Source organism: Peromyscus maniculatus, chromosome 5 (genome assembly GCF_049852395.1).
Source record: "Peromyscus maniculatus bairdii isolate BWxNUB_F1_BW_parent chromosome 5, HU_Pman_BW_mat_3.1, whole genome shotgun sequence".
Taxonomy (NCBI): domain Eukaryota; kingdom Metazoa; phylum Chordata; class Mammalia; order Rodentia; family Cricetidae; genus Peromyscus; species Peromyscus maniculatus.
This window is the reverse complement of record NC_134856.1, coordinates 56,418,051-56,987,517: the sequence shown is the minus strand read 5'-3', so window position 1 is coordinate 56,987,517 and position 569,467 is coordinate 56,418,051. Positions and strand designations below refer to the sequence as shown.

General features: G+C 46.3%; 15 protein-coding genes, 1 long non-coding RNA gene, 3 other non-coding genes and 2 pseudogenes across 51 annotated transcripts; 9 read left to right on the top strand and 12 right to left on the bottom strand.

Annotated features, from left to right (window-relative positions):
* Positions 1-2,083: 2,083 nt before the first annotated feature.
* Tcf25 (TCF25 ribosome quality control complex subunit) lies at positions 2,084-33,811 on the bottom strand. Of its 10 annotated transcripts, none has more exons than XM_076572259.1 (20): positions 33,343-33,809; positions 25,548-25,709; positions 24,630-24,704; positions 23,766-23,884; positions 22,873-22,938; positions 17,270-17,352; positions 15,912-16,042; positions 14,503-14,602; positions 13,634-13,727; positions 12,245-12,337; positions 12,013-12,118; positions 10,079-10,238; positions 8,862-8,949; positions 8,136-8,294; positions 6,794-6,884; positions 6,096-6,175; positions 4,807-4,879; positions 4,324-4,437; positions 2,456-2,478; positions 2,084-2,352 (listed from the first exon to the last, which is right to left on the bottom strand). In XM_076572259.1, the coding sequence occupies exons 1-20, from the start codon at positions 33,532-33,534 to the stop codon at positions 2,322-2,324; spliced, it is 2,040 nt and encodes a 679-aa protein (XP_076428374.1). In that variant the 5' UTR covers positions 33,535-33,809; the 3' UTR covers positions 2,084-2,321. The 10 variants fall into 10 exon arrangements, 8 of the variants coding, with proteins under 8 accessions (XP_076428374.1, XP_015861442.3, XP_006987482.3 ...); XM_016005956.3 differs by having other exon boundaries at positions 2,084-2,349; XR_006072295.2 differs by lacking the exon at positions 2,456-2,478 and having other exon boundaries at positions 4,150-4,437; positions 33,343-33,811.
* Positions 33,812-37,656: 3,845 nt separating this feature from the next.
* Positions 37,657-76,642, bottom strand: Spire2 (spire type actin nucleation factor 2). Its single transcript, XM_006987417.3, has 15 exons — positions 76,323-76,642; positions 63,195-63,238; positions 54,227-54,583; positions 51,806-51,886; positions 51,527-51,691; positions 50,767-50,853; positions 50,269-50,392; positions 48,355-48,524; positions 47,668-47,857; positions 45,596-45,711; positions 41,684-41,818; positions 41,449-41,516; positions 40,007-40,034; positions 38,428-38,543; positions 37,657-38,004 (listed from the first exon to the last, which is right to left on the bottom strand). Exons 1-15 carry the CDS (start codon positions 76,576-76,578, stop codon positions 37,773-37,775), a joined length of 2,169 nt encoding a protein of 722 aa, XP_006987479.2. The 5' UTR covers positions 76,579-76,642; the 3' UTR covers positions 37,657-37,772.
* Positions 76,643-91,245: 14,603 nt separating this feature from the next.
* Positions 91,246-145,597, top strand: Fanca (FA complementation group A). The gene is made up of 43 exons (XM_076572252.1): positions 91,246-91,548; positions 91,932-92,041; positions 93,548-93,641; positions 97,102-97,235; positions 97,358-97,453; positions 98,503-98,576; positions 100,693-100,805; positions 102,333-102,412; positions 103,060-103,093; positions 104,005-104,068; positions 104,554-104,666; positions 105,078-105,154; positions 105,528-105,669; positions 106,001-106,134; positions 111,657-111,767; positions 113,954-114,049; positions 114,134-114,193; positions 116,016-116,104; positions 117,318-117,378; positions 117,460-117,509; positions 120,653-120,729; positions 122,835-122,948; positions 124,613-124,749; positions 125,420-125,490; positions 125,732-125,828; positions 125,954-126,141; positions 128,096-128,192; positions 129,089-129,265; positions 130,646-130,719; positions 132,394-132,522; positions 134,692-134,776; positions 137,134-137,306; positions 137,882-137,987; positions 138,062-138,121; positions 138,241-138,345; positions 139,624-139,733; positions 140,687-140,822; positions 142,102-142,164; positions 142,516-142,621; positions 143,331-143,403; positions 143,608-143,776; positions 143,882-143,974; positions 144,216-145,597. The coding sequence occupies exons 1-43, from the start codon at positions 91,470-91,472 to the stop codon at positions 144,321-144,323; spliced, it is 4,359 nt and encodes a 1,452-aa protein (XP_076428367.1). The 5' UTR covers positions 91,246-91,469; the 3' UTR covers positions 144,324-145,597.
* Znf276 (zinc finger protein 276) lies at positions 144,351-159,026 on the bottom strand. 2 transcript variants are annotated; one of them, XM_076572254.1, is made up of 11 exons: positions 158,822-159,026; positions 157,621-157,924; positions 157,304-157,350; positions 156,769-157,215; positions 155,286-155,364; positions 154,095-154,178; positions 147,517-147,627; positions 147,373-147,448; positions 146,937-147,054; positions 145,080-145,179; positions 144,351-145,008 (listed from the first exon to the last, which is right to left on the bottom strand). In XM_076572254.1, exons 1-11 carry the CDS (start codon positions 159,024-159,026, stop codon positions 144,738-144,740), a joined length of 1,842 nt encoding a protein of 613 aa, XP_076428369.1. In that variant the 3' UTR covers positions 144,351-144,737. The 2 variants fall into 2 exon arrangements, with proteins under 2 accessions (XP_076428369.1, XP_076428370.1); XM_076572255.1 differs by lacking the exon at positions 158,822-159,026 and adding an exon at positions 158,628-158,805.
* A 470-nt stretch (positions 159,027-159,496) lies between these two features.
* Positions 159,497-171,193, top strand: Vps9d1 (VPS9 domain containing 1). 2 transcript variants are annotated; one of them, XM_042270124.2, is made up of 15 exons: positions 159,497-159,712; positions 160,954-161,029; positions 162,812-162,901; positions 162,989-163,151; positions 164,647-164,758; positions 164,847-164,909; positions 165,273-165,325; positions 165,425-165,512; positions 165,676-165,761; positions 166,276-166,760; positions 167,424-167,553; positions 167,820-168,025; positions 168,302-168,398; positions 169,737-169,841; positions 170,323-171,193. In XM_042270124.2, exons 1-15 carry the CDS (start codon positions 159,614-159,616, stop codon positions 170,414-170,416), a joined length of 1,947 nt encoding a protein of 648 aa, XP_042126058.2. In that variant the 5' UTR covers positions 159,497-159,613; the 3' UTR covers positions 170,417-171,193. The 2 variants fall into 2 exon arrangements, with proteins under 2 accessions (XP_042126058.2, XP_006987475.3); XM_006987413.4 differs by having other exon boundaries at positions 159,558-159,712; positions 162,809-162,901.
* A 7,748-nt stretch (positions 171,194-178,941) lies between these two features.
* Spata2l (spermatogenesis associated 2 like) lies at positions 178,942-183,230 on the top strand. Its single transcript, XM_006987410.4, has 3 exons — positions 178,942-179,057; positions 179,420-179,723; positions 181,278-183,230. Exons 2-3 carry the CDS (start codon positions 179,421-179,423, stop codon positions 182,253-182,255), a joined length of 1,281 nt encoding a protein of 426 aa, XP_006987472.3. The 5' UTR covers positions 178,942-179,057; position 179,420; the 3' UTR covers positions 182,256-183,230.
* Cdk10 (cyclin dependent kinase 10) lies at positions 183,231-193,050 on the bottom strand. 4 transcript variants are annotated; one of them, XM_076572256.1, is made up of 14 exons: positions 192,896-192,991; positions 190,857-190,929; positions 190,080-190,151; positions 189,839-189,935; positions 189,563-189,665; positions 189,345-189,426; positions 187,442-187,509; positions 186,831-186,883; positions 186,557-186,626; positions 185,714-185,773; positions 185,318-185,441; positions 185,104-185,243; positions 184,176-184,228; positions 183,231-183,929 (listed from the first exon to the last, which is right to left on the bottom strand). In XM_076572256.1, exons 3-14 carry the CDS (start codon positions 190,080-190,082, stop codon positions 183,832-183,834), a joined length of 951 nt encoding a protein of 316 aa, XP_076428371.1. In that variant the 5' UTR covers positions 190,083-190,151; positions 190,857-190,929; positions 192,896-192,991; the 3' UTR covers positions 183,231-183,831. The 4 variants fall into 4 exon arrangements, with proteins under 4 accessions (XP_076428371.1, XP_006987473.2, XP_006987474.2 ...); XM_006987411.4 differs by lacking the exon at positions 189,839-189,935 and having other exon boundaries at positions 192,896-193,050; XM_006987412.4 differs by lacking the exon at positions 189,839-189,935 and having other exon boundaries at positions 192,934-193,026.
* Positions 193,051-196,291: 3,241 nt separating this feature from the next.
* On the bottom strand, positions 196,292-212,299 carry Spata33 (spermatogenesis associated 33). The gene is made up of 3 exons (XM_006987409.4): positions 212,140-212,299; positions 211,886-212,053; positions 196,292-196,519 (listed from the first exon to the last, which is right to left on the bottom strand). Exons 1-3 carry the CDS (start codon positions 212,174-212,176, stop codon positions 196,308-196,310), a joined length of 417 nt encoding a protein of 138 aa, XP_006987471.1. The 5' UTR covers positions 212,177-212,299; the 3' UTR covers positions 196,292-196,307.
* Chmp1a (charged multivesicular body protein 1A) lies at positions 212,231-220,711 on the top strand. Its single transcript, XM_006987408.4, has 7 exons — positions 212,231-212,454; positions 215,265-215,284; positions 216,341-216,418; positions 217,280-217,426; positions 217,788-217,916; positions 218,558-218,745; positions 219,203-220,711. The coding sequence occupies exons 1-7, from the start codon at positions 212,448-212,450 to the stop codon at positions 219,222-219,224; spliced, it is 591 nt and encodes a 196-aa protein (XP_006987470.1). The 5' UTR covers positions 212,231-212,447; the 3' UTR covers positions 219,225-220,711.
* A 4,816-nt stretch (positions 220,712-225,527) lies between these two features.
* Positions 225,528-235,427, bottom strand: Dpep1 (dipeptidase 1). Its single transcript, XM_076572251.1, has 11 exons — positions 235,274-235,427; positions 232,627-232,784; positions 227,903-228,035; positions 227,519-227,651; positions 227,259-227,409; positions 227,025-227,094; positions 226,563-226,739; positions 226,395-226,479; positions 226,244-226,319; positions 225,941-226,076; positions 225,528-225,863 (listed from the first exon to the last, which is right to left on the bottom strand). The coding sequence occupies exons 1-11, from the start codon at positions 235,274-235,276 to the stop codon at positions 225,696-225,698; spliced, it is 1,290 nt and encodes a 429-aa protein (XP_076428366.1). The 5' UTR covers positions 235,277-235,427; the 3' UTR covers positions 225,528-225,695.
* Positions 232,745-248,811, top strand: LOC143273336 (uncharacterized). Of its 2 annotated transcripts, XR_013051367.1 has the most exons (4): positions 232,745-232,877; positions 235,694-235,780; positions 244,307-244,431; positions 246,442-248,811. It is a non-coding gene; the product is annotated as an uncharacterized LOC143273336 (long non-coding RNA). The 2 variants fall into 2 exon arrangements; XR_013051366.1 differs by having other exon boundaries at positions 244,307-248,811.
* A 2,923-nt stretch (positions 248,812-251,734) lies between these two features.
* On the top strand, positions 251,735-268,804 carry LOC102904157 (sulfotransferase 2B1-like). Of its 4 annotated transcripts, none has more exons than XM_076572249.1 (7): positions 251,735-251,823; positions 253,241-253,389; positions 261,655-261,869; positions 262,683-262,809; positions 262,976-263,070; positions 267,189-267,369; positions 268,567-268,804. In XM_076572249.1, the coding sequence occupies exons 2-7, from the start codon at positions 253,248-253,250 to the stop codon at positions 268,680-268,682; spliced, it is 876 nt and encodes a 291-aa protein (XP_076428364.1). In that variant the 5' UTR covers positions 251,735-251,823; positions 253,241-253,247; the 3' UTR covers positions 268,683-268,804. The 4 variants fall into 4 exon arrangements, with proteins under 4 accessions (XP_076428364.1, XP_076428365.1, XP_006987468.4 ...); XM_006987406.4 differs by lacking the exon at positions 251,735-251,823 and adding an exon at positions 252,514-252,634; XM_016005952.3 differs by lacking the exon at positions 251,735-251,823 and adding an exon at positions 252,519-252,634 and having other exon boundaries at positions 253,226-253,389.
* An 8,231-nt stretch (positions 268,805-277,035) lies between these two features.
* On the bottom strand, positions 277,036-293,818 carry Cpne7 (copine 7). Of its 2 annotated transcripts, none has more exons than XM_042277825.2 (15): positions 293,492-293,818; positions 291,581-291,763; positions 288,454-288,528; positions 288,178-288,252; positions 287,314-287,397; positions 286,584-286,673; positions 286,269-286,367; positions 285,568-285,654; positions 285,218-285,277; positions 284,306-284,439; positions 283,494-283,548; positions 282,974-283,025; positions 282,773-282,906; positions 278,252-278,488; positions 277,036-277,639 (listed from the first exon to the last, which is right to left on the bottom strand). In XM_042277825.2, the coding sequence occupies exons 1-15, from the start codon at positions 293,657-293,659 to the stop codon at positions 277,502-277,504; spliced, it is 1,671 nt and encodes a 556-aa protein (XP_042133759.1). In that variant the 5' UTR covers positions 293,660-293,818; the 3' UTR covers positions 277,036-277,501. The 2 variants fall into 2 exon arrangements, with proteins under 2 accessions (XP_042133759.1, XP_042133760.1); XM_042277826.2 differs by lacking the exon at positions 293,492-293,818 and adding an exon at positions 292,951-293,216.
* On the top strand, positions 281,716-281,791 carry Trnat-agu (transfer RNA threonine (anticodon AGU)). Its single transcript has one exon. It is a non-coding gene; the product is annotated as a tRNA-Thr (tRNA).
* Positions 293,819-306,399: 12,581 nt separating the features above from the next.
* Rpl13 (ribosomal protein L13) lies at positions 306,400-309,244 on the bottom strand. Its single transcript, XM_006987405.4, has 6 exons — positions 309,095-309,244; positions 308,771-308,880; positions 308,536-308,677; positions 308,169-308,342; positions 307,599-307,655; positions 306,400-306,599 (listed from the first exon to the last, which is right to left on the bottom strand). Exons 2-6 carry the CDS (start codon positions 308,872-308,874, stop codon positions 306,441-306,443), a joined length of 636 nt encoding a protein of 211 aa, XP_006987467.1. The 5' UTR covers positions 308,875-308,880; positions 309,095-309,244; the 3' UTR covers positions 306,400-306,440.
* On the bottom strand, positions 308,398-308,483 carry LOC121829898 (small nucleolar RNA MBII-202). Its single transcript, XR_006072951.1, has one exon. It is a non-coding gene; the product is annotated as a small nucleolar RNA MBII-202 (small nucleolar RNA).
* A 4,553-nt stretch (positions 309,245-313,797) lies between the features above and the next one.
* Positions 313,798-371,351, bottom strand: Spg7 (SPG7 matrix AAA peptidase subunit, paraplegin). 4 transcript variants are annotated; one of them, XM_042277822.2, is made up of 17 exons: positions 371,100-371,351; positions 350,095-350,197; positions 346,481-346,570; positions 340,612-340,853; positions 338,020-338,159; positions 337,027-337,129; positions 335,153-335,278; positions 334,568-334,730; positions 333,918-334,091; positions 325,356-325,480; positions 323,282-323,384; positions 322,014-322,124; positions 320,248-320,363; positions 318,251-318,407; positions 317,354-317,520; positions 317,153-317,230; positions 313,798-314,166 (listed from the first exon to the last, which is right to left on the bottom strand). In XM_042277822.2, the coding sequence occupies exons 1-17, from the start codon at positions 371,208-371,210 to the stop codon at positions 313,999-314,001; spliced, it is 2,277 nt and encodes a 758-aa protein (XP_042133756.2). In that variant the 5' UTR covers positions 371,211-371,351; the 3' UTR covers positions 313,798-313,998. The 4 variants fall into 4 exon arrangements, with proteins under 4 accessions (XP_042133756.2, XP_042133755.2, XP_076428391.1 ...); XM_042277821.2 differs by lacking the exon at positions 371,100-371,351 and adding an exon at positions 353,623-353,843; XM_076572276.1 differs by lacking the exon at positions 350,095-350,197 and having other exon boundaries at positions 371,100-371,231.
* On the top strand, positions 353,906-559,106 carry Ankrd11 (ankyrin repeat domain containing 11). 10 transcript variants are annotated; one of them, XM_076572267.1, is made up of 13 exons: positions 353,906-354,048; positions 438,884-438,948; positions 520,179-520,323; positions 529,783-529,921; positions 540,520-540,690; positions 540,861-541,064; positions 542,148-542,290; positions 544,347-544,494; positions 544,935-551,485; positions 553,956-554,054; positions 554,125-554,268; positions 556,470-556,562; positions 558,088-559,106. In XM_076572267.1, exons 3-13 carry the CDS (start codon positions 520,237-520,239, stop codon positions 558,271-558,273), a joined length of 7,965 nt encoding a protein of 2,654 aa, XP_076428382.1. In that variant the 5' UTR covers positions 353,906-354,048; positions 438,884-438,948; positions 520,179-520,236; the 3' UTR covers positions 558,274-559,106. The 10 variants fall into 10 exon arrangements, with proteins under 10 accessions (XP_076428382.1, XP_076428386.1, XP_076428379.1 ...); XM_076572271.1 differs by lacking the exon at positions 353,906-354,048 and adding an exon at positions 371,991-372,066 and having other exon boundaries at positions 540,864-541,064; XM_076572264.1 differs by lacking the exon at positions 353,906-354,048 and adding an exon at positions 371,991-372,066.
* On the bottom strand, positions 401,618-401,830 carry LOC102911513 (COP9 signalosome complex subunit 9 pseudogene; annotated as a pseudogene).
* LOC143273653 (U6 spliceosomal RNA) lies at positions 468,326-468,432 on the bottom strand. Its single transcript, XR_013051835.1, has one exon. It is a non-coding gene; the product is annotated as a U6 spliceosomal RNA (small nuclear RNA).
* Positions 485,395-511,956, top strand: LOC143273338 (large ribosomal subunit protein eL21 pseudogene; annotated as a pseudogene). Its single transcript, XR_013051368.1, has one exon. The product of XR_013051368.1 is annotated as a large ribosomal subunit protein eL21 pseudogene (transcript).
* Positions 559,107-569,467: the final 10,361 nt, after the last annotated feature.

Genomic DNA, 569,467 nt, shown 5'->3' with positions numbered 1-569,467 from the left:
GCAAGTGCCCCCTGCCCTAACTTCCTGTGCTGTCCCATTTCAAAGATGCTGGTATTTTTGGCTTCAGAATGAAGTCTTTGAGACAACCACAGTTTACCCTGCAGACAGCCAGACTTCAAAGGGTGGGAGAATTGAACAGTCTCTGGCAGAGGGAGCCACATCCTTCCTGGAAGGCCCTGCTGAGGGGTGTTAAGAGGAAGGTGACCATGCCGTGGGACTTGTTTTGGATCACAAAGTCACAACTAGAATCTTCAGAGAAGGAAAGAGGAAAGCAGAGCTGGGAAAGTCAGCTTGTGCTGTGCTGTGGTGGGAAGACGGCAAAGTTGGTCTCGGGGCTGTCTGGACTGGATGGAGCCCAGTACCCTGAGCCTGACTGTACTTCAAGTGTGACTTCTCAGTGGCCCTGGGAAAAGCACGTGACAAATGGTACATAGGAATGACTATCTACCTAGTAGGGGGCACTACCTGGAGAACGGCTAATGGGGCTCTCTCCAGGAAGCAAAGAGCAGCCTGCATTCCAACAGGCGGACCAACTGGGGAGAGGCTCGGTGCTTCCCCAGGAGGTCCCCTCAGCTCCCGGGCAGTATGAACACGTCCCTTCTGGCTCTGGTCACAGAAGACAGCACTCAAGAAGCCCATGCCCAGGGCTGAAGAGATGGCTAGGCAGTTAAGAGCACTGGCTGCTCTTCCAGAAGACCCAGGTTTGATTTCCAGCAACCACATAGTGACTAAGAATAGTTTGTGAGGGACAGGCAGTGGCGGTGCACACCTTTAATCCCAGCACTGGGGAGCCAGAGGCAGGGGGATCTCTGAATTTGAGATCATCCTGTTCTATGAGTTCCAGGACAGCCAGAGCTACACAGAGAAACAATGTCTAACCCATCCTCCTCTGCTCCCCACCCAAAAAAAAAAAAAAAAAAAGAGAGAGAGAATTGTTTGCGACTCGAGTTCCAGGGGATCCAACATCCTTTTCTGGTTTCTGTGGGCACCTCATGTACATGGCGCACAGACACACATTCAGGCAAAACACCCATACACATAATAAAATAAAAAAAAAGGCTATGTTACTATGTCTTCATCTGAAAGTCATTCATTTCCTCTGCACTTTCTTTGGAGGCAGCTAACAGGTTTTCTCCCTGACTACATGAAAATGCACAAGTAATCAACAGTTCTGCACAGGCGCACACAAGCATTCTGCACAGGAGCGCACAAGCATTCTGCACAGGAGCGCACAAGCATTCTGCACAGGAGCACACAGCATTCTGCACAGGAGCGCACAAGCATTCTGCACAGGAGCACACAGCATTCTGCACAGGAGCACACAGCATTCTGCACAGGAGCGCACAAGCATTCTGCACAGGAGCACACAGCATTCTGCACAGGAGCGCACAAGCATTCTGCACAGGAGCACACAGCATTCTGCACAGGAGCACACAGCATTCTGCACAGGAGCACACAGCATTCTGCACAGGAGCGCACAAGCATTCTGCACAGGAGCACACAGCATTCTGCACAGGAGCACACAGCATTCTGCACAGGAGCACACAGCATTCTGCACAGGAGCACACAGCATTCTGCACAGGAGCGCACAAGCATTCTGCACAGGAGCGCACAAGCATTCTGCACAGGAGCGCACAAGCATTCTGCACAGGAGCACACAGCATTCTGCACAGGAGCACACAGCATTCTGCACAGGAGCACACAGCATTCTGCACAGGAGCGCACAAGCATTCTGCACAGGAGCACACAGCATTCTGCACAGGAGCACACAGCATTCTGCACAGGAGCACACAGCATTCTGCACAGGAGCGCACAAGCAGGCACCTCTTGCTGAGACTGAGGGTCCAGGGAGGAGCAGGATACACTGTCACCTCAACCAGGGTGGCAGGCCAGACTTTAAAGCTGTTTAGATGACATGCAGATTAGGTATGGTGGTGAACGTTTTAATTCTAACATTTGGGAGGCAGAGGCAGGTGGATCTCTGAGGCCAGCCTGGTCTACATAGCAAGTTCCAGGCCATCAAGGGCTACACACTGAGACGCTGTCTCAAAAAGTTACTTTTCCTGATGATCCACAGATGATGTGAGTGAGTGACTGGTTTTTATTTATCACCATTAGAAATGTATTCAGTTGAAAATTACTTAAGTCTGAGCAACACTTCTGAAGCCAATCATTTAATGGCCTCTCAGGATACAGGCCTGGAGGTGGGAAGTCCCCCGAAGGCCTAGGGCATCCTCTGCGTCACTGTTCCTAGTACACTGGCTCTTCATTTTGGAGTTCATTGCCTCGCGGTTGTAGAATAGCTGCTGCAGCTCCAGATATCACAGCCTCATCTGGATGGACTTACAGCTGCTGAAAGGAAGAGGCAGGATGCCAGGTTTTCTGGGCTTGCTTATCATTTCCAGCAAACAAACCCATTCCTAGCCAATCCCTCCTCCCCTTAGCTGAAACTCACCACAGGCCACTCCAACCTGGAACCTGGGATTCAGACAGTGAATTAGGACCATCTCAACAGTACCCCTCCCTGGGACTGGGTGCAGATCTCCCACCAAACCCAGGAGTAGGTGAGGCAACTGGCGGGAGGTATGCCCCTCAGACCTGCCCTCCCCAAGCCCCTGCTGACCCATGAGCACAAGTAGCAGAACCTGTATCCAGACTTCATGGCCTTGCCAATTCATGCTGGAGAAAAAACAGAGACTCAGCACCAATTCATGTGACACGTGATCTTTCACCAGGCACATATATTGAACACAGAGCCCCCTACAAATGGCTAACTTAGAAATAGGCTGTGACATTTAGGCTGACTACAGATGGGTACAAGTCAGCCCTTAATGTCCTGTTGAGGGGACAGTGACCTGGGCCCCTGCTCAGCCACATCATGTATATGTTTGTATGCTGGGGCCGGAATTATGGTGGTTGTGAGCTACACACCATGGGTGCTTAAAATCAAACCCTGGTCCTCTGCAAAAGCACCAAGCACAGTAAGTACTTTTAACCACCAAGCTGCCCCTTTTCTATTTTTTTGGTGTTTGTATAGGTGTGCACATGCCACAATGTATGTGTGGAGGTCAGAGGACACCCTGCAGGAGTTAGCTCTCTCCATCCACCATGTGGGTCCTGGGGATTGAACTCGGGTTATCAGGCTTGGAAGCGAGTACCTTTACTCACTGAGCCATTTAGATGGCCCTCAGGACATTCCTGAAGCATGCTTTATTTGTACCTCGTCCATACCACGGATCCAGTGTCATCTGAACTCCCAGGAAGCAATCAATGGACCAAGACTTAGGGGGGCTTCACCAGCCATCTCTCAGACTAGAGCCCACGGCAGTACCTCCCCCAGTCTCTGTACAGACACAAATGGGCAGGGCTGCCCGAGAGATACCTGACACAGCTTATAACATCTCAGTGGCCTGGACCTTTCCACAATCAGACAGCTTGTGAGACATGGACCGGCCTTGCCTGGCTGTGCCTCTGTTCCCGCCACTGAACTGAGTTTCTTGGTCAGGGCTCCCCACTCATCCCTAGATCAAACACCTTTAACCTTTGCAAAGAATCCTTGAATTTTCTGCCTTAAAGCTGCTTCTTGGCTTTTCTTTCAGTTCTGGGCACCGCATGCCTCAATCGCCTCTTTTGAGCTGGGGTCTCACGTAACTAAGGCTGGCTTTGAGCTCACTTTATAGCAGAGGGTGATCTTTAACTTCTAATCCCCTTGTCCCTCTCTCTACTTCCTGAGTACTGAGGTTACAGATGAACACTACCACACCTGGTTTGTGTTGTGCTGGGGATCGAATCCTGGGCTTTGTGCATGCTAACAAGCAGTCTACCATCTGAGACACACCTCCAGCCCTCCAAGTTTACTAATAAAATCCCTAGGCTGGGACTATCATGCAATGGTAGATCATGTGCCAGGCCCTGGGTTTGATCCCCACCACTGTGAACACGCTGGGTGCAGCATTGTGGAAGGTTCAGTGCCCCCTAGCAAGGAGCATGTGGGGTCCTTGCACTGAAGACTTTCTCTGCATTGTGTTAGAAATTCTGAAAGTGTAAGGCACATGGCAGGGTGTATATGGTGTGGGGCTCACTGCTCCTGGACTATTTCTGAGGGCACTGGAGGAAAAGCTCACTCACAGCAGAGCATACCCCACTCACATTTAGAGGGAAAACAAAAGACACGGGTGGATGACATGGTCAGCATTTCTACTTCAGGGAACTGGTTAATCCCAACCAGGAAAGAATCAGGAACATAATTGCACAGCTCTGGGCACAGCATCTGGACAGTCAGTCCCAGTCCCCCTCGCCCTCAGGATTGTCCTCCCGAGGCACCTCCAGGTCGTTGAAGTGGAAGTTGGCCATCATGTCACGTACGGCCAACATCAGCCTGTTCAAGCCTTGATTGCGGTTCGGACCCCCGGCCACTCCTTCCTCCAGCCTCTCCCCCTGAACAATGAGACACAGCTAAGTGGGGGCTGTCTGTACAGATTTGAGACCTGGGGTTTAGCAGTCTGAGGCAGCCCAAGCTCCAAGACTGGGCCTGTCCCCTCCCAAGGTCCCTGCCCAGAAGAAGCAGCTCTAAAAAGCCAAAGCACACGTTTAACCATGGCCAACCTACCGCGACGTTGAGCCGTCTCTCAGCCTCACACTACTTACTCACCTTGAAATGGCTACTGCAAGGTCAGCAGGCCAAGTCCCCACTTCCTAAACATGGCACCACAGGCAGGCACAGTCTCACCATTCCTGCCTCCACCCTGAGCCGGACTTGCCCATAGCAACTTGGGAGGGAAAGACCAATGTGTTCAATCAACATACCTCTGTGGTGTAATTTGGCAATAATGATCGGAAGAAGAGGGCGATTGTGTTGCCATGGCTGACTGGACTCAGCCTGAAAAAGAAAACAAGTTAAGAAAATGAGGTCAGCAGACACTGTGGGGTCCCAGGCCTTGCCCGCTGTTCTTACCCAGTCTCCTAAAGGCTAGGAAGAGGCAGCCTCTAAGTGGAGCTAAGGCTCTGGGTCCTAAACTGCAGATCAGGATCTGGGGTGGGCAGTGATGACTACTAACCAGCCTAGGGTGGAGCTGGGGACACCCAAGAGCAACGAGAAAGGAGAGGTAACCAGTGCCAGAGGGCTGGCTCTTTAGGGACCTAGCCTGCAGGGTCACGTGGAAAGAAGACAAGGTGACTAGCATTTGAAGGCTGGGGACGGCGTTGGCAGTCACAAAGGCAGGCAGTAAAGGTCAGGGCATCTCAGGGGATGCAGCACAGTATCATCACACGTCTGCTCTGGGGACGCCAAGATGGCTCGCTACGCCAGCCTGCCAAGATATTTCTGAATCCACTGGAAATTCTCATCTTAATCTAAATCCTTAAATGGCAGTCACTCTACTCAGCATGTTTGCCAGTGTCTAGATGGCCTGGTGCTCCGTGCTTGGAATGGTCTGTGAGGCAATAGACCCAGGTAAGGCAGCTGTCAAGGGTAGGAGGGAAGGGAAATGAGTTCTTTCATGGCCAGACTCTACCAACTGCCCAAATACACATGACAGCCTGGGACTCGGGCCTGTTCCATATTAATGCCTGGCCCACAACCCCATTCTCCGGGCTCGGCCACATGGGCCTTCCTTCATTGCTCACCAGTGGGACCTTACACTCTGCTCTTGGAAGGGGGCTTCTGCACATGCTAGAGTACTAGCTGCCATCCTTTGTCTGGTTGGGCCACATCTTTCTACAAAGCAGGTGACTGTCACTTCCTGGTCTGGCATAACCTTCTTCGTAGTCATTTCTCCCATAGGTTCGTAAGTAAATTTGACCCAATGTCTCTCTAGGTTCTAAGTCTGATGTCTGCTGTACAGTGCACCAGGTCAGAGGTGGCTCTTATTCTGCTTCCCACTGTCCTTCTCACACCTGCTACAAACCTATAGGGAGGGCTCAGACCTTTGGTGGATTCAGAGGACGTTTCATGTTACACTGTGTGTCCCCTATTCCTGAGTGGACTGGCCCTGTTAGCCTGTGCTTGCCTTTTCCTTCTAATCTGTAAGGACAGCTGCAGCAAGTCCCAAGGACCAACGAGGGGTGTGGGTATGGGAACAAAGCAGGGATGGTACCTTTCTGGTCGGACGTAAGAGTAGATGGTGTCCAGGGGAGGCAGAGGATCAAACCCCATCACAGACTGTGTGGTCACATCCTTTAGGAGGGGACAAAAACAGAGATTCTGGAGCACTGCTGGCAGCCTCAGCCTTCCAAGTCTCAGCTGTTGAGACCTGACCCACCTGCCAGGAGGCAGCCACTCACTCCATCTGGCAGAAGTGCTGTTTCTGTCCCAAGAAACTTTGGGTCTAAGTGGAACAGTCTCTCCCAGAGGATAGTCAGGGGAACATGTATGACTTCCCCCACCAGTAGGATGCGGAGCGAAGGGCCTTTTCCACAGGTGCTACCATCTACGTCCACGTCACAAATGACCGGCCTGACTACAGACGTGAACTAAGGAGGAGAGCACCGGGTCCCACTGGGCTGCCGGATCACCAGCTGACGCAGCCTTGGCCCACCCCGAGAGTGCCAACAGAAAACACAGCAGGCACAGCTACGTGAAGGACTGCTGCAGGGTCTCCGTCACAGGGGGTGGGACGCCCTGGTGGGATAGCTCACTAACGCAACAATACAGTGAGGAAGGCCCAGAGAAGCTGGCTGAGGGGAAGAGCCCTCTGTACCAGCTCCAGCTCTGCCTGGCACGCAGGCCAATTTGTAGGCAGCTACACTGTGACTGGCACACACAAAGCCCCCATTTTCAACATTCTTCTCTTACCGAGGGGAGGGCAGCAACAGCCTCCTTGATCTCAGAGAGTATCACATGGCGGTGGATGTTTCTGGGTGCACGCTGGTACAGCACCTTCCGCCTGAGGCCAGAGTAGACAATGGCAGATAAACTGATAAACTGGTATAAAACACCAAGTCAACCATACCCACCTTGGGAAAGATCCAGCAAGGACTGGCTTGTTCCAGCTGTGGTAAATAAAACCTCCCATCTCTCATTCTTGGGGGGAAGCTGTACTACTAGCCCTGTGGCAGAGTAGACTCTGAAAGCAGTCTACCAGATCGGTCTGCAATTTGGTCCCTTCATCCGTGAGATGAAAATGAAGACAGCTGTGGGTACTCTGGTGAGACACTAAAGAAGTGTCCACAACAGAATCCCTGGGTGTGTCACTGTTAATACTGTCGTATGGGGCCTGCCGCCTGCTGGGCACAGAGCAGAGAAGCAGCGCAGGGAGAAGTGTGTAGCCCATGCAGCAGTTCTAAGACTGGGGGGTCTAGAGGCAATAGTTTTTCCTCTTCCCCAGTCCTCAGACAGTCTGGAATCTAGCCTCCTGTCTACACTGGACCTCAGACAGTCTGGAATTTAGCCTCCTGTCTACACTGGACCTCAGACAGTCTGGAATTTAGCCTCCTGTCTACACTGGACCTCAGACAGTCTGGAATCTAGCCTCATGTCTACACTGGACCTCAGACAGTCTGGAATTTAGCCTCCTGTCTACACTGGACCTCAGACAGTCTGGAATTTAGCCTCCTGTCTACACTGGACCTCAGACAGTCTGGAATCTAGCCTCCTGTCTACACTGGACCTCAGACAGTCTGGAATTTAGCCTCCTGTCTACACTGGACCTCAGACAGTCTGGAATTTAGCCTCATGTCTACACTGGACCTCCTGATTCCATGGCTCAGGAAGATGACAGAGCCAGGATGCTGATGGGGACCATGAGCAAAACTGCACAAACAGGCAAAGGGGCTGCTTCTTAAACGCAGCGTAACAGGTTCTATGTTACAGGAAACCACACAGGTAGAGAGGAGGTCAGCTGCTCTGGTGACCTTTTGGCTCCAATCTTTGTCAAGAAGGGTAGGAAAAGCAATCATGATAGCAAGCATGGAAACACAGCACAAAAGCAGAAACAAACTAAACAAAACCACACACTCCTCCACATCTCTGTGCAGTAGCCATGCCCAGGACCCCCTGGTGGCTCCTTCCAAGTCAAGCTGAAATCAGAGGCCCTATGTCTGTGAGAAAGACCCAGGAGGAGACACACAAAGGACTCATGCCAGCAGGTGCCCTCCCTAAGTTAGGTTCTCTGACGCATCTGTCAGGCTCAGCTCACCTATTCTCACAGGCCTCCACAGCAGGGTCCCCAGCATCCACTGCTTGCAGAACCTCACGGACGTTTTCCTCCAGCCAGCTCATAATGGCGGGTTCTTTCCAAAGAAAGTGTGACCTCCCAAGGTACAGGCTCACCAGCTGGCTCAGGGCGGGGGGCTGGCTGTGGAAGAGCAAGGAAACCAGACCTTTGGCAGAGCTCCATGGTGGGCAAAGGGAAATCCAGGAAAAGCCTAGTGCCTTGGACTAAAGGAGGTTAGCCCTCAGCCGCTGACCAGGGATATCCCACCTTCGGAGGGTTGGGTATTCCTGAAGGGTGGAGCACACTCCTTGTTGTCTGAGTTCAGTAATACTGACCACTTGACAGAAATGTGAAAAACACCAGAATGAGTATGTTTTCCTGTGTGGAACAGCACCAAAGGATGGCCCTCAGCTGCGGATTACGAGTCTGTAGGAAGGGTGGGGGCCATGACATGATATATATTGCTCTTTTTTCTGGTCTATGAGAAATGTGACAATACAGAAATCTGGAGAAAATTAATGATAGCAAAGATCATGAGCGAACCCCATTTTTTAGACTAGAGGCTGCTCACCTGCCCCGCAGAGGTGAGAAGTCTTGCACATGGATGTGGGCTCTAGGGGCTTCCTCAGCTGCATAGGGTCCCCCAGGACAGGCTCCTCTCTTCCTTTAAGGGTGAGGGGAACAGTGCCTACAGGCTCACATTGTTACCTTATCTCAGCATCTGGCCCAAAAAAGCGGTGATCTGAAACTGTTGCATCAGGCCGCACACTACAATACTCCAGCAATGGCATAAGAGCTGAAAAAAAAAAAAAAAAAAAAAGGGTAAAGGCTCCATGTATTCTGCAGCCCTTATTGTAATGGCTCCCAGCCACTAAGTATTCTTAAGGTAAAGGAAGCTGGATAGCCAAGGGGCCATTTCTGACCACCATTGCCAATTTGTTCCTAGGCTGGGTCTCTCACACTAGATTCCAAGGTACCTCTGAACCCTGGGGAAGTCCATGTATATCCTGTTGCCTCTTGTTCTATTTGCATCCAAGGAAGACTTGCCTATCCCCTCCAAGCATGGGTGGCTGGATGCTTTGATCATATGAAGGTCAGATGTGAGAGTGGAGCTGACTGTGCCCTGCAAGAGCTAACTCTGCAGGGACCAGGAGCAGATCAGTGGCCAACACAGGGCTCCCTTGCATGTAGTGCTATTCAGCGAAGTGCTAGCTTCTCTAAACAGCCTGCATGCTGGTAATCTACCAACACAGTCCTCCCAGTGACCTCCTGGGCACATACTCATACTGCAGCATCCTGTGAGGAGGTAATGCTAGCTACATCAGACCGCATAAGGCATAAGCAGCTTCTAAGTAATGGAACTGACCCTCACTGGGGTTAGCAAATAGGCACTATTTCTGCCTGAGGTTGCTCAGGTCTGGTGGGTAGGCAGAGTTCTGGCCAAGGCTCAAGGAACTCAGAGGACTTTCTAGTAGAAAAGAAGTCGGCCCCACAGGAATCTTGTCAGTTTCACTCTGAGTACACTCGTAGGAAAGATCTGGGCAGGTAATCACCTTACTCTCCTGGCCACGTCTGTGAGAATGCCTGGACAGTAGACCAGGGCCTCCTCCTGGCTACTCACAGCCAGTGCCCTTCAAGCTGCCTCTGGGCTAGCCTTAGGCCTTTCTAGATACTACATCTGCTTTCTCCCTCTAGTACCAAAGACCATCTAACATACTGCGTGTTCTGGAAAATGCTCTGCTCTCCCATCCCGAAAGTAAACCTCAGGGAAGACATCTTCTTCCCACCCTCCCCAAACGCGGGTAGACGAGCTATCTAACTAGAACCACAGCAAGTCTTTAGGCCTTTAGGGGAAGGCAATCTTCCCGTGAAGTATGGGGAGGGCTGTGACCTAGACTCATCCCCAGACAAGGGGTGGCGCTTACCTCCAGGGAACATAGTGAGCGCCTGCTGTATCAGGAGGGAAGCCTGCTGCCTGGCAGAGGCGAGCTCATGCTCAGGTAGGTCTGTTTGCTGACTCAGAAGGAAATATGCCAGTGGAACTGAGAAGGCAAAATTTGGGAGCTGGGATAGGTTCCGATGAGCCTGTAAGGGACGAAGAAACGAAGTCTGCAGCCTTAAGCTTGTGAAGACAGAACGCATAGTTTACAAGTGTACGGTGGATACCAGGTGAGCCCCACAACTGTTCCTTGTGGGCCTCTCACCTTAACTCAGGATGAAGAAAACCCATTTTCTACATGTAGGAAACACAAGAGGACACAGAAGGATAGGAATCAGCCCAGCCAGATGACGGATGCTAGAGCAGCAGGCGGGGCCTCAGAGGCCCCTAACGATGGGTGTCCCCTGCCTAGACTCTCAGCTCTGGAAGCAGGGAAGCCAGCCTGCTTGCCTATGCAGGAAGCTTATAAAGTAAGTCATCAAAAGTGAGGTCTGACTCCACCTAACCTAGAAGTGTTTTCCAGTGCTTTCCTTTCTTTCTCTGTGGTTCGTGAGAAGGCTGGTGACTTGTTCTACGTCTTCTCCATCAGGTATGTATGGTGGTGCACAAAGATACATGAGTGCAGAGGCTGGAGGTCTTTCCTCAAATTCTTCAAATCTATCTCAGTTCTTAGCTTTTAGAAGTCATCCACACTCTATATATTTAGTGTGCACATGTACATTCACATGCACACCGTAGCACATGTAGAGGCCAGAGGACAACTTGCAGACGTCGGTTCTTTCCTCCCACTATGTGGTCCTAAGGACCAAACTTAGGTCATCAGGCTGGTCTCAAGGGCTTTACCTGTGAGGCCGTCTCTCTGCTTCTCGACCTTTATGTTCTGAGATAGATAAGTCTCTCACCACACCTAAGAGCATCAGTCTGTCTAGGCTAGCTAGCCAATGCACCTGCCCCTGCCCTGTGCCCTACAATAACTGGGGTTACACCACAAACCACTATGCCCTGCTTTTTATTCTACAACTACATAAGCCACAATGATCACTTACCTGCAGCCCTTTGTCATTTCCTGTAGCCATGCTCTCATGAGCTCCAGGGAGTCTACAAATCAGATCCCAACAAGCAAAACTTCCTGGCCAACTACACCAAACATTCTGTAACTTAAAATGATTTAGCCCTTACTAGGTCCTGGTGGAAGCAACCAGCACAAAACCCAATGCCTCTCTTCTCTGACAAGAACCAACCATGGGATGGGATGGGAGTCCTGTACTCTCTACAGTGTCTAGCAGTTGCATTATGGAGAACAGCAGAGCTGATCTTAAAGTACGGTAGTTAACTCGATAAACCGAAATTGTCACTTTGACACATGTCCACAGTCATGGACAGACAGTTATGTTCTTTCCTGGTGATGTTGGGCACCCATGGTGTACTTAGCATTCACAGCTGCTGGGCCAGAGGCTAGCAGTGTGGTGTCAGGCCATTCTTCATTTTTATTTACATGCAAATCTGGCAAGGCACAAGGGACTGGTTTATGCTGTCTCTCCAGCATTTCTGCAGAATGTGGTTCTGTATGCTGAGGTTCCCCGTGTCAACCCTATATGGATGGTGCTCTACCTCATGATTGCCTCTTAAGTGGACCACAGTGAGTTCTGGGGTTTTCCCAACTTTTCATCACTACTAGTACCACTGTTTGTGCATACGTACTTGGTGCAGGCCTGTGAACAGGGGTTCTCGAAAGGCTACTGGGACACCATCTAGGAAGACTGTAATTGTTCAGCAGAGGTAATGAGGAAGCCAGAAAAGCAGGAGGCCCTAGGGATCTACCTGCGCTGACTCATGCCTTCACCATCGTATCACAAAACTGTCCCTCAAACACAGAAGTGTAGCTGAGCCAGGTAAGGGAGACACACAGCTTCCACATACCTCCCACTCCTGGAAGAGGCGGATCAGGTACTCATAGTTCCGGGCCCGTAAGGCCAGGTGGTCAATAAGCAGCAGCATGCACAGGGGGTCCTCATCGGGCTCCAGGCTTCCGAGGCAGCACAGTAAGTGGAGACAAGGAAGACAGAGGGCGGGTGGTCATGGCTCGAGTCCCCACAGATCTGGGGCCACTGTGGTGGGGACAGGTGGCCATGCAGTCAAAGGGAATACTCACCTCAGGATGAGCTTGCAGTACTCCAGTGCAGTACGTGGGCATCCTCGCTTCTCCAAGAAACTCATCTGCTTGTAGAGGGCCAGGTAGAAGCTCCTAGATCAAAGACAGTTATCCATGAATCAGTGACAGAAAGGCAGCAGAGCATGACAAGTGAGAGGCCCAGCACTGTGTCCGCCCTCTGGGTGGAGACAGCATTTCCTAAGTGGCTAGATATAGTGTTTGTGAACATCCCCTGTGTGTCTGGAGGAAATACGTGCTCCTTGTTATTTAGTTATAAATGTACTTAGACATGAAAATCAAGCTCTTCTGGTTTTGAGACATGGTCTGACTATGCTGCCAAGTCTGACCTTGAACAAACTGGCTCAAGAGATCTTCCTACTTCAGAATGCTAAGTCTGTTCACGGGTGCCACTATGCTAGGCTACAATCAAGTGTATGTGAAACCTCTCTTTTCTTCTTTTTCTTTTTTGCTTCCTTAAGAGGAGATCTTATGTAGCCCAGGCTGGCACCAAATTACTATGTAATCAGAGATGACCTCAACTGATTCCTACCTCTCAGTGCTGTGACTACAGGCATGTGCCACCATACCTGGCAAAACCTGTCTTCTTGCTAGTTGTTTTCTGATTACCATTTAAAGGAAGAGAATTAGAACCTATATAATCATACTCTTAACTTATGCTCAGACTTTAACAGTTGTCATAGCCTTACACCTGGATGGATAAAGCTGGACAGCTTTAGTCATCTTGGTGACTTAATTTTGGAACCTGTTTAAAGAAGTAAGAGTTTAACTAGAAGAGACAAAAGCAATACACAGGAACCCAACACTGTGCAGGAGAACAGACAATGGCTGTGGCTAAGGTGGGGGACTTCCTGTCGCAGCAGACAGGGGTATCCAGAAAGTAGAGTGCTACATGTGAGGGAGGAAGGGGGACACGTACAGGCTAAAACCAGAGGGTGGGCGGGCTTAGAGAAACATGGAAAAGAGAGTACTCTCTGCATGATTCCTGAAGTCAAGATGAATCCATGCTCATCTCAGATTTAAGAATCAGGAGACACAACTGCAAAGTATTCTACAATAGTTTAACCTCACTGGGAATGGGTCTCTTCCTCAAAAACATGGGAAGCATGATTCCTGCCCTCACTGTTCTGTGGCTTGTTAGAACAGTTATAACCTGAATAGGTTTAATTTTGGACCAATCTGATGCCTGGTTCCCTAAGCCCAGCCCTCTGCTGTGAAGCACACCAAAGCTTATAAGGTACTCTGGATCTTCAGAACCCTGACCCATCCTCAGGGACAGTCTTGCATCACCTGTTCCCCACTAAACTCACAATAGTCACTCACGTGACTTGAAAGTAGCCCATCACTCGCTCTAGGGTGGACCAAACTCACCTGTTCTCAGGTCTGCGGTAATCCAGCCGGCAAGTCCCACTGGTGAGACTGAACAAGGGATGGAATGCACACTCCATGCTGTACAGTGCTCTCTCTGTGGGCCACAAATACCAGAGGAGGGTGTCACAGACACAATGACTGTAACTCTCTCCTCTAACAACTCAAAACAAGGAACGTTCTGGAAGGAGGGAGGTCATGTAACTGGGACCCTGAAAGAGAGAGGGCACACACAGGACTTCCCAGGTATTCTTCAATGACTCTAAGTTTACTGCAACATACATTTGTAAGCTCCAGAGGGAAATGCTTCATATACCAGATTACAACTGGTGCTGTGATCTGCTAATACCAAGTACCCACGCGTGTACGCCAACATGCATCCTCACGAAACCTGCACAGGTGTCTTCACAGCAGCACCATTTCCAATAGCCAGAAAACAACCTAAGTGTCCATCAGCCGATGACAGGTACAGAAAGTGCAGTCTGCACACAGATGGAGTATCATATAGGACAAACAGTGTGCCAGTATGACACTCCAACAGGGATAACGAAGACAGTAAACGAAAGAAGCCAAGCACAAAGGCCACACGTCTGCGTGAACTCTACGCTTCAAGCACAACTGTAGACAACGGACACTAGCAGTTCCCAGGACCGAAGGACAGAACTGCTTACACAGACCAGAGCGCTTTACAACTGACAGGTACAGAGGGTGGTAGAGGCTACACAACTGGCGTGCACTAGATACAATCAACTGTACGTCCCACCCAGGTGGGTTCTATCTATCTCCGTGGAGCATCCTCTGTCATCTCAGGAAGTAGCATTTGCCTGTGAGCTGGAGGGGCTCGAGTGGCTTGTGCAGGCAAGCTGGCTCACCTATAAGGTCTCGAGCCATCTCTTGATCCTCCTGAAAGCGGCAGGCGTCACTGAGCTGCAGAAGTGAGTCAACATGATAGGGACTTGTCTGGAGCAGAACCTGTTGGAAAGGAAGATAGTTTTAGAGAAAAAGTGCAGGTAGAACCCTTGGCACCAGGCCGTGCCCCATGCTAGGAAAAGTGATCAAAAATGAAATAGTCATAGGTTTTTTTTGTTTGTTTTCAGTCTTTCTTCCCCCTAAAGCTTTATTTATTTATTTTATGATAGAGTGCTTTGTCTGCATGTACAACTTTATGCCAGAAGAGGGCATCATATCCCTCAATAGATGGTAGTGAACTACCATGTGGTTGCTGGGAATTGAACTCAGGAGCAGATAGTGCTCTTAACCACTCAGCCATCTCTCCAGCCCTAGCTTTTCTTTTTTCTTTCTTTCTTTCTTCCTTCCTTCCTTCCTTTCTTTTTTTCTTTCTTTCTTTCTCTCTCTCTCTCTCTCTTTCTTTCTTTCTTTCTTTGAGAGAAAGGGTTGCACTATGTATTCCTGGCTGGTGGAATTCACTACGTAGATCAGGCTGCCCTCTAACTCAGAGATCCACCTGCTTCTGCCTCCCAAGTGGGATTAAAGGAGTATACCACCATGCCTGGCTCATAGTCTACTTTTAACTCAAGGTATATGGTGTTGTGGCTCATCTGAACCACTGATCTAGTTAAAGGTAGGAATCAGAAACTGGCCTAATTAGCTCTCTATGCCCTAACCAAGAGCATGGAAATTATTATTTTTCTAACTAACTTTTTTTTTTTTAAAGATTTATTTATTATGTATACAGTGTTCTGCCTGCATGCCAGAAGAGATCTCATTACAGATGGTTATGAGCCACCATGTGGTTGCTGGGAATTGAACTCAGGACCTCTGGAAGACAAGCCAATGCTCTTAACCTCTGAGCCATCTCTCCAGCCCTGGAAATTAGCAATTTTCTTCTCCTCAAAAGAATGTGACATCATTCAGGGGTCAGGTATACAAAGGCACAAAGTATGAGCTCCTCTTTGTCCTCGGTGATTACAAACTGTGGCCCACACTTGGGGCTGACGGGGTACTCAGAACACAGGCTGGGGGAGCACAAAAGGCACAGGGTACCTGGAGAAGGGAGCCACGCATACCCACTGCTATATCACCTAAGCTAAAGGCAGACAGCCGGGGAAAGAGCCCACAATGCCCTGCACACAGTCCGCAGAAGGGAACTGAGGGCAGAGTGTGGCTCTCCTCTGAGGTCTGATTGCTCTGCACACAGGCATCTTCCATTCTTAGGGGAAGCAGCTGCTCTCAGACAAGCCTCCCCACACCACAGAGGGAGCTGGCCCAGGCACAGTACACCACTTGATCTCCGCCCATCAGGAGCTGCAGGGTTACGCACCACAATGTTGTTTGGCTCCATGGACTCCACAGCCACCAGGAACTTGTGCTGTGCTTGCTGGTACTCCTCATTGTGCTCAAATGCAAAGAAAGAAAGGCCTTTCTTGGATTCCAGCAGCCGCATTGACAGACCTGGAAGAAATGACTATTGCTCAGGGAGGGTGTGCTGGGGGCCAGGCTGTGGCACTTGGCAGGACTCTGCAGTGCTAGGCAGTCACAGTCCTCCTGTTGTTCCTGGCACAAATGCGCCACATGAACTCAACTCAAACTGAGTGTCTGGTGCACGTTGCCAGTTCTGATGCTATACAGGCTGTAAGATGCTATCTGCCAAGAGCTCTTGAGGAGTGCGTAGGCCTGCTCACACTGCGTGAGCTGTACCAAGACCTAGAGTCCTGTCTGTTTTGCTTCCTCAGACCCACCCAGATACACACAGGAGGGAAATGTGCCAGGGCAGTATTGCTGGCTAGAAGCAATACTAGAGACTACAGCACTGTATCTGCCTGGTGGGAACACCATGTTCAGGTTTGGGGGATTAGCATCCAAAGTGGCTATGCAGTGAGCACTACACCAGATCCTACAGGTGATGGTGAGTTATAACTAGATGCTTTTTCTCTGTTCCTTATGTACAATGTTGAGTGTACAGGAATTTCTCTCTGGTAAATTTCCATTAAATAGGACAGTAATTCTTGGTCACTAAGTTCCCCTCCTAAAATAGTCCTATCTAAGGTCAGAGTCTAGCAGGACCACACGGTCAACAAGCTTGCCTACATGTGTAGGTGTTCTTGTTGACAAGGCCAGAGGCCTGGCAGGGACAAAAGATACTGTTAGGCACCAGTGCACAGGCCCAGAGCTCCCAGACATGTCTTCCCCCGCACAGAAGAGCCAGGACTGTCGGGGAGAGGCAGGCCTATTACATCACCATCACCAGCACAGCTACACACCCTTACCCTCTGAGGGGCTCTCATGCCTGTCGATCGAGACATGGAAAAGGGTCTCTGGACACTTCCATCATGCCCTCTTGCCTCTCTGTACTGAACTGTACTGCTGTTCTTCTTCTTTCTTTCTTTTTTTAGAGACAGGGTTTCTCTGTGTAGTTTTAGAGCATGCCCTGGATCTCACTCTGTAGCCCAGGCTGGCCTTGAACTCACAGAGATCCGCCTGCCTCTGCCTCCCGAGTGCTGGGATTAAAGGTGTGTGCCACTGCCACCTGCCTTGCCCTCTTTCTTTAAATTATGCATATTTGGTAGCTTGCTATGAAATAGAAAATCGTAACAATTTAAAGTAAATGTGACTGCCCAAGAGAACCAAGAGTATTAGTACCAAATCTAAGTCACTGCCCCAAACCCAGCAGGGCCTCACCTGGTTTGCTGTATCGGGGCCAAGTGCTTTTAGGGGTTGTCAGCCATGTACACTTGGGATATACACGCTGTCTTTGTCGAGGCCTGGAGAAACAGAACACAGTACAGTTTTATTTTCCATAGTGGACAGGGACCAGGTTGGTCTGCCTAATCTCCATGGGAACTGTGAAACTCAAGATGCAGGCAGGGAAGATACATGGAAAAGAAGCTGAGTAGAGTGGCTAGTGGGCAAGGGTGGATGGGACTTGGCATTAACCACCATCATATAACCACAGAAACAGAAAAACGAATTCAGGCTGCAGGTGAAGCTCTGAGAACTTGCATAGCACATGTGAGGTTCTAGGTTCATCCACAGCAACAACAAATTAAAAGAGAAAGTGTACACAGTCCACTAAAAAGGCAGAGGGGACAGGTGTGGTGGCACACAGCTTTAATCCCAGCACTCAAGAAGTAGATGTAGGTGGATCTCTGTGAGTTTGAGGCTGGCTTTGTCTATACAGAGAGCTCCAGACAGTCAAGGATACATATTGAGACCCCGTCTTACACAAAAAGGCAGGAGCATGAATAAGGAAACAAAAAAAATGAAAGCCCAAAATAAAACAATAAAAATAAGCCAGGCCAGCCAGGTGGTGGTGGTGGTGGTGGCGGCGGTGGTGGCGTACACCTTTAATCCCAGCACTCGGGAGGCAGAGCCAGGTGAATCTCTGAGTTTGAGGCCAACCTGGTCTACAGAGCGAGTTCCAGAACAGGCTCTAAAGCTACACAGAGAAACCCTGTCTGGGGGGGTGGGAGGGAGTAAGCCAGGCCTGATAGTATTCTGTTGACACACATGCGCTATGAGCTGGCTCCTCCAGCGCATCAGTAACCCTTGGTTATGGCTGAGTGCCAGGGACTGAGAGGAACATCTGACTGATACATCAACTCAGTGAAGTCTGAAGAGGAAGCAATGGCGATACGGAAGACCGCTGAAGGGCACGAGCACATGTGTGGAACAACATTAGCCCGACAGGAGCACTAAAGGTCTGCAGGGAAGGGAAGGCCAGGCTCCTCACACAGATCTTGCATGGATCGTAGGAGCCAAACCTCCCCACCTCCCCACGTCCTGATCAGATGGTGACCAGGAGGGCACAGATGGCAGGGGAGGAGAAAGGAGCTTCCTGCTTCCAGGAGGGAGAGCTGGGTTGACCTGAGGGAGTCACATGTGGATATGTGTGACTCTCTCTGCTTCCTTGATAATTTCAGCCACTTCGAAAAGAATGAGTAAGAAGTTGTATTTTCAGAAACAAGATAGAAAAGCTTTTTTTTTCCTCTCAAAAAGAAATAAAATAACTGAAGGGGAAAACCAAGTGTATTAGAGAAATAGTCAAAATCTGAAGGAAAAGAAGATAGGCAGTTAACCCATAGATGGTTCCTGGTAGGACCTGAGAAGTGAACTGTCCCAAGCCTACGGGATCTGGGAAGGCCATCCTGCCTAGCCCTGGAGTGAGCCTTTAGCCTGGAGGGGGAATTTAGGGTGCAGAGGGAGGGTCCAGAGGAACACCTTGAGGTTCTCAGACCCACAGAGTGGAGGGCATGTTCAGAGGGGTTTGGGAAGGAGCTTTGGACAGATACTGTCACAACAGGAAGCTGAAGTCCCCAAAAGAGCAGCGACCACATTGGGAGAAAAAAGGCTCCAGGCTTTGCCTCAGAGCAGTCGGGTAAGGGGTGGAGGATGAAAAGGAAAAACACCGCAGCTTCTAGGAGAAGTCTTTGGTAGGACATAACTTTTTTTTTAAACCAGGGTCTTTACATTTTCACCCAGGGTCTCTTCATGTAGCCTAGACTGGCCTTGAATTTGAAATCCCCCTGCTTCAGCTTCTTCATCCCAGGCATTACAGGTGAGTACCACCAAGTCTAGCCAAGGATGTGTTTTTAAAAAATCTCTTGTTTCAGTTGGGCAGTGATGGCACACGCATTTGATCCCAGCACTGGGGAGGCAGAGACAGGTGGAGCTCTGAGTTGGGGCCAGCCTGGTCTACAGCTAGTTCCAGGACAGCCAGGGCTACACAAAGAAACCCTGTCTTGAAAAACCAAAACCAAAACCAAACACCAAACTTTTATCTTTAAAAAGCTTTTTTATATTTGTTTCATGTATATGAATGTTTTGTATACATGTATGTATGTGTACTATGAGCATGCCTGGTATCGTGGATGTCAGAAAAGGGTGTTAAAAGTCCCTGAAACTGGAGTTACAGATGGTTGTGAGCTACCATTGAGTACTAGGAATAGAACCAGATCTTCTGAAAGAGCAACAAGTGCTCTGAACTGCTACATCAGCTCTCTAGCCTGTTTTTTACCCTTTTAAACTGATCCATGTATTTGTGGATCCATGTACTTGAGTATTTCACACTCATGCACACATATGGGCATACATGTGCCATGGTTCACTGTGAAGGCTGGAGGACAACTGAGGTGACTGGTTTCTCCTTCTATCATGTTAGTCTCTAGGACTGAACTTGGCAGCAGGCAACGTGACTTTCTGAGCCACCTCTCTGGCCCAACTTAACAGTTTTAAAGAAATAAATATAATACTATAAAAGAAACAAAGGAACTGGGGTCATGGTGGTATCTGCCTATAGTCTCAGCTGTTCAGTAGTTTAAGACCAGGATTGAGGGATGGTCTATGTGTACTCAGCATTTGTAAGGCTGTGGGTCTAACCCTAGCACCATATAGTCTGAAATAAATACAATTATTAACTAATATCAGTAACTACAATTTACAGAAACAGGACATAAAAACTATAACGGAATGGCAGACAGACAAAGCAGGGGTGTGGGGAGAGAGCAGGAGGGCAAAACCTCATGTCAGTTTGACACTATTTGGAATTACTAAGACACACACACCTCTGGTATGTTTGTGAAGGAAGGCACTTATAGAAAGACTTACCCTGAATGTGAGCAGCACCAACCTACGGGCTGGAATATTGAACTCAATAAAGGGTGAAAAGGAAGAAAACCTTCTGAGCCCCGGGATCTCTCTCTCTGCTTCCTGACTGCGGACACACGTGACCTCTGCCTCCCACTCCTGCCGCCATGTCTTTCCTATGACAGACTGTGTCCCCCTAAACTGTGAGCCACAATAAATCCTTCCTCAAGTCTCTTCTCTCAGGTGTTTTTCACAGCAACAAGAAAAGTAACTAATACAATGAAACAGAAAACTTGGCCCAGAGCAGTATAAGTAAAAGAGAGAACAATTGATTGGTTGATTGGTTGGTTGGTTGGTTGATTGACTGATTGATTGATTGGCAGGCTAGCTTCATGTATTCCAGGCTAGCTTCAAATTTACTATGCGGCTTAGGGTGGCTTTGAACTCCTTGTCCTCTTGCCTCTTCCTCCCAAGTGCTGGGAGCACAGTTGTGTTTTACCAAGACTGGGTTATGTGTTGTTGAGGATCAAACCCAGGACTTCAAGCATGCTAGACAAGCACTCTACCAAATATAATATAATGCCAGCCCCAAAAGGGAACATTTAAAGTATGAATATTTTTCATCAATGTTCCCAAAAGAAGACATAAAGGTCAGAAAAATTAAACACTAAAAATATAAAATAAGAATAAGCTGGGTGGTGGTGGCACACGCCTTTAATCCCAGCACTCGGAGGCAGAGGCAGGCGGATCTCTGTGAGTTCGAGGCCAGCCTGGGCTACAGAGTAAGTTCCAGAACAGTCTCCAAAGCTACAAAGAGAAACCCTGTCTCGGGGAAAAAAAACCAAAAAACCAAAAAAAAAAGAAATAAAGAAGTCAGTCAGTCATGGTGGTACACACCTTTAATCCCAGTACCTGGGGAACAGGAGCAGGAGGAGCTCTCTGAATTCCAGGCTAGCCTGGTGTATACACTAAGTTCCAGGCCAGCTCTTACTACATAATGAGATTGTACTCAAAAAAACAAAAGAACGAAAACGCCCAAACAAACAAACCTGCAGGGACACAAGGAAAGTATGAGTGAGCAACAAACGAAACACCAGTGGGCTCAGCCACAATCTAAGAAGTCAAAGTAGAAACAAAACTCTTGTGTCTGCAGTGAGGAGGAGAGGCTGACCCCGGGTGGAGTGGGGATCTAAGCTGTACACAACTCCCGAGGGTGGCGCAGCAGCAGGTAGCTCTCTGTGTCACATAATGCCAGGCGTGTACCCAGCCCAGCATCGGGGTCAGTACCCAACCCTGCTCGCCATCGCACAGAGGATGGCAACCTAGGAAACCAGATCCGCAAACCAGGCTGTACAGTGACCAGCAGAATCCTCTCATGGTTATAAAGCAAAGGTTGGCATGTGCCCCGGCAATATGTAATCAATTATCAAAAATAACCTGGGGATGTGGTAAGAGAATGAAAGTCAAAGGTCAAATGACTAATTTTTTTTCATAAGAATCACTTATTTTACAATCAGAAACAAACAAACAAAAAACCTCACAAAACTTTAAGAAGCCAATGCTAGGGGCTGGAGAGATGGCTCAGATGTTAAGAGCACTTGCTGCCTTTATAGAAGGCCTGGGTTTGGTTCCCACCATCCACATGTATGCTCAAAACTGTATGTAACTCCAATTCCAGAAGACCTGACCCCCTCTCTGGCTTCTTCAGGTACTGCATGTACATGATACATTTTCTTTTTTTTTTTTTTTGGTTTTTTTTCGAGACAGGGTTTCTCTGTGTAGCTTTGCGCCTTTCCTGGAACTCGCTTTGGAGACCAGGCTGGCCTCGAACTCACAGAGATACGCCTGCCTCTGCCTCCCGAGTGCTGGGATTAAAGGTGTGCGCCACCACCGCCCAGCCGATACATTTTCATACATGCTAATACTGAGTGCATTGTCATACATGAACACTATTTTTATTTTTATTTTTTTTGGTTTTTGAAGACAGGATTTCTGTGTGTAGCTTTGGTGCCTTTCCTGGATCTCACTCTGTAGACCAGGCTGGCCTTGAACTCACAGAGATCCGCCTGGCTCTGCCTCCTGCATACTGCAATTAAAGGCGTGCACTTGAGAAGCTGAGGCTGAAGGATAGAGAACTCAAGTCTGGGGCCACAGAAGGGACCCTGTCATGAACAATCAAAGATAGAGCTTTCTAGACATTCTGATGGAGAAGTGGAGAGAATACACATTGCTTCCTAACAAAATCCCAGAGGTGGACCCTCGTACCCTTTTCCTTTAGGAATCACGGGACACCTTACAATGCTATCCCTGTGACAGACATGTGGCCCAGATACTAAGAACTACTAAACCATCACAGATACAACATCTCCTATCACCTCAGCTTTGGATTACATTAGTTGCTGATTGAAAAACAAAAATGGGACCTTGAACCACAAGGTCTTAAGCATCCTTGTAAAAATACGATGTACATCCTAGAGAAGGTGTGAGGGACAAAGCCCAGCTCCATGGAGTCTGATGATTTCACAAATCATTTCTTTTTAACAGTTTCAGGCACGATGCTAAGAGTTCTACTTGTTCACTATGGATGCAAATATTTCCCCCTTAGGAAGAACTCATGGCAATCCTTCTGCCTCCGTCTCCCTCTAGAGTCTGAGAGAGACTGACAAAACTTGAAGAACACAGATTGACCAGGGCCTCACCTTTGTTCTCCCAGGACTGCTCGAGCACCAAAATACCTTTTCAGTTCTGTATCTGGATTCAAGTGTCTGAGGAGGAAGTTTAGAAAGAAAAATTATGTTCTACAATAACTCTAAATTTTTATAAATTCACAGAAGGATATAATAGGGAACTTGGCACGGTGGTGCATGCCTGTAATCTCAGTACTTGGAAGGCTGAGAAAGGAGGACCAGGAGTCCCAGCCAGCCTTGAGCACACCGTGAGACCCACTCTCAGAAAGCTGGCAACAACCTCTGTGGTGGGAACTATGTCACATTTCACTGAGGATCTGTAAAACCAACATATGGATACTTATCCAAATGTGAACTGGTGCTCTACACAGTTCAAGAATCCAAGATATATAAAGCTAAAAGTCCTCTGAAATATGGATGAGGGTTTCTTCTTCCTCATTGATTTGTTTTGAGGCAGAGTGTCTCACTCTGTAGCCCAGGCTGTCCTTGAACTTGTGGCACTTTTTCTGCCTCAACCTAATGAGTGCTAGGATTACAGCATAAGCCACCATACCCAGGACTACAGTGCTTCATTTTGTTTTTACAGGGATCAAACGTGAAGCTCGTGGCACAGGGGACAGGATCGGGGCATTTCATATGCTGGGTGCACATTCTACCACTACACTGCGTCCCTACACCTTACCCCTTTACAAAAAATACAGAACAATTCCTTCTCTGCATTCATCTTATGCAGCCCAGGCTGGCCTTGCATTCCCAGTTTCCTGTCTCCACGTCCCAAGTGCTGGGACTGGGATTACAAGTGTATGTCTGTCACCAGGCCTGACTGAAGAAAAGACGGTCAATTTTCCTCTGTTTTTTTTTTTCAAATACCGTTCTTCTCTCATGAAGTGAGGGCAGGGCTGTACCTGTGCTCCACATAGAGGACATGCTTCCTGGAATTCAGTGGAGGGGGGCCTGGGTGGATGACCCCACTGCTGTCTTCAATCCTCTCTAAGATGCGATCAATATCTTCTAGCCCATTTTCCTAAAAGACAGAACAACCTGTTAATCATTACAGTGACTTTCACTGCTAGGATTCTAGGCACGTACCACCATACCTGGCTCTGACTTCACTTTCAATATTAGAACCATCAGCGACAGAATCATTTACGTTGAAAAAGAATGATTATACTGATTTACTTCCTAAAAGACATGATCGTATGCTGCACATACATTCAGAAAGGAGACATGTCTCACTAGAGAAAGCCAGGAGAGCTGGGATCACAGACTCAGAGGGCCCTGGAAATCATAAGCTAACACACCACATTATGTCCTCTAGAGGAGCTTCCCTCCCTGGGTAAGCTGAGTCATGACCCTTCACTGGAGAGTAACAGAGCTTTGGCTTTTTTCAGAGCTGAGAGTAAGACATGGGGCAGAGGCAGTGACAGGGCCGGACCATCAGGTAACAGGTCCACAGTGGCGCCTGCACTCACGGTGAGCTTACGCCGTCAGGGTGAGACGAAAGTAAGCTGAGCAGGGAAGAGATTTAGAAGAAACACTCACCTCAAAACACAGAACCCAGGAGTGGGGTCTGACAACCAGAGAGCAAGGGGCACAAGCCAGAGAGACCTGTGAGTGGTTTTCCCTTTTGTTCTCCTGACCTCTCAGCTACACTTCAGTGAAAGCAACCAAAGCGCTCAACCAAACAAAACTTTCTCCAGAACCAGCCTGAGGGAGCAGCAGGGAACAGAGAGGCTCAGGCAGAGGAACCAGTCAGTGTGACAACATACCGAGGATTCTCCTGGGCAGCTTTTCTTATTTTTCTGCTTCTTTTTCTTCTTTCGGAGTTTGCCACTTGCATTAGACTAATGGAAGGAGACATTTTAATCAATGGAAAGAAATGAAATTGGAAACATTAAGAACTATGCAACAGCCAGGCGTGGTGGCACATGCCTTTAATCCCAGCACTTAGGAGGCAGACACAGGTAGACGTCTGAGTTTGAGGCCAGCCTGGCCTATATAGAATTCCAGGCTAGCCAGGGTTATATGGTGATACGCTGAATTAAAAACAAAATAAAATAAAAATGTAAGCAACAAGTTCAATCCTCAGTGTGGCAGTCCCATTCCTCCTCCTCCATCCTCAAGTCTTTCCAATTCTCTCGGGTTTCTGCAGTAAGAAACACCTGCCGTGTCTGTGCCAGTGACCATGGCCTCTCTCGTACCCTGCCCTGATGTGCCTCAGGGCTTCCTGTGGCCTACAGTAGACACAGCTCACAGGACCGCCCAGCCACCTGACCACTGCCACTCTTTCGTCGTTTTGCCATCCATTCCCTGTTGTACCCCACCTACCCTGAGGACGGGGACTCACCGAGCCGGGTGCCTCAGTGAGCCCTACCCCTGCTCTCTTGCAATACCTACTGCAGCCAAGTCCTTCTGTGAGAATTCAGGCTTCACCAGACTGAATTTTCTGATCAGACACAGACGCACTCGAAAGAGGCAGGTAGACACTCTATGTGGTACCCTTGAGGCTACTACTAGTCTTCAGATTTCCACAGAAACCTCATCCAGGTTCCTTGGGGCAACCAAACAATTGATGGACTCAAACTCAGAAGAATTCAGTAAACTGGAGTACAGGAAATATTCGCAGCACCTTGGGGCTTCCCCTCTGACATGCCTCAGTCACCCCATCACCATACGGTCCCCTGTACCTGTTCTGGGAACCCTGCCTTGGCCACATCCCCATCTTGCTTCGTCTCTGAGTTTCCACGCTGAGCCCTTCCTTTGTTCCCTGATGACACAGAGTCCGGCAGGGTACAGTCAGACTTCTCCCCATTTACCACAAGGTCATCCTCAAGATCCTCGATGTTTATCTGGAGGAAAAAGACAGGAGGGAAATGAAAGCAACTGAGCACCCCAGTCCAGGGTACATGGACACACTACACAGGTAGAAATGGAGAGGACTCTGAATGGGCTCAGGATGGGGTAGTGAGAAGGAAGGAGCATTTGATTCATGTAGCACCAGCACAATCCTCAGCTTGTGAATGACTTCTGGCTCCATCAGTGCACCCAAGATATATGAATGATGCATGGCATCTTCATCTCTGGGCATGACATTCAGAATCCCCAAACCACAATGCCTCCCAAAGACAACTTTAAATTTTTTTATGTTTATGGGTATTTTGCCTACATGTATGTATATGCACCACATGAAAGTCTGGTGCCCATGGAAGTCAGAGGAGAATGTCATATCCCCTGGAACTGGGCAATTATGAGTCACCATGTGATTCTCTGGAAGAGCAGCCAGTGCTCTTAACCACTGAGCCATCTCCAGCCTCAATAAACGATTAACTCTGTTAGTCTTGCCAGACAAGGTACCACAATGCTTGTAACAGGCTGCTAAAAGAGAAGTTACTTTCTGAATTGGTCTAAGGAAGTCAGCATAACTCTTCATTCTAGGGAGTGATTATGTACCTAGAAATCAGAAATAGGGCTGGAGAGATGGCTCAGAGGTTAAGAGCACTGCTTGTTCTTCCAAAGGTCCTGAGTTCAATTCCCAGCAATCACATGGTGGCTCACAACCATCTGTAGTGAGATCTGGTGCCCTCTTCTGGCCTGCAGGGGTGTGTGCAGACAGAACACTGTATACATAATAAATAAATAAATCTTAAAAAAAAAAAAAAGAAAAAGAAATCAGAAATAACGGCTGTCTGTGTATAGACAGAAGCGAGCTTCTGGAAACATCACAGATATTTTCCTTTTTCATTGTTGAAAAACTCTCACAAATAGAATGCTAACACATTCTTTTTTCCTCACAGAAATATTCACTATGCAAACCTTGCTAAAGATGCCTCACCAGGCTGGAGGACAAAAAACAATGAAAATGGGCTAGAGGAAGAGTTTAGCAGTTAAGAGTACTGGCTGAGCCGGGCCGTGGCGGCTCATTCCTTTAATCCAAGCACTCGAGAGGCAGAGCCAGGCGGATCTCTGTGAGTTCGATGCCTGCCAGCCTGGTCTACAGAGTGAGTTGAGATCCAGGACAGGCACCAAAACTACACAGAGAAATCCTGTCTCAGAAAAAAAAAAAATTTAATCCCATCCAAATAAAGACCTGGCCTTTGAGCAGTTAACATCTAAGCATCTGGTCATTCTCCACAGTAATGTCTTCTTCACTGGGGATTCAAACCACACTGCCCAGAGGATTTACAGGGGCCCTGAGGCCAAGTCAGATGGTAGCAACATGATCTAATGTGGGTGTCCTCCTGAAGCCCTACAGATCTAGGTCAACCATGTGAGCTATAAAGTAATGCCCCTTCAAGTGAACCCCACCAATATACTGTGGAACCAGTTCATCTTGTAACCCCTGATGCCAAAAACAAGACAAAAAACCTGAACATGGAAACTCAGGTCAACATTGCTTCTGGTACGCCACTGTCTACAATGTCCCCTGCGGTACGTTGTAAGAACCAAATGAATTCTCTATTTCTCACTATTTACTAAACCTGGAAGGCGGCCTTGAGAACCCCTACAGTTAGAACCAGAGTCAAAAGGGCAGTCATGTGAATTTTCCCCTCATACTCTCCAGCTGTGAGGGAGAAATATGCTCATTCAGGTTTGTAAGAGGTTAGTGAAAGATTTACATATTGTTCTAATATAATAAAATTACTGTGATGTGCAAAGCGCTAACCTTTTTTTTTTTTTTTAAAGAAAGGATTTCTCTGGGTAGCTCTGGTTGTCCTGGAACTTGCTCTGTAGATCAGGCTGTCCCCAAACTCAAGAGATCCATCTGCATCTGCCTCTGAGTGCTGGGATTAAAGGCATGCAGTACCATGCCTGGCTCAAAAAAAGTTTGTTTTTAAAGACAGTCTCATGAACCAAGGCTCGCCTTGAACCCATATCAATCTTCCCGAATTAGCCTTCATGTACCACCACACCCAACTAAGTCAATTTTTTTAGTTAATTTTGTTTGTCTTTTTTCTTTCGAGTTTATATGTATGTGCATATATATGTACACACAGTATATATAACTTAAAAAAAAAGATTTATTTATTTTATGTATATGAGTGCTCTATCTGGATGTACGACTTTATGCCAGAAGAAGGCACCCACTATAGATGGTTGTGAGCCACCATGTGGTTGCTAGGAATTGAACTCAGGATCTCTGGAAGAGCAGCCAGTGCTGTTAACTGCCAAGCCATCTCTCCAGCCCCCCCACAGTACATAAAATATACATAATAGATACTATATAGAGACCATACACATAGACCACAACATATATTATTCATATCTATATTATATATTTATGCATATAAGTATAATATATTTCTATATATAAACACACTTAATATTTATTAATATAAATATATTTGTATAAGTTTATGTTATATAATATTATATATTAAATATATAAATATAAAAACAATATACCTATATATGGTATATATTATAGCCTCTATATAGTTATATATTACAAATATAATGTAAGCATAATTAAATATAAGCAATATACTTACATATACTGTATATATTAAATATTATAACATATCTATATATATTATATGTTTTTGTTTTTTTGAGACAGCATCTCTATATGTGGCCCTGGCTATCCTAGAACTCACTGCGTAGGACAATCTAGCCTCAACTCACAGAGATCTGCCTGCCTCTTGGTGCCACCATATCCCCCTCCCCTCAGACAGGGTTTCTCTGGATAGCCCTGGCTGTCCTGGAACTCACTCTATAGACCAGGCTGGCCTTGACCTCAGAAATCTAACAGCCTCTACCTCCCAAATGCTGAGATTAAAGGCATGGGCCACAATGGCCCAGCTCAGACCATTTCTTAAAAAAAAAAAAAAAAAAAAAAAAAAAAAGCCATGGTAGTGGTGCATGCCTGTAATCCCAGCACTTAGGAGGATAGGCAGGAGGATCTAGCATGTGTAAGATCTGGATTCAATCCCCATCACTGCAAAGCAAACAACAGGTACATATACCACTACTCAGCAGTAAGGAAGAACAAACCATGAATACTCAAAACTGTAACTCTCAAGAGTATGTTCTGAGCAAGGGGCCAGGACAAGTGAGCACACACCAGATGTGTAGAGCATGAACAAGTTACACAGCTGGAAATGGCAAATCCAACCTAAATGCTTCAAGTACACATACTTTATTATATAACTTGAATAAGTTGATTTCGTTTACTTTTCTTTCTTTTTTGAGGCAGGGTCTCACTATGAAGTCCTGGCTGGCCTGGAACTTGATATATAGGTCAAAATGTCCTCTAACTCAGAAATCCTCCTGAACGCTGAGATTCAAGGTATGTGCTACCATGTTCAGCAATAAATTGATTTTTAAAATTCTTCTGATTGAGATGGTAAAGATGATTTCTAATCTAGTCAGGAGTGGCCCCAGGCCATCTTTTACCCTGCTTCCTTCTCCAAAGAGGACATCATCAGCCCCTAAGACTATAGCCAAGTAAACCACTTACAGTAACGTGTTTCTAGAGTTTGTTTGTCCCCTTCCATTTCCAACAGCACACATCTACATGGGTTCAGTGCTGACCCCATGCCCAGCATGTTACACACTGCCTCCATGAGTTTATGCAGTCTTCATGACAGCCCTATGAGTTATCAAGAGCATGCCCAAAACTTGCATTCAGTATCTTGTCCAAGCTCTCAACTATAAAAAGGGACAGCCAGGATACAGGTCTAGGTTCATCTGACTCCACACTCTTGCATACACGCCTAAAGTAATTTGTCTTATTAAAATCAGCACAGATTGGTACGCATGCTGGGCGCCTGACACTATTCTGAGTACCATCGACACATCAGTGAGCAACAAAGTCTGTTTCCAAGAAACTCATATTCCAGCAGTGGAAGACATCAGCACACACACACACAAAAAGAATAGTATAGTGTGTTTGGTGGTAACTGCCAGGAGGAAAGGAAAGAAAACGAAAACAAAAACAAAACAGAATACAAGGAATGTGACTGAGGATGGTTATAATTTTAGTCAGATGGTAAGGGTAGACACAACAGATTAACACCTAAGCAAGTCCATGGGAGGTGAGAGTAAGTCTTATGTGAGTATCTCAACAAAGGGAACTGCAGCCAGAGGGGGAGGCAAAGGGAGGTCAGGGTGGCTGGAACACAGTGAGCAAGATTAGAAAAGACAAGGTCGGGGAGAACCGTCTTGCCCAAGCCTGGCTCCTGACAATGGCTGGGAAAGGAGAGCTATCAGCTGTGTACTCAGAACAGCGTGTAGGGGAACAGCAGCAGCGATGAAGTCTCCCTGTGCACCTGGAGGTGAAGACGGATAAAGGGCCTCACTCCGCCCCCAGGCACGTTAGACAATGTTAAAATCGGTTAGAATCACTATGGATGTTAATAACGGTTTCAAATTCTGATGTTAATTTCCCTATAACTAAGCAAAGGCTTTGGAGGATGGAGCATTTTGATTCTCTAATAGGCAATTGTTGGATTCTTCCCCAGCTGCCTTGAGGAAAAGAACTGTCCATCCAACAGTAAGGCAGACTATCCATATTCAATATTCCTTGAACCATTCCAGAGGCCTTGAAAAAAAAAACTACACTATGATCACAGCTGATTGTACAGGCTCCTAAAGGTGCAGCCTCAGAAATATTGCTTCAGTTTGTATCTGACTTTTACTAATCACAAGCCTTGGTTGATTTGTAGGTAGGTGATCCCCCCAAATCCAACTCTTCAGGAAAAGCAACAAGGATTCTTAAGTCACTTCTCCAGCCCCTTTTCTTGCCTATTTAGTAATGTGGGCTAAGCCAGTAATACAGAGAAAGAAGCAGCTGAGCAGTGAGCAGCCTGGGCCCAAGTGGCAAGGCATCCGCCGCTGCCACCTCAAAGAGGCAGGTGAACAGCTTGAGAGTGGCAGGAGCACAGGGAGGCAGAAGTACAGAACAGAGCGCTGAGGCTGAAGGTAGAGTCATAAAGAGACAGGGAGAGAAAACGCAAGCCCCGATCACCAGAGGTCTCAGATACCCAAGGTCTGAGAGCTAACACCAGTTGCTGTCAAGGGAGGAAGACTCATGTAAAAGTGAACGATGTGATACCTGAGATCTGCTTTGAAATCACTTCTTGGAGAGAAAGGAGTGAAATTATTTTACAGACATGTAGACTGACTGAATGTCAGTAACTGGGAACTGGGCCATGGGCACATAGGGTTATTTATATTTCCCCTTTTTAAAATTTTTTTTATTTATAAGATAAAGCCACCGTGATCCTGCTTCTTTTAAGATGGCACCATTAACGCTTTATCGTGTTTCTTTTTAAGAATATTTATTTTTATGTGTATGGATGTTTTGCCTGCCTGTATGACTGTGTACCATGTATGTACATGCAGTGCCCACAGAGGAGGGAGGAGGGTGTCAGGTCCTCTAGGACTGGAGTTACAGATGGTTGTGAACCACTAAGTGGGTGCTGGGAATTGAAGCAAGATCCTTTGGAAGAGCAGTCAGTGCTCTTAACTGCTGATCATCTCTCCAGCACATATATCCCTATGTTTCATGTGTTTAAAATTAAACCCAGCCAGGTGGTGGTGGCGCACACCTTTAATCCCGGCACTCTGGAGGCACAGACAGGCAGATCTCTTAAGTTCCAAGAGAGCCAGGACTACACAGAGAAACCCTGTCACAAAAAGAAAAAACAGCCTTCCGGTGGTGGCATATGCCTTTAATTCCAGCATTTGGGAGGAAGAGGCAGACGTATCTCAGTGAGTTCAGAGCCAGCCTGGTCTACAAAGCAAGTTCCAGGACAACCAGGGTTGTTACACAGAGAAACCTTATCTTGAAGCGGGATGGGGGCTGGGGGGTGGGGGGACGGGAATGGATGATGATGAGCCAAGCAGCATCGACGGCCCAGGCCTTTAATCCCAGCACTCGGGAGTCAGAGCCAGGTGGATCTCTATGAGTCCGATGCCAGCCTGGTCAACAGAGCGAGATCCAGGAATGACACCAAAACTACACTGAGAAACTCTGTCTCGAAAAACAAAACAAACAAACAAAAAAGCCAAAAAAAAATTAAAATGAAGGGACAAGAAACATTATAGGATGGAGGTGATTTTCAGGCTGAAAATCAGAGGAGGAGCCGGGCGGTGGTGGCGCACTCCTTTAATCCCAGCACTCGGGAGGCAGAGGCAGGCGGATCTCTGTGAGTTCGAGGCCAGCCTGGGCTACCAAGTGAGTTCCAGGAAAGGTGCAAACCAGCACAGAGAAACCCTGTCTCGAAGAAAAAAAAAAAAGAAAAAAGAAAAAGAAAAATCAGAGGAGGTAGGAGAGTTTTGACAGGTACTAAGGAGAAACTTCAGTACCACCACAGACTATACAGTGAAGCCCTCTCCTTCCTCACTGGAGAGGTGAATAATCTCTGACCCAAGCTTCTAAAACTCCTACGACATTTCCCACACTCCTCAGTATCTTTGCTAGAGGCTTTTAAACCTGCCAATCGATAAAAAGCTGGGGACATCCCGCTGCAAGATTTTTTTTTTTTTTTTCCGAGACAGGGTTTCTCTGTGTAGTTTTGGTGCCTGTCCTGGATCTTGCTCCTTAGACCAGACTGGCCTTGAACTCACAGAGATCCACCAGGCTCTGCCTCCCGAGTGCTGGGATTAAAGGCGTGCAAGATTATTACAAAGGACTTACAGACAAGTTTTCACTCACTAAAATATGGCCACCGAAGCCTTACCATATGTGTGCATGCTGGAGATACAGAACAAGCAAGAGAGACATGCTACCTGCCCACACATGAAGTCAGAATCCTAATTCATACACATAGGAAACTGCAGACCCTAGGTCAGTCAGTCTTAAGGAAAAACATTATGGGACTCAAGAGTGCTACACATTTTTCTGTGTCTGAGACCTCTAGGTACAACTTGCTGGGGCAGACACGGGCTGCGACGAATAAACCGCAATGCTTGTAAAGAGCCAGACTCGAGACCCCCTCAAGTCGCAGATATGAAGCCATGCCCACCCATTACAGCCCCGCCCCAGACAGCACAACCCCACTCTTGCACTGAAGCCCAGACCCAACCGAACCCCATCTTCCCCTCCTCATCCCTGCCGGCCCTCCCCTTAGCTGTCTCAGATGTCATGCCCCGCCCGCTCTGACGTCACGGCTCCGTCCTGTCCGTCACACCACGCCTCTCGACACTGGCCGGAGACACGCCCTGGACTGCAGCGAAGTTCTGTCACTCAGCCCCTTGACAGCAGCCCCCACCCCCCGAATCCTTTAATAGCCCCTTCGCTCAGCATTTTATCCCACCTTCCCCTCAATCTAGGAAGGGAACCCCGCCCCTCGACACCACCCCGACTGGCTCTTCAGCACTGCCTCGTCACCCCACCTACCCTGCTCAAGACCCGCCTTCCCCGATGCAGCGCAGGCCCTTCACTCCGCCCACTCGCCTGCAGTCTAGACTCAACTTTATGCCCCTTCGCATGACGTCATGCCTCCCACACCGGTCCCCTCGGGTTGCCCAGCTCCTCACCAGCTCGAACCGGTTGTTGACACGGACGCCTTCCTTCCCTGCGCCCCCGGGGCGCCGGCCACCCAACCCTTGTTTTGGTCCCTCTTCCTCCGCGTCATCGTCATCAAGGAGGGCAAACTGCAAGGCGTCGGGCCCTAGGGGTTCCTGGCCGCGCTGTTCCCCCCTCAGCCTCCGGAGGGCCCGGCGCGACATAGGACCCGACAGCCTGCTGTAGGCAGAGGGACGAGGAAGAGCAGCAGAGCGGCGGCGCCTGCGCACTTGCGGCGCGCTGGCGCAAGGTTGGCGTGTCGCGTTTGCGCGCAGCGGCTCTCCGGAACTTCCTCCCAATTACCCGTGGAGTCAGAGAAGGTGCGAGGGTGCCCCAGGGAGTTCTCGCGAGAGTTGGGCCCTAGCCGCGGCGTTGCACCGGCGGTAGTGCGGTATTTCTTCGGCTTTCGAGGTGTCAGGGTTGCAGACAACCGGCTGTGACGCGGGCGGGGACGCGCAGGCTCAGAACGCTGCAAGCCACTGACGCGATTCCTGGGGCTGGCGGGCGGGGCAGGAGGGCTTTTAGGTGGGGCCAGGTGAGGAGGGAGTGAGAACAGGTGCACATGCTGCAAGGGTCCCCGGGCAAAGAGACTGTTCTGATATGACAGGAGCGACGGACGCAGTCCCGAACCCCTCTCTGCGTAGCCCACCCATGCGACCGTCTGATGTTCCCCACCTCCACATTGTAGTAGACTGCAAAGGGACAGTTTCCGCCTTAATAAAGTCTAAACCGAGGAGCTTATTCAATATGCAGATTCCTGCATATCTCCTCTCCATGAGGTGCACGGAACCGATTTAGGTACTAGGAATTGCTTTTTACTGTCGTGAACACAACAGGGGATGCTCGTGTTATGATGGTGTTGGCTGAGGAATAGCTGTCTAGGTGTGGATCGGTGGTCCGAAGTCAAGGTGGCCAGCCCTACGTGAATTCTAATTCAGGAAGGTTTTCACAGTAGGGATGTAGGGACCCTCTGCACAGATCTGGCTCTTTTTTTTTTTTCTTTCTTTAAAACAAAACCCCAAGATCCGGGCAGTAATGGCACACTCCTTTAATCCCAGCACTCAGGAGGCAGACGCAGGTGGATCTCTGTGAGTTCGAGGCCAGCCTGGTCTACAGAGTTCCGGGACGGCCAGGGCTACACAGAGAAACCCTGTCTCTGAAAAACAAAACAAATAAAAAACCCAAGATCTAGCCGGGCGGTGGTGGCGCACGCCTTTAATCCCAGCACTCGGGAGGCAGAGCCAGGCGGATCGCTGTGAGTTCGAGGCCAGCCTGGGCTACCAAGTGAGTTCCAGGAAAGGCGCAAAGCTACACAGAGAAACCCTGTCTCGAAAAACCAAAAAAAAAAAAAAAAGAAAAGAAAAAAAAAAAACAAAAAAAAAAAACCAAGATCTTGCTGTGAATCCCTGGCTGACCTAAAACTTGCGATGTAGACCAGGCTGCCCATGAATTCACAGGGATCCTGCCTCAGAAAAGTCCAGGATTACAAAGCTGTGCCATGTCCAGGCCCAGTTTTTTATACTTTTGAAAAAAATTTCCTAGACAAGCCAGACTTGAGGACCTCCAAAGTACAAATGTAAGATAAACTGGTGTTGGGTTGGACCCTTTCCCACCTTGAGAGTAGAGAAGAGGGCAGTGTGGGTGTGGGGACAGCCGTCACTGTTGCACCAGGCCAGGCATGTTCTAGAGTCTCATCTTGGGAGATAGATATCCCTTTACAGGTGAAGAAATTGACTTAATAAGCAACCCAGAGAGAACCTCAGTTTCCCTTCATGTGACTCCCAAAGTCCAAACAAGGTAGGCTATTTGCAAGGACAGAAAAGGCGGGCAGGGCAGCATCCCATAGTTCCAACTCTGCTGTGAATCCACTGTCCATGAGCCTGCCTCCCCCAGGGATCTTGGTTCCTCCCTAGGTTGAATGCTCAGTAGCTGCTCTGCCCACACTATGCTAGGTGCTTCAAAGTTGATGGCCCATCGCTGCGGTCTCAAGGTGGCCCCCCACCCCCAGCCCCTGTCACTGTCATAAGTTCCAGCCTCTCCCACATCAGGCTCAGCACACCAGCCTCATGTCTAGTCTGACTATTCAGGACTAGGCTAGCTTCTGTGTCATCCATGATCAAGTGATGTGACCGGCTTACCCAGGCCGGTAGCCTCACCTATGAATAAAACGGGAGCTCTCCGTCTGGAACTGCTTCTCCTGAGAGAGGTTTCGGACACTGAAGGATGCATCAGGCCCAGCCTGGGAGTTGGTCTTCCCTGAACTGCTGCAGATCGGTCCTTAAGGAAAGTTCGGTTCTAAGCCACTCTGTTTGACGCAGTCTCCAATAGATGAGGCTGAGGCTGGTTCCGTGGGCTGATATGCAGCCCACTGTTTGGAAGAGACCAGCAACCCCAATGACAATGAGAAGACAGAGCACAAGCTGCTCTCCTGCCTAGGCAGCCTCAGGAAGCAGTTGTAGGGAACGATACAACCCGTAAGCACCACCCCTCAGCTCAGCGTGGCTGTTTCCCGGGATGGGCTTTATTGCTTTCATTTGTAAGTGTTATGTGGGGATCAGAAACTGGGTACCCCCGGGTTTGGGAGTGTGAGCTGGGTATGTGGCTGCTTTTGAGTCTGTATATCAGCAATTGTAGTTTCCAGGAGAGCCCTACATAAGCAGGCGGGTTTTCTTGTCTGAGAGTTCACTAGGTAGCTCAGACCTCTCTGGAACATGCTATGTAGCCAGACTAGGCTCAACTTAATGATCTTCTTGACTCTAATCCCCAAGTGCTGGGATAACAAATGTGACCCTTCCATACTCAGTTAAACATGAGTGTTTTTATTGCTAGTTGAGTGTCAGTAGTAATTCCTGACCCTCTCTGCCTGTTCTTTTAAAACAAAGCAAAGGGCTGGAGAGATGGCCCAGTGGTTAAGGGTGCTTGCCGCTGAAGCCAAGGACCTGAGTTCAGTTCCTGGCACCCACATGGCTCTCACAACTCCGCTTTGATAGCTTCCCTGGGCTCCTGCACGAAGGCAGTGCACATAAATTAATGCAAAACAACCCCGCATAACATAAACATATCTTTTTAAATTTAGAAGACAAAATACAAAGGCAGTCTACGAAGTGCTCAGACAAGTGTTGGGAGCTAGCTGCTTTTATTGGGTGTTCTAATTTCAAAGATAACTCCCACAGATCCATCTGTCACAGTCACGTGCCTTTGGTGCTTCTTCTAGTCCTAAGCGGGGTGTGAGAGCCTGCAGTCAGCCAGGAGGCCTCAGTTAACAGGCTTCAGTAGAAATTCTGGCATGTTCTGAGATAAGCAGTCAAATCTCTTTACCTCACTGAAGCTTTGTTTCCTAATCTGTAAGGTTTGGTGATGACAAGACCCACCTCTTGGGCGCATGCAAGCAGGCAGGGTGCTTAGCACAGGCCCCTCCCAAGTTCAGGTGTAGGTGTTGCCTCTGGGTTTAATGAACATAACCATCACCATCATGCAGCTGAGCAGCTGCACTGACCTACAGACTACACTGGCCTGCAACCATAGCTGTAAAATAAATAACAATATCCTGATGTGGAGGTCTATGATAATGGTTATAGGGTTATTAACAGTCCCTGCCCGGTAGGAAGCAGGTCACCAAGCCCTCACAGGAGATTCCAGCCCCCACAGCCCCTACACCCAGCTGCACCATTGTCTTGGTATAGGAAGTAGAAAATCGGCTGGGGGTGTGAATTACAGCGATGCACCTTTCATGAGTTGTCACCTATGCTGGGGTAGGGGCTTAGGGGTGACGCAACTATTTGAGAGTCACTTACGTTCCTGTAAGTAACCCCTCACCGTGTTACCATAATCTCAGAGAACTCACTGGTTCATCAGGCTAGACTTGAGTGGGCCTTTGGTCTGTAGTGACCTATCTGGGGTGAAGAGATGTCCGTTCATATCTCCCCAGGAAAAGTCACATGATGCTAGCAAGGGACCAAGAGCAAGCTTGGCTTCCTCCCAGCAGAATCCCACACACTCAGAGACCTCCCAGGTACCTCTGCTGCTTGAGCACCCTAAAGGACAGGTGGACTTCATACCTAGGTTCACCTGAGAACCGAGTTGCCCTGTCCACCCAGGGAACAGACCCTGCTGTATGCTCACTACTGAAGAGAACCAAGGTATGGGGCAGAAAAGCTGCCCTTCCTCCATTCCCCAATCCCTTCCAGCCTTTCCAAGGATTCCTGAGAGGTAAGGAAGAGGGAAGGTTTCTGGAGTAAGCTTGGCCCTAAATGAACTGTAGGGCAAAGAGACAATGTATATAAATATAAATATATAGGCTGTATATATATTATAAATATCTATATATGTATATATGTACATGCGCAAGGGGGTTGATGGCAGCTGTGTTCCAGGATGGGGAGCAGGGTGGCCATCACAACAGTCATTGGAAGTTGAGAGTCCTGGTGTTGGGGATATAGAGGGACTGGGTCTGGCGGCTGCGTTGGCTGCGTTGTGGAGTGGCATTGAGGACATCCACACTCTTGCGGCTGGAGCATACTACATCAGCCACGAAGCTGGTGCAGTCACTGCAGACATCCTTCAGGACACAGCCATGGGCATAGATGTGGGGGAACTCCTCCTCTACGCTCCGCCACTTTGGTCCTTGCAGGGATCTAGGATAGAGAGATGCCAGGAGAGAACCATGAGAAGAGAGAACCCAATTTAGGCCAGGATCCTCTAGAGGCCTTGTCCTGCTACTCCAAAATCCCAAACCTTGCTTTTTATGTCTGCAGTCACCCCTCCAAGCTGCCTGCTGCCTCTTCTCTCCTTCCCATGACTTATCCACAGGAGTCTGACTGAGCACACCTGGCAATGTGCATCCCTGCAGAGGCTCTTCCTCACCTGGCACTGAAGGCCTGAGCCCAGACCACCCAAGCTCAGTTCCCTACAATGCTGCCTCCAGAGCCCTGCCAAGTGACTTGACTGTCCCTTGGAGGAATCCTCACTGTGCCATAGGCACCTGCCCTAGTTTCCTGGTTATTTTCAGTTCCTCGCTACCATAGGATACCAGCCAGCAACAAGGCAACAGAACATACTGGAAGGCATCTCTCCTCAGCATTGGTGTGGCTTTGGTAGTTGGCACCTTCTGAAGACTCTCAAAGCCGAGTGTGTAGACAGGGATGTGTGCACACTTCTTAGAAGGCATCTTCATCTGCAACACAGGGAAGAATGTGGACAAAGTTCCTCACCAACCATCCAAGCACCCCTGGGGGCCTAGAGACCCAAGGTGGCACCCCATACACTCATCTGATGGCCCAGCATAGGCTCCTCCCTCATCACACCCCAACTACATTTCATGCTCATCCAAACTGTAACTTCTTAGGGTTTGGGAACTCTTTTATGCCACAATGGGTGTAATTTTAGGTTCTGCACACAACCAGTATTTCACAGGGACAGATTAGAGAATTTGAGAAAAGTAGGTTCCTCTCTCTGTGCTGAGGCATGACGGTCAGTACACTTCCAAGGGCTTCTGTCCTTTACCTCTGAGTGGAAGCTAGCATCCAAAATGCAACATGGTCTTGCTGAAAGCTTTCTCATGTCAAAAGGAGGATTTTTTTTTAGGCGAGAGAAAAGCTGTGGGTCTCCAGCCTACTCACATAGAATACTTAAAAACTGTTAAAATGTTTTACTTAGCCGGGCGGTGGTGGCGCACGCCTTTAATCCCAGCACTCGGGAGGCAGAGCCAGGCGGATCTCTGTGAGTTCGAGGCCTGCCTGGTCTCCAAAGTGAGTTCCAGGAAAGGCGCAAAGCTACACAAAGAAACCCTGTCTCGAAAAACCAAAAAAAAAAAAAAAAATGTTTTACTTATTTATTTTTCCTTTATGTGTATGGGTGTTTGGTGTGCATTTATGTCTGTGCACTATGCGCATGCAGTGCCCTTGGGAGACAGAAGAGAGTGTCAGATCTTCTGGAACTGGAGTTACAAACTTGTTAGCTGTCATGTAAGTTCTGGGAACCAAACCCAGGTCCTCTGCAAGAGCAGCAAGTGCTCTTAACTTCTAAGCCACCTCTCTATCACCTTAAAAACAAGATTTAAGACTACTTATGAGGACTGGGCACAGTGGTGCACACATATAATCCTAGTACTCAAGGCAGAGGCAGGCATATTTCTGAGTTCAAAGCAAATTTGCTCTACATAGCCAGTTCCAGGCCAGCCAGTGCTATACATAGCAAGACCTTGTCTCAAAAATATAAAAGAAAATACTACCTATGAGTGTTTTAAGAAACTGTAGTCTTGGCCAGACATAGTGAGTTCCAGATCAGCTAGGGTTACATAGTGAGACCCTGCCTAAAAGAAACACCAAACAAACAACAAAATAAAACAAACTGTCTAGTGTATGGTCCTTCCTGTAATTCCAGCACGTGGAAGGCAGAGACAGGAGGAACTGGAGTTCAAAGTCATCCTCAGATACATAGAGAGTTTAAAGCCAGCCTAGACTTTATGTATCTTACAAGCAAATACACTAATTGCAGTCTTGAGAAGTGTAAGAACAGATTCTTAGAGGGGAATGGATGAAATGCCTCATAAGAGGGCGACTGTCCAACACGTTCAATTGGAAACAGCAGTATCCCTATCCCACATCACCGAGACCTGACGGTTCCCTGAATCCTCACCTTCACACTGCAGGAAGTGCACACAGCTCTGGAAGGAACAGAGAGAAAGCAGGATCAGTGTCAGGAAGGCCTAGGAAGGAAAACACCCTCCTCCTGCCTTCCCTGTCTGCTGCACACATCTGAGTCAGTCAGCCTTGCTTTTGGCCACATCCCTGGTCACTCAGTACTTCACCTTCACTTTACTCCGGAATCTTTCGTCTTCCTGGAGCACATTCATTTACCTCTGCCTCCTATCTCTCTGGGGAGTATCTTCTGCCTTTCACCATAGAAGCACCATCTAAGTAGAATGGCTTTCAGTAAGATGTTCAGCTTTATATAGCAATTAGCATTTTAAAGTTCCCACATCCAATTTCAGAAGTAAATGCCTGCCAGGTGTGGTGACACAAACCTATAGTTCTAGCACTGAGGCTGGAGGATTGAGTTTGAGGCTAGCCTAAGCTATATAGTGAGGTCCTGTCTCATTAAAAAGAAAACAAAAACCAATTCCCTCTTGTAAAAAATTCAACCCTAGCCGAGCAGTGGTGGTACACGCCTTTAATCCCAGCACTGGGGAGGCAGAGGCAGGTGGATCTCTGTGAGTTTGAGGCCAGCCTGGTCTACAGAGCGAGTTCCAGGACAGGCTCCAAAACTACACAGAGAAACCCTGTCTTGAAACAAATCAAAACAAAAAAACTTTCATTCTCAGAATAAGCAGGGAGACGTAGTGAGGGGCTGCATTTTGACAATCCATGCTTTAGGATTAGGATGAGGCTAGTTCTTTTCCAAGCTTTGTTCTTCCTTTCGCATGCCTGCTCCGTGCTCAAGGACATCTCAGAGGCATCTCCAGATCTCTCTGCTGCTCTCTCCTCTCCTAACCCCTTTCTAAGATCTCCAGTGCCCCGGCCTCCTGCTCCAGCTCCAGTTGGTGAGCAGAAACTCCCAAGGCCAGCACAAGCTCCCTTATCTGCCTCCTTCAGCTGCCTGTGCCCAGTGTCTTAAAGACTGTTGTTTAAAAACCTTTGATTGATTGTTTGGGGCTGTTTCAGCCAGAAAGTGGAAGTTACCCCATCTTGGCTAAACATGGGTGTCCCTTCACTATTTAAATTTAACCTAAGCCAGATGTGGTGGCATGTGCCTTTAATCCCAGCTCTTTGGAGGCAAAGGCAGGCAGATCTCTATGGGTTCCTTCCCTAGTCTACATAGTGAGTTCCAGGGCTCCATAGTAAAACAAAACAAAACCAACCAAACAAATATAAATAAATAAATTTAACCTAAACAAAGCATGGTGGCACTAACCTACAGTCTCTGCTACTTAAGCAGCTAAAGCAGGCAGGTCATGAGTTTGAGGCCAGTGAGACCCTGTCTTGGGGGTTGGGGATAACAGGAAGGAAGAAGAAAAGACTGAATTGGCTGGGTGTGGTGAAGCCTCCCCCTTGTTAGTCTGTCTGCTGACAAAGGCTCACCTCTTGCAGAACAGACAGGTCGGCGGCCAGGAGAACAGGGGAAACTTGGTTCTGCAGCAGCAACAGATCTGCGGGAGAGGCGAGGTTAGAGCGTGGCTATGGAAGGCCGCTGGAGTCCAAGCCCAGTCCCAACAAGCGCTTGCCTGGGGCTTCTACCCAAGCACCCAGACACCTGGTGCCACCCTCTGTTGCTGAGAACAGCCCTGCCCTGCTGCCCAGGGCATCCAAGTCTCACCTTCCCCCTCTTAAGGCTGCTAAAGAGCTCCTTGTCCTGAAGAAACTTCTCCATCTCTGCCTTCACCAGCACCCGGCGCACATCCACCACCTCCTCCACAGTCAGAGCCAAGCTCTCCACAGGGTGGCTGAACTCCTGGGGGCAAAGGGGAGGTAGGATCCTGCTTGCTCAACATCCCGGGGATCCCACAGTTACCTGGTCTCAGTCCAAATAACCTGGCTACTACTAAAGTATGTGAATCAGCTCACTCACTACCGGGGGCTGGATCTGCTTCAAGGAGGCCCTGCTGATGTAGCAAGGTTCCCCAGTGCCAGGGCCCCAGGACCCCATCCCTTGTCCTCACTGACCCCATGCCAGAAAACTCCATCTCCTGCTTGCAAACACACACCATGGCTCCAGCCTTCTCCACTGAATCTGCCCACCCCGCTCTGCCCCTGATCTGTACTGTCCCCAGAAGCCCTGGGAATCATCTGCCCTACTGGCATTATGGTGAGTGATCCTGGTTTAACCTTACTAGTGTGTGGCATAAGACTAGACACTAAACCTTCTAAGCCTATTTTTTCTGTAAAATGGGGCTGCTTCAGCTCCCTTGAGGCAATACAACATACAATTCTTTATTTTTGTTTTGTTTTGTTTTGGTGCCTTTCCTGGATCTCGATCTGTAGAGCAGGCTGGCCTCGAACTCACAAAGATCCGCCTGGCTCTGTCTCCAGAGTACTGGGATTAAAGGTGTGTACCACCACCGCCCGGCTCAACATACAATTCTTTTGTTTTTTTTTTTTCCCCAGAGCTGAGGACCGAACCCAGGGCCTTGCGCTTGCTAGGCGAGCATTCTACCACTGAGCTAAATCCCCAAACCCTCAACATACAATTCTTTTTTTTTTTTTTTTTTTTTTTTTTTAATTTTTTATTTATTTATTATGTATACAGTGTTCTGGCTGCACATATCCCTGCAGGCCAGAAGAGGGCACCAGAATTCATTACAGGTGGTTGTGAGCCACCATGTGGTTGCTGGGAATTGAACTCAGGACCTTTGGAAGACCAAGCAGTGCTTTTAACCTCTGAGCCATCTCTCCAGCCCCAACATACAATTCTTAACATGGTACCAGGAACACAGAACTCAAAACACTAGCTCTTGTTCGTGGAGGCAGATGGGGAACAGCATTCTGGGTGCCATAAGGATGGTAACTGGATGTTTTTTCTAGGATGTGCATTGGTAGCCCTGTGCAGGGCTACTTAATCCTGGAACAGCACCGGGCATTTCTGCATGTCCCACAGGATCTGAGGCCCCAGGACTTCCAGCGTCTTTCTATTGTTAGTATTTACAGTCAGGAGTTCCCATGTCCAATGCAGAGGTTAGCAGCTACCTCTCAGTGGCTAGGGCAGAACTAAAGGCCACCAGGTTCTCTGATTTTGATAGCCTAACTTTCAGAAAGTACTTTTTGAGATCCCAGAACTGAAAGGCTACTGTGGGACTTGAGGAATTTTAAAACATGCCCCTTCCTTCCTTGAACAAGAAATGGTCCTTAATTTTCTAGCCTTAAGAAATGGTTAGATGGGCCAGGTGGTGGTGGTGGTGGTGGTGGTGGTGGTGGTGGTGGTGGTGGTGGTGGTGGTGGTGGTGGTGGTGGCACACGCCTTTAATCCCAGCACTCGGGAGACAAAGGCAGGCGGATCTCTGTGAGTTCAAGGCCAGCCTGGTCTACAGAGCAAGTTCCACGACAGGCTCTGAAGCCACACAGAGAAACCCTGTCTCGAAAAACAAACAAAGAAATGGTTAGACTTGTTAACACTTGCAGTGCATAGTGAGAGTGTGTCAATGCAGACACTTGGTCATAAAATATGCTGTGGCTTTCAGCTGCCATAGTATGCAATCCCAGTTTATATTCTACCTGAAACCTCTGGGAGACACTAGCCATACCCCCTAGTTAAATTGTTTCTGAGGCAGAAGTAGAGCAAAGCAAGTTTGAAGCTAGCCTAGGCTACGTGATTTGTTCCAGGCCAACATGGGCTACATAATTTGCTCCAGGCCAACCTGAGGTAGAACATGAGACTGTCTCAAAAATAAAAATAAAGGAGCTGGAGAGATGGCTCAGTAGATAAGAACACTGGCTATTCTTCCAGGGGACCCAGGTTCAATTCCTAGCACCCATATGGTGGCTCACAACCATCTGTAACTCCAGTCCCAGAGAATCTAACCCACCTCTTCTGGTCTCACAGGCATGGCATGCATGTGGTGCACAGACTTTCATGCAGACAAAACATCCAAACACATATGACAAATAAGTAAAAAACAAATGAATAAGTGTGTTTTTAAGAGCTGATGCTTCTGAAATTTTTTTTTTTTTTTTTTTTTTTTTTTTTTTTTTTTTTTTTTTTTTTTTTTTTGGTTTTTTCGAGACAGGGTTTCTCTGTGTAGCTTTGCGCCTTTCCTGGAGCTCACTTGGTAGCCCAGGCTGGCCTCGAACTCACAAAGATCCGCCTGCCTCTGCCTCCCGAGTGCTGGGATTAAAGGCGTGCGCCACCACGCCCGGCGCTTCTGAAATTTTAATGCTCAGAAACTGTAAGAGAATGTTTATTATTTTTTTTAAGATTTATTTATTTATTATGTATATAGTGTTTTGCCTACATGCATGCCAGAAGAGGGCACTAGATCTCATTATAGGTGGTTGTGAGCTACCATATGGTTGCTGGGAATTGAACTCATGACCTCTAGAAGAGCAGATGGTGCTCTTAACCTCTGAGCCATCTCTCCAGCCAGAGAATGTTTAATATTTTAAGTTGCCAAATTGAGAAGTCATTTTTTTTGTTTGTTTTGTTTTTGTTTTTTGAGACATGGTTTCTCTGTATAGCCCTAGTTATCCTGGAACTCACTTTGTAGACCAGGCTGGCCTTGAACTCACAGAGATCCACCTGCCTCTGCCTCCCAAGTGCTGGGACTAAAGGCATGCGCCACTACTGTCCAGCTAAAAACAGTTCCTTAACATGTATTAATCTTATGTGTGTGTATATGTGTGTATAAGTTAAATGGCAACTTTTTGAAGGCATTCTCTCATTCCACCATATGGACATTACCTTTCAATTAAAGTTAATGAGGGTGCTGGAGCAATGGGTCAGGAGTTAGCATCACTCACTGTTCTCTCAGAGGGACTCAGGTTCAGTTCCCAGAACCCACAGATTGGCTCACTCTCATCTGGAATGACAGTTCCAGGGGATCTGATGCCTGCTGACCTTGGCAGGCACCAGGCACGCACATGGTGCACAGACATACATGCAGGCAAAGTACTCAAATAAACAAATAGCCTTATTCTTACATAGAACTTACACTTTTTAAAGCATTTTAACATGTTTTAATCCAAGCCTCATGAGATGATGGTGTCACCCCACAGTTAATCTCCCTTCACACACATGTAGGATGCCCTGTAGGCTATCATCGGCTTTTACCTGTTACTTCATTTGATAAATCTGCACAGTGAAATTCAGGCCCAAGACAGGGCTCCAAGGCAGAGTATCAGTTCTTCACACAAACACAAAACTCATAGCTGATAGGAACCAGCATGTCAAAGTCTCAGCCAACAGCACACTCCCTGCAACACTGTATTGCCCTCAAATCCCACAATTCAGGGTTCATTATCCTGACCACCCTTGGAATTGAACAAAGAGCACTTTAGGCCAGGGGCAAATGGTTGAAAGACAAGTCTCTGGGTTTGGGGTCGCAGTACCAATGTGCACCAGCAAGTGGCAGCAAAGAGCAATCTCCCCAGATACAGGGAACTGGACCCTGGTACCCTCAAAGACAAAGCCAGTCACATCCTGAGGAATGCTGCCTATCTCTCTCTTGAGCATCAGGCTAGTGAAAGGATAAAGATGATGCTGAAGAGGCCATCCAGGGCAACCTACCCTGTCACTTACCAGCCACAGGTGTCTGGTATCTGGTGCAGAGGCCTCCGGTTTATCTGCTGAGCTCAAGCTGCTGGGCAAGGCGGAGCCGAGGTAAGGCTGGGACTGGCCACTCACAGGACAGAAAACTGGAGAGAAAACACAGACCCGTTGGGACCACCCGGCAGGAGTGCTGTGCCACGTGGACAATGGGACAGCATGTATGTCCCAGTGGGGAGAGGGAACGAGCTAAAGTCAAGCCGAAAGAGTTCGAGTTGGTTCTGTGGTTGAGAGCGCTTATTCTTGCAGAAGAACCAGGTTCAATTCCCAGCACCTACATGGTGGATCACAACATCTGTGACTCCAATTCCAAGGAATCCAAAACCCTCCTCTGACCTCAGCAGGTACCAGGCATCCATGTGATACACAGACATACACAAACATGGTACACACACACACATGCAAAAAACACCCATACTCGTAAGATAAAGATTAAGTTAAAAATTTTAAATTACTTTTAAAATTTTGTAAGGAAGCTACATGACAGAAACCCACATTCTGCCAGAGTTTGTACTTCCTGATATCAAAACATATGCTCAGGGTTGCACTCTGTGCTGGACATTGCATTCTGCTCATCAACTGTCGTTTTAAATTAGCCAATCATGCAAGAGCATGAGACCAAGCTCTGACCACTCAGAGGCACAGGACTCCTTTAGAAATAAAAACTGAGCCTGGTGTGGTGGCCCATATCTTTAATCCTAGCACTCAGGAGGCAGAGGCAGGCAGATCTCTGAGTGTGAGGCCAGCCTGGTCTACAGAGCAAGTTCCAGGACAGCTGGGACTGTTACACAGAGAAACCCTGTCTTGAAAAACAAAACAAAACAACACACACAAAAAGAAAGAAGAAGAAGAACTAAAAGCTCACTGGGGTCGCCTCTTGATTTGACATGGCCGTGCAGCCTCCTGCAGAACTGAAATGTTCTGGCTTGCCCAAACCCTCTGGATTGTATGGTCATGTTCTTGGGACCCCAGACCCATTTCTAACACTGACAGCTCTTGATGTAAGTCCAGTCACTGACTGATGGGACTAACCCTGTGCACCCAGGCCAGAGGGGTTATTTCTAGCTTGAGTCCTCTGGTGGAGGACAGTGGCTGGTGACAGGTCAGGTGCTTCAAGAGCCCAGCTGTGCACAGAAAAAAGAAAGAAAGAGATGCCAGCCTCCTTATTACATCTCAGGATACCACCACTAACAATTATCCCTATGGAACAGAATCATGAGAATTTGAATTCTCTTTTTTTTTTTTTTTTTTTTTTTTGGTTTTTCGAGACAGGGTTTCTCTGCGTAGCTTTGCGCCTTTCCTGGAGCTCACTTGGTAGCCCAGGCTGGCCTCGAACTCACAGAGATCCGCCTGGCTCTGCCTCCCGAGTGCTGGGATTAAAGGCGTGCGCCACCACCGCCCGGCTGAATTCTCTTTAAAAAGATTTACTTAGCTTTCTTCCTTTCTTCGTCTTCTTTTTTTTTTTTTCTTCTCTCTTCAGGACAGGGTTTCTCTGTATATCCCTGGCCATCCTGGAACTCGCTCTGTAGAACAGGCTGGCCATGAACTCAGAGATCCATCTGCCTCTGCCTCCCAAGTGCTGAGATCAAATGTGTGCACCACCAAACCTGGCCTGATTTACTTATTTTTATTCTATGTGTATGAGTATATGTATGTGTACCACTTGTATGCCTGGTGCCCACAGAGGCCAGAGGAGGGCACTGGATTCCCTGTAACTGGAATTAGAGATGGTTATAAGTCACCATGTGAGTGTTGGGAATCATACTCTGCAAGAGCAGCAAGTACTCTTAACCACAGAGCCATCTCTCCACCCCCTAAGGATGCAGAAATGTTTTGCTATGAATATGAGTTGGTTAGCTGGTTTTTAAAACAAAACAAAAAAACCTCCACTGAAAGCAGGGATGCGTGCTTTAGGTGGTGAGAGACTCAGCACTATCCTTGCAGGCACAAGCTACACACCGTGGGTACCTGCCTGCTCCAGGAAGATGTGAGGCAGCAACACCGAGTCCATGGAAATGAAAAGAGCAGCCGGTGTGAAGACTTACCCTGGTCTTGGGTGCTGGGTCTCCAGGAGTGCATGCTGCCCGCTCTGGCCCGAGGTGGCTCCATCCCTCCTGGGGGCTGAGCAACTGACTGCAAACCAGAGACCATCTCACTCCGAAGCTGAGCTAGGTCATGCTCCGAAAAAGAGCGGTCCCGCTTCAGGGTCACCTCTCCACAGGGGGACTCTTCTTCCTGAAAGCACACCAGGCACAGCTCCTTCCAGACTGCCACCCCCTCCCGACCGCTGCCCCACCCTGACCACTGCCTCTAGTTCTGACCACTGCCTCCAGCACCTCTTGCTCATCCTTGGACCAAGGCAGTGGATCCAGGAGTGCTAACTGAGCCCACCAAGACCCTGCACTGTCCTCTACATATCGCTAGCTCATATCTTCTGGACAGTTCATGGCAAGTGTCTCTATAGTCAAACCATTCCCTGAGGTCTTCCTGAAAACCCTGGAGACGACAGTTCTGGAGAAGGCTGAGCCCTCTGAGATGGCCAGCACTGAGGACATCTTCCATTCTAATGGGCCTGAGGTCCTCACTGGGAACAGCTTCTCACGCTGACGGAGGGCTACTCAGGCTATTCCTCCGGCCACAAGAAGAAAATAACTTACCAAACAGACCCCTGTCCCGTTAAGCCTTTCCCAGCCCCATCAGCATGATCTTTGGAAGAACCTCTATTCTCTGACCTCAGACGTGTTCATTTCTTCCATCTCAGCTAAGGTGGGGGCTTTAAGCAGGACCCGGGGCCGTGGACGCTGGCTTCCACTCCCAGCGTCTGTGACAGACAGGTTGATGCAGGAAGTGGACTTGATGTCCCCAGAGCAGGCATTGAGGATGCAGGGCAGAGAACCAAACCCTGAAGGCAGGAAAAACAAAGGCAGAGGTGGATGGTGAGTGGAGAGGGGGAGGAAGTGAGCAGCTAAGGCAAGGAGACCAGGACAAGGGTGGGTGTGGGGCAGGGAGGGGAGGAGCACGAAGCCAGAGTGGGTGATGAGCAAGGAAGACAAGGAGGCAGGGCAGGAACAGGGAAGGATGTGGAAGGGCAGGGCAGGGGTGGACAGTGAGTGGGGAGGACGAGGAGGCCAGGGCAGCAGTGGACAGTGAGTGGGGAGGACGAGGAGGCCAGGGCAGGAGTGGACAGTGAGTGGGGAGGACGAGGAGGCCAGGGCAGCAGTGGACAGTGAGTGGGGAGGACGAGGAGGCCAGGGCAGACGTGGACAGTGAGTGGGGAGGACGAGGAGGCCAGGGCAGCAGTGGACAGTGAGTGAGGAGGACGAGGAGGCCAGGGCAGACGTGGACAGTGAGTGGGGAGGACGAGGAGGCCAGGGCAGCAGTGGACAGTGAGTGGGGAGATGAGGAGGCCAGGGCAGCAGTGGACATTGAGTGAGGAGGACGAGGAGGCCAGGGCAGCAGTGGACAGTGAGTGGGGAGATGAGGAGGCCAGGGCAGCAGTGGACATTGAGTGAGGAGGACGAGGAGGCCAGGGCAGCAGTGGACAGTGAGTGGGGAGGACGAGGAGGTCAGGGCAGGAGTGGACATTGAGTGGGGAGGACGAGGAGGCCAGGGCAGCAGTGGACAGTGAGTGGGGAGGACGAGGAGGCCAGGGCAGCAGTGGACAGTGAGTGGGGAGGACGAGGAGGCCAGGGCAGCAGTGGACAGTGAGTGGGGAGGACGAGGAGGCCAGGGCAGACGTGGACAGTGAGTGGGGAGGACGAGGAGGCCAGGGCAGCAGTGGACAGTGAGTGGGGAGGACGAGGAGGCCAGGGCAGCAGTGGACAGTGAGTGGGGAGGACGAGGAGGCCAGGGCAGCAGTGGACAGTGAGTGGGGAGGACGAGGAGGCCAGGGCAGACGTGGACAGTGAGTGGGGAGGACGAGGAGGCCAGGGCAGACGTGGACAGTGAGTGGGGAGGACGAGGAGGCCAGGGCAGCAGTGGACAGTGAGTGGGGAGGACGAGGAGGCCAGGGCAGACATGGGCCGTGAGTGAGGAGGACGAGGAGGCTAGGGCAGACATGGGCCGTGAGTGAGGAGGACGAGGAGGCCAGGGCAGACATGGGCCGTGAGTGGAGAGGACGGAAAGAAGGCCAACATGGAAGTGAACAGCTTCCTGAGCACCAACCACTTGGTTTAATTCTCCACTTAGAAGGGGAAACCGAAGGCTGCTGAGCCAGTTAACAGTGAGTAGCTCTAGCTAAAGAGGAGAGCCGCCTAGCCTCCCAAAGGCCTGGCAGAAGCAGGGGTGAAGTTCACCATCCTTATTTTGCAAGGAAGAACAAGTCTCAAATATCTGAATGTATGTCTGGCTTCCAGTTACTTAGAAACTTGACTTTTATTTCATTTGACTCCCAAATGTTGAGATCTGTCATCCACTATAACAACATATAAAGGCAAAATCTGATCAAAACCTAGAGGACAGCCTTATTTCACTTCACAAGGCCATTATAACTCCTCTAAGTCTACAGTTAAAAAAAAATTAAGGGGTCCTGGGTCCTCTACCCATACAGGACTCTCGGGGCTAACAGTCCTCAGATTTGATCAGTAGCCCCAGCAAGGCCCACAGGGGATGTCTTCTCCCCATCACTCACCCCCGCCCTTACTCACCACGGGCACCCAGGTGCTGGGCCCCTACTGGACGAAGCCTCCGTTCCTGCTTGATTTCCTCCAGGATCTTCTCATGCAGCGTTCTCTGCTTTTGTGGTATAGGGCGAAGCCGTCTCTCCGAGACCTGCCGCCGACATGACACACTAAGTGGGAAGGGGAGGCAGGTGGTGACACGGGCCCGCTCTAGAGGAGGGACATGCTGGAGTAGTCCGGGAGACTCAGTGCTACCTCTCGGCACCTCAGAAGGAAGCACTAGCCAGGGAGGCTTTGTGCACACCTGGCGTGAGGTGTAAAAATGGCTAAAAGTTCTCCCCAAGAGGAAGAAGACACAGACCCAGAAGCCCTATGCCAGAGATCATGTCCAGCCATCCAGCCAACAGGCAAAAGAGCCCTCAATGGCCTCCCTCAGAAAGTGGAGGTGACAAGACACCTCCCGGGTTAGTCACAGGAGAGCGGCAGGGCCCACAATCTCCAGAGGAGGAAGTGCAGAGCTGGTACCTGCTTTAGTGGGGGCCGAGAGCGGATGAAGTCCAGGATGAGCTCGTGTGCATCCTTCTTCACTCTGGGAGGGATGTCCCCATCAACCTGCCAGGAGGAGCAGGGTCACCCTGAGCTCGCAAGGGCCAACTGCTGGTGTAAGGGTGACCAGGAGGGGCTCACACAGCCCTGACTACAACCTCGTCTTCACAGCCAGCTTCCCTCCTATGGCCTCTGTTCCCTGGGACTCAGCGGCTTCTCTAACAGGTACACAGCAGATACGTGGGCCACATCCAGCAGTGGCTACAACGTTCAAGGTCTAGTGAGTCCTAAACTCAGCAGCCTGAGCTTCCTGAACCTAAGACTCTTCAGGAAATGGGGCTGTAGGACCCATCTCAGGGGTTGTCAGAAGAGTGATACCAGTGCACATAAGGCTATGCATATGTGTGTTACCTGGGAAAAGGTGGCTGGCTCTTAGGGTCCCTCCTGACCCTCAAGAACCTCCTCCTTTCCCTAATTATTATACCGTATTCCCAATACAACCAAGAGCTGTGGAAACCAGCCACATCTGCCTATTCATATCTGCAGATGAGCATCAAACTCCACATCTGCCTATTCATATCTGCAGATGAGCATCAAACTCCAATCAAGCACAAGGAACAGGGCAAGGGTGCTAGTAGAGACAGAGGGCAGGGCCACTAGTCGACGGCAGCAGGGTAAGAACTCGCAGAAGGGAACAGGGCCAGGGGTGCTGGTGCAGGACAACAGGGCGGGGGCTCACCATGACCTTGCGCAGCTTATAGTTCCTGGCACGGATGTCCTGCATCAGCATCTCGAAGGGGGTGAGCTGGAACTCGGTGGGCAGCGGGTTAAACTCCTGCTCCTGCACTTTCTTCAGTTTCACCCCATGACGTAGCTCCCGCATGAGCTGGACCCAGAGCCGGGCCTGACCCAGACAAGAAATGGCCTCAGCTCTGGCACCCACGGCTCTCCCGGCACAAACCTTTCTGGGTGTATTGTGCTCTCCTCTGTCCCAGGTCAGGAGGGGTCCATGTCTTACCCAGTCTGTGTGTCCCAGGTGGTCGAGCTCGGCCAGTGGCTTCTCTACCCGTGGCTCATCTTCCCCCAGCTTCTGCAGCATCTGGGACCACATGTCTAGTTAGTGTAGAAATGGCAGAGGAGTGGACACAGCAGGACCCTGCAAATCCCATCTAGCAGGAGGCACTTCTCTAGCACTCAGCCAGCTAAAAAGGGGTCACAAAGGCACCTGGCCCAGGCATCGGAGCTTGGAAAGATCTGAGGAAACTATACTATAGCTTTGGGAATGGCACAGGGAACTTTTAATCTTCTCTCTAATGGCTTCTCTTGAGCAGGGCCTGGTGAGAGCCTAGTGTCCACATGCACTGGCTCCCATCTGACCCACATGTTTCAGAGAGGCACTGTCCTTCACAGGTGGTTGATGCAGAAGGAGAAGGACTCCCTGTTGCCCTCCAGATTTCAGTTCACTCAGGACACTCTGGCCAGCCCACGAGCCCACGAGCCCACGAGCCCACCCTTTCTCGTGGCTGCTTCTCTATATGCACGACCCATACTAGAGGTCACCAAAACCCATCTCTTAGAGGCTGTGTATGCTTCCTCAGCTGCTGTTCTAAGTCTGGAGCCCAGCACAGTGTGGCAAGTGTTAGTCTTCAAGGACTGGCAGAATTGATGAAGGCAGATGACCAGGATGAGTTAACCAGCAGGAGGCCGTCCAGATATGGAGTGCTAACATCATGGTGAGGGCCCAGGAAAGATGCCAGGGACTCAGGCAACTAGGAATTTGGGGAAAGATGCCAGACTTGCTGCTTTGATGGTTCTGGGTCTAGAGGGCAGCCTGGGGCTTCTGCTTTCACTAACTCCCCACAGTAGAGAAGCATCTGCCCTTCAGCAGGACCCAGTGAAGACAGAACCAGTTACCCTGGCTTCCACCTTAAGCTATTTGCCAAACTGGGTTAAGACACACTATTGTGTGGGGCTCCTGGGGCAAAGGGCATAGAGGATGGCTCTCCTGTCCTACTTAGAATAGCTACACCTGACCCTACGCACCTGTCCAAAATCGCCAGCCCAGACAAGCCCAGGTGTGTCTGTCCAGGACCCTGTATCCCCAGCACCCATCCCCTGACTGTCTCTGGGATCAGTGGAATGGAGTGTAGAGGTATGTGCTCCTGGTAAAGCTCATTTGTCTGGGTAAGGAATTGATCTGAGCAACACAACAGACCATGTTCACAGAAGGACAAAAACCCAAGGACCACCTGCCAGCCACAGGGAGCACAGGCAGAGAGTGTCTCTGAGACGCCAGGGAGGAGCTGAGAGGGAAGAGGAGCTGAGCGGGAAGGTGGGGATGGCGCACGGAATACTGGGAGCTAAGTGGAGAGCCTCCCAAGACTGGCATGTGACAGTGGCAAGTGAGGATCAATGGGTTCAAGCTAGGTCCCAGATTCCGTCACTCAAACATCCCTGAAAGCCTATGCAGGCTCCAAGGGTCAGGATGCTAGCTATGGCCCTGCTAGGCTACAGGAAAAGGGACACGGCACAGAAAAGGGCAGGGTGGAACCAGAAACCAACATCAACTAACTTAAAAATCAACTTCTGCTACCTGAGCAAGAGAGAATGACTTGACCCTCACCTGACCTGTTTCCAGTGCCCCTTTTATCATCAGTGAAATGTTCACAGAGGCCTGGACAGCCTACTTCACAAGGGAAAAATGGTTCTCCTCCAAGGAAGAATGGAGCCAGTCACAAGATGCCAAGCCCTGACTCTGGGTCAGGGGAAGTCAGGACAGCCTAGAGGGAACCCAGTTTAGGAGCCGGCTGTATCCCAGACAGGCTCTGACACTGGGCTGAGGGACCCTGACTCTCAGAGGTAGCATCTGCTCATTTGTAAGACAGGAGACCACCAAAGAATAAAGTAGGACTGTGGCAAGCACAGTAAATGCCCTGAGGGGTTCTCACCAGCCCACCCCAAGTCTCCAAGCCCATGGACCTGCCTGTGTGGTGCCCCAAGGGGAGAAGTGGCCGTCTTTAGCATCCCATTTTCAGAAGGAACTGGGGCTCAGAGAGGCCAGCCAGTGAGCAGTAAGCAGATCTCCCTTTTGCAGAGATGAAGGAGGGGGCAGGGAGGGAATGGCTAATTGAGGCAACAGGGGCGAGGGCCAGGGGCCACTGACTGATTCCCTTCTCTGAAAACCCGGGGAAAAGAAGGCATGCAGTTAAAAACGTAGGAAACATTTTGGGCACTGCCCAGCATGGGGAGGGAAAGTTATGGGTATTCCCAGGAAGGCGCAGTCAGGCACCAGAGACCTTAACCCCTGCTGGACATCCGAGGATGGGGCCCCATCGCCTCCCTAGCCCCATTCCCACCCGGTTTGCACCCCCATGTCCCATCCATCCCCCTCACTCCACCAAGCATCAGCCCTTCCATTTGCAGCCCATATCTCACTCACCTCCTTGGCCTCCCTCACCCGGGCCAGGAAGGCACGAAGCTCCAGCGTCTCCACAAAAAGAGCTCGGCACACTGCCTGGTAGTGGGCCTGTGCGCCATGGGGGTCGGTCAGGCGCGAAGCGCACAGCCGCATGGCCTGGGCAAAGGTTCGCACGGCTCGGGGGCCGCCCTCGGCCTCCTCCTCCTCTTCTGGACCCCCATAGCCCTCATCCGCTGCCCCACAGCTGCTGTCCTCACAGTCACTGTTGGCCATGAGGTCGATGAGCCTCTCCAGCTGTGGGCTCAGCTCTCGCTCCTCACTCTCATCTAAGCCCCAGTCCAGGGCACGGTAGATAGCGAAGCCCAGGGACTGCACCATCTAAGGGACAGAGATGTCATATGGTCAGCAGAGACAGCATTCCAAGCCACAAGGGCACTGGGGCCCACAACCAGCAGCACCCTCCATCATAAGCAGAGATGCCGCTGGGCGGTGGTGGCGCACACCTTTAATCCCAGCACTCGGGAGGCAGAGCCAGGCGAATCTCTCAGAGGCTTATAATGATGATATAGAAATATCACCTCGTGGGGTTGGAGAGATGGTTCAGCAGTTAAGAGCATAGGCTGCTCTTCTCGAGGATCTGGGTTCAATTCCCAGTACCCACATGGCAGCTCACAATTGTCTGTAACTCAAGTCCCAGGGGCTCCAACCCCCTCACACAGACACACATGCAGATAAAACACCAATTGATATACATCAAATAAAAACAAATAAATCATTTAAAAAAAAAAGAAATAACATCTCTTTGCCAGAGGGGAATCACAGCACAAACAAAACATGGACCACTGTTAAAAAGATGTCCCCCAAAGAGCATAGTCACTTCAGAAAACAGGAAAATTCTTATCAATATGCATGGAACATGTGATTCAACACCTTCCCCCCTCCCTGGCATTTAACCCAGAGAATGGAAAAGTACATCCACCCAAGGATTGTTCATAAACTACTCATGTGCTCTTCGTGGGGACAGGTATGTGCCCACAGCGGGGCACTATAGAACAGGAAACAGACAAACACATACATATACCACAGATCAGCCGAAAAACCGTTATACAGTGTCGTCCCGTTAGCATGACTCAAGCAAGCTGAGCCCATCCACGGCAAGAGAAGTTAGTAGCCCCTCCCTGAGCTGGGGCACAGCTGGGATGGGAAGGCTCAAGATGCCTTTTGTGTAGAAGGAGACAACTTGTCTTAACTCTGGTGCTGACTGCACAGTATGTATGACCCCCCAAAACATAATTAGGAATGAGATAACCCAGCTAAGCATTAGCTTCTCGTGTAATATAACAGGGTGGCTGAAATCAAAGGAAAAGGCCCGGCTGATGCGGCAGTGACCACTGCTGTGATGCTGTTTAACCACTGGGGTTTTGGGGGCTGGGGGGTTTCTTTTTTTATTATTTTTATTTTTTTATTTTGCAGTGCTGGGTACCAAACCCAGGCCTTCACACATGATATGAGAATACTCTACCATCACATCATACCCCAGCCCTAGAGTTTAATTCTTAGATGTCTCCCAAAGGCCCATGTGTTAAAGCTTTAGTTCTCATCTTGCTTCCATTGGGAACTGGTAGAACTTTTAAGAAAGAGGCAGGCTTGTTGGGCATGGTGCACACCTTTAATCCCAGCATTTGGGAGACAGAGTCGGGCAGATTTCTGTGTGTCCCAGGACAGCCTGTGCTACACAGTGAGTTCCAGACCAGCCTGGGCTACATAGTTAGACCCCATCGAAAGGAAGGAAGGAAGGAAGGAAGGAAGGAAGGAAGGAAGGAAGGAAGGAAGGAAGGAAGGAAGGAAGGAAGGAAGGAAGGAGTGAGTGAGTGTTGAGTGGGAAGTCTTCTGCTCACTGAAGGTGTGGCCTGGGAGGAGCTATTGGAAACTGGACTCCAACTTTTCTTCCAGCCAAAAGATAAGCAGCCTTCTCCTCCATGAAATCCTGCCATGAATGTGTTACATCACCATAGTCCCAAAGCATTAGAACTATGTGGCCATGAACTGAAACTTCCGAAACTGTGAGCCAAAACAGCCCTTCTCCCTTTGTGGTGCTTGAACCAGAGCCACGTGGCAGGCTGAGTATGCACTCTACCACTGAGCCACACTCCCAGCCAAACCTCACCTGATTATCAGAGGACTCTGTTACAGTAACAGCTGACTCACATCATTGTAAGGACAAATTGACATCTGTACACACACACACATACACACACACACACACACACACACACACACACAAATTATGTCATGCTGAGCAAACAGCTCACACCTTTAATCCTGGCACTCAGCAGGTAGAGGAGCTAGTGAGTTTGAGGCCAGCCCAAGTTTTAGACCAGCCAGGGTTATACAGTTGGACCTTGTCTCAAAAAGAAAAATAGTATACTTCATTATACTTTGTTGTTTGTTTGGTTGTTTTTTTGAGTCAGAGTCTCTCTACCTACCTGTCCTGGAACTCACTATGCAGACCACATTGGCTTCAACTCACAGAGATCTGCCTACCTCTGCCTCCCAAGCGCTGGGACTAAAGGTGTGCGCCACTATCCCGACTAAAAAGAAAAATTATGTGTATGAGCATTCTACCCAAATACATGCATGTGTACCCTGTATGTGCCTAGTACACTCTGAAGAGGGAGTTACAGACAGTTGTGAGCTGTCATGTGTATACTAGGCATTGAAACCTGGGTCCTCTGAAAGAACAAGTACTCTTAACCTCTGGTCCAACTCTCCAGCACTATTTTTCTTCTCTTTATTTCTTTTGTTTTGTTTTGTTTTTTGAGTCAAGAGTTTCTCTGTGTATCCCTGGCTGTCCTGGAACTCATTCTGTAGACCAGTCTGGCCTTGAACTCACAGAGATCTACCTGTCTCTGGCTCCCAAGTGCTGGGAATAAAGGTGTGCACCACTTCCACCTGGTTTTCTTTTTAAAGCAATTAATTTATTTTATTTTTCTGTGTATTGATTGGTATCTTACCTGCTTGTACCTCTGTGCACCACATACATGCAGTACCCACAGATGCCAGGAGAGGGCGTGAGATCCCCTAGAATTGGTGTTACAGATCATTTGTGAGTACCCACGTGGGTACCAACGTTCTCTGGAAGAGCAGCTGATGTTCTTAGCTGACAAGCCATCTCTTCAGGCCCTCTGTTTGCTTTTATTTGTTTGTTTTTTTGAGGTAGTATCTCATGAAGCTTACTCCTAATCCTCCTACCTCCTCTTCCCCAGAGCTGGGACTACAGGCCTATGCTCAGCTAGTTGTTATTTGAGACAGGGTATCTCTGTAGCTCTAGCTAGCCTCAAACTTATGATTCTCCTGCTTCAGCCTCCTGAGTGTTGGAATTGCAGGCACACTCCACCATACCATACCCAGCCTCATATCTTTTTAAAGAAATGTAACTTTTCTATGTCTATACATTTAACCTGACCAAAGCAGGGAGGAAACACTCTAAACAATAACCACTCCGGAGGGCATGTGGTGGAGCATGCAGACACCTGAGGGCATATGACGGAGCATGCAGACACCTGAGGGCATGTGATGGAGCATGCAGACTCCTGAGGGCATGTGGTGGAGCATGCAGACACTGAGGGCACAGGGGCAGACCCTGGGGACTGGGGGAACTCACTGTGAGAGGCTCTCGGTGCTTCAGTTGACTGGGCTTCCTGAAAATCTCCGTAATACTTATTTTGAGACAGGGTCTTGCTATGTAGCCTTGGCTGGCCTCAAAGTTTAAAGCCTCCTGTCTTAACTTCCCAAAAGATTATAAGCATGTTCACCATGCCTGATAATAACTCTTTAATTTTTTTTTCATTTTATTTTGTGTGTATGGGTGTTCTGCCTGTGTATCTGTGTATCTCATGCATTCAGTGCCTGTGGAGGCCAAAATAGGGTGCCAGGTCCCCAGGGACTGCAGTTAAAGACAGTGTGAGCTGCCATGTGGATGCTGGGAATCAAACCCAGATCATCGAGAGAGCAGCCAGTACTCTTAATTGATGAGCCGTCTCTCCAGCCTCAGTAATTCTTTTTTTAAAAGCACATCAAGAATCTCTGAGGTCTTTCTGCAGACTCCTCTTACCTCAGCGTTTCTCTATACCACTTGGCAAGGAACCCTGTCTTCACAGCTTACCATCAATGACCTGGGGACAGTGGCTCTGGCGGGTGCACTGGAGGATGTTGTTTTGTGTTCACCCACCCCCAGATGCTGCCTGCACCTTGATTCTCAAGCCCAAGTGACCAACCCCCTGCCTCAGTTAGGTTTAGTCAGATGGGAACACGGCAATGGGCGGCCAGCATAGCTGAATGCACAGAGGGATTAACAGTATCCCTCATTTGCATAGCACTTGCTTTCATGTTGCGAAGGACTTTCATAAATTTGGATGAGGTGGCACAGACCTGTGGTCCCAGCACTTGAGAGGCTGAGGCAAGAAAATCCTAACCTTGAGGCCAGCCTGGGCTACACAATGAAAACCCGTCTTAAAACAAATAAATATAAATATGAGGCTTACAGGCAGGATTTGATGACACAGCTTGTTAATCTCAGCTGCTCAGGAGGCAGAGGCAGGAAGACAGCAAGTTTAAGACCTTCCTGGACTACAGAGTAAGTCTGAGGCCAGCCTGGACAATTTAGTGAAATCCCATCACAAAATAAAAAGATAAACTGAGCCGGTTGTGGTGGCACACACTGGTAGGATTTGCTGAAAAAGATAAACTGAGGCTGGAGATATTACCTAGCACATGCAAGACCTGAGGATCAATCTCCAGTACTACTGAATGAATGGTTTTCATATTTTCCTTCTTTGGACAGACTATCTGGGACTGGAGAGATGGGTTCTATGGTTAAGAGCATTGGGTGCTCCTCCAGAGGACCTGGGTTCAATTTCAAGTACCTGCATGGTGGCTCACAACTTTCCATAACTCCAGTTACAGAGGATCCAACACCCTCTTATGACCTCCTCAGGTACCAGGTATGTACATAGTACATAGACATACATGCAAGCAAAATAAATAGATAAATAAATACAAACACATACATATACATAAAATATTTGTTCAGAAGAAAGAAAGGACTATCGAAGGCACATACACACAAAAATAACAGCTCTGCTATGTAGACACTATGCTAAGCCTATGTAAAACTTCCTGTTTAACCTCAACAACCCACTGACACAACCTCCTGTCTCACACACAGAGGGACAGAGGCATAGAGATGCTAGGCCACTTCATCACAGCTAGAAGCTGGCCAAGCTAGCCCTTGGAGCTGGTCCTGTTTGTGCTATGCTCTAAGTTTTCTGTTACAGTTGCTAGGGTGAGAGGACACTGCCGTAGCAGATGGAGCCATAGCCTCATCAGGAGACTGTCCGCTCTCTGGTACTACCTTGCCCCAGTGGCCTCTCCACTCATTTCTGGCTAGCAAAGTATGCCAGGAAATCTGAGCCTGAGGCAGGCAGAGCAATAACAGGCCAAAGCCAGAGTCAGGCAAGAGATAAGGGTCTCTGGATCCTACAGGGACATCTCAGAAGACGCTGGAGCCTAAGGGGTCTGAGGAAGGCAACCCCTGACTCATCAAGACTGGTGGAAAGGGTTCACAGTGGACCAAAGCCCTGGACCACCCTCGGGGCTGCCCTCACCCTACTTTTATCTCTACTTTAAGCAGGTTAAAGTCATAGCAGGCTGTTTCCAAGGCACACCCTGAATGCAGAGGAAGAGGGCATGGCACTAACATCTAGGGGCTGGTCACACCTGACGGGTGGCAAACAGCAGGGCTTTGGCCAGCAGCCAGGATGGAGGACCCTGAGAAACTGGAGACTCCAGAGACGATCTCAGGACCGCTCTTGGGTATGACAAGGGAAAGCTAGCACAGTAAGGGGACAGAAACACGGAGAGGTGACACAGTAAATCTACTGGTCGTAGAGGTAGATGCCAGGTAAGGGCAAGGCGGTGTATGATCTCTAGTGTGCTTCATAACTCGGTGAGGCTCAGGTGTGAGGCACAGTCTCCATGGAAACCACATGACTCCATGGAGGAAGACAGGCTGGGAAGCAAGCAGGAAGCCCTCCTGCCCATGCCAGTGCACACTGCAGAGAGGTAACCCCATCCATCCAGGCCACTTTTTTTTCCAGAGTGCTGGCCTACACTAACAACACGTGAGGGAAGGGTTAACTCCAGCAAGCCTCTTATCTGATGGCTTCTTTGGTAAAAAGCTTTTCTGTGCCCAAACTCGCTGGAAACTTTCTCTGGAACACAAAGAATGCTTTCCATTAGGAAAATCCTGGGCAGCTGCCCAGTCTCAGGACCTCCAACCTGCACGGTCAAGCATGGCCATCAGCCTGGAATCTGACTGCAATAAGAGGGGCTGCCTGGGCAGTTCTTGAAACCGAAGTAGCCAGAATGAAGCATAGGTTTTGAGTGGCTCCCCTCACGCTCTTTCCTGGGATGGAGCGTTTCAGGTTAACATTTGGGCCTCTGAGAATAGTTCATATGAGACTCCCTCATTCAAAGCTTTTACAAGGATTTTTTATGGTGTGTAATACTAGGCATCCTTTAGGTGGTAGGTAACAGTTTCACCTCTGTGAACTCTGGACAACAAGAGTCGGCTGACCTTCAAGCCAGCAGACATGGACTTAGAGAAATAAACTATCTCGGATATTATACAGCTGTGAATACAGATAACTGGCAGCCACATGACAACGCAGATGTCTTAGAAAGAGTTGTTCTCGGGCTGGAGAGATGGCTTAGCGGTTAAGAGCACTGGCTGCTCTTCCAAAGGTCCTGAGTTCAATTCCCAGCAACCACATGGTGGCTCACAACCATCTATAATGAGATCTGGTGCCTTCTTCTGGCTGTAGGCATACATGCAGGCAGAACACTGTATACATAATAAATAAATCTTTAAAAATAAAAAAGAAAGAAAGTTGTTCTCCCCCCAGTTTACAGCTGCCTATATGTAAAAATACCATCTTCACAGAGTTCCTACGTGACACACAGCAGCGTCGCTTAGGTGACAGCATCCCGAGGTAGCAGGGCTATCATGTCACTGGCATTAAGAATTATGTGTGGTGGTGAGATGTAGTGCCAGCCAGGTGTACTGGCACGCACCTTTAATCCTAGCACTTGGAAGACAGAAACAAGTGGATCTCTGTGAGTTCAAGGCCAACTTAGTCTGCATAGTGAGTTCTAGGACAGTCAGGGCTAGGTAGAGAGACCCTATCTCAAAAAAGAAAACAAAAACAAACAAAAAAAAAACACATAAAAACCAAAAATGTAAGGAAGTATAATATTTTTCTTTTTGAGGCAAGATCTAGGTAGAGAAGAAAGAGGAGGCGGCAGCGGCGGCGGCGGCAACACATGGTGGAATCCCTTTGGTCTGTGCTCACCTCTCCCTTGGAATGCTACCATGCGAAATACATAAATGCAAAGGTTTCTTTCCCCCTCCCTTCATATCTCTTCTTCATTTTTCCTCAAAGCTTCAGTCTCCCAAATAGCTAGAATTACAGGTATGTACCACAGCATCCAGCCCTATAAATTCTTATTATATTAAAATTATGCTTTGAGGGACTGGGGATTTAGCTCAGTGGTAGAGCATTTGCTTAGCAAGCGCAAGGCCCTGGGTTCGGTCCTCAGCTCTGGAAAAAAAAAAAAAAGTTGTATGCTATCAGAATCCAAACTTTAAATTTGGGCTTGGGGATTTAGCTCAGTGGTAGAGTGCTTGACTAGCAAGCACAAGGCCTTGGGTTCGGTCCTCAGCTCTGAAAAAAAAAAAATATGCTTTGAAAAGGCCGTGAAAGGCCACATTTCAGAGAAAGAAAACATCAGAGCAGGCAACATGTCCTGGAATCCCTCTCTCTGACCCTGTTTGCTGCTCAGATACTGCTCTTTTCTGGTCCCCAAGGGTCCCTTCTCATCCTAGGATACGAGTGGTCTCCACTCTTGATTGCCTTTTGGGAAACCAGCAGAAGAAATAGATGCATCATCACTCATTGAGGGAAAAAAAAAAAAAAACACTGGAAGAAATAAAGCACAAAGGCAGTGGAAAGCCAAGCACTGTAGCTCATGCGTGAAACCCCAGCATTACTTGGGATAATGAGGCAAGAGGATTGGGTTCAGAGTTCAAAGTCTCACCCAGCCTCAGCTACATGAGGCCAGTGCTGGTTACACAAAACCATTAAAACAACCGAAATAAACATCACACTCAGACCATTACCACAAGACAATGGAGGTTTGGGTTCTAGGCATTGGCTGGTTTCTCATTTGTCCTAAACTCCATGCCCTGCGGACCACATCACTTCCGGTGGGCCAGGGCGAGGTCAGCAGTATTGTCTCCCTTGCTTCCCTGGTACGGGAGAGAGATGAGTATCTAGGGCTATGACCACACTAGGTTCCTCACCCTGCCTGTCCCCTGTGAAGAGCTTCATCAAACTTCATGTGGTTTACCTGTCTTCCCTCACCTAAAGGACTGTGTGAGTTTGTGTAGTTTATAATTTACATTCTCCAATAAAGGTGTCTTAGTTAGGTTTCTACTGTTGTGATAAAATACCATGGCCAAAAGCAACTGAAGAAAAGGTTTATTTCGGCCTGCTGCTCTCAGGCTGTAACTCCCATCACCGAAGGAAGGAACTCAAGCAGGGACCTGGACGCAGGAACTGAGGCAGAGCCCATGGAGGGTGCTGCTTACTGGGGGGCCTGCTCCTCATGGCTTGTCAGCCAGCTTTCTTAGACCATCCAGGACCACCTGCCCAGGGGTGGCACCACCCACAATTGGCTGCAATTCCCATCAATCAGGAACCAAGAAAATGCCCCACAAACTTGCCTACAGACCAATCTTATATTGTCATTTTCTCAGTTCAGGTTCCCTCCTCTCAGAGGCTCTAGCTTGTGTCAAGCTGACAAGCTAATCAGGACAACAGATACATTTAATTACATTATCAGGTAATCTAAAATTGCCTTTCAGTACCTGGGCTTCTGAGCTGGCTGGCGGCATCACCGTAGTTGCAGGTTCTGTAAAAGAAGACAGTGAAGGTTACATTGGAAGCCCCAGACAACACTGCTTGCTCTTTCTCCTTCTGCTCCACCTTCCCTAAGGCACATAGCACATCCCCCAAAGAACACCAGAAAGCTCACAACAGGCTGAGATACCTCTCCCCTTGAACAGAAACCCCAAGGCCTAGCCTAAGCCAGCCCTGGACAGGATTCAGGCTACAGAGCACAAGCGATGTGGACCCTGCTCTTAGACAGCTGTCCATTCCCTGGTCCATAGCCACAGCTCAGAGGAGGGATGTCAGGGATGATGAAGTCAGGGATAAAGTCAGGGATGAAGGACAGTCAGCAGACTGTGTGTATGTCCAGGTTCTGAAGGAGAGGGGCTGCTCAGTTGTCACTGCAGGAAAGACTCATGATCTGAAATGGGGATACCACTTCCTAGAAGCGAGGTCCTGTGAGCCAGAACACAACAGGGAGATAAGAAACCCTGACGGCCTCAGTTTGGGGTTTTTCCAATGGCACCTCTCAAAGGAGTCACTGGGTTGAAGGGCAGGGAGAAGCTGGACTCTACATTTTATTTACAGAACACATCACTGGTAAATGCCAAAAAGTGAGTCAGCATTTTCCAGGGCTTACTCATGTGGCTCAGCTACAGCCCAAGAGGTGGATAGCTCCAGCACCCATTTCACAGATGAGAAACCAAAGGCAAAGAGTAAAATCTGACTCCAAAGCATCACAGAGGGAAAGGGGTGGTGGCTCAAGGTGGCAGGCCAGAGACCCTAGGATCTGTGCAGCCAGCAACCCCCAGTTAATCACCCCACTTCCAACTGTCCCCTCCTCGGGCTTCCTTTAATCATGTATAAAGGTAGAACCATGTAATGATATGAACTACAGCTTCCTTAAGTTCTAGGATGAAGTGAGACATAAAAAATAACAAACTATAAAATTGCCTGCTAGGTAAACCTGCTAACTCCACAAATATGTTCAAATTGCATCAAGAACCAGGAAGACTGCCAAAGATAGAGACTGAGATCCATTAAAATAATGGGAAACAATCCATTCTCCAATATCAGTGAAGCAATAAAGAAAGTGAGTTCAAAGAGCATGCTGTCGGAGGATTTGTGATCCCAGGGACTCGGTCCCCAGCCCACTTTGGATGTTTAAGGAAACTTTGTAGGTGTGACTGGACTCACACACTAGAAAGATGAAACAGAACTGATCAAGTATAAAGGTACTTCCTGGAAAAGGCAAGTGCTCTGAGTCCGGGGGTCATGAAGGCAGGGCAGGCTGGTGGACATTTGCCAGTTCCGCATGCAGCCAGTCCTGGTCTTCAGCTCTGAGCAGCTTTCTGGTCAGAACTTTTTAAAAGTTCTCATGTATCTCAGGCTGGCCTTGAAAGTCACTATGTAGCTGAGGATGACCTTCAATTTCTGACCCTCTTGCTTGCATCTCCCAGTACTGGGATTATAGATGTGTGCAAACACGCCCAGTTTATGTGGTGGTGGAGACTGAGCCCAGGGCCTCCTGGCTGTGTAAGCACTATACCAACTGAGGTACAACCATAGCCCATGAGTAGAATATTTTTAATGCTTAAATAGTCAATCTTAACAAGAAAAGTACTGGGGCTGGACAGATGGCTCAGTGGTTAAGAGCATTGGCTGCTCTTCCAGAGGTCCTGAGTTCAATTCCCAGCACCCACATGGTGGCTAACAACCATCTGATGCCCTCTTCTGACCTGCAAGCATATATGTAGGCAGAACACTGTACATACAATAAATAAATCTTTAAGAGAGAGAGAGAGAAGTCCCAAAATTGTTTATGGACCGAATTATGCTCATGCTGCAAAGATTTAGGGAGTTTGGTCACTGCTGTGTTTGAGATAGAATATTATTGTCTGGCTCAAAGACATGACAATCCTCCCGCCTTGGCTTCTTCAGTGCTGGGATCACGAGTACATCCCACTATGCCAGGGGAGTCTTGGGTTTTAATGAACAAGCTATGACTTTGTGAGATTCTGGGATGACAGTGACCACCACACAGCCAGAGGCCAGGCCCAAGACTAACAAATGTCAGTGGTTTCTCCAACACTGTGCTGAGTGGGGAGACTGTAAGTGTGCACCATCACACCCAGCTTCCGAGATGTCTTCTCTCCATAGGAAGAAACTGGAACTCAGGCGGACTAAGAAGAATTGTACTTGAAATCATACAGACGGCAATGATGGAGCTGGGCCAAGGAGTTCCCATTATGTCTGAAATGCTATGTCGAGGTGGAGCTGGAAGGGGACCACCAAGTTTCTATCAGCATCATTTCTGCTAAGGACTCAGACTCAGCTTAGTGCTCGTTTCCCCAAGAAGGGTAGCCTTGTGCTGAAAAGAAAAAAGCCATTCCAGATGATCTTGTTAAAATAGCAACTGAGGAGAAATCAAGGGGCTAGGGAGTTTTCCTGGAAACAATCCTGTGTCACGGAAGTAAGGCAGCAGATCTGGAAAGCTGCCTGTGGCTTCTGCATCCCCAGCCCCTTCTCCAGAAGGAGCATCCAGGGAAGGTACGTCGGTCACCAACGGTGAGAGGAGGAGCTTGGCAGCTGGAGCCACCATTTGCCTCCAGGGAGCCAGCTGTCCTCCAAGAGACTGAAGTCAGGTTCTGACCAGTCCACGGTTATGGGGCAAGTGCCTGACATCACTTCAACACCCTCGCCAACGCTGCCTAACTTATGGTATCACCTCAAGGAAGAAGTGAGGTAACAGATGCAGAGACGCCTCCTAAGGTGCAATACCGGATGAATGCGGAGTGCCCGGTCTCCTGCAGTGGTACAGTGGATGGTAGGACCTCCTGGTTCTGATTCCTTTTTGGGCTTAAGGGCAGGGGCAGGGTTAGCTAACCACTCTACGTGATATAACCCCTCTTCACTCAGCTAAAGGGGACTTTATACATCTTAGGAAGGCCTTTTTTGACACAAGATGTTTCCCCACCTCAAGTCTAGACTTCTGAGAGTATTTTGACAGTGAATGAAAGCTAAAGAGCAGCCATTTTAAGTCCAAAAGACTTCCTGTTCTGCATCTCAAGCACAGTGCTCACAGGTCCCTATATGGCCAAAACACATAGTTGATGGGCGTGTGCAATGAAGACACGGGATACACAGTTCCTGGTGGACAAGGGACCGGCCACAGCCCTCACAAGGCAACCTGCCAAGTCCGCAAAGTTACACACTCTCCCCTTCTGATCTAGCAGGTCAGTCTTTAGAAGGCACACCCACGCATCACAACACCTTCGAGAACACTGCTGAATCTATCCTACACCAAAATGCATACGTGCCCACTGAAGACAGACACACAGAGCATCCACACCCAGGACACTAGGTGTCACTAAAAAGAACAGGTGGCTAGGAGAGGTGGCAGATTAAGAAATTTACTTGAAACCAGACCTGGGTAGCTGAGGCAGTAAGATTCCAAGTTTAAGGCCAACCTAGGTAACAGAAAGAAAGACCCTGTTTCAAACAAACAACCCAATAAGATGTCTTTTGTGTGCTGAGTTGATCCGAGGCCCCCACTCAGGGGAGAGAAAAAACAGCAGCCTGACTTTAGGAGGAAGTGCCCAGGCCTCGGGGCTGGCATGTGCAGGAACCCTCACATTCTTGGCAGCCTGTGAGGAGGGAGGAAGGGCATCCAGGCACCGTGACACAAGGGCTCCTTCAAGCTCTTCCCTTTCAAGTTTCTGAATCTGAGCGCTGGCTGCTCTTACAGAAGACTCATTCCATTTCCAGCACTCACAGGACAGTTCACACCCACCTGTAACTCCAGTTCCAGGGGATTGGAATTCAATGCCCTCTTCTGGCTTCCATGGGCATCAGGCATGCACATGAGACACACACACACATTCAGGGGAAACACTCATACACAGAAAATAAAACTTAATGTGTGGATTTGCTAAACTCAAGAAATAAGTTTGGAAAAGTGAAAATACAGCACCTACATATCTCCTAGATCAGGGTGCAGCCTCCAGCCAAGGGACTGTGGAGTCAAAGGTCATGTGACTGATGGTGGCAGTTCCTTCTCACAAAAGTGATATCACTTACCACTGAGGGCTTGTCAGGATTGAGTGAAAACACACCCAGTGACTGGCACTTAGTAAGCCACACGTACAGGGGGGCGGCTTCCATTGTCAAGAAATGAACAGTAAAATGAGTTGTGACCCAGGTCGAGTGTCAGCCTCGGAAACTGGTGAAAGCCAAGAGAGAACCACCCACAGGAAGGCGCAGAGTCAGAGTCCTGTGCTTGTTGAACAAACAGAGTTCTGTGGGGCAAAGGGATACAGGTGTGTCCCTCCTCCTCTTCCACAGATGGGTGGCGGCTTCGTCCTGGACTGAGTGAGAACAGTAGGCTTCTCTAAGCACACACACACACACACACACACACACACACACACACACACACACACACACACACTGCCCACACACCCCTCCCAGGAAGTGTCTTCCTACAGCAGGAACCCAGTCCCCCAGTGGCAGATCTGGAGGGGACCCACATCAGCAGTGATAATATCAGATTATCACAGATTATCACAGATAATACCCACGTCACAATTAAGGTCTGCCTCACATGTCAGCAGTGCCTGATGCGGAGGCCTGCCTGGCATCCCAGGCCTTGGGCACTCATGACTCTCTAACAGTGGGCAAACCGTGGGGACTGTGAGGTGGGGGTAAAACAACAAACAAAACAAAACAGTGGGCAGGCCTGACTTCCATGTTACACTTCCATGCCCAACCTCTGGCGACACATCTGGGGACATCGCCAAGATCACACCACTGGTCCTAGCAGGAAGACAGAGCATGCAGCTGACAAAATTAGATTCTGCAAGATGGCTCAGCAGATAAAAGTGCTTGTTTTGCAAACCTAAAGACCTGAGTTCCATCCCCAAAAGCATGGTGGAAAGAAGGGTCTGAGCCCCGGAAGTCATCCTCATGTGTCAAGGCATATGCCTGCTCTGTCTGTCTGTCTGTCTCTCTCTCTCTCACACACACACATACACACACACACATACACACACACACACACACACACACTCGATGTTATAAAATAAAATGCTAAACAAAATGTGTTAGGGGAATTCTGCATTCCTTTGGGGTGGGACATTGGTGAAATGCCTCGGAGGGTAAGGACACTTTCCACCAAGCCTGACAACCTAAATTCATCCCTGGGGTCCATATAGTGGAAGGACAGAACCGGCTCCTGCAAGTTGTCCTCTGACTTCCTTATGTATGCTATGGGATATATATTTAAAGATTTATTTACTTTAATTTTATGTATATGAGTGTTTGGTATGCAGGGCCCACAGAGGCCAGGAGAGGACATCAGATCATTTGGAACTAGTTACAGACAGCTGTGAGCTGTTTGGTGATGCTGGGAACCAAACCCTGGTACTCTGCAAAAGCAGCAAGTTCTTTCAGGCCATGAACCATCTCTCTAGCCCCACACTTGATTTTCTTTCCTTCCCTCCCTCTCCCCACTCTCTCTATAGCCCTGACTGTCCTGGAACTCTTTGTAGACTAGGCTGGCCTCAAACTCACAGAGACCCATCTGCCTCTGCCTCCCAAGTACTGGGATTAAAGGTGTGCACCACCACCACAGCTGGAAGTATTTTCTTGCCAGCAGTGGTGTCGCATGCCTTTAATCCCAGCACTCGGGAGGCAGAGGCAGGCGGATCTCTGTGAGTTCAAGGCCAGCCTGGTCTACAGCGTGAGATCCAGGACAGGCGCCAAAACAACACAGAGAAACCCTGTCTCAAAAGAAAAAAAAGAAAAAGAAAAAACATAATGTCATAATGAATTCCATTTTATGTATAAACAATATGTGATAATTTAAAACTTTTTTTTTTTTTTTTTTTTTTTGGTATTTTGAGACAGGGTTTCTCTGTGTAGTTTTGGTGCCTTTCCTGGATCTCGCTCTGTAGACTAAGCTGACCTCAAACTCACAGAGATCCACCTGGCTCTGCCTTTGGAGTGCTGGGATTAAAGGCATGAACCATCGCCGCCTAGATGCCAGGGGTGGAATTGAACAGATGTCCTCCTACCTTCCCCTGTGTGGTTAGCAGAACAACCCAAAGCTGCCCATGTTCTAATCCCCAGGACCTATGGATATGCTGTGTTACATGGTGGATGAAATAGGGTTGCTAATAGCTAGCCTGAAGGTAGAGATTATTCTAGATATATGATTCTTAAACTGGAAGCGAATATACTTGTGTTATTTTAAATCAGTTTAAGGGTGTTACAAAGCCATAGGGACCTCATACATTCTCTTTTAAGCTCTGCCCACCCTCTCCTCTTGCTTCCTTGGGGAAAGGACCACAAGCCCACTGTCCTGAGTAAAGTAGGATTCACTGGACTGAGAAAGCAGTGGCTGAACTTCCTCCAGGTACTCTGGTCCTTAAGCCGATTTGCCTGACCAGCAGGATATCATCTCCAAGCAGAAGGCCCTACCCCTTAGCACTGTCTTACCTAGAGGCCAACTCTCTCTGAGGAATCAGTTAATGACCAGAGCAGAAACCCTAGTACATCTGTTGAAGTGGTCTACATTCTGGGACCAGAACTCCCGGTATGAAAGGCTGAGAGGACCTTAGCCGTGCCCAGCACCTTTAATACACTTGCGCTGTGCTGGACATTAAAGGATTCTCTGTGGACACCATGTTGGCAACAGGTAAGTGTGGAGAAGTCCAGGGCCATAGACACAGCAGCAAGGCGACAAGCTGAACCATGCAAGTTACACAGAGACCCCACAGGTCCTTAAGACTTGAGGCTTTCTCCTTCTAGAAGCACAATGAAGAGCATGTAAACAAATGTGTGGTCTAGCATCCTGACGTCATGTATCTTGAGGCCTTCTGGGACAGCCAACCTTAGGCACAGGCAGTATCGCAGAGGGAAAATATACTTGAAAAATTGCCTTCTTGCAAGGCCTAATTCAGAGGTGAAACTAAATCGGAAAAACTGTATACACACACACACACACACACCCAGCTCACAGACACACCCAGCTCACACCCACACCCAGACTGTCCAGGCATCCTGCCACAACCCCACAGCATTGAGCCCTTAATTCTGAGTGGGAGGGCTCGGCGATAGGGCACTGGCCGTCAAGAAGTACACAGGGAGCCCTTTGCAGGACTGCATTCCTCGGGCTGCAAGCCACATTTGTGTCAAGGGTTCATTTGCATGGACCCTGGACACTGCATCCCAAGCTGAGTCTGGCCAAGGTACACAAAGGTGTGGCACTTGGACACCTGCTGCTGTGCCCCAGGCCAGAGCTCCCCTTTGGTGCTGTGCTGTAAGGCTACAGAAACACAAACACTAGCTCTGAGGCAGGTGCCAGGTCATGCCCATCTCATCGACTTTGGACAGCTGCTTCTCTTGTGTGACCTTCCGTTTCCTCGTGCGCAGAGTGGGGATCTCAGCAGGATGCTCTGGAGGAAAAGTAAACCCAACACTGTTGTGCACTTGCCCTGTGAGCACCTCTGACAGGCTCCAGTCACCCATCCACAGTAGCCTGGTGTTAGCCCCACCGCAAGTTAGCTGAGCGACCTTCACAGAACACAGGACTCACAGCTCTGGGGTGCCTTGCAGTAGCCAGGTGGGTAACACAGCTGTGACAGGCACTCAAGAACTACGGGCAGGAACCACATGGGAAGGACCTGGCTCAATAACCATGCTTCAACCACAAACATTCTGGTATCCAGGGGGCTCTGGAGGGACAAATTCCCTCCTCTGCAATGGAATGTTTCCTGCCTAGTCATTTTTGGGTCCTCTCGGGATGACTGGGGTCCCTGGACAGGGCCACACGCAATACTCGGCTGTTTAAGAAGAAAAGCCAGCTGAGCGGGCAGCCCTAGTCACGGTGAAGCTCGGGGGCTTCAATAGCCAAGACCCAGGATGTGGCGTCGCAACTCCAGTGGTCCAGTGGTATTTCTCAGAAGCCAAAGGTCTGCTTTAGGTCAAAGAGGGGGCACGGGGCTGAGAGACAGACAAGTGAGCACCCAGTTTAAATAGATGGCCCACTTACACGTGCAGTTACAGCAACAAGCTACACAGGCAAGGCGGAGGAGAGAACCCAGGCTGTGCTTCCTGGACACGCTCTCTCTCTCACTCGCCCACACTGCCTCATTCCAGCCTGTCCCCACCACTGCCCTGTGACACGCAAGTGCCACTCTTCAGCACTGTGGGCAATAAGAGTGAAAATATACCAGGCGGTGATGGCGCACGCCTTTAATCCCAGCACTCAGGAGACAGAGGCAGGTGCATCTCTGTTCAAGACCAGTCTGGTCTATAGAGTGAGTTCTAGGACAGCCAGGGCTGTTACACAGAGGAACCTTGTCTCAAGTGAAAAGATAATTGCAGTTCCACGGACACTGTGTGGGTTCTAGTCCACACTGGAGCTCCGGTCTACAACACAAGCAGGGTTGGGAAGCCTCACATCCACGCAGGATAAGCTGGAACGGGAAGCTGCCCACAGAAACCCAACACTGAGATCTAGAACTTTTCAAGGGACAGTGAGCCTCAGACCTGCAAGCAGAAAAGGGTGGGTGGAGAAGGGGTGTGGACCTGAGAGGCACCCCAAATGCAAGATCGGGCCACCTGGGAAAAGGCTTATCAAACGTTATTAGGAGCGGGTGTGGGGATATAGCTCAGTTGGTACAATGCTTGCCTAATGTGAAGGAAGCCATGAGTCCCATCTCCTCCACTGCACAAATCACGTGTGGTATTACACATTTATGACTCCAGTCGTTGGGAGGTGGAGACAGGAGTAGCAAAAGTTCAAGGTCAACCCCAGTTACTGTCTTAGGGTTTCTATTGCTGTGATAAACCACTATGATCAAAAGCAATTTGGGGAGGAAAGGCTTTATTTTAGCTTACAGTTCCATATTACAGTCTATCACTGAGGGAAATCAGGGCAGGAACTCAAGGCAGGAACCCAGAGGCAGGATCTGATGCAGAGGCCATGGAGGGGCACTGCTTACTAGCTTACTCCCCAAGGCTTACTCAGCCTGCTTTCTTATAGAACTCAGGACCACCTGCCAAGAGTTGGCATCACCCACAATGTGCTGAGACCTTCCACATCAATCACTCATTAAGAAAATGCCCCACAGGCCAATTTGGTGGGGCATTTTCTCAGCTGAAGTTTCCTCTTCCCAGATGACTCTAGCTTGTGTCAAGTTGGCATAGAACTAACCAACAGTTACACAGTGAGTCAAGGACAGACTGGGACATGTGACACACACACACACACACACACACACATACACACACACACACACACACACACAACCACCAAACAGAAACCCCAAACCCCCTGAAAATAGAGAATTGTATGTACACACAAGCATGAAGAGAGAGCAGGGAGTTAACGGGAGAAGAGACGACATAACATTCACTCCCACTTTGGAGGACGGTGAAAGATCCCAACCCCCAGTTCAGCCTCCGCCTGTCCACATGGGTTTCCTGCAGGAAGAGATGACTGACAGCAGATTCAGGCTGGTGGGCCTGGAAGCTGCAGACTCCATGAGGCTGATGGCCAAATCCCACTTAGGAAGTGGTCATGCCATGTTCCTGAATAAACTACCCTGGAGTTTGAGATAGACAAAGGTCACTGAGAACACTGTGGGGGTCCCTGATCTCTAACCAAACTCCATTTAAGGAACTGGCTTTGTCCCTGGAAACCATCACCTGATAGTTTATCTGGGCTTTAAAAAAAAAAAAAAAACACTCTATCCTAGCTGGGTAATGGGAGTGCACACCTTTAATCCCAGCACTTGGGAGGCGGAGGCAGGCAGTTCTCTATGAGTTAAGTTTGAGGCCAGCCTGGTCTACAAAGCAAGTTCCAGGACAGCCAAGGATATACAGAGTAATCCTGTCTTGAAACATCCCAAAAGAAAAAAAAAAAATCACTCTTTCCTCAACATTCAGTTTTAGTAACTCTACATGCTACTACATGTAGCTCTGCTTTCTCACCCTCCGCTCCCCACCAAACGGCTCAGTGGTTAAAAGTATCTACTGTCCTTCCAGAAGACCTGAGTCTAATTCCCCACACCCAGGTCCGGTAGCTCACAACCTCCTGGAACTCTGGCTCCAGGGGACATTCAATACCTCCTGAACTCAGGAATGTACACACAATCAAAAATGATAAAAATAAATATTAATTAAAAATATAAGTCAGGTGTAGCGGCAACGTTAGCACTTGAAAGGCTGGGGCTGGAGGGTCTTGAGTTCCAAGAACCTATCTCTGGTATGTACATACACACACACACAGACACACACTTCTAGGGTGACTATGAAGCTGTCTTCCATGAAGAACTGAATTTGGATCTGTAGCATCCACATAAAAGCTGAGCTTAGCAGCAGGGGTCTATAACCCCAGTGCTGGGGACATATACCAGGTGGCAGCCAGTCTAGACAAAATGGTGATCTCCAGGTTCAGTGAGAAACCCTGTCTCAAATAAAAATAAGGTGGAGAATAAGACCTGCATGGCTTAGAGATTGACCTAACTGGGTGACAACCTCCAATGGACCCAACATCCAACGAGGCAGATTAAGAAACTCTACTGTCGTCAAAAACAAACTCAAATGCTGACAATGAAGAACGAGCATTTTTTGGACAGCTACTTCAAGAATAAGCTACACAAATTCTTTAGGGAATTCACTAGTCACTCAAGTCCTACAGAAAAATGCTGGGCTGGTTACTTCCAGGGGGGTGGCTACCTGAAAATTACAGCTGATTTGTGACACTCAGAGATTGTTCTGGTAAATACAGCGGTTTTTGTTTTGTTTTTTTCCTTTTGGTTTTTCAAGACAAGGTTTCTCTGTGTAGCCATGACTGTTCTGGAACTTACTCTGTAGACCAGGCTGGCCTTGAACTTGAGATCTGCCTGCCTCTGCTTCCCAAGTGCTCAGATTAAAGGCGACACCACTAACAGGCTTCACACTTCTCTTAACTCTTTCTTTTTTTTTTTTTTTTTTTTTTTTTTGGTTTTTCGAGACAGGGTTTCTCTGCGTAGTTTTGGTGCCTTTCCTGGATCTCGCTCTGTAGACCAGGCTGGCCTCGAACTCACAAAGATCCACCTGCCTCTGCCTCCCGAGTGCTAGGATTAAAGGCGTGCACCACCACCCACCGCCCGGCACACTTCTCCTAAGAGTCAACAAGAGGCCCTGTAGTCCCAGCATCATAGGGCTCAGTGGGAGAATCACTAGACCTCAAGAGTTCAATATCAGCCGGAACAACAAAGCAAGATCCTATCCTAAAAAAAAAGAGCCATAAACCTCATTTACCTTCACAAGGTTTGTTAACCAACAGACACCAAAGATAAGCTGAATAGAAAGTGAAATTGGACCCCTTGGTGCCACAGACAGGTTCCCCTCCCCAAAGGTCAACACTGAGTGCCTTCTCGAGCTTTGACCCAGCAGGAAGTGCTACTGGTCTGAGAACAATAAGGCAGTACAGACACAACTCTGGGGGATGGAGAACAGGCTAGACTGCCCTTTTTGATGCTCCGGAGAGACCCAACAGCTCAGCTTGGTCTGTTCACAGTGTAGCCCACCACTATGACAGCAAGCCACTTGCAACCCTAAGCCTCAGCTTCCCTGTCTCTAACATCAGCGGGCTAGCCCGGGCCGGGCTCCCTGCAGTCTTGCTCTGCCGTGCTGGGAGCCAGATCCTGGGTTCTATTCTCTACGGCAAGCAGTGGAGTAGGTCCAGGAATAGTCTTGTCAGGAGGCTAGAGCCTCAGAAGTAAAGCTCCATGAATGTGCAGGCTGCAGGGTCCCCAGGTCAAAGCAGTTGATGGTTCATGTACCTGGCCCTTCAGGCCAGCCTTGGGAGGGTGGAGCAATACAGGGATTCAGAGCATGAGCACCAGTTTTGGCAAATTATGCCACTTTCTGAGCAGATGTGGTCAAGGTTAAACCCCAGCCTACCTGGGTGCTGTGCTTATTATTTCCCTGTGAAATGTATCAGTGCTTGTGTGAAAAATTTAACAACTTGCAAGTGTCAGGCAGGGGTGTGGAGGGAGGAGGGAAGTGGGTAGAGGCTGAGGAGGCCTGAGAAGGCAGGGCTGGCTCCTGTGTGTGCACAATGGGCCCTCCCTGTTACAGAAGCAGCTGCTGTCCATTGCTTCTACTTGGCTTTGCTTCTCATTCCTATTCCCCCGCAGATGCCTGCTTGGGGGAATTTCTGCAAGCCCACAGCTCTCGGGGTTGGAGAGAGGCCAGCCTTCATTCAGCAAACACACAGCCTGCCTTTGTGCTCCCAACAGGGTATCAACTTTTAGGGTAATATCACTGTATGCTGTATACTAGAACTACAATTCTCCAGGGGGGAAAATCAAGGGGAACAGTAAATAGCTGCTTGAACTCACCACTTTGAACAGACTTCAAGAATCTTTCAAAAGCTTAAGTGTTGGTTCTTATTGATGTTTAAATCACACATCATACACTTTTCTTGCACTTACAATTCAGGAAATTAGTATCAACTCAGAACAGATTCAGAGCAAGGCACACAACCTCCCCACACACACACAGAAAAGGACTCACATCTCTACGTAACCTTACGGTCTGCAATGTCACTAGGAGAGTGCCAGCTTCATGTGAAGCCTCAAGGATTCACCCACAGGCCCTAACAGAGCAAGACCAATGGGCTACAGACCCCCCCAAACCCAGCTTGGAGAGAATAGGCTACAGAAAGGTTTCGAAAAGAAGCCCTCCAGGACTTTAAGGTAAAAGATACTCGGGCTTCTAGCCAAAGCCCCTCTCCCTAGGGGAAAGCGTCCCTGGGTGCAAGCAGCCAACCGACCGACCGCTGGCCTGTACATTAGGAACTATGGGCTGCTGGTAAGGTTATCCTAGACGGTTTGTGCGTGCGTGATGGTGGGGCTCTCCTAGGTCGAAAAGAAGACAAGGAGTCCCAGATTCAGAGGGCAGGGTGGGGCCTTCCCGGTCCCGCGGAGCGCTGTCTCCGCGCTGATGAGAGAAGAAAGGTCGAGGCCCCATCACTTGGCACCCGGTGTCCTCAGCGGCCTCCCGCCCGCCGCGCCGGCCACACCCCCACCCACTCCACGGCGCCTTACCCGGCTCCAGCCGCGCGCCAACCGAACCGTCCCTGCGCAGGAGGATGTCTGCCGTGTCCCGGATGCGCTGCACGCCCCCCGGCTCGCCCCGCAGCCCGCGGCAGCCCTGGAAACACACGGCCCAGGCCTGCTCCTCGTTGATGGGCTGCTCGTACACCTTCAGCACTTCCTCTAGGGACAGCTCCCACGGCTCGGGCCGTGCCGCGCCCCCCGCGCGTTCGGGAGCTGCCGCGCCGCCGCCGCCCGCCCGGGCCATGGCCGCCCATCATCGCCGCCCGCGCGCGCGGCGGGTCTCCATAACAGCGGGCCGACGCACCGCCGAGCGAGGGGGCGGGTCCCGCGCCGCCCGTGTGCTTTGTCATTCCGGCCCCGCCCCTCGCGAGCAGATGCAGGTGAGGGCGGGGGCTGCTGGAAAGGAGGACGCAGGCGGTCAAAGAGGCGGGGCCGGACAGGGTGAGAAGGGAAGCCTGGGTAGGGAGGGGCGAGCCTGGAGGAGGGCTGAGGGCCAGCTGGAGGGGGGGTGGGTGCACAAGGGCAGAGGACTAAGGAGATTTGTTAGAAGTGGGAGGGTGGGGGGAGAAGGCGTTGAACATGACTGGGAACACACACACACACACACACACACACACACACACACACACACACACACACACACACACACACACACACGTACACTCGCTCCCTTGGCTCTGGCTCTTTAAAGCAGACAGTGCCTGTTGTGGTGGTCTTTCTGGAAGGCCTGGATGGCAGAGTGACCTTAGAAGGTTTCTATCATGTGATAGACACGAAAATGACAGCAGCTTTTAGGTCTTTCTGGAAGACCTGGAAGGTCCTTTCTCTGCTAGAAATAGAGGCAAACAATGTGACCGTGATAACACAGCACCTCATTTCCAGAGTGCATTGCCTTCCTTCTAGGCCAGTTACTACAGGACACAGAAGAGGTATCAAGCTGAGCACAGCACACAGCCTTGTTGAAAGAAATCTCAGCCATATTTATAACTGTTGAGAACAGCAGAGCAAGAAAATGCAAGTGAAAGATAAATGATAACAAGGCAATTGGTCTCGGGTCTGGCCACCGGCTAGAATCACCTAGGAAACACAAAGCCGGTCCGGACCTGACCTGATCTGGAGCAAACTCTGAATTGTGTAGTTCCCTGAGGTTCTCACAGCCAAGGATGGAACCATAGTCATAAGATAGTTTCACCTCATCTGAGGGAGACTTGGTCTAGGCGGTAGCTGATTGTTTCTTATAGGTTCTTAATCTTCAACTGGAAAGAAACTTGATACAAATGAATTTTGCCTGGAAGTGTTTATAATCAACAGCTGGGCAAGTTTCACATCCTTCTCCCAGTTTGCAAGCTTAGGAGACACAACTGATTTAGCGGGACCAAAGGACACTGGAGAAGAGGAAATGAAAGAGGAAGCTTGCTTTGTTCAGAATACATTGTGCAGACAATCTGGAGCTATGGCTCCTCTCCCCTAACCATCAGAAAGGTCAAGGGCTACCTCAGCACAGTAGGAACCTCGCACGGAGGGTCTTGTTTATGTTAGGAGCGAGAGTGTGGGTGCCAGTAGTTTAAGGAAAGCCTCCGGCTCACACAATGCCAAATGTGTGGTGACAGGGCCCGCTGAGGAGGCCAGGCTGCTTCTTGTGGGCTGACTCAGGGAGCAGTTTCTGCTTTTAGAATCGGTGGGAATATGACCTACTAGGAAAGCCTCCACGCCAGCTCATCAGAAACTGGAATCATGACTCACTCAGTCAAGCAGTGAGCCACCTAAAAGCTTTGTTTTCCCGGGACTGATGGAGTACAGCTGGGCATATCACAGCAGGGGAGACTCTCAGGTGAACAGGGAAAAGTACGATAGGGAGTCCCAGTGAATAGGGGTCCCTGATCCAGAGGCAGAAGACTGGGCACTGTGGGGTGGAGTGGGGAGTCCTCTCTCTACTGGGCTCCCTCTGCCTTGCGCTATTTTAGAAGTACCCATCATTACAGTCAGTGAAGTGAATGGATAGAGTTCTGGGGCATTTGGACATAGGATGGAAATCACCTATAGGGAAGCTATTTAGGATGTAGCAAAAAATACTTCTTATTATCATCACAGTGCTCATATGTGGAAGATTTGAGCCCTGCTTGCACCAATCACTAACAGGTGATTGAATCATGAGGTCTCTGACATAATCGGTAGATAATCGACAGAAAGATTCATAATTTTCTTATTGTTATTGTGTGTGTGTGATGTGAGCGTTGGTGCATGTGTACCATAGCACGTGTGTGGAGATCAGAGAGCAACTTTAGCGAGGTGATTCTCTTCTTCCACTGTGGTTTCCGACTCAGATAGTCAGGCGTGTATAGCAAGGCTTTTACCTAATTTGCCATCTTGACAGTCCTAGAATTGTGATTTAAGTAGCATCAGGGAAGTGGTGGGATGTTTGGAGGTGGACCCCAGTTAGAGAAAGCAGATCACCAGAAGCAGGTTCTTAAGGACTGTGTCGTGTTCTAGGACTCTTCTTCATTCGTCTCTTTCCAGTTCACCGTGAGGTAAGCCACTTTGCCATAATGCTCCGCTTTACCATACAGGATTCAGAAGCAACAAAGCCAAGCGACCATTGACCGAACCTCTGAAACTAAGCCAAACTAACTCTCCTTCCCTTCAGTTGTGTTTCAAGGAACCATGTCACAGCAACACAGTAGCTAGCACACCTGCCCTCTTTCTGTGAAAGCTTTGAATTTTCCCCGTTAGCTACAACTGTTCGGGTTCTTAGCTAATAAGTGTAGGCTGCTGGCTTTTTCACCTGGAATTACTGTTGGGAGAATCCCTAAGGACTCCCAAGATATCAGTAAAATTCAGAACAGTGTGTAACACATGCACACTCACACGTGCACACAAACACACATACATACACACATATACCTGGAGGGGAGTTTCTGTCCCACCAGCACATAACCCGCAGCCACTTCCCAAATTGCCACTCATATATTAATTATAAATGTCTGACTGATGGCTCAGGCTTATTATTAACTAGCTTTTACATTTAAATTAACCCATTCCTATTCATCTCTTTATTGGCACGTGGCTTTATTGTCCATGGCTTACCGGTCCTCTAACATCCTGTTTCTTGGGTGCTTGCGGGGGGGGGGGGGGGGGGGGGGGGGGGGGGGCATTTGTCTCAACCTCTCCCCTCTTCCTCTGAGTCCTAGTTTGATTCTTTCACCTAACCTTATCCTGTCTTGTCACAGGCCAAAACAACTTTATTATCAACCAATCAGAGAAACACATATTCACAGCGTACAGAAGGGCCATGCCATAGCACACACATCTTTTTTATGATCCTGGGGATTGAACCTAGGGCCTTGTGTGTACTAGGAAAATGCTCTAAAACTGAACCAAGCTGTGACCCTATTACTAATAAATGTACAAATTAGGTTCTACTATCCATCTCCTCTTATCTAAAGATGACTGATTCCCCCTAGCCATGGCCAACATGAGGAAGCAGAAGGGCTAGTCATCTCTGTAGTCACTTGTAGAAAACATTGCATTCTTTCCCCCCAGGTCATTTACTTATATATTCCCCAAATGCCAGAGGAGCCCAGAAATGGACCTCAGATAAGACGTTAGACCCAAACCTCTTGATGGCTGCCATAGCAGCAAGAAGGATTTCTGCCTTGTAGCTTGGGAGCCCTGAGTGACTTACAGCCAGCCATCAGAATTAAAGAGTGGGTCAACTCAAAGATTGATTAAACTGACCCATTGTCCTTCAGCTAGATTAACTGGGTTCTGACCTGATTGGTGTTCTTGCAACAGTGATGAACTCACCAGTTTGTATCTGATGTCAGTCAAGACAACTATTTCCACTATTTCCTACAGTTAAAAGTGACATGCCCCCCCCCACTCTCTCTGCCCATCAGTGCCTGAAGCAGGTGGGAGAGATGGCCCTGAGGTCATAGGAGTGGGAGAAATGTCCTTGCCCTCCACCAACTGCAACACACTCGGGAGAGTAGGCCCTGCACCTCACCTAGGCAACACAATGGAGGTGTGAGTGAGCCAGGCCCAACGTAATGAGCATGGGAGAGCTGTCCCCACTACTCATCTGTCTCATGGCAGCATGGGTTGGAGAGAGATGCCCCCTGCCCGTGAACACCTGAGGCGTGGGAAAGCTGGCCCTGAGGTCATCAGAGTGGAAGAACTATCCCTGACCCACACCAGCTGCAGCACTCGAGAGAGTGGCCCCTGCATCTCAACACAATAGAGCTGGCCCTGAGGTATAGGTGTGGGAGAACCAACCCTGAGGATGTGAAATCAGGAGACATGGCTCATCATTGCAAGAGGTAAACTAGCCAGGGCAATGCTGGAGATCTCACCCTGGTGGCGAAGACTGGAGAGCTGGTGGGCTGACCAACCCTGCAGCTACCCAGGCCCAGAACTAGGGTTTTGTGTTGGCCCACCCCAACATCCACCCCATCTGTGATCTCCTCCATCATGGGGGGAAGGGAGCTTGGTCCTGCAGACCCAGGGCTGCAGGATCTCCACAACATAGGGCAGCAATGGGATGTCCAGGAAGAGTCCCAGTGAGGGCCCAGTGTTGTTGGGCAGCAGAGATCAGTGGCCTCAAACCAGACCAATGATTCTTTGGGATGAACACCTGTGTATGAAAATGTATGGGTAAAGGGGTGTACTGCAAGACTCTGTGTCACACTGCAGCTTCCATGAGGAGATTCTCCCTTTCTTCCTTTTTTAAAAAATTAATTTCTTTTTATTTTATGTGCATTGGTGTTTTGCCTACATGTATGTCTATGTGAGGGTGTCAGATCTTGGAGTTACAGACAGGTATGTGCTTCCATGTGGGTTCTGGGAATTGAATCCAGATCCTCTGGAAGAGTAGTCAGTGTTCTTAACTACTGAGCCATCTCTCCATTAAAAATAAATAAATTTTTTAAAGTGGCACTTGGCCAGGCAGTGGTGGTACATGCCTTTAATCCCAGCATTCAGGAGGCAGAGGCAGGCAGATCTCTGTGAGTTGGAGGCCATCCTGGTCTACAGAGCGAGTTCCAGGAAAGGCACAAAGCTACACAGAGAAACCCTGTCTCAAAAAACAAAACAAAAAAATAATAAATAAAATAAAAGTGGCACTTGAGTTGTGGCACTTGGGTTGGGTGGTGATGGCACACACCTTTAACCCCAGCACTTGGAAGGCAGAGGCAGGCAGATCTCTGTGAGTTCAAGGCCAGCCTGGTCAACAGAGTGAGTTCCAGGACAGCAAGGACTACACAGAGAAACCCTGTCTCAAAAAACAAAACAAACAAAAAAATGAAGAAGAGGGGGAGGGGTAAGTGATGGTTTTGGGTACTTGGTAGGAACTGGTTTATTTATGTTTTTGGTCTTACTCTGTGCTTGGTGCTTTGAAAATACTAATGGGAATTTTCTGAGGGAACTGCATTTTTTTCCCCGTGTAGTAGCAACACCTGAGGATGGCTGTGGGCTGATGATTATGCAGCCACAGATGGAAAGCTCTAGAAGTTAATCTGTAAGCATCTTTAAAGACACAGATGCTAGAAAAGTCCCAATTTTAAGTTTCTGTAGGTCAAGTGGGTAAGGGGGGCAGGCGCTGGATCCTCAGGTATTCTGTGACTGTAATTTGGAGGCCATTTCATGGTATGAATTGCAGGACTGCAAGATTCTGGAGCCTCTAATGATGGCAGAACAGGTGAAGCTCCTGGCACCAAGGCCAGAGAGAATCAGGCAGACAGCCAATTTCAGAGCAAAGGTCTCCTCCATTCACCTAGACACAGGCAGAACCGATCCACCTGCCAAAAGTAGAGTGCTGGGGCCCCTGCCATCCAAATCCAAGTCCATTTCAGATTCAGGTCGGCTTCTCCCCAGAGACTCCATGTATACTGTTTGCAGCAAGCAACCAGGCTTTGTGTTACCTGAATTCAAAGGCCCCTGAATGTGCTCTTTGTCACACTCTGTGCGGCCAGGTAGAGCCAGAGTTCAAGGGTCCAAGAGGAAAAGCTGAAATGTGAGAGACTGGTTTTTGTTTAGGTTTATTTTTGGGATAGTGATAAAGGCTATGAATCTCCAGGGGTAACAGATAGAGCCATGCTGTGCTCAGCCAATGAAAGAACCCAGGACAGCTCACAGGGAGAAATTCTGGGAATTGGTGTCACAAGGTTTCTGGGCTAGTGGTTGGAGATACAGACAGAGGCTGAACCTCGGCAGTGAGAAAGGATCCACAGAATAGGTCCACAATTGCCACAGGGCACAAGAAGGTTCCAGAGCAAAGTCAAAATGCAGAGAGGGAACCTAAAATCCAAACTGCAGAGAGAGAAGCAGTCAGAATCCTTTGAGATGCATGATGCTTCAGAACACATGGGCTGAGGATGGCTCAGTGGTTAAGAGCACTGGCTGCTCTTCCAGAGGACCTGGGTTCAATTCCCAGCACCCACAATACAACTCTTTGTAACTCCAGTTCTAGGGAATCCAATACCCTCATACAGACACACATGCAGGCAAAACATCAATGCATATGAAATTAAATATTTAACACACACACACACACACACACACACACACACAAGTCAGTGAAGCTGGAGACGGGAGAAGGGAACCTACTGTCGAGATCAGGAGGTAAAAGCATTTGAGTGTTTGATGCCCATTGGGAACAGTTGAAGTCATTTGCCAATTGTGAAACTGTTTCAGAAACGCCAGTGACCAAACATGAATGGAATGCTGTCCTAGGGGGTCACTAGTTGTTGCTGCAATTGCTCCTCACAGCTGACATCCAGTCTTGGATGATGATATGAGCATCCACTACTTTCCCAGGGGCCTGAACACTGTAAGACTGAAGAAATGGTTGTGATAAATACCGTTCAAATTGAGTTTGATCCAGTTTGATGTTCAAAGATTCAAAAATGGTATATACTGGAAACTCTTACACTCCACCCTGGTCCCAGCCACTCACATTCTTCTCAGAGACAATTACTGCAATGGTGTGCTGGCTTGTTTTGTATCAACTTGACACAGGTATTAGTCATCTAAGAGAAGGGAACCTCAATTGAGAAAATGCCTCCAGAAGCTCAGGCTGTAAGCAGACAAGCCTGTAGGGCAATTTCTTAATTAGTAATCAATAGTTTAGCCCATTGTAGGTGGGGGCCACACCCTGGGCTAATGGTCCTGCGTTCTATAAGAAAGCAGGCTGAGCAAACCATGGCAAGCCAGTAAACAGCACTCCTCCATGGGCTCTGCGTCAGCTCCTGCCTCCAAGTTCCTGCCCTGTTTGAGTTCCAGCCCTGACTTCCTTCAATGATGGATTAGAATATGGAAGTGTTGGTTTTGGTTATGGTGTTATATCATGGTAATAGTAACCCCAAATAAGACAAATGGGCTTTATGGTTTGAATAAAAATGTCCCCATATACCCATAGGGGGTGGCACTATTAGGAGGTGTGGCCTTGTTGGAAGAAGTGTGTCACTAGGGGATGGACTTTGAGGTCTCAAAAGCTCAAGCCTGGCCAGTGTGTCACTGTCACTTCCTGCTGCCTCTGGATCCAGATGTGGAATACTCAGCTGCCTCTCCAGTACCATGTCTGCCTGCCATGATGATAATGGACTAAAGCTCTAAACTGTAAGCCAGGCTTAATTAAATGTTTTCCTTTATAAGAGTTGCTGTAGTCATGGTGTCTCTTCACAGCAATAGAAACCCTAACTGAGACATTTTCCTTCCCAAAGTCATTTACCCATGACAATAGGCATATCTCCTATTTATATAAAGAGGCATATCACATACCCTGCTCTGCATTTTGATTTTTACCACAGTCATGAGAAAACATTTTGTACCTTTGTGCAAAGTGCTTCTATGTTCTACAGAACTGCAGATCTCTTTGTGGTTATTCCAGAATCATCTTTCCAGTTCTCACTGAGGGACATGGAGGTTGTGTGCAATCCTAATCAATAGTCCACACTGTTTTAATAACTGCCTCACCCAACTTTTCACAGGGTAAGTGTTTAGATTATTCTTTTCCATTTCTACACATGTGGTGTTAATCTCAAGAAAGGAACTCCCTAAAGGCTGGAGAGGTAGCTCAGCAGTCAAGATCGCTTGTTCTTTCAGAGGACTAGGGTTCGGTTTCCAGAACCCACATGGTAGCTCACAACCATCCATAATTCCAGTTCCAGGGGATTCAGTGCCCACTTCTGTCCTCCAGGGGCACCAAGTATGCGCACAGTGCACATACATACATACATGTAGGCAAAACTCTTACACACATAAAATAAAAACAAATAAATCTAAAAAAAAAATTAAAAGAAGTTTCCCTGGATTAAAAGAATATAAATTTATAATTTTCTCGCATGCCTAGGAGTTAAACTCAGTCCCATTCAGCCAATGTTCTACATTTGACTTACTCCGGGCTTCAGAACAGGAACTTAAAACAAGTATCAGCAAAGAGCCCTCCCCCGGGCGGTGGTGGCGCACGCCTTTAATCCCAGCACTCGGGAGGCAGAGCCAGGCTGATCTTTGTGAGTTCGAGGCCAGCCTGGGCTACCAAGTGAGTTCCAGGAAAGGCGCAAAGCTACACAGAGAAACCCTGTCTCGAAAAACCAAAAAAAAAAAAAAAAGAGCCCTCCCAAGAGGCGGTCTCCACTTGTGCACACATCTGTAATGTTTGAAGGTATCTGTTTTCCTTAGCTCCCCTACAGAGAATAGGATAAGACCTTTCAGTCTGCCAGATGTGGTAGCTCATACTTGTCATCAGCACTCAGTGGGCAGAAGTGAAGGGAAAGGGAGTCCTTATGCTGACATGAGCTACATGGTGAGACCTTGTCTCAAAAGCGAAACGAGCCGGGAGTGCTGGTGCACACCTTCAATCCTGGCACTTGAAGGCAGAGGCAGTTGAATCTCTGAGGTTTCAAGGTCAGCCTGGTCCACATAAAGAGTTCCAGGTCAGTCAGTCAGGACTACACACTGAGACCCATCACACACACACACACACACACACACACACACACACACACACACTCCTAAAACGAAATCAAAAACCCAAACAACAAACAGGCCAGGAAGAAGACTCAGCAAGTAAAGGATGATGATCCTGATGATGATCCCCAAAACCTACAGGGAAAGCAGAAAATAGACTTCAGGAAGTTGTCCTTTACCTATATATACACCATGGCATGCATACACCTGAAAACTCTCACACCCTGTCTCTCTCTCTCTCTCTCTCTCTCTCTCTCTCTCTCTCTCTCTCTCTCTCTCTCTCACACACACACACACACAATAAATAATAATAATAATAATAATCTTTGTGAATCTTGGATAGGTGTAAAAATGGCTTAACAAAAGTGTTTTACTTTTTAGAGTGAAGAACAGATTAAAAACTTTTGTGTTATTAGCTGGGCGGTGGTGGTACATGCCTCTAATCCCAGCATTTGGGAGGTAAAGGCAGGCAGATCTTTGAGTTCCAGGCCAGCCAGGGCTATATAGAGAAACCCTGTCTCACCCCCTCCCCCCAAAACACTGTATTATTGTATTATAAATTAAAATTTATTTTAATATTTCTTTCTCTTTTTAATTTTTTTTTTTTTGAGACAGGGTCTCTTTGTGTGGCCCTGGCTAGGCTGAAACTTGCTTTGTAGACCAGGCTGGCTTTGAACTCACAGAGATCTGCTTGTTTCTGCCTTAAAATGCTGTGATCAAAGGCATGCATCAGTAAGCCAGGCTTTTTTTTGTTTTGTTTTTCGAGACAGGGTTTCTCTGTGTAGCTTTGCGCCTCTCCTGGGACTCACTTGGTAGTCCAGGCTGGCCTCGAACTCACAGAGATTTGCCTGGCTCTGCCTCCGGCTTTTATTATTATTATTATTATTATTATTATTTGTGTATGCTAGCATAAGTGCACTGTGTGCCCTCAGGAGCCAGAAGAGAACAACGGATACCCTGGAACTGGAGTTACAGACAGTTGTTAGCTAGTCATGTGGGTGTTGAGAATGGAACCTGGTCCTCTGGACGAGCAGCCAGTGCTCTTAACCACTGAGCCATCTCTCCAGGCCCCCTAATCTCTTTTTAAAGCCAAGAGTGAAGCATGGCAATGACTGGGAGTGTGTGCAACTCCCATGGCCAAACAACACTTCGATTTTGGTAGTCATCTACTCCTGCCCTTGCCGTTCAAACCTACCAGCTCTCTTCTCCAACTCCTGGGATCACCATAGCTGACCCATGGCCCAGGGTCAAAACCATAGTTTTTCTTACCTGGAAGATCAACTTTCAAATACAAGCTGGTTCTCATAATCAGAAGCACCTGGCTTGCTCTAGGTCCGTTCCAAAGGCCTCAGTGTGTTTTCGGCACAGAGCCCAGCTCAGGTCCAGTGGTGCCTTTCAGTGTTCTTTTGAATGAAAGCCAAGGTTTTCCATAATACTTAAGAAGACCCTGGTGGCCCTGCTCTCCCCTCTCTCCCCTCTCTTTCCACCTTCCCATTCGTATCTTATAACATTTGTTTATTTGTAGCACTGTGATGGAACCTCATGCCTCATGCATGCTAGGCTAACACTGTTGAGTCCTACCCTGGCCCTAATTTACAGTTCTTTATATCTCTCAGGGCACTGTATATCATCTGCTATGCTATATTTTACTTATTTATGCCTCTGCTCTCACTAGACCACATGGCCCACAAAGGCAGGGATTTTCGCCTAGTTTGTTGTTGCTACTGTTTTTACTGCTTTGTCCTCGGGCCGAGAACAGCGCATGGCATGGAAGAGGACTCCAACCAAGCATGCACACAGCTCTCACCATTATGCTAACCCTTGCAAAACAGTCACAGTAATTTCACTGATAATATTTCACTGTAGTCTCATGGTATCCCTGTGAGACAGGCAGAATATGTTCTTTATCAGACAGAGTAGGTCAAGCTGGGATACAATCTAGATTTCCTCTTTTTTTTTCTTCTTTTTTTGTTTTTGTTTCGGTTTGTTTATTTGTTTGTTTATTTGTTTGTTTGTTTGTTTTTCAAGACAGGGTTTCTCTGTGTAGCTTTTCACCTTTCCTGGAACTCACTTGGTAGCCCAGGCTGGCCTCGAACTCACAGAGATCCACCTGGCTCTGCCTCCTGAGTGCTGGGATTAAAGGTGTGTGCCACCACCGCCCGGCTGTTTCTGTTTTTTTTTTTTAGACAGGGTTTCTCAGTGTAACCTTGGCTGTCCTGGAACTCTGTAGACCAGGCTGGTCTTGAACTCACAGAGATCTCCCTGCTTCTGCCTCTTGAGTGCTGGGATTAAAGGTGTGTGCCACCACACGTTTTTCTTTTCTTTTCCTGAGACAGGGTTTTACATTGTAGTTCAGGCTGGCCTGGAACACACAGCAATACTTTTTGCTCCGCCTCCTAATTACTGGATCATGAGGATAAGTCATCATACCCAGTGTTTTTCTTATTCTTGGTACAGGGATCTTTTGAGAGACCAGAGGCTGGAACACTCTGGCAAGTTGGTCATATTTTGGCCCACTCACTGTTTCTGTAAATTGAGTTTTTTTTGCTGGTTTGTTTTGTTTTTCAAGACAGGCTTTCTCTGTGTATCCCTGGCTGTCCTGGAACTGGCCCTGTAGACCAGGCTGGCCTTGAATTTACAGAGATCTACTCTACCTCCCGAGTGTTGGGATTAAGGGTATACACCACTGCCCGGTGTAAATCAAGTTCTGTTGGCACACAGCTACATTTATTTGTGACATACTTGTGGCTGCTTTAAGCTACTATAGCAAGTCGGGTAGCTATGATGAACACTACATGGCCCACAAGGCTAACATATTTACTCTCTGGCCCTTTACACTAGAGTTCTCTGCCGGGGCAGCTGGCCTCCACCTGTGACCCATACGTGGAGGTTCCAGGTGCCCTTTAGGGTATCCACTACGTCAAAGTAAATTCCATACTGATGCTGTTGTGTAAGTTTTCACTATGCTGACACTTAGAATGACGATACAGAAGCAGCAGTGGGTGTAGGAGTTTCCTGTAGCTACTGAAACAAAGCACCACAGATGACCACGGGGCTTCAGCAGAGAAATTCTTTCTTTGTTTGCTGAGATAGGGTTTCACTATGTATCCTTGGCTGGCCTAGAACTCGCCATGTAGAACAGGCTGACCTCAAACTCACAGAGATCTAATGCGCCAGCATCAGCCTTTGCCTCTGGGACTAAAGGTGTGTAGTCAGAAACCCATCCAGAAAGCTTCTGGAGGCCAGAAGCCAAAGTGTGAATGTGCTGGAGCTCCCTCCAGCGGCACCAGGAGATAATTCTGTCCTTTGCTTCTAGGCTGGCCTGGAACTCATGGCAATCCTCCTGCCTCAGCTACATCTGGTCTTAAATCGGTCTTCATGCTTGTGTCCTTGTCTCTTCTGGGTCATCTTTTATTCTATCTCCTGACACTTGCTATTGGGTTCAGGAGTCTCTCAGCAATCCAAGGTGTGCTTGAGAGCCTTTGTTTATATCTGCAATGACTATTCCCAAGATTCTTGTGAAGTAGAAGCAGGAGGAGCAGGAGTTCAAGGTCATCCTTAGATAAAGGGTGAGTTTGAGGCCAGATTGGGCTATATGAGACTTTGTCTCCTCAAAAAACTAAACAAAACACGGGCTGGAGAAATGACTCTGGGTAAAAGCACTTGACAATCTTCCTGAAGAGTTAAGTTCCTAGCACCTACATCAGGTGCCTTACAACTACCTATAACTCCAGTCCCAAAGGATCCAGCATCCTGTTCTGGCCTCTGCAGGTACCCACATATGTGGCACACCTGCACACAATAAATAAAAGGCATACAAATAAAAATAAATCTTTTAAAGCAAAACCAAAGTCTAAGAGAAAATAAAAAGGAAACAACAGTCCCAGCAGCAGCACTGTTTAAGGAGCCTGTGAGACTCACCGGAGAACTGTAAGGAATGAGCATAGACAGGGGAATGCTGCAATCATAGTGTAGAAGATATTTACGACCGTGGATGGAACATGCGGGTTATCTATTTGTGTATGTGTGTGTTCCTGCTTGTGCATGTGTGAACATTTGTGTGCACGTGTGGATAGAGTCCAGAGGTCCACATTGGGTGTCTTCCCAGTTAGTCTCCACCTCAGCTGCTCTCCAGCTCTGTTTTTGAGATGGGAGTCTTGCTCTATTGCCTAGGCTGCCCCAAACTCCTAGGTGGAAATGATCCTCTTGCCTCAGTTTCCAGAGCAGTTGGGATGCCTAACTTGTGTCACTGTACTTGTTGTCAGATTATAAAGCAGCAATTAAAAGAAAAATCTCTGCAATGAAAGCTTGAAAACACACAGTAAATATTAGTGGTCTGTTGGTATGATTTGGGGCAAGCTATTACTTTTTTGTACTCGTAGTCTGGTCAAGCAGATGATCTCTTTCGTAATGGAGGAGAATGGCCCTTTTTGTGTAGCAATAAAAGACAGCACTTCCCTGTGAAGATGCAGGCAGGGACCATGAGTGGACTAGATTTGTGTTGGAGGAGAGTCCACCTTGTGGCCAGTGATGGAAGTACAGCCAAATCTTCTGAAGCCGGAGAGAGCGGAAGAATCTAAGTAAGGCACTTCTGATGGGAGATGCAATGTGGAGCTCCCCCACACTCAACCTATCTGATCCTGAACTGCAAGGAGGCCCGGCCATAGGGATGAGTTTTTGTTGAAAAAAATTTTTTTTCTGCATTGGTGCTCTTCAATTTTATATCTTTCGAGTTAAATGTTCTCTTTGACCTGTAAAATGGCTCTTTGGCAACCAGGACAACTGTAGCATCTTCTGGCCATGAAGGCAGATAAATCTGATCCTTGGAACACTTTGGTCAGTCTTTGTCCCCCTCCACTCTGGCTCTGATAATGTCTCCTCCCTCTGCTGACTCACTTCCAGCTGGGAGAATTTTAGTCACAAGCTGGCGATCATGGCCATTTCGAGCTTGTCTCCAGTCTCCTGTCTTCCATTTAGGAGTGTGAGTGCGTGCCTGGGATAGTGCTGAAAATCCAGCACGGTGATGTTACTGCAGTGCAGAGAATGCCCACTCTTTCTGTTTTTATGCTGCCACCCACTAATATTAATAATTAATAATTTGCTGCAGGAGAAAGAGGTAAAAAGTAGGAAGGCTTAATTGAAAGTACGTGTGTGAAAATGCACTGACTTGTCTGTGCACAGTGTGTGTGTGCTTACTCTAGTCAGGACGAGTGGCAGCTAGAACTGAAAGGGCTTCCCTTCAGATTCTCAGTTTCTTCTTTGCCTTGTCCCCCTCCCTCCCTTATGGTCAGTTGTCCTCAAGGAATCTGTAGCAACGAGGCCTCTAAAAGCCGTTATGAGTGGTGGGAATCTGCCCACCTCAATTCTTGGTGATCAGTCCTAGGTGCTTTTACCCCATTCGGAGAACTGAGGCATCCTAGACCAGCCGGTATCCATCAAGGGATGTGTATCTGGGGCAAAAGGGCTGCTCCTTTTCAGTGGGTCTTGGTGCCTCCAGCTCTGGGTCAAGTACTCGGTACTTCCACGTACACTCCAAGTGCACACACAAAGTAGAACCCCTCATCCTTCCCAAGGAAACCCCTAAGCATGTCAGGTGGGTTTTACAAAGGGAGAAACAGAAACGATAGCATTCCATGGCTGGTTTTTCTTCCTGAGTGCTTCGCGGGAGGGGTAATAGCTCATTTCTTCCCCAACTTTTGAAAGTCACATCCCAGCACCAAAACTCCTTGGGTTAGTTTTCCTGCAACCAGAGTCAAATCAGTACAGCACAGTACTGGGAGTCGACTCGGCGTTTTTCTTTTAGCAAAGAAGGTAAGAGGTTTTTAGCATCTTCCCAGGCCTGGGTCTGGGCCATTATTTTCACCAAAATCGCATCTGAAACCACGCGATCAGCTGCGGTCAATTCGCACTGCCCACTCCAGCTCCAAATTCTGCGACACTTTCCCCCTAGTTGTCATGCGCCGGAGTATTGCACCAAGGCTGCCGCAGGACTCTGCCTACTCCGCTACACGAACGCTGCCAGACTCTGCGACTGCGCCACAACAAAGATGGCTGCGGAGCGAGGCTCAGCCCTCGAGGGGCGTGGTCAAGCGTGCTCCTAGCCAATGAGCGCTAGCGCCTGGCCGCCGCCAATCGGAAGGCAGCGCGGGCTCCAGCGCGGGTGTTCCAGTCACTATGTCGGACTCCCCGGCCGGGGGTCCTGCGGTACGCGGTGGGCCCCTAGGCCTCCGAAAAACATGGACCGAACTGATGGGTAGGTCTCGCCACCACTACCTTCCGACCTCCACTTGTGAGCGCCCGGTGCAGTCCTTCCGTTCTCCTGGGGCCATTCTCCACGGTCCGCCCCTTCAGGTCCCAATGTGGTGCATCCCTGCGACCTGCAGAGAGCCCCAGCCTGTTGGTCTAGAGCAGCGGTGGGCTCCCGGCTTTCTGGTCCCCGCTGCTTGCTTGCGCCAGCGGCAGATGACCGTCCTGATCTTGGGTAGCTCTCCCTGGACCTCCGCGCAGGGTGTCACCTGGTGTACGTTGCGCTGTAATTTTTTGCAAAAAAAAACCATATATATATATATATATATATATATATATATATATATATATATATATATGTTTTTTTGTTTTTTTTTTAAATCTCCTTAGCGGGCAGAGTCAAGAAGCAAACATATAATCCTGAAAGGGAACAGAAATTAAAGGATTCCGCTCTGCAACTCCTGAGATACCACCAAAACATGAATGACCTTTTACTAGAGGTAAGAGGAAGTTGGCACGGCTGGCAGGTTGGGTGTTTGGAGCCCAGCCAGATCATAATCTTGATAGTATCCTTGTAAGCCTGTGTACCTGGTGAATACTGGTAACTGCAAACCAGGTGAGAAGAAAGCTGAATGTATTTTCTGCCTTTGGAGATTAAAGCAGTTGGATAGTAAATTTAATAATTCTCGAAAGACTTTAGTAATTCCTTCTTGAAAAAAAAAGAACTTGAGCCGGCTGAAAAGATGGCTCAGTACATACTGTTTTGTTTTTATTTTATGTGTATCAGTGTTTCATTTGCATGTATGTACGAACCACAAGTGTGCCTACAGAAGTCAAAAGAAGGCATCAGACTCCCTGGAACTGGGGTTGTGGATGGTTGTGAGCCACCACGTTTGTGCTAAGAATCAAACCTTTGCAAGCACAACAAATGCTCTTAACCATTGAGCCATCTCTCCAGCTGTTCTTACAAAGGATCTGAGTTCAGTTCTCAGAACCCATGTCAGGTGGCTCAGAGCCATCTGTAACTCTAGTTCCAGGGGATCTGACACCCTCTTCTGAAGACACTGCACAAACTGATACACATACACATAAGCAGGCTAGCTTTATGTCAGCTCAACACAAGCGAGAATCATTTGGGAAGAGTTTATCTCAGTTAAGGAACCGTGTCCGGATAGGCCTGTGGGCAAACTATGCTACATTTTCTTGATTAATGATTGATGCGGGAGGGTCCTGGACTGGTGGTCCTGGGATCTATAAGAAAGTAGGCTGAGGTGGGGCGGTCCTGGCGCAGGCTTTTAATTCCAGTGCTGAGAAGGCAGAGCCAGGCAGATTTCTGTGAGTTCAAGGCCAGCCTGGTCTACAGAGAGAGATTCAGGACAGGCACCAAAACTACACAGAGAAACCCTGTCTTGAAAAAAAAAAAAAAAAAAAAAAAAACAACAAAAAAGAAAGCAGGCAGGCTGAGCAAGCCATGGTGAGTAAGCCTGTAAGCAGTACTCCATAACTCCATCAGTTCCTGCCCTGACTTCCCTGGATGATGGACTACAAGTTGTTTTATATGCATGTTTCTTTCTTTTTTCTTTTCCTTTTTGGTTTTTTTTTTGGGGGGGGGATGGTGTGTGTGTGTGGGGGAAGACAGGGCTTCCCTGTGAACTCTGTAGACTAGGCTGGACTTGAACTCTGAGATCTTCCAGCCTCTACCTCCAGAATGCTGGGATTAAAGGTGTGTGCCACCACTGCCCAGAAAGATGGACTGGACTACAAATTTCAAACTGAAATAAGCCCTTTTCTTCTCAAGTTGCTTTTGGTCATGGTATTTTTTTTTTTATCACAACAATAGAAATTCTAAGACACACAGAAACATGTACATGCAAAAATGAATTAAAAAACCAAACAAAACCAAAAGCCAACCCAACCAAACAAAAGACACCACTTGAGAGTGCCCACTATGTGCACTATACACAGTCGGACTTTGACAGTGGAGTTCTTCATGTTTTGGTTTGTAGGTAGAAGATCCACAGTGTAAAAAATTATGTCTCAGCAAACTGATTGACCGCGACAGTGCCTCGGCCTACTCTGACCAGTCCAGTTCCTTTATCCGTAAGTTGTCACTGCTTTTTTTCAATTTATTGAGTTAGAGAACATTTAAGGAAAAAGTCTTGATCTGTTTATAATAAATAGAAATTTAAATTCCATCAAATAATGCCTTTCCTCTTATGTATTATCACTAGGTTACACAGGTTTTATGACTTGTTTTGGAGTTACTTGGTTGCTGATTTTTTTTAAATGTATTTATTGCTCTTGTTCTCCTGTTTCTCTGTCTCTGTGGGGGGTGGGGAAGGGCACATGTGGAAGTCAGAAGACAGACTTGTGGAGTTGGTTCTCACTTCTATCTTTACATGGGTTCCAAAAATCAAACCCAGGTTTCCAGGTTTGTGTAAAAGCACCCTTACCTAACTCTGAGCCATCTCACTGCCCCCCACCCCCACATACACACACTTTTTTTCCCTTTATTGAGACAGGATCTGTATCCCAGGCTGGCCTAGACCTTGCTATGTAGCTGAAGATGATCTTGAACTCCTGACCCTCCTGTTTCTACTCCCGAGTGCTGAGATTATACTGGGGATCACTCCTGCTAGGCAAGCATTTTACCAACATTCTCAACTCCTACTGCTGGTTTGAAAATGTACTCAGCTTGAGCTGGAGAGATGGCTCAGAGGTTAAGAGCATTGACTGCTCTTCTAGAGGTTCTGAGTTCAATTCCCAGCAACCACATGGTGGCTCACAACCATCTGTAATGAGATATGGTGCCCTGTTCTGGCCTGCAGGCATACATGCAGGCAGAACATACTGTATACGTAATAAATAAATAAATCTTAAAAAAAAAAAAAAAAAAGAAAATGTACTCAGCTTAAGGCGCAGGTTATAAGGAACCCAAGTTACCCTTGGGAAAATCATTTGGTGTGCACTTCCTTCACAACAGTGATGACTGCAGTGAGCAAGCATGAAACCAGAAACATCCTCCTAGGTGTTCCTCCCAGTTCCAAGAGTCTGAGAAAGCAGTGTGTGTGGGTGGGGGAGGTAAGGAGGGAGGTGGGTAGATGGGGGAGCAAAAGGTAAATTTTTTTTTGCACCTCACATTTTTTATTCTACAATGATTTTTTTCAAAAAGTGATACTAATGTCATTATTCATTAGTTTTTCATCTTTTTGTTTGTTTTTGAGCCAGGGTTTCACTGTGTAGCTTTGAAGCCTGTCCTGGAACTTGCGCTCTAGACCAGGTTGGCCTTGAACTCATAGAGATCCGCCTGCCTCTGCCTCCCAAGTGCTGGGAGTAAAGGCTGTTCTTTATCTATTTTTTACATTTATTTATTTATTTTGTGTTTTTTTTTTTTTTTTTTTTTTTTTGAGGCAGGGTTTTTCTGTGTATCCCTGGCTGTCTTGGAACTTAACTCTGTAGATCAGGCTGGCCTTGACTCATAGCGATCCACCTGCCTCTGCCTCCAGAGTGCAGCAAAGGCGTGCGCCACCACTGCCCTGCTTATTTTTTACATTTATTTATTCATTCATTGAGAGCTTGTGTGCCCAGGTGACCGTGTGGAGGTCAGAGGTCAACTATGTGAATCAGTTCTCTCCTTCAGCCATGTGGTTCCTGGGGGCCACACTCAGATCGCCAGCCTTGACAGCGGGCAGCTTTACACACAGAGACATCTCCACCCTCGGTACTTTAGTAAATATGCGAGTATCTGTGAGTACTTGTCACATGTGTGTGGGTACGCACAGAGGCCAGAAGAGAGTGTTGGATGCCCTGGCGTTGGAATTCTAGGTAGTTGTGAGTAGTTCAAAGAGAAGTTAGGGTCTGTGAATTTAGGTCAAGAGCTGCCGGTGATCTTGACCGCAGAGCTGTCTCTCAGTCCCTCACATTTGTGTTGTAAGGTTTATTGTGATTTGAAGTCCTGGGGATTGAACCTGGGATGTTGTGTATTTCACTAGCTCTTGAAACACTTTTAAAAAAAGTCGGGATCTGTCTAAGTCAGTCCTCGCGCAGCCCTCCAGTAGCTGGGACGACAGGCTTTTGTCACCAGCCCCGCCTCTGACCTCTAACACTTGTAATTTGAGGCCTCTGTAATTGCTGCGCATGCGGCTTTACTTACACGTTGATACGTTTTTAGAGCCTTGATGATAACGGGCGTGCATGATAAAAATAAAAATACCATATATATGATAAATATATATGTGTTTTTTCTTTTTTTTAGATTTTTATTTTTATGTGTATGGGTGTTTTGCCTGAATATATGTCTGTGTACCACATGCATGCTTGGTGCCCATGGGGGCCAGAAGAGGGGATTGGATCCCCTGGAACTGGAGTTACAGGTGGTTATAAGCCACCATATAGATAGTGAGAATTGAATCTTTGGAAGAACAGGTGCTTTTAACTGCTGAGCCATCTCTCCAGCTCTTCTTCTTCTTCTTCTTTTTTTTTTTTGTCTTTCTTGACAATTAGTTCTGGAAGTCAAATAAATGAGAAAATGCTTGTCTTGTAAGCACTGCCTTTTCTGGATTGTCCAGAACATTTCACTTTAGGGGGTTGCAGGCCACAGACTGGGTCAGGAGCCTGATGACGGCCATAGACCAGCTGTCCAGCCTCTGCCAGGTATCCCAGAGGACTGAGTATTCCTGTGATTCTGTGCTGCCCGTCAGGTACAGGGCAGAGTGTCTGGAAGTCCTATCCAGTTTGGACTTACTGTTTGTAAGTCACTGGGAGTAAACTCATCTGTAAGGCTAAAGTAATAGAGGGACTGAGGGTGATGTAGCACTTATCACTGTGTCTGAGGCCTTGGGTGTCACCCTATCACAGCAAAACACAGAAGAGACTGATGAGTTCTGCTTATGGTGCGTCTTTATAAGGAAGATGATAAAGTGTTCTCTCCATGTTGCAGTGGAGTGTATCTGTTGTGGTACATGATGCATACATATGTTTGTGACTTTGGGTTCTGAGGGTTGCCTCTAATTGTACTGAGAGCTACTGTGGGATGTCTTTCTGTATGCTGTGAACATGTGTTGTGAGTACTGGTTGATAAATAAAGCTGCATTGGCCTATGGCAAGGCAGCTTAGAGTCAGGCGGGAAATCCAAGCAGATATATACAGAGAGAAGAAAGGAGAGCAGGAGAGAAGCCAGCTGCTGCCAAAGGAACAGCAAGATGCCAGCAGACCGGTAATGCCACGGCCATGTGGCAACTTATAGCTTAATAGAAATGGGTTAAGTTATAAGAGCTAGCTAGCGAGAAGCCTGCCATAGGCCATACAATTAATATAAGCCTCTGAATGCTGATTTTATAAACGTGCGGGGCCAGAGAAACCTTCTGATTACAGAGAGCTGCCCATTTGGCCCTGAAATTCTCTTCATTTTGTGTCTCTTGTTTTTCCCTTTTTATCTATTCTTCCCCCTTAAATGCAGTTTAGTGTGATGTTGCAACCTAATGATTCATTTTTCTACTGAAGCCTTCTTCAAGTTTTTCTCGGTTTTCAGGGAAAACCATAGCTTTGTTTTATTCTTCAGCCTCTGCTTTTCGGGATCAAGCCTCGGCGCTGGGAGTTCCTGTGGGGATCCTCTCTGCCAGAGTGTTCGCTCGCAGTGTGCAGCAGGTCTGCGTGGAGCCCAGCCATCCTGTGCTGCTCAGCTTGGAGCAAAGAGTGAGTGGCCAGCCCCATAAATGAGGACATGTCCCTTTTAAGCTGTTTGGGAAAAGAAGGTATTTCTTTATTTTTAGATAATTCATCTTTTTTACAAAAAACAAAATTGTATCTGTTTTTAGAAGAAACTATCATCCTTGTTAGAGGTTTCTCAGCATTTGTTGGCACGTAATATGTTCTCCCGCCTCACCTTCTGTCAAGAACTGTGGAAAGCCCAGGTAAATTTGAAGTTCTTCCACTTGGGATTTTTTTTTTTAAGCAGTGCTCTGTTGGTTTGGGTCTATGAGTTTTCTTGGGAATTTGGCCAAATATCTCACTAATTAAAGAGCCTGAAAGAAGGGTTCGTCAGGTCCTTCTGGGAGTGGAAGAATGCTTCGGTATTGTATGTCAGTTTCTACCCAGCATTAGTTGTAATTATTAGCATAGGGTACATAGCTGCCTGTAATCCCGGTTTTTGAAAGATACAGGCAGGAGGATCTCTGAGTTCAAAGCCAGCCTGGTCTACATAGAGAGTTCCAGGACATCCAGAGCCCCATGGTGAGACCCTGTCTCCCACCAAAAAGATAGGATATAACATATCAGAAGCGTGATCCTCTGACTTCTTGGGTATGCTATTAGGAAGGCTCTTCCAGAGAACATATACTTTTAAAACTATAGTACTAAGAGCTGGAAGTAGCTCAGATGATGGGGTGCTTATCTAGCTTGCATGAGGCACTGGATTGGACCCCCAGCTCCTCATACACTGGGCATAGTGATACACACCTATCATCCTAGCGCTTGGGCGTCAGAGCTAGAGGATCAGGGGTTTGAGGTCATCCTCGGCAGCATAGCAAGTTCTAGACTAGCCTGGACTACATGAGACCCTGTTCCAAAAAACAAAATAAATGATACTAGTAAGCTCTATTTGAAACATTAATTTTTTTTAATCTTTATTGTGCATGTATGTATGTATGAGTATGCTCTCCAGCCATGGCATGTGAGTAGAGATCAGATGACAGTTTCCAGGTAGTAATTTAGAATGCAGAGGGCACAGTGTGCAGTGACTTACTGGAGACTCCTGGGAGGAGGTCAGAGCTGTCTTATACAGCAGAGGAAAAGCCTTGCAGGACAATAAGGGATGTGAATGCTGTGCAAATGGGAACCTGTGACATGGGCCCTTTAGGCCATGCTGTGATACTGTTTATTTTTTCAGTGGGCATAGGAGCATAACCTGAGCTGAACATTCTGTAGGGAGATGCACATGTTAAGATAATGTTGTGTTTTTCAGAACTCTTTGTTGCTTGAAGCTGTGTGGTGTCTTCACACACACAATGTTGTGAGCCTACAGGAGCTTCTGCACAGGTAAGTTTGTTGTGGGATGTTTGAGCAAACTGTGTAAAGATGTGTTGCTGTTCCACCTTGCCTGCCTAAGGCACCTGGTTGGTTTAATAAAGAGCCGAATTGCCAATAGCTAGGCAGGAAGGATGGGTGGAGCTTCTGGTGAGAGAGGGGAACTCGGGGTTAGATTCTGCTTGTGCAGGATTCACCAGTGGGACACATAGGAAGTCAGATGTACATTATGGAGGAGAGGTAACAAGCCACGTGGCAGAACACAGATGAATATAAATGGGTTAATTTAAGTTAGAAGAGCTAGTTGGGAACGCGACTGAGCTAAGGCCCTGGGCTATAATGTCTCAGAAAACAAAACAAAAAAGTGAATTAACTAAAGAGATGTCCAGGTAAACACTGTTGATATATATAATATTTACTCCTTTCTGAAATTACTTCAGGAGCCAGATTTTATTAATTTGTGTGAGGGTGCGAATGTGCCAAAGCACTTGTGTGGCATTTAGGGTTCAACTTATAGGAGTCAGCTCTCACCATGTGGCTCCCCAGGATTGAACTCAGGTTGTCAGGCTTGGTGGCAAGTATCTTTTCCTCACTTGCCAACCCAGAAAAGGAACTTTTATAACAAGAGACATAACCTGATAAAGATGGAATAGCACAGAAGAAGACAAAGAAATTTGGAAGAGGGAAGCAGATGAACCAGCAGTAAGATATTTAGCAAACTTGAAGCTCTATCCTGAGCCAGCAGTGTGGATGAAAGACAGCCGTCTAGTCTATTTGATTTATTCATAAAGGCACAAGTATTGGGAGCATTTATACCTTAGGAGGTCGGGTGAAAAAGTCAGAAAGGCCTGGTTACAAGGCCTTTGAAGTGTTTGGAACCTCACCCCCTCTAGTCCACCAGAAGGCTGGAGACCAGCTCCCACACTTATTTGCCCCCAGGGACTCTAAGGAAATGAGGGATAAGAGACTTAGTTAGAAATATAGAGGGGAGAGAAACAGAAACACAGGATAGCCTCAGGTGGGCTTGGATCCTTATCCACTGGCCCAGAACTTTATTCCAAAGGGCTTTTTATAACAATGCCAAGGGGAGGGGCAGAAGACCTCTCCCTGCTAGATACAGCTAAGTGTAGACCCTTCCAAACACCTGGTACCCAGGCTTGTGGCCCAATCATCCTCTTATGCGCTCCTGCTGGGTACAGCCACTATGAAACCTCGGTGGGCTCCAACAGCCTACCATGACCAAAGCCCCAGATTCAATTCCTAGAACCACCAGATGTAGTGGCATACACCCATAATCCCGGTACTGGGAGTTTGAAGCAGAAAGATCAGAGTTCAAGGCCAAGCTTAGCTACAGAGTGTGTAGTCTGGGCTGTATGAGACCCTGTTTCGAAAAGAAAGGGAATAAAAAAAAAAAACAGGTACCCAGAATTTCTGAAATAGAACAAAGTGCAGGTCATTACATTAGTTAGAATAAACTTAAAAGGGTTGAAGTCATTGAAAATAGTTTTTCTACTCACAAAACAATTTTGTTGTTGGTTTTTTTTTTTTTTGGGGGGGGGGGAGGCAGGGGTTGAACCTGTTAGTAATTATTTCATTATCACTGAGCTACATTTTAATTTTATTTTTTCAAGGCTTATTTATTTTTCTGTGTATATGTGTGTGCTTGGGTGTATGTATGCAGTGCCAGACGAGGGTATCAGATCTTGAAACTGGAGTTACAGGTGACTGTGAGCTGGCGTGAGGGTACTGGGAATTGAACCCAGCTCCTCTAGAAGAGCAGTCTATGCTCTTAACCTCTGAGCCATCTCTCCAGCCCCCACTCCCCCAAATGTTTTTTAATGATAGCGTTCCACTATGCAGCCCTGGCTGTCCTGGAACTGTTGACAGTTTAGACTGTCCCCAAGCTTACAGAGATCCACTTGCCTCTGCCTCCCCAGTGCTGGGATTAAAGGCATGTGCCACCATGCCCGCTTATTAGAAAACTTTTAAAAATGGTGTTTTTCTTGAGTTAGCAGCAGCCAGGCAGGTGCCCTGCCCCTGTCCACTTTGGTCCTTGAGACAGGATTTGGCAGCTGATATCTCCTTCTTATCAGCCAACATTTCTAACTTCGGTTCTTTGTGTCCTCAGCCACCCTGACATGCAGGCCATGACCATGTGGCTCTTCAGGAACCTATGCATTCTGTGTGAGCAGATGGAAGCCTCCTGCCCACCCTCTGATACTACTAAAGCCATGCTTTCTGGTATGTTCATAGCAGGCGGGGTCCTGGGGACAGTTACTCATTTTGACCCTGGGGAGTAGAGCAGCCTCTCCGTTCCTGTGGGCCTAGGGCCTAGCATGAAATGAACTGGCCAGGTCAGCCATGGGCTTCTGTTTTCTTGAGTGGCAGGAGTTGGGTGTTCTCTTGGGTAGCCCCAGCTCCTTCTGCTGTCTAGACTGTACTGCCAGCAATCCCAGAGACGTAACACCAACTCAAAAAGGAGAAGCATGTGCTCTGCACAGGCGGCTTGTAGGTTTTTTTCTCTTCTTTGTCTTTTGAGACAGGGTCTTACTGTGTAGCTCTAGCTGGAACTTGTTATGTAGACCAGGCTGGACTCAAACTCAGGCATCTGCCTGCCTGCCCCTGCCTCTTGAATGCTGGGATTAAAGGGGTGTTCCTCCATACTTGCTCTTCTCCTGTTTTTTGAGAAAAAACAGTCTGACCTCTCATATTCATAGCAATCCTGCCTCAGCTCTCCCCCCACCCCCCGCCCCCCAAAAAAGCTGGGATTATAGGCATTTAACCATCGTGTCTGGCAAGTTGTATGTTTCTTTGTTTGCCAAGGATACTTTTCCAGTGTTATGAACTGCTTATATTTCCTGTAATCTGCCCTAGATAGGTAAAGTTTAATCAAATATAAGACAGAAAACCTCAATTCCAGGCTTCCTTATTCTGATCTTTAAAGTTATGGCTCAGCCAGGTATGGTGGCTCATTCATTTAGTCCCAGCACTCCAGAAGCAGAGGCAGGCAGATCTTTATGAGTTCAAAGCCAGCCTAGTGCATATAGGGAGCTTCAGGCCAGCCAAGGCTACTTAGCAAGACTCTATCTCAGGCCCACCCCAAATATAAAATTATGAATCAGTTTGTTTTTCTCATTCCTCAGAATGTGATGCTTCTGTGGAATAGTGGTTTAGAGTTTAATCACAGCTACCCCGATTGGATTGGTAGGACTGAGATTGAAGGTGATATAGGCAATTTAGCTTCAAGACTCTAGTCTCAAAGCAAAAAAAAAGCATGTAGTTTTTCAAGTCCTTGACTTAATGGTGGACAGCTAGACTGGCCTGAAACTCACAGTCCTGGGCTGGAGAGAGGGCTCAGTGGTTAAGAGCTGTTCTTCTAGAGAACCTGCATTTGATTCCCAGCCCCCATATGGCCGTTCACGACCGTCAGTAAGTCCAATCCAGGGTACCCAACACCCTCTTCTTCTGGCCTCTATGGGCATTGAGCTCACTTGGTGTATCTCTGTCGGCGTAGGCAAAACAATGAAACACATACAATAGAAATGAAATCTTAGAAAAGAAGTCCTTATCATAAACTTGACTCTGAGAAGTTGGATAAATGCTTGGGCCTCAGTCACGTGGACAGTGACTGAGTTCACCCGGGGCTCGGGGCTCTACTGAAGAGCAGTTTCCCTATCTGCACACATGTACTCCCTGGAGGTGGGTGAGTCATTGCTGTTTGGAGAGCATAATGGTTACAAATTACTTTGAGGTTTTTTTCTTTCTCAGGTTTTGTGCAACTACTAGTTTCAAGGGGCTTTCAGGAAAGCTCGGATCCAAGACCTGTGGAGCCTGAGAAGATGCCTCAGGTAGGGAGGAAAAATTAGAAAGGAGAATTAGGCTTTTTGGGGTGGGGGGTGGAGAGTTGTTTTTTCAAGACAGGGTTTCTCTGCATAGCCTGGCTATCTTTGAACTCGCTATGTCCAGGCTGGCCTCAAACTCAGTGATCCTTCTGTCTCTGCCTTCTGTCTGGGCTCAAAGACTGGACCACCACACCCACCTTAATCTTGAACCTCTTCTGATCTTCCTGATTCCACTTCCCAATGTGTTTGGACGGATTATAACTTCACCACCACTCAGTTTTATGATGCGCTAGGGACCAAATCAAGGGCTTTCCTCTCTGTAAAGTTAATCTGCCTATCTGCCTGCTTGCCTTCATATCTCTCTCTCTCTCTCTCTCTCTCTCTCTCTCTCTCTCTCTCTCTCTCTCTCTCTCTCTCTCTCTCACACACACACACACACACACACACACACACACACACACACATTCATGAGCAGAACTGACTTGGATTTATTAAGGAAATGAGAAAGACCTCCCAAGAGTGGGAGGGTGCCAAGGGAAGAATACCTTAACAGGCAGTTTCTTATTTTGCTTCAACATAACAAGGCATTCTCTTGTGTCTTGCCAGCATGTGAGTGCTTGAGAATTACTGAGTGGATTTGTGTTCTGTTGCAGGTTGCTGCAGATGTCCTGCAGAGAATGCTGACTTGTAAGTGGCTTGCGCTGAGCCCCAGACTGACTATAAGTGACTAGTTGGTTTACTAATTACTCTAGCAGGCTCCAGTCTTTACATTTGAAGCAACCCACCTCTGCTTCACTGCCTCTGGAGGCCTGTTTATGGCATATGTGTGGTGTGTGCTCACTTCTTTCTTTTGCTCTGGCTCTCAGTTCCTCCTCAGAACTCCACATTTAATTTATTTTTTAAATATTTATTTATTTGTTTGTTTACTTACTTATTTTGAGACAGGATCTGACTTGAACTCATAGAAATCAATCTGCATCTGCCTCCTGAGTACTGGGATTAAAGGCATGCATCACCACACCCCGCTAACTTTTTAAATTATTATTCTTATTATATTTACTTTTTATGTATATGGGTATTTTGCCTGCAGACATCTCTATGCAGCATGTATTCCCAGGGCTTACAGAGGCCAGAGCAGGGTGTTGCTTCCTCTGAAGTAGAGTTAAAGAACAGTTAGTAGCTGCCATGTGGGTGCTGGGATTTGAACCTGGATTCTCTGACGAGCAGCCTGTGCTCTTAACTGCTGAGCCATCTTCCCAACCCCCACATTTGATTTCTTGAGCCGTGGCTGGGGTGCAGCCCAGTGGCAAAACACTGACCTGGCGTGTTCAGTCTCTAGCACCACGAAGACTCCAGAGCTGTCACGTGTCACCAGCTCAATACAGCATTTACATTCTGTGTGTTCTCCTTCACTTGAAAGCTTGCAGATCCCAGTGTCTGATGGCACTTAGATGCCTTGGTGGACCTGGTGTCATCCTAGGAGATTCTGGACCTTCAGAGGCCTATGACAGAAATGGGTGTGTTGTCACCTTGGGGTGACACAGGACAGGCCGTTCGTGGGGCTGATCCTTGGTCTCTGTCCTGTGTTCTATTATCAGTTGCACTTGATACTCTGGATGCTGATCCACAGGTGACGTCGGCTTCCCAGACAGTGAGGGGCTGGTACGTCTGTGAGGCCTGCTGCTCATGTGAAATGTGTTCTTGCTTCGCCACTTAAACACCTCGATGGTAGCAGTGGCCGGCTGGGTACTGTCTGCTGTTCGGTGACTTTGGGGAAGATTCTTGCTAAAGCACGGGAGGTCTGTCCAACCTTCTCTGAGAGGGGGTGAGAGATTCCTTCTTATTGTAGGCTCCTGTTCAGCCTGCAGATTTCCAGGGCTTGGGGTCCTTCAGCCCCTCTTTTCTGCTGTTTTCCCGGTGTGACCTCCCTCCCATGTGTCTGTCTTCAGCTTTGGTATGCAGCTCCAACCTTCCTAATCTGTATCTAGACTCCTGCCTGCTTCTGGCCTCTGGCACCCTCCGAGAATTCACTTCTCTCTGGTTGCAACCACATAGCCCTGGATTCGTTTGATACCTGTGGCTTTGTGGCCTGGTGGAGAAAGAGCTTCCCAGTTGTCTCCTCGTGCACCCCCTTATGCTGTGTGCAGGTTTAGTGTCTACTCTGGACATGTATGCTGTGGTACGACGGCAGTGGATTCTCTGAAGAGGTTCTTCAGTCACACTCTGACTCAGATTCTGACTCACAAGGCGGTGCTGAAAGGTAGGACCCGTGCTGTGGCTGCAGACCCCTGCCCAGTCTGGGGTCTCTTCCCCTATCCTTTGGGTGAACTCTGACAGAGATACCGGTGACCCTTAGGTAGGTTTGAGGCTCTGTCCTCTGCAGGTGCCTGAGCTCTGATCCCTGTGCGTTAAATAGAGCACTCTGAGACCCCTTGAGATAATGACACTTTATCCCAGAGTCTGTCATCCCCGTTGTCTGGAACCAAAATTCCTCTGATCCTGAGGGATGACCTCCGTTAACAAAGGGAAATGATAGTGTCAGCAATACTTGGGGGAAAACATTACGACAGGATTGTCTTTTCACATTGAAGCTTTTAAAACAGGAGGTTTTGTTGGCTTGTTTTTGTCTCTTAATACACTGACTTGAAGTTTTGTTGTGTGTCCTCCGCAGTGTCTGATGCTATTCAAATGCAGAAAGAGTGGAGCTTTGCAAAGACTTGTCATCTGCTCACCACTCTGTACTGCAGGGTGAGTGTGGGATCCCATCCAGGCCTGGGGACTTAAGGTGACAGACCGGATCAGACCGACCCCTGTAGACACTGCCCGTGGGAGGAGGTTCAGGCGTCTCCAGCAGGACACAACTGTCCTCATCAGGATGGCGGTTCAGGATCACGAGGCTGACCTTGTCTGTCCTTGGGCAGAGCCCTTCCTTCTCAGAATGGGAATTCTTCCAGCCAGTGCCGACCACTGCAGGGAGGAGGACATGGCAGCCACTGAGGCTCCTCACCGAGTCTGCACTTCTCTGGCGTTGGAGCGGATGGGCTAGAGGGAACCGAGGGGCCGGTGCCTGTCTGGCAGTGGTTTACTTTGGCGTTAAAAGGAGCTGGGGCTGTTATTGCAGGTTTTTGTGACACTAGGTCCAGAGGAGTCAGTTGGCCGTTTGCAGGAAGTTCTGGAGACACAGGAAGTGAACTGGCAACATGTGCTGTCCTGTTTGTCTACACTGGTTGTCTGCTTTCCTGAGGCACAGCACCTGGTTAAAGGTATATGCTCATGGGCGCCCCATGAGACTTTGAGCACATGTGTGTGTGATTTGCATGCTGATATCAGTTGAATCCCAAACAGTAGAGGCTGAGCACATTAGTGATGCCCTTCACTCACTTAGAACTTCATAGACACCTGTCTGTCTGTCTGTTGATGTTAGTGCTACTTCTGTGAGTCTTAGTCAGTTTGTATCCAGCATGTGGTGATGTTGCCATCTGAAGCTGTTTGGTACATCCTCCCAGCTCAGATACTCAATCACCAGCAAAGCTCGGTTTTGTGAGTGAGCTGAGCTGCCCTCACCTGCCTTCTGACTCTGTCATAATCTCACAGACTGGGTGGCCTGTTTGATGGCCCGTGCCTTTGAGAGCTACCACCTAGACAGCATGGTCACTGCATTCCTGATTGTGCGCCAGGCCACTCTGGAAGGCCCCTTTGTGTTCCCATCCTATGCAGACTGGTTCAAGGTGAGTTACTGGGGAAGTCGGTACGACAACCTGATCGTCCAGAGAGCCGCGGGGAGGAGCTGCTGACACGCCCTGCTGTGTTCTCTGTGGGGAAGGGGGTCGGTTTGGCAAGCTTGGCCAAGACAGATCCTCACGTGTACTTCTGAAAGCCTTCTACTATGCTCTGCTCACAGCCCAGGGGCTCTGTGTCCTTGGGTGGAGTCTTCTTTCCTGAAATTTCCTGTTCTGCAAGGCTAGAAGCAATGGCTGCTTCTTTGTGTCAAATGTACTGTGCCTTTTTTCCCCTGAAGTTCTGAGATGTGTGCCACCTCCTTACATGACCCCCACCCCTCCTTACGTGACCCCCACCCCTCCTTACGTGACCCCCACCCCTCCTTACGTGACCCCACCCCTCCTTACATGACCCCCACCCCTCCTTATGTGACCCCCCATTCCTCCTTACGTGACCCCCACCCCTCCCTACATGACCCCCGTTCCTCCCTCTTTGTTTCGGCTGCATCCCGTGTTTTGTCTGTATAGTGCTCCTGAGTCCGAGCAAGAGCCATCAGACTTACCTCGGGAGGACTTGGAAAGTACAGATCTTGGGTCATCCCAGGCCTACTGAGTCTGTGTTCCCAAGGTAAAGTCTGGAGGGAGATCCTTAGCCGGTATGAGTACAGGTTTAGACTAGGGTGGTATGCTTGTGTGTGTGTGTGTGTGTGTGTGTGTGTGTGTGTGTGTGTGTGTGTGTGTGTGTGTGGTGTGTGTGTGAGTGAGTGAGTGCACATGTGTGTGCAGATGTTTTCCACCATGGGTTCCAGGAATCAAACTCAGGTTGTCAAGTTTGCACAGCAAACACTTAGCTGCTGAGACATCTTGCCAGCCTTAAGTTAACCATTTGTTCTTTAATTATTATTTATTAATAGATAAGAATATTAATTATTATTATTTTGAGACAGGGTCTCTCTATTTAGCTTTGACTGGCCTGGCTCACTATGTATATCAGACTGACCTCTAGCTCTCAGAGATCTGCCTCCTGAATGCTGGCATTAAAGGCATGTACCACCATACCAGGCTTAAATTTTGTGTGTGTGGTGGGGCGACCTTTGCCATGGTGTGTGTGTGCATGGAGGTCAGAAGACAGCTTTTATTATGTCACTTCTCTCTTTCCACTATGGGTTCTGGGGATCAAACTCTGGTCATCAGGCTTGTCAAGGACGTCAGAGAGGGCATCAGATTCCTGGGGCTGGAGTTCCAGGTGGCTGTAAACCACCTGGTGGCTTCTGGGAACCCAACTCAGGTCCTCTGGAGGAGTGGCAAATGCCCCTAACTGCTGAGCCATCTCCTCAGCCCTCCTTTTAACCTTTTGATTTCATTTTCATTTCATTTCTTTATGTGCTTGAGTGTTTTGTCTACGTACCTATGTGTGCTTGGTACCCACGAGGCAAGAAGAAGGATTCGGAACTGGAGTTATAGCTGGTTGTGAGCTGCCATGTGGGTTCTGAGAATCGAACCTGGATCCTCTAGAGGAGCAGCCAGTGCTCTTAACCTCTGAGCCATCCCTCCAGCCCCCTAAATTATATCTTGATAAAGCTGATTTTAAAAGGTAAAATGAGGAGAGGGGACTGGAGAGATGGCTCAGAGGTTAAGAGCACTAGCTGCTCTTCCAGAGGTCCTGAGTTCAGTTCCCGGCAACCACATGGTGGCTCACAACCATCTGTAATGAGATCTGGTGCCCTCTTCTGACATGCAGGCATACATGCAGGCAGAACACTATATACATAATAAATAAATTAATTAATTTAAAAAATGATATCATTTAGGGCTGGGGAGATTGCTCAGTGGGTAAAACACCTGCTGTGCAAACATGAGAACGCTGAGTTCAAATCCTCTCTAGTCCAGCACCTTTACAGTGAGATGGGAGGCAGTGAGAAGATCCCGATGCTCACAGGATAGCTAGCCCAGCATGTGCAATAGTGAACAGCAAGAGAGACTGTCTCAAAGTAGAAGATGGCACCTATGAACAAAATATAATTTATAATTTATAAGCCAAGCTTGGTGGCACACATCTTTAATCCCAGCACTCAGGAGGCATAGGCAGGTGGATCTCTTAAGTTCAAGACCAGTATGGTCTATATAGTGAGTTCCAGGCCAGCTAGGGATATATAGTGAGACCCTGTCTCAAAATAAAAGAAGAAAAGAAAACAGAAAAGGAAAAATCACTTACTTATTTTCACTTCAGTTTTATTTATTTGGGGCAGATGGGTACACGTACATCGTCATAGCATCCGTGTGGCGGCCAAAGGGCAGCTCTCGGGATTCACTTTTCTCCTGCCATGCGGGATCCAGGGATTGAACTCAGATCATCAAACTGAACCATTTCACTGGTTCATTAAGAAAAAGATACAATTTAAAATGGATCCAACTTACTGTATTGTTGGTTGCATTTTAGTTGACTATATTTGTAGGTTTAGTATTTGAATTCTAGTTTTAATATATTTAATTTGTGGTGTGTGTGTGTGTTGTATGTGTCTGTCTGTGTATACATATATATGCACGTAAATGGTAGGCATGTGGAGGTCAGAGAACAGCTCTCTGGAGTCTGTTTACCACTCTTGAGGCAGTTAGACCTGAGAGAGCGGAGCCTAAAAATGAGGTGGAGGAAAGTCTTATGCAATAGCCAACTTTATTCAGAGCATTAGAAAATTTATACCCTGAGGGTTAAGAAGAGTCTTCTGAGTAAAGTTCTCAAGAGTTCAAGCTGTACATAATCACAAGGACAAGCTGCAAAACATGGACAAGGCAAAAACGTGGTTTTCCATAGCGGTATATAAGAAAATAACAATAGCCAGTCGTAATGAATAATCTAAAGTCAACTCACCCTTATCTGCTACACCTGGGAGGGGCGTGAGAGCACACTGGAGTTTTCTCATAAGCGCTCGGAATTCTCCCACGAATCCATTCTTAGACTCAGTTCCAACACTTTCCTGCCTCGTTGTGTGATCTGAGACATGAACTCAGGTTGTCAGGCCTGTGTACAAGTGCCCTTACCCACGGGGCCATCTCACCCGTCCTAGTCTGTTGTTTCTAAATTGGAGTCAACTATGTTGCTTGGCTCTTAATCCATATATTTTTTAAAACTGTTAATGTGGGGCTGGAGAAATGGTTCAGTCGTTAAGAATGCTGAGGGCTCCTCCAGAGGCCCTGAGTTCAAGTACCAGCACCCACAGAGTGGCTCACAATTTATAGTGCGATCTGATGCCATTCTGGTGTGTAGACATGCATGCAGGCCAAGCACCCACATACATAAAATAGATAGATAGATAGATAGATCGATCTATCTTAAAAAAATAAAGCAACAAAAGAATTAATGTAAGCCAGGGTGTGATGGCATATACCTTTAATCCCAACACCCATATGACAGAGGTAGGTGGATCTCTGAGTTTGAGGCCACATAGTGAATTCCAGGTTAGCCAGGAGTGAGACCTTGTCACCCACATATACACACACAACAAAACAAAACAAAAAAAACAACAAAACCCTATTAATGTGTGTGTATATGGTTGCTGACTGTCATTGTACCATGTCATAGTTTATAGTTAAATGTAATTTTATTTAGTTTTTTAAAAAATAATTTTATTATTTTATATGTATGGGTGTTTTGCTTGCATGTATATCTCTGCATTGTGAAATACTGTGATTTCTTTTAAAGGTATTTATTTGTGTGTGTGTGTGTGTGTGTGTGTGTGTGTGTGTGTGTGTGTATGTGTGTCTGCATGAATTTTATGTGCACACATGCTCCCAGGAGCCCACAGAGGTCAGAAGAAGTCACTTGGATCCCCTAAAACTGGAGTTAGAGGTAATTATGAGCCACCATGAGGATGCTGGGAACTGAACCCAGGTCATCTGCAAGAGAAGCCAGTGCTCTCAACAGCTGATCCGTCTCTTTAGCCCCAGAAAAGAACTACCTTTGTCCTAGGATGTCAGTGACTTCTGTGACCCCAGGCCTGAATGTGTGTCCCTTTGGCTCCATTTAGCTATTCTAGCAGTTAGAAAATACAGGTGGGAGTTAGGTGGCTATGAGCAGCCCCTGAATAGACTCAGCTTTGTCTGAGTCTAGATCTAGGTATATTAAGCTGCTCTCCTTGCATTTGCAGACAGTTTATGTCTCTGAGTTCCCTTTCTTGGCCTCAGAAACTAGCATGGCATTATTAACAATTCCCTTTCTTGTTGAATGCTCTTTAGTGTTGTTGTTGTTTTTCAAGACAGGGTTTCTCTGTGTAGTCCTGGCTGCCCTGGAACTCACTCTGTAGACCAGGCTAGCCTCGAATTCAGAGGTCCGCCTGCCTCTGTTTCCCAAGTGCCAGGATTAAAGGTGTGCACCATCGCCACTGCCTGGCTGAATGGTGCTTAGTATCTGCAGTCTAACATGCAAAAGCATTGGCTGATCTTGACAAGATGCATTCTTCCACAAAACCATTGCACGGCTTCAGTTCACCCACAGTTTAAAGTTTGGTCCCAAACATGTATTATGCATCCCACAAGGCCAGCATAACAGGAGTCTGTGCGGTTTAGGGATGGTTTGGCAGTTTTCACCTGTGGACATTGTCTTTGCAAGTTCATATATGACATGCTCAGCATTATGATTGATTTAAAGTCTCTTTGTTCCCTCACATGCCTTAGCCCTATCCTCTCACCGAATCTGTAGGTAGCAGGGCTGCCTCAGGCTCTACCCTTGTTCTGTGGCTTCGGTGTCTGGTTGGGGTCACTTTGAGCAGCACTTTGAGCCTTTTTCCTTGGCTGCCCAGTGTGTAATGTCATTTCGGATTTTGGTAAGTTTGGAGACAAAAAAATGTGTTCAAGAGAGTCTCAGCTGATGTTAAGAGCCTTAGCCAGGTGGACAGATTGTGTTCCTGATAGTCACAGGGACCCATTCTCAGCATTTTTGTTTGTTTTCCTTTGCTTGTTTTGTTACTGTTTTTGAGACAGGGTCTCATGTAACCCAGGCCGGCCTCAAGCTCACTGTACTGTTGAAGATAAACTTCATCCTTGATCCACCTGCCTCCAGCTCCAGAGTGCTGGAGTACAGGCTTGCACTGCCTCACCTGGTTTTTAAAGGGTTGCTGGGAATTGAACTCAGGGCTCTATGCATGCTAGACAATCTACGCCTCTTTTCTGTTCTTGTTGGTTGTCGTCTTGAGGCGGGGTCTCATTCTTAGCCCGGTCTGGCCTGGAACTCACAGTGAATCCCGGTAGCATTCTTCCTGTCTCAGCCTCCAGAGTTCTGGAATTACAGGTCCAAGCCACCACATTCTGTCCAGAGATACTGTTTTCATAGCAATTGTAGCTTCTCCTTTCATCAGCTGGTCTGTCTATCACATATTTAAGTCTCTGAACCAAAATTACTTTTTCTTTCTCTCAGCCGCAGTTTTCGATTGGGGCAGACCATGGCTACCTAGCTCTTGTTAGGCAGCATAAAGTGGGTACTGCCGAGTCGTATTTGGGTGCTGCTGAGTCGTACCCGATGTGATCTCTCCCTGCAGGAGTCCTTTGGGAGCTCCCTTGGCTACCACAGCTGCAGCAAGAAGGCACTGGTCTTCCTCTTCAAGTTCCTGTCTGACCTGGTGCCCTGGGAGCCCGCTCGGTACATGCAGGTAAGGAGCCAACAGCCGCATCCTGAGGCTTTCTGCTCATGGAAGATCACACTGAGCCAGGACTGGTCTCTGCCCTTCGACAGACAGTTCAGGTGTGCAGGGAACCAGCACAGGCACCTAGTAGCACCCACACATCCTCCTCAGGAGAAGAGAATGTATTCTCTCAGTGTGCGATGAAGTGCCTCCGCATAGGCTCTCTGAAGGACGAGCCGGTCCAGGTGGGGTCTAGAAAGATAGAATGGAGGAAATGGGTATAGGAGGGTCTATTTTTTGCTTTAATAAAATGATATGGTTTTATGATATTCAAATTTCTGGGTCCTGGAGAGATGGCTTGCAGTTAAGAACACTCACTGTCCTTCCAGAGGGCCTGGGTTCAGTTCTAGCACCCACATAGCTGCTCACAACTGGCTGTAACTCCAGTTCCTAGGGGATCTAATGCTGTGTTCTGGCTTTTGCAGGCACCAGACATACACATGATGGGCTAACATACATGCAGACAAAACACCCATACATACTAAGTTTACTTAAAAAACAACAACAAAAAACTAGATAGAGATATCTCCAAACTTATAATGATCATTTCTTCCAGATTTTTTGTTTTGTTTTCTTTTATTAAAGAGGCTTTATGTAAGTCTATTGTTGGAATATTTGTAACAAGTTGTGGTGTGGTACACTATAATCCCAGCATTTGGGAGGCAGAAGTAGGGTCACTGTAAGTTTGAGGGAGGTTTGTTCAACTGAGGTTCTGGGACAGCCAGGACTACTTCGTGAGACACTGTCTCAAAACAAGAAGACAGACAATTCTTGGAGGCAGGACAGTGGCACAGTCCGGTGGTCCCAGCATTTGGGAGGCCAAGGCAGGAGGGTTGTAAGTTCTAAGCGAAGCCAGTCAGGGACACACAGCAAGACCCTGTCTCAAACTCCCAAAAAGTCTGAAGCTGAGCACAGTCTTAGCATAGTCTTAGCTACTCAAGAGCCTGGGCATGAGACTACAGGCGCCCAGGAGTTCAAATCCTTCTTGAGGAACAGTGAAACACTGTCTCAAAGGAGAAAGAAAGGAAGGAAGGCTTGGCAGTATGATTTTTCCTTTTATCAGCTAGCCCCATCCCCCCACTTATTTGGGGGCTGGGGACCTGAAGCTCTCATGCTGTTCTTATTAGAAAGTTTGATTTACATTCCAAACTGAACGGGGATATGTGAGCAAAGGGAATAACAGACTCCAGTCACCACGGGGACTAGAACTGAACCTGTCCGCTTGCCCCAAGCCTGGACCCCTGTCTTTCTTATGCACTGTTGTTTGTGGTCAAGCTTTAAGACTGGCAGGTGCAGGATAGGTAATTGATCTGTGACCATCACCACCACCGCCCTGCGACACACACACAGCAGCTGTTGAAGTATCCTGTCCTGAGCTTCTCCGAGTGTCTCGGCCTCCAGCCCTGAGAAGTGACGAGGGTGGACCCTGAGAACCTCTCCTTTCTCTCTGACTCTGACTCACACTCGGAGACGAGAGGAACGTGAGGTCGTTTGTGCAGACCCGCAGGCAAATTCTACCCATGTTTCCTGTTCTTTGACAAATTTCTGCCTTCCTGCCCTTTGAACTTGCATTTACGGCAGTCTGGCTCTCCCTGGACTCACTGTTCCTTAAACTGGGCACCCGTGGTCAGTTTTCTGTAAATTCAGCCACAGATCTGAAGCAGGTCCTCTAATCACAGACCCGGACTCAGTCTGGACCCTGACAGGCTGTGCAGGTGCTGGGTCTTGTGTCTCTAGACAATAGAGTCTCCAGAGCCCGGGTGTGGAGCTGCTGCTTCCTACCCTGCTTCCCTCCCACTCAAAGAACCAGCCACACAGTACAGTTTTCTTAATTTTCTCCCTGGAAGGAAGGGCAGCCTTCTCTTGTAGGTTTGAGACAGAGTATCACTGTACACCTCTAGCTAGCCTGGAACCTGCTAGGTAGACCAGGCTAGCCTGGAACTTGTCCTGATCTTTGCTACTGCTTCCTGAGTGCTGGGATCACAGGTGTGCATCATCACCACGCTCAACTATTGTTCAAAAGTTACGTGTGTCGTGCCTGCTAGTGGCCATCTCTTATAGTCACTGTCCTCACTGCCGTGGGCTGCTAATGTCCCAGTGAAGAGTGCCGTGGTATCTGGTGGCTGACACTGCTGTACTGTGTTTTCTTGTAGGTCCATATTTTCCACCCCGCACTGGTCCCAAGCAAGTACCACTCCCTCCTCACAGACTACATCTCGTTGGCCAAGACAAGGCTTGCTGACCTCAAGGCAAGTCTGACCACTGCTCAAGCCCTGCCTGGCAGTACCCATTTCCTGTCTCTGTATTCACGTGTTTGTTTTTCCCCTCTGAAGGTTTCTCTGGAGAACGTGGGACTCTATGAGAACCTGTCCTCCTCTGGGGACATCACTGAGGTAATGTGTATCAGGCTTTTTTTCTTAGGCCACCAACCAGCTTCCAAATCATGACCCAGAGACTTACTAGTTTTGAATGCTTGGCCTAGCTTAGGCTTGTTTCTGACTAGCTCTTTTAACTTAAATTAACCTGTTTCTCTTTATCTCCCTTTTGACTCGGGACTTTTTACTTTTCTTTCCTTCTGTATATCTTACTTTTCCTGCTCTTTGTGTCTGCTGGCCGGAGTCTGCCTGACTGGCCTCGGGCATCTCCCTCATCCTCCTCTCTCTTTCCCGTCTCTCTTATTCCCTTCGAGCCTAGATTTCTCCTCCTGTTTATTCTCTCTGCCCACCAGCCCCACCTGTTCTTCGTCAGCCCAGCTATTGGCCGTTCAGCTCTAAGCTCTAAGCCAGGTGCCTTAGACAGGCAAGGTGAAATAAATGCAACACATCTTTACATAACTAAACAAATGCAGCGTAAACAAATGTAACACACCTTTGCACAGCTAAAGCAATATTCCACAGCATAAACACATTTAACATACCTTTGCCCAGTTAAAATAACATTCCACAACAATGATGAGCACTGCTTTTGGTCGACCACAGTCTTGGTTCGCTTCTCTTTTGACTTGAGTCATTTGGCTCTCAGAATCCTCTGCTTAGTTCCTCTCCAGTGAAGCTAGGTCACCTGTTTTCCTGAAAGTGATTTGCCTGTAGTGTCCCTTAGAGTCTTTGTACGACAACACTCGCCGAGCAGAGTGGCCATGTTCAAAGACAGGCCAGTGCCACAGTGGACTCCCCTCAGGATTTTTTAGTTTACGTGTTTTTTCATTGATTTTATTTATCTAATTTTTACTATGCTTTTTTGTGTGTGTACATGCACATGGTGTGGTACATGTGCAGAAGTTAGAGGATAACTTGAGGGAATTAGCTCTCTCTTTTCACCTTGTAGGTCCCAAAGATTGAACTTAGGTCGGCAGCTTGGTGGCAAGCACCTTTACCTATTGGACCATCTTGCTGGCCCATTTTTATTTTATTTTATTTTATTTTTTTTCGAGACAGGGTTTCTCTGTGTAGCTTTGGTTCCTGTCCTGGATCTCGATCTGTAGACCAGGCTGGCCTCGAACTCACAGAGATCTACCTGGCTCTGCCTTCTGAGTGCTGGGATTAAAGGTGTGCGCCATCGCCGCCCGGCCCATTTTTATTTTTTATAATGTGTCAGAGGGATGAGGTATGCAGAGCATGTGTGGAGGTCAGAGGGCAACCTGTGGAGTGTTTTCTCCTTTGTGAGAGCCCAGGGGCTCTAATTCAGGTTTCCCAGGCTTGCATGGCAGGTGTTATCCCGGAGACATTTGCCTCTCTCTGTTTCTCCCATCCCCATTTTCTTTGTGACAAGCTCCTGTAGCTCAGGCTGTCTGTAAACTCTTCGGCCTCCTGTGCACTTGGATTACAGACATTTGCCACCACTGCTAGCTCTGACAGTTCATGATTGTTTTGAAATCTCAAAGCTCAGTCTCTATTCTGACCCACCTGGAAGCCTTCCGTCTTCTCCTGGAAGAGTGGCAGAGAGGAGAGGTGGAGAAACGGCCTGCGGCCGGCAGCGCAGTTAGGAGAAGGCACTGGATTTGGGAGCTGAGCTGACCTAGGGCCCATGTGAGTCCAGAAAGCAGGACCTGGGGGATTTGTGACTCTCCCAGGTTGTGCAGGGCCCATCTCACCTGTCACCTCTCACACATCCAGAAACTCAGGGCAGCAAGGACAGCAGGTGCCTGCCAGGTTTCTAGGCTGGCTTACTCGCTTTCAAGTCTTCCTTCTTTCTCTCTCCCTCCCTGTGCCGAGCCAGCCTCAGAGCCAAGCCATCCAGGATGTCGAGAAGGCGGTCGTGGTGTTTGAACAAACAGGGAAAGTCCCAATGGCTGTCATGGAGGCCAGGTAGGAAGAGGCTGCTGTAGGGCGTCTGCTGGCCGCAGCCCATCCAGACATGGCCGTGCTGCCGTTGGTATGCTGGGGCTCTGAAGTCTGTCCCACTGTGAACCCAAGGTCACATGGGGATGGAGGTCTCTTTCTATCATGGGAGCCAGTGTGGATGCTGTGCCAAAGGTGAGGTCTTGAGGTGGCATAGAGTGAGGGCGGGTCTGTGGTGTCTACTTTTTTGTCATTTTTGTTTTGCTCTGAGACAGTTTCATTGTCTAGCCTTTGGTGTGGCCATTGGGTGCTAAGATTAAAGGCGTGTTCCACCATGTCAAACCTGTGTTCACTTCTGTGACAGCACATGGTACCCTCGCTCTCTGAAACAGGCAATAGATGGTACCTGTCTGAAGCCATGTGGGAATGAAGGATTATTAACCCCCAGATTAGCAACAGATTTTTAGTTAGTGCTTCTGGGGTGACCAATGTGGAGCCAGCCTAGGGAACTGAGTAGCTTTATTAAATTCATTGTGATTCCTGAACATCTTGAATTGTGATTGTTATCATGTGTTGAACTGAGCCCAACTCATGAGGTTTTGAGATCGCTTCAAAGCAGAAAGCTCATGGTGGCCTCATTGCAACCCCTCATAGCCTTAGATTAACATGGGTTCCATGGCCAGTCCTCAGGAGAGTAAACATGGTCCAGATATCATGGACCATAGGCTTCTTGATAACGCAGGGTGTCTTTATAAGACATATCCTAAAACAGTGAGGGAAAAAAAGACTTAAAAACGTGATCAAGCCCAGGCATGGTAGTTCACACCTTAATCCCAGTACTTTGGAGACATAGGTGAGCAGATCTCTGTGAGTTTCAGGCCAGCCTGGGCTACATAACAAGTTTCAGCCCAGTCAGGGATACACAGTGAGATGTTACCTAAACAAAACAAAACAAAACAAAACCCACATGATCGCTATTAGAGCCTAGCCAGGCCTGGTGTACCTACCTGTGTCTCGGTGCCTGAGAGGCAGAGGCAGGCAGAGCAAGAGTTCAGGATTTTGCCACGTAGTGAGCTTGAGACCAACTGGGGCTGCATCAGACGCTGTCTTAGAAATGAAATGAAGGAGAATAAAAATAAAAGGCTGGAACGAGAACCGCCCTTCTAGGCTGGGAGGGAGTTGGTGGAAGAAGCCTTTCTCCAGCGTTCATCATAGTGTGTCTGCCTTTTCTGTACTACAGCATATTCAGGAGGCCCTACTACCTGTCACACTTCCTCCCCGCCCTGCTCACACCGAGAGTGGTGAGTGCACGCTTGTCTTCTACCCACACCTCTGGGAGATGCATTCCCTGCCTGCTGCTCTCATGATTGCTCTTTTCACAGCTCCCAGAGGTTCCTGACTCCCGGGTGACCTTTATAGAGACCCTGAAGAGGTAAGCAGGAGCTTGCACAGAGGCTGCTCTGTGGCCAGTGGGTTTTCCTTGTTTTATTTTTTTTTCCAATGGGTTTTAATAGGGCAAAGAGTTTGAGTTCTTTTGTAGAGAAATTTACCACACATGTGTTTTATTCTTAAGATATTGGCTTCAGGTGAGCGGAGGTGGTATCGCATGCCTTTGATCTCAGCACTCAGGTAGAGGCAGGTGGATCTCTGCATTTGAGGCTGGCCTGGCCTACAGAGCAAGTTCCAGGACAGCCAGGTCTACACAGAGAAACCTTGTCTTAAAAAACAACAACAACAACAAAAAAAAAAAAAACTCAAACAAACCAAACAAAAAAAACTATTGCTGAGATTCTTTATTTATGTATTATCATCTTTTTATTTATTTATTTGAAATAAGGTATCACCAAGTGGCTCTGAAACTCAGACCTACTCCTGTCTTTGTCTTTTGTGTGCTGGGATTAAAGCATGTGCCATCACACTGGCCTATTTATTTATTCATTCATTCATTCATTCATTTACTTTTGGGGCAGAATTTCTCTGAATATCTCTTACTGTCCTGGAACTTAAAGCATGTGCCAGCACACTGGCCTTTATATTTATTTATTTATTTATTTATTTATTTATTTATTTATTTATTTATTTATTCATTCATTCATTCATTCATTCATTTTCAGGGCAGGGTTTCTCTATATAGCCCTGACTGTCCTGGAACTCATTCTGTAGACCAGGATGACCTTGAACTCAGATATTCACCTGCCTCTGATTAAAGGCGTGTGCCACCACTGCCCAGCCTAGCCTGTATTTTTTATATAAAATATTCCATCTGCTTGCTTCCCTTTCTTCTACAATGTTTCCTGAGCCTTAGAATAGGTAAAAGCCAGAAAATAAGTAAAGGGCTGTGAATGCCATCGCTTATACTCGAACCATTGCAGTCAGGAACTTCCGAGTGTGGTTACCTGCAGCCGCCCACCTAAGACAAAACAGACCCTGTCAACAGTCAGTCAGAGAGGGAGGGGGCATGGAGTGTATTTCTTTCTGCTGAACTACTGGTTCTTGATAGTTTCTGGAAGATGGAGAAACATTGTCTCCAGCTGTGCACCCCCTGCTGAGCCCACAAAGCTCTGAGGGAATGCTCCAATGCTGTCACTGCTTAAACTCAGCGGGTCATAAAACTATACAAAGAGACCCAACAGGAGAAAGGGATTTGTAGACAGGATAATAGGGAGATGGAGAGCTGGGGGTTGAGAGCATTCAGTATACATTATGTACATGTGTAAATTTGTCAAATAACAAGTTTAAATAATGGAAAAAATTTCAAATACATAGAAAAGTGGAGATTGCTTTAAAACACCTAGTATCCAGATCACTTTAAAACACTTACATAGTATCCATGATTATTTACTTCAGTTGGCCATGTACTAAAGTTGGAATGTTACGAAAAAGATTAGCATGAGCTCTGTGGAAAGATAACATGCAAATGTATCAAGTTCTATGTTTTTAATGAAGCCCTCAAGCCACAGCCTGGTGCTGTTTGAAACAGCCTCATGTAGCCTGCACTTGAACTTGTTATAGAGCTCAGGTTGACCCTGGGCTCCCAATTCTCCTGCTTCCCCCTCCCAAGTGCGGAGATTACAGGTATGCACTACTACACCTGCTTTAGGTATTGTTTTGATACAGGTCTTACTCTGTAGCCCAGGCTAACCTCCCTACATCTGCCTCCTAAGAACTGGGATTACAGGCATGTACACCATGTCTGGCTTGAACTGTATTTAATGTCATTATATACAGAGTGGACTTTACTATGTCTGTGGTTCTCACTTACGTATCTTGGCAGCTTTTAGCATCTTGTAAAATGAACTGGGTAACGTCTTTCTGTTTGCTGGAACTGTTTGTTGAATCACAGATTCTGCTCTGTTGAAGGTTTGGCAGAATGTGTTGTAAAAACATTTGTCTGCTGACACTGCAGTCATGGACTTTGGCTATGGACTCAGTTTTGTAGATGACTGTTCGTCAGCTGCTTTATGCCTTCCCTCCCTCCCTCCCCTGCCCTCCTTCCTTCCTTCCTTCCTTCCTTCCTTCCTTCCTTCCTTCCTTCCTTCCTTCCTTCCTTCCTTCCTTCCTTCCTTCTGTCTTTTCATTTTTAGGTTTCCATGTAACTTTTACTTCAAGCTGGGCCTGGAGGTGCACCCAGTCCTTGGTAGTAGAGGCAGGAAGTAGAGGCTGACCGTTCTCTTCTGAGTTTAAGGACAGCTTGGTCTGAATAACAGGTTCCAGGTCAACCAGGGCTACACAGTGAGACATTTTCTGATCAAAACAAAACAGCCAAAAAAATTTATTTCATCTAGTTGTTTTAAATTCTTTTCTTGCGGTGCTGGGAGTCGAACCCAGGGCCCTGCACACACCGGGCGACTCTTACTCTCCCACTGAGCTGTACTCCTAGCCCTGTCTGAGGCCGAATTCACTGTCGGTATTTCTCATAGTGAGGAACTGGGGCTGTCCATGTGTTTGCAGTGGCATTGGCAACAGCCACCTGGTGGCGTGGGCAGGACTGTCACACCTACCTGGACATCCCTCTGTATAACACACGGCTCTGGAATGGCCCTGGAAATGGCCTCGGAAGAGTTCAGCACAAATATTCTCATAATGCTGTGAGGCTACCTCAGACCCGACCACCTGAAATTGGCAAACTTCAGACTGAAGCCTGTGCTCTAAAGCAAAAACCCAGCCGACAGGCCAGAATCATTGTAAGAGAGGCAGTCTGGAGATGGATCACACAGACTGCTGGGTGTCACCTGAATATTCTAATGATCTTCTAAAATTAGCATTCAGTATTATTACTAATACATGACATGTTATAAAATCGTAGGTACCACTGAAATCTCTCTCTCTCTCTCTATATATATATATATATATATACTTTTAAAATCATAAATGTGATTTCTTTTCTTCTAAAACTAATTAATGGCTAGAGGTGTAGCTCTATGGTAAAGTGTTTGCCTAGTGGGTTTAATCCCCAGCACAGAAAAAAAAGAGATAAAACACAGAACAATACAATATACACTGGTGTAATGGCTTTGGAATCAGAAACCTGAACACTGTCATGGGTGACGTGGGCATTGATTTCTTTTTATCTAGAGCAGATAAGATTCCCTCATCCTTATACGATGCCTACCGCCAAGCCTGTGCCACTGCTGAAGAGAAGCAGCCCGGAGGTAAGGCTCTTGGTCACCTTCTGTTCCTGTGCTTTCCATTTCTGTGATGTGTCTGCCACCGGCACCCGCATCGGCGTCCTCAGTGGTCAGGTTGTTCTCACCTGGGTGCAGGAGGCCTGTGACTGCCTGACCACGGCACCTGGGGACCAAACAATGTGTTAGCAGCTTGTGGTTACTGTCGTGGCGGCCTTGACAGTCAGCCGCCTTCCCACCTCCTGGGAAGCATGAGGTAGAAGCCCACCTCTGTGTTTGGTATCTCCACACGTAGCTCAAGGCCCATAGCATAGTGCAGTCAGGTATAATTATTTTCTAATTGGACAGTTTGGTTTGTAGCAGGTTGCAGGGGTTTTTGTTTTGTTTTTTAATTTTATTTTATGTGTGTGGGTGTTCTTGCCTGTGTGTATGTTTGTGCATCCTGTGTTGGCCTGGTGTCTGCAGAGGCCAGAAGAGGGGTTGGATCTCCTGGAACTGGAGCTGCAGACAGTTGGGGGCCACCGTGTGGGTTCGAGGAATCAAACCCAGCAGCTGGAGCTCTTAAGCATTGAGCCGTCTGTCCAACCCTGTGCTGGGGATCTTTGCACCTCTGAGAACAGCGGTAGATCTTGTTGGCTCTGGGAAGCTGGTCAGTGAGCCGCCATCTCTGCAGTGTGTGGCTGGCATGTTCTCTCCACCCCGTTCTTCAATGCCGTGTAGCTCTGACGGCCAGCAGGACGACAGTGAGAGGGGCATCGGAAGGAGTCGCTCGTTTTGCCTTTGAGTTTTCAATTATTTATTGATTTACTTAAACAGGGTCTCATATCCTTGGCCAGCCTTGAACTCTCTGTGTAGCTAGCTGAGAAGGACCTTGAACCTTCGAGCCTCCTGCCTCCACCTCCCAAGTGCTGGGATTACAGGCATGTGCAGCCATGCCCAGTTCTATGTGTGGTGCTGGTATCGGACCCAGGGCTTTGTGCGTGTTGGGCAGGAATCTACCAACTGAATAACTGGATGACATCACAAGTGCTCTGTTTACATTTTTTTAATTAATCTATATCAATTATACAAAATGCTGGATTTCATTATGACTTTCTCATACATATGTGATGTATCGGTCACTTATCACACTAGTTACTCTCTTGTCCACCCGTCTCCCATTGGTCCCCTTCCTCTTCCCAAATAGTCTTTTTTTTTTTCTGGAGCTGAGGACTGAACCTAGGGCCTTGCGCTTGTCTGTAGGCAAGCGCTCTACCACTGAGCTAAATCCCCAACCCCTCAAATAGTCTTCTTTTTACTTTCGTGCTTTTTTTTTTTTTTAAAAATCTAGATGCCACATATGAAAGAAAATGTGATATTTGTTACAGATGGTTGTGAGCCACAGCATGGTTGCTGGGACTCTAATCTGGGTTCTCTGGAAGGGCAGGTGGTGCTCTTAATCCCTCACCTATCTCTTCAGGCTTTCTCTTTTCTTTCCTTAAACTTGTTTATAAATTTGTTTTTAAAAATGTACGTTGTGGGGGACTGGAGAGATGGCTCAGCGGTTAAGAGCACTGACTGCTCTTCCAGAGGTCATGAGTTCAATTCCCAGCACCCACATGGCAGCTAACAACTGTCTGTAACTACAAGATCTGACACCCTCACACAGACATGCATACAGGCAGAACACCAATGCACATATAAAAAGATGTATGTTGTGCTGGGCAGTGGTGGCGCACACCTTTAATTCCAGCACTCAGGAGGCAGAGCCTAGACTATAAAACAAGTTCCAGGACAGCCAAGGTGGTTATACAAAGAAACCTTATCTCTAAAACCCAAAAATGATAAAACAAAACAAAAACAACAACAACAACAAAAAATATGTTGCTAGGAATTAAACCTAGTGCTTTGTACATTACAGACACATGTTCTGCTATGGAGTAACATCTCCAGTCTCAATATTTTTATTTTTGATATTATATGTAATATCCAGCATCAAAGAGAAAAGCTCCCAGGGACTGAGTGCTGTCCACACAAAAGCAGTACACATCAGCATTTCCCAAGTATATGAGTTTTTTCTATTTATAATAGAGAATCCCACTGAGTGTTATTACCATTCGACCTGATTTTTAAAATGTCCTTCCCCGGTTCAGATGCCGCCCCAGGAAAAAGGATGGAGCGCGACTGTGCTGAACAGCCCCTGGGACTGCTCACAGCAGCACTTGAAGAGCTCAGAGCTTTAATGACAGACCCCACCCAATATGATGGTAAGAAAGGGGCATGGGGCTGTGTGTGGGAGAGTGTTTGTGCTCTGTGTGCATGCATGTAGCCATAGTAACAGAGGCTGGCCTGTCATGCCTGTAGCTCAGCATCTGCCGGATGATCGTGCCCACAGACTGGACTAAGTGAGGAGTCGGAATGATGGGGATAGCCTCACTGTACTGTCACACTCCCTAGACAGGAGGTGGGTCATCCTTGTGTCCCGATAAGACGGATGCTGGAGAGGAAGGAAACTGAAGTCCGTGAGCACAGGTTCTTACTGACTGTCCAAGCAGATCCAACATCAAGCACCTTGGGCTTCTCTCTTCTTTTTGTTTCTGCTTCTGAACATTTTGTGAAGCACTGAGTTCAGAGCGTCCGTCTGTGGGTCTTCAAAGCACTGACTTGTGCAGCAGTCCATGACCTCAGTAACAGACTTGCACTGCTTCCAGGGTTTATTTTAGTGAATGTACAATTTAAAGTAAATTCACCACAGTTTTGACTGGTTGTGCTCATCTAGTTTCTGTTGTTAAAAACAAAAACGGCCGGGCAGTGGGGGTGCATGCCTTTAACCTCAGCACTAAGGAGGCAGACCCAGGCGGATCTCTGTGAGTTCGAGGCCAGCCTGGGCTACAGAGCGAGTTCCAGGATAGTCAGGGTTACACAGAGAAACCCTTCCTCAAAACAAAACAAAACAAACAAAACATAACAAATCAAACAAACAACAAAACACAGACTTTTGAATTGGACAGGTAGCTCAGCAGTTAAGCAGAGGATCTGGCTTTGGTTCCCAGCATCCATATCAGGTAACTTACCTGTAACTCCAGCTTCAGTTGATCCAACATTCTCTTCTGGATTCTAGGCACCATCACTCACATGCACATACTCACACAGAGCACACACACATACACATGATTAAAAATAATCGGAAAAACAAAAAAACCTGAATCCTTTATTGTGTGATGACCCACATCCAAACCCAAAATCTATTTTTATGCATAATAGACTTGACTTTACTGTGGATTGATGTTTATAGAAGCCAAGCTTAGCCTCACAGGGAGGCGTTCACCACCTCGTGCATTGCCACAGCTTTGCTGAGGCTGTGGATCCTTGACACAGTTCCTCGGGCCAGGTATACAGATGTCAGAGCACAACGGCCTAGGCTGCTTGTGTAAAGCGTGGTGCTGTGTGTGGCTTTGTGTGTGCATGTGCATGTGGGCTCCTGCTCCCTTGCTCAGACTGACCTTAGTCTCAAATGTTCTTCCTGCCTCAGCCTCCCAAGTGCTGGGATTTGTCGGCCTTCACCGCTACATCCGGCTCAGAATGTAGCATTTGTGGAACATTAGGAAGAGTTCCAGGGCTTAAGCAAAAGACCAATGGGTGCCAGGTCAGCTCTGACAAAGCCATAGAGGTTTGCGTGCCTTAGTGACTTACCGAGGCCTTCACAGTGGCTCCGGGTACCTTCGGTCTACGGGGCTTTGTGCTTAGACAGATGGAGGAGTCACGCCTTAGAGGGGCTGTGGCAGCTGCAGGGTGGCCATCCTTCCCTCCATTCAGAGGCGGCTCCACGCTGGGGTGTAACAGCGTGGCCAGTGCTACCTAGTATCCTACGCTTCTTCATGTTGCTCCTTCCCAGGCTGGCTCTGAACGTATCTGGCTTCTCTGTTTGCAGTTATATCTGCTCAGGTGGCTGTGGTTTCTGAAAGACTAAATGCTGCTTTGGGTCACAGTAACGATGATGGTAGCCTCCGGAGAGCAAAGATCCAGCTCAGCATCCTTACTCCCACGCTCCGGACACAGGACCAGGAGGTATGCCTGTGAGGCCTTAGGACCAGCTGTGACCCTTGTTAGGTTATGTAGAAGGTCAGATGTTGAGCACGCAGGCACTGCCATGCCACAGTTGGCCAGCCTCCCTTGCCTGTTTGTGGCTAAATGTGTTCTTACCTTTTTAGAAGTTTTTTTTGAGACAGGGTCTCCTGTAGCCCAGCTGGCCTTACTCTTACTGTGTGTAGCCGAGGCTGGACCTAAATTCCTGCTCTTCCTGTCTCCACGTCCCAAGTGTCAGGGTTACAGGGGTGTTCCACCGGCTTGTTTTTGCATTTTAAAGAAGTCTGTGTGGCGAAGGCTGGTTCTAACCCCAAAGCCCATATTTACTCCTTTACCTTTGACAACTCAAGGTTTGCCTGTCTTCCCACTGGGCACCTTCAAGTTTCTGCCTGTGTGGTAACGCATATCCTGGTGCAGTCCAGGACTTGGTGCTAAGCTGCATTACAGCTTCCTTTCCAAATGCAAACCTGACAACTTGAATTTGATCCCCACTTCCTGTGAGGTTGGTAGCAGAGAACTGACTCCTGAGAGTTGTCCTCTGGCCGCTGCATGCATAAAATACATACAAAATTAAGTGCAGCCTTTACCATGGTTCTTTTGGTTCAGGTCACTCCCTGAACCAAAAGCCTTACAGTGATGTCTCTCTTCCCAGGTTGTGGATCTCCTGCTCACAGCCTTCTGTCAGAACCAAATGGCAGCCTCTAGTTTTGTGCCCCCGGAGAGGTAAGGGTGATTTCCATCTTTCCTAGGGTGCTGAGACCAAGCAGGGATAGCTCTGTTCCAAGAGTGGATGACTAGGCTGTTTTGTCGGGTAGGGACCGCATTGAAGACTGATGGTCTGTGTTACGTAAAGGTCACCGTTTGGAAGAACCCTGAGCCTTGTATAGGCCCCTGTGCCCAGACTGGTCGTGGAAGGACTGGACAGGGCTACGACCAGCCAGTGACTTGTTCTCTGTCTTTGCAGGCAGAGCCCCTGGGCTGTCCTTTTCGTGAGGACCCTTTGTGGACACGTGCTTTTCCCTGCAGTGCTCACTCGGCTCTGCCAGCTGCTCCATCACCAGGTAGGTGCCTGCATCCTGCAGGTCGCTTCTTCAGCTGCTGTGAGCCTCCACTGATGCCGCTTTTCAGTGATTTTCGAGTCTTCTAGCTAGGGAACAGACTATCGTTAACTCTGTCCTTCTTTCAGGGCCCAAGCCTGAGCACGCCTCATGTGCTGGGGTTGGCTGCTCTTGCCGTCCATCTGGGCGAGTCCAAGTCCATACTTCCAGAGGTGGATCCCGGTGTTCTTGCCTCCGCCGGCAGCCTTGATGTCCCTGAGTTCTTGAACAGCCTCCTGACCTGCCGCACGAGGGAATCTCTGCTCTTCTGCATGAAGTAAGTCATTCCTGAGTTCCTCAGCAGTTTTTCCCCCTCTTGAAAAGTGAGAAATACTCAGCAAATGCAATTATGAGAGACCATGTGGTTGGAGAGGCAGCTCAGTGGTTAAACACACTGGCTGCTCTTCCAGAGGACCCGGGTTCTATTCCAGCACCCACATGGTAGCTCACCATTTCTAGCTCCAGTTCTAGAGACTCTGCCTCCCTCGTCTGGCCTCTATGGGCATTGTGCATGCCTGGTGCACAGCCATCTGTGCAGGCAAAACATTTATACACATAAAAGAAAAATGAAATCACCAAAAATTGAGAGAGAGAGAGAGAGAGAGAGAGAGAGAGAGAGAGAGAGAGAGAGAGAGCGAGCAAGCGAGCGAGCCCAGGGATGGGTCATACATAGTCAGTGATAGCATCTATGCCCATCTATGAATAAGGCCCTGGGTTCAATCCCTGGTACCAAATTAGAGAGAGAGCTGCAGAAAATGAGTCACCCAAGAGTCATCCCTTAATATTTTAGTTTTTATTTTATTTAGGTGTTTACGTTTGTTTGTGCTTTAGGGAACTGATGAAGTTGAAAGTTGTTACTGACATTAACACTACTGTAAACATCTTTCCATATCATTATGCTATCCTTGGCAAAGGATATCCTGGGTGTCCTATGGTAGAGGTTGTTTGGCTGTCTTGTTTTTGTGTGTGCTTTGAAGGATGAAAATGTATAAAATGGCAGCCTCTCTAAACAAAATAATTCTTTGGGAAAGATCCCCACCACTGTGGAACCACTAGAGCTTGATAACTGCCTACTCCCACATAAGTTAACACCAAGCTGCTAGGAAATTTAGATAAGTAACATGCTTGATACATAAGGTACAGAATGGGAAAAGATCTTCACCAACCCCACATCTGACAGAGGATTGATCTCCACAGTATATAAAGAACTCAAGAAACTAGACATCAAAATACTGAACAGTCCAATTAAAAAATGGGCTAAAGAACTAAACAGAGAATTCACAAAACAAGATAAATAAGGTATATTTGATAATCAAGATTTATAAATTCCAGGGCTGCAGAGATGGCTCAGTGGTTAAAAACACTGGCTGCCCTAACAGAGGAGCTAGGTTCAATTCCCAGCACCCACATGGCAGCTCACAGCTGTCTGTAACTCCAGTTCTAGGGGATCTGACACCCTCACACAGACCATGCATGCAGGCAAGACACCAATGCACATAAAATAAAACAAAATTAATTAATTTTAAGACAGATTAATAAATTCCTACAGTTTACTCAGGTTCACAATAATATTTGTCTAGCCTCATCTTTGCTCACTTTTAAGCTTTAGCTATTTGTATAAATAAACTAAGCCATACAGAAAACTGCAATATTCTATAATTGTCTGATCCCCCAAGAGAGTCCTCTTCCCCAGGTCAGGCATTGGGACAAAGGCCCCTGTCCTCGGTTCCATGTCATCTTTTGCTTCTGCACACAGTGTTGTCATCAGTCACGTCTCCTAGTGGCCAGAGCCACATGAGGCTGCGCTGTGCTCACAGATACTGTGTTCTCCCAAGACGTGGAGCCTGCGAGTTCTTGAGACTCTCACAAAAGAACACAAGTGATGATCGCTCGCAGAGCTAGAGATGCCTGCAGCAGCCTTGCTGTCTGTGCCCTCCACTGAATGACCTGCTCCCTGACCCACCCAAGAGCCGGGCAGTGTATGCTTCCCTCCTTTTGTGTCTTGCTGTGGCTCTTCACACCTGTCCAGTGAGCGTGCCTTTGCTCACACATGCTGTTGTGTGCCTGTCGTTCCCTGCCTTCAGTGTGGATGTGAGCCTTTGGAGGCAGCATCTCCCTCTCAGGAGACACTGAGCCTGAAGCCAGGGTGGTCCGACAGTTCTTTCAATCATCTAGTTCAGAACACACCGAAGACGGTTTGGTAAATTCAGTTTACTTTTCCCTCATTGCAGATTCTGTACAGCAGCAATTTCCTACTGTTTACGCAAGTTCACTGCACGGCCCCTGGCTGCCTTGCGCAGCTGTTTATCTCCAGGCCTGATCAAAAGGGTATGTGTTTCAGATCCCTGCTTTCCGACCTGAAGGACTCTGGGTTCTGCAGCTTTCTTGTGTTTACCTCAGTTTATGGGTGCACCATTCATCAGGCTGTCTCTGGGACAGCCTGGCTGTCTGCTTGGGGAGTTTTTCATGCTGAATACTGCTCCTGTATCTCTTTCTCAGTTTAAGTTGGGGCTAAGATGTCAGTAGTTAAGTATATGCTACTCCTTTGAATTGATGTTTATAGCACAGGTAAGTTAAAAGTTAAGAATTCATTAAAAAAACAAAATACTCTTTCCCCTTAAACCACAGTTATCCCTCTGTATGGTTTTGTTTTGAGAGGTTTGTTTGTTTGGCTGGTTGGTTCGGTTTTTGTTTTGTTTTTTCAGTTCTGGGATCAAACTTCGGGTCTCACATGTACTAAGCAAGTGCCCTACCACCAAGTTATTACTTCAGACTCCTAGAATTTTGATGGGCGCCTCTTGTGTATAACCATTGGATTTTGACTATAGGCTTCACATTAGAAATCAAAGAGAAAACATCTTTGAGATGCTGAAGCAGGAGGCTTTGTGAAAGTTTTTTCTTCATTTATTTTATTTTTTTTAATTGTATGAGGGTGGGGAGAACAGGTTAGGCCAGAAGAGGGCTTCAGAACTTCGTGAGCTGGAATTACAGGCCTCTCAACAAAACACCCACCCCAGATTTCACCAGAAAGGCCAGGTTTTAGGAAGACCCCAGGGAGAAGTGCCTGCCTCCTCCCCTCTTCCTCCTCTTTTCCTGCTCACCGAAATGCTGCGTATGTCAGGCTGGTTTGGGTCCCCTACGGGATGACAGACAGATCTCCTGGTGGGTTCTCTGGGTGTCTCTGACTGTTCCCCTGTCTCACTGTGAACCTGTCACTGTTTCAGTTTCAGTTCATTATGCTAAGGGTGTTCTCAGAGGCCAGAGCACCTTGTCCTCCAGAACACACAGCCTCCGTCTCCTGGAGACCCTTGTACCTTCCTTCTGCAGACTGGCAGAGTGCTGCACTCTCTCTGTGGAGATGGAGCAGCTTCCAAGAGCTTCTGAAGGAAAAGGAATTTTATGTAAGTCTCCATGTTTTCCACTATGTCACATGTCCTGGCTGCTTCTGCGTGCATGCGTGTGTGCGTGTGTTGGGGTTGGAGGAGGGTGGAAGAAACCTGGGTGTAAGAGGGTTCTGTGTCTCCTGAGAGGCCAGAGCAATACTTGGTTGCATTGAAACCTTCACTGAGGTCACTGTGAAGGGACTCTGCAGAAGACCTTGCTGGGCTCGGGTTCTCCCGGCAAGTACTCTTCACAGCAGCCCTGTCGTGGGGCCTTGGCTTCTCCATGCCTCTAGCTTGTGCCCATCAACTGGAACCTGGCACGATTTGCACAAACAGACCATGTCCTTTATTTCCTAACGTGTTTAGAGGAAAATCATTTTTATCGCGTCTTTGTGGCTTGGCTTTATAAGGGTGGGTGTGGTGCTGTGACCGGTGTGAGGAAAGGTGGAACAGCCGGCAGTCAGAAGCTCATCAGCTCTTCAGAGGGCCCTGTCATGTCTTAGGACATTTACAGTTTTGCTTCCAGGTTACATCGTATCTGTCTGCCTTGAACTTTGTCCAGGTGGGACTGTGTGGAGGCATGGTCTGTCATGTGGGTTTTTTACACAAAGTGAGATTTTGAGATTAGGGCACAATGGCATGTGAGATCACTCTAAGAATTTTCATAAGAAAAAACAAGATATAAGATGCCAGGAATACAGAGAAACCCTGTCTCAGGGAAGAAAAAAAGATGCCAGGAATATTTGAGGCAGATTGTACATCAAGGTTTGGGGGGGTTGTTTGTTTGTTTGTTTGTTTGTTTGTTTTAGGCAGGGTCTCATTGTAGCCCTGACTGTTCTAGAACTCACTCTGTAGACCAGGCTGACCTCAAACTCAGAGAGATCCTCCTGCGTCTGCCTTGAGTGCTGAGATTAAATGCTGTACTACCAAACCCAGTTTATACCAAGGTTTGTTCCCTCAACTCCTGACCTATAAGATAATTTCTTTTCTTATTGCATAATAATCTAGTTAGGAATAGGCTAATTAGTTAAAAGTAGGTAGTATGCTAGTTAAAAGACCAGTTTGGCCAGGTGTGGTAGTATATGTTTATAATCTCAGCACTTGGGGAATTGAAGCAAGAAGATGACCACAGATTTGTGGCCATCCATAGTAAGTTCAAGGCCTGCCCTAGGTACAGAGTAAGACCCTATCTCAAACAAACAAGCAAAACTGGACTGGTTTCACTAGTTCTAATTTCATATTCAGAGCCTGTACACAATATGTTTCCATAATGCATCAGTTCTCCATTTCATTACAGCAGAGCACAGATCTCTGTTTTTCAGATAAAATGACAAATGCTTATAAGCTGTGTGAGTTTTGTGTTTCATCCTCCCTACCCTGAATGTTTCCGTCACTCAGTTAACTTACAGAGATTGGGTTCAGCTGGAATTGGAAATTCAACCTGAAGTTGATGTTCTCTCAGATACAGAAAGGTAAGCGCTCAGGGGAGCTGGCCCCTAAAACATGGTCATAGTCTGTTTCATACAGCCATCTTACGTTCAGGTTAACTGGGTCATGTTTGAGCACTTCAGTCATTCATTTCTTTATTGAAAAAACACTGAGTTTCCACTGCGTGCCAGACACTTCTAGAATGTCCCAGAAGCTGGGGTTACAAAGTAACTGAGACACACTTACCTATAAGGCACCTTTGTACAGATAATGACAGACGAGGTCTCTGTGGGAACCCTACACCCCCCAGAGCCCATGTTGAGAAAGAATGTGAATTCGGTGCACTTTGGTAAAAGCACAGGTAGACACGATGAATGGTCTGAGGCTACAAGACAGCCCCTGTGAGAGCCAGTGGCCACACTGGGACAGTAGATCGGGCTACTTGCCGTGAGGCAATAGGGGTACGTTGCAGAGCCGGCTCCAAGAAGTGCCTTGATGGGCCCCAGAAACCGAGTACATCTTGACTGGGTTTTTTGTTTGTTTGAGGCCTCATTATAACCTCGCTTTAAAAAAATGACGTATTTATGCTTATGGATGTACCGTGTGTGTGTGTGTGTGTGTGTGTGTGTGTGTGTGTGTGTGTGTGTGTGTGTGTGTGACCTACAGAGGCCAGAAGGTGGCAGATCCTTTGGAACTGAAGTTACATGAAGATGTTAGCTGCCATGTCAGTGCTGGGAAGTGAACCTGGATCTTTTGCAAGAGCAGCCAATGCTCTTAACAGCTGAGCCATGGCACCAGCCTCTACAACCTCACTTTTTAACCCCTTGGGTGACTGTTACCTTGAGATGGTATTTAGGCGTGTTCTAGGGATTCTCCCCCGCCCCCTTACACACACAAGGCAAAAACCCCACTGACAAGTCACTCCCAGCCACCCTTCCTGCTGTAATCACACGCCTGATACTTGAATAGATTCTGTGATCTCAGCCCTCATGGGCAGAGTACTGCCCTCCATCTTCCTCACCCACTCCTTCTGGTGTGGATATCTCACTTGTATTTGGCTGTTTCCACTTAGTGGACCACAGTCACCATGTCCTTGAGACCCTTCCCTTCAGCATGGATAGTATGGCTCTCCTTGACCACGGACCTGCAATCCTCAGTCTGGATTCTCAGCTATTTCCCTATTGGGGTGTACATGGTGCAGACCACCGGATAGCTCAGTCCACATCGGCGTGGCTGCCCGCTCCATTGACTGGGTTCGCTGAGATAGTCAGCCGTCACCCAGCAGGATTAACACTGCCTGGGCTTTGGTCCCAGGATTGCCCCTGCGAGGGGCTTTTCCCACAGCACCGGTCCCTTGTCTTGTAGACAAGGAAGACTCCTCACTCCACTCTGAACTCTCAGGCTGCTGATGCTAGCTGCCACTTTGCCCAGTCACTGGAACTGGGTGTTCCTCTTTTTTTTTTTTTTTTTGAGAGAGAGAGCTTCTTTGTATAGCAGCCTTAGCTATTCTGGAACTTGATCTGTAGACCAGGCTGGCCTCAAATTTAGCAATCCTCCTGCCTCTGCTGGAATTCCAATCCCAAGTGCTGGGATTAAAGGTGTGTGCCACAGGCCCTGGCCTATGTTCCTCTTATGGAGACCACTTCAGGATGTTAAGGACCCTTGGGCCCCTGGTTGTAGTCTTCCTCAGAACTGACCTCGGTGCTCAACTGTTGCAGACATGACTTCCACCAGTGGGCCATCTATGAGCACTTCTTCCCAGCTCCATCTGCTTTGGGAGGCTGTGATGGAGACCTGGAAGCAGCGTGCACAGTCCTTGTCAGCGAGCTGATGGACTTCTACCAAAGGTCAGCCACATAGTACTCAAAACCTCCTGCTCTGTGCTACTCATATAAGCTCACAGTGTGTCCTCTTCTGTGTGTGTTCACATGTCATCATACAGGTTCACAGTGTGTCCTCTCCTGTGTGTGTTCACGTGTCATCATACAGGTCACAGTGTATCCTCTCCCATGTGGTGTTCACGTGTCAGTGCGACATCACTGTAGGAAGTTCTTTGTTTTGAGACAGGGTCTCACTCAGTAGCCCAGCTGACCTAGAACTCAATCCTCCTGCCTCAGCTTCCTGAGGGTCAGGGTGATAGTTGTAGTGGCGGCACAGCGGAGTGAAAGTGGACTCTGCGGTGAGCAGATGTTGTCTCAGGCCTGCACCAGTGAGTGTGCTGCTCACACTCCAACCCCTGGTTAGGGTCGGGGTTAAGAAACAGAATCACGTGTGGTCTTCTGTTTCTGGCTTATTTCACTGAACAAATGTCGGCAAGGTTCATCCATGTAATAATATTTCATTTCTTTGTGACTGAATAATGCCATTGAACAGTATATATCATCTTTTTAATTCATTCTTCCACTGGTAGACATTTGGGTTGTTTCTGATGTTTGGCTATTGTGAATAACATTGCAACGAACATTTGTGTACAGGTTTTTGTAGAGCCCTGAGTTACTGTATTTCTTGGAGTGGACTTGAGGGATAATAATACTTTTTTTCTTTTCTTTCTTTTTTGTTTTGTTTTGTTTTGTTTTGTTTTGTTTTGTTTTTCGAGACAGGGTTTCTTTGTGTAGCTTTAGAGCCTTTCCCAGAACTCACTTTGTAGACCAGGCTGGCCTCGAACTCACAGAAATCCGCCTGCCTCTGCCTCCTAGGTGCTGGGATTAAAGGCGTGCGCCGCCGCCGCCGCCGCCACCACCACCTGACATCTGCAGAGGTTCTTTTTGAGTGAGTTATTGAGGCTTTACTGTGTGTGAAGTCATACCATTTGTGAATGCACATCATTCACCGTTTTCCTTTCTAGTTTAGAAGCCTCGTATTTCTTTTCTTAGTTGTTCTAGCTAGTATGTGGAATGCAGTTAAAGAGAGGTGGTAGAGAGGACATCTCTGCTGATTTCTGATCTCTTGGTTTTTCAAGAAATGGTCTCTCTGTAACAGTCCTGACTGTCCTGGAACTCGCTCTGTAGACCAGGCTAGCTTTAAACTCACAGAGCTCCGCCTACTTCTTCTTCCTGAGTGCTGGGATTAAAGGTATGCACCATCACTGCCCAACTCTTATTTCTGATCTTAAGGGGAAAGCTTCTAGTCTTTCAGTGTTGAGTGTGACATTAGCTTTAGGTTTTTCACAGATGCCCTGTGTCAAGTTGAGGAAATGCCATTTTGTCTCTAGATTATTGACTCACTCTTTTCATTATCGAGTATAAATTTTGTCAAATACCTTTTCTGTATCTATTGATGTGGTCATATGTCTTTGTTTTTGTGCCATTATTAAGTGTATAAATTATTTTTTGGATGTTAAGCCTCCTAAGATAAATTATACTTGGTTTTGATCTATTTTTCTTCCCTTAAAAAAAAAAAAAGAGGAGTGGATTGTGGTGAGGGTAAGAGGAGGTGGGGGGGGCAAGGAATGGAAGGAGAGGAGGGAGGGAAAACTGGGGTCAGGATGTAAAATTAATTAATTAAATAGTAATAAAATTTTTAAAAAGGTAGGCGTGTGTGTGTGTGTGTGTATATACACACACATAAATGCAGAAGCCAGAAGAGGGCGTTAGTGAGTTGTTTGCAAGACATCCAGCATGTTACATGGGTGCTAGGATCCAAGCTTTGGTCCTTATGATTGCTCAACCAACGTTCTTAACCACTGAACTGTCTCTCCAGACACCCCTCCCCTTTCTTTAGATAAGCTCTTATAATTTAGCCCTGGATAGCCTGGAACTTGCTGTGTCAACCACACTGGCATCACACTTGCAGTGGTCCTCCTGTCTCTGCCTCTTGAGTGCTGGAGTTACATCATGTGCCCTGCCATTCTTTATACTTGCTGTTTTTGACGGCTGCTACTTTGGTGGTGTTGAGTTTTTGTTGATTGTTTCGCGTTGTCAGTCATGTGCAGACGCTCCGCTGGGGAGGCAGGTGAGGGGTGAGCACCACAGAGGTACTGTCAGGCGGTACTGAGCAGGCTTTTGTTTTATTTTCAGTTCAAGGAGTTATAACCACTCACAGGCCTCTGATTTGGTTCTTGGTGGCCGCACAGGAAATGAGGATATTCTTTTGAGGCTACAGGTGAGTTGGAAGACAACAGGACTCGGTGTGTTTGTTGCAGCAAGCCCGCTCTTGGTCGAGGTGTTTATGACCAGTTTGCATAATGGTGACTAACTCAACAGGACGGAGGGGAACCTTGCATCATCCCCACCAGGTTAGACCTAGAGCAGCAGTGCGCTCTGAATCTACTCCACGGGTGAGCATCACAAAACCCAGACACACAGCTGCGATGTCAGAACTGTCTGCAGGCTTTGGAACATACAACTTAGACGGCAAAGCTGCTGTTGCTGCTGCACACCCTTCTTCTTCTTCTTCTTCTTCTCCTCCTCCTCCTCTTCCTCCTTCTTCTTCATTACTGCTTCTTTAGCAGAGGAAAAGAGCACATGGCGTTTTCATGGGGTCCCAGAATGAATGGGAGAGTGCAGCGGTGTGCTGATGTTCCACACACTGTGTCTCTCAGTTCATAGCTTCTAAGGTAGCCTATTTCCAAGTCCTGCATGGCTGACTGCCCTTGGGAGCTGTCTTCTGTCACTATGGCACAGTAACCGGGGAAAAGGAGCAAAGCTTTGCCTCCTGATTTCAATCCCTTGCCCTCATTGCCGTGGTCCTGTGGTCAGCGCAGCACAGCAGGGGGAATGTGGGACACCAAAGCTCTTTATCTCATAGCATCCAAGAAGCAGAGAGCAAGCGCCTGGGGACACGGTAGATTCTTCAGTAGGTTCCTCTACCCCGGCCCTACCTCTTACATGTCCAACCACTGCCCAGTAGACCATTTAGATATGTCTCCAACAGTAGATGGGTCAGAGCCCTCAGGAGCCACTCACTCCTGAACACGGTGCATTGGGGGCAGGGGAGTGCCATGCTTTCAGCACTGGCCTTTAGAGGACATCTTAGATCCAAACCATTCTTCAAAGGTCTGAATTCAGAAATGTGGACAATTAAAGAGCTCTGTAGGTGGTGAGTGCCGAGGACATTCTACAGAATAAGAGATCCAAAGCGCCTGGCCCTTCATCTTGACCATTGTCCTCACCATACATCTTTCTCAGATGTCAAAGGACAACCTGAGAGAGAACCTTGCCTGCTTGTGGTTTTTAGGGTCACACAACAGGCCGTGAGAGGTGTCAAGCATATTATTTCTGTTAAGTAGATAGGATACACCTCCACACCATCAGGCATCAGACATTGCCTATCGTCGTGTGTTGGGTCCCTACCCATTCCTCCCCAGCAACAGGGCCTCTTCCTTCACTCCTCAGGCCTACCTCTTCCCTCTCACAGTCCTCCTTAAAAGACAGTGGCTGCTTCCTCTGACACCTTGTCTTCCTCAGAGAGTGACAAACTGCAGCCTCGGTGGCACTCTGTGAAAGCATCCAGTGGTAGCATATCCGCAAGACATACAATGTTGCTGATGGGAGTGCTCAGATCCGGCCCCTGTAGCCCCTTTGTGAAATGGATGCTGAGGATGCAGGATGAAACTAAGATGAATGACAAAGATACAGCGAACCCGACACCATGGCTTAGGCTTCGTGTTTTCTGTTGATGACTTGGCTCCCAGGTTAGAGAGAGGAAATCGGTCCTATTCCTGGATTTGCCGTCTTGTTTTTAAAAGAACAATATACAAGACGAAAATGTAGGCCCAAAGTGGAATTCACATTTGTTTGGGGCACATGGATCATCCTTTGGTGTTTAAAAACGTCACATTTGTTCTCTTGAAAAATATGTTAAAAAAAAAAAATGCAGGGGTCTTAGGAGCTGTGACAGCAAAACGTTGGCCCGACACCAGCCTAGACTCTCCACTGGGGGCAGACAGGTGTAGCTGTGCTCTGCTAGTGGGGGTGGTGATGGGCCATGAGAGACTGACTCCAGCCTTGAAGAATGCATACAAGGGCCTGCTGGCGGGACAAAAATCACCGTCAGCTCAATCCTGCACGGGTGTCTCCCTGTCTGCGCAGCGGAGAGTCATGAAAAGGCAGAGTGCAGCCACGGTGACTGTGAAGTGTGATTGGTATTCCTTGCACTCTTCTATTTTTGCAATTTAAAATTTGTTTTGTTTCTGTGGGGTTGGGGACTCGAACCTAGAGCCGTGTACACCCCGGGCAAGTGGTCTCCCCCAGGCAGGCCCCTGATTGTGCAGTCCTCTTGCTCAGGTTCCCAGTAGGTGAGCTGCCAGATCTGGCTAAAAATGGTTTTCACATGGGAAAGCTTGTGTTCTTGCCCCTCCTCACTCCCCATCCCTGTGGAGATAACCCTCCAAGCTCATCTCTCAGGGTCCCCAACTAAGGTCCACAGTGAGCCCTGAGAACTTTCCTGCCCTGACTCATGTTTGGGGACAGCTCAGAGATAGAGAGGATGGACGTGTGCCTGGGTCTGCTCTTTTCCAGGAGATGGCTGCGGACCTGGAGCTGGATCAAGGCTCTTCTGTCTCCTATGGCTGTTCAACTTCTCAGACTCACATTCTCTTCCGGGTGTTCAGAAGACGACTCCAAGCTTTGGCAGGCGGGGACAGCATGGCTACTAGCCTTCGGAGACAGCGAGAGCTGCTCCTGTGCAAACGGTAACAGACATCACCGTGCCTCTCATGTGCCAGTGTCTGCCTCTAGCTTCCATACTAATGGCTTGTATTATGTCTACCGCAACCTTGGAAGGTTTGAACATCCTGGTGGCTCCCATAGGAACAGGTGTGACAGTGCAAAAGATGCTTTGGGTTCAAGTCTTTCTACTCAGACTCGAGACCCTCTGCTGAAGGATGTACTATAAAGAACACTTGGTTGTTTTAAGAACACATTTTTTTTTTTAAGTCCATTTTTTCATAATAGAATCCTCCAGTTAAGGATTGCTTCCTTAGATAGTGGTGCATCCATCTACATGGTTGTTGAAATTTTATTTATTTATATTTTTTGAAGCATATTTGGGGTATCTGCAGTGACTAAGCGGGAATTAAAAGCTGGGGACAAAGACAGCTTTGTGTGTAGAACACATAAGGAAGCCAGGGCTGTGGTTCAAGTAGCATCGCTCCATCTGGAAAGTACTGTGCAACAAAGGTTCAGCCAGGGAAAGGGCAGCCAGGGAAAGGGCACCCTGTTTGTCTGTCTGTCTGTCTTCACCATGATGCACCCCCTTCTTCCCAAGGCTTCTCCTCCGCCTGCCTCCATCTGTTCTTCTGGGCAGTCCCCAGACCAGACAACCTGTCTCCCCCAACTGTGAGGAGTTCTTTAGCCTGGTCAACTCTGAGTTGGTATGTGTAAGTGCTCTGGGCTGGCCTTTCACCTCTCTGTGTTGGTTTTATGCTGACTTTGAACTGTTTTACAGAGAAACCTCTGTTGCCATGGCAGTGTCCTGACCCGTGACATCACCATCCACTTCTTCAGGGTAATCTAGTGCCTCTTTTGTAACTCTGTTTGGTTGTCTAGGTAGTGCCCTTCAGGGCCAGGGTTCCCATGGGCACCTGCATTGGCAAACTGCTGAGCTTCAGTGTATTCTTGCTACAGGGACTCCTTAATGTGTGTTTTCGAAGTCAAGACCCAGCATTGGTGGCCAACCTGATCCTAACAGAGTGCCAGACCAAATGTCCCATGATTTTGACCTCAGCACTGGTAGGTCTGGCATGTTGGGTTTTTAAAATTACATTTATCTCCTTCCCCCACACCAATCTCTCTGTATGTGTATGCATGCACAGAGGTCAAAGAGCAACCTGTGGGACGTCAGTTCTTTCTTCCCACTGTATGGGACTCTAGGATTGAACTCGGGTCATCGTTGGCAAGAAGCCCCTTTTCCTATTGAGACACCTCACAGTCCCTTGTCTTCATATTTTTCCAAGAGTTGGGATTCACTGTTCAGTGTCCCTCCCTGGTTGTTAGGATTCACAAGACGTGTAAGGAGAAAGAAAGTGGCTAGAGGGGTTGGAACGATGACTCAGAGGTTGAAAGCGTTGTCTGCTCTTCCAGAGGATTCAGGCTTGATTCCCAGCATCCACACAGTAGCTCACCATTCATTTATCAAGGGATCCTTCTGACCTCTACAGGAACAATATTGTGCCCATATATGATACATAGACATACATGCAGGCCAAACGGTCATAAGATAAAAATATATTTAAAAAAGTAAGGGTAACGGGAAGAGAGGGGAATCTGTGGTTGGTATGTAAAATGAATAGAAAAATCTCTTAATAAAAAACAGGTGGAGCACACAGGCTCCTAGAAGACATTGTCGGTTCTTCATGCTGTCACCACCCACTATTTCCCCCTCTCATGAAGTCCTGTACCAATCACCACACACTGGGGGCTCCATGTTGGCTGCTGTGCACCAAAGCGCAGCCGACATCTGCAGATGTGAAATGATTGGTACCCTGGTGCCTCCATCTGGTTCGTTATTCTAACCAGAGGGAAGGTGGGCAGGTCAAGCGATGGCCGGCTTCGGTTCAGTTTGTAGCTCATTGAGTGGAGTTTACAGTAGCTCTCAGCATGGCATATCTGAGGAGCGCGAGTCAACCAGCTCAATTCCAACATTACAGGGTATTTCCTCATACAGTGCTCTCCCTTCAAGCCTTGTCCCTGAGACTAAGAATGCCTCATGAAATGGGTATGATGGCCCACACCTTTAATCCCAGCACTTGGGAGGCAGAGGCAGGTGGATCTCCGTGAGTTCGAGGCCAGCCTGGTCTACATAGTGAGTTCCAGGACAGCCAAGGCTACACAGAGAATCCCTGTCTCAAAAAAAAAAGTTACACAGCAGTACAACATGAGCTGTGTGGAGCTCTCGGGAGTTCCTAGCTAGTCAGCTATTAAGTGTCTAGATGTCGGCAGCATATCTCTCATAGCAGTCCAAAGATAACCTCCCTAATCTGTTTTTTGGTGATCTTTCACTTCCTATAGTTCTGGTGGTCAAGCCTGGAGCCGGTGCTGTGTAGTCGGTGGAAATGTCATCAGAGCACACTACCTCGAGAGCTGCAGAGGCTACAGGAGGCCCAGGAGTTCGCCAGCAAGTAAGCTGAAGCAGTGTCCGGCGGGAGCCCAGCTGCTCCTTGGACCAGGCTGTGTCATGGCCGTCCCGAGGACTGGGGTACTGCTTCTGAGTGGAAGCTGCTTGGGTGTTCATGAAGACGGCTTTCATCAGGTCTCGTTCCAGCTCAGCTCTCCTACATCCTGGCCCTGGACTCTGGTCTTATGTTTATTTAGCTGTACAGGGTGCCCCAGAGCCCCACCGCGAGCAGCCCTGGGGAACAGGTGCCTCCATCTGGTTCATTGTTCTAACCAGAGGGAAGGTGGGCACTGGGGAACAGGATAGGGCAGGGAGCAGATTCTCAGGTCTTCCCTCACCTAAGGGCCCTGTCAGATTTCTGGCAGTCCTGGCTGGCCTGACTTCATGAGAACCAAGTTCCCGTGGCATCGAGGGAATCTTTCTCGAGGACTTCCTTCGGGTAGCGAGTTTTGAATCCATGCTGCCTGTGTCCTCCCGTCAGGAGTACTCCAGAACCTGCTCAGCAAACAATGCAGGCCTTGCTAGCAACCCTGACTCTAGACACCACATTACTCCTTTGATTCCTACACTGTATGGCATTAGTGCATCTGCCAAAGTCACCCTGACAGAAGCTAAGGTATCACATTAGTAATAAAGTTAGACTTGCTTGGGCTAGCCCAGTCACAGGCCCACACGGACAACCAAGAAATGCTGATCTCAGTGGTACTACAGCCTCTTCCTTCAAAGCTCTCGGGCCCCAGTATCTCATTGTGAGGTGGACAGGACTAAGCCGGTACCCCTCAGAATGCTCTATCATCTGCCTTATGTACAAGGCTGGCCCCAACCTCCCAGGTCCTCCCTGAGTAGACAAACGGTTGACACAAGCTTCATTTGTAGTGACTCTGGGGCCCCTTTGCTGAACACAAAGCTGTTTGGTGGCCAGGGGCATGACAAATAGGTGATATTTCTTTGTGTCAGCTTCCTCTCTGACTCAGCTCCCCCGGCACCCAGCCCGGCCTGGATCTCCGCTGCTGCACTGCACTTTGCAACTCGAGAAGTGAGCAAGGGAAATGTCAAGACCCATCTGAACAGGCTAGACGGCGAGAGAAAGGAGGTAAGGTCGAAATTTCAGTCATTTCTTTAGTGAGGTATGCCTAATGGCTTTCCTTCTCCAAGAAAAACATTAAAGGGGGAGTTGTCGCTATTTCAGCGTAAAACTAGCTAAGTTTTTCAGTAAGCCTTTCGAGTTTACTGGTAAAGTGCTTTACGTTTCTTTTGGAAGTGTTTTGGTCGGGCTTGTTCTTGCTGCACTGCAGCCACCAGCCACCAGCCACCAGCCAGCGTCTGCACCTCCCATATTTCTGTGCCCATAACTGTGACTTGTGCTGCAGGGCACTCACAGATGATGACTGGCTGTAGCTATGCTCTGCACAGGTACCAGGAGGAACTGTTCCAACTTCTAAGTGGAGGGACCGTCAGGACTTGGGCACTGGGCCCTAGAGAGAGCTCTACCTACCTAGTGCCCTCTAATCAGAACTCACATGACCTCCAAGGAAACTAAGGGCATGTGTAGGCCAAGATTTCTTCTTGGGAGTTCAGAGAAAACAGGAACCAGCGTCTGAGGAGGAAGCTGGGAAGTAGGCCATGTTGTAGACCCCATCACTCCTAAAGGCAGAACTTCTGCGGCTCCTCATGTTGTGCCCTCATAACTAATCCAGATCAATAGTGGAGCCAGGGGCTGGAGAGATGGCTCAGAGGTTAAGAGCACTGACCGCTCTTCCAGAGGTCCTGAGTTCAATTCCCAGCAACCACATGGTGGCTCACAACCATCTGTGATGAGATCTGGTACCCTCTTCTGGTCATACATGCTGTATACAAAATAAACAAATAAATCTTTAAAAAAAAAATAGTGGAACCAAATGTCTCGCTATAATATAAAAACCCTAGAAGGATTCCTTCAATCCCATTTTTTCTATTGCTTTTGAATTTTTAGAAGTAATGATAGTGGCTTCAGAACCATATAGTAGGAGAGAACTGACTCCCATAGGTTGTCCTCTGACCTCTGCATGCAGACATGCACCAACAAAATGTCATAAAAATTGTTTTAAATGACCCTATAAGCCATAATCTATTCCAACAAAAGCTCCTAAATGATAGAAAGCCTGGAATGGAGGTTCATACTAGCAATCACAACACTTGGAAGACTGAGACAGGAAGACTGTTGGAATGAATTGGAGGCTACCCTGGACTACAGTGAGATCCTGTCTCCACAAACAGTGCATTAGAATTTCCCCTCCTGAGATCTACTTACAGGCCTTGAGCTGTAGCCATGGGTCTCCCTCATCCTAGAGGGGCTGTGTGTGACTTTCATGTGGTAACTGTTTGCCTCCTAGCTACTCCTCTCCCTCCTCTTCTTTTCCCTGATGAGCCTACTCTCGTCCTACCTGACCCAACAGGTAAGTCAGACTTTTCCCTGAGGAGGCACTTCCCCCAACCCTGGGCTGGGCAGAGGTGCTCACAAGGTAGGCTGCAGGTCCATTTCAGACCTCTGGGTGTCGGGCTGTTTCTAGTTTGGGCTTCCTCTCGCCATCTTGCTCCAGAGCTTGGTGCAGCCCTGTGGTATGTGTGGACGTATCATCTAGAAAGCCCAGGGTAGCGCCTTTATCAAGGTTGTGTCACCAGTTCAGACCTTGGAGAGTTAAAAAAACCCACCCCGAATCCACATGAACACAGTGGCTCCTGTCCACCCCGCACAAAGGTTAGCTCTCCCTACTCAGCTCTTCTGAGGGTTCTCCTGTGGACCACAGGACACAGCTGAGTATCTGAAAGCCATGGACATCTGTGCCGAGGTCCTCATGTGCTTGGGAAGAAGGAAGGTTTCCTGGCTGGTGCTCTTCCAGTTAACAGAGACAGGTGAGAAGCCATGGGTCCCTGGAGTAGTGCGGGAAAGCTGCCTCTACCCGAGATGAGACAGATGTGGATGGATGAGCTACCGTGACGACCTTGTCATTCTTCAGAACAACTTTCCCGCAGTTACAAGCAAGCCTTGGGGTCAACTTGTATGGGTTTAACTTACTGAGTTAAACCTTACTTCATTTGGGTACTAATTCAGGATGTACCCATTTAAAGCAACAGAAGAGTCGACTGGGACACTCAAAGGTCCAGTGTTGCTGGTTTGGAATGGTCTACCCACAGGCACACTGTAGGGGAGCAGTGGGAGAGGGTACTTGTTCAACCTCTAGTCTCTGTTCTCCCGCGTGAGCCTATCACCCCCATTTTCCCAGACCAAGGGAAAAGTGACCCTCTTTCCTAGCAGCTCTTTTTTTTTTTTTTTTTTTTTTAGTTTTTCCGAGACAGGGTTTCTCTGTGTAGCTTTGCGCCTTTCCTGGAACTCACTTTGGAGACCAGGCTGGCCTCGAACTCACGGAGATCCGCCTGCCTCTGCCTCCCGAGTGCTGTCCTAGCAGCTCTTAACAGATGTCCTCAGTGTAGACCACAAGCCCCTGGATGTCACCACAGCTAGTCAGAACCCTCCCAGAGCACATGCCATTTTGGAGTCATCGCACAGCACTGACAAGGGTTCAAGAACCTAGAGAACTGACTGAACTCCTCGATTTTGCAGATGCCGAGCTGGGGCACCTCCTCCACTTGGCCCCAGATCAGCACACCAAGCTGCTCCCGCTTGCTTTCTACAGGTAACTCCTGCTAGTCCGTGGTGAGGAGCCCAGCCTGGTGGTGCCTGGCAGTGTCACAGGAAGAGGCACCTGTTTCCCCAGCCTCCCACCGGGTGGGAGAAGTGGCTTGTCAGTTTGTTCCACAGATACAGTGTGTAGTTTCTGAGCTGACTGCTACCTACCTCAGGATCTTCACGTCCTTTACCATTCTGTCTTCACCTGCAGTCTCCTCTCCTACTTCAGTGAAGATGCCATCACCAAGGAAGAGGCTTTCCTATATGTTGCTGTCGACATGTACCTCAAGCTGATGCAGCTCTTTGTGGATGGGGAAACCAGGACTGTGTTACCTCAGGCCGGCAAAAGCTTGAAGCTCCAAGGCCACGCCCTGCTCCAGGTAAGCTCCCCCAGCCTGTGAGGCAACCGTTCTTAGGGACAGCAGGTGAGATGTGCTAGTACCAATTCAGTGTGCCTGACCCACGGCTTCCTGTTTCTGTTCTAGGGTAGCCCTGTACAACTGATAACGGAAGCACGAATTTTTCTGCTGCAGCTAATACCTCAGTACCCTAAACAGAGCCTCTCCAACATGACAGAGGTAACAAACCCAGAGAGATCCTCGGGCTGACTTCACAACTTAGGTACAACGAGAAGTCATAGCCCGTGACACTTGAGATGGTAGTTGCGCGACGCACACGCACACGCACACGCACACACACACACACACACACCCATCAGACTGGCAGCACAACTCAAGTGTCTACTAGTTCTTGATCTGCACACAACTCACTCGGCTCTCCTGAGAGGCTGTGGGCACTAAGCAGTGTATTTTCTCGTAGCTGCTGGCTGGTCGAGGAGACTATGACCCTGAGATGAGCAACGCTCTCCTGCAAAGGCAGCAGACCGGGCCCAGCTTTGATCTCTACCAGGAGCCTCATCTGTTCTGACCGTACCCACCTCAGTGCACCAGCCGGCACCTTTGTGAATAATTTATTGCAAGCATAACATGGAGCTCTTGTTACACTAGAAAGTAGATTACAAATCTCCTTGATTGCTCTAGTTAGGAAAAAAATTAATTATTCATAATTTGTGTCTGGCCTTAAATTGCTCACTGTCCATAGGAAAATAAACTGCTGGTACCACAGCAGGTTGAAGTACACACCAAGCCCACCTCCCTCACCCTGAGAGAGGTGCCCTCCAACATAAGGCTGCTGGATATGTGAGGTGGGGTACAGCATGGGGTCCACAGAGCAGTCGGAACTCTGCCAGCAGGGCAGTGAGGCACAGGAATGTCTTCACACCTCACATCACACCTGCTGAGTTCAGTCGGCTCAACATGCTCAGTGTTCCGCCTGCAGTTCTCAGGTAGGCTCAGGCTTCACAGCTTGACCCTCCATGGTCCCAGAGAGGCTCAGGGGCCCAGGCGGGGGCTCTGCTTCCAAAGGCAGGGCTTTGTCCTGGGTCTGGGTCAGAGGATGTACCATGGACATATGCACGTTGAGATTGTGGGCCTTTTCAAACCGCCGGCCGCACTGGTCACAGGCGAAGTCCAGCTCAGTCTCTGCTTTGTGTTTGGTCATGTGGTACTTGAGGGATGCTCGTTGCCTGCACTGGAACCCACAGACCTCACACCTGGGGGGCAGAGGCAGGTGAAGTAAGCTGTGCCTTGTCCCAGTCATAGGAAGTGCCCAGCCCACACTTACTGCAGTGGCTTGGCTCCTGAGTGACGCATCTGGTGGACAAGAAGGTGCTTCCGCTGCTTGAAGGTCTGCCCACATTCGTCACAGATGTAATTGCGTACCTCTGCAAGACCAGAGGGGTTGTGAGCAGCTATCTCAAATCTGCTCCAAGACGGGTGACAGTTATTACTGCTTTATATAACACAAGGATGTGCCCAAGCAAGAACCTTTGAGAACCAAATATTTAAAATGAAAGATAATTCTGTACTCACTCCTAAGTGGATACTAAATAAAAAGCAAAGAACAATCAGACTGCAACCCACAGAACCAGGGAGGCTACATAGCAGGGGAGACCCTAGGATGACTGTGGCTTATAAGAAGTTTTGGTTTTACTCAATTACCGGGCAAGCCTCAGGGAAACATTTCACTATTAGGATAAGAATTTGTACTGTATCAAGCTGATAATTTATTTTTCTATTAATTAAAAAAAAAAAGATAATTCTGATACAAAGAACTTCACTAATAAATGTTTCTAATACAAAGCAGTTTGTTAATTTATAAATTCCTTAAAGCACTGTTACATGGCTAGGTTTTGCCACAGAGATTGTGTGCATTTGAAGCTTGTTTTTTTTTTTTTTTTTTTTTTTTCAAGAGAGGGTTTCTCTGTGTAGCCTTGTAGCCTTGGTTGTCCTAGAACTTGTTCTATAAACCAGGTTGTCTTTGAACTCACAGAGATCCACCTGAGTCTGCCTCCCAAGGGCTGGGATTGTAGGTGTGCACCACCACCGCCCAGCTTGTTTGTTTTAGAGAGATCATTTTACTATGTAGCCCTGGTGGCCCACATAGAGAATTCATAAAGAAATATGTGCACTACCATGTCCAGCCTGAAGCTCCTTTCCCAAAATAAAAGAGATGGCTTTAGGGGGCACAGACCTTTAGAGAAATTACTCTCTGGAAGTCTTCCCAAAGTAAAGACCTAAACAATGGAGATAAGATCACTGGTGGAAGTAAAATGGTTCAATACACTTGGAAACTTAGCCACATCACATGTACATCACAGTCTCAGTGCTCAGCAAGGTCATCCTCTGCTGTATATCAAATGTGAGGCCAGCCTGAACTACATGAAACTCTGTTTCAAATAAACAAAAAAACCAAGGACCATCGAGAAGGCTCAGCAGGTAAAGTCTCTTTCTGCCAAAACTGATGACCTGAATCCAATCCCAGATCCCATGTGGTAGGAGAACCTATTTCTACAAACTGTCTTCTGACCTCCACGTGTGTACCAAGTGCACAAGTACTTTTTTTCAACTATAGCCATAACAGTACTATGCACTAATTCTACTTGTTCCAACCCATCCTGCCTACACTGGTGTTTAATCTGGGATTAAAGGCGTACACCACCACCACCACCACCTGGTACTCTAGTGTTAATTTTTTTTTAATTTACTTAATTTTTATTTTATGTACATTGGTGTGAACGTGTTAGATTCCCTGGAACTGAGTTACAGACAGGTGAGCTGCCATGTGGTTGCTAGGAATTGAACCCAGGTCCATCTGGAAGGGCAGCCAGTGCACTTAACAACTGAGCCATCTCTCCAGCCCTCTAGGGTTAATTTTTAAAGGTGGTGAGTTCACAGAAGTACCAGAGTTTCTATGCTATCAATTCTGAGAAGTTGCTCGAACCTTGCAGGGGGAAAAAGTTGCCTCCCTCAGGAATGCAACAGATGATTCAGAACCCATGTGACATAGAAGTAGCTGATATCAAGCTCTGGGAGCCACTTGGGCACTACCTGCTTCTAGGGGGTGTGTCCCTCTGTCTGTGCACCTGAGATCCACTGACAGCCAAACCAGAGCTCACAAGGCACAGCCTGAGGCAGATACCTGTGTGGATGAGCTTCACATGTCGCTGCAGGTATCGGTCGATCATGAATACCTTGTTGCAGCCAGGATGTGGGCAGGGCCTCTCCCGGACCTCCTCATGGTGCTCCTTAATGTGCTTCTAGGGGAAGAAGGGATAAGAGACCCTGGTGTTTAATCTGGGCACATCCTGCCTCCCAGGAGATGCTGTGTAGTGGTCCCAGCACGTCACAACTGACTACTGGAAAGAGACAACTACTTCCTACCCTATACCACTGGTTTTAGAGCAAGGGGCTGTCTCCACATCCACTAGGATCCTATGAGCCCTTGGGAAGTTTGTACTTGGCTTTACACAAATGCCTGGTGCCTTCAGCAGATTCTTACTAACACCCATGACAACTCAGTCAAGCACACCCAGACCTGAAAGCAACCCTTACTGAAGGTGATGCCCATTCCTTACCTTCATGCCATCAGCCCCACGGTATACAGCTGTGCAGCCCTGGTAAGGACACTTATAGATGGTGGGCAGCTCCTCCCTGTAAGGCAAAGCACACGTGGAGGTGCTGACCCAACATGCAAATGCCCCACACTGCAGCCTGCTTACCTCTCACATCGGAGCTTTTTCTTCCAGCCAGGCTTGGGCCCAGGCTTCTTCCTGACTTTGGGCTCTTCAGCTTTCTTGGCTTCTTTGTTTTCACTCTTCTTACCAGAGACCCTAGAAGGGGTAAAGAAAACAATCTAGTCATGTTTATCTCTGTCTGCAAATGATTCTTGTCTCTTTCTGCATGTCCAGTTTTCTTCAAGGTCTCATCTACCATTAGTCTCCAGGCAGGACAACCCTGAGAGGGTTACAAGTCTGAAGCAGTTACCTTGGGAGGGCGTGCAGAACAGATGGTAGCATGGAGCACACATACTATCACATTATGCAGTTTCAGAATTCAAGTTGTGTGCTAAGAACCCAAATCAAGAAATGGAGATATGGAAAATAGTAGAGAATTCTAAGTGTCAGTCATGTCTCCAGATGATCAAATGTTAGAAAGGGGCTCAGCATTCCCGACCACTGGATTTGAGATTCTGTCAGGCAACCAGCAGCCTGGGGCATATCTTTAGTCCAAAATGTAGTTATATTTCATACACTAACATAACTACATAAGTAGTTCAAAAAGGAAACTAAGAAAACAATTCATGTTCAATAACATCCAAAAGGATAGGCCAGGTGGTGGCATACACCTTTAATCCCAGCACTCGGGAGGCAGAGGCAGCCAGATCTCTGTGGGTTCCAGGCCAGCCTGGTCTACAGAGTGAGTTCCAGGAAGCCAGGGCTACACAGAGAAATCCTATCCCAAAAAACAAACCGCCAGAAGCTAAAAGGCCCGCATGATGGTGCCTGCCTGACATCTCAGCTGCTCAGGGCCGACACAAGCATGGCTTGGGCTGCACACTGGATTATAGCAGACAGCACACCAAGACCTCCTCTCAAACAAGCCGCCAGCTTCTGAGTGGGAAGTGTAGCTTTATTTTATATGTATGGGTACTCTACCTGCATGTGTGTCTATGCTCTACACTGCCTGGGGAGGCCAGAAGAGGGTGTCAGATCCTCTGGAACTAGAATTACAGACTTGATAGCTGCCACATGGGTGCTGGGAACCAAACTAGGTCCTCTACAAAAGCAACAAGTACACTTGACTGCTGAGCCATCGCTCCAGACCCAAAATATATTTAATCAATTTAATCAATAACAGAAGACAAACCAGGTTGTGCAGGCCTGAAATCCCAGCCAATCAAGAGGCTGAAGCAAGAGGATCACAAAGTAAACGCTGGCCTGAGCCACAGAGACACTACCCAAAAATACAAACCTTTAAAGGCAAAGGCAGGCGGATCTCTGAGTTTGAGGCCAGCCTGGTCTACAAAGTAAGTTCCAGGACAGCCAGAGCTAAACAGAAACCTTTTCTCAAAATACTAAAATAAAGTAAATATATAAATAAAAACAAAGGTTTAAAAAAACGTGTGGTGAAACAGTTCAGTAAAGCACTTAACCTAGTTTGTGCATTCCTCAAAGTAAATAAAAATCAATACACAAAACCCAGTTAGTTTATTATTTATTTATTGACAGTGCTTTAGATCTAGCCCTATCTTTCTGGGATTTTGCATCCCCTAGAGAGAATGAGATACTTAGGAATAAAATTGACCAGAGAGCTAGGCGGTGGTGGCGGTGGTAGCAGCGGTGCACGTCTTTAATCCCAGCACTCGAGAGGCAGAGGCAATCTCTGAGTTTGAGGACAGCCTGGTCTACAGAGCAGAGCAAGTTCCAGGACAGCCAAGGGTACACAGAGAAACCCTGTCTCAAAAAAAAAAAAAAAAAAAAAAAAAAAAAAAAAAATTGACCAGAGAAAGTGAAAGACTCTTAAAGACAGTAACTGGAAAGACAATTTTGTGTTTATGAATAAGAACTAATTTGAGTGCCAGCCTGGTCTACAGAGTGAGTTCCAGGACAGCTGGGGCTGCACAGGAAACCCTGTTTCAAGAAACCAAAAAGCAAAACAAAACAAAAAGAACTAATATATATGGGATTTGGTGGCACTTACCTATAATCACAGCATCCCAGGAGATAGAAACAGAAGAATCATGAGCTCAAGGCTAGCCCGAGATACATACCAAGATGCTTTCTCTCCCTTTCCCTCACACTCCTAATATTAAAAGATGGCTATGACTGTCTAGCGGTGGTGGCACGCACCTTTAATCCCAGCACTCAGGAGGCAGAGGCCAGCCTGGTCTACAGTGAAAGTTCCAGGCCAGCTAGGGCTACACAGGGCACAGGGGTAGGGGGTGGGGGTGGAGGAGGGTGCTTGGTTGTCAGCCTGCTTAGATCTGGAATCAAAAATCAAACCCTTGGGCACATCTGTGAGGGATTTTCTAGAAGAGGTTATCTGAAGTGGGAACCCACCCTAAGTGTAGGTAGCAAGTTCATCTATTCTACTACTGCTGCTGCATTCCTTTGCCGATACCAGAACCCAGCTTCTTCAGGCTTCCAACACGGACTGAAGACTCGTGGCTATCCAGGAATCCTCCAGGCCTTCAACACCAGGTTAGGACTGGGCAACTGCTCAGTTCTCGCCCTCTCCAGTATAAGACAGCCATTGTTAGACTACTCAGACTGTATCATGTAAGCCAATCTAATCTATCTCCTTTTAGTATATATTCATTCTGTTCCTTTACAGAACCATAATACAATGGGCAAAAATTCCAATACAGTCCACCCAAGCCATCTACAGATTTCACTGAAATCTGTCAAAATCACAGTAGAAATTGGTTGTGGTAACACATGCTCATAATTCCAGTATTGGAGGATGAGACGATCACAAGTTCAAAGCTGCCTAAGCAAAGAAGCACACACCTTTAATCCCAGAACTCAGGAGGCAGAGGCAGGAAGATCTACAGAGTGAGTTCCAGGACAGCCTGGGATGTTACACAGAGAAACCTTGTCTTGAAAAACAAACGAACAAAAAAGCAAGACCCTATCTCAAAAACTAAAAAAAAAAATAAAAACAGAAGGCTGGAAAGTACAGCTCATTGTTTACTGAGCATATGCAAGGCCCTGGGTTCAATTTCCAGGATGGCAAAAATAAATAAATAAAAATGCAAGTGACCTTTTTTTGGGAGGCAGAAATAGAAAGACCCAACTGAAATTCAACATAGAACTCTTGGAGACAGAGATGAGCCAAACAAGGTTTTTGTTGGTGCTTGTGGCAGGGTCTCATGTAGTCTAAGCTGTCCTGATACTAAAGATGGCTCGGTGGTTAAGATACTTGCTGTTGCTCTTGCAGAGGACCCAGGTTCAATTCCCAGTACCCACATAGCACCTAACAACCATTGGTAAGTCCAGTTCCAGGGATCCAACACCCTCTTTGGATCTCTGAGGGCACTGCATTCATGTGGCATACAGATACTCATGCATGCAAAACACCCATATACATAAAACTAAATAAACCTTTAAAAAATAATTAAAACAAATGGTTAATTTTTAAAAATTAAGGCCAGGCATAATGGTACACACTTTAATCTCAACACTCAGAAAACAAAGGCAGATGTGGCTCTCTGAGTTTTAGGACATCCTGATCTACACAAAAAGTTCCGGCCAGCCAGGGATACACAGACTCCATCTTAGCACCTGGGGGGTCAGGTTCAAGGTCACTGTCAGCTACACAGATGTGGGAGCCCACAAAAGTTTCCTAGTTAGATCTGAGCTTGCTTTACATAGCAGGGCTGCGTTAGGGATGGCTTGACCATGTGCATTGTCACCGGGTATCTGAGATGGTCTGCACTTGGCTGTGCTGGGGGGAGGTCTTTTGCTCCACCCCTTGGCATTCCTTTAAAAGCCCTTTAGCAGAGACAAAAGGAGCTGGTGGGTTTTGACCCAGACTCTCCTGAGGCTCTCCCTATGTTTCTAACTGTCTCTCTCCTCTGTATTTCTATCCACATATTCCTCCTCATTTCTCCCTGCTCAGGAGTACCCTGGGAAAAAGTGGGGGCAGGCCCCCCTATGGTGGCACACACCTTAGCTCTCAGGAAGCTGGGGTAGAAATGATCAGAACTTCAAGTCCTGCTTGAGTTGCATAGGGAATTCAGCCGGAGCTATATGTAGTATGATAGGATCTCAAACACAAAACCTATCTCCTGGCTGAGTGGGATAGCCTTTTCAGGCAGTGAGTGCCTTGCACACTAGACTACTTGTGTTTAGAGTCTGTACCGTATGTGTCATAGGTAAATACTTCCAATCCTATCTGACTGCCCTGTCTAAACTCAGGTGTTCTCTGCTTTGAACCACAGTGTTCTGACCAGTCCATTCCTGAAGCTGTTACTCACTCAGGATGATTACCCAGCCAGCCAGAACTCAAGGCTAAAAGAAAAGGCTGAAGAGGCAAATATGTGAGTAGGCACAGAGACCAAGGGTTTCTTGACGCCCTGTCTTCAAAAGTCCTCAGCTGTGGGGCTGGAGAGATGGCTTAGAGATTGCTGAGTACTTGATACTCTTGCAAAGGACCCAGGTTTAGTTCCTAGCATCCACCTACATGGCAGCTCACAACAATCTATAATGCCAGGTCCAGGAGATCTGATGCCTTCTTCTGACCTCCAAGGGCTCCACATGCACTTGGTACACATACGTGAACTCAGGCACACACATATACACATAAAAACTACTTTTAAAACCCCCAGCTGGCCGGGCGATGGTGGCGCACGCCTTTAATCCCAGCACTCGGGAGGCAGAGGCAGGCGGATCTCTGTGAGTTCGAGGCCAGCCTGGTCTACAGAGTGAGTTCCAGGAAAGGCGCAAAGCTACACAAGAGAAACCCTGTCTCGAAAAACCAAAAAAAAAAAAAAAAAAAAACCCCAGCTGAAGCCAGGCAGAAGTAGTGCATACATTTAATCCCAGTACTTGGGAAGGAGAGGCAGGTGAATCTCTGAGTTCGAGACTATCCTGGTCTACACAGCAAGTTCCAGGATAGTCAGGACTATACAGAGAAACCCTGCCTCAGCCAGGCAGTGGTGGCTCATGCCTTTAATCCCAGCACCTGGGAGGCAGGGACAGGCAGATTTCAGTGAGTTCAAGGCCAGCCTGGTCCAGGACTGTTATACAGAGAAACCCTTTCACCAAAAGAGAAAGAAAAAGAAACCCTGTCTTAGGGGAAAAAAATCCCCAGATGTGCCTCACTATAATGTCTGAAAACAAAGAAGCGTTCAGGCAAAGTACAGTTCTCACTAAAATAGTTCATTTTACTAAAGATGTCTTCAAATGTATCTCATATGTCCCACCCAAAGCATATTATCTTCACTTGTTTTAGTGAGACAAGTACACAGTTGAGCATGCTGTTCACATCTCGGCAGCAGAGACTCAGCAGAACAACACTTCCCCCATCTTCTGAAAATGAAACCCACTAACCCTCCGAACCACCTACAAAAGTGGCTGGAGGTGGAGGTCACTAGAAAGGGAAGAGGGCTTCCTGGTGGCAGCCGAGCCTGCAATCTGGCCATGCTTTCCTAGTGCTTTCCTTGTTGGTCTCCAGACAGCGCTCTGTCCTGTGAGGCTTGCTGAGGCCACGTGGCTTGGTATTGTATTCTGATTCCGATCTCCCCATTCTGATCTCTGCTCTCCTTTTGTTTCTGTTTCTCTTCCCATAAGAAATATTAGAACTTACATTAAAAAAAAAAAGAAGAAGAAGAAAAAAAAAAGAAACCAAGAAATTCTCAGTCTTTTTGTAGGGTGTTCTTAGCTGACAGTGTAGTGCCCAGAGCTGCTCTTGGGATTTTCACTCTGAACTGTGAAATCCTCAGAGCACTGTGACAATGAGGCAGTCACTAACTAGTTATTGGGTATGCGGGTTTTCTTGGCACAGGGCTAAGAGGAAAGAGACCCAAGTGAAAACTCTGTCTCTCCTTGTTAGAATCCTATGTTTGTTTGGAGAAAGGGGAAAGCCACACAAGAGGCTTAACAAAGAATGGACAAAGAAATCAGAGCCAAGGGCTGACTTGAAAATGGTCACAAGGCTGAGTTCCTGGACTTGAGAAGAGGCCTGATCCTAGATCAAAAGGAACAGAGCAGGGCCAGGACAATGCTAAGGACACTAGGAACGGACTGGAAAAGAACCACTAAGGTACTCCCTACAATGGGGCTGTGTCTTACCAACAGGGCTGCCTGCCGCCTTGTGATACACATTTAGACCAGGTCCCCAACCCACCAAAAGAGTGGCCAAAGGTCAAGGGGATCCTATCATATTCAGTTGCTCACCTGGCCTTTCAAACAGACCTCCTGGTTCATTTAGAAGCCACTGAGCTGGCTCCGCAGATGAAAGGCACCTGCCACCAAGCCTAACAACCTGAGTTTGATACCTAGAACCAGTGGAAGTGGTCCTTTGACTTCCCCATGTGCAACACACACACACACACACACACACACACACACACACACACACACACACACACGAATAAATACATTAAGTGCAATAAAAAGAAAAAAAGAAGCTGCCATGTTCACTGGCATTGGGAGATGGGGCCAAAGGAAAGGACTGAGGCCAGCATGGGCCTCCATATCCCATTTTTAAACACTCAAGATTCCCATGTGCACCCAGGCTAACCTGTACAACATCACTCTAGACATCATAGGCTTAGACAGGGCTATACTCTTACTTCTTTTCTGGGTAAGGCTCAAAGGACTCATCCGAGGACTGTGGGTTTTGCTTCTTCTCATTCTCATCTTCACTCAGGAAGTCTCTAGGAAAGTGAGAGAGCTGTCAGCAAAGCACTGACCTGGGTGAGCAACAACCCAACATGACCTCCTGTCTTTAGGTGCTACAGCCCCCATAGCCCAGGCTTTGCTTCTGAACATGTCTTAAGAAATCTAAAATCCCCAACTCTAGTCTATGTCCTGACAGGAGGACAAGCCAGACTCACTCAAAGCAAACAAGCTAGCAATCCTCCCTCCCTGTAAGCCACTCTGCTAATACTGACACCCCAAACTCTACAACAGCTGATTTATTTACAGCCCGGGAGTGTGAAGACTTAAAGGCAGATTCAGAAAGGAACTGTTCACCCATCAACTGTGAACACAGGCAAGCTGTTAGCCATTTCAAAGTTCACAACAACAACAACAAACGGTTATGACCTTCACCCTAAACCATGAATCACTGGCCTGTGTTGAACAGCAAACAGGCAGTCTAACAGCCCACGGTGTTCTCCACAGGCCACCAGCTATCTGGATGGGGTTAGGCCTGAGGCTACAGGCAGTCTAACAGCCCAGAGATGCAAGCGTGGAACCAAGATTCAGTCTGTCCCTATTTGGATGACGGTGCATCTGCACCCCGGTCTAGGCCATGAAGCAGGACAGAAGGGCAAACACCAACTGAGTGGTTCTCAGCCCAGAGCTAACAGACCCTGGTACGCCCCTTCCTAGGGAGGCCTGTCCTCTCCTCACCCCACACAGGGCTTCTACTCCAAGTCTCAACCTCACTATCCAAAGGGCCTGAATCTAGCATCCTCTGCTGTAGTGACACCTGGAGCTGCACAAGCTAAGGCCTTTAAAAAGGAAGCAGACAGGTAACCAGGAAGGACCAACCCTGGAGCAACTAAAGGAGGCAATTCCAGAACACTCTGGGTTAGAATAGGAACTGTGTTTCCCTGCAGTATTCTTCATCTGGGTGCCTCTGGGACCAGAAAGCCACGTCAGGAGCCAGAGGCCCCAGGACTCCCCTGGCCACTCCTCTCCTCCCCACCTCTGAGGAGGGCAGGCAAACATGCCAGCCAAGGGCAGCAGCTCTAGGGAGGCTGAGTCTGACTTTTGAAGGAGAAATTTTAGGCTTTTTAAACCCACTCTTCTCTCACCCCTCAGAAAGGTCACTGAACTCGTCTTTTACCCGATCATCCGAGGTTGAAGATGGAACCTGCTTCTCACCCAGTTGCCCTGGGAAACAAAGAACAGGCTCTGGTTACCACCACTGAGCACAGGAAGGGCCTCACCTGTAAGGAGGCCCTGTCCCTGCCTAAGGACACAGCCTTCCTTATGAGGCCAGAAGGCCTCTGCCCTGTTTCCTCCATTCTCACCCCACACTCACTATGCCAGTCTCTGTCCAAAGGAACAGGAGGCTCCATATCAGCAAGCCGACCCTTCTCGGATTCAGGTTATTGTTCTAGGTGAAAATAAGCCCACTCTGGATAGTTTATGACAGTTTAAAGGCTACTGCTACTGTTATCAAAAGAGGTATACATACACCTTATAAAGCAAGCATTCTAAGATCACATTCTAAGATGTCTGTGACGTCCTCCTAGGGCCTTGCTTGGAGTCCATCTCTTTTATTTCTACCTGAACCACAGGGGTACCTGCATTTTTTTTTTTTAAATGTATAAATGTTTTGTCTGTGTATATGCCTGGTACCAGCAGAGGCCAGAAGAGGGCCTCAGACCCCTGGAACAGGAATTATGTTGGTGCTGGGAATTGAACCCAGGTCTTTTGCAAGAGCAACAAGTGCTCTTAACTGCTAAGCCATCTCTTCAACCCTCCTGCTTTTTTTGAGACAGGGTCTCTCTATGTAGCCTTGGCTCTGTCCTGGAACTCTATGTAGACCTGGCGGGCCTCAAACTCACAGAAATCCGCCTGCCTGTGCCTTCCCAAGTGCTGGGATTAAATGTGTGCACCACTATGCTCGGCAACCCTCTTTCCTGCGTTTTCAAAGAGCCCCAATGTGGATTTGTAGGTGGGAACCAGCTAAGCACCTGTAAGTGACCATGAAAACCAATATATGAAGGCAATAGGCAGGCAGGAAGCTGGCTCCAACTCTCCCAACACGATGCCTAGGAACAGCTGCACCCAACCCACAGCACGTGTGGGTGGGGTCCAAGCCCCACAGAGGGGCCAGTCAGCAGACGAGGCTACCACACTGGCCCACACTATGGTAAAGTAGCAGCCTCATTGTCTGCCTCCATGTCCTGCAGACAATAACCCCATTCTTCTCTCTCCCTCAGTCCCCTCAGCCTACAAGAACAACCAGTACCCTGTGGTCTAAGGACAGGCTTAGAGGAAGACCGGATGCCAGATGAGCGTGTCATTACAGAAACTGTTGAATCAGAGGCCTGCTTGTGAAGGAACAAGAAGTCAAGACAGGCTGCTAGGACCATCCTATCCTTAAGTACTCTAACAGCCACAGTTCCTACGGGAAAGCACTGAGGCTGGACCCCCATCTTCTCCTACCAGCTTCCTCTGCTATACCCTGGCCTACTCCCAAACAGTATGGACGTCCACTTTCTGCGGAAGACAACCTTGGACAGGATACTGAATCCTGTTCTAGCATAAGCCACAGGTACTGCTTACCTGGGGCCTCACTGGGAGCCAAGTTTGGCTGAGTATAGGGGCCTATCCCAGGTCCCACAGAGTCTCCATGTGAGTGCAGCAGGGCCACATCCACACTGGGTAGTGTCTTGGTCTCAGATCCAACTTGGGTTTCTCCGGTCTGGGAGAGCTGAGAGGCAGCTCCCGTGGGGTTCAACTCTGAGTTCTGGGCCAGCCGTGGTGATCTCTCCTTGCCCCATGCCCATTTCACTGCTAATGCACTGTCCAAAAAGAGAGCTCTGCAGCTGGAGTCTGTGTCCATGGTGAAGTCATGGCCCCGGTCGCAGCCCCACACAGCCTGGATGATGCCACAGTACTCAGAGGACAGTGTCCTCTGAAGGCTGGGCAGAGACCCACAGTTGGCTGCATGTTCATGTACCCAGCCCACCAAGCTGTGCAGACACCGAGGGCTCGAGGTGATCAGATCAGCTGAGGAGAATCAACAGAGAGGTCAGTCTCATGGTGGCCAACACTAGGCCCAACCTGGAATGCCCACCCTGGCATGAACAGCACTCACCCATACATGTTCCCTCCTCGGCCACTGTGGGAGGCTGAACACCAAGCCTGCAAAGCATCAGTGTGGCCACAGTTTAGGAGCCTCCCAAGGTCACAAACCTCCCCAGGAACCCTCTACCGGCAGCCCTGTTCCCTCTCTTCTATTGATAGCTCTTCACCCTCAAACCTCTGCAAACCTCGCCACCACAGCACCTCACTGTAGCACCATGAGAGGCTTATGCTGGCTTTTGTCCACCCCACAAGTCACTGCCCTAAATCAACACCCAGGACACATGGTGATGACCCCTGAAGGTCCCAAGAAATCCAATAAGGGCCTACTTTGCACAAGGCTTCCGCTGGCCAGCTGGGGAGACATTGACTCTCTGTAAGAAGGACCTGAGGAGGCTGTGGCACTGATAGAATTGGGTGTAGCAGTTCTTGCAGACAAACGGAGGCAGGGCCGGGTCCTGGTGCACAGCGACACCCAGCAGACGCTGAAAGTCCCTAATGAAGACACGCTCCCCTGGGGACAGTCTCTCGGAGGTCTCCCCAGGCACTCTGTCGGAGATACTGCGGAGGCTCCGCGAGGAGAACTTCCCGTGGCAGAGGCGACAGTGCCCCGTGGCAAAAGTTCGGCCTGCTCCTGAGCAAAGAGGCAAATGTGACAGTAAGTAAGGAGCGCCCAGTGTGAGGAGCACACTTCCCACTAGCCTCCCGGCACCTAAAGCGGAGCACTGCCCTCCCTGGGCTTCCCAAACACACTAACAGCAGGGCTCAGGGGCTGGCCTTCCTCACTGAACATTCAACTTTGGAAGGGCTACTGTCAAGAAATCTTTCTTTCAAAAATTTTTTTTGAGCTGAGGTCTCCCTGTGTAGCCCAGGCTGGGGCTCACAGTCCTCTCCCTCGGCCTTCTAAGGGCTGGGATGCAGGCATATGCCACTGCGCCCAGCTCCTTCCAACGAACCCCAGGTGCCTCCAGTGAAGATGAAACGTAACTTTTCTCACACATCCTATCCTGAAAATGTGCCTCAGCTGTGCCGCAAGAAACTGTCCTTCCCTAGGTGTCCTGTCTGCAGAATAGGGACAATGCCACCACCTCATTGCCTGCCCCTAGGACTAAGGACAGCATGCACGGAAAAGTCACTCTCGAATGGTCGAGGAGCACTACCCAAATGTGATACACACTGATGCTGTTGCCCTAACCGCTGCTGCTTATACACGAACTCCCAGGCAGACAGGGAGCTTGGTTCTCATCGCAGGTTGTGGGTCTGTTTTCACCAACAAGAAACTGGGATTCAGAGAAGTTAAGCAATTACCCTAAGAGTACACAGCCCGAAGAACTGACCTGAAAACCACAGCTGTGTGACTTCAAAACTTAAGTACCAAACAGCAGCGACACAGGGCAGGAAAAGATGGGCTGTCTGGCCAAAAGTCATTGCAGTAGACGCGAGAGGACCCAGGCCCTCCAGAACTAGAAGGCCTGGTTTGCTCTCAGAATCGCTAGGCTCCCATCAGGGCTAGAGGACGCCCGGAACCCACCTGCCTCGTCTGTACCGTCCTCGCCTGCGTCCGCGCAAGAGCGCGTCGAGCCCCAGCTGAGTTGCGCCGCCGCCCCGTCCGCGCTCGCTCCGCCGGTGCGAGAAGGGCGGCCCCGAGTCCGACCGCTTCCACAGCCGCCGCCCGAACTCCCGCGCTGCCGAGCCGTCCCAGGCGACAGGAAGCGGCCGAGCCGGTCCCTCTTCATGGTGGCGGCCGCCTGATCGCTGCTCCGTGCTCTTCGGTGTGGCTCGGCCCAGCGGGTTCTGCTCGACTGGACTGGACTCCTCTGACTCAGTGCGGTTCGGCTGCCCTCCGCCCGGCTCCTCGGCTCCGCTCGCTTCACCGCGATCTGAGAGGGCCGAAGCGAGGGGTGGAGCGAAGTGAGGAGCGGCCCGGGAGCGACAGCGGCCGCTGTTGTGTCGAGAGCCCAGAGTTCCTAGGGTCGCTCAGAACTCGCGACAGGCCCATGAAGGAGGGGCGGCCGGGAGGGTAAACCACCGCGGACTGAGGCACGAGCTGTGGCACTTAGCAGAGAACCGCACAACGAGGTTCTTCCCACCAATCTTCTCGTCCAGACTCGGAGCGAGCACGCTCTGAAAAGCTGACACGACCCACCCGGCCCCTTCTCATCGCTAAACCTAGCTCTGCGCGGCGGGGCGGGGCAGGCGGAAGTGTGTCCGGGTCCCTTCCGGCAGTGTGCGCTTCCCGCAGCTCCCTCTGCCGCACACTCCACGTTCCGGTTCGGAGGCGCCGGCCCCGCCCCTGTCGCCGCGGCCTCCCCCGCCCGGCGCCATGGCCGCTGCGGCCGGGGACGGCGCGGCGAAGCCACTGCAAAGCGCCATGAAACTGGCCAACAGGGCCATCGAGCTAGACACCGGCAACCGGCCCCGGGTGAGGCTGGGAGGGGCGCGGCAGCAGGTCCGGGAGGCACCTGGCCAGTGGTGGGCGAGGGCGGGCGGGCGGGCGTGTGAGGGGATCCGCGCTTCCGACGCGCGCGACAGCTCTGGGACCCCGCCCGGAGGCTCTCGGCCGGGCGGCTGTGGGCGCTCTGCGGGGACCTCGGACAGCTCAACTAGCACTTGGTCTCTGGTTTATCTGTTCAATGAGTCGAGCCGTGGTTCTGTTTGCAAAGGACCTCTGAAGCAGCCCTCCAAGATGTAGATGACAGACGTGTGTGTGTGTGTCTGTGTCTGTGTCTGTATTCTTGACACTGTGCAGACTTAATCCAGAAGAGACTGGCTGTCGGCTCTTTCATGATGCTGCTGTTTGCAGTTGCCTTCAAAGGTCATTTGTAAAGAAACACGGGCACAGAAGGGGTGTGGCCTGTCACTGAGGATGAATGCTAATTAAAAGGATGGCAACTAGGTGGAAGAGCCGGCCAGGCCACCCCGAGCTACCCTCAGAGAGGAAGAATCAGTGTTTGTCCAGTTCCTCGAGTTAGTTTTCTAGGACATCAGGTTCTCCTCCCAAGACGAAAATCCTACCTGAAATCCATTTGATCCTTAATCTCTGAAGTGTTCATTAAAGTTGGGTAATTTGACAATAGATAAAATAAAACACATACATTCCAGAGTGCATTCTGTCCCGAGCTGTCACGGAGCTCAGGGCAGAGGGGTCACACAGTTGAAACCTGCAACGAGATGCTCTCCTCTGTGCCAGAAAGTGAGATTGAGAGATGAGCCTTATTCTCTTCTTAGACTTTCAGGAAGTATTTTTCACAAGACACGGAAAAACTGCTGATCTTTGAGTTGCACAGGAAGGAGATTTTGTTATACAGAGTGGAAAATGGTGTCACTGCTGAGGCTGCCTTACCAAGCCTCCTGACAGAAGCGCAGCTCCTTCACTTGCTGGAGAGTAAGGCAGTGAACGGAGGGATGTGTCCAGCTGGGAACTCCCTAGTGCAAAAGTGGGAAGAATTTCCCTGATTTTGTTCTCACAGGCAAACACTTTTTCCTTCAAGTCTAGACGGTGGGGATAGCCCCTGTCCTAGATGGACCATCACTGAAGTCTAGAAGTCTCTCAGAAATGAGCAGACGCTGTTGATCCTGTGTTTTCCACATCCACTTGGCAGGCATGATGTAGGCACTTCCATCTACTGGCCTGACCCCTGCCATTCTCTTCCCTGCACACAGGAGGCATACATGGAATACCTGAGGAGCATTCACTACATCTCCCAGGCGTTACTGGAAGATGTGGAACACACTACAGGTATGCCTTCAGACTTGCTTCTTCTCTCAGGATGGCCAATTTGTGGACCCCAAATTTGATGGTCCCCAAAGCTGGAGGTCATTATCATTAGTATAGAATATCATAATGTAGCATGGTGGAATTGAAGGGCAGTATTATGGGCTAGGGGGATAGGTCATAGATTGGATCAAGACGCTGCCTCAAGGCAGTGAAGAGTGAGCTGCACAAAAGTGAGGCCTTGCCAGCAAGGATATTTAAAGGCCGAGAGGAGGAAGTAGTTATAGCTGTGCTTTGTACATCTTGGGTGGAATTAGAAAGGAATTTTGGGAACCTGCCAAAGCTCCACCCAGCATTGGGAGGAGCAAAGACTTTGGATGTATCTTGAAGCAGAAACCAAGCAGACCTGCTAGCGTTGATGGTGAGTTGCTAGCATCAGAGGATGTTGCAAGCAGATGATGGACAACTCTGTATGTAAGGAGAGAAATTGTGAACTCCACTGTGGGGCTAGGGATGTAGTTCAGTTGGTAGAGAGTGCTTTCCTAGCATGCATAAAGCCCCGGATTTGGTCCCTGGCACTGCATAAACTAATGTGATAGCAAAAGTCTGAAATCTTAGCATTTAGGAGAATCAAAAGTTCAAGATCACCGGGCGGTGGTGTTGCATGCGTTTAATCCCAATGCTTGGGAGACAGAGGCAGGCAGATCTCTGTGAGTTCAAGACCAGCGTGGTCTACAGAGTGAGTTCCAGGACAGGCTCCAAAGCTACACAGAGAAACTCTGTCTCAAAAAAAAAAAATGTTCAAGAACATCCTCAGCTACATAGTGAGTTTGAGGCCAGCCTGGGCTACATGAGACCCTGTCTCAAATTTTTAAAAAATTAGAGAATCCCACTGTAAACATATAAATGTTTCTGAGATAGGAGCAACTCTCTGTACATAGGAACATAGTTAGGGAGAGCTAATAGGGAGCAAGAAGTAAGCTCAGCTGAGTCCTGACGCCTCAAAGATTGTCACCGAGCTCAGGGCAGAGGGGTCAGGACCAGCAGGAGGAACCGTGCTATGGGAAGTAATATCCCAGAGGATAGAAAAAATCGGAATGACTTGCCATCTTTGGAAAAGCAGGGCTGGGCAGGGACAGTGTAGGGGAATTTGGATGCTAAATGGAGGTGGAATGAAGAGAAGATGGTGTTTATGAGGGGTTTGCTGTAAGGGGGAACAGGAGAGTGGGTCCAGGAGCTGGGTGGACGACTCGGCAAAGTACGAGGAGAAGATGTGTCTGCTGATATAAGCAGGCCCGCGGAGAGCGGAGAGCAGCACAGACAGCTGTGAGTGGTCAGGGGTGGAAGTCCTCGCGGCAGCGCTTGCAGGGGCAAGTCCGTGGTGCAGGCAGCGAGGAGGTGGCGGCCCGGAGAGTCTGTAGCGCCCGTGTCTCTGTGCAGTAGCCAGGAGGGCTCCATGGCAAGAGTCAGTCCGATGCTTGGCCGCCCGTCATGTGTGTACATTGTTTTGAGCCATGGTGAAAAGACTAAGGGCAAGCTTGCCTGATTACAGTTCCTTGTGCTTAGTAAGAATGTGAGTCTTGCCGGGCGGTGGTGGCGCACGCCTTTAATCCCAGCACTCGGGAGGCAGAGCCAGGCGGATCTCTGTGAGTTCGAGGCCAGCCTGGGCTACCAAGTGAGTTCCAGGAAAGGCGCAAAGCTACACAGAGAAACCCTGTCTCGAAAAACCAAAAAAAAAAAAAAAAAAAAGAATGTGAGTCTTGGTGGAAGGACTGTAACCCACCCCCCATGTTCCTTCCCTAGAAGCTGGGGAAACTGTGCCCCCTGAGACCTCAAAGATGCTGAAGCTGGCTGAACAGTGTCTGGAACGGGCCCAGTCAACAGCTACCAAACTTGGTGGGTACCCAAAGAAGGGGGCTCTTGGTACCTGCTTTGTGGGATGATCCCTAGCCTGCTGACCAGGGTGCTGTCCGTGGCTTGCAGGGAAAATATGCTTGAAGCCCGCTGTACCTGTGGCTCCTCCCATCCCCTTGCCCACCAGCCGACACCGCCGAGTGTGTTCGGACGAAGGAGGGAAACTCTCCCCTTTCCTGCCTCCTGAGATCTTCCAGAAGCTGCAGGTGGTGGAATCACAAAACTCTAAGAAGTAAGATGGACAAGATGGGAGGTGTGCTAAGCTGTGGATGTTGTTGGAGGCTGAGCAAAAGTGAGCTTCCCTTGGGTAGTTAGTTAAAGTGGCTCCCAGAGGAGACACACCCCTTGCCTGACAGAAGCAGATGCCAATTCTGTTAGGAAGAAAGCACCTTCATCCTTCAAGAAGCACCTTCATCCTTCAAAAACAAAGATACCCATATAGAAACAGAAATGATGAGGTAATGGTTACAGAACAGACCGGTGAAGATTTCATGTAGTTTTCAGGCACAGGTCAAACAACACAGAGCTTTGTCTAGTATTTACAAAACTAAGTTTGCAAACACCTGAACAAGAAACTCTAAAGTCAGAGCCAGCAAATATAAAGTAGAAATTAAATCAAAATATAGTGCTGAAATTTGTTTTTTAAAACTAGTTAGGGAGGCCGGGCATGGTGGTGCACGTCTTTAAACCTAGCACTTGAGAGGCAGAGGCATGTGGATCTCTTTTTTTTTTTTTGAGCTGATGATCGAACCCAGGGCCTTGCGCTTGCTAGGCAATCGCTCTAGCACTGAGCTAAATCCCCAACCCGCATGTGGATCTCTATGTGTTCTAGGACAGCCTGGCCTACAGAGCAAGTTCCAGAACAGCCAGGGCTACACAGAAAAACCCTGTCTCTAAAATCCAAAGCAAACATACAAACAAACAAACAAACAAATAAATAAATAAATGCGTACAGGTTTATAATAACAGAGTAGAGACACGATGGAAAGAAAAAAAATAGGCAAAGCTAAAATTCAGATGTCACAGAAAGAAGACATAAAATAGGAAAGACAGGAGGCTTAGCATGTTTTTTTAAGTTCTAGAAAGAGAAGAATGATATTGGGAGGGGGGCATTGTTTGAAGATATAACAGCAGAGAGTTTTCTACACTAATGAAAAAATACCAAGACACAGATGCAGAAAACTCAGTGAACCCAACATGGATGAATCAGGCCCTTCTTACCATATGTCCCAAAGGTACCTTTACCCTCCAGGTTCCTCAGGCCCCACCTGTCTGTGTGTGCAGCTTCAGCACTGGGGTGGATGCAGACATCAACTTCAGGATGGAGTCTGCCCTCCTCAGGCTTCTCCATCCCCTTTTGTCTGCTAACTCTGAAAGCAGGGAGGTGTATGGCATGCTGCAGTTTTTTGTTTTTTTTTTTTTACTAAATAGACATATCTCTCCCTTTAGTGGGTTGCAAATGAATCTTACTGTTTGGAAGCCTGTAGTAACTTCCAGGAGTTCCATGTTATTGCACATGTCCTGCTTCTCTTGATAAGCCCCAAGTTCTAGCATCACTGACACCCATGCTTTGTCAGCAGACCTCTAGCTTGCCCTCCCCCCCCTCTGCATTTCTTCCTGCTCCATTACCATCTTCTTTCATCTTGGTCGTGTAAGGATGGTTGCTCAGGTCACTAGAACATTCCTGGACTTCCTGTGCATGGACAGCAGCTTGTCCCTATTTTTAGAGAGCTAACACCACTGGAGAAGGCCTCCTTGCAGAACCAGAAGCTGAGGGCCACATATGAGGCCCGGATGGCTCGTCTGGACCCCAGCCAGGCCATGCAGAAGACATCACTGGTGAGCAAGGCCCAGAGAGGAACTGGACTGGTCAGGGAAGGAACAGGGCATTGGGGGATCGGGCCTTACTTCTTCCTTCTTTCCGTAGACCCTGTCTCTCCAGCGGCAGATGATGGAGAATCTGGTGATCGCCAAAGCAAGAGAAGAGACGGCATCCTTAAGGAGTGATGAGAGTGAGGTCTTGAGCTGAGGGTGGAGAAGGGGCAGGATAGGGAGAAGGGACCAGGTGCCAGGTAAGTGTGGGGCTGTGAGCCTTCCCAGCAGTGAAGGGGGAGATTAACCCTTACACTGTTCCCAAGGCTCTCCTTAGGCTCCTCTGCCTTCCTGAACTAATGGCTGTTCTCCTGGCCTTGTTCAGTACCAGACTCATCTCTCGAGGGCAGAAACAGCCTTACTTACCTAGACTCTTGGGACATCAAGGGTATTAGAGGAGGATGGAGCAGATGAGGCATGGGGCAAGGGTGCATGTCCTCTCAGGTCAGACATGACTGGCCCCTTGACTCGATCACCCCAGCTCCAGAGGAAGATGGAGGAGCGCCGCCTGCGCCTTCAGGAGGCCGCCAACAGGTGCATCTCTTCCCCGTCTCGTAGGCATGCCGGGAGGCCTGGAAAAGGCTCCCTGAGCCCATAGGTCCGCCCCTGTTCCCAGCTTGTCTTCCTTCGCAGGAGGTTCTGCAGTCAAGTTGCTCTGACCCCAGAGGAGCGGGAGCAGCGAGCGCTCTATGCTGCCATCCTGGAATATGAGCAAGACCATGTGAGTACTGCTGGGCCACCCAGAGGCGTGGCAGAACAGGGGTCACGTGGGCCCAGAGGACTTGGTTCCTTCCCACACCCCAGGGCAACCTCACACAGTCCTTGCAGGGCATCCCATTGTGGAGATCCGACTCTGCTTTCCTCCAAGGTCCTCTGTCCTGCAGGACTGGCCAAAGCACTGGAGAGCCAAGCTGAAGCGGAGCCCAGGGGACCTGTCAGTAGTGACCAGCCTGGTCTCCCACTTGCTCAGGTATTCATAGAGTCCATCCCCCAGCCTCGGGTTCTCCTTGCTAGATGATGGGGAAGGAGTGAGAAAGAAAGGAGATTAATTACAAAGGCTAGGCTACAGAGACCTGGGGGGCAAGGGGCTCCTGCAGAAGGGCCTTTTGTGCTGATAGGTTTTCGTTGGCTTCCATTAGCTTCTCTAGATTGGATAGGTCACACTTTAATTATGATATCCTCTAATAGGAAATGGCAGAGAAGTTATCTCTCTGAAATCGTTCACAGCGTGGTAATTTTTGTACAAGGAATATCACAGATGAGGGCATAAGGCCCAGGTGACTGAGGTCAGTTAATAGAAATTGAACTCAGATTTCTAAGCTTAAGGGTAAAAAGTAGATTGACGCCCTGCCTGGCCTTGAGGGTGGCTGCTGTGGTGCTCACTGTTTGCTGGAGATGAGAAAAATGAGTGGGTAGAGCAAGTGCCCCCCACCCCCGTAGACTCTTCAGGGTCCAACTGCATCTTGCTGTTCTTCTCCTTGCAGCCTCCCTGATCACCCAATCTCCCAGCTCCTGAAGAAGCTGCAGTGTGCAGTCTACAGTGCACTGTACCCTATTGTGAGCCGGGCCGCCATCAGTGCTGGACCTGCCCCGGGCTGCTGCTCCCTGCCCCCAGAAGCCAATGGCCTGCTGGCTCCTGGGAGCCGGCGACTCCGATCCTCCCAGAGCCTCTACTGCATGCTCTCCCCTTCAGAACCCAGTGCAGCCCCACGATCTCTGGATGGACCTCCTTCCACACCTTCTGTCCCCACACTTCACTCAGGCCCCCTGGACAGAGAGGCAGACAGCAGCCCAGCAGGGCCTTCCTCCCCTCTGGTCGATGCTTCATCCCACTTGCCAGACAAGGACAGCTCCTTTGAGGACCTGGAACAGTTTTTGGCTCTATCTGAGCCACAGACCCCAGGAGCAAAGAGGGAGCCCTTGCTGGAATGTCTGAAGAGCACAGTGAAGGACATTCACAATGCCATCGGTGAGCCTGCTGGGCACCAACCCAGGAGCTGCACCAGTTGTATCTGCCAGCCCTCAAGTGCAACCCCCCTGCCCTGGACAGCAAAGACCTTTGTCCACCCCACCCACGGGAGCAAGCATTTAGGCCGGAAGAGCAGGCCCTAGCCCACCCCAGCCCCTAGGTGGAACTGGTATGGGAGTCAGGGATGTGGTGCCTGGCACAGCCTTTGATCATAAGGTGGTCTGGCTGTGCCTACCCCAAGGCTTCTAGACATTCTGTGAATCAGTGACGAAAGTTCAACAGCCCGGGACTTTACTATTCTGAAGTTCCTGGGGTTTCTGTAGACTTAGGAGCCAGTCCTTTTCAGAAAAGGGCCGTTATCCCCTCTCTTCAGCAGCCCCTTTAGCTACATGGGAGCAGTGCATGACCAAGTCAGCCCAGCGAAGAAGAGCTAAGAGCTGGCCCCAGGTCATACGACACAGGATAGGCAAGGGGTAGGTGTGGAGGGTTGAACAAGTAAAATAACCAAGTAGAACAGCACCCCTACCCCCAAGCCTAGATGCTCGTGTAGTTCAGTTGCACAGAAGCCGGATCTGGGGAACAGGGCACCTTGATTCTGAACTTAGAGCTTCTCGAGAGGTGGGGGCAGGTAATAGCACATTTCCCCAACTCTGCTTCTGGCAGATAGACTGCTCTCGCTGACTCTTTTGGCCTTCGAAAGCCTGAACACAGCCGCCTCCAAGGACCGCTGTCTGGCTTGCATCGAGGAGCCCTTCTTCTCCCCACTGTGGCCCCTGCTGCTAGCCCTTTACAGGTACCGCCTCCAGCCTAGTTCACCATCCCCGTGAGCTGGGCTCTCCACCCCCCTCTCCCAGTGGATTGTCTGATCCTAGGGCTATCCTCGGGTGTTAAAAGCTTGTAGGTGGCTGTGCCCACCTCCCTAGTTAGGGACAGTCGGGCTGTTTGCTCAAATACCTGAGCAGCTCTCATAGGTCTGAGCTCCAGAGATCCCCAGCCACAACCCTGCTTGTCTCTGGAACAGTGTCTCTATGGTGGCTGAGCCTGGCCTCTCTGCTTTAGGAGTGTGCACCGTACCCAGGAGGCTGCTGTGAGCAGGAGCATGGAGCTGTACAGGAATGCACTCCCTACGGCCCTTGGCATCCCTGCCAAGCTCCTTCCACGTGTCCCTGAGGCTCAAGCCTCCACCTACCCCTACTGCACTGCGGCCCAGGAACTGGGGCTGCTGGTCTTGGAGAGCTGCCCCCAGAAGAAGCTGGAGTGCATAGGTGTGGGGATCTGAGGGGCCCAGAGGTTTGGGGAAGATGGGGTGTGCCTTCCCTGCTAGCCTACGGGCCTGTCACTAGGCAACTACGGGGCAGTGCCTTTCAGTTTCCTCCCGTCCTGCATTATCAGGAGAGACTGGGCAATACAGGAGACCCCTTGATACAGGAAACAGCATAGTCTCCCTCACAGCAGGCCCTTCAAGTCTTCCTGCCTTTGCTAAATACTCCTCTTTCACCCACCACATCACGCTCCACTGAAGTCGTTTTTCTGTACCACAGTGCGAACTCTTCGGGTCATCTGCATCTGTGCAGAAGACTACTGCCGTGCCCACGAGGCCAGGCCTGAGGCTGGATCCCAGCCCCCCGCTGCTGCCATGTGAGTCCAGAGTGAGGATACCACCTGGAGGTATACTAGTATACGTTCCTGCCCTGTGACTGGCCGAGGAGGACCCCGGCGGCCCTGCTTCACTTAGCAGCCCCAGATTAGATCACTGCAGAGAACAGCTCATTCCTACAGAGACCCTGGACTGAGACAGGGCAAGGAGAAGGGCTCCCACCCCTCAGCCATGTGTCCCGTCCATCTGGACGAGTTGTTGTTGCAGTGCCTCTGACGAGGCTGAGGGCTCCTTGGGACCCTGGGCCCTGGTTAACCTGGTAAGACTGCTCTTGGAGAAAGGCCTGCTTGGACCCCGGGTGCATACCTGGAGGAAGCAGGAAGGGAGCACTTTCAAAGTGAGGCCCCTTTCCTGTACTGGTCCAGCACTGGGGCTCCCCGCACATCCGAGATGGGGCAGGTTCTTCCCACCCAAGCCACACAGCCTTGGGCCCTGGGATGCTTGAGCTTACCTCCAACTCTCCTCAACTCAGCTGTAACTGCATCCTCTGACCTGGAGTCAATGTCCCCCACAGCTCTTGCATGAACTCTGACCCTGCCACCTTGTCCCAAGGACCAGGATCAGCCTTGACCCCAGTCATTGCAGACCAGGAAGGGGCTGTTACCCTGGCCCGCACTCGAGTCTCCCAAGTCAATGTCAGAATCAAGTACGAGGTCACCCACGAGGAGCTCAACCCAAGGGAGAGAGGGGCAGATACTTCTCACCCACCCTAAGATTGGGTTGCTGTTTCATCCTCATCACAGAGCCTGCCTCCCCTGCCCTCTTTACCCATTTTATAAAAGAGTTCCCAGGCTAAATGTTTGCACATCACAGCTTTGACCCAAGCCACCCCCAACAGGGGGCAGACATGTCCCTGTAGGTGGCAGGACACCGAGCAGTTACAGCTGGTGTGTGGAGCCTCCCTGGCCCATGGGAAAACGGTCAGACCCAAGCCACAGCCTCGGGTTCCAGCTGCCTCCTTGCTTCTTGGTCCCCATGCTCTCCAAGAAGCTCTTCATGTGTGCCCTAACTAGTGTGCCTAACGTCTCCCGGGGTGGGCCCAGGGGGCCTGCTGCAGAGATGATTGTCTTCCAGTCTCAGCCATGTGCTCCAAAGTTCCCAAAAGCGTGTGAGACCACAGCCAACTAGAAAACCAGAAGAGGCTGTGGTGTATCCTGTCTTTGGTACTGCTCTTTGGGCCCAATTTTAACATGGCCAAGAGGTCTCCTGTGCTGTTTGGGGTGGGAGTACAGGAACTGTCATCAAGATGGCTCCAGAAAGCCAGGGCAAACGTCCCTTTTGGCCCTAGGCCCACTGACCGTTTTGCCTTTGCCCAGCAGTGGTGCTGATGACCTGCTGCCCATCCTGTCCTTCGTGGTGCTGAGGAGTGGCCTCCCCCAACTGGTGTCCGAGTGTGCAGCCCTGGAGGAATTCATTCATGAAGGGTAGGAAGGAGCCCCAGGCTAGTAGGTGATTAGGAGACTGACATGCACTCCTCAGAGTGGACAAGGGCTTCCCCAGGTGTGGGAAGAGCTGGGAATAGAGCAGCTGTGGCAAGAGGGACAAGGGAACCTCACCCCCAGACCTAGAGCAGTGTAACCCCACCATCACCTTTGGACAGCTCTCTGAGATCCAGCTGTGCACAAGGCACTCAGGTTAGCATGCTCCATAGCCTTCAGAAGACCCCAGACCAGAGGTAAAGGGTATCCCCTGAGCAGCATCTGCCTGGGGGAGAGCAGTGCACACTGCAGGGCATACCAGGGCCAGGACTGGCATGGGGGGAAAGGCCTCTTCCATCCCAGCTCCCTAACCTTGGCTGTAGCCACATCAGTGTCCAAGCACGTCAGGAATAAGTTGCCTTCCAGAGGGCTAAGCTGTACATCTGTCCCCTCCAGGTGACACCTCTCTTTCCCCACTTCCACATAGGTATTTAATTGGAGAAGAAGGGTACTGCCTGACATCACTGCAGAGTGCCCTGAGCTATGTGGAACTTCTGTCCCAGGGACGGCTGGACAAGTAGTGGTGGCTGGACCTCACAGACCAAAGGAGCCGCAGGACCTCCACACCACACCATATATCTGGTTTGGGGCCAGCCTGCTGTGGTGGCACTCTATAGCTCTCGCCCACCTTCCTAACCACTCATCTGTCCTGGAGGCCTCGGGTAGTGCCTCTTCTTTGGCAGGACATGGCTGGCTGAGTCGGGCCTGTTTTTGTCCTGGGCCTGCCTCTCAGACCGAATGGGAGAAATCTGTAGCTGCTGTTCCTTGGGGAGCCTGCAACACTGACGGGCCTCCAGTAAACCTGGATGGCCCCGGCCTGTCCCCATGGACACTACACAGCCCCTACTGGGGCATCAACACAGAAATGGCTGCTGGGAGCCTTGCCAGGGCAATCTGGTTTTGTACCCCTCCAATCTCCTGAGACAGCCAAAGTTTGTGTGAACCAGTCTCTTGTTAGTCGATAACAAGAGCTTTACCCTTACCCCAGAGGACTGGGTGTAGGTAGTGTGAGGCTGTGTTGCTTATTCATCAGGCAGCAACTGCCTTGCTCGCTTTTGCTGACCCAGGTATCATTTTGCTGCCCATGCCTGGGATATGAGCCTCTCTCCTACCAAGGTCCAGGACATCCAGCTCTGGAGCTACCTTGGTTGGGGACAGTGAACATTCAGGACACTGGCCAACACATACAGCTGTATACAGCCTCTCCAATTTCAGAGTCCAAGGGTCAGTGCCCTGACTGTTATATGCCCCCAAGTTTCCACCAACTCAGCCTAAAATAAAGAAGTGACTCCATCTAAGTCCATGTGACTTGCTCATTGACCCACTGGGCAGGCAGAACTCAGGCAACACAGACATCCTTTCTCTGCCAGTCTCCCAGATATCACAGATGACAGGGTAATGAGGTGTCACAGCCCACTCCCAGGCCCTCTGCACAGAAGGGTCTTCCTAGGGCTCTTCGCAGCAAGGAAAGTGTAGACATCACTCTAGGAGAGCAAAGGTCTGCAGAGTATCATTAAGAGGCTAGGATTAAGTCACCACTGTAGTTTTGAGCCTAGAACAGTCTCCTGAAGGTGCCTCAGAAATCTTTATCCTACTCAAACACATAGGAATGCCCTGCAGTGGTTATACTTCCACATGTAGGGATATATAGTGATGCCCTGTGATTATAGTGGGGCCCTAAGAGGATGTAGGCATCCAAGCACAGGCAGCATCTTCCAGGGAGTCAAGCTGCCCCACCCAGGAAAGGAAATATCCATGGCAACTGGGGTTGCTGTAAGGAGGGAGGTGGCATTCCAGTCCCAGACCACCAGAAGTGGTAGTGGGATTGTTGGAGATTCTTGGAGTAAGGCTGTATGTAAATTATTGAGCACTTATCGAACACTTGTGTTCTAAACCTGCAGGTAATGACTTTTTTGACCCCACAAAGAAATAGATAACATGCCTCTTTGAGCCTGGTGGGCTGATTCCAGAGTCGAATCTGCAAATGGTGAATAGAAACCTGGGACCATGACACCAGAAGCAGATGGTTGGCCTGGGCAGGGCAACCTAGTTCCTGGGGCACTTGACCCATGAAGGAAACCTGGAGTAGGAACGGGCCAGAAGGCCCTAGCAGTTTCTTCCCACCAGCATCAGGAATGGACAGGCTGGTGCTAGCTTTCACTGTCTCACACTGGAGATTTCAACCCCATGTCCAGCTGCTGGCGAGCCACAAACTTGTCTCAGCTAGGCTGGGGAGATACTCAGCAGTTAAGAGTACCTGCTCTTGCAAAGGACCAGGTTTCAATTCCCAGCACCCACATAGCAGTTCACAACCACTGTAACTCCAGTTTTTAGGGGATCTGATGCCCGCCTTTGGCCCCAATCAGCACTTCCTACATGCAGACAGAACACCCATACACATAAAAATAAAGGTTCAAACAAAAACTTGTGTCGTGGCTGACTTGGGTTCTTGGCACTGCAGTCTCCTAGAGGCCCATGCTCCTGTGAAGTATATAGACCTTGGACATGAATGCCAGGTAACTATGGAGCCTTATGATATGTTAATGTACCTGCCATGGGCCTTGGCTTTAACAGGGACCAGTCTGGACAATGGTTTGTGTTACGTACATCCTGGTGCTGAGAATACTTGTTGGCTGGGATCACATCAGACTGTATCACAGCACAACCCTAGGAGAACTAGACAGTGCTGTTCAGCCTACCATTGCACTAAGGGGAGGCAGATTTGTGTTCAGATGACAGGTGTGTGTGTGTGTGTGTGTGTGTGTGTGTGTGTGTTATGAGTCATTTTTGTTTACAACCGAAACTCAGAATTCAAAATTCATTTTGCTCTTAAATTTCTTTCTTTCTTTCTTTCCTTTTTTTGAGACAGGATTTCTCTGTGTAGCTTCAGAGCCTGTCCTGGAACTCATTCTTTAGACCAGGCTGGCCTGGAACTCACAGAGATCCACCTGCCTCTGCCTCCTGAGCACTGGGATTAAAGGTGTGTGCCACCACTGCCTGGCTGCCCTTAAATTTCTTATAGACAAATCAGAAAACATTTCAGTCAATGTTCTATTGTTCTGATAGTCTTTGTACAAATAAACCTTTTTTTTTTTTTTTTTTTTTAAAGACAGAGTCTCGTGTATCCTAGGATAGCCTCTAGCTTGCTTTATAGCATGGACAACCTTAAATTTCTCATTCTCCTGCCTCTGCTTCCCAATTGATGAGACTTCAGGGTTTTGCTACCATGTGGGTTTTATGTAATATAAGCGAAGCCAGGGCTTTGTACATGCTAGGCAAGCCTGCTCACAACTAATCCACAGCCCCAGCCTCCCACATGACCTTCATGAGCTAGTTGTCATCCAGTTTCTGCTGCCCACAATGTCACTGGGAAGACAAGTCTTCAAGGATCACCTTGTGCCTTCTGAGGCATTTGCTTATTCTAGGCACAGCTCTCTCAGGTTGGGTTAGGCTGAGTTCTCTCAGCAGTGAAGCTTCCCACTGAGTTTTCTCTCTAGCTCACACACCAGCTGGCCTGGATTTTCTGGAAAGATTCCAGTTGAACTGGAACAAAAATTGTCATACATTTCCCACCATTTGATTTCCTTGCCATGGTGTTGGGCTCCATAGCTGGACCTTGAAGTCCAGCTTCTTTTCTTGCTCAGCAGTGCGTGGGAGGTGTCTGACTGGAACGCCTTGGATTCCTCACACTTCCTACCATTGGGCTTCATTATTTGACTAAACGTGGATTTGTCCTTGTAGAGTACCAGCTTAGAAAGAGGCCCAGCTCTCGACAGAGCTTGTGTTGACTGAAGGAAAAAGGAAGGTGTATCTTTGGATTAGTCCTTCAGCATTTCTAAGCCATTGTTCCTCCATAGAACAGGGGTGAATGGCAATTTGCTCCTGAAAATTCTAACAGGAAATAGCCCCAACTAATTACAAAAACAGTAACAACTACTATTGGTCTATATATAAAGGAAAAAAAATAATAATACCTGTAAGTGCAGGTGCCTCCACATGGCACCAGGAACAGGGACCTGAAATAGGGGGGTTTCAGAAAAATTTAAAAAGTTTAAAAAAAAAAAAAGGAAAAAAGTTAAAGGTGAGGGACTTGTGGGAATAGTGTGCACAGAGGTATACAAGGGCAGAAGCATGCATTGGAGGTAAGAAGATGGACAGGAAGGGTCCACGGAGGAGCTTGGTTTGCAGAAGTTCACACTTGGTTGATGGTGGAAAGAGTTCAAGTGCGCCACGATCAGTTCATGAAATTCCAGGAGTTCATTAGTAACTTCAGCTTCTTTCCCTGAAGAGGGAACTCGAGATCTCAGAACTTGGTCCCCATTAGGAAGAGCAATTCAGGGAGGATTAGATGCAAGAAGACCAGAAAAAAAATTCCTAGTAATGCTTTTCAGCTTTGGAAAGAAATAAAATCAGTAATAGATAAACCTAATAGTTAAAATATAAAATGAAAGTGATCAGAAAAAAGCAGAACATGGTAATAGAAGGAAAATTAGAACCTAAAGATATATTGTCTAGCTGGGTGGTGGTGGTGACGCATGCATGCATGCCTTTAATCCCAGCCTGGTCTACAGAGAAAACAAACAAAAAGATGATTATCTAATGTCTCTCTCTGCAAAGAGGTTGAGGGTTTCCTCCCCGTTGTGCTGATTTTGCTCCCCCACCTACAGCTCCGGTTTCCTCTGCTCCTGAAACCTGCTCATCAAGTACACTTCTGATAGCATGGAACCTTTCCCCGCTGCTTTGCCTCATTTCCTTCTCAGGTTGTTGGGAAGGCTTCTTACCCTCCATAAGGGAATTAACTCCTTTTGAGTCAAGGTCTCCCAGCCAAGAGACTTTGCATTAGCCAAAGAGATGGGGAAAGACATGGGAGGATTTTCTCTTTCACAGGTGAGTGAAACGCTCAATCCTAATAACCTAATATAGAAATGATATGCCCGTTTCATTTAAGACTCTTAAGATCTTGAGCAGGCTTGTGCTCAGTATGGACCAACTGCTCCTTCCCCATTGTCTCTCCTTGATTCTATTTCTGGGGAAGCTTTTCTTCCCTCTGACTGGAGGATCTTAGCAAAGGCTTGTCTTACTGGGAGTGAATATTTACAGTGGAAGACTAATTATTCAGAAAGATGTCAGGACCAAGCTATTAGAAATCAACAAAATAATGTGCTCATAACGTTTTAAATGTTAACAGGAGAAGGCATGTATAGTGATGCTCAATAATAGATCACATATCCCCTTGAGGCTTATTGACAAATCGATGCATAAGTTACCAGATTCTGGGGAAAAAAAGACAGAGGAACTTTCTAAAATTGGACAGGGGCCTGAAAAGCCATATCAAGATTTTGTTTCTCATGGTGTGGTGGTGCACACCTTTGATCCAGCACTCAGGAGACAGAGACAGGTAGACCTCTGTGAATTTAAGGCCAGCCTGGGCTACAGAGTGAGTTCCAGGACAGCCAGGGCTACACAGATTTTGTTTTCTGCTTTTTGCAGGCAGCCAGTCACCTGATGGTTGACACAGAGAGAGATGCCTACTGTGGATACCTGAAAGACTCAACCTGTGGAAGATGGACGAAGAGGTTCCAAAGCATCTGCAGAGGCTACACCTGAAGAAAAGAACAGGGCGACAGAATTGTCAAGCAGTGAAGAATGGATGCTGCCTACCAGCAGTGACTCAGATGAAGAGATCAGTGACTGAGGGAAGAGACTTGGTGACATCTTAGGGGAAGGGTGTGACTGCAGAACTGCTGTTCCGTACTATGCTGCCCCTCTCTGCTGACCACATCTGTTCCTGCTGAGACATATTGGGTGTATGTACCTCCCGGATCCTCCTGTGCTTCACTTTGTTAACTGGGAAGAGAATAACATGCCTGTTTATGTCAATGACTCTGAGATCTTGGGCGCCCCCCCACCATGGCTAATCATTGTTCCCCAAGCAGAGACAGTCATATGATAATTTAAGTAGTGATGTTCACACCTTGTATGACGAATTATTAACCATTCAACAATCAAACTTAGATAAATTGCCCTCTTCCATTGCTGCACAAAACCTGGAAAAGATTTTTGATCATTGTTTTTCTGTCTCTAATTGGACTTCCAAACTATGGTCCATAGGAATGTTGCTGGGAAGTTTTGCTAGTTATACTGCCTTAAAATTTATTTGCTACTCCATGTCTGCTTTAAAAATTGACTTGCATTCCTAAAATTAAATAAAAAAGCAGGAATTGCAGGGTACCATGGAGCTGGCTTAGCCTAGCTACCCTGAGAGGCATTTGTCATAGGTTTTTCGGCTCCTGGGACACAATGTGCCTTCCAGTCCCTGAGAGACTGAAGCACCCACCCAGGCAGTGAAGTGTTCAGGTCGTTGTGTGTTTGTTTCGCTGTATGTTCCCTTAGTAGTCAAGGAAGGATGGAAGCTTGGCAGAACAATTGGTCTTAGACATTAATCTTGTGCACCCTGTATAGCTTGCAAACATATTCATTGTATCCTGGCAACTACAACTGTATTGATCCTGGCAATTGCCATTATATTCTGTCTCTGATAAAGATATAAAAGGTCTGATTGCTCTAACTAAATTAAACTAAAATTTTCACAGTCTCAGTCTTGCTATGGCCCTCCCAACCAGCCGGATTTAGTTCCTTGTGGCCACATCAGGTGACCTTGGCCCAGTAAGCAAGCTCGGGCACTTACCAATAACCAGACCTAGTAGGTGGCTCATACCTCTAACTCCAAACAAAGGCTCTCAAGCTCTAGGCCATCTGAGCTACATAGTGAAACTCTTAAAGAGAGAAAAAATACTAAGGAGTATAAAAGAAGTTAAAAATCACAGCCACAATCAAGAGATGAAAGTCAAAGCAGTAACAGCTCCGTGCATTGGATTGAGGAAAACCTCAGGAGACCGGCCAGTGCTGCACGTGATGGCGCAAGGAGGACACAGCTGTGGATGAACCGAGTGGAAGCCAGTTTATAGGCCTAGGCAGGATAAGTATGAATGGCCTTGATCTTGCAAATCCGCCTCGGTAAAATCAAGGTCCACAGAGGATGTGCAGAGCACCAAGGACATGCAATGGCATATTACCCGCCCTGGGAGAGCAAGAACGGTAAGTAGGAACAGGTGCAGAACAAATTACCCTAACTTACTGGCTCAAATGCACAGGCCGTTTATATTGTTCACGGCACCTTCCAATTTAGATCAGGTCCATGAGGAGAGCTTGTCTCTACCCGCCTCCTATCATCAGCTCTGGCTATTTCCAGGTTGGAATTGATGATAAGAGGCTGAGTCTGTTGGAAGATCTGTCTTAAATCAGTGCTGATGGTTACCAGGGACCTCAGCTAAAGCTGTCAGAACTACATAAGATTTGTATGAGTATTCTATAACTGCTCTAACAAACCACACAAAAACAGTAGAAATGGACCTTTACAACTCTGAAGGCCACAAATCTAAGATCAACATCATCAGGGCTGCACTTCCCATAAACACACTAGTGGAGGCCTCTTCCTGCCTCTGCCCGCTCCTAGAGGCTTTCAGAATTCCTCGGCTTGGAGCTATATCCCATCTTTGGCTCCATCTTCATAGAGCTTTCTATATATAAAACTCTTCTTAAAAGAACATCAATATTATTAGTTTAAGGCTCATCCAGACTAATCATTCTAATCCAGACTAACCTATTAGTTACAAATGGTTTAAAAAAAAAATTAGCCCACTACAAGGCCTCACCATTAGTTTAACAGAGTTTCTGTTTGTTTGTTTGTTTGTTTTTCAATGTTAGAGGTTGAACATAGGACCTTGCACATACTGGGCAATTGCTCTACCTCTGAACCCGGCCGAAGGCCCCAAGCCTCTTCATTTTGAAGTTAGCTCCCTCAGTATACAGCACTGGGATCCAGGAGTGTCTTGAGACAAGACAGGCATGGAAACTTTATGCTTTGGCCAAGAAGTTTTAAACAGTGTCACGATGAGTTGAAGCAACCTCAAAAGCCAACCAATGTCCCCTTTGGACTGGTGTGGGCCACAGCAAAAAACCAAGTGATAGCCAGCAGGATGCCTCAAGAGAACTGCCTACTTAGTTTCACTATTTTAAGTCCTTCGAATCTGAGGACTTCTACAAGAAAGCAGACACCTTCCCTAGGCTGGGTTCTATTTCATCAAACTTGGCCTAGGTCTGGTGACCTGGAGAGACGAGGGGTACAGCCTGTCCAGGAAGGGATCTAACAAAATATATTTCTTGCATGAAGCTTAGGTCTTAGGATTAGGGAGAAGGTGCCTCAGGTCCTGAAGCACATGAAACCACAGCAAGTCAGGGGACAGTTCCCCTGAAGTCACCCAGACTTACAGTCTGGGTGAATTCACAATCCAGGGTAGTTTTGAAGGCCTGTAGGTCATACATTTAAGGAAGCACCTTGTCCTAGCGGGTGAACACCTTCACCCTACTTCAAATACCCCCTAACCGACTTTCTCAGGGACTGGGAAAGGAAGTCTGCAGTGGCAGACTCCGAGGCCAGCCCTGGTCTGTTGTTTTGCTGTTTATGTTTAGGAAAGTTTTGCCTGTTTGTATACGTACATCAAATGTGTGCCAGGTGCACAGGCCAGAAGTGGGTGTTGGGAGTTACAGACGGTTGTGAGCTGCCATGTAAGTTGCTCTTACCCACTGAGTAATCCTCCACCCCCACCCGTTCTAAATTGCACTTAAATACATATATTTGAGCTCCTTTGGTCCACGATCCCCCAGCCAAGTCGGGCCCCGCCTTGCCGGTATTTGGTTATTCTGCGGGTTGGCTGGAGGAGCCGGAGAACAGCCTGCTCCTCAACCCGGGGAGGTTCCACTAGTTCCACTAGCTATGTCTCAGTGGCCTGTATTCCACACCCGCTGTGCACTCCCACTCTCTGGCCCCGAACTAGGTGGTTAACGACCTTAGTTAGACTAGTTGAAAGACTGGGGACTTGACTACTGAATTTCAGAGGACCTCAAGGCGGGCCACCCTCCGCCTCGGCCAGGCCACGCCCACACCGCCACCCTCCCACTTAGCCGAAAGGGTGGCACCCGATTCCAGCCTCGCCCCCCGACGTCACGTCCAAGGCCAAGGGGCGGGCTTGACTCTCTACGGAAGCGAGAGGCTAGACCCAGGCCCAAGCGGAGCTCTCTGGGACCGCTGGGGACTAGCAGGTAGCACCGCCGCCCGCGGGGTCTCCAGTACGGTCGGTCAGTGGGAAAGGGGCGCTGGTTGCCAGAGGCTCAGCTGGCGGGAGCGGGTATCCGCTGGAGGAGGGTGCTGTTGATACGAGGGCGCTCAGCGAGCGGGGCTGGAGGTCTCCTGGGGAGGGGAAGCTATAGATACCCTGGTCACCCAGCTGTCGGCGTCCACATCTCCTGGCTGAAGGGGACCTTAGATCCCCAGACTCGCTAAGCTGGCAAGGTCTCTGTTTCCAGGTTGGAGGGGGCCCTGGGGTTGCTGGGTGCGGGCTCGGGAGTCGCACAGCTGAGGCGACATGGTCTCTAGTTTGACACCTCGTCCCGCGCTCGGTCAGGATGGGCAGCAGCTCGCTGTCAGAGGACTATCGCCTGTGCCTGGAGCGCGAGCTGCGGCGGGGCCGCGCGGGCGTCTGCGGCGACCCCTCGCTGCGCGCGGTGCTCTGGCAGATTCTGGTGGAGGACTTTGACCTGCACGGGGCGCTCCAGGACGACGCGCTGGCGCTCTTCACTGACGGCCTGTGGGGCCGTGCTGACCTGGCGCCTGCCCTACACGATCTAGCCCGCGCCTTCGAACTCCTGGAGCTGGCCGCTGTGCACCTGTACCTGCTGCCCTGGAGAAAGGAGTTCACCACCATCAAGGTATGGTTCGGTGACGTTCCTCCACTCCCTTCCTTGTCCAGGCTGTTGGGGGCTGCCGGTCCTCTTGTGGGGAAGAGTTCCGTGTTTTAAGGGTCGTGGGCGTGTTGGGCTGCATGCCTACCAGGGAGTCATTCACCTAAAACTTACATTGCTGTCCTCAAAGTAGTCTCACTGCCCTAGTTGCTATGGGAATCCTAGGATAGACGTGGGAGGGTGAGGGAGGTACTTGATGTCCTATGGTCATCCTAACTCCCCCAGGATGTGGACTGATCCCATCTGTAAGGAGGCCACTAAGACTAGGAAGAAAACAGCAGGCCAGGGACTGGAGCACAGACCTTGTTCCTGCCTGGGTCTAGGTTGGGCGGCTAGGTCCAGGGCTGGCCTGGTCCTTTGGTCAGCTGACGGACCACCAAGAGGGGGCAGGGCCGCTCTGAGCTGATTTTGAGTGGGAAGGCAATGACGTCAGTGTGCACGTGGGCGAGGTAAACCTCCACTGGTTGTCATGGCAGCGTCTCCCCCTCCACACCCCTTTCTCTCCCCAACCCACTAGCCGGCTGCTCCATGGGGACACCTGAGATCCTGGAACTTTCATTCATCCTTTCAGGCTAGAGGCCCGCCCACCAGCCCCAGAGGACAAAGGCAGACAAGCTTGGTCTTGAAATAGGCTAGTTCTGGGATAGTGCTGGGATGGAGCTTGTGCGGGTTGTCTAGTCGTGGGTTTTAGATAAGTTACCTACACCCTTGATGCCCTTTCCTCCTAAGAGGCCATGAGATCAGTCAAGGTACAAAGCCCTAAGAAGGGTGCTGTGGCCAGTGTCTATTGTCCATGACCTCTTCCTAAAGGTTCTATGCGGGGGAAGCGCCCCGAGGATGCCTAGAGCTGTAGACTTTCTTTCCCATTTGGTAAAGACTCAAAATTACCCGGATGCTTTGACTCCACATGTAGCTTTGACCTAGAAAGCACATTCCCATCTGTTAAGTGTGGTCCTCTCACGCAGCTGCATATTAGACTCTGGAATACTCCACAGCAAGGGGCAGTGAAGCCAAAATGCCTGGTCTGATAGTTATAGATCTCCAGGATTCACCGGGTGCAGTGGAATACTCCTGTAGGCTGAGGCAGAACAGTGAGTTTAGGGTCAAGCTGTTTCAAAATCAAAGACCTAAAGAGCCTGGCAGTGATGGCACAGGCTGTTAATCCTAGCACCTGGGAGGCAGAGGCAGGTGGATCTCCGAGTTCCAGCCCAGCCTGGGCTACGGAACAAGTTCCAGGACAGTCAGGGCTACACAGAGAAACCCCATCTTGGGGTGGGGTGGGGGGGCTTAAAGGGATAGGGGATATGGCTCAGTGGCACAATGCTTGCTTACCACAGACAAGGCTTTAGGTTCTCCCCTAGGGGGAAAAAGATCCAGGCTCACTCCAGACAGATGAAAACAATCTCTGGGGTGAACACAAACTTCAGAAGTGGACCAAGGTCATGGCAATACTGAGTCCACATAGGCTGCACCCGGGAACCTCCACGGAAGAGCATTCCTGACCAGGACCCTTCCTTGCAGACCTTCTCAGGGGGCTATGTGCATGTGCTGAAGGGTGTGCTCTCTGAGGAGCTCCTGACTCGAAGCTTCCAGAAGATGGGCTACGTGCGCAGGGACAACCACCGCCTAATGGTGACCACCCCACCCCCTGCCTGCCAGCTGGTTCAGGTGGCCCTAGGCTGCTTTGCTCTTCGGCTGGAGTGTGAGATCCTAAGCGAGGTGCTGACCCAGCTGGGCACAAGTGTGCTACCAGCTGAGGAGCTGCTCCGAGCGCGTCGGGCTAGTGGGGATGTCGCCTCCTGTGTGGCCTGGCTGCAGCAGAGACTGGCCCAGGATGAGGAGCCACCACCCCTGCCCCCCCGGGGCACACCTGCTGCTTATGGGGCCCCCGTGGACCTGTATCAGGACCGGCAGGAGGATGAGAGCTCAGAGGCCAGTCTGTATGGTGAGCCCTCTCCAGGGCTGGACTCACCCCCCGTGGAACTGGCGTACAGGCCACCACTCTGGGAGCAGAGTGCCAAACTCTGGGGTCCTGGGGGCCAGCCCTGGGAACCCCCCGCTGATGATCTACGTCGGGCCAGCAGCCCACCATATGGGGCTCTGGAAGAGGAGCTGGAGCCAGAACCCTCTGCGTTCTCCTTCCTCTCTCTGCGCCGTGAGCTGAGTCGGTCAGGGGACCTAGCTGCCCCTGAAGCCCCTGGCAGCTCTGGGCAGGCCAGCCCCCGTCACAGGCAGGCAGAAGGAACACCAGCCTCAGGCTATGGGCCTGTTGTTGAGCCTCTGGGCTACCAGGCACACAGCTGCTTGAGCCCTGGGAACCTGCCCACCCTCTGCTGTGACACCTGCCACCAGTTACACGCTACCCACTGCACTGCCCTATCAGCCTGCCGCCCAAGTCATTCATTGCGCATACTTCTTGGTGACAACCAGAGACGCCTGTGGCTGCAACGTGCACAGGTGGATACCCTGATGTATGACAGTCCTGGAGCCCATCCCTAGGCCCGGATGGACCCCCAAGACAAGAGTCTGGGGAGATAGTTTCCATGGTGCTTCTTTTGGGAAAGGGCCTGGGCCACTGGCTACCCTGGCCCTCCTATTCCCCAGGGGAGTCCAGTACCTACAGTTAGAAGAGGGTAGAGCCTTCATGGACTGCTCTTGCCTGGGGCCTCCGGCCCTCCTCACTGACATGCCCATGTCTCAGTCCTGTCTAGAGCAGGCCCTGTGATGAATCAACAAGATCCTTCCCTCATGTCCCTATCTTTATGCCCAGATGTGTTGGGTAAAGAGGTCCAGGTTGTCCAGGCTACAGTACCCAAGCTCACTCCAGGAAGGACCCCACTCTGAACTGTCTGAACCCGCTCCCTGCAGTCCGTGGTTCAGGATGCGCCCCTCTCTCCGTGTGCTGAGAAATCTTCACCCAGAGGCTTGCCCAAGGGCCCGCAGACACCTGAGTTAGATTGGGACCATGTGAGAGGCTCCGACAGGGCCCAGCTCCCTCAACTGTGGAGCACCTTGCTAATCCCTGCCGTTAGTGAGGAACCCTGCCAAAAACAGGCAGTGAGAGGAGCTGTCACCCCCAAATCCAGAAGAAACGGTTCTCAACAACCAGCTGCCTACCAGCCAAAGAGGGGGTGAGCATGTACAGGCGACCCCTTGGGCTACTGCCGAAAAGCAGCTCACTGCCCCATGCAACTCCTTGAGGGCACACAGGTAACCAGGAAGATCCAAGTTACACCCTCTTTTCCCTTGGGGTAGGTCCCTAAACCAGTAATCCACAGGCTAGTGATAGCAAAGGCCTGGGTTTTCATCAACCACAGGGAGGCCCAGGTACAGCGATTGCTGACCTGCAACACCTCCTCTCCCGGCACCCCTGGGCCATGCCTGTTCCTATCCTCACTCCCTGCCCCTCGGAAGACACTGTCCATGTTGCATGGATCAAAACCCCAGAGAACATTAAAGGATTGTGAAACTGTCTATTGGAAAGGCTTTTTATCTCTCCACCCCTGGAAAAGGGGCCCACCAATTCTTCCCCTGGGTATCAGCGCCAGTCACGTCCACCAAGGGCTCTCATTCTGACAGTCTTAAAAGTATCCTATCATGGCCCCAACCAACACTTGCTGCCTCCCTCCCTCCCACCTGAAGCCCACCATCCCTGCCCAGGGTCACGATAGCCTGTCTGTCCCGGGCATCTCCTGGTGACCAAGCAGGAACAGCACGGTCTCCTGGGCCTGCTCACTCCAGGCTAAGGCCCAGCTCCAGTTCCAGCACTCCACTGATGCGGACCTTTAGGTCTCTCAGCACTAGCCCTGCCTCCCCAGAAGCACAGCTTCACTGACAGACAAGGCTGCCACGAGTAGCCGCCCACCAGATGGCGCTACAACAGTCCAGTCTGAGCTGTGTGTCCCCAGTCGGCAACACCCCTGTCCACAATCTACTTGCGTCTGGGCACAGGGGGTAGCAGGGAGGAGTCATCTGAAGATGTTAGCTGGAGGGGCCGAAGGCATCTTGGCCTGGAGGGCCCTCCCAGTCTGCTGACTGCTCCATGAGGATGTGTAGGGATGGGCTGGACCCACCATCAGGGCTTGCATCGTTTGCTCTGCCCCTCAGCGACAGCTGGGGCGGCACGCTTATTGCGGTGGTGGGGGAAGGTGGGCATGAGTTCCGGTTCGCAGGCTGCAGGAGAAGGAGCGCTTCAGTGCTGGCTTGGAGAAGGGGTTCCTGGTGGGGCATGCTCCAGGTCTAGATGGGACTCCTCACTTCAGCTAGCCCTGACCCTCATCTGCTCCCTTTCTTCTCCCCCGTGGAGTCTGCCCACGTTCCACCCACACAAACCTGCACTGGGAACCCACCCGATATGGGCAAACAGGGCTTCCTGTCAAGCCCCAAAAAGGAGAACCCAAGGAGATCTGCAGCACTCACGTAGGGGCTTCTCTTTGAAGTAGGAGCTCTCCAGACAGTCCCCCGCAGTTGCCCTAGAGAATGACAGTGACCTTTGGCTTCAAAGAAGCCTATTTCACTCAAAGCACAGCCAGGCACAACAGCCCAATTCAACCTCCAACAAATGGAGGCTGGAGGCCTAGGAACTGACAGGCAGCTCAGAATGGACACCTGGCACTTATGGGAAGGCATCTGCTGTCTATGTTGTGAGAAATCATCTATAAAAGTTTTGGCCGGGTGGTGGTGGCAGTGGCGCACCTTTAATCCCAGCACTCGGGAGGCAGAGGCATGTAGTGGGTAACCATTCCAGCTTTGATCTGGAAGTTCCAACCCCCATTGAGACTCTGGCAACTGTCACGCCTACGAGGCGGGGCCAGGGGAGGCGCCTGGAGACCCGAGATCTGGATGGGCGAGCGCTCTCAGTTCCGGGACCCTGGCCGGTGGAGGTTGACTGAGCAGAGCTCCAGAGAACACCGCTGGACTGCGATACACCTTCCCCAGACCCCTGCGATCTACCTATCCCTTAATTTGTGAGTTACGCCATTAAATAAATATCCTTTTAACGACATGGAGTGGCCTTAATAATCTTAATAATTTCACCAATAGAGGCAGGTGGATCTCTGTGAGTTCAAAGCCAGCCTGGGCTACAGAGTGAGTTCTAGGAAAAGTTCCAAAGCTACACAGAGAAACCCTGTCTCAAAAAACCAAAAAAAAAAAAAAAAGGTCTGTTGAATTGAGATGGCTCCGTGCTGGAGTGATTGCCTGGCATGTATAAGGCCAGAGTTTCCCATACTCCACACCACAAAAAGATGAAGGATCTGGGTTTAAGTTTGTCCTTCCACCCTGAAGTCAGGGCCCTCTCCTCCTGAGGGGAATGGCCCATGGAGCTGCCTATAGGAAGGGTCTGTACCTTTTCTTAGGGTCATACATGAAGAGGAAATTGAGCAGACGAAGTCCGGCCTCTGAGAGCCACGGGAACTTGTGCTTGAGATTGTTGTAGGGCTGTTTCCTCAAGCTATACTGGCCAGCCAGCGGCAGCTTGGAAAAACCCTGCAGGAGACAGGGGCTAGAGCTACAGGGCCACCAGGCATAGACGGGGATGGAGGGCGGTCCGTAATACCCACCGGCCAGATAGTCTCACTCGGTGTCCCCAGCAGCTGTACAATCAAGTCGATCTGGTGGATCTCGGAAGTGCCAGGGAGAAGGGGTTTATGGGCCAGCAGCTCTGCCAGGATGCAGCCAACAGCCCTGCAGAAGCAGCCAATCTCTGCTTACCCCCACGTCAACGTACTCATGAAGAAGCAGGCAAGTGGCCATAAGGCTCTCCCACCAGGTCTGCAAATGCTGCCTTGGGAGAACCTGAGTGCCAGAGGCCAGTGAGTATTCTAGCTATGTTCTCATGCTTCCCCTTAGGTTCCAAGGTAGGCTCACCACCACAGCACCAATCCTGCTCCCCCTGTCCCAGGGCTGACCTCCAGGGCCAGGTCACTTGAGGCCCCAGGAGCAGAAACCACTCCTACCACATGTCAATGCTGGTAGTCTGGGTAGTAGTTCCAAGCAGCAGCTCTGGGGCTCGGTACCTGTAGACAAAGACCCAGTTTACCTCTGGTCAGCTCCTCTTCTTCAGCCTGAGCTCCCTCAGGATCCCCAGTGGCCTGAGCAACAGGGTCACTACTCATAGCCTGGGTTACTCTCTACCCTAAGCCTGAGAGAGCCTGCATGTCTAAATTACAGGAACCAAGGGAATCATTAGCTTGCTTTCAGGTGGAGGTTGAAAGACATGCAGCTGGCTGAGCGGCAGTGGCGCACGCCTTTAATCCCAGTGCTTGGGAGGCAGAGGCAGGTGGATCTCTATGAGTCCGAGGCCATTCTGGTCTATAAAGGGAGTTCCAGGATAGTCAAGACTGTCACACAGGGAAACTCTGTCTCGAAAACAAAAACAAACAAACAAACAAAAGACATGCAGCTAAGGCCATATAAGGATCTAGATGAGAATGTGAGGGATATCAATGTCCTGCCCTTTGCCACAGCCTCATTCTGCCCTAAAAACAACACAGAAAGCTACCCTTCCCTTTCTGAGACAGCGAGGCTGTTCATACCTACTCCAGTGCAGGACAGCATTTCTTTGTTTGGGTTCTTTGTTGTTTTTGTTTTTGAAGACAGGGTTTCTCTGTGAAGCCCTGGCTGTCCTGGAACTCACTTTGTAGACCAGGTTGGCCTCAACTCAGAGCTCTGCCTGCCTCTGCCTCCCCAGTGCTGGGATTAACGGTGCGTCAGGCCTTTTTGCAGCATCTGTCTCAAATGCAAAGGTCCTGTGAAAGGCTACCCATTCCCATGGGCCACCACAATTCTAAGGAACTCACCAGAGGGTAACAACCTTGGGAGTCATTGGCTTTACTGGAACACCATAGGCCCGAGCCAGGCCAAAATCCGCTGTAGATGGAGAGAGTGGAGAGAAAATATCCTCAATGAGAACAGACAGGCTGTTATCTGGAAAGAGCTGAACTAATATGGCCTGGGGCCTGGAAGACAGACATGCCATCTCTGGCTTTCGAGGCTACACTGACATGCCCTACCCCTAAGGGCATGCTCAAAGCAACCCACCCCCACATATGTGGGCCAGCACCCAGCACCCACCTGTCTTTACACAGCCCTTATCTGTCATGAGCAAGTTGGACACCTTCAGATCCCTGGGTCAGAAAGAAAGCATTGGTTTTCTGAGTTCCAAAGGGCAACCAGGCTGTCACCACAGCCCAACACTTTCCTGGCATGTAACTGAGGTCTTCTAAAATCAAGAGGGCAGGGAGTAGTATGGAAGCCAGCAATCTCAGTAACTGAGCAAGAAGTAGAGGCCATGTCTCCAACCCTGCTGCTGCTTCTTCGTCCACATGCTGTTCCAGCAGCCCCAGCACAACGGCCAAACAAACGGGCTCACGGTCCTCTACTGGCAGCCAGCTCCTAGCTGAGACTCACTGTAGGCAGGCGCTCGCTCTCTACTGAAGCTTCTGGCTGCTGTTCTCTCATCTACCCACCCACCTTCTATTTCCCAGAAATATGAGGGCTGCTCAGGCTTGTTTGATCCAAGATCCTTGCCTGGGAGCAGTCAAGAGAATTTCTATTGGGTGTTTGCTCCTCTCCTGAAGATATTCAGAATGAGGCACTGTGGGAAGCCAAAACTATTCCTGGCCCTCTCCCTCCCACTCCTCAGACACCCCCAACACATCTCCCTCCTGGTTGTCCCTGCCCACCTGTGGATGATGAAGTTCCTGTGCAGGTACTGAAGGCCACGAAGCACCTGTAGCATGATGCATTTAACCTAGGAGGAGGTTCAGAAGCACAGGCTGGAGAGCTTTGTCACACTGCCCGGCAGTCACCAGCAGCCGCAGGAGCATGGCTGTTGCTATGTCCTGCACAGCTAAGACAGTCCCGCAATGGACTGATTTATTTATTGTATATATGAGCACGTGGTACACATCTTTGTATATATGTGGGTGCACAATATATGTGTGGGTGTGTGTGCATGTGTGTGAAGAGGCTGACATCAGGTGTCTTCATCAATTGCTTTCTACCTTATATATTGAGACAGCATCTCTCTTTTGAACCCAGGGCTGGCCAAACTTAGCTGGTCTAGCTAGCCAGCTTGCCTAGAAATCCTGTCTCTACTACCTCTCTTATACAGGGACTAGAGTCAAGCTACCATACTCACCTAACATTTATATGGGTGTTAGGGAGCCGAACTCTGGTCCTTACGTGCTGTGAGCCACAGAAATATGAAGTAGGAATTCAGCTGGCAATGGTAAAAGCTATTACCTGGAAGAGTTAAGAGCTCTTCCAGAGGATAAAGCCAAAACTCAAGGAGCATTGGTGACACTGGCTTTTGAACGTATTAGCTGTTTCCAGCAGTGAATCTCTCGTGTGCTATTGTAGCTTTCCCATCTGATTCTTTTCTAAGAACTTCTAACAATGTGGTTGATCATTCATTGGTACCCTATATTTGGGGTATTTGGATAACATCCTCCAACTGTGTGCCTTTCTGTAATTATCTCCATTAGCAAATATCTGGCCAGGGTCATCTCTGGACAAAAGGATTTTATCTGAGATACTCTCAAACATCCAAGGACAGACTGCAGGTAGATAAGCATCCAGACCACCTGCTAGTCTCATGAAATAAGATCAATATCTTTTTTTTTTTTTTTTTTTTTTTAAGATTTATTTATTTATTTTGTATACAGCATGTATGACCAGAAGAGGGCACCAGATCTCATTACAGATGGTTGTGAGCCACCATGTGGGTGCTGGGAATTGAACTCAGGACCTCTGGAGGAGCAGTCGGTGCTCTTAACCTCTGAGCCATATCTCCAGCCCATAAGATCAATATCTTACTGAGACAACCACCAAAGCCAGGTGGATGTTAAGTACAATGCTTTGTTTCTTGTGCAAATTAAGCTTAAACCCTCCTGTATCAATCACTCCCCTTTTGGGTTGTAATAGAAACCCTGACAGTCATTGCCTGATGAATAACTCTTATCTGTCTTTATAACCCTGAAAAAATTCTAGCCTTCTGACCTTGCTTTGGCCAGAGACTTGCTGACTATATGGGTCTATAACTGGAAACCTCAGAGACTGGGGGGACTAAGATGGGAGAAGGAAGATAGAGCTGAGAGAAAACAGCAGAACAATGTGGAGAGAATCAGGCAAGAAGGAGCTGAGTATGAGAACAGAAAAGAAGCTGTGTAGAGAGAACTGACTCAGAAGAATACAGTGAATGGACTAAAGAGCTTCATGTATGTAGATTCATTTGATATCCTTAAGCTTAGATGCCTTAGCTGCTTGTTAGATTCTTCCATGGACCCTGGGAAAAGGCCATTAGGGGCTGGACCCTAACAGTCTTTGATACTTGTGTGGACACCTGCACTTTGCCCTCTGAGCCATGTCTCCAGTCCCCCTTTCTTTTCCAGTAGCCTGATACATGGACTGAGAAGACCTGGGGCCAACTCCCAGGTCAGGGTCCCCAAGCTCCCACAGTACTCCACAGGTAATAATTCAACTCATTAAGGCCCTAGAAAAAGGCTGTGGGTAACACCATCCATTTCCAGCCATCACGTTCAATACAGCTGCCCACCAACCAGGTGAAGCACCTCCCTGACACACCTGGGCCTCAGAGAAGGGTGTTGGCATATTTTCCAATAGGCTGGCCAGATCTTGTTCACAGTAACCCATCACCAGGAAGATGCTAGAAGGAAAAAAGAGACAACACAGGCCACCTTCTATTTTCTTCCTAGTAGGTAAAGAGGTCTGTGCTTGCTGTAGAAAGGTTAACCCCGGGAGAGGGGCCCTTTTGAGTAGGATAGCCTCAGGAAACCACACACCTCTCCAGGTGGCTGCCCACAACCACCTCCTTCAGCTCCACAATGTTTGGATGGCGGAGACGCAAGAGCAGTGTGATCTCACGCAGGCTGCTGATGGGAATGCCTGTAACCAAAGGGGTCAATGACCTCTACTCCACCACACCTGGGACCCCATCAACACTGTCCCCTCGTCGGGGAAATTAGTGAGACCAACGCCGCTCTTACTTCAGCACTCATTAGGGATGCCAGGCGAGTGGGCGGGGCACTGGTGTGTGTGGAGAGTGACGGTGAACTCACCAGAGGACAGGGGCCACAGGGTTTGGAGAGAATGTACAGTTTCACAGTTCGCCAAGGCAGGGAAAGTCTGGCGGGGCTCAGGGAGCTCAAGCTCTGGCTGCAGGGACAGGCTGGGTCAGCCCCTTAACCACCACACCCCCCCTCAGGAGCAGTCCTGAGAAACTGAGGTAACGCGTGCTTTTCTAGCCCTCCTGCTTTGATGCCCCAGGCAGGGTGGTCCTGCACCCTGTTCCCAGCTCACCATCTTTTTCTTTGTCCATCCGCACCTTCTTCAGGGCAACAATTTCATCTGTCTGGGTATCCCGGGCCCGATCTGAAACAGAAGCACAGATGTAACGGAGTCCACCTCACACTGTCACAGCCCCATCTTGCCACACAGAGCCTCTTTTATGAGTTTCTTGGGTTTTTCCTCTCTGACAACCTAATACCCAGCAGCACTCAGTCCTTCCTTCATTTTCGAGATTTGAGCTTGGGGATCCTCACTGGAGCTGGGCTGGGAGCTTCCAGTTCCGCGCTGAGCTGAAACCTGGCCAGCAGCAGCATCTCATGTGGTAGGGAGCTCTCCTTGAGCATTCTCTTCACACGCGCCCACTGCTGGGTACACCTGTGCGACACTCTAATAGCAAATAAAGTACTCTATCTCGGGGGGGGGGGGGGGGGGGGGGACACACACGGGACGACAACGACGACTTATTTTATAGGATAAAGGCTTACAAAACATTTTGTTTACTTATGAAACTTCCAAATACTCGGCAAAATGACTCACAACACCCACGGAGCTGCAAGGGGCCTTTAGAAGTGGTACATTTCATTGATCAGTTATCTCCACTCCACAGTTACATATTTGGATTGCTGACATCAGCAACCTGACGCTTTATCCAGTCATGGTGTAAGTTTTGTGGAAGTCACACCAGGAGTTAAAGTTTGGGAGCAAGCTTTAGCCTGGTTTGGAGTACAGAGTATGAGCCTTCCATTCCCACATAGCTGTAGCTACAAGATTCCTGCCCTGACCACTCACACACGATGCCATAGGTGCCCTCGCCAATTCGGTTCAGCTTCTCAAACTCCTTAACGCTCCGGCATCTTCCAAGCTGAAAGACAGAAGAGTAGCCAGTGTGGTGATACGGAAGCTAACAGCACAAGTGATGATGGATCTCACCCACATCTGGCACTGAGAAGCTTGCTTACATCTTGCTCACCAAACAGAAAAGCAACCACATACTTGGAATTTCCTGATGAGCAGAGGGGAAGAAAGACACTGGAACCACTCTGAAGTATTGAAAGGGACCTAATTACTCCCTCCAATTCGGTGTTCCAGATGTCTGCTGTCTAGTAACAAATGGCCTCTGTGGAGAAGGATCCTGCCTCCAACATGCAGTTAAACTTCTTACTTGCGAGGAAACCTATCCGGGGATATCATTTGTGAGATCTGAGAAGGGACTTCCAGATCAATGGAAGCTAGCGGGTCCACTTCCTTTTGCAGGCTGGGATGAAGATGAGGTCAGGTGGAGCAACAGAACAGAATTGGTAGCCTCTAGAATTTTAGGGGTTAGAGAAATAGCTTGCTTAAGCCACAGTATTCTGGGGTCTCACTGGGGATTCTGTAACCTAATACATCTTCAGTGCAGTGCCTTTGTAGGTGGATTAAATAAGCACTTCTTGAATACAGAGGGACCTCAGCAATGTTAGGATTCTATTATGCCAGTTCCCAGCTGGCTTTGCTTGTCTATCTGTCTCCCCACCCCCTCGGTTTTTTTTCGAGCAGGGTTTCTGTGTGTAGTCCTGGCTGTCCTGGAACTCCCTCTGTAGACCAGGCTGGCCTCAAACTCAGATATCTGCTTGCTGGAATTAAAGGTGTGCGCCACCACCGCCCAGCCTGGCTTCCCTGGGTTTTGTTAAGTTCTGATACCTGATGCTTTTAATGATCCACTTTTTTAAAAGATCTATTTATTTACTATGTATACAGTATACATATTTTATGTATACAGTGTATGCCTGCATACCAGGAAAGGGAATCAGATTTAATTATAGATGGTTGTGAGCCACCATGTGGTTGTTGGGAATTGAACTCAGGACCTCTGGAAGAACAGCCAGTGCTCTTAACCTCTGAACCATCTCCACAATCCACTCTTTAATCTAGCTTCTCACACTCCTCTCCCCTTAGACTTCTTGTTTACTCTGCACTTCCCTTCACCATGACTGCCACCTGAGTTTGGCATGCCATTCCTTGTCAGATCTGTTCAAATCCTGGTTACACTTCCTGGTCCAAAACAAATGTCAACTCTTCTACATATCTCTTACAGACTATACTTCTTTTCTCCGAAATCTCCATTATTTTTTTTTTAATCTTTGCTTGTTTTTGAGGTCTCACTCTGTAGCCCAGGCTGCCCTCCAACTTGGGGTGATCATCCTGCCTCAGCCTCCTGAATACTGGGGTTACAAGTACAGGCCAGCGCGCATACTTGACATTTTGTCTTGAGGAGCCAACTACTGTACACTATTGTGTGCATGCTCCCCCTTTAAGAGCGGAGTTTGCAGCCTCAGCTTCCAGCAGTGCTCTGAAGCTCCCCGTTAGTAAACTGAGGTTAACGTGCCTTGGCCTTGCAAACCATAAACAAGAAGTGTGGCTTATAACATAAGCATATGTGGGCTGCGGCAAGCCCCTTTCCACCAACTGTCTACTTGAGCACAAATCAGCGCCCCTAAGGTTCACACAAAAGGGACAATACAAGAATGTGGGTAAAGCAGATGGGCCAGCAAGGTGAGAACTTCCAGCTGTGGGTGCCACCGGGAACGTCCCATTCTTCTCACCCGCCAAAACTCCACGCCCCACCCCGCCGCCTCACCCGAGTTCGCACTCGGTCGGATCCCACCCGCGTGCCCCGAGTGCCCCGCGCCCACAGCCGCTTGGCTGCGGATTTCTGTACACGCCGCAGCCAACTCTGGGACTGACATCCCTCTGATGCCCAAACCTCAAACTTTAACGCGACAATGAGAGCCCCAGAGCGCTTGCGTCTGGCCCAGCCACAGCGCCACCCACGTGGCACCCCGTCGCACCCTGTGTTCTGGAGGCACAGTGAAGAAACCTTCCTTACGGATACACTTCAGTCGAATCTGATCTGACTCTAGGTCCACCTCCGCCATGCCGAAGCCGGTGCCGCCCCGCCACCCACTTCCAGCGCGCAGGCGTGACCCGCCCCTTAGCGCAGGCGCACAACGTACTTCCGGTTTGTTCTGGACTTTGCCAACCCTGGGAACATCACCTAAGCATTCACTGGAGGGTCGCCACTCCGGATCTGCTCATTCGCGGAAGTTTCGGTCCCTTTTCAGCGTTAGGTGCAGACACAACCCCACAAAGTTGCTTTAAGTACCATCCCTGGCTAAACCTGCAGAGGACTCTGCTTCTGATCAGCTGGAAGAAAATGCTTCCTTTTCCTATCTCCCATTTAAGTGAGACCAATTCCAGCACATCAGCAATGCTTTCTGCTCTTCAAGGAGACTACCGCAAAAGAACAGTGCTTTTTGATAGTGGTTGGGTACATTCTCCGAACACTGGCTCTGTGGGAACCCAGACATTCCTGAGGCCAACCTTTTCCCATCACTAGTCAAGGACAAGACAGAAGCCTTGTACAGAAAGGGTATACATAGTAGACAAGGAAGTAAAGAGATGCTTCCTGTTCTTCCTTTCCACTCCACATTTGCCTTCCTGGTTTGGGAGACCGCTGGGAAGGAATTAATGCACTGGCCACTGGAGGGCAACTCTAGCCCAGGAGGTTCTGTGAGGCGCACTCAGCTCTTGAACTGTGTAATGGAACTCAGAACATCATTTGTCTCTAATCCTTTGTGGAAGGTTTATATAGATTAGGAAAGTGAATGTTCGGGCTTCTAAGTGCCCAGAGCCCAGGCCCATGTGGGTACTATACTTCCGTCAATGCTGTAGTTGGTGTTTGGACATGGTAGCATATGCCTGTAATCCTGTAATCTGACCACTCTGTAGGCTGAGGCCAGAAGATTCTGAGTTCCAAGCCAGAACAGGATGCATAGCCTGGCTATCTCAAAATAAAAGAAGGCTTTCAGTCGCAAGTCTCTAACATAATTTTTTTGTTTTGTTTTGTTTTTCGAGACAGGGTTTCTCTGTGTAGCTTTGCACCTTTCCTGGAACTCACTCTGTAGCCCAGGCTGGCCTGGAACTCACAGAGATCCGCCTGGCTCTGCCTCCCGAGTGCTGGGATTAAAGGTGTGGGCCACCACCGCCCAGCTCTAACGTAATTTTTTAAAATATAATTGATTTACTTATTTTTTTATTTGTATTGGTGTTTTGCTGCATGTATGTCTGTGTGAAGGGGTCAGATCTTGAGTTACAGACAGTTGTGAGCTGCCATGTGGGTGCTGGGACTTGAACTCAGGTCCTCTGGAAGAGCAGTCAGTGCTCTTAACCTCTGAGCCATCTCTCCAGCCCCTAACGTAATTTTTTTGAAGTAAGATTTCTGCCAGATTGTTTGCCTTTTTACATTTTTTTTCACTTTGAAAATTGTTTTTCTCTGGGTATGTTGTCACACACCTGTAATCCCAGTAGTCAAGAGAGGATTGCTGTGTGTTCAAGGCTGACCTGGGCTACATAGTGAGTTCTAGTCCAGACTGGATTGGATGTGAGACCCTATCATCCCTGTCTCAAAAAATAATCTGAAAATACAAACTCAGTGATACAGCATCTATCTGCCTAGCATTGCGTGAATTCCTAGACTCACTACTCAGTATCACATACACAAATCATTTTTCAAAGTCATTTAGGTTCTGTATATGAACATATATTGTCAGGCCTGCAAGGATGTACTAGATAGTATAATACATACTTTATATGCTAGCTGGCCTCCTGTATATATTAGAAACTGGGGTCGGACAGATGGCACAGCAGTTAAGAGCACTTTCTGCTCTTCCAGAGGACACAGGTTCAATTCCCAGCACCCACATGGCAGCTCACAACTGCCTGTAATTCCAGTTCCAGGGGATCTGACACCTTCATACCAAAGCACATGAAATAAAGTTAAAAAAAAAAAAAGGCAACTGTTGACAGACATGTGTCATAGGCAACAGATCCCCTCACCCTAGTACAGGAGAAGGTTGTGTTTGTGATCCCGGTGGGGATACCAGTGTCTCTGGTTTTGTTAGCCCACAGAGGCCAACCAATATGGATGGCAATTAATGAAAAAAATAGACTGCTACTAGACCACATGTGAGAAACGAGGCTGGGACGGGTATTCTTTCAACATCCAATCTGATCTGAAGTTTGCTAGTGAGGGCGGAGTCAGCTGCAAAGATGTCTTACGGCAGCATGTTGGCACTCCTAGTGACCTTCTCTATAGACCCTTCATCCACGGGCCAGGAAGACAAGACAGTATTTCAGGGCTATTGTCAAAGTGTGAATGTCTAGACCTGACTTTACAGGCTCCATCTTAGGGAAAGGGCCACCATCTCAGACCACCTGCTGTACTCAGTTCCAGGAAGGACCTCAGGAATGTGCCCTGACAACTGGAACAGATACAGAGCCGTTTGCTCCTGCAGACATCCTGTCTGCGGTTTATGGCTCTTGAAGATATCTAGATAATCCTGCGTCCAGATAATCCCGTTCAGTAGGTTGTGGTTCCCCGCCAAAAATCTAACCCAATGGTTTCAAATGTGGTTTTGTGCCCAAAGACCAATAGTTTCAAAAACTCACCTTGCCCCATATCCCTTCTACCCAATCCCAAGTTGCCAATTCCTGGCTTGTGGTTTTTTTTCCCTATAAAAACTCTCTACACCTGGGCTCGTGGCTACCGCCACATTTCCTTCCATCTGCCGTACGGAGGCCCAGGTTGAACCTGAATAAAAGGACCCTTATGTGATTGCATGGGGAACTGGCTCCTTGGTGGTCTCTGGGGGTTTCGAGAAACGGGTACAACAAAAGTCCTAAGTGCCCTGCTGCCCTCCTCAGATCAAGGACACATTACATTCTTTTGAGTCTTTAATACAGACGGTCAAGCTAGGATCCCACCAGCCCTGAGGCCTCTCTGCTCTTGAACGTAACAGTTAGTTCTCAGACTGGCTTTTTCCCCAGATCTGGGGGCATGTCATTTACTAACTTCCAAGTGCTTCCAGCACACACATTCAGGAGCAAATGAGCAGAGAGGATTTTAAATGCCCACCCGAGTCACGGTGTGAGCTGCTGCCTATGTCTACCACTGCAGGCCTGGCTATTCCCAACACACACGCTAGTCAGACCTTCAGGACCTCCAGATTTCCTCTCTGAGGCCAGCCACCCTCTCCCCATCAAGCTGCCTCTGACTTTGGGAAAAACTAAAATAGTCACTGAGACAGAACTTCAAAGACTGGAGAAGGGCATTCAGCACCAGCACAGGGAAGGGTGGCCCTTCTGTCAGCCTAGCTGACGCTCAGATCACAGTAAACAGTCACAGCTAGCGGGAGCTCTCGTTTATTCTGTGTGGGGTTCATTATAGGCTGCTATTGTGCTGGGGCTCCTGTGTCGGTAGTAGGGGCCCCAATCAGCATGTTCCTGAATGGTTCTCTGATCTTCACTGTCAGGGATACCATAGCTGATTAGTGTCTCATTTGAGGCTCGAGTGACGATGATCTTCGGAATGACATTTCTCTTCTTGCTCGACTTTAGTTTTGTATCAGGTTTGTCTAGAGGGAAGAAAACATCCATCCATTTAGTGGGTGTGTGGAAACTTCTTCCACGATGAAGACAAGGCCTGTCTTAGATCCCAGCAAAGAAAACAGATTCATGGCCAGCAGGAAAAACAAAACAAAACAAACTGTGTCTGATGTTTCGATTCCAACACTCAAACATATTCACAGCTCACAGGGGCAGCTATGAGTGCTAGGTATACTCATGCAAGGAAGAAACAGAGGAGACTACATTTCATGAGCTGCAGGACAGCTTCAGTCTGACAAGCACAGGGATCTACATTCCTTTGAGTCCTCAATACAGACAAGCTAGGATCCCACCAACTCTGAGGTCTCTCTGTTCTTGAACTGTCAATTTTTGCTTGTTTGTTTGTTTGATTGATTTAGAGACAGGGTTTCTCTGTGTAGCCCTAGCTGTCCCAGAACTAGCTCTGTAGACCAGGCTGTCCTCGAACTCACAGAGATCTGCCTGCCTCTGCCTCCTGAGTGCTGGGATTAAAAGTGTGCGCTACCACCATCTGGCAATAGTTAGTTCTTAGACTGGCTTTTTCCCCAGATCTGGGGGCATGTCATTTACTAACTTCCAAGTGCTTCCAGCACACACGTTCAGGAGCAAATGAGCAGAGAGGATTTTAAATGCCCACCCGAGTCACAGTGTGAGCTGCCACCTGATGTCTACCACTGCAGACCTGGCTATTCCCAACACACACGCTAGTCAGACCTTCAAGACCTCCAGATTTTCTCTCTGAGCCAGCCACCCTCTCCCCATCAAGCTGCCTGATCAGCTAGAAGAAAGTGATCTACCTCTGAAGTTAGAGGGCTCAGGTCTCCAAAGAATTCCAACTTGTAAAACCTTTCTGTTCAGAACTTTATGGGTCAGAATGTTCTAGAAAGAGGCATCCCTAATACTGTCCACATTTTCACATTCTTTCTGAGGTTACAGGAAGTATATAACCCCCCAAAAGCCATAGGATACGTATGTTAAATGGTAAATACACAAACAGTCCAGGAGGTAGAGCTGCGGCCTTTAATCCCAGCAATCCCAGGAGGCAGAGGCAGGATCTCTATGAGTTTGGGGTCAGCCTGGGCTACAGAGCGAGTTCCAGGACAGTCAGAGCTGTTACACAGAGAAACCCTATCTCAAAAAACCAAATAAATAAATAAATGAACAAACAAATAAATGTTGAGCAAGGCATGGTGGTGCACACCTTTATTCCAAGAACTGGAGGAGGCAGAGGCAGGCAGATCTCTGCCAGTTCAAGGCCATCTTGGTCTACAGAGTGAGTTCTAGGCCATCCAGGGATACATAGTGAGATCAAAATATTCACGATTACAATGCATGCATAGCACACATGAGGCCCTGGGTTCAACCCTCAACTCCTACCACACAAAATCATATACACAAAAATAGCTGGGTGTGGTAGCATAGGCCTTTAATCCAAGCACCTGGGAGGCAGAGGCAAGAGGATCTCTGTGAGTTCAGGAACACCCTGGTCTACACAGAGTTCCATGCCAGCCCAGGAAGCATAGTAATACCCTGTATCAATCAATCAATATCATTGAACATGGAGAAGTCAAGCTTGTGCCTACCTGGAGCCTTCACCCCATTAACCCGTCTGTGGTACTGGATGGTACTCCGCACACCACTAAAGGAGAAAGGTAAACACTAATCCAGCTACAAACTCTTCCATCAACAATGGTGACCTGCATGCAAGATGAGCTAGTGCAACAGTGGCACAGAGCTTGAGGGAGCAACCAACCACTATCTGATTGGATTTAAGGCCCATCCATGAGATGGAACTCACCACTGACACTGCTCCGGTGGCCAAGAACATGAGACTAGATTGGCCAGGGATCTAGGGGCTAGATTGTAGGGCTAAATACTGCTGCTTTCCCAAAGGAACATGGGGGGAGGAGATCCTAACAACATTCTGTCATGCTCGATGATCATCGTCTTGCTCAGTCATCATTAGAGAAGCTTCCTCCTATAGTAGATGGGAATACATATAGAGACCCACAGCTGTGCAATGTGCAGAGAATGAGAGACATTGGAACACTCAGTCCTAAACTGAATGTCTCCATCAATTCACTCTCCTCAGGACTCAGGGAATCCTGTGGAAGAGGAGCTAAAAAGACTGTAAGGGCCAGAGAAGAAAGAGAAGACCAAGGCAACAAAGCCTTCTAAACACACCAAGACCAATGAACAGGTGAATTCACAGAGAATGTGGCAGCATGCACAGGACCAGCACAGGTCTGAGCCTGACAGGGGTCCCAGCACTGAGAGAGAAGGGAAGTAGACAAAAGCCACATTCTTAACCCAGAAGCTATCTCCAGTTGATAATTGCTTGTAAATGAGAAACTAGTTTTCTCCAATGGAGCCTCACTGGATATGACAAAGTACTCATAAGGCTAGGTTCCATGCCCAACAGTAGATGGCCAACACAAAATGAATCCAGTGGCATTTCTGGAGTTTCTTTGTCTCATCATGCTTTGTCAGGGCATTTTAAAATAAACAAAAAACAAAACAGCAAAACAAAAACCTTACAATTCCTTTGTGTTTTTATGAGATTTCTGTGTGTGTATATGTGTGTCTCTCTGTTTATTTATGTTTCTTGAACTTTTCTTTGGCTCTTTTTCTTCTGTTTATTTTGCCCTATTACAGTTTGTTTGTTTTTATGTTATCTATTTTTTTGATGCCTGTTTGTATCCTAATCAGAAGAGAAAGAAAGGGTGTGGATGTGAGTGGGTAGAGAAGTAGGGAGGATCTGGGAGGGGTTAGGGAAGGGGAAACCATAATCAGAATATATTGTATTAGAAATATATTTTCAATTAAAAAATACAGGAAATAAATAAAACAAAAATAAAATACTGCACATGCTTGATTCATGAGCTTCCAGACAGATCACATTCCTATACCATCCATGGAACAGAGGCTGTTCTTTTACCTGCCTTCTGGGCTGTACACACACAGCCCTGGGCCCTATGCCTATTTGGTGTTCCCATCCTTTGTGTGACCAATTCCATTTGTTGTAAATAGTTTATTTCTAATTTTATCTCTCCCCCCTCTCTCTCTCTCTCTCGTGTGTGTGTGTGTGTGTGTGTGTGTGTGTGTGTGTGTGTGTGTGTGTTACTTCTTTCTCATTTGCTGTGACCAATGCCTGACAACAACTTAAGGGAGGGGTATATTTTGCCTCATGGTTTAAGAAGGGATACAGTCCACCATGTCTGGCAGGTATGGCCATGGGAGCATGAGGCTGCATTCAGTGCTTCCACCTACACGCATAGTGAATCTTATGTAGTTAACCCTATCTAGAAACCTTCTCACAGACATGTCCAGAGGTTTGTCTCCTAGGTGACTCTAGAGCAGTGGTTCTCAAGCTTCCTAATGCTGTGACTTTAATACAGTTTCTCATGTTGTGTGATGCCAAAACATGAAATTATTTCTTTGCTATTTCATAACTGTAATTCTGATACTGTTATGAATCTTAATGTAAATATCTGGTGTAAATGGAGTTTCTCTGTCCTGCCCTGTCCCACAGCCACTTCCAAATAATCACTCAGAAGCTTATATTAATAATAAATGCTTGGCTGGTAGCTCAGGCTTATTACTAACTAGCTCTTAGCATTAAATTGACCCATAATTCTTACCTTTGTTTAGCCACGTGACTTGGTACCTTTTCTCAGTATAACATTCTCATCTTGCATCCTCTACATCTGGTTGGCGACTCCTGACTCTGCCCTTTCTTCCCAGCATTCTTACTCTAGTTGCCCTGCCTATACTTCCTGCCTAGCTACTGGCCAATCAACATTTAATTAAACCAATTTAAGTAACAAATCTTTACAGTGTACAAGAGGATTATTCCACAGCATTCCCCCTTTTTGTCTAATTAAAAAGGAAGGTTTACCTTTAACATAGTAAAATTATATACAACAAAAACAGTTATTAAGTAAGAATTACAGTAACACAATATAATCCATTTTTATTTGGCAAAATTAGAGAAAATAATTATCTCTCTTATCTTGGTGAGTCCAAAGTTTTGTATCTAATATACTTTCTATTATAACTAAGGAAATTATAATTATAACTATTTAGTCTTCAACTTCATCAAAGACCCCAGAAGGGTGAAATGTTACCTAATGACAGGGACCTCAAGCTGGCTGGACAATCACCCAAAGTTCCTCTGCATCGTTGAGGCATCAAACTCTAGCATACAGGCCTAGCATGTCTGACAGACATTTTTTGGAAGCAGGAAAATCTGAAGGACTGTCCTACCCTGTCTTGTCAAAGTTCAGCAGTCACTTTTCTTTATGTTCTGTCTGTCCAGATTAGACAGTATACTGTCAGCAGCTGAGGCAAGGGCAGTCTCTTTGTCCACATGGCTAGCTTTTGTCATTAAAAAAAAACAAAACAAAACTAGGGGTTGGGGATTTAGCTCAGTGGTAGAGCACTTGCCTAGCAAGCACAAGGCCCTGGGTTCGGTCCTCGGCTCTGGAAAAAAAAAATGAGTGATGTAAAAAACCAAACTCCATATGGAGTTTCTTCAATGCTCATCATCTTCTCTGGAGTAGATTTGTGCTTCTAGGTGCAGACATGTCTCACTGTCACAAAAAGCCTAAGTTATTAAGACATTTTAAATGCCATATTCTGTAGGTCTTTGAAGTGTTTGAAGAGTACCTATCTGAAATATATCTCTGTATACCAAGAAAGCCTAACTAACATGACTCTAAGTTGGCTATTATAGATGACGATTATTTTGTATTTCTTAATTATATATTACATTTTTAAATAAGCTGCATAAACTTAATACCCTAAATAAGAGTAACTTTTTCTGTGTGAATGTGCAAAAAACAAAACAAAACAAAACTGTTGTGTAACTTAGATCATGGCATGCTGGTGCTGATTCCTCCCACTTGGTTCCCTGAGAGTCTAGTCTTGTGGTGGAAGCATGTTTACCATCAGCTCTGGGAGGTTTCCAGGTCCATGCCACCACTGAGTAGCATGCCACCACTGAGTAGCATGCCACCACTGAGTAGCATGCCACCACTGAGTAGCATGCCACCAGCTGCTTATAAACACCATTTAAGTGTTTGGCAGCAGGGCCTCTCAAAAGAGCCACCCATTTTTGCAGCTAACACTGAGCCAGGAAGCTGTCTCTTAAAGGAGCAATGCCTCTGTTCACCACCAGCAAACAGAGCCCACTCGAGAAAAGGCAGTTATCAAGAAGCTGTGTTTTACTCATTTTTGTATGTTTAGAAACTTTCTGTTAAGCTTTCTCAGGTTTTATGTGGAACTCTTGCCCCACGCTGGGCACCATATGTAAACAGTTTTTTTCTCTGTCCTACCTCATTCCACAGCTGCTTCCAAATAATCACTCAGAGAGTTATATTAATTATAAATGATCAGCCAATAGCTTAGGCTTGTTACTAGCTAACTCTTACACTTAAATTAACCCACATTTCTATTTATACTTTGCCACATGGTACCTTTTCTCAGTACAATATTCTCATCCTGCTTCCTCTGTATCTGACTGGTAACTCCTGATTCCACTCTTCCTCTTCCCAACATTCTTAGTTTGGTTGCCCCACCTATATTTTCTGCCTGGCTACTGGCCAATCAGCATTTTATTAAACCAATTCGAGTGACAAATCTTTACAGTGTACAAGCAGATTATTCCACAGCAATCTGGTATGCATGATATCTTATACATGACCCCGCCCCCAAAGGGGTTGTGACACACAGGTTGAGAATCACTAGTCTAGATTCTGTCAAGTGATAGTATTAACCACCACAACTTTACTGGACAGATTATTAGAAGTAGAACCTCTGGATCAAATTGTATGTTTTCAAATTGTGGCAAGTATTATCAAATTAACTGGAAGAAGGGACATGGTAGCACACACATGCCTGAAATCTCAGCATTTTCAATTCCAAAGCCAGCCTAAGTTACCCAAGAGACCCTTCCTCAAGCAAAAAGCATCATATTGGAGCTGGGATGTAGCTCCATGGTAGACTGTATTGCTTACCATGATTAAGGTCCTAGATTCAATCTCTAGCACCAAAAAACATATCAATTTATGTTCCTGTCAGAAGACTATAAATAGAGCTGTGTGAGGTATCTAAGAAAGTGTAGACAGGAACGGCAGAAGTTCAAGGTCATCTGTGTAGCCTTGGCTGTCCTAGAACTTGCCCTGTATACAGGCTGGCCTCAAATTCAGAGATCCACCTGCCTCTGCCTCCTGAGTGCTGTAATTAAAAGTGTACCACCACTGCCCAGTTTTTTTTTTTTTTTTTTTTTTTTTTTGGTTTTTCAAGACAGGGTTTCTCTATGTAGCTTTGCGCCTTTCCTGGAGCTCACTTGGTAGCCCAGGCTGGCCTCGAACTCACAGAGATCCTCCTGGCTCTGCCTCCCGAGTGCTGGGATTAAAGGCGTGCGCCACCAACGCCCGGCCACTGCCCAGTGTTTTATAGAAAGTTTGAGGCTAGCCTGGGATACATTAGGCTCTGATACTGTTTCAGAAAGACTACAAGCTAAAAAAAAAAAAAAAAGTTCTCTGTTGTTAATTTATAAATCATTTTACTCATCTTAATTTAATGCTTTTAGTTTGTTTTGTGACATTTTTCTTTCTTGAGATGGTCTCACTCTGTAGCCAGGGCTGGCCTAGAACCCACAATTTTCCTTCCTTAGCCTCCCCAGTGATAGGATTATGGCTATGAGTTACCATTCTCGGCTCTTTCGTTTTTCAGTCGTTTTTTAGTTTTATGCACATGACTGCTTTGTTTGCATGCATGTCTGTGTATCATGTGTGTTGCCTTGTGCCTGTGGAGGTCAGAAGAGGGCAACAGACCCACAGGGACTGGAGTTATAGACCATTGTGAGCCACCATGTGGTTTCTACCATGTAGGAGATTCAAACTGAGATCATCTGTCGGGAGGAGCAGCCAGTGTGCTCTTAACCACTGAAGCGTCTCTCCAGCCCCTAGTTTCTTTTTAAGTTTTTTTAACCCTGTGTGACAGCTGGTTCTTTCCCTCTACCCTGTGGATTCCTTGGGTATCATTCAGGTCCCCAGGCTTGGCAGTCAGTGCCTTAACCTGCTGAGCTATCTTGCCAGCTCCAGTTTGTTTATTTAGAGCAGTGGTTCTCAACCATCCTGATCCTGCGACCCTTTAACACAGTTCCTCATGCTGTGGTGACCCCCAACCATAGAATTACTTTTGCTGCTACTTCCTAACTGTAATTTTGCTACTGTTATGAATCATAATGTAAATATTTGATATGCAGGAGAGCTGATATTCGACCCCTATGAAAGAGTCATTTGACCCCTCAAAGGGATCAAAACCCACAGAATGAGAAGTGCTGATTTAGAAACATGTGCCGGGTGTGATGGAACACACATCTTTAATCTCAGCACTCAGGATACAGAGGCAAGCAGATCCCCCATATTTCATTATGTACTAAAGCTACAAAATGAGACTCTGTCAGAGAGAGAGGGGAAGAAGGGGGCAGGGTATCATGCATCATTTTTAGGGTTCTTATTTTTCTCTGTGTGGTGGTTGTGTTTCATTTATTTTCTTTTTTGTTTTGTTTTTGCCATGTTAGGGTTGGAACCAGGGCCAACATGTGCTAGGAAAGTATCATACCATTGAGCTATATCCTAACCACTAGGATTATTTATCTATCTAACCATGTAGCCCAGGCTGTCTAGAACTCAAGATTCTCTTGCATCTGCCCCAGAATGCTGGGAATATAGACATAGCACCTGAATTAAGATTCTTGCTATACAATACCTGCACCGCTTATTTAATTTTTTTGAGACAGAGTCTTACTATGCACCACCATGCCTATATGTCCCCCACTCTCTCTCCTCTCTCCTCTCTCTCTCTCTCTCTCTCTCTCTCTCTCTCTCTCTCTCTCTCTCTCTCGCTGGGCAGTGCCTTATTAATGCTAGTCAAGCATTTTATTTTTGAGCCACAGTGCCATCCTTAGCTATTTTATTACTGCATAACAAATTACTTCAAGGTTGGTGGCTTTTATCCATGCCCATACTTTGTCTTTGTGCCCCAGAAATTCAGGCACAGCTTGGCTAAGATTCTGCTCAAGGCCTGAGTCTACATTCTCATGTACAGATTGGATTAGGGTCAGAGTTTCTTTGTGGCTCAAATACTGAAGTCCCATTTCCCCCGATTGCTGCAAGCTGCAAAAATATATGAAGTGGGATTTCAGCTGATTATGACAAGCTAACACCTGGAAGAAGCCAAGGGCCTTCCAGAGGTCAAGCTGAGGCTCAATGTGATATTGGCTTTTGATTGTTAGCTGTTTCCTACTATAAGTTTCTCGTGTGCTGTTGTGGCTTTTCCATCATTTATTGGGTACCATTTCCCCTCTACTAAAGGACTATTTAGATAACCTTCTGTGCAGTAATGAAGCCAGGATTCCTAATTTCAGGCCTTTCTGTCATTATCATCATTAGCGGCATCCTGCCATGACCATATCCAGATGGATTAAAGTATCTTATCTGAGATACCTCACAGATTCTCTAAGAACAGACTTAAGCATACAGACTGTTTGAGAAAGCCTGGCAGATGTGCTAATTAAGCTTAACTTTTTCCCTTTCCAAAGTCTTATCTCTAGTTTTAGATCCACCCTTAGCAATTAACTCAGAACTAAAGGGTTCCAACTTACAGGTACATCTAGCTGTGACAGAAGTTGCCTAGCCAAGTTGCCTAGCAACCGAGCACACTCCCCCCCCCCCCCCCCCCCCGCGCCCTGCCAGAAACTGCGGAAGCAGAGATAGCTTAAAGAGATAATGTCCAAGGGATAAAAGGCAGTTTTATTTTCAGAGAGGGACGAGACAGAGAAGAGATAATAGAATGGAAGAACTAGATGGGTAAGAACTAGAGAGGAACAAACTGAGACGGGGAAGAACTAGATTGAAGGGCTAGAAGAGAGGACTAGAGGAACGAGATAGAAGATGAGGAAAAGCCAGATGGGGAAGAACAAGGTGAGAAAGAAGGAGATAGAAAAGGAGCTAAGATGGGAAATAACTAGATGGATGAGAACCTAGATGAGGCGGAGCTAAGATGAAGGAATTAAGATAGAACTTAGAGGGGACAGCAGATTAATGTAGAGAGAAATCAGGCAAGAAAGGAGCTAGATATGAGAGCAGAGTCATTGCTGTCGAGAGAGAGAAGTGACTGAGAAGAATAAAGTGAATGGACTAAAGAGTTTCGTGTATGGAGATTCATTTCTTATTGTCAAAGATGAAATTATCAGATGAGTATAGATTCTTCCTAGACCTTGGGAGAGGACTATCGAGGGGCTGGACCCCCATAGTCCTCTTTACCCGATAGCTATGATCAGGGGTTGCTGGAGCTTCCAGAGGCCCACAACCTCTGCCTGTGATGGTGGGGACTGTTTTGAAATAGGCTTCTGCTATGTATCTTTATCTGGCTTCAAACTTGAGAGGATCTTCCTGCTTTAGCATCTAGAACGCTGAAATCACAGGCGTGCACTCTCAACACCCAGCTTGCCTGTGACTTTTTAGAAACAGGCTGAATTGTATTTTTCTTTTGTGTGCACATGTGTGTATGGGGGAGCACACATGCCATGCTGCAGGTGTAGAGGTCAGAGGACAACTTTTAGTTGTGTTTCTCTTCCTTCACCCTTGTGGGGCCCAGGGATTGAACTCAGGTGGTCAGGCTTAGCACCAAGCCCTCTGCCTATCTTCCCTACCTCTGTGACTTCTAAAGGCTGCTGTGGTCAGGTTGTGTATGGCCAGATAATCTCCATTCTGATTAAGTTAAGGTCAACTAAAAACTTAGCCATAGCAATGGCACTTCTTCCTTTGGGCAAGTTCCACCCTACTCAAGGAGAGATCACACAGGGTTGTTCAATGGAGGACAGGGATTTGAAGGTTGAACCACACTGTCAGACTGACTTCTAGCCTGTCAAGGTGGTGCACACCTTAGATCCCAACACTTGGGAGGCAAAGGCAGGTGGATCTCTGAGTTTGAGGCCAGCCTGATCTACAGAGTGAGTTCTAGGACAGACAGGACTATTTAGAAACCCTGTCTTAAAAAAATAACAAACAAAAAAAAAAAAAAAAAGGAAAAGAAGACAGATAGGTACTTCTACAGTGTCACGGAATACCTGATTGTACCTGATCTGATATTTGAGATGTTACTCTGGCCTCTCATATATATTGCTTTTAACTTTTTTTTTTTTTCCAAGATAGGGCTTCTCTGTGTAGTCCTGGCTGTCCTGGAATTCACTCACTCTGTAGACCAGGCTGGCCTCAAACTCAGAAATCTACCTGTCCCTGCCTCCCCAGGGCTGGGATTGAAGGTATGCACCATCACTGCCTAGTGCTTTTAACATTTTTTTTGAGGTAGTCTCAGACATCATCTGGATTGATGTCAAGCTGAGGTCTGTCTGTGTCAACCTCTTGACTGTTGGGATTACAGGCGGGAGCCACTAAACCTGGCCACAAATGATTTATTGTTTGTTGAGTTTTATAGTGTTTACAATATTTATAGTGTTTGGACAGATTTTTTTTGTGGCATATGTGTGTGTTTGTGTGTGTGCTTTTTGTTTTGTTTTGAGACAGGGTCTCTATAGTCACAGCTGACCTGGAACTCAAAGAGATTTCTCCTGCATCTGCCTTCTCATTGCTGAGGTTACAGGTGTTGCACCATCATGCTTATTGTGAGTGGATGTTTTTAGAGTGTGACATGTTCTTCACTACCACTTATGATGCCTTCCTTTCATTCAAGGCTTAGAAAGGTGCTCCTCTTTGAGGAATACAATTCAATTAGTTGAACTTATGCTCTTCCTGCTTCTAACGCCCAAGTCCTGGGGTTACAAGCATGCAGTACCAGGAATGTTGTGCAGTACTGGTGATAACCCCCAGGACAAGCAAGCTACCAACCCAGCCACATATCCAACTTCTACTTTTTTTGGGTTGTTTTTCTACACAAATTCTCATTATGTAGCTGGCCTGGAACTCACTATTTACCCCAATCTAGCCTCAAACTCACAATGATCCACCTGCCTCTTGCCTTCTGAGTGCTGGGATTAAAGGTGCACTACCAAGCCCTACACAACCTCCACTTACATTTTTTTTTTAACATTTTATGTGTATTGTTATTTTGACTGGGTGCAGTGCCTGCAGAAGCCAGAAAAGGGCCGGGAATCCCCTGGAACTGGAGTTACAGACAGTTGTGGGCTGCCATGTAGATGCTAGGAATTGAGCTCTGGTTCTCTGGAAGAGCAGCTAGTGCTCTTAAGCGCTGAGCCATCTCTCAGCTTCTCCCAAGTCCCACATTTTATATTCACACTTACTCTTGTGAAAATCATCTGTATGTAGCAAGAGGTCACACTCACATCACCTATGAAGTGTCAATTCTCCTGTGTAAGTTACATAAGCCTGCTCTTTTCTGCTGGTGTTTTGTGTCAGTGTTCTTGTATACTTACCCCCTCACACACACACTCCATTATTCTCCCTATTTTCTACAATTGGTATGCTTTTCTTATACTGGACTGTAATAATTAAATTGTAACTTTTATATTTTTAATTTTTTATTTTTTAAATACTCAGAATTCAGACAGTTGCAAAAACAGCAAGAAGTGGTCCCATGTTCCCTTTGCCCAGATTCTCCAGTGGTAGCATCTTAAATTAGTACAGTATCAACACCAGAAATTGCCATTGGTCCAGGGAGTGTACAGACATATGTCCATCTATGCACATGTAGCAGCTCCTTCTGAATAGGACATAGGATTCTTCCACCACAGAGGGCCCTTCCTGGTGCCCCTTCGGGTCACACCTGTTCTTGTTCTTTCACCCCTAACACCTGGTAACCAAGTCTGTTATCCATCTCTATAATTTTGTCACTTGGAGAGTATTCCCAAGAGAGTGATACAGAATGTGAAACTTTGGGGGTTGCCACTTTTTACTCACCATAGTTTGGGTTTGTTTTTTTAATGGTGCTGGAGGTGGGACCCAGGCCTTCAGCATGCGAGGCAACTGCTCTGCCACTAAGCTATAGTCCAGTCCAGAATCAATTATTATTATTATAATATCCAAACTGACTCTTAAGATGATCCAGCTCAGATCTACAAATTGCCTTTAGTTCATGAGCTACTTATAACAATCCCCTCCTTTTCTTTTTAAATTTTAAAGTGTATCTGTATATCAGACTATGGATTTGTGCATGAATGCAGTACCCACAGAGGCCAGAAAAGAGCTCTGATCTCTTGGAACTGAAATTAAAGGCAGTTGTGAGCCACCCAACATGGGTGCTTAGAACTGAACTCAGATCTTCTGGAAGAGCAGCACGAGCTCTTACCCATTGAGCCTCTCTCCAGCTCCTTTTATGTCTTTATTTGCTGAAGACATTGTGCCATTTGAGGGCATAGAACTACCAACATTCTATAATAGGCTGGTTGTCAATTTGTGTTGTGCTAATCTCCTTGTGTATATTTGTGGAATTTTCAATGTAAAAATACCTTAAACATACAGATATAGTATGTATAGTATAACACACCCCATCTACCAGCTGCCACAACGCCTTTCTTTTTTTTCTTTTCTTTTCACAGGGTTTTAGTATGTAGAACAAGCTGCTTGGAATGCATGACCCTCCTGCCTTGGCCTTCTGAGTCCTGGGATTATAGGAGTGCTCTATAACTGAGGGCCAAGCTTCTTCTTGACTCCACTATTTACCCCTTGTCTGACTATCCGGCTGTATAACAACTAACTCCAAAACACAGCAGCTCAAACAACTGCTTTCTCACTGCTGTGGGTCAGGAACTCAGGGCAGGCTTACCTAGACAGTTCCCACTTGAGGCCTCAGAAGTTGGTGCAGTGGGCTGTGTCCTTGGAAGACTTATCTGGCCTGCAAGTGCTGCTGCCAGCAACAGGCTGGGAAGCCTCAAAGGCCAGACCCTATAACTACTTCATGTCCACTCAAAGGTCCAGACACCAGGATGCCTAACTATGGTCCATCTCAGAGCCTCACAGATGGGCATCATGGGTCAGTTTTGCTTTGTTTTGTGTTTTGTCTTCATGTACATATGTGTACCATGAGCATGGCTAATGCTCACAGAGGTCAGAAGAAGGCATTGGCTCTCTTGGAATTAGAGTTGCAAATGGGTGTTAGGAACTGAACCTGAGTCCTTTGCAAGAGCAGCAAGTGTTCTTAACTGCTGAGCTAACTCTCCAGCCCCGATTTTATTTTGAGACAAAGTATCACATAGCCCAGGCTGGACTTGGAACACTCCATGTTATGATGGATCTCCTTGAACAGATCCTCAAGTGTTAAGATTAGATGCATATGCTACCATACCTGCTTTTATGTAGTGCTAGTGAAGGAAGCCAGGCCTTTGTGCTTTGTGCATGGTAGACACTCTACCAACTGAGCTATATTCTTAGTCTTCCCCCTTTTTGAAAACACAGGGCTTCACTATATGTCCAAGTCAGTCTCCTGAGTTGCTGGCACTACAACCCCATGCCCAGCCTGTTCACAGTTTTACAGTCATTTCCAAATGGACATTACAGCTCATGCCAGTAATTACATTACTTGGGGAGCTGAAGCAAAAAGGCTGTGATGAGTTCAAAGCATTTCATAGAAAGGGAGTCAGAATGGATATGGACATGGACATCTGACATCATGTTCTGAGGGTCCCTCCAGGGTCGCATGTGCGAGTGTCTTCTTCCTTGTTACTGCTGAGCTTGCTCCATAATCTTTTCTTGACCCGTCCTCACCGGCTTTTCTCTTCATGTCCACCTGCTTTTCCTCCAGAAGTGATGCTGTGTGACAGGTCTCACTGGTGGCTTTCAAATGGGTAGTTCCTTGCTGGCAAAGTCTTGTCTATTCTGATATCATAACGCTCCTCTGGCACTTCATAATTTGTAGAGCTGAACCCATCTTAGAGAGGCTGGGCAGGTGAAGCCTACCCCAGAAAGATTTCCTTGCCAACAGCAAAGCAAGGTCCCAAATCTCTCTTAAAAGTCAGTGTAATCTCCTGTGCCTATGACACCGGCAGCCTTCCCGATACCTTGGCACTGTGAAGGAAGACATCCCCGACACTGAGGATGCCACAATGAATCATGAACAGTTCTTGATGCCAATGACATGCTGTTGAGTGAACACGGTGGATGCCATCTCTGACCCTTCTTTGGTCAGACATCAAACCATTTGGTGAAAAAAATCTTGTTTAGTTGGCTTTTCTGTAATTGGCTAAAAGCACCCCGAGGGACAGGCATCACTTGAACCCCATCTTAGGCCTGCAGCCATTGCTGTGGCCTTCTATCCTCAAATGAAGGGGTACCTGGGTTTCAGTCCTAGCACCTGGATTTGAAACTGCCTCGGGCTGCATAGCATTCGAAGGTCTCATGGTGCCTGTGTCTGATTCACAGAGACTGCTTCTGCCTGTGCCTGGGCAGTCCTCTCTCATCCGACCCATTGTCCAGCCCCATCTTTCCCCTGCATCTCTTCAGAGAGCAGGTTCTACACTTTCTACCTCCAATCTTTCTGAATGTCTACTGCCCCTGCTTCTCTGGTTCCCAGCAGATTACAGCAATGAGCTTGGGGTAGGTCCCCCTAGGGTTCTGTTTTTCATACTGGCCTCCATTCTGGAAGCAAAAAGACCTTTTCCAATGCATACAGCTCCTAATACCGTCCTTGTCTTAAACCCTGAACAGTTATATCTCCAACAATCTAGGTGTTATAATGATGGAAGACTCTGTATTTAGGCTTTGTCCTGGTTTTGTGGTCTCATCACCAATTCCACAAGGAAGGTGTGGCCACATCGGGCTGCTATAAAATGAGTAAATATGCCAAACTGTTTGCCTCAAGGAAAAGTGGAATTGGCAGCAAGCTCACTTTCTGGATCTGCCAAATGCTATGCTTGAGTTTGTACGAAAAGAAACACTTTTGTCCCATCCACGATCCTTTCTTCCTCGGAATCCCTCCCACCTTTGTGCCAGGCTGAGGAAGACCAAGGCCTCCTCAGGAATCACACTCCAGCCTGGACAGTCACCCAACGTCCTGCTCCAAGCTGTAACACGCTGAAAGAATCACAGTGGAGCCAGAGGTCACCCAACCCTCCTGGGGGTCATTGTATGGATCATTCAGTAAGTTTCTTCTTAATTTTTTTTTTTTCCTTCTGAAACAGTCTCCGTATATACAGGATGCCCTTGAAATCCCTGCTATAGCCTATCATGGACTCAAACGATCCAGCTTAGTTGTGCTCTTGTTTACCGTACGGCACCAAGAATCCTGCATATTTACCGCCTGTATCATTAGAGCCTTAGAAATGGGCCCCATCCCAGATGCCTTGACGTGACAGGTCTCCTCGGGTCTCCTACCTTCAAAGGAAGAGGAAGGCCTTGAGTGCTTGGATGTCCCTGACGTGAACAGCAGGCTGTCGGCCGGGTGACTCAAGGCTTCCTTCTCAGAATGCCTGGACTCCTTCTCCATTACTTTCTCCTTAGACTTTGTAACAAAACTGGTAGAGTTCTTCTTTTGCTCCTCGACTGAAACACACGGATAATCAGTTAGACCTACACCCCACGGACGCCTGCTCGGAGGGCGGGCCTCGCCACCAGGCGGCGCCCTTTACCTTTCTTCTCTCTGGGTTTGCTTTTGGACAGGCCCATAGGTGACCCCGCCGCCCCAGCCGGCGGCCGTGGGGCCCAGTCACCCTAGCGACTCACAAAACCAACACTCCGCTTTGGGCGCTCGTTACCATGGCGACCGCGCGCCGCGCCAGACGCGCCCGAAGCCCCACCCAAGGCTCGGCGCCGTCTTCTCGCGAGAGCAGGCCGCGCGACCGGAAGCATTAGCGACCCCGGAAGTCCTCCCGGGCACCGCTGGTCCGTGCGATCTCGTCCCCTTCGCGGCCCCGAGGGGGGCACTACCCGACTGGCCATGGACGGTAAGGGGCCGTCACCTACCTTGGGTTCGGAGCGGGATTCTGCGGACACCCTGGCCTCAGCCCCATAACCCAACCGGAACGGTCCCCGGCCTCAGCCCCAGACCCCGCCCCTGGGCCTGGAACCCACTTGTCTTGACCCTATCTATATCCCGACTAGGATCCCCCCTCTGGCCTCAGGTCCAGACACCGACTAGGACCAGCCCTCGGGTCTACACCCCACACACCGACCAGAACCGATCCCGGTTTCTGACCCTTTACGTCAGAGCTGAAACCCTCTGCTGGGCTTCGATCCCGCAGTCCCAACAGGAACTACCTCCGGGTTCTTGACTGCAGCCCCCAGCCAGCAGCTACCCCGGGTCTTGTTCCTTACCCAGATCTCCCCAGGCCTGGACCCCAAACCCAGGGCCGAATCCCTGAATTTTGTACCAATGACCTCAGATCTGGTCCCTTCTAGCCACCTCCCCATTTGTTTTGTTCCTGCCTTGGGGACCCTGGAATATTGTCAGAAGGCACCAGAAAAGGTGGTGGTTTCATATTTTGACCCCTGAATAGTCCCCAGAGAAATAGGAGTAATTCATATACGAAGGACTTCAAGTACCAAGTAGTGGCTGTGGGTTCCCCCCCTAGCAGCTCCATGATACGGGAGCTTCATGTCCTGTTCTACCCCGACCCTTATAACAGGTTGGGAGGGAACCACCCCCAGAAATATGACTCACTCCCACCTACCAGTGTTCTGAGACTCCCAAAGACTCATGAGTGGACATTGCAGGTTTTGTGGGCTGGTGTGTAAGTTTTTGTTTGCGTGAGAAAGTCTTCCTATGTAGCGTTGGCTGGCCTGGAACTTACTGTGTAGACAGGCTGGCCTTGAACTCAAGAGATTTGCCTATTTCCGCCTTCCCAGTGCTGGGATTGAAGGTGTGCACAGCTGTAATGGAGGTTTTTGTTTGTTTGTTTGGTTGGTTGGTTGGTTTTTTGAGACAGGGTTTCTCTGTGTAGTTTTGGTGCCTGTCCTGGATCTCGAGCTGTAGACCAGGCTGGCCTCGAACTCACAGAGATCCACCTGGTTCTGCCTCCCGAGTGCTGGGATTAGAGGCGTTCGCCACCACTGCCTAGGCTTATAATGGAGTTTTTAAAAACTGTTTTCCAAAATGTAGAAAGCGATGTCACTGTCATGGCGGAAATACATAAGAATTCTATCCTTGGGTTCCTTGGAGAGAAGATGTAGTGCTCCAGTGTGTCTCAACAATAAAGAGTTTTTGCATCACAGTTCATTCTGCTCTTGAGAGGGAACTTTTTGTAGCTCACATCAGGTTTCTCCAGCTTTTTGTTTTTCAGAGTCCGGTCCCACTGGAGTCTAGATGAAAATACAGGCTGGGATGGGAGGGATTTGGCCAGTGTCCTAATGCTGATGAGATGACTGCGCCACACCTGGGTGACACTCCTCCTGTCACTGTGTCAGGCGACTTTTGTACCAGTCAGCTGTGGCAGCTCTGGCCATAGCTAGTGCCTGCACACAGAGTTCACTGTACCCCAGCAGGTCTCTGCTGGGCCTTGTTTTGCATTTGCAGACAGACCATCAGTGCCTCCTTCTGGACTGGTAGGGTGAGCCTTTTTAGGAATCAAATATCACAGCACTCTGTGATGTCGAAACAGCCAGTTACCTGGTGTGGTGGCTCACAGCTGCAGTGCCAGTCTTAGGCGCTAGAGACAGAAGGATCAGGAGGTCAAAGTGTCCCCATCCTTGGCTACCTAGGGAGTTTGAGGCGAAATCCTGCCTCAAAACATCGAAAATAAATAAATAAACAAGAAATTGTGTTTACCTGTCTCAAGTTTGTGAATGAACAGCAGGTTTGGTTAGCAGTTAATTTTTAAAATTTTAAAAACATTCGGATTCCTTCCTTGGCTTAGTCCAGTTAGGGACAGTGTGCTGGGCATGATGCTGTGGCTTAGAAATGGCATCTGTCGTGGAGTAGTAACCTCTTCGACCTATGGCTGACCACCTTACCTGTTTTATCTACTGGCCTCTGGCAAGATAAAGGAAAGGCTATGCAAAACCAACTGTTGGGGCCTGGAGAGATGGCTCAGCCATTAAGAGCACTGGCTGCTCTTCCAGAGGACCTGGAAGCTCACAGCTGTCTGTAGCTCCACTTCCAGGGGATCTGACACCTTCACACCAATGCACACAAAATAAAGTTTTTTTTAAAAAAAACAGAGCCAATAAAGACTTTAAAAAACAAAACAAAAACTGTTAAATACTAAAGATTAAGTTTAGTATTAGCTGGGTGGTGGTGGCATACATCTTTAATCCCAGCACTTGGGAGGCAGAGGTAGGCGGGTCTCTGTGAGTTCGAGGCCAGCCTGGTCTACAGAGTGAGTTCCAGGAAAGGTGCAAAGCTACACAGAGAAACCCTGTCTCGAAAAACCAAAAAAGAAAAAAAAAAAAAGTTTAGTACTAAAGACAAAGAATGCCATGTGTCTTTTGTAAAGGTGAGTGACTTGTAAGCCGCCATCTCCATTCTCACCGTGGCCAAGAGCTGCATGCATTACCTTATCTATCCTTAAAGTAACCCTTTGAGGTTGGCTGGTGCTATTCTTGTGGTTAGGGTCTTTGTTGGGTGGAGCTCTTGTTCTAACTAGTCTGTCTTCTGACTCCACTGTGGGGCCTCCCAAATGCCCCAGGCAAGCCCCATCCATGTCTGTCTCCTGTGGGCCAGCATCTTCAAGTACCTCACTGGGTCCTCTTGCTTAGTGGATGCGCTACTTGTTACATTTTTTAAAAGTTCTTAAGCTATTTCTTTCTGTCTTTGCAGATACCCTGTTCCAGTTGAAGGTTTGTACAAAACCACCATTCCCTAGTCCTGTCCTGACAGCTAGTGAGTCAAGACAAGAATTATAGCGGCGCTTGGAACCCAGATACCCAAAGTCATGGGCAAATTATCACTGAACGACTGCCACGCAGGGCTCAGGCTGCTGACCAGAGACAGGATCATTCTTTGGTTTTGGCTAAGTAGAAATAGATCACTCAGACTTGTCTGTGATGACTAAGTGTATTATCTTTAAGAAACACAACTGGAGTGGTATGCACATGGCTTGATGTTTTCATAAGCATTTAAAACCACAGGCTGGAATTTAAACACACTTGGAGAATTGTATGGGCAGCTGAAAGTGCCTCCCGGGGCGATGTTTGTACCTACCTCATAATCTATGGCATATTTCTGCCACTTTAAATGCCTTACAAATGACAGTCAGGGTTAACTGTATCTTGTTTCTTTCTCTCTGGCTCCAAGGGTCTGGGCAGGAGTGAGGTTACAAGCTGCTGAACACAGTTTGTGTCACCCTGAAGCAGGGCAGTGTTTGAGCCTCGTTTACTAGTGGCCAGGATCTGGTCTCCAGCCCTGAGTTATGTTGCCAGAGGGGTCGTGAATATGTTGACATTGTTTTCTCTTGGTGGCAAAGAAGTGAGGAAGCTGTATATGCAGGATTCTCAATAGCAGCCCTGCAGATCCACTACTCAGGTAGCCTGGAAGAGGTTCTCATGTGGCTTTTCTGTGAGTTCAGCCTTTGAGAAGCAGGAACAGAGTTGGTGAGAGTTGCCTTAATGGCCTTCCACTCTAGAAGAGATGTTAGAGGTGATGGACGTTGTAGGAAACCTATTGTAGCCTCCTCCTTGCACACAGGGCCTCAGAACTGGGGGAGGGGGTGTGTTTCTTTCCTGATTCTGTTGTACTTTCTCACAGCCCCACCAGAGTCACCAGGACTTACATTTTGAGGCTTTGTGCCTTATTCGCAGGGTTGGTGAAGGAGGTACAGAGGAGGAGGTTCAGGGAACAGGGCCTAGAGGCTGGCCTCCACCTGTGCATCTCAGGCTGTTATGGTTTCTGTTCAGTTCACAGCGAAGCAGCTAGAGAAACTGGCCAAGAAGGCAGAGAAGGACTCCAAAGCCGAACAGGCCAAAGTAAAGAAGGTGTGTAAGTTCTCTGGTTTGGGTTCTTTTCCCCCATGCCCTTTATTTTATTTTACTTCACTTATGTTATTTTTGAAGTTGAGCACTGTGGCCAGGCTAACCTCAGACTTGAGCTGCTCCTGCCGCAGCTATCGATTGGTAGGACTACACGTGGGGACCACCACACCCAGCTTTGTTTCCCTCTGTGCTGCCTTAATGTCTTCTTTTGTGCCAGACACTTGCTACGTTGTGATTTAGCCCTCACTGATGCAGAGTATGGATGCATTTGCTTTCATACCTGAGACAGGCAAGCACGAGGGGAGGTAATAGCCCTCCTCCCCTCCCCGCCCACAGAGATGTCCAGAGCAGAACAGGTGCATGACCATCACTCTTCCTTCTTCCTCCAGCATCCTCCGTCTGCAGGTGCGGCCTTCCGGCTGTCCCTGCTCCAGTGTCGTCATTTTCAACTGGCTTTCTTTCCTGTTGGACTGCTGCCCGGAGTGTCAGGATCTGGGAGAGGCCTTGATGTTGGGGGTGGGCTCCGTAGGGGTGGGCAGAGGTGGAACTCACTGGGCCTTTAGCAGGAAGGGGTCCTCTGCCTAAAGATAGACAGAGCAGAAGGTGAAGTAGCATGGCTGGTATAAGAGCAGACCTTCGGCTAAATCTTGTGCAGCTCTTTAGTGTTGCTTCAAGGCAGAGTAGCTCCAAGGCTATGGTTCTTGGTAACGACACACTGCGTTTTTACAAAGCTCATGCATTTCTGAGGAGTACCTGGGGAAAACTGAAAACCTCCTACCCTTTCCAATGGTAAACCATACCCTGTAAGCATATGCAGGCTTGCTTACAAATGTTCCTCCATGAACATTTCCCTATGATTCTTAGGCCCTTCAGCAGAAAAATGTGGAGTGTGCCCGTGTATATGCTGAAAATGCCATCCGCAAGAAGAATGAGGGTGTTAACTGGCTCCGGATGGCCTCCCGTGTGGATGCAGTAGCCTCCAAGGTGCAAACAGCTGTGACCATGAAGGGGGTAAGTGCTAGACTGTGGTGCCATGTGGCCCGCATATGTTGTAGGGTATACTGAGTGGAAGGAAGCTGGACCAGCAAAGAACCTAGGCATCAAGGAGTGCTGGACACAGGAAGGCCTTAGGAAAGCCTGGATCCCATAGCATCATCCCACAACAGACTGGAAGTTACATGGACCTCTTGGTTCCACATCAGAGATTCCCTTCAAAGTTGAGAGACCCATAGAACACTGTGTCATCAACTGCATTCAGTAGCTGTGTGTTGAGACTCTGGGGTCCCATCAGAAAATTCTGATAACCTGTCCCTCGTTTGCAGCCCTTGACTGTCTTTATCTCTGTTCTTATCCCTAATCTCTTCTATCCCAGGTGACCAAGAATATGGCACAGGTGACCAAAGCTCTGGACAAGGCACTGAGTGCCATGGACCTTCAGAAGGTGTCTGCAGTGATGGACAGGTTTGAGCAGCAGGTGCAGAACCTGGACGTGCACACATCGGTAGGTGGCCATTGTAGTGTGGCTGGACAGGGTCAGGGTGGCTGGACTGAGCTGGACAAGACCTGGAGAAGGAAGGGGATGGGACGCCAGCCCTTTCTGGGGATAGACAAGCACATGATAGACAAGCACACAGGGGCGCAGAAGGGTCCCTGAACCAGGTGGACCCAGAGGTGGAACTGGCTGGATATGGGCCAGGAAGGGCCAAGGGGGCCAGGCAAAGCTTCCTAGAGAGAACCCTGCGAAGAGAAAGCAGTGTGGAGAGAGAGCCAGAACACAGTGGGGTTAGGGAGACGGCTCAGGACAGGGTGCTCCTGTGCAAGCCTGGGGGCCTGAGTTTGGGTTCTTAGCATCCACATGAGAGCTGGGTGCGTGCCAGTCTTAGTGCTGGAGCCAAGACAGATGAATCCCAGGGCTTTGCCGACCCGGCAGCCTGGCCGAAATGGGGAACACTAGGTTTAGTGGGAGGCCTTGTAGAACGCAGGATGGAGAAGACACCTGATGTTAGCCTTTGGCCTTCACATGAGCACATACGTATATGCATGTGTACACCACACATGTCCACAACAAACAAAACAGCTGTAGTGTGCTTTATGGTGCCATGGGCTCTGTGGCCGTATTGCTCAGAATGACCCTCTCCTCAGGTAATGGAGGATTCTGTGAGCTCTGCCACCACACTGACCACACCTCAGGAGCAGGTAGACAGCCTGATTGTACAGCTTGCTGAGGAAAATGGCCTGGAGGTCTTAGACCAACTCAGCCAGCTTCCAGAGGGTGCCTCTGCTGTGGGCGAAAGCTCTGTGCGCAGCCAGGAGGACCAGCTGTCTCGGAGGTACGACCTAATGAGGGAATATCGTTATACTTGCTCTAGTGTCCTGTCTAGGGGGAAGGTTCGGGACCCTAAGGATTTTGGTGGCTGGAACCCAACACGTGCCATCACATTTGATGGGACTGTTGGGAAGGCGGAGGGAGAACCCTGTGTCTGCCGGGACAGTCCCCTTACATCAAGATGCTGCAGTCAGTCCTCTGTAACCAGCAATTGGTGCCAGATGTGTGACCACACATCTGTCTACACATAGCTCACTGGAGAAGGGAGTTCTGTGCCCTCCCAAGAATGTCACACTATGTGGCTATTTCTGGCATCTTTCCACATATTATCCCAGGACAACTTTGAAAACCTGAGTCTAAGTGGGTCCTCACTTCTGGGTTCACGTCTAGCACTTGTAGACAGTATTTTAAATACCTCTGTCCTTTACCTTTCTTACCAGAATCCTTTTTGTTGGTTCCAGGTTGGCTGCCCTGAGGAATTAGCCTGCCCTTGGCAGGGGCCGCCTCCCTGTCCTGTGATGTGCTGGAGGCTTCTGCCCCACCCTGCGCCACTTTCTCCAGCCCTTCAGAGTTGCCTTGGCTCTTTTCCAACCTGTCAGGCTGGCCGCCTTAGAACTGAGCCTTAGGTTGAGCAGTGGCCTCTGTCCTGGTATTGAATTTGCACAAATGTATGGGTGACTTTTGTGACTGTGGGCCACAGCTGGAAGATGGCAAGCTCTGTTTTGTCCTCTGGCTGCGTGGAGTTGGCAGGGTTGGCCAGCAGATGTGTGGACTTGCGCCCAGTGCTTCGGGGCCTTCTGATTCCAGTGACTGCCCACCTGCTACATGCTGAGGCTGTCAGGGTCAGAGCCGCTCCTTTGCCAGGCAGCTCTTGGGGCCCTCTCCCCCCACCTCTGCAGACAGGAAGTCCTATTGTGTGACAGCCCTGAGTGGGTTCCTGTGGACTTTGGTGTACCAGAGATGGCCAGTGCCACCAACATTGACTGGGGACCTTTACAGATGGTTGCTCTTCTCCGTCTTCCCAGGGCTGAGTTCTTGGCTACCACTGCCAGCTGGCTGAGTCTGCCCAGGCCTTCTTCTGTCCCTCGGCTCCCTTCCCCAGCCCACAGGAACAGAACCGGTTTCCCCTCTCAAGGGCAGGTGTTCCCTCCCCAGAGTTTCTCCCTTCCTCAGCAGCTGCCTCTGGAAGAAAGGACTTGGGGCTGGGCGGTCTGCCTCATGGCCCTGGGCCTCCCTCCAGGCCTCTGTAGAGCCGCTCACTCTTGAATGTGAGTCCCCTGACTCCTCTGTCATTTTAGATACAGGCCGCTGCCTTTCTGCCTTCTCCAAGGGAAAGCCAGGGTGGCTAGCAAAGGGGACCTGGGACAGTCCCCCTTGGCTGTGGTCAGCTTTTACATCTTTAGCAGTGGCGAAGCTGGCAGGAAGCAGGTGATGAGGCTGATGGTGGTGGCCTGAAGGCTGTGTGCACAGGCTGCTGTTTTATTTTTCTGTCTCCTCAAGTTTACTCATGTTCTTGAAATTCGTGGTGATTTTGTTCTTTTGCCAAAGTAGAAAGCACACAGCAGATGGGGTGTGTTTGTCCCAGCCCTCCTCACAGGCCGAGCAGTGCATACTACCTACAGGGTTACACAAACTTGGAGACTTGACCTGGACTCCCTGTGTTTGGTCTTTTCTGTTCTGCACTTTGGGACCCCTCAGTGTTCCACATTACAAGTTGATGTTGGGGGTGGGGGCTGGAATTATTGGCCCTGGGTGTGGAAACCAAGATACTAACTACCCATGGGCCCCTCAGGCTCCCTGAAATCAACCTACATGACAGGTGTTGAGAGGAGCTGCAGTCTCAGGAACAGCCTGTGAGCTCCCTGGGTCCTGGAGGGTGCAGGGTTTGTGGAACACTAGTAGATTTGGGGGTGCTGGGTTGGGTTCCTCAAAATGCTGTCGTAAGTAAATAAATTGATTGTTGGAGAGTTTCTCAAGCTTTGCTTTGATGTCCTGGGTAGGGCTCATGAACTGTGGGCTAGACCCTATGAGATTATCCAGTGCCCCACCTCAGGAGGAAGTCAGGAACGGGTGGGGATGGTGTCCCTGGAGGCCTCGTTCCAGGGGGAAGGGGGAGACATGGGTGAATGAAGAGTCAGGCTACACATAGTAGTGGAATCAGAATCAAGTTTCTGAGTTAAGTACTAAAGTATTTCCTATTTGAGATGCTTCTTTTTGGCTTCTGAACCCCTTCAACCTGCTCTCTTTGGTCTCAGCACATCCTACTTCCCAGCTTCCCCTTCACTGCAGGGTTCACAGGCTCCTCTGCCTTGGCACCCAGTCATCCCTGATTCATTTTAGAGGGGAACAGTGCTTAGAAACTGACCGTGGGCCTGGGGATGACTCCTTTGGCAGAGTGCTTGCTGTGCAAGCAAGAAGTCATGAGTTTGGATTTGTCATGTTAAAAAGCCAGGCATGGCGTAGGCCATGGTGGTGCACACCTTTGATCCCAGCACTTGGGAGGCAGAGGGAGGCAGATCTCTGAGTTTGAGGACAGCCTGGTCTACATAGAGAGACCCTGCCTGGGAGTGGGGGGGAAGCCATGGAGTAATCCTGGTATTGGGCGTACAGGCAGACCTCTGGAGCACACATGCCAGTGGGCTAGTTTAATCCTGAATCAGTGAGTTCAAGATTCAGTTGAGACCTAATCTCAAAAGGTAGAGTGGTGGCTCAGAAGTTAAAAGCACTGGCTGCTTTCCCAGAGGTCCTGAGTTCAATTCCCAGCACCTACATGATGGCTCACAACCATCTATAACTGTAATTCATGAGATCTGATGCCCTCTTGTGGTATACATGCAGGAAAAACACCCATATACATAAAATATGTAAATAAAAAAAGAACTTATAAAAAATAGAAAGTTAGAGAGTGATTGAGGAAGACAGCTGAGGTTGACATCTGAACTGTAAATGCATACTCATGCCCATGCATACACACCAAACAGAAATGGACTTTGTGTCACACTTTACACTCCCAGGAAGTATGAGTAGCTGACAAAATGCATGATGTATAGCCCTCGGACAACATTAGGACTGTGTATTAATTAATACTGTAAAAGCCAGCCTGGCCTTCCTTATTTGTACCTTTAAAACATTTTTTTCCTTTGAAACAGGGTCTTAGTATGTAGAAGGCTGTTTTGAAATTCACTGTGTAGATCATGATGGTCTTGAACTCAGGGATCTACCTGCTGGGATTAGAGTCATGCTCCACCATGCCTGACGATTTGAAACTTCTACGTTTTCCTTTTTTGTTGTTTTTGTTTTGTTTTGTTTGTTGTTTCTTTGAGACAAGGCCTTGCTAAATAGCTCCCACTGAACTAGAGTTATTTGGCTGGCCTCAGACTTGAAGCGGTCCTGGTTCTGACTCCTGGGAGCTAGGGTTACAGGTATGACCCTGCTGCTTTTTTCTTTTCTTTCTTTTTTCCTTTTTTTTTTTTTTTTGGTTTGGTTTTTGTTTTATTTTGTTTTGTTTTTCAAGCCAGGGTTTCTCTGTGTAGTTTTGGTGCCTGTCCTGGATCTCACTCTGGAGACCAGGCTGTCCTCGAACTCACTCCCGAGTGCTGGGATTAAAGGCGTGCGCTACCACTGCCCAGCTGCTTTTTTCTTTTTTAAAGGAGATCTCAGGGCTGGAGAGGTGGCTCAGCAGTTAAAAGCACTGGCTGCTCTTCCAGAAGGCCTGGGTTCAATTCTCAGCACCCACATGGCACCTCATAACCACCTGTAGCTCTAGTTATGGGGGATCTGACACTTTCCTGGCCTTTGTGGGCACCAGGCATACCATGCATGGTGCACAGACATACATGTAGGCAAAACACCTACACACTTTTTGAAGGTTTGTTTTTTTTTTTTTTAATGAGATGTTACTATGTAGCCCAGGCTGGCCTTGAATTCAAAACTCTCCCACTTTGGCCTCCCAAGGGGTTCAGATAAAATGTCAGCACCCCATCCATCTTGTTTGTTTACCTCCTTTGCCAGTGAAAAGCTGGCTTTCACATTCACCTCTCCTTTCTATTTATTTTCAACACTGGAGGTTGTACTTTGCCTCTTCCTTTTGTACCTGAAGTAGTGTCAGACTTAACTTCCTGGGGGTTGGGGTGGTTTGGTTCAGTGATAGAGCACTTGTGTTGCAAGTTAAAGGCCCTGGGTTTGGTCCTCAGCTCCAAAGGAAGGGGGCAGGGGACAAACTAACTGTATCCAGTTATCAAACTCTGTGTGTGTGTGTGTGTGTGTGTGTGTGTGTGTGTGTGTGTGTGTGTGTGTGTGTGTGTGTGTGTTTATACTGTTCAAGGTGATTGTGTGGTTCTGGTAGGTTCATTTGCATTATGGGAGACTCGTCCAACCTATCTGGACTTTTCTTGGGGACATATGAAGTAAGTAACCCAGCCTTCAGTCAAGGTCGGCCTCACTTAGAATCCGCTGCTTGCCTCAGATGCATTCCAGTGGTCTCCTGTAGGTCCCATTAGCTCAAAGGGCTGCCTTACCCATCATTGTTAGACAGAAAGGAGATCCCAGCTTATCTCCCTATACACAAAGATTAGAACCTGCATCCAAGGGGGGTGCTGCAGCTTCACCCCACCTCTGTGAAACCTGCTGCAGATCGACCTCGGGTCCTCGGCAAGGCCTGAGTGTTTCAGAGGGTGGTAACTTAGAACATGAAGATGGCTCGGTGGGTAAAATCTGCTGACCTGAGTCTGATGGAACCCAAGATAGAAAGAACAAACTCTCAAAAATTGTCCTCTGACCTCCAGTGTATGGTGTGATGTGTATGTTCCCACTCTTACACACACACACACACACACACACACACACACACACACACCCCTTTTTGTTTGTTTGCTTGTTTTGAGACGAAGTCTCTCTACATAGCCTAAGCTGTCTGGCCTCTGTCAAGTGCTGGAATCAAAGGAGAGTACCACCATGTCCATCTCCACAATTTTAAAATGAAAAGGTGGCCCACAGAAGGGAAAGGGGGATAAGTGAACAAAACAAGGCCAACAAGCAGGAGAAGCTCTTCAGAACCAGATGAGATGTGTCACCGCGGTGGGAGCTATGGAGGGATTTTACTGTGTCTACGATTATTTTAGGCATCAGGAAGTCAAGGTCATCCTTAGCTGCATAGTGAGTCACATGAGACCCTGACTGACTCAAAAACAACAAAAAGATTATTTTAGGCAACTAAAAATTTTGAGTCAGGGTCTTGCTGTGTAGCCTTGGCTGATCTCAAGCTCGTGGTCGTCTTGCCTCAGCCCTCTGAGAGCCAGGATTACAGGTACATACCACTATACCTGGGTCTGGGATTATTGTAGGACCTCTGTGTCTTTATTTCCCAGCTGTCAAAATGAGGTGTAATACACTGGAAATACACCAGAGGGACCTTTTCCACTGCTTTGACCAGACAGCGAGCACAGAAACCTTTACTAAGCATTTTCTCTTATAAATTGATCCTATGTAGTCACAGGATGCTCCCCAAGACATTTAGACCAGAAAAGGATGTTACTCATTGGGCCATGTTGTGACAGACACAGGAACAGAACCAAGTCGTCTTCTGTGCTAATACCCACAGACTTTGGGGATGGGCAGGCTCCTATTCTTTCATTTCTTGGTGGCATGTGCAAATGGGTAGCCTAGCACATGGAGGACTCTAAAAGCCAACCTGAGGCTGGGCTCAGTTGGTAGCATGCTTGCCTAGCATGCACCGAGTTCCAGGTTTGATCTTCAGCACCATATAAACCAAGTGAGGTGGTCTGTACATGTAATTGAAACACCTGGGAGGTGAAGGCGGGAGATTCAGAAGTTCAAGATCATCCCATGGTTGCACAGTGAGTTGGAGGACCACCTGGGATACACGAGAGCCTGTCTCAAACAGTGAAAAAGTTAAAGCCAGGTGCATGGCCCTGTGGTCAGCCCCATAGGCTGCAGTTCTGCTCTACCTAGCTATTTTCTCAGGGAAGGCAGATCTGAAAGGACAGAGATATATCGCCATGAGGCTTCATATACTCAGGCAATGCTATCCTTCACCCTTTGTGGGTACCTCAGCACGTAGGGACAGGATCTCAACAAAGCAGTCCTTGCCCATGTCCATGAGGGGTATCTAAGCAGTATGGACCAGAAAGGAGTCATTGGCCACTCAGCAGGACTGTCCCTCACAAGTTGATTCACAAGATCATCCTTGAATATCCTCGTTGGAAGGCCTGATTTCACTAACAGCCATGCTGTGTAACACATATGAGACCACCTCTGCCCCTGTGAATCTGGGAAGACCTCCTTTTAACTGTGTGAGATAGCCTTGGAGAGTCCAGGCACCCATCCCATCTAGATGCTACTCTCCAAGGCTTGACCAAATTCAGATTTCCTGAGTCTTTTCCTAGCACTACAGAACCCAGATAAACGTGTGTATGTGTGAATCTCATATGTGTCAGAATACATGTGTCCGTGTATGATATATATGTGCATCTGAGTGTATGTATATGTATGGGCTGTGTGCACATGAGTACACATTGTGGGGGTGTTGCGTACACGTGTAAGTGATAGGGGAGGTAGCTACTGGAACCTGGACCATAATTTTTTAAACTAGCCAATGCCCATGTGAGACCTTTTGCAGATATCTGGGTTCTTTCTAGTCCCCCCCTCCAAGAACTCAGGTACTTTAATGTCCCTGTTCATACAGGGCCCATTCTCACAAAATCTGCCCTCCAGATGCTCAGCAGTACCTTCCAGGGCTGGGGTGCTGACAACATACATACTCTGCACTTAAAGAGGTCATTGCATTTATTGTATGCCTGTGTCTTGAACTGTCCCCAGGTAAGCCCACTGCTTGTTTGGGAAAGGGTGTGTTTTTGCAGGGACAACGTGGGCTCTTGGCATGTCCGGTCTTCCCTGAGCTCTGAGAGCACTGTGAGAGGTTCTAGTCCTTCAATATCACAGAGGATGCAGACTGAGGAGCAAGGAAGCCAAGGAGACCAGCAGGGCCCCCATCTGGAGGTGGAGGCTGGAGGCTTGGGAGTAGCCATAATGTGTCCTGCAGGAGCCGTCCAGTTCATCCAGGGGGATAGGCTCTTCCTCAGGAACTTGCATGTTATTGCTTACCTAGAGACAGACCCAAGTTAGGGAGCCTGCCCTGTGGGTGGGGGAAGGGCAGCAAACCCAAATGGCCACTTTCTCACCTGTTCAACTTCAGAGAAGACCCGCAGCAGGTTGTTAGCCAGTACACCTCTGACCTCTGTGTCTGTCCAGTTCCTCCTGAGAAGCTCCGCTATCAGGTCTGGGTACTTGGAAACATCCTCCAGTCCCTTGGGAAGCCTATGCCAAGACCAAGAGGACCACACATTGCAGACTGGACACTCTCCAGGCATATGAAGGCCAGAAGAGCAGGCTTGCAGCAAAATGCCCTGCACTGTGCTCAGGACACACTTCACCTCCTCTGTCCCATCAGCACATATCAACATAGAACAAGATGTCACTCTTACTCTGTAACGCCATCATAGTCTCCTCCAAGGCCCACAGCCTCAGCGCCTGCCACCTTCTTGATGTGGTCCAAGTGGTCTGTAGGGAGTAGCAGGTATGGGTCCTAAGCAAGGCCCTCCCCAGCTTGGTCACTGTGTGGTCATATCCACTTACCAGCCACTTGAGACAGGGTGGCATCCTTTGAGCAGGACACAAACATACTGTAGAAGTTGACCATCACCAGACTCCTTGTCTTGTTCTGCTCAGAGAGGGGAGGGGAATGAAGGTTGGAGAGGGCCCGGAGCAGACAAGGGGCTCCCCTTCACTTCTCAGATCCCTTACCACCAGCTCCAGGATGTCATCAGGCACATTCCGCCTGTGTGGACACAGGCTGTAGGCTGAGGAGTGGCTGAAGATGACTGGGGCCTTGGACAGCTGCAGCGCATCCCTCATGGTGTCCACAGACACATGGGACAAGTCAATCATGACCCCCAGGCGGTTCATCTCCTTCAGCACTCTCTACGGGGAGACAGGATTGGGTACACCTCACAGACGCTCTGAGCTTGGGGCGTGGGAGAGGCAGCACGGGGTAGGTGTTAATTAGCCCGCTAGTGGCTGGAGGTTGTGGGGTACTCAGGACCCAGCATTCTGAATGCTCAGGGGTGCCAACAGACTCAAGCCTGGAAAGGAGCACGGTTAGCTCCATGTGACTGAGGAGAACACCAAAATCCACTGAGGTGTGACACTGCGCTGGACACCTTCCTAGCCCTCTGTCCTTTGGGGACTGTGGTCCTTCCCCCTCACCTTCCCAAACTCTGACAGTCCTTGGCTCTCAGCTTCGTCATCTCCTTTGTCCACCAGCCAGTTGTCAGACCTGAAGAGAAACACACATGTTCAGGGAGCAGGTCAGGAGTGTCGTCCTCACCTGCCTAGCTAACGGCCTGGCCTGGAGCTCAGGAGAGTTCTGGGCATGAGTGAGGTCACATTTGTTCTCCCCTTCTGACCCCATCCCAGGGCCTTCACAGAGGGACCCCTTACCAGGGTGTGTTGCAGTTGTGGGTGAGGGTCAGGTACCGCATGCCCAGATGGTAGAGCGTCCGCAGGACACCCAGGCTGCTGTCGATTAAGTGACCACCTTCCACACCAATCAGACTGGCCACTTTCCCCTCCTGAAAAGCCTGTTTGATACCTACGAGAACAAAGGGGCGGGTGGCACTAAACGCTCGGGATTCCAAGCCCCACCCTCTCCTAACGACCATGCCTGGCAGGAGGGCATCAGGGCCTTGGTGGGACACTACCTGAACTTTTGGTGACACACAAGAAGGTCTCAGGATAGAGTTGGCACATGCGGTGAATGACATCCATCTGTTCCAATATCCTTTTCACAGCGTCTTTGTTTTGGGTGTCACAAGGCAAGTATGCGGACCAGAACTGGGGGACCAAGGGGAAGAGCTGATAGCCCAGACCACTGGTATCTGAGCCTACCCCAGCGTACATGTGGGTCTTCTCTCCTGCCCCTTTGGAAGCCCTGGGGGCTGGTCCAGATAGGTGTGCCCTGCCAAGGCCTGTAGCCCAGGGGACCAGGAGGCATGCTTCTCTAACGCAGGCCAAACCTAGACAGTCCCACAGGGAATATAGGGGGAGACCCCAGTACAGAACAGATGGGAGAACAGAGGATGTACCTGGCCCCCCACAAAGCCAGCCCTCAGCTTCGGGATGTTGGTATGTGTCCCAGTCAGTGTGTTCAGGTTGGCCTTCGAGTCGTTCAGTCTGTTGTTGAACAGCTTCAGCAGTTGCCAAGGCAAGTCGTTGTGCCTGGAGGGAGGAAGGGTCAGGAAGTCTGCTTGGGCCTGTCGGCTTCTGAACCAGCTGGCTTCCAGACTGCCCTTCTCCAGTTCAAAATCCCACGGCTCAAGACTATCATGCAGACCTCAGAGGTGGAACACCTCTGCTTTGACTACACCTGCACACCTGTGAAATTCCTGATTGCACTCCAGGCCAAGTGACCATGAGCTGAGTATGGCTAGGCTGGCCTTCTTATGCGCCCCCACCTCAACCCCCAGGCAGGAGGAGAGGGCTGGGTCTGGGGCTGGGGGCTGGGAACCAATGCTTATAGGGATATGACATTTTCAGTTCAAAGATTAAATTTGCCCCTTGAAGGAAAGCCGTGACACATAGGGAGGAGCCTGGTCTCCATCCTCCTGGGGAGTGAGGCACCACTCATAGGATTCAGGCTCGTCGTTGTCTCTATTCCTAGGCAAACCCCAGCTTGCCTTTGGCCAGTTCACCTGACTCCAAAGGGCTTTGATCCTCTGAGTTCCACGGAGTTCCAAGGAAGCCAGTGCTTTCATGGAGGAAGGAGAGAGCCAACAGCCAGTACCTGGGCTAGCACAAGGGCTTTTTGTCACCTCTGCCTATGCTGTCACAGGGCCTGAGCTGTCATTGAACTTCAGTAGAATCCTCCAGCAGCCAGGGCAGGCTCACTGGAGTCGAGGCTCAGGCCCGGGAGAGCGCTTGCCACAGATCTGCACTGTGCTGGTTTGCATGCACAGGACTGCTGAGGAGGCATCCACAGCATGCTATCAGTCCTGTGGCTGCAGCCTGTGTTAGCTGGGCCCTCAAGGCCCCTGTAAGGTGGGCAGAGACAGTCGTCCCTCCCCAGCTCTGGCTTTGTCCTCATTGTCCACTCCCATCTCCAATCCCAGTTCCTTTTTCCCGCACCTAGGCTTCCGTATCTGTAACATGGGGTACCTTGGTATCCTCCCCAGAGAGTGCATTATTAAGGTAAATAAGTAACTATTAATGTAGTCATTTGGATCTGTCCGGAGAAATGCTTTGTTAGGCATCTTCATTCTTTTTTGTTTGTTTGTTTTTCAAGACAAAGGGTTTCTCTGTGTAACAGCACTAGCTGTCCTGGAATTAGCTCTGTAGCCCAGGCTGGCCTGGACCTCACAGAGATCCACCTGCCTCTGCCTCCCGAGTGCTGGGATTGAGGTTTGTGCCACCACTGCCTCTCAACAAGTCTTCATTCTTATCAGAGCTTCTACAAATCAGGACAGCTGTCCATCACTAGGCAATGTCGTAAAGGCCTCACTGAGGCACACATACATAGTTCCTTATCCAAATGTCATTATGAAACACATAGGTTTTTTTGAGGGATGGTTTCTTTTGAGACAGGGTCTTACTATGTAGGCCTGGATAGCCGGAAACTCTCCATGTGGCCCAGACCAGCCAATAACTTTCTGTGATCTTCAAGCCTTCTACATGTTGAGATTACAGGCTTATGCCATTGTACCAGTCTGTTTGTTGTTTATTATTTAGATTGATCTATTTCATTTTATATGTATTTTATTTTTTGCTAGCATGTATGTTTGTGTGTGTATCATGTGTGTGCCTGGTGCCCACAGAGGTGAGAAGAGGGTACTGGATCACCTGGAACTGAATTTACAGATGGCTGTAAGCTACTATGTGGGTGTTAAGAACCGGACCCCCAAGCCAGGCAGTGGTGGTGCATGTCTTTCATTCCAGCACTCAGGAGGCAGAGACAGGCAGATCTGTGAGTTCAAGGCCAGCTTGGTCTATAGATCGAGTTCTAGGTTAGCCAGGGCTGCACAGAGAAACCCTTTCTTGAAAAACAAAACAAAACAATTTTAATAAAAAAAATGACCCCTGTGTTCTCATTTCATTCGGTGGCATCTCTCCATCCTTCCATGAGTACACCATAAACAGGAATAAGAAAATTGAGAAGTGGCGTCAGGAATTGTTAAAGTAAAGCCCTAAACCCAAACCAGATCTATTCAAAGGGATTGGCCAGGAGCATTTCATCAAGAAGATTGGAGCCGCACACTGCCTGGCCTGTGACGTGCTGATTACTGCACAGCACCAGCTCCTCCAGCGGCATCTGCACTCTGTGGACCATAACCCCAACCGAAGGCTGGCTGCTGAGGAGTTGAGAAAACAAGGCTCCGTGTGCCTAAGAGTGTTCTAAACAACAAACATATAGCGAAGATGCTGGAAAAATACCTCAAGGGTGAGGATCCTTTTGCCAATGAAGCAGTTGATCTTGAGACAGAAGGAGGTGAAAATGTAGGAGGGGAGGAGAAGGAGGAGACAGCAGAGGAGGTCGCTGCAGAGTCTTAGCAGAGGTGATGACAGCAGCAGTGAGAGCGGAAGAGGGTGAGGAGAGCCAGCTTCAGAGCATGATGAAGTCCTGGCTGAAGTGGAAGGCTCCGTGGACACAGCGGAGACCAGTAGCGACCCGCACACTGAAAAGCTGCTGGAAGAGCAGGCCTGCGAAACAGCACCTGAAAATGGGAACACCACAGACGAGGCCCGAAGTGAGGCCGCTGAGGCCAGAAGTGAAGCAGCCATGGCAGCAGCAGAAGCAGAGGGCACCATACCTGTTACAGCTATCCCAGGAATCCTGGACGAGGAAGGGGACAAATTGACGCGGACTCTGCAGATACTCCCACAGAGTGACCCTCTCTTCCCTGTTTCAAGGGATGAGTTATCTCTTTGGTTTATAAGCAGTACTAGGGTGTGTGTGATTTGGTGGAAAGACTCAGCCATTTCCTTCCCAAGGTACCTCAAGGGCTGATGCTATACAGGGGATGGCTTCCCACCTCTGTTAGAATACCAAGAGGCAAACCATTTTCCCAAGTGGCCTTTGATGGCTGTCTGTGTGCTGCAGTTAGAATAATTAAAGTAGATCTTCCTGATATTTGGTTTAAAAAAAAAAGACCCACACCCCAGTCCTCTACAAGAGCAGCCACTGCTCTTAACCACTCAGCCATCTCTCCAGCCCCTTATGTCTATTTTCTTTTTTATTTGTTTGTTTTTGTTTTTCAAGACAGGGCCTCTCTATGTAGCTCCAATTGTCTTAGAACTCTGTAGACCAGGCTGGCCTCAAACTTCCAGAGATCCACATGCCTCAGCTTCCTGAGTGCCACTGTGCCTAGAGCTGTTTGTGTTTTTAAGCAGGGCCTTTCTATTAACCCAGACTGGACATGAGCTCATTCTGGAATCCAGGCTGGCCCTATGCCTGCAGTGACTGACCCTTTAGCCTCAACCTCCCAAGTGCTGGGATTACAAGTGGATGCAGCTACACCCAGCATCATGTGACAATCGACTTAGGTTTGTGACCAAGTACTAGGTCACCTTCCACCAATCAGTTCTCCTTCACCCTGACCCCATCCACTCCCAGTCATGGCTTTTCCAGAGCCAGCCAATCCAGGAAGCTCCTTTGGAAAGCTCAGGGAATGCGCCCCTCCCTAGGGCTGGTGCCCAAGCCATCCCTCAGCAAAGGGATGCACAAGCTTTAGTCTCTGCATGTGAAGATCACTCCCGGAAGGTCCGGGATGGGCTGGACTGCCTTCGTCCCTCTCACCCTCCCCTTTGCACTTGGCACAGATTTATTATGATACACTTACTGTATGGACCGATGAATGGGTATGGGCCAGCCAAGGCAGCCTGGCCAGCTCTCTGAGGCAGGGCTAGGCAGGCTCCAGGAAGGGGACTTTAATCTTTTGCCTGAGGACACTTACAGCCTACCTAAGAAATTCATCTCCATCCTGGAGGCTGGGAAGGGGTAGAGCACTTGCATGGGGCTCTAGATACCTCAGGAGCCCCCTGCCATACTTGGAACCACTCTGTCCTCTTTCCTCATCCCCTCTCCACCCTCTTTGGGAAGACAAAATGGGACCACAGGACTCCTGTCTCGGAGAGAACAGGGCCACCTCCGCCAGGTCAAACTGCAGTCCTAGCCTCTGTGTGCCTCAGGGATCAAGGGTGCTGGTGGGAGGTCCATTAGAGTCTCCCACAATAACGCAGTGGAGAGTGATTGGCCAGCAGGGGTAGGGAGATATGATAGCTAGAAGTAGAGTGACCGTGCTTCGGCCGGGAGAGGACAGATGGGAAGGAGCTGGTAAAAGGTCTTCAAGCAATGTCAGAGGGATCAGGCAGTGTGAACTGGGCATGTGGGACATCTCCACATGCAAGGAACAAGAGAGGCACTGGCATTCGGCATTTGGCTGGGCATGAGATGGAGGAGAGCGGGAAGGATTGCTCAAGAGGGCGGGGTAAAGCCACCCTCACCTCAGCTTTTCAGCCGAGACTCAAGTAGGGGGCATGGATCGTTCCCTCAGACATATGACTAGAGAGTTGGGAGACCTCAGAATCCCCCAGACACAACCAAAGTCGGAGCTTCAGGAGCCCCGGGAGCCGGTCGGGATGTTAACTCCTTCCTTCCCTGCCCTCTTTTGATGAAACCTTTTAGGTCCTAAGACTCTCCACCAAGAAGCCGAGGCCAGAAGAAGACAAGAACCATGGTACAGTAGGGAAACTGAGTCCCCAGTAGAGGTGTGAAGGCTTCTGGCCCTTTCAGGCACCTCAATAGGTAGCTACTCACCCATCAATGACCGGTGTAGTCTTCATGATTTCCTCTGCCTTGTTCCGGAATGAGGTGGAAGCACAGACGGCCAGCAGAGGCCAGAGCCACCAGATGACCAACATTACAAGGTCCCCAGGGATCTGCTTCCACAGCTGCCTTGGCACCCCTGTGCTGGCCTATACACAGAAAAAGAAAAAAAAAAAACCTGTCTAAGGGCCAGATGGAGCTGCTGTGTCTGTCAGGAGAAAAGACAGAGGCCTTTGGTCCAGGTAATTAAGACTGTGAGTCCTGTTTATAACACCCAGTGTTCAATGAGTAACCACTCCATTCCCTTTCAGGATAGGTAGCACAGATAAGTCCATACTGGGTGTTGCTGTCTTGGCTAGGCAGAGGTATAGAAAGACCCTGGGATTCCAGATCCTGGGAGGAGCTCCAAGTGGGCTAGCACAAGGCAGTTTCTTTGTCATCAGGCTTGCTGGCACATCTGATCCCGGAGGCTTGGTACCTTTATGCAGGCCTGCCCTTTGGGGCCAGTTCACTGAAAGTGCCTGAATTCTGACAGGCCAGGATTACAGTATCCACTAAGGATCCTCCTGATGCCTACCCTCCTCCAGGCAATACCTGGTGCTTCCTTTGCCCCTGGCCCTGAGAAGAAAGGCCATTTCCTCGGCAGGTGCCCGGGCTCCCGGGCCTCAGTTTCCCTCCTGTTGACAGCACCTCAAATGGTTGTTGGGGAGACTGGGTCAGGTAGCAGCTATCAATGTACCTCACCACTGAAGAAGAGCCACATTCATGTCATCTGCCAACCTCCCACGGTCTCTTGGCAAAGAGGCCCCAAGAATCCTTAGTACCAGGACCCTATACAGAAAGCGCCACTGTCCGTGTACCTCTGTGGTATCTGAGTCATCCTAGGTGTCCACACATGCTACCCCCCTGACCTGTCGCAGACAAGAGGGACGTGGAGGCCTCCGGCTCTGATAGCTGCCACAGTCCCTGGGCTTGCAATGTGATCTGTGTTTGTGTTTTAAGGTTGTTGGGTGGGGGAGGGGGACAGGAAAGACCTTGCAGGGTAAGATACTGCCTGAGGCTGGACTGGAACTCACTTTGTACTCAGACTGGCATGAAACTTCTGGTGATCCTGCTGCCTTAGTCTCCCAAGTGCTGACATTACAGCCCTGCACCTCCACACCCCAGGCCTTCACTACGTTTTCCAAGTTATTGTTCTTTCTTCAACCCCTACATTAGCCCGTTCATTTTTCCGTTACTCCTTTGCTAGCATTTTCTCTCCTTGTTTAGCAGGCTTACATAATCCTGTGTACCTTGCAGAATCCTTAGCGCCCACATCATGGTCCACCACATCCCTTTAGGAACAGTACACCGTGGATTCATTTGCTTCCTCCTCCTATTTTCTCTCCTGGTATTTTGCTTGTCTGCAATTCTTCTTCGGGTAAAGTCTCCTGAAATACTGTTGTCAGGTCTGCGTTCTCATCCTCACTGAATGAGCCTGGCAACCCCTCCCGATTGCTTCCAGCACCACAGTGTAGTGTCTGGATCATTCTGGAAATGCTGTTTGAGCTCTGGGTCTCCACACCTGGGAGCATCTCTTTATGATGCTTCTCCAGGAAGGACCGAACCTTCTGTTTAGACCTGCCTGCCTCTTGCTTATGCACGGCTTCTCATGTGTGAATTCATAGTTGTTGTTGTTGTTGAGATTGTCTTGTGTCACCAGGACTGGCATTGAACTCTTTTGGTTGTTGTTGTTTTGTTTTCGAGACAGGGTTTCTCTGTGTTGTCCTGGCTGTCCTGGAAGTCACTCTGCAGACCAGGCTGGCCTGGAACTCTGAGTGCGTCTGAACACTCTGCCTCCTGAGAGCTGACAAAAAAGGCGTGCACCACCATAGCCTGGCTTGGCCTTGGACTCTTAGCCTTCTGGCTTTGTCACCCAAGTGCAGGATTATACAAGTACACCACCGCACCCATCTTGGATTGTTAAAAACTACTTTTCAATTTTCTCCTCTCATCCCTGTATTGGTTTAAAAGCCCTAAATGTTGCTCAGTGGTATAGCATTTGTCTAGAATATATAAAGCTAGGGTTCAACTTCAGGTGCAGAAAACACAAAAACAAAATAGTGTGGCCTTGTGGGTTTCCAGTTCAAATCCTGGGTTCCTATACTGTTGGTCCACTCAGAATTTTATCAGTTGGTCGGTTTTTCAGCCTTAGCGTCCTTGAAACTGAGAAGTCATTGTGTCACCTCCTTATTGGAGGAAAAGTTAGACAGTGGTTCCAACCTAACGCTGCAACCCTTCGATGCAGTTCCTCAAGCTGTGGCGACCCCCACCATGAAGTTATTTTCCATGATGCCTCGTAGCTGTAATTCTGCTATTTTTAGGAATTGTAATATAAATAACTGAGATGCAGGATATCTGATATGAGACCCCTCGGTTGTAAGACCTTGTCTTTACAAACTGTGTCTTACTGTTTGTTCTGAACTTCTGATTGTCCCACGCTCTCCCACTGGGTGCCGTTCTCACAGTCTTCCAGGCTCCTGATACTCCAGTCTCCCCTCACCACCTAGCTCCCTTCTTCCCTCCCAGACGCTCTCATCCGACTTTGCCTCCTTCAGGATCCCTGGCTGCCAGCTGGGAGCCTACAGCTTCCACTTACCATCTGCACTTTAACTGCTCCTCCTCTTTGGCTTAGCCTCTTACTTGATCAGGACAAGTCCTCACAACATTCTCTGGCAGCGGGTGTGTAGGGCTCCATCTCTGAGCTTTTACAAGCCTGCATTATGTCTATTCAGCTTTCACACCAGGTCAACAGTTTTGCTGGATGTGCAGTTCTGGGGTGTAAATCATTTCCCCATGATCTTGAAGGCTCTGCAGTCTGTCTCACTTGAACTTTTGGTAGGAACAACATCAGATCAGCTGATGCAGAAATAATAACTTATTACTCTAGTTCTTTGTAGATGGCATGCTTTTTCTTCTCTGGACATTATCACCTCTTCATCCTGACAGTTCTGTGATTTCTCAATGAATGACATGCTTTTGAATCTTTCTTTCTTTCTTTTTTTTTTTTTTTTTGCAGGGTCTCCTGTATCTTCCAACTCATTAATTGAGAGTGACCTTGAATTTAGGATCTTCCAGCCTCCTACTGCTCAGTGTGGGATTACAGGTATGTACCAACACACCTGGTTTATGAGGCACTGGGAATAGAGTCCTCGAGCTTCATGTGTCCTAGGAAAGGACTCCCCCAGTTGAAGCACATCTCTAGCTCCCTCTTTTATGGACATGTTCATTCATACATATGTTACACTTTGTTCGTATTTGCCCCCACTGCCTCTCCCAGCCTTCTTTTCACCTTTCTTGTGGGTGTGTCTATGTGTAGGTGGGTGTGTGTTTGTGTGTATGCAGGTACACATGCGTGTGCAAGTGATGTAGCCTACAAGGCTAGACCATTTTGTTTTTGGAGTGAGTGAAGTGGAACCCTAGCTTCGGGCATCTGAAGCTAGAGGCCAGCCTTTTTTGAGAAAGGTCTCTCACTGGTGTTGTTTCCCAGGAACTGGATTTTTGAGATGGATCTCTCACTGGGACCTGGGGTTTACTGATTCGGCTAGGCAGGCTGGCCAGTGAGCACCAGTGAGCTGCCTGTCTGTGATTCTCTCACACAGCGTTTTATGTGAGGGGTAGGGATCAAACTCAGGTCCTCATGCTTATGTGGCAAATAGTTTACCTGCTGAGCCGTCTCCCCACACCCTGCTTTTCATTCTGAGGTGGTGACTTAGCTGGCCTTGGCCTTGAACTTTCAGTCCTCCTACCTAGGCTCACACCCCATGATGCCCTGCCTTGTTTCAGGTTTTCGTGTGACTGTGTGTGTGTGTGTGTGTGTGTGTGTGTGTGTGTGTGTGTGTGTGTTTCTTTTTCTGTGACCTTGGGTGACTTCTTCTCTTTGTCTTCACGTTTGACTTCAGAAATTATATATCCAACTTCCCGAGACTGCCTTCACGCTCTTCCCCTTGGCATTCTGCTCTGGTTACGAAAGCCACATCCGTTTGCTGCAACACTATTTTCTTTTGTTCCCTTGGTTTACTGAATGAACTCCAGCCTCTGTTTTCCTGTTTTCTGGAGCTTCCATTGATTGCACTGACAGCATTCCATGACCAGCTGGCAAGCCCTGTTGCTCCCTTCCTGAGGTTTAAGGCTAGAGCAATGGCCAGGCGGGCTAGGCCGGGCTCTGTGGGCTCCTTCTCAATTTCGGCTTAAATGCAACAAAAGGAGCCCACCGCAGCCACAGCGTCCTTAAAGTGGGCCAGAAACACTGTCAAGAAAGGTTGTCCTGGTTCTGGAATATTCCTGTCTCAGGGATGTCTCTTAGTATTTTCCTTCTTTCTTGACTGGGTTATAGTTCTCTCTGTCTGTCTCTGTCTCTCTCTCTTTCTCTCTCTCATCTCATCTCTGGCATTTCCAGAATCCCAGTGTCAATCAACTCCAACTTCAGCTATCTGCACCATCTCTGCTGGGTTGGGGAGCCTCGATTCAGTCAGTCTGTAGACACTCTCCACAGGGCTCGACCCTTCACAGATTTCCTCCCTCACACCTCTCCTTCCCACAGTGTGCTGTGACTTTTGCCTTCTGACCAACCCTTTCTGCTCCCCTGGTATTGCAGATTCTTCTCGAATTTTTCCCTTCCTTCCTCTTGATGGTTAAGAACAGGAGGCTATACACATATCCCGCTGATACCTCCTAGAGCATTCAGTGGGAGTAGGAGCTGGTACTGTTTGTTTCTGTTTTGACTTGGTGTTGGGTGGCTTTTTAAAAAATTTTGTTATGTTTAGTTTGGTGTTTTGTTGTTTTTAAAACAGAATTCCATTCTGCAGCCCAGGCTGGCCTTGAACTCTCAGTGATCTCAGTCTTAGCCTCCCAGGAGCCAGGATGACAAGCCTAAGTCTCACATGATAGTATGTCTGTTCTTAATTGCTATTTCTTCCACTGGTCCGAATGTCTTGCATGGCAGGGTTTCCGGTGCCCTCACGTTCTTGACTGGCCTAGATGCTTCCCCATGGAAAAAGCCAGGACCTGACCGGGTGGCAGCAGTCTGGAGTGTGTTTGGCCTGATTCCATACATACAATCACTACAGGAAACAGGTACAGGCATTAGGAGCACCAGCTTTAGACCAAGACAACCCTAGTTTAGGTTCCTGGATGTGATAGATCCAAATATCCCTGATACGGCTGTGCCCAGACCTCCCCAGACTGTACCTGTCACCACTCAACATTGACACAACTCCCTGGGGGGGGGGGGGGGTCAAGCTAACAGTCCTGATGCACAGACAGCAGCAGGCCAGAAATCAAGTGGCTTCTCTGGGTCATCCAGTTCTTTTTTTCTTTTTACATTTTTGCTTGTTTATTCTTCTCTCTCTCTCTCTCTCTCTCTCTCTCTCTCTCTCTCTCTCTCTCTCTCTCTCTCTTGCTGTCTGTGTCTTTCTCTCTATGTACATGTATGTTGCATATCTGTGTATATGTACATGCATGTGTGTGTGTGTGTGTTTCAGACACTGCTTTCTACTTGCCTTAATGATCCCTTCTCAAGAGATCTACACTTAAACCTTGCTTCAGGTTTTGCTTTCAAACTGACAGTTGGCCTTGAACTACATCCCTTTATTCTATGCACAGGATGGTGTTACTCATTAGAAAGACATGCTCACTTACCAAAAGCAGAAGAAACACAGTAAATAAACACACAGTACCTAAACAGTGCTATTCAATCCCAGCCAGAGCCAGAGAGGACACGCCACAGGAGCACCACAGGGAGTTCACAGTGCACCCGTGAACCATTTCCCAACCCAGGAAATGTGCCACATTGACAGGGGCACCCCTGGAGTGACCAAGTTCTGACGCTGAAGCCCCTGGAATAAATTACTAGCCAGGGCTTATCACAGTTCCTTATACCAAGCCACATGATGTGGGACCATAGGAAGCTGCCGCTAAGCTTCTCTTGTAACCTGAGACCCAGATGGGCTAACTTGACCCTGATCATGCCACCAGGCAGCGACAGAGCAGATGGGATAACTGCATAGCAGCAGAGACCTCAGATCTGTGACTCCACGTCCTCCAATAAACACAGGTCACGGAGCACGTGCAAACACAAAGACATCTGAACTACATCCATATGGTTACCACTCACATGCAGCAAAAACACAGACAGACCCCACACACATGTTTATAAATGTACATTACAAGTGTACTCCCTTGTAAACACCATCCACAGCAAACACATGTGGACACATACATCCATGTTTGATTGTTACTCTCTGTACAGAGGGATCCATGCAGACACAGGTCTACAAGGTCCCACACATTTTTCACAGATCAACACAGACAGATACCCTTGGGCACACCCCAAACAAGCAGTTCCAGATGTGTGGACAAGCTTATGAATTTACGTGTGACATTTTCCATACATATTAAACAAACATATACTCAGATGCCTAGACAGCTACACATGTGCCCACATAAGCCTGTTATCTCTCCACATAAGACTCGGAGGCCTCACGCTCTGCATATGGCCCTGTCACACTTACCTGTGGCCCGGGTGGTCACAGCCAGCCACTCTGGGTAGTAGTTGGTTCCTGGGCCCACTCATGTGCCTGAGTGCTGCATTCAGTTTCCTATGACTACTTGTGGATTCTGGAACCTAGGGCCCCCAAATGAGCTTCCAGGAAGGCTTCATGTGGAGTGGGGGCCCAAATGTCATCTATCCTGTCCTTTTCCCCAGAGGATGTCACTGGGTCACAGATGGCCCAGCAGACCAGCCTGTCTCCCAGCTGCATACCAGGCTGATATCCGCACAGAAAGATCCCCCCAGACAGCTGAATTTTCAGGCCCAACAACCAAGCCCTCACTCGGACCTCTGTCCCCAAAGCCTAGCTCCCTCCCCAGGGGCCATGTTGTGTGGTGTCTCAGGCCACCTGAAGAACAGCTTTCATTCCCATCGCCTCCAGCTCATCCTCAGGTTGCTGAACTCTTCATGTCTCTCCTCATCCCTCCCAGGAGTCCTGTACGGCTCCTGGTAGCTGCTCCCCCAAGTCATCTGTCTCTTTTGTCACCCCAGCCTTGCATGCCCTGGCTGCATCTAAAAAGGTCCTGCTCTTAGCTTCATCCTCCCCCTCCGCCACACTGTCCTGGGCATCCAGATGCAACACTTTTGTTCTGCCTGGGGCTAACGAGGCCCCTCTGTCCATCACCTGAAAGCTCTCAGCCTTGGGAACCCTCTCCCTTCAAGGTGTTGCATGATGTCGCTTACGGGACCCACAGACACTGCTCACTATCTGTAGGTTTCCCCTGCTCGCTCGTGGGATGTTTTCTACCCAGAAATGGAAAAGACTTTCTGTACCTCATTATTGCTTGGCCTCTACCCAGGTCTACTTCCCAGCACCCCAACACTCACCACAGGCACACGCAGGTCAGGGGGTACAAATGTAGCTTCAGTCCTGTGGCTGAAACCCAGAGAGACAGACAGCCTGCTCCCGAGTTCTCCAGCTTTCAAGGGCCACCTCTTTAAAAGGGAAACTCCCCGGGGCTTCACGATGTGCCAAGGAGAGCAGACAGGGCTAATGCCTCACACATGCCGGCTGTTCCTTGTCTCTGAAAGGCATGCACGCCCTCAGTAATGAAGAACATCCGGTGGGATCCAGGTCTCTGGGTCAAAAATCTGCAGGGTTGACAAGCCTTTGGGGCCACAGGCAGTCTTGGGCTCTCCACCTCAGAGGTCGTGGCATCAGTATCAAGTTATCTGAACTATGCACCAGGTTAACGAAGTTAGGCTTCAGGTTAACTGAGTTAAGAAGCCAGAGGAGGCGTCTGGGCTGTGGGCTTCAGAGTGGGTGCGTGCTCTTGGGTTCATTGTGCTGAGCTCAATGTTCTGAGGTAGCCTTGGGACTTGGAGCCACATGTTTTCCTCCACTTTCTGATCCCTTATCACGCCACTCATTACTGCAGTACGAATGACCTGTGCTTCCTAGTTGGGAGAGTTTCTTCCCCAACCTAGGAATGAACCAGCAGCACTAGGACCGGTCCTGGGGGTCCCTGGATCCTTTATTCAAACAAGCAGGGCTGAATTTTCTCCCTCCTCGCCATAAGGAGAACCAGAAAGCAACCTCAGATTGGAATGTTCTGGCAGAACTACAGGCCTTTCGAAACTGTGGGAGGGTCTGGTGACTTGTGGTGAGCCAGAGACTAGGCTTCGGAGTGGCTTCAAAATTCTGTGGTGACAGAGAGCAGAGCATCCCTGGTGGGCTCTGGAAGATGGAAGGAAAGGCCAGGCCACTCGCCAGGGATGCTATTCAGACCCCAGGTCTCAGAAGGGGACAGGCACAGTGGAGGAGACTGAGATGCAGACTGGGGACCTCCCCATCCTAGGTGAGGGGGTCTGGAGAAGAGTGGGACACAGACAGGGACAAACCATATCCTGTTCTCCCTCTGGAGTCAATTAACCTTAGCCACCCAGTGCAGAGACCCCACTCTGTGGGTACAGGGGTGGGCCAGGATCAGGACCAGGGAGAAGAGGCTGGGGAGAGCCCTTGCCCTGGAGGAGGTGAGGGCTCTGGATAAGGGCCTGGCAAACGGATCTAGCCCACATTTGGATAGCTTTGGGGTCCCTCCTGAGTCCTTAGTTCTTTTAGGGGTTTTCAGGTGAAGTCCCCAAGTACCCTACTTCTACTTGGGGGGGGTCTGTCTCCTTGCATCATTAGGAGCTGGGTGGACAATGGGGCTAGGAAAGGATGATGGCACGTGGCCTCCTGTTCCTGCTGGTACCCTGGGAAGCTCACTAATCTTTCTGAAAGTCCTTGAAGAGAAAACACCTTAGCATGCTGTTAAACCAGGAGCACCTCGTAAATGGCCACCAGCAAATGGCCTCAGGACCAGTACTAGGACTCCAGCTCCTGTGGGGATGAGGATGCAGGGGGCTTACCACCTGCTTGAGAGGGCATCTGGGGGAAGGGCCCACGAGGCCTGTTGGATGATTACAGCAGTGCTCAGGAGCATTGAGAAGCAGCCCATCTACACCCTGGAACGCCCAGAGATGCCTAAAAGCCCTGTTGTCACCTTGAGGTCTTAGTTTTAGCTTTGATACGTTTTCACAAGCAAGTCTGATGCCTGTGTGTTATCTGCCCCAGCTTGAGGCGACTGCCTGGGCAGAGCACCAAAGTGGCCTCCTCGTCTGTCTTCAGCACTGCAGACAGGGCAACTTCCTGCTGCTGACCAGACAGCCTGAAGCCTCGAAGACAGACATGGCCTCTGTCTCTAGAAGTATGCTCAGTGTAAGTGCGCATGCTAACTGAGCAACGACTGTACGCTGAGGGAGCTTTGTGTGTGTGAGGCTGAACTGTTCTTTCCCCCTCCATGCACTTGGACCCCAAACCTAGAGGAGAGGGGGCTGGGCTCTGTCTTGACTCCTCCCTCTCTTCTTCCGACTCTCCACCAACTTGGATCCATGTCTTCAGGCTCAGCTTCCTTAGTTCTTCACAGACCAATTCCTAGGGGATCCCTGTATGAATCTAGCTGCCTGTTCCCTTTCTACCACACCCTATCATGACTCTTAATTGTGATAACAGACAGTTGTCCCCAACCCAGCTAAGGAGAGGCCTCCTACAGACCTTCTCCAGTGCCCTTCTACCCACCCCTCAGTTCCTCCCTCTAGCCGGATGGACAATGGTCAGAGCTGACCATTGCTTACAGTGGCCTTTGCTTCCCAGGATTTTTGCCTTGAGTGCAGATCTTACCCTCACTTCCTAGAGATGTCTCAGCCCTTTGGGTTCCACCACTCTATGGGCTATGCTGCCTTGGTAAAACTGTCACTGTCCTGACGGTTTTCAGCCTGGCCATTCTCCTAGCTGTCCTTGGGCACCACTTGTATTACCAGCACAGGTGGTCTTCAGCCCTCAGGGGTCCCTGTGCCTCAGGCTCTCAAGTGGCTCCAGGGTCAGCAGTTCGGCACCCACCTGGACCCTTCCAGCAGGACCCAACACTCTCCACACAGTATGTGCCAAGGAGTCGGAGAACTATGTGATGCTCACTGGGGACCTCCTGCGCCAGCTCTTGACCTTGAGCTTTTCTAGCCATATTCCCAAGTGTCTATGAATCTGCTAAGAGCCTGCCTCTCCCTCCCGCAGAGGCAGATAGCAAGTGTCTCTACTGGCTGACTCTATAATACTTTACCGACAAACTCTGTCATATCCCTCCTCTGAGACTGTGTCCCATGACCCATCTCCCCCATTTGCTGCTGCCCCTAACAGATGGGGTGTGGGTCCTTTAGCTGCCTGTGTGACCTTGCCTGTCTCAGAGTCCATCTCTGCTCTTACGACTGCCCCATTCTCTAGAATCCCCCAGAACTTAGCCCCGGTTCCCAGACCCAGCTTCTTCTTGAGCACCTCTGGCTGTAAATGTAGAGCGTTTTCAGCTCAATACATTGCCCCATCTTGTATCATCACGGCCTTCCCTCTTCCGGCAAGCTCCAGCAGACCTTCAGGATCTTCACTGCCTCCTCACTGTGGGATGGTTAACTTTATGTCAGAGTGACTGGCCCTCAGGATTCCAGAGCAGGTCACTTTTTCTTGGAGTGTCTGAAGGTATTTCTAGATGAAACTCACAATCACAAAGCAGATGCCTCCAAGGTAGGTGGGTCTCAAGGGCACCACTGGGGGCCTGAATGGAACATGAGGTTCCCAAGTGCAAGCATATTCTCCCACCTGCTGTCCAAGTAGGACTGTCGTCACCTGACTTTAGCATCAGCTGGAGCTTGTACCCCAGCTTTCTGGCCTCCTGCGTGCTAGCTGTGGAACCAAGTCTTACTAATGAATCTCTACCCACTACCTACACTTTCTGTCGGCTCTGTTTCTCTGGGGACCTTGTCTCCTACTTGCATCCTTCAGTAAAGCCAGTCAGAGGAGCCTGCTCTCATGTCTCATCTCCTGCATGCCCCACCGATACCTGGTCAGCCTCTCTCTGTGTTCTCAGTACTGTGGTACGATGTCTTTCACCCTGGCTTAAAGACCACTCAGAACCCTCAGAGGTCCCATCCCCACAGAGAAGACCTTTAGGGGACCTTCCATGACATATGCTATGACCCCAGCTTCACCCTACTCCCTCTCGGCGCCACCCTATATCTATCTAGCACATTCTAGCTCTCCAGATGTGCTCAAGGCCGCAGGACATCTGCATCTACCTAAACGTTCTGTTCAGAAGCCCAGGGCCTCTGCGGCCAGCCTCTCTCAGCACTTTTTCCAGCTTCCTAGGCCTCCCCAGCTTCTAGCAGCTGCAGATTGCTCAGGGTTGGCTTATTGTCTGGTCCTTCCCCGAGGGAGAGGTCCATGACCTCAGAGGTCTAGTTTGTTCATTCTGGTATGTTCTGCCAAGAATGAATTACGAGGGGTCAAGGAGCAAAGTGCAGACTCAGTCTTTCCGATGCCTGGTTAGCCATCCTGGCTCCATTGCAGCCTCCACACTTGACCTCCATGCTTGCCTAGGAGCCGTGGCCAGGCCTGAGAGTTCCAGTTGGTTCTGAGGCAGATGGAGCAGCTGGTGGGAGGGGAGAAGGGTGGTTTGTCCCCAGGATGTGCCATCTCTGTGACTCTATGCTATCCCTAGTGACTACTTCTGGCCGTTTTTTTTTTTTTTGTTTTTTTTTTTTTCTTTCTTTCAGTTTCTGAGCCAGGTTCCGGTGCAGACATTCAGGTGCTTCCTATTGTTAAGAAGTTCACGGGGCATCCAAGTGCACGCGACATCTGCAGATGAGTTTGAAGTCCACGCACCTTACCATGAATCTGGGTGGGTCCTATTGGTTATTGTTGAAGGTTATTGTGGTGAAGTCTTCTCTAAGCTTCCTCCCTGGGTGGGGTGGGTCCAAGGCCAGCCTGTCTGTTGACATCTTCGCTGCTTCCTCAGCAAATCGCCTGATAAATCCTTGATCATGACCTCAGAAGCCCAGCCTCCCACACTGCATGCCAGAAAAGTAGAGTCAGAGTCTGGGCAGAGAACTGAAGAGAGGAGGGGCGCCTGTGTGGGCTGCAAGGTCCTGGACTGGGAAATGGGGAGGAGGGAACGCTAGGCTGACAGAGACACGGCATACCACAACTCCTCATCCTGTCTGAGAACCTGAGGCTGGCGAACACTCGGGAGCAAGGCCAGGCACTCAAGCCCGTCTCAGGGAAGTGCCCCGCAAAGCTGCTCATGCTCAGTCTTGAACTCCAGACAAGGAGACAGGCCTACCCACAGAGCTGGTGTTCCTGTCACCACACACATCATCCGCCAGGTTACCGCAGCTGCTGCCCTCTGCTGACTGTGTCCCCACTTGCTTTCTTTGGGGGGGGCTGACGACAGTCTTGGTGGTGGTGGTGGGGGGGGATAAGGGCAAATGTAAACCTAGGAGGTCACGTGACCCTGGAATGCTGTTCCTCGTTGTTCATGGTGGGCTCAGTTTACAAACCCTGAGGACCTGACTGGACTGCCAAGTGCTTGGTGCCGTCACTGCTGTCCATGGCCCCCTCTCTCCAGGCCCCACTTGTTAATTTCTAGCCTTCCTCCCCGGGAACAAGCCCTGGTGTTATCCTTCTTGCCTGGCTCTGCAAACCCAGGAATGAAAGCACAGAGCTATAGGAATGGGAGCCGTGATCCATACTCTGGCACAGCGTCACGTGGGTTCTAATCTCTTGCCTGGGCCACTGTGGTTGATCTTCTGACCTTGAAATGCTCAGGACTGTGTGAGGTAGAAGGGGACCCAATAGGTAAAGCCCGCCCTCCACCTGACTCATACCAAACTGAAAACCTACCTCTTAGAAGGGCCACTGTTTCTGCTTCTGCTTCCCTGTGGGTACTGTGGTCAGCATCCATCTAGCATGCTCACCTGCACTCAGGGACCTCCTACTGCCATTCCTGTCCTTAGTCCTCAGAGCTGACACTGACCCAGGACACCAAATTCCTCAGTGGGAGATGCTTCCTTTATGGAGAGGAGACCTCAGGAGGCCCAGAGAAAGCATGACAAGGTGGATTTGAAGGTTAGGGAAATGTCCTGATGCCTTTCCTGACTAGGAGGCCAAGCCATGGGTGTTTCACACCAATGAGCAGCCGTTCATCCCATCTCAGGGGGCAATTAATCTTTCATCTCAGGGGGCAATTAATCTTTCATCTCAGGGGACAATTAATCTTTCATCTCAGGGGACAATTAATCTTTCATCTCAGGGGACAATTAATCTTTCATCTCAGGAGACAATTTCTCCCATCTCAGGGGGCAATTCATTCCATCCCAGGGGGCAACTAATCTCCCATCTCAGGGGGCAATTCATCCCATCCCTAGGGAAATGCCCTACCCTGCTTTGCACTGAAGTTTCTCTACCACATGAAGCCATGTAGCTATGGTGCCTCAGCAGGATCTGCCCCAAGACCCAGTTTGGACCTGAGACTTGCTTTCTAGAAAAAATGTCCTGGGATGCTATGGAATCGGCCTCCACCTTCCCTTTAGCGTCTAAAGAAAAGAGGGGTAAGATGACCACAGGAAAAATAATATGGCTGCTTAGGGGGGAAAAAGATTTAAGAGAAAATTTAAGAAGGACGTGGCAGCCTACACCTTTAATCCCAGCACTCCAGAGGCAGAGACAGGCAGATCTCTGTGAGTTCAAGACAGCCTGGTCTACAGAGCGAGATCCAGGACAGCCAGGGCTATATAAAGAGACTGTCTCAAGGAACAAAATAAAACAAAAAAAGAAACAAAGAAATTCAAATCAAACCTAAGAATAATCTAAGAATTGCTCATAATGCAATCATGCTGTGCTTTCATTCCAGGGCCTTCCACAGGGTAGGCATGCACTCCTCCCCTGAGCTCTGGCCCCTCAGCCTGCACGGTTGTGACTGTGTTAGAGTTCTTTTGTGGTTGTTGTGGGTGAAGATAGGGCTTCACCATGTAGTGCTGGCTGGCCTGCCTCAAATGAGTATGCCTGAAGAAGACTGGAGGTCATGAGCAGACAGAGGTACCCAGAGATCCAGTCTGGACGGGAACCAGCCCAGATAGATGTGAGCATCAGGGCCTGTCTTTAGGCTGGAACACCAGAAGAAGACAGCAGAGGACATGCCTTCACATTCCAGGATGTCCCCTGAACGTGTCTCATGATGCTTGTGTCACTGCTGCTGCGGGACTGCTGTCGCCAGGGGGACAGAACATTCCGGACTCACAGAGAAGGAATGCAGCCCCGGTTCCACGGCTGCTAAAGCTGAGGGCGCTTTGATTGTTCCCCCTCTCAAATATCCTCGCATCCAACAAACATCTCCTTATGCAGAAACTGTAGCGGCTTGCCTTCCGTTGGGTAAGAAGGGAGATAACCATGTGGAAAGTTCCAGAACAGGAGTAAGAATTGCACCTGGCCCTCACCCTGTTCCCAGTAAGGCTTTGGGAATAAAGGGACAGGTTAAAGAGTCTCACGGGAAGGAAAAAGAGAAGACAAAGAGGCAAAGAAAAAGAGGGAGAGGCCGAGAAGAGGACTTACGGCCGGAAAGACAACCAGGCTCTAAGAGGTCATCGCTGAGACAGCTCTCCCACCCCCATAACCAGTGGGGAACCCTTCCCTGTGCTCCTGTTCCTCAGCCCCAACAGTGCCCTTCTGACAGGGACAGTGCCCGCTGGGTCCCCACCCACCCTCCGACCCCCAGCCCACTCACCCCAGCAAAATACAGCTTTGTCCCAGAAAGGCCCTCCTTGCCGGGCAGCTCCCAAGCCTCATAGATGCTGGCTCCACCCCACCACCTGCCTTTCCTCCCAGACCTCTCCAAGCCCCATTTCCGCCCTGTGTTCTTTTACTGGGGAGGAGGGGTGAGGAGAGAAGGCATGAGGGCCAGGAAGAAAGAAGAGGAGACAGGGAGGAGGGGACTTTGTGCTGGACTGTGGGCATCCTTGAGATGTTCTCCTAAAAGAAATGTACACAGTATTTCCCTCCTAGGGTGCAGGAGCCTTAGTCTGCCAGTTGAACTTTGTGAGTTAGCTCTTGGACACTGAGCCATATTAGGATGGCAAGTTTTCCTTATTCTCTGTAGTAAACATTTTAGCTGTAAAAATACAATATACATACAGGAGTACTTAAGACACACGTGCAGAGCCAGGCAGTGGTGGTGCACACCTTTAATCCCAGCACTCGGGAGGCACCAGGCCAGTCTAGTCTACAGAATGAGTTCCAGGACAGCCAGGGCTACACAGAGAAACAGTGTATTGACAAACAAAAACTAAAAAAGGACGCATGTGCAGATCCACACAGATGCTGGTACATGTTCATTATTGCCCTAGTAGAAGCAAGATGTCCAAAAGACTGAGAAAAGAAACTTCCCCAGCACAGTGGAGGACCATCAGCTGATGTGATCAGGGAGCTAATTTCCAAGAGACAATCTCCCTCTTCTCGGGGGCCCTTCCATTTAGGATTTTGTATTAGGATTTTTGCTTGTTTTTTTGTTTGCTTGTTTTCTGAGGCAAGGTCTCACTCTGTAGCCCAGGCTGGACTCAGACTTGCTATGACCCCCTTGCCTCAGCCTCCTGAATGATTAAAGTTTTGTGTCACTTCTCCAGGCCCACTTAGGATGTTTCTAATTATTTGCTGCCCGAGAGAACTCTTAATCCCTTGTATACCTGCTATTATGTCTGAAGGATACAGTTCAAAAGGTCTGATTACTTGTCCAAGGTCACAGGTGTTACAGTGTCCAGGAACACAGTCAGTTAGTTGCCCTTGAGACATTGCTCTTGAACAAGCCTGAGGCCCCAGTCAGGGATCCCTTTACAACGACCCATGTCCACACCATTCTCCCATACTTGCCTGTCCTTCCCAGACCAATCAGTGCTGGAGCTCCTCAGACTCTCTCTGTCTCTTACTTTTAATATTTAGTAGTTAGAGCTGGAGAGATGGCTCAGTGGTTAAGAGCACTGGCTGTTCTTCCAGAGGTCCTGAGTTCAATTCAGCAACCACATGGTGGCTCAAAACTATCTATAATGAGATCTGGTGCCCTCTTCTGGTGTGCAGGCATACATGCAGGTACAACACTGTGTACATAATGAATAAATAAATATTTTAAAAGTATATTTAATTAATTAGTGTGAGTGTGCTTGTGAACCTGTGTGCCATAGAACTGGGTACAGAAGTTGAAGGATACACCTTTTTACCCACTACACCATCTCCATGGCTCCCAATATCTATCTTTCTTCCTTTCTTTCTTCTTTTTTTTTTTTTTTTTTTTTTTTTTGTTGTTTGCTTTTTTGAGGCAAGATCTCTCTATGTAGTCCTGGCTGTCCTAGAACTTGCTATGTAGACCAGGCTGGCCTCAAACTCACAAAGATCTACCTGCTTTTGCCTCCTGAGTGTTGAAATTAAAGGCATGTGCCATCATGCCTAGTTCCAACATATATTTCTTAAGCTGGAAATTCAAATCTCTGAGCTCATTCTTTTCTTGTACCACTTTGTCCAGCAACATTAGCTTATCGTATTACAATCACTAGTTTTTCAGCATTATGTTGTATCATATATACAGTCACTAAGTTCCTTATGAATTACAATGATCTATTAGTAGTAGTCAGTGTAGACATTTTTCATGTCTTATTGCCAGCTCATGCTATAGACCAGTGGTTCTTTTTTTTTTTTTTTTTTTTTTTTTGGTTTTTTGAGACAAGGTTTCTCTGTGTAACAGCTCTGGCTGTTCTAGAACTCTCTTTGTAAACTAGGTTGGTCTTGAACTCACTGGATTTGCCTGCCTTTTCCTTCCAAGTGCTGGAAGGGATTATAAGGCATGTGCCACCACCACCTGGCAACCAATGGTTCTTAATCTGTGGGTCTCAACATATATATTTACATTACAATTTATAACAGTAGCAAAATTACAGTTATGAAGTAGCAATGAAATATTTTGTTGTTGTTGTTGTTGTTGTTTGAGACAGGGTTTCTCTATGTAGCCTGGGCTGTCCTGGAACTCACTCTGTAGACTAGACTGGCCTCGAACTCACAGAGATCCACCTGCTTCTTCCTCCTGAGTTCTGGAATTAAAGGTGTGCACCATTACCTCCTGGCTTGCAATGAAATAATTTTATGGTTAGGGCTCACCACAACATGAAGAACTATATTAAAGGATCAAAACATTAGGAAGGTTGGGAACCACTGCTGTAGACATTGGTACTCTATAACAGATCCTGAATATAATCAGATAGCAGGCGATTTGCAGAAGTACCATAAGAATTCAGAAAACTCACTCTTTAAATATTGTTCCTGTAGAAACACTTTCAGCACCAAAACTTCTGTCTTGATGACCTTGAGTGGCTATAACAACCTGCCACAGCAAAGTAGTGTGTTTATTTTTCAGTTTTTCTTTTCTTTGTGTTTCTATTAAATATATTAACTATACATAATAATGGGCTTCATTATGACATTTTCATACATATATATAATGTACTTAATTTTGAAAGGTTCATTTATTTCATTATGTGAATGAGTGTTTTACCTATGTGCTCCACACACATGCCTGGTGCCCTCAGATGCCAAAAGAGGGTATCAGATACCCCAGAACTGGAGTTACATATTGTTGTGAGCCACCATGTAGTGCTGTGAGTTAAAACCTTGGTCCTCTCCAAGAACAAGTGCTCTTGACAGCTAAGTCATCTCTCTAGCCCCTATTTTGACACATGGTCTTTTGTAGCCCAGGCTGGCCTCAAATTTCCTTTGAGGATGATCTTGAACTTTTGACCCTCCTGCCTCGTCTCCTGTGTGCTAAGACCACAGGCTTGTTACATCACACCCAACTGTTGTTTACAGTTCTAAAGACTGAGAACACCAAGATCTTGGTGATCTAGAAGATCTAGAAGACACTTCTTGGCTTACAAGTGACCACTTCCCATTGTATTGTCCTCATGGGGAACAGCAGGTCTTGTGTGTCTTAAGAGGGCACTAACATCTGACTTGATTGTGCACACCTGTAATCCTAGCACTTCCTGGGCTAAATAGGAGGAGTGAGTTTTGGAGCTACATAGGGAGACCCTGTCTCAAAATAACTAAATAAAGATAGAGAATAGACAAACAAGCAAATAAATACACAAATGCCATTCACAGGTAACACAAGAAGGCTTTATCTTTACTTCCTCCCAAAGGCCCACCTCCTGGTACCATCATATTGGGGATTAGGATTTCAGCATACAAATTTGGGGGTGCAATACAAATATTCATTCCATAATGAAAGTTATATGGATTACATCTTTAAAAAAATCTTTTAAATTTATTTTTAATTTATGTGTGTGAATGTTTTACCTGAATCTATGTATTTGTACCATGTGGGTGCAAGTACCGTTGATGGCCAGAAGAATGTCCTAACCATCAAAACCCCTGGAACTGTAGTGACAGATAGTTGTGAGCCACCATGTGGGTGCTAGAAACCGAATACCTGAATCCAGGTCCGCTTCAAGAGTACGAAGTGCTGTTAACTGCTGACTCATCTCTCTAATTCTCCACTCCTTTTGAGACAGGGTCTCATGTAGCCCATGCTGACCTCAAATTCACTATATAGCTGATGACCTTGACTTCTTTATTCTTTTCTACCTTCTGAATGCTGGGATTATAAGTATGTATCACCATGCATGTACAATGCCAGAGACTGAATCTAGGGTTCATGAATGCTAGGCAAGCACTCTTCCAACCGAATTACATCCCCAGCCCACTATATGAATTCTATCTCAACAGAGCTGGAAACAGCCCTGATGTCCATCAACACACGGTGAATGGGTGAACAAATATCTCTACAATGGAACACAGCACAACCATGTAGAGGAACTCTCTGTACACACAATGGCATGGATGAAAGTTATAAACAACATGTAGAGGGAACAAACCCAGACACAAAAGGTGCTCACGCAGTAGCCCATTCATGTGATGTTCAAGAACAAATAATATGAGGGATGGTGATAGGCCTGTGCAACCGTTATCTGGGAAGGACACAGGTTTCTGCTGAGAGGACCAAAGGGAATTTTCAGGAAGTCTGTTCCAGTTGTGCATGTGGTAATCATATGACGTGTGAATTAGTGACATCAGTTGTTTAGCTGAACCTTTGGAGAACTTGACTGTTGTCTGTCTGGGTCTGAGATAGTGAGGAGCTGACTTCTCCCTGGGAAAATCTGAAAAGAGGGACCAGGGGTTGGAGCTACCCTTTAAAGGACAGGTAAGGACAGGGGATGCCAGGTCAGTGTGTGCTTCATGGGTTTGTGTGGGGAGTGACTCACTTGCCACCTGGGAGACAGAGAGGATGGAGCCCAGGTGCTCCCCTGCCTCCTAATGGGTCAAAACAAAACAAAAACCAAGTATCCTAAGCAAATGGAGGAAGTTTTATTCTGTTGTATGAAATCTCCAGGACACTGGTTGTTGCAAGTAGCATTGTAGGCAGTAAGATGGTTTTGTGCTTCTTGGCAGCTGGCTAACGAGACTGTGAGGTCAGGGAGGCAGAGGCTGCTGCTTGACAGTGGCGGGAGTTGGGAGTCTTCCTGGACCTACTTTGTTCAAGCCCTGATTGCTTTGTACTGTATTACTACTTACCACAAGTGTCAAAATCATATAAGCGGCATGGTTTCTAGGGTGGCAGAGAAAGCTGCCTTCTTGTGTTGTCAGGACACAGAGAAAGGGATGCTGCCCTCCTCCTCTGGGGCCGTCCTGGCCAGGGCCTCCACAGGGGAACATTTCTGAAACGGGGAAAAGTGTGTCATACCCAGTCACTGTTAAATTGTACCTTAGTCTGCTCAAAACTGGCTTCTGTCTTGAAGATTATCCACTTGTTGCTTGCCTATGGGGGCGCTCTTCCAGCCCCTCCCCTAAATGGGTCTGGTTGGGGGCGGGGCACCCCGCAGTCATCTGCCCCAGGGCCCTGCAACCCTAGGGTGGAGCCTCTTTGGAGCTGCCCAAGTAGAGCCTGAGCCACGTTTTCTAGGGCTGGGCTGCATGCAGACAGCGAGGCACAGCTCACAGAGAAGGACTTTGTGGTGAGTGGGGATCCCGGGGGACACGGGGGTGGGGCTAATGTCAGAGGCTGCTCCAGGATTCAGCAGAAACAGCCCAGGCAGGGCAGCCGCGTGTGAAGACTGAAGGGAGGGTGTGGGAAGAAACTGTCTCTCTGATAGATGGGGCTTCTGGGCACAGTTCCCATCACTGCTTGGGCTTTCTGGGAGAGAGGCAAGCAAGCAGCTCTCAAGTCCACAAGGATGCTCACAGTAGGTCACAACCACACAAGTCTGCTGCCGAGGTGCAGCCCCGCATACAAGTGGTCAAGAACTAGTGGCTGAGGCAGAATTCTGCCAAGCAGTGGGCTGCAGTCGCAAGGCCAGACAAACGCCATTGCCAGCCCAAAGCCGAAGCCCAGAGATCTGTATACCCAGAGAAGATGAGGCCTGCCTTGGCCCAGATGGCAGGCAAGTCTGACCAAGGTTCTGGGATGGTCCTGCAAAGATGCCTAGGAACAAAACCAGCAGCCACCTGGTGTGGCCCCGTCTCAACATTTCATGATGGAATGGCAGACGGGCTTGCACCTGCTGGGAAGAGCTTGGGCCCTGGGTAACAGACCGCCTCACCGACAGCCCCACTCCCGACAGCACCAGCATGAATGAACGCATGAACACCACCGAAATCTTCGAAGGCGTCCGCTTCCCAGGGTTCATGCACACCCTGGAGTCCCTGAAGGCAGCTTGTGCTTTCCAGTTCCAGGACACAGATGTCCTCTTGGTGACGTTCCCCAAGTCAGGTGAGAGGCTGGGACTGGGACAAGGAGCCTGAGCGACCCAGGGACGTCAGTGTTCCCTTCCATCCACAGGGCCTCATTCCCTTTCTTGGCACTGTGGAGCAGACCCCTGGGACTTCTCCCTGTCACCTCTGATTCTGGTGTGAGCTGTAGGGCCGCCTCTCTGGCCTGAGTTCATACCAGACCGTAATCTACCAGCTCTAGAAGCCCCCATAGCCTCCTTGGCCAGTCACCCTTCTACCTAGTAGCCTCGGAAGCTGTAGGGCGTCCTTACCCTGGGCACCAGCAGCCTCCCACATACCTTGGTCAGGTTCCCACGAACGTCTCTAATCTCACTACACTTGCGTGAACATGTTTCTGAGCCTGTGGGAAGAATGCTGGCGGTGATGTGGGGTGTGTGCTGATAATCTGGCTCCATCTGGGATGCTCTTAGGCACGTGTCTTTTGGGGACAGGATTTGCCTTGCCCTGAGCTCTGCTCAGGTGAATGGTGTATGTCATCCCACTGAAGTGTGTTTCTGTGGGGACAGGAACCCTCTAATCCCAGAGCACTGCCTGCTTCCCCTTCCTCCAGTGTGGTGGTGGTGGGGGTGCTGGCCTGGTTCTGCAGGACCCTTCCTGGCCATCCTCGCCATCTTGAATCCATAAGGATAGGCACCCAGGGTGAGGACCCCAATCAGGGGTAGAGTTTGCCTTTGTCTCTTGGGGCCACAATGCCCATTAAGAGGGAGATCTGGCCGTGCAGTGGTGGAGCATTTTAATCCCAGCACTCCGGAGACAGAGCCAAGTGGATCTCCGTGAGTTCGAGGCCAGCCTGCTCTACAGAGCGAGATCCAGGACAGGCACCAAAACAACACAGAAAAACCCTGTCTCAAAAAAACAAAAAAAAGAGTAAGATCTGCCTCGTGTGACTTGGCCACCAGGGCCACCTGGGCTGTCAGTGACCTAGATGAGCAAATGGTTCAGCAGATAGGGCCAGGTGCCCCTCCTACACTCCACATTCCTGACTCCTCTTCCTCTTACACCAAAGCTACTTCACCTCCACCCCACATAACTGTCCTGCTTCCCAGCCACCCTGCTCTCTGCTCCCCTCCCCGGCCCCCTGCTCCCCTCCCCCCTCCCCCTTCCCTCCCCCTGCTCCCCTCCCCCCTTCCCTCCCCCTGCTCCCTGCTCCCCTCCCCCCCTCCCTGCTCCCTTCCCCCCTTCCCTCCCCCTGCTCCCTGCTCCCCTCCCCCGCCCCCTGCTTCCCTCCCCCTGCTCCCTGCTCCCCTCCCCCACCCCCTGCTCCCCTCCCCCCTTCCCTCCCCCTGCTCCCTGCTCCCCTCCCCCTGCTCCCTGCTCCCCTCCCCCTCTCCCCGATCAGAGCCTTCCCGCCCCCCTCCCTCCCTTTACACCTCACCACATCTACCCAGGGGCCTGGTCTATGGTCTAGACTTCCCACCAGAAGGAATGCAGTGGGTGGGCTGGGATCCGTTAGGCTGTGCCTGCAGCTCTCTCTTTCTGTCCTCCTTCAGGATAGGCAGCAGGGCTATGGGCCCTCTAAGTCCTGGGTCCTGGATCCAGGGAGTCAGTGTCCCTGCATGCGGGCAGGGGTGGGGAAGGATCATCCCTCAGTAACTGTGGGAGCAGACCCAGACGGAGGAGGGCCTGGCCTGCAGTTAGTAAGATACACTGCTGACTCTTGTTACCAGTCCGTGATCTACAGGCAGGGTGGGAGGAAAGGGCCCACCCTGCTCTGAAGAGCCTTTTCTGGCTTGTATTTGCTTAGACTTAAAAAAGGTGGTGATCCTCCGCCCCATCCTGGAAACTAGAGAAGCTAAGAGGGGGCCCTGTGACCTCCCATTGCCATCTAGGGCCCTAGGATTTGATATCTCTGAAGGGGACTCCCGGAAAGGGTGATTGTTTGGGGGGAAAGACCCTGCACAGCTCCTAGAGCACCCTCCTCTTTGTTCATGGCCAAAGCTTTCAAATGTCTAAAGTAGAGAGATGGACTGTGGCACACCCCGGTGGAGTGTTCAGTTGTTGTAGGTGAGGACCTGGTTACATTCTTAACAGAGAAGTCCAGGTAGGATTTCGGGAAAGACCATCACCAAAGCTAGAATGTTTTGGAACATTCAGTAAGAAAGTGATAGTGAGCCAAGTGTGGTGGCACACCCTTTAATCCCAGAATTCTGGAGGCAGAGGATGGAAGATCTCTATGAGTTTGAGGCCAGCCTGGTCTACATACCAGCCCGAGCTACACAGAGAGCTCTTGGCTCTAAAATCAAACAAGAAAGTGGTAGTTATTAGATGCCATGGTTCCCTCAGAGAGCTCGTAGCTGGGACCCCAGATATGCATAGGAAACCACCTGGAGTCAGGTGATAGTCCCATCCCCCAAGCTCTGCTTACAAGACTTCTGTCTGACCACCCTTCTGACCGTTCAGTGGCCATCCCTCCCGGGAAGGCTTCTGCACTTCGGGGGGACAGTTTGCCCTCTTTCTACCTCATCTCACTGCTCTGCCTTGCCTGGTGGAGTCACTGTGGCATCATACACACCAAGGAGGCACCAAGCCATCCATGCAGTGGGTGTCCATCTCGACCCGGGGCCCTCCTGTACTCAGCAGTAGTGATGGAGGTAGGCTAAGACGCAGTCCAACCAAGGAAGAAGTTGACATGTAAGAGTCAGGTGTTCTCAGGTCAGCTCTGTCCTCTGCTTCCTCAGTGGCGCCTCTTCCTCTTTGCCCTGCCCTCACATTCCTGCATCTGATGCTTTCCTGACAGACCTATGCCTTCCCTCCCTGCCTGTCACCCACTGGTAACAGCCCCAACATGCTCACGATCTGATCCTCCAGTGTGTGACTTCATGTGGCCGAAGGGATTTTGCAGTAATGATTAGGCTGGGGACCTTTAGATGGAGATCATCGTGGGTCACGGAGTCCAGAGTCATCACAGGGTCCCTCTAGAGCGGGCCATAAAGCTCAGAGCCTTGAAGGGAGGCGTGATGACAGAAGCAGGGTCACAGGGTCAGACGGGGGATGCGAACACGCTGCAGTGTTGCTTCTGACGTGGGATGAGACACTTGGAAGGAACACGGTGGCCCCAAGAAGCTGGAAAAGGAAAGGTCACAAGGAAACACCACCTCAGCTGCCAGCTCTGCTTGCACTCAGAAGTACAGTATGAGCTGTGGTGTTGAAAGCCACTGGTGTGCTGGTTATTTGTTAAGTTTATGTATTTGTTTGTGTGTGTGTGTGTGTGTGTGTGTGTGGCACAGTGCATGTATGGAGGTCAGGTGACAGCTTTCTCTTTCCATCATGTAGTTCCCAGGGGAGTTTATTGGGCTGGGTGGCAAGCCTCTTTAGCCACTGAACCATCTCACCAGCCAAGTTGGTGGTCATCTGTTACAGCAGCCGTACCAGGGGGTCCGGGAAGATGCGTGACCACTGCAGATCCAGGATCACATCCTGATCATGCCATACTTAGCACCATGCAGGTGCCAGTCACTCACCAGCTGGCATGATGTGTAAATGGAGGCCTGAGCAGGTTACCCAGGGGACATTCAAAGCCAGGTTTTGCTTCACCAGAGCACAGGGAGCCCTGTGTCTCTCTCTCTCCCTTCTCAGAAAACCTGCTTTTGTGTCTGCTTCTTACCACATAGCTGCCACTTGTGTCCCTCCACCTCAGACTCGCGGAGGCCGACTGGCTCTGCAGATTGGGACAACACCTAGCCCTCAGGAACACTCTACCTTCCTGCTCCAGAGGGCACAGAGCCAGCTGCATAGCTCTGCCTGTCTTCATAAAAGCGACGATCGATGACTCAAAAGTGCCATAAGACAGGAAGGTGGAAGGCCCCACCCTTCTTGGGAAGCCACTCCTGCTCAGTTTCTATATGATTCCAGAACCCTTCAGTGACATCTTTTATGTCCATGTCTCCTATCTCCTTAATATAGCCAGGTCATTTCCCCCTTATTTGTGATCTCAGTTATTCACACTCAGTAGTGGTCTAAAAAGATTAAAGGGAAAGTTCTAGAAGTCACTAACTACTGTCTTAAATTGTGTGATGAAAACCTCACACTGTGTGCCTTTTCCAACCTAGAGTGTGAATGGTCCAGTGTACCTATTCTGCATACAGAACTGCTCGCGTTAATCTCTTAGCAAAGCTCCCCGTTATCAAGTCCACGGCCACCGCATCCAAGGCTTGTGTTCCAGCTGCCCTCAGTCCCCAAAGCCCCCGAGCAATGATGCTGCCCAGCGCGAACAAAGTGCTTCCTTTCCTGAGAACCTACAAGTTTCAACTTAATAAGGAAAAGACAAAACCATCTCAGGTTGCCAAGGTCTATGGGAAAAAAAAAAAAAAAAAAAAAAAACCAATCTGTGAAATTGTGAGGAAGGTAGACGAAACTCAAGCTAGTTTTGCTGTTACCACAGATGAAATCAGCCTTCAGGCAACATGGAAAAAGCATTAAAGCTTTGTAGGTTCTGGACTTGGCTGTGAGTGTCCCCTGGAGATAGTGTCAGGACAGCCTGTGACCCCTGAACTTTTCCTGCCCCAGCCACTGCTCCCAGAACAAAGGGATAGAGCAGCCCTTGTGGGCCTGGAGGGCAAGCAGCGGTCCCCAGCCTGCAGCCAGGTGAGACACACAGAGAAAAAAGGCTCTAAATCATAGGTGGAAGAAGTGGTTGATGACCGGGCATGGTGGCACACGCCTTCAATCCCAGCACTTGGAAGACAGAGGCAGGCGAATCTCTGAGTTCCAGGCCAGCCTGGTCTACAGAGTGAGTTCCAGGACAGCCAGGGCTGTTACACAGACAAACCCCAAACCTCGCCCGCCAAAAAATGAAAAGAAATGGTTGATGGTAGCATGTTGTCATTAATCTTGGTGTATGATGTTTTCATTTATTTAAAGTTTGATTGTTTGTTTATTTAGTTTGAAACAGAGTCTCCTGTGTAGCCATGGCTATCCTGGAACTCACTATGTAGACCAGGCTGGCCTAGAACTCAAAGATATCCACTGCCTCTGCTAGGATTAAAGGCATGGCCACCATGCCCCAGCCTAAGGCATTTTTATAATGAAGTTTATAAAAGACAAAAGGTAAGGCTGGGAGAATGTGTTCCCACAACCTCTGTTCAGAGTGTTGTTACAGTTGCCCCACTTTGTTGATAATCCACACTGTGACATCACTACTGTAGCATTTCTGCTTTATACTGCAGTGACAATGTGTCTTGTGAGGACACTGAAACTGTTTCTTTTCTTTCCCTCCTCCTCCTCTTCCTTCTTTTTTTTGGGGGGTGGATCTCACTATGTATCCCTGGCTGGCCTGGAACTTGCTTTGTAGACCAGACTAGCCTCATGGAGATCCTCCTGTCTCTGCCTCCCAAGTGCTTGGATGAAAGGCGTGCGCCGCCACCACTGCCATCAGTCGGGACTTTCTAATTCATCCCTCTGCACTGACCAGCTAGCAGTTGATGAGTGTGAGTCAGCTTCCCCTTACTCTGAAAAACACCCACAAGAATCAGATTATAAAGAGAGCTTACGTTGGCTCACAGTTTTGAGGATCCCAATCCATGACCCATGGGTACCATTGCTTTGGTCTTGTGGCACATCACGGTAGAGAGGACTTGGCACAGCAAATTCACTCTTTCTATGGCTGAGATGTGAAAAGGAGGAAGAGGCAGGGACGAAGGGGGCGGTCTAATGACATGGCACTTATATAGCATGCACAAGGCCCTGGAATCCATCCAAGAAAAAAATAAGAGGAAGATCCTAGGGATACGGGTAAGTTGCATGGGCAAGGTTCAGGGTTTGGAGTCCAGCACCAAATAACACAGGCATGGCAGCACATGTCTGTAATCCCAGCACCACACTCAGGTGTGGAGGCAGGAGAATCACCTTATCTCAAAAGAAAGAAGAAGAGAAGAAACTGGGGTAGTACTATCTTAGAAAGCACCCCCCCATGACCCAAAGACTTCCCACAGGCCCCCGTCTGGTCAGTCTCCCCTCCTCCTTCTAACACATAGACCTTTCAGAGACATTCTGGATTCAAACTGTAGTGCTGGCTAGCCAAGTATTGTTAGACTTACACTTGCTTGCCCCTGAGCTTGAGTTGGGTCAATAGCATTTTGTGTTGTACTTAGAAACAGTCACTGTACGAACGCCATAAAGGAATTTACCACTGGGTGTGATGGTGCACGTGGGTAGTTGTGAGTCTGAGGCCAGCCTGGTCTACATAGTGAGTTCCAGAACAGCTAGAGCTACATAATGAGACCCTGTCTCCAAACAAACAACAACAACAACAACAAAACAGCAATTTGCCCATTTGTTTGCAATGTCCACACTTGGCTTATTCCTGGGTGGTGTGAAGTACAGATCTCGTGTTGTGTTTTGCCAAATAACGACTCTGTTGACCCGGAGGCGATGAACTGGACCAAAGCTCTGAACTTTCCTTTACTGACCACACGGTGTCGATCACCGGGCTTCCTGCAGAAGCCACTGCTGTTCCCCACCGAGCATCACTTGCCTTCTGAGGCCTGGGTGCCATGTGTTTCTCTTCAGCGTAATTCCCGCACCAATTTGTCTAACTCTGTAGAAACCTGAGGGTATTTTTATTGGAATTGTGTTTGATTTGCAGATTAACATGGAAGAACTGGTCTGTTTATTTTGTCAAGACATCCTGTCTAAGGACAGAGGATTCTCCATCTGCCCGGGCCACCCCCACATCTTCACAGAGGCGGGAACACTCTTCCCACATAGCTTTTACACATTCCTTCCTGTTGGTCTCTGTCACTGCTATAGTAGAGTTTTCTCTGCTGTTTTACCACTAAGTTGCTACTGTGGGGTGTATGAGGACAAGGGATTTTCTTCTTCTTCTTCTTCTTCTTCTTATTATTATTATTATTATTATTATTATTATTATTATTATTAAAAAAGTTTTATTTATGATTTTTTATGTATGTGGGTGCTTTGTCTGCAGTTTACCTTGTGATGCATGCCTGGTGCCTGCAGAGGCCAGAAGAGGTTATCGCACCCCCAGAGAACTGGAGTTACAAACAGTTGAGAGCTTCCATGGGTTCTGGGAATCAAATCCACATTCTCTGGAAGAGCAGCCAGTGCTCGTAACTACTGGGCCGTCTCTCCAGTTCCAGGACTCTGATCTTTTTCCAAAGCATACTTTTTTCTTTTCTCTTTCTTTCCTTTTTTGTTCCCATGGAACAAGGACCAAAGCCCAGGGCTTCACGATGCTAGGCAAGTGACCTACCATCGAGCCTAGACCCAACCCCCAGTGTGCTTTTTAGTCACAGGCTAGGGCTGTAAGGTAGAACTGATACTAAAAACTAGGGTTCTACTATATATAACAAACAGCTAAAAAAAAAAAAAAAAAAAAAAAAAGAGGGATGCGTGGAAGAGATTTTAGGTGCATGCTAGAAAAAGCCTACATTGCCACAAGCAGGCGATTCTGTGGTGAAAGCTTACCAAGTAAAGAGGAAGGGGCGGGAGTTTGCAGTGGTAGAGTACTTGCTTAACTTACACATAGTACTGGATTCCACCCGTAGGGCCCCGAGAAAGGGAGAAGACAGAGGGGAAGAAAGCCAAAGCTCTTTAGAAAACCCCTAAATTGAAGTTATGAGTGTGGCTGAGGAGAGGGACTAGAAAACTCCTAAGTGTTCATGTACAGAATATTAGCAGAAATACAGATGATAAAAGCTATACTGAAGGCACACGCCTTTAATCCCAGCACTCAGGAGGCAGAGGTGGATCTCTGTGAGTTCAAAGCCAGCCTGGTCTACATGGTGAGTACCAGGACAGCTAGGGCTATGTAGAGATACTCTGTCTCAAAAAACAAATAACATATTGATTAAAGTCTCAAATAGCAATAAGGAACATGTCCTAGAGTGGCAGAGCAGTCCGCTGGCCAGGTTTGGGGGTCTGTGTTCTGTGGAAGGTAGAACAGTGAGAGTAGAGGACTAGGCTAGCTTCAGAAGCCTCACCATCCTGTTTCCGCTATTAATAATGCACCTAATTGCCCGGCGGTGGTGGCACACTCCTTTAATCGCAGCACTTGGGAAGCAGAGCCAGGCGGATCTCTGTGAGTTCGAGGCCAGCCTGGTCTACTGAGTGAGATCCAGGTACGGCACAAAGCTACACAGAGAAACCCTGTCTCAGAAAAACAAAAACAAAATGCACCTAACTGATCTTTTACTCTGGGGGGGGGAGAGAAAGTGTGGAATATCTTAGGTAGAAGTAGCCACCCCCATCACCTGCCCCACCCCGACTCCTACCCCTTGTCCTACAGGAACCACATGGATGCAGCAGGTACTGAGTCTGATCTTCTGTGGGGGCCATTTGTGGCCTATCCACCACCTCCCCAACTGGGCCCGCATGCCTTGGATAGAGCAGACCTCCTTCAGCAGCCTCCTTCCCAAGCTCAACAGCTCCTGGCCTCGGCTGCTCACCTCCCACCTGCATGCCAAAGCCCTGGCACCAGCTCTGATGAAGTCCAAAGCCAAGGTAGGAAACAGGTGCCTTCGCGCTCCTCAGCATTTCACAAGAGCCAAGATGGAGTCAGGCTTTGGGGGTCCAAAGGACTTGGCTTCGCCTTCAAGTCTTGGGGTGAAGAACATGGTGAGTGGGAGGGTAGAAACCACAGCAGGATCAGACCTAGTCTGGAGTTGACTCAGGGTCTATACTGCAGGAAGCCTCTACCGGGCCAGCAGTGTAGCCAAGCCAGAGGGAGGAGGAGGGTAGGTCAGGCAGGTTCATTGTCCAGGTGTCATCCATTGAATGTCAGAGTCATCCATCCTGACTAGTGGTTGGCTCTGGGGAAGAGAGATGCCTTCCTACCTTGGTAGGGAGGAGCCGAAGAAACTCAAGCAGACCTCACAGACACAAGTCCAATGCCAGGCCTCCTGGCAGTGTCCAGGCGACCTGGAGATTGGTAGAACTTTGATAGGCAAGGCCTACTTATCCTGTGGGGTGATGGTGGCCATCAGCTGCCTGCAACCTGAGAGAATGAATAACAATGCTCCCTACAAAATAAAAAATCTTATGTAATAATAAAGAAACCAAAACCTGCCCCGGGGGCTACCCACTCACTAGCCATGCAGGACTCTACCGACTGCTGCTCAGTGACCAGGTCTGGCCCATGCCTGGGGTCCACTCACCACTACCATTTTGGGGGGGTCCAGGAGGCCAGCATTGTGCAACTCTTCCCACCCACACTTCTAGCCTGGAGCTGGGGTCCAGGGCTCAGCTACTTGAGGTCACAGCAACTGGGGAAGTCTTGAACCTCAGAGCGCTGAGATTCAGGACTCTGTCCACCAGGTGGTGTACATGGCCCGGAACCCCAAGGACGCTCTGGTTTCCTTCTATCACTTTCACCGAATAGCCGGCTTCCTGCCCAACCCCAGCTCCTTTGAGGATTTTGTGGATGAGTTTCTCGAGGGCACAGGTGGGTCTCCAGGACTGAAGGGGGGGGCTCACAGAGCCTCCTCCTTGTCACGAAGCTGGTGGGCAGCTTTGCGTCTTTGTTCTAGCCCCTCTGAGGTCTGCCCCTCCTGGGCCCCAGCCACGTGCAGCTGGGACTGCAGCTCCTCTTCTGTTTCCTCCTTCCTCAGGCTTCTTCGGCTCCTGGTTTGACCATGTGAAGGGGTGGCTGGGACTCCAGAAGGACCTAAATCTGCTTTTTGTCACCTATGAGGAGCTGCATCAGGTGGGCACCCCTTCCACATATCCAACAGGCCACCTAAGCCAAGTCCTCCTCAGTCAAAGCCCCAGTGTCCCCAGCTCTTCCAGAACATTCTGTGAAGCTTGTTTTCCTAAGACAGGACTGCCAACGATATTGGTGCTTTCAGAGTCTCTAGCTGCTCCTGGTTCAGACATCTCTTGCCTCCAGCTTTCCTAAAGTAACAACCATTGTGAGTCTTGTTGGTTGGAGATTCAAGCAATTTTTCTTTTTCTTTTATCTTATGTGTATGAGTGTTTATCTACATGTATGTCTGTGTGTGTCTGGTGCCCAAGGAAGTCAAAAGAGGACATTGGATCTCCTGGAGCTGGTATTATGGATAGTTGTAGCCACCACAAGGTTGCTGGGAATTGAACCCGGGTCCTCTGCAAGAGCAGTGGGTGCTCTTAATGGCGGAGCCATCTCTCCAGCCTGAGTTTCAAGAATTTTTAATGTACGTTTATAATTTTAAGATTGTGGGGCTGGAGAAATAGCTAAGCCAGTCAAGTGCTCATGGAACATGTATGAGGACTTGAGTCTGATCCCCAGAACCCACATCAAAAAGCCAGCTTGATGAAACACACTGAGAGACAGAGACAAGCACATGCCTGCGGCTTGCTGGCTGGCCAGCCTGGTCTGCTCGGTGAGTTGAAAGTCAGTGACAGACAGACATTTTCTCAAAAAACAAGATGGACTTCTCTAAGAAATGGCACCTGAGATTTTCCTCTTGCCTCTGCACACACACACACACACACACACACACACACACACACACACACACGACTCGGGATAAAGGCCTTTGTTGGACTGCCTTGATCCCTGGAACCCATATGGTGGAAGGAGAGAACTGACCCCTCTTTGATTCCCCGCCCCATGTGCCTTAAGTTATACATTCAGGCTCTTGATGTTATTTTTGTGTTTATTCATCCAAGTAATCTTTGATTCATATTTGACAGCATTCGGAAATTCAGATAAGCTCCGAGAAGCGGTTTTGGTGCATGAATACATCCTCTCATTTGCTCCTCCTTTCAGCCCCTGCACTTTCTAATGGAACAGACAGGCCTTCTGATTACTCAGCCCACCCTGGCACAGCCAGCAAATTCGATGCGTGATGCTGGAGAACCTTGAGTTCTCTGAGCTGTTCCAATATTATGTGTAAACAGCAAGATTTTCACTCAGAATAACAAGATGAAATCCACTTCTTTGCAGGCTGTTTTAAATTATATCCACAAGGCTGACCTTTCAGAAGCCTGCAGCTCTGGCTGCAGCTGTTGGCGCTGTGTGTGCTTAGGGATTTTTGGGAATCCAAGATCTGTTGGGTCTTAGAAACTGTACACATTTGCCCCCAGCAGACGAGGTTGGTTTGGCCTCAAGACATTAAAACAAGAGGAACAAAGACGAATAGATTCACATCATGAATAGATTCACATCAGTAGAGGTTCAGGCTTTTCCATCTGAATGAGTTTTGCTACAAAAAGTAAAGCTCAATTTTCAAAGCTTTTTGTTTTTGATCAAATTCTTTAAAGATATGATATCTCTGAGTGCCAAATACGTGTCCTAAACACAAAGATATAAATTAATACTTGAGGTTTCAGTTTTCAAGATTTTTATACCCTGTTTCTAGTCCTTTGCAATTGGTGGTGTGGGCCTAGTTGGACACTACTTGGTCTCAGCAGCTGACAGGGGCAGAGACCAGACATCCTGGAGTCCCCTGTTGTGTCTCTCTGGGCTTTAATTTCTGTGTGTCCCACGGTGAGCTGGGCTCTCCCACATCAACCATTAATCAAGAAAAGACTCCTTTGCTTTGCCTGCAGCCAGTCTTATGAAGGAATTTCCTCAAGAGTTCCTCTTCCCAGCTGTGCCGAGGTTTGCATCTGTTAACAGAGGCCATAAGGACAATGGACCCCTAGCTAACTTGACATACCAACACAACACTATTAAACAATAACCTTTACTTTCTTATGCATCCAAAACATCTCATATTAATAGCAATATCACAATAGAAAACATTCCATTTATTTATTTGTTTGTTTGTTTTGTTTCTCAAGACAGGGTTTCTCTGTGTAGGCCTGGCTGTCCTGGAACTCAATCTGTAGACTAAGCTGGCCTCAGACTCAGAGATCTGCCTGCCTCTGCCTCCAAGTGCTGGGATTAAAGGTACCACCACTATCTGGCCTTTTTAAAAAAAAATTTTGAAGAATAAGTTTTTGTGCTTTTATTAGATTATAATATAATTACAACATTTCTCCCTTCCTTTTCCTCCATTCAAATCCCTCTCCCCATATAGCCCTCCCTTTGTTCTTCTTCAGATTCGTGGCCTTTTCCTCCATTGTCACTGCATGTATACATACTCCTAGATACAACCTTCTCGCTCCAAATAATGCTACTTGTATGTATTCTTCTTAGACCCACTGATAAGTGTAGTCTTCACCCCTCATCAAGGAAACTTCTCTTTACGACAGCTGGACACTATTACAGAAAACCACAACCAATCAAAATGCAGAGTTGTGGAGCCCGGTGCCAGTGGGTAGATCTACATTCCATCTTAAAAGTCCTACCGTCTTTAAAAATTCACTTTAAGCCAGGCGGTGGTGGCACACACCTTTAATCCCAGCACTTGGAAGGCACAAGCAGGCGGATCTCTGTGAGTTCAAGGCCAGTCTGGTCTACAGAGTGAGTTCCAGGACAGCCAGGGCTTTGCAGAGAAATCCTGTCTTGAAAAAAAAAAAAAAAAGTCACTTTAAAAGTTCAGTCTCTTTAAAACATCCAAAAATCTCTTTCAAAGTTCAAAGCATCTCTAAAATATCCAGAGTCTCTCAACTACAGGCTCCTATAAATTCCAAAAATAAGTTAAATACTTTCTTACCCTAAGAGGAAGAAATTGAGGCACAGTCACAAAGAAATCAAAGCAAAACCGAAATTCACCAGCGTAACAAGTTCAGAGTCTGATGGTGGGGACCCACCCACAATCCTCTAGGCTCCAAAATTGGCTTTAACAACTCTACCTCTCCAGCTCTGCCATCCAAAGCATGCGTGCCCATGTGCGTGTGCGTGTGCGTGTGTGTGTGCGTGTGTGTGTGTGTGTGTGTGTGTGTGTGTGTGTGTGTGTGTGTGTGTACATTCATGTACATATAGTTAGTTAGTTAGTGAGTTAGTTAGTTAGTTTTTTGAGGCAGGGTTGCTCCGTGTAGTCTTTGCTGACCTAGAACTTGCTGTGTAGCAGGCTAGCCTTGAATTCACAGAGATCCACTTGCCTCTGCCTCTCCCATGGAGGGATTAAAGACAATGTGCACCACCATACCCAGCTCCCGATGTATTCTCTTTTTTAAAAATTTTCTTTAGATTTATTTATTTTATTTTTTAATGTGTGTAAATATTTTGCACACATGTGTGTCTATATACCACATACATGCCTGGTGTCCTCAGAGGTCAGAAGAAGGTGTCAGATCTCCTAAAACTGGAGTTATAGACAGTTGTGAATTACTGTGGAGTACTGGGAATTGAACCTGGTTCCTCCACAAAAACAGCAAGTGCTCTTTACTGCTGAAACATCTCTCTAGCCCCCACCCATGCGTTCTTATTCTGTGGTATAGACATAGCTGAAATAAATTCCTTTTGTGGTTGGATTTTATGCTGTTTCCAGCTACTTCCTTTAACAGATAATACTGAATTGAGTATGGTTGTTCACACTTTTAATTACTTGTACAATTACAAGTGTCTGTACAAATACAGTGTCCCTCTATGTAACTCTGACTGTCTTGGAACTCATGCTGTAGACCAGTCTGGCCTTGAACTCACAGAGATCCACCTGATTCTGCCTGCCAAGTGCTGGGATTAACATGAGTCACTATGCTCAGCTTATTACTTTTATGTCTAAATATGTGTATGTATGTGTCTATGTGGATATTTCTGCATTGGATCCCTTGGAGCTACAGTTAGAGGCAGCTATGAGCTGGTCAATGTGGGTGCTGGAAACTGAACTTGGGTCAAAAGACCCAAGAGCAATATGTACTCTTCCTTAACCATTAAATTATTTCTCTAGTCCCTACTGTATTATTTTAATGTCTTAAATATATATCCATTCCTCTGGGTCTTTCTGGGTCCAGGAACCTCGCCGTACCATCCAGAAGTTAAGTGAATTCCTGGGGCACCCCCTGGGACCAGAAGAGGAGGATGTCGTACTGGAACACTGCAGCTTCTCCTTCATGAGTCAGAGCAACATGGTCAACTACAGCCTTTTGTCCAAGGAGATCATAGACCAGAGCCAGGGCAAGTTCCTGAGGAAAGGTAGGCCTCCATTCAAATGCCCAGGGCCTATCCTGGGACCAGTCAACCCTCATCTTTTGTTTGTTTTATTTTTAAGACAGAGTCTCTCTGTAGTTCTGGCTGTCCTGGAGCTTGCTCTGTAGACCAGGCTGGCCTTGAACCCACAGAGATCCTTATGCTTATGCTTCTGAGAGCAGGAATTAAAGGTGTGCACCACTATGCTTCACCTCCCTTTTTTTGTATCTGATTACAGCCCCCCAAGCCTACCCCGTCTACTTGCCTCCCATACCTTCTTGCCTGGCCTATTAGTGTGAAGCTGAGGACAGTCCCTGCCTCATGCCATTCTCTGATGGCAGTGCCTTCCCAGAGGTTTCCTTTTGGCCCCAGGCTACAGCTCTGTCTCAGACCTCTCTTCCCAGAGCCACCCAACTTTCTGAATACCTCTCAGAAAGTGCCCCAACTCCATTTCTGCCAACTCTTCCAAAAGAAACTGACCTTCACCATTCTCATGGGCAACATGTTCTAGCATTGCCTGAGTTCGGCCCCGCCCAACCAATTCTGAAGAGATGCTTGGATGTAGAAAAGGGGAGGGGCCTGTGGGGTCCCCATGGCAACTAAGAGTATACCTTGCTATTGTCCCTGATAAGATCCCTGGGAGCACCAGGACCTCTTGCCTTTATGAATAGTCAGAAGAATTAGGACTTTCCTCAAAGTCTCCAACAAGACGTATCCTTAGGACAGGTCTTAAGGGTAGGTGAACCCAGGCCTAGCTTCCAGCCCCCAGCTAAATGTGGTTTCAGGATGGGGCAGTCATGGGTGCTCATGACCACATCCCGTGGCTGCCATCCAGAGCATGCAGACTAGGGGTTCTCACACAGCTCTGGAGGCCAGAAGAAGGTATTCTTGGGCCACACTTCCTTCCTGCTTCTTTCACTCCTACGGCTCCAGTGTCCCCAGTTCCTGGTTGCATCACTTTAGACTCTGCTCCCACACTCGATGATGACACCAGTCACTAGGTTAGGCCACTCTTGTCACTTCTTAACCTACTTCCAAATCAAGTCATGTTCCCAGGTATCAGGTGGGAGGTGCAGATGCCTCCTACAGGACGTAATTCAGAGTGTGGGGCTGGAGAAACTGGCCAGTCTCTCAGGGGTTGGCTTGTGGTATAGCCTTGACATCTCCCTGGCTGACTCATGCCCTCTGTCCTTCCTCCCCCAGGTGTTGTTGGGGACTGGAGGGAACACTTTACTCCTGAGCTGGATGAAAAGTTCAACACTGTCTACCAGTCCAAGATGGGTAACTCTGGCCTCTGCCTCCCCTGGACTATGGACTGACCCTTCTGACCCATCTGGCCTATCCCCATGTGCCTGTCCTTCTGTCCTCCTGTCCTCCTACTGTGCTATGCCCCTGGTCTAACAATAAAAGCCCAGGTCCACACTGTGCAGACTCTGTCCCAGCTCCAGCCTCGGCCTATATACTTTATACCCTTTACCCTGGGACTTGAGGGAGAAGGGAGATAAACACCCCCAGGACCCTCTTTTTTCTCTAGAACTTAGCCCTTGACTGGGCTGCCATCCCAAAGTTTTCTTTAGGACCTCCAGATGTGACATCCCTAGACCTTACACCCCAAGATCATTCTTCCAATGGGCAAGAGTATAAAGATGTAGAAAACAGTACGTGTTTGTGGGGTTCCCTAGGAGACCAAATCTAGACCAGAGAAGTCAAAGTAAGTATTGGGAACAAACACTAATCAGGCCAAGTAATGGGAAAGGTCTCTGCCCACTCACTGGGGCTCCCATAGGATGTGGGCTGCCTATCAGGATGTCTGCCATCCCAGCCACATGTCCACAGCGGCAAGCTTCTGCTCTGGGAAGAAGGGTTGGCAGCTCCGGACATAACCAGGCTCAAGTGGAGCCAGCAAAATCCCTTCTAGTCCTCCCCATGCCTGTGTGCTGCCCATCTGCCTGCGTTCCATGGAATACTCTGATGGCAATATGACAAAAGCTAGTCCTGGCCTAAAGCCAAGGAGCGCCTTGATCCAAGTAGCTGGCTCCAGTACAGGCTGATGCAGAGCTCAGGCCTGTTTCCATTTAGAGCCCGTTCTACCAGCTGTCTGCTCACACACTGCAATGAGGCCAACCCTCTCTAGACCCTTGGCCCTGGCTCAGCTATTGCAAAGGGTCCCTGTTTTCCAACAGGACAGGGCAACATGAGGATGTTCTTTTCCTGCTGGAGGCCACATGAGACTGAGTCAGGGTCCAAGTGCAGAGCTGAAAGCTACACCCTTTTGCCTGTCCCAGTATGGAACACTAAGGCATCCAGATGCCAAGAATCTACATCCTGGACATGGTGGCACTTATGTCCGGTGCTCAACCCCAGCCACAGTCTACAAGCAGGGAGGGACCAAGTGTGAGGCAGGTTGCTGTGAGTAATGTGACTGGCCAGCTGTCCCCCTCAGAGTCTTGGTGTCAAAAGCCAAGTCCAGCTTGCCTGTCCCAGGCCAGGAGCCACCAAGAGAGTTGGGAAGGAGGGTACCCTGGAAATGAAATGCAGAGGCAACATGGAGCCTGCCCTGGGAGAGGCAGAGAAGGAACAAACCTTCTTGGATGAAACTTAGACGCAGATCCTCATGAGGCTTTCCAGTCCAGCTAAGCGGCCAGAATGACTAGGTTCCAATGTCCATGGGTGAGAGGAGCCCGAGGGTGGGGCAGTGGGCACACAAGACTGGGACTGCCTGACGAGGAGGACAGGACTGACTGACAGCGCTGCAGACTGAAGCCAGGGATTCACACATGCTAAGCAGGAATCCTACAACTTCTGGGCGATGTGTCACACGCCTTTAATCCCAGCATTCAGGAAGCAGAGGCAGATGGATCTGCTGTGAGTTCAAGGCCAGCCAGGTCTACATAGTGAGTTCCAGACCAGACACATAGTGATATCCTGTCTCCAAAAACAAAACAAGAGGGAGGGGCTGGAGAGATGGCTCAACACTTAAGAGCACTAGCTGCTCTTCCAGAGGTCCTGAGTTCAATTCCCAGCAACCACAATTTCCAGCAACCACATGGTGACTCACAGCCATCATCTGTGGTGGGATCTGATGCCCTCTTCTGGCTTTCAGGCATACATACAGACAGAACACTCATACACACAAAATAAATAAATAAATAAATCTTTAAAAAACAACATCAGCAACAAAAAGTTCCTGGGTTTGAATAGCAACATATCTCTGTATCTCCAGAGCTAACATTTCTCTCACCCTGTGCTGTGTGGTGTTCACCAGAGAAGACTGTTAGAACACAGATTTTAGCCAACAGAAAGTCTTTATTAGCCAGCCAGAGACTACACGGGTTGTTCAGGATCCCAGTGTAGCACTGAGCCTTTCTCAGGGTGAGCTTTTAAGCACACAAACCACGTTCTGGGTTGACATACTTCAGTTAATGAGAACAGTTAGCCAGAAGCAGAACTACAGAAGCCAAAAGGCAAGGTTAGTACATTTAGAGACTTTCCCAGAACTATGGGTTTGATGGATTAAGCCTTCATTTTAGTTTTGGCAGGTGGTGCTGTCTGTGTGCTGAGCCTTGTGGCCCGAAGGGTACTTCCATCATGGAGTCAGTTGTGCTAAGGTCTGGGGCCCTGTTATACCTGTGGCTCTCTCCTGCTCCCATGGTCTGCACCTCATCCTAGAGCCTCACATAACCTGAATCCCACCGGTCCACTCCACTCCTGATTTCTCTGATACAACCCTGCATGTCACATACCACAGAGCCCTTTGCATGTGTTTATGTGTGTTGTGCACATATGCGCATAAGTCCATATGCATTATTATGTCCATGCCTATGGAAACCGGAGGTTAACATCAGGTGTCTTAACTAGTCTCCACTTTTTTTTAAGGTAAGCTTTTTAAAAAATGTTTTATTTGTTTATTATTTATGTGTATATATGTGTGTGTCAGTGCTTGTGAAAGCCAGAAAAGGGTGTCCGATCCCCTGGAGCTGGGGTTGCAGGCAGTTATGAGCTGCCTAACTTGGGTGCCAGGAACTGAACTTGGGTCCTCTGGAAGAGCAGCAAGTGCTCTTAACTGCTAAGCCATGTCTTAGCTTTTCCACTTTATTTTTTGAGACAGGGTCTCTCGCTAAACCTGGAGTTCCATGGCCAGGTTCTGTCGGTCTCTCCACCAGTGCTGCAATTACAAATGCATACAAGTACACCTGGCTTTTTATGCAAGTTCCAGAGATCCAAGCTACATTCCTCATGCTGCTGCAGCAGGCACTTTACCAACCCAGCTGTCTCCCCAGCGTCCCGAAGAGCCCTTTACAGAGAGGTTAGAGCGAGCAGAAAGGTATAGCAGAGATACCCCCACTCACCTTGAGCAGGATCTCTGCAGCCTAATAATTAAGATAACTACATGAGCTGGGCAGTGGTGGCACACGCCTTTAATCCCAGCATTCAGGAGGCAGAGCCAGGCGTTCGAGGCCAGCCTGATCCATAGAGTGAGTTCCAGGACAGGCTCCAAAACTACACAGAGAAACCTTGTCTCAAAAGAAAAAAAAAAGATAATTACATGAAGCTGGGCATGGGGAGTGCTTGCCTTTAGTCCCAGTACTAAGGAGGCAGAGGAAAAAAAAAAAAAAAAAAGATAACTACATGAGAGCTCCAATGAAGGGTCTGTCCTGGCTGCCAGGTTGCTCGTAGCAACCCAAGTACTCATACTCAAAGGATAATTGAATGACCACAGCCAAGAGAGGTCCCCAGACTTCCTTATAGATGCCATTTATAATGGTCACAAACATGGCACTGTTGGCTTTGACTTTGGACCTTCTGATGTGTCCCCAGCATGGGAGTTCCTATGACAAGTGATTTTTCCAAAAAGATACCAGGAGCTGGGGATGTGGTTCAGTTGGTGAGATGCTTGCCTAGTGTGCACCAAGCCCTGGATTTGATCTTCAGCACTCATGAAACCTAACATGATGGTCCAAGCCTGTAATCCCAACACTTGGGAGGTGGAGACAGGAGAATCAGAAGTCACAGGTCATCTTTGGCTGCATTACTAGTGGCCTAGATAAATAGGACTCTGACTCAAAACAAAACTAACACCCCAACGTAGTGGGGCACATCTTTAATCCTAGTACTTGGGAGACAAAAGCAGATGGGTCTCCGGGAGTTCAAGATCAGTTTGGTCTACATAGAGAGTTCCAGGCCCCCCAATGCTACATGGTGAGACCTTGTCTTAAAACAACAACAAAAACCCATGAGGCCCCAGTGGCCTGTAAGCACTGTGTCTCAGCAGCAGAGAAAGAAATGCAGGTCAAGCCCCAGGATTTGCCATGTGCCCAGAAAGGCCGAGATGAAAACACAGAGGTCAGCAAGTGTTCTGGATGAGGTCTGTCCCTAGAAGGGTGCCTCTCCTGAATGAACTGTGTTCACCCTCTGGCCAGCGGGTCAGCCTGGTAACACTGAGTTTAGGAATGTCCAGAGCATCTTCAGTGGTTAGAGAAGGTACAGATGCAGTGAAAGAGGAACTTGCCCACAGTCAAGTGAGTGACACGTATACTGAACCCTACAGGGCCGTGAGAAAAGAGACGCATGCACCATGGTTCCATCCACATAAGGTTCAAAGCCCAACACAACAGTTGGTGCACCTTGTGATCAGTTAGGGAGGTGGCAGCATCAGGAGGTGCTCCAGGACCACAGAAAGGCACAGACACTTGCCTCGGGCCACAGCCATAGCTAGTGGTCCAGGATGGACCCATGACCTTTTTGGATGGGTCCAGCAGGGACTTAGGATGAGCCAGTAAGGGTAGATTGTCTTGGTAATATAGATTGGAACTGGGAATGGAGATGGAGTCTTAAAAGACACACTGACCTTGTGTCAGACTCTCCTTTGGGTGGCAGGAGCCTGGACTACTCATGATCTTGGGAGGAAAGAGAAATTGCATAAGCCAGAAAGAGACCAACACATCCCCATTTCCCTCTCACATGATGAGTGAGAGCTTCTTTGGGATCTATCAGCCTGAAATCTCACCAAGGGTTGCCTTGAGGTCTATGCCTCAGGCCTGACCAGGGTCACAGTTGTGGCACTGGCTGAGAAAGTGGCACTGAGAAGAGGCTGGCTGACTCTGGGGTTGTCTTAGGATCACGTCGCTGGGTCTCATCTCGGTTGCTGAAATAGATGCCCTCAAACATGGAGCTCAGAGCAAGGGACGGGGGCCATTTCCTCCTTTTCCCTATCCCAGGGCTGTTTCTCAGGGACATTATGTTCAACATAGAGGCTCTAGGAGGATTTAGTCTATTAGCTCCTGGTCATCAGTTCCCCACCCCTTAGCATAGCCAGCCAGCCTAAAAGGTAGTGTAACTCCTAGAGCCCCAAACTGCTGACCGCTTACCCTACCTCTCTGGCTAAGAGTCTGCCTTTAGTTGTAAAATGGAACCTTCTGGGGTTGCGGTTACCCATGGCAAACTCCACACACTCAACTAACACCCCAGTTTTCATCTGTGTGTTGAGGGCATAGCTCTCTCTTGCACTGGCCTTTGAATCCCAGTGCCCATCTGCAAACAGGAGTCAGTTGACACACCTAGTCAAAAGAGATGCAAGCTTCACCTAGACCCCGCAAATAACACGCTGCGCTCTGTATCTGGATGCTTCTGTTGGGACAAAACCCCTCAGAGGAGACCAACCCAAGTGTGGCTGGGAGAGACTTGCAAAGAGGTTTCAACAGTAAAGCAACTGAAGACTGAGGCCCTTCCCAAGTGCACACACGCGCACTCAGACACAGAGTAAAACAACACACACATGCACATATTTACATGCACACAGACACACGCCTACACACACATAACCAAGACTCTGGGCTTTGCAGCCTGGGAGTCTACATGGAAGGCCCATCTCAAGATTCTGCTGTGTGTTTTTGGCTAAATTGCTTCACTTCTCTGAATTCAGCTCCCCCTTCCATGAAATGCACTCACAGTAGGGCCATCACGTGGAGCTGTTGTGAGAATTCAGCACGGTGATGTTTAAGCAAAAGCTTAAACTCCCTTACTTAGAGAGTACTGGGAAGGGAGGAATACCCCACCGTGTGCAGGCGGCTGAGATCTGGCGAGTGGAGGAGGGGAAAAGAAGGGAGAAGAGGTGGGGGGAGGACACACCCCCAGGGCCAGCGGATTGCCCACCAGTGAGGGGTGTCTACCAGCCAAAGGACAGGCGAGGGGCAGGTGGCAGCGGAGCAGGGACCGGCTTCACTCACAGCTCTCACGTGATTGGCCGGACTGCGTGGGGCTTGTCTGACAGTTCCGCAGCCCCCACACCAATTACAGGCACTTAGTCACAGGTTCCTGCCCGCACTTCCTCTCAGCAGCAGGAGAAAGAACAGCCTTGATGGGGCTAGTCCTTCCCACCCCCTCCATCCCGCCTAGCCTGGCTCGGGGAAGGAGGAGAATGGGCCGTAATCCAGCAAAGCAGAGCTTGGCTTGGCCTCTGAGGCCCTACAGAGCCCCCCTATAGGAGGGGACAGACTGAGGTGGGAGCACATTTAGAACAAAAAGGCTGAAACTCTGGCTAGCTGTTCCTTCAGATGAAGAAAGTGGTACCCCCTACCAGGCTGACTGCCACACATGCGGGCTCCTACTTTATATGATCATATCCATGTGTCAGAGGGCAGGACAGGTCAAGCTGAAGCATGGTGCTCAGAGCATAAGGAACATGGATCCTCTCAATCAGTTCTGTAAGACAGGCGTCTTGCCTGCCCAGCTGTGTGGCTCTGCTTCATGTCTTTCCTCTGTTATCAGTGACGTCAGCCAAGGCTGAGTCTTAGCTGGCTGGGAGAGGGGGACCGAGGCCCCTCCGAGGTACTTTTACCCTTTTAGCTGTGTAGTCACTGCAGGATGGGAGCCCACTGGGGCGTGGGGCTTATGACGCAGGCCATGGGCTGTTCCTGGCGTGGTGGCCCCTGAGGGCTAACATCTTTATTGAGCAGGACAGTACTTGGTCTTTGTGGTGGTGGGGGAGTATTTGAGACAGGTTTCTTGTGTAGCTCTGTTCTGGAACTCACTCTGTAGACCAGGCTGGCCTTGAACTCACAGAGATCTGCCTGCCTCTACTGGGATTAATGGCATGCACCACCACCACCCAGCATTTGTTTTGTTTTTCAGACAGGGCCTTACTATGTAGCCATACTGGGAGGGACCACTTAGCATTTAGCATTTTTATGGCTTAGCTATGGAAGTTACATTGGACCCCCAAGTCTAACCAAGTTCGGAAAGAGAATATAAGCCCACCTCTCAGTGGAATAAACTCAAAGCCTTGTTAAGCAGCCTTACTCATCTATGGCAGACAAGGAGCAAGGATCAGACCTCCTCAGATGGAGAGGCATTATCTCAGGCCAAATACTGATACAAATCCACAGGCGTTAGAAGCTGGAGCCAGGCAGCTGGACCAGCAGATGCCTCCCAGCTTGCAGAAGAGCAGGGGGATCCCACAGCATGCCGGAGTCTACCTCCAGGGCAGGTCCCAGGGGGCAGGCTGTGGGGCTCTCGGCCACTCTAGGACCCTTAGTCCAGCCAACTTGGAAACTCTTCACCCGAGGCCCTAGAGTCATTCCCACGTGGTATGCTCAAGAGTGAGGAAGGTTCTGAATACCTGGGAACACATTCTGGCTGCCTCGTCAGGGGTTCAGTTCACACAAGCTCCTCTGGATTCCAAACACCAAATGGCACACACTTTGATGTAGCAAAAGGGGTGAAAACAGGAACTTTGCGAAGCAAGGATGCCCTGGCCCCGCCGTCATCCGTGTCTGACGCAGGCAAGTCCCTCCACTGGTCTGAGCCTTGATTTCTTTGTGAAGTGAGAGCCTGGGACACGTTTCTGGGCCAGGTTCCGAAAGTGCTGACAGAAACTCAGCTCCTTCTTGCTTTGTGATATGAGAGCTGATACTTCTATGAAAGGACCGACTCTTGGAAGGACCGTTCCTTCCTCATCTCTCTGGCCCGCAGCTCTCCGAAGCCCACTGCACTGACTCTCCTACGTGCATAAACCACGCCCCTTCTCCACCACCTGCTGCTGCTAGGATCCCAGGCCCGTTGGCTTCACCGAAGAACTCAAGCAAGATTTCCAGGAACTGCTGGGCTCTTGCACTGTGGGGTCAGGGTCTGACCTGGGGTAACACCCTGGGCCCACAGCCTCTCACCCTGCCGGGGCTCTACCTCCCCATATACCCATGGATAGTATATTCCTCTGGTGTCCTCTCTGTCCCCAAAGAGACCAAAATCCACCGGCCCTTCCGGAATCGTAGCCAGGTTACCATGGTGATGCCTATTATCTGGGCTTAACGGGAGATGAATCAGTAGCTAAAAATAAACCCTAGAGTGGATAGATAGATTGATAGGTGGGTGGGTCTGATTCAGGATTGGGACAATTTGTTTTTCTCAGATAAGATAATTGAGAGGAAATCTCAATTAGAAATCCACCCCCACTCAGACAGGTGGAAGCTGCCCTCAGCCGACAGCTTGTGGCACATGGTGAATCCTGAGTGCCAGCCAAAGTCACTCAGGACTGCTGACACATTAGCAGATATTGGCTGAGGGGACCTAAAGACCAGGCCCACAATCCTTACTGTTGTGGGTGACCTGATGAGCCTGGTTCTAGGGACATTCACACCAGATCCCCTGAAGCAAGAAAGGCACAAGGATGTGAGGATAAAGGGATACTTTATTAGACCCAAAGCCACCTCCCGCAGACCCTGCAGGCCCCAGGGTCTCACGTGTGGGCACAGGTGGGGGTGACGCCAGACAGGACAGAGAAACCTATGGGACAGCGTGCCTAGGCCGAGGTGTCCTCAAGGGTTGGGGTACTGCCTCTCCCCGCAGAATCAAACAACACCACCCCTTCACCCAGGGAGGCACTCCACAGCTGAGCTGTCAGGGCCCCTCCAGTTCTCTCAGCATACCCTGCTCCATGCCTGTTGGGTGCAGAGGAGGTGCAGGCATGGGGGAGCTGCTGATTCCTGTCACTCCATGAGGCCTGGATTTCTTCATCTCGGGGAGTAGGCCACCGGCCCAGACCAGCAGAACACAGGAGTAGGGCTGGGGCCTGGGCTAGGTGATAAGCTTCTGGGGGTGCTGCAGGAGGACTTGTTGCTCAGGGCCCCCTCGCCTGGCATCCTCATGGTGCTGAGCTGGGACCAGCCCCTCCAGGTTGGGCACCAAGGCTGCGTGGAGGCAGTTCCTTGTGGCTGTAATACTCAACCACCTGCTTGGGCACCTCGGCCAACACACACTTGGCCAGTGCTGCAGGGGACGCCTGGGTACAGAGACAAGATGGTTACATCTGAGGGCCTTCTATAGCCTCATCCCCCTATCTGGGTCATAGTCCCAGGACTCAAATCCACTTAAGGGACACGTGACTTGGCAGTCAGCTGAGCTTCCGCTAAAGACACAGACTGAAAATGCAACCACCAAGCCCCTCACTGTTATAGCAAGAGCTGATGGAGGTGCCCACTCTGTCCCCGGTACGTCTGTGCTGGGGTCCCCACCCAGCCCTTTCATCTCTCCCGGCACAACAGGAAATGGCACGCACTGAAGGCGAAGTGGGGCCAGGTATCAACCCTCATGAACTGTGCATGTGTGAGAGAATCCATGTGATGTGTTTACTGTGGAGTGACCATGGGGAGCTGTGTGCTGGGTCCACAGGAATCCCCCCACCTGGTGTCATAGATATCATGGTCAGAAGTTCACCGCTGATCAGGCTGGAGAAAAAAGACTGACTAGGGAACCATCCCTAGGGGCTGCTCTTTGGCTGGACACACACACAGAATGGGGCCACATTCTGAGCAGGAAAGCCACGTAGGCATGGAGCAGCGGGTATCACCGCCAGGGCCCAACCCTCCGTGCCACCCCCCTCCCAGGCACTCACGTTCTTGAGTTCACGGAAGGGCACAAACTGGACGATGTCACGGAGCGCGGGCTCCCCGCGTGGGGAACGCAGGACTCCATCATCGCCGTCTAGGATCTGCATATCAGTGAAGTCAGCATTGCCCACCCCAACGATGATGACGGACATGGGCAGATGGGAGGCGCGGACAATGGCCTCTCGAGTGTCTGACATGTCAGTTACCACACCATCCGTGAGGATCAGGAGTATGTAGTATTGCTGGAGGCACAGGGAAGAAGTGGGGGTGCTAGTCTCTGGGTCCTCCCAAGCCGCACACGTCACCTCCAGCTCCAGCCCGCACCGGGAGGGGCCCCTACTGTGGGTAGCTCTGCAGCGCCCAGGATTTTCTAAAACTGTTTTTGCTGAAGCACAACACAGTACTTATCACACTCCTAAAGGTAAATTCCGATTGGCCACTATGCAGGGTAAAGCTCAGTGCTCTACTCCGAGAGGGGCACTGAGAATCTACTTTACAGACAAGGCCACCAAAGCAGGGCTTGAAGCCAGGTCTGACACCAGAGGAGGACTCCCGGGTGAAGAGGGCTCCAACACCCTCATACCAGGGTGCCCTGTCCATGCTTCAAGAATGACAAGAGGGGGACTTGTTTCAAATAGAAGTCCATTCTCGTTGTCAAGAATACTACACCCAGCCAGGTGGGATGGTACAGGCCTTTAATCCCAGTGCTAGGGAAGCAGAGGCGAGCTGATCTCTGAATTCTGGGCCAGCCGGGAATACATATAGAGACCCTGTCTTAAAAAAACAAACAACAGCCAGGCCTACACAGAGAAACCCTGTCTCAAAAAACCAACCAACCAACCAACAAACAGACCCCACCTTGGACAACAGAGCTGGAAAGATGGCTCAGAACCTGGGTTTGATTCTCAGCACCCACATGGGGGCTCACAACCATCTATAACTCCCGTTCCAGCAGATCCTACACCCTTCTTCTGACCTCTGTGGGCACATGATGCACAGACACACATGCAGAGAGAACACTCATACGCATACAATAAACATCACAAAAATTGTTTAAACACTTGGACAGTTGGGGTTAGAGAGATGGTCAGGGGTTAAGAGCACAGGCTACTCTTCCAGAGGACATGGATTCATTCCCACCATCCCCATAGGGGTTCACAACCATCTGTAAATCCAGTTTCAGAGAAGCTGATGCCCTCTGACCTCTGTAGGCACCAGGCACACACTTGGAGTACAGACTTGCATATAGGCAAAATCCACACATATAAAATTTTAAAAAATAGAAGCTATAAAATTAAAAAAAAAAAACTATGTTAGGCAGCTGGATCTCTGAGTTCAAGACCAGCCTGGTCTATAGAGTGAGTTCCAAGACAGCCAGGGCTACACAGAGAAATCCTGTCTCAAAAAAACTAGATAGATAGATAGATAGATAGATAGATAGATAGATAGATAGATAGATAGATAGATAGAGACTACATGTGGTGGTAGCTCACACTTGTAATTCTAGCACTAAAGAGGTTGAGGCAGGGAAGCTGCTGCAAGTTCAAGGTTAGCCCAGACTACATAGTGAGTTCGAGGCCAGCCTGCGTTATCGAGTGAGGACCTGTCTCAAATGAACAAACAAAACAATCCCCACTAAAAACAAAACAAAACTTTCCTAGGCTGGCAGTGAAGTTTCTGCCCACTGTGCAAAAACTGGGCTCAATGCCCCAACACCTAACACAAATGAAGGTGTCCTGAAGGTGACGCTCATGCTGTGGTCATAAGAGGGTGATCTCGGTGCACAGAAGAGGGTGTCCCTATATGCTGATGTCTGAGGAACAGAGTTGCAATCTGCTCTGAAAGAATTCACCAGTAATTCGCCAGCACTGTGGCACACACTTGAATCTCAGCACTCAGGAGGCAGAGGCCAGGGATTGCTGCAAGTTTGAGGTCAGCCTGGTCTCCATAGAAAGTTTTAGGCTAGCCAGGGCTACACAGCAAGATTTGTCTCAATGATTAAACAAACAAACACAAAATAAACCTGACTGTAATTTCAGCACTCGGGAGGCTAAGGTAAGCAGAACCGCAATTTTACAGTCAGCCTGGACTAAACAGCAAGGTTTTGTCTCAAACACGCATGTGTGCGCACACATGTACACCCATGAAATGCATGTGTGAGTAGAACTGGCATTTCTAAAAGCACCATTCAGTATTTAACAGCATAACTTAAAACACATAAGCAAGCAGGTATAGAGTTTCCCTGTGAAGTTAAAAAAGAAAAAGAAAAAAAAAAGGAGGAAACTCAGGTTATTTGCAAAAAGGGAGAAGGGAAGGAATGTGTGAATGTCCTCAAAACTTTCATTGGTTAGCAACCTCACTAACACCTCCACCCTTTAATACAGTTCCTCATGCTGTGGTGACCCCCAACCATAAATTTTTTGTTGCTATTTCATAACTGTAATTTTGCTACTCTTATGAATCATAATGTAATCATTATCTTGTTTTCCAATGGTCTTAGGCGACCCCTGTGAGAGGGTTATTTCACCCCAAAGGGGTCGTGACCCACATGTTGAGAACCACTATCATAGCTGGCCAGTTAAAATAGTCATAATTTTTCAGGTGTGTGTATTTTATTACAACAAAATAGCTAAACCAAATTTTTACAAAATACAAGCCAAATGAAGCAGAGCGCCTGTGCCATAAAGGGGCCCTGGAAAAGGGTGTAACAGAGTGGTGTTGTGACTTTCCTCTAAGTCCAAAATTAACTCGAGTGAAAATGTTTAAATTCAGGCAAGAGACAGACGGGGCATTTGTTGAGCAGGAGATGGATCTATGGGAGTCATTTTGTGATTTCTTATTTTTAAAATAAAAAAATAGATTATCACTGTACGTGATGCACACGTGGAAGCCAGGGGTCAACTCTCTGGCTTGCCCCTCCCCCCATGTGGATTCTGGGGACCAAGCTCAGGTCAGCAGACTTGCAGGCAAGTCCCACTTTGAAATTTCCTTACTTTTGGAAAACATTATGAGACCTCGGCTCTTTTAGCTGTTGTTGCTGTTTTGTTTTGGCTTGGTTTGGTTTTCCCACACAGGGTTTCTCTGTGTAGCCTTGGCCGTCCTGGAACTCATTTTGTAAATCAGGCTGGCTTGTAATTTACAGACATCCACCTGCCTCTGCCTCCTGAGTGCTGGGATTAAAGACGTGCACCACCACCAACTGGCTTGAGACTTCAACTTTTAAAAAAGTTTTTTTCCAAGGAAAACAAAAAGCATAAAAGTTATTGCAAAAGAAGGGGAACCCTGATCAGAAGACATACTGGCCAGGTTCACCACATCCAGTCTGGACAGCACCCGACTAGAACCCTGGATGATAGATACCTGTGGGAGCCCCTCCTTCCTGGAGCAGAGAGGAAGCCTGAATGTCAGCCAGGAGAGGCTCCACTGCCTGTAGTGTGCCACAGTCCCTACACAAAGGTTAGGCTTCTGGGTTTGGGGATTTAGCTCAGTGGTAGAGCGCTTGCCTAGTAAGCACAAGGCCCTGGGTTCGATTCTCAGCTCAAAAAAAAAAAAAAAAAAAAAAGTTAGGCTTCTGGCCTCTGCACCCTCCCCCAGCCCAGAATGCAGTGGGCAGCAGGACTACTCATGACCAGAGTATGGGGGTCCAAAGCAGAATCTACAGAGGTCAAGATGATAGGAACATGCCAAAGTGAGGAAGACCCCGAGTCAGACCACACCTGGGAAGGATCTGGAGACAGGTAAGAATGTGGACCTGGGAGGATTAGAAAGCAGGAGGGACTGCCTTCTTTGCCTTGCCAGACACGTGGTATACAGAGGAGCCACGCTGCAGATACTGGAAATGTGGATAGTTAAGGAGGAAGGTGATATTAGGCTACAGCCTCTCCAATGGTTCAGAAGGACACTTAGAACATACACAGAAGGGATGGGGGCAGGAGGGGGTGGAAAGGAGGAGAGGATAAAAGGGACCAGGAACGGGGAGGGAGAAGGGAAGGAAGAGAGGGACAAACTGGTAAATACAATGACCAAGTGGAGACCAGGAGTCATGCACTAGTCTGGTCCCTTGCAAATATGACGTTCTTTTCCAAAATGAAAAGCCAAAAGGAAGCAGTAGGACAACCGAGTCTCAGCAACACACACAGGGCTACAAAGCAGAACGTAATCCTAAGGAAAATGCTACAGATGCGCACGGAGGATGCCTCAACAGTTATCTAATTCCTGCCGTCTGGTGCAAAGGGACAGGAGGCAGGGGAAACTGAGGTAAACCAGTGTCTGTTCCTGACAGCTGAGGGCTGATTTTGAAGTGATTCATTCAGTCCTCTGCCCAAAATAAACACTGACTGCCTGGGGCTTTGAGAGAGCCACAGCTAACAAGCTGAGCTCGTCCCTCATCCAGCCCCACACTGCTTGGCTGCCTTGGCACTGGACTGTACCCAAATAGCTGCTTCCCTGGCTCTTAGCCACTACTACACACACAGTTAACTGCTTCCACAGCTGGATGCATGCAGTCCCTGTCCTCAGTCACCTACAGAGGCCTCCCCTGTGCGCTCCTCAGCTGCTGCCATGCGGGCCACCTTGGAGATGATGGGTGCCACGTTGGTGGGGCCATAGAGCTGGACCTTAGGCAGGCAGTTCTGGTAAGCTTCCACCACGCCCTGGATTCCTGTAGGGGAGAGAGGAGTGAGCCTGGCCCAAAATACGGCTACACCAAACCCACCACCAGCTCCTACCTTCACATTCATCATCCTCAGGGTTGAAATTGATGGCAAAGTCGTGGGACACCTAGGTGAGGACAAGAGTCAGCCAGGACCTTCCCAGAACCCACTTATTCCCACTTACTGGGAGAAGAATGGTTTGTAGCTCTTGGGGCCCATGTAAGAAGATCTCTATAGAGAGAGGAAGCCAAGAAGGAGGCAGACAGATAGACGAATGTTGGGCAATTACTTTGGCACCTGGACCCAACAATAACTACATATTCTAAGGTACATTAACCAATAAATCCCCTCTCCTGCCACATTTTTATACGTAAGCAGTATTGAATTGTCACCGAGTCTCTCTGATAGGAGCATGGGGGGTGCCCATCTGGACCATTGGCCAGAGTCTCCCCTCCCTCCACCCCCATCCCGAAAGGGAACGGTGGCAACCAGGGTTCTTGTATCCAGGACTCTCCTGCCTGGGGAGGCCAAGGCACTAGAGGCCTAGGCAGATGCACGGGCGTAGGAATAGGGCCCAAGCCCAGGGCCCTCCTACCTCATACTTGGGAGGGATCCGGGCTCCAAATCCCAAAGCAGAAAATCGCTTGTCACTGGAAAAGAGGTGGAGTTGATAACTCCGGGCACCTGGCCCCCAAAGGCGAGTCAAGGTAGACACTGGACAGAGACTAGGAGGCCTGGGCCTTGCTGGGCCAGGAATAGGGGTCATAGGCATGCCACATCGGGGAAACAGAGGCACTGAGCTGAAAACCATCATGAGCACAGGCAGGAAACGGTATAATTGATAGTAGAGGGATGGAAACTGCTCCCAGGTTCTTCCCTCCAGGCCTGAAGACCCTGCTTAGGGGGCTTTCTGGCCTGAGGTGGTGTCTCCTGAAGGGAACCAACTCTGACCCCACTATATTCCTCTGCTCTCCCCACAGAGAGGGGGGGATCTATGGGCAGGGGGCTCTGGGTGGGGATCTGGGCCATGGTGAGGATCTCAGAGCCCCAGCCACCTGGGTTTGCACTTAGCCTCTGCCTAGATAGTCACTTCAACCTCTGTGAGTGTGTTTTCTGCTCTATAAAACGATTTCCAATCAATCCCCAGGTTGTGTCACAGTGAAGCAGTGTGTGGCCATGTTAGAGATGTAACACATCACCCCCATCCCCTGAAGGTTCTGTACCCACTGCCGGGGTCACTTGAGATGGCTGTCTGGTGGGTACACTGTCTGCCTCCACTGGGTTGCTGCGAAGATGTTCCCACTCTTGCTGGAGCTGACCTCTCTGGCACGTCATGTGTCAATCACGGCACCACTTCAGAAAAGCCCCCAAGCCCAACTCGGCCCAGAGAGATGGGTGGGGCCCCACCTGTCATAGTCCTGGCAGACCTCGCCCACAGCCACCAGTGCCCTGAGGTACTCATTGGGCTGGTAAGGGTTGATGTGGTGGAGGGAGCAGCTGTTCCTTGGGTCACCGTTGGAGGCTGTGAAGTCGATGGCTACCTGCAAGGGCCAGGATGGTGAGCTTCAGTGTGCACCTGCACTGGACAGGCAGGGGGTACCCAAGCCCAGCTTGTTGTCAGGAGCCTAGCATCTCAGTTTCGCCAGCTCTTTGCAAACTTGACTGTTCACTGGAATGACTCACGTTCCCCCAGGACATGAGGGAGCTACTCAGACCCTGAAAACCATAAGTATCATCTTGGAATCCCAGGATGACATTGACCCTATCCTCTGGGAGAATCTCTGAGCTGAATTCCACTCAGAGGGACAAGGCCCATGCAAACACTCTTCCCAACTACTGCTCTCTTAGCCTAGTCCTCTCTGTGCCTTCCGCCTCGTCATCCTCAAGGCCACTTTGGGTGTGGCTCTGTTCAGCAGCCCAGGCAGCAGAGTCTGTGACGGCCTCCCCTAGACCTTCTGTCCAGACTACTTCTGTCTGTGATCTGCCCAAGGCTAAGCCAGCTGGACTCTGCAGCCCTTGTTAGCCAAGTGCTCACTCCTGTTTTCCTCTTTAAGGCTGTTTGTTTTTCTCCTGACCCTGTGATTTTGCAGAAGGTAAGCCCTGGATGCTGCCATGAGACGGTGGCCCAGGGCTGGTCCTGAACTCCTGCATCCTATCCCTGGTCGGCATAAAGGGAAAGACACAGGGAAATGTGGATGAAAAAACGAACAGTGCCCAGGAACCTGCCACTCTCTGTACATGGACTGGGGTCCAGGGGCTTGACAGAAGTCCTGCCCCGTTGGCTGAGGGCAGCATAGAGGGCAGGACCCATGGACTCACCGTGCAGTGGATCTGGCAGCCACCCATGATGTAATCCAGGAAGGAGTGGACCCTGTGGAGCTTCCAGGCAATGCCGTTGGCAAAACCACTCATGACCCTTCACCCCACCCTGCTCCACCCAGGCCTGTGTCAGTGGGGGAGGGAGCCTACTGGGCATCTCTCCCCAAGGCACTATAATCTGGGGGGGGGCATCTTCCTCCTCCCTCCCCCTTCCCAGGTATTTCGAGATCCCACAGTGAAGCCCACCAGTCCTCAGAACTGTATCTTTGAGAACCATCTGACAACGTGGAGAAGCTAATCCCACCAACTCATCCCCCTAGGGGCTCCGGGCAACACTGAGGCTCACTCACCTTCAGGTCTGTCAGGACCACCACCCCAGAATTCTTGTAATTGCGCTTCTTCTGTTTGTACTTGGCATTCACACAGTCCCACTGGGCCTGGGACAGAGACAGGGACAGGCAGAAACTCCACCCAGAGCAGTAGTATCCCAGGCCTCTCCCACAGAGGGGCCAGGAGCCCCTGAAAGTCCCAGCACTGCTGGTGACCTCACACTCCACAAGACTATCTCCAGCAGTGAGTACAAGGCCTATGCTGCCCATGGGGGTCAGGGATGGCCTCTGTGGGGACATACTCATTCCACAAGGGGAGCATTCAAGCACACAAAGGAGCCATGTAGATAAGACCGTGACCAAGGAAGGGGCCCGGGTTAGACCCTGCACACACTGCAGCCTTGGCACCATGGTCAGCCCGTAGATCTTCCTGAGGGACACCATGGCCCAAGAAGGAGCCCAAGGCAACTCTCCCACCATACCCACCCGGCTTCAGAGGCTAGGTAGGTCCCGGGAAGGGTGCCCCTCCCACCTTGACACACAAATGGACATGGTTGCTCACATGGCCACTTGCTCGCAGGCCCCTGTTCTAGTCACGGGGGTGGGCGTCACTGCTCTCTGTCACCTTCATGTCTTCGCTGGGGTGGGGTAGAATAACCAGCCTCCCAGAGACCCACTGGACCGAGTCAGAACCTGCGGCCCGAGATGGGCCAGCAACTCACCTGCTCCTCCTCGAAGGCCTTCTGCATCTCTGTGAAGGTGGTGGTGAACTCGCCGATGAAGTCATGCTTCCCTCTAGAGTCATAGTCCCAGACCAGGCACTGGGGAGCCAGGTCTCCCTCTCAGTGGACCGTTGCTCAGAGGACCTGCGGCCCTTCCAGCCCCGGCCAGGCTCTCGTTCATCACTCCCTTCCCCGGAGAACGGAGAACGGGACACCTGCCCATGGGTTCTGGCCTCACCCTATGGCTATGTCCCACTCCCCCACCCCCTCCACCCCTGACCTCACTTCCTGCTCTGTCTCCTGCTCCATCCCCACCTTCAGAGGCCTTGTCTCCTCGCAGCTGCAGAGGGAATTCAGTGACAACTTGAAGGATTCCCACACTGGGTTCAGGTTATTCTTCACTACCTGTGGGCCGGAAAAGGCTGACTTGGGTGGGAACCCCAAGGGAGCTAGGGCCCGGGGAGCCATGGGGTCCTTAGGTCATGGGTCCCTTAGCCAGGGTACAGGGCTCTCAGCTGCCAAGGGCCACTTGAGTGGCAGCCTGTACCCGGCCCCATGGAGACGATGAGTACCCGGAGACTAGGTTCATTTCAGGCTCCAAACAGGACTGGGTGTAACCCAGATCTTCCCGCTCTCCATTCCCTCCACCCCTGACCCTAATAGCTTCTGCCTCACTCCAGCCCCCCCCCCCCTCCCGGGCTGTTTTCTCCTTAAATAGATTCTCTTCACTCAAATTAATTTGTCTCAAAAGGAAACTCTCTCCCTGCTGTAACTAAAATCCTGTTTCCCGGCAGGAGGAAGCAGGTATGCCTAAAAATAGGAACGGTAACAACAAAGCTGCCACGCTAAATTTGGGCGGACAGAAAGCCAAGTCCACCCAGCTGTTCCATCCATCGAAAGAGAGTCAAGGGTCTTGGAGGTAAAGACTCCACAGCCACGTGGTCGGAGTATCCCCCTGTCCCCTCTCTGAGAGGATGCTGGGCCCTTTTCCGTCACTTCACTGGACCCCTGAAGCCCCTCTGTCTTCAGGCAGTGGGCTCCTCACCTCTGTCCTGTACACCAGCTGCTCACTCCCGTCATCGTTGACCCGATACAACTCTAGGAAGGGGTCCGACTTGCTGAAGAGGTCCTGGAGCATCAGAGGATGTGCTGGCAAGGGGGCTAGCCGGCTCTGGGCCAGAGGACGGCTCCATCCCTTACGGCTGGAGGCCAGCCGGCTCTGGGCTGGAGGCCGGCTTCAGCCCCTGCAGTCGGTGTTCCATCCCTTCCCCACAGACTCAATCTCCCCAGACATAAAATAAGTTGCGAACATTCCTGGAGAGCCCACAGTGAGAAGAGCTCGCCCTGTGGGGCCTTCACTGGCTTCTGAAGTGCCCACGGGGACCCCAGGTGTGTTCCCCCAGCCCTCGCCCTGCTGACCCTCACTCCTGCCGCCTGGAGGAGTCTAACTGGTTGTTCACACCCCACCCACTCACTCTTGATTGTCTCGGCTTAAATGTCTCTCAAAGGGGACAGATACCTACCTATTCAGGGTCAGCCCCCACCCCATGCGAAGAACCTATGAACCAGGCTCTGTCCTCCCTCCCCATCATTACACATGCACCCTGCCAGAGGTAGCTTGGTGACCACATGCCACACGCCTTGCAGAACAGTGCTTTCTACCCACAGCGCAGTGTGTATGTGTATGTGGTGGGAGGTGATGACGGCGATGACTGTAAAATGTAACAGTTAACCGTGCACATAGTGACTAGGCCAAGACTGTGACAGCAGCATGCCAAGGATGCCACACACAGCCACCACGTCACTTGTTTCTGAAGCTTCGAGGCTAGTGCTGAGCAGGAACCAGGTTTTCACAAGGAGCCAGCCTGCAGGAGGCTCAGAGCCCCACATGCATGGATCCCAGCCTCACCTTGTCGTCCAGCTTCCGGGCTTGGAAGGAGAGCTCCACATAGCCGTTGTTCCCAGAGATGTCCTCGGCTATCACCTGAGTGTGTCACATGGGGTCTGTGGGCTCCAGGCCTCCGCTCTCATCCTCTCGCCTCAGCTGCCACTGGCCCTGAGGGGGCTCTGGTCTCTCCTAGCAGCTCCACGGCTACAGTCTGTCTAAGGCCTCCCTACTTACCTCCTCCCAGGACACCCCTCCCCCAAGCCCCTGGGAAGGGAAGACCTCGGCTCTGGGGCTCACCGTGATGGTGGATTTGCCAGCGTTTCTGCCGAATCTCAACAGCAACGGGCGCGTCATTTTCTTCTGGGCCACAATCTGGAAACCAAGGAAGTCAGCGGGGAGAAGGGAGGAAGAGGACGTTTCTCGGCCTCCCTAGGATCCTATCTCCGCTCTCACTGGATCTAAGAGGCAAGATTGAGTAAACCCTCTTGGGTAGCATGCCCTGGTCTAAATAACAGCCTTCACATCTCCCTGGAGAAATCAGTGGTTCTGTGTGTGAAGGTTCAAGATGGTTCTGTTTACAGGGTAGCTATCACCTTGACTTTCAGGGGTGCCGTCTGCTTCACATTTGCTACTGGTTGGTGGACACCAGGGCATGATGGTAGAAAGAGCTAGAGACTGTGGTACCTGACAAGTAGCCGAGCTGAATTCAGGGCAGACAGCACACAAAGATGTATTTAAGTATAGAATCTGTATGTGCCCATCTGCATGTGGCCACATACGTCTATATATGTTCCTGTAGCTCAAGTCCTGCCCGGGCTGTGGTGCATTTTTGTGATGGTATCTATGACTGTGCCATCTTCTGTAGGAACCTGGAAGGAATTGTGCCCCACTCCATCTCAGTCTTTGCTGTATAAAACAGGCTTGGCAAAAAGATCTGAAGAGAATGAGCCCTGACCAGGCAGTGACAGGAATGAGTCACCACATGATGCTGGAATGGAGGATCAGGCACCCAGAGCATGCCATGTGGTTAACACACAGGAAACTCAAGAACAGAAACAGCCAGGGGACTGGCAGGCAAGGGCAGCCTCAGGGTGACAGAAACGGTCATCTAGTCAGTAGACAGTCACATGAAACCGTCCATCTCCGCGCCCTCATTTTGTTGTCTATAAACTACTCCTGAATGTAAAGGCCGTCCTGTGGCCGGTTGGGAAGGGTGTAGCACACAGCCCAGTGCATATGCACAGTAACTAGTAGCAGAAAGCGCTTGTCACATGGGCAACAGAAGAGAAAAGTTAAGGATAGCGGCTCCGGGCTGCAGGCGGAGTCCCCCAGACAGGACACCCTCAGGCACTACTCCCCTCAACCCCGGCTGCAAGGAAAAATATGGAGACCTCCCCTTCCCTTGTGTGGAATAGAACCCAGAACCTCAAATGTTAGTTGCAAACATTGTCACTGAGCTGTGTGCATCAGGCTCGGGTGCCGATGTGGAAAGACTCATGAAGAGAAAAAAAAAACCAGGTTGCAGAACAGTGTGTAGGGTGAGTGTGGTTTGGGGAGGCAGGGGGTAAGGAAGGAGGGAGGGAGGGAGGGAGGAAGGGAGAGGAAGTGGGGCGAGAAAAAGATTTTTAAGACGGGATCTTCAGCCAAGGCTGATGGGGAACTGGTGGTAATCCTCCTTCCTCAGCCTGCTGGGCTGGGATTAGAGGTGAGAGACACTACAGCTGCGGTTTCCTTTCTTTCCTTCTCTCTTTCTTTCTTCTTTCTTTTTTTCTTGTGTTGAGACAAGATCTCAAATAGCTCAGACTGGTTTCATTTGACATGTGTCTGAGGATGGCCTTGAACTCCTGGCCTCCTGCCTTCAGCTCCCAAATGTTGGAATCACAGGCATGTACTACCTACCATACCTGGTTTGTGGGAGGGAGTGGATGTGTGTTCGTGGATGTGTGGGTGTGCACAGTTTCTCTCACTGAACCTGGAGCTAGATGGATGGCCAACAAGCTCCAGTGACTCTCCTGCCTCCATCCCTCAAAGCTGGAGACTTGCACTCAGGCCCTCGAGTTTGTGAGACCAGAACTCTTACCAGGTGAGGTATTTTCCCAGTCTCTCTCTCTCTCTCTCTCTCTCTCTCTCTCTCTCCAGTCTCATGTAATCTAAGTTGGTTTCAAATTCACCACATAGCTGAAGATGACCTTAATTTTTTTCTTTTTGAGACAGGATCTCTTTATATAGCCTTGGCTAGAACTCACTATGTAGATCAGGCGGGTTTTGAACTCACTATCTGCTTCTACCTCCTGAGTGCTGGGATTAAAAATTTGCACCACCGTGCCTGGCGACCTTAACTTTCTGATTCTTTCACCTCTATTTCTTTTTATGTGGTGTTGGGGACATCTAACCCAGGGCTTTGTGCATGCTAGGCAAGCACTCTATCAAGTGAGGTACGTTCCCACCTAGCTATTTTTAAGGAAAAAAAATGTATGTTTATTCACTCATGTGAGAACACTTCTCTGAAATGGGTACAAAGACCTCGTGGCAGGGCTGGGCAGGGGCTGGAGGGAGACATGCCAGAGCAGGTCTACTGGAAACAGGAGCATATAACCCAGTTCAAAAAATATTAAAACTGGTACGGTGCTGCGTGCCTGTAATTTCAGTGATTGAGAAATAGAAACAAGAGGATCAGAAATTCAGTGTCATCCTTGGCAGCATGGGGTGTTCTGGGTCCACCTGAGCTATATGACATCCTGTTTTTACACACACACACACACACACACACACACACACACACACACACACACACACACGTATACACATTCCTAAAAAAAATAAACAAACACAAATTCTAGGAGAGATGGCTTAGCAGTTGAGAACACTGCTGCTCTTGCAGAGGATCCAGGTTTGGCTCCCAGCACCCACACAGAGACTCACAACTATCTGTAACTCTGCTTCCAGAGGCTCTGACACCCTCTTCTGTTCTCCAAGGACACAGGAGCAACATGGTACACAGACACAGCTGCACGCAAAACACTCATACACATAAAATAAATAAGTTGTTAAAAATTGATAAGGGGCCAGGGTTGGTAGCACACACTTTTAATGCCAGTGCTTGGGAGACAGAAACAGGTGGATCGCTATGAGTCTCAGGAGCAGCCAGGGCTACAAAATAAGACTGTCTAAAACAATCAACACAACTAATAAGAAAAGGTGGACGTGCTGGTGCACTCCTATAACAGCAGGACTCAGGAGGCTGAGGCAGGAGGATCTCAGCTTCAAAGACAGCCTGGGCTGTCTCAAACAAACAAGTGCTTTTAAAAAGAAGTGGAGATGAGCAGGGCCAGATGCTCATCCCTGCAGAATCCGTGAGTTGAGGGCATCACCGACCCTAGAAGCTCTTCCTATCCTCCTCCCTTCCAAGGTAATGGGTACTCACTTGCCCCAAGGTACACTCCATGCCCCCTAGGAAGTCGTCATCCTGGCAACTCAGCCCACTAGGCCCGTGGGTGTCATACACCTCAAACCGTAGCTTCTGCACCTCCTCGAAGTAATAGTCGACAGTGAAGACCTTGGAGAACACGGGGTGCAGGCTGCTCTTTACCACCTCGGTTCTGTCCACCTGCAACAAGCCGTCACAAGCTGCAATTTCTCTGTATCCTCTCATCTCATGCCCACCACTGCCTGCCTATCCCCACATTACAGATGATAAAACTGAGGCTCAGAGACCAGCAGGGTTCTGCTCAAGGACCCAGATGTCAGGGACAGAATTAGATTCCAGCTTTGGGCAGGACAAGCCCTGTGTGGAGACCTTTACCCAGCACTCAGCTGAATGGCAAGGAGATATATCCCTGCTGGGGGGGCCTGTGTTCACCAGCCTCTCCCACTGAGTTCAGCACCGTCCTTAATATACCAATGAAAAGCTTTAGCTAATAGATTATCAAATCCCCTCACCATAGAGGCTTCTACCTATAAAAAAGGGGTCTGCATGGGCCCTTCCCAGAAATATATGCACCAGGCAGCAATCGGACCAAGCAACAAAATGTAATGGGAAGACCCGGGCCACAAGATGATCCTTAAACAGCCTGGAGTAGCAGAAGCCTCCCAGGACCTTCTAGGCATTTAAACACATGGTTTGGGGCAGGCCCTTTGTCTTCAAGGTCAGTGAACCACAAGATTTCTCAGCCCCAGAACCTAAGAAATAAATACCCCGAGATGCCAGAGTAAATATGCAGAGCAGGTGTTAAGTGAGGTACCACCCCTTCACTGCCTGGATCCTCTGCTTGTCCTAGGTTCCCGGGCTAGCCTCACTGTAGTCACAGGGTCTGTCTAATACCTCTTTCCTGGCTCTTCTCCCCTGTTTCCTACACATGACTGCCACAGCCAAGGCGTGCCCTGGAGCTGCTGGTGGGGGGGTGGGGGTGGAGCACTCTTGCTTGGCTAGGGACTCAGGTCAAGTCTTTTATGCCTGTTAGGCCTCCCAGCTAAGGTGTGCCCGTTTCTCACTCCTGAGATGAAGCCAGTACCCCATGGAAGATGGTGACTGAGAATCTGGTTTTGTACAGCACAGAACATGGGCAATATCCCTGACACTGGCCCAGAACTAAGATCTGGGGGCTAATGAAAGCTAGTGAGCACAGCGAAGCTCACTTCTCTGAAGATGCTGGCTAACCTGGGTTGATGGATGTCCAGCGGAAAAACCCCATGCTGGAGGCACTGCACTCAGATCTGGATCGGCAGGGGGGCATTAAGGAGCGGGGAGGGGCTTGCGGTCTTTAACGGTAGCCACATGCAAATAATTTCGCCTACCCAGTGAGAAGACAGGTGACAGGCTGGGCAGTCAGTCCTCTTGCCAGGGCCACTTGAAGCTGAACGATGGAGTCGCTGTCCAGCCCTGCCCAGCTCCATTCTACCCAACCAGCGAGGTCTAGCTAGCAGCCCTAACGCCACTGACCACGCTACTTCAGATGCCTCTGCTTCATGGGTGAGAAGCTCATAGTCATGGCAGCCAATGGAGGGGGACCCTGTGACCTTAGACAGCCCCTATACTAGCCTTAGGCAGTTTCCTCCCATTCCTGAGCCGCACTCCCTCCTGAGCTCATTAGTCTAGCCTGGGCGCTTCACGCTAGCGCTACAGTCCCAGCCTGAGCCCCTCAGCGGCACTTCGGGGCACTTTCCACCAAGGTCCCTTTCAGTCGCTGCTCCCTTGCTGCCCCGCCCTTCTCATAGCAGGTGGACACCTCCTCTTTCGCCCTAGCAGCCCCAGTTTCAGGACACCCTTGCCGGCACCCCAAATCTCAACTCACACTTAGCTCTTCAGGTCCCAGCTCCAGGACGCTGGCTGCCCTACCTGTAGCCACTGGCCCTGTGCCTGCTGCAGCAGCACCACGCTGGGATCGGACTTGGTCAGCGGGTCCCGGTCCAGCAGGTGCCGACAGCTCAGCCGCAGCTCCACCTTCGAGGCGCAGGGTGCAGGCACCACCCCCGGGGCCACCGCTCGCTCCGAGTCCCCGCTCATGCTTCAGGCTCCGCACTCGAACCGGTGGGCGCCAGAGAAATGGTGGCTGGGCCAGGCGTGGCCGCGCTCCCCCGCACGCCCGCCGGGCGCGGGCACACGTGTCTCGGGCGGCCGCCACAGCGCGGGGGCTGTAGGGCGGCGATGCGGCGGGGAAGGGATGGAGGGGACCGCGAAGGGGCGGGGCCGGGGTGGGGCCATAGGAGAAAAGCACAGGGACTAAGCAAGGAGCAGATAGCCCGAGAGCCGTCCGTCTGTTGGAGCTGGGTTTCGATCCCCGCACTGGAGCTGAGAGATAGGGATCTGGGTTGCAAGCAAGCTCTGGGATTGTGGTGTCTCTGCAGGGTTCATTCGGTCCTGGAGGCTCCGCACTACTGGAACCTAGGCACCGGGTTTGCGTCCAGACAGCCTCCAAGAGAGGCACAACCCACCCCAGGGTCGCACCAAAGCTCTGCGCCCCTTTTAGGATTGTCGCCTGAATCATGAGCAACTTAGTGGGAGCTCACTGTTTGCACGGTGCAAGCGGGGTGCAAGAAGGGTGTCCCTGTCTCTCAGAATTTGTAGGCCCCGGGGTAGGCAAGGAGAGTTCTTGCCAATCTCTGGTCTATGGCTGAGGGTCAGAGAGGGATTAGGAATGTTCTCTCCCAGCCACTCTTACCTGACAGTCCACAACAACCCCCCAGGTGGAAGGGAAGCATCATTACCCCTCCCTCTCCTCCCCAGAGAAAGGCATTCGGAAGAGGAGGTGCTGACGACGACAGAAATGACCTCCCAGCCCATTCTCTTTGCCAATTTCTGCCTAAATATAGGGCCGAGACCGGACCAAAGTCATGGAGGTAAGAGGGTAAGGGAGACCATGAAACTGAGGTGAAGACCGAAGGAGATCCGCGGCGCAGGACAGGGTGGGCGTGCTGTAGGAATGGAGTGGGGCATGTTAAACATCAACAGACAGGACTCCAGAAGATTCTGGGGTCAAAAAGGGCGTCAATACCAAGACAGGGATATAGAGGGTGGTGGGAGGCGGGTGTGAGAGAGAGCACCTCCGGTGAGGTGGGAAACTGGTGAGATATGGTGGGGGCAATATCTCCTCCACTGGCTTGGCACCCCAGACAGAGCCCTCCCACTAGCCAAGGGTCTTTTGTGAGCTCAGTATACGGGGCTCTAGCATCTAACCTCCACTTCCTGAGGCTGCAGAAAGATGCCTGGAAGCTTGCCTCAAGCTTGCCTCCCCCGCTGCCCTGTACCATCCTTCTCCAAGGCTGGCCCCAGGCAGTACTCTTCCCTCTGTGGAGTCCAGCCTAGGCGGCTCTGGACCTCTCAGCCCTGCATCTTCCAGGATTGGGAGACCCCGTCTTCCAGGATTGGGAGACCCGGTCTTTAGCCTACCAATTGCTTGTGGGATAGTGGTGGTGCCTTTCTGTTCACAGGGACCTGTGGTCCTACCAGAGTCTGGTTCCCTGGGATTCCATCATTCTGGGTCAGACCCTCAAACTCTTAGCCTCTCCAGCATCGGACAAGTGCAAAAAGAATGGGAAATCCAAGCAAAGGGACACGCTCCAAGTCGATACCCAGACCTCTCAAAGGACCAGCAGTGCCAGCAGCAGCCCTGCTCTCTCCAACAGGATTTGAGGGGCACTGGCCCTTGGGAAGTCCTCAGGTCCCAGCGAGACTTGTTGCCTTGACGTCACTGAGTGTCCACCCCTTTGTTCAGAAAGCTGCTCTTACAATTCCTCCAACACTGAGCTCTACACTGTCTAAGCAGACTGCTGGACACACTAATCTGTGGACATGTCCAACCAGCCCATTTTAACGAAGAGGCATCAAGGAATTTAGCATAATGAGATGGCTCAGTGCAGGCCAAGTGCTTGCTGTCAAGCCTAGCAACATCCTGGATCCCACATGGTAGAAGGAGAGAGCTGATCTCTATGTGTGCCTGCACACACAGACACATGGACACACACAGACACATGGGCACACACAGAAGGGGGGATGAATTTACAAAGAGAAAGTTCATTTTAAAAAAGGTGGAGCCAGCCGGGTAGTGGTGGGTGCCACACACCTTCAACCCCAGCACCTGGAAGGCAGAGGCAGGAGAATCTCTGTAAGTTCGAGGCTAGCCTGGTCTACATAGTGAGTCCCAGGACAGTCAAGACTACATAAGACCTTGTCTCAAAACAAACAAGCAAACAAAAAAGGTTCAAGGGGCTGGAGAAATGGCTCAACAGTTAAAAGCACATACTGCTCTTACGAGGGACCTGAGTGCAATTCCAAACACCCATGTCAGGTCGATCATAACCACCTGTTACTCCATCCAGGGGTATCTGATACCTCTGGCCTTCCCAGGCACCAGCACTCACATGCATATACCCACACAGAGACACATATATAGACACATAATTAAAAATACAAAAATTGCCAGGCAGCAGTGGTACACACCTTTAATCCCAGCACTCCGGAGGCAGAGGCAGGTAAATCTCTGTGAGTTCGAGGCCAGCCTGGTCTACAGAGCGAGATCCAGGACAGGCACCAAAACTACACAGAGAAACCCTGTCTGGAAAAACCAAAATAATAATAATAATAATAATAATAATAATAATAAATAATAATAATACAATAAGCTTGAAAAACCAATGAAGTGTTCAGGAACTGGTCCAAAGTCACCTGCCTGTCTGAGGGGTTCAGGACTTCACCCTGAGTCTGGTTCAACATTTCCATCACAAAAGTATAGCTCTAGGGCAAGTGACAGATGGCCAGTCAGAGAGAGAAAGAAAAGAAGACTCAAGGAGCTTGGCAGCTGGAATCTCAGACCAAAGGTTTTAATCAACCTCCTGGAAGCCGGCTTGGTGCTTGCTGGCTCCTGGTGGCCCTGACTGCACTAATAGACAGACAGAAACTATGGGGGACAAGCTGGTGTCCCTGCAGTCCTGGTCAACCTGATGCTTGGGCCAGCCCCCGCCCCTCCCCCTCCAGTCCAATAGCCTAAGGACCAGAGAGGGGGAGGCAAGCCCCACCTCCCAGCTCTAGGTAGCAATGAATTCCTTCTATTCCCAGCTTCTGCTGCCTCGGGTTTTTCTGCTAGCCAGACACAGGAAATGAGATCTCCCTTCAAGTATATTTTGATATTACCATACAGGAAATAACACATGTCAGTGCTGAAATGTTAAAATACTAATAAGTGAGCAAAAAAAAAAATGTTAAATTGAGCACCCAGACATAAACACCATTATCATTTTATGTTTATCCCTCTAGCTTTTTAAATGCAAAAATGTTTTCATTAGTTGAAGGGGCTTGGTTGGTTGGTTTTTATAAAGGAAGTTTTGTTTTCTTTTTTATTTTGTTTTGTTTTATGAGACAGACTCTCTCCATGTAGCCTTGGCCTCCCAAGTGCTGGAATTAAATGTACAAACCACCATGCCTGAGGGTTTTCTTTCTTTCTTTCTTTCTTTCTTTCTTTCTTTCTTTCTTTCTTTCTTTCTTTCTTTCTTTCTTTCGGTTTTCTTTTTTAAGAGATTTTAAATTTCTATGTGTGTAAGTGTTTGCCTGCTTGTATATACGCATGTGCACCATTTATGTCTAGTGTCCTTGGAGACCAGAAGAGTATATTGGATCCCCTAGAACTGGAGGTACAAATGGTTGTGAGCCACCATGTGGGTGCTGGGGACCGAACCCAGGTCCTCTGCAAGAGAAGCCAGTGCTGTTGGGGCTGAAGAAATGGCTCGGGAGTTAAGAACTCCTCTAGAGAACTCACAACTGTCTGTAACTGCACTCCCAGGAGATTGGATGATCTCTTCCAGCCTCCATGTAGTGTACAAACACACATGCTCGAGAAACATCTATACACATAAAATAAAGTTTAAAAATTAAGTAAAATCATTTGTTTCCTTTTAACTCAGATATAGTTGCAAAACTGTAGGAAACAATATATGTCTTTATTTTATGTACATGAGTATTTAGCCTGTATGCATGTGCAGTCAATGTATGCCTGCTGCCCTTGGAGGCCAGGAGAGGGTGCCAGATATCGTGGACCAAGTCACAGGCTGTTAATACAAACCTCAGCCATGTTGGTTCTGGGAACCAAACGCAGGTCCTCTGCAAGAGCGATAATGCTTAACTACTGAGTCCTCTCTCCAAACCTCTTATGCGATTTTTTTTTTCAGTGTTTTTAGGTAGGTATCAGTAATACTATTATTTTTATTTTTTTATTTTTTGAGAATTTCATGCATGAGTTGGACAGTGGTGGTGCACACCCTTAATCCTAGCACTTGAGATGTAGGGGCAGGTGGATCTCCGAGTTCAAGGCTAGCCTGGTCTACAGAGTGAGTTCCAGGACAACCAGGGCTACACAGAGAAACTCTGTCTTGAAAAAATAAAAAGAACAAGGAAAAGAAAAGAAGGGGGAAAAAAAACCACAAAGAGGGAGAACTTCATACATGAATACTTTATTTACATCCCCCATCAGTCCTTCCCTCTCTCTCCAATTTCTCCTGTGTCTTCCTACTCCCCCTCAAATCCATAACCTCTTCTTTAACTTAATTTAATTTTTTTTGGTTTTTCAAGACAGGGTTTCATTATACAGCCTTGGCTGTTCTGGAACTCACCCTGTAGACCAGGCTGGCCTCGAACTCACAGAGATGCTACGCAAGTGCCAACAGAAAAAAAGCAATCAATAGTTCCCCTTAGCAATAAACTCTGTCAACCACAACAGTGACCAACACCGAAAAATGTCCCTAGGGGTACAGTAGTAACACTTATATTTTGTGGGTAACCAGCAGCCATTTGATGGTACTTATGGTTCACTCAGTAGGACGCAGTTCATGTCTGGTACTGTAAAACCAGAGAATTCTCTATGGCTGATGAGGTCAGGCACTCTAGAGATGAAATTTCTACTGACACTTTCCTAAACTAGTATAATTTCCAACTGCATCTAAATTCTTACCCGCGTACCCACAGATGGTGTAGCTCTCACCATTACCAAAGATGCTTCTTTTCTTTTTTAATTAATTTATTTTTATTTTATGTGCATTGGTGTCTTGCCTGCATGTATGTCTGTGTCAGAGTGTCAGATCCCCTGGAACTGGAGTTACAGACAGCTGTGAGCTGCCATGTGGGTGCTGGAAATTGAACCTGGGTCCTCTGGAAGAGCAGTCAGTGTTCTTAACCATTGAGCCATCTTTCTAGTGCCCCCCCCCCTTTTTTTTTAATAGTAGAGGCTACTATAGGAATCCACAACTGATCAAAATACAGAGAAAAATAAAACAAAATTGTATCTGTTATTGATGGAGTCTGGTCCTTCTCTGAGAGATGTGCCAGCAGCAACTCACACTCATTTTCTGACTGGTCCCTCCTGCCCTGGGGGACTGTTGCACACTGATGGAAACTGTTCAGAGCTGGATGGCCTGTGTTTCCCAGCAGTGACACAATCCATCCTGCCGATCAGGGAGGGCTCCATGGTGCTGGAGCTCACACAGCAGGAGGTAACCGACACCCCACCTAGATTCCACCAAACAGCTCAGAACCCACACTTTTGCCTTCTTTGACCTACAGGATCCCCAAATGTGTGTTAACAGCCTTATTACCCACTACCCAGGCTACCCAGGCCTAACCAGAAGGGACACCTGCTATGGATGCCGGCCCAGTCCTTATGTTCTCTGTGGAGTTGGTTCCAGTGTCAGGAACCTTCCTGAGCTCCTGGGTCTCTTGAATGAGAACCCTCTGTACCCAGACCCAGACTCTAGCATCCCAGGGACACATGTCTCTGACCTCTGACTTCATTCTGTCTTCTTTTGTCTCCCAGTTTCACATACTCACAAGACACCTGGAGTCTGGGCTCAGCCAAGCCTCAGAAGCCACAAGGCCTTGGAAGGTCAAATGCACCTAATCAGCAAGGTCTTGAGTTATTCGAGGGGCTGGTGACCAGCAGAGTCAGAAGCAGCCGTCAGCTCCTGACCGACCTCACCTAGGGTCCACCTAAATGTGTTCTCGGGTGGCAGCCACAGGCTTGTATCACTCAGCACCTGTTTCTTCTGAGGTTTGTTCTAGGAGCCAAGGGCATTCTCTGCAAAATACCCTTCTCCTACGTGGTATTCCCAGGGCCCCCCATTCCACTGATAATTTGGCACATTCCTGGACCCACCCAAGTACATGAACTAAGGCAGTCACTCATTTTCTGGGTCCTTGAACTCACACAGGGCAGGGTGGGGTCCAGAGTAAGTGTTACAAACAGCAGAAAGGACATGGTTTCACACAGTGACCATGAAGGGACCCAGGAGTAGGGTTAGGAAAAGGACAGGGCTGTTTACTGAATTTGTCTGCAGACTGCTGTGGTGAGCAGAGAGGTTAAGGCCGTTATGAGACAAACAAGATCTCACTCACATTTTAGTCTCTGCCGTGCGGAGAAGAAACTACAGACACATTGCTTAGCTACTGATTGCACCAGTACACAGCAGCCAGCACAACGCTTACTATCTATTGTGTTGTTCCTGTGCAAGAAGAACCCTGGCTTGAGGTCCCGGGGCAGGCCTCTGTCACCCTGAGATGCAGTGGGAGAGGTCTGCTTCCGGGATTGCTCTGGTGGCCGGGCTGGCTTCCCTAGGCATGTAATCTAAGGTGAAAGAGGAGGGTCGGGAGGGGGAGAGGTTAAGGTAGAGGAGAAGAAAAAGGACAGAGGAAGGAGAAGACTTGAGAGAGAAGAGGAAGGAGAGAGAGGGTAGAGGAGGGAAGGAGGGAGGGAGAAGGAGAGGAGGAGGAAGGGAAGGGAAGCCACATGGAAGCCACCGGAAGCCACATGGTAGGCCTGCTCTGCAGGAGGGGCACTCACCAAGCTAAGACCGTTGGGCAAAAGCAAGGAGACCAGGAGACACCGGTGCTGTGGGCACTGGCAGCGTGGGCCAAAGTGGCAGGCAGGCACAGAGTCCATGGGGCTGCGCACTCAGGTGGGCTCCAGGTAGCGGACATGCTGATTTTAGTCTCTCTTGACTTATCTGGAGCTTTGATGATATTCTTAGCAAGAGCTGTCCTGGAGTGATGTCTGGATGTTTCTCTCCTCTCTTTTGGGTCCTTTTCATCAATAACCTAGTTTTTCCTCCTCTTCACAGATTTTTGTGGTGGAATGTTTTTACACGAACCCATTTCAGGACAGACAGAAGTGATTTCTAGGATTTGGAATGCTGTGTTGCCCATGTTACACCCTTCACTTTGCCACTAAATAGACATTTTTTTTTTTTTTAATTTGAGACAAAGTCTCACTACATAGCCGTGGCTGGCCAGGTACTCATTATATAGACCAGGCTTGTCTCAAATTCAGAGATCTGCCTACCTCTGCCTCCTGAGTCTTGATATTAAAGGTGTGTGCCACCACACCCGGCTAGACCTATGTGTGTTTATTTTATTTTTATTTTTATTTTTTGGTTTTGGTTTTTCGAGACAGGGTTTCTCTGTGTAGCTTTGCACCTGTCCTGGAACTCACTTGGTAGCCCAGGCTGGCCTCGAACTCACAGATATCCACCTGGCTCTGCCATCTGAGTGCTGGGATTAAAGGCGTGGGCCACCACCGCCCAGCTTTATGTGATTTTTTTTTTAATTAATTTTTCTCTTATATATTACATTCCAACTGCAGTTTCCCCTCCTTCCTCTCCTCCCAGCCCCTCCCTCTTACCCCCACTACCCCATATGTTTTATGTTTTAAATTAAGAGATCACTTTAATTTCGTTTCCGTGTACGGATGTTGTGCTTACACACAGCTCTGTGCACCATGTGCCTGTTTCATGCCTGCGCTGGCCAGAAGTAGACTTCAGAGCCTCTGGGAGTGGAGATAAGGGCTTTTGTGAGCTTCCACCAGGGTGCTGGGCACTAAGCCTGAGCCCCTGGGAAGCAGGATATGTGGGCGCCATGGGCCCTGGCCCCGACTGGGAGTGGCTGCGGCCTTGCTTGCTGACCTCGATCAGATGTCCTCCCTATTCAGATTCCCTGCCGGTATCCACCCTTCTGAATGCTTAAGGGAAGTTCCTTGTTTGTGTATCCTGCATTTTGGGCGTTAACAACTTAGATGCAAGAATGTAGAACATTGGGTCTGGAATGTAGACCATTGGTAGCGAACTTCTGCCCTCTGGGGGTTCCTCCATTTGTGCTGTAAGCCTGTATGTATTTAAGGTTTCTTCCCTCTTTCAATAAACGGCATTCGACATCCAATCGTACGAATGACCCGCTGTCTCTTGTCTCTATTTTTAATCCGCAGCCCTTCGCTCAGACATGGTAAACGGGTTATCGGTAATGCGGGCGTTACCGCTACAAGGATACACTCTTACCACTGAGCCATCTCTACTGCTCCTAGACATATATTTCTTAATTTTTTTTTGATGTGTGTGATGCTGGGGCTCAAATCCAGGCTCTTGCAAATGTTAGGCGATTGGTGCATCCCTAGTCCTTTTCTGTAAGTTAAAAAAGAAGAATGGCCGGGCGGTGGTGGCGCACGACTTTAGTCCCAGCACTCGGGAGACAGAGACAGGCAGATCTCTGGTCTAAGGAGCGAGATCCAGGACAGGCACCAAAACTACATAGAGAAACCCTGTCTCGAGAAAAACAAACAAACAAAAAGAATGACCTAACATTCAAAAGCCATTTTATTTATTTATTTTTTGATTTTTCGAGACAGGGTTTCTCTGTGTAGCTTTGTTCCTTTCCTGGAACTCACTCTGCAGACCAGGCTGGCCTCGAACTCACAGAGATCCGCCTGCCTCTGCCTCCCGAGTGCTGGGATTAAAGGTGTGCGCCACCACTGCCCGGCCTCAAAAGCCATTTTAAAAAACAAAACGGAGCTGGTTCTTTGCCCTCCAGGCCACAGGTAGGCTGGGGCTCCTCCTGGACCCCTGCTGTGGTGGAAGACCGACATGGCACAGCTGCCCCTGGTGCCAGGTGCCCTGCTCTTCCCTGGCATCATGATGTCAGAACTGAGGTGTTACAGCATATCCACTCCTTGTACTGATGCATTAATGCCCACCAAGAATTTTCTGCTGACATCTTTCTTCTCCATAGGTTCAAACTGCTGTAGCCCACACAGCAGTGGGCAGTGTTGAAGAGGCCTCCTGGGCACCGGATTCCTCCTCAGACGCCCTGGGCCCTCCCTCCTCTAAGGGAGAGAACCCTTGAGTCTCCGGGACTTGGGGAAGTGTTACCATTTGATGGTTTCTCTACAGGGCTCTTCATTCCACCACCACCATCTCTTGCTGATCCTGACTTGCAGGAGTGGGAGCCCACAGGACCCAGTCACTGCTTGTCTTGACCCCGTCTAACCACGCTGTCACCTTTCATGTCCCCAACCCAACTTCCCTTTGCTGTCACTTTGGTTAAATTAAAAAAAAAAAGTGCTTTAATAACGCTACTTATAAACTGTAGAGACACACACAAAAGAAAAACCTAGAACCAACCTTCTGCATATGGGGACCTACCTACTTTACATACCAGGATGAGTTTAAACCTGTGGCCAGCCCTTTATATCAGTTCTAAGAAATTTGGAATATCATTTTTTTTTCCTTTTGAGCAAGCCTATAACACCACACCTGGGACTTTTTTTTCTTCTCTTTTGTGTGTGTGTGTGTGTGTGTGTGTGTGTGTGTGTGTTGCCTACACTTGCCTACATGTATCTCTGTGCACATGAAATCTTCCTGCTTGTATCAGCCAGAAAGCAGCTTCATATGTCCTGGAACGAGAGTTAGAGATGGTTGTGAACAATTGTGTGGGTGCTAGAAACTGAAACCTGGTCCTCTGTAAGAAAGGTAGTGCTAGCCGGGCGGTGGTGGCGCATGCCTTTAATCCCAGCACTCGGGAGGCAGAGCCAGGCGGACCTCTGTGAGTTTGAGGCCAGCCTGGGCTACCAAGTGAGTTCCAGGAAAGGTGCAAAGCTACACAGAGAAACCCTGTCTCAAAAAACCAAAAAAAAAAAAAAAAGAAAGGTAGTGCTCTTAATCACTGAGCCAACAATCTCTCCAGCACCTTCACAAGAGCCTCTCAGTGCAGTCCCGGGGGAATCTGATCTGTAACGACCTGTAGTCACCCGGCAGTTCATTACATCCCTCCTCAGGCCTATCCATTCAAACGGATCTCCTGCAGATGATCAGGGGTTCTCAGCACCCATGTGGTAGCTTACAGCAAGTGCCTGCAGGTCTATAGTACATATAAACTCATGCAGACACACACATGTATGCTGAAAAAGGATGCAAGAAATGGTGGCACACACCTGTGCCAGATCTTGGGGGGCAGTGGCAAGCCTGAGTTTTCAACTATCCAGGACTACCTACATAACTCAGAGATTCTCCTGCCTCTGCCTCCTAAGGGAGATTAAAGGCATGCCCCACTACTGCCTGGGGGGGAGGGGATTAAAAACATTTTTAAAACCAAAGGGGCCAGGCGGTGGTGGCACATGCCTTTAATCCTAGCACTCCGGAGGCAAAGCCAGGCAGATCTCTGTGAGTTCAAGGCCAGCCTGGTCTGCAGAGTAAGGTCCAGGACAGGCACCAAAACTACACAGAGAAACCCTGTCTTGAAAAAACAAACAACAAAAACCAAAAACAAACAATAACAACAAAAAAAAAATTTCAAGAAAACCAAAGGGAGCCAGAGGCAGGTGGATCTGAGTTTGAGGCCAGCCTAGGCTACATAGTGAGACTATCTCAAAAACAACAACAACAACAAAACAAAACAAAAAAGGTAGGGGGGGGTGTGCAACCCAAAGGCTTGCACAATTTTTAAATATTCTAAACTGACCAAAATGGCTCATAACTCCTATGGTACCAGAGTTAATATGTAAAATGGTCACGAAGCAAAAATTCTAAGGATGCTCAACTGTACTCATAAGCTGGTATCCAATTAAGTTTTCTACACCTGGGGCTGGATTGATGGCCTGGTGGGTCGTTTGCTCTTACAGAGGACCCAAGTTTGAATCCCTATACCCAGATGGTGGCTTACAACTCCAGATACTCTCTTCTGGCTTCTGTGGACACTAGATTTGTATACAGTGCACACACATACACAAAGGCCTAACACTCATATGTCAAAAATTTCGAAATCTTTTAAGTCTTTCACATACGCAAAAAGAGGGACTTCTGCCCCCTTGTGGCCACTCAATAGTATTGCGTGGAACCTGCCACTGGCTTTAGGAACCATGGCAAATACTAGTCTCCAGTCTGGTATTGACTGTTTAATTAGGAGGGAATCATGTTACTGCCCACTTAGGGTTAACAAATGGTCAAACCTAATGCTTAGGGTCTCCCACACATCTTATTTCCAGTGCCTAGTGAGGTGGGCTCAAAGGTAAGCATGTGTTACCCAGGACCCTTCCTTCCACACCACTTCAGTCCATCAAACGTGGAATGAGGACCTGTTCACAGGGGTCACCAGTGTTTGGTTAACTGCTTCAAAGAAAAAGGAAGGTGAGGCTGGGGAGATGGCTCAGAGGTTAAGAGCACTGACTGTTCTTCCAGAGGTCCTGAGTTCAATTCCCAGCAACCACATGGTGGTTCAGAACCATCTATGATGAGATCTCAGAACCTGTCTATGAGATCTGATGCCTTCTTCAGGCATGTATGATGTAGACTTACATGGAGGAAGATCACTGTATACATAATGAATAAATAAATTAAAAAAAAAAAAACTGGGGCTGGAGAGATGGCTCAGAGGTTAAGAGCACAGACTGTTCTTTCAGAGGTTCCAAGTTCAATTCCCAGTAACCACTTTTGGCCTGTAGGAACAATACTGTGTATGTAATAAATCTTAAAAAAAAAAAAAAAAAAAAACCACCCGAGGACCCCAAACCTGTCTCTGGGGCTCCCCCTGGTGTTTGTATGCAAGGAAGTGCTTCAGACCTAAGTACTAACGAAGAATAGAGAATAAGCCAGTGTCAGGACAGATTGGCAAGCACCTGGAACCAGAAAAAGGGTAAATTACAATATCCAGATGCATGGCTGGGCGGTGGTGGCGCAGGCCTTTAATCCCAGCACTCGGGAGGCAGAGGCAGGCGGATCTCTGTGAGTTCGAGGCCAGCCTGGGCTACCAAGTGAGTTCCAGGAAAGGCGCAAAGCTACAGAGAAAACCTGTCTTGAAAAACCAAAAAAAAAAAAAAAAACCAGATGCCAGCCTTTCACAAGGCTAATGTAGATGAGCATACCACATCTATTGATGGACTAGACAGTAGCCAACTCAAGGCCTGACATGCTAATGCAAAGTAACTGCTTTGGAAAAAAAAACGAAAACTTAGGGCTAGGGCTGCAGTATTTACCATGTGTGATGCCCTGAGCTCAAAAGCTGGTATTAACAGGGAGCCTTCTACCTTAGCTGTGGTTAACCAAAGCTCACAATGCTGAAATATAAGAATCAATGATGGAATGGAGACTCTGAGTTATCTGTGAGCCACCATGTGAATTGAACTCGGGACCTCTGGAAGAGCAGCCAGTGCTCTTAACCTCTGAGCCATCTCTCCAGCCCAGGAATGCTTTCTAATACAGAAGAGTTGACAAAACACAGGCTATTGTGCCCCCTTCCCCCAAAGATGCAGGGGCTGGAGAGATGGTTCAGTGACTAAGAACACTGGCTACTCTTTCTTCCAGGACCCAGGTTCAATTCCCAGCACCCACGTGACCACTCACAGCTGTCTGGAACTGTAGTTCCAGGGGATCCAGCCATCCTCATACAGACAACACCAATGCACTTAAGGTAAAAATAAATAAAAAAAAAAAGTAAGTAAACAATCCAGCTTTGCTTTATGGAAAATTTATTGCAACGCTCCAACAGCACATCACTTTTTCTTCTCAACATCTTGCTCTGCAGCTTCCTTTGCCCTCTTTGCTCGGATGCCAAAGAGCCGGGCATTGGCCCGCGCCATGCGAAGACTGGCAAAAGCCTTGAAGTTCTTCTCTTCTTCTGTGATGACCCTGGCTTTCTCCTTTTTGTAGACCTGGGAAGAAGACAGCAATCAAGGTGGCTTGGACTGCAACCTGTCCACAGAACTGTAACACTGCCTCTCATCTCAGGAGCAAGAGGCTTCTGGTCACATACAGAACCCCCTCTGGGATCAAATAAGCTACTAAAGTTACCACAGTATTTGGAAGGTGGTGGTAGGAGGATCCCGAGTTTCAGGCATCTTAGACTACAAAGCAAGTTCTAGGCCAGCTTTGGGTTACACATGGAGACCCTCTCTTGACACAAACGAAAAGTCATCACCTAGAAGCCTGGGAAAATGCCTCCAAAAGGTCGGGCAGTAAAGCTGGGCAGCTAGCACACACCTTTAATCCCGGCACCCAGGAAGCAGAGGAAGAGGCAGGTGGATCTGTGAGTTTTGAGGCCAGCCTGGTCTACAGAGTGAGGAGGGCCCAGGCCACTGTGAATGGTAGTAGTCCTGGGTTCTAGAGCAGTGCTCCTCCCCAGGGCCTCCACCAGCCCTTGCCTACAGGTTCTTGTCCTGACTTTCTCCTCCAATGACAGACCACAACGTGGAAGTGTAAACCAAATTTTGTTTTGGATCACAGCATCTCATCACAGCAATAGACACATGCCTGGCCCCCTTCAGGCAAAAACACACCCCCTCACACACAAGAAATGATAAGTTAGGGCCATGAAAAATCTCTGCAAGATGACAAGGCCATCCCTTAATAATATGTAGGTTAGCCAGGTGGTGGCGGCACACCCCTGTATTCTAAGGTTTGGGATGAAGAGGCAGGCAGATCTGAGTTCAAGGCCAATCTGGTCTACAACAGCTCTTGAGTTTCAGGACAGCTAGAGCTACCCCAAGAACCTCCCTCGCCCTCTCCTCCCCCCAAAATTTAAAAGATTGGGGGGTTGTTCCCACAAGAGGTAATGCAGTCTCCTTTCACCAGCCTCCAATGTCTGCCACGACACTTCCGCCTGCCGAGCTTGTCTACATCATTAACTAAGCCTAAATTAAGTGTCTACTTACATTCCGGATGGGCATCACAGGTCCTGTGAGCTGGGTGGCCAATTTAAGTTCTTCAGCCTGTTTTTAAGAACAAGAAGAGTTGAGTCCATGGTGTGTGGTTTGCTCCAAAGGAACAGGTTGCCCGGGCCTTAGCACTCAACATTTCATGGCCCCTGTGGGCTGGCTCACTAGGTATAGGGAGGGCTCTGTTCGACTGCAGACACAGAACACATCTACCTGCTTGTAATCCCCATTGACAGACACCCACTGAGCCTTGTTAAATTTCTTCACATTTCTGAATACTCAAACACTTTAGGCCCAAAAATGTCCCTAGATAACCGTGTAGGGGGCAAATACACAACATCCAGTCAGCGCCCAGGTCAACAGCTTCCAACGATAAGATGGGAGAGCTCAGAGATTTTATAGTGGTTCACACCTGACCTGCCGAGCTCATTTTCCCATCATGTGTCAGCCCCCTCATCTTGCACTGCTACATTTTGTAGAATAGAAAGACTGCACTAGCGTAGATCTGGCACAAAGACTCATCTACGTTGAACCAACCCCGACACCCCGAAGACCCACTGTACTCACAGAACTATCTCCCTTCTTCGGAGCAGAAGGCTTCCTGGGGAAGAGGATGAGCTTGGAGCGGTACTCCTTCAGGCGCTGCACATTGGCCTGTAGCGATTCAGTAGACTTATTTCGCCTCCTTGGGTCCACGGAGATGCCGATGGTGCGAGCCACTTTCTTATGGATACCAGCCACCTGTCCAGGAGCAGAAATGGGTGAAACACGTGGAAGCCCCTCTCCGGCCGCCCCTGCCGAGAGGGCTCGGTGTCATCAGATGGAAAAGGGTTCAAAAGTACTTTCATCAAGACAGTACAGCGATTCCGGAGAATGTCATCATTCCACCGAGACCAGGAGCACCCAACGCAGAGACAGCCCCTGCCCAACTCACCCTGAGTTCTTCCAGGCTGAAGCCCCTGCCAGCCCGAACCTTGGTGTGGTATCTCACTGTGGGGCACCTCACGATGGGCCTGATGGGGCCGGACGCGGGGCGCGGGGCGATGCGGCGCGCTTTCGCCTGCCGGGCCTTGCGTCTGCAGGGAGGAGACACCAGTCACCCCCTGCCCCACACGCGTCCACCCCGGTCCCCCGCCCCGGGAACCACGCGAGGCCCGCGCGCCCCACACCTGCGGATCTTGCGCGCCGGCTGGTTGAACCACGTGTCCACGCGCTGCTGCCAATCCTTGTGGAAGTGGGGCTTCAGGATCATGCCATTCCGGCTGGGCGCCATGGCTGCCTAGAGCCGCGAGGGAGAGGAGGGCGGCGGGTGAAGGCCAGAGTCCCGAGGTCCCGCCCGGACCCTCCCGCCCCTGCTCCGGCTCCGGGCCCCTGCCGTCGGCGCCGAGGCTCCTCCGTGGCTGCGCAGGCAGCCTCCCGTCGCCGATGGCCGCGGATGGCGCGCGATGGAGCCCGATGCAGCACCATGGCGGCGGCCGGCAGGAGAGACTCACCTCCCGTGCAGGAGAACGGCCGAGCGGAAAGGACCGAGCGCCGCAAAGCACCCTGGGGTTGTAGAGAGTCTGGCCAATCCAAAACACCGGCGCCCTTTAACCAATCAAAACGGGGAAAGGAGGAAACGGCACCATGCGAACCCGCCCACCGGCGGACCATCGCCTCTCTAGCCGTTGGGCTCGAGTGTCTCGCTGGTTCCCAGCCTTGCAGGCTGGCTACTTCCGGCCTGTTGGGAGGGAAAAGGCGGCTAGTCTTTGTGGGAACGGCTGAGGTGGTGGCACACAGATAGGAAAACGCAAAAGACCAGCGAATTAAAGCCCTAAAAATCCTTCTCCCTCCTGGACCCACTGTTTTTTCCCCACCCACCCAGGGACATTTATGCTTCTTTCTTCTTTTTTTTTATGGGGGTGGGGGTGGGTAGAGGGCAGGGTTAGAGACAGGGTTTCTCTGTATCCATGGCTATCCTGGAACTCGCCCTGTAAACCAGGCTGGCCTGGAGCTCAAAGGGATCCACTTGCCTCCACCTGCTGGGATTAAAGGCGTGTGCCACCACCGCCCGTAGTCTTTTAAGAGCTGTGGTCCCTCTCTGTTGCCCAGACTCGCCTAGAACTCATGCTCCTCTTCTTCAGAGCTGAGTATTACAAGCATGCACCACCATTCCCTACTTTTCTTTTTCCTTTCGATTTTTATTTTTTACTTTGTTTCCATGACTCATGTCTGCACCACGTGCATGCAGTGTTCATGGAGGCCGGGAGAGGGCGTCGGATCCCCTGGGACTGAAGTTACTGACAGTTGTGAGCTGCCATGTGGCTGCTGGGAATTGAACCTCTGGAAGAGCAAGCAGCCAGTGCTTGCTCCTAACTACTGAGCCATCTCTCCAGCCCCATACAACCCATTTATTTAGATAAATCCTTTAGCCCCAGACTTAACTCCTCGGGAATGGGTGTGGCCAAATGCATATATTGCATTCCTACCCGCAATGGCACTGACAACAAACCATGAAGCAGCCAAGGCATATACAGTCCTGCATCTGTATGCCAATAACCCTGCCATTTTCACTCCCACCCCTAATTACCAGGTTTCATCCTGATAAAACTTCCATTATAGGAACTGTAGAAATGGCTAGGTAGTTAAGAGAGCTATATATTTTAAAAATCCACATTATAGTTGGGCCTGGTGTCACAGACCTGTAATCCCAGGTATTCTAGAAACTGAGGCAGTACAACAGCCATTTCAAAGCTTTCTTGGGCAACTTAATGAGACCGTCTCTAAAAAAAAAAGTCTGGCAGGATGGCTCCACAGGTTAAAGGTGCTTGCTGCCAAGTCTGACCATGTGAGTTTGATTCCTGGTGGAAGGAGAGAACTGAATTCTCCAAGTTGTCTGCTGAGCTTTCTATGGTACCATAGTTTGCGTGCACACACGCGTGCACACACACACTGTAATGAAAAGATGACTGAGGATGTAATTCAATGTAGAGAACTTGCCTTTTGTATGAGACTCTAGGTTCAATCCTCAGTATGGGGGAGAAAGCCACTTTTTTGTGTGGAAATTGATGTTGGAGATGCTCTCTACCTTATTTTTGGACAGGGTTTCTCACTGAACCTAGGACTTACCAATTCAGCAAGATTGTCTGGCCAGTGACCTCAAGGGATCAGCCTGTCTCTGCCCTCTCACCCTTGCCCAGGGTTATAGACAGGGGCTACTCAGACCTTCAAGCTTGGTGTCAAGTGCCTTTACTTCCCAGCCCAGAGAAAATATTTGTTGAATGAAGTCACCTAATGTGTTTTCTCAGACCTGTTTCTGTTACCACCAAGTACCCTGCTGCTCTCTCTTGTCTCAAAGATATTCCCATCTCCACCAACAACTTGTCTTTCTGGACAAATAGACTCAAGTAACTACCACTGACCTAGACCAGCACCTGAGTTCCAGCTCTAGCTGCCCAGGACACTGGGTGAGGGGTGGGGGTCGGAAACTGAAACACTGCTTAGAATCGGTTAGCTGAAAGGAAGTGCAGCTGTGGTCTTCCGTTTCCTCTGCTGCATAAAACCAAGATGGACACAGAAGTGAACAGTTATGCAAAGACTTGGATGATGTAGTTTTTCAAGCTCTAGCTATAGGTACAGTTCCTGTTCTCCTGGGCAGAGAACTCTGCAATTCTTCCCAAGAGCTTGCTGGACGAGAAGCTCCTTGCAGGAGAGGCATGCTCTGCACAGGACTGCAATCTCTTACATGACAAGTCCCAGCTTCTTATGGCCATGACATGCTCATTCCAAGGCAAGCTGTCTCTGAAGTGGCTCCTCTTTTCCCTTCCAGTTGCTCACCGAAACTTAGGTGTTTGGGAGCATGAGAAAATTCCAGCCTAATTCTTGTCATTCATAATCTGGGACTCCTTTAGATATATAACCTTAATTCTTTTTTGATTTTTTTAAAAGATTTATTTATTTATTATGTATACAGAAGAGGGCGTCAGATCTCATTACAGATGGTTGTGAGCCCCCATGTGGGTGCTGGGAATTGAACTCAGGACCTCTGGAAGAGCGGTTGGTGCTCTTAACCTCTCAGCCATCTCTCCCGCCCCTCTTTTTTGATTTTTAAAGATTATTAATTTAATATTTATGTGTGAGCCTGCATGAGTTATGTGCACATGTGTTCAGGAACCCACAGAGAGCAGAAAAGGGCAATGGGTCCCTCAGAATAGAGTTACATAGGTGGTTGTGAGCATATAGAGACTGGGAATCAAACCCTGGGTCCTTCTGCAAAACAAGTAAACACATCAGGCGGTGGTGGTGCACGCCTTTAATCCCAGCACTCAGGGGGCAGAGACAGGCGGATCTCTGTGAGTTTGAGACCAGCCTGGTCTACACAGCGAGTTCCAGGACAGCCAGGGCTACACAGAGAAACCCTATTGCAAAGCAAAACAAAACAAAACAAAACAAAAAAAGCAAACACTCTTAACCATTGAGCCATCCCTCTCCAGTCCCCAATTCTGATTTTTTAAAAATTAATATCAGAGTGGCATAGTGTTTCTGGCTGGACTTTGTGGTGCACACCCATAATCCCAGCAACCAAAAGGCAGAAACAGGATTGTTACAAGTTTGATACCAGCCAGGGCTACATAATTAAGACCTGTTCTCAAAAAAACAAAACAAAACAAAAAACAAAAATTAGGGCTGGAGAGATGGCTCAGTGGTTAAGGGCACTTGCTTGTTCTTGCAGAGGCCTAGATTTGATTATCAGCACCCACATGGTGGTCACAACTATTCATAATTGTAGTTCCAGGGGATCCAGTGCTTTCTTCTGACACTCATGGGCACCAGGCACTAAACATGGTACATATATATACATATACACATTCAGGCAAAATATTTGTACACATAAAATTTACAAATCTAAAAAAGAAAAAAAGGTAGACAGATGGGACTATTTTAATGGATAAGTTTTTATACTGGCTTATTATTCATTTTATTTTAGAGACAGGGTCTCACTATGCAGCTCTGGTTGGTGTGGAACTCTGTAGGTCAGCTGGACTGGGCTCAAAACTTATCAAAATCTGCCTGTTTGTGCCTCCCAAGTGCTAGGACTAAAGGCTTGTGCCATCAAGCCTGGCATATGTATTTTGTGTGTATGGATCTGGGCATATGTGTGCCCTGGTATGGACTGGACAGAGGACAACTATCGGAGTCCAGTAATTGAACTCAGGTTATCAGGTTTGCAGAGTCATTATGTCTGCTCAAGACACCACTGTAGAGAAATATAAAACCTTGTGTGGGGGCTGGAGAGATGGCTCAGAGATTAAGAGCACCGACTGCTCTTCCAGAGGTCCTGAGTTCAATTCCCAGCACCCACATGGTGACTCACAACCATCTGTAATGAGATCTGGTGCCCTCTTCTGTGCACATAATAAATAAATAAATCTTTAAAAAGACAAAAAAACCTAATTGTGCACTGCTCTTTGGTAAGAACCAGAACTCAATCAAACTTAAAATGTTCTTCCTAACCCCTTGAGCCACCCCGGCTGCTGCTGGTCCTGCTGCCATTTCCTCTGCCCAGCAGCTTCCTCAGGCGCAGAGTGCTGGGCAATAAGAACATCTGCTGACAGGAAGTCACTGTAACCCATGCTCTAAATGCCACTGTACCGGAAGGGTGGAGGCACCGCAGGCAGGAACTATGAACCAGCAAGTACCTGTGGCTCACCCTACATGGTCTGAGTTCAGACGCCTCCACAAAAGGCTTGTCTCTTGCCAGTGAAGGGCTCAAGGTATAAAGTGAAAACAAGACCCACAGCTGCACAGCTCAAATGTGGATTCTCTACCACCTAACGTGTGAGGTGTCCGTTTTGGTGGTGGAGGCCAAGGCACTCTCTCCACAGGAAGGACCAGGCAGGGGAGATTGATTCCCCACTGGCTGATGCACAGAGCAGTAGGTGGCAGTATTTGCATCTTCTAACAGCGCCTGTTCCCAACTTTGGCCCCTTAATGAGTGAGCACTGTGATGAGGACAGTCAGCTCAGAGGGTCTTTCATCTTGGATCCTATTAGCATTCTGAGGGAGTCCAGGACACAAACAGGGGATCATTCAGTCCAACTGGTGGGCTACCTTCAGATCTACAGAGCTACACAAGGAGACGGCATCTGAAGCCCCAGGGACTTAACTCCAGCATGCACACTCCCCATAAAGAAAGCAATACATATAGAAAGGTCAGTTGTCTCTGCAAATGATTTACTAATCCTGAGTCAATAAATACATATTGGAAGTCTTCGCCAGAAACCAGAGAGCTAACAGAGGCTGAGGTTCAAGTTTCAGGTGAAAAGACACTCGGAGGCTGATGGCAACTGGCTGACAAGTTCTGAGATAACTGCAGGTGCAGTCGAGGAAAGTGGTTAGCTGGGCCTTGGAGGGGGGGCTATGGTGCCGGAGCTGCCTCCTCCTCCCCCGAGGCCTGTTTCTCCTTTTCAGCATCAATCCATTTCTGTGGTGCGATCATTTTCTTTGGCCCATGGGGCGGTGGGCCAATGAGGGCCTCAATGTCCTCATAGTTTATCACTTCCTTTTCCAGAAGGGCATTCGCCAGCTAGAAAGAACAAACACAGCAGTGTGTGAGTGCCCTGGACAAAGCAAGAGCCTTGGAGGGCAGAACATCAGAGATGGAAACCCAGGCCACAGAATGGCTCTGTGTCCCAGGAAAGGAGGAGGGCTAGTCTGTGAGCAGGGTGCCTCAGAAAGGCCACCTCCCCAGAGAGACAGGCGCAAAGGCACTTCAGGCAAAGAATTGCTCCCTGTCTTTACCCTAAAAGTGATCTGTCAGCTGCCAGCCTCATTAATTTTTCTATTTCCTTTCAGAACCTCTGCTTATTTCTGGCAACTGCAATTTCCTTCACCAAACAAGGTATGTGTGTCTAGGAGAGGCAGGTGGGGGTGCTAAATAGAGCCTCGTGCTTGGAATCTGCAGAGATAGGCACTGACTGACACAACCGAGGAGGGACTTCCGCTACTTTGGATACAGTCCTGAACATTATCATCACCATCATCATCTCATCATCATTATTATTACTATATTCCCAGACATGACTATATATATATAACACAGGCTGACCTTAAGCTTGCTATGCTCCTGTCTCAACTTCTTGAATACCAGGATTACATATGCTACCATGCCTGAGCCAGAAAATATTTTTATCCTAAAGGTCCTATGTCTGTGCCCATATCCTGCTACATCTTGCTAGTTAAGAAAACTCTTCCAAGAGCTGAATATGGTGAAGACACCTTTAACCCTAACACACCAGAGACAGAGAGAAAGGTAGGTTTATGAGTGTGAGGTCACCCTAGTTCCAGGCCAGCTAGGGACACATAGTGAAACCCTATTCAAAATTATAAAAACAAAACAAAACTCTTCCAACTCAAAGGTTAAGGGTGGTGCTTGCTGCTCATACAGAGGACCTGGGTTTGGTTCCCAGCACCTACATGGCAGCTTTCAATTGCCTATAACTCCAATTCCAAGGGAGCAACACCCTCCTCTGACCTCCACAGGTTCCTGCACATATGTGGTACACATACATACACTCAGGCACATGCATAGACATTAAATAAACAAATCTAAAAACAATATTTAAAAGAAAATTCTCACACATTTTCTCTTTTTTTGTTGCTGCTGGGCCTGAAACATGCTAGGCCTGGGGTAATGTCTATAGCTATACTGAGAGGTACAGTTCCCTTTTGCTCTACTCTGTCACGAGACTAAAACCTATTCATTGTAGTAGTTCTGCAGTCAGTGAGATACCCTCTCGGTGGTCTTATCAACCCCCATCCTCCTCCCAATACAGTTAGGCTGAAGTTCTGTACAGTAACACTGGCTCCTTACTAGGTAGAGATTACTTCAGCAGAGTTTGCACTGCCATAGAAGCCAGTGAGGCAGATCTAGGCCAGGACCAATACTCTGAGGGCCTGAAGCAGGATCCCAGCCCAACATAGCACCTGCTTCTTCTTTTTTTTTTTTTTCCTGAAACAGCGTTTCTCTGTGTAGTAGCCTTGGCTGTCCTGGAACCTCCTTTGTGGACCAGGTTGAACTCAACTCAGAGAGATCCACCTGCCTCTGCCTCCTGAGTGCTGGGATTAAAGGTGTGTGCCACCATGCCTGGCTTTTTTTTTTTTTTTAATTTAAATTTAAGTTATTTTTTCTTTTTGGAAGCAAGATGTCAATCAGTAGGCTGAGCTGACCATGAACTCAACTGTCCTTTTGTTTCTGCCTCCACAGAGCTGAGACCAACAATGCTTCTTGGCTCAGTTGCCTCACTTGAAGGAAGCAAAGGCTACAAACAACTACCCACAGCAACTCTCGTCTGTTTTCATGTGGCACCGAGAACTATCGCTTCCCACTGCCTTTGGAATAGAAGCCATCATAATCCAGGGACACAGTGTTCTCATCTCTGGAGCTGTCCTCCCACTATTGACTGGCCACACTGAGACACCAGACAGACCTCAGGACATCGACACTAGGGAGGTCTGAGAGATTGTCAGGGCAAGAGGAGTATAAGGAGATGTAATAACTGCATGTCCTGTGGGATCCAAGCCACTGGGAAGGGGAGCAGCTGTGACTCCACTAAGGGCTCAGTTCATACGTGTCAGCGCTGGGCTGCTGGCGTGAGGATGCCCTACACTACGGGAGATGGTAACTGGAGGACACACGTCGTGATGACTAAGGGAACGCTGTACTCCAGAAGCATACCTTTTCTGAATCTAAACCTATTCTAAAATGAAAGAAGATTTTTGGAAAAATTTGAGGGAGGGCTGAAGAGATATTTTGGTGGTTAAGAGCATATAGTAGATGGGTAGGGTGGAATGTACCTTAACCCCAGCACTTGGGAGGCAGAGGTATAGAGATCTCTGTGAGTTTGAGGCCAGCCTGGTCTCCACAGTGAGTTAGGACATCCAGGACTATATAGAGAGACCCTGTCTCAAAAAATTTTTTTTTATATATATAAATATATAATTTAATATATATAAATTATATTATATTATATAAATATATATTTATTATATTATATAAAATTATATTATATAAATATATATTTATATATATATAAAATAAAAAGAACATAAAAAAGAAGAAGGTGGCGAAGGAGAAGAAAAGCATATTCTACTTTTGCAGAGGAGCCAAATCCCTTTCCCAGCACTCCGGTCAGGGGGCCACAACTACTTGTAATTCCAACTCCAGGGGACCCAATGCCTTCCCTCTGGCCTCTGTGGTCACTTGCACTCAAGTGCAGACACTTACAAACATGCACATAATTAAAAATAAATTTAAAAATAAATAATTTTTTTTCCCAGAGAAAAGTTTTAAGTGCTGGAAAACTGCTAAAATTCAATGTTGATTATGGCTAGTGCTACATAACATGAGAGTCGAGGAAATTCTCTGAATGAACTGACTTAGTATGACTGTAGTAAAAAGACAGGAAAATACATTCCAGCTGAATAGGGGGTGTCAATATTGAGCATGCTGTCCCCTACACTTCCAGGGGCTCCTGAGATGCCTTGGGGATGCCGGGCCCACATGCGCTCACCGCCTGCAGCTTGTCCAGGTTGTCCAGCAGCACCCTCTCAGTGTGTCTGTAGGCTTTGGCCACCAGCAGTTTTGCCTCCTGGAAAGGAAGAGGTAAGTCTGTCATGAGAAGGTACGGAACACCATCCACAGATTCACTGCAGCCTCCTGCAGGAGACCCAGATGCTTCTCCTCCACGGCAGTAAGGCCTGTGTCCACTCACATGGTCCATCAGCTGCTGGAGGCCCTGGCTGAAGGGACGCCGTCCAATGCCCACGAGACCCTCTTGTGCCTCGGGGAAGGAGACAGGCCCAATGCTAGGTGCCATCCCAAACTGCTTCACCATGGAGTATGCAATGCGGGTAACCTTCCTCAAGTCATCCTGGGCCCCTGGAATCAAGAAAAGGATACGGTATTCTGAAGAGGGCATGCACATAGAAGCACCTGACCTCAGGCCGTCACAGCCCAAGCAGCAGCAGCAGCAAACTTCCCAGAACACCATGCTTACACCTTCCACAGCAAGACACTGCCTGGGACACGGTACCTTGTTATTCTTTTTTTATTATATGTGTGTGAGCGCACACAGGCAAATGTCGGAAGAGCTTGCAGGAGTTGGTTCCCTTACTTCACAACATGGTTCTAGGGACTGACTTCCAATCAGCAGATTTGACAGCAAGCCCCTTCACCTGCTGAGCCATTTCACTGGCCCATTACTGCTTCTTACAGGAAAAAACTTAACTGCTCAGGACACTGGCTGCCTTACTTACATCAGTGACATGCTCAAGCATATGGTCAGGTCTGTACTAGAGAAGCCGTCACTTCTGAGGCACAATGTCCCCGAGACCCCCATGATCTTCTGGATAGGTAGTGAATGCTCTCATATCCAGTTCTATGTAGGCACGACCAGTAATTAACCAAGCAAACCTATTTACAGTCTATCTATATCAAAGTTTTAAAATAAGTATCTTAAAGCTTCTACTTAGTTGCAAGTCTCCTTTGGCTTGAACTACATGTCCACTGCACATATTTCCACTAGACTCGCCCTCTCCAGTGCAGAGCACAAAGAAACAGGCATTAGAGTGCTTTGACAAAGCCACACCCTAAGGGCTAGCCTTCTCACCAGAGGTAACCCTGCTGAACGAGATGGCCTCAGCTGCACGACCGCCTAGTGCCATGCACATCCGCTCAAACAGCTGCTCCTTGGTGAAGAGGTACTGGTCCCGAGGGAGCATCTGGGCGAAGCCCAGAGCAGCATTTGTTCGAGGTGCTATGGAGACCTGGAGAAGAACAACAGAGCAGGGAGGCAGGGGCCTCCTAAAACTCCCATCCCAGGTGTCAAGCAGCCAGTCATGCTAGTCTACACACCCCATTCTTAGAGAGTCCTCGCACCGCAGAAGGCAGCTCATGGAAACAGGAGTTTCTGTACGGTCTGTCCCTCAGTAGCACTGTGTGCATAGGAAGTCAATGACAGGTCTCTAGAAGCAGTCCCCAGGTGTAAGGGCAAACTTCACCTCCCATGCCAGTTAGCACTAACCCATGGGAAACTCCAGAACGTATCCAAGGAAGGGAGGCCACCCTCCCCTTGCCTTCTCTCCCTACAATCTAATGCCAGACATGTGAGGAAGAGGCAAGACTACTGCTCCAACAGGCCACGAAGAAGCTGCTGTATCACAAACAAAGTGAGTGGGGTGGGCTATGCAGGCCCAGCGCCCTCCGAGCCCCAGGTGGAAGCTAGTATTAACATTCAAAGTCAGGGCCATGACTACAGTCCAGTGATAAAGAGCTTGCTTAGCATGTGCAAGGCCCTGGGCTGGATCCCCAGAAATGCCAGAAAGAAAAAAAGATAGGGGCTGGAGAAATGGCGCAGTAGTTAAGAGCACTGGCTGTTCATAGGACTCTGAGGTTCATTCCCAGCACCCACATGGTGGCTCACAACCTTCTGTAACTCTGATTCAAGAGGATCCAGTGCCCACTTCTGGCTTCCATGAGCACTAGGTATATATGTGGTACACTGGCATACATGTAGCCAAAATACCCACACATAATAAAGTAATAAAAAGAATTAAAATTTTTTTCAATAAAGGTGTTGGCCATTGCTGCTCAGCAAAAAGAAAATTATTTTATTTTCTTTTTTGAGACAGTGATTCTCTGTGTAGCCCTGGCTGCCCTGGAACTCACTCTGTAGCCCAGGCTTGCCTCAAATTCACAGAGATCCATCTGCCTCTGCTTCCTGAGTACTGGGATTAAATGTGTGCACCACCACCGCCTGAACAGAAATTTTCTTAAAAGATGATTTAGTGTCTATAATAAGGACAAACTGGTCACAGTGACAGCCGCATCAGTAACAGTGCCACAGTTTCCTTCACAGAACACAACCATGCTTCCAGTCATAAAAATCAAGTGACAATTTTGAGAAGAAAAAGAAATCTTGGGTTTGGTATTTGTTTGGAGTTTTTGAGACAGTATTTATTTTGCTACTGAGTTCATTAGTGCCCAGCCTGCCTCAAGCTGGGCTTGTCCCCAGATCAGTGACTGCTAAATACGCCATGGGGTAGCAGGTAGGAGTTAATCTCCTGCTAATCCCAGGGACACAGAAGGGACTGCTCCACTCTACTTCAAAGAGACCAGCCAACAGGCTGCTAGAGTGTATATACGGGCAGTCGGCTGTCTGCTGCGCTCTCTCATCCTGCAATGCTGGGGTGGGAACAGTAGTGCCACAAAGGCCCTACTATGGGTCCCTTGCCACTGTCAGAGCTACTCAGGCCTCCCTACTCAGATGACACATCTCTTGTCCCATATCCCTGGGTTCCTCAAGGGTCTCTATGCGTACTCTACTTGATTTCTGGAAATTATCTCAAAATAACCATTGGCCATTCTGAGCAGAAACAAGTTTAGCTCTCCACCCTGCGGCTCAAGCAGGCAAGGACAGAGGCCTTGGACATAGGAACCTTTCCCTATGCCTGGTCACAGAGACTGAGTACCCACTCCTGCCTTTTCTTCCTAGCTCCCGCCCGGGGCTACAGCCAGAGTCATGCCAAGGTGGTGCTAACATTGCTCTCACACACCACAAACATATGTGGCGTTCAGGACACCTGCCACCTCTTCATCACTACCCACCTTCATCACAGCCTCTGTGTGTTCTAGCAGCCAACCGACCAAGGCGTGGCCAGACTCATGGAAGGCAACTACTCGCTGCTCCTCCTTGGAAAGGATCTTACTCTTTTTAGCAGTTCCTGAAAGAAGTCAAGAACCAAGTTCAGGACCAAGTGCTCTGGGCACCTTCTGGGGTCTCTTCTCGCTTGGCACTTGTGTGGCTCTGCTGAGTTTTCATACAGACATGACTCTTAACACCCCAAATCAAGGGAACTCTAGGGAAGAGCTGGAGTGCAGTGTTTCTTGAGAACCATCAAAACACTTCTTTTTTTCATTTTTTGGTTTTGTTGAGACAGGGTTTCTCTGTGTAGCCTTGGTTGTCCTAGAACTGGATCTGTAGACCAGACTGGTCTTGAACTCAGAGATTCACCTGCCTTTGCCTTCCAAGTACGCCACCCCCAACCCCTCACCCCCTAAGTATCAAAGCAGTTCTTCAATTTCAGTGAGTGCCTCCCTGTCCCAGGAGTGACTTCTGACTTTGTCCCTGACAGGATGAGGAGGGGTCCATTCAGAATCCCAGCAGCAGCTGCCTCTGCTGCCATCCTTCCCGCTATGAGATGAGGGCCTCACACTTCAGGGGCAAGTCTACTTAAACCTCCCTGCTCAGCTTCTAGTCACTTACCATCCCACACTTTCCAAACATGAAGTTCCTGTTTCTGTGCATCCTTTCGCTGTTGCTGCTACTGTTTTTTGAGATAGGATTTCACTGCATAGGCCATCAGGTGCCACCACACCTGACTTTGAGTTAATGTTTAGGATATGTGGCACCAGAATTGTTTTCAAGTGGGGCCTAAGGTCCTGTACTTGACACTCACAATCATCTCCAGCTGCACTGATCAGCTGCCACTGTGTCTGACGGGCTTATGGCTCTCAGTAATTGTGTAGGAGGTTCCAGCACATGGCACTCAAGAGGCACAAAATGAGCTGGGCATGGGGGTGGACACCATTGATCCTAGCTCTATGATGAGACCCTATCTCAAAAAACAAAAACAAAACCACATTAAAACCAAAGCCAAACACACAGCACCCCATCCTCTTGATGGAAAATAAGGCTCCTACCTTGTTAATCACCAGAGCCATTAGTTCTAGGAAGATGTGGGTCAGGGGCAGGTTTATCCCTCTCCCATAGAACCTGCAGGTGCCCTTGGAGGGCAGCAGCCTCTACTTACACCAGACTTGGCTGGCTGTGCCTCATCTGGTCCAAGATGGGCTCTCAGCCACCTCATGGTGCCTAGGATAAACCCTGGCTTTCCTGGAACTCACCAAGTTGGCTTTAAACTCACAGAGAATCTTTTGCCTCTGTCTCCCAAATGCTTGGATTAAGTGTATAGCACCATGCCTGGCCTTTCTTTCTTTTTTTCCCCATTTTTATGAGATTGTGTCTCTTGTAGTCCAGGCTGGCCTGGTACTCACTATGCTGACTTGGATGACTTTGAACTCCTGATCTTTCACCTCCCAATTGTTGTTATTACAAATATGTGTGCTAGCATACTAGACTTGAAGATGTTTTTATATTTGCTTGAGGAGTAAGTCTATTCTTAGGTAAATTTACAAATCTCAAATGGAGGAAAAGTTACAATTCCTTGCTACTTATGTAACGACAGAATAACAGAACCCGGGTCTATTTCCACCTACCCCGCACCTAACTTGTCTGGCATAGACAACTTCTAACAGGTTTTCTGAAAGCGTCAGCCCTAACAAGGCCCTAGCAAGGGGTGTGGGCCTCATACCAGCAATGACTCGCTCCACGGCGTACTCAAAGTTGAACGTGTGGACAGATGTGTGCCCCTCCCGTGCAGCGTGCAGTGCCGCCTCATTGCAGATGTTGGCGATGTCTGCGCCTGTCAACACAAACCACAGGCAGGGATGGGGGGTGGTGCTGGCTCTTCCCTGTCAGCATTTAGGAAAAGGAAAGAGAAGGAAGGAGGGAAACTCAGCTTTTAATGAAGAAAAACAGAGAAAAAGAGCCCGAAGTGGGGCATGGGCCTATGAGTCCATTACTGGGGAGGCTGAGGCAAGAGGACTACAAGTTCTAGGCAAGTACAGGCTACACAGTGGAACTCTGTCTCAAAATAACAAAGGGACAAGAAGGAAAGGAGGAAGGGCGAAAGGGTGGAAGGAAAGGAAGGGAAGGGAGATGGGAGGGAGGAAGAAGGAAAGAAGAAGGGAGAGGAGGGGAGGGGAAGGAAATAAACAGAGTTGACAGTGACGAACTGTGGCAGGAGGAGAGCAGGAAGTGGGGGAGGGGAGCAGGAAGTCGGGAGAGCTGGAAGGCAGGAGGCAGGGGAGCAGGCAATTTGTGCTGTTCCAGAAGCCCTCTAGGGCAGCAGGCTAAAGCACTGCAATGGCATGCTACTCTGGATCTCGAAGCCCTTTCCTGTCTGCCTCTGTACTGCTTTATGTCACTTGACACTGGTATTTTTCTTTCTTTTTGGTTTTTTGAGACAGGGTTTCTCTATGTAGTTTTGGTGCCTGTCCTGGATCTCGCTCTGTAGACCAGGTTGGCCTCGAACTCACAGAGATCCGCCTGCCTCTGCCTCCCGAGTGCTGGGATTAAAGATGTGAACCACCACTGCAGGCACCTAACTGTGACTTCTACTTCATTGGGAATCACATGGGGACTGTGCGGAGGAAGCCTGGTGGGGCAGTCTGAACTGGAAGGTGTTCTCTCTGTAAATACAACCCAGGAGGCACAGGCAGACAGACTGTCTCACAGTCCTCTGATGGCAGAAGCTGTGGGGCCATCAGGATGCTGACTGCCGCTTTGGTGCAGACATCACAACTGCTCCCTGTGAAGTCAGGTGAGCCACACAATACTTATTGCTATTGCTTCCACCACGAGAGGAAGAAAGTCCCTCTTTCCTGGTCCTCTGCTGCTTGCATTCACACTTGATCTCACCCAGGCTGCACAGAAGAGTGACTCAGAACAGTGAAAGTACTTGCACTGGGAGATGGAGGCTCTCTGTCATGAATACATGTACTAAGGTTGAGGTCATACCACTGAATCCTGGTGTCAGCTCTGCCAGCCGCTGGGAGTAAAAGCTGCTGGGCTGGGTCAACTTCAGGCCTTTCAGGTGCTGCTCGAAAATCTCCCGCCTTTCCTGTCATAAACGGGGAAAACACAGCTGAAATCACACTTGGATAACAAGACAAACTGTTCTCCCACAAGCTCCCTGATGAAATGTGGCGATCACAGGAAACACTGGCTTCTACATGCTTGACATTCTCAGTCATTACCCGTGCTCTTAGAAACCAATTTATAGAGCTCCAAGCAGCAATTTAAAGATGAAAGGAAAATAAATGTAATAGAATACAAGTAAAGCATACCACATGTAGCAAAGATTTATTCCACAAAAATTCTGCAAGTCACACATTCTGGATCCTGACATAAAATATCTGACATTGTCAGGAGACAACCAGCTTCTCTTAAGTAAAGTAAGGGATACTGAGGCTACCCCACACATCTCTCTCCAGTGGCATTAACTAACTACCCAGCCGTTATATTTGCTCTCCTTCCTTCCACACAGACCCTCTATCCAATTCCTGCTCTCTCAAGGCTATAATACAGGTACTTTGACCATGTAGCAGGACCAAACAGAAGCTTGTGAGAAAGAGGCTATCAGGGCAGAAAACCGTGGTTTGTGAGGCTTTCATGGACACCACTTCCAAGACAAAGTCAAGTGTAGTTACAAAAGGCAAGACGATTAGAGACTGAGAAGATGGCTCAGAGGTTAGGAACACGTGTTGCTATTTCAGAGGACCTGGGTTCAGTTCTTAGGATCCACGTGGTGGTTCAGAACCATCTGTAACTAGTTGCAGGGGACCCAGAGGATCGGATACTCCTCTGGCACTAGGAACACACATGGTGCCCATGCATTTATATAGGCAAACTCTCATATACATAAAAATGCATAAATAAATACATCAAAGTGCTGTGGGATGTTCTGTATGTCAAATTGCTCTGATTGGTCAATAAATAAAATACTGATTAGCCCGTGGCTAGGCAGGAAGTATAGGCAGGACTAACAGAGAGGAGAAAAGAAAGAACAGGAAGGCAGAAGGAGTCACTGCCAGCCGCCGCCAAGACAAGCAGCATGTGAAGATGCTGGTAAGCCACGAGTCACGTGGCAAGGTATAGATTTATGGAAATGGATTAATTTAAGCTATAAGAACAGTTAGCAAGCAGCCTGCCATGGCCATACAGTTTGTAAGCAATATAAGTCTCTGTGTTTACTTGGTTGGGTCTGAGCGGCTGTGGGACTGGCAGGTGAGAGAGATTTGTCCTGACTGTGGGCAAGGCAGGAAAACTCTAGCTACATCAAAGAGGGAGGGGTGAAAATTCCAAGACGTCTCACAAAATTCAAGATGGAAAGGAGAGATGCCCTCATTTTGATTTGAAAGAATTTACTATAAAACTCAACCCAAGCCAGACAGTGGTGGCTCACATCTTTTATCCTAGTACTTGGGAGGCAGAGGCAAGTGGATCTCTGAGGTTGAGGACAGCCTGGTCTGCAGAGAGAATTCCAGGACAGCCAGGGCTATACAGAGAAATCCTGTCTCAAAAAATAAAAATAAAAATAAAACAAACAAACAAACAAAACCCCAAACAACCTAACCTAGACCAGTGCAGTCAACTCCACACACTCAAGGATGAAGGTAGAAGACACTGGGCAAACTTTAGCTCACTGTGAAAATATGAGAGCAGTGAATAAATACTGAGCAAGCCCCATCACCAGGACCCTATGATCCCAGCATTCAAGAAGTAGAAGCTAGAGAATCATAAGTTCAAAGCCAGCCTGGGCTACATAGCAAGACTCTGTCTCAAAAACCAAACCAAACCAAACCAACTACAAAAGGACATTGGGTATTACGGTGCCAGTGTGGTCATGGACACTTACTTGGGCCCCAAGGGCCACAGTAATATCACACTAAGGCTAGATACTGGAGAAAAGAACCATGATGACTATAAAACTAGAGCTTGTTCCCCAGGGAGGGAAGGAAGGCTGTGGCCCAGGCCAGAAGAACTGTGCTATGGAGAAACTGGTTGCCCCATCCTTCCCGGCGGTTCTGACCTGAAGAGTGGGAAGATCAATGAAGACATGCCTATCGAGACGACCAGGCCTCATCAGAGCATTGTCCAAAACATCAGCTCGATTCGTGGAAGCCAGGACGATGACATGGTCTGTGGTGCCCATTCCTGAGAGGACAGAGCAGACACAGTGGCCTTTGGAGTGGAACATTTCGACAGAATGGCTTTTCCCAGTGAGGACACAGCAGGGGAGAAGTAGAGGCCCGGGGGAAGAACAACACCAGATTCCTTCTGGACAGGATGACAAGGTGCAGGCACCTTCCCAATGGCTTCCAATCAAAGTCATGCCAAACGTGTGAAGTTGCTTGTTTGTCAACAACAGCAGTTTCCCTTGGCCATATGTGGAGGCTGAATGGCCCCAAGACCCTCTGGAGACTCAGGTGGATCCCTGCGAGGGAGTAGTAATTTTCATCCCAAGGAGCTATGGTGGTTGCTCAGCTGCAGCTCTTTACTATGTGGTATCTAAACACTTTAACACCTGGGTTTAGGCATGAGGTTTCTTGTCCAGGATATTAAAAGTGGGGCTGGAGAGATGACTCAGCGGTTAGAAACAGTGCTACTCTAGCAGAGGACTCAGGTTTGGTTCCCAGTACCCACATCAGGAGGCTCACAACCATATGTAAATCTAGTTTCAGGAGGTCTGCCTTCTTTTGACATCCATGGGCACCAGGCACACATGTAGTACACATATGTAATCAGAGACAAAACATTCATATATAGCTTTTTTTAAAAGTGGCTCAGAAACCACCCTAGATCCTTGACTAGATGTGACTGGAGAAAAAAATCAACTACACAAAAGGTTTATAGCCAGGTGTGGTGGTGCACATCACCTTTACTCCCAGCATTTGGGAAGCAGAGGCAAGAGGATCTCTTTGACTTCTAGGTCAGCCTGGTCTACATGGCAAGTTCTAGGAGAGCCAAGACATAGAGACCTCCCAAAACAAACAAACAAACAAACAAACAAAACAACAAACCCCCTTAAACATTTTCTTTGTGAAGAAGCGGGGGAGGGGGCTGAGAATGTAGGTTAATTGCTAGAGTGCATGTCTACTATGCAGGAAGTCCTGGGTTCAATCTTCAGCACCACATAAACCAGGTGTGGTGGCACATACCTGTAAATTCTAGCACTCTGGAGGCAGGATGATCTGGAGTCCAAGGTAATCCTCAGCCATATACTGAGTTCAAGACTAGCCTGGGATGCATGAGACTCTCGGAAGGAAGGAAGGAAGGAAGGAAGGAAGGAAGGAAGGAAGGAAGGAAGGAAGGAAGGAAGGAAGGAAGGATGGAAGGAAGGAAGGAAGGAAGGAAGGAAAATCATATCCTCCTTATCACACTTTAATCCTGACAAGCCATAACAGTGACAATAATTCACTGAGCCTTCAAGAACAGAGCAAGGCAGAAGGTCACCTTGCCAAAGCTAAGCAGATACCTAAAAACAATGCTGTTTTTTTGTTTTGTTTTGTTTTTAAATGAGCTCAGCTCTGCCTTCTGCCATAGCCCCAAGGTTCCTCTGGACACCTGAGCCTTTGGTAGAGAAATAATGACACAGAGAGCAAGAAGCTGATAGGCTAGAGATGTGACAGCTAAGAGAGATCCACACAGAACATTCTGCCCAAAGACCTTCCTGGTTTCATGCTCAGGCTTTCTTTTCTTGTTTCAATGAGACACTATCAATCTCAGTAGCCCTGGCTGGCCTGAAACTTGCTATATAGAAGAAACTGGCCTTCAACTCAGAGAGTTCTGCCTGTCTTTGCCTAATCCTGAGTACTGGGATTAGGGTGTGCTCCATCACACCCAGCATGCTCATGCTTCTTGAATGTCTTCTGTCTAGGTGCCTTGGAATTCTGAAATTATAAAGTTTATATACAAAATCGTGCCAGGCCTGTACCCAGGTATTTGGAAGGCTGAGACAGGACGATGGCAAGTTCAGGGCCATCTTGGGCAACTAGTGAGAGTTTATCTCAAAAAATAAATTAAGGAGCCAGGTCTGATGGCACACATCTGCATCCCCATCACTTCAGAGAGTGATATAAGAGGATCAGAAGTTCAAAATCATCCTGAATTACAAAGGGAGTTCAAAGCCAGCCTAGACTAGATGAACCTGTCTCAAAAACACAAGCTGAGCATGATGACACGTGACTTTAATCCCCGCATTAGGAGGCAGAGGCAAATGGATCTCTACAAGTTCCAGGCCAGCCAAGGCTACACAGTAAGATCTTGTGTCCTCCCCACCCCCCGGAAAAACAAACAAATAAAAACTAAAGAAAAAAATGACAACAGGGCTGGAGAGATGGTTCATTTGGAAAAAAAACCCAAACACCTCTCTATGCAAGCATGAGGACCTGAGTTTGAATTCTCAGAACTCATGTAAAAGCTGGATGCAGAGCACAAGCTTCTGTGGAGGGTGGGAGTGGAGGCAGAAGAATCCCCTAAAGCTCTCAAACCAGCTAGGCTGGGTAGTAGCTCTGTGTGGTGGAAGGATGGGGAACATACCCAAGAGGTGGGTAGTTGGTTAATGTCACCACAGAGGTATGGGGAGTGGGTCCCAGTAGCCACCTGCTCTACATAATAGAAGCTGACACCATCAGCATAGAGTAACCGGCCATTTATTACCACCCAGCACCAAGATGACAGCCACCCCCAGTCGGAGCAGATCGTCTCACTCAGGTTCTCTTCTAACTTTTGGTCTGTCCAGAAACCGTGGCTATGTGTGGAAATGGCTCTTAGCAAGGCCAGTACTGCTATCTGGGGCACACACTAAGAGCCACCAGTGGCATCCATGTGCTCTCAAGCCTGGCATCCCAGGCCTTGGCCCACAGTCTGACCTGAAGTGTTAGTGACTCCACTGAAGGGTGATGAGCAGTCGTCCAAGGGGTTAGATGAACAGCTATTTTGCTAGGAGGCTATGCCACAACAGTGGAGTTCTGGGCTGTGTCTGTTTTGTTCGTCACTCACCTGACATGGTCATGAGGAAATGCATCTTGAAAGCTATACAAAATATACTCACTTCTACTATGAGGACTGAACTGTCTAGATGCATAAAAGCCATGGCAAGGCCAGCAAGATGGTTCAGTGGGTAAGAGAGCTTGCTGCCAAGTCTGATAACCAGAGTTCAACACCCAGGATCCACAAAGTGGAAGAGAGAACAGACTCCTGCAAATTGTCCTCTTTCTTCTACATGTACATTGTGAGGTACATGTATTTACTTGACCCTTGAACATAAATAAAATCCAATTTTTAAAAAACTGCAAGGTCAAGCCAGGTGGTAGTGGAACATGCCTTTAATACCAGCACTTAGGAGGCAGAGGCAGATTGATCTCAGGTTGAGTTCGAGGCCAGCCTGGTCTACAGGACAAGTTCCAGGATAGCCAGGACTGTTATACAGAGAAACCCTGGCTCAAACAAAACAAAATAGCCGGGCGGTGGTGGTGGTGGTGGTGGTGGTGGTGGTGGTGGTGGTGGTGGTGGTGCACGCCTTTAATCCCAGCACTCGGGAGGCAGAGGCAGGCGGATATCTGTGAGTTCTAGGCCAGCCTGGACTACAGAGTGAGTTCCAGGAAAGGCACCAAAACTACACAGAGAAACCTTGTCTCGAAAAATCCAAAACCAAACCAAAACAAAAAATTGCAAGGTCAGGTATAGGTAAAAACAAACAACCAAACAACATGGCTGTGATAGTGCTTTCTTAGTGAGTTTTTTTTTTTTGGGGGGGGGGTTGCGGTGACAGGTTGAGACAATGTTTCTCTATGTAGCTCTGGCTATCCTGTTACTATCTATGTAGACCAGGCTGACCTTGAACTCACAAAGATTCTTCCTTCCTCCCAAGTGCTGGAATGTTTGTAAGGCCCCACTATAGTGCCCAGGCTGACTTCAGATTCCAGATCCTCCTGCCTCAGCCTCCTGCATGCTGGAATGCAAGTATGTACCACATCATCTGTCTTCCTCCTTCCTTTCTAATTATTATTATTTTTTATTTTATTTTTAAAATTTTAATTGGATTTACTTTCTGTTGTTTGAGTATGAGTGCTTGGCCTACATGAATGCATGTGCACAAAGTGTGTGCCTGATCAATGTGGAAATCAGAAGAGGGTGTTTCAGCCTCTGGAATTGGAGTTACAGATGGTTGGTGCGTGTGGATGTGGGGACCAGAGCCCAGTCCTCTGCAAGGACAATAAGTATTCTTTTTGATTGTTGAGACAGGGTCTCCCCATGTGGCTCTGGAATTTCCTCTGTAGATGAGGTTAGTCTTGAACTCACAGATATTCACCTGCCTCGGCCTCCTGAGTGTTGGGATTAAAGGCTGTGCACCCCATCATGACTGGTTACAAGTGCTCTTATCTGCTGAGCCATCTTTCCAGCCTGCTTATTTCCTTACAGTTTATCTATCTATCTATCTATCTATCTATCTATCTATCTATCTATCTATCTATCTATCTATCTGTTTATTTTTACTTTATGTACATTGGTGTTTTCTATCTATCTATTTATCTGTTTGTTTGTTTATTTATTTTTACTTTATGTACATTGGTGTTTTGCCTGCATGTATGTGTGAAGGTGTCAGATCTTGGAGTTACAGACAGTTGTGAGCTGCCATGTGGGTGCTGGGGATTGAACCCAGGTCCTTTGGAAAAGCAGTCAATGCTCTTAAGCACTGAGGCATCTCTCTACCCCAGTGGTAATTTTTTTTTTTAAATATAAACTAGGATCTCATGAATATAAGGCAAGAGCTCTGCCACTGAGCCACTCACTCTCCAAGCCCTGTTGGATGTTTTCTTTTCCCTTGAAACAGGGTCTCACTAGGTAGTACTGGATAGCCTGGAACTTGCTATAACCAGGCTGGTCTCAAACTCACAGAGATCCACTTGCTTCTGCCTCCTGAGTACTGGGATTAAGGGTGTGAACTGCCACGCTTGGCCCTGTTAGGATTTTCAAATGACTCCAATGGGGAATCAGCATTCACATTTTCCATTTGTGTTTCCCCAAACAAAAACTATACAACATATACCACAGCAGAACACTCCATGTTAAAAACCCCTTCTCCGGGCAGTGATGGTAAACATCTTTAATCCTAGCACTCAGGAGGCAGAGGCAGTTGGATCTCTGTGATTCAAGGCCAGCCTGGGCTACAGTGAGTTCCAAGACAGCCAAGGGTGTTACACAGAGAAACCCTGTCTCAACTCCCCCAGACCTCCCCCCAAAAGAAGCCCTTTCTCTAAGAATACACCTACGGCCAAGTGATTGTTGGTAAGCAGGTGGGCAGCTGGTGCTCTTGCTGGAGGCTCTCTTCTATGACTTTATGGTTCCAGAAATGCACACAGCACCTGTGCTTAGGCCTCTGGGACCAGGATTTCTCATTCCCTTAGGAGTTTTTCCCACGACCAGCACAACATCCGCTCAACTCCCTCCTCTGCACTTCAATGAACAGAAATTGCTCTTCCTGAGGAGACAACAAAGACTAGTCTCAGAGCTTCTGAAGGAACCAGTGTCCACAGCTGTGAGAGCACAAAGAGACTTGTTAGTGCTGGGCCAACTTGACAAGCAACCAGTTCTTCAGCCAACCCTGGGGGACAAACAGCTATTTTTATGGTAGTTCAGAGAAATTCAGCTCAGAAAAATGTCATGCTTTCTAGTAGACTCAAATCTCTTGAAAAGGATGGCCTCTGTCATTAAGCTGTGTGAGGTAACAAACTGGTTAACAGGTTTTCTTTTCTAGTTCAGTAGTAATGTTATGAAATCCATTTAAGCCCCTATTTAAATAAAACATATCTTTGAGGGGAGAAAAGAGCCACAGGAGAAGGGTTCACTGGAGTTTCCTTCATGATCAAGGATGCATGGTCAATGTTCAGAAGGATGAGGGGTATGTGTTCAACCTCACTTCATAGAGTCCTAGCTGAGACAAAGACCTTCATGCCAGGTTCCTGGGTCTGGTCTGAAAGTATCTGTCAGTTTCTAGCAGCCCTCTGCTCTCCACAAGGAACTACTACCACATCCTCGGAGGCAGTCAGTGCTCTGGAAACTTGACAGTGAGCACTGGCTGTTAGTGTGCAGAGCAGCTGTTAGGGTACTTGTTACACCTGCCATGGGCTCTGAACTGATGGACAACTGGACAACAACAGAGACAGGAAACAGGAGGGCTGAGGACGCTCTATATGTAACCATTTTCATACCGTCTCAACAATAGAATACCTTTTCCTCTTCATTGTTAGAACCATCCTTTGACTGATTGATTTGTTTGTTTATTTATTTATTTTGGGTTTTTTGAGACAGGGTTTCTCTGTAGTCCTAGCTGTCCTAGAACTTGCTCTGTAGACCAGGCTGGCCTTGAACTCACAGAGATCTGCCTGCCTCCGGCTCCTGAGTGCCAGGAGAGGCCACCATTGCCCAGTTTATCCTTTGCTTTTTAAACTTATAGCTACTTTACAGTACATGAAATAACTTCCAATGTGCACCAGGCCATCTGACATCACAGGAGCCAGGAGTTGAATTCTCACATGCATGTGTGTGTGAGACCAGTGCAAACATATGCATGTGCATGTAGGTGCAAGTATGTGTCTGTGTATGAAGGCCAAAGGAAAATATAATGTGTCCTCTCCTATCACTCTCCACCTTATAGTCTCCCGCCAAAGATGTAACGTTGCTTATGGCCTTGAGGATCATCATGTTACTGAACTGTTCCTACCAAAATAAATGCTTCACCTGGCCTTAAGAACACATCACACACACACACACACACACACACGAAACATCACACAAAGGTGGTGCAGACCTTTCATTCCAGCATTCAAGAGGCAGAGGCAGGCAGATCTCTATGAGTTCAAAGCCAGAATAGTCTACAAAGTGAGATCCAGGACAGTCAGGGCTATTATACAGAAAAACCCTGTCTCAAAAAAGCAAAAAAAAAAAAAAAAAAAAAAAATCACATCACAGTCCCTCAGAAAGATGTCTTTAACACAACTGTCCTGCAAAGAGTGTTACCATCACAAAAGACTGGAAGAAACTCAGAGCCAATACCACCCCATGGGCTACATGAGACTGCACCAGACCTGGCTAAGGGCAATGGAGCCATAATGTTACATCTTGGGACTGGCAGCTAGCATAAAGAGCAAGAAGACTTTGAAGAGACAAGGTTTGTTCAGTCTAAACTCTTTCATATCACTGCTAAAGTTTCTCCTTAGAGCTCTTACACAGAGAAACCCTGACTTGAAAACCAAACCAAACACCAAGTGAGTGCCTCTCATCAATACCAAAAATAGCTTGAAAAGTGTCTCCGTAAGATAGAAACCTAAAACCTGTAATTCTAATTGAATAATAGTTAAAAATTGACCTCAAGTTGGGTATGGAGCCACATACTAGTAATCCCAGCCCTTGGGGAGGCTGAGGCAGGAGGATCAGGGATTTGAGGCCAGCCCTAGGGTCACATATTGAAATCTTGTCTCAAACACAAAAACCAAAGGGCTGAAAAGTTGGTTCAGAGCAAGAGAACTTGATGCTCTTCCAGAGGGCCTGAGTTCAGTACCAGCATCCATGTCAGCAGCTCACAAGCTCCCTAACTCCAGCCCCAGGACAGCCAACACCTCCTGACTTCCTAGTGCTTATGCATATTCATAAAATAAATGAAAAAAAAACATGCCAGGTGCACAACTTTAATCCCAGCGTTTAGGAGGCAGAGGTAAGTGAATCCCTGTGAGTTTGAGGTTAGACTGGTCTGCATAGCAAGTTCTAGGCCAGCTAGGGTTATATAGTGAGACTGTCTCAAAGCAAAAATTTCCCTGGGGAGGAAGCTAGTGGTCGGTCAGTGCTCGCCTAACATGTGTGAAGCCCTGGATTTACTCCCCAGTATAAAAAAGAAAAGTTGAATTTCCCTTATATTTACTTATTTTACCTATATGAATGTTTTGTGTGCAAGTATGTTGTGCCTGATGTGTGCCTGATGCCTGCAGGTTAGAAGGGCATTGGGTGCCAGAGAACTGCAATTATAGATGGTTGACAACCACCATGTGGATGCTGGAAACCAAACTCAGGTCCTCTGTAAGAGCAACAAGTACTCTTAACCACTGAGCCCTCTCTCCAGCTCCAAAAGAGGAGTTAGTTTTCTTTTCTTTCTTCCTTTTTTTTTTTTTTTAATGTGCATTGGTGTTTTGCCATGGGTGTCGGGTCCCCTGGAACTGGAATTACAGTTTTGAGCTGCCATGTGGGTACTGGGAATTGAACCTGGGTCCTCTGGAAGAGCAGTCAGTGCTCTTAACTATGGAGCCATCTCTCCAGCCCCCTAAACAGAGTTTCTTATAGGCAGCAAATGGATAGACAATTCTTAAACTGACTTGCTGTTAGACGTCAACATCTAGAATATTCTCTGCATAATGTTCTCACTAGAGGAGGAGTTGACAGCAATATAAAACAGTGGCAATACCCCTATCAGTGATAAAGACCCTATCAGCTAAAACAAAAAATGTGACCAGATTCATCCACTCTGAAAGCCATCGCTCTGATAGGATCAGAGTCTTCTCCTGGTGTACAGTGTATGGTGGGGCATGCTGGCACTGACCGTCCATCTCAACCAGGAGCTGGTTAAGGGTCTGTTCTTCCTCTGTGTTGGAGAAGCCGGACATGGAGGTGGACCGCTTCTTTCCCACAGCATCGATCTCATCAATGTACACTATGCAAGGGGCCCGGGCTCGGGCTTCCTTGAAGAGGCTTCGCACACGGGCAGCTCCCAGGCCTGAAGGGACACAGAATGTCAAAATATAGGCAGATAAAGGAAATCAAATCCTATTTTGGGTCACAGCCAGGCAAAATCTTCCACCAGAGATACCTGTATCTAACAGGCCACTCTGCGGATGGACCAGAAGTGCCATGTAGTCATCCGGGCCTCCCAAGCCACAGATCCAAGCGGAATCAAAGCACATAACTACCGAGTGGGTGTGGACCAGAGCTTTTGGTTTTTTTGAGAGAGAGTTTCTCTGTGTAGCCCTGGGTATCCTGGAACTCACTCTGTAGACCAGGCTGCCTGCCTCTGTCTTTGAGTGCTGGGACTAACATGTGCCACCTCTGCCTGGCTTGGACCAAAGCTTATTTTAACTTGGGTTGTGTTTGTCCTTCTCTGTTCCACTCAGCTCCCCATGTTAAGAGGGTTATGTGGAAAGCCACCCCAGCACTAGGCCAATGAAGCCGCCCATACTTCCAGCCCACACCTACCTCCAATGACTTCCACAAACTCCGGGCCAGCCATTGCTAAAAAGGGCACCTGAGCCTCAGTGGCTACTGCTTTGGCCAACAATGTCTTCCCACAACCAGGGGGTCCCAGCAACAGGGCACCCTTTGGAACCTTGGCACCAAGCTGAAGGAAACGCTCTGGGCTCTAGGCAGGAATAGACATGTGACACTAAGTACTCAGCATTTCACAGAGAATGTTTAAGGGACTCATATGAAGAGTAACTTATGATACTCATGAAGCAGCTATAGTTTCAGTGGGTCCAGAAAAAGCAAAAAGCTTCATAGGGTTACAGCTCTAAAAGAAAAGATGGTCTAGTTGAAGTGGACTGTTAATTACACTCTTCTCTTTTGATGGCCGACTGTATACTGGGGATTGCAGTTGGTTTACCAGGTACAGACACATCTTACCGTATCTATGAGATGAGACTGCCACCCTTAACATATAACACCTAACCCATGGAACAAACCCCAGTCTCCAAGTGTCTGCTCACCCCAGCCTTCTTTCTTGGAGAAAAGACATTTCACCACCTACTCACATCTCTCATGGCCTTAACACATGCCTCTCACCTTCAGATAATCCACAAACTCTCGGACTTCTAGTTTGGCTTCATGCATTCCTGCCACATCTTGGAAGCTGACTCCTTTCCCTGTCTTCCCATCCACGATGGTAAAACGTGCCATTTTAAGCTGATTCTGTGCAGAAAGAGTCAGGGCAGAAAACTGTGCATCCTTAGCAAAATAGGGAAGCAGTAGCTGCTAGCTGCCTGACCTAACACAAATCTGTATCTCCATCCTTGGTGGAGCTGCTTCCCCTCACAGCCCAGGAGGACCAGCTTATCAGCCTACTCCCTCCGTTACAATGAGATCACAGACCACTTCAAACACACCAGGGGAACCTTTGGTTTGTATTGTTTAGGAAGAAAGTAATCTTAACAGTTTACCTTTAAAAAATAGAACTGGAGAGATGTTCCAGTGGTTAGGAGCACTTGTTGTTTTTACAGAGGTACAATTACTAACACCCACATAGAGACAGCCTTCTATAACTTGAGTTCCAGGAGATTCAATACTCTCTTCTGACCTCTGTATGCCCTGCATGCACGGAGTGCACACACATGCAGGCAAAACACTCATATACATAAAATAAAATAAATTTTAAAAGGATAAGCCAGGCAGTGGTGGTGCACACCTTTAATCCCAGCACTAGGGAGGCAGAGGCAGGTGGATCTCTGAGTTTAAGGCCAACCTGGTCTACAGAGCCAGTTCCAGGACAGCCTGGGCTACACAGAGAAACCCTGTCTAAAAAAAAAAAAAAAAAAAAAAAAACCAAAACAAAACAAAAAAACAAAAAAACACTCTTTTTTTGGGCATGGTGACTCATACCTTTAATCCTAGCTTTTAAGGCAGAGGCAGATAGAACTCTGTAAGCTCCATGTTAGCCTGGTCTACATAGGGTGCCAGGCCAACCAGGGCTGCAGAGTGAGATTCTGTCTCAGAAAAAAGAAAAGGAGAAAAAAAAGAAGGAAAGGAAGGAAGGAAGGAAGGAAGGAAGGAAGGAAGGAAGGAAGGAAGAAAGAAAGAAAGAGAGAGAGAGAGAAAGAGAGAAACAAAGAGAGAAACAAAGAGAGAAACAAAGAAAAAGACAACCATGAACCTCTCCTCAGGGTAAGGAGCATAGCTCAATGGTAGAGAGCTCGCATCCCAGCATGTACAAGGCTCTAGGGTCAATCACCAACAGCACATCAGAAGAAGCTAAAGTCTTCTTTAGCTACGGAGACAGAAAGATGCTTGTATTCTCAGTGGAGACAGAGTGACACTCCGGGGGGTAGAAAAGGAGCTGCCTACATCCCCAGCCTAAGCCTGAGGGATGGAGAAGCCACAGGAGGGAAAGTACACTTCCTAAGGTATACCCCAAGAGCAGAAGGGAGTTTTCCTATGTTATGGCTGTTCTTTAAGGTACTTTTTTTTTTTTTTTTTTTTTTTTTTTTTGAGACAGGGTTTCTCTGTGTAGCTTTGCGCCTTTCCTGGGACTCACTTGGTAGCCCAGGCTGGCCTCGAACTCACAGAGATCCGCCTGGCTCTGCCTCCCGAGTGCTGGGATTAAAGGCGTGCGCCACCACCGCCCAGCTCTTTAAGGTACTTTTAATGTTTCTCTATTAGCCAATGAGAGAGAAAAAGAAGAGCACCACTCCCAGATGATATGGGACTTTGCAATAAAAAAGGACCACACAGAACACAGTTCCCTAGACATAGTGGGCTCGGTGGCCCCATGTCAGGAAACAGGCTTTCAGCAACACTGGTTATCCCACACTCTGCACGCAGCCAAGCAGGTGAGACAGGCTGTTGATCACAGCCACTGTCAACAGCTCATTTTCCACGAGGACTTTTCTATAGGCTATGGAGAAGCATTCAAGATCTTACAGACATCCAGCAGTACAACTTACGAAAGCACTGAATCCGCCTTCCCTTCCTGTCATCCCAGTCAGTCGGAAAACATACCACAGGATGGCCAAGCCTACTGCTGTCATCCCCAGGGCGTAGAGGGCACTGGGTAAGAAGAAAGGCAGTTATGCAGGTGCAAGTCATTTTCAAGGCAACTGATGAACAAACCTTAGAAGCTGGGAACTCTAAAACTGAGGCTAAGGCAGAAAGCAGACAGTTGTGCACACATGTTCTCCTGTTAGCAAACTTCCTCTGCCACACAGGTTTTAAGTGCTTAGACTGAATGAACAAAGGCTTACCTGCCCTGCTACGTGACAATGTCCAACAAAAGCAGGTTCTTCTATGGCTAACATGTTATATTTTGTCATTTTCAATTAGTAAACAAACAAAAAGACTTAACAAAATTAAACTCTGTGATTAGGCTCTCTATGTGAGAAGGAAGAAGACCACCCATGACCTGCCCCATACTTCCCTTCACTTGACAATGAAACCAGATCAGCCTCAAGGTGGGAGGTTTCAGCATCTGGGCTGTGCAGATTACAAGTCATTTTCAAAGGAGTACTTGTTGATACTGGCTTCCTGCATCTCAGGTTACAACCTCACAGTAAATGTCTCTTTAGACACTGGCTTCCATCACTAGCAATACTGGCCTATGGGCTCCATGGCCCTCACAATATACCCAACAGTGAGTGCTAAGATGCCTCTGAAAGAATTTCTACTTATTATGACCCCTTCTGTTCCTTCTGTTCCATTTTCCTTTATGGAAAGCAGCAACCTTGGTGTGTTTAACTCAGGACTGCCTACCACAGACAGCTAAAGAGAGTGAAAGCTCTAGGGATTTGCACTTCCACATCTGCAGCCTCTGTCCTCTGACATTCATGGAACCTTCCCACAGGGACCCAGCAAAGTCAGCTCAAGATGTGTTGTCTGTTCAGTGTGTCTCACATTACAAAGCCAAGCTGGATTAGATCAAGTCCACAGGACAATTAACATACTTTCCAAAGAATCCTGTCCGCTTGTAGGAAACAGGAATCCTGTCCTTGCTCTCGATGTTCAGCTCATCTTCAGCTGCTCGAAGCTTCTCTTCAAATTTGTCAATATTTGCAACCTGCATCCGGTACATCAAGGCCAGCCGCTGAGAGCAAAATGTAGAGTGGGGAGAGAGAGAGAGAGAGAGAGAGAGAGAGAGAGAGAGAGAGAGAGAGAGAGAGAGAGAGAGAGAGAGAGAGAAAGGTCAGCACACAGAGCTGGCACACTGTATGACATCAGGGCTCCAAAGAGGATACTTTGTAAAAAAGCACTTTCATGCCTAAAAAGTTGTAGTTTTCTCAAGTCCAACCTAGAATGACAACCTCAGGAGTTACTTCTGATGGAAATGCTTTGTACTTAGTAAAACTTGACCCTGACACGTGGGACTCACCACAGGGACAGGCACCTGCAGGAAGTCACAGTTATCCTCATGGCCAGTCTGGGACACCAGTTTCAGGTTTAATTATTTTTGCTTTTGTTTTGTGAGACAGTGATCTTGTTGTATAACTCAGGTTGGCCTTGAATGCAAATTTCTCCTGAATGAACCATCTTGCCCAGTTTTCATGTTGCTTTTGTCACATATTACCAGGTTAAATTACTGGGAGCTCAAATTCTAATACATTCCTGGATTTAACTTGAGCCAATGATGGATGATGGATGGCCCAGCCCTACAGTTTCAGAGAAGTCTTCAACAATGTGTCATGGCTCGCTGTATATTGGTGGGGTTGTATATTTAAGGAGGCAATTAAATATTTTAACCACCATTTACATTTCCTCCTTCTGTGCATTAGATAAAGCACCCATAAGTTACACTTTCAGGATTACCTTTACTGATCCTAGATGTCTGCTCAGGGCTTCCCCAATACGTCAAGCCATTCTAATACCCAAAGAGCTTCACCAACCTGCCTAAGGGGAAAGTCTGAAATGACCCTCTTTACTAAGCCAGACTCAAGAGCAAAGTGTCTTATTTCAGAAGCCAGTTCAAACCCTACATTCTCCATAGTGTCTGGGACCTTCGGTATCTGCCTCATCCAGGTGCTGTGCAAAGTCAGAGTGCTCTGCGCACCTTCGCTGAGGCAGGCGGGTGTTTCGGACAGGTGCTTATGTTATGCCTTCATTGTGGTTAGACGGATTGAGCTTTTGCTGTTTGACGTGTGTATTGATCCCATGGCCCCAGTTCTTACAAATTATCAGAACAGAGATGATCTAATAGAACTTGCTGGACCAGATGACACTCACGCCACCCACATCCATGTAAGAGGAATCTCAAGGTGTCCTTGTGGGTGCAGAACAGGTCTGTTGAAAGAAAATATACTACACTGGAAGAAAAGGCTCATTCTAGTCAGTAGAGCCTACAAATAGAGACTGTGCCTACAGTTTGGTGTGGTCACTTGGAACAGGGGCGATCAGCCAGGTGGCCTACCACAGTTACACTCTCCTGCCACCCAATTTTAAATAAAACGTGAGAAGGAAATAAAAGAAAAATTCTGGGTTGGTTATGGGCTGAGTGTGGTAGCACACACCTTTAATATCAGAACTTGGGAGGCAGAGACAGGCAGATCTCTAGGAGTTTGAGGTGAGCCTGGTCTACATAGTAAGGCCCAGACCAGCAAGGGCTACATAGACTCTGTCTTAAAAAAAATCAGAGTCCTAAATAATCCTATAATCAAGTAGTTTTAATGCTCACATAGAAAAAAAGTATATTCTAGAAATATCTTTGCCTGAATGCTTTCAGGACTCAGTAATGGTCTATGACACTGGGGGAGAAATAAGAGAGACACTCTAAGGACTGAAGCAGAGCAGGATGGGACTCATCTTCATACTGGTTGTCCTCTGAGGCCAGTCTCCACAGCTTCAACTGTGAGTACTCTCACCTGGGGTGGGACGTCCCTCATCTCTGACACTGATCTCCCGCCTGATCTAAACCCGCACCCCCTCCCCATGGTGTGTACTCTTCCAGGGCTCCCAAGCTGGGATCTTGGTGTGAGCACAATCCCTCACTGTCCTCTCTGAGTTTCAGCCCTTCACTAACTTGCATTTATTTTATATCCCTCAAAGGGCAGACCGGTCTGTGGTGTCAGCAGGCCTCTGACTAACAGCCCATCATCTACTTCTGCACCCATCTCTGCCAACCACCCACTTAAGAGCTATGGTGCAAACTGTTTACTGTAACTCCTTACCACCTTAGCTCTCCCAGTTCTTCGTGACACGAGACAAAGCCCCGGCCTTCTGACTTCACAGCCAGTCCTGCACATACCCAGAATGGCTCAGCACAACATCTAGGCTGCAGATGGTCTCATCTCCTTATCCTCTCATCCCAGGGAGATACTGTCTAGACTCCATTGTCACTTATTTTCACCTCTTCCACTAACATGCCATCAGAGCTGTCTTTCCTGTCAAGAGCTCCTCTGACTACCTTCTTTAAGCTCCACCTTAGCAAGCACTGTTCAAACCCTGCAGCAAGCCCTACTCTGTACATATCCTGTTAAAGACACCAAGGCTGATTGAAAAGGGTATATTCCCAACTTTCCCAGTCCAATGCCTTCACCCCGACTCACAGGCCGCCCAAACACCACGGCTCCAGGATGCAGATAGACTTCCACCACATCACTTTCAGGTACCACCTGCACACGCTGCACCTCGCCTTTAGCCAGCATCTCATTGACAAAGTCAGTCCAGGAAATACTGCCCCCACTGGTACTGAGGGAGTTCAGCAGGCTCATTACAACAGCAATGATGAACAAGGTGCGCAGCCTCTCACGATACATCTGGTCTTCCCGCTCTTTCCGTCTCCTCTCCTCTGAACAGAACACAGGGAGAATCAGGCACATCAAGAATAAGCCCAGTCACATTCTCACATGAACAGGGTCTCACTTCTCTCTCTCTCCTTAGGAATACTCAGCAAAGGAGGGACAGGATCTGTGTCCTAATGAATCCCAAGTTTCTGCCTGTTTTTCAAGCGTTATCCTAGGCCTGGCATGGTGGTATACACCTTTTATTTATTTATTTATTTATTTATTTATTTATTTATTTATTTATTTATTTATTTATTTATGATTTGTTTATTATGTATGCAGTGTTAATGATTTATTCATTTATTATGTATGCAGTGTTCTGCCTGAATGTTAGAAGAGGGCACCAGATCTCATTATAGATGGTTGTGAGCCACCATGTGGTTGCTGGGAATTGAACTCAGGACCTTTGGAAGAGCAGTCAGTGCTCTTAACCTCAGAGCCATCTCTCTAGCCCCTTATTTATTTTTTATTCATCTATTTATTTTATATCCTGGCTGCAGCCTCATCCCCATTCTCCTCTCCCAATCCCTCCTCCCACCCCCACAATCCACTCCTCTTCCGTCTCCATCCAGGAGAGGGCAGGTCTCCCATGAGTACAAATAAAACATGGCAAGCTGGGGCGGTGGTGGCGCATGCCTTTAATCCCAGCACTTGGGAGGCAGAGCCAGGTGGATCTCTGTGAGTTCGAGGCCAGCCTGGTCTACAGAGTGAGTTCCAGGAAAGGCACCAAAACTACACAGAGAAACCCTGTCTTGGAAAAACAAACAAACAAACAAAAAAACAAAAACAACCAACCCAAAAACAAAACCATGGCATATCAAGTTGCAGTAAGACTAAGCACCTCCCCTGTGTCCCAGCACTTGGGAGGCAGAGGGAGGAGGATCTCTGTGAGTTCAAGGGCATCCTGGTCTACACAGAGAGTCCCAGGAAAGCCAAGACTACAAAGAGAGACTGTTTCAACACTACTACCACCCTCCATCCCTACCCCTGAGAAAGAGAAGAGATGATACACTTGACAAATGCTATCCATATACTGTCTGCAGTCACTGAGACTTTATTCACTAAAGTCACTTCAGGGGAAGTCATAGTTCCCACTGTGAATGGCATGCAACAACTTTTAAAGTCAAAAGCCATCCAAGGAACACCATGCTGTTGCTTCATACAGGAGACTATCCACTACAAGTCCAGAAAGAAACACAGGCACTGAAATGCATGCTGTGAACTAAATATAACCAACATAACACCTGTAGCATATATAAGCTATCAGGCATAGCAGGTACCTGCTCCCACCTGCCCCAAAAGATAACATCTTCTTCATTCATGGAAGAGCCGAATCTCCCTCTACCCAAACTTTTTCTTCAAATGTAATATTTCAAAATAAGTTGATGCTAAGTGTAGTGGTGCAGGCCTTTAATCCCAGCACTTGGGAGGCAGAGGCAGAAGGATCCAAAGCCCTCTGCTCTCTATTAGAGTCTGCATAAACATAGTATGTATGTATGTACATACACATAGTATGTATAATACCAGCACTTGGGAGGAAGAGACAAGTGGACTTCTGTGTGTTCCAGCACAACCAGGGCTATATAATGAGACCTTGTCTCTAAAAAAAGAAACAAAATCCCCAAATCATAATCACAAATGTTCACGAGCACACGAGCACATACACACATATGTACACATAATAACAACAACAAAACTGAAATACAGGGCTAGAGAGATGGCTCAGTGGTTGAAACTACTGGCTACTCTTCCGGAGGACTCAGCACCCAATGGCAGCTCACAACTATCTGTAACTCCAGTTCCAGTACCACATCTTCTTTTGGCACTGCATGCATACGGTACACTGACATACACAGTAATTAAAACAAAATAAATAATGGTAATACATGCCTGTAATGCTAGTAATTGGGAGGTAGTGGCAGGAAAATCAAGAGTTCAAAGTCATCCTGAGTTACACAGTGAGTTTAAGGCCAGCCTGGGATACAGGACACTCTGTCTTAAAAATACCAAAATAGTACACATTTTTATCCCAGTTCTCTGGAGTACTAATGCAGGGGGTTCTCTGAAAGTCTGAGGTCAGCCTGGTCTACATGGTAAGTTCCAGATCAATCATAAATACATAGTGAAACCATGTCTTAAAATAATAATAATAAAATAGATAAAATAAAAAAAGTAAACCAAAGCTGGGCATGGTTGCATATACCTGCTAGTCCAGCACTTAGGAGGTAGAAATAGGGGGCTCAGACATTCAAGGTCAGCTTCCGCTACACAGTGAGTTCAAAAACTGCCTAGGACTGGCTGGAAAGATAGCCCAGCTGTTAAGAGGACTGACTGCTCTTCTAGAGGACCTGGGTTCAATTCCTAGCACCCACTGACAACACACAGCTGTCTAAAACTCCAGCCCCAGGGCACTAAGCACACATGTGGTGCACAGACACATATTAAGACAAAACATCCATATACAAACACAGCCTGAACATATACAACCCTGGTCTTGTGTTAGGGGTAGGGGTGGGACAAGCATGATGTTGTATACCTGTAATAACTGTAATCCCAGCACTTGGGAGCCTGGGGCAAGAAAGTTGAATGTTCAAGTCCAGCCTGGGCTACAAAATTGAGACCATTCCTCTCTCAATTTCAAAAAGTCAAAAATTAATAAATATAATTCATATACTAGGCCTTAAGACTATCATATTGTCCCTCATTTCTATTCCCATGATCCCATCACAAGAGACAGTGAACCCCGGCCCTGGGAGTGACTAGAAACTGGCATTTCATGCCCAGTGCTCAACTCCTTCCTCAAGGACTCTCCCAAACTACCCAATCTTGCCTGTCCCTCATTGATCTGTGCCATGTTTATTTGTGATCTCAAAACTTCCGATTGTTCTTTTTAATTATGTGTATGTCTGTGGGTTTGTACCTCTGAGTACAGTGTCTGCAGAGCCAAAAAGGGTAACAGATCCCCTGGAACTAGAATTTCAGGAGTTTGGGCTGGGAATTGAACTCATATCCTCTGCAATAGCAGTACAACTCTTTAACCACTGAGCCATACCTCCAGGCCCCTAAAGACTGCTTCCTACACATTTCTTGCACATCTTTGGGCTTAATAACGTACCGGCTCAGAAAGTTCACAGCCGAGTTATTTTTCTGCCTGAGTATCTGATGTCACACTGTCTCCAAAGTGCTTAAGGCATGAACCTCCATCAAAGCTATCGCATGGTATATCCACCAGTCAGCAGCACAGCAGACTAATAGTAAGCTTTGTTGCCAAAATTCTTCAGGGGCAGGGCGGGGGCGGGGCGGGGACGACGATTGTCAATTGCTAAATAGGTCACTGGTTCAGGCATGTAAAGACAAAATGCTGTTATTGAATTTCAAGGGAAGAGTCACCAGGTTTTCAGGCTCAGAAACCCTTCCTGCTATGAGCACCATGTAGATAGTTCTATATCCATACCATTCATTCTGACTACTGATAACCTGTAGAGAAACCTGGAAGGTAAGGACAAGCCTCACCTTGCAGAAACAATGGAGGCATCCTCCTTAGGAGACTACTGAAAATTTTTGAAATGTATTTACTGTGTGCACATGCACAACTATGTGAATTCATATGCACCTCATGCATGCAGGAGCCCATGGAGACCAGAAGAGGCTATCAGAGCTCCCAGAACTAGAATACAACATAGATGGTTGTGTGCTATCATGTGAGTGCTGGGAAATGACCAGGGTCCTCTGCAAGAGCAGGAAGTAACCACTGGGCCATCCTTCCAACTCCTGCCTGAAAATTTCATCAAAGGTTTATTTTCTAGCCAGGTGGTGGTGGCACATGCCTTTAATCCCAGCATTCAGGAGGCAGATCTCTGTGAATACAAGGCCAACCTCCCTACAGAATCAGTTCCAGGACAGCCAGGGAGGTTACAAAGAGAAACCCTTACACAGAGAAACCCGTCCTATAAATAAATAAATAAAAATAAATAAATAGATGGATGGATGGATGGATAGACAAGACAGACAGACAGACAGACAGATAAATAAAATTTAAAGAGCCAGGCATGAAGACTTATACTTATAATCCCAATACTTGAGAGTCTGAGGCAATGGCCAGCCAAGGCTACAGAGGAAGACCCTGCCTCAAAACAAAAATGAACAAACAAGCAAAACAACAACAACAACAAAACCAAAGCCAGGAGCAGAGGCATACATTTATAAACCCAGCACTTGGGAAGTTGAGGCAGGAGGATCAGCTCAAGGAAGCCTCAGCTACACAGTGAGTTCTAGGCCAGCCTGGGCTACATGATACTTTATGTGAAAAAAAGGTGGAGGAAGAAAGAAGCCTTTTTCACTTCAAGATGTGAAATGTTCACCTGTATGTTCTAATTCTTTTTGCTTAAAAACAAACAAACAAAAAACTAGGTATACGGTTTGAGTGTGTAGTGTGCATGTATTCATATGTGTGAGCACATGTGAAGGTAGGTTCACATGTGCATGTGGAGGCCAGAAGTTGACATCACGTGACTTCCTTGGTTGTTCTCCATCTTATACACTAAGACAAGGTCTTTTACTTGAACCAGAGCTTGGTGATTCAACCAGTCTAGCCGGTCAGCTTACACCAGGGATTCCCTATCTCTGCTCCCCAGTGGTGAGATTTACAGACAGACAGGCTGCCAGACAGACAGGCGGCTGACTGCTCAGCATTCACATAGGTGCTGTGGATCCAAACTCTCACACTTGCATGACAGTGCTCTACTCACTGACCCATCTCCCAGACCCTGTTTTCACTTTAGATTGAAGAACCTAGGCAAGCATGATGGTGCATGCCTATAATACCAGCATTCACTCTGAAGAGAGGCAGGAGTATCAGTACGAGCTTAGAGCCAGCCTGGTCCAAGTGAGACTGTCTCAAACAAACAAATAAGTAAGTAAATAAATAAACTCAATCCATTTAGAATTTGCTCTGTTTTGAGAACAGAATTAAATGAGACAACATACAAAAATACTTAGTACAATGCTAAGCACATACTAACTATCTCTAATGGGTAGACAACTTCCAACATTATTGGCTCCAAAAAGCTTACAGAAAAACAAAACAAAAAAGCAGCTTCTAGCTAAGAAACTTAAGAAACTCCAGAAATTCAGTTCAAACGTTCATCTTCTACATGCTTTACATTCCTAATTCCAGCAGGGTGAAACCTAAGATATGAGGGTTCTTAGTTTCCCCAAGTGTGGCTGTGAACCGGAACAGGGCAATGTTAGCTTGTAAAGGGTGGCGATCCTGCGGCTGCAAACCTGGCCCACTCATTTGCCTTCTCCTCACTCATCTGCTAGCTGGCTGCACACACTCAGGAACAGTGGAAACCCTGACTAGTGTGCACAGGGCTGGGCTCACCACAGTCTCTACTCCCAGGACTTAGGATTTACCCTTTCTGTGCAGACACAGAAGCTCTGTCTGCCTCCAGACGTTCCTGAGTGTGACAGAGGGACACAGGTGTCCACAGAGGCATCTCTGAGAGAAGCAAGGACTCAGCAAGCACAGAGGGCAGTTCACACAGGGACAGGCAATCAACTCTGCCTTTCTTAACAAGAGGAGAGACCACAAGGAGGCACAAGAGGGACAGGTACTTCAGAACATCAGTACCTTCATCATCTTCAGGAGCCTTGCCTTTGGGTTTATCATTGTCTTTGTTCTTCTGCTTCCTCTGTGAGGTATTAAAATAGTAAGTACCACCTACAATAAACAAGAAAAGGATTAGGTTTGTAGCTACAAGAGACATCCAAGAAAGCAGTATGCCCACAAATAATCACATCAGAACAGAAACTACCTGGAACCTATGCCTGAGAATTGCTGCATCAGGTATGACAGCATTTCCGTCTATGTATACCACTACAGCATCTACTTGTGATAGAATGATGAACTATTAATGTATAAAGACAAATTTTTGCTATCTAAACTGGATAGCTAGTGGCTGGAACATACTTCTCTTGCAAGAGGACCTCAAGTTTGGCAGTTCATAGACACCTGTAACTCCAGCACTAGAGAATCTAACACCAATACCCTCTTCTGGCCTCTGTGCGCATCTGGATTCATGCACACACACATCCACTGAAAATTTTTTTTTTTCATTTTTAAAAAAGTAAAATGAGATTGGAGAGATGGCTCAGCAATTAAGAGCACTTGTTGCTCTTGCAGAAGACCTGGGTTCAGTTCTCAGAACCCACATAAGGTGTTCACAACCATCCATAATTTCAGTTTCAGGGGATCCAACACCTACTTCTGACTGCTCAGGCAGCAGGCATAACTGTGGTACACACAGAAACATTCAGGCAAAATACTCACACACATGAAATAAAGAAATCTAAACAATATTTTTAAATAAAGCAGCAAAATGGCTAGTAGGTACAGTAGCTCATCACTGGACTACTAGCACTCAGAAGACAAAAGGATCACCTTGAATTCAGTGCCACCAGGTTACAAGATGTTGTATACAAGCCTGAGCTACATGAGTCTATCTACAAAAGAAAACAAAAACAAGAAATATTTTTTTAAATTGGCTAATGTGACAGAATACAGAATTAGAGGATATAGCTCAGTGGCAGAATACATGCTGGGTTTAATCCCAAAATTCACCCCCTCAAAAAAAAAAAAAAAATGGTGTTACAGACATAATTTTGAAAATGACACTAGCTTAACCGAGAACAATTTAAATCTGCTTTAAATGAACTTAAACAGATGAATGACTCAAACTGTTTGGCACCTGTGGTCACAGCAGCAACTCAGTTGCCAACCCCAGGGACAGGCTGGCATAAGGCTGCACAGAAAAGCACAGGAAAGGTTTGGCCTTGCCCAAAGTCTCAACAGATGGGAGTAAAAAATCATCATGACACCAAGTCTTTAAAAAAAAAATGTATATGTATATCTCCATCCAGGTGTGGGGGCACACATCTTTAGCACTCAGGAGGTAGAGGCAGGCAAATCTCTGAGTTTGAGGCCAGCCTGATTTACAAAGCAAGTTCTAGGACAGCCAGGGATGTACAGAGAAACCCTATTTCAAAATAAACAAACAAACAAATAAGTAAGTAAATAAATAAGCAAAAAAAATTAATTAAAAAAAAGGCCTGGCGGTGGTGATGCACGCCTTTAATCCCAGTACTTGGGAGGCAGAGGCAGGTGAATCTCTGAGTTTGAGGCCAGCCTGGTCTACTAAGAGAATTCCAGGACAACCAGCACTGTTTGTTACACAGAGAAACCTTGTCTCAAAAATTTTTTTTAAAACTTAATTTTTTTTTTTTTATCTATATGAGTGTTTTGCCTACCTGTTTGTATGTCTATCACGTGCATGCCTGAGGAAACTAGGTGCCATAGCCTATGGAACTCAGAATACAGAGTTACAGATGTTGTGAGCTGCCTGATGTGGATGTTGGGAACTGAATTCAAGTTCTCTGGAAGAATGTTTTTAACCTGAGACACAGATCAGGCCCCAAGTCTTTCTTCATAAAAACATTAACAGACAAAAAAGCAAAACTATATTTAGAACTCAACACTGGGTTTTTGGATGTCTGGGGTATATTCCTGCTTATCTCAGAGTCACTGAACAGAGGAGGGAATTCAGATGAAGCTCAGGGCAGAGGAGCCCAGTGGTAACACAGACTGTGTCCTTCAAATCAGGACCCAAGCACTCCATCGTTCCGCATTCCAACTAGGCAAAAGAGGAGTGAAATTATGGCACCAACCCTGAATGTCCTCTGAGTTAAAGCAGAGACACTGTAGAATTTTAACCCCAGCACTTGAGAGGCAAAGGCAGGATCTGAGTTCGAGACCAAGTTGTTTTACAAAGTGAGTTCCAGGACAGCCAGGGCTACAACAGAAAAACCCTGTCTCAAAAAACAAACAAAAAACAAAAAATGACAGTGACAATGAAATACAACTTCAACTTCATGCTTTATTTTTTAAGATTTTTTTTTTTTTAATTTTATGTGTGTGGATGTTTTGCCTGCGTGTACATCTGTGCACCACTTGTGCTGTGGTAGTGAAGGCCAGAAAGGATTAGATCCTCCAGAATAGGCATTACAGAAAGCTTAGCTGCCAAGTGGGTTCTGGAACCAAACTCTGAAAAAGTAGCCAATGTTCTTAACTGCTGAACCATCTTTCCAGTCCCTACCACTTACATTTTTAAAACGAGGGCTATGGTTTGGGATTTAGCTCAGTGGCCCTGGGTTCGGTCCTCAGCTCCGGGGGGGGGGGGGGGGGGGGGGGGGACACCTCCTCTCTCTCTCTCTCTCTCTCTCTCTCTCACACACACACACACACACACACACACACACACACACACACACACACACACAGAGCTGCTAAACAAAACACTAATATAAGGAAAAATAAGTCTAGGCCTGGTAGCGCATACCTGTAATCCCAACATTTGGAAGGTAAAGACAGGAGGATTATGAGTTCAAGGCCTACAAATGAGTACCTTGTCTCAACAATACAAAAACAGACACAAAAAAACCTAAACCAAACCAACCCAAAACCAGGTGAGTAGTGGTATATTCCTATATTCTACCACTGGGAAGGTAAAGGCAGGATGATCAAGAAGTATTCAGACTCCCTATCTATAAACATCATTTTAGATTATCCAAAGACTAATAGGCTCGCAACAGAAAGAACCAAAGTTTGGAATGAAAATATAGCTTAGTTGGTGGAGTACTTGTCTACCATGCACAAAGTTCTGAGTCCAATCCCTATCATCATATAAAATTAGACAAAGTGGCACATACCTGTAATCTCAGCACTAAAGAGGTCAGAAGATCATAGTTTTTATGGTGGCTGTTCTTAGTCTTCTGGTCAAAGTCAAACTAGCAACATTCTCCTAATGGTCGCTTGTCACTTGCCAAGGAAACTACATTTGATCACAGTGTATGTATATAGACGGAATGGCAGATTTTGCTGCACACCTGGGTCATTAGAATAGCCTTTGGCTCCTAGGCTACTCTACTGAACGCCACATGCTCTCACTACAGTAAGTACGGTGTTTTCAGGCAACTTGAACTCTTTCTTTCTTTCTTTTTTTTTTTTTTTTTTTTTTTTTTTTTGGAGACAGGGTTTCTAGTGCTGGCTGGTCTTGAACTGGTAGCCCCCTATTTCAGTGCTGGGATTACAAGCATACTAGACCATGCTCCTCTTCCATTATACTCTTATAGGACGACAGTAAAATCTGTGTCCATCACTATGGGAACATGCAATGCAAAGATACACACCTGAAAGCTGCCACAGTCTGATTGAATTTGGAACTATATGTTGTTTCAGTAACAATCCGCTAATACCTCCAAAGCTAGGGATCAGTATTCGAAATAGCAAGTTCTGTAAAAAAGAAAAAGACTGAGGTAACACTAAGACCACACACCAAAACAACACAGGGCTAGGGATATGGAACAGTTGGTAGAGTCCTCGCCTAGCATGCAGGAAGCCATGGGTTTGATCCCCAGTACCCCATACAACTAGATATAGTGGTAGATGCCTATAACCCTAGCACTGTGACGAAGAGTTTAGCCTTAAACTCAGTGATCCTTCTGCACCAGCCTCCCAAGCACTGGGATTACAGACATGTGCCACCAACCCAGAGCTTGTTTTGTTTTTGGTTTTGTTGTTTATAACTGCCTTATGTAGTTCAGGCTGGCCCCGAATTTACTATGTAGCTGAGGATGGCTTTGAAATCCTCACCTTCCATCTCTACCCCCTAAATATAGCATTATAGGTGTGTTCCACAATTGGCTCAGTCTTTTATGTTCATTTCCCCCCCACAAGTTGGGGGTCTTACATGTAGCCCTTGCTGGCCTAGCATGGAACTCCATATGTAGATCAAGCTGGCCTTGACCTCACAGAGATCTATCTGCTTCTGCTCATGAGTGCTGTGATAAAAGGTGTATACTACCATGACCCATCAACCTTTAAATATTAAGATCAACAATCCAATTTAACATTTTTCTGATTCATAGTATAGTGAAGGCTAAGAATTGGAACCTTGTTACCAAGGGGAAGGCTATCTCTATCTTCTTGTAGCAATATTCCCACCAACATCAAATGGGGTCATACTGTGAATATATTGTGAAGTCCACTCATTTCTTCACTATCATGGAGAAGGCTGGGGCCCATTTGACAGGTGAAGCCAAAAGGTCAACATCTTTGCCCCTGGTGATGGTTGTGAACTAAAACTCACTCAAGGGCTGGAGAGATGGCTCAGAGGTTAAGAGCACTGCTTGCTCTTCCAAAGGTCCTGAGTTCAATTCCCAGCAACCACATGGTGGCTCACAATCATCTGTAATGAGATCTGGTGCCCTCTTCTGGCCTGCAGGGACACGTGCAGACAAAACACTGTATCCATATCCATAATAAATAAATAAATTTTAAAACAAACAAAAACAACAACAACAATTAAAAAAAACCTCACTCAAGAGCATCAACAAGCCGGGCAGTGGTGGCACATGCCTTTAATCTCAGCACTCGGGAGGCAGAGCCAAGTGGATCTCTGAGTTTGAGCCCAAGCTGGACTAAAGAGTGAGTTCCAGGACAGCCAGGGCTCCACAGAGAAACTCTGTCTCAAAAAACCAAAAATCCAAAAACAAACAAACAAACAAACAAACAAACAAACAAAAAAAAAACCCAACCAAACAAACGAACAACAACAACAAAAAAACCAACCAAACAAAAAAGAGCATCAACAATGCCTCCTGTACCACCAACTGCTTAGACCTGATGGCCAGGGCCATCTCTGTCAACTTCGATGTCCCGAACAACTCATAACCACAATCTATGCCATCACCACTACATGGCCTCTCTGGGAAACCAGCATGATGGCAATGGAGGTGCCCAGAACATCATCACCTTTGCATCCACTGGCACTGTCAAGACTGTGGGTGAGGTCATCCCAGAGCTACACAGCGAGGAAGCTTACTGGCAGGGCCTCCTGAATGTCTACCCATTCCCAATGTCTGCCCTGGATCTGACCTGGAGAAAGCTGCTAAACATATTAGCATCAAGAAGGTGGTGAATGCCGGGCAGTGGTGGTGGTGGTGGTGGTGGTGGTGGTGGTGGTGGTGGTGGTGGTGGTGGTGGTGGTGGTGGTGCATGCCTTTAATCCCAGCACTTGGGAGGCAGAGGCAGGCGGATCTCTGTGAGAGTTCGAGGTCAGCTTGGTCTACAGAGAGAGATCCAGGACAGGCACCAAAGCTACACCAAAAAAAAAAAAAAAAAAAAAAAAAAAAAGAAGGTGGTGAAGATGGGCTAGAGAGATGGCTCTGAGGTTAAGAGCACTGGCTGCTCTTCCAGAGGACACAGGTTTAATTCCCAGCACCCACATGATGGCAGGTCATAACTGTCTGTAATTCCAGTTCCAGGGGATCCAACACTTTCATAGACATACATGCAGGCAAAACATGAATGCACATGAAATATAAATAAATTATTTTAAAAAGAAAAAAAAAAAAGGAAGGTGGTGAGCAGGTATCAAAGGGACCACTAAAGGGCATCATGAGCTACACCGAGGAGCCAGTTGTCTTCTGAGACCTTAACAGTGACACCCACTCTTCTACCTTTAATATCGGGGCTATCACTCCACTCTACTACTGTGCCAAGTTCATTTACTGGTACAGTGAATCTGGCTACAGCAACAAGGTGGTGGACCTCATGGTCTACATTGTCTTCAGAAGAGAGAACCCTGGACCACCCATCCCAACAAAATCACACAAGAAAAAGGGAGGCCTTCCAGTGCTGAGGAGTCAGATGCACTATTAACATATTGAGATTCCCCCCCTCCTCAGAGTTTCCATCCTAGACCTGCCTCACAAAAGAGGAGGGGCCTAGGAACTCTATTGTCAATTCCATCAATAAATGTCACTGGATTCAGGCAAAAATCAAACCCAAACAAAAAAGAAACAACAACAAAAGCCAATAACTTTCAACCATAGACTGAGGATCACAAGACTAGTTTCAGTGTCCATCTCACAATCTTCCTGGCCTCAGCCTCCCTGTAAAAGCTGAAATTGCAGGTGTACTTGCTCTGCTTTAAATAAATAAATTCAAGTGCATATTTGTCTGTAATATTTACACTGCCCTGAAATGTAACCACTTGGAAGTTTTAAGATAATATCAAAACCTCATTAGGCTGAGATGAGGGGCCTGAATGAAGCACAGCCTTCCCATTCGGAACTCAAGGAATTCCTCTCAATAACAAACTACACTACTTCTGTAGCCACATGGTTTTCGTTCATGCAAAAAGCTTCCTATTGCTCTAAGCAACAATTATTTTTCCGAAGGCGCTGAAATTCATCCTAATGGAACTGGTCCAGTTGAGCCAATTGTACCACTAACGTCAGACACTGGTGAAATCATCCTGGTAGGGTGGCCCACACCTATAACCCCAGCGCTTCCGAAGGTGCAGGTAAAAGGATCATGAATTCCAGAGCTGCTTTGACTACACATAGGGTTCCAGGCTACATGAAATCCTGCCTCAAAAACAAAAGGGAAAGGAAGGAAAGAAACTGGTCAATAGGACTCGATTGTAAACCGCCAGGGCCCGAGATATAACACATCTCACACATACACACTAGGGCTAGAAGAACCACCAAGGCTCAGCCTCACGCCTCGGGGAGCCCCCTTCAGCCCTCCTCCCGCACCACGCAGCCGGATAGGCCTAGCCGATGCCTTGCCAAAGAGGAAGGTGCAGGCGCACATCCGGTCCGCAGGGACCCGCGACAGCCGCCGCCACCGCTAGGTCCGGAGCGGGTTACCTGCGGCGCTTGGCCTCCAGCCGCAGCGAGGCCAACCGGAGTCCCGCGGACCATGTATGGCCGCCTGCTCCCAGGCCCGGACGAGAGGCCTGGCTCCCTGCCCCGGAGAAGACCCCATAGGCGCCTGGGCCCAGGGTCCGGGTTTTGGCGGAGCGCGCGCAATAGGAGCAACGCGGCCGCCATGATGCCGAGAGCAGCGCCTGCGCAGTGGCGCTCCGGCCGCCCTAACGGTCAGGTTTGGCGGGGGAGGCCTCCTCCAGCGCTTGCGCCGTGGAGAAAGTTGTCTGCTTGCAGCGTCTGCGCTGTCAGAACTTTCTGGTCTCCGCAAGGTTAGCTGCTAAATTTCCAGTGTCAGCAGGGTGCGCAGCGCGAACGCTAGCAGCCGGGAGCCTGCGGGTTCCGGAGGAGACAAGCTACAGTTACCCGGTATTTTCTGTCTGTTTTGTTTCCAGTTCAAGCTGCTGTTTCCAGTGCTTGGCAAGTGAATACAGGATTCGGTTTTCACATCGCCTTTCTTTGGGGGTGTGATTCGGTCCCTGTTGGCCACTTTCTGTCCTTTATTTATTTATTTTTAATACACTATTCACCGTGCTACACACTCTGGCCTCATACTCCAGATCCTCAAGCTCAGCCTCCCGAGTGCTGGCCTGACAAGAGTGAGCCCCTAGATCCAGTTTTTTTCTTAACACCAGAGGTCCTGAAGATGTTCTGGACTGGCTACAGAAAATGATGTGGAGGTCCACGGTGTGTGAGACCACAGTGCAGCAGCTCAGAATAGGAAAACTGCGCTCCCCATCTTAAGGAAGAAGAAGAGGAACTCTTAAAGTCAGAAGTGGACTAATCAAATGCAGAATAGTCGGTCACTGGCCTGGGGAGGGCTAAAAAATAGGCTCAAGCCCATCAAGGGTTAATGGTCATAGAGAAGTGATTGATGTTTTCTTTCATCTCAGGAACCTAAGAACAAATTCAGACTGCATCAGGAAGGGCAGATGAGAAGGAAGACGTTTTTTGAAAGGAAAGTACTAAGCTCTTCCTGGGTCAATCGGAGTGGAACATTTGTTCTATACATCTTTAAGTTAATGTAGATGGGGCTGGAAAGTTAGCTTAGCAGTTAAAGAGCACTGGTTCTTCTTCCAGAGGACTCCAGATCGATTCCCAGCACTCACATGGTGGCACATAACCATTTATAATTCCAGTCCTTGGAGAAACCCTTTTCTGTCCTCACTGAGTACCAGGCACTTGTGTGGTACATAGACATACATGCAGACAAAATACTCATCCGCTTTTAAAAAGAATTTTTAGGGTGATAAATTCATGTAGATAACGATCTTCTCATACTATCTCATTTGTTTTCTCCTGGGCTGACTCACTTCTGGAAGTAATTTCCAACCCTAGTGATTGACCATGGATCTCAGCCAGGCTTATATAAGGCCTAGGCAACACAGAAGTCCATATTGCTACTCACAGGAAATGAGAATGTATTGAAAATGAAACTGGGTGTGTAACCCCAGAGTTTAGGAAGTAGAGGCAGGAGAATCGAGAGTTGGAGAGTTTAATAATTTCATTGGCTATGTTGTGAATCTGAGACCAGCCTGAGCTACCTACTTGAAAACCTGTCTCAAAATAGAGGGGGTAGGGGAGGAGGAGGAAGGGAGGGAAAGAGGGAGGGAAGGAGAAAGAGACATTGGAGAGATTGTTCAGTGTTTAAGAACTATACTGTTTTTGTTTTTTGTTTTTTTCAAAGACCTGAGTTTGGTTCCTATCATCCATGTCAGGCAGCTTACAACCATCTATAACTCCAGCTCCTTGAGGATCTGATGACCTTTTTTGGTCTACACACACACACACACACACACACACACACACACACACACACACACACACACACCCCAAAGAGAGACAGAGACATAATTTTAGAATATTTTTCATAATCTCCCCCAAACATTCTTCCTACCTTTCTCCTTCATTTATTATTAGTCCACTCCCCCGTCTCCCTAAATCCCTTAGCAGCAGGCTAATACGTTTTGTTTCTGCGAACTGTGTTTGTGATCAAATTTAGGGCCTTATTAATTATAGTCACTACCACTGAGGTAATGCCCTTTGTCCCAGGCTTCATACCATTGGGCTTTCAGAGTTCATTCTGCAGAGACAGAGGGGAGGACTTGCTGTTCCACCCATGGACAGCTGTGTTTCTAGGCCTGGTCAGGGTCACTGCTATCCACTCTGTACAGCAGAGGGAGGGCTACGGAGCTGTGAATGTGCCCTAGTCTAGTGCCTGAATGCTAAATTAGTCTAAAAGCAGACTAAATGCACATGCCTCAGAAGTGAATTTACAGTGACCTTTGTTCCATTCTGTATTTTTCTGTACTCTCTAGGTCTATAATATTAACTCATTAAAACAATAATACTTTTTTTTTTTTTGTTTTTTGTTTTTTTTCGAGACAGGGTTTCTCTGTGTTCTTTTGGTACCTGTCCTGGATCTTGCAATGTAGACCAGGCTGGCCTCAAACTCACAGAAATCCGCCTGGCTCTGCCTCCGCCTCCCAAGTGCTGGGAGTAAAGGTGTGCGCCACCACCGCCCAGCTACAGTAATACTTCTTAGTGCTGAATAGTGCCTGGTTCCATCTCAAACACTGAGACTTAATGTTCATAACTCTCTTAAGTAAAAAACAAAACAAAACAAAACAAAAAAAACAAAACAAAAAAAAAACCCAAAAAATTATCTTAGCACTAGCTGGTCTCAAACTCACAAAGATGTTCCTACTTCTGCCTCCTGAGTGCCAGATAAAAGGCTTACACCAGCCTGGGTGGTGGCACACACCTTTACTCCCAGCACTAGGGAGGCAGAGGTGAGTGGATCTCTGTGAGTTTGAGGCCAGTCTGGTCTACAGGGTGAGTTCCAGGACAGCCAAATCCTGGACAGAGAAACCCTATCAAAAAACAAAACAAAACAAAACCCTAAAAAACTTGTCTTAAAAAAAATAAGAAAGAAGCCGGGCGTTGGTGGCGCACGCCTTTAATCCCAGCACTCGGGAGGCAGAGCCAGGCGGATCTCTGTGAGTTCGAGGCCAGCCTGGGCTACCAAGTGAGCTCCAGGAAAGGCGCAAAGCTACACAGAGAAACCCTGTCTCGAAAAACCAAAAAAAAAAAATAATAATAATAAAATAAAAGAAAGAAAAATCATATATATATAGGAGGAAAAAAACAGGAAGTGTGAAATGATTGTGAAAGAAGATTGTTTAAGAACAAGAGAAACAGGAAAAGCAATCGGTAGTAAAAATAAGTGATAGTTTTTAGCCTAGGGGCTACTCTCTACACAACCAATAGAATATTCTCCAACCTTAAGAAGAGCTGCTGATAAGCACTAGCTAGTACAGAGCTGCAGGCTAGTCTACAGGACATTAACTACTTCCCCAGGAGTGAGAAAAAGGGTGTGAAATCACCTGCCACCTTGTAGATTGTACTGCAGAGTGGAATGCAAGCCAGGCAGTCAAACTGACTTATGGACCTCTGTGTCAGTTCTCTCCTAGCTTTTATTGTTGTTCTTGCTCTTAAATTATTTTTTTTTCAAGACAGGGTTTCTCTGTGTAGCTTTGGTGCCTGTCATAAAATTAATTTATGAGTACAGGTATTTTCCCTGTATATATGTCTGTGTACCACATGTATGCCTGGTGCTAACAGAGACCAGAAGAGGGCATTATATGCCCTGGAACTGGAGTTAAGTTGAGAGCTGCCATATAAGTGCTGACAATTGAACCCTGGTCCTCTGAAAGAGCAGCCAGTGCTCATAACGCCTGAGCCATCTCTCCAGCCCTGTCTTCCATCTAGTTTTTGAGACAGGATCTCTCTCTCTCTCTCTCTCTCTCTCTCTCTCTCTCTCTCTCTCTCTCTCTCTCTCTCTCTCTCTCATTTCTCTGTGTAACTAACTTTGGCTGTCCTGGAACTCACTCTGTAGCCCAGGCTGGCCTCGAACTCACAGAGATCCACTTGCCTCTGCCTCCCTAGTGCTGGGATTAAAGGCCTGTGACACCACTGCCCAGTTCCCTTTTTTTTCTTTTTCTTTTGTTTTCTTTTGTTTTCTTTTCTTTTCTTTTTATCTGAGGAAGGATCTCTATGTCCTAGAGTCCTAGAATTGCTAAGTAGACCGGGATATCCTCAAAGAGATCCACCTGTCTCAGTCTCCTGAGTAATGGGATTAAAGTTGTGCACCACTAAACTGTATGGTTGTATTACATTTACATTGGGTGTGTGACACAGTGCCTGTGAAGAGGTCAGAGAACAACCTCTGAGAGTCAGTTCTCTCCTTTCACTACGTGGGCCCCAGGGATCAAACGTAAGTAACCAGCTCTCACCAGCTGAGCCAGCTTCCTGTTCTTCCTGTGCTAAACTTTGTGAAAATGCCAGATGGAGGGCCTGGAGAGATAGCTCAGCAGTTAAGATCACTTTTGCTCTTGCTGAGGACCCATGTTGCTGCCTGGCTTCTGCCTGACTATTGAGTCATAACCACCACCAGAAGATGGTAAAGAAAGCAGCCACTGGAACCTGTCAGCCAACAGCCCTGAGCAAGTTATTAACTTCTAAGCCTCAATTTTCTCATCAGTAAATGGGCATAATAATTATGTGCAAAGCTAGGCTAATGCCAACCTTGGATTTCCCACACAGTAGTTATAAAGATAAAATGCAATAAATGCATGTGAAAGCAACTTGTGAACCAGAAAGCCATTTTTACCAGTAGTTATTACTAAGATGTTGTGAAAAATAAGTGCCTGGGAAAAAGATTATTGACTCTCCTTTTAAAATTATGTTTTATTTATTATTGTGTGTGTGCATCTGTAAGTTTGTGTGTGTGTGTGTGTGTGTGTGTGTGTGTGTGTGTGTGTGTGTGTGTGTAGTTCAGAGAACAACTTTTGGGAGTTGATTCTCTCCTTTCACAGTGTCTCTCCCCACACTTTCCTCTATTCTCAAGCTGCACTTCAGACCAGTCCACCTCCTGTAAGAATGTTGGCTTTAGGGTTGGGGATTTAGCTCAGTGGTGAAGCACTTGCCTAGCAAGCACAAGGCCCTGGGTTTGATCCGCAGCTTAAAAAAAATAAAATAAAAAAGAATGTTGGCTTTAGCTAGGCAGTGGTGGCACATGCCTTTAATCCCAGTACTTGGGAGACAGAGGCAGGTGGATCTCAGTGAGTTCAAGGCCAGACTGGTCTACACAATTGAGTTCCAGGACAGCCAGGATTGTTACACAGGGAAACACTGTCTCAAAACAAACAAACAACAAAAATAAAAAGAATGTTGGCTTTACCATCTCCAAGAGCATTTCCTTCACCTTTATTATTTCTGTGTTTCTTAACTTCTGTTTGCTCATTTGTACTTCCTCATTACCTGCCTGAGCCTGTCAAATCCTGTAGACTAGTTCACTTTGGCATGGCTTCCCTTCACTGTTTTGTTCTCCAGTGTCTGAGAGAAGCAGTGTCACGATGAACTCTTGCTTGAGTCAAGTGTGTCTTAGGGGTCCTTACCCTGACACCAGATACCTCCAGCTCTAGGTCCAAGGAGTATTCACCTGAGGAGAGAGCAAGGTCATCGAGATCTCCACTCTAGACCTTTGTACTACTATCTGCTCTTATTCCAAGTTGACACAAAGGGCTCCTGGACTACGATCCTTCCTCTCACTGATCTTCACTGGGGGCTCAGACAAGCTGCTTTTGATTCCTTTGTTGTCTTATCTGCAAAACAGGCATAACTTTAACCTTCTGGAAACAAAAGATGAACTTTGAGTCTTTTTTTTTTTTGGTTTTCCAATCTAGACTTCTTTAGGCTTGGTGATGTACATCTATAATCCCAATATTTGGGAGGTAGAAGCAGTAAGATGAGGAGTTCAAAATAATATTTGGCTATACAGAGAGTTTAAGGCCAGCCTGGGCTGCATAAGACAAGACCCTGTCTTAAGCAAAACAATAACAACAAAACACCATATGATCTAGGCTTTCTTATTAATATTTAATTAAGTAACCATTTCAAATACAGGCTACCTTGTAGACTTCTACTTTTTGAGACTGGGTCCTCTCTCTTTCTCCCTCCCACCTTCCCTTTCCCCCTCCCCTCCTCCCTCAGTATTCCCATCTGCCCTGGAACTCCCTATTTGGAATAAACTGGCTTGAAACTCCCAGAGATCCTCCTGCCTCTGCTTCTTGAGTGCAGGGATTAAAGGTGTGGACCACCGTGCCTGGTTTTTGTTGTTGTTGTTGTTTTTAAAGCATAGTTGCCTTCTCATTCACCCTGGCCCCAGAAGCCCTTGGACTATGGCATAATCTGATCATTGTACCCACAGTTGCAGACAGCTGCAGAGTTCAGTCTATTGGAGCAAAGTCAGACAGATTGAAACCACATATTTGCTTAATAGTATAGCACCGGAATTTTGTAGATTGTTTGAATAAACAGATTCATATCTGTGATTTTGGGGAGATTTTGTTTTTTAGCTAAAGATTATTTTAAGAATCAGTCTCTCACTGGGCAGTGGTGGTATGCTTTTAATCCCAGCAATTGGGAGGCAGAGGAAGGAGGATCTCTGAGTTTGAGGCCAGTTTGGTCTACAGAGTGAGTTCCAGGATAGCCAGGACCACACAGAGAAACCCTGTCTTGAAAAACCAAAGCCAAAAACAAAAACACCCAACTCCTTCTCTCTGCAGGCCCCTCCCTTTCTCTGAGGAGACAGGATCTCCTATATAGTAGGAGCAATCTCCCTGCATTCTTAGTGTTGGGATTACAGGTGAGCACTGCCATGCCTGATACTTTATTGTTTTGTTTTGAAACTAGGTCTCCTTGTGTAGCCCAGGTTGGTCTCAAACTGTTGGTCCTCCTGTTTCAGCTTCTTGGGTGCTGGGATTACAGGTGTGTGCCAAGTTTAAGTTTGCTGTTTATCTAAACTGGAAGTTTCCTGTCTGAGTTCACTGCCCATTGGGAGGTCAACAACTGGCAACATGCCCTGTATCATTCCTCAGTGCTGCTGGAAGTTGGGTCAGTTACTGGCAAAGAAGGATCAGCTTTGAATGTCCAATGCACAGCCTGTGTATCTGAATATCTAGTTTGATATCTCTTCAGTCCAGGAGCACTTGATGGGGGAATAAGATATTTGAAGCAGGAAAGGATATGTTTGTCTGTACAAGGCCTCTCAGGTGGTTTTCAGTAAAACAGGAGTTTGTGTCCAATATCGACAGCCATTACTGCATGTATCCTTCTACATAGCCCATATCCAGTCATAAATAGAAATGTTATATGCTTGGGGGACAGCGACACTTGTCTTCCTGAAGGGTGAAGGTCCCAGGCCTTTGGGCCTTGTGATTAAGGTCATAGCTTGTTACTGGCCAGCTTGTCCAATACATCCATTGTTTTGGTCACTACAGGTTTTCAACAAATCAGAGGCAAATCAACCCTGCTGTTGTAGGTTTCCCATAAGCCACACTTATAGGATTTATGATTAGTGAGTATGTATGCCACACCCAAACCTTGTCTGCCAGTAGGCTTGCCTTTGTCCCCTCTGTCTGCTGGGAATTTCCAGAGTCTGTCTTCAAGAGACCACTGGCCCCTTCTGGTACTTAGAAATGCAGAACAAAAAAGAACAGGCCCAATGAAAGGGTTTAAGATGTGGAGGGATGGGAGATACCCAGAACTTCTGTTAGTCCCCAAATAAGGATTAAAGACACAGGAGGAACCAGGTGGTGGTGGGGCATGCAGTTAAACCCAGCACTGGCAGAGCCAGGTGGATTTCTGTGAGTTTGAGGCCAACCTGGTCTCTAGAGTGAGATCCAGGACAGGCACCAAAACTACACAGAGAAACCCTATCTCGAAAAACCAAAAAAAAAAAAAAGAACAAAAAAAGACACAAGAGGAAACAGTCGGGGATTCTGAGGCTGATTTTGGGGGACTTGGTGACAGGCCTCAAACTGATTACAGGGAATGAGGGAGTGAGGCATGCTGGAGAGAAAAGGAGGTTGAGAGACGACATGGAGATGGCTTTAGGAGAGATCTACTAAGGACTGCTCTCTGATGGACAGTACACTTCTAGGGACACTGTAGAAACAAAGTGACAGCTCCTATTCTTAACAACCTTCATTCTTCCAAGAGAAGAAACAAAAATAAGCTGGGTAAGCAAAGCTTAGCTACTTGGAAGACGGCAAGTGACTCCACAGATGAAGGCTAAGACATGGATGTCAGCAAAGACTTCAGAGGAGGAACTTTTAAATGTGTGGGCAGGCAGGGGATTTAGCTCAGTTGAGTGCTTGCTTAGCCTGCAGAAGACCCTGGTTCAATCTCTGGCACTCCATATCATTGGTAGTGGTGGCCCACACATGTAATCCCAACACTGAGGACTTGAAGAGGGCATGATAAGTTCAAGGTCATCCACTACACAGGCCAACATGGGATACATGAGACTCTGTGAGGCCAGCAAACTGAGATGGCTCAGTGCATAAAGTAACTTGCTGCCAAGCCTGAGTTTGATTCCTGGGATTAATATGGTGGAGAGAACCGACTCCTGGAAGTTGTCAGCTGACCTCTACTGGGTACATGGTGTGCATATACATGCACACATAAATAAAAAATGTGGGTGGACCTTAGGTGCATAGCACATGCTTAGGGTTTGTGAACTCCTTGGGTGCTGTCTGAAGTGCTGGCACACATATCCATGGGGTGAGTTATATGCTGCGAACTGTATGCAAACTATATATAACATATCTTTTTTTTTTTTTGAAATGGTATCATGTATCTTTGGTTTCTTTTGAACTGGCTTTATATCCAAGGACCTTGAATTTGTGATCCTTATGCCTTTGCCTCCCAAGTACTGTGATTACAGGAGTGCTCGGTCACACCCAGTTTATGCAGTGCTGGGGACTGAGCCCAGGGCTTTGTGTGTGCTAGTCAACCTACATCGTCAGCTCAAACTTAGTATTTTCATTTATTTAATCTTTAGATTTATTTATTTTAAATCATGTAGCTGTTTGTGTCTCTGTATGTATGTGTGTGCAGGAGAATGCAGTGGTCTGTGGAGGCCACAACTGTCAGATCCCCTGCAGATGAAGTTATAGAGGGTTGTGAGCTGCTTGATGTGGGTGTTGGGAACTGATCTCAGGTCTTTAGCAAATGCCAACTCTCCAGCCCCTAATATTTTATTTTTTTTCCATATAGGGTCTTGGTATGTACAACAGTCTGGCCTGCAATTCACTGTGTAGCCCAAGCTGGCCTTGGCAACTCAAGCAAACATCCTATTTCAGCTTTCCAAGTGCTGAAATTATAGGCAGGAGTCACTAAGCTGGCATCGAACTCTGTTTTAAATGTGTTATTTTGACTGCTTCATGAATAGACTTAAGAAAGGCCAATGGTGGACCAGTAGACAAAAGAATGTTGTAACAGGGAGTGAGGGGAAGTTGCCCCCTGGGCTAAGAAAAGTATGCAGAGGAGAAGAGCTGCCTTTCCACAGGCTCTGCGAGACAGGTGTCTCTACGTCTGTACTGTTGCTGGGCTGCTTTTTCCAATCTGCAACCTTAGGAAAGGACAAGGCCAGCTGAGGCCACCTTGAACTAGCTGCTGTGTGAGATGAGGGCGAACACTAGGCTAGGCTTGTGACAGTGTTCGATGGGGCTGGTGTGGAAGGGCAACAGTGTGCAGCGGCTTCCGATTCCTTATGACTAATCTCTTTGGGTTTTTTTTTTTTTTGAGGAGGGGAACAGGGTTTCTCTGTGTAACAGCCTTGGCAGTCTTGGGGCTTGTTCTGTAGACCAGGCTGGCCTCAAACTCAGAGATCCACTTGCCTCTGCCTCCCGAGTACTGGGATTAAAGGCGTGCGCCACCACTGCCCAGCTAATTCTAGCATTTAGGCAGAGGCAGAGGGCAGAGGTCAGGAGTCAGGATTTCTGGGGCTTTCTGACTTCTAGACTAGCTGAGAAAACACAAGCACCAAGTTCAGGGAAAGACCCTCCCTCAGGAATAGACGGAGAACAATACAGGATGCCTGATGCCCTTTTCTGACCTTTGCCTTTCCTTTCCTTTCCTTTTTTTTGGAGACAGTTTCTTTGTGTAGCCTTGGCTGTCCTAGAACTAGCTCTGTAGACCAGGTTGACCTTGAATTCAGAGGTCAACCTGACTTTGAGTGTTTGAGGGATTAAAGTGTGTGCTGCCACTACCCAGCCCTTTCCTAACCTTTTATATTCATGAGAGCAGGGGCCAGCACAGATACACATGTGCATATACATTCTTCACACACACATACATAAGTAGATTCATTTATTTTTATTTTATGTGTATGGGTATTTTACCTGCATGTATGTCTGTGTACCATATTGCATGCCTGATGCCCATAAAGCCTGAAGAGGGCATCAGATCCCCTGGATCTGGAGTTTCAGATGATTGTTACTTCAATAAATCCTTTATTTAAAAAAAAAAAAAGAGTTCCAGGGAATTGCAAAATGGTTCAGCAGGTAAAGTGCTTGCTGCATAAGCTAGCTTACCTGATCCCTGGAACCTATGTAAAGATAGAAGGAAAAAAATCAACTGATCAAAGTTGTCCTCTGACCTCAACATATGTTCCATGGCAGTATTTTGCTTTGCGGTCTAGGGATGAACCCAGGGCTTCCCCATGGCATATACTGAGCCACACTCCTAAATCCCTTCCTGTTTTCATGTTTCATTTAACTTGTTATTTATTATTTGGGTTCTAAGGCAATCCTATATGAAGTTACCTATTCATAACCAGAACAGACAAGCTATATCAAGTCCTATAGATGATGTTTACAGTGTATCTATACTGGTGTTGGGGGTTGGGGGTAAGTGAAGTACTTATCTAGGCAGAGAATACATTAGTCTCCTGAAGCAGAAACCTATCTGATCAAAAGATTATTTAGTCAGTCAAAACTTAAACACCAGCCTAGTGGTGGAGGCCTATGCCTTTAATCCCAGCACTCAGGAGGCAGAGGCAGGCAGATCTCTGAGTTTAATGCCACTGTGGTCTACATAGTGAGTTCAAGCTAGCCAGGGCTACACAAAGAAACCCTGACTCTAGCCGGGCGGTGGTGGCGCACGCCTTTAATCCCAGCACTTGGGAGGCAGAGGCAGGCGGATCTCTGTGAGTTCGAGGCCAGCCTGGGCTACCAAGTGAGTTCCAGGAAAGGCGCAAAGCTACACAGAGAAACCCTGTCTCGAAAAACCAAAAAAAAAAAAAAAAAAAAAAAGTTTAAAAGAAACCCTGACTCTAAAAACAAAAAACTCCCCAAAATAAAAAGTTAGTTAGGATAGTCAATTTTACTTTACTTTCCCCTCCACGCCTACAGTACTAGGTGATCTTCCTGTCTCAGCCTCTGAGGAGCTACAAGGCAAGCACCAAGTCATTCCCTTAGCCACTGTCGTTTGTTTTGTTTTCTGAGACAGGGTCTCATTGTGAAGCCCTGGTTGGCCTGGAACTCTCTGTGTAGATCAGGCCAGCCTCAAACTCCCAGAGATCCACCTGCCTATCTCCTGAGTGCTGGAATTAAAGGAGTGGGCTACTATGACAGGCCAACCCTCAGCCATCATTGTATTTTACCACAGTAAAATTTGGGGAACAATGCCAGGTGGTGGTAGCTTATGCCTTTAATCTTAGCACTCTGGAGGGAGAGGCAGGCAGATCTTGTGAGTTCGAGGCTAGCCTGGTTTACAGAGCTAGTTCTAGGACTGCCAAGGCTACCAAAAATCCCTGTCTTGAAAAACAAAACAAAACAAAACAAATTGGGGAGCAAAAACTATTACCAAAGCTGGGCACATTTGCTCATGCCTGTGCCAGCTACTTGGTGACTGAAGCAGGAGGACTGCTTGAGCTTAATAGTTCAAGTACATGTGTTTATGGGTATTTTGCCTGCATGTATGTCTATGCACCATGTGCGTACATAATGTCCTCAGAGGCCAGAAGAGGTCTTTAGGTGCCCTGGGACTAGAATTACAGTTACAAGACACAGTGTAGCTGCTGGGAACCAAACCTGAGTCCTCTGGAAAAGCACTGAGCCATCTCTCCAGCCTCCCCACTCCCCACATTGAGACAATGTCTGTGTAGTCCCAGCAAACTTGGAAGTCACTATGTAGGTCAGGCTGGCCTGGAACTCACAGAGATCTGCCTGCCTCTACCTACCTAGTGGGATTAAAGGTATACACCATCATAGTTGGCCACCGCAAAGTCTTTTTTGTTTGTTTTTTGAGATGGGGTTTCTCTGTGTAACTCCTGGCTGTCCTGGAACTTGCTCTGTAAACCAGGCTGCCCTCAAACTCAGAGATCTGCCTGCCTTTGTTTCCTGAGAGCTGGCATTAAAGATGTGTGCCACATCTTTCTCAAGATAGGGTTTCTCTCTGTGCAACCACGGTGGCTGTCCTAGAACTTGCTTCGTAGACCAGCCTGGCTTTGAACTCACAGAGATATGTCTGCCTCCTGAGAGCTGGGATCAAAGATGTGCGCACCACCACATAGTCTGAAGAATAGAAAGTATCTTGAGGGGTCTCCTCAAAATGATAGGGATACAGAAAAAACATTGAGTACAGTTTTAAGTGCTGGGGCATGGTTTGGTACTAGTAGGCTTGGCCTGAGATGAGTCTTGCTTTATTCTCCTACTCCCTCTCTTGTGGTATGGGAGGGCAATGTGCCACAGTGTTGTGGGAACTGGGGAGCAGAACCTGTAATCATTTATTGTGTAATGAGCTTTAGTTCCTGACTCTAATGCTAAGAATGCTGCTGAGCTGGGGCTGAGGCTGTCAGCTTACCACATGGCCACAGTGGAGGGAGCAGGGAGGGAAAGTACTAGAACATGGCCTGCTCCTTGCACTCTGCCACTTGTGTGGAAGAGGAAGCAGTGTCCCGAAGTTCAAGATAGGATAAGAGGGAGTCTCTTCCAGTCTCAAAGGTTGTGGGTATGGGGCCTGGGGAAGGTGCCTCTGCCTAGGGATAGGACTAAGCACACACAGGCTTTCTTCCCTGGGAAGGGGTGGCCTGCCATTCCTTGACACTGGGCCCGACTCAGTTTTCTCTTCTACCTTCACACAATTTCTTTTCTGCAGCCACAACCGACTTAGTTTAATGAACAGTTAACTTTTTTTTTTTTTGGTCCCAGCGAAGAGATATGTTGGAGCTGTTTACCTGACTTCTCCAACTTCACTCTTCAGTTTATTCTTCTTGCCTCTTTTCACAGGATAACAGCAGCAGTCTCCAACTTGGCCTCTTCCAAGCTTCTCACCCTCACTTGGTTTAAAAAAAATGGGAATTTGGGGTTTAGGATTAGGGTCTGGGGGAGGGGCTGCAGGTGCTATGTCAGGCTATATGAAGCTCCTGAAGCAGCACAAGGAGCAGGCCAAGGGGCCAGATGAGGAAGAGAAGGCTTGTAAGCAAAAACAAAAGGAGGAGTGCAGTCAGAGTCCTTTGAATAATTTATATAAACAGTTCACCATTTTAAAAATCTAGACAGTACGGTGGGCAGACAGTAGGTGCTTGGTTTCCTAAATGGAAGAATGTTGCCCATCAAGCCGCTGTGCCTCTGCCTCCTTCAGGACAGTGGTAAGGGTGCCTCTCTGGAGGAGCTGTGCAGAAAACATAATGGGAGCTACCAGGTGCCTGAGATTTCTCCACAGCTAGTTGGACAGGAAAAGAACCATGAGAAATCAACTGCAACGGTGTGTTTCACTTCAAAGTAACATATCTAAAATACTATAATAACATGTTATATATTTAATTTTTTTCTTGTGAGATATTTTCGTCTTTCCTTAGTTCTGAGTCTTTGAAATCTCAGGCCTATTTTTACCATTATGGTACATGCCAATCTGGACTTTGTTCAGTACAAAGATGTGGCTATGAGCTGTCTCAGTGGCAGCACAGATCCCAAACTTTGCTCAACTCCCCCAGTTAACTGTAACTTGTGGTCAGAAGCACATATATCAAATTATCAGTTCTTTAGAAAAAACTTAAAAAGCAGACCCTAGATTGAATTTTTCTTCTGTGTCTTTTCCCCTACTTCTGTTTTTATTTTTTATTAAAAAAACAACAACAGGACCCCACTATGTAACCATTACTATTGTGGAACTCTCTATGTTGACCAGGCTGAACTCACAGAGGAGTCTACCTGCTTCGGCTTCTCAAGTAGTGGGATTAAAGCTCCAAAAGCTACACAGAGAAACCCTGTCTCAAAAAACAAAAGAACACACAAACAGAAAAATGTGCACCATCATCTCTGATTCCTTTTGGTTTTAAAGTAATTTTAAAATTACATGTATTCATTGTATGGATGCATGAGTACCATGGCATGTGTGTGGAGGTCAGAGGACAACTTGCATGAGGTGATTCTTTCTTTCACCATGCAGGATACAGGGATTGGTATCCAGCACCTTTACCTGATGAGTCATCTTGCAGATGACTTGCTTTTGAGCCAAGGTCAGTGTGATGATGGACTGCTGGTTCCCACATGGCAGAGGTGATGTGTAAGCTTCCACAAGCTTTTTTATTAACTTTTTTCTTTTCATTTTTCTTTTTTCCTTTTCTTTTTTTTATTAATATATAAATATAATATAATATAAATATCACCTCTTTTTTTTTTTTTTTTTTAAGCAGGATGTCAGATCCAACTCCTCAGGCTTCCTTTTTAAGGACACTAATCCCATTCAAAAGAGATGTGAGGGGCTGGAGAGATGGCTCAGGGGTTAAGAGCACTGGCTGCCTTTCCTGAGGTCCTGAGTTCGATTCCCAGCAATCATATGGTGGCTCATAACCATTTATAATGAGATCTGGTGCCCTCTTCTGGCCTGTAGGCATACAAGGAGCCAGAATACTGTATACATAATAAATAAAAAAAAAATGAAGAAAAAAAAAAAAAGAGATGTGACCACAACTGGCCATAGCAGTACACTCCTATAATTAAGGAGACTCATGAGTTTGGACTATGTACAGCAGTATTTCTCAACCTGTGGGTCATGACCCCTGAGGGGGGTTTGAGGGACTCTTTCACAGGGTTGCCTAAGACCATTGGAAAAACACAGATATTTACATTACAGTTCATTATAATAGGATGATTAGTTATGAAATAGTAATGAAAATAGTTTAATGGTTGGGGTCACCACAACATGAGGAACTGTATGAAGGGTCAAAGCATTAGGAAGGTTGAGAACCACTGCTCTAGAGAGTTTGAGACCAGTCTGAATTATGGAGCATATCCTTTTCAAAAACAAAAACCAGGAAAAAGAAGACCACTGCTTTCATTATGTAACTAATTAACTTCCCCAAAGGCTTGCCTCCAAGTAACTATCAAACAGAGGTGTAAGCTTCAACGCATGGGTTTTGTGCATCTGAGGCAAGCACTCTGTCAGCTGAGCTGTATCTCCAGCCCCATTGTTTTCTTTTTTCTTTTTTTTGAAAGTGTTTCATGTAGCTGAGGCTGGTCTTGAGCCCCTGATTCTTCTAGGATCACAGATGTGCACCACATTGCCTGACTCCAGATCCAATTTCTCTAAATTTTAAAAAAGTTTTATGTGTATGAGTGTTTTGTCTGTATGCACATCTGTTCACCATGTGCATACCTGGTGTCCGAGGCTGAAGTAGGTGTTGGATCTGGAGTTACACACTGTTGTGAGCCATCATGTGGGTGCTAGGAACTGAACCTGGGTTCCTTGGAAGAGAGAGCGCTCCTAACTTAGGAGCCATCTGGTAATTCTCTTTTTCTTTCTTTTTAGTTTTCTGAGACAAAGTTTCTCTATATAATAGTCCTGGCTGTTCTGGAACTCTACTCTGTAGACCAGGCTGGCCTCAAATTCAAGAGATCCTCCTGCCTCTGCCTTCTGGCTGCTGGGATTAAAGGCATGACCACCACTGCCTGGCTCTAACCCTCTTTCTTTAAAAAAAAAAAAAAAAAAAAAAAAAACTATGGGTTGGGAAGACAGCCCAGTAGGTCAAGCCTGACTCCATGAGCCCTGAACCACATAGAGGTCAAAGGAGAACCAACTCCACAGAGTGGTCCTCTGACACCCCTCCCACACAATCTACACACTCCAGTAAAAACTCTTGATTTATTTTGTGTAGGTATTCATGTACTTTACAGGTTTCACATCCTCTTTCCTCGTGTTCTATGAAACTGGCACCGTTTGTTGTTCCCATTTTACCCAGGAAAATAACTGAAGGTTTGAGAAACAAAAATGTCCATGGTTACAATTACAGCTACTTATCACAAAGCTGGCATTTTGAACGCGGGTGGTTTTATCGTGGCATGTCCTCTCAACGCTATATGCTGAAAAAGGGGAAAGGTCATCTCCAAGGTCCATCCACTTTGGAATTTGCAATTCCAAATGTGTTTACACATTGTTTTAAGAGTTCAATAAAATACAGAAAAAACAAAACCCCAAAACCAACCAAATCAAATCGTCAAAGAGCTATTTCCAGGGCAGCCAAGGCTACACAGAGAAACCTTGTCTCAAAACAAAACAAAACCCCTAAAGCCCCAAAACAAACAAATAAGCATAAATATTGATTTTGGCCACATAGCTTTTCTGGTTTACGAGTACATAGATGCACTTAAGTAGGACAGGGACTGACTGGAAGTTTGATTAAACTTTTTTTACTTTTATGTGTATAGGTGTTTGTTGTGCCTGTATATATGTACGTATACCAGTGCATGTCTAGGGAGACGGTGTTGGATCCTCTAGAACTGGAGTTATGGATGCCGGGAATAGAACCCTGATCCTCTGGAAGAGTAGCTAGTGCTCTTAACTGATGAGTCATCTCTCCAGCCTCCAATTACTTTTAAAGTATTTATTCAATGTGTATTCTATATATGTGAATATGCCACACGTATGAATTCTTGAAAGGTCAGAAGAGGTCGTGAGATCCTCTGGAGCTGGAGTTAACGGGTATTTGTGAAATTGTCCAAGATGGGTGCTGAGAAACAAACCCTGGTTCTCTGGAAGGGCAGCAAGTGTTCTTAACCGCTGAGCCATCTCTCCAGCCTTGATTACTTGGTATTTTATTTTTTGAAACAGGGCCTCACTGTGTAGCCCCTAGCTGGCCTAGAACTCAAAAAATCCAGTCTGCCTGCCTCCTGAGTGCTGGGATTGAAGACGTACATCACCACATCCGATTACTTGATGTATTTTGAGACAATGTCTCATGTAACTCAGACTGCTCTTGAACTCGAAATGTACCCAACAATACACCTTGAGCTCCGGATCCTAGTGCCTCAGTCACTGCAGCGCTGGGATTATACCCTGTGCTTTGAATTTTCAGCTAATTTGCAAACAAAATCTACTACAGAAATCATCATTAAACTTTTCTGCGTTTTGTAATCAGTAAGGCACAGGACTATTCGACTTTGCAGCCTGAGGTTCGTCATCTTTCCTTGGTTCTATGAACCCTCGCGGTGAAGTTTCTTGAGCTGGGGGAGGGAGGCGGTCGAAGCACGGGGGTCTAAGGAAACCGACGGGTAGCGTCTGGAGCTCACCACATCCCGGCTGCTAACGTGGCTCTCGGTGCTCGGAGGGAAGCGCTGTCCAAGAACACCTCCAGGAAAGCCGAAACGCGGGCGGGGGCTTGAGCTACGTTTCTCCTTCATGGTCACCAAGCTGTCTTTTCTACTTCAAGAGCCTCCGGTCGGCTGGAGCCACGTTTTTTCGAAGCTCACAGACTTGCAGGCAACATGGAACCGCGTGCGGCCACACAACGCCTGCCAGAACAGCACATCTCTAACCTTCCGGCTCCTTCGACAACAACCTTGTTTCTCGATCGCGTTCTCATCACTTCCGGCACCGAGTAAAGCCAATCGTCGTACCTCGCAGCGCAAGACCCACCCTCTGGTATGGGAGGGCAGCCAATCTAGTTACCTTTTCCGCCTGCGTCTCGGAGACATGGATGCACAATTTCGGCCAATCATTCCCGAGACGTCTTCCTAGTCCCACCTCAGACCTGTTACGGAAGCCGTCAGGCCGCCTGCGCCCTTTCACCCCAGGATCGCATTTCCTCTCCGACGTGACGTGAGCGGCCCCTGCCGCTCTGCTGGGCGGGCCAATGGTGGCGGCGGATACGGCGAGCCAATGGGCGGGAGCCTCTCATGCGGCCGGCGCCCGCCGCAGCCACCGCTGGGTCCTGGAGCCAGAGGCCGCCCGCGATAGAGCGCTATGGACCGAGGGCCCCAGCCGGGGAGGCGCCGCGGCGGAGTCCGCGGCCAGACGCCCCCACAGTAGCGCCCGCGTGAGCACCGCCGTCCCGCGTGAGCTTCTGCGCGCCTTGGGCGGGCTTGCATCCCGCCGGCCCCGCACTCGCCGCAGCCCACAGCCCGCGCTCCGCCGCCGCCGCCGCCGCCGCCTTCCCGCCCGGGCCGCGCGGCCCGGGAAACGCGGCCGCGGACTGCATGGGCAGCGTCCGCGCCCCGCCGCCGTTCCGCCGCGGAGCCGCGTCGCCCTCGGAGCCGGGTGAGAGGCGCCGAGGACCTGGGGGTGGTGGTCGAGGCGGGCGCCGGGCGTTCCCGCGGCCTTTGCGGCCTGCAGGCCCTCCTCCACTGCCCGACGCCGCGGGTGCCCCGGGGCGGGCCGGGCGCCGCGAGAGGCTGGTTGGTGGGCCGCGGGGTTCCTTGCGGGCGGCCATGAGGGGCTGAGGGCGGGCTCTGAGGCGAGCCTCGGGGCGTCCCAGGGGTCGGGCGGCAGTGAGGGGCTGAGGGAGGGCTCCGGGGCGGGCCGGGGTGGCTGTGAGGATCGAGGGCGGGCCTCGGTTGAGGGGCGACGGTGGGCCAGTGGGTCTTGGGACTCCTTGAGCTCGACGGAGGGCTTCCGGAGGTCCCTGGGGTCTGCAGTGATGTGGGGCGCCGACCTCTGACCCTCGGGAGGGGCCCCGTCGCTGGGCTGGTGGTAGTTGTTATTCCCAGCGTCCCTATTATTATCGTGTTTTGAAATGAGAGCAGGCGGCCCTCGGGCTGCGAGCCGAGCCGGAGGGGGCGGGCGAGCCGGGGACCTGGAGCTGCGGGGTGCGGAGGCGCGCAGGCCCGAGTGGGGGCAGGAATGCGGGGCGGCGGGGGGCGTCTGGGGGAGGGGAAGGCGAGACTGGGGGCGAGTGGGAGGAAAGCGATGTAGGCGACGGCTGCAGAAGCAGCCCTTGGCCTCAAGGAACAATGTGAGACGTTGCTTGAAATGTTAATTTCCGTTCCTCATTTCATCATCCCCTGGCAAGGCGGTAGCGCTGTGTGTGTGTGTGTGTGTGTGTATGTGTGTGTGTATGTATGTGTGTATGTGTGTGCGCGCGTGCGTGTGTACGTGTGTGCAGGGTTGGCCTTGCCACATGGATCCAACCCCCTCACAGACGGATGTGCGGTTCAGTTCGGATGTATGTGGCTCGGTGTGGAGTCTTAATTTTTTTCTTGAGGCCTTCTTGATCTAGTGCTCCAGTAGGGTTTTCTGTTTTTGTTGTGTTTCTGGAAAGCTAGTCTAGCATAACCGCTTACAGGGATTTTGGAAGTCTTGTGAAGGTTAAGATGGTCCTCAGTAAGGCTGTATGCTCTGAAATCTCCTGGTTACATGGGTATAGTGCTCATGTTTCATAGTAGTTTCTGCAGTCATGGAAGTTTTACATCCACTTGAAAGAACTGTGTAGTTTTATAAATTTACCGATAGAAAAATCAAGTTTTGTGCTTATTTGGTGAGTTTTCTGTGGTCCTTTGGACACTGTCCCTAATATTCCATTCAACTGAATAAAGGGGCACAATTGTTGAACGTAAAAACTTACTTCGGCTATTGGGTCTTTAGGGGATGAGGAGACTTACTCAGCAAAACGTGTAGGTGATATGGGTTGTGGAAAAGCTATCGAAACAGTTACTGGGTTATGTGTGTGAGATACCCAGTCAGTGGTCTAACGTGCATAGTTCCATGGCGATCTCCAAGAATGTTACTTGTTGCCTTGAGACCTTCTTTTCTTGAACATTGGCTGCCCTGCAGACCTAGAGTTCTGTTTGTGTCTTTTGAAATGATTGCACAAATATTCTGATGTCACTTTGCAGCTATACTTAAACGGAAAAATGCCTTGCTTCACTTTGATTGTGACCCTGAATTGGATCTCCATATAGCTGATGTTTCCTCCCCCACACTTCATTCAGCTGTTGTTCTCCTTTCTGTAGTTTCACGCTTAAGAACAGGATCTCATGTGATAGGCTGGCCATCCTGAATGGAATGGGATGGGAGGGAACAAAGGCCAAGTTGCTATGACATTTTTCTCTTCTTTGTGCTTGCCTCTTGCGTTCCTTGAAAAGCAACCCAAAAGATACTGCTAAATTTGACCTCAGCTTGATTCTTTCAGGAGTGTTTATTTTTATTTTCCTCCTTTTTTTTCTTTCTGTAGTAAACAACGCACAACACAATTTACCAGAAGTTCTCTATAAGTATTACCTAGTTTTGAATTCCTCCTTTACAGTTCTAACTTTCTATCAGCCTTCTAACTTGCATTTTTCTGTTCGAGGCTTTTCTCTAGACTAGCCATGTTATCATGCTGCGCTACCAGAGCCTTTCATCTCACTAAACCAGATGGCTACTGATGACTAGTGGCTGTCATGTTAGCTATAATTACAGTGTTGATTCAGTGACAAGAAGAATTTTCTACAAATAGAGTTAAAGAACCTATGCTGTTTGTATTTAAGAATATTTTTTCTGGAAGCTTTGTGTGTGTGCCTTGGATACCTAAGTGGGTTTGACATAGTAAAATTATGTTCATCAAATATAAGAGGAGGGTTATTTTGCATATTGGCAGTGAGCCCATCATCAATTAAATAACATAATTAGAAAGCATCAGTAAATGCTGGTTCAGAGAATAATCTGCATTTGTTGCCAAAATAAGTGTTTTGATCTGTCCATTACCCCGTGTAAGTCCCTTCATCCCTCAAATGGTAAGTGTAATGGATGAGCTTCTCTTAATAGCAAGATATTTGCTAGTTAATAGGTGAAAATGATGATGCATTGCATGTCTGACCGCATGCTGTGACAGTTTGTTACTGCTGTTTAGGCAGTGCTCTGAGACTGAGCATGGCCCTTGTGATAACTTTAAACAAAAATCGAATGAACTCAAATAACTAGGAGTTATTGTCTTGAAATGTTTTCAGTATGTGTTCTCATTTGAATTTCAAATGGAATTTCTGTCCAATTCAGCTTTCTCAGTTTTGTCTTAAAGCTATATGAAAGAGGGTGTCAGTCCTTAGCTCCGGAACCCAGGCAGTTGGATAATTGGCATGGAAAGCCTTTTTAGGCTTAGGAAATGATCCACTTTAATGACTACTTCATTAATTCCTATAGATATTTTTATTCTTAAGTGGCTTGTTTGTTTGATGGATATTTGTGGTATCTCTTAAACTAGACTTGAATTCAGCTTTGTATTTAAATTTCTGTTTTTGTTCTGTACTTTTAAAATTATCATTTAATTATCCTGTCCAGTTTTCCTTGTAATTAATTTTTAAACACAAACACATTTTTTTGACAGTTTCAAGTATTCCATGCTGTCCTTGAACTCCTTATGTAGCAGAAGATAACCTTGGAATTCTGACTCTCCTCTTAACCACCACCCAATGCTAGGATAGTACAGGCATGTGCTACCACACAGGGCTTCCTGAAGACCAGGCAAGAGCTCTACCAGTTGAGCTACATATCCAGCCCCTCAAACCAAGACAGAGACAGAGACAAGAGGACAGAGACAGAGAATTTTATTTAGCTTGTAAATTTATTTTACACATATATTTATTTATATGCATTGGTGTTTCTGCCTTCATGTATATCTGTGTGAGAGTGTCAGATCCCCTGGAACTGGAGTCATAGACAGGTGTGAGCTGCCATGTGGGTGCTGGGGATCGAATCCGGGTCCTGGAAGAGCAGCCAGTGCTCTTAACTGCTGAGCTGGTTTGGTTCCCAGCACCCACATGGCAGCTCACACCTGTCTGTGACTCCAGTTTCAGAACTTCTGACACCCTCACACAGATATACATGAAGGCAAAACACCAGTGAACATAAAATAAAAATAAATTATATAAATATGACAACTACAGATAACTTTTTATGATAAGCATCAAAATGGTTATTGTGAGCTGGTGTATGTTTATAATCCCAGTACTTTGGTAGGGTCAGAATTCAAGGTCATGGCTGGCTACATAGCAAGTAGCCTGAGCTACTCAGGATTTTGTCTCAGAAAAGCAAAACGAGGGCTGGTGAGATGGCTCATCTGGAAAAGTGCTTGCTGCCAAGTCTGATGACTGATGACCTAACTTTGATCCCCAGGTCCTACATGGTGGAGAGAACTGATTCCCTCTAGTTGTCCTTTGACTTTTGCATTCATCCAATGGCACAGGTCCACAAACAAACAAACAAACAAACAAATCCCAAAAACTCAAACCCTTAAACCCCCACCCCCAAAACAACAGCAGCAAAAAACAAAACAAAACAACAACAACAACAACAAAAAACCCACCTAACTTTGATTCTATGACAAGCTTCTGCTAAGATTCTTGGCCCTGTCACTCTTAAAAGAATGGCTACCATGGTCTTTTGATTTCTAGATCAGATCTCATTCCTCATTCTTGGGCTTTGACATACTCATATGCTTGTCTGCTGAGTGCCCATTCTTTTCATACTCCTTCCTTCTGCTTTGAGTTTTAGTTCAGTATTACTTCCTCTCAATACAATTCCTTCCTCTGCTCTCCTCCCCTTTCCTCTCTTCCTGTCCTTCCTCCCTCCCTCTTAAGACAAGGTCTCATATATATCCCCGTGTGGTAGAAAATGACCTTGAATTTCTGATCTTCTGCTTCTAGAGTACTAGGGCAACTAGTATATCCTGCCACACCCTGTTTATTCCCCTGGAAATTGAGCCCAGGGCTGCTTGCAAGCTCTGGAAGCAGTTTCCTGGCTGAACTATATTCCTAGGTCCTTCCATTCTAGCCCCCCCTCTTCTTCCCTCCCCCCCCTTGAGACAGGGTTTCCCTGTGTAGCTCTGGCTGTTGTCCTGGAACTCACAGAGATCTGCCTGCTTCTGCCTCCCAAGTACTAAGTCATGCGCTGCTGCCACTACCACTACCCGGCTAGACAGGATCTTATATAGCCCAGGCTGATTTTGAACTGATTATGTACTGAGGACTGTCTTATATTTTTTTATTTTTAAAATTATATTTATTTATTAGTGTGGAAGACAAGGATCCTTGAATCATGGATCCTTCTGTCTCAACCATCCAAGTAGTGAGATAACTAGGCCTGGTTGTTATTGAAACTTAATCAAGGAAAGTGTCTTCCTACTTTAATAAAATTTGTCAACTATCTAATACTTGCTTTGATGTGTTCCCCCTGTCTTTTTCCTTGCTCCAAAGATGATGTTGTATGCTTTAATGAAGATAAGGATGATCTCATTGGTAACATTGGGCCAGCCCTGGGTTTTACAGGAGAGTCATAGAATTGGTTTAACAAGTATTTTTGGAATTGTTAAAAGCAGCAGTTCTGTGGGTAGAGACCCCTTTGGGGGTCCAACGACTCTCTCACTGGGGTTGCCTAAGATAATCAGAAAACACAGATATGTACATTATGATTCATAATAGTAGCAAAATTACAGTTATGAAGTAGCAATGAAAATAACTTCATGGTTGGGGGTCACTGCAACATGAGAAACTGTATTAAAGGGTCAGAGCATTATTAGGAAGATTGAGAAGCACTGGTTTAAAGCCTGTATATGGAAGTATATGAATAATTTTGATTGAGGGAATTGACTGGCTAGAAATATTATGTCCTGCTTCTCCATTAGTCTTCATTACAAATTTGCCTTTGTAGTTTAGCTGAAGATGTGGGACACGGCTTTCACAATTGATACAGAATAAGAGAAAGATAGAAGGTTATTTTTTTTGTGGTAAGAAAATTGCTTTCTGTGAAAGAAATTTTAGTAGGACTTTCTTTCAGGACAAAGGAAAAGTCTACAAGCAGTTTCTACTCTGATTTCCACACCTTTTCTTTTGAGGTCCCAGTGTTGTGGTTTAGTAGAGGCTGTGTGTATGAAGTTGACGTTGCTGCTCATGTGGAAGAAGTGTTTTATCTCCGTTGAGCACCTTCTCCTTAAAGGTGACATAAACAGTAGTTTACTGTTATAGTAGGGTCCTATGAAAACTTAAGCATTTTATGAGATAAGCTGTTTGGGTCTTTAATACCAGCAGGGAAATCTCTTGAGTTTTCAGGCCAGCCTGGTCTAGAGTTCCAGGCTGCTCAAAGCTGCATAGTGGAGTCCTATTTCAGAACAAGCAAGTAAACACCTCTCTTCCCAAACCTTTTTGGAGGGAAATATACCAAAGTGGAGTTGTATGTTTTTGTTTTCCCTTGTAGGCCTAGGTTTTTCTCTTTGTTTTTGAGAGGTGGTCTCATGTAGTTCAGGGTGGTCCCTAGCTCCTGACCATCTAGTTCTAGACTGTTTGGATTACAGTGTACTCTGCCATGTACAGACAGCCTTAAGTCAGTCTGTATTTATGTATTGTGTGTGTGTGACGTATAATTGATCTTTTTTTTAAAAGACAGGGTTTCTCTGTGTAGCTCTGGCTGTCTTTGAACGCACAGAGATCTGCCTACCTCTTCTTCCTGAGTGCGCTGGGGCCAAAGGCTTGCACCACCACTGCTCAGCTAAACGATCTGTTTTTATTTTCTTTATATGCTTATTTTGTCTGCATGTATGTTAGTGCACTTCCTGCCATGCCTAGGGCCTGTGGAGGTCAGAAGAAGGTGTCATGTCATATCTTCTAGAACTAAAGTTATGTACAGTTGTAAGCTACCATATGGGTGCTGGGAATTGAACTTGAGTCCTCTGTAAGAACAGCAAGTGCTCTTAACTGCTGAACCATAGTTCCGGCCCTAGGCTAATAGTCTTATATTTTCTAAACTTTTTTTCTTTTTTTTTGTTTTTATTTTACAATACCATTCAGTTCTACATATCAGCCACGAGTTCCCCTGTTATCCCCCCCCTCCCCTTTCCCCCAGCCCACATCCCATTCCCACCTCCTCCAGGGCAAAGCCTCCCCCGAGGACTGAGATCAACCTGGTAGACTCAGTCCAGGCAGGTCTCCCCTCCTCCCAGACTGAGCCAAGTGTCCCTGCATAAGCTCCAGGTTTCAAACAGCCAACTCATGCAATGAGCACAGGACTTTCTAAATTTTAAAACGGGAACCTGGTGGTTGGGATGTAGCTCTGTGGTACAGCACCTGTTTACCACGCTCTAGGCATTGGTTCCTCTGAGCACTGTGGTAGGAACATGTTTATATAATTGGCAAATGGCTTTTTTTTTTCTTATTTACTTATTTCACTTATTCAGTTAGTTATTTAGTTATCCATCCATCCATCCATCCATCCATCCAATATTTTTTTTTTTTTTTTTTTTTGGTTTTTCGAGACAGGGTTTCTCTGTGTAGCTTTGCGCCTTTCCTGGAACTCACTTGGTAGCCCAGGCTGGCCTCGAACTCACAGAGATCCGCCTGGCTCTGCCTCCCAAGTGCTGGGATTAAAGGCGTGCGCCACCACCGCCCGGCCAATCCAATATTTTTTGAGATGGGGTTTCTTTGTGTATCCCTGGATGTCCTGGAACTTACTCTGTAGACCAGGCTGGCCTTGAACTTAGATCCACCAGCCATGTGCTGGGATTAAAGGCATGTGCTACCACTTGCCCAACAGCAAACTTTTTATTTTTATTTTTTTAAGATCTTTGTTTTTGTGTAATTAAGCTGATCTCAAAACTTGTGATTGTCTTGCCTCAGCCTTCTGAATGCTAATTACAGATATGTACGAAGACACCAGGGTAGAAGTTTGCCTTTGAAAAAAAAATTATGTTTGGGAGATGGAGTCTTGAGTTCTTGGTGTTGGCTAAGTGTGCTGGGTTTGTTTGGGTGTTGTAGCAGGAGGGAACAGTCAGTTGGCTGTGGTTTGAACCATTGAGATTCAATTCTAGATTTGAGAAATACTATAGTTCTATAGCTGGTCCTGTGAGTAAAGAATTAAGTGGATTTTTCTTAACACAAATCTATGAGATTGTTCAGAGGCCGAAAATCTTGTGGACAATCAAGGGTGCTTCGGTGACTACTCCTTCCCTTCTCTTTGAAGCCCCAGGCTGTGGTGCTGTGCTGTTGAAGAAGGATCTGGTTGGGGACAGGTGCTATTTTAAAGGCATTGGCTTTACTTGCTGCCTAAGGCCAAGCCTTAAGCTTCTAGTCTTGTCCTGGCATCATTGTGGTAAATTATTATCTTGAAAATCTGTAGACATGCTTTTTCCATTTGTAAAGCAATCATGTGCATCTGTTTTATAATAAAAAAAAGTTGGCTATTTATTTATTTGGTTTTTGGAGACAAGGTTTCTCTGTGTGACATCCCTGGCTGTCCTGAAACTCAATCTGTAGATGAGGCTGGCCTCAAAACTCACAGAGATCCCCTTGCCTCCCCAGTGCTGGGATTAAAGGTGTGCACCAGCAGTTGGCTTTTTATTAAGCAAACAAAAACATTAACATTTTGACTATTTAGATAATGTTTTTAAATTTCAAGGTTAAGTAAGATTACACAGAATATTTCTGCTCACTACTTAAATTTAAAGAATAATCTTGGGTTGGGGAGTATAGCTCAGTTGTAGTTTGCCTGACCTCTCTTTTTTTTTTTAAATTTATTTTATGTGCATTGGTGTTTTGCCATGGGTGTCAGGTCCCCTGGAATTAGAATTACAGACAGTTGTTTACAGCTGTGAGCTGCCATGTGGTTGCTGGGAATTGAACCCGGGTCCTCTGGAAGAACATCCAGTGCTCTTAACCACTGAGCCATCTCTCCAGCTCCTTGCCTGGTCTCTTAATTGTTAAGAGTTTCATCCTCTGTACTCCCTCCTTCCTCCCAAAAAGGTGATGTTAGGAAAGGGTGAAATTGAAATTTCATTTATAAATGATTAATAACTATGATATCAGATTTTCATCTAAAAATAGACATCTGTTTTTTTCCTCCTAAAGCTGGAAGAGAAGTATTGAGAACTTTCTCTTTTTTTTTTAATATTTATTTTATGTATATAAGTGACCTGTCTTTATGCACACCAGAAGAGGGCGCCAGATCTCATTACAGATGGTTGTGAGCCACCATGTGGTTGCTGGGAATTGAACTCAGGACCTCTGGAAGAACAGCCAGTGCTCTTAACTGCAGAACCATCTCTCCAGACCAAGAACTTTATTTCTTATTCTTAACAGTTTATTAATAATATCAGGGCTGGAGAGATGATGGTTGAGTACTTAAGAGCATTGGCTGCTCTTACAGAGGACCTGCTTTCCTTTCTCAACATCCACATGATGGCTTACAAACATCCATAACTCCAGTTCTAGGAGATTGGATGCCCTCTTCTTACCTTGGAAGGTACCAGGCACACGAGTGGTGCACATTGATTGATACATTCAGGCAAGCCACTCATACACAAAAAAATAAAAATAAAGTTGTCCATTGCCTTCCTGAGTAGCCGAGGGCCTTGTGCATGCTATGCAAGTGCTCCACCAGAGTTACACCCCCAGCTTACTTGACCATGGTTCTAAATGGGGTTTTTACATCCTGCAGGACAGAAAATAAAAGACCTATGAAACCCCAAAGCAACACTTTTGAAAGAACTAACTGAAAAAATTATCACTGAGGGTAAGAACATTAGCTGCTCTTGCAGAGGACCCATGTTTGATTCCCAGCACCAACAAAGTGGTCCACAAATGTCTATAACTCCAATTCCAGGGGATCTGATGCCCTCTTTTGTCTCTACATGTGTCTAGGCGCCAGGCACATGCTTCATGCACAGACTTACATGCCGGCAAAACACTCATACATACATATGTATGTATATATATATATGTATGATTTATTTATGTATATGGGTGTTCTATCTGCATATATACTTGCATACCAGAAGAGGGTAGTTATCACATCCCATGGAACTGGTTGTAGACACTTGTGAGCCACCATGTGGAAACTGGGAATTGAACTCAGAACCTTTTTGGAAGAGCAGCCAGTGCTCTTAATGTATAAGAAGTTACTAAAATGGCTGATTAGTTAAAGGATATGCAGAGCAGGAAAAGCACCTTTCTGATTGGTTACATAGAAGAAATTTGAACTTTCAGATCAACATGCTTTGTTATTATTCCATGACTGCAAGGTTGATACGATTTTAAGGTTTTAGCCTTTGTGAGTCTCTTCGTTAGATTTTTTTTTGTGCTCTCTTGCCTCCAGTCTTTTTTTTTTTTTTTTTTTTTTTTTGTGGTGGAGAGAGTGGTTTGAGACAGGATCTGACTGGCTTGGAATTTACTATGTACACCAGGCTGGCCTTGAACTCACAGATCTGCCTGCCTCTGCTTTATGCCCTCCAGAGCTTATTAAATGTGCTAACGATGTGCTTTTTGCTTGTTTTTGGTGGTTCTGAGCCACTAAGTTTTAATTAATGTGTATGTGATGTATGTGAGTTCAGGTAATAGTGGTTATGAGCCCACTTTACATGGGTGCTGAGATTGAACTCAGGTCTTCTGGAACAGTATGTGGTTTTTTGTTTTGTTTTTTGTTTGTTTGTTTTTCAAGGCAGGGTTTCTCTGTGTAGTTTTGGTGCCTGTCCCGGATCTCCCTCTGTAGACCAGGGTGGCCTCAAACTCACAGAGATCCCCTGGCTCTGCCTCATGAGTGCTGGTATTAAAGGCGTGCACCACACCGGCCAGTGAAATTTACCTTTCTTAAGGAAGAAAAGGCTTACTTTAGCTTACCTTTTCAGAAAAGTAGAGAATCCATAATGGCAGCTAAGGCATGACATGATGATAGGATCAGAAAGCAGAGGCATTGTTCACATGCATTAAGAAGTGAGAGAAAAACAAACAGGAAGTGGGATGGGAGAGTTGATAGACTTAAAGTCTATCTCTAGTGACAAACTTCCTCCAGCAAGGTTAAACCTCCTAAAGGCTCCATAACCCCCAAATGGCATGACCAACCGAGAACCGAGTGTTCAAGTTCATGAGCCTGTGAAAGACATTTCTCATTTACATCACCATGGGGTCCATTGTTTAAGAGCCTGATAATGAAAATGTCTCCTTAAAATATATTCATTTCTGCCAGATGGTTTACTGTTCTCCATCCTAAAAGATGGCAGTAACACATCTGTAGCACTCACCGCTGTCCCTTTTTACTTTATTATTATGTGTATATGATATGTATATGTGTGAGGTGCATGTGTGCCACTGTGTGTGGTGAGGTCAGAGTTGAGTCTTTCTCTGTCCCGCTAGTGTACAAATATCCCACAACACTCTCCTCCTGCTGTATGCTTTGGGGAATCAACTAAGGTCATCAGGTTTGTGTGAGCCTTTACTGACACTTGTGATTGGACCTAGCTGAATACTCCATGTTACTCTTCTACAACTGATGAGTAACCTTAAATTCTTATTCAACATAAGCTAAAGAGAAAGAGCAGGATCTAGATGCTATTTGTTTTGTGCCTACCACATGATGCTTGGCATTTGGCTTGGATAGCTCTGGTCTCCTGGGGTTTACATTCTGGAGGGAGAAGTGGGCAGCTCAGTTCAGAAGAGGAAACAGATTGTTCAGAAAGTGACAGGTGGAGGTCAGAGAGCCTCAAAGTGGGCAATTCGGACCTCACATATTTTAGCAGAATTTTTCATATTAGTAGCTCTTATTTATGTCTAAGACAGTAGGAAGGGAGTTAGATACCTTTGGTATTTGCCCTCAAAGAATTTTATAAGTCAGTACAAAATGTAAGCTAAGACAGTAGAGAGGGAGTTAGAGACTTTTGGTTGTTGCAGATGCCCAAGGTCCTATAAAGGAAGAGTAGAGATCCATGTGTTCAGATATAGGTAAATTAACCTTGGGTTTGGTTTTGTTTTCTGCCTCCTGTAGTTTCTTTCTATTCATGTCAGAACATAGATAGTTAATATTTGCTTGAAAAGGATTGGTCTTGAAAGGTCTACTTTTAAAAAGGTTTATATAAGTCAGAGAAAATGGTAATACCTGGCAGGACATAATATTTTATGCAAAAAAAACATTTAATCTATTTAATCCAGACTAAATTTAAGAGTGAAGCTGGGCCGGTGGTGGCACACACCTTTCCTCCCAGCACTCGGAAGGCAGAGGCAGGCGGATCTCTGTGAGTTCAAGGCCAGCCTGGGCTACCAAGTGAGTTCCAGGAAAGGCGCAAAGCTACACAGAGAAACCCTGTCTAGAAAAACTTTAAAAAAAAAAAAAAAAAAATTAAGAGTGAACAGTTGTGTGGTTTTTTTTTTTCTTTCTTTCTTTCTTTTTTTTTTTTTTGGACAGGGTTTCTCTGTGTAACAGTCCTGGGTGTCCTGGAACTGACCAAGCCATCCTTGAACTCAGATCCACCTGCCTCTGCCTCCCAAGTGCTGGGATTAAAGGTGTATGTACTCCACCATGCCTTGCATATAGTGAGCATTCTTGTTACCTCAAGTCAATAGGATGCAGTTATTTTCCTGATTGTGATCTTCAGTCTGCTGTCGCCTGCATTCAGGTCTAAGTAGCTTTGGAGTTTCTGGTTTGGTGGGTGGCTCTCATAGCAGTTCTGTTTCTGTCAGGGCTCTGAGTCTTGCTTAGCATAATTACAGATGAGGAAATAAAGGAGAACAGAAGGACAGGGAAATAGATGACCCACCTGAAACTGCACAGTATTGAAACATTAGATAGTACTGAGCCCTATATTTGCTTTGTGCTTTCTGATTTCTCTTTTCACTGAAAGGCAGCACTTTGTGGCTTTCTGGTATGTCTGGATGGCTAGAGTCACTTTTAGGTGATTGGGCATCCATTGTGGGCTTTTGTTTTTTGTTTTGTTTTGTTTTTCAAGACAGGTTTTCTTTCTCTGTGTAACAGTCCTGGGTGCCCTGGGATTCACTTTGTAGACCAGGCTGGCCTTGAACTCACAGAGATCTGCCTGGCTCTGCCTCTTGAGTGTGTACCACTACCACACCCGACTTGTTATTTGTCTTTTCTTACTATGTAGCCTTAGCTGGCTGGAACCTGCTATGTAGAACAAACAACAGGCTGTTCTCAAACCCATAGGTATCCACCTTTCTCTGCGAGTGCTGGAATCAAAGGCATGTGCCACGGCCACACCTAGCCAAATAAGAGTTTTGAAACAAGCTCTATGGTGTTGACACTTAAGTGACTGATGGACCCAGGATGATTCAATTCCTAGGTGGGCAGACAGGCAGAAATGGCAATGTAAATTTTCATCCTACCTTTCAAAATTTATTTATTTATTGAGTGACAAGGCTTCACTATGTAGCTCTGGCTGGCCTGGAACTCACAGAGTTCTGCTGCTTCTGCCTCTGGCGTGCTGGGATTAAGGTGTGTGCAACCATGCCTGGCTAGCAGTATACATTTTATTTAAAAAATAAAAAGACATTTATTTTACCTTATGTGTATGAATGCTTTCCCTGAATGTATGAATGTGCACATGTGTGCACCTGGTGCTCAAGGAGGTTAGAAGAGGGCATGATACCGGAGTTAGGAGTAGTTGTGAGCCCCTTGTGGGTGCTGAAAACTAAGCCCAGGTCCTCTGCAAGAGCAGCAAGAGTTAACTACTGAGCCATTTAAAGTTAAAATATTTTAAAACTTAGGAGTTTTTCTGGAATATTCCATGCAATACTTACAGATGATGAGGGCACTATTGTAAATGTGGCAGTTTGACATTGCTTGAAGAGGCTGTAGGATACCCTTGGCTCTTTAAAGTCTTCTCAGAACTGTTTCCCTTTGTCAACAACCATCCATTTTACTTTTTTCAGAGAGACTGTGCTGGTTATTTCCCCATCACAGTTGCTAATCCAGCATTGCTGCCCTACTCACTGGACTGGATTGGATTTAAAAACTCCTTTTAGTGGAGTAGGTGGTGGTTTCCCTGGAGCTCTGCTACAGTGAGAATGGAGAGGAAGGGCCCTGGGGTCAGCTGTCCTGCTTGGCCTTTTTTCTTTTTTTCTTTTTTTGCCCCAGCAAGCTGGCTCTTTTTTTTTTTTTTTTTTTTTTTTTTTTTTTTTTGCACTTTTGAATGCTTTTGAGGGCTATGTTTTCAGTGAGTGAAATTAAATAAAAAATGCTTTAAGACAAGTGGGCTTATCAAAGCTGTTTGTTTTTTTGCAGCTGGGGCTGAAGGCAGTTCTCCCTGGTCTGTTAAGATGAAAGGAAACCTGCTTCCATCCTCAGACTCTGAGGCTAGAGTTGTCAAAGACTTAAAATATTATGGGACATTCTTAAATAATAGGTTCAGGGAATTATATATTTAATATTGTGATACCAAGCTTTACTTTTGAAAATGGAACCTCTTACTTCCTGGGGGAAACTAGAATTAGGTTGTGGGTGTGAAATGGGAGTGGTGAGATTTGTTGCAAATGGAATAATTTATTGGTAATATATTTCCTTTGTGTGTAGCCTATCATGTGGGTGTTGCTTCCAGCTCACATTTACATTAAAAGTGACTTGTCCAAACTAGGTACAATGGTTTATGCAATTTCAGTACTTGGGGAGGCTGAGGCTTCTAGGAGGGATGCCAAGAGTTTGGGGTAAGACAACAGTACATTCCTCAAGTGCCCCCCAACAAATAAAAGAAACAGGTGCAGAGGTTTTCTAGTGAGGAGCTGGAGAGCTAGAACTGGAACTCATGTCCTTTATGAATAGGATAGTTTTTAGACTTCCTATGTAGATACTTGTCATTAGTGACCAAGTTTGCTTGTACTTCTGTGAATGCAGCTGTCATTTAATTAGATGTAGAGGTGATAGAACATGAGCTAGATGGCTCAGTGAGTAGGGGCACTTACTTACCATCAAGATGACCTGAGTACAGTCTTTGAGAGCCACAGGGTTGAAGGAGAGAACTGACTGCCGCAAGTTGTCCTCTGGCAGCCAGATATGAATCTTGTCATTGACACCCCCCCCCAATATGTTTAACAAAAAAGAAATGGAGAAAATTACCAGATGAGAATCAGGTTACAAATTCACAATTTGACTCAGGCCTAGCTTATGACTCAAAGACAGTCTGTCACTATGAATAGTTGATACTGGTGTTAATCTCTTCTTCCTCCCTACTTTCCATCTCTTCTATGGATTTATGCTTTAGTACTGAGCCTTTTATTTTGAATTAGGGTCTTACCTAATAAAATGCTCAAGGAGACCGTGAACTTCTTAGCCATAGACATGTACTAACGTGGCTAACCTGATACTAATTCCCATTTCTTTTCTTATTTTTTTTTTTCCCCCTTGAGACAGTTGCTCTGTGTAGCTTTGGAATCTGCCCTGGAACTCTGTAGACAAGGATAGCCTGGAACTCACAGAGATCAGTCTGCCTCTCCATTCCAAGTGCTGGGAATAAAGGCGTGAGCCACCACTGCCCTGCTTTAAGGTTTCATTCTTTTGAGTGCCAGGCTTGGTGGCACATACCTCTAATCCCAGTGCTTAGGGGACTGAGTTAGGACAATTGGGAATTCTAGACCAGCCTGGGCTACAGAGTAAGACTCTGATTTGTTTTGTTTTGATTTTTGTTTATTTGAATTTATTTATTTGAATAGTTTGAGCATGTTAATTATTTTTAGATTTATGTATTTTATTTTATGAGAATAAGTGTTTTGCCTAAATTTATCTGTGTACATCACATGTGTGTACCTGGTGCCCAAGGAAGTCAGATTTCAGATTCCCTGGAGCAGGTGATTATGAATCACCATGTGGGTTCAGGTAACTGAACCCAGGTCTGCTGCAAAAGCAACAAGCACTCTTAGCTGCTGAGCCATCTCTCTGGCTCCTTTGTTTTTAATTGGTTACATTTTTGAGACAGGATCTTAATGTATCTTAGACTGGCCTTAGTCTCCCTATGTAGCCGGTGGTGACCTTGAATTTCTGATTTCTTCCTTCCCTCCCTCCCTCCCTCCCTCCCTCCCTCCCTCCCTCCCTCCCTCCCTCCCTCCCTCCCTCTCTCTCTCTCTCTCTCTCTCTCTCTCTTTCCTCCCTCCGTCCCTCCCTCCCTCCTTTCTTTTCTTTCTCCCTCCGAGACAGGGTTTCTCTGTGTAGCTTTGTGCCTTTCCTGGAACTGGCTTTGTAGACCAGGCTGGCCTCCAACTCACAGAGATCCTCCTGCCCCTGCCTCCCAAGTGCTGGGATTAAAGGTGTGAGCCACCACCGCCTCGCTGAATTTCTGATTTTTTTCAAGTGAATTGCAGGAGTATATCAGTATGCCTGGTTTTAGGCAGTGCTGGGGATTGAACCTAGGGTTTCATGCATGCTAGGTAAGAACTCTTCGGTTGAGCTAACACTCCCAGTTCTTGTTTTTTTTTTTTTTTTTTTTTTTTTTTTTTTTTTTTTTTTTTTGGTAGATTTATTTATGTATGTATGAGTGCTCTGTCTGCACGTTCCTCCACTTGCCAGTGGAGGGCATTGGATCCCATTATAGATGGTTGTGAGCCACCATGTAGTTACTGGGAATTGAACTCAGAACCTCTTGAAGAGCAGCCAGAGCTCTTAACCATGAGACATCTTCAATCCCCCCCCCCCCCCCTTTTTTTTTCCTGGGAGAAAGAGTTTCACTTCAAAGCTTAGGCTGGCCTTGTGAACTGACCCAACATTCCAGGCTGTCTTCAAACTTGCTCCAGTCCTGACTGAGTTTCTCCAATTGCTGACATTATAGCTATCATTTATCATACTCAGCTGAGACCCTTTCTGTTAAAAACAAAAACCCCAAGCAACATCTCATATTATTGAGATATGCTTCTTTGACAGTAGAGTTATGGTAATGAGCTCAGAGAATTATTTGTGAGAGAGTTTAATGTGACTGGCACAGGGAGAGATTGCAGTTGTAAGTGATGCCACTAGGGTGACAGCTGCTTTCTACCAGGGAAAGTTGGAAGGAGAGTGTGAAGAGCAGTTTCATACGGGTTGTGGCCGTAAGGGGACACCTTTGTACCCTGTTTTTGTGAGTAGGACATTCAGGTTGTTTTTTGGGGACATTCAGGTTGTTTTTTGTGTGATCTTCCTTCTGGGATTTTGGGGCTAATCCAGATGGGCTGGGGGAGAATATCCAACTGTGATATTGAAACTTTAGGGTTCAGGGTCATTTGCAAAGTAGAGATTTCCTTTCTTTGGAATAGGATGTTGCTGTGGATATATTTTCTATGTGGGTTGTGGGACTGCGGGGGCTTGGTGGGACCTGGAGAGAAGCTCTCTAGCTACAGGATGTCATACATACATGTCTTCCTTCCTTCCTTCCTTCCTTCCTTCCTTCCTTCCTTCCTTCCTTCCTTCCTTCCTTCCTTCCTTCCTTCCTTCCTTCCCTCCCCTCCCCTCCCCTCCCCTCCCCTCCCCTCCCCCCCTCCCCTCCCCTCCCCTCCCCTCCCTCCGTCCATCTGTCCGTCGTCTTTCCAAACGTTCTTTCGGGATTGTAAAAGAAAAATGGTCTCCAACAACGTGGTTTTAGTTACCTTCTAGTTTTCATCTGTCATTACTTATCATCATTACATTCAGTGTGTATGCTAGGATTGTAGTTTATATGTACATTCCTTCCTGTTTCTCAGATCTTGGTTGAATCTGGATCTTGAAGACCATAGGAGGTGATGGCCCTGTATTCCCAGTTTTAGGGAGGCAGAGGCAGGAAGATTGAGAGTTGGAGACCAGCCCAGTATTCATAGCAAATTCCAGGCCATTCTGATTACAAAGTGAAACCTGTAACCCACACAGCCCCCAAGCTCAAACCAGATGTTTCTGTGGTCTGCTCTGGCTGTCCCTGAAGGACCTGCCTGTGCTGCTGGTTCTCAAGTCCAGTAGCTGTTGTGTGTTCCTGCCCTTTTTTTTTTTTTTTTTTTGATGGATTTTTATGTAGCCCAGTCTAATTTGGAACTTGATATGCAGTAGAGGTTGGCTTTGAACCTCCCAAGTTCTGGGGTTACAAAGAGGGGCCTATATGCCCTGTTCAGCGTCCTTCCCTCCCTCTCCTACTTCTGCCCCCTCATTCTTGACCTCCTAAATAAGAGAGTCGTCCCCCACTTCTTTCCTTCCTAATGGTTTTCTAATTGGACTGAATTGGGATCCTTCTGCACACTGCAAACTGCCCCCCCCCCCCAGTGCTGGGTTTATAGGTATGGGCCACTATACCTTGGTCATTGTCTAATATTTATTGTTACTATTTGTGCCCCCCCCAAACAAGGTTTCTTTATGTAACAGCCCTGGCTATCCTGGAACTAGCTCTGTAGACCAGGCTGGCCTTGAAGTCACAGAGATCCTCCTGCCTCTGCCTCCTGAGTGCTTTGATTAAAGGCGAGTGACACTAAAGCCCAGCTAATTGTTGTCTTTTTAGAAAGTTTTTTTTTTTTTAAACAACTTTAAAAATTACATTTAGTAGGCCGGACGGTGGTGGCGCACGCCTTTAATCCCAGCACTCGTGAGGCAGAGGCAGGCAGATAGATTTCTGTGAGTTTGAGGCCAGCCTGGTCTACAGAGTGAGTTCCAGGAAGGCACCAAAAAGAAAAAAAATTACATTTAGTGTTGAGCACTTGTATATATGGAGTTTAGAGGACAACTTTCAGGAGTTAGTTTGCATTTTGTAGATGCTGATGATTGATTGACTTTAGGTTGTTAAACTTAGCTGCATTTGCTTTTGCTTGCTGAGCCATCTCTCTGGCTCTGAAATGTGAGGTTTTGATGGCAGCCACATAATGGTGTAACAAGATAGACAGAGCACAGTGCAAATACTTGAGTCAAGTTGCAGGTCTGACATGTTCTTCACACACACTTATTTTAGAATTTTAGTAATACAAATATTGGAGAAATGCTTTGAGGTACTTTTATACTTCATGTTGGTTCCTTAGTTAAAAGTTTATGTTACAGAAGACCATGGTGAGACTAAAGATGATTTCTCCTCTTTTTCTTTTCGTTTTTCTTCCTTTTTATAGTATTGGGAATTGAAACCTGGAGCCTTGCATATGCTAGGTAAACACTCAACCATTGCATTACAACCCTAGCCCTCTGCTGTTTGTTTCTCTCCCCCCTTCTTACATCTTCCCCTTCCCTCATCTCTTTCTTTCTTTTTCCTTTAACACGGAGTCTCACTGTGTAGCACTGACTGGCTTGGAATTTGGTATGTGGACCAAGATTGCCTTGAACTCAAAGTGATCCACCTACTTCTGCCTCCCAGGTGGTAATATCAAAGGCATGCACTACCACACCCTGACTTATACTGTTTTCTATACACTTTTTTGGTAGATGTTTGCTCATGGAGTAAGTTTCTACCTGATACCCCCACTCCTCTTCAAGCTTCATGTATTTCAGCAAGTTACTACATCTTGTATTCTAGTCTGTACATGCCTATAAATGTTTGTTACATGTTTTGTAATATTGTGAGATGAGTGCCAGTATAATTTTGAAGCCAAGAGGATGACTTCTACACCTCAGCTCCTGTTGTTACTTGGAGACGAATTAGAGGATAGCAAGAGCACCCCTAGGCACTATAGGGAATTCCAGACTGGGTTAAAACATGTTAAGGCTGGCGATGTGGCCTAGTGATATAGAATACTTGTGTGGCATATTCAAGTTTCTAGATTCAGTTCCCAGTACTGCAAAATACAATAACTAAAAGCAAAAATCCTACTTACTGTAAATCCTAAGGGATTTACTTCTGGTTTTCATATTCATTATTTTTTTTTTAGGTGTACTGTAGTTGTAGAGGAATGGAATTTTTTTGCACGCGGTGCCATATATGTATGTTGATATTGTTGGCACAGGTGGCAGATGTTCAGTAACTGCTTCTTAAAACCTGGTCTTGGATTTTAGTCTGTGTTAATATGGAGCCTACTGTACTGTAACAGGAGTGTGTGCTACCACTTGACTTAATGTATCTGTTGTTGATGGACTTGTTTCCAGTGTTTTACTGTAACAGTAATACACTGTATATTCATGTATTTGTCTAAGGGGTTATCTGTTTTAGTTACATTCCTAGAATTGCTGGGCCAAGGATTATAAATATTTAAAGTTGTGACTTTACAAGATTACTTTGGGACAAGAATCTACTGGCTCATGCTTAATGGCAGACAGCGTATGAGGACTTTTTCTTTTTTAAATTTAACCTACCTTTCTGATTGACCTACCTGATCCTCCCCCTCCCTTGAGTGTATGTGCATATATGTGTGCAGGTGTATGCTCCTGTGTGTGTGTATATATAGGCCAGAAGGCATCATATACCCTTTGGACCTTGAATTAACAGGTGTTGGCAGGACTTTGGCTTGTTCCTTTGAAGAGCTGGGTTTTGAGCACTGGTATAGTACTTTGAGTGCCCTTAAAAAAGCCTTCCCTAGCCAATTATGATTTCTTTAAAAATGTTCTTTATTTTAATTCTTTGGTTTGTTTTTGTTTTTTTGAGACAGGGTTTCTCTATGTTACAGTTCTGGCTCTTCTAGGACTCACTTTGTAGACCAGGCTGGCCTTGAACTCACAGAAATCTGCCTGCCTTTGCCTCCTGAGTTGCTGGGATTAAAGGCGTGCACCACTACCACCCGGCTTATTATTTATTTATTTGTTTGTTTGTTTTTTATTTTATTTTATTTTTTATTTATTTTTATTTTTATTTTTTGGTTTTTCAAGACAGGGTTTCTCTATGTAGCTTTGCGCCTTTCCTGGAACTTACTTTTGAGACCAGGCTGGCCTCGAACTCACAGAGATCTGCCTGCCTCTGCCTCCTAAGTGCTGGGATTAAAGGCATGCGCCACCACCGCCCAGCTATTTATTTATTTTTTTCAAGACAGGGTTTCTCTGTGTAGTTTTGGTTCCTGTCCTGGATCAGGCTGTAGATCAGGCTGGCCTCAAACTCACATGAGATCCTCCTGGCTCTGCTTCCCAAGTGCTGGGATCAAAGGCATGCGCTGCTGCCGCCCCCCTCCCCAGCCCTCCCACCCCATCTATTTTTTAATTTTTAAAAGGTGTATGTTTATGAGTGTTTGCCACATGTGTGCAGTTATTCTCCAAAGACAGAAGATGTCAGAACACCTGGAACTAGTTATAGGCAGTTTTGAGATGTCTTATGTGGATGCTGGGAAACAAACTTGGGTCCTTTGCTGAGCTATCTTGCCAGACCCAGGATTCTTAAAAAAAAAGAAAGAAAGGAAGAAAGGAAGAAAGGAAGAAAGGAAGAAAGGAAGAAAGAAAGAAAGAAAGAAAGAAAGAAAGAAAGAAAGAAAGAAAGAAAGAAAAAGAAAAAAGAATGTGTGTAGTGGTACATGCCTTCAATCCCAGCATTCTGGAGACAGAGACAAGTAGAATTTGAGGTCAATCTGGTCTATAGAGAGAGAGTTCCAGGACAGTTAGGGCTACATAGAGAGACCCTGTCTTTTTTTTTTTTTTTGGTTTTTTCGAGACAGGGTTTCTCTGTGTAGCTTTGCGCCTTTCCTGGAACTCGCTTTGGAGACCAGGCTGGCCTCGAACTCACAGAGATCCGCCTGCCTCTGCCTCCCGAGTGCTGGGATTAAAGGCGTGCGCCACCACCGCCCGGCGAGACCCTGTCTTTAAATAAAGAAAAGAATATGTATTCTTTGACAGTTTAATGTATGTGATGTACCCTGATCATATCCAACTTTAAAGACTGTGTCTCTTCTGTGTTCTGCTTGTCTTGAATTTACCTTGGGTCAAAAGCAGTAACATTTTGGTGTTTGAAATATGTGACTAACTGGTAACCTTCCTGAAAGTGAAAGGTTTTGCAAGGTTGGGTGTTGGGTATTTGGATTTCATAGCAGTTTTTCTGTCTTTGTCTAGAAAATACTGACAAGTTTCTGGTTAAACAGTTGATGTTAATCACATTTATTATGAAATTAGTTTACCACTGTGCAGAATAGTTCTTGAAAAAGAACAAGTGATCATAAAAGCATTGCATGAGTGTTGATGGGATACCTCTTGAGTTCAGTTAGCTTTACTACCAGAGAACATACTTTGGCTCAAGGTCACATGTAGGCCAAAGGTCACATGAAAGGGAAAAGTGGTTCTTGGACAGTCTTCTCTGAGTTTCCAGAAGTCCAGATGGATTGGGCAGAGAATGGCAGCTTTGTGTTTTGGTAGAGTAAGTACTGGCACTGATTGTGGCCTTTATAGCCTGAACATTGGCTGGTGGCTGGCCATGTGGGCAGTGGTAGGAATATGATGCTAGGTAGGGCCTCTTAACTTAGGAACCAACCAACAGTTGGTCAGGTGGAAAGACCTTTTAGGGAGACCTATCCCTAAAGGCTTTTGTTTGTGCTTTTGTAACTGCTGGGTTGGGGAGCCACGCCTAGCTGAGTCAGGAGAGTGTTGCAACCTGCCTGCCCCAACTGGTTGGAGGCAGGTGTGGTGGTTGGATTTGCCTGTCTGGTTCAGTTGCCTTTCCTGATGTGGCCAGGTTTTGGTTTGTATTTTTTTTTCCTGTTGGCATGTGAATTACCTTGTTACATAGCAATCCCTTTTCTGTTCTATAAATAGCCTAAAACTAAAGAATCCTATGAAATATTAACATTCTTCTAGTAAGAGTTCTGATTTCTGTCTGTAAGGAGAATGACCATCTTATTGTTAAGGCCTTGGCAAGAATTTAGGGATGCTGAAGATCGAGTATTTTGATTTAATTTTTTTGAACATTTTTATTAACAGAAAAAGAGACTTAATGAATATAGGAATATGGGTATGCGTAAGTCAAAGCCTGTGTATGGAGGTCAGAGGACAACTTGGGAGAGTTCTCTTCTTTCACAATGTGTCCTCTGGGTATTGACATGAGGCTTGGGGACAGATGTCCTTACTTGCTAAGCCATCTTGCCAGCTCTTTGTTACATATGTTTGTGTGATTAATTGATGTCACTGAGTTGGATTTCTTTTTCTGTTTATTTTTTGTTCTTGAGACAGGGTCTAATCATGTAACTAACTGGCTATCCTGGAACTGGCTATGTCCACCAGACAGGCCTCAAACTCCCAGATCCATCCACCTGCCTCTGTTTCTTTAGTGCTGGGATTTATTAAAGCCCAGGGTAGGACTCTATGCCCAGCTTTAAAAACAAAAACGAAAAAAACAGCAAAAAACTCAAAGTCTCATGTAGCCCTGGCTGCCCTCAGAGTCTCTATGTCATGGAAACTGGTCCTTCTTTGAACTCTTGGTCCTTCTTCCTCCACCTCCCAAGTGTTGACATGATGGGTGTGTTGCCGAGCCTGGCTTCTAAATTTTTCTAGATAGAAGTGTTTATTGCTAATAATAATTTTCATGTTTCTGTTGTGAATAATGACTTATTCTAGAATTGAAGGTAAATTCAGTTTTGTATGGATGATGAATAAATAATTAGCATTGATGTTATAGATGCTGTCTGCCTGGTTCTTTATCAAAATCCTTTGCCTGACTTCAATATTTTATTGTAATAGAGAACAATTTATGTAAAGCTGTGTGCTTTATATTTTCTTTTTGGTTGCTCTAGAAACCAGTCTAGTGTGTTAGTGACTGTTAATTCAGTGCTCGGTTATGCACTTTTAAAATTGAGCTCTTGGAGCCCACTGCAGTGTCAGGGTTTGAAGGAGTGTGAGGTACTAGTTATCCCCTGTTCTGACCCCTGTTTGGTCACAAGAACACCAGAACCTGTTTAATTAGAAAGGTGTGATTTTTTTTCCCCCCTCTCCTTACCTAAGTGTTATCTATCACCTTTTGTCCTCCAGTTGAATGCTTGTGGCTTTCTTTTTACCTGGGTGTTAGTCTGTCTCTCTAGCTCCAGTGGCCATTCAAGAATTTTGTAGGTTTTCTCTGTTGTGTAAGATCATCATCTTGCAGAGAAAGCAGTCAGGAGAGTCTGTTGAAAAATGACTTTATGAGTAACATGTTAAAATTCATCCTCAGTTGTGAAATTTTCTACTCTAACCCATTCATCTCTAAACTACCCGGGATTGGAAGAGAAGGCAGAGACAACCTTGTACATACACATGTCCACTGTCCATTCAAGAAAGAAGAGAGAAAATTAGCAAGAATTGAGTTCATCTGCATGAATTCTTGTTTGAAGGTTAACTTTAAGACATCACCATATGTGTTTTACCCAAAGATTTTATTTTTATTATTATTATTGTGTATGATTTTGTGTGTACGTGTGTGCATGTATGGTGGTCAGGGGACAATTTTGGGGAGTCAGTTCTCTTATCTTGAGATTGAACTCACGTGGTCAAGCACTTTTTACTTGTGCAGCCATCTTGCCCTACTTTGAATTTTAAGAATATTTTGAATTTTAGTTCATGTATTTCGGGCCATTATGTATTGCTTGGAAGTTAAAGCTGGTGGCATATGTTACTTTGTGGGGTTTGTGTTTTTTTGTTTTTGTTTATCCCCCCAGACAGGGTTTCTCTGTGTAGCTCTGTCTGTCCTGGAACTAACTTTGTAGACCAGGCTGGCCTCAAACTCACAGGGTACACCTTCTTCTGCCTCCTGAGTGCTGGGATTAAAGGCGTGTGCCATCACTGCCCGGCTGCATATTTTAATTTGTAGATCAGAATTGTGTTAAATTTATTTAAAAAAATAAAAAAAAGCTCTTGGACTATAGTAATTGTTGGAAGCTATGAAGTAATTTATAAAGAAATTGGACTCAACTTTATTGGTAGAATGTATACTACTAACAGTAGGTTGTGAAGCACATAACTTCATTCTAATGTTTTCCCCTTGGACTAATGCCTGGAAGGTTGGTGCCCCTTTGGCCCTCGATCCTAGTGTCATTTGTGTATGGAAGGCAGCAGCAGGAAAGAGTGCCAAAACTTCTTTGGATGTGTTGTGTGGGGGTGTTTGTTTTTAGCTGCTGTGTGGTGAATCATAAATGCAGTAGTTTGAAAGAGCATATAGTTGTGTGGGTGAGAGTCTGGGTGCATCCTTACTCTCTAGGCACTCTGCCTAGGTCTGGCCAGGTCACAACCCAGAGGCTTACATGAGGAGTGGGCTACACTGATGCTTCCTCAGGTTGCTGGTTGTTCCTGTGGGTAACTCTTGATTTTTTTTTTTTTTTTTTTGGTTTTTCGAGACAGGGTTTCTCTGTGTAGCTTTGGAGTCTGTCCTGGAACTCGAGCTGTAGACCAGGCTGGCCTCAGATCCACCTGCCTCTGCTGGGATTAAAGGTGTGCACCACCATGCCTGGCCTCCTTTGATTCTTTATATGCCTTCTTTCCTCGTTGCCACTAGTATGCTTGCAACCTGGCAATTTACTTCTTCCAAGCCTGCAGCAAAATCTTTTGTTCTGTTTGTGAACAGTGAGTCTTAAATCATATAATGCAGTCCTGGGAGTGACATTGCAGCCAATTGGCTGTTCTGTGTAACCTAATCATGGGAGAGACACTGCCTGTGCCTTGTTCTAATGGTCCTGCTGCCTTGCACTTGAAGGAAGTTGGTGAGAGTAGAGGCTTTATGTGGTTGGATTGTTGGAATTGCCCAGTATCTGTTTGTCTTCAGGGAGTCTGCTGGCATAAAACCTTTTTTCCCCTGAACTCATGTTCTGATCTTGAGGGTTTTTCTTTTTCCTTCTGTTGCCCACTTGTATGGATGGGAGAGAAGATCACAACAGATGGCTACACATTGGATGGAAAGATCTCCCTGGCTGCATCCTATTATTGCCTTTGTGATGTTTATTCTTATGCTTTACATTCTAAACTGTGCTGTTTGCTTCCTGTGTTTGTGGTGGATAAGAAGTGGTGGATGTCACCAGTGAAATCAGGGTCTAGGGCTTGAGGAAATCTAGCCCCGAGGTCTTGTCTTAGTTTAAGGTTTCTGTTGTAAAGAGACACCATGACTACAGCAACTCTTATAAAGGAAAAACATTTAATTGTGATAGCTTACAGTTCAGAAGTTTAGTAGTCCCATCATTGTCATGGTGGGAAGCAAGGCAGCATGCAAGTATACACGGTGCTAAAGAAGTTGCCTAGTGTCTTACATCTTGACTTGTAGGCAACAGGAAGTGGACCGTCTCACTGGGCGTGGCTTGGGCATATATGAGACCTCAACACCCACCTCCACAGTGATACGCTTTCTCTTAACAAGACTACACCTACTCCAACAAGGTCACAGCTTCTAATAGTGCCACTCCCTTTGGGGACTATTTTCTTTTAAATCACCATAGCTCTCTCTTTCCTCCATCCCCCTCTGGAAAGTAGATTGGCTTTCTCTGCAATTAAATACATGATTGTCAGTTTGCTGTGGTCTCTTGAGTCTTCCTGCATACCCCACCCCTTTGTTCTTTGATTTATTATTCACCCCCCCCCCCCAGTATATCTGGCTGGCTGGCTATCTACCTATCTCTTCCCCCTCCATCCCTCCCTCCTTGACAGGATCTCCTTATGTATCTCAAGCTAGTCTAGAACTCTTGATGCAGAACCAGGTTGACCTCCAAATTGGCATTCTCATTCCCTTGCTTTGTGCATCTTGAGAGTGCAGGCACATGTCTGACACCCCCTCCCCATCTTAACTGTCCTTGATACTGGTCCAAATGATTACCAAGCTGGTTTTTCTTAAATGTAAGATCTCATTTGATCATTCTCTTTCTTAGTGAAGGCTGTGGTTTTCTAGGCCTTTTTCCTTCTCCTGTTTCTTGGCCAGCACTTACTGACTTCAGGTCTCAACTGTCTGTGAGTCTTCCTGAACTCATGCTTACTTAGCTCTGTTTGCTTGTGACTTCTGGGCCCAGTACTGCCTCACAGTACTCTTTGTCTCCTGGTAATAATTGCTGTTTTGTGTCTTTTACTTTATTTAATGTCTTTCTCACTTTGATGTTCTGGCTCTCTACTTCCTTTTGAGATAGCTTGTAGCAATGTACCCCTGGTTGGCCTTAAACTCACAGTGTTCCTACTTCTGCCTTTCAAGTGCTAGGAGTACAAGTGTGTACTACTATGCTTGGTTCTGCATAATATTCTAGTATCCTCAGACATCAGACAACAGGGCTTACATGCTCTTTGTGAATACCGATAAATATGTCACCTTGGTAAATATTTAAAGATATGCACAACACAGCTGTTAACTGGACCTGGAATGTCTATTTACAGCATCTATTGTTTCAAGTTTTAGAAGCCTTGTGTCATTGCTGGCTTTATTGTATGAGTCTGAGAGGCTAGCCTTTTCTATAAAAACCAGGTTTACTTAGAAATATTTCAGCATTAAAATGTGGTTTGTGGGAAGTTGACAGAACAGGTGTCCCTATCTGGCAGCCTCAGCAGAGAAACAAATCTTCCTTTTCATGTTTCTTATGTTTGGGGTAGCTTTTCTATTTAACAGGTTCAGGTCCTTTAATTTTGTATTGAGCTTAGAGATACTGTGTTGGTAACTCTCATTTCTGTGCAGAATCAGAAGCAATGGTACAATCTCATTGAGAGCTTGAAGAAGATGCAAACTAAGCATCCTTGGTTATCTTTTGTTCTTTTGGTTACTTTTCTTAGCTTTTGTGTCCTGGGAGTGTTCATCTGTCAGCATCCATAGATACTTGAACCTCAGAAAAAGGATGGTTGATCTGCTTTTGTATTCAGAATCCAAAATTGTGGTATTATTACACTTATGCCCAACCCCAGTTTCTCTACTCTTGAGCACCTTTGTAAGAGGTACTTGAATGACAGGGCTGGAAGCTGACTCAGCTGTTTTTGCCAGCTCCCATGTCACAGAACTTAGTCTTTGTTCAGTATGAGTCATTCTGTGTCCAGGGAGTGGGAGACACTGCTGATCTTTACTGTACACTGATCTTTCTTTGATCTTACATTTGGCAGAAAGTGACTACAGCTTACAAAAAAATGATAAAATGAGCATGGAACTTGATCTATAGACCAGGATGGCCTCGAACTCACAGAGGTAGTCCTCCCTCTGCCTTCCTAGTGCTGGGATTAAAAGGCATGTGCCACCATCACCTGCCTTCCTTTAGCTCTTAAAAAAAAAAGCTTTCTTTTATGTGTGAGTGCCTGTATGTTTGTGTATGCAGTCCTTGGATGCCCGGTGTCTACATAAGTCACAAGAGCTTGTCAGATCCCCTGGAGCTGGTTACAGGTACAGGTGGTTGTGAGCTGCCTGATATATGGGGTATTGGGAACTGAACTTTGATTTTCTGCAAGGGCAGCAGTGTGGGGTGGAGAGGTGGCTCAGCAGTTAAGAGCATTGGGGGCTCTCTCAAAGGACTGAGGTTTGATTTCCAGCACCCACATGGCAACTCATAACCACCTGTTCCAGGGGATCTGATGCTCTCTTTTGCCTTCTGAGGGTACCAGGCACACATGTGGTGCATACATTCAGGCAAAAGACTCATACACATTACAAAAACGGCTGAGCATGGTGGTATATGACTTTAATGCCAGCATTCAGGAGGCAGAGGCAGGCATGTCTCTGTGAGTTCGAGGCCAGCCTGGTCTACAAAGTGAGTTCTAGGACAGCCAGGGATGGTTCACAGAGAAACCCTGCCTAGAAAAACAAAACAAAAACAAAACCACAAAAACAACAAAATTAGCAGCAAGTTCTCCTAACCAGTTGTGTGTTACCTCTCTCCCTTAGTGAGGTGTTATATGTGAACTGAGGTACACTTCTGATTTGCATAGTAAATCAAATCCCACCTTCAACCTTTGCACTTTTTGTGAGCAGAAGCTTTTTCTCAGGGCAAGTACTTGGCAAAATCATCTCCTGTTAGGCTCCTTCAGGAAGTGGGTAATTTTTGCTGTCTTGTGAAACTCAGTTCATCTTTTTCAATGTTGAGTTCCTTAGCGGTGTGAGATCATTTTATGATATAGGGCCTCCAGTTATCCTGCTTTTAAATTTGCATGCAGCTGTTCAAAGGAAGTTGTTAAAATTTAGAGTTAGATTGAATAGTGCTCTTATGTTGAGAATATGGAAAGGAAAGAGGACATTGGTTTCTGTGCTCTCAAGAGATTTCTTAGAGGTGTGAATATTTTGCTTTTTTCTTTCCTGAGTCTTCTTAGGTTAGTCTCCTTTTCCACTTCCATTTTGTGTGGACATGTGATATCTGTGGCTATCTGTCCTTAAATGGAGTACTTCATTCTTTTCTTAGACTAACATGTATTTACTTTTAATGCACACAAAATTGCTTTCTTGATTGTGTTTTGATGGACCCAAATGCCCTTCAACCCCCTTTCTACAGGCAGGATCTATAGATAGGATTTGAATGTTAGCTACAAGCTATGATCATGTTTAAGTTAATTTGTGAGAATGGAGGTTACATTTGCTACATTTTGTTTTTCTTTTGAGACAGATTTTTAATGTATCAGAGGTTGACTTCAAACTGCTATGAACCTGACTGAGGATGGCCTTGTCTCTATGTCTCTATCTCCTATAGGCATGTTCCACCATACCCAGATTAAGTAGCACTCTGGTTTGGACAGAGTGTTTGTGCGTGTTAGACAAATACTCTTTTTCCTTTTTCTTTTTGATTTTTTTTTTCCCCCAGACAAGATTTCTCTGTGTAGCCCTGCCTGCCCTGGAACTCCGATCTGTAGACCAGAGATCTGTCTGCCTCTGTCTCCTGAGTGCTGGGATTAAAGTCCTGAACTACCACCTGGCTAGGTGAATACTCCCCACCCCCCACCCCCCTTTTTGTTTTTTTGAGACAGGTTTTCTTTGTGTAGCTTTGGAGCCTGTTCTGGAACTCTGTAGACCAGGCTGGCCTCAAACTCACAGAGATCAGAGATTCACCTGGCTCTGCTTCCCAAGTGCTGGGATTAAAGGCACATGCCACCACCGCCTGGCGCAAGTACTCTTTTAACAGCTGAGCTACATGCCAACTCTTTGCATCTACTTCTTTTTTCTTTCTTTTTTTTTAATTTTTTTTTTTCATTTTTTTTTTTTTTTTTTTTTTTTAATTTAAACAAGGACAAGGGACTAGCATTCTCAGAGACAGCAGTGCCCAGCTAGTTCAGACAGTCCCCCTCCTTTGGCTGACCAGGTCCAGATTTCTAGTGATCTTTGCAAGGTCTCTATGATCATCCCATTCTGTCTTGAGAAATTCAAGACATATCACAAATGTGGAACATATACGACTGGACAGCTTCACTGGACATCATCATCAAAGATATCTTCAAAATCATTAAAAAAGTCCGCATGAACTGTCTTTTCATTGGCTGCCAAGTCCATCAAGAGGCCAGTGCTCCCTCCAGCCTCATCCAGGTCCTTGTAGGGCCCCATGCCCTCTTGGAACATCTCATCCACACTGGCTTCATCTTGGGGCTTCGGCATTGTACTCCACATCTACTTCTTAAAATGTTCCTGAGACAGTTATGGCTACAATGTTCTCTCTCTCTCTCTCTCTCTCTCTCTCTCTCTCTCTCTCTCTCTCTCTCTCTCTCTCTCTCTCTCTCAAGCAGCTACTGGAGTGTTTGGTATATAAGTGCTAAATGGTAATGTTTTGTGTTTCTAAATCAACTACTAGAGTGATTGAGCTATAAGTGTTCAATGGTAATTAATGTTTAAGTATTCCTTTCTGTTTTGTTGACAATTTTGATGTCTGGTTACTGTTAATTTTTCCCTCATCATATTTTTTCTTCCAGTCCTTCTAGTATTATTGAAGTTATACTTACATGTATATTTGGTAAATTTTGGCTTTTTTATAATTCACAATAAAGAGTGAATACAAGCTAGGTATGGTAGCTTTAATCCTAGCACTTGGGAGGCAGAGGTAGGTAGATCTGATCTCTGTGAGTTCAAGATCAGTCTTGTCTTCATGAGTTCCAGCATACCCATGGCTACATAGAGAGACCCCATCTCAAAAAACAAACAGAAAAGAATGAATACTATCCCCCCCTCCCTGATTTTCCTTTGATCTCTTCACAGTTGTCCCCTTTGATCTTGTGGGTTTTTTAAAAAAAATTATTTATTTATTTTTTGGTTTTTCGAGACAGGTTTTCTCCATGTAGTTTTGGTGCCTGTCCTGAACTCACTCTGTAGACCAGGCTGACCTTGAACTCAAAGAGATCCTCCTGGCTCTGCCTCCCCAGTGCTGGGACCAAAGGCGTGCGCCACCACCGCCCAGCCCTGTTTTTTTTTTTTTTTTTTTTTATCTCTCAGTTTCAGTCTGTCATGGTAGGGAAGGTATGGCAGAGCAGAGTAGCTTACTTTATGGTGTACAGGAAGTAGAAAATGAGGAAGGAGGAAGAGGGAGCAAGACTCTTTCTGCCTGCTTGTCTGCTCCAGTGGACTGACATTCTACCTTTTCCTTTCTATTCCACTCAAACCCCCAGCCTTTGAGATGATGCTGCCCATATCCAGGGTGGGGGTTTCTCCTCTAATTATTTTTTTCTGGAAACATCCTCATAGACACACCCAGAAGTACACTCTAATCTAGTTGCTACTTAGTTCAGTCAAATTGACAATTATCAAAATGAACTAAGATATATAAATAAAACTTTATCCATTATCTTTTCCATTGTAGTTCCTGTCTATTTAGAGTTCCATTTTTTTGCATCTCTGGGCCACTTGTGATGAAGAAATTTTGTATTAGGCCATACATTCAATATACAAACATCAATAAAGGCTGATGAACAAAAAAAAAAAAAGAGGCCTTTACAATTTTTGTGATATCTGCCACTACAGAAAAGCAAAAACATGTCTCACATAACAATCTAGGTGATACCCTGTTAGGAAAGTATTATTTTTTTTGTTTTGTTTTGTTTTGTTTTTCGAGACAGGGTTTCTCTGTGTAGCTTTGCACCTTTCCTGGAACTCGCTTTGGAGACCAGGCTGGCCTCGAACTCACAGAGATCCGCCTGCCTCTGCCTCCCGAGTGCTGGGATTAAAGGCGTGCACCACCACCACCACCGCCCGGCTAGGAAAGTCATTTTAATATTATTGAACAGCTTCCAAGTTTGATCAGTAGTAAAGAAAATGAATATGGACTGGAGGGATGACTCAGTGGCTAGGAGGACTAACTGCTTTTTCAGGGGATCTGGGTTCAGTTCCCAGCAGCCACATGGGTGTTCATAATCATCTATAACTCCACTTTTAGGGGATCCAGCAAAGTCTAATGGCCTCCACATACATGGCAAAATGCGAGTATACATAAAAATAAATAAACTGGGGGCTGGGAGATGGCTCAGCATTTAAGAACACTTGCTGTTCCTCTAGATGATCCTAGTGTGGTTCCCAGCACCCATCTCAGTTGGCTCACAGCTGTCAATCTCCAGCTCTGGTTGTTGGATGTCTCTGGCCTCTTTGGACACCTCACTCAGTGTGTACGTATTCACATGCAGATAACATACACCTGTATGCAATTAAAATATTAAAAATAAATTTAAAAAATGAGGTATGAGTGTTTTGTCTGCATGTATGTCTGTGTACTTCTGTGCTTGATGCCCAGAGAGGCCAGAAGAGGATTCCCTGTGACTGGTATTACCGATGGTTGTTGGGTGTTGGGAGTGAAATCAGGATCCTCTGGAGGAGCAGTGAGTGCTCTTAACCACTGAGCCATCTATTCAGCTTATAAAAACAAATCCTTCAAATTAAAAAAAAAGTATCAAGTAATAAGACTTGATTCTTTTTAAACATAAAACTAGTGGGCTATTTTGACATTTGTATTTGATAAATTAGTGTGTTTCTGGTTTGATGGAAGTAGTTGCAGTTGCAATTCTGTGAGTTAATAATCTTATCAAATGTTTTGGTTATAATTTTACTCTGTTTCTTCTTGAAATGTAGATGTTTCCAGAAATCTGACATGAGTAAAGCATGATTACAAAGTGGAGGGTATTGAGTTTTTTTAAAAGGCAAGGTCTCATTTTGTAGCACTCTATGGTCTAGAATTCATGTGCAGCTGAAGCTGGCGTGGAATTCACGGTCTTCCTACCTCAGCCTCCTAGGCTTGAGAGTAGAAGTAAGTGCCACACCTGGCTCTTGCTGCTTCCTTTTATCCTACTGAATTTATGCCAATGTATTGTGTACTAGTTCTCTTTGCCCCTTCTGTGATTGCCATATTGGTATTTGAAACAGTGAATAATGACTATTGAAGAGTCGTCTTTCCCTGGATGATCTGATGTATTAGGTCTGAGTCATGTGCTCACAGGACATTGAGAAGAGGGATTTTTTTCTTTCAGTGGTGTAGTACTAGCAGAGCAGGTTTTGTCTACAGGTTAGGACAGAGGTCCTTGTGGTTGGAAGTAGGCCTGGGACTTGTGTGAACAGGAGGTGTATCTGAGAAGTTACAGATCTAATATCTTGTTAACAAATGTTTATTGACTTATGTTCTATATCATGTGGCATTTGGTATTGAGATTGGGGAATTCATACCAGTTTGATTCATCATCATTTGTTGATAGACTTTTTAGGGTTTTATGGAAACTCAGACTTTCTATCTCTATCTCTCTGAAATTTCATTACTTTTTCTTAGAATTTTCCCTCATCCCATTTTCAAGATCTCTGAAAAGAACCAGAAGAGTGAGCCGTTTAGGCTTTGCTGCAGCTCTTTAGCTCTGCTCTTGTTGCAGGAAATAAGCACAGATGTGCTAAATGAGCCTGATACCTGCCAGTCAAGTTTTGTTGCCACTGAAATTACAGTTTTGGAGCTGGGGATAAGGCTTAGTAGTGTGGTTGTCTATCATCTGTGAAACCCTGGGCTTGCTCTCCAACATCACATAAAATGGGTGTGTGGTAGTGTGCATCTGTAATACTAGTCCTTGGAAGGTAGAGACAGGAGGATCAGAAGTCCAAGGGCACCCCTATTTGCATATCGAATCTGAGACCAGCATGGGCTACAGGAGAACTTGTCTCAAAGGGGGTCAGGGATTTAATGTAATTTTTACCTGCCAGAAAACCCCAGACAGGGTTTTCTGTACAGCTCTGGCCATCTTGGAAGTTGCTCTGTAGACTAGGCTGACCTCAAACTCACAGTGATCCACCTGTCTTTCTGCCTCCTGGATAAAGGCCCATGCCACCACTCCCGGCTACAAAATACTATTTTATTAATTTAAAATTTCTTTAATCTGTATGTTGTTTTGCTCACAGGTATATATGTGTGCCACATGTGTGCCTGGTGCCCTTAGAGGTCAGAAGAAGGTGTGGAACTGGAGTTATAAACAGTTGTGAGCTGTCATGCAACTACTGGGAGTTGAAGCCAGGTCCTCTGGAAGAGCAGCCAGTGCTCTTAATCATTGAGCCATCTCTGTAGCCTTACAAAATGTTTTTGTTTTCATTTAAGATAAAGATGCAAATTTCTTCTTAGCAGACTCATTCTCTCTCTCTCTCATTCTCTCTCTCTCTCTCTCTCTCTCTCTCTCTCTCTCTCTCTCTCTCTCTCACACACACACACACACACACACACACACACACACACACACACACACACACACTTGGCCTTAAGGAACCAAGATTTCATACCCTTGTCATATTGGTGAAACTGGAATGACCTGGATTCACTGAATGTTTGTCCCTAAAACTTTGTGGTAGCTTTGTGCCAGTTGTGACTATGCTTTTCTATTCTTTTCAGAACATGTTCTCACTGTGGAGCACTTGCTAGCCTGAAACTCACTATGTAACCAAGGCTTGCCTTAAAACTTGTGATTTCCCTGTCCCTTCAACAAATCCTACCTTCGTGTGCCACAACTGGCGTTCTTCTTTATCATGTTTAGTTTGGGATACAGTTTCTTCACATTTGTGTTATTTGTCCATTTGATATTCACATTTTGTTATTTAGTGGCCCAAATCTGGTCATCTCCAGGTTTCTACTGTCATCTTGTTTCCACCTATTGCCACACACAGATTCTTTAAAAAAAAAAAAAAAAAAAAAAAATAATCTTTTTGTTGCTCCTGAGATGTGTTTGGTAAGAGGAATAGTGTTCCTCCCCTCTTCTCTGGCTTGTAAACAAAATTGCAGCTGAATAGGAAGCATTTTCACCTTAGAGTTTTGATTTGTATAGAAGAAAGTTATTTTTCCTTAAGTGGAAAGCCATGGGAACATGAAACATAGTACTTATCCTGATGTGTATTAAAGTTAGCTCAAAGTCACTTACAAATAAAAATGTTCTCAGAATTACTAAGTATATTGAGATGGAGTATTTATGATAATTGAGCCAGTGCTGGCTAGTTAGGGAACTTGTAAAATACTGCTTGTGACAAACAGAAGTCTACTTGCCTATGTGCTGAGGCAGCCTTGTTGCAGTGTGCTCCATGAGTGCATTACACACGAGTGAGGAGGGAAGTTAATAGAAAGGTAATAAGGCTCAAATAAAAGCCAAGAGTTTGAAATTGTCTCCTAATGGAAATGGCCATAGCAGTTGGTTCTAGAAGAGGCTTATTTGCTTTCTTGTTTCACCTTGGCATGGTTGTCAGGTCTTGAACTGGGATTACAAGTGTGCTTCACCATACCTACTTTATTACTTAGAGTGTCTTGCATTTGAAGATTGTCCAGGTTGTTCAAACTTAGGGTAGATGAGATAGATCACAGGCAGGTTCTATTACTCAGTCTTGAGAGATTTTCTTTTGTTGTTTTTTTGATAGTGCTGTAAAGTAAACCTAGGACCTAAGGAATACTAGTTAGTTTTGTTTGTTTGTTTTGTTTTTGTTTTGAGACAGGGTTTCTCTGTGTAGACCAGGCTGGCCTTGAACTCACAGTGATACTCCTGTCTCTGCCTCCCAGTACTGGCATTACAGGTGTGGGCCACCACGCCTGGCCCTAGTTAGGTGTTTTACCACTGAATTATATAGCTCTAGTCCTTGAAAGAGAAGTTTGGAATTGGAAAGAGTGTAAAAGATAAGCTTCTGCTAAAGTTATGTCAGTACATATTTATGAGAATAGTTTACAAACTTTTTTTTTGGAGTTATTGAATAAAACAGAAAAAAGTATATTTGTATTTGATATAATTCTTGTGTTAAACTCCTTCCCCCTCCAATCTCACTGCAGATCTGCCTGCCTCTGCCAGGATCAAAGGTATGCACCAATACATCTGATTACTTGTGTGACTTTTTTTTTTAATTTAGCATAGTTCCTTTATTGAATCTTTGGAAATTTCACATCATGAGCTCTAATTCTGATTACCTCCCAGTCCCTCCATATCCTCTCACCCTTGCTGTGCCCCCCAAAATAAAATAAAATAAAACCATCAAAACAAGCAAACAAACAAAAAAGAAAAACAAAAAGAATAGCAAATAACCCCCTCAACAAAACAGCCAAACAAAAAACCTTTGCTCTCAATCTTTCCCACCTCCCCAATACTTTTCATTGGCTCTGGTGGCATTGGGAGGTGCAGTGTGTCACACATTGTACTCTTTTTTTCCAGTCAGCTTTACTTGGCAAATGCTCATTGCAGTGAGTCTGGTTGGGCTGGAGAGATGACTCAATAGTTAAAAGGCTAGGCTCACAACCAAAAATACAAGACTTATGTAAGTCTTAAAAAAATGGATTGCCTGGCTGGGCAGTGGTGGTGCATGCTTTTAATTCAAGTTTAATCCTGGTTGAGAGGCAGAGGCAGGCGGATCTCCAAGTTTGAGGCAAGCCTGGTCTACAAAGTGAGTTTCAGGAACTTAGATCAGTCTACCTCTGCCTCCCGAGTGCTGGGATCAAAGGCATGCACCACCATTGCCTGGCTCAAACCCTTTTTTTAAAAATATTTCTCAAGTATACTCTGGTGATGAATGTCTTCAGCTTTTGTTTGTTTCAGAATGTGTTTGTTTCTCTTTGCTTTGAAAAAAACTTGGCTTGTTTTTGTGGTGTATGTATAAATATTTCATTGTGAACATGTGTGTATGTGTGGAGGTTAGAGATTTTCCTCTATCATTCTCCTTAGTTTTTGAGACAAGGTCTCTTATTGAAGATTACTTGGCTAGCAAGCATCTGGGATTCTCCTGTTTTTGCTTCTTCAGCCACACCGGGCTTTTTTATAAGGGTGTTGTATTCAGGAACGCATGCCTGTGTGGAAAGCACTTATTACTGATTGAGCCACTTCTCCAGCCCTGCATTTTTTATTTTAAATTAAAATTTATTTTTTATTATTAGTGTTTGTATATGCATTCAAACATGTGGAGGTCAGAGGAGTTGATTTTCTACTCCTACCATTTGTGAGTTCTGGGGTTTAGGCTCATATCCCAGCCACTTTTGCCAGCTGAGCTATCTTTCTGCCTTCTTCTCTTTGTGTGTGTGAGAGCGTAGGCTCACATGCTGCTGTGGGACACAAGTGCTGTGCTTTGTGTGGGGATTAAAGGACAACTGTCAATTCTTAGGTTGATTCTTCTAACATGTTAAGACAAATTTCATTATTTATGTGAACGGGCTGGGTGAGCTTCCAGGCTTCTGCTGATATTAGTTCCACCACTCATCTTGAAGTAGGTGTGACAGGATCACAGAAGGGAGCCAACATATCAGAGTTCTGGGCTGAGGGGATCAGTCAGGTCATCAGAGTCAAATGGCACAAAGTTTTACCCACAGAGCCATCTTGCTGGCTCGCTTCTTTCATTTTTGAATGAAAGCTTTTAATGAAAAATGTCACATCATGACAGATAATAAATTTAATTCTCTTGGATTAGTCACTTTGCATTTTTCAATTCTATTCTCTTTCTCATGTGGTTAGCATTACTTTTCCTATCTATGATTGCATTGATAAGATTTCCCCTGAACTTCAGTAGTATAGAAAGTTACTCCTCTATAAGATAAATGTTAACATTTTAAAATAGGCCCCTAAACTCCCCTTTCTCTCATCACCTCTCACTTTCATTTTCCTTCTGGGGACTAATCCTAGGGCCCTGCTAGGCAAAGCGCTCTACTATTGACATACATCTTCTGTGTTTTTTCAAGTTTTCATTTTAAGGCAGGGTTTCATCTGTAAGCTGCCTATACTGGCCTTGAGTTTACTGTGGAGTTCCAAAAGGCCTTGAATTTGTAATTATCCTCATCAGTAGTTGAATTATAGGCCTGTGCCGTCAGGTCTGGCTGCTCTTGTTTATTAAAAGAATTTTTATGATCTTTCTCTTTTGTAGATTGCATCTAATAATTTGTATGGGGGCTGGAGAGATGACTCAGTGGTTAAGAGCACTTGTTCTTCTTCCGGAAGACCCCCGTGTTCAGTATCCAGCCTTCTACATTGTGGCTGACAGTGATCTGGAATTCTAGTTCCAGGGGACCTAACACCTTTTCTGTGCACTACCCACACACATGCTACACATATGTACATGGATCATAAACACAAAACAAATAAATAGATAAACCTAAAAAAATTTAAAAATTATAGACTGTTTAAATGGTCACAAAGCACAGTAAAGCTGTTTGCTGTCCTCTTCTCTTTGTTTTTGTAGGTCTGCCATCTTCAGGTGTTTAACATTTTTTCTTTTTGTTTCTTTCTTTTTTTTTTTTTTTGTTAGTTTGTTTTTTGTTTTTATTGTTGACATTGGGTCTTGAGTATTCCATGCTGGCCTCAAACTTGGCTATATTGCTGAGGATGACCTTGAACTTTTGATTTCTCTGTGTAATAGCCCTAGCTGTCCTAGAATTTTCTATGTAGAGCAGGCCGGCCTCAAACTCAGAGATCCACCTGCCTCTGCCTTTTGTGGTGAGTGCTGGAATTAAAGTTATGCACTACCGCCAGGCCAGAGTTATTTGTTTAATTAAAAATAACTTCATAAATGCTGATAGACTTACCCCAGAATATTTATAAAAGTTTAGGCTTGAAAGGGATAATATAAGTGGCTTTTGGATGAGTTTCTTAGGTATTTGGACTTTAAATAGTTAAAAGTGAAGCCGGGCGGTGGTGGCGCACGCCTTTAATCCCAGCACTCGGGAGGCAGAGCCAGGTGGATCTTTGTGAGTTCGAGGCCAGCCTGGGCTACCAAGTGAGTCCCAGGAAAGGCACAAAACTACACAGAGAAACCCTGTCTCGAAAAACCAAAAAAAAAAAAAAAGTTAAATAGTTAAAAGTGTTATCGTGTATCTCCTCTGTCAGGCAGTGGTCATATGCTTTTAATGCTGGCACTCAGGAGGCAGAGACTGGCAGATCTCTGTGAATTTGAGGCCATCCTGGTCTACAGAGCAAATTCCAGGACAGCTAGGGTGGTTACACAGAGAAACCCTGTCTCAAAAACAAAAACAAACAAACAACAACAACAAAAAAGTGATTTGTGGCATATCTTGTAGGTAGATGCTGTGATTTCCAGAGTTACCAAGGTAGCTAGTTAGCTGAATTAGGATGGGCCATCTTCTCTGTTTGAGATTCTCAGTCTGGGTATAGAGGCGAAGAGGACGCAAAGGATAAAGTGAGAATTACTTCATTTATTGTTTGGAGGGGTTTGTGACATATATTACAAATACATGGGCATTTAAAATCTCAGGATGTTCCTCAGTGAAATGTCTCTCATTAGCTTAAAAATAGTCACGTGGCACTTGGCAGTGGTGGCGCACACCTTTAGTTCCAGCACTTGGGAAGCAGAGGCAGGCAGATCTCTTTGACTTCTCGGCTAGCCTGGTCTACAAAGTGAGTTCCAGGACAGCTTGGGCTGTTACACAGAGAAACCCAGTCTCAAAAAACAAAAACAAACAAAAATCATGTGGCCATACTTGAGCAGGGACCCCATAGAGAGTACAAGACAGTGAGAATCGGAGCTGTGAACCAGGGGTTTTGCCTTGTGAAGTGTGGTCCTGCCTGTCTACTTCTGAACATGTCAGTCACTTGCCCTCTATTTCAATTTCATGACTAGATAAGCCCATAGGTCTACTACTGAGGATCAGAGGTATATATCAATCTGCAGTGATTGAAACGTAAATGTATTCTAACTGTAGAAGAATGAAATGTGTTTGTATTTATATGGATAATCTGTAAATCTGCATATGAGTGTAATGAATGTGTCTATATGTAAATTTGTGCATGTGTAATAAACTTGTGTATATATAATATACACGGATGAATTAATGTATCTATGGCTAATACCTGTATTGATAACATGTGTAATGTAAAATATGTATATCATTTAAAATAATAAAATTTAAGAGAGCTTTGTTTTTACTAGCTCCCTTTTTGCTGTGTTTTTGTCATTAGTATGTCCATTGTCTTGGTTTTCCTTTTCATTTTACAATTGCAAAGTTTATGATGATTGGTAACTGCTAATGAGACTTAAATAAGATGGTGATAGAAAAATGAGGGATGGACAGGTGGCACCTTAAGTCTGGGGTATGCAGTTTTGCTGTGTGCTCAATGGAAGCAGAGGCCTCTAGCCGTCTAAGCTGTACTCGTGCCTGCTTCCAAAATTATTTCTTGGCATGTGTAAATCTTTTTTGGGTTTAAATGTTACAAAAATATACATGCATTTGCATGCCTGATTTTAATAATGCCCACTTGAAGATTATTTAGAAGGTAGTTTTCTCTTCAGGGTTTATGTAAGATTTCCTCCTTTCTTCTTTTCACCCTTTCGGAGCTTAGGGCCTTGTGCTCGCTAGACACCCTACCAATAAGCCACATTCTGAGCCCAGCTTAGGTTAAAAAAAAAATTACACTTTTGAGAGTTTTAATTATGTGTGGTAAGGTCAAGTTAAAAAATAGGTAATGGACTGGGTAGTGGTGGCACATACCTTTATTTAATCCCAGCATTTGGGAGGGAGAGGCAGGTGGGTCTCTGAGTTCAAGGCCAGCCTGGTCTACAGAATGAGTTCCAGGATAGCCAGGACTATTACACAGAGAAACCTATCTCAAAAACAGATAAAAACAAAACAAAGAACAAACAAAAAGATAATGGAGCAGGTCAGAGGATTGAGAGTTTAAAGCTAGTCTGGACTATATTGAGAGATCTTATTAAAAAACAGGGTGGTGGTGGTGCACACCTTTTATCCCAGCACTGGGGAGGCAGAGCCAGGTGGATCTCGGTGAGTTTGAGGCTAGCCTGGTCTACAGAGCTAGATCTAGGACAGGCACCAAATCTACACACAAACTTTGTCTTGAAACAAACAAACAAACAAAAAGACACCCCCCCAAAAAAAGGGAGGGGCGGGAAATATGATTGAGACTTGCATTCAAATACTGTAGTTGGTCTGTTTACGATAATTTTTTTTATGATGATGTCTTGGTATGTTGTATCCCAGGCTGGTCTTCAACCTCCATACTGAAGTAATTCTCATGATTCTGCCCCCTGCCCCCTTAAAATTTTTCTATCATTTTTATGTGTATAAGCATTTTACCTGCATGTATATATGTGTACCACATATGTGCAATGCCTGTGGTGGTCAGAAGAGGGCAATGGAACCTCTGACACTGGAGTTACAGATAGTTGGGAGATACTATATGAATGCTGTGAATTGAACTCAGGTCCTCATAGAACACCAGGTGCTTTAGTCATTGAGCCATCTCTCCAGCCCAGTGGCACATCTTCTTGATACTGACTCTATTGGCACATGCCACCATGCCTAGTACACCAAGACATTGAATCTACCAACATGACAGGAACTGAAGCAAGTACAAGGGAGCCCTTCTGGTGTACTGGCATGAGTATGGTTTGAATTGTCCTTTTAGTTCAGGTTTAGAAGAAAGTGGCTCACCTCACTCTTGCATTGTATATGCCAGTCTGTTTGTTGGTTTTATTTTTATTTTTTGTATAAATGTTTTTCACCTGCACAGGCAGTGGTGCTAAGAATAGAGTGGATTAGCATAGGAGTCTGTTCTTGCTGTGGTATAAGAGTAAGGATCAAGAGTAAGGATCAGCTGTTTATTCTTCCTTCAGTGCTAGAATATGCTTTGAATCCTTCTGAGATCACAAAGATGGTCTGTCCTGGGGAAGGGTATATGAGCGAATTCTCCCTATATTTGTAGAGCTGAATTGTAGGTCTTGTAAAGTGTGTGTGTGTGTGTGTGTGTGTGTGTGTGTAAGTGTGTATAAGTGTGTGTAAGTGTGTATAAGTGTGTGTAAGTGTGTGTAACAGACATAATTTGTATAAGGATTGTGACCATGTGTAAGTAGTGCCATTCCCTGATGACTATTCAATGAAGTATTCAAATATATGAGCCTATGGGGGCCATTCCCCAGCCAGGGTTTCTCTTTGTAACAGCTCTGGCTGTCCTGGAACTCATTATCTAGACCAGGCTGGCCTCAAACTCAACAGAGATCTGCCTGCTTCTGCCTCCACTGTTTCTCCACCACACAGTGGTGTGTGCCACCACTGCCCAGCATATGGGGGCCATTCTTACTTAAACTGCTACACCTTAGCCAACTTAGAAGTTGCCATGTAGATCAGATTGGCTTACAGAAATCCACTTGCCTTTGCTTCCTGAGTGCTGAGATTAAAGTTGTACAGCACCATGCTTGGGTGAGTTGTTATGTTATGTCTTGTGAACAGTGTTAATGTTCTCATTCCTGTGTTTGGCCGGATTTAGTCATTGTCATTCATGCTAGCATTGATTCAGTTGAATTATGTTATTGGAACTGAATTGATGTCAATTGATGTTAGAAAATGCTTGGAAGAAAATGCTTTTGATTTGGCCTTGAAGCAGATATTTCTTGTGTGAGCAAAAACTGAACAGAAACCACATGACATGTATTCCATTTGAGACAAGTATTTTATCAACTGAGCTACACCCCAAGCCTGGTTGTTTCTGTAGTGGTTAGTTGTCTGAGGTCAGGCCCCTAACGCACTTCCTGAAACAGATTTCATAGCTCATTTCTGTTTGTTAGAGATTCCAGAGGCAGCCCTGCTTACTGACCAGCCCTAAAATGGTTCAGGATAACTGTACATTCCTTGCTGTTGGAGAAGAAATAGTGGGAACATGTGGCAATCGATGAGCTTCTGAATGGGTTTGCTAAAGTCCAGGGGAGGCCAAGGTACAAGCCTCATTGGTTACCAAGCTGCTAATAATACAGACAACTAACATCATCATTTATCCTTTCCTCTAAATAATTTAAATGGCACCTTATAGAACCCAAAGGAAGAATGTAGGTTGTTCTTCTCTCTTCTCAGAAAAGAAATATGGATGAACAGCCACTTACAGTGTTGTCAGTTTGTTGAAAGTATTCATTCACCAGCCTATAGTGTATACATGGAAGCTTGCTTACTTCAGGGATAAAATCTTTTTGTTCATTGCTTTTTTTTGGTTTTTGTTTGTTTTCGAGACAGTTTCTCTGGTAGTTTTGGTGCCTGTCTTGACTCTTGCTCTGTAGACCAGGCTGGCCTCGAACTCAGAAGAGATCCGCCTGGCTCTGCCTCCCGAGTGCTGCGATTAAAGGCATGCGCCATTACCACCCCGCTGTTCATTGCTTTTTTTATGTGGAAGCTTTTAATATAGAATTTTATTTGTTCTGCTTGTAATGGAAAAATTACAGATCAGCACTTAACTGTTTGGGTATTGTTGCCATTTTGTATACAAGCACAAGAATTAATATAGCCATATTCCCTGGCAAAAGAACTGAGTTCTTACCAACTCTTTTCTAGCCATGGTGAGTTTGAGTACCCTAGAATCCACGTGCTTGATCCTTATCTTGGGTGACTCTGACCAGATGTGATGCCTTGTTTTTACATATTTCTCTTCTATGGCAACTTAAGGAAGAAAGAGTCTATTTTGGCTGATGGTTTAATATAGCTTGTAATGTAGCACATTTAGGTCCACAGTTAGGGAGCAAAGAGGAATGAGTGCTGATTTTCACCTTGCTTTCTTTTATTCATTCAGGGGCCCAGATGCATAGTGTATGCTGCTTCCCATATTCAGGGTGGGTCTTCTCTTAGTTAAATCTTTCTTGAAATACGATAAGTGTTTCCATGGTATTCTAAATCTAGTCATGATGACAGTGAAAATTAAACACTACAAGACTCCCCACCCCCACTCCCACCCCTGAGTGCTGGGAATTGAACTCAGGGTCTTTGAATGTGATAGGCAAGCACAATAAATATAGTCTGGGACCAGCTTCTGATATTACTCCGTAGCTGTTTGGTTTTTGCTCCACCCCTCCCATGCTTTTTAATATACCTTGTTATCATAGACTTTTTGCCTTTTTATCTGAAAAAAGTATTCCTAATGCATTCATTGCCTGTAAATCTTGGCTGAAAGGGCTGAACAAGTCTGGTTAAATTTTTTTTTAAATTAATTTATTTATTTTGTATATGGTGTGCCTGTGTGTCAGAAGAGGGCACCAGATCTCACTATTGATGGTTGTGAGCCACCATGTGGTTGCTGGGAATTGAACTCAGGACCTCTGGAAGAGCAACCAGTGCTCTTAACCTTTGAGCCATCTCTCCAGCCCAAGTCTGGTTAAATTTTAAAGGATTGCTTAAAGAACTTTCCATGTTCCGGGTAGTGATGGTGAGTGCTCTTAATCCCAGCACTCGGGAGGCAGAGGCAGGTGGATCTCTGAGTTTGAAGCCAGCCTTGTCTACAGAGTGAGTTCTAGGAAAGCTAGGGCGGTTACACAGAGAAACCTTCTCTTGAAAAACGAAACAAAAAAATTTTTTTCCATGTATGACAGACAGGCAGGTGTGAAGTGGTATTTATGCCTATGTGGTGGAGGTAATAGTTGTTCTGGGGACCAGAGACCCTTTGCCTCTGGGTGCTGATTGATTGGAGAGCATTGGGTACTTTGGTGCATCTGCATTTCTTCGTATTGATTCTGAATAAGTTTAATTTGAGATATTTCCCATTAAAGTTTCTTCCTGTTAAGGGGAAACACTTGTACTTACATTTGTAATGGAGGAGGCAGAAGCAGTATTATAGTGAGACATTTATTCTTAGCTGCACGACTAGGAGAGGAATGGTTAGTTCTGCACTTGCTGTAAGGGTTGGAATTGCAGGATCTGAGTACAGGGTTGGAGGAGGGAGCAAGGTGCAGACTTCCTTTCTGCCAAGGAAGCCCCAGAGCCTTACTGTGATAGTTTCTAATCTGGAATTTCCAGTGGGTGGATGGTGGGCAGAAGAGGGTTAAACTAATAACTAATATCTAACCTTTATGGGACAAGGTTTCCTTTATGAGCCTCTTACAACTTTTTTTATTTTTTAAATTAGTTTTTGTTTGTAAGTATTTTGCTTTTGTGTATGTGTGTATCACATATGTGCCTGGTGCCCTTCCGGGGGCCAGAAGGGGATGTCAGATTCCCTGAAACTGGAGTTAGAGATGTCTGTAACCTCTTATGTGGGTCCTGAAAATTGAACCCAGGTCCTCTGGAGGAGCAGCCAGTGCTCTTAACGACCTCTCCAGCCCTCTTCCACTTGTTTTGGAAATGAATCTTGGATGTGTAAAATAATTTCTGCACTACAGAGTCTAGTTTGTGAAAAATAATTTGTTTTGGCTTAAAACTTAGAAGTATTGAAGACACCGACAGACAAAAGCTATGTCTGGAGAAAACTGGTTACAGAAACATTTTTTCAGGATCAGGTTTAGGAAGAAATTGTGAAAGGATCTCCTGTCAGTCATGACTTTTTTTTTTTTTTAAACAAAATTAAATATTGTATGCTCTTTTATTGTATGCCACAGCCAATGTGTATAAATAGTTGAAACCTTGTGAACCAGAAATCCATGAAAATTCAGAGGTAGATGTTAAGGACTGACAAGGTGGTTGCATATTATGGCATATGTTATAGGAAGCTTTGTACAGTCTTCACATTTAGTGCTTGAATATTCACTGGTTCATGAAAGTGGTTTAAAAAACCTCTGAAAGATATACTGCAAAAAGGAGTATGAAAAGATTTGTGCCTGAAGACACCCACCCCCAACCTCCAGTCAGAAAAGGGTCAACTTGAGCATTTTGTAGACAGAATATTTCAAGCCTGCAGTTGGCTGGGAACTTTCTCAGGGTTGAGCCTTGCTGATTCTGGAGCTGTTAAATCACTGCCTTCTTCATCGAGCTGTAGCTTTTTGGAGGTAATAAGGGTATGTTAGAAACACTGTAGACTTTTCTGCCCCTCCTTCATAACCAAAGACTTTTTAGTTGTGTTTCTAGACCTCAGAATATGGCTAGACTTTTGGAACTGAATCCTTGATGAGAAAACATAGACATTAATGGGGATCTTTTTCAAGGCTCCAACATCTTTGGATTTCTCCCTTGCCCGACTCTAAAGTGACATTGGAAACTTGCCATGCTGCTGCCTCTGATCATTTATTTAGCAGCCTCTGTTCTTTCACAGTTCATATGCTGTTTATACTGTCAGTTGTATTACCTGTAATGTCAGACCCGCCTAACCCTTCTTATATTGGTGATCCACATTTATTATATTTGTGTTCATTCCATGGCACTCATGTGGAAGTTAAGAGGATACTTTTAGTGTCCTTCACCTTTCTACCTTGTTTGAAATAGGTTTATTTAATTTTCTTAGAATCAGGTTTGTATATTTGAAATACTTTTTTTTTTTTTTTTTTTTTTTTTTTTGGTTTTTCGAGACAGGGTTTCTCTATGTAGCTTTGCGCCTTTCCTGGAACTCACTTGGTAGCCCAGGCTGGCCTCGAACTCACAGAGATCCGCCTGCCTCTGCCTCCCAAGTGCTAGGATTAAAGGTGTGCGCCACCACCGCCCGGCTTGAAATACTTTTAATGATATTGCATTAATTATTGGGCGGTAGAATATATTCTGCTGTTGTATTTTCAAGATTTTTTTTTTTTTTTTTTTTTTTTTTTTTGGAAGTGGGGGAGTGGTTCAAGACAGGGTTTTATCTGTGTAACAACACTGGCTGTCCTGGAACTGGCTTTGTAGACCAGGTTGACCTTGAACACATATCCACCAATTTCTTCCTCATGAGTGCTGGGACTAACGGCATGCACTACCACACCTGGCTGTTTTTTTGTTTTTTGTTTTTGTTTTTTTTTGGTTCCTGGCTGTCCTGGAACTTGCTTTCTAGACCAGGATCTCGAACTCACTGAGATCTGCCTGCCTCTGCCTCCCAAGTGCTGGGATTAAAGGTGTGCACCACCACCTCCCGGCTCTATCCATTTTTTAACACAGGCATGTAGGTACACACAGACCCTTCATGGGTACTGTCTGGGTTTTCTTTTGCTCTGATAAGGTTGGAAGAAGGTGAGTCATCATTTTCTGTAGGTCTGTTGTGTGGGTCCAGAATAGCTTCTATAAGCTAACTAGGACTCAGACCGCAGATTGCTGGAGTTGGACTTCTGTGGCTTTACTTTTTCCAAATAATTGTGTGACAGTATTTTTTTGTTTTTGTTTTTAAAGTTGTACTGTGACTTGTCTCTGGCACAGTGGTAACATTTTCACTTCATACTAATATATTTATAAGATGTTTATTGTTTAATAACAGCACAGTGGATTTCTTTGGAGGAAGCCCGTTGATATGACTCATCCCATTGTCTTCTTAACTTCCGGATACACCAGGGAGACAGGATGTGGGGTGATTTTGGGTTCTGTGTTTTAGATATAACCCTAAAATGTCATACTCTGCTGTGTTTCTTTGTTTGTCTTGAGTAAGTCATAGACTGTGGAGTTAAACAGTAGACTGTGGCCTGGTCCCCAAGATATGGTCACTCTTGAAGTTTGTGTAGTGGTGGTGAAGCTGTTCATCCTGTAGTGTGACTTGGTCTGGACCCTATCAGTCTCACCTGTGTTGAGTTCAGCTTTTAGCTGGAATTATGCATGGCAATTTGGAATGGAAACATTCTTAATGATTTTGAGACTTGTAGAGATCAGTCTAGAACAGCTTTAGTGTTGTGTGCAAGTTCTGTTCCTTGCTTGTGTGGTTTTGCTCAGTCTTGTGACTGAGGTTCAAGGTCTCTGCGGCAGTGTATTTCAGATGGCCTTCTCACACTTGCTTATGTGGATTCTAGCAATTGGGGGGCTGAATGAACATCATGAGTTTGAGGCCAGTGTGGGCTACATCATGAAACTGCCCAGAAAACAAAACTGGAATACTCCAAACCAAAACTGTGTCTCCCACCAAAACTTTTCTGTTTATTAACAATGATGTAACTTATTAGAACTTTCATGGTGTTAGGAGGAAAAGAAGAACTTTATTATGATTGTACATATAAATACCTTTAAAGCACCACTACCACCACCTCAAAGTTGATAGGTAGCCTAGGCTAACCCAGAATTTTTAGTCCTCCTGCCTCTTCCTCCTGAGTGTTCAAATGACAGGTGGATGACATTGTGCCTTACTTGTTTTTTTTTTTAAAGATTATTTATTTATTATGTACACAGTGTTCTGTTTGTGTGTATGTCTGCACACCAGAAGAGGGCATCAGAATCTCATAGATGGTTGTGTGTTGCTGGAGGGCTTCTCTCCAGGTTCCACCAAATCCCGCAGTCCCACAATCCACGTATAAAATAATCACTCAGACGCTTATAATACTTATAAACTGTATAGCCGTGGCAGGCTTCTTGCTAACTGCTCTTATATCTTAAATTAGCCCATTTCTATAAATCTATACCTTGTCACGTGGCTGGTGGCTTATCGGCGTCTTTACATGCTGCTTGTCCTGGTGGTGGCTGCCGTGTCTCTCTGCCTCAGCCTTCCGCTTCCCAGAATTCTCCTCTCTCCTTGTCCCACCTACTTCCTGCCTGGCCACTGGCCAATCAGTGTTTTATTTATTGACCAATCAGAGCAATTTGACATACAGACCATCTCACAGCAGTTGTGAGCCACCATGTGGTTGCTGGGAATTGAACTCGGGACCTCTGGAAGAGCAGTCATTGCTCTTAAGCTCTGAGCCATCTCTTCAGCCCTATACTTGATTTTTCAACACCATGTGTCATACACTGTAATAATCATAATTTTCTATTGTGCTAATTACCTTTGAGATAAATAGGAAGAATTGTTTGACTTTGCTTCCTGGAATGAGCAACCTCTGACACATTGCTCTTATCCTGTACTGAGCAGATCTGCTATGTCTTCCTGCTGTGGTGGACTATAACCCTCTTAAAGCTGTGAACAAAAGTAAATCTTTAATTCCTAAGGGAGGAGAGTGCAGGAAGCAGTTAACTTTGATAACTAGTGACTGGATCCTTTATTTAGAAGAGGTTATCTAGGTTCTCTGCACAGTCGTTGAGATTGTGGATCATAAGCCATCATGCCCTAAAATTTTTCCCATGCCTTGTGATGGTGGCGCTTGACCCAACACTCAAGAGGCAGAGGCAGGCAGATTACTGTGAGTTTGAGGCCAGCCTGGTCTACAGAAGTGAGACCCTACCCTATATCCCCTTCTCACCCCTTCAGCCCCCCCCCCCCAAAAAAAAAGAAGAAAGAAAAGAAATTTTCTTCTCAAATCAAGATAATAAGATGGCTTCTTAGGCATTTGTGGAGTTTGGTGTGTGTGTGTGTGTGTGTGTGTGTGTGTGTGTGTGTGTGTGTGTGTGTGTTAAACCATTTACATTTAAACTTTTAATCTATCAGATTAAACAGACACACACACACACCCTCTGTTAGAAAAGTCACATAAAGGTAGAAATTTGTAACTGAAGCTTTCTTGTGTTCCACCTGGCCTGCGGTCAGGACAAATCTCTCTCACCAGCCAGTCCTGCAGCCACTTCGATTCAAGTAAGCACACAGAGGCTTATATTAATTAAGACTGTTCAGCCATTAGCTCAGACTAACTATTGACTAGCTTTTATGCTTAAATTAACCCATAATTCTTATTTATATTTAACCATGTGGCTTGGTACCTTTTCTCAGTTCTGTCTTTACATCTTGCTTCCTCTGTTCTGTCTTTACATCTTGCTTCCTCTGTGTCTGGCTGGCGACTCCTGACTCAGCCTTCCTGTTCCCAGAATTCTCTTCTCTGCTTGTCCCGTCTATACATCCTGCCTGGCTCCTGGCAATCAGAGCAACACATTCACAGCATACAGAGCAATAGCCACAGCAGAAATTCATTCTTTTTTGTTTGATTTTTATTGAGACAAGGTTTCTCTGTGTAGCCCTGGCTGTCCTGGAATTGAGAGATCTGCCTGCCTTTGCCTCCCTAGTGTTGAGACTAAAGGCATGCATTGCCAAACCTGGCTCTTAGAAATTAATTCTTTTTTGGTTTTTCGAGATAGGGTTCCTCTGTGTAGCTTTGCGCCTCTCCTGGGACTCACTTGGTAGTCCAGGCTGGCCTCGAACTCACAGAGATCCATCCACCTGGCTCTGCCTCCTGAGTGCTGGGATTAAAGGCGTGCGCCACCACCGCCCGGCTAGAAATTAATTCTTATTTTGAAACATTCTGGTGTTTGAGTTTGGCCTCACATGCTTTACTTACACTCCTTAGCATAGAAAATAAACCTTCAGTTTTTCAATATGGCCAATCTTTTGGATTCTGCATAGTCCTTGGGCCAAGTGCATAAAAGCCTTATTTGTGGGATGTGGTTCAGCAGGAAATAGAGCTGGTATTTAAGGCCCGGCTATTCTCTATAGGTGAGAAGTGCCAATTCTTTTCTACTCCATAATCCATCCATCTCCTTTTAAAGCCTTGGCTCAGTGACCAACAAAGGTTAGGTCAAAGATTCTAGGTATCTTCTGCTTTCCCTGGAGGCCCAGAGGTAGCCTCCTCATCCTCAAATATCTATATGTACTGCTTGATCTAGCCAATCTTCTGTAAATGTTGATTCCTGTGGTGGGGTGACATATTGCACATGCAAGGCATGTGTGGAGAGAAAAAGCCTTTTCTCAAATTTTAAAAAGATTCCTAGATTTTTAAAAATTATTATTATTATTTTGTAATTGCTCATTGTTTGTCTATGTAGGCACCATTTGTCTTAACTTTATTTATTTAGTAGAGTGTTGTGTGCTTGCTGGCCTACTTCAAGTCCCTTCCACATGTGTGTTAAGCTTACTCTGTCCCAGTAGTTGGTTAGCCTGTCTGTCTTTGGACACTGTCATTTATCTGATTTTAGTAGATGTGTTGATTGTCACTGGTATATAGAAATACAATGGACTTATATGTCTTTATGTTTGTATCTTGGGAACTTTTCTACCTATGAGAATACTAGGAATGCCAGAGGCTCCACAGACTTTAGTACCCAACATTGATCTGTATGGAAATGAAACACATCACAATGTGAAGGTGTACTGATGGTGTAGTCACTACAGGAAGCTGGGATTCATGATGACATTTGAGCAATATAAAACCGAAGGTACAGAGATGAGACACCAAGGGAGCAGTACACTGCAGCCTCATTGCTAGGAAAGTTAGTCAGAGGAGAGACTACTAAGAGGGCATCTTGCTTGGCTGCTCCTTTGGATCCAGGTTAGTAAAGGTATTACCATTGGGAATCTCAGGAAAGAGGTTAGATTTGGATTGCAAGATTTGGGGGTAACTTGTCCACAGGCAAGGGAGGAAGGAGGAGGTGAGGGGAGAGAAAATACTCAAAGTGAAATGAGAGGAGGGAGTTGGTAGCTTGTTCTACTGCTTAGGAACATGAGAGTGAAGATGATGGGCATGGAATATTTCTTCTATTGTACAGATCAAAAGGTGCAGTCTTTGGTGGATGGATTCTCACATTCGCCATCATAGGATTTGTATCATCTTTGTTACTTGGAGGAGAGATACTTTCTGCCATTGCTAGATGGGTTTTATTTTCACTTTAGTTCAATGATGAAAAGACATATCCTGTTTTTCTTTACTTTTTTTCCCTTTCTCTTCTTCTTTCCTTCACTGGTTTTGTTATGTTGCTCAAGTTGGCCTTTTACTTCAAGGCCCAGTGATCTTACCTCAGCCTCCTGAGTGCTGGGACTAGAGTATACCACTGTGCTTGCTGCTCTGTTTTCAGTTTTGGGACTATCCTAAAAACAAAACCGAACAAACAAAAAAACACCTTAGTTTAAATTCCCCTTTTGAAAATTACAGCATGTAAGTTGGTGAGTGTGAATAGTGTTCATTTTATTGGATGTCTTTTTGTTTGTTTTTGAGACAATGTCCAACTCTGTAGCCCAGGCTGGAAACTTAAGGTGTAGCCCAGGTCGGCCTTGAATTTGTGGCAATCGTCCTGCCTCAACCTCTTGAGTGTTAGGTTTGCAGTTGTGAAACATGTCTGGTTTGATTGCCCCAACCACTCTCCGAGCTCCCTCCCTCCCTCATTTTAGCATTTGTTCCTGTTTGCAGAGGCCAGAGGACAATCCCAAATATTTTTCTTTAGGTGCTGTGTATTCCCCTTCCTCAAGACAAAGTCTCTCAGACCTGGAGCTTGCTGGTTAGGCTGGATGAGCAGTGATTCCCAGGAATTTGCTTCTACCTCCTCAGCAGGATATTAAAAGTGTGCACTATCATGCCTTACTTCTATTGTTTTTTACACTTTTAATATTTTATGTGTATGTTTTGCCTGCATGTATGTCTCTGTACTCCTTGCATGCTTTGTGCCCAAGGAGGCCAAAAGAGGGCATCAGACCACCAGAACTGGAGTTACAGACAATTGTGAGCTGCCAAGTTGGTGCTGGGAATAGAACCTGGGAACCCTTGGAATAGTAACCAGTGCTCTTAACTACTGAGCCATCTCTTTAGCCAGCCCCTATGCCTGGCTTAGGTTCTGGGGATCAACTCAGGTCCTCATGCTTGCAAAACAAACACTTCACTGATTGAGCCTTGTTCCTGGCCTCATGCCTTCTTTCTTGATGTCACTCTTCAGTAACTTTCCAAGACAGGGTTCTCTGTGTAACAGTCCTGGCTGTGCTGGAACTCACTTTGACCAGGCTGCCTCCAACTTACAGAGATCCTCCTGCCTCTGCCTCTTGAGTGCTAGGATTAAAGGTGCATACCACCACTGCCTGGCAGGTTGTTTTATATTTATGAATTGTGGCCACTTTAGGTTTAGATGTGAAAATACCCTCTCTCTACCTGTACCTGCCCACCTCTCCCCACCTATAATTTATAAATGCATATTAAATCCAGCATTTGTTCATTAGCCTTAAGAGATTACATGGGTCTATTTAATAGCACGGCATGATTTTCTTTAAAAAGAGTACCATTGTTTAACTTTTGTTTAAAGTTTTTCCAACTGACAATTATCTGTTTTTTAATTCTCATTCACAGATAGTCATTATAATTTTATTAAGATAAAACATGTAGTGATAATTTTAGGTTGCTGTATCCTATTACCTGCTTAGTTGTTAGTGTTATAGTGTTGGAATTGTTCTCTCTCTCTCTCTCTCTCTCTCTCTCTCTCTCTCTTGGAATTGTTCTCTCTCTCTCTCTCTCTCTCTCTCTCTCTCTCTCTCTCTCGCTCTCTCTCGCTCTCTCTCGCTCTCTCTCGCTCTCTCTCTCCCCTCCCCCTCTCCCTCTCCCTCTCCCTCTCTCTGTTTTTAGATAAGGGTCTTTCTATGGCTTCCCTGGAGCTGGATGTGCAGGCCAGGCTGGCCTTGAACTCAGAGATCCACCCACTTTGCTCCTAAGCGCTGTGATAAAAGGCGTGTACCCACTATGACCAGCCTTGTTGTGATATATATATATTTTTTAAAGATTTATTTATTTATTATGTATACAGTGTTCTGCCTGCACATATGTCTGCGGGCCAGAAGAGGGCGCCAGATCTCATTACAGATGGTTGTGAGCCACCATGTGGTTGCTGGGAATTGAACTCAGGACCTCTGGAGGAGCAGCCAGTGCTCTTAACCTCTGAGCCATCTCTCCAGCCCTTGTTGTGATATTTTTTTAAAAAAATTAATGTATGTTATTTTTACAATGTGTGTTTCATTGTGACATTTTTCACGATGTATACAAATGTGCTTAGATCTCCTTCACTATCTTCTTCCACCCTCTTTTCTCTCTGACCCTTCCTCTGGTTGAGTATTAGGATCTTGATATATAATGTAAGCTGGTGTTGCATTCTGGATATACCTTCCTGCCCCAGTTCTCCCAGTTGTTGGGATTTATAGGGTGTGCCACGATGGCATTGTTCTCCCAGTTGTGTACATATTCTATCTTAATGTACTCTTCTCATTGTAGGCTTGAAATTTGAAAAACAGAATATATTCCTTGTTAGTCTGGTGGCTTATTTTGTAGGCAAGGCTGATGTATAGATGAGAGAGGTGTGTTAAAAGTGGTAGATTCACTTCTTAGCAGTGTGAGGAATAAGTTGAATTGGGTGTGTTGATTGGAGGTGGGGATAACTAAATTATGATAATGTAGATGAATAAATACTGATATATACTGTGAGTTAGAAATTAGGATAGTGGCAGTAGAAGTAGGAAGGACCCCCCCCCCCCCAATTTTGGAATTGAAATTGATAGGATTTACAAGCTTACTTTTTTTTTTTTTTTTTTTTTTTTTTTTTTTTTAGATTTATTTATTTATTATGTATACAGAGGAGGGTGCCAAATCTCATTACAGATGGTTGTGAGCCATCATGTGGTTGCTGGGAATTGAACTCAGGACCTCTGGAAGAACAGTCAGTGTTCTTAACCTCTGAGCCATCTCTCCAGCCCTACAAGCTTACTTTTGATACTAAGAAGCAACAGTTGTTTTCTGGCTTGTAGGATTGAAAAGACAGGGGCTTCTAATGCAGGACAGAAAGTTCAGGAAAAACAGTTAAGTTGGATAGACTAATATGCACTTTATGAGTGTTGTGTACATGAGGAGGGCGAGTTGAGTGGAATGATTGACAATGTCTCTAGTTGGGCATTAACATGGTTAGTTCAGGAGGGAGTTTAGAGTTGCAGACTAGGAATTAAATAGCTTGGTTAAAGATACATTAGGTTGATGAGATTACTAAGCAGAATGATGGTGGTGGGAAAAAAGCAAGTGGGGGAAGGTCATGTAGGAGATGAGATGAAGCAGAAATACCAAAGGAAGCTGTGTTAGATTTAAGAAAAGCCTGCTTAAAAGGGATTAGTTATAGAGTAATTGTTTTGTGAGTTCAAGTCATTTTCGTATCTGTTTTGCTTCTGGTTTAAGGGGTGGGGATGGTGAATTAAGACTACCCTGGATTTTTTTGAAGTATGAATTCTCTCTTTAGTTCATTGAATTGTGTTGCTATTTTGGATTAGTTGAAGGCTTTGTCAGTTGTAGCCCTAAATACTCTCCAAGAGTGATAGCATATGGATGGAAGGTGGCATGCATGACCATTGTGTAGATCCATGTTCCAAAGCTGAGCCTGATTTGAATGTTAGGCCTGTTACTCAGCCACTTAAAACTTGATTTCTCACAAGAGGAAGATGATACTGTTTCTCTTCAGGGTCCTGGTTAGGATGTAGTGAGGCTTTGTGGTAAACATTTGGTATCAGCTGTATGAATATCTGCCACTCACCATCTCTCCCTTGAGTCTTTCTGGTACCAGAGTGCTCCATACTGTTGAGTGTGAGTCAGTAAGCAAGCCCATTTGAAACAAGCATAATGAATGTAGATGTGTGTTATGCATAGTTATGCATTGGGGCCATCCTGCCTTTATTCATCTTTTTTATTTAACTTTTGCTACTCCAGAGTAGCGCAGTCTACTTTGCTACTAAAAACAAGTCTCTTTAAAGGTGTGTGTGTGTGTGTGTGTGTGTGTGTGTGTGTGTGTGTGTGAGAGAGAGAGAGAGAGAGAGAGAGAGAGAGAGAGAGAGAGAGAGAACCTGCCTGCCTGCCTGCTTGCCTATGTGTGGGTATGTGCACATGTGTGGGGTACCCATGGAGTCCAGAAGAGGGTATTGTCTCTCCTGGAGCTATAGTTACAGCTATGGTTATCATCTGTTTTATATGAACTTGATTCTTCTAGAAGAGTAGCATATCTTGGAGTTACAGACAGTTGTGAGCTGCCATGTGGGTGTTGGGAATTGAACCAGGGTCCTCTGGAAGAACAGCTAGTGCTCTTAACCAGTGAGCCATCTCTCCAGTTCCAATTGTAAACAATTCTTTTAAAAAAATAAAAAATAAAAATATAGGTTTTGTCATGCCCGCTTGGGAACTACCACTAGAGGATTTTATTCATTGTAAATGAGAGTTTGCTGATGGGTGTAAAATTTGTTTGTCAAGAGGCTAGCCTCACGGCACCTGCTTCTTAGCCTGTGTTCCCATGTACAAAAAAGGGGAGAGAGTATGTATTTGTGATTACATTTGTTTGGGAAGAGTACAGGTAGAGGTAAGTAACAATGTTTTCCAATTGGAACTGGAGAAGATTCCATATAGTAGAATCTTCTTTTGATTTAAAGTTGCTTCTGTTGGGTGATGTTCTTTGGTTGTAGTGCCTGGGCATCAGAACATTTTGTTCAAACATCAGAAGTTGTATTCCAAGGAAGTGGGTAGATGCAATCAGCTGGCAGAAAGCCTGCATGGTGGAACACCTGTTCATTAGTCACTCACCCAGAGGCATATGTTAAATTTTATCTTTAGTAAAGAAAGCTAGGTGGTGGTGGCTAACACCTTTAATCCCAGCACTTGTGAGGCAGAGGCAGGTGGATGTCTGTGAGTTTGAGGACAGTCTGGTTTTCAGAGCTAGATACAGGAAAGTGAGGGCTACACACAGAACCCCCCCCCCCTTTTTTTTTAAACAGAAACAGACAAAACCAAAAGAGAAGAAAACTCACTATGTAGTGACTGAGCACAAGTTAAGGCTCAGTCTAGCCTTTCTCATTTCTATGCCACAGACAAGGTCAGATGGCACACACCCACACCTTCAGCCGACAGGGCCCTTTTTGTTTTGCATCAGATGTTAAGTTATACCAATTATTGCTGTGGGTTTACAGTCTAAATGAGGATTCACATTTGCATTCATGTGTTTAAAATTTTGAGGCTAACTCTTCTTTCTGTATAGCCCAGGCATGCTCCTATTGGCTTCTGCCTCCCAAATGCTGGGATTGCAGAAATACATTATTACATCCAGCCCAGGGGATCTATTTTTATTGTTTTGTTTTTATCCCCCCCCCCCTTTTTTTTTAAAGACAGGGTTTCACTGTGTAGCCCTTGGATGGCCTGGAACATGCTATGTAGATCGGCCTGGTCTTGAAATCATAAGAGATAATACAATTGTTCTCTTTTCTTTCTTTTGGTGTTCACCTTCTCTCCCCAATAGGTTTTCTCTTTGTAGTCGTGGCTGTCCTGGAACTCAATCAGTAGAACAGGTTGGCCTCAAACTCAGATCTGCCTTCCTGAATGCTTGGATTAAAGGCATGTGCTACCACACTGGGCTTTATTCCGTGTGTGTGTGTGTGTGTGTGTGTGTGTGTGTGTGTGTGTGTGTGTGTGTGTGTGTCTGTCTGTCTGTCTGGAGGGCAGAAGTGTTAGCTTCTAAGGTAAGGTAGTTCACAGGCAGTTGTAAACTGCCTGATGTGCATGCTAGAAACTGAACTTGGGTCCTCTTCAAGAGTAGTATGTGTTCTTAGCTGCTGAGCCATGTCTTCAGCCCCTAAGGGATCTGTTTTTAAAGGGAAAAATTGTTATGTCAAATATAGGAAAATCTTAAGTTTTTAAAGTTATTTTAGGGATAACTGGGATTTTATAGATTAGAACCCCACAATTTCCCCTCAAATAATACAAAAATCTATTTAATAAATTATGGGATCATATGAATATCAGATAAACCAACTGTTGCTTCCTTCTCTACTCAAGAAAGTTTAAAGAAACTTTTATAGTTCTTTAAGTTGTAGAGTATAAAATGCTCAAGAGAAAACAGAATTCCATTTGTCTAGTTTTGAAACTAGTGCTTGGGATTTCAGTAGGTAGCTTGTTGAAAATCAGGAGACCACACTGTAATGACATTTCTGTCATAGTGATAGCCCTTTCTTTCCTTCTTACTCTTCCTTGCCTCTCTCCCTCCTTCCCTCCTTTTTTTTTTTTTTTTTTTGAGACAGAGTTTTTCTGTGTAGTTTTGGTGCCTATCCTGAACTTGCTCTGTAGACCAGGCTGGCCTCGAACTCAGAGATCCACCTGGCTCAGGCCGCCACCGCCACCGCCACCGCCACCACCACCACCGGCTGATAGCACATCTTTCAACCATGGACATAAGGATTTGTGTGGTAGTGTTGGTGTTTATACTTCTTTCATTGTTTGTTTAGATCTTAATTTCTTTTAACAGTGTCTTAAACTTAACTTTTTGTCCATTTTACTGCTATTTTATTATTTATGACTATGCTATGTGGAATTGTTTCTTAATTTCTCTTTGAATTGCTAGCATATCCAGTGAACCTGGATTTTACATATTAATCATATGTTTTACAACTTGACTAGAGTCATTTTATAACTTTTGTTAATTGTATCTAGGTTCTGTGCTGTCTGTGGTCTGTGGTGTGTGCCCTTCTCTTCCAATTTTTAGGTTTTGCATTTTTTTTTCTAAAATGATTTTTCTAGCCAGGCAACCCACTTAGGTTTAAGCTTTTGCTTGTCAGTTCATTCATTCATTTAAATCACTTTTAATGTTTTAAATTTATGTGTATGCATGTGTGTCTGTGTGGGTGTCTGTGGGAGCCAGAAGGAGTTGGATTTCCCTGTAGCTGGAGTTACAGGTGGTTATAAGTCACCTTATATGGGTGCCAGGAAATAAACTTGAGTCCTCTGCAAGAACAGTCAGTATATGCTCTTCACCACTGAGCCATCTGTTCAGTCCTCTGGTTAAGTTTTAATGGTGCCTCAGTGATAGTGGGTTTTGTTTTCCTGTGGGTGCTCCCTGATGTAGGTTAGTACATTGCTTCTGTTGGGGGTCTGTCACCGTGCATCTTAATCGTCTTTCTGGGATCCCCAAGAGAGGGAATCTAGAGAATTTGCAAAGAATCTTGTGAATGAGGCTTGTAGAACGAGAAAGTGTTTTCATGGAGCTCTGTGTGAGTCTGTTTCTTGTTTAACAAAAAAGCCTAATATCTGCTGCTTATTCCCTTGGATTGTTCACTTTCTATAAATGTTGTGAAAATGAGTCATGGAAAGTGGAGGGTAACGAGCAGTTCTGTAGGAGCTTCACAATAATGCAGTGAAACAACTCCAACATGGACCTTTGCTGTCTTAGTGTTCCCACAGCACTATTCATAAAGAGGTGAGGCTGGCAGTGACCTCCAAAGAAACACATGTATGGATGATGTGTAAAGGAGACACAGTTCTGGAAGTTCAAGATCATGGCATCAGCCTCTGGCTTTTGATGAATGGCCCATCGGCTGCTGGAACCTGGCAGAAGGAGGAATTACATAGGTTCTTGTGGAAGGGAGAAAAGTCATAAAAGGGGGCTTGACTCTCTGGAGAAAGATGTGTCTGTTAGATATGTTTCTGAGGGCTCCACCTTTGTGACTCACACACATCTAACCAGGCTCCTTTGCCAGCATCGCTGCATGAATAAACTGGGCTTCAACATGAAGTTTGGTGGAAAAGAACCAAGCTCTGTTAAGTATGCTGCTGTGGAATTTTGTGGATTTGGTAAGCATTCTTGATATTGGTAATCTCTTTCTCATCTAGGTCTTGAGAAAGTTGGTTTTATGTATTGTCAGAATTTCAGGTATATGGGTGAAATGTCTGAAAGATGATGAGATTTCCTATTGTTCCCTCTTTGAGCCTGGAGAGTCACTAGGGAAGGAGTTTGTAGCTGTGAATTTCCTGATTGAAACTTGGTGCAGCTTCAGCCCTTGTGGGGTTCAAGTTGTCCTGCAGCCTTCCCTTACCAAGGCTCCTCCTGTGTGTTGTTAGGGATGTTCTCATAGGTGTGTTGAGTCACTTTCTTAAGCTTGAGTTTGTTTCCAGGTATTTCCCAGTCTCTAACCTGCAGTTTCCCTTTCCGGATTTCACTTTCACAACTGTGGTTTGGCAAGTATGGGAAGGTTGTTAGTGTTAGGACCAGAGTTTCTGTGTTACTTAGTGCGGGCTGATGAAGGGGGCAGGCAGTTGGGTTAAGTCACACCCTGTGATCTTTTGATTTTGTGTTTTCTCCTGCTTAGGGATACAAAGAATTGTATTGAAGCACTGGTTTTTTTTTTTTTTTGTTGTTGTTGTTGTTGTTTTTTTTTTCCCCTTTTAGTGAAAGAAACATTGAATTGAAAGGTAGGTTAGGAGTTTCCTTCTTTTAGTTTCTTTACTGCTCTCTTTAATTCTAAATCATAGGAATTGTAATTTGTAAAATATTAATATAGCACCCTATCCTAAAACCAACAGTAGATAACTATGCATTCTTCTCCCAGAGGGTAGGGAAGGGGAGAGACTAGATTGAGAACTGTCTTGCTTCTCTGGAAGGAGGCCAGTGTTAGGCCTAGACATGACACAGCACAGGTTGGCAGGCATACAGTGATGTGGCTCTAGTGTTGCCAGGAAGGGAAGGAAACTCACTTGCCTGTGGTATTCTGTCTGAGAACTTTGGAAATACAGGGGTTCTCTACATTCTCAAGGATTCATTTCAGCAAAATTTTAAGCCCTAAGGTTTATATGAGCGAGAATTGTTGAGACCAAGGTTGGATAAAGCACAGGGACAAATAGCCAAACGAATGGAAACACATGAACTATGAACCAAAGGCTGAGGGGCCCCCAACTGGATCAGGCCCTCTGAATAGGTGAGACAGTTGATTGGCTTGATCTGTTTGGGAGGCATCTAGGCAGTGGTACCGGGTCCTGTGCTCATTGCATGAGTTGGCTGTTTGAAACCTGGGGCTTATGCAGGGTCGCTTGGCTCGGCCTGGGAGGAGGGGACTGGACCTGCCTGGACTGAGTCTACCAGGTTGATCTCAGTCCTCGGGGGAGGCTTTGCCCTGGAGGAGGTGGGAATGGGGGATGGGCTGGGGGGAAGGGGAGGGGGGCAGGAGCGGGGAGAACAAGGGAATCCGTGGCTTATATGTAGAACTGAATGGTATTGTAAAATAAAATAAAAGGAAAAAAAAAAAAAAGAACAGCATGTATGTGCAAATTTTTAGTTTCCAGAGAAAAGTGATTCTCTGGATCTAGCTGGATTTGAGTCCTTGCTCTTCACCATTGGATGTGTGACACTATGTTTTTCATAAATCCATGGTTCAGTTTTCTCATCTGTAAAGGAAGGATAATTATGATAGCATACTTTGTAGGGTTATTGAGAATTAAGTGAATCAATAGTAGATAAAGTCATGTATATTTATATATACACATACATTTTGACTTTGAGCTTGCACTTGGGATAATGATTCAGCGTTCCCTTGTAACTCTTTGTTCAGCTCTTCCAATGGTTTTGTTTTGTAAAACTAGTATACCACAGCCAGGATTATAACATTGATAGAACTTAATAGCCTTGTTCAGTTTGCCTGTTTTCCTTTGTGAGGAAGAGATTTACTTGGTTACAGTCTGGGTCCTGTACAGTGTGGTCTCTATAAATATCTGTCCTGTTACCATTTATTACCTCCCTTAGATCCCATTTTCCCATCCTTTCTTTAATTGTTGGAAGCTACTTATGAATCTTTTATTCCTAAAATCTTGTCATATAAAATGTTATATAAAGAAGATAATAGAAATTGTAACCCTAAGAACCAGGCATCATGACACATGTCTGTAATTTCATCAATTAGGAAGCTGAGACAGGAAAATTGGGAGTTTAAGGCCATTCTGAGACTCATTCTGTGCCAGACACGGGGAGACAGACATAAGCACGTGCTGCACATGATAGAATGGGATGGGATAACCATATTACCCTTGAGATTGCTCTTTGTTGTTGTTGTTGTTCAGGTTATTTCCCTTAGGGCAGTGGTTCTCAACCTTCCTAATGATTCAACCCTTTAATATAGTCTCACATGTGGTGACCCCAACTGTAAAATGATTTTTGTTGCTACTTCAAAACTTTAATTTTGCTACTGTTATGAATTGTAATGTAAATTCCTGATAGGAAGTATATCTGATATTTGACCCCCAAAGGGGTTGCAATCCACAGGTTGAGAAACACTGCTTTAGGAGCTGCTCCAGTTGTTGCCTGTGTCAATAGTTCTGTCCTTATTGTTAAGTAGGATTTCATGTTACCAGGTCTCCAGTTGGATTAACGTTTCACTTACAGAAGGACATCTAGGCTTTGGGTGCAATTATCAGTAAATCTACTGGAAACACTGTTGGATGGACTCTTTCTTACCCTCCCTCTCCACCCCCCTCTTTTGAGTTGTGCTGTGTTGTTGGCACATGCTGTACAGGCACTCTATCAACTGAACTATAACCACTGAGGGACCTCCTAATCCCTTATCAGGGCCTCTCTATGTAACCTAGGGTAACCTGGAACTTGCCATACTACTGCATCAGCCTTGTGATTATAGGCATACGGCCTCACACTCAGTTCTTTTTCTTTACAGATCCTGTGTGCCAGGCTTTGTTGGCATTTATCATCTTGTCCACATTGTCAGACTCATGGGTGGACCTACCTTTCTGTTGCTCTAATAGGATCTTAGTGAGGTTGTATACAGAAGGAGGACAAAGTGTTCCTACCTGTCACTAATTATCAGACATCCCACAGGGAACTTTATAGCCTCTTGGTTTCTATTGTTTTCTCAAGATCTATGAATTTCTGAGCTGGAATCCACGTTTAGTATAACCAGATAGTATAAAGGTAATTAATAGGAATAATGTAGGTGCTAGTAAAAGGTGTAGTTTGGTTTGTTTCTAATTGAGGGGGAAAAAAAAGTCTGTGGATAGTTGTGGGTTCTCCGTCCCTGTCCCTACCTTCAATTGTCTTTGCAGGGTCTCATGTAGCCCAGGCTCTCTTGTTTTTTTTTTTTTCCGAGACATGTTCTCAGTGTAACAGCTCTGATTGTTCTGGAACTTGCTTTGTAGACCAGGCTGGACTTCATTGAACTCACAGAGATCCACCTGTCTTTGCGTCCCAAGTGCTGGGATTAAAGGTGTGTGCCACTACTGCAGGGTCTCACTATGTTTCTCCTTGAACTCCTAATCCCCCTGCCTCTGCTCCTTATTGTTGAGCCTTTTCCTGTCTTAGAATATTTCATCAGTGTTTATTTCAAATATTTTAGAGGGTTTTGGTTTAACTTGTTTTCTAGAAATAATGGAACCTGTTAAAGATATCCCTTCATTAGATAGAGTGAAAGTCTTTAGGCTCTGTAAGACCTGCATTCTGTTTCCTGATTAAGACTAACCACTTTAACCTAATGTCCAGTTTGGGTCTGGTTTCCTCAGATGACTGACCGATAGTGGCATTGGTTGGTCACAGCTTTGGTTGTCAGAACTTGGTAGTGGTTTTAGAAATATCCTGGGGGTGAGACCAGAGATGTGGCTCAAAATGCTTTAGTGTTCAGGCTCTGGGCCAAATGTTAGTGGTCCCATGTTTAAGAAGCATGAAGACACCCCTGAGTTTATTTCAGAATTCTAGCAGTAGATGATCTTGTTTACTGAGTTCCTGGTGTAGACATTTCACTTACACTCTGTGTTGAGCTATCATTGCTTTTATAGGACAACTGGAAAATTATGTGATATACTCGATACTTTTTATTAAAATAGGGCATGTGCTGACTGGAAGCTCCTTTACTCACATGAGTATTTTTTTCTTTTAAACTTGAAAAACTTTTAAATGTGTATAGGTATTTTACCTCCATTTATGTATGTGTGTCATATGACCCGTACCTTTAGACTCTAGAAGAGGGTGTCATCACCTCTGGAACTGGATGGAGTTAAGGTAGTTTGTGAGCCACTATGTGGTTGTTGGAAGTACTCTTCCTTCAGCTTATTCACACTTGTTTTTGATAGCCTTAAGGTCTTGTTCAGTAGCTTTGAAAAGCCCTATAGAGATTTTTAAGGACAGAACAAGAAAGCTGCATGCATCTTAGTGTAGGGAAACCATGCTGTATGAGTTGAGGATTCTGCTTGAGGACAGTATGCTTGTTCTCAGAGCCTCTCCTGCCTTGGGACTTTGTTGTACTGATTCAGCATTTCTGATATGTTTGGAGTACCACCTTTGATTGGGATCATGGTTTATGGGTAGATGAGTTTTGTATGTATTTTTTTCTGTTTTGTGTTTTTCCTGCAGATCTCAAAGCTTTCCAATGAGATTATGTGATTTTTGTAGCATCATTTTTTCATGCTGCTTCATTATGATCTTTACTTTTTAAAAAAGATTCATTCATTCATTCATTCATTCATTCATTCATTCATTCATTCATTCAATGCAGTATTCTGCCTGCTGCATGCCCACAGGCCAGACGAGGGCACCAGATCTCATTATAGATGGTTGTGAGCCACCATGTGGTTGCTGGGAATCAAACTCAGGACCTATGGAAGAGCAGTCAGTGCTCTTAACCTCTGAGCCATCTCTCCAGCTCTAATCTTTACTTTTTAAAAACACTAAGTGGAAATGAAAATTACCTCACTATTTTCCTATACTTTTATGTATAAAACTTTATGTTTCTTAAATTTGAAATTACCTTTAAAAAGAATCATATTGGTAGTCTCACTGTATTCACAACACATGGCTACAGTGCTTACCTACTTTACTTGGTTTCTTATATACAGAAAGCCTGAGCCCTTGGTCATCTGTTTTTAAAAGTGACTTTGCAAAGCTGGATACAGTATTATTCACTGTCTTTGCTTGATATTAGACTTTGATTTTTCCTTTATATTTAATACATTTTGATATAAAATCATTTGCTGAATTCTCTTTTTACCTTTAATTAAAGTCCTAGTTGTAAATTACAGAAATAGACTATTTTAGTTCAATTACAAAACGGAATTAAGGGTGGAGGGACCTAAAGCTGCTGCTTTAGGTTGTCCCCCTCCCTTCCTCTCTGTGTTGTCAGGAGGGAGAAGAAGGTACCAGTGCTGTCCACTGAGGTAGTACTCTAAGCTGCGGAGACTGCTGCTGTGACGGTTGTGTGCATACTTAGCCCCACCAGCTCTGCTGTGCCACTGCTGTGAGGGTTCTGGGCTTTCTTCCCATATACCACAGGAACCCTTGTGTGGAATCTTGTAATATTTTGCTTCTTTTTGGACTCTTACTAGACACAAAGTAAATTCAACATAATAAATTTCATGTGGATTTGAACAATACAGCTATAGGTAGCCCACTGCTTCCACAGATTTATTTTTTTAATTAATAAAAAACAGAATTTCTCGCCGGGCGGTGGTGGCGCACGCCTTTAATCCCAGCACTCGGGAGGCAGAGCCAGGCGGATCTCTGTGAGTTCGAGGCCAGCCTGGGCTACCAAGTGAGTCCCAGGAAAGGCGCAAAGCTACACAGAGAAACCCTGTCTCGAAAAGAAAAAAAAAAAAAAACAGAATTTCTCAAAGTCCAGAAAGCTAGGAAATCTAAAATCAGGGTCCTGGCAAATTCATTGTCTGGGATTTATAGTCTTTGTAATTAATCCATTGAATTGAAATACTCAGAAGAAAAATTGCACACATACAAACTTTTTATTGTCATGATAGCCTAAACAATATTATATAATAGTTGTTTATGTGATATTCATAGTTTTTAATTTTTTAAGTGTTTGAGGAAGGCTGTTCCTAGTTTACTTTGCAAATTCTTTATTTTATATAAGGGACAGGAACATTCCAGAGTTTGTCTCTACTATGAGATCCTGGAATCAATCTCCCACAGATTCCTAAGGATGGCAGTATTCAGTACATTCCTTTGAGACCTGTTCTTTTGCTCATTGTTAAGATCTTTGAGATTCAAGTCAGGCGGTGGTGGCGCACGCCTTTAATCCCAGCACTCGGGAGGCAGAGGCAGGCGGATATCTGTGAGTTCGAGGCCAGCCTGGTTTCCAAAGCGAGTTTCAGGAAAGGCACAAAGCTACACAGAGAAACCCTGTCTCGAAAAGCCACCAAAAAAAAAAAAAAAAAAAAATCTTTGAGATTCAGTAATGTTGATACGTATGTTTTTAGTTCAATAGTTATTTAATAGGAGTTGGTGCTAGATAAATGGCTCAGTAGTTAGGAATGCTTGCAGAGGATCCATGTAGTTCTTAGCACCCACATGATGATTGGATCACAGTCATTTGTAACTCTGGTTCCAAGAGATTGATTGGATGCCCCTCTGCTCTTCAGAGGCACCAAGCATATACATGGTGCATACACATATTATGAAGGCAAAACACTCATATACATAAAAATTAATAAATAATTTTTTTAAATGTAGAGGGAACATGTATTTTATGTGGAATGACCTAGGACGTGGCAATGGCTGCTGGGTTTGGGCTTCCCTGTAACTTCTTCCAGGATAATTTTCCTTGTGAGTGTCTTTATTGAGCCACTTGGCATACCACCATTGGTTTACCTTATAGAGGACACATCTGCATTCACACCCCAAAACATCCCAACCACAATCCCATATAAGGTATTCGGGCACTCAAGGTTTTTCCTTTTTTTACCCCCTAGTTGTGTTGGGAAGAACACCAAATTCCATGGGTTGTTGGACTTGCCCCCCTTCCTGCCTTCTTTCTCTTTCTGCATATGGGTGTCTTGTCTGCATGTATGTTTGTACACCATGTGCATGCCTTGACTACAGAGGCCAGAAAAGGGTGTCAGACTCCATGGAACTAGAGTTGTGGACAGTGAGCTACCATGTGGATGCTAGGGATCAAACTCATCCCTGGAAGAGTAACTAGTGCTCTTTACACCTGATCCAGCTCCTAGAGTCACCATTTCTGAATTATTTCTAAGGAAGGGCCTCGTGTAGTCCATGTGAGTCTTGAGTTTACCATGTAGCCAAGGATGACCTTGAACTCTTGATTCTCTTGGCTCTGTCTCCCAAGTACTGGAGCTGTAGTACCTGATTCTTGAATTACATTTTGTTTATTTGAAAATGGACTCCTCTCTAGATAATGAGTATGAAAGTAGATTAAGGATGTGAATCATGAGTGAAGGCAATGGAGTGTTCTATGCTGACTTGGCTGATCGCTAATCAGTGAATGACCAGGAATATTCTGTACTGGACCTCAAGCGTAGTCCTAGAGAGAGGCAGGGTTGGTGTGGGGACAAAGAGCAGTGGAGGGAAGGAGGTGGGGGTTTGATAATACTGTAGAGGTTTTAACAAGAATTTCCTAGAGGACACAAAAATGTAAGACTTTGAATAAAGATTTGATAATTAGGTTGTTATCTGAAGATGAAGCAAGCCTGGTTTTGAGTCCTTTCCTGGGGAGAGAAGGAAGACAAACCAACCCAGGCCATCAGATAATTATGGTGGTTTCTTTCCCTCACCCTGTCATGTGGGACCTTGCTTTTTAGTGTTGAGAGTTAACACTTGCTGTAAAGCAAACCATCACATGTGAGCACATTATAACTCCAGACCACCTAAAGCTAGCTGTACCTTCGTAACATCTTACTTGTTATATTATAGTTGGTCCAGGTAGAAAGACACTAGAACTGTAAAAGGAGCTAAGAAGAGATTAGGCCGGGTGGTGGCGGCGGTGGCGGTGGCGGTGGCGGTGGCGCACGCCTTTAATCCCAGTACTTGGGAGATAGAGTCAGTCAGATCTCTGTGAGTTCCAGGCCAGCCTGGGCTACCAAGTGAGTTCCAGGAAAGGCGCAAAGCTACGCAGAGAAACCCTGTCTCCAAAAACTTAAAGAAAAAAAAAAAGATTAGTGTTGACTTAATCTGCTCTTCTTGTCTCCTTTCAGAACACACTGCCCTGCTGGAGCTCATACCCAGTCCTGAGCAACACTGATTTTTTGCCATGGAATCTGTGAGTATTACTTCTTACATTTGCGCTTGGGCCTCATGGAGTTTGTTTCTTATGAGGGTGATTTTGTTGAAAAAAATATTAGGTTGATGGTCTTGTCTACAAAATAAACTTGTTTCTTCCATCATCTCGAAATAGTTTGTAACCCAGCAGTTGCTGTGTTTGCTTAGTATTAGGTGCATGTTGTATCAACTGTTACTGTGGAGAATAGCTTTGGAAATGATCAGGACAGATCCGGGGCTTGTGACCTGGCATCCTGTGCTTTTGGTTTGAGAGCTGTTACAGGGGAGAGCTGTAGCTTTCATGTTTTTTTCTGGCTTGAGGCCAGGGATGTGTGGTCAGGTGGGAGGAATATCTTTGGCTGATATGTCCCAAACCTCCTGAGAGTGACTGGCATGTGTCTGAGAATATGGACATTTGTCTCTATAACAGTCCATTTGGCCTTGAGTTTAACCATGGGATAAAAGTTTCTCCTGAAGAGACACATTGTGGCTGGCATATTGTTTCTCTTCTCTAATGGTAGAATTGATAATTGGCAGGAAAAATTCTTGGCATATTTTAGGTTTTCATATCTTTCCCAGCTATTAATGTTTTCAAGCAAGTAGCCCCCAGATCTTATCTTTTTTGTTATTTTAGCAGACCTCTCTCTTTTATCTTGGTCACCGTTGAGTTTGGCCCCTTTGAAATGGATCTTACTGGTCTTTCTTTCCCTTTAATTTTTTGAATGAAAAGAAACTATGTGAGCTGGAGAGATGGCTCATGGTTAAAAGCATTTGCCCCTCTTCTAGAGGACCTGGGTTTAGTTTTTAGAACCCACATGGCAACATACAGCCATCTATAACTCTAGTTCTGGGGGACCCAGCATCTTTTGGCTCCTGTGAATACCAGGTACACATGCAATGCCCTTATATACACACCTTTAAAGGCTGTACACACACCTTTACAAAGAAAGAGCTGGGTGTGGTGGCACAACCTTTTAATCCTAGCACCAAGGAAGCGGGGCGCGGTGTGTGGGGGTGTCTCTGAGTTTGAGGCTAGCCTGATTTTCATAGTGAGTTCCAGGACAGCCAGAATGAAACTATGTCTTGAAAAAAAAACAGAGGGGAAGGAGGGAGGGAGAGGTTAAAAAGGAAAGGAAACTGGCTGCAAGCCTTCAGCTATTACAGAGTGTACAGAGTGTTAGCAATAGGTAGAAGCTAGCCTGGCAGTGGGAGTGTCTCTCCTCCGACCCCCAAGAAATTTTCTAGGCTTGGAGGTGGATCCAGCTTGTCAACTGCAGTGGGTCACTGTTCAAATTGAAAAGAAAAAAAAAAAAGACAATAGTTAATAGGGAAGCCAGCCACACACGCCTGGAATTGGAGCTATATTTGTGGATCTTAATGAGTAAAAAGCAAAAGCAAATCGCTACTATTTTTTTTTGTGAAAATTGATTGTTAATATTTCACAATTCTCAGGATGTATTTCTCTAACTAGAATAAAATCATATTAGGATCTTTAGTCAACAGAATGTAAATGTAGGCATTCCCTACTTGCTCTGGGATCTGGTAGATAGAGTTAATTTGAAGAATTTTTAAAAAATATTTATTTAATGTGGATGTTTTGCTTACATGTTTGTCCGTGTATCACTTTGCATGCTTGGTTCTCAAGGAGGTCACAAGTGGATATTAGATCTCCTGGAACTAGAGTTACACAATTGTGAGCTATATATAGGTGCCAGGAATTGAACCCAGGTCTTCTGCAAGAAGAAGTGCTCTTAACTGCTGAGCCATTTCTCCAGCTCTGAAGAAGGTTTTACAGGACATCAGCCATTGTTGTGTTCCGCTGTGCCCCTCACCCCCAAAAGGGTCTGTGTAACAGCCCTAGCTCTGTTGGAACTCTCTTTGCAGACCAGGTTGGCCCCTGAACTCACAGATTCGCCTGGCTTTGCTTGACTCCCTCAGTGCTGGGACTAAAGGCGTGCACAGCCACTGCCTGGCTACTGCTGTTGTTTTTAAAGAGTCTTGATAATGTAGCTCAGATTGGCCTCCAGTTCATAATTGTCCTTCTTTAGAAGCTCCTTTTCTGTGATTATAGGCATGAACTACAACACCCAGCAATACTTTGGTTTCTGAAAGTGGTATGGCATGTTATAATAATAAAGGCAGTGTTATTTATATGAAAGAAACTTTAGATTTCATTTGTGTGTGTGTGCACATCACTTATTATTTTACTTTGTGTATGAGTGTTTGGCCTGTATGTATGCCTGTGCATCGTGTGTGTGTGTGTGTGTGTGTGTGTGTGTGTTGCCTGCAGGGACTAGAAGAAGGTGTTGGATCCTCTGTAACTGGAGTTACATACAGTTGTCAGTTGCCATGTAGGTGCTAGAAATGTAACCTCCAGGTCCTCTGGAAGAGCAGCCATTTTCTTAATTGCTGAGCCATCTCTCTGGCCTCTCAAGTTTTATACTTTTAATTTAACATGTATATTCAAAATAGAAAAGTAGAAAAAGGAGGTTCAGAAATTGGAGGCCAACCTAGGCAACATAGTGGGGCTCTGTCAAGATAAATAAACAAATCCGAGGCTAGTACCATAGCCAGTGATAAAGGAGGAGAGTTTCACATGTGTGAAGTCTTTAGTTAACCACCTCCAACTTACAAACTGGGTGTCACATATTGCCCAGGCTATCTCTGAACTTCTAGGCTCAAGAGATCCTCCCACTTTAAACTAATAGGCTAGGACCACAGATACAAATCATTGTACTCAGCAAAATTAACCATTGTTTTATTTGCTATAGTGTTAATATGTCATATGAAAGAATGCGGCATGCTTTCTGTCTTAGTATCCTTGAGAAAGTACAGTCTATGAGCAAGCCACATGTACTTGCTAATGCACAGTTCTCCATACTCAAGAACAGCAGATAGATACTTTGCGTGGCTAAGTTCTAGCTGCATTAGAGGTACCTGCTAGAGTAGCATGGCTGGAGGTAGGGAACCAGGAACACTGTCTCAGAGAACCTTACACTTTACCTAGGGTGACTAGGAGTGTAAGTGTAGCAGAACTTGTGGTACATTAAAGCACACTTCATTTCATGAAATAATATGCGTATCAGGGCTGTAAATTAAGAGCATTGGCTACTCTTCTAGATGTCTCAATTATCTGTAACTCCATTTCCAGGGCATCTGATACCTTCCCTGGCCTTGAACTAAGTGCACACACAAAAGTGGTACACAGACATTCATGCAAACAACACACTCATACACATAAAATAAATATTAAAAACGGGCATATCTAATTATACCAGTATTTACTGAGTTTTATTTGTTTATTTTATCATAGTATTTCTTTCTGTAGCCTGTGCTGGCCTTGAACTTGTGGCAGTCATCTGTCATCTGTCTCAGCCTCCTTAATGCTACAATTATAGGCATGCTGTCTTCTTTACCTAGTAATTTATCAGTTTGACTGCTAAATAAAAGAGTGAGTTTTCTAGCTGTTTATGTGGCTACCATCTTACTGTGGGATTAGGATGAGGATCATAGGAAGTACACTGGGAAAGGCTGTTCAGTATTCTCAGGCTTCCTGAATGTCATTCCTGTTCACTATCTATAGAGCCCTGATAGTGTCATTTCTTACTAGTATTTTCCTGTCATTTCTCCCCTCCCCCCCTTTTTTAAAGAGAGTTTCTATGTAGCCCTGGCTGTCCTGAAACTCACTCTGTAGACCAGGCTGACTCTGAACTCAAGAGATCCATCTGCCTATGCTTCCTGAGTGCTGGGATTAAAGGGCATGTGCCTTCCCTGCCTGGCATTCCTGTCATCTCTTAACCTTTGTCTTCAGTGTTGGAATTTATAATCTCTTCTTAGCCTCTGTATTAGTTACTTTTCTTTAAGAAAATTATGGAAGAGAATGTTTATTTTGGCTTTCAGTTTCAGAGGGATAAGAATCATAGTTGTGGAGAGTCATGGCAAGCATGGTGCCAAAGCAGCAAGCTGAGAGATTATATCTTAAACTTTAGTGGAATCAGAAGTAGAATGAAGCTATGAACTCTCAAACTTGTCCCCAGTGATACAGTTTCTCCAATAAGCACCTCTCCAAACACTAACTGGGGTCCAAGTGTTCAAAGACTGGAGATTTTGAGGGATCATTTCCCATTCAGACTATGAGAGCTTCTCTTAGTCTGCACTACTTTAAGTACCTTACCTTTTCTCTGATGTTCTCTTCCTTTTGCCTTTAGGAGGGAGACACCGCCTTTTTAGATAAAGCCTGTGCCTGGATACTATCTATGTCCTGTACTATGGTTGAATGTCAGCTCAAAGGACACCTGGGCTTCTTTTCTCTAAAGGAGTGTTTGGTTTCCCTTTATCCAGTCAGATGCTGGCCACTGAATTTTAGTGTACTCTGGCCACTTGTGCTGTCCTTTCTGCAGTCTGCTTCCTGTCCCTTATATCAGAAGAACCATTTTGTCTTCCTGTTGTTTGTGTGTACTAAATGAAGGTGGTTTCCACATAGACAGTAATGTACTTTTATTGGGCCAGTAACTTCTTCAGCCTCTGGATATAGGATCCAGAGCATACATGCAGGGTTATAGTATCTCTCTTTTTATAGCAGGTGTTAAGAGCAAGTAGTGTTCAAGCCTGTGCCCTTTCTGCAAGTATGCCTGGGAGAAATGTCTGTGCTGTGATTGAGCGGTTGGCACAAGGTGTGCCTGTTCTAGAAATGGTTACACATGTGTATAACTCAGAGTTAAAGGACTTTCGCCTGGGAAGTAAATGCACTGTGTTTTTACAATTAAGAAACAAGGCAGGGCACACACAGACTTAGGATTGTGATGTGTTCTGGCTGGAGTATTGTTAGAAGTCAGATGGAATTCTCTGTAACGCATCTGTTACATCAAGGAGCTCTTAGAGGAAACCATATTGTAGGTTTGGGTGTAAGGACAATCTCTCTGGGTGAATCTTTCTTTGCTAAGTAACTCTAGCATGGTCTGGGGCAAGATGAGATGGTTAACTTGCACAGCACCATTTAACAAGTGTATGGTGCTTATTTTGCTTTCTTTTTGTTGTTAAGTAGGACACTTGTTATAAGCCAATGAAAGTCTCTTGAGAACATAGATTCTGGGGGGAAGAATTCAATCAAGCTCATTCAGAAATAACCAGTAAACGATAAAGTGTTTGTGCTCCACCCTCTTGCTTATCATGTGATGTTGCATCTGAGCTGTGACTGTGATTCTAGGCCATATATTTCACCTTACTGCTAGGGCAGGGTATGGAAGGGAGAACCCATCAAGCACTTCCTTTCAGAAATTGTGTGTATGTATAGAGATCGAACCTAAGGGTCTTACTAATGTTACATAAGCACTCTACCACTAAGCTACATATCCAGACTGTAGATGAAATTCTAAACGGTCTTAGTAAATAAGAAACACAGAGCCAAATACAGAGTTAAAGCCTAAGAGATCAGAGCAAGAGCCATGACTCCCTTTAGCTTACCATTCACTGCCCCGCTGAGAGAGAGAGAGAGAGAGAGAGAGAGAGAGAGAGAGAGAGAGAGAGAGAGAGAGAGAGAGAGAGAGAGAGAGAGAGAGAGCGCGAGAGAGAGAGCGCGACCTTCTCCGGTGTGACCTATCTTTTTATTGCCTTTCTGTTCTGCCTTCTCATTGGCTCTAAACCCAACCACATGACTTCCTTGTCAATGCCTGCCTATACAGACCTCCAGGGCTCTATGGTACTGGGATTAAAAGTTCAGGTCACCTTGCTTGGCTGTGTCCTTGACCATACAGAGACTCTGCCTGCCATGTGTTCGGATTAAAGGCGTATGCTACCGCTGCTGGACTTCTGCTTAATGGATATGACCTCTGATCTCCAGGCAACTTTATTTATTAACATACAAATAAAATCACATTTCAGCACAAATAAAATATCACCATACCAGACCTTCTTGAATTTTAAATAAAAACATAGTTTAAAGTAGTTTGTGGTTCTGTTGTTAAAGATAGGTGCTCTCGTATTCCTCATTCTAGAAATCAGCAGTGTAATTGTGATAATTTCATGTTTGTAGTACTTTGAAAACCTAAGTGAAACTTGAGTGTATGATATTTAATGTTCAGAAGGTAGATACAGGTAAGCTGATGTGTAGTTGGACTTTCCTTTGGGCCACCAGCTCACAAATAATGACACGGAGACTTATTAATTATGAAAGCTTAGCCATTGGCTTAGGTTTGTCCCAGTAGCTATTATAACTTCAATCAATGCATATTTTTATTAATCTCCATTCTACCACGTGGTTTTTGCCTCTCTCCCATTCTGTGTGTCCAACACATTCTGCATCTCTAATATGTCTCATGCATCTTGATTATCTTTCCTCCTCTTTCTGCCCAGAAGTCCTGCCTATCACTCACGCCTAAATATTGGCCATTTAGCTTTTTATTACACCAATCACAGCAACACACCTTCATAAAGTTAGAAACATCTTGCAACATTTCCCCCTTTTTGTGTAAATAAAAAGGAATGGTTTTAACGCTAACATAGTAAGACTATATATAATAAGAACAATTACCAAGTAAGGATTACACCCACAATGTCCAGTTCATTTGTATTTAGCATATTTGAGAAAATACTCTATCCTATCTTAGTGAGTCCAGAGTTTTATATCTAAACTACTTTCTATTATAACTTGTATTACCAGCACCAAAGTATCCTTGTAGGCTTTAAAACAGTATATAATATCTAGTCTTTAACCCCCATCAAAGACCTGAGAAGGATTTAATATTACCTGAGTAAACAGGAAATGTAAAGCAAATGATGTTCAAAACTATAGAAATGACAGAAACAGCTGGCTTCCTGGACAGTTACCTGAGGTTCCTCTGTAATGTTGGGGTATCCATCTTCAGCCTACAGGCCTAGAATATCTGATGGACTTTTCTGTGAAGCAGGAATTTGCCTGCCTACCTTGTCTTGGCAAAGTTCAGTAGCTACTTTCTTTTGTGTCCTGCTTGTCTATGTTGGACAGTGTCCTGTCAGCAGTTGAGGCAAGGGCAGTTTCTTTGTCCAGTGGCTAACTTTGCCACAATGAAAGCAAACTCCATATGGAGGTCTTTTGATAGCCATCATCCTTTTTTGAAGTAAATTGGTACTGTCATGAACAGACATGTCTCACTGTCATGAAAAGCCTTATGTTGTGAAAACATTTTAAATGCCATATTCTGTAGGTCTTTGGTTTTGTTTGTTTATTTGTTGTTGTTGTTTTTCTCTCGAGACAGGGTTTCTCTGTGTAACAGTCCTAGCTGTCCTAGAACTCGCTTTGTAGACCAGGCTGGCCTCAAACTCACAAAGATCCGCCTGCCTCTGCCTCCCAAGTGCTGGAATTAAAGGCGTGCACCACCACCACCCAGCTTCTGTAGGTCTTTGAAGTGTTTGAAGAAAATGTTTATTTAATATATAGCTCTGTTTGATCTTGAAAACATACCTAATGTGACTGTAAGTTTAATTATCATAGATGACTAACTATTAACCTGTCTTTCTTTATTATCCTAAATAGCTTCCTAAGACTAAAACTTTACATTTTTAAATGAGCTGCATAGGTACAATATCTTAAACAAGAGTAGAAACATATATCTAGTATAACAAAAATAACCTTAAATTTGTATCAGTATATAAAAATCAATACCAGTGTAAAATATTTGAGACTAGTGGTTGTTTTTTTAGTTTGAAATAGATTCAATAATCTATCCTTTTATCCTGTCATTTCTATATCTCCCCTTTTTCTTTTCAGAAAGGGATCATTGAATCTAACCTCCCTTGCTTAGTTTCTTCCCTTACCATAACCAGTAACGATTTGCAACCAACTTCCCTAAATGATGACAAATATCCATAAACCATCAAATGACCCAAAACCATCTACCCCACCTCTTGGGAACGTTAGCATTGTGTTCTTAAAACTACTTCCTGATGTCTGGGGGCAACTACAGCATCTTTAGGGGACTCTGAGAAAATTGAGATAATGGTCAGGTCCTGGAAGAGCTAGGTGTTGCTTAGTCTCAGTGTGATGGAAAAGTGGAAGGCTTATTTGAAGTTCTGCTGAACCATCTCAGCTAGCAACTTTGAAGTTATTCTAGATGCAGAATTTTGAGTGAACTGCAACAAACATTTTGAGAGGCTGAATCACCTGGGTTGCTTGTCTTTATTGGTATCTGGTCCTTTTTTTCCTGAAAACACATAGACTTTTTGTTTTTCGAGACAGGGTTTCTCTGCATAGCTTTGGTGCCTTTCCTGGAATTCACTCTGTAGCCCAGGCTGGCCTTGAACTCACAGAGATCTGCCTGGTTTTGCCTCCCGAGTGCTAGAATTAAAGGCATGTGCCACTACTGCCTGGCAACACATAAACTTTTAAAGGTAACATATATATCTATATTAACACAAATATGGAATGTGAAGTGTACACAAGTCAGTTAAAATGTTTTTGTTTGGTTTTATGTTTGAGTAGGTAAAAGGTATCTGTTAAATTTATAAGTTTGTTGGGCCTATATAACCAAATCTCTCTCTGTGCCATATGAAAGGATGGCATGTAATAGTAAGTCATGAGGACTCTGTAGCCAATAAGATTTATTATGTCTCATCCATTCTCCGACCTGTTCCCATAGTAGAGGGATCAGCTTTTACATCACCTGTCCTGTAGTCTTTCTTGATTTTTCTTCATGTCTGTAGCCAACATTATCAGGAAGTCTCTTCCAATCAGATATGATCTTCATTAATTTTGAAGAGAACCATAACTTTTTGTTTCCAGTGGAAACAAAGACATAACACACTCTCCCAGTGCAAGTGTTTCCAAGACATCTCTAAACTATATAGGCTGGTTTAATTAAGCAGGCCATTTCATGATCCATTGTTTCTCAACAGGTTTTGTTTGCTGATCAGCATTCAAAAAATTCAAAGTCAGCAAAGCACCATACAGGATTCAGATGCCCTGTGTATTTCCCATCTTTACATGGCTTTTTTAAAAAAAGTGTTACTTTACTCTCTCTTTAAAGACTTTATTATTCTTAAACTTTTTTCCATGACTGTCTCTCTTTAAAGACATTATTTTTAAACTGTTATTTTCTATGACTGTCTATACTCATTTTTTTTTTTTACTGTTTACTGTTTTTATGTTTAAAGGTTTTCTTGGTTTGAGCCCCTTCCTGCCTGTACCTGTCTCTGACCTTGTGAGCCAAGCCTTAAACCCGCTGTGCGGCTCAGCGCATGGTTCCAGCTGACTCAAGCCTGCAGGCAGCTGTCAGAGCTTTATCTGTATGCTGCAGCCTGCCTGAGATGCAGGACAAGGAAGCAGTGTTTGGCTTTGGGTTTATGTGTTTGGATTTTTTTTTTTTTTAAACTAAGTATGAAAGCTTGATCATTATTTTAGGCTTGTTCCACTAGCTCTTACAACTTAAACTAACCTGCTTCTACTAATCTTAAATTTTACTATGTGGCTTTTTACATTTCTTTAATTCTGTATGTTTGACTCCTTCCATGTCTTGATGGCATCTCCTGCTCGCCTTGATTATATCCCTCCTCCTCTTCTCTGCCAGGAAGTCCTTTCTATCTGTTCTGTCTAGCTATTGGTCATTTAATACACATTGTAAAAATATTCTGCAACACTGATGGCTGCACCTGACTGTGGATATGGTTGGTTCTTCAGACTAGGCGCCTGTGCTTTGCTTACTGTGTATATGTTTTGTTGAAAACAGTATGCTATAGTAGTAAATGATGGGAAATGTTCAGAATTTGTTGTTGGCTTCCGGAGCAAGGAAGGGAAGAGAGATCTGAAAGGTCCTAGTGTCTGCCAGATAAAAGTTGGCAACTTACTACATTGCAGCCTTTTGTTCTAGACTCTATTGTAATGCCTCGTTTTCTGAGGGATACTAGAGCTTCAAAATAACAGTGTCTGTTAATCTTTTAAAAGCATAGGAAGCCCGGTGGATGTCTAGATTTTATTATTTTTTCTTAGTATATGGATGTTTTACCTGCATGTATGTCTGTATACCACGTGTGTTTCTGGTACCTATAGAAGTTTAAAGATGGAATTGGATCTCCTGGAACTGGAGTTAGAGACAGTTGTGAGCCTCCATGTAGGTGCTGGGAATTAAACTCAGGTCCTCTGGAAAAGCAGCATGTGCTCTTAACTGATGAGCCATCTCTGTAGCTCCCAGTTTTCTTGATTTTACATGTTTTATGTGAAGGCATTGTATTTTGTATTAGGGGTTTCCTAGAGGTACAGCACTTACAGAATGAATCTGTCTGTCTGTCTGTCTGTCTACCTATCTACCTACCTGTCATCTGTCTCTTGAAAGGGAATTTATTAGTGGTTTATAGCCTGTGGTCCTGTTAGTTCATCAATGGCTGTCTAATGACAGGAAGTCCAAGAATCTAGTAGTTCTTCAGTTCTTCAGGCTGGATGTCTTAGCTGGTCTTCAGTATACACTGGAATCCTGATGAAGTAGCAGTGAAGGAACGAACTTCACAGTTAGAGTGAGGACAATCGGGGCGGTGGTGGCACACGCTTTTAATCCCAGCACTCAGGAGGCAGAGGCAGGCAGATCTCTGTGAGTTCGAGGCCAGCCTGGTCTACAGAGTGAGTTCCAGGACAGCCAAGGCTGTCACCCAGAGAAACCCTGTCTCAAAAAACAAAACAAGACAAAAAAAGAGTAAGGACAAGAGGTAAAGAGAGGAAGCTCCCTTCTTTCATGTCCCTTACATAGGCTGCCCCCACCAGGTATGCCCCAAATTAAAGGTGTATCTTCCCTTCTCAAAAGATCTGGATTAAAAGCGTGTCTTTCCATTTCAAATGGTCTAATTGATTTTTTTCCCCACAGGTGTACCTAGCTGCTTGTGTTTTAGTTTATTCCAAATGTAATCAAGTTGACAACCAAGAATAGCCATCACAAGTCTAGTCCTTGTCAACTTGCCACACAATTGTATCTCCTTATGCCATGCTTAATTTCCAAGTGAAAATTAATAAACAACCAGGTCGTGATTATGCCTAACATGATATAACTATACCTTATACATCCAAAACACATTATAAATTTTAGAATAGGTGGCAATGTCCTTTGAGGAACATTCTTTTAGTATCTCAAAACTGAAATATGATAACCACCAATATTCTCTTAATTGATGTTATATTACATGATAAATCAAAGAAAGAGAACACAAACACTTGTATAAATAATCTTTTTAAAATTTTATGTGCATTGGTGTCATAAATTTTGCTTGCATGTGTGTCTGTGTGAGGGTGTCGGATCCCCTGGAACTAGAGTTACAGATAGTTGTGAGCTGCCATGTGGGTGCTGGATATTGAACCTCAGTCCTCTGGAAGAGCAGCCACTACTATTAACCACTGAGCTATCTTTCCTGCCCTATTGTACAAACATGCTTAACACAATGTGATAGAAACACCCATGTCAGTTTTAATCCTCGTTTCTGCAACTGGTCACATGGTCTTATCTGGTCTTATATTTCCAACTACCTTCCTCTGCTACTCATTCTGTATTTCCTCCATCCTTAGCAAGCTCCTCAGTAGGTCTTGGCTCTTTTCTTGGAGGAGTAACCCATACCTTCATTTCTAAAGGGTCTATTCCCTTTGTCATCCTGCTTGGATTAGGTTGTTGCAGTTTCCCATTTACTTTAATCACCAAGAAGTGCCCCAAAGGATCTCTTGCACTGCAGATTTAATCTGTCTTACCTCCATTGTGGGGAAGCGATCCAGTTTCTCTTTGGCAATTTGGATCAGTCACCCCTCCTAACAATGTTATTCCTTTCTTAGCCTGTTGGCTTAAGGGCATCAGAAGCCAAAGTGCCCAGAGGGAAGCCTGAACTTCCAGTTCATCGGAATGTTTGCTGTGTCTCCTGGTAGTTACTCTCCCTCCTCTGGAGCCAAAAGTTCTTGGCCTGCAGAACAGCAGCAAAAAACTTTCCTAGTGGCTCACTGAGGGTGACATAGTCCTTCTACCTGTTGATTTTTGGACCCGTGAATCCTGGCTATGAGAGAATCTGTAGCATATATTGGTCACTGATTCAAAGCATATACTGCTTTCTAGAAAACTCTGTTTCAGCCCTTCATGGTGCTGCCGTTTATTGGCGCTGTAACTGTTTCCTCAAAATGCCATTCTGTCTTTCTATCAGGCAAGCTGCTTCAGGATGGTGGGGAACATGGAAGACTAGTGGATTCAATGGTTGTGGGCCCACTTTTATACCTTGCTTGTGAGGTGAGATCCTTGATCAGAAGCAACACGGTGTGGAATACTATAATGTTCGGTAAGACATTACATTAAGTCCATGGATGGTAGTTTTGGCATAAGCATTATGAACAGGAAAGGCAAATCTGTAACCAGAGTAAGAATCTACTCCAGTAAGGACAAAGCGTTGTCCTGTTCATGGAGTAAATGGTCCACTGTAGTCAACTTGCCGCCAGGTTGCTGGCTGGTCTCCCCGGGGAATGATGCCTTATCTAGCTGGTTCTTAGTGTTGGTCTCTGCTTTTGGGAGATCTGGCACTCAGCAGTAGTAGCTGTAGCCAGGTCAGACTTGGTGAGTGGAAGTCCATGTTACGAGTCCATGCATCCTCCATCTCTGCCACCATGGCCACTTTGTTCATGGGCCCATTGGGCAATGACAGGGATAACTGGGGAAAGAGGCTGACAGTCCAAGGAATATGTCATTCTATCTACTTGTCATCCTATTAGTGAAGTCACCTTTTGATGAACGTAGCATGGGACACAAAGTATCTTTATATCCTTTACCCATTTTTCTATCGACATACTTCTTCCCCAGATGTCTTTTTCAACCAATTTTCTAATTATGCTCTTTCCAAGTCCCTGATCATCAGCTAATCCATTGGCAACAACCCATGAATCAGTAATCAGTCACACATCTGACTATTTTCCTTCCAAACAAAATGTATGACTGTGTACTGTCTGGGTTCTGCCCACTGTAAAGATATTCCTTTAATGTTTTGCCTTTCAGGGGTGTTGTAGAAAGGGATTGTGATACTGCATCTGTCCATTTCTGGATGGTGCCTAAGTAACATGCAGAATCATCAGTAATTTAGGCCTTAATCTTTCTTACCTTCCTCAACCAATAATAGGGCACACATCCCAGGACTCTATAGGTGCATGCTTGGTAGCAGACAGCATTGTAACAGGAGTGGAAACCATAGGTTTTTGGGCAACTTCTTTATGTAACTTGCTTGTGCCTTCAAGTCCTGCTTGGGCCAGATGGCATATATACCACTTCCATTAAAAAATGGTTTGCTGCTATGTATGTCCTACTTTATGGCTTGGTGGGTCACATAATACTTTGCTCATGATGACCAGCTCATGTTACTTGATAACCTGGTGGTCCATTGTCAAATGTTCAGTTTGTAGTACAGCCCAATAGCAGCCCAAGAACTCTCTCTCTCAAAGGGAGAATAGTTGTCTGCAGATGATGGTAGAGCCTTGCTCCAACATTCCAAAGGTCTCTTCTTTGATTCACCTGTACGCCCGCCAAAGGCCCCAGACAGCATCTCTACCTGCCACTAACACCTCCAGTACCATCAGGTCTGGTGGATCATATGGTCCAAGTGGTAGAGGAACTTGGACAGCAGCCTAAATCTATTGAAGAGCTTTCTTCCGTTCCAGGCCCCACAGAAAGCTAGCAGCTTTCTGAATCACTTGGTATATGCGCTGGAATAACATGCCCACGTGAGGAATGTGTTGTCTCCAGAATCTAAATAGGCCCACTAAACATTGCTTCTTTCTTGGTGGTAGGGGGGCAAGGTACAGTAACTTATCCTTCACCTTAAAAGGAATATCTCTGCATGCCCCACACCACCTGACACCTATGAATTTTACTGAGGTAGAAAGCCTTTGAACTTTGGTTGGATATATTTTTTTCATCCTCTGATGCATGTATGTGTAACCAGTAAGTCCAAAGTGGTTGCTACTTCTGTTCACTTGGTCCAATCAGAATAATGCCAATATGATACTTTTGAAGAGACAGATGATCAAAATCCCTCAAACTAAGTTATGACACAGGGTTGGACAGTTAATATATCCTTGAGGGTCGGAGAGTTAATATATCCTTGAGGTAAAGCTGTAAATACTAATCCACTTGCCAACTGAAAACAAATCGCTTTCTGATGATCTTTATGCACAGCTGCATATATCATGTACCAGGAGAGGTGTTATTCTGCTCTACACTACACTACACCTGGTGTGGCAGCTGCAATTGGAGTCATTACTTGATCGAGTTTTTGATAGTTTACCGTTATTTCCCACAGTCCATCTGTCTTCTGCACTAGCCATATAAGAGAGTTAAAGAGAGATGTGGGAACATCCCACCCCCCTGTCTTTCAAGACTTTGATGGTGGCACTAATTTCTGCAGTCCCTCCAGGGATGTGACTATGTTTTTGATTATTTTCCCCTGGCAGAGGCAACTCTAAAGGCTTTTATTCAGCATTTCCAACCATAACAGCCCTCATCCCACAGGTCAGGGAACCAGTGAGAATTCAGTGAGATTTCAGCCAAAACTCCATCAATCACCTGGCCTCCATAAGCCCCTATTTTATTTAACTGGAGGGCCACATGTTTCTTGGGTTCTCTTGGAATCAGCATTAGTTCAGAACCTCTTTCCTGTAGACCCCTAAAAGTCTGATTGTCGCCCTCTTCCCAAGTGTATAGTTAGTTACCTTTGTGAAAAGCTGTAGGTCCCTGTTTCTATTGCTGTGAAAAGATACCATGACTACGAAAACTCTGTCTCTCTCTGTCTCTCTCTGTCTCTGTCTCTGTCTCTGTCTCTCTCACACTCACACACACACACACACACACACACACACACACACACACACACACACACACCAACTCTTATAAAGGAAAACAAACACATGAATCTGTGGGGGCCATACCACATTCTCTTGGGAAGAACTGGAGAAAGGTTAACATTAAAATTCTTAGGATTTTTATCGAGGTCCTTCCTCAGGGGATCCTGACCATCATTTCATGCAAGGGATACTGGGTCTGCAAACTGACTCAGGTCTGCAAATTGGTTCAGAGGCCTTGATTCTCTTTGCCATGATCCAGTGTAGCCTTTCTTCCATTTGTTTGAGATTCCCCTCCCTCCCCCTTTATACAAATCAACAAAAATGTAATAGGCTTCTTACCTGTTTCATGCCTGGAAACACTGATTAGTCAGTAACAAATGTTCATATAAGTCACACCACCATAAAAATCACATTTCCTGCACTGACCATTATGGGTTAGGCCATTATGGACATTGCTTTATCTCTGTTTCCCATTACGATGACTATGATCACCTTGCCTTTGGCAATTTAAATGCTGCCACCTGGTCCCTGCTGCGTCAGGGCCCAGTTAAACCCATTGCATTTAATTCATCCAGTTGAGCAGCAGCATCTCCACCCTTGAGGTCTGGCAAAAGAAAAAGGGGGTGCCCCTCTCGTCATTTTATGTTTTACTGGATCAGTGAAGGACATGTCATTTTGGCCTTCGAATTGTGGAGGACTAGGTCCTACACAACACACCTACTCTAACGTAATTTTTTGAGCCTTAAAATTTCTTCATCAACATTAAGCTAAGGGACATTGGAGATCTCCAACTTCTTTTCATTAGGTCATTGTTTGACAGATGCTTTAGTCAACCATTCAAACAAACTTTTGACACCTTTTTAACTGTACGAGCTTCTATATTAAACCTAGAATCTTCACTTTCTGAGCCCATATCAATAAACTCAGCCTGATCTAATTTTATGTTCCTTCTCCCATTATCCCACACCCTTAAAATACATTCCCACACATATTCCCCAGACTTCTGCTGAAATGAATTAGCAAACTCATTAAGCTCATTAGTAGTATAGCACACCTCTTCAGGGACTACACTTTCTACCTCCCCTCTAGGAGCATGCTTAGCCTTAAGTCTGGTTATGAGTCTAGAGGCAACTATTGGTGGGTCCTGAGGGAGATCAGTATTGTCTTACCTGGCATTTCCTTCAGCGAAAGTCACTGCTGGTTTAGCAGACAATGATGGATTAATTTTCTCAGTCAAAGGAGAAAAAGACAATAATACTTCAGGGTGTGGGGGTGGGAGTATATCTTCTGCTGTGAGTGGACCTTTGAGAATTTTAGGGTCCTTCCACACATCCCCATTCCATGTTACAGGATCCCATTCTTTACCAATAATGCTCTTTAACTGCCAACACCCTTTGAGGCTAGGACTTGAATTTTCTCTGTAATTCAACCAATCTTATGAGTGCTTCTATTTGATTTTCCACAACTTAAGCACTGTGGCTGCTGGAGAGAAGCTTCTCTTCCAGGGCATAGACCTTTAAGAGTCTAAAGTTTCGACTGTTTATGTGCACCTGAAACCAGTCAGTTTTATATTATTTCATTGTTGCCTTTTACCATATTCTGAGATGCTAGAGTTGGTTAATTTTATCATGGAGCACATTCTTTTCTTTTGTCAGTTTATCCAGAGATGCTAGGAGCAACCAACCAACACCATCATTTCCCTTATTTATCCACAAATTGTCCAGTGTTTTATATACAAAGTCACCAAATCCATTGCCTCTCACAATTGGTGAATCAGAATAATCAGATGCATTTGTCTCCTTAAGTTTATAAAATAGTTCATACCATACCATGGGCTTTCAGTACTTTCTGAGTTTCCAGGAGAAGCTTCAGTAACTGTTAAGTGTTGGCAAATTTGAAAGCCTATTCTAGATACTTGAAAAATCTATCCTTATACAACTGTTGCTTTAGAACTACTTCTGGTACCAGGGTTGTCTAGAGGAAGAGAACTAACAAAAATGAATTAATATATGTTATTGAAAGATTGTAATTATAAAAATGTATGTATATCCCCATTCCCAGTCCCTTTCCCCATCCCCACACTCACAGAAATTCGTTTATTTCTATTTTATGTGTAAGTGTATTTATCCTGTGTGTATGTGCTTTCACCATGTGCATACCTGGTGTTTGATAAGGTCAGAAGAGGCCGTTTCATCATCTGGAACTGGAGGTATTGACTGACTGCTGTGTGCTATTTAGGCACTGGGAACCTAAGTTGGGTTCTTTGCAAGAACACTAAGGCCTTTTAATTTCTGATCCAGCTTTCCAGTTGTACTTCCAATAAACATTGCCTTGTAGAACTGTGAGTATGCTCCCTGACTGGGCCTGGTTGTTAATGTCCAAGGGGATTCCCCCCCCCCCTTTTTTTTAATGTTGCACTCATAATGGCAGCATGGTTCAGGACTGCCTGAACCATTCAGTGTTTGTGTTCAGAGTCTTTCTTCGTTTGGGATTTCATTCACAGGTTTTCTGGGCTTTGGATTTCGTGCACTTTGGCTGTGTTGACTATGGTTTTGTTGCACTTTGTAGCATGTGTGGTAAGGATATTCTGAAACCCTTTCTTGTGGAAGTTGTAGTGTTTTTTAAAGGTGGTTTTTGAGACCTTTCCTGTTTTCGAGAGTATTTATCTTTTTAACCTGATGTCGCTGCTAATTGGTTGAGTTTGCAAGATACTTTATATGTTGGTTTCTTACCTATGAAACAGGTTTATCGGCTTCTTCTTTTGTCTGCCCCACCTATACTGAACCTTGCTGTTCTTTTTGTTTTTTGAGACCTGGTTTCTCTGTGTTACAGGTCTAGCTGTTCTGGTACTCAGTTTGTAGACCAGGCTGGCCTCTGCCTCCTGAGAGCTGAAATTAAAGGCACCTGCCACCACTGCCTGGTGAACCTTGCTGTTCTTAAGCAGTAGGCTTCTCCAAGAAGTGTTGTTATCTGCTGTGTGAGTTCAGACTCATATTCACAGACTAACTCCCTCAATATATCCAAGAAGGAGTTTCCACTTCTTAATCTTAGCCTTGGTAATTGGTCTGAATTGGTGTTTCATTCTAGTTTTCTAGATCTCTTTGTCAGTGCACACTCTTTGAAGCATTTCACCTGAAAAGTAAAAAACATTCAAATGTTGTGTGGTTTGCATCCCTGCAAATACTAAATTAATGTCATTTTAAGGCACTTTGCCTCAGTGCCATCTGACTTGGTAGTGTTAGATCTTCCTGGGCGCTGCCCAGTGGGTTACATCATAGAGGCTGGGGGGGGGTTGAGGCTGTAGCACTTACCCTGGAACATGGCTCACAGTTGAGAAGAAGAGTCTTTACATGGGGAAGAACCCCATGATGTCTTTCTTTGTTGCTCAGACTAGTCTTAAACGTGAGATTTTTTTCCTTCCTTCTCCTGGATGTTACAATTAGAAATGTATGCTATCATGCTGGGCTGCCACATCCCTTTTTAACATGGTTCCTTCATTTGACACCTCTCACTTCTCTGGGGAACCTTGACATTTTACTCTTTGTCAGCCCTCTACTTCTTTCAGGCTAATGGTGTTTTATTCTCTCATATACTGCTGGGCCTGTTTGTTCCAAATAGTTGTAAACTATAAACAAACAAGAACCAACATTTTGGCTCTTATTGGAAACCTTCACTTGAGGGGGTGGTCTGTGGCAAAAAGTATTTGTGGTTATCTAGAACTGTTATTAGAGCTAGGAATGAGTAATGAATTCTCTTTCTTTTCATCCTATCAGAATCAATTAAAATATTTGCCCAGTCTCAAATATCTTACCGTGTCTTACTTAGGTTAAGAGTTAATGTTTACAGCTGGCCATATGATGGTGCATGCTTGTAATTCTAGCATTTAAGAAGCAGAGGAAAGGGGATCAGTAGTTCAAGGTCAGAGAACCAACCTCACCCCCTCCCCAACAAAGACAACACCCACACCCACACGCACACCAGTAGTTTATGGTTAAATATAAATTAATGCCTCCAATATAACCTCAGTCTTTCTACAAAGAGCTGACTAAAGTAAAATGTAGGTATCTAGGCATTACTTTGTTTTGTTGGAAGGGCAAATCTTTCGTGCAATGAACGAAAGAGATCTCTTTTCTAAAAATTGTATTTGCTCATTCACTACTTAAGAAAAATTGATGCTTGATTATTACTAAAACTGTTTGTGGGCCTTGAACAAAACAGTCATATCATAACTTGCACAAGCTGTCATATCACATTATAGTCTTAAGGGCTTAAGTGTATATGCCCCTGTAGTCTGGAAACCAGATGCCCAAAAGCAAAGTGTGGGACTTGGAATTCTAGGGTAATATGCTCTAGGGCTCTAGGTCTTTTTCGAGCTTCTGACGGTTGGTAGCAGTCTTTGGTGTTCCTTGACTTATTTATAACTTTCTGTATCCCTCTCCAGTCTCTGCATCTGTCTGTATTTGTCTTTCTCCTATCTGTATGCAAAATTTTTGTTGATAAGGAAACCAGCCATACTGGGTTTAGAGTTTACTCTCATGATCTCATCTCTGTTTGAATTCACCTAAAAGGATCTGTTTCCAAATAGCCACATGCTAGATTTCCATTGGCTACATAGTTTGACTTGTCATATCAGCAAATAAAATGCAGTGTAAAAAAGAAAGGAGTCTCACTTCTCTATTTCTGTGGCAAAAGGCGTCTTATAAAAAGAAGCATTTAATTTGGAGCTCAGAGTTCCAGAGGGTTAGCCCATGTTGGGGAGCATGGCAGCAGGCAGGCATGGTATTGGAGCAGTAGCTGAGAGCTTACATTTGATCCACAAGTGGGGGTTGGGGGTTGGGAGGTGGCGCACTAAATGGGAGTGACTTGGGCATTTGAAACCTCCGATTACCCCTAGTGACACACCTGACCTCCTACAACAAAGCCACACATCCTAATTCTTCCCAAATAGTCCCACCAGCTGGATATGAAACATTCAAATATACGAGCCAATGGGAGCCATTCAGTTGATTGCAAATGTGGCTCAGTTTATGGAGAGCTTGCTCAGCATGCACAAAGCCCTGAGTTCTGTGCTTTGCTCCCCCACTCCCACCCCAAAGAGTCAAGAAGATGAGTTTACAGATCATCGTTGTTTTTCACTAGTTCGTGCTGGTTTGAGACCCTGTCTCAAACAAAACGAAGTGTTGTGAGATAGGCTCAGCAGGTAAAGGTGCCTGCTGTCAAGCCTGACAATAGACTATGGTGGAAGGAAAAACCTGATTTCTTAATGTTGTCCTCTGACCATCACATGTGTGCCTCAACTATGCATGCGCACACACAGGGAAGAGAGAGAGAGAAAAAACATGTCTATTACCTCCAAAAATAAATCAAACATTTAAATAAATTAGAAATTTTGAATATTTTGTTTACTTTTTATAAAACAAGGATTACATTGTGTATGAAGCTTTATATTTTGCATTAACCTGGGACTATTGGCGTGTCACACTGTGCCCTTAATCTGTATTTTTGTTTTCCGACACCAGGGATAGAACACAGGAACTTGAACAAATGAGACAAATGTCCCATTACTTAGCTACATACACCCCAGGCCCACATGTTATTAATACTGATTTTGGGGGGCAGTTATGTCTCACCATGTAGCTCATGCTAAACTTGAACTTTTGCTTTAGCCTCCTGAGTGCTGGAATTACAGTAGTGCTTTAGTGCCCAGCTCCTCAAATATGGTAATCATTGTCTATAGAGAGTTATAAAATAACTAATAAATCTTGTTTGTTACGGCATTTTGTAGAGTAGGAAACGTATTCACTTGTCATTGGGCATCATTTTTCAGTTTAGAATATGCTTAGGTTGTTGAAGTCAATGCTGGGGTTGAGTAGGGCTTCTCTCTCTCTCTCTCTCTCTCTCTCTCTCTCTCTCTCTCTCTCTCTCTCTCTCTCTCTTTTTTGTGGTGAACCTTAGGGGTTAAGGATGCAATAATAAATATTGGTATGGTGAGAGTACAAGGGTGTCCCAAGATGGGGGTATGGGTGGTATGTTGAAACTGGATTGCAAGGTGATGGGGAAATCAAGTCTTGAGGAACTTGTGCTTTAGATGACCAGGTGCTGTTTTGTTATGTAAACAGAACGTTGGGACAAAATGAACTGTTTTTCATTGCCTTCACGTGTTGGCCTAATGTAGTGATTCTTGTGGATTTAAACTCTGCCCTAGATATACTGTGTATTGTGGCTGAATGACCACTTAAATTTTTTCTTTTTTCTTTTCTTTTCTTTTCTTTTCTTTTCTTTTCTTTTCTTTTCTTTTCTTTTCTTTTCTTTTCTTTTCTTTTCTTTTCTTTTCTTTTCTTCCTTTTCTTTTCTTCCTTTTCTTTCTTTTCTTTTCTTTTCTTTTCTTTTCTTTTCTCTCCTCTGTTTGTCTCTGTCTCTGTCTCTCTCTTATTTTATGTGTATCAGTGTTTTGCCCTGCGTGTATGTATGTGCACCACGTTTATGCCAGCTGCCTGTAGAGTTCAGAAGAGGGTGTTAGAACTGGGAGTTACAGATGCTTGCGAACCCCACCATATAGGTGCTAGGGACCAAACCTGGGGCCTCTGTAAGAACAAGTGCTTTTTAACTGCTGAACTCTATAGCCCCCAGGACAACCACTTTTTAAAACCTAAACTATGCCTGGAGATAGAGCCTTGTGATAGCAATTGTTACCAGGTGTTAGGCCCTGGGTTTGAACCATATCACTTAAAAAAGACAAGTTTATTTTAAAAATAAAATGACTTAAGGATTCCAGAAGAAGTGAGCATAAAGGACAAAGTTACACACACAGCCTCTGCATATCAGTGTTGTACACCAGAGTAGTCCATCTGTTACCACCAAGGAATGCTCACAACACATGATTATAACAGAGTTCAGGCTTTACTTTACACAGGGACTCACTCTGGGTTCTCTGTTTTCTATGGATTTGACAAAACATAATGACATATACATCTACCTTTACAACAGTGGTTCTCAACTTGTGGGTTGAAACCTCTATGGAGTTGTTGAACAAACCTTTCAGAGGGGTCACCTAAGAGTATCAAAAAACAGATATTTACATTATGGTTCATAACAGTAACTTTGTTATGAACTAGCAGCAAAAATAATTTTATGGTTAGAGGTTACCATAACATGAGGAACTATATTTAAGGTTGCAACATTAGGAAGATTGAGAGCCACTGCTTTATAGTATCATACAGACCAGTTTTACTGCTATAAATGCCATTCATGTTCTGTTTGACCCTGTTTCTGGGACCCCTGGACAGCTGTGGACCAATTTTACCTTGCAGTATGTCTTGAATTAGAATCCTACAGCATGTTACCACCACCCCTCTTCTTTTCTCCCCTTCTTCTTTTCTCCTCTTCTCATCTCCCCTACTCCCCCCTCCCCTCTACCTACCAGAGAGAGAGACAGACAGACAGACAGACAAACAGACAGACAGGGTTTCTACATAGTCTTGCCTTACCTGGAACTCACTAAGTAGATCAGGTTGGCTTAGAACTCTCTGTCTTGCTTGCCTCTGCCTCCATAGTCATGGGATTAAAGGTGTGTACCACTATGCCTGACCTACTTGTTACCTTTTTCTGATTGACTAATAGGCATTTAAGAATTACCCATGTCTCTATGTGGCGTCAGAGTTAAATTCCTTTTAACAATGATATTCCACTATGTAGATATACTACCAATCTGCTACAGGTCTCTTTGTTCACAGAATATTTGGCTTCTTGACCCTTTTTTGGGGTTCCGGTGAGGTTTGAGACAGGGTTTCTCTGTGTAGTTTTGGTGCCTGTCCTGGATCTTACTCTGTAGACCAGGCTGGCCTCGAACTCACAGAAATCCACCTGGTTCTGCTTCCCAAGTGCTGGGATAAAAGTCGTGTGCCGCACCGCCTGGTTTCTTGACTTATTTATTTATTTATTTATTTATTTATTTATTTATTTATTTATTTATTTATTTATTTATTTATTTATTTTGGTTTTTCGAGACAGGATTTTTCTGCGTAGCTTTGTGCCTTTCCTGGAGCTCACTTGGTAGCCCAGGCTGGCCTTGAACTCACAGAGATCCGCCTGCCTCCGCTCCCGAGTGCTGGGATTAAAGGCGTGCGCCGCCGCCGCCGCCGCCGCCGCCGCCGCCGCCGCCGCCGCCGCCGCCGCCGCCGCCGCCGCCGCCACCCGGCTACCCTTTTAAAACACTGTACATTTGTTGATAGATGAGATCAAGGTGGAGATGGTGTCTCAGGGGGTTTGGAGCTCTGGTCCAGATAGAGTGTGAGTCCAGATGCACAGCCAGCTGAGTAATATATGTGCATTCTCAGGTTGGGCTCCTTGCTTGTGACACCTTTCTTTGTCAGAAACTAGCAATACCTCACTTGGCTTTATATCATCAATAGTATATTGGTAGCATCACTGAATTTGTACAGCATGTTTGAGAGAGAGAGGGAGGGAGGGAGGGAGAGAGAGAGAGAATACATACGTATGTACTAATGACCTTCTGAATACTGGTATTACAAGTGTATGCTACCATATCTTGCTCATTTCTGGTCATTTGTGATGGATGGATACTATACACAGATCTATATAACAGTACGCAATTAATGTGCAAAAGTTAGGTTGTAATCTGAAGTTACTATAATCCCATATAGAGTTTGGCCCTTGGATGAATTCTTGTGTCTTTGACCAGTTGGCAGAGACTTAGAGCAAGTTGCTCCCCCTAGGCTAGTATTATTCTTAAGACCTCCAATCCTTTGTATAAGCGCCCCCCCCCCCCCCCCCCGGACACGAGAAGATAGGAAGTAGTGCCTTTTTGCTGTCTCTAAGGCCAGTTCTGCATGTGCCTTGCCAGATGCAAAGAGGTCCCTGCCATCCCTGCTCATGTTGAGGCCAGTGGGGTACCCTCTGTTGGTCTTACACACCTCTTAGTAAGCGTATATAAAAAGTTCATGAAAATTCTGTACTAATTTCATCTACAAACAGCTACAGTAAACCATTCGTTGCCTGTTATATATAAGTAGAACATTTATGTTTAAAATAATTTTCCAAACAAAAAGTTAGTGATTAGAGTAAAATCTTAAAATTTTACAAATCCCACAATATGTGGAATTTGGGATTACTAGAAGACTGCTGTATTGTCACATCAGCTTTAGAGGTCAGTTTTGTTTGAAGTATACCAAAAAAGTACAATTGAAGAGTATTTTTAGTATAATTTTGGAAGTTTTCTGACAGATGTTGGTTCCCTGCTTGCATTTCAGGATTTCTCTTCTGGGTCTTACATGATGAGTATGGATGGGTTTTGTTGTTTGTGGGTTTTTTGTTTGGGTTTGGTTTTTGTTAGCCTTTTTTTTTTTTTTTGGTAGACAATTTCTCTGTGTAATAGGTCTAGCTGTCCTGAAACTCACAGAAATCCACATGACTCTGCCCCCCTAAAGGTATATATCATGGATTGATACACATGGATCTTCCATCCTGTGCAGCACAGTGGTCTTATGGAATGAGGTTAGCAGAGTCAGTCACATATCCAGATGTTGCTCTACCATTTTTCTTTCTTGGGGGGTGGGTGGCTATCCCAGAAAAGTACCAGATGCTGCCTGTCCATTGTGGATAGTTTCCTAAGCTCATTCTTTCCCAAAAGCTTTCATTTGAGTACATTAGACTGGCTGAGGGTTTCTGGAAGTAGTCATTTCCTGTTTGTTTTCCAGAAAGCCTCTACCAGTCCATATGCTGCAACAAATGAAATTTCTATGCAGCCACTCTCTGATGGAAGTAGAGTATTTCCTGAGGAAAAAGAGGTCCTGCCAAAGTGATTCATGCATATCAGGCAGTGTTGGTGTCCTGTAGAGAGATTTTTGTGCATTCAGGAAAGATGCTGTTTTATCACAGATTGTTTTTCATCCTCTCCCTTCTCTTTGCTCTCTCCTTCTCTCCCTCTTTTCTTCCCTTCTCCCTTCTTTTCAATGGGTCTTTTTATGCAGTTTGGGCTGCTATCAAATTGGCTATCTTTCAGTGGATTGGATTATCTGTTTCAGCATCACCCCAGTAAAAGTCTGTGTTGTTAATAAAAATTTCTCAAACTTGTAGATTATCTGGATGAACTTGGAAGGCTCCCTAAGAGTCCTTGGACCCACACTTTGAAGACAGTTGTATTGAGTTGAGCATTCTGTATGCTTGTTGACAATCTTGTAAAAATTCCACACCCAGGTTATCCAGATGGGCTCAGCAGGTAAGGAAGGCTCTTGCCACCAAGTCTGAAGACCAAAGGTCAATTCTCCAAACCCACATGGTGGAAGTTAAGTGCTAATACCCAAAAATTGTCCTCTAATCTCCACAAGTGTGCACCATGGCTTGTATGTTCACACAAACTTATTAATAAAAAGTTCGTGCCTTTATGAGATTCTATATCTGTTAACCTCTCTAGTATATAGTGTATTTGCTTATCAGTGTGTGCAGCTTCAGCAGGCTCTCCATGCTGTGGGCCCCTGGTAGAGTTACCCCCTAGTAGTCTTCTGGTAGAACTGGTTTGTTTTTCAGTGTTCAGAGACTGACTGTACATGTCCTCAATTGTGTATTGACACTATAGTTACCTTTTCTTTCCTTCCTTCCTTCCTTCCTTCCTTCCTTCCTTCCTTCCTTCCTTCCTTCCTTCCTTCCTTCCTTCCTCCCTCCCTCCACCCACCCACCCATCCATCCATCCATCCATCCATCCATCCATCTTGGTTTTGTTGCATACCAGTAGTAGACAGTGACTACTACTGGTGTAGGGACTGTTCTTTTTTAAAATGAACTCTTCTCCCAAGACTATGGGGTCCATTCTGCTGGCATCCCATAGCCCTTTCCTATGTCTCATCCAATTTTCTTTGCTCACATAATTCTTCCTGTTTAGAAGATGCTTCAAAACAACACTTCATTTTGTAGACTAGTGTTGGTATCCACTCGTGGCTTATTCTAGGTATTGCCCTATAGCTTAGTCTAGCATTTGTTTTAGTAATTTGTTTTGTCAAAAATTTCAGATAAAAATATCATCTAGATTTTAGTGTCTTAAAATGTAATGTTGCACATTTGCTGGCTTAGAGATTTTTTTTTTTAAACTTAGGTTATTTTATATACATAGGTCTTGGGAGAAATTGTCACATGAGTTTCTCTTCTTCTGACCTATGTGGGGACTTGAGACTTTCTAAAGGTTCTGGATGGAACCTGTTGACATTAACTCAGAAGAACTATGGGCTTTAAAATATAGCCAAGTGGATTGGAGAAATGGCTCAGCAGTTTAGAGCACCTTACTGCTCTTGCAGAGGAACGAGTTTGGAATCTCAGCACCCACATAGTGGCTCAGAACCATGTGTAACTCCAGTTCCAGGGGATCAAACACCCTCTTCTGACCACCGTGGCACCAGGCACACCTTTGGTGCATATACATATATGCAGGCAAAATGCTCATGGCATAAAATAAATGAATTTTGAAAAAAAATAGCTTAGGAAACTTATGTTGAACTCTTTTGGCCATGTATTATGTGAAAATAATGTACAATGTTATTTAAGCTTATTGTATATATAAGTGTTTTATTGTCAAGTATAACTGCCATAAATGAACTTGGTCTTTTCAGGCTTATTGTGACAAGAAGGAAAAAACATTTAATTCCTGTGTAAGAGTTGGCTTTTACTATATTAAAGAGATGTGTTAGGATTTCTGAGAGCTGTGCCAGACTTGGAGGATACCAGGAATTTTCACACACACCCCACCCCACCCCCAGTGACAGCTGAGTCCAATGTGGGATTGTAGTCTTTTTGTTTTGTTTTTATTTTTGAGACAGGGTTTCTCTGGGTAGCCCTGGCTGTCCTGGAACTTGCTCTATAGACTAGGCTGACCTCAAACTCAGAGATCTGCTTTCCCCCTGCCTTCCAAGTGCTGGGATTAAAGCTTTAAAATAAAGCGGGTGTCATTAAAGAACAGAGAACAGGTCAGAGAGCTCCTGTTGTGTGCATTCAACACCCCATCCCCTAAATTGACCCTTTGATTTACTTGGATTAAATGGTACTATCGATGCAAAGTAGCCTTACTCTAGTCTTACTTTGCACAAAGGTTCCTGTTTGGTGAAATCTCTAAAAAGGTGCCATGTAGTATTCCTGTGTATTGTCAATGTGGTTGGGAGCTAATTCATCAAAAGCTGTGGTTCAGGAACCCTTTTTCTTTTTTGTTTTCCCAAGACAGTCTTTCTTGGCATACTGCAAATTCACAATTTTCCAGCTCTACCCACAGTGCTGGGATCACAGACATAGCTACTGGAATACACCTTTATGATCTTATTTTATTTCTTTTTTTACTTCTCAGGATTAATTAGTCCCTACTACAAGAATTTTCTTTGTGAAATTTTGTGGCAACATGCCTTTTGAAGTTTACTCATTCCTGTCATAATGGTAATTTTTGTTTGTTTTTTTGAGACAGGGTTTCTTTGTGTAGCCCTGGCTGTCCTGGAACTCACTCTGTAGTGTAGGCTGGCCTTGAACTCCACAGAGTCACCTGCATTTTGTGCCACGCCGACCCCCCCCCCCCCCCAATGATGGGATAAAGTCATGTGTCACCACTGCCTGGCTGGTGATTCTTTCTATGGATGTAGCTTAGCAGGAAGACCACTGGTCTGGCATACCAGAGGTCCTGGGTTTAATTCATAGCACTGCCTGAAATGGGGTGATGGAGGCATGTAGACCTGTAATGTAATCCCAGACACTCTAGAGGTAGAAAATGGAGGATCAGAACTTCAGTTTTAATCTTTAGCCTCAGTCAATTTGAGACCCACCAGGGCTACAAAGAGACCCTGTCTCAGAACAACAAAAGAAGGAATAAAGTTAGATAATGGTTATTCTCATTTTTTTTAAAAATCTATTTCCTCCCATTTGTAAGCATTTATTATCTATGATGTACAAAGTGCTGCATATAATTCTGTGAGGTATCTTCAATAAAGGACAAGAGGTCTATTTAGAATGCCTCCTACTTGGTATCATGGGAATGTTGCCTCTCTTTTAATCCTTGGAGATCCCCTGAGGTAAGCATTACCATGCTTACATAAGGAAGAGAAAACGCAAGTTTAGTAGGGAACTTCTCAAAGTTTGGAAGATATATTCTGCCCTTCAGATATGTAGATATAGCAATAATGTATCAACTTCACTGAGTCAGTCAAGGCTCTCATAGGAGGAGGTATGGGATGAGGAACAGACCTGGGCTTGTGGAAGGCTCCACCAATGAGTAGCACCTAGGTGGATTTTGTATTATTATAGGTAAAGTTTGAAGACATAGCCATAGAGTAGAAAAGGAATTTTGGGTTAAGGAAACAGAGGACTGACTGAAGGTTGTTGACTGGATTGCCTTAGATGCAGATTAGCTGATAAGGATGGCGGTCACACAGCACTTCCTTGCCTATATTATGGAATAGGTTAAAATCTTTGTCTTTCCCCTTCTCCAGTGTGGGATATTCTATGTGGATAGGAGGTACAGTTTCTGGGCTTTTGGATAACCTATGGGAGGGCACCTATGAACTTGTTCTCCGCTGGATCAGCTCTGTCACACTTGTGCATTATTAGCAGCTAAAGTCCTCCAGTTTCAGGTAGGGCAGGTGTGGTTCTGACCTGCCTTGTATTAAGTGCTAGAGCTGTCTCCTCAGTGTGCAGTTTAGAGGGGTGGTGTGATGTTGCTTTGAGCCCAGTGATCCTTCCTGAGTGTTCATCTCTCTGACAGAGCCAGTGTTTTGTTCATCTCACAGTGTCATTTTCATCTCTGAGGTTCATTTCAGTCCATTTTGTTCTTCATATCCTTTTATGTTTCTAGTTATGTTTTGAATATGGGCATGGAATTATAGTGTTCAAGATCACGTCTACTAATTTTGACATTTGTGTCAGCTCGGGACTGTTTTCACACCCCACCTCCCTTAGAGGTTTGTTTGTTTGTATTATGTGTCTCCACCCCCCACCCCCCATCCCCCAGACTAGAGTTTCTCTGTATAGCTTTGGAGCCTTTTCTGAAACTCACTCTGTAGTCCAGGATGGCCTCGAACTAGCAAGAGATCCACCTGCCTCTGCCTCCCAAGTGCTGGGATTAAAGGTGTGCTGCACCACCACCACCACCACCACCACCACCACCACCACCACCACCACCACCACCACCACCACCACCACCACCACCACCACCACCACCACCACCACCACCACCACCACCACGCTGTACTGTTTTGTTTTTGTTTAAACATGCCTGGTAATTTGTAAAAATATACTTTCTATTTCTGAAAAACACAGATTTAGAGAAAAAATTGCATAAATGTTAACTGTACCTTTTTTTTTTTTTTTTTTTTTTGAGTTTGTTTTTTCGAGACAGGGTTTCTCTGTGTAGCTTTGCGCCTTTCCTGGATCTCACTCTGTAGACCAGCCTGGCCTCCAACTCACGAAGATCTGCCCGCCTCTGCCTCCCAAGTGCCGGGATTAAAGGTGTGTGCCACCACTGCCGCCCAGCCAACTGTAACTTTTTATCTTTTTGTTTTCAAAAAAAAAAAAAAAAACAAAAAACAAAAACCCTACGGACTGCTTCACGAATTTGCGTGTCATCCTTGCACAGGGGCTATGCTGATCTTCTCTATATCGTTCCAGTTTTAGAATATGTGCTGCTGAAGGGAGCACAACTGTGACTTTTTAGATCTCAGGCTTTACCTAATGCCCCCTTTCTGCCATAGGCCCACATCTGGTATACCTCATCACATTTATTTCTTCCTTTGCAATCCCCCCCCTCCCTTCTTACTATGGACCTGCTAATCTCTGAGGTTCAATTTTTGTATCTTAGTAGGGTGTGGAGGTGGGTGTATTGTTCTGATTTCAGTTCTATTTTGATACCTAGGTGACTGCTTGACTCATTATCTTGATCTTATTGGCTCAGAATAACCTCACGGCAAGTGGCTGCTTTCATAGAAGAGGAAAATATGTTCCCTGACAAGTCTAGCTTCTTTTCAAGGGATGTTTGGACCTGTGTTCCCCATAAATAGAAACAGCCTTGAGCTCTGTAGTCCTGTTGTGGATGACACCTTGGGCCACACAGACAAATTGGGTTTTGTTGAGCCAGAATGAGGCTTGTAGGAACACCTGCTGGAAAGGTTGTCTTTCCAATGTGTACTTTCTCTTAGGAAATGTGCGCTCTCGCGCTCTCTCTCTCTCTCTCTCTCTCTCTCTCTCTCTCTCTCTCTCTCTCTCTCTCTCTCTCTCCCTCCCTCCCTCCCTCCCTCCCTCCCTCTCCCCTCCCCCTCCCTCTCTCCCTCTCTCCCTCTCTCTCCCCTCCCCTCTCCTCTGGTCTGTCGGTCTGTCTGTCTGTCGGTCTGTCTGTCTGTCTCTTTTGAGACAGGGTTTCTCTGTGTAGCTTAGGTGCCTGTCCCGGATCTCAGTCTGTAGACCAGGCTGGCCTCAAACTCACAGAGATCCACCTGCCTCTGCCTCCTAAGTGCTGGGATTAAAGGCATGAGCCACCACCACCTGGCTCATTATTCTCTTTTATGAGGGTAATTGAGGGTGAAAATGGAAGAGGCCGTTGAAAGGGGATATTTTAGATTTCTGTATCTTCTTTTCTCTTGTGAGGTTGACTTCAGGGAGTGCTGCTGAGTAGACACTATGAAGAGTCTCTGAGGACTCTAGTAAATGGAGTGGGTTGAGGAGATGTCTGGTTTGACCTCAGTAGAAGCTGCTTGAGGAAGGGACCATGGAGGTTGTTCTCTGGGGCCCAGACTTGTCCACCTGGTACTATTTGGCTTTAATTCCTGGTGCTTCCTACCTCGTGTACCTGAACTCTATACTGTACTGTAGTCTCAGACCTCCCTGACCTTCCTGGCTGTGCTTGTTCTTTCTGACCTGCTGAATTCCCCTTCTTTGTCTGCAGATATGTATAGAACAAATGGTGACACACAGAGCTAGCCTGTTTGAATAGTGGTTCCAACATGGTGGTAGGATTTGTCGACAGCTTGTGCAAGTCCTTTCTCCATGTGTTTCCTCTGAAGTAGGCAGAAAGAGGCTGGCCTCAAATTCAGATGCCTGCTTCCTTGTTTCCCAAGTGCTGGGGTAAAGGTTTGTTCTGCTGTGCTTGGCCTTGACTAGCTTTTTTTATTGTTGAGTTAGGTCTGACTTGTCATACTGGAGCTCTTTGCACAGAAGCCCTAAGCGTATGAGTGCTGTGTTCAGAGTGTCTCTTCCCCCACACTCCTTTTTCCAATGATAGATCCGAAGCCAGGCTAGGCAAGTAAACTCTACCACCGAGCCATTACTTACTCACTTCCTTTTTGGGTTGTTTGTTACCTTTAAGTCTTGAGCAGCAGGACCTCTTAAAAATCTGGGAAGCATATGTGCATGTTCTGTTCCATGGCTTCAGTTGTCCCTATGTTTTTAAAAACATAGGTGTGTAGGTTTCATAATCTTTGAGTTTATACCTTCTGCGAACCCTAGCCCTAGTGATTGATAGTCATGTAGCCAGACTATGTCAGCTTATTGAGACTTGTTCTCCTTACTGTTGCTGGAGGGCTTCTCTCCAGGTTCCACTAAGCCCCGCAATCCCACAATCCACGTATAAAATATTCACTCAGACGCTTATATTACTTATAAACTGTATGGCCATGGCAGGCTTCTTGTTAACTGTTCTTATATCTTAAATTAACCCATTCCTATAAATCTATACCTTGCCACGTGGCTGGTGGCTTACAGGCGTCTTTACATGTTGTTTGTCCTGGCGATGTCTGCAGTGCCTCCCCTCCTTCTTCCTGTTCCCCCAATTTTCCTCTCTCCTTGTCCTGCCTATACTTCCTGTCTGGTCACTGGCCATCAGTGTTTTATTTATATAGAGCGATATCCACAGCACCTTACATTGCTTTTCCTTCTGGGAAAGCAAGCATTTGTCAGGCTCCACAATTTCTAGATGTCCTGCAGATTGCATGTCTCCCCTTGGTTTTTGTCTTTCGTCAAAGATTTGTTTGATCTCATTGCAAAGATACAGACTTCACAGGCCAGGCACCTCCCTCTGTTGGGCAGTGTGGTGCCCACAGCTCCTTGTGGGGACCTGTTGTCATTCTCTTATTGTTGTAGCTGTGCTTCTTTGAGTTATATTCTAGAATACCTCGTTTCCAGAACAACTGAAGCCTCGTACTAAGGATCAAAGGAGTTAAAAATGGCATCATTGTTTTGCAAGAGAGTATGTGTAAGAAATAATAGCTTTCCACGGTGAATTTCTTAGTAGAGGCAGAAGCTTTATATATACTCATTTGGATTTGAATAGAAACCTTAGTGGTTTGGAGACACAAAAAATTGTGTTATGCAAATGGTAAATTTCTATAGAATGTTGTTTCTAAGACTTCATTATTTAATTGTTTTTAGACTAACCATATTTCCTGGGAAATTACTGAGTGTATTCTTCTTGGAAAAAATTAGAACATTAAAGATACAGCTTGTGTTTCCCTCTGCTATCAGTATGGATTGCGTTTCCCATATCCATCCAGACTCCAATCACCTCTAGTATAGCACCTTTGTGTGGATTAGATAGGTCCAGATTTTTGTTAGCTGGTATTTTAAATTTCCTCTAGTTTTGTGTCTTGTTTGAGTGTCAGCTATTCAGTTGGATTGAGTCCAGTTTTATTAACAAGACATATATTCTCTGTAACATCTTGAGTAAAAGTAGTAAAATATGATATGCAAACAAAGGAATGCAGTTAAGTAAATCTTGATTTACAAAACCAGATGGGGTTGGAGTGATGGCTCAGTGGTTAAGAACACTTTTTCTGTTTCCAGCACCCACCATTGTGTGGATCATAACCATCTGTGGGTTCAATGCTGCCTTCTGACCTCCTCTGGCATCAGGCACCATGTGGTCCATACACATACATGCAGGCAAAGCATAAAATGTTAATGCTTAACTTTATGTGTACATAAAATAGCATTTTATGCTTTGCCTGCGTGTATGTGTATGCACCAAATGCCAGGTGACCTGGCATATGCCTTTAATCCCAGCACTCGGGAGGCAGAGCCAGGCGGATTTCTGAGTTTAAGGCCAACCTGAACGAGATCCTGGACAGGCACCAAAACTACACAGAGAAACCCTGTCTCGAAAAACAAAACAAAGTTAAGTAAATCTTTTTAAAAAATGATACAGATTGCTGACCCCTTCTCACCTTATATGTGAAGAGAACTGCAAAGATCAGTAAGCAGAAAATTTAGTGGATTTCTATTAAAGCAGTCCAGTATTAATGTAGTTTTTGTTTTAAATAATGTCATGAATAAGTTATTTAGAATTTTTCTTTGGCAGCACCTGTTTTTCTTGCCATCCACTTACATTTAAGTATTTCCCCAATTCTTATTTGGAGGAATCTGGATAAAAGACTTCTAACAACTTGACTGTTTCCAAAGCAAGAAAACTCAGAGAATGTTGACAGTGAAGGAGGGCATGCACTAGTAATAGTAAGTAGGACAGAGGAGGTGGAGACAGGAAGTAGGTGTGTTTGAGGGGTGGTAGCAGAAAGGCTGAGAAAGTAACAGTGTTGATAGGAGGTTTGGTATGGAAGTAAGGCCATATCTTGGGTCCTAGTAGAGAAAGGCAGGAATAGGCCCCATCTTGACATTTTTTCTGCTATAGGATGAGGAGGTGGAGTCTTAGGGGGGAAAATGAGCACTTCTTTTGCTGATGAATTTAAAGTCGGAGATGAAGCTGACTTATTCTGCATGACAGCCCCACTCTGATACTGTAGCATGCATTATTTGTTTAGACTTAGATCCCCTTTTTGTGTCTTGGAGGTTAGCTTTTGAGACAGATGGGATCACAGCAACTCTAATCATAAGTGACTTTTAGCAGTCACTCAGGCCAGCCTCACAATCCGCACATGTCATACATGTTACATGTTACTGGGGTAGTATTGGGTAGCTTCAAAAGCTGTATGCTCATATGAGTGTGCTCATAACAAGGCTGTGTTCTCATGACATTCCCATCATCTTGGCTATACAATGTTATGTCACACAGGCTTGATTTGTGAAACAAAGCAGCTGATGGGCATGGATGGAGAAAATAACTTGATGTCCATCTTGTCACTTGTTCATATTTTCTCTCTCAAATAGTTGGTTTCTAGTAACCCTGAAGGTATAGTTAACTTTATCTCTTCAAACACCTGCTCTGCAGAGCCCCTCTACTCTCCTCCCCTTCCCTGCTCTGACCTGACCTGACCTGTCACCAGGGTCTTGTTATGCAGCCCAGGTTGAACTGGAACTCAGCAGTCATCCTGAGTGCCGGGATCAGAGGCATGCACCATGATGCCTGAGAGTCTCACTTTTGCAGTGGCCAGGGCAGCTCTGGTCTCTGGGAGCTGTTGCTGTGCACTGTAGTATCAGTGCTGGGGTTAGACCACACAGTTAGATGGTCATGACAATGCTTATATTATTACAAGTTCTTTTACTTATTTACTGTCGTTGGAATTAACCTCCTTGAAGGGACAGTAACTTCGAACTATGAAGGATAAACTAGACCAGCCTCCAGTGTTGATTTGGTTGGTATTGTCGTCAAGCGCGCCCCCCCCCCATTATTTTAGAAATCTGTTTTGTTGTTCAATACCATTATTAAAGTGTCTCACGATCTTGAGAAAGTTACTGAACTTGGTTGTGTGGCATGATCTTTCAAGACTTTTCCATTACTTTCATTCTTAGAGGGTCATTTTCTAAAAAGGGTTTTAGATGTAATACTACTGATCTGAAATAGGAGAAAAGTATTTTGTTTTTAAAAGTTGACAAATAATAGAGGAAGACTAAATCAAGATAATTTGACAGTAGTTTTCTTAGAATATTTACTGGATTTCTCTGCCACACCTCCCTCAATTGTTTGTATGTATTGGAGTTTGCATTCTACAAGTATACTTTTTGAAGTAGACAGAATCATTTAGGAAAACTAGTAAGATTCAATGAAGAATTGTTCATAGGGAGCAGTGAGTTGCAAAATCTCTTTAAGATCGAAGTTTAAATTTTGCTGTAGCCTTCCTTTTAGGACATTTTGAAATATCTGCAAACTGAGAAATTAATGTGTTCTGTGGTATGTCCAGTTTCAGCAGTAACCAACTGCTGAGAGTTAGGGCGTTGCTTTTTGCCTTGTGCCTTTACCCACTGAGCCAGTTTGCTGATCCGAAACCACTTTGTTAAAGAGACACACAGGGGAGGGAGAGTATCCTGTAACCCCAAGCTTCTCTGAGTAACAGTAATGCAATTGGCTGGTGTTTCTCACCTTGTCAGGAACTCTTTCTCTACATGAGAAAATAAAAATGTGGAAGATGGCACAATTTGCTTTTTTCAGCGCATGAGTATTAAAGTCTGTTTCAGAACAGTTTTCTTCTTGACATTGCTTCAGTGATGGTTTTCTATAGAACCTTAGGTTATAAATCTATAATTGGAGATACTGGTGATGGTATTGAGGCACTTGCTCATGGTAGGCAAGTGCTCTTACCTCCAAATCTCCTAAACCCTCATCTCTGGTCTTGGGTTCTTGCTTGGTATGTTAGGGTTCTCTAGAATAACAGAGCTTATAGAATGAATCTCCCCACCCACCCACACAAGCTTTCTCTGTGTAGCCCTGGCTGTCTTGAAACTCACTTTGTAGACCAGACTGGCCTCAAACTCAACAAAGATCTGCCTACCTCTGCCTCCCAAAGTGCTGGGAGCAAAGGCTCCACCATGCTTGTGTTTTCTTTCTTGAACTGTCACTGACCTGTTAAACCTATAGAGTTTCTAGTCACTGCCCCCCCCCCCTTTTTTTTTCTTCTTATGCCTAGGCAATTCCATTGAATGATAGTGAGGTCAGCCTTGTGATAAGTCTCTCTTGTCCCCTTAGCACAATTATGGTGATAGTTCTTCCAGTTCTGAGGTTGTTTCAGAATATAATAAACACAGCTGGCTTGCATGGTCTTGGTAAAGTCGTTGGGTCTAGTTGTACCACATAAGTACAGGAGGAGGCATGCATGCTCTTTCACAGCATGTTCCTGATCTTTCATTCTTTCTGTCCTGTGTCACGAGGTGCATCTGAGTGTGTCTAGTTTTCATGTGCTCAGAGTCCTGTCCTGCTTGGGCTTTGCTACATCGGTGTGATTTGGCTCAGTCATTTAGATGATCTGTTATTGGGTCATTGTACACATCCCATGTGTCACCTTTTTGTTCATATTATTCCTCCACCACAGAGAAACTGCTGATATCTATGGTTCCTTTTGGTGATGCCTCAATGAGAGTCTTCCTATGCATGGAGGGTCTTAGGCTTGATTGAAACCAAGCAAAACCACACCAAATGGCAAAATTGGCTCTGGCAATGTTAGTCTTTGTTTTATTTTTTATCTTAGGTCTCACTATACTTGGTATCTTCTTTGACCAGTGGCTGCAGGGGGTGGGCTCGCCCTGATTACTGCTTAAAGGAAAGAACTTTCCCTTTGTGAATGCATTTTGGGTGACTGAGAATCCTTATGCTTCTCATTTGTTTTATTTTGTGCTTGCAGTAGAAGGGTTTTAGGCCAGGTGGGTGCTGGGCTAGATAGCTTGGCCTTTAAGTATCTTGTTTGTGAAATAAGTATGGCAAAACTTGAGTGAAGAAAGACTCTGAGGGTCACTGCTGCAACTGTTTCCTCAAATACAAGTAGGTCTTTTGTTGTTCTAAGTATAGTTAGTACTTGGTTCTCTATGCTCAGTGGAGGTATCTGCCTCATAGCTTCAGGCATCACAATACAAGAATCAGCTTTGGCGCCCTATACATGCACAACCATGTGTGTGGTCACTCCACCCCCACCCCCATGTTTGCCTGGAATGTTGAAGCATGGAGGTTTCAGAGTCTCTAACTTGCTGAATCTACACTGGGCCAGGATCTTGCTGGGACTTGATGACATGGGAGAAGATAGGAGGTTTGGCCTGTATGTCTTCGGCATCACTTCTCACCTGAAGCCTAGCATGTTGCCCTTTCTAGAAACTTCTCCATCTCCTTAGAGCTCAATTTTGAGAAGCTCAATTTGTGTGTGTGTGTGTGTGTGTGTGTGTGTGTGTGTGTGTGTGTGCGCGTGCGTGCGCGCGCGCACACTCACCAGTTTTATTAATTTAAGCATTTTTTTCCTACCAGTTGACTTTGATTTTTCAACAATCTCACTAGCCATGGTTAGCCTGGACTCAGAGATCTGCCTGCCGATACCTCTCAAGTACTGAGATTAAAGACATGATGAACCACCATGCCCCTCACCAAAGTGAACACCCCCCACTACAAACTTGTTCATCCTCTCTTTATATTTCCAAGAGTTATCCTTTCTCAGAGTCCTTGACCCTTTGCTATGGGGCCTATAGCTCACTCTTACCAAAATAATTCTGCCCTGAAAGAAGTTTACATTGTGTCTTTAGGGGATCTGGACTATGGCATGCCATACTAGGATGATATGGACATTGCAACTGAGGCTGTCATAGACTTTCAGCCCAGCCTTATTTGTTTTCTTGGGGTAAATATAAGTCAACCCCTCCTGTATTTTCTCCTAGTTTCCTTAGTGCTATTATTTAAAATTAATAATTTGACACCAGGATTGATAAAAGTCCTTTGATCATATTTAGATGAACTGAGTTTTACTTCTGCTCAGAAAATTCTATGCATGCCTGAACAATTCTCGTCTATCCTTCCATCCTTCCTTTCTTCCTCCCCTCCTTTTTAATTACACATGTAACGTCCTGTAGTCAGTACTGTAGCCAAGACAAGGATATTGTTTACCCTAAAAAACAAAACAAAACAAAACAAAAAAAACAGTAGTGTGAGTGTATGAGCATGTGTACATGAGTGCAGGTACCTGTGGAGGCCACAGAGGTTCCACATCCCCTGGAACTAGAGTTACAGGCAATTGTGAACCACCACCTGGGTGCTGGGATAGCAATATATAGTACCCTTAACTCTTGAACCATTAACCATCTCCCCACCTCAGTGTCTGCTCTTCTCTTAGAACCACATGTGCTTCCTCTTCTAGCACCTAACAGCTGCTGATCTGCTTTCCAGCTCTATGGATTTGTCTGTTAATGACCATTTATGCAAATGAAATAGTATGTGGTGTTCTGTATCTAGTATCTTTTTCTGAGCACAATATATTGTTCAAGGTTCATCTTCCTTCCCTGTTACAAAGTGAATTGTAATTGTAGTACATTGTATGGCTGTGTCACATTTTATTTGTTCATGCATCATTTTGTGAACATCTGAGTTTTTTAGTTTTTGGCTAATTTGATTGATGTTTCTCAGTGTATTGACACAGGAGAATCTGTATGGAAGTTTCCTTTTCCCTTGGGTTTACACCTAAATGTGGGTTGCTTTACTATCCCAAGTTTTGATTGAAGCCAGTTTGGAGATGAGAAAATCTTGTTCTTTTCATGAGAAACTCTTGAAGTTGGGGAGCCCTGGCTCTTACTAGGTTTGATGTTTCTTAGAGTTGATTATCAGAGCTGATTAGTAACAAACCTATGTGGAGGAACAGTAGTTGCCCTGTAGAATGTTCTTCCTTGTTCCTTACTCTACGGGCACTGCTCACCTCTGCCACTACTTCCTCTTCTCAGGCCACATTGATTTCCCTGTACTTTCCTTTAGTGTAAGAAATTATAAGGCTGGAGAGATGGCTCAGTGGTTAAGAGCAGTGTCTGCCTGTCTAGAGGACCCAGGTTCAATACCCAGCACGCACGTGGCAGCTCACAACTGTCTGGAGTTCCTGTTCCAGGGCATCCAACACCCTCACACAGGCATGCATGAAGACAAAACACCAATGCATGTAAAAATAAGAAATAAATAATTTTTAAAAAGGAAAAGAATTTATATTGAGGGCAAAAGAATATGTTGCACCAAAAAAATGCTTTGAAAATATGTTTAGTTTGGAATCCTGTTTGATCTAGGACCCAATGTTCAAACCACCAAACAATTTGAGCATTGTTAACAAAACCAGAAACAGATAAGTACAATCTCTTAGATTAATGCAATAGTTTGCTGTAAGCATGATGTCTCCAACAGGATCCCAAAGAACAACAACAAATAGCAAACCAAGTGAAGATTAACAAGAACATAGTAAATTCATTTCCTTTTAGATTTAGTAAAGACAAAAAAGAGGAAATTTAAAATGTAAAAACTGTAACTTCTGTGAAGTATAACTGGCTTTAATCTAAAAGAGGATGTGAGAAATAATATATGAGGTGTCTAGAATGCATTTTTATATTTTTGTAGGTATTTATCTTGTTCTATGTTGTAGGTCATGCATAATGCAATTGTAATGACCTTGGCCCTGAACTTATGGATAGGCTATAGTTTTAGTTTAGGGTAGCAGTCACATGCATGCATATACTGATATATGGTTCTTTGGGCTTGACATACCAGTGTGTAAGAAATCCATAGCTGTTGCTAGATGAAATCACCTTTGAGAACCTTCTTGATAAAGAAAGGTTTTATATTATGAAAGGTGCTTGGAGGTCTCCAAACAGACAAGACATACCAGTCTGACAAAGGGCTAAATAAAGGGTTGAAGGGAGTGGGATCAGGATTAGGCTGTGATGTGGCCTAGAGGTATTGGTTGTTATGGCAACTTGTTAACATGGATCATTTGGAAATTACAGGCTGGTCCCACACATAGTCTCCAGCTTTCTCAGAGGAAGTATCAGCAAAATTGTTGGTTCTGGGCATGACTTGCTTCACAGAGGAACTCTTGGCACTGACTACACTGGTCTAGATGTTAGTAGTGCCCTGGAACAGTTATTTCGGGTGCTAGATTCTCTACACCTTCAAGAATGTATAGACCAGACTATACCATATTTTACTGTGAGTGAGATATTTGGATATATGAATACAAGGATTTATATGACTATCATTGTCCTTGCTCTGTTCTATTTTATCCAAAGGTAGCAGGGAAGGTGGGGAGTTGAGACAGGATCCTCCAGTGGTACGTTGGTCTTTGTCTTAGTGGAGGACTGAAGCTAGGAACTAGCACAACATAACCTGTCGACTAAATTCAGCCTGTAATCTCAGTTTCATAACGAGATTACTGAGGATAGTTTCCCCATTCTCTAATGGCTGTTTCATAGCAGCAATGAAGATCTATCCATGGTTTGAGAGCCCTTTCCAGAAAATGATGACTGACACCCCTGCCTTAGGCACTTTGGAAGCCAACCCTGCAGTCCTGCTCTGTTAAAGAAGCTCATTAGTTATGTTCTGTGGACTGCATGCCCTCGGTGGGAGCAGATTTCAGCACAAATGTAGCACCATAAGTAATGACTTGGATTAGGGTATCAGAGCACTTCTGTAGTTCCTAATAAGCACTTGCTTGTTTCAGGCCATGCTTCCAATTTGCATGCAAGAGGGTTTCTATTAGCTTTCCTCCTTTTTCTGTGTCCTGTTAACATGAGCACTGGGCAGGACGTGTGATTAGCTAGTTCAGTCTAGTACATCTACTACATTGTTGTAGAGGCATACAAAGATGAAGAAATGAAAGCTAGTTGAGAGTTCTGGATGGACTTGTGACCAGGGCCTATAGTAGTACAGTGATGCATCTGGGGCTTTCCGATCAGAGTGTAGTACCCTGGGAAGCTCATAAAAGTTTCTGATTTCAGAGCTGGCTGGGTATTTTTTTTGTATCCCCCCCACCACCCCAATAATAATTCAGCTTAATAGTAACATTGGAACACAACCACCAGTCCTTCATTAATCTTCTGAGTTAAGATGAAAGTATCAAGTAGGTAGTACCAAGTATATTTATTTGTGTTTGTGATGATAAGGGCCCCAGGTATCAGAGTACTAAGCGGCTCATAAGTGTGTGTTCTATGAAATGGTATCTGAGAGTTAATGTGTGGTGGTACAGTCCTTTAAACCCAGCTGTTTTGGAGAATGAGAAGTGTATCCTGAGTTGAGTTCAAGCCCAGTAGGGACATTCATATTCAAATAAAAGGAAGTGAGTAGATTTTAAAATTCATTTACAGTGGTTTTTTGTTTGTTTGTTTTTCTTCAGAAAGCAGTTGTCTGCTCTGGGATCTCCCATTCTTTCAGCCACTTAAAGGATTTACCCCTCCAAGTAGCCAGCAGGTTATCACCATTGGTGTGGAGTTGTTGAAATGATTGAGTTACGTGGTCAACAGCATTTAATTCTTGTCATTTTTCAGGTCATTTTATAAAATTTGACTTCAAAAATGTTGGGACTTCTAGACAATAAGAAGACGGTGTGTGTGTGTGTGTGTGTGTGTGTGTGTGTGTGTGTGTGTGTGTGAGAGAGAGAGAGAGAGAGAGAGAGATAATATCTTCCAATAAATTGGAAAAACATCTTAGAATATGATTTAAATGCTAAAACTTGAGACCTAACATTCTGTTGTTAGCTTTGATACTGATGTCCAAAGTATGCTTCACCTGTCCTTGGTGTCCATCTGCCAGTCTGAATAGATACGATAGTTGTTGAGGTGGCAATTTATTTAGCATCTAACTCCCTGGAGCCCAAAAGGAGTCTTTGACTTCTAAGTAATGGATAATGGTGTTGTCTGTCATCACCTGCCTCTTCCCTCCTTCCCTTTAGGGTTTCTCTTTGTATCCTGGCTGTAAATCAGGCTGGCCTTGAACTCAAGGGATTTATCTGCCTCTCCCTGTTGGGATTAAAGGCATGTGCCACCACCTGGTTAGTTGATAGTCTTATACGGAACACAGAGTACTTTAAAAAGACAGCTCCCTGCTTTCCCTATCTTGTTTGATGCTCTGTGCTAAATAAGTGTTTAAGTAGCATCTTAGATATGTTCTGTGTTTTATGAAGCTCTTTTTAAAACTATTTTGTATGTGTGCACACATGTACACGTCGTGGTCAGAAGTCAATATCAGGTATCTTTCTCAGTTGTCTTTTACTGTGTGTGCAGAGGCCTGAGGAAAATATTAAGTGTCCTGCTTTAGCACTCTTATTTCCTTGAGACAGGGCATTTCATTGAGTCAGAAGCTAGGCCTGCCATCCAAAAAACTCCCAGATGGAACGCATCTGTTTCTGTCCCCAAGCACTCTAGATACAGCTGTGAGTGACCATCCACATGCCTTTAAAAAAGTGTGTGTGTGTGTGTGTGTGTGTGTGTGTGTGTGTGTGTGTGTGTGTGTGTGTCGGTGGTGGGGGGTGGGGGTGGAGAATATGAATATGGTCATGTGAACTTAAGAACCTCTGGAGGATAGAAGAAGTTTGTGGATCTCCTTGAGCTAGGGTTAACGTTAGTTGTGAGCTGCTGGGTGCTTGGTGTTGGAGGCAGAGCTCAGCCTCTGTAGAGCAGTATGCAGTCTTAACCACTGGGCCGTGTCTCCGGACTTGACTCTTCCTCCCCTCTGTCTGTCTTTTCAATGAGGACTCTGAATAGAAGTCCTCATGATTGCACAGCAATAATTCTTAGCCTCAGTCATCACTCCAGCCCTTCATACATTACTTATTTTTTTCAGACAAGATCTTTCACTGAACCTGGAGACGGTCCATGCAGCCAGACTGGCTGTCTAGAAAACTCTAGGGGTCGTTTTGTCACTGTCTCCCCCCTTGCCAGGATTACAGGAACATACCACTGTGCCTAGCTTTTATATGGGCACTATGGATCCGAACAGAGGTTCACAGCAGCTATTATATACACTAAACCTTAGCCCACAGGAGTTCCTATACTGTGTGGCATGTATTAGTGTTAATTGCTCAGTAACAAAACTACACTGTAACTTAATCTTTCAAGATAACAGTGATGTTTCTTTCTCATAAGCTTACTTTATCTGGGAAATTTTTCTGCAGATATCCTTATCACTTATCAGGCCGTAGTAAACTGGCCAGTTGGACAGTAATTGCAGGTAACCAAAGTGGATCTTTGATCCTTTAACTTTTCAAATATTTTGAGATTTAATGGTGTGTAATTCTTCCGAATTGCATCATGTATACTTAGCATTGTCCATCAGCTGGTTTAAATAAGTGGTGCTGATTTGGTATCTGACACTTTTTTAGTGTTTTGTACGTTACATAAAGGTAAAGCAAATGCTATCTTTTTGTATCACTTAGACTAAAATTTACGTATCTCATACTGCTGGTTTTGAGGCTCTAGTGTGAGCACCAGAATGAGATGAAGGGACTATGAGGTTACAGCATGGCCATGATCATTCTGCAGCTTAAAAAAAAAACATATCTTCTCATTGTGTATTCTGGGTCCCTGGAAGCAGACCCTCATTTCATTGGGAATCTGTACTTTTAGCCCTTGTTTATGTTATTGGATTATATGGAAAAGGCTGATTATAGGAATGTTTTCTGGTCTTCACTGCCATTGAGAAAGGATGATTAAGCAGTCTGTATCTAGCATGCATAGTGTTCATGATCAAGATATGGTATGGAATGCAGATCCTGACTTAGAGACTGTACACAGAAGTAGTACATTATTAGTGGCATGCAATCACTTGGGAATGTAAAAAAATGAGCAGAGAAAGGTTTTGCTTACACACACTTACACACACACACACACACACACACACACACACACACAGTATTACACTATTGGTATAGAAGCATGAGGAATGTGTGTTGAGTAAAGGATTTGGATTGTTGATGACCAATTCTTTCTTTATATTGAGCTCATTGCTAATCAGTGAAGCACTGCTTACCGAATAAACAAGGAGTGATAATTGGTGTTGCCTATGAAATTGGTTTACATGGAACGCTTTAACATTAGAAATGTGTTTCCTTTGCTTCTGAAGAAGTACTACTGTAAACAGTATTTACTGGAATGTTGTATTTGATTCTCTGTAATATTTCAGTAGTTTCTGAAAAAGATCAAAACATGCATAATATCATTCTTATTATTTTTATTTTTTTGTTTTTCTTTTATGAGACAGGTTCTTATAAGGTTCCTTAGGCTTTTCTTTATTTCCTGTCATAAGTGATCTCCTGCCTCAGCCTCCCAAGTAGCCAGAACTACAGGCATGTGCCACTATACTTGGCTTAATGTTTGTATATTTTGATTGGATTAGGTTGTCTCTCCTTTTTACTAAGTTAAAAAGCACCGTGTTTCAGGATTTTAGGCTTTGGGGGGGAAAAAGAGGTAAATTTAACATTTCACAATGGAGCTGAGTAACAAAGTAAATGTTTAGTGTCTTTAATACTGAGCACAGCACCATGTCTGCATGTGTGCAGGGGCCATGGCTGGCACCTTCAGAGTTTTTGTTATAGTTTGTTTCATGCATGCAGTACCTGGGTTACTGTAATTGAAATCTGAGTGATCATGAAAGGAAAGTATTTTGTGTCAATGTGTAGTTCCTTCTGCTAAAGCCTTGTTGGCATTAGAGCATAACTTCTGATGTACAGCTTTGTCTTCACAGGGTTGATCTTCTGCTGTGGGCCTTTCACTAGGGAAACCTGGAGCAGACAGCTCTTTCTTCAGGACAATGAAGTTTAGGGAATATCTGTTTAGATTTCTTGGTGGTAAAATAGAAAAAAAAAACCAAAACTTTGATTTAGTATAGTTTTTCTTTAATGAATATCTGCTTTAAGTTAGGCATACGAGGTAACTGGCTAGTTTATCTAGATGGTAGTAGTTAAGCATAGCTTGACCAGCAACAGCAAGGTTATGTGTGCATGTTACCTTTCCACTGTTTTTGAGTAGTATATACATGCCCACAGTTGTGGACACTCATTCTGTGAGTGAGGTAGGAGCATTGTCCAGCGTGTGCAGTTGTGACAGCTGGCAGGAGGTGAGAAATTTTCTGATGCTGAGTTTCCCACAACACTGTGCCATCTGTACCTATCAACACTGGTAGATTTTTTGTTTTTATTATAACCTTGGGTTCATAGTTAATTTGGCTTCCCAGTTTCTCCGTTGTTGAAAGCAGCAAAGGGTTCTCCACCTTCTTGGAATTAAATATAATAGAAAATGTCTCCCAGGACCATTTTAAAGAAACAGATTGTAATAATTGTGTTTGATTTGTGTAGTATGAATTCTAATTGATCTTAATAATAAAAACCTAGAGCCAGATATCAGGGTAAATGCTGAAAGATCAGAGAACAAAGGAGCAAGCCACAGCCACCACCACTTACCTCGCCAACTCCTCTGCCTGAAGCGGGGCTGAGCTCCTGTCTCTGCCTGCCTTATATTCCTCTCTCCGCCCAGCCATATCACTTCCTGTCTAAGAAAGGAAGATAAAATGTAATAGGGATGGGGTGCTGGGGGTGGTGCAGATAAAAGGTGAATACATACAATATGAGCCAGACATATGTAGTGATATACACTGGACATCCTAGCATTGTGAGGCTAAGAAGACAGGGAGATCATGAGTTTCAGGCCAGTCTGGATTACATAATGAGACCTTTTTTGGTAAATATTAACAATCCCCCCCCCCCAAGTAAAAGATGCCCCCATAAAGGAACACCTAGTGTAATAATCACTTCTTTAGGCTTCTGGACTATTCAAACAAGCACAACAAATTTTGAAGAACACCTTACAAAGAGGCACGGTTCCCACTTGCACTTACTGTTTGTCTCTGGTTGGGCTGGGTTAGGAACCTTGTAAAAGTAGGTCATAAGCACTGATCTTCTGTACCTAGATTATCTCAATCTGCGTACTATTAATATACATAATGCTATGCATTAAAGGCATACACCACCATGCTCTGCTCCCTTCATTTTTAAAGATGAATATTAGTCCATTTTTAGATACACCATATATAGTTTGCTCATCTGTCTGTGAGGTTGTAAATCATTTGTGCACTGGGAATGTGGGATTACAAATATCTTGGAGAGACCCTACTTTCAGTTCTTTCAGAGTATGTACCGCTGTTAGATTTTCATTGCTATGACAACTCTCTGACAGAAATTCATGGGAAAACTATTTTTAGTTTACCCCACACCCTCATACTCCACCACCACAAAGTCCACGGTAGGAAGTAGAGAATCCCTGTGCTTTTGGGCCCTCTACCTTTCCTTGTCTTTTTTATTTTTATTTTTGTGTATGTATTTGTGTTGAATATATGCCACACATGTACAGTTGACCAGGGTGTCCAGAAGAGGGAGTGAGATCCCCTGGAACTGGCATTACAAGTGGTTTGAACCCCCTGACATGGGTGCTAGAATATGACCTTGAGTCCTCTGAAAGAGTAGCAAGTACTCTTAACCATGGAACCATCTTTTCAGTCTTTTTGTTTGTTTTTGTCTCATTTCATCCAAACTTCAGCCTAGGGAAAGGTGTTGCCTGTATTCCTGGCAGGTATTCTTCCCATTGTAGCCATCTCTGGAAATGCCCTTACAGACACCCAGAAGTTTGATTTTGGAGATGCTTCTCAATCCAATTAGATTGACAATCATAATGTTACAAAATAGAATTGCTAAACTGCGAGGCTCTATTTATATTTTATTTTATTTTTTGAGCTGAAGACCGAACCCAGGGCTTTGCGTTTGCTAGGCTGAGCTTAATCCTCCAACTTTATATTTTATGTTTTTTTTTTTTTTTTTGAGACAGGGTTTCTTTGTGTAGCTTTGCGCCTTTCCTGGAACTCACTTGGTAGACCAGGCTGGCCTCGAACTCACAGAGATCCGCCTGCCTCTGCCTCCCGAGTGCTGGGATTAAAGGCGTGCGCCACCACCGCCCGGCTATATTTTATGTTTTTAAAGGAGAGATTCTCACTGTATACAACTAGACCAGCCCTGGTGTGTTGAACTTACAGAGATCTGTCTGCTGGGATTAAAGGAGAATACCACTGTGTCTGACCTATTTTTAGTTTTTTAAGGGAACCTCTGCACTGTTTTCTACATCAGCTGTACTATTTTATATTTCCACCAGTACCTTACAAGGGCTGTGTCAGTACACACATCCTGTAGGCAGTGAGGATCCAGTCAACACAGTCCCCGACTCGTTTTCCTTGTAAATGTGACTTTTGTCATAGCAGATAAAGAGGTGAATAGCTCTATATTTAAAAAATGTCTGTTTATGCCTACCACCTATCTTCTGCAGGTATACTCCTGGGTCTGGCAGAGTTCTTCTCTTAGCAGTATCCCTAGCCTCTGCTTTCTGACCCCTTTCTGTCTCATTCCCACCTCTGTTCTATGGTTGATTTGTGGTGTGTTCTAAGAATAGAACATATCAAAGCCTGGATACTAAACTAACTGTTAGTGCTGGGACCTGTCTGGGTGACAAAACAGCCTACCAGTCTCAGCATAACCTTAGTTAGCATGGAGCTTGACTGGCATCAGGCCTGGGTGTGCACTGTCCTTTGGACTAGGAAGGGTAGTGGTATAAGATGGCACCATTCTTGCTTTTGGAACAAGCATTTGAATAGTAATATATGGTAGAAATATTCTTCTTAGTGTACCTTACTTCTTCAGCTCCTTCAGCCCCTTGTCCTGTGTTTTCCTATATCCCAGTGGATAACTGAGCCTCAAGAAGCCTGTCACCAAAGAACTGAGCCTACACTTGAGGCTTTGCATTTACTTCCTTGCAAAAGATATCTCCTTTTAATGTGCTAGGATTCAATTATACCTTTTAGTTTAATTTTATGTGTATGGTATTTAGCTTGAATATAGGTCTGTGCACCATATGTTGTCTGGTGCCAATGGATATATGCCAATGTTATATCCCCTGGAACTTGAATTATAGATGGTTTTGAGCCACCACATCTAGAAGAGCAACAAATGCTCTTAACCACTGAACTATCTCTCTAGTCCCCTTAATAATAATTTTTTAAAAATCCTTTCACCATAGACTGTTTATTGTTTGCAATGTATAAATGCCATATTTAAACAAAGAAAAGGACCAGAAACTTAAGAATAAAAAGGATGCTGCTTATGGCCCTGGCAGCCATCTTTCAGTAACTTGCCAAAATGACAAACACAAAGGGAAAGAGGAGGGGCACTCACTATGTTCTCTAGGCCTTTTAGGAAACATGGAGTTGTTCCTTTGGCCACTTACATGGGAATCTACAAGAAGGGTGATATTGTAGACATCAAGGGAATGGGCACTGTTCAAAAAGGAATGCCTCATAAATGTTTCCATGGCAAAACTGTAAGCGTCTACAGTGTCACCCAGCATGCTGTGGGCATCATTGTAAACAAGCAAGTTAAGGGCAAGATTCTTGCCAAGAGAATTAACATCCGGATTGAGAACATCAAGATCTCTAAGAGTCGAGACAGCTTCCTGAAGTGGGTGAAGGAGAACAACCGGAAGAAAAAAGAAGCCAAAGAGAAGAGCCACCTGGGTTCAGCTGAAGCACCAGCCCATTCAACCCAGAGAAGCACACTTTGTGAGGACTAATGGGAAGGAGCCTGAGTTGCTGGAACACATTCCGTATGAATTTATGGCCTAATGTACAAAAAGAAATAGAAGACCTGGACTGTAAAAATAATAATAATAATAATAATAATAATAAAACTAAAAAAAAATTAATGTGCTGTTAGAGTCTTGTAGTCTTTATTTTGTACAGCAGTCACATAGGCAGACTCTTTACAAGTACCTACATTTACCAGATCTGACTTTGCGGCTAGTTCCTGGCTAGGGCCCACTTGTACCTATTGGTTTTTTGCTGATCACCATTCTTTCAATTTCCAGCCATACATACATACACTTACCAACAGTGCTCATTTGGGTACAGAGAATGTAGGCAAAATTAAAGGCAGAACACTTTGAGTTTTTGTAGTTTTTGTGATCTTGGGCAAGTAAGTTAACATTTCTGAGCTCCATTTTAGTTCTGTTTATTTCTTGGTGGTTTTATGTTTTTGGTTTTTTTCTTTGTACAGTACTGTCTTAGTTAGGGTTTTATTGCTGTGAAGAGACACCATGAGCATGGCAACTCTCACAAAGAACACATTTAATTGGAACTAGCTTACAGTTTTAGAGGTTTATCGTCCATTATTGGCATGGCATAAAGCATGACGAGGTGCTGGAGAAGGAGCTGAGAGTTCCATCTGGATCAGATGGGCAGGCAGCAGGAAGTGAACTGGCTTGAGCTGCTCACACCTCAAAGCCCACCCCCTAGTGGCACACCTCTCCAACAAAGCCACACCACACTTCCTAATAGTCCCTCTCCCTATGGCCAAGCATTCAAACACATGAGTCCACGGGGGCCAATCCTATTCAAACCACCACAGATACCCAGCTTCGTGGGAGTTTATTTTTCCCTGATTTCCAGTAGTTGCGAGTTGATTTTGCTGATAGGTAGCTGCCACCATAGCCATGCCCACTCATTCACAAAGGACTCAGATGTGTTTATTAAATGGCCAGGCATCTTTACCTGAATTTTTATATTTTGTTTCCCAATGGAGTAACCCCCCCCCCCAATGTCGGTCTGTCCATTGCCGCTGCCACCACCCCCTACTCCAATTTTGAAACAGAGCTTTACACTATTGTGCAGGCTGGCTTGGAACTCATATGATATGACCTAGGCTGGCCTTTACCTTTGTCACTCCTTCTGTCTTAGCCACCTAATTACTGGGATTACAGTTCTGAGCCACTAACCCAGCCCTTAAGCTTTATCATAAAATACTTGTTTTTACAGTGCTGCTGCTGTGATTTTGGAATCAGGTTCTGGATTGATTTCAATGCCTTATTGATGGTAGTTTAAACTGGTGGAGATAACACTTAGGCAGTCAAAAAGGACACTTTACATGGAAGTTTCCTACATGGAAGAGTCCTTATCTACCTAGATTGTCATTAATATGAACAGTTCACCTTCTGAAAAATGCATGCTAGCTGTGGAAGTGTTGACCCTCCCTTTTCATTACTTTCAACCTATTCTGAAACCTATTCACAGCAGGGTCAGTTTTAACTTGAAGCACAATTGAGCAAGTAAATGGAAACTTCATGGGATCTTCATGCTCTTTGATGCTAGATGGTCATGTGGCAGTTCTATGCATGCCACCTCCATCTATTTGTGAAGGGGTGAGTTTTTATTGTTTGTATTTTGGTGTTTTGAGATAATACCACTTCAGTATCCTTTCTTAACAATCTGTATCCTCAACAGATCTTTCTGAGAACACTCTGAGGGGAGGGCAGGGGTCACAGGTGTTTGTGTGCTACAGGTGTTCTCTTCTCCTCCCCATTCCCCAGTAGTGGTACAGGACTAAGTTTGATCAGAACTTTGATCACAGAGGCAGGCGGTTTGTTTGTTTGTTTGTTTGTTTTTCTTTTCTTTGGCAATTCAATTCAAGGCAAGGAGGAAAGAAAGGCTCTTTAGATTCTGGGCCAAGAGACTTATTTTTTAGCAAAACTTTTCTGCCTAATGTAAAGTTTATCACATTTAAGTGTAATCCTCCCCCTCCCCCCGACTGTGTTTCTCTGTGTAGTTTTGGTGCCTGTCCTAGATCTTGCTCTGTAGACCAGTCTGGCCTCGAACTCAGATATCTGCCTGGCTCTGCCCCCTGAGTCCTGGGACTAAAGACATGTGCCACGGCCGCCCATCATAAGATTAACTCTTAAAGATGTTTATGTTGTGCAAGATTGTAAAACATCGGTAGCAAACTTCTGCCCTCCAGAGTTCTCCCATTGTGCTGTAAGTCTGTATTTAAGACCTCCTCCTTCCTTCAATAAACGGCATTCAGCATTTAAAAAAAAAAGAATAACTCTAGAGCAAAGATTTTAAATAAATTTTCCAGGATTCCAATAGTCATGAACAGATCCAAGATTTGAAACTATTAATTTGGTTCCAGGTTTAATTAATTATCCTATCTTTATTGCTTTTGTCTTTTGAAAAATAGAAAGAAAATAAAGCCTCGTTTAACAAGAAGAAAAAAAGATGTTTATCTTGAAGCATTTGAATGAATAAAAGTTAATTTTTCAGCTCCACATTTAGTTTGTTATGTAGGGGTAGGACCTGAGATGTGCACAATCCCTAAGATTAGATCCTTAGTCTGTATCATTTCTACTGCCAAAAGCCAACCTTGCCTCTGTTATTTGCTGCTCTGTCCTCCTCTTGGCCAAGTCAGTGATGACTCTGTATATTGGAGAATACAAAGACTTTGTTTTGTTTTGGATATATTGATACTGTTGGGTGCTATGTCTTAATAGAGGCTATTGACTGTTTGTCAATAAAAGCTATTACGTTAGCAGGTTTGGTGGTCTATACCTCTAATCTCAGCACTCAGGTGGTTGGGAGAGGAAGATTAAGAATGTTAGACCATCCTGTGCTGTACACAGTATTACTCAAAACTAGATAAACAAATCCCCAAACCAGTAAGTGTGTGGCCAGGCCCACCCTGTTAGCTTGGTTTGTGTTCAGCTGTGGTGGCAGAACAGAGTTCTGACTCTTCCTTTGACTCTGCAGCATTGCATAGCCTCTTTCTGCTTATGTTACAATTTTATATTAGTGATAGTATATAAAATAAGATGTAAACAGGCCATTAAAGCTTCCTATGTACTTTTCCTCAAATATATTTGCTTTAAAATAAGTTTAACACTACCACCACCACCCTGCCACCAATATGCCACTAAGTAGAAGAAATCAAGAGGAAAGGAAAAACAAGTCATTAAACAAGTAGATAGTGGTCCAAGTTCCACCACTCCTGTTACTGTGAAGAAGCACAGAAGGATGTCTGTACCTTGTTAGTGCAGTACCATGGTGACATGTAACAGTGTGCAGAAGGCATGCTCAGGAAACTGCTGAACTGAAGAGTGTCAACACATACCAAAATACAGCCTGTTAATGCCCGGCTGGTTAATATGGTAAAATTAGTACCAAGTGGGGAAAACTTTGCTACTGAAAAATGGAGTGGCCAAATATTACTTTCACTAATGTCAATCAAAATCTGCTTGCTAAAAAGCAGGCAAGCATGTGTGATTGTGTGGGTCTTGAGGGGATGGGGAAGAGAGAGCAGTGTGTGTGACAGAACCTTGAAGATTGAGGACTTGGTTTGTTCCCCTTTTTGTGTTTGTTGAGCAACTCTGATAGCAGTCCTAGCAGTTTTGAGCATTCAGGATCCTCTTTTTATTTTTATTTTTATTTTTTAAAGGAGACTGTCCCTTATATTTAAAAACAAACAAAGAGAATAACCTTGATAGCTGCAGGAAAGAAGTACCCACCATGGTCATTTGCTGGCATTTCTCCAGGGCTTGCACTCAAATATATTTTCTGCCATTTGGTCACGGGAAGGTATTTAGTTGGCCTGGATAGTTGGCTTCCCTGATTCTGGCCTTTAAGTTTTGGGCAATGAAGGCTGTGGATGTGTTGAGCCATCCCGTGTCCCAGTGTCTTGACAGATTCTATCATCTATTTAGCATTGCAAACTTGTATTAGTTACTTTTTATATGTTGGGGAGACAAAAGCTCCTTAAGGAAGGGTTTGTTTTGACCCACAGTCCAGTGGTCCATTCAGAAGCAGGAGTGTGAAGTGGCCAGTCACATTGCATCCACAGTCAGGACACAGGGGTATGGAGGGTGATACTGGTGCTCTGCTTGCTTTCCCTTTTTCTGTTTTGTCAGTCTAACTGGATATGCTTATCCTTAACCTAATCTAGAAGATCCCTTACAGACATGTTTCCATGAATTAGATCCTGTCAAGTTGACAATCACTTACATAACCATCATACCACTCCTAGAGGAGCTTGCTTCACCCTCTTTATAGAAAGCAGCAGCTTATTTAGAGTTGGCATCCTGGTGTTTCCAATTAAAGCTTTTACTTAGCACAGCAGTTGTTAGCATGTTCACATGTATGTGCAGTCACCACCATTTTTATCAGAAAGAAATCGACACCATTAGCCATCACTTCCTATTGGGACATTTTCTGTACCTTTTGCACTTGTAGACATTTGCTCTCCTAGAATCATTACTGCATGTGATGCTGGAGCATGGGCCAAGAACCAGCTGTTGCAAGTCTGTGTGTAATAGCTAAATACAGAAATAGCCCTCATGCCTATGATTTACTGACACATTAAAGATATCTCTCTCTCTCTCTCTCTCTCTCTCTCTCTCTCTCTCTCTCTCTCTCTCTCTCTCTCTCTCTCTCTCTCTCACTGCAAGGGCCCCATTTAAGTGAGGCTGGATCTTTGTACACGAGATAGGAAGCAATCCTTTAATATGTAATGAATACACAGAGTGCCTTGAAGTGATGCTGAGAAATGTTCAGTAGGGTTATCCAGGGCAACCTCTGCCTGTCTCCCACCTGGTTTGTACACCATGCCTCTGAAAATTCTGTTCCCCCTTCCAGATTTGATTTTAGGGGTTTAGGGTCAGGTGACATTCAGCATTCTGCATGCCATTCTGTGTTTATCCACGTTCTGTTTTTTGTCCATTCTGTTGGATATTTAGAGCATCCTGTTGTGATTTGAATTCACCTGTAGCATGGGCTGACTTCTAACCTGTGTTCTTCCTGCTTTAGCCCCCTTATTCAGGGATTTTAGGTATTACTATAGTTTTAATTTTCATTTGGCATGATGGTGTATTTAGGAGATGGAGACAAGAGGATTGCTGTCAGTATGAAGCCAACTTAGACTTTTTAGTGATAACAGCATTAATACTTTTCATTTTTCTGTTATCAGAAGATTGTGATCATCTTTCAGGTGGTCACCTATCTAGAAGAGTACAGACTCAACTATGTGTCTTCTTCAGTGAGGCATCTTGCCTGTGGTATCATTTGCCCATTTTAAGAAACTAGGTATCAGATTGGGGTCATGAAGTGCTTACTAGACAAGTATGAGGACCAGAGTTTGGATAACCAGTACCCATCTACAAAAGCTGTTTGGACCTAATAGCCTACTTGTAATCCTAGTGCCTGCTGTATAAGCCTATCACTCAGGAAGTGGTGACAGGGGTTCTCCAAGGCAAGCTTCCAGCTAGCCAAATTGGCAGACTCCAAGTTCAGAGAGAGCCTGCTCTGTTGAATGAAAAACATTACCTAAAAAATGGTGCTTGACAATACAGATAAGGAAATGAATGGTCTACAAGCTACTAGCAGAAAGACACGTCCTTTGTCTTTTAAAGTAAGGCCTACAACCAACTTACATTATACTCAATGTTAAAAGGCAACTTTTAAAAATTGGTTTAATTACTGTTGTTTTTGACACAGGGTCTCACCATATAACTCTGCCTGCCACTGTGTCCAAGTTGCTGATATTAAAGGCCTGCACACCATGCCCAATCTTGGATTTTTTAAAAAATTTTAAGTTAAAATAGAAAACAGTGCTTTTTTCCTCACCAGTCTGTTGCTCTCATATCTTTATTACTCTACATTTTAGAAAGGTAGGGGGGGAAAACAAGGGATAAGATGCAAAACATCACCACCTCTCCTTTTCCCACTCTGCACTCTGTTCCCCCCTTCCCCTTTCTCTGAGTTTGCAGTAGAGGTTGTCTCATTCCATCCTCTCTGGAAGTACTCTAATGCCTGTTCCCATGGCAGTGGTTCTGTTTTCTCTGCTGAGGCTCTTGGGTTCTCATTATGTGCATGCATTTCTAGGAACATCTTATCTTCCATGAAAGGAATCTTATGTGACTTTCTAGGGGCTCCTTTTATCCTTTGAGATATTTTGATCTTAAAACATACTCAGCATCAGTTACAACTTGCTTCCCCAACTCCCAGCACATTGCCTACAAATTACCTTTTTCTATCCTTATCTACCTCTAGGTAATGTTTTTCATTCACTCACTTACTCTGGCAACCTTTTCCATTTTTAGTACTTAAACTGGATTTCTTAAGTCAATTTACTCTTATCTTGGTCTTTTGTGTAACAAGCCTCCACAAGCTAGATAGTTTAGAAAGAATAGTAATTTATTTCTCATGATTTTAGGAATTAGGAAGTGCAAGTCAATGACTTTGGCAGCTGAACCCAGTCAAGTTCTCTGCTTCCACCTGTCTGTTCAGGGTGGGAGGGATAGAAGGGTAGCTCACAGTAGTCTTTTGGTGAAGCTTCTGTCCTTTTGATCTGAAGGCACCATTTCGTAGCACTGGATTGGGTATAAGGTCCAGTATTGCAGTTTTTCCCCAGGGGCCTGCCCTGAGAAAATCCTCCCCAGAGTCCTGGAGAAGATACTATGTCCAAGCATGGGGTTATCTGAGGGGAAAAAAATGTATGTAAACCAGTTTCTTATGTCTGTTTACTTTATTTCTCTATAACAAACTTAAGTCTACACAGCTTCAGTTCTGTCCTGACACTCAGTTCCTCTTTGTCCCTTCTTTTTCTGTCCTCTCATAGCCCTAATAATAACTAAGCTCTTATGCTCTCGATCTCATCTTCGTCCTCCATCTATCCTTCCTCTCCTGCTCTCCTGATCTGATTCAAATCCACCTACAGTCTGCAGAACTTTTCCTTGCTCCTTACTCTTCCACCCATGCCAGTCTGCCTTACCATCTACAGAAACTCTGCCTTCCTCTCTTCTCTCTGGCCAGACCAGGAATTCTGCTTCAGTCTTGACTGCAGCTGGTTATGCAAAAAAACTCTTTTGTCTTCAGTCAGTAGCTCTGGCATGCTACTAGCCCTGAAGGAAAGGGATGGTCTGAGCTTCAATTGCACAAGAAACAAAGCTATGCATCTGTGGTCTGCTTGTCTCCAAGGCTCCATAGGGGTGTTACCTAGTAGATCAGCAGTAAGCCTGAGAAGTTTATACTGTTTACCATAGGGCCTAGTAGTATATGAGCACACAAAAAATTCATAGCAGAAGACAGGTGATTATTAAAAGCTGAATAACACCAAATATTCCCTGATAAATGGCTTCCCTCTAGAAAGATTCCTTGACCTTTCTAGGTATAGCTGTATTATGTACAGCTGAATCTCTATAATATATTCTTGTGGCTTGCAGCAGCCCAGGTATCTAACAAGAATTTTATAAGACACTGTTTGTTCATATGCTCACATTTATTTGAAGACAGGGTCTTGCTGTGTAGCCCAGGTTCACCTGGAACTTATCAAGGTCTTTCTCTTCTCTTTTTTTGTTTGGATTATTTTTCTGTCTATAAATTTGGCAATTGTATACATTAATGGTCTTGTTGGGATTTAGATAGATTTTGCTATCAGTGACATTAACACACTGAAGCAGATTTTAGCATGAACTGTAGATGATGATCTAGTAATTCCTTTAGACTTAACACTTCTTTTTGATTTTTTTGAGACAGTGTTTCTCTGTGTATCCCTGGCTGTCCGGGAACTCACTCTGTAGATCACGCTGGCCTCAGACCTACAGAGATCTGCCTGCCTCTGCCTCCCAAGTGCTGGGATTAAAGGTGTGCATCACTATTGCCTGGCTAATTGAACACTTCTTGGCTCCTTTCTATTGTATTTTTTTCTGTGATGTCTAGTTATGCTAGTAGTTGTATTTTCCTTTTACTTTCACTGAGCTTTCTAATGAAATCCAGGAAATGTTTAGGGTTCTTAAAGATGAAGATAAAAACTTTCAAAGCTGCTTCCTCTGGGGTTCTTTACTTGCCAAGACACCTCTCCTGTCCCGCTATTAAGTCAGCAATGCCCCTGTGTCTTATTCAATCTCTAAGCACCAAGTAGCTGCAGGTATGGTATAATAAATGGCCCTAGCCTTGATCAGACTTCCCTGACCTGAGATGATATTGTTTCCAGGAGCTATTCCTCAAGATGCTCAGGCAGCCTTTGGAGAAGGGAAGGACAGGATTCCTTCTTAGTAGATGAAATGTTTTCAACCTCTAGGATATCAAACCTGTCAGTTTAGACAGACATGGCATCCGCAAGGTATATGCTGACAGCATGGTCTCTAGTGGGTGCTATTGCCTAGAGGTGAGGGGATGTGTGGATTATATCAGCTCCAAGTTTTTCATTTGTAATGAGGAAATAATGCCATCTGTTCAGCTGAGGCTAGTTAGATACTGTGAATAAAATAACATACAAAATAAAGAACCATGTAAGTGTGATTTGAAATGGATCGTTAAACCTCAGTCATTGACCTGAAGAGGTTGGGAACCTGTCATTAATTTTAGTTGCCAGTGTGTGCTGTGCACTTGGTGTGTGCTGCTTGCTTTCCATAGAGCACAGATCCCATAACCCTCCTAAAGGTTTGGAACATAGTGATCTTGTGTCCCTCCTCCCCTCAGTGTTTCTCTCCTCCCACCCCAAGTTTGTAGCTGAAAAGACAGACAGGCACATTAATTTTCTTGCTCACTGTTTTAGCCATCAAGTGGTGGAATGTTTGAGGTAACCTGTGCAGGGCTATTGGAGCTTAAATTTATGTCCACAGACTCCGTATGTTGCAGACTTAGAGATGCTTTCCTTCCTTCCTTTTTGTTAGCTTACCGTATCTAATTGAAGGGAAGGGACTCCTATATTGCTAATGAAGCATAGTCTGTGCCATACCAAATGCAGAGAAGACAGTGGAGACAATTCACTGCAGGTTTCTTTCTCAACATGAGGTACACCCTAGAAAACTAGAAACTACGGATCCTTCAGAAGGCACTTTGACCTTTGTCTGTGATGGAAACTCTTGGTTAGGAATGCTTCTGGCATTGACTGATCAGAAACTTCAGATGCTCTGCTGCTGTGTATTGTGCCTAAGGTAACATTCTGAACCAGACAAATTGTCAGTTCAAGTAGAGACACAGGATTTGCATTCCCTTTTTATCTCCAACTAACCAAAATCTCTGTTTCATTCTCTCATACTCTTGAGCATGTATATGCACACATTCTGTGGAATATATTGCTCATTAAAAACATGAATCTCCTCATAATGGCAGATACGGAGCCTGAACTAACCATCTTCTGTAACCAGGCAAGGCTTCCATTGGAGGAATTGGGACACCAACCCAGCCACAAAGTCTTCATCCTGCAATTTGTCCTGCCTATAAGTTATGCAGGGGTAAGGTGTAGATGAATTTCTAAACAGTCTTATTAAATAAGGAATACTGAGCCAAATATAGGGGTGCAAGCCATAGAGATCACGGAAATAGTGAGAGCCACCAGCTAACCTTAGTTCACCATGCCACTGTAGTTTCCCGAGAGAGCTACTTCCTGTCTACCCAGGCTTTTATTGCCTTGCTGTTCTGTCCTCTCATTGGCTCTTAGCCCAGCTACCTCCCTTCCTTGTTACTGCCTATCTGTACAGACCTCCAGGTCTCTATGGTTGGTACGGGGATTAAAGGCCTATGTCACCACACTTGGTTGTTCCCTAGTGTGTCCTTGAACACGCAGAGACTCTGCTAGCCATGTGATCGAATTAAGGGCATGTGCTACCACTGCCTGACTTTTGTTTATGGCTGGCTATGTCTTCTGATCTCCAGGCAAACTTTATTTTTTAACATACAAATAAAATATCACCACAGTAAGGTGTGGCCAACTAGTAACTGGTCCAACATGAGACCCATGCTACAACAGGGAGCCCATGCCTGACATGTGTGGAGGGCCAGGAATCAAAGGCTGGATAGCCCATCCTAGGATAGAACCAAACACGTCACGTCTGGGGGAAAATAAAGCCACTGAAATGATTCTTAATGATATTCTGATATGCTTGTAAATCAGAGCCTACCATAATCATTATCAGAGAGGCTTTATCCAGCAACTGAGCAAATGCAGAGACTCACAGCCAAATATTTCATGGAGCTCAGGGAATTCTTTGGAAGAGGGGTAATAAAGATTACAGGAGCCAGAGGGACCAAGAACACCACAAGAAAACAGCCCACAGAATCAACTAACCAGGCTCACATAGAGTGAACCAACAATCATTGGACCTGTATGGGCCTGACCTAGGTCCTCTGTGGTATATGTTATGGTTGTGCAGCTTGGTATTCTTAATGGGACACCTCTTACAGTGGGAGCAGGGAGCTGTCTCTGACTCTGCCTGCTTTGGGGATCCTTTTCCTCCTACTGGGTTGCCTTTTTCAGCCTTTATATAAGGGGATTTGCCTAGTCTTACTGCAACATGACATGCTATGTTTGGTTGATATCTTTGGGATGTCTGAAGGGAAATGGAGGAGAAGAGGGGAGGGAGAGAGGAAACTGGGATGTAATATATGAGAGAAGAATGAATTTAAAAAAAAAACAGCACAAACATGGTATGTACTCACTCATAAGTCTATTCTAGATATAAAGCAAAGAACAATCAGTCTGCAACCCACAGAACCAGGGAGGCTATATAGCAAGGGGGACCCTAGGATGATTGTGGCTTATAATAAGTGTTTGTTTTACTCAATTACTGGGCAGGCCTCAATGAAACATTTCACTATTAGGATAAGAATTTGTACTGTATCAAGCTGATGATAGATAGATAGATAGATAGATAGATAGATAGATAGATAGATAGATAGATAGATAGATAGATAGATAGATTTAAAAGAAAAAAGGAAGAAAGCAACCCCTGTTCCAAATCTGATCACAGGCTATAACTATGGTTTGCATTAGTCAGAATTCATCATCGTTGGGTTTATTTCTATTTGTGTCAAGAGATTTTCTGGTGTTTCCAAACTGAGATCAATATCACAGAGTAACAATTTAAAGGTAATGTCATTTCTCTGTCTGGCAGTAACCACCTTCCATCTTTTAGCTTCTTACTGATACTAAAAATGCATGCTTGCTGCTGATGACAAATGAACATTCTGCTCAAGAAACAAGAAAAAGGGGCTGGAGAGATGGCTCAGAGGTTAAGAGTACCAACTACTCTTCCAGAGGTCCTGAGTTCAATTCCCAGCACCCACATGGTGGCTCACAACCATCTGTAATGAGATCTGGTGCCTTCTTCTGTATACATAATAAATAAATCTTTAAAAAAAAAAAAAAAAAAAGAAAAAGAAACAAGAAAAAAGAATCTTAGACCCCCCCCCCCCCCCGAAGCATTTGCCAGAAGTTCAGTGTAAACAGCTGGCTCTTTGAAACAGTGTTGAAGCTTATGGTAAAATGTTGATTTTTTTTTTCTATTTTCTAGGGGATCATAGATACCATATATACATAAATTGTAAACCTTGGTGGCATTTGATAGGAGCCCGATTTGTTTTTTCTTGTTTTCTCACTTCCCATTTGGAGGTGAATCATTGCAGAAAGATACTATGAATAAACAAAATTTTAGTTATTCTTGTCATAGTTTTGTTTCTGTTGCTGTAATAAAGTACACCAATAAAATGAATTTAAGGGAGAAAAGGTTTACTTGGTACACAGTTCCAGGCTATAGTCCATCATGGTAGATAGCATAAGAGAACTAGCTATATTACATACATCTGCAGTCAAAAAAAGGGAGTAATAGCTGCATACCTGCTGTGGGCTCAACTTATTCTCTCCTTCATGAAATGTGTCATTTACCTCTAATTTAAGAAAATTCCTCATGAAAATGGAAACATGACTCAGGTTAAAGAAACTGCTTCTCTTGACAAAGAATGTGAATGTAGTTCCTAGCACCCATATCTGGCAGCTCACAACTGCCTGTAACTCTAGCTCCACAGTATTCAACATCCTCTTTTGGCTACTTTGGTTACCCACACATATGTGCACATACACACAGTTTGCTTTTTTTTTTAATTCCTTACATGTGTATCTACTGGCCAAACTAATCTAGACAATTACTTATTGATACTACCTTCCCAGGGGATTCTTCATTGTGTCAAGATGATTAAAGCACAATTCTATATCTTTTATCAACCCTATAACATGAAGTTGTATGTGCCATGGAATAGTATTTAATTTTGATAATAGTGAAGAATGCATCTGTTTGGACCATTAAATATACATTTGGAACATGAAATACCAATTTATGTCTTGAGGATGTAAGTTCAAGATAAGTGAGATGGCTTAGCAAGTAAAGGCCTTTCTTACTAAGCCTCATGACTTGAGTTTGACTTCTAAAATCCACATGGTAGAAGTCAATAAGTGATTCCCCAAGTTGTCTTGTGACCATCATGATGGGGACCACAGCACATGTATGCCCCCTCCATATCTACTAAATAAAGGTGTATAGGACATAAACATTGTTTTGTTTTATTTCATTTGCATTGGTGTTTTGCTTGCATGTATGTCTGTGTAAGGGTGTCAGATTCTCTGGGGCTGGAGTTGCAGACAGTTGTGAGCTACCATGTGGGTGCTGGGAATTGAACCCAGGTCCTCTGGGAAGAGCATCCAATTCTCTTAACCACTGAGCCATCTCTCTAGCCTGGGCATAAACATTGTCAGCTTGTACTTAGAGATTTATCTGCCTAGTTTTGGGTGAAGCTTCAGAAATGTGGTAAAAGAGAAATTAAAAAACCAAAAATATATTTTCCTTAGCATTGTGGGTTGAAAGAAGAGAGAGAGAGTGGAAAAGAATAAATAGGTAAGTATTACTATGAGGACAGTGCAGGAACTTGCTACTTGGTGATAGCTTGTCTGTGCATACACTCATTCCTGCACCATTTGTTTGCCTGTGTGCTGGGATATCCCAAGGGCACTTGTGCTCTAAACTACACCAAATGCTTACTTTCTCCTTCTCACATACTAGAATGAATCTTTTTTAAAATGGTAGAAACAGATTTTTAGTTCCAAACCCTGAACTTTTGCTCTGCTTTCCCAAAACCCTGCGGTTTTCATTTGGAACCTTTGCTTTGGCAGACTGCTACACCATTTCTTTTCAGGTGGTGACTAGTTTGTATAGACTTACCTCTTAGCGGCTGCCTTGAACTTTAATCCAGTTACTGAAAGCTTCAAAGTCCCTGAAAGAAAGGACTGTATGTAGAGAGACCAGTGAAGAACAAATTCTGGGTTAGATTGGGCCCAGAAATCTCTCCAGGTGGACTACCCTTGCCAGACCATCTCTTGGCTATTTCTTTCCTGTAACATTTTAGCACAGGATTATGAATCCACAGGCCCTGTTTTATAGCTTTGTAGGTGTGTCATTATCCAGATGATCTGACATATGTGGGACTTGAGACTGCATTTGTCTTCATGCTATTGCTCTGCTGAACAATGATGTCTAGAGATAGTGTGGGCTGGAGAGAGGAGGGAATGGGTGGTGATCTTTACTCTGGAAATCCTTTTTATTATTTTTTTTTAATGCAATTATCCTCTACTTGCAGTTTTCAGAAATCAGTGGTGTCACTGCACATATGCTTAGAGCTGTTGCTATAACAACAAGCCTGGCAGCCCACACAGTCCTTCTGGAAGGCCTGGATGCTGTTTGTGGCATCTGTTCACAGGAGGACACACATCCCTCTGACCTGTGAGAATCTGCCAGTTGCTGTGTTTCATTTTCGAGCATCTGCTTTCTTTTGATTTGATTGCCTCGTTATTTCACCTAGTCAAGATGCCTTCCTCTGTATTTAGTTCAATAAGAAGTAGAACTATGAGGCTGTTTTTACTTCTCTACTTTCCACAGTTGCAGCAGAATCAGTGTCGTTCGTTAGTTTGTGTCATCCAGCCATCAGTGAAAAACTGGATTTGAGCCCTTTACCATGGAAACCTCAAATTTTGGGAGCAATATTTCATATAAACAACATTTTCTTCAAGTTACTTGTTGTTATGAGTTCTAATTTCCTGATTATATATCAAAGAAGTTTGGAGTCATTTATATATTATATCTATCTCCATCTGTACATTAATAAAATTATAATCTATATGAAATTGGGTTTGAAAAGTAAATTGTTCTTTCTGTACTTCATTTGGCTGTCATCTAATTTTCCCCACTTGGCTACACACTTTAAGAAAGACAGAGTGACTTTTTAAAACTTTGTTGGTTGTAAACTCCCTGAAAATTGGGTAAAAGCTGTAGGCCCATCCCAGAAGGCTTTGCATCTATAGGTATGGTGGAGAGGGGTCATCAGAGTCTCTCTGTAACCCTAGCTATCCTGGAACTTCTGTGTAGGCTAGGCTGGCCTGGAAATCACAGAGGTCCCCCGGCCTCTGCCTCCCAAGTGCTAAGAGTAAAGGCCTGCACCACTACACCGAGCTTTGAGTATCCTATCTAATTTGGGTGTTTTTAGAACTCCATACTCTGACTCACCCCTCATTATAGTTGTTATTTTTTCCCATGGATAGAGCTTAATTTAATTTTTGACTTAAATTTAAAGTTGTTCATTATTATTTCTCTGGTCACATTCCACAGAAGAGCATGTTACGTGCAGAGTGCCATTTCCTGTTACTCAGCCTAATACCACCTGCTTTCAGGTTTCACTGGTGTTTCTGAAGCTGGCTTCAAACTCATTCTATAGCCCAGGCTGCTCTCAAAATCACCATAGTGCTCCTATCTCAGTCTCTTGAGTGCTGGGATTACAAGCTAAAATCTTTCAATTTTTCTGATAATTTTATGGCAGAAGACACCTGTTCTGGTCTGAGGTGAAAATGAAGTTTGTGAATGATGGTGCAGAGTGGAACAATAGTTTTCCTGAGATATCATCTCATGTAGCCCAGACTAGCTTTGAACTTGTAATGTAGCCATCATACTCAGTTTTTATGTGCTAGGGATCAAACCTCTTGCTATATAGACACTTTCCCAATGAGCTACACACCTAGTGAGCTTCATTAGAGTTTTGAAAGCATGTACAGTTTATTTAAATTTTATTTTAAACTTCAGAAAAGTACATAGATGTGCTGGAGAAAATGCCTTGTGAGCAAGTATGAGCATGCACACACATGTGCACACACAGAAGAGGATTTCTTTTCTTGAACAAATCCTTGAAAGGGCAGGTCTCCTGTGAATACCAGTAAAACATGGCATATCAAGTTATAGTAAGACTAAGCACCTCCCCTTGTATTAAGACTGGAAAAGGCGGCCTGTTATGAGTAATAGGGTCTCAAAGGCCTATAAAAGAGTCAGAGACAGCCCCTGTTCCCACTGTTAGGAATGCCGCAAGAGGACTAAGTTACACAAGTGTAACATATGCAAAGTGCCTAGGTCAAGCCCATGCAGGCTTCCTGGTTGTCAGTCACTGTGAGCTCCTATGATACCAGTTTAGTTGATTCTGTGAGTATCTTTTGGTATCCTTGACCCCCCTGGCTCCTGCAATCCTTTCTCCTCTTCTGCAGGCTTCCTCAAACTGCACTTAATCCTAATGTTTGGCTGTTGGTCTGCATCTGTTTTCATCAGTTGTTGGATGACGCCTCTCTGACAATTAAGGCTAGGCACCAATGTGGTCACAGGAGATGGCCAGATCTGCTATTGCTAGGAGTCTAAGCTGGAGTCTTCCTTGTAGGTTCCTGGGAGATTCCCTTGTGCCAAGTTTTTGCCTGACCCCAAAATGTCCCTCCTTCCAGTAATCTCTTTTAGTACTCCCCCCCTCTGTGTATAACTCTCCCAAGAGGACTGATTAAAATGACTTACAGGCTGTGGTCCAGCTAGTCCAACAATGGCTGTCTATCAACATAAGGTCCAAGAATCCAATAGTTGTTCAGTCCACTGAGGCTGGATATGTCAGCTAGTCTTGAGTATAAAAGCCAGAATCCTGAAGAAGTAGGCCCCAGTGCCCATGAAGGAATGGAACTGCTAGTGATCCCTAGAGCAAGCAGACGAAGAGAGAGCAAGCTTCCTCCTTCCTTGTCTTTTATTTAGGCTGCTAGCAGGTGTGGCCCAAATTAAAGATATATCTTCCACCTTCCAAGATCTGGATTAGAAGTGGGACTTCCCACATCAAATGATTTATTTTTAAAAAATCCCTCACAGTGTGCCTAATCATATGACAACCAAGACTATCCATCACATAGTTCTTCTATGGAAATCATAAGATATAACCCATTCAGGTACCCTCTAGATTTCTGAAACATTTAAAAAATTCGTTGTATCATGTGGTTTTGGTGCCTTGGGATTTGTGTGCCTTAGAGTTTGTTTTTGCTTCTTCTTATGACATTGGACTGTGGATTGTGAAGGACCTTCCAGTAGATAGGCAGCAATGAACTGTGTATTTATGGAGATTGTGGCCTCCAGTTGCTGGCTGTGGGTATACCACTTTTCCTGTGTGAATCTTATTTCTCTCTATGAAATATGTCTGCCTACATCATCTGAGTAAAAGTGATTTGTAAAAACAAAATGTTATGCAAGCAAGGTATGGTTAATGCATTTGAAATTTCAGTACTTATTTCTGTAGATCAAATCAGATTATATGAACTGATGATATGTTTAGTGGAAATACAGAAATGCAAATAAACATAACTTCCTGAAAGTTACATTCTTGGGTCAGTATGCAATCCCATCTTAGTATTATTGCTTCTTTCCAAGACAAACTTGCTTCTACTACCACTACCACCTCATGCACCCGTTGGTTTCTTGAGACAAGATTTCTCTGTGTAGCCCTGGCTGTCCTGAAACTCTGTAGACCAGGCTGGACTTGAACTCAGAGATCACCTACCTCCACCTCCAAGTGCTGGGATTAAAGGTGCTGAGTGACAAACTCTGTGTGTTCACTCATCGAAGATTTAAAAAAAACAAACACCAAAAAAACTCCCCAGGATGCCTTTAACCCCAACACTTGGGCAGTAGAGGCAGGCAGGTCTCTGTGAGTTCAAGGCCTGCCTGACAGCCTGGGCAACACAGAGAAACCCTATTTCTGAAAACAAAACAAACAAACAAAAAGTTAAAGAACTCTCTGCCAGTCATTTCTACCCAACTTCACTACAGGATTCTGATAGACATGACAGCACCCAGAACCCACTGTCTTGTTTTTTGGAATCTAATGTGTTGTGGTGAGCTCCTGCTGTGGTTGATCTATTCTTCAGCTTGCTAGAAGTGGTGAATGAGGGGACTGGATCAGCAGAGTAGTAAAAGGCTGCTGTATGGAATAGAAAGTAAAAGTTAATCTCAAGACAAGCATCTTAAACTTCATTCTGTCTTGGAGCCTCAGTGAAGTTGAGGCAAGAAATCCAGCAGCATTAGTAATTTACATTCTGAGAGTCAGTTTCTATTCTTATTCTAGCCTGAGAGATAGGCTGTAAGGATCACTAATCTACTAGTACTACACAAGATGAAGATAATGAATGGTCCTTGATCCGCTTTATTTCTGTATTTTATAGATAGACCTAAACATTTCTCATTACAAATAAGCCATTGTTTCTGAAAAACTGTATCTCTGAGAAAAATATTGTCTCAGTTTGCAACACACACACACACACACACAAAGTTCACACAGGCAACATGTAAACAGAATGACATTCTTCATGTGATGATGGGTTTATGCCTTCCAGTGTTTTCTATTCTGATAATTGACTTTTGAGAAAGTGTCTTTCTTCATAATTGCCAAAATTGGAAGCAGCTGATTCAGTGGGTGAATAGATAAACAGTGACACAGCCAGACAATAGAAAATTATTCATTGCTAAAAACAAACCAGTTTAACCATGGAGGAATCACACATGCATATTGCAAAGTGAAAGAAGCCCATTATGACTCTGCAGCTAAGTGCACTTCTCCCCAAGACTGACCTAAGTTGGATCTCCAGTACCTACATAGTAGAAGGAAAGAACCGACTGCTGACCACCACGTGTGTGCAATGGCATGTGCTGCACCTCCAGTGCATACACAAAGTAGATTAACAAAAAAAATCTCTTTAAAGAAAGAAACTTGTCCTGAAAAGGCAATATGATTCTAGTTCTATGACAATCTGAGAAAGACAAAACTGGTCCACATCTGTCTGGTCATATGGGCAGAGCACAGAGGATGTTTAGAGCAGTGAAATTGGTCTGTATGGTGTGCTGTGATAGTGGATATAAGTGATTATATGTTTGTCAAAATTATAGAATGTACAGCACCCAAAGTGAATCCTGATGTAAATTATGAACTCTGGAGATTAGTGGTGACAGGTGGACTACTCTAGTGCAGGATGTTGATTTGTAGAAGTTGTTTATATTTGAGGTTAAAGGTTTGTGGCAGCTCTGTCTTTTGTACTCAATATTTCTGGAAACTGAAATTGACTGGTGTAATGGCTGGTCAACATGCTAAAATAACTTTGGACTGAAGTGAAGCACAGCTGTGACGACAGAGTTGTGACAGCTCCACTGTGGTGCGTGGTGTTTCTGTAAGGTAAGTCCAGAGGACTTCTAGCAATGTTGTGTTTAGGAAAGGGCCAGAGACATCAGGGCTGTTTTTTATTCTGTTGCAGTGCCTGCAATTTGGATACCATTATGTTCAGAATTTTAGAGCCTGTTGTGGCGAGAACAAAACAGTACTGTAGAAATATGAGTAGAGCTGGGTGGTGGTTGCGCACACCTTTAATCCTACCACTTGGGAGGCAGAGGCAGGTGTTCTCTTGAGTTCGAGGCCAGCCTGGTCTACAGAGTGAATTCCAGGACAGTTAGGATTGTTTCACAAAGAAACCCTATCTTGAAAAACCGAAGAAGAAGAAGAAAAGAAAATATGAGTAGAAAGAAACTGGAGCTTCTTCAGGAGTTACTTTTGTTTTAAGCAAATAGGGAAAGCGCTGTTTGTATCAATTGTGCACCAATAGCTACCAGTAAGGTAAGGAGAGCAAAGCCAAGGGTCTTGACCTCTAGTGGCTTATGGCCTCTAGATCAGGTCACTCCCTCTGGAAGCACTATGCTCAAACCTGAACTCAGTCACACCCAACTCAGCCTGATGACTTAATGCTCTCTTCTTTTTGCCTGTCATTCTTTCCTTACCCAAGCCCTCAGGAGTTATTTTACTTTGGACTTAGAACTTTATTGTTTGTAGAGTATGTTTTTATGATGTTTGCCTTCAAGAGAACATGATCCTGTCTTTATAGAAGTGAGAAATCAGGAAGCCTGTGAGTTTGGTCACTCCTGGGGCGCACATGCCATTTCTGTTTCGGGGATTCTGTCCCAGGGCTGTCTGTTGTTCTTTGACTGCATATGAGTGGAGGGAGGACAGTGTGGTATTCTCTGGAACTTGATTCTCCACTGGAAAGCTCTAGCCTTTCCAGGGTCTGAGCAAGAGACACCATGATGTGTAGGAGATGCCTTAGGTATCATAGGTCAAGGATCATGAATGCTGTCATTTCTCCTGGGCACGCTCTCAGCAAGGGAGTTTAGAACAGGTTTAATTAGGAAAAAGAATCTTAAAAGCAATATTAAGAACCTATGCTATTTTCTGTTACTAAACAAGGAAACTGTGGCAAGCAGCTTTGCAGAGGGGCTTCAGGGTTTCTACTTCTGGGTCTACCCTGTGGTTTCCATACCTTAGCATGCCAAGATTTAAGAATCCCTAAAGAGAATATATCAGGCTTTAAGACTGATAATGCCCGCTGGGGCAAATGGCAATTCCTGTCTGCTGCCCTCTTATCTGTCTGTTCTTTCTAAATCTCCTAAATTTAGCAAATCAGGGTTTTGAAGAGCATTCATTTGGTTCATGTCACACAACATACTTACAAGTTTCAGAATAATAACTGTAAAACCAGGAACACTAACATTCCTGAAAAGAGAGCTTGGGGTGTTTGTATGTTAGGCTTTCTTATTCTCAAGGTATGGGGAACCAGAACTGAAGAATCAAGTTACTGTATTGAATAAGTACTCACTGGAGTAGCAGTTAAGTGTGTCCACAGATTCCTTACTAGTCAATTCTTGACAGCACTACTAAAGTGTAGTTTTTATTCATAAAATGTACTCATTTAAAGTTCTTAGTTCAGTGGGTTTTCAGAAAATATTGATAGTTGAGAAACTACCACTAAAATCAAAAGATAGAATACAGTCAGTCACCTCGAGGAAGTTTCCTCACCTTCTGTGTTCTCGTTCTCTCTCTCTCTCTCTCTCTCTCTCTCTCTCTCTCTCTCTCTCTCTCTCTCTCTCTCTCTCTCTTTCTCTCTCCCCCCCCCCCTCCTTCCCTCCCTCCGTAACTTTTACTCTGAAACAGTTAAACACCTAAGATGTAACAAAAATAATAGTGTTCTGTGTTTCTCCCACAGGCAACTGCTGTGCTGTGTTCATGCTTTGTAGCTGCCTCATAGCCTGTGAGAGTTGGTTTGTTGCTTTGTATTAATGAAGAGACATGGTGATGTGAACTGAGTTGAAGGATATTGTTTGGATAGCCATTGAAGAGTTTCATTGCTGCTGCTTCTTCCTTTCCTCCTCCTTCTGTTCTTTTTCTGAGACAGGGTTTCTCTGTGTAGTACTGACTTATCCTGGAATTTACTCTGTAGACCAGGCTGCCCTTGAACACAGATCCTCCTGTCTCTGCCTCCTGAGTGCTGTGATTAAAAGTGGGTACCACCACTGCCTTGGTTTCACTTCGTTTGTGTTATAGGTCTTTGTGGTCTTTGCACACAAGGTTCTGTTTTTCTGGGCTAACTACTTATGAAAGCAGTTGAGGATGTGGTGCAGTGCCCACACTATTTTCATGTTCTCAATAAGGAGGCACCCAATAAGTTTCCCTGCTTTTTCTGTAGTATTTGATGATGGCATTGTTGTTCTAGGCCATCTCATAGGCTTATGGTTTTTATGTGTATATATGTGTGCATGCTTGTTTGTTCAGAGGCCAGAGGGCAATGTTAGGTATTGTTACTGTAGCACAGTCCACCCTTCTCTTTCTCTTTCCTTTTTAAGATAAATCTCATTGACCTGGAATTGAATGAGTAAACTAGACTGGGCTGGCCAGCAAGTCCCAGAAATCTGCCTCTCTACTCCCTGGGTGCTGGCATTGCAAATGCATGCCTATTTGTTCATTTAAGAGCATGGGCCATGGGGACCAACCCAAGTCTTTTTCTTAGAAAACAAGCACTTTGACTGAACTTCTCTGCCCTATGTGTGATTTTGATTTTGATTTTCCAGGTGGTCACTGTATGCTCGTCTCCATCTCTTTAATAAAATATTTATTATCTTAGTTGGGGTTTCTGTTGCTGCATTGAAACACCATGACTAAAAGCAAGTTGAGGAAGAAAGGGTTTATTCAGTTTATGCATCCACATCACAGGAAGTTGGGAGAGGAACTCAAGCAGGGCAGAAACCTGAAGGCAGGAATTGATGCAGAGACCATGGAGGAGTGCTACCCACTAGCTTCCTCTTCTGGGCTTGCTCAGCCTCCTTTCTTATGGAGCCCAGGACCCCTAGCCCAGGGGTGGCACCACCCACAATGGCATGGGCCCTCGCCCATCAATCACTAATTAAGAAATGCCCTACAGCGGGGTCTTATGGAGGCTTTTTCTCAATTGAAGTTCTCTCCTTTCAGTAGACTATAGCTTGTGTAAAGTTGACATAAAACTAGCCAGCACACTTGTGTTCCTTTCCCCCATTTTCAGTTGGCTTGCTTTTTTACTCTTTGTTTTTCATTGTGCATACAATTCTGCTATCTGACCTGTGGTTTGTACATGGGTCTTCTTTTCATATTTTGTCATTTCACCCTTTACATTAAGTATTTCACAGAGCAATAGTTTTACAACTTAAGATAGCATATTAATTTTTTGCTCTTTAGGTACCGCTTTGGGTGTCATGTCTAATTAAGAATTTTTCCTACCTCTTGTTTAGAAAGATTTTCTTTTTCTGTTTTTTGTTTTGTTTTGTTTTGTTTTGTTTTTTTGAGATAGGGTTTCTCTGTGTACCTTTGGAACCTGTCCTGGTACTCACTCTGTAGCCCAGGCTGGCCTTGAACTCACAGAGATCCACCTGCCTCTGCCTATCAAGTGCTGGGATTAAAGGCATGCGCCACCACCACTCGGCAAGATTTTCTCTTTTTACAAGCTTTTGTGGGGGGTATTAATCCCAGCACTTGGGAAACTGAGACAGAAAGATTGCAAGTTTGAGGTTAGCCTAAGGTATGTAGCAAAACCTTGCCCCAGAAAACCAGCCAGTCAGACAAAAAGTCTTTCTATACTTGAGTCTAGAATGTTTTCATTTTGGTTGGAGCCTTTTTTTTTTTTTTTTTTCTGTTTGCGTCATACTGATGGGTATGTAGAAACAGAAAGGAATTTTCTGCCTTGGTTTTGTATTCTACTGTCCTGAACTGTTATTTCCAGAAGGTTTTGATGGATTCCTTTCGATTTTTCTACGTAGGCAGTTGTGTTTGTAAATAGTGATACTTTTTTTTATTTTGTTTTTCATGTGTACTTTCAGGGTAGTATTAACAGTGGTGGTGATGACAAGGAGCAGGGAGATGAGGGATGATGATGCCATCTTTGCTGTCTTACCAGCTGTAGGAACAAACCAGGCAGCTCTCACCATTAAGCTAGGGTGTAGTTGTCCTTGAAGGTGTTCCACATAGTGTCTAGAATATTCTTCATTCCTATTTTGCTGAGGGTTTTCTCATACACACTGAATTTTGTCAAGTGCTTTTTCTATAGGGATTGTTACTGTTATGTGGCCTTTATTCTACAGCCAAATGAACAACAGAGTTTAGCTGTGCTGAGCTTCCCTTTCATGTCTCCAGACTTTCTTTTTTGTTTTTCTTTTTCTAGAGTGTCTCTCTCTATAGTTCTTGCTGTCCTGGATCTTGGCTATGTAGACCAGGCTGGCTTTGAACTCACAAAGACCCGACTGCCTCTGTCTTCCTTGAGTACTGGGATTAAAGGCATGGGCCAGTACTGCCCGACTCAGATTTCTTTTGTTGTAAGCAGTCCTCCACATCTCTGAGTAGACTTTGGATTGTATACATCTTTCTGGACTTGCTTCTTCTCTTGGTATTATGGACATCACTCCATGGTTCATCTGTCTTCAGAATTCCATAGTGCCCAGAAACAGTGTTCAGTTGTAAGTTGCCCCCCTACATACAACTTTGATTCTTCTGTTCATGTGTTTCGAACACATGAGTTGTAAAGTGATGTCTCCATAGGGCCTGCCCTCTTGCTTTCCCAGCAGCAGTACTTTAGCATCTACTGCCTTCTTCCAGCCTATAACTGGATTTGTTTGGACTCCCTTGTTCATTTCCATGTGCTTATTTCCTACTGTTTTAAAAGATATCTGTTGATTCACTGTCCTTGATCTGTTTTTCATGCTTTTCTGCAATTACTATTTTTAGTCATTGCATCACACCTTTAATACACATGCCTATATTTCTGTCTTTTCACATTTAGTCTCTTCCTTTTAAACCCCCCCCCATCCTCTTCTATCCATCTTTTCAGAGACGTATTTCTATATCATCAAGGGAAATTACAGTGGCCTGTTGTATGCCACTTGTACAGGTTTGACACTGTACACTCCAAATGTCATACAGCCTTGAATTGGGCTCACATTGTTTCCATGTAAATATGGTTCCTAGTAGGGAACACAATCAGCCACAACTACTTGAGGGAAAATGGGTCTGGCTGCAAGGGCATTATCATTAGCTCCTTCTGCTTTCTAGAGTCCCATCAAGATGTAATATTTGCCATCTTTTCATTTTTGCAATTTGCATTGCTCATTCAGCTTTTTTTTTAAATTTTTCATACTTGTATACAATGAAATATGATTATCTAACTTTTTAATCATGTTTGTTAATAAAGCGAAACACAATTCCATAAAGTAGGAACATTATTTTTCTCAATACAAACACCTGTATAACCTTCACCTTAGAAATCTTTATAACCCAGTCCTAGACTATCACCCCAGCCTCATTTTATAGTCGATTTTCCTCCTTAATCATACCTCTAAGCACTGAATTCATTTCCAGAAAGTTATGTAAATGTATCTTTTTATCAACTTCATTGTGAGATTAATTTCATATTATTTCCTTTGCTGTTTAGTATTCTCTAATAACTCTAATAACATTGTGACTTCATGGCAGCAGCTTGGACCTTTTTTTTTCCCCCCAAGATAGGGTTTCTCTGTAGCTTTGGAGCCTGTCCTGGACTAGCTCTGTGGCCCAGGCTGGCCTCGAACTCACAGAGATGTGCCTGCCTCTGCCTCCCGAGTGCTGGGATTAAAGGCATGCGCCACCACCACCTCGGCTTCTTTACTTTTCTAAAACAGGGTTTCACTGTATAGCTCTGGCTTATCCTGAAACTCACTATATAGACCAGGCTGGCCTTGAACTCATAGAGATCTGTCTGCCCCTGCCTCCCAAGTGCTGGGATTAAAGACACGGGCCACTACATCCAGCTCAGTTTGGACCTTTTTATGAACATTGAGTACTATCTATTGATTCGTTTATTTTTGCATTTTTCTTTTAATGTATTCCAGATCCGATCACTAGATTGTAGAATAACCTTATACTTAGTAGGAGTAGTTGGTGACAGATTCGTTCTATTGATTTATAATTCTAAATAGATGACTTTTCTTTACTGTGTCTTTGCCAATATTCAGTATATTATTTTAGCTTTCGTTTGTATTTTCTTGATAGTGAAGTTCAGAAGTTTTATCTACTTCCTTACCTCTTACAAAGTGTTTGCCCGTGTTTATATTCAGTCTTATTGTTTTACTGATTTGTAGGAACTCTATATATTTGGGGTAAGAGGTTTTTTTTTTTTTTTTTTTTTTTTTTTTGCCAGTTACATGTATAAAAAATATTATTCCCCATTTTTCAAAGTGACCTCTTTAATAGAAAAAGTCTTTTTAGTCAGAATTTTTAGATTTCATTTATAGTAGGTTTTTAAAAATAATTTATTTACATTTGTGTTCGTTAGTGTTTTGCCTGCATGTAGGTCTGTGTGAGGGTATCAAAACCCTGGAACTGAAGTTACAGACACATGTGAGTGCTGGGAATTGAACCTGGGTCCTTTGGAAGAGCAGTCAATTCTTTCAACCGCTAAGCCATCTCTCCAGCCCCCGTACTAGGTATTTCTTATATAGTAGTTAAAAGATTTCAAGTTGTTAGAGTTGTTTTCTTGAAATTGTTCTTTCTTAGTATAGCCGTACTCTTGATGTTTTTGTCTGTTCTGTTCGGCATAGATTGTGTACGAGATGTGAGATAGAAGCCAGCTCACATTTGCATATGGGTATTCAATTTTCAGTTGCTACAGAAGGGCAGGGCCATCTTTCCCTAGCTACCCAAAGTCTGTCCTAGTCCTGTGTTAGCACCAGCATGGTCTTGGTACTGTTCTGTCTTCCTCCTCGTTTGGTTAATTCTTTGCCAATGTCATACTGTTGGTAATCACTGTTTCAACTTTGTTTTTGTTTTTTAATTTTAAGAATAGTCTTTCTGTAATTTGAAAGCCTCCTCAAATTCAAGCTGATCCTCTTCCCTCCATTGTCTTAAGGCTAGTATTATAGGTATATACCTCTATACTTGGAGGGATTTGTGAACCCCAGAGAGGTTAGTTTATATGGGGCATATCTGTTAAATTGTTTAGTTGACTTGAAAATTATAAAGTGTTTTACTTGAATATTAAAGGATTTTTATTAAAAAGTAGTTACAAAAATCAGTAATGAAATTATAGTGAAAAAAGTGGCATTGTTTTTTTGTATCAGTCCCTGGCTGGCTGCTATGGGAAGGGTGCACCTGGGCATTTGCACTGCTTGTGATTTAGCTCTTTTGCTAGTGGTATATGAAGAAAGCCTGGACTTATTTCAGACATGTGAACAGCAGGAAAGAGGCTTCATGACAGCCATTTCTTCTTGTCAGTGGCTGGTGTGAAGCCTTTAGCCTGTCATTTACTGTTGGCTCATCCACTTCAGTCTGTTCCTGCCTAGTCCGTAAATTTTTAACACCATAACATCAGTTATCTTGGGAATTCTGGTTCATTGAATTGTGCAGATTTCTTATTCTGCATTATTAAAAAAAATAGCCACTTTGATACCACCCTTGATCTCAGCACAGTACATTTAAGTTAGGAGAAGTCGTTAGGCTTTGTGGAGGATAGACCAAGTGTCCCTGAGTTAAGGTTTACTTCTACTTGGAAGCTCAGATTTTATTATTAGCAACAACTACAATCAGTTTTTATTGAAATGATTGGCTTATATTAATCACTTTTGAGAAAATGCTATTGACTCTCTGTGACTGGTTCTACACCTGTAGGTTCAGTCAACCAGAGATAGAAAAAAAGTATAAAAACAAAACAGTCACATAATGAACTCATACAAGCATTTTCTCTCATCACTGTTCCCCAGACAGTACAAACAATGTAACAGCCTGCACCATGTTTATGTTGTTGTTAGGTACCGTTGTCACCTAGAGATGTCTTAAGCTGACAGGAAGAGTATGAAGAGGTTCTGAGCAAACACTGTATCATCTTTCATGAAAGACTTTAGCACCAAGGGCTCGGATATCTGCAAGGACCTAGGAACTAATCCTCATAGTCACTGTCGAATGGCTGTGATTGCTAGATGCTCACTTCTTATTAGTATTTGGACAGAAAGATAGTCTAAGTACAAATTGGATTCCATGAAGAATCCAGTTCAGCTGTCAGCTCTCATTTACAGATGCTTTTCCTGATCCCTAGAACACTGTAATGTATATCCATCAGAGGTGCTTCATACATGTCTCCATTTGTCAAAGAGTATTTAAGGCTAAGGACTCTAATCAAATTGGCCTGTGGGCATGTCTGTGGAACATTTTCATTTCCAATTCAGAGAACAGTGGTCCTCTACAGCAGTGGTTCTCAACCAGTGGGTTGCAAACCCCTTGGCAAACCTCTATTTCCAAAAATATTTACATTGTGATTCACTTATTTACGAATTTTTTTAATGTGCATTGGTGTTTTGCCTGCATGTATGTTTTTGTGAGGGTGTCAGATCCCCTGAAACTGGAGTTACAGTCTTGAGCTGCCATATAGGTTCTGGGAATTGAACCTGAGTCCTCTGAAAGAGTAGCTAGTCCTCTTAACTGCTGAGCTCTCTCTCCAGCCCCTACATTTTGATTCATAGAAGTAGCAAAATTACAATATTGAAGTAGCAATGAAAATTATTTTATGGTTGGGGGTCACTAGAACAGGAAGAACTGTATTTAAGAGTCACAGCATTAGGAAGGTTGAGAACGACTGCTCTATGGTTTCTGCTTCAGGCTCCTACCTGAGTTTCTGTCCTGACTTCTCTTGCTGATTGGTTTTCTATTTCTCCCCTAGGTTGCTTTTGGTCATAGTATTTATCACAGCAACAAAAAGGCAAACTAGGATAAGCAGTGAGTGTGAAAACCTTACCTCCATCCCACTGTTACCTTCTGTTACACTGTCAGTACTGTAAGAACCACTGCACCAGCAGAGGTTGTAACAAACTCATAAAGGGCTGGAAAGGCTGCACCATAGACTTCATGGCAGTTGCAGTTAAGATAGCCTGACAGAAGACCAGGGGGCCTGTAGCTCAGTATTCAGTGAATACAAGAGACCCCCAGTTACATCCTATAACAAGAAATGGTTGTGTTAGCTGCATCTCAGTAAAACTGAATGTCTCTGAAATCTTAGTTACATATAGTTTTCAAATATCACAAAATATTTTTATAATTTTTAAGTTTTAAATTTTTTAATTTTATGTGAATCAGTGTTTTACATACATGTATATGTGTGTCCTGCGTTTGTGCCTAGTGCCTGCAAATGTCAGAAAAGGATTTTGGATCCCCTGAAACAGGAGTTACTTACTAGTGCTAAGAATTGAACCAGGGTCCTGCAAGAGCAACAAGTGCTTTGTAGCAACAAGTGCTCTTTGTAGCTAGAGTTTTTCTAGTCCTGCCTGGCCCACCGAAAGGACAAATCTCTCTCACCCGCCAGTCCCTCAGTTGCTCAGACCCAACCAAGTAAACATACAGAGACTTATATTGCTTACAAACTGTATGGCTGTGTCTTGCTTCTTGTTATCTAGTTCTTTTATCTTAAATTAACCCATTTCTATAAATCTGTACCTTGCCACATAGCTTGTGGCTTACCAGTATCTTATATGTTGGTACTCATGGTGGCGGCTGGCAGTGTCTCCTCTGCCTCAGCCTTCCACTTCCCAGAATTCTTCTCTCCCCTTGTCTCACCTATACTTCCTGCCTGGCTACTGGCCAATCAGCACTTTATTTATACAGAGCGATATCCACAGCAGCTCTTAACTGCTTAACTATCTCTCCTTGATCCTTCCTCCTTCAGACATTAAAGTAACTTAATAAAACACATTCTCTGTTCTCATGCACACATAGAAAGCAGGCTGGATATGGAGACCTATGTGAATAGAACTTTACATCATTCCTCAAAAAAGATTGGGACAGGGGACACACTGGTTTTGCATTATTCACTGATTCTTGTTGATGGTTGTGGCCAATTTGAACATTTCAGTCTGGAAATTCAATGGGTGCCCAACAGTGGCTTATTGACCTTCATCATTTCTGGTGTCTGTGAGAATTCCCATGTGATTTGGTCTCCCTGTACAGAGGACCTGGCTCCTACCTTCCTGCAAGTGTTTTGGCTGTTGGCAAGTGAGATATTGGCTCACTCTTGCTGTTTAGCCCCAGTCAAGGCTGTTCACATTTATGTCCTCTGGTGTCTGCTTCCTTGATAGGCCATTGTTTGTATAAGAGATTGACTTTGCTAATTGTTGTGCTCAGGGTCTGTGCTGTTGGTGTTATATTTAGGAAGTGGTCTCTGGTGCCAATACGTTCAAGAGTACTTCCTACTTTCTCTTCTATTAAGTTTAGTGTAACTGGATTTATGTTGAGGTCTTTGATCCACTTGGACTTGAGTTTTGTGCATGGTGACAGATATGGATCTATTTGTAATCTTTTACATATTGACATCCAGTTATGCCAGCACCATTTGTTGAAGATACTTTCTTTTTTCTATTGTATAGTTTTGGATTCTTTGTCAAAAACCAGGTGTTCATATGTGCCCCTGATTAATGTAGATTAATCAGATTAAAGGCATGTGCCACCACCACTAGGCTCAATAGTTTCTGAATCTTTTATCCTCTTAATGAACTTTTTAGAGTATACTAGCAGTTGGAGTTGTTTCTGATTCTTGCTTTTTTATGGCTCTCTTGTGTTTGTGGTCCTGTGGCTTCCTAAGCATGAGCAGATTAATTTTGGAATTTGAAATCCTAAATTCTCTGAACTCTGCCCTTGCTCTATGTGCCATATTTATGTTGGTGTTCCTCTTAATAGCTCTACTCTTTTTTAATGGCTATAGCTCCTATGGCTGGCTGGTAGACCTTCCATGGCTGGTGGTGTACGTAGATCATGTAAGGCACTGAACTTAGATCTGCCTATGATATCATTTATAGCTGGACTTGCTTCCTAGACTGCATCAACGAAGTTGGCAAGAGTCTTCTCCAGTCTTGTGAACGTGGGGTTCCTAGCCCCTCTTGAGAACTTCCTCAGGCTGTGGCTTTTTCCACTTTATCACATACCACTAGTTGGGGGAGGTGTGTCTTCTTTTCCTTTGCTGTCAGAAAACTGCCTATAGTTTTGTTATTTGTGCATCATTATTTCAGGGGAAAGGAATTCTGGGATGGTAGGAGGCTAATGATAGTCCTTAATCTATAGCATAATCTCTAGAGCCAGAGAGCTTCTGTGTCTGATATGGGGCACACTTAAAGAATGCCCTGTATTGTATCTTATCAGAGCTAAAATCAGATTTACAGACATTATTCTCTTCTCTGATGCTATTGCTGTGGAGCCCTTTGGGATGAAACATATAGTTCAGCAGTAGAGCGCTTGCCTAGTTTGCTAAGCTTAGGTTTGTTCTGTACTACCTCAAAATGAGTGCTGGGCATGGTGGCACATACCTTTAGTCCCATCACTTAGGAGGCAGAGGCAGGCAGATTTCCAAGGATACTTAGTGAGACCTTGTCTTAAAAAAGAGCAAAAACTAACATCCTGAAAGTTATGTCTTGATATTTAGCCATAGCTGGCCTCAGTCTTTGCCTGCTTCTGTTTCCCAAGTATTGGGATTAAAGGTGTGTACCACCAAGTCAGGCTTGAGACATCTCACTTTTACAGTAGAAAATGCAGAATGGAGAAATCACAGCTACATGTGAAAAAAAGACATGCCATGTCTGGTTTCATCCATTGTAGGAACATGGATGGGAGCACCCTGCTCCTGCTGGTGGAGGGATCAGGCAATGGATGGCCTGGCCAGCTTTGTCCTTTACTTCAAAATAAAGTTGTTTTTGTTGTTTGGAACAGTTTCTGTGCTGCTTAGTTTTTACCAACCTGACACAAACTAGTCATCTGGAAAGATGGGCCCTCGATTGAGAAATTGGCTTGTGGGCATGTCTGTGGGGGCATTTTCTTAATGCTTAATGTGGAAGGGCTTGGCTCACTGTGAGCAGTGCCACCCCTGGGCATGGAGTCTTGGGTTATACAAGAAAGCAAACTGAGCAAACCGTAGAAGAAGCCAATAAGAAGTGTTCCTCTATGGTTTCTGCTCTTCAGTTGCTGCCTTAGCAGACCTTGATGATGGACTGTAAAGTATGAGATAAAATAAGCTCCTTCCCTCCAGGTTGCTTTTGATTAGAGTGTTTATCACAGCAACAAAAACCAAACTGCTTCAGCCCAGGCTCCTTGTTATGTAGCCAGTGCTGGCCTTAAACTAGTGACCTCCTCTTGCCTCAGCCTTCAGAGTGTTTGTATTCCAGGCATGAACCATGATGCTTTCCTGACTTCCCCACATAACTTTAGATAATGCTCTTAGGCCAGTTAAACATCAGGAAACTACTTCAGGAATTTTTATCAATTATCACAGAAAAGTAAGATAAGTTCTTGAAATTGTACATAAGGGTGTGTGTGTGTGTAGATGTGCATAGAGCAGGACATCCAGTATCTTCCTCTATCGTTATTTTATTGCCTTTAGACAGGGTCTTTCACTGAACAGAAAGCTTGACAATTTTGTCTAGACTTTGTAGCCACAGATTTCTCAGGATCTACCTGTCTCACACCTCCATCCTCTCCTACCATTAATGCTGGGTTACAGGCATATACAGCCATGCCTGGCTTTTTACATGGTGCTGTGGAGTCTAACTCAGGTCCTCATACTTGCAGAACAGGTGCTTTCCAGCCCCAAAGGTCTTGAGATTTAGAAGCAATTCTTTCTACAGAAAGAGCTAGGGAGTGAGGCTGCTATCTGTAGGCCCAGATGAGTCCTTTAGAAAGTGCTTTGACTAACATGGCACTAAGTGCTTTACTAAAGGAAGATAGTCTGAAACAGTGAATGTGGCTTGGCTGGCTGGCTGACAAAAAGGTCTTTATTTTGTTGTGCTGTATTACTGTTCTTTTGTAACACTTGGACTTTCATGTGCTAGTTAAACTTTTAAAACATTGCTTTTAAATGTTTTATTTTAACACAAGGTCTCATTACATTGTCCAGACTGAACTGTAGCCCAAGCAGGCCTTGAACTTGTGGTCATCCTGCCTCAGTCTTCATATAACCATGTACATGAAGTGTAGGGATACACTGGTTATAAAAGCTATAGTGCAAATGTTATTTTCCTGTTAGAATAACTGAAACTCCTGGTAGAGAAAAAACATGAAACACATATAAAAAGACTGGAAGGTGGGTGGAAAGCGTGTTCTGAGAGTGTTTCCACAGAGAAAACCAGAGTGAGGTTTGAGGAGGAAAGTGTATTCCATACACAAATATCAAAGAAGACTAAAGCCCCACTGCTGGTCAGAAGGTCCAACAGAGGAGGAAGGCAGGACATAGTAGTCAGGACCAACTAGTTTGTATAATCCCTCTGAGGATGGTCTCTGACTGCCTGGTTAAGTTTAACTATCCTGGATGGTTAAGGCATGGATCTGTTGGCTTGTGCATGAGGGTTGAATGAGGGGGTAGTTGGCTTGCATAAGCTTTTTGGCTATCTCTAAAATTTGGTGCATGGCCAACAAGCTTTTTAGGATGCCAAGTTACAGGAAAAAAAGCACGTGATTAATGCAGCATGTGTCATAAGGCATTTTCAGAAGCACAGAGGCCAGAACCTCAAGCCCAGATGAAGGATCTGGCTCCATGGACATGGAGTAGGACCTTGAAGCTGCCTGCAGATCCTCTAGGGACTCCCTTATATTTGTTATTTGCCCGTGCCACTCGTGGTTTGTGGCTTGGTTGGTTGGTTGGTTTTTTCGAGACAGGGTTTCTCTGTGTAGCTTTGGAGCCTATCCTGGAACTCGCTCTAGACCAGGCTGGCCTCGAACTCACAGAGATCCTCCCACCTCTGCTGGGATTAAAGGTATGCACCACCACCGCCTGGCACCATTCGTGTTTTATTTGGGAATTATAGACTTAACCAGTATCCTTGGTGTTTTATGAAAAGTAGAGTATTTCTCTTCCTACCTTCTACATAGGGGTGTGAAGAGCAAGAAAGTTTTGAAGTTGATGAGTGGATGTTGGAAGTTGAGCTGGAGAGATATCTGTTGGAATTGTGGGCCAGAGCACTCACTGCTCTGGGTATTCACCTGACCTTGCTTGTGGGGAAAGACAGCAGTATACAGAGCAAGAACATAGTCGCTAGGATCACCAGGCTCCATTTCATTGTGGGTTTTGTAAGAGGTACTAATGGCTGCTCCCTAGAATAGACTTTCAGGATCTGGACAGTTCATTCTGTTCTCCTGTCGTGAGTTCCGTATCTACTCCCCATTATGCAGCATAGCCAGTTGTTGCTGTTGATGATAATCCTGGGAGCTGCCTCTTGAAATAGCCTTTTGTGGCTCAGCTCTCTACCCAGAGTGAGGCTACTAGCTACTGAGGTCAAAGCAACTTTACATCTTGGTTAAGCAGTCTCTTTGGCACTCCTATGAAATTGGCCTGGTCTTATGCTTTGGGTTGAGTGGTTTTTAACCTGCTGTATCTTTTCTTTTGAAGCAGACAGTTGATGATGAAGCAATGGCAGCATAAATGAAGATCAAGTAAGGGGAGGAGAACGATGCCCAAGGGTGGGTGTTCTAAAACACCACAGCAAGAAGACTTTTCTCTTAGCAACGACATGGTGGAGAAACAAACTGGGAAAAAGGTAACATTTGGCTCGCCTTCCCCTTCCCTTGCCTCTCCTGGGTCATTAAGACCCAGGATAAGGACTAAAGACAGCACTCATAACCCATGTGCTCACAGGGCCAGCCCATTATTCTCTTCTTAGCCTGTTTTGTGAGGCCTTGTCTTCCAGGAGTGTCCATTTCTCTTATGAGCCATTCACTCACTGAAAAGGCTTAAGCTTATCATAGTCGATCCCTTAGCAGACTTGTATATAGAAGTTGCCCATCTATCTATGTCCTCAGAACCCTAAAATACCTTGTCCTGCTTTCAGTGAGACAGTTAACTGTGTTTCAGTTATACTAGCTAGAAACTCTGCTGAGACATTTGCTTTCCAATTTTGTTAATTCAGAACAAGAATAGAGCCAGGTGGTAGTGATGTACGTCTTTAATCCCTAGCACTCAATAGGCAGAGGCAGGCGGATGTCTGTGAGTTCAGTCAAGGCCAGTCTGGTCTACAGAACGAGTTCTAGGACAACTATACAGAGAAACCCTGTCTCAAACAAACAAACAAATCCAAGAATAGGAAAATAGAATTGCCATCCTTTAGTCATTGTCTTGTTGACACCACATTCTGGGATGCATATTTCCTCATATCAAGGGAAGACTACTCCATGAACGAGAAGTTAAAATTACCATTTAGATACATATTTCATGTGTTTAGTTACTTGTTTATATATTCCATGACTGTTACCAAGTACATGAGCTGTCCTGGGACTGGATTTCTTCTCTGGTAGAAGAGTACCTCTCAGCCAGTGAGATGAAGAAGTCCTGACACACCCTCACAATTCAGGTCATGTGCTTATAAGGTGATTCTAGTCCTAGTTCACCTTTATGCAGTTCCTAGTTGCTCCTCCTGAACCTCTTGACACCTATCCCTGTGAGAGGGTCCCCACTCTGCTGTGCCTTCAATCTGTCAGTGTTCCTCCCATTTTGATTCTTTCTGGACTTTGATAACACTCTCTGTGTAATTATTAGCAGGTATTCTACATGTGAAAACTAGTGAGCCAACTAGTCTCTTCTTTCAATTTTGGTTGAGCACGAAATGGTTTGTAAACAAGGACATTTTTATGTTCTGTTTAGACAGAAAAGGTAGATGTGCCTCTGGAACATACTTTTGGGAAAGTTTCACACTGAGTAGATGCAAAGACATGGTTTTCAGGTATATGCATGGAAGTTCCCATGTGATGAAATTAGAGAGTTGTCAAGAAAGGGCAAGGGAAAAGATTTTGCTGTCCTCTCTTAGCCTTCTCTTTGAAGGATTTCCTCACTAAGCTGGCATCAGAAACAGCACAAACATCTCAGGCTGTGGGCATTCAAATCAGAGCAATGTCCTATTTCCATAGGCTCTTTGAGCCTTGGAAGAGCTCTTACTCAGACACTAGCTATTCTCCTGTCTTAGTGCTGACTACTTGCCTTACTCAGATACTAGCTATTCTCCTGTCTTAGTGCTGACTACTTGCCTTGGCCTCTTCTTCTCTTCATTGGGTGCATCTTGGAACTCAGAATCAGCTTGCACTCCCAAGGATGTAACAGCTCAACTATGTGATGGTATGGAGCACCTTGCACTTAGCTACCAAAACCTGTTATATCGCAGGTCTCTCCCCCTTCCTGTTTTTCCGTCACTGCCTCTTAAGGCTTCAGTTTAGATACCCTGACTGCTGCTTTTTTTTTTTTTAATTTATTTTTTATTTGCATTGGTATTTTGCCTGTATGTGTGTCTGTGTGAGGGTGTCAGAGCTTGGAGTTAGACAGTTGTGAGCTGCCACATGGGTGCTGGGAGTTGAACCTGGTTCTTTTGGAAGAACAGTCAGCGCTCTTATCCACTGAGCCATCTCTCCAGCCCCCTGACTGCTGCTTTTGTCTAGAGGGCTCCTACTGTCTCCTAGAGAGTACACTTGGCTTGTGTGTGTTCGTGCACTGTGTCTGTGTCTTTGTGATCTGTGTGTTGTTTGGCTGTCTGTTTTCTACAAAAAGCTTCTCGTGCCTACAAAAGCGATGTAATAGAAGTCACAGAACCCCCAAAAATGTCTGTAAGAGACCAGGACCAATGTCAGGCTTGGGTTTCATACAGCACCGAGTAGATTTAAGGGGTAGATTGGGCAAGACAAAGATTAGACCCCTACTGGGCCCTGGCAGTGGCCAGGCTGACAAAGATGAACAAGTTGTTAGAAGCTGTCATGAAAGAAGTATATCTTTCAAGTGTGTGGCACATGGCTTGACATGAAAGTGTGAAAGGGTAAGGTCTAATCAAGGCCCAGGGAGAAAGGTTGAGCTCTAGAGAGCAGTAGGCTACAGTGATCCACTCTGAAAGCTGTAGAAATTAGACTAGAACAGCCTCATAGCAATGCCTAATTCTTGTTGTTCCTGCTGTTCCAGGTCCAGCATGTTTCAGGTTGGCTTGGGTTGTTGGTAACTGAGGAAAGACACAAGTTGAGTTGAGCTGAACTGATTTAGTCCTAACCTAAGATTACAAGATCTGGATTATGTATTGACTGTGGGCAGTGTACATTGATTCGATTTAAGGGTTTTGTTTTGTTTTTTCTCCAGCAAGATAACCATGTCTTATTTTTTGTTAGATTGCTTGCTTATATTACACTGCAAAAAGCCAGGCCTTTTCTGGAGATTGATAGTAACTCTGAAATTGCTGTGTGATGCTGCTGAGCTTATCTGGTCACTCAGGGTGGAACCTAGTAAGAACGGTCCACAATGGAGTCTGTTCCTCAGGGAGTACATAGGATCTCAGGTGTCAAATTTTGGGATCATGAAGGGGGATCTGCTGGTAACAGGACACTGGACTGGCTTCAGCTATTATCCTGTGAACTTATTTCCTCAGATAACAGTTGCATGTTATCAAAAGCAACCTACTTTTTTTTACCCCCAAATGAATCATACTAAGTGCAATATTTGTGAACAGAAAGAGCATGTGGTACTGTCACATATCTTGCTACACACCCATTATTGACACAAGTTGGCATGTGAAGACAGTGCTAAACACCTTTGCAACATCCAAACTGCAGTAGGAACTAGCAATTTCCCTGCCCTGTCGATCATGCTATGTCGATAGCTAACCGGCTGCTATGTTATCCAAGACAACTCAGCAAGAAGTGATATCTTTCATTCCATTTCAGAACTGGTCACATTTTCCTGTGATAGATAGTAATCTGAATCTCAGTATAAACCCCTCGGAGAAGAGAATGCAAAAACAGCCTCTTGGACTCTAGACCAGCTTTTCAGCTGAGAACCTATCTTATGCAGACTTGATGAGCATCGGGAGGCTCTGAGGCATCTGCCTCTACTTAATTGGGCCCCTCAAGGGTAGTACATCCCTTTATTTAAGACACACATGCACACGTACTGTGTATGCCATAATAAGATCTAATGGTTCTTTGCAGTATCAAAGTATCCTTGTGGAGCCCAGTATTGCTCCATGACAAACAAAAACTCATACCTGGCATGCATCTGACAGCTGCTTGCTGAGATTGAAGCCCACCTTGTGAGGTGGCTGTGCCAGTGCCGCCAAAGGAGTTACAGGGCTGTGGTTATACTGCTGGGTCCTATGATTTTCCAGGAGTGTCTTGAGGAGTGATATGAAATGTAGCCTACTCTGTTGACTGACAGGAGGTACAGGAGGCTATAACCAAGAACAAGATAACAGAAAGAGATGGAAATGGAGCCTATTTCACTGCTCTCATCCTTAGCTGGGAATCAGCTCATCTCAGGGTGGATGGGTGGACCTCTCTGTTCTGAATTTTGTCCTTTGGGCTTTCTGTCTTTTCCTTTTGCTTTTAAAGCAGTGAAGAGAAAAATCAAGCCTGGCTATGCTAGCCAGCGCCATCTGGGGCAGCAAATCACTGAAAACCTCAGTGGCTTTTCCATTTCGTCCCTCCTACTCCATTCAAATCAGATAGTGCCTGAAAGCACTACCCTCTGACACTACCTTAGCTGTCCATTCCTAACCTCACAGAGTTAGCTCTGAGGAAGGCACCCTGTCCTGCTCAGTCCCCATCTCTCCAACAGTGACATACATGCCATGGCTATAGGAATGATGAACATTCTTGAGCATAATAGGTCCTCAAACAGAAGTCCCCTTGTTGGCTTTCATTCCCTATATGTAACTTCCTGACTGTAAAACAAACCCTTCCTACTTAGAGAGAAAACGTCTCAGAAAGCTTCTACATGCTTTGCCTTCTTGAGGGGTTGAGTTCTACAACTTCAGTGTGGTATCACACTCTGGGTTGTTCTAGTTTCCTTTAACTGTTGGGTAAATTTTTTTGAAATTAGTTTATTTTTTATTATTATTATTATTTATGTGTGTAGTTTGTGTATATTTGTATTCGTGTGCTCGTGTGCACAAGTGCATGTGGAGGCCCAAAAGATACTGTCAAGTGTCTTTTTTTTATTGCTTTCCACTTTACTTTGATCGATCAATTGATTGATTAGGGAAAGTGCCCACACACATTCCTCCTCAAGTATGTGGAGTTCAAAGGACAATTTGTGAGAGTCAGTTCTCTCCTTCTACTGTGTGGGTCCCAGGATCATTGGGTTTGTCAACAGACACTGAGCCATCTCATGAGCCTTTCACTTTATTTTTTGAGAAAGGGTCTCTTACTGAACCTGGAATTCACCAATTTGTCTAGACCAACTGGCCAACAAGCCTCTGCTATCTGTCTCAGTCTCCAATGCTGGGATTACAATGCATACTGCTACACCTGGCTTTTTGTTTGTTTTTCCAGACTGGGGCCTTGTGTAGCTTGGCTGTCCTGAAACCCACTCTGTAGACCAGGCTGCCGTCAAACTCACAAAGATCAGCCTGCCTCTGCCTCCTGAGTGCTGGGATTAAAGGTGTGCGCCGCCGCCGCCGCCGCCGCCGCCGCCGCCGCCGCCGCCGCCGCCACCACCACCACCACCACTACCACCACCACCAGCTACACCTGGCTTTTTATATAGTTGCTAGGAATCTGAACTCAAGTCTTCAAGCTTGTACAACAAACACTTTTCCTTGTGCTTTTTCCCCCCTAAGTATATGGCATCATCAGTGTAGCAAAAATATTTGACCAAATTTAACAATTATTTGTGACAAAAACACTTGGCCAAAAAGGAGGGAATTCCCTGTGTGCCATCATCATTTAATGGCCGAGGACTGAGTACTGTTTGTATACGTTTGGAAACAAGGCAGAACAATTCCTAATATCTTCACTGTAAGCTTTGACCAGCAAAATAGCAAGACAACAGAAGCAGAAGATTGGAAAGGAGAGACTAAACTTCTCTTTTATTCCAAGATATCTATAGAGAAATACCTAAGAATTGCACAAAGGCTACAAGACTCAATGATTTGGGCAAGATGTTGCAATGCGATCCATTATATAAAATTTACTTCTAAATATAATTAATGAAAATTCAAGACTTATAATTGTAAAATATAGCCAGGTGGTGGCACACGCCTTTAATCCCAGCACTCGGGAGGCACAGCCAAACGGATCTCTGTGAGTTCGAGGCCAGCCTGGTCTACAGAGTGAGATCCAGGACAGGCACCAAAACTACACAAAGAAACATAATAATAATTGTAAAATATATTTATAGCTGGTGTGATGATATACATCTATAATCCCACCTCTCAGGAGGTAGAGGCTCAGGCTGTGCTACATTAAAAACAAACAATACAAGGATTCGTCTTTCTCTTCTGACCTTTGAGGGCACCTGCACTCATATGCATGTGACACACACACACACACACAAAATAAACCTTGCCAGGCATAATGCCATTGAAATCCTTGCAGGTTCTCATGGACACGCAAAGGACCTGTTGTAACTAAAATTGTCTTGAAAACTGGAGGAATTAAGCTCTTTGATTTTAATATTAAAGATGCAGTAATAACGTATGGCATCAGGATCCAGTGAGTGGAGCAGAGTCCACTGAAATTCACAATGGTGCCAGGGCATTTTATTTTTGAGAGGGTGAGCATCTCTACAAATGTGTAGAATGATTTGGTTCACAAGTTTGGGTTGTTGGTGTCCTATGTGGTATTATATGCCCTTATCAATTTTTTTACTATTAAGGTCACTGGTAGATGCCTTGTGAATCACAGTTGGTTCCAACGGCTGTATATCACAGAGACAATGACTCTGTTTTGAAATTGCAAATTTATTGTTTTTCTCTCTGTGGGTTTTATAATGAAAATCATAGAATTGATTAAGGCAAGCTTTTCTTTATGTGTGCACAGCCCAACACATGGGTGAATGGGGCCAGGGCTGTCTAAGGTACTACATTGTTGCCACCTTGACTATTTTTATGACATAATAGAATCTCATGGGAGATCTTGATCAGAACTGGCTCAATTTAAGAAGTAAACATTTTGTAACATTTACAGTCTCATTTTTAGTGGAGCATGCTCAGAGTAGTTTGAACTATGCTGTCTTTTCATAGTTGCAGAACAAAATTTTGAGTCCAGATTCACTCTCAAGAACCTCAGTTTTTAAGCATTCATCCAACTCTGTTGAGCTCTGAATATGTTCTAAGTAGAGTGCTGGGTGTGTTAGTGTGGGAACCCTCCTTCCCCCACTTTTTTTTTAAAAGAAAGATTTTGTTTGTATTTGTGGCTTGTGATTTGTTGTTGTTACTTGTTTTGTTTGCATAGGGCTAGTAATGGAAGAGGCTCACACTTTCAGAGGGTTTCGTCTGTAGTCTTTGCCCCACCTCTGTTGGCATGGTTGACACAGAGAGAGCATCATGGCAAGAAGGCATAATACTCACCTCTTTGTGGGACGAAAGGAGAGGGAGGCAGGACAGACAAGATACCCCCTTCAAAGCTGTACCCCTAATGGCCTATTTCTTCTAACAGGCCCCACTTCCCAGCTTTGGACTCATTAGTGGATCAGATTAGTGTCATCATGATCCAGTCACCTGTCACTAGCACCACCACCCGGGGACTGAATCTTTGTAAACATATTTTATCCAAACTATAACACTGTACCTGTGTTCTCCTGCCAATGTCAAGTGGGCATAGGCAGTGGATCCATGATTGTTTCAGTCACCTGGAGGCTTAACCCTGGGAACAGGTGATTGTGCATTAGCTAGTTACCTAGGCAAGGAGCTGTGAGTTTTTGTATTTGTTTTTAAAATGTGAAACTTTTTAGTGACACACAAATACAGCTTCTGTTTTTTAAAAAATATTTTTTACGGGCGGTGGTGGCGCACGCCTTTAATCCCAGCACTTGGGAGGCAGAGCCAGGCGGATCTCTGTGAGTTCGAGGCCAGCCTGGGCTACCAAGTGAGTTCCAGGAAAGGCGCAAAGCTACACAGAGAAACCCTGTCTCGAAAAACCAAAAAAAAATATTTTTTAATTATATTTATTCATTTTGTTTTATCAATGAGTGTTTTGCTTGTGTGTATTTCTATGTGCCATGTATGTGCTTGGTGCCTACAGAGGTCAGAAAGGGGCACCAGAACCCTGGAATTAGAGTGACAGGTATTTGCGAACCACCATGTGAGTGCTGGAAATCAAACCCCAGTGTTCTGCAATGGTCTTAAGTGCTCTTAACTGCTGAGCTATCTCTCTAGCCCCCCTATTTCACTTCTAATATTAATGACACTTACCATTCAAACTTAAGTGTGCAGTGTTTTCGGAATGGCCTCCAGGTTCTATCATACCTCTGTTCATGTGCTCTAGCAGTTATGTATTGGTGTCTTTCTGAGGCCCTGTTCTTGGCTGCTATACAGAATAGCACCATCTGTGAGGGACCTCAGGGCCAGAGCCTCCCTCTGTGATAAGTGCTGGAGAGGCCGGAGTCAGAACTAGTTGTTTTTGGCCAGTCCAAGTTGTTGATTGGAATTGATAAACATCACTCATAGACCCCCTGAAGTCACCTTGGTGCCAGGAGTTCTTCCTGGGTCTGGGTGTAGTGGTCACAGTGCTAACTGTTGCTCTGCCAGACAAGTTTCTCTTTGTAGTGCAGATAGTGTGAAGGGACCTCCTGCTCCCATTATCATGTTCTGTGTCCACCTGTTCTTCACCTTTCTCTTGCCTCCGTGGCTCCATGGCCTATGTGTATAAACATCATGTGACCTGAGTCTCAAATAGAGGCTTGCTCTTGTGGAGCACATTTTCAGAAACTACATCCTAGGTGTGCATGTGCAGTGTGTCTAGGTCCCACCTCTGAAGGGGTACATGGTATCTAATCCATACTATTTTTTCATAGCCAATAATAAAAAAATCTTTATTACAGTGTTGAAAAGTATAAAACAGTAATTATAAATTAGTAATCACCTAATTAAAAATGCAGTATTTCCTTTCCCTTACACAGCACAAGAATCAATGATTTGGATATCATTTTTAGCCACCATTTGCTCCAGATTGACTTCACTGAAGACAACTTTTTAGTTAGTTTTGGGGGTGAAAATTCTAAGTGAATATTAAGAAATAACTATTGTTTTAACTCAGGTGTTAAGAAACACAAATACCATGTTAACATGTGTGGATAGCATCTCAAGACAGGTGTTATTTCCAAAGGAATTTTTTTTTTTTTTAAGACAGGGTTTCTCTGGGTAGCTCTGGCTTTTCTGGAATTCACTTTGTAGACCAGGCTGGCCTCGAACTCACAGAAATCTGCCTGCCTCTGCCTTCCAAATACTGGGATTAAAGGTGTATGCCACCATTGCCCATCCCATACTGATGGTTTTGATGCAAAAAAAGTCCAGACTTACTCATGACCAACCATGTGTTGGCATGTACTACATGTGGTGTGGGTGGGGGATGGGGTAGGGATCACGTGGCCAGAATTGTAAAGCTCCTGGGTTGTTACCTGTAACAGAGACCCTCCTTCCAGCTCGTTGCATAGTAGCTATGGTTAGGCAGGTAGACTTGAATTTGTCTTACCTGTAGACATACTACCTCCCAGTATCTCAGGCCTGGGATGAAGTAGGAAGTATTGGCAGGGTACATTCTATGAGGAGCAGCCCATAGGCCCGTATTCTGGAGAACAGCAAAGCTACAATTCAGCAAATGTTAGGTGGGCACAGAAAGGGGAATCAAGGTGTTGGAGTCACCTGAGGGCTTAACCCTCAGCCCTTGCCAGCACTTTCTTCCCTATGAGAGTTACGCTGGAGAGTTTGATTCCACATTGTAGAGAGAATTCATTCTTCCTCATTAACAATACTCCCCCCCCCCCCCCAGGGAAGTAGTATGGGACAGAAAGCAACTTGCTCTTTCTTCATTTGCACAGCAGCTTTCAGTTAAAGGATGAGCAGCATGTACTGTGAGCCTGTGGTCAAGACCAAACTGTAGTCAGCTCTTTTAGTCCTTGTCACTAACAGCTTGCTTAGCCTTGCACATGGAGCCTGGAACAGGAGGGTCTTGCTTTCTTTGGCACATAAAGCAAAGTCATAGCTGATTTGAGAAATTAATTTGGGAGTAATATGTGAAAATATCACTTTCTTTTCTAGGATAAAGATAAAGTTTCTCTAACCAAGACTCCAAAGCTGGACCGCAGTGATGGAGGGAAGGAGGTGAGAGAACGAGCCACCAAGCGGAAGCTGCCCTTCACCGTGGGGGCCAATGGAGAGCAGAAAGACTCGGACACAGGTACCAGACAGTGGCCACTCTTCCCATCCCTTGCCCCTCCCATTTTAACACTGTATCCATGGAGGAGTCTTGCTGTAGCTGCTGCACCAGCCTGTGCAGTGATGGCTCCTCCAAGTTGAGCCCATGTCATTAACAGGAAAGTCATCAAACTTGCAAGGGTCCAGGTGCCCTGGTATACTTCCCAGAAGTTCATACAGAGGAAAGATGGTTTCCCACAGGGCTACCAGGGCACATGGATTAAGTTTTATTATTTGTAGCAAAACCCAGAGAGAACCCTGAAAGTGAGGCAGCTGGTATAGTCTTCCTGAGAATGGATAGGTCTAAGATTCAGAACAGGAGTATACATGGGCATGTATAGAGGTTGGGGTCATTACCCCTCATTGTGTATATTCCCAGTCTTATTCTGTCTTGGGCTTCTCAAGGAAGCAGAACCCTGCCTGGTCTCTGCTGCTGTCTTGCATATCCTCCTGCATTTGATGATACTTGTACCCAGACAGTACTCCTCCCCTCTACTGGTCATCTGACTTTTCTTCAACCTTTTTCTTTTTCTTTTAAAAAAAAAAAAAAAAATGGCTTATTGGGCAGCAAAACACAAAAATGGCAGAGGTCAGGGGTGAACCAACTGAGGCAGTGTCCTGGGTATGAGGCAAGGGTACACAGTATACACTTAAACATGCCCACAGAAACTAAACAGAGATGATGATTAGCTAAGTGGCTTATGTTTGCCTAGGATTTAAGCAAGTGGTATGAGTTGGTGCACATGACTCCTGTAATTTGTTGCTGTGTTTGGGAGGGGGAAGTTTGTAGAGACACTTAGATGAAGAAGGAAGAGGGATAGGTTTTCCATTCTCTATCACAGATGCTTCCAAGGAAAAGCAGAAATACATAAGTATTTATGGTGGACATACACATGTGGATGGCAGGCTTTTCCTTCACCTCTGTTCTGCCGTAATGGAGAGGCTGGGTTGGGTAGAGGAGATAACACAGTTCCCTGAAGCTCATAGGGATGTACCCAGAGAAAACCAGATCAAACCTGAATGTCTTTTTCCTTTGTGTGTGTGTGTGTGTGTGTGTAGCGGGGGTGGGTTGTGGGGACTCTCTCTTGACTTGGTTGTTGCAAAATGTGGTGTTCCCAGTTAGCTGTTAGTGTTTTGGATAGTGGTTATGGAGGTTGAAATAGAGCCTCTGAAATGGTCACACATTCTCTGGAAGTTTTGCTATAGAGTTAATAAGGCAAATCCTTGTGCTTCCTAGGAGGGCCCTGTGACTTGCAGAAGGTGATTGATGTTATGCTAGAGAAAATTCTTCCTCGGGGGCTATGGGAGGCCTCTTGGACCTGTGTGTGTATCAGTGATTTGCCTCTGTGACCTCCACTGCACTCTGTGGATCTCTAGATTATCCTTTAACCTGTGCTGAAGGTGTGCTATCAAACTGTGCATGTTCACACAAGGACCTTCTGAGGCCAGCAGAGGCTCAGCTGGGGAGACTTAGAACATTTTGGAAAAAATATTTTGAATCAAAACTGAGCTATAGACATACATACAAAATGTGTGTATGCCCTGCCCTAGGTTTAGTATTATTTTGAGAGCTAATTTTTTAGTATAACATTAAGTCTGCTTTGTTAGTATAACACCAATCATCCCAGTGAGATGATGCTGATGTTCGTGTGCAAAGTTGAACTCCTTTGTCTACTAGTTTATTCCTTCAGTCATTTTTGTAGCACTGGAAATAGAACCCAGAGCCTGTGTATCTAAAATACTCCACTACTGATCTGCATCCCCAGCCTTAGACATCTCCATATTTTGAGATGTGGCTTCATGGTGTTTCCCAGGCTGGTGTCAAACTCCTGATCCTTCTGCCTTCATCTCCTAAGTACTGAAATTACAGATATGCAGTACAGCTGTAGAAGGCTAGCAAATCTTTGTCTTCTTCCAGTGAGTTCTGCTCACTTGCTTGTTCATACACACATACACACCGCTTTCTTTTTAAACTGCCTTTCTATTCTGCATTTTGTGGTGAGTTGGATACCTAAGGTATTCTCCTTCTACTCAAAGAAGCAGGGCTGGCTTAGAAATGGCGTGTGATGGAGTCGGAGGCATACCTCTCATCTCCAGGATGTTCTGCAGTGGCACCCACCATGTTATTCATAATGGAGAAGCCATAGAATGTGTGAGGTGATGGATATTTTCTCCCATGTAAAAGAGGTTTATTTTGGCTTAGAGTTCTGGAAGCTGGAAAAGTGCTGGCATCTGCAAGATTTTTAACTTGATAAAATAGTGACTGAGATAGGATCTCTCTGGTCATCTGATAGGATTTTTCAGATCTCCCTTGAAGTGTGTGGCTTAGTCATACTAAGCACATTCTAGCTCTGAAAGGTTATTATGAGCCAGTATGAGCCCCTGGCCAACAGCTTAGCCATTCCTGACCCTACAGTGTCCCTCCAGCGCCCTCTGCTGCTGACGTACAGTTTAGTACCTATCCTGATGACAGAAGTGGCCTACCCGAGTTAACACAAGGAATGTGCTCCCCCTTCTCATCAGGATTCCCAGTAGCAAACAGTAAGCTTCCTCTGCTGCGCCCTCAAGTGGCAAAATGCTAGGTAGGCACAGACCACCAAACCATACAAATTATTTTCTGGTTTCCCAGACCCTGCTGGATGTGACCCAGCCCACTGGAGGTGCGGCCTTCCAGTGCTTAGTCAGGACTGAGGGCAGCCTGCCAAGAACAATACAGTTTTATCTGTTGTGAGTCAGCCTGGTCAAAAGCTTGCCCTACCAAGGTTGTACATCAGTATAGTGGTGCAACACTATTGCCACCACAATGTCCGGAAGCCTTGGACAAGAGCACATCCAGAAGCATGCCTCTGTTAGGGTTGGTAGTACGGGGAAGAGACTGGGAAAGTACATTTCTGACAGCTAGCAGTGAGCAACTGACCCTTGTGACATGCTGGCAAGGCTGGAAGCAGATCTAGTTGTCTTCATAGGAAAACCAGGCAGCCCAGTGTCAGTACCTCTGTCTTCTTAAAATATGACTATTCCTTGGGGCCCTCTTCCAGAGCAGATCGTTAGGACTGACCACACACATCACCTTTACCTGGTGAGGAGCTCTTCTTCCTCCTCCTGTCTTGGTCTAGTTTCAGTTTAGAATTCCACCATCAAAATTACTCATGATGGCCTGGTGTGGTGGCAGGCTCTTGAATCCTGGCACTTGGGAGGTGGGTGGATTCTCTGAGTTGCAGGCCACCCAAGGCTACATAGTGTCTTGAAGGGGGTGGAGGGAAGCCTTCATTATGGAATTATATGATGTCTAGGATTTACTTCAGATGATACTATTTTGTCCCCATTTTATGTTGGAAAATTTCTCATTAATTTAAAAATCTGTAAATAACCCCTTACCTAACCTTTCTAGGGTTTATACAGAAACCACCCACCCCATTGCATATGTCATTGTCAAATACTGGAGCCAACACTGTCTATTCCCAGGATCTATTGCATCTTTGGAACACGGGAGGGAATTAAGACTTTCTTATATGCTTACACTTTTGAGCAAGACTCTTCTCGGGGGTTTGTGCAGCATGTTGACTCATAAATTCTTAGGCACTCAGTTGGGTGTTCATTCCTCAGGTCTTGATCACTTAGTTTTTCTACGATAAAAGATTTTTCCAAGTCTCTTGCCATTGGCTGTGTAGGAATTTATGAAACTCAGAATCCTTGGTATAAGAGATAGTGACTTTGGGCTAATGAGGAGGCTTCTCTACCACCTTGCTCACCAGAAGGGCATTACTGTGGGCTGCATATTGGTAGATTCTGGACCATGGCAAATGAGAGAGTAGAGTCTACATCCTGTCTGACTTACTGGCTGGGGGCGTTGAAGAGAAAATGCTGTGAGAACAAGGTGATTTCTGGCTTACCATGACCTATAGACCAGCAGCCTCCACCCAGCACTCCATGATATTAGCCCAAGAACCACATGTGACTACTGGTGAAGAAACAGATCCAAATAAAATAGTTCACATAATTGAGAAGTCTGTGGTTGGTCTGGTGTGTTTCTCAACCATTTTTCCTGTCCAGACCTAAGCCATTTTTTCTTCAACAAAAGGAGATCATACACTAGCAAAGAAAGTTCTTTCTGGTTCAAATTCTGTATTTTCTAAAATTCAAAGGCAGTAGTTCTGGTGGGCAAACCCATTACGTAATGCACCTACTTGATACCAAGGCTTAGGGCTTTTGTTTAGCATTTATAGCAATGAGACAGCAAAATAAGCCAAGGTAAAAGGTATTTGGAATTAGAACACAGCTAGGGTAGATAAAAGGAGAAATGCCAGGCAAGTGCAAGAGCCAGGCAGTTTAGTCCTGGCTATATACACTGTGAGACTTTGAGCCTTGCCTTTGCTGCTTTGCCTTTCCTACTGGCAGCAACTGCCAATGTCTGGGGTCCATCCAGGCAGGATTGATAGATGTTGTTCAGGCCTTAGTCAATGTCTGGACTTGTCATTTTATTTATCTTTTAATCTTCAGCGTGTGTTCTGTAGTGAGAGTAAGTGGCAGGTTGTGAAATTGTCCTGCTTGTTTATTGTGGATCTTTATGCTCGTCTCACTCCTCATGTTCTGCTATTGACCTATGCAACAGCAAGCATTCATCCTGCAGGCCATTGGTGATTCAGGGAGAATAATGCAGTGAGGGCCAGTGTAACTCTCAGTTTAGAACTTGGGAAAGCAATCTGCAGAGGTCTTAGAAGCGAAGACATGGTCTCACTTGTGTCTGACCTTACTACCACACTACAGATGGCTAGTCCATTTCTCAGAAGGAGGAACAAGAACTAGAAGAGTCTACTGGGGGATAGAGGTGTCACAGCACATAGGTGAGAGAGGTCACTTATCACAGCACAGGTTTTCTTTTTTTTCTTTTTCCTCTTTTTATTTTTAAATGATTAATTGTAACCCTCACAAAAATGAAAAAAAAAATGTATCAGTAAGTCAGGAGTACAGTTAGCGATTACCACCATGACTTGATGAGGCTGTGCTGCAGGTTGGCTGTGAGACCAGTACTCCTAATCCTCTACCCACTATGCTAGAATTGTAGCTCAGGGCTTAGATAAGTTAGATGGAGGTCCTTTTTGCAACTTATGACCTAGTGTGTGTCTTGTCCACAGTTGGGACTTTGTGGCCGTAAACACTATACTTAATTACTCTAGATTCCAAGACCAGGTCAAATATTTGGTCAGAGAGGCATGGTTTGTTTTTGTGGGTTTTTTTTTTTTTGTTGTTGTTGTTTGTTTGTTTGTTTTTTGACACGTAAAAACTAAGGCGTTTTTAAGAGTGTCGGTGTTCGCTATACCTTACCTATATCTAGGAGTGGTGGGAAACTATTCCATGGAGTTTCATTGGTACCTACAAGGCCTTTACTGCTGTTTCAAAATATTACCATGGAGGTTGTTTCTGTAGAGTTTAAAACTATACTGGCATCTAGATTCTGAAGTGGCAAATAACAGTTACAATTTCAGTAATGAGATAATAGTCTATACCCTAAAAAGTGTTCTCATTGCAAAAGCCTAGAATTAGAAATGCCATAACCAGCTGAGTTCTTATGATATATTCCTGTGGCCTGCAGCAGACCCCCCACACTGTGAAATGAACTTTTAAGTACAATACCTTAGTAGAGTTCTAGGCCCCAGAATTGGACCTCTTCCCTGAAGCCAGTCCTCAGACACCACAGAATGCTTGTTCCCATTAAATGGCAAAGTCTTTAGATCACCTTTGTCTACAAGGAACGCAGTCTCCATTTAAAGATCCCAGACTCTGTTGGTATATTCTAAAGAGGATTAGTTGGCTTCTGCTCTGAAACCTGTCCCCTCCTCTAGTAGGGTTGGACTTGTGCTTCCATACCCACTGGCAGGACCATAGGTTTAATGTCATTGCCGAGATTCCTGGATGCCAGAACTCCCTGGTAGAATTACAGACAACAGAGAAGAAAGCTTTTTCAAAAAGCTCTGCAAGGGCTGGCTTTAGAATAACACCCTGGAATAGACAAAATAAAAACCAGTAGAATGTAATAGAAGAAAAAAATTAAGATCAGTAGGAAGAAATAAAAAACTATCAAATTTCATCTGGAAATGAAAGTTATCACTAAAATTAAAAATTCAATGGCCACACTATATAGTTTATTAGATATAACATTTTTTTTTTTTTTTTTTTTTTTTTTTTGGTTTTTCGAGACAGGGTTTCTCTGCGTAGCTTTGCGCCTTTCCTGGAGCTCACTTGGTAGCCCAGGCTGGCCTCGAACTCACAGAGATCCGCCTGGCTCTGCCTCCCGAGTGCTGGGATTAAAGGCGTGCGCCACCACCGCCCGGCTAGATATAACATTTTAAAAAAAGAATCAGTGGGAGTAAAACACTTATGTACAAAATTGAGAATGTACAAAAGCTTGGTGACATGTGTTTGTAATCCCAGATCTGGAAAGGTATAAACATGTAAATATCTGGAACTCACTGGCCAGCCAGCCTAGCCTACTTGGCAAACCTCTGTGAAAAGATGGCCAAGGTTGACCTCTACACCTACATATACAAACACCCACAGAATAACCAGTGAATTAATTGTAGCTGAAGAAATTTCATAGATTGAAAGGAGAGATAAGAGTAAGGATTAATGAATCTGGTTAGAGTTGTAAGGGAGAGGAGGCAGGCACAGGAGAGCTGACTCTAAAGGAGAGTGAAGGAGAATCATAAGCAAGGAAAGAGTAAGTATAGATAGGAGCATTTGTTGTAGGTTCGTGAGGATGTATCCAGTCAGTGAGCCGAGAAGACACTGTTGAACAGCACTGATAGAGTCATAGGCCTCTACCACCCCAGCAGCCAGGAGCTGGATGTGTTGCCCCTTCATTTAAGGAATCTGTTCTTGGGAAAGTGCACTCTGTCCTTGCTGCCGAAAACCACTGTGCATCTAGAAGGCCTTTCCTCTGATAGATGTAATGGCAAGGAGGAGTCAGTCAGAGCAGGCTGCCAATGCATTTGTCCAATCTTCCTGAAAGCCACACCAGCAGAGCCAGGTGATGGGAAGGAGAAAGGGTCAGTGGGTGATACAACCACAAGCTAGGAAATGCTTATTGGTGTCTTGTGTATTCCATCTGAGTGATAAAACACAACTTTGTTACCTCAAGATCTGACATGAGGCATGTGGGTGCTAAGAAAGGCACTGCACTATCTTTTAAAAAAAGCAGAGCACTATCACATTTTTTGTTGAATATAGGTGAGAAGTAGAACCATCCAGGCTCGTGTCTGCCTAAGAGAACTGCCATAGCTGAGGGCTCTCCTTGGGTGTTGGCAGGGTCTGTGGGTCCATCCCTCTCCCATTCTCTATTTTCTCAGACCCTCTGCCCTTGGGCTCTACTCAAAGCAAAGCCTAAGGAGCACTGTTTTAAAGGGGGCTCTTGGATCCCTTGGACAGCCCTCCCCTGCTGCCCTTCTGTAGGCTCAGATAAACTTGTGATCCTACCTGCCACTCATTCAACCATGTCATAGACTGAATTTCGCCTTGGATATCTGTCAGTATTCTACTTTAGCAATTTAGCAGATACCATTTGGAATTCTTACGAAGTCTACTTTGCTTCCATTTGAATAATAGAAATGGAAATCAGTATAAAATGGCCAGAGGAACTCTGGTTGTCTGTAGGAACTAATAGTTTCTCCTGCTTCCTGCCCCATATCCTTCCAACAGACAGGATACAACTGTGACAATGGGTGCGGAGCTGGGTCACTTGAGCCCACAGCTTAGGCAGGCCCTACAGACTGCCAGACTGTTCAGCACCTGGTGGTGGTGGTGGTGGGTGCAGGTAGCATATCCTGCTCCAGGAGCATCTGCAACACAGCCTGTGTTGTGTCCATGTTGGGTAGCTCAGCCATTTTTTGACACATTCAGTGTATTCTGAATCTTGGCATATGACAGAACTTTCAGTGTCCTTCCAGGGACTTCTTTGGTGTCCATCTTTTACCCCAGAAGTCTGATAGGCCTTTGAAGCTGGGAGTGGACAGTTGTGGGTACCCCGTTGTTGCATGTGCTTAGCAAAAGCTACCTTTACAATGAAGAGGTTCAGACTTTGAGGAAAGCACATTTCAGAACCATCCCCACCCCCACTCCCATTTGGACAAGTAAGTGATGAAGTTCTAAGATGTTTGGCTGCGTGAGAAGTTGCTATGCTCAAGGACCAAATTCTTCAGGGGGAGGGAAGCAGAGCAGTGTTTTAGTGGTGCTGCTGCATGTCCCTGAGCATCTTTAAGAGCGGGGAAATGCTTCTTGGCTCAGTGAGAGCCAGTGGTCACTGAGCTGCAGAGAGGGACAGCTGCTGTCTTAAAAGCCCAGACCCGATACCCCTCCCAGCCTATGTGTCCCCTGGTTGGCAGCAGCTGTTCTGGGCTCCCAGCCTGAGCTTTTGAATGACCTGCTAGAGTACATGTGCCTCAGACTGCTAGCCTGGTACTTTTTTTTACTAGGTTCCTTTGTTATCTTTAAAATAACAGGTATGTGGCCAGGCATGGTAGCAAACACTTTTAATTCCAGAAGGTAGGGAGGCAGGCTGATCTCTTGAGTTTGGTCTACATAGTGAGTTCAGGGCCAGTTAGGCTATGTAGTAAGACCCTATCTCAAACAAAACAAGATGTATAGGTATGTCTGTGCATGCCTATAATTCCAGCCCTTGTGGGGGTGGAGGCAGGAAGATGAGGTGTTTGAGGCCAGCCTGGGGCTATGAGACCATTTTAAACAAAATACCACCTGTAACTTAGTTGACAGGGTTGGGAGTCTTATTTGAGACTCAGTATAGTGCCAAACTTAAACAAAACAGAAAAGTATGCTTTATGATCTGAAGACACATGAACCCGCAGTATATCAACCATATACTGCACAAAAGCAGAGCTGACCACTTGGAGTTGTTAATGTAATTAGCAGGTGTCACCCACCACTGGGAGTATGTCATACTCTGTATACTATGAGAGTGACGCCGGGCGGTGGTGGCGCACGCCTTTAATCCCAGCACTCGGGAGGCAGAGGCAGGCGGATCTCTGTGAGTTCGAGGCCAGCCTGGGCTACCAAGTGAGATCCAGGAAAGGCGCAAAGCTACACAAGAGAAACCCTGTCTCGGAAAACCAAAAAAAAAAAAAAAAGAGAGTGGCATGGTTTTCTGACATTTTGTTCTAGCCATATTCTTAATGTTTTGTTGTTGTTCCTTTCTCATGTTGTACATCATGGCTTGTTCAAAACTAGCTAGTGGTGGCTTGAAGTATTTAGGGGAGTTTTGCCATGAGTTGTTAAACTGGCAAATGTTGCTGCCTACAGGCTTGTCACATTAAAAATCTTCTAAGTCAGCAAGCCACAAGTTTAGTTTTTAAGAAGGCAGTCTGAAATACTTGTAAAGAACTAACAGTTTGTCAGAAAACTCAGTAGAAAAGTGGTAGGATGGTTTGGGGGCCTGAGGACACTAACCTAAACAGAGGGAAAGTGCTGATGAAGCCAGACAAAACCAGCTGAAGACCAGAGTGAGTCTTCAGTGACAGGTAGTCATGTTATCTACTGAAGCCACTTTCTTAAAGATGTCACCTACCTCTAGAGTCAGGCATTGGTTTCAGAAGCTAGTTTATCCCTGCAGAGGGTTTTCTGGATAGGAAGGGGAGAAAACTATTGCCAGTAAGAGCCTCATCGGCATTTTCCCTTGCCAGACTTTGGCAAATCCAGGCTATGTACCCTGTGACCTGGGGAACCCTGAACCCGTCTTAGCCCTGCTCAGGGGCTTACCCCTGATCTCCACAGCAAGAGAGGTACTTACTGCTAGGCAAAAAGCAAAGTGAGAGTCTTTGTGTTCCCAAACCATGGACTTTGGAGTGTTTTCTCCACATCCCACCTCTTTTAAGAGCAGCAGCACAGTCTTTCCAGTAGAGTTGGCAGGGCATTTTGTCACCTGTCAGAGGCACCCAGGACCTGCTTGTTAGGAGGCGGTTAAGATGGAACAGCTGAGCTGTTACATCGTTCTTGTTAGTGCTCTGTGTTGATGCCTTTAGATGCCTCCAGCTCAGTCCATGTTGTGGTACTGCAAGGCTGGTACGGTCCTCGAAGCACCATGGCATGAAATGGAGGTTCCTAGAAGCAAGAAGAAAGGTACAGTACTGACAAGTTGGCCTTGATTTATTTACATATATTAAACTGTGTCTGACATTTTATATCTGCACTGTTTGTTTGGAGGAGGGCTGGGAAGGAGTTTAATTACAGACACGTGTTAATAATAGAGACCTGTCCCATGTGGGCCAGGCCAGTGGTGTTGAACCATCCTACTGCCTTCGTGTGTGGCGCCTGCAGGGAGCAAATGGTTGGTGGAGACTGAGACTTAGATCTGATGGGCTGACAACAGGGCATTTATACTGTGTCTCTCACAGCTACTGCTCAGAGTGGGGTGATGTCAGTGCTCCCAGCACTGACACTTCCCCTCATAGACTTTCCTTGTTGCTCCGTAAGCTATCGGGTGGAATGAAGGGGCTCTGTAACATTAGTTAAAAATCCAGCTCTGAGGATTGGGCATGAAGTCTCCCCTCCCTTTCTCCTTCACCTGCCACACAGAGAAGCAGGGTCCCGAGCGGAAGAGGATCAAGAAGGAGCCTGTTGCCCGGAAGTCCGGGCTACTGTTCGGCATGGGGCTGTCTGGGATCCGAGCTGGATACCCTCTCTCTGAGCGTCAACAGGTGGCTCTGCTCATGCAGATGACTGCTGAGGAGTCTGCAAATAGCCCAGGTGAGCCCCAGGAACCTGAGTGGTTTTTTGGACAGGGAGGGAATAGCTGTACTTGGCAGTGGGTCCTGTGTGGATCCCTTTCCCCTCATGAAAATGGTTGGGTTCTTGAGGTTCCCATGAAACAAAGCTGCCTTCTGTAATGCTCTACTTGTTTCCTCCTTGGCCTGCAGTAGACACAACACCAAAGCACCCCTCCCAGTCTACAGTGTGTCAGAAGGGGACCCCCAACTCTGCCTCAAAAACCAAAGATAAGGTAAACAAGAGAAATGAACGAGGAGAGACACGTCTGCACCGAGCAGCCATCCGGGGTGATGCCCGGCGCATCAAGGAGCTCATCAGCGAGGGCGCAGATGTCAATGTCAAGGACTTTGCAGGTAAGTCCTTGCTGCCCTTGGGCAACTTGCTTCTGGAGGGTGAGCCTCCTGCCCTTGGTCCCAGAACATGGGAAGGAAGTGTTTTTGTGGAGTATGGTTGGTTTCTGTGGTTGACCTCATGTCCACACAGTGTGATTTGCTTATTTCAGTATTTTGAGATTTTGATTTGTTTTTGTTATTCTTAAGCAAGTAAAGGGGCTTTAAATATTTACCTTTTACGGGTCTACCACAAGGCAGGTTCCTGGAGGGTCTTGCTCTGGTGTTTAAAAAGTACCTGCTTTGTTCCACTCTGTGTTCCACTTTGTGGCCACTCTGCTGTAGATTGAACACTCATGCTGTTTACTACAGAGGTTGGTCTGGGCATAAATGGAGGCACCTCCTGAGATGTGCGGCCAAGGCTCTGTTAATTGTGTGGTTTTTGTGATTAGAGTATTGGACTGCCTTTTTGAGATGCTCTACACCATGATGCAACACTGTAGGAGAATTATGTGCTCATGGTGCAATGATAGCTGGTGGGGGTAGGGCTGGGGGTTATGGTCAGAATACATTGTATACAAGTATGAAATTCTCAAAGAATTTTTTGAAAAGATTATCTCAGAAAGAAAAGGCAGTGAGGAGAGGATTTGGGCAAAATCAACTTTGTGCAGAACCTTAATTTCTCTACTCCCTAGTTTATGATTGTTTGATCCTGCCAAATTTAGCATGTTATTTTAAAAGAGTTTCCCTTAGGGAAAAGGGGAGCTGCCTGTAAAGACTGCCACTAGACCCTCCAGCCAGAGCCCAGGGGCCTCCTGAGTGAGTCCTGTGGCAGGCAATGCTGCACAAATTTTCTACCCATGTATAGTTTCTTCGACAAGTTATAAATCTGCAGAGTTAGTAGGCTAGATAGTCATTATGAAAAGCACAAGAAAAAAAAGTGATGCCTTCTCTGGGTATAACCTGCTTTCCTAGAGGGCTCCTCCTTAGGGAAGAACAACATCCCCCCCCCCCCCCCCATACACCCCTGTTGTCATTCACTACAATTTAGGCAGGAGCCAAGTTTCCAGGGATTATGTAACAAATACCCTAAGTTTCTGTTTTTAGGCTGGACTGCACTGCATGAGGCGTGTAACCGGGGCTATTATGACATCGCCAAGCAGCTGTTAGCCGCTGGTGCAGAGGTGAACACTAAGGGCCTGGATGATGATACGCCTTTGCATGATGCTGCCAACAACGGGCACTACAAGGTTGGCATCTCCCTGCGGCCCTCCAGTGGCTGCTCTGTCCTTAACTTCTGGACCATTCTACAGCTTCCTGTTTCTCTGTCTTAGCTAGTTTTCACATTTTCTGATACTGGGAAGTGAGTTTTATGTTGTCGTCATTGTTGTCCCCTGTTGTTCCCAATCCCCTTTCCAGCCCTAAGGCCTAGCTGTTCATTCTGCCCTAGGTCAGTACTGAGAAAACCTCTCAGTTTTGATGACTAATAGGACTATATTAAATGTACAGTGTTGGCTCTGTTGGCCTGGCTGAATAGCTGTATGCGTCCCTATTACCACTGGTACCGATTCCATCCAGAAGGTCAATCCAAAGTCTTGGGTAGAGTAACACTTGAGATTATAGTCAAAATAGATTACTGTGGTAGGTCAGGACCTCATCTCTTAAGGACAGGGTTTCCTGAATCTCTCCAGCAGGAAACACTAAGATGTGCTGGGCATATATACCTCTTCCTACAAGAGAATGGGTTGCAGAAGTGACTTCATTACTAGACTCCCTTTGAGTGGGCAGGACAATAATAAGCATGGTGAGGATGAGAACATCTGCCTGGGTTAAGAGTGCTAAAAAGCATCCCTTGCCCAGCTATTTTGAGAAATACCAGGAACCTATAGATCCGGATCCTCCAAGAACTCAGTGGTACACAGTAAATCTTTGTGGGTTGGGTCTTTTGAATGAAAAGATTAGTGAGACAGCCAGGAGGGGGGAATGTATATATGATTTTAGGGCCTACTAAGTTTTTAGGTGAGATAATGGCATGGTGGTGTATTTGTTTGCTGGTTTTTAGGAGCCCTTTTAGAAAAATGTACTGGAAAAGTTTATCCAATGCCTAAGACTTGTAAAAGAATACCCTGAAAGGTGGGCAGTTTGAGTACAGGTCGCTGTGAGCTTGCAGGTGATAAAACTTGAGGGCAAGGGCCATTATCTAAGTCTCTGTATATGCAGGAGTTTTAACTGTAGTAACACAGTTGAGGTGAGCAGAACCTCTTAGAAGAGAACATACAGGGTGGTCCAAAAGGCAGCTTTTGAAAACCTCTCTTCCTAGCTTGACCAAGGAGATGGAAGCGACATAAAGATAACAGACCTTGTAGGAATATGGCCTGCGTTGCTGGCCTTAGGGGAAAGGCGCAGGTGGGTACTGACTTCTAACAGCAGAGAAGTAGATCCTTGGTCCCAACACCACAGGAACTAAATTCTGACAACCTACACAATGAAGGAAGGAGCCAGCTTTATCTGTACCTTGATGTAAGCAAGTGAAACTGATTGCTTCAGGCTGTAAGACTGGTTGTGGTGATTTGTTACAGCAGCAGTAGAAAACTTACATGCACTAAAAACTCTCCATGCTGATGATCCAATGCAAAACATTCTTCTTGAAGTGGAAACACTGTGAGTGACAAGAGTATGTATTAAAGCCTGAACTAAAGTTGAGGGTAGATGGAAACTGGATGTTTGCGCTGGAGTTGAGTGAGTTTCTGTCAGGCATATGAAACACAGATTGCTGATTATAAATGGTTGAATAGAGCTGTTGAAATGTCACCTTGAATGTTTCTGTCACCCATGTAACCATCTTTATGCATGTAAAATCAAGCAAGGAGGAGTTATCTTATTTTCTAATGTAAATGAAAATAAATAAACCAGCTTACAGAAATGTGGTCTTTGTTTCCTCTATTTTCCACACCCCAGTCCTCCTAAGATAACGTCCCCTATGTACCTACCCTTCGGACCTGCACTGCTGACCAGCTCTCTCTTGGTGGGAAGGGAGCTGTGTAAGAAGATTTTGGGGAAGAGGTAGCACATCAAGGAAGAGAGATGGAGAAAACATGGAGGAAGTGAACCGCTTTTGAATGGGGAACCCTGTGCAATCTCTCACAAAAAGAGGACAGGCTTGCTGGGCACCTAGAGACCTTGCCACAATGGCTCTGCACACAGTACCCCCACAACAGGGTGTAGAGTGGCCTATAGTTTTCTACAGGCATGGCAGAGTAACTACTTTTCAAATAGTCTGCTAATACCATTATTAATGTTTTGTAGGTGGTGAAGTTGTTGTTACGATATGGCGGAAACCCTCAGCAAAGCAACAGGAAAGGCGAGACACCGTTGAAAGTAGCCAATTCCCCAACGATGGTGAATCTCCTGTTAGGCAAAGGCACATACACTTCCAGTGAGGAGAGCTCCACTGGTAAGCCAGGCAGACAGAACACGTGAGTGGGTGGGCGAGGCTCTGGACTCCCTGATGGGAGAGCACCCTGCAGTGTCTACCTATGGTATTTCCCTGCAGATTTTCACACAGGGTCTACAAGCCTCCTCAGGTGGCTGGCGCCTTCAGGAACTTCCAGATACAGGAGTTCTGCCAGGGTGCCTCACTGCCAAGATGCCTGCACTCTGTCTGCTGAGATGCCAGCCTTGTCTCTCACAAAACACTGTGGGTTCCTTCTGCCAATGGTTGGCCTCAGATGTGACTAAAGTAAAGTGCTTCTTTAGAAGCAAAGCCAACCAGCCTCCCCTTCTGGGTGGCCATGCACTGGGAAGGCCTGTTCCTCCACAGCTGGAGAGCACTCTTAACTGATGCTAGTAAAACGATTCTGACCTGCCTGATAACTCCCTTCCTGTTCCCAACAGAAAGCTCTGAAGAGGAGGATGCCCCATCATTTGCACCTTCCAGCTCTGTTGATGGCAATAACACAGACTCTGAGTTTGAGAAAGGCCTCAAGCTTAAGGCTAAGAATCCAGAGCCCCAAAAAACTGTGACCCCTGTCAAGGATGAGTATGAGTTTGACGAGGATGATGAGCAGGACAGGGTTCCTCCAGTGGATGACAAGCACTTGCTGAAGAAAGACTATAGGAAAGAAACTAAATCAAACAGTTTCATTTCAATACCCAAAATGGAAGTTAAGAGTTACTCAAAAAACAACACACTTGCACCAAAGAAGGCAGCCCATCGCATCTTGTCAGATACTTCAGATGAAGAGGATGTGAGTGTTGCCATGGGGGCTGGAGAGAAACTGAGGTTGTCGGCACACACAATGCTACCTAGTAGTAAGGCTAGAGAGTCTTCTAGTTCTAGGCAGCAGAAAGAAAAAAATAAATTGAAAAAGAAACGAAAGAAAGAAACAAAAGGCAAAGAGGTTCGGTTTGGAAAGAGGAATGACAAATTCTGTTCCTCCGGGTCAGAAAGTGAGTCCTCAGAGAGTGATGAGGATGATGGGGACTCTGTGGGGAGCTCAAGCTGCCTCAAGGGGTCCCCGCTGGTGCTGAAGGACCCTTCCCTGTTCAGCTCACTGTCTGCCTCCTCCACCTCGTCTCATGGTAGTGCTGTGGCCCAGAAACACAGCTCAGGCCACACGGACCAGCACACTAAGCACTGGCGCACTGACAATTGGAAAGCCATTTCTTCCCCAGCCTGGTCTGAGGTCAGCTCTTTGTCAGACTCCTCAAGGACGGGACTGACCAGCGAGTCTGACTGCTCCTCTGAGGGCTCCAGTGTGGAATCTCTGAAGCCTACGAGGAGGAAGCAGGAACACCGTAAAAGGGGTGGCCTGCAGAGCATGCCACCTGAGAAGAGAAGCACCTTCCACCCCTGTACAGATGGAGCTGTCCCCAAGTTGGACAAGGAAGGGAAAGTAGTCAAAAAACACAAAACAAAACATAAACACAAAAACAAAGAGAAAGGACAATGTTCAGTCAGCCAAGAACTTAAATTGAAAAGCTTTACATACGAATATGAGGATTCCAAGCAAAAGTCAGATAAGGCCATCCTCTTAGATAATGACATTTCCTCTGAAAATAAGTTAAAAGTATTGAAACATGACAGAGACCATTTTAAGAAAGAAGATAAACTTGGGAAGATGAAGTCAGAGGATAAAGAGTGGCTCTTTAAGGATGAGAAGGCACTAAAGAGAATCAAGGATGTCAATAAAGACATCAACAGATCTTTCCGGGAAGAAAAAGACCGTCCCAGTAAGGCAGAAAGGGAGAAGTCTACAAAGGAAAAGTCTCCCAAGGAGGAAAAACTGAGATTGTACAAAGAGGAAAGGAAGAAAAGGTCCAAAGACCGACCTTCCAAGTTAGAGAAGAAGAATGACATGAAAGAGGACAAGGTTTCCAAGGAGAAAGACAAGGCCTTCAAAGAGGATAAAGAAAAACTGAAAAAGGAAAAGGTATACAGGGAAGATGCTACTTTCGATGAATATTGTAACAAAAGTCAGTTTCTGGAGCACGAGGACACCAAGTTCAGCCTTTCTGATGACCAACAAGAGAGGTGGTTTTCTGACTTGTCTGATTCCTCTTTTGATTTCAAAGGAGAGGACAGCTGGGACTCTCCAGTGACAGATTATAGAGACATTAAAAATGACTCAGTGGCCAAACTTATCCTCGAAACAGTCAAAGAAGACAATAAGGAAAAGAAGCGTGACAACAAAACCCGGGAAAAGCGAGACTTTAGAGACTCTTTCTTCCGAAAGAAAGACAGGGACTATCTAGACAAGAACTCTGAGAAGAGGAGAGACCAAACAGAAAAGCATAAAAGCATCCCCAGCTATCTCTCTGAGAAAGATAAGAAGAGGCGAGAGTCTGCTGAGGTAGCCCGGGACAGGAGAGATACCCTAGAGGGCTCCCGGGAGCGGAGGGATGGGCGTATACGATCTGAAGAGGTACATAGGGAGGACCTAAAGGAGTGTGGCTGTGAGAGCACTTTCAAGGACAAGTCAGACTGTGACTTCACTAAGAACCTGGAGCCCTGGGAACGGCCCCATGCAGCACGGGAAAAAGAGAAAAAGGATGTCCTAGAAAAGGAGAGGAAGGAAAAGGGCAGGGCAGACAAGTACAAAGACAAATCCAGTGAGAGAGACAGAAGTGAGAAGTCTATCCTTGAGAAGTGTCAGAAAGACAAAGAATTTGATAAATGTTTCAAAGAGAAGAAGGAGGGCAAGGAAAAGCATAAAGACATACACGGCAAAGACAGAAAGTCATCCCTCGACCAAATAAGAGAGAAAAAGGAGAAGATGTTCCCAAGCATCATCTCAGAAGACTTCTCAGAAAAAAAGGACGATAAAAAGGGAAAGGAGAAGAGCTGGTACATTGCAGACATATTCACAGATGAAAGTGAAGATGAGAAAGACGATTACATGGCCAGCAGCTTCAAGGTTGGAGAGGCCAGCGACATACAGAGAGTGGATAGCCTCCAGGAGAAGGAGGATGGAAGAGAACATCCCTCCGACAGACACAGAAAGTCCTCTTCTGACAGGCAGCACACAGAGAAGCCGAGAGACAAAGAGCCCAAGGAAAAGAAGAAGGACAGAGGAGTTGTGGAAGTGGGGAAGGACAAGAAGGAAAAGATCTTTGAGAAGCACAAAGAAAAGAAAGATAAAGAGTGTACAGAAAAGTACAAGGACAGGAAAGACAGAGCTTCTATCGACTCCGCCCAAGAAAAGAAAAATAAACAGAAGCTCCCTGAAAAAGTGGAGAAAAAGCACTTTGCTGAAGACAAGGCCAAGAGTAAGCACAAGGAGAAGCCAGAGAAGGAGCACTCCCGAGAAAGAAAGTCTTCACGAGGCCCTGAAATGGAGAAGAGCCTCCTGGAGAAGCTGGAGGAAGAGGCTCTGCATGACTACCGTGAAGACTCCAATGACAAGATCAGTGAAGTCTCCTCGGACAGCTTTGCTGACCATGGCCAGGAACCCAGCCTGAGCACACTTCTGGAGGTATCCTTTTCTGAGCCACCACCAGAGGACAAGGCCAGGGAGAACACCTGCCTCTCAGAGAAGTTGAGGGAGAAGGAGAGGCACAGACATTCCTCCTCATCCTCTAAAAAAAGCCATGAGCGTGAGAGAGCCAAGAAGGAAAAGGCAGACAAGAAAGAGAAGAGTGAAGACTACAAGGACAGTAGCAGTGGCACCAGGAAGGACTCCAGCCAATATGAGAAGGACTTCTTAGATACAGACGCTTACGGGGTTGCTTATACCACAAAAGCTGACATCGACGAGGAGCTAGATAAAGCCATTGAGTTGTTTTCTTCAGAAAAGAAAGAAAGAAATGATTCTGAAAGAGAACCTGCAAAGAAGATAGAAAAGGAACTAAAGCCGTATGGGTCAAGTACCATCAGCATCCTGAAAGAGAAGAAGAAGAGAGAGAAGCATAGGGAAAAGTGGAGAGACGAGAAGGAGAAACACAGGGACAAGCATGTAGACGGGTTCCTGAGACACCACAAGGATGAGCCAAAGCCTGCAGCCAAAGATAAGGACAACCCTCCCAACTCCTTTAAGGAGAAGTCCAGGGACGAAAGCCTGAAGCTCAGTGAGACCAAGCTGAAGGAGAAATTGAAGGAGAACACAGAGCGAGAAAAGGGCGACCCCTTGAAGATGAGCAATGGGAATGACAAGCTCCTGCCATCTAGAGACTCAAGCAAGAAAGACATCAGGCCCCGCGAGAAGCTCCTGGGAGATGGTGACCTCATGATGACAAGTTTTGAAAGGATGCTCTCCCAGAAAGATCTTGAGATTGAGGAGCGGCACAAGCGGCACAAGGAGCGCATGAAGCAGATGGAGAAGATGCGGCATAGGTCTGGAGACCCCAAGCTCAAAGAGAAGAAGCCCACCGATGATGGGCGCAAAAAGAGCCTGGACCTTCCTTCCAAAAAAGCTCTTGGCCTAGACCCTCCTTCTAAAGACAAAAAGCTCAAGGAGTCAGCTCCTATGCTGCCCACTGGTGAAAGCAAGCCACACTCTGGACCGGGTACAGAGTCCAAAGACTGGCTAGCTGGGCAAGGGCAACCCTTGAAGGAGGTTCTGCCTGCTTCACCCCGGACTGAGCAGGGCCGACCCACTGGGGTGCCTACCCCCACCTCAGTGGTGTCATGCCCCAGCTATGAGGAGGTGATGCACACACCCAGGACCCCATCCTGCAGTGCTGATGATTACCCTGACCTGGTGTTTGACTGCACTGACTCCCAACATTCAATGCCTGTCTCCACCACATCCACCAGCGCCTGCTCTCCACCCTTTTTTGACAGGTTCTCTGTGGCTTCCAGTGTGGTTTCAGAAAACCCAGGCCAGACGCCTACAAGGCCTGTCTCCACAAACCTGTATCGCTCCATCTCTGTGGATATCAGAAGGACACCCGAAGAAGAATTCAGTGTTGGGGACAAGCTGTTCAGGCAGCAGAGTGTTCCTGCAGCCTCTAGTTTTGATTCCCCAGTACAGCACTTACTGGAAGAAAAGGCTCCTCTGCCACCCGTTCCTGCAGAGAAGTTTGCCTGCCTGTCCCCTGGGTACTATTCCCCAGACTATGGTATCCCCTCGCCTAAGGTGGACACACTGCACTGTCCACCAACCGCTGTGGTCAGTGCCACACCACCCCCAGATAGCGTCTTCTCCAGCCTACCAGCAAAGTCTTCCCCTTCCCCAAGAGGTGAACTGTTGACCCCAGCCATTGAGGGGGCTCTGCCCCCAGATCTAGGCCTACCTCTGGATGCCACAGAGGACCAGCAGGCCACAGCTGCCATCCTTCCCCCAGAGCCTAGCTACCTGGAACCCCTGGATGAGGGCCCCTTCAGCACGGTTATTACTGAGGAACCTGTTGAGTGGACACACACTGCTGCTGAGCAGGCCCTTTCTTCCACCCTTATTGCTAGTGCCTCGGAAAACCCTGTCAGCTGGCCTGTGGGCTCTGAACTTCTGCTAAAGTCTCCACAGAGGTTTGCAGAGTCCCCAAAACATTTCTGCCCTGGAGAGTCCCTCCACTCCACCACCCCAGGGCCCTTCAGTGCTGCAGAGCCCACGTACCCTGTCTCTCCAGTCTCTTACCCTTTGCCAGCTCCTGAGTCAGGCTTAGAGGAAGTCAAAGATGGTGGGACAGGAGCAGTCCCAGTGGCCATCCCTGCTGCAGAAGGGGCTGCTTCTTACGCTGCTCCCACCAGGCTGGAATCCTTCTTCAACAACTGTAAATCACTCCCAGATGCACCCCTGGACACAGCCCCTGAGCCTACATGTGTTACTACTGTGGCTCAGGTAGAGGCTCTGGGACCCTTAGAGAGTGGCTTCCTAGAAAGCAATCATGGTATATCTGCCCTCAGCCAGGTAGAACCAGTGCCATGGCACGAAGCTTTTACCAGCCCTGAGGATGACCTTGACCTAGGGCCTTTCTCACTGCCAGAGCTCCCTCTCCAGGCCAAAGATGCTTCAGATGTTGAGGCAGAAGCTGTGGAGGGCAGTCCTGTTCCTCCAGTAGAAAGTTCTCCAGGCCCTCCTACTGGGGTCCTCAGCAGTGGGGAGGTCTCTGCCTCAGCAGCTGAGGAACAGCCAGCCCCGCCTCCTGAGGAAGCATCGACTCAGCTCTCCACTGAGCCTGAGCCCTCAGAGGAGCCAAAGCTGGATGTAGTTCTAGAAGCTACAGTGGAAACAGAGGTCCTCGCAGATGACAGTGCCCCTGAAGCTTCAGTCTCCAATTTGGTGCCGGCACCCAGTCCCCCTGAACAGCATCCCCTGGGAGGTGGTGATGAAGAGACTGAAACTGAAGACCCTTCTTCTGCTCCCTGCTGTGCACCTGATGGTCCCACCACAGATAGCTTGACACAGGCACACAGTGCAGAGGCCACCTGTGGTGTGGCTGTAGCTGAAGGGTCCCCAGGCAACATTCAGCCAGAGGCTACAGACCCAGAGCCCAAACCCATAGCCGAAGTCCCCAAGGCTCCCAAGGTGGAAGAAGTTCCTCAGCGCATGACCAGGAACCGTGCCCAGATGCTGGCAAGCCAGAGCAAGCAGAGCATACCCCCAACAGAGAAGGATCCAATGCCTGCCCCAACCTCTAGAGCTAAGGGCCGTGCCTCTGAGGAGGAAGATGCCCAGGCCCAGCACCCTCGCAAGCGCCGCTTCCAGCGTTCTAGTCAGCAGCTGCAGCAGCAGCTGAACACATCCACACAGCAGACTCGGGAGGTCATTCAGCAGACGCTGGCCGCCATTGTGGATGCCATAAAGTTGGATGCCATTGAGCCCTACCACAGCGATAGGTCCAATCCATACTTTGAGTACCTTCAGATCAGAAAGAAGATTGAAGAGAAACGCAAGATCCTCTGCTGCATCACTCCACAGGCACCCCAGTGTTATGCTGAATATGTTACCTACACGGGGTCCTACCTCTTGGATGGCAAGCCACTCAGCAAGCTGCACATCCCTGTGGTGAGTGCCATGGGGTCTGTGTGTACACAAGTACCAGGCAGTAAGTAGGGCAACAAGGTACTAACGGGCAGAGACCTTTGGAGCGATGTTGGCACCTTTGTGGTCAGGAGAGGCACTAGTATTTTATTGTTTTGTTTTTTCAAGCTTCTCTGTAGCTTTGGAGCCCGTCCTGGAACTCAGGTTGGCCTCAAACTCACAGAGATCCGCCTGGCTCTGTCTCCCGAGTGCTGGGATTAAAAAAGGGTGCCGCCACCTACCAGCTGGCACTGGCATTCTTGGTTGTCATTTGTGAGGGTCAGCGCCTCTATCTCACTAGCCCTGTATTATACGTACCCACCTCCAACCCATCTGTACAGTGGCTGTGTGGATCAAGGCCCTGGTCCCAGTGTTGTACACCCCTTTCACGATGAAGGGCCTCAGCTTATCTCCCTCTGTATTCCCAACTTCACTCATCATGGATCTTGAGTCTCACTGGGACCCTGAAGCGTCCCCTTCTTTATTCTTCATTGGCATTCTAAGACATCTGTGACTACTGTTCTGCCTGACGGGGCCATCGCTGCCTCACCTGACTCATTCCCATGTGTCCCTTCAGTGGTCCTCCTGTAGCACATCCCACTTGGCCATGCAGATAGCTTTGACATCAGGTTTCAGGACTGGCCTTTTTTCCCACACATGCTGCTTTCCTAACTTCAGGATCTTCTTCATAAAAGCCAAAGGGAGGTCATTTTTCACCTCACTACTCACCTACAAGCAGTTTCCTTCTCTACACAGCTGGCTGTTGTAGCCAGCTCACTTGTTCGCTACTCCCTAACTTGGATGGACTCACCATTGTGCTACAACATAAGAAGTCAGTCTAAATGAGCACGAGGCCTGGAAGGAGTTGTAGTCTTAAGGGAAGGACCATGCTGGCCCCACAGCAGTATCCTTTTTCTAATGGGCAGGTTCAGAGGAAAATTAATCATCCCTGTGCTCAGTTTCCTACCTGGTTCACCTTGTAGATGACTTGTAGTCTCTGCTCCATTGGGAACCTCATACTGGAGGCTAGGTTTACTTAGAGGTGTGACAAGTGAGGCCTGCTGAAATTTCAAAGTCACTCCCTGTCTAGTTTTGTTGTATGCTTGTGTGTGCACAGCACAACACACTCATGGAGGTCAGAACAGCTACTGGGAGTTAGTTTTCTCTTTCCACGATGTGGCTCCCAGAGATTGAACCCAATTTATTGGGGTTGGTAGTATGTGCCTTTACCTGCCGAGCCATCTTGCTGGCCCCTAAGATTTAGTTTTTAACTAAAAAAGTCCAAACCTCAAAGCAGCTCAGAATTTACACAAGTTGTTATGGCCAGTCACAGATTTATTCCTGGATGGGTCTGTGATGGGTCTGTGACCCTTCCCGAGAGTACTTAACAAGGCATGCTGATCCATTGTCTGGTGTACTTTGGTTAGATTCCTACTACATAGACATGAGTCTTTGTGTCACATACTTGGTCACTGGGGGTGGACCTGAAACATGAGGTGAGGCTGCTAGCCAGGCCTCCCTACCGAGAAGTTTTTGCCTGCTTTTTGTAGTTCACCTTATCTTAGTGGAAAGGCTGTGAGACCATGTTCAAGTCTTCTCAGATGGATTTCACCCCAACATTTACTCTGTAGCTTTCCTTGTTGTCAGGGCTTTATCTCTAATGATGGAGTTCTGCCATCAGGAAAAGTTACTAGCCTCACAGTTTGCTTTGTGGTACAGAAAGCCCTAGCCTTTTGCTTATCTTCTGAGCTTCCACCTTCCTGGCTCACAAGGGACTACATTTGGTGTCCCAGCCCAGCCCTGCCACCACCACTGCATGCTCCTCCTTTGGTTTACAGTGACAAGAGCCAATAAAATTTCGTTGCCTGGGGCCCTGTACACACCACACCTACTTCTCTGTCTGCTTTGGAAGTCTGACTCCACACTAACCTAACTTCTAGTCAGCACCACAGAAGTCTGTCTAATGTTCCTCATTATCTATGGTGTTACTTATTTGCTCACCCTGTGATACACAGTGCTTATAATGAGATATGTTGTCAACAGACCAGAGCCTCTTCCATAGGGCCCTAGGGATGAGGGTGGGTTCTGCTCAGTGCAGACAAGTGTGGTTGTCTAGTGCCCCACGCCACCCTTGGCAGGTACCCAGGATTCTATATGCACTTCTATTGCATGCACTCTATTCACTCTCAAAACTCCACATTCCCGCCGCGCTCCTTTTGGTATAGGTGGGTACACTGACTTCTTCCTTGCACAAGGAACCACAGATCCTAGATGTTCTTTGCCCTGCCTTTTCTGTCACTATTCATAGGGCAGAGTTCACAAGCAGCTCTTCAGTGTTGCTTCCAGGTAAGCATCTGGTATCTAAACAGGTTTCTGGGTTGGGGTGCTAGGCTGGATCATGTCTAAATTTTAAGTATGCTTTCTGTACCTTACCCCTTTCCCCTTACATCTGCAGATAGCACCCCCTCCCTCCCTGGCAGAGCCCCTGAAGGAGCTGTTCAAGCAGCAAGAGGCTGTGCGGGGTAAGCTGCGCCTGCAGCACAGCATAGAAAGGGTAAGTGGAGCCTTGGGCAAGGGGCCTGGTGTCAATGACTTGAAGCTCACCTGTTCCTCTCCTTCCTCAGGAGAAGCTGATTGTGTCCTGCGAGCAAGAGATCCTTCGGGTTCACTGCCGGGCAGCCAGGACCATTGCCAACCAGGCAGTACCATTCAGTGCATGCACAATGCTGCTAGACTCTGAGGTCTATAACATGCCTCTGGAAAGCCAGGTCAGTAGCACTTACCTGGTGTAGGTGCCAGCTTTCACCACCACCCCCAGACTCAATGTGCATACTCAGGCCTCTGCCCTGCATCTGGACTGCAGCTTCCCTGCTCACAGCATACTTTGGGACCCAAGATCCTAACCCCAGGTTACCTCAAAGGCACGGGAGTGTCATGGATAAGGCCCTCAAGCCTTATCCATGGTATATTTGGTATATTTCAGTCTCTTACAGTTTCTAAGTTCCTCTGGGGCACCTGTGTACATGAGTAGGATGAGCAGCACCCTCCTTCCTCTCACAGGCTGCAGGGGTGATTGATGTCGGTCTGTTTAAATTTGCAACCCCATCTACAGCTAAGGGGTGACCAGAGCTACTGTGTTTGTGGTCATAATGGGTCAATGGTAATTGCAGCAACAAGACATTGGGGCTTCAAGCCAAGTGTTCCTGTGAGGCTACAGAAGCCTAGATAAGCTTCTTAGCTGGTTTTACCTGGGGTAGTTGGAGCCACAGGGCCTGGAAGCATTTAGGCAACAGCCCATCTACACTACCCACCAAAGCAGCATTCCAAAGCCTTAACTACATTCCTGCTCTACCTGTCACTGAGCACACTCCTACTAACTCCTTTAATCTTAATTTATCTTTTAAATTTTGTATTTTGTGTGGAGTATGTGCATGTATGTGTGTGGTACTTTGAAAAGTTGGGATTAAACTCAGGTACAGTCTTGGCAGCAAGCACCTTGACCCACTAAGCCATTTCACTGGCTCTCTAGGAGCTTTTGATGGTCTGTATTTGTGGCTCAGATCCAGCACATACTACATGTTCTTTAGCTCCTCTCTGTCACCTCTTCCTACTCTATATCATTTTAGATCCTAAGTCTCCTATACATAATTACCCTAAACCCATTCTGGGTTTGTGTTTTGTCACACACTTCTCTCTGTCCCTTGGACAGTCTCATATCAGACTTACTTCTGGGCTGTGTCCCCCTGCTCAGCATGCAGCTGTCTGTAATCTCCTCCCTCTTGACTGTTGAGACCTTGGTGATGTGTCCATGCTTTTACAACAGGAGCTCTAGAGGCCTCTTGCCATGTACCTAATGATTGAGTGGACTTGAGTTAAGATCTTTTTTCAGTCCATTAACATTCAGTCATTAACATGAGAAAAGGGACACACATACTTTCCCCACTTTGCACAGGTTAACAACAGATGCTCTTTCTAGAGCAGAGTCTCATGTAGCCTAAGCTGACTTTGAACTCCTGTCCCGCCTCTGTTTCCTAAGTGCCGGGATTGCAGGTGTGTACCACCATGCCTAGCACAACAGATATTCTGCAGTTGTCACCAAACTGGGCCAGATGATTGTTTGAGAATTTTGTTTAAATACAAAATCCCTGTACTTTTCAAGTATGCTTTTGAAGGTGGAAGACATGATCTCTGCCTGATTGCTCTTGCTGATGCATACTGGATATTGGATAACACTTGGGCCACAGGAGGTCATGGATCAACTGTTTGAGAACTTTTTAACTTGCCTTGCCCCCTGGCATTCAGGGGTATAAGCCAACTATGTCAGAGCAGCCTGTTTTGCTGCAGCCATTCCAGCTCCAGGTTTTCCCCCTTTGTGAGGCAACATAAAACTTGGTTCACAACACAGCCAAGGTCATGTGTAATGAAAATGAAGTGAGGATCTACTTCAAGCTCAGAGTCCACACAGAGGGAAAGTTGATCAGGAAGCTGATCCCAGTCTACAGAAGACCCTCAGTTCCCACATCAGGCTTCTCAGCTATCCTTTTCAAAGCAGAAAAATTACTTTTAGCTTCTAAAAAGGAATAAATTAAAATATGTCATTGCTAGTTTAATGTGACCCTGTAATCTTAAACCAAAATAATGGAGGGCACAGTTTATATGAGGCCTTGATATCTGCCCCGCTGCCCCCTCCCCCTAATACACCAAGTTCCTACATAGGAAACTGGTTCCATTCAACCCTACCCTGTACATCCCTGCCAAGTATTGACTGCCCCATCACTCGGTAGACCAAAGGCTACCAGTGCCTAGGAATACTTTTCATCAAGGGCAAGATAAAATGGTTGAAACATGTACTGCTAAGATGAGGTTACCCTTATGTTCTCTGATGGGAAAAGGACTGAACCATCAAATGTTTTTACCCTCCTCATGGCCTCCAAGAGCTTTTGTGAAGATCCCTGTTTGGTTTCTACAGGGTGATGAAAACAAGTCTGTGCGAGATCGCTTCAATGCCCGACAATTCATCTCTTGGCTGCAGGATGTAGATGACAAGTATGACCGCATGAAGGTGAGTTCTTCTAGTGTCAGATTGCTCTGAGCAAGGAAGCCGTTCTACTACCAGGCATGATCACAAGAGATGCTTTTGCAAGTTCTCACACCTCTGCTGCTTTCAGGGAGCAAAGGTGTGGTCTGTTGTCTCTTCAGTGTCTTCCCTTCTGTCCAGGTGAAAGGAGCAGCTCTTGACAGGACCTAACCTGAACCCTCCTAAGAGGTCACAACATAACCTTCTACACTTGTAGTACTGGCTAGTGCAGCAGATCAGTAAGGAAGAAGCAAATCCCACCTGTAGCTGCTAGAGCCAGACATAGGGTGCCATGAGATTCCAGCATGCCAGTCACAAAATGAGAAGTTGATGCCTCTCCTTTACGTGGTTTCCCCACAAATACTGCTCTTATGCAGAAAAGGGGAGCAACCCAGAGTCTCCTGATTGCTGCCTACAAATGCATATTGTTGACAATAAGATGTCAGAGACAGCATATCATAGCAGTTCATTCAAAGGTGCCAAGAAGACCTTGGGAGAATCACAAGCCCTGTGGCACATGAGCTGCAGGGTATTTACAGAGCGTGGGCCTGAGGCATTTTTCCCATGAGCGTCTACACCCATCTCTCTCATTCTATCCTAGAGTCCCTTCTAGGTCCCTAGACATCTCATCCTGATATGTAATGTTGCCCAGAAGACCTAGGAGACTATGAGAAGAGGAATGGGCTTTTAACCTAACACATTAAAATTTGACTGTGTGCACTGAAATTTTCATTACTAAACTGATAATAAAGAAAACAGTTCTAAACAGTCCTGGAAGGAGATAAAATGGTCAAATCTTGGTGAAAAGATATTCAGTGTTTGTTTTAGAACCAAAAGGTGAATGGGATTCTTCATTCAGAAGACTGTGCAAGGCTGGGTTGGAGGAGGCTGCCTGGCTCCCTGTAGTATGGGAGATATGCCACCTAGTTTTCATTGAGTACATCATACACCTAAACTAGCAGTTTAAATAACTTTAGTCATTTAAAACTTTAAGGATATGCCAGGTGGTGGCAGCACACCCCTTTAATTCCAGCACTCGGGAGGGAGAGCCAGGCCTCTGAGTTCAAGGCCAGCCTGGTCTACAGAGTGAGATCCAGGACAGGTACCAAAACTACATGGAGAAACACTGTCTCGAAAAACAAAAACAAAACAACAACAACAAAAAAAAACTTCAAGGATACGAGCAATGTGTTCATTGAGATGTAACTGGACACCCAAAGCTGTCTGTCCGTCATTAACCAGAGTCAGCCACATAACAGTGTCAAGCTGCATGTCCCTGGGCCATGTTTAAAATGATTAATTTGGTCCCAAACATGTCCCTACTATATCCAGGTCCCTTATGTACATCTTTAAATTGGCATTTCTAGTATGAACACAAAACTATAAAATGGGATAATCCAGATTCCATGCTAAAACCAAGGGTGGGTATGCAATCTTGTGCTGAATGAAACCTAGAGGCAGTGGTGGAAACTGGGGGCTGGCCATTCCTCTCACCTTGTGTGTCCCACAGACATGTTTGCTGATGCGGCAGCAGCATGAGGCTGCAGCCCTCAATGCTGTGCAAAGGATGGAGTGGCAGCTGAAGGCCCAGGAGCTGGACCCCGCTGGGCACAAGTCCCTGTGTGTAAATGAGGTGCCATCCTTCTACGTGCCCATGGTTGACGTCAATGATGACTTCGTACTATTGCCAGCATGACATTTAGAGGAAGGTCACAGGACACAAACAAGGGCCATATAGGTCGCCCAGTGCTGCCGATGAGTCCAGGCAGCGGAGGAGGGAGCACCACGTTCATCAAGTGGAAGAGGCCCCGAGACTGCACCTGGCCACTCGTCTCCTGCTTCAGATGCCAGTGAGGCAGAATGCATCTCTTTTTACCAGTTGCTGTGGGGAGCACGAGGCCCAGACACTGCAGAGCTTTGCCAGCCTTGGGACTAGGAGACCATGGCCACACCAAGGTGTCTCAGCCATGCCCTCTGGGTTTTCTTCCAGCCAACGACAGGGCACTTGAGGAGTCGCAGAACAGAGTGTGTTTTTTAATTCCTCGTTCCATTCTGATCAACTAATGGAAAATAGACTAAGGCGTCCACCTCGCATAAGCAGTGACCTCCAGGTCAAAGAGGCAGGAAAGTGCTGTCCCGTCATGGTCCCTGGGACAGGCTTGGACACTGGTGCCGGCAAGGGTCCGGCTGCCGCCTGCCTAGACACAGGGACACAGCCAGGACTCTCCAATAGTGTTTTTAATGGAGTCAAATCCACGTGGTTTGTATATTTTTTCCTTTAATCTTGGGCATTTTGTTTCTCTTTCTGAGAACGTAACTTGAAACACTACAGAGCCAATAATCCTATAGAGTGTATCCGCAAACTTGTACAGTTTTATATACATTCACAATGTACTTTTGCTGCCTTCTAGATAATTTATTTTGCAACACATTACTGCACAGTTGTAAATAACTTATGTACTGTAACATCACTTTCAGTTATGTGTAAAGAAATAAATAAATTAATTAAAATGCTCTTTGTACATGCAACGTCCCTTCAGGTAGCAGGATCCTTCCTAGGAGGGGCCAGTGTATTAACGTATAAAAGTACTTGGGCTTCAGACAGCTTGAAAGTAAGAGCCTGTGCTTGCAACTACAGAGTTCATCCTGTGTTCCAGGTAGAGGGACAGAGCTAAAGCAGGGGTCAGCCTTGCCTGCCAGGGTTAGCCTGTAAGAAAAGGGTCAACACCCAGAACCCCTTGCCTCTAAAGCAGCCTGTCAGCCTCCAAGACACCTCCCTTGTCCAGCTGGCTGTGGACACTGGGCTTCTACCACCAACAGATCTATCACATTTGTTTCTGCTGAAGATCCTTGACCTTGGGAATGGCCTGGCAATGTATGGATGTCCTAGTGGCTCTGCAGCTAGGGGAACATGCTTTATAAACAAAGCTCCCCTTCCTGTTGTAGCCCTTAGTTCACTGTTTATCCCTAAACCTTTATCGTGAAATCCTTCTTTGCAGCTCCATTTTGCACTAAAAAGAAACTGCATTATCCCATTTTTTCCAAGCATCCCTAGAACCATCAGTTTCAGCCCACAGTGACAAATCACAAACTCTATAACCCAGTGCATAAGGAAGGCTTCCTTGCAACTCTGCACAAGTCTAATGAATTGCTGCCAGCCTGCTATAAACATAGTTGACATAAATGCATAGAGCACATTTACAGACACACATCTTACCTATCAGTCTTAAAAGCCAGACCTGAATCCATGTGAACTTTCTGTATGCCTGGTATCTCTGAAACCTAAGACTGCCCATATATATCAGTGGCCTGCCAACACGAAAAGCTTTGCTGAGCTGAACCATATTTCTGCTACCAAGGAGCCAGGAACCTCATGCACATCAAAGCCAGCTCTGAAACACAGATGCCTGCAGAACATGTTCAGACATCATAGAGACAGCATTTTTCAACACCCTTCCCCTGCCCCCGACACACACGGGGCTGATGCCTGGCTAAGGGTGCTAGGCTAGAAGAGAAAAAGGGAATAAAAAGAGGTAAAACACTTAATGGTGGCTCTTCAGCCTGTAAATGGGTGCCAATGTTCATAGAAAACTCTCAGGCGCAGCTTCCCTCCTGCACAGATGGCTCTTGAGGAAGGGTTAGATCCTAGGCTGGCCTAAGGACAACTCTATCTAGGAGGTTGTGTCCAGTAGCACCTGGAGCCTGGTGAGGGCTTTGCCCTGGAGAACCCGAGTAGCTCCTACAAGTGACTTCCGTAAAGAAGCTGATTATACCGGAGATAGGGAAGGCACACAGCAGAGAGCAGAGAAGAATGAAAAACTTGAACTAGAGGGGCAGTAGGAGTCAGAGCCAGGGTGGGCTGCAACAGGCACAGTAACTCTACCTTACTCCAGACGTTGGGAGTTCTCCACCTCAGAGGTAAATCACACAACAGGGTTTCCCAACTTCAGTGCTGCTGAAGTTCTAGTTTAGTGGAGGCAGGTCTGAGTACTTAACTGCCAACTAATGAATGTCCAACAATATGCCTGGCCCCTATGTGGGAAATACCAACTGTCCACTCCACACACACTGTGACAACCAGCAAGGTCTCAACTGACTCCAATTGACAGCTTTTGATATAAAGCAATTGAAGACTACAAAGTAACACCTGTATCGAAAACAATTGGATTGGATTTGTGTGAAATTTAAAACAGAAGTGAGCTCTGTGCCATGATCATGTTTTGGGTACCTCTTCCTCTTATTTATATTTCACAAACAAACTTGGGAGAAAGTTGCAAATAGGAGACATTTCTGTTTTCACAAGGCACCAGAAATTATAGTCACAAACACTCTACCAAAATAACTGTCGGTGCAATTTACTTTCCAAAGTCCCAAAACATGAGAGAACAAATTCAAAGCAGTGGTTTATAGATCATAACCTCTAAGGAGATAAAATAAGGAATATTAGTTTGATAGAAAACAGTAAGATTTGAAAGCAGCAAAGTACCTCCAAAATTCTGCTCCTTCAGAAAGAAACAAACTGTTGAGATTTGCCATTCTAGTACTTGAGAAGTTACTACACAGGCTTATGGAATCCATGGTCTGCTCACATAAGAAAGTAACTGAGAAGTAAGAATTGTGAGGTCTGTGTCATCTGTCATACCCCATTGGCTCTGGTGCCTTGAAAATCAGCCTGCAACCAGCCAGGAGGGATCCCTGCAAGGAGCCTATGACCATCGGGCCTACCTGACAGCTCCCTGGAAAAGCAACTGTTAGTGGTTTGTCATTACTGGATTCGGCCTGGACTTCAAAGGAATTCCCCCCTCTTCCCACAGCATTGGTCAGAAACACCACAGTGACCTGATGACACAAGAGCCAATACATGGAGAAAGGTCTGCCATGGGCCTCCTGAAAGCTTTAATGGACACATTCCTGAGGGAGAGAAAGCTGTAATAGGTCTGTGTGCATGCCCAGGAAGCATCTGAGAACATTTTCTTAGTTCCAACTGAGACCGATCTTATGCAAACTGCTTATGCAAATAACAAGTCTAAAGTAGCATTGTAACCTGTCAGAGCCACTGAGGAAAAACCCTGGGAATGAGAAACGGATCTTACTAGACTAAAAACCAACTTAGAAGTATAATGTGAAAGCAACAAAAGAAAACATGTCTAAAGAATTATAACATGGCTGATGGTACAAAAATTGTGACTTACCAGCCAGAACAAGTTGTTTTAAAGAACCAAATGGCCATTCTGATAAATAGTGAAGTGGATGAATTTGAGTTGGAAGTCAGTGCACTGGGAAGTGGCTTGTTGAGACAATCAAATTTGAGAGAGAGAAAAAAAGACAGAAGGAAAATAAAGCCTTAGTTCTGCAGGTACCAGCAGGGCCAGTGTGCAATGCCTGAGGGGGTCCTGGAAGAAGGGAGAAAACAGAAGAGGCCATTGCAGCCACGGGAAGGACCTCCAGATTAGCCAGGACTAGACAGTAGAGTCATAAAGGTTAGAGGCAGCTGGCTGGCCTCCCAAAGTGTGGAAAGCATGACTGAAAAACTATCCCCCCCAAAATTGGGAAATTAAAGACATGTCTGGGTCATTAAAACTTACCTTAACTGCTAACAGATGAGCTCTTTGGGAAGGAGATGTTAGCATCTCCACTTTCTATAATGGATCAGACAGGCAGGAAGTCATCACAGACCAATCATATCTCTTTGGTATCCATACAGCATGCACCCAGCAGTAACAAACTTCCTACTGTTCATTGTATGGGTTACTCTCCAAAAAGAACAGGTAATAGGCCAGAAGTCAGTCTCAGAAAATATAAAAGGGTTGAAATGACAAAACATTGTACTCCAGTGACTGGAATGAAGGGAATCTGGATGAGGAACATGAAAATGTACCATCCTCCTAAGCAGCCTACTAGCTTAGCAAGGAACTCAGAAGGGAACATTGAGGGAGAATGGCCCAGTTCAGAAGTACTCAAGACCAGTGTAACTCCACCATGCTTTTGGCCGTGGGGCCTAAAGGACTGGTATCCACAGCATTCACAGCCATGTACAATGTTACAGATCTGTGTCTCACCTAGAGAACCAAAAAAGGTGTCCCAGAAGAGCCAAAGGTCACACAGCTCACTTGTGCTTTAAGAGAGCTCAACCTGCACCAGCACAATGAAAATAACAGATTATGACCCCTGATCCAGACTGAGCATGAGTATGAGAACTGAGCTGAGGTCTGGAAATAAGGTTTGGCAATGTACCACTTGCCTGGTATACTTGAGGCCCAGTTACATACAAAAACAATAGTCTGAAAGCCAAACTGACCCTAAGACTGTGGGTGGGTGGGAGAGGGGAAAGGGCAGACAATGGGAACTGGCACGACCATAGCCTGATTCTAACTAGACCTGTTCCCTGATAAAGTAACAATCCTCACAGTTTTTAAGCAAGACCCAGAGTCTTACAATTCTGGATACAAGGTTAAGTTACTAAGCATACAAAAACACACAAAAGTTCATTTGCCAGGGAAGACCCTACAGATGCCTATGCCTCAACAACAGTGTTGGAGGCAGCTATTATACCAAACTTCAAAGAAGCAATCTAACATTCTTTAGGCCATTTGAAACAATACATCTTGTGAAAATATAGAAGACATAAAGAATGAACAAATGGCTGACTGGAGATATATATATATATATATGGTAGTTCATGACTGTGATCCCTTCGCTTGGGGAGACTGAGACCAGAAGATGGCTACAAGTTTGAGGCCGTCCTGGGCTATGTATTGAGTTCAAAGTCAGCTTCTACTGTCCCAAAACAAAACATGAACCAGGCTGGGAATGTAGCCTAGCTGGTAGAATGCTTGTTGCAGGCCCTGGGTTCAGTCTTCAACACCACAGAAACCAGGCAGAGTGGTCATACCTGTAATGCCAACACTTGGGAGGTGGAGGGTCAGTTTGAGGCCATCTCAAAAACACAAATGGAGGTTTTAAAGCCAAAAAATAACCAGCAAAATAAGGCACACCTGCCTAGACTTGCCGACAGGCAGAGCTGGTTATTTCTGATAGCAGTGAGAATTGTTCATCTGGAGCACAAGTGAGGTAATGGAAGGGCAACTGGGCCACATTTGGTTTCCATGAGGCTAGGGAATCTGAATACCAGTCCCCACAGTGCCAGCAGGGTGGGGTCTGGGGCTAGTGACCTTCAATGTGGAGCTACAGTTCTGGAGGAGGATGCCATACTCACCACCCTTCAGTCTTCCTAGGAAGGGGGGGGGATGTGAGCCACCTCCAAAGTAGGAGATACAGAGTATCCTAAAACAGCTAGCCCCCAGTTTCATCCATTCACCTGTCACCAAGATGTAGACCATCACTCAAATACCAGATGCCAAGGCCCGCTAACAGTGCCATTGACTGAGACCTGTTGAGCAGCACCTACAAATCTGTGTGGGAGCTACAGAAGTGGATCATCACACTACACCTTGTGAAACCCCAGATTCCAAAGCTAACAAGGCCCTAGAGAAGGATGTAGGAGAAGTAACCTTGGAGGAAGTGGGAGGAAGTAGACATGAATTACGTCATGTAATTTTGACAAAGAGGCTCCTACGGGTGACAGTGATAACAATGTAGATGAGGCTACACACATGACACATCATCTCCCCTCTGCTGCTCTAGGGAAAGAGCAAAGAGCCAACATCTTAACCAAATGTGGCTAATATTGTTAAGGGTTCTAAGGAGCAAAGCAGCCAGCATGCAAAGAAGGCTGAGCAAAGTGGAAAATGAAGCTAATAAAAGAAAACCAGAAAGATGCTAAAAAGGCAGGAGTGGTACTGCACATCTGACATCCCAGCACTGGGGAATCTGAGGCAGGAGGATCACTGCAAGTTTGAGGCCAGATGGTGCTACATGAGACCTTGTCTCAAAAGAGGTAAGAAAGTGTCTTAGGATTACTATTGTTTGCTGTGGAATGATCCCCTTGTACACTGTAAAGATTTGTCACTCAAATTGGTTTAATAACACTGATTGACCAGTAGCCAGGCAGGAAGTATAGACGAGGCCACCAAACTTATGAATGCTGGGAAGAGGAAGGGTGGAGTCAGGAGTCACCAGCCAGACACAGAGAAATCAAGATGAGAATGCTGTTCTGAGAAAGGATACCAAGCCACATGGCTAAACATAGGTAAGAATTCTGGGTTACTTTAAATGTAAGAGCTAGTTAATAATAAGCCTGAGCTACCAGTCAAGCATTTATAATTAATATAAGCCTCTGTGTGGTAATTTGGGAAGCAGCTGCCGGGTACTTGGGAGTTGCTGGTGGGACAGAAACCTCTGATTACAATTGTTCTGATGAAAAAACATGACCAAACAACTTGGGAAGGAAAGGATTTATTTCACTCACTGTTCCATATAAAAGTTTATCATCAAAAGCAGGGAGGGCAGGAACTCAAGCAGGGCAGGAACTTAGAGGCAGGAACTGATATAGAGGTCATGGAGGAGTGTGTTGGTTACTAGCTTGCTCCTCAAGGCTTGCTCAGCCTGCTTTCTTATAGAACCCAGGACCACCAGCCCAGGGATGACACCACCCACAGTGGGCTCCCCTATCAGTCACTAAGAAAATGCCTTAAAGCTGGATCTTATGGAGGCATTGTCTCAATTGAGGTTCCCTCTTCTCAGATGACTCTAGTTATGTCAAGTTGACATAAGACTTTCCTGCACAGGAAAGAAAAAGACAGAGACAGGCTAGAGATGACCAGCCTGGGGAAATGAAGGATGCTGCTGCCCTGCAGAGCTGACTGGCAGACTGAGCTCTACTGAGGAAACTTGAACTGAGGACACAGTAAGAGAAACCTCCAGAAAGACAAACTGAACAGACAGAATGCCCAGGACAAGGGGCCAACATTTGAGTACTAGGAATAGCCAGAGGCACCTGAAGGAGTAGTGACTGACAGTCTCCTGAGATTCACCAAACTGCTGAAACTCAAGAGGACACCAAGCAGGATCAAGGCCAGGAATGGTTGCTCACACTTGTAATCGCTGTATGTTTGAGGTCAGCCTCGGCTACATAGTGAATTCCAGGCCAGCCTGGGCTATAGGGTGAAACTCAACTACTGCCTTAGGGGAAAAAATAAACAAGTAAAATTATATCTGAGCATGCTGTGTGTATGTACTTGTGTACACCAGAGATTGTTTAGACCTTAAGTGTGATTTCTGAGGAACCATATGCCTCGTTTGTTTTTAAGATTTGTTTTATTTTTAATTATATGTACATGTCTATTGGGGTGGGTATGTGAATGTGCCTCTGAGGGTTAGGGCTATCAAATCCTTTGGAGCTAGAGTTAGAAGCAGTTAGGAGCCACTTTATGTGGGTGCTGCAAACTGAACTTGGATCCTCTACAAGAGCAGAATGTGCTCTTAACTGCTGAGCCATCTCCTCAGGTCCATCCACCCTGTTTTCTGAGACAGGATTTCTTACTGACCTGGGGCTCCCCTGTTCATTTAGGCTGTCTGACCGCAAGCCCAAGAACCCTGTCTTTACCTCTGTGGTGCCGGGGCTAAGTGTGTGCCATCATACTCATGGTTTTTATATGTTTGTATGTATGTGTGTACATGCATGTTGTGCTGACTAGTTTTGTCAACTTGATACAAGCTAAAGTCATCCTAGAGGAGGGAACCCCAACTGAAAGAAATGTCTCAAGATCAGGCTTACATGTGTGCAAGCCCGTAGGGCATTTTCTTAGTGATTGATGTGGGACTAGGCCCACTGTGGGTGGTGCCACCCCTGGGACTGGTGGTCCTGGGTGCTATAAGCAAGCAAGGTCAGCAAGCCATGAGGAGCAACACTCCTTCATGGTTTTTGCATCAGCTCCTGCCTCTAGGTTTCTGCCCTGACTTCCTTCAGTAACGAATCATGATGTGGGAGTGTAAGCAAAATCAATGCTATCCTCCTCAAGTCTTTTGGTCATGGTGTTTCATCACATCAGTAGTGACCCTAACTAAGACACATCAATATTGCCCTTGCTTGCTCTGCACCTGATATATTGAGGCAGAGCTCACTGCCTTGGGTAGTCGAGTTAGCCAACTTGCTGCAGGGAGTCCTTTGTTCTACCTCTTGAGCACTAGGATGACAGGTTGTCACAGCCACCTGCCATTTACCTGGGTTCTGGGCTCCGAACATGGGTTCTCACTTTTTTGTTGTTTCGGTTTTGTTTTTTTGTTTTCAAGACAGGGTTTCTCCGTGCATTACTGGCTGTCCTGGAACTCACTCTGTAGACCAGGCTGGCCTCGAACTCAAGAGATCTGCCTGCCTCTGCCTCCCCAGTTCTGGGATTAAAGACTTGTGCCACCATCCCCTGGCTGGATTCTCATTCTTACACTGCAAGCACTTTGCCAACCAAGCCATCTCCCAAGTCTCTGGGCATACCATTTTAAACCACAGAAATCCTGAGAGAGGCTGGCTGCTCTTATGGAAAAATAATAGTAAGACTCACATCCAGCATCTCAGGGGCCAGGAACTAGGAAGAGTACAATGAAATAGCATAGGTAGAGAAACCACCAACCTAGACATCTGTTCCTAGTGAAGGGCAGCCAGATGTGGTTATGCACACCTTTAATCCTAACACTCAGAAGCAGAGCCACACAGAATTCTGGAAGTTCTGGTCTATGAAAAGAAAGGGAAAAAAGAAAACAGTGAAGGACAAATAAAGTCTTCTTAGATAAAAATTGAAGGAATTTTAGACATTATTTAGAGAATCACAGGTCAGGTTAAGGTGTGTCTGAGTGTGTGGTTAGTTTGCACAAAGCTCGGGTTTTGGGAGAGAGAAGGAAACTCAGGAACTCAGATCTGGGTCCAGAGAGATGGCTCAGTGGTTAAGATCACAACTGCCTGTAGCTCCAAAGGATAAGACATCTTTTTCTGGCCATTGCAGGAAACAGTACACTTGGCATACACCCATACAGACGTATATAAACAACAAAGAGAAAATTTAAGAGCCAGGCACAGGCCTTTTAATCCCAGCACAGAGTCAGAGACAGGCAGCTCTCTGTGAGTTCAAGGCCAGCTTGATCTACATAGTGAGTTCCAGGACAGCCAGGGATACAGAGTGAATCCCTGTCTTGAAAAAACAAATGCACAAAAAAAGATTTTTTTAAAAAATTAAGGTTTAGGAAAAAAAAACAGGTCTACATAAAGAAACGAAGAGCAACCAAGTATAAGGGGCATACACCCACAGTCCTAGCACTCAGGAGACCAAAGCAGACAGATTGCTGTGAGTTTGAGGCCAGCATGGCTTCATAGCAAGATCTTGTCTCAACTCCCACTCCAAGAAAACATTAAAAAGAATATAAACCAAGTTTTGGTTTAGCTTTGTGTTCTCATTCTCTGGTCTTCTTCCATTCTCTTTCCCCATGCCCTCCACCTCAAATGCATGCACAAAGCATGTTGGCCATTGCTTACTAGGCTTTGCTGAGAGTCCCACTATGAGGACAAGAGTCTTGGCGTATTGCATGGAGTTCTTGGGGTCAGATGCCTGGTTACTAGGGACTATTCTAGAGTATGGGGGTCAAGCTACTAGCCAGGCCCTCTTGCTGGAGTTACTGCCTTTGCTTTGCAGTAAAATTATGACACCAAATCAGAAATGGGGAGGCACAAAGAACACCAAGCACATAAATGCCATAAAACTGCAACTGATCTAGGCTTTGTGGTGCAACCTGTAATCCCAGTACTCAGGAGGCAGGAAGACTGCTTCAAATTTGGGGCCAGTCTAGTCAATATAAGAAGACCCCATCTAAACAAAGCCAAGAACTGTGGCTCATGTCTGTAATCTCAACTCTGGAAGTAGAAGCAGTAGAACTGCTACAACTTTGAGGCCAGCCTAGGCTATAGTATGAGACACTGTGTCAAGATAAATAAAATATACCTATACTGAGAGAGAGAGAGAGCGCGAGAGAGCGAGCGCTAGAGAAGCAGATAGGCCTAGCATCACAATCAGAGACTTGAGCACCATCAAACAGTTCCAGTAGGCATGGTGGTGCACCTCTGTAATCCCAGTGTTTTTGAGGTAGGTAGAAGCAGAACAATCAGGAATTCAGGTGATCCTCAGCTACATAGTAAATATGAGGCCAGAAGGAAGGAAGGAGAGAGAGGGAGGGGGAGGAAGAGAATGAACAACACACAGAAATAGTCCTGTAGGCTGGAAGCGGAGGATAATGATGTCATGATGAGAGCAGCACCCACATCTGGATACAGCTGACTTTACAGAACTCTTCAGCAGCAGAACACAACTTCTTAGGTTTACATGGAACATGTGGAAAAGCACATTCTGACCCAAACAAATTTCAAGGAAATCATACCAGGTCTATTCTTATACCACAATGGGATTAAAGTAGAAATAACAGAAAGATAGATGAAAAGTCCCAAAACTCTTCTAAATAACAGGGTCTAAGATGAAACAAAGTGAGGCAGGGTCTTACTAGCCTATATAAACTATAAACTCACAATATATACCAGATTGACCTGGCTGTATATTCAGAGCTCTACCTGCCTCTCTCACGCTGGAATTAAAAGGTATATGCTACCACACTAGCTAAATCTTTTTTAAGTTTTAATTCTATATGCATTGGTGTTTTGCCTGAATATGGCTGTGTGACAGTGTTGGATCCCCTGGAGTTATAGACTGGATGCTGGGAGTTGAACCTAGGACCTCTGGAAGAGCAACCAGTGCTATTAACCACTGAGCCATCTCTCCAGCCCCTAAAAGTTTTTGTTTTGTTTTGTTTTCAAGACAGGGTTTCTCTGTGTAACCTTAGCTATCCTAGAACTCACTCTGTAGACCAGACTGGCCTGTAACTCACAGAGATCCTCCTGCCTCTTGAGTGTTGGGATTAAAGGCATGCACCATCACTACCAGGCTTAAAAGTTTTAA

Excerpts from the sequence above, each read along its gene's own strand:
- Tcf25 (XM_076572259.1), bottom strand. The coding sequence starts at position 33,534 with ATGTCGCGCCGGGCCCTCCGGAGGCTGAGGGGGGAACAGCGCGGCCAG. Across the intron at positions 24,705-25,547 it reads AGGCAGGGTTCCCAGAACAG|TCTAATGCAAGTGGCAAACT; the intron begins GTACAGGGGACC and ends TCCTTCCATTAG. Across the intron at positions 16,043-17,269 it reads GCCCCGATACAGCAAACCAG|GTCTGTCAATGCGGCTGCTG; the intron begins GTGAGGCCCTGC and ends CATTTCTTCCAG.
- Spire2 (XM_006987417.3), bottom strand. The coding sequence starts at position 76,578 with ATGGCCCGGGCGGGCGGCGGCGGCGCGGCAGCTCCCGAACGCGCGGGG. Across the intron at positions 63,239-76,322 it reads TGGCGCGCGGCTGGAGCCGG|AACCTGCAACTACGGTGATG; the intron begins GTAAGGCGCCGT and ends CTTCTTTTACAG. Across the intron at positions 40,035-41,448 it reads ACCTGTCTGTTCTGCAAGAG|AGCTGTGTGCACTTCCTGCA; the intron begins GTGAGCCTTTGT and ends TGTTCCTTCCAG.
- Fanca (XM_076572252.1), top strand. The coding sequence starts at position 91,470 with ATGTCGGACTCCCCGGCCGGGGGTCCTGCGGTACGCGGTGGGCCCCTA. Across the intron at positions 104,667-105,077 it reads TCACAAGGCGGTGCTGAAAG|TGTCTGATGCTATTCAAATG; the intron begins GTAGGACCCGTG and ends TGTCCTCCGCAG. Across the intron at positions 143,777-143,881 it reads AAGGCCACGCCCTGCTCCAG|GGTAGCCCTGTACAACTGAT; the intron begins GTAAGCTCCCCC and ends TTTCTGTTCTAG.
- Znf276 (XM_076572254.1), bottom strand. The coding sequence starts at position 159,026 with ATGAAGAGGGACCGGCTCGGCCGCTTCCTGTCGCCTGGGACGGCTCGG. Across the intron at positions 145,180-146,936 it reads TGTGAAGCTCATCCACACAG|AGGTACGCAATTACATCTGT; the intron begins GTATCTGCCTCA and ends CTGGTCTTGCAG. Across the intron at positions 145,009-145,079 it reads TCAGGAGCCAAGCCACTGCA|GTGTGAGGTCTGTGGGTTCC; the intron begins GTAAGTGTGGGC and ends TCTGCCCCCCAG.
- Vps9d1 (XM_006987413.4), top strand. The coding sequence starts at position 159,614 with ATGGCCGCTGCGGCCGGGGACGGCGCGGCGAAGCCACTGCAAAGCGCC. Across the intron at positions 163,152-164,646 it reads GAATCACAAAACTCTAAGAA|AGAGCTAACACCACTGGAGA; the intron begins GTAAGATGGACA and ends CCCTATTTTTAG. Across the intron at positions 169,842-170,322 it reads GAGGAATTCATTCATGAAGG|GTATTTAATTGGAGAAGAAG; the intron begins GTAGGAAGGAGC and ends ACTTCCACATAG.
- Spata2l (XM_006987410.4), top strand. The coding sequence starts at position 179,421 with ATGGGCAGCAGCTCGCTGTCAGAGGACTATCGCCTGTGCCTGGAGCGC. Across the intron at positions 179,724-181,277 it reads AGGAGTTCACCACCATCAAG|ACCTTCTCAGGGGGCTATGT; the intron begins GTATGGTTCGGT and ends CCTTCCTTGCAG.
- Cdk10 (XM_006987411.4), bottom strand. The coding sequence starts at position 192,982 with ATGGCGGAGGTGGACCTAGAGTCAGATCAGATTCGACTGAAGTGTATC. Across the intron at positions 186,884-187,441 it reads AGGAACTTCATCATCCACAG|GGATCTGAAGGTGTCCAACT; the intron begins GTGGGCAGGGAC and ends TTTCTGACCCAG. Across the intron at positions 185,442-185,713 it reads ACTACCAGCATTGACATGTG|GGCTGTTGGCTGCATCCTGG; the intron begins GTAGGAGTGGTT and ends CTGCTTCTGCAG.
- Spata33 (XM_006987409.4), bottom strand. The coding sequence starts at position 212,176 with ATGGGCCTGTCCAAAAGCAAACCCAGAGAGAAGAAAG. Across the intron at positions 212,054-212,139 it reads CAAACCCAGAGAGAAGAAAG|TCGAGGAGCAAAAGAAGAAC; the intron begins GTAAAGGGCGCC and ends CGTGTGTTTCAG. Across the intron at positions 196,520-211,885 it reads GCCTTCCTCTTCCTTTGAAG|ACAAACCTGATACAAAACTA; the intron begins GTAGGAGACCCG and ends TCTTCCCTCTAG.
- Chmp1a (XM_006987408.4), top strand. Across the intron at positions 215,285-216,340 it reads ATACCCTGTTCCAGTTGAAG|TTCACAGCGAAGCAGCTAGA; the intron begins GTTTGTACAAAA and ends GTTTCTGTTCAG. Across the intron at positions 218,746-219,202 it reads GAGGACCAGCTGTCTCGGAG|GTTGGCTGCCCTGAGGAATT; the intron begins GTACGACCTAAT and ends TGTTGGTTCCAG.
- Dpep1 (XM_076572251.1), bottom strand. Across the intron at positions 226,740-227,024 it reads GACTGTCAGAGTTTGGGAAG|AGAGTGCTGAAGGAGATGAA; the intron begins GTGAGGGGGAAG and ends GTCTCCCCGTAG. Across the intron at positions 226,480-226,562 it reads ATGACATCCTGGAGCTGGTG|AACAAGACAAGGAGTCTGGT; the intron begins GTAAGGGATCTG and ends CTCTCTGAGCAG.
- LOC102904157 (XM_016005952.3), top strand. The coding sequence starts at position 252,594 with ATGCAGACAGCGAGGCACAGCTCACAGAGAAGGACTTTGTG. Across the intron at positions 253,390-261,654 it reads GGTGACGTTCCCCAAGTCAG|GAACCACATGGATGCAGCAG; the intron begins GTGAGAGGCTGG and ends CTTGTCCTACAG. Across the intron at positions 261,870-262,682 it reads TGATGAAGTCCAAAGCCAAG|GTGGTGTACATGGCCCGGAA; the intron begins GTAGGAAACAGG and ends TCTGTCCACCAG.
- Cpne7 (XM_042277825.2), bottom strand. The coding sequence starts at position 293,659 with ATGAGCGGGGACTCGGAGCGAGCGGTGGCCCCGGGGGTGGTGCCTGCA. Across the intron at positions 288,529-291,580 it reads TGGAGTGTACCTTGGGGCAA|ATTGTGGCCCAGAAGAAAAT; the intron begins GTGAGTACCCAT and ends CTTGGTTTCCAG. Across the intron at positions 287,398-288,177 it reads CCCGGAAGCTGGACGACAAG|GACCTCTTCAGCAAGTCGGA; the intron begins GTGAGGCTGGGA and ends CTGATGCTCCAG.
- Rpl13 (XM_006987405.4), bottom strand. The coding sequence starts at position 308,874 with ATGGCGCCCAGCCGGAATGGCATGATCCTGAAGCCCCACTTCCACAAG. Across the intron at positions 308,678-308,770 it reads CCGGCGCGCAAGATCCGCAG|ACGCAAGGCCCGGCAGGCGA; the intron begins GTGTGGGGCGCG and ends TCCTCCCTGCAG. Across the intron at positions 306,600-307,598 it reads CTGTGATGCCCATCCGGAAT|GTCTACAAAAAGGAGAAAGC; the intron begins GTAAGTAGACAC and ends TCTTCTTCCCAG.
- Spg7 (XM_042277821.2), bottom strand. The coding sequence starts at position 353,805 with ATGGCGGCCGCGTTGCTCCTATTGCGCGCGCTCCGCCAAAACCCGGAC. Across the intron at positions 337,130-338,019 it reads CGGACAGGATTCTTTGGAAA|TGCCCTCTACGCCCTGGGGA; the intron begins GTATGTTAATTG and ends CTTCTTACCCAG. Across the intron at positions 317,521-318,250 it reads GTTCAGCAGGGTTACCTCTG|GGGCCCAGGATGACTTGAGG; the intron begins GTGAGAAGGCTA and ends TCTTGATTCCAG.
- Ankrd11 (XM_076572267.1), top strand. The coding sequence starts at position 520,237 with ATGCCCAAGGGTGGGTGTTCTAAAACACCACAGCAAGAAGACTTTTCT. Across the intron at positions 540,691-540,860 it reads GGAGTCTGCAAATAGCCCAG|TAGACACAACACCAAAGCAC; the intron begins GTGAGCCCCAGG and ends CTTGGCCTGCAG. Across the intron at positions 551,486-553,955 it reads GCAAGCTGCACATCCCTGTG|ATAGCACCCCCTCCCTCCCT; the intron begins GTGAGTGCCATG and ends TTACATCTGCAG.